Here is a 548,320-nt window from a genome sequence, read left to right as displayed (position 1 = left end):
ACTACACCATTTACTCCATATATTTGGAAAAGGTGCCAAGATTATACGGAGGCAACTCACACAACCCCTAAAAAAGTGATAACATAGCCCCACCATGTGGTGCAACATCAACCATCACTGTATTTTAAATCTGATGAAGTCAGCTGAAGTCACAAAAGTTTATGCTTTTTAATAAATTTATTAGTTGAAAAAGGGACTGCCAGACTCCTGATTTTTTGCCACCATAGACTAACATGGCTGTCCTCCTACAATGTATTTTAAAAGAAATCCTAACAGGGATTATTTGATTTTACTGCAGTCAAAAATAATGAATTGTAACAACCACAGTAACAAACAATGTAACTGCTACTGACCATTTTGACTACTGAAACAAAACAGGAAAGTTAAATTAATTTAATTCAAATCCCACTGCATTTAGTGAGTGCTATCAACTGCACTTCTTAATATAATTATATTTGATAACTGTAAAGTTTGCCCTGTAAAGGAAATAGAATTGTTAAAAGATTGATATGTATATACCCTTTTACTGGCATACCTATTTCATGACGTCCTGTTTTCTCAGATATGGTCAATGAGAAATGCAAATGCCAAAACCGCGTACAAAATGTAGCCTGAGCTACCCTGATGATTATGTGAAATGTACAATTCTGGTACTTCCATATGTGTAGGAAATAATGGCAGAATTTGACCAGGCTACTTTGATTGTTTTATTTATTTTATTATACTGAACTAGTTAACAAAAGAAAGTATACATACATAAAGCAGAGGTGGCAATATAACTTTAACAATTATTTTAAAAGAAAGAAAAAGGGTCCTGGCAAATTGTTATGAGCAAAACAACACCAACACTCACCCATCCCAAATCATATCTTCACAAGCAACATATATCCATTGATTCTTTTAGGTAACTCCCATGTCTGAAAACATATACATTTCTTGATAGATTCAGTATGCTGGAAATATAGCCACAGAAAATATGAATCTTTACCACACAAGTGGTCCAAAGATACATTAACAATCCTACTAATGTTGTTCCAAAATATGAAGATAATAAAACAAGACCAAACCATATGAGTTGAAACTTCAACATATGGACAAGAGTACTTTAGGTATTTCTGAAAAACCATGAAGGGATTTCTGTTCAACTGTTTGTCTATATTTCCAAAGCTTTCATAACAAATAGCCACAGAAATGAAATGAAACCAGTTGAAGACTGTCATACATTATTTTGAGCAGCTTCCTGTCTTGCTCCATTGAGTTTCTCAACATTTAAAGAATTCACCACTTTGGAGTTTTTTCTCATTTTAAAAACAACTGACTGTTTCATTTACAAGATGTGAATCAGTTTCAAAAGATAATGATTTCTTAGTGGAGAGTAGACATGAAAGAGTAGAAAATTAGTATGTAAGAGTATTAGACTAAGATCAAGGAGATATATTTTCAAACATGAAATTAGTCAGTTTCATAGTCAGACATGAAATACGAAATTAGTTTCATATTTCATAGTCAGACATGAAATTCCTTAGAGATTTTAGGCCAAGTATAGCCTTACTAAACTTATAGAGGTATTGTGATGATAAAATAAAAGATGAGGGAGAAGCTTCAGATTCTGGAAAGGTGGATTATAAATGTAATAAATAAATAACAATACATTAACCCCACCATGAGAAGAACCTTTGTTGACAGAAGCGTTTGCAGATACTCAAGAATATCTAATATACATCAATATACCAGCTGTCAAATAGGAAAGCACCAGATGCAAATGAAATACCCAATTAACTGTTTAAAGCTACAAAAGAAGCAATTACAGCACTATGTCAACAAATATGGAATAAGAGTTATGTGGTCTCAGACTGAAGTATACAGTATACATATACTTATGAAAGAGATTCAAGATAATGCATACATTTCTTTAGCACTATACTTATTCCTCAGGTAAGTGAAATTTGACAAGATCTTAGAAAGAGAGGAATCTGATTATGTGGAGAATTCAAAAATGTGGAATATATGTAAGCTAATGTGCCAGACCACATTATTTTTTTTTATGGAAACTTGACAAACAGTGAAAATCAACTGTAAGAACTGAAATTGGAGAAAAGTACAGCAGACAGATTTGCCATGAGGCAAGTCCAGGAGAGTGCATCAAGCAGAACAAGACTCTTTACTCTGTTTTCATTAACCTGACAAAGGCATTTGACAGTGTTAACATGGAGGCTCTCTGGATTATCAGAGAGTTGATGCTGAACAAATTCTCAGATGCTGCTATGCTCTTTGCCTGACAAACAGGACAAGACTGAAGTAGTTTACCAGCCTGTGCTAAATACCAACCCCATAGAACCAAAAATCACTGTTGACAACAGCTGACAAATATAAACAGTTTCAAATACTTGGGAAGCATCATCTTGAGCAATGGGTCTTTGGACAAAGAAATGTTCTCCAGGATCTGCAAGGCCAGCCAGGCACTGGGACGGCTGCGTACTAGAGTGCTCAATCAACACAACATCCGTATCTCCACAAAGCTGAAAGTCTACAGAGCTGTGGTTATCCCTTCTCTCCTATACAGATGTGAGTCCTGGTCTCTGTACCAAGGGCACATCAAACAACTGGAGAAATTTCACATGTGTGCTCTTTGCTCCATTCTCAGCATTCATTGGCAAGACCGTGTCTCCAGCCTGGAGGTCTTGGATCACGTGGAGTCCACCAGCATGAGCCCCTGATTATCAGAGCCCAAATGCAGTAGGTGGGACACATCATCAGAATGGATGACCATTGTATGCCTCACCAGTTGCTCTATAGTGTACTGGGGTCTAAGAAGAGACCTCCAGTACACTACACAGTGTACAAAAGACACTGTGAAAGAAACCCTACACCACTGTGACATCCAGCCAAGGGAACTAGAAGCTGTAGCTGCTGACAGAACCCGCTGGCAAGCCCTGTGCTATGAAGCCTCCACCAGCTTTGAAGATGGATGCTGCCAAAAACTGATAGAAAACTGTGAGCGGCATCACAGAATAACACCCATGGTTACGACAACAATAGACTTCCAGTGCCCCCATTGTGCTACTCTGGACTTCCAGACTGGGATTGCAGAGCCACCTCTGTGTCCACAGATGAACTGCACAACAGCATGTCTTCTTTGAACCCGAAGGACTACCATATATAAAATAGGAAAGGAAGTGAGACAAGGATATATATTGTCCCTATATCTATTTAACATAGAGGGAATATATTGTATTGGCAGGACTAGAAGAGCTGACAGCTAGAATCAAAATAGGAGGCTGAAACACTAACACTGTGAGATATACAGGTAACAGTGTTTTGTGAGCCAAAAGTAACAACTTTTAAAAGTTGATTATGGAATTAAAAATAGAGAGTGAAAAATCTAGATTAGTATCAAATATTAAGAAGACAAAGGTAATGTCAACTAGCATGTCTCATTAACTTATAAGTACTGTAATACTGAAGAAATGAAGGTGGTAGATAGTTTTGTTTTCTTGGGTTTAAGAATGGATAAAAAAGGTGTGCTGAAGAAGTAAAGACGACACTGATCCTAGGAAGGCAGACAATGAAAAACTTAAGACCGTGAAGGATAAAGATATTTTATAGCAACAAAGATCAAAAGAATCAAAGCAATGGCTTTTCTAAGGTAAAGTATGGCTACGAAGGATGATCCCTGAGAAAGAACAAGTCTAATGATAGATGCCTTGAAATTATAGATCTAGAGACGGTTACTTAAAAAACCATGGACCTCAAGAAGAATCTATAAATCAATCCCAGATCAAATTAAAAGTGACTGTTCTCTTGACAAGATGATCCACAAGTAGAAGTCATGTGATATAAACAGATGATGGACTAGAAAAAAATTATTATGCTTGGCAAGTTTGATAGAAGAGGAACACAATGGACAAGGTAGGTTGATGGTATAAAAGAGATTTCAAGACTGTCCCTGGAAGAGCTACAGTCTATTGGTAAATGACAGACTGAGATGGTACACATTTGTCCATGCAGTCACCAGAAGTGAAACCCAACATGAAGGTACCCAGCTAACTAACCTCTCCATGAACATACTACAGCTGTTTTAGTTTCAAATCATGTATATTTTTAATATATAGAAACAGAAATACATAGATAAATATATTTATTTATTAAACATATTTGTATGCCACCACAATGAAAAATTACTCTCAGTGGCTCACATAAACCAATATATCTTGGTTTTACTATAGTTTTATCAGGCTGCTTTCAGGGGGTTATTAAATTTTCCATTAAAAAAATATATAAACTTGTATATTTTAAATAAACCTGAAGGGCATATATTGTATGAAACATAGTGAACACAATTTAAATTAATACAAGCAGTACTGATAATAAGTATAGCACAAAACAATTCATCACAATATATCATGTATAATTTTTTTGCTTTATATGAGATAAAGTTTGGCAAAATGAAAATGTCTTAACAATGTGCCGAAAGCTTAAAAGGGAGGTCCAAACTTCAGCAGGAAGGGCGTTCTGCAACTTGGATTCTGCAGTTGAAAAGGCCCCGGATCATTTTCCAACTAGTCATGGCTTTGAAAGCTTGCTTGCTTGCTTATTTATTTATTTATATTTCAAATTTGGACACCGCCCATCTCACAAGAAAGTGACTCTGGGCGGTTTACAATAAGAACAACAAATAAATATTAATTAAAATACAATAAAAATAGTATAAAATACAATAAAACCAAGTACATCCATAAATAATATCTTCCACAGTGCTGCTAATAGAAAAGGTACAGGGAGCATCTTCAAGGTGCTAGCCAACCCCAGGGTTGGTTGCCCCTTTTCTTGACCCATGCAAGTTGGCAGAACCAGGTCTTAACTGCTTTCCGGAAAGTCGACAGTAGGGGCCTGCCTCACCTCTGGGGGGAGGGTATTCCATAGGACGGTGGCCATGGCAGAGAAGGGTCTCCTCTTGGGCCCCGCCAGTTGACATTCTTTCGTCAATGGGGTCCGCAGCATACCCTCTCTGCTTGACTGGGTGGGATGGGTTGATATAATGGGGGTGAGAGGGACCCTCAGGTAACCAGTCCCATGCTACGTAGAGCTTTAAAGGTGATAACCAACACCTTGAATTGGACCCGGAAGCAAACTGGCACCCATGCAGCTCGCGCAGCAAAGGTGTAAGATGTGCCATCTTTGGGGCACCCAAACTTGCCTGCCTGGCTGCATTTTGAACCAGCTGTAGCTTCCAGATACTCTTCAAGGGTAGCTCCATGTAGAGCACATTGCAATAGTCTATGTAAGACTATTATATATAGTCTATATAAAACTATAAGTTCTATTACACATATTCATTTCCAATGTAATTGAAATGGCATTTTCTTTGGAATTCATTTCTCTTGCCTCTTACAAACTGGAAAGTAATTTGGGAGGATAGTACCACTTGCTTTGGTCCAAATGCAAGCACTGTAGCTTAATTTGTACTATTGGTCAAATTGGTGGTTAAAATACTGTAGTTTGCAAAAGGTTTTTTTCTGACATGTTTTTCATCTCTTGATAATATTCTAAATCTTTGAACACAGAATCAAAAGGCATTTTGATTCCAAATAGACAGGAATCAAATACAAAGGCTATTGATTTAATGAGGGCCTCCATTTCAGTGGTCCATACAATCAAGATGGAATGGGCAGGCAAGTGACCCCAATGTCCTTTAAAAGTTTATTCTATGGCAGTACATGCCAAGAGCTCTAACATTTAGCTTCATGCCAGTATGAAATGTTGGTCTAAGAACTACCTGAACCACAGGGCAAAACACTCAAAGTCAGTCTTATTTTATCAGGGATTAAATGAGAATTATCTTCGGAATTTATCGACAGAGCATTCTGGATGAAAGATTTCTTGGTTATTACCCTGCAGTGTCACTTCAGGAAGAGTCCCTATTCTGGTTCATGAAGAACATATTGTCACAGTGTGGTATTAATACACAGAAAGGCATTGTCCAGATTTGGATGATACCAATGCTGTAACTATATGTTCTCATCTGGGAAATATCTCATGTATTATACAGTCACTGTTTCCATCATGTGCCAAATTTTGTACACAAAGACATGACAGTTACTGTTGGCAAAATGGCATACTTTCTCTCTCTGTATCAGCTACACATCCTAAATTCACAGTTCAAACTATATTATATCCCAAAATAAAACCTTGGAATTAAATAATTTCTTTGAAATTAGGCATGATAAGCATTGTTTGTCATGCTGCATAAAGATAACTTCCAGGTACTCTTGCAGCAACGCAATATCAAGACAGATGGAGATAAAACAATGCCCTTTGTAGATGTGTTGGCATACATACACACAAGGACTTTTAATAGTATTCAACATATGTGTCCTCTTCTTTGCACATATCTATACATTAAAAAAATATTCAGTTGCTTAATAGAAAAAGCTAAGTAAGATTTCTCAGGTAGGCAGCTTTCTGAACATGAAAGATTCAAAAGAAGCCTCTGGAGAAATATGGACTGAAACTATTAATACAGGTAGTCCTCACTTAGCAAGCACAATTGGGACCAGCAACTCTCTCACTAAGGACCATCATTGCTAAGTGAAACATCATGTGACTAAAATGAGCTTACAACCTCAATTCCCCTTCGGTCGTTAAGCAAAACATCACGTGACCATGACTTACAATTTTACTTCCCCCTTCTTTATTAACTCTGCTTGTTGCAAGGCAGTTGTGAAGCATACAAATGGCAATTAAGAGACCGGAGGATGCTGCAATGGTTATAAATGCAAGGACTGGTTGCAAAGCTTTTTTTTTTTTTTAACACAGTCATAACTTTGAACGGTTGTTAAACAAGGCAGGCAGTAAGCAAGGACTACCTGTAAAGTTCCCCAACCTGTTGCCCTCTAGAGGTACTACCACAACAGCTCCAAGAATTCTACTGGCCTTATTAACTGGAAAATCTAAGTCTTAACATACCCGGAGGGCATCGGATTGAGGAGACTATTTTAGAAATTTATCTGATATCTGAAATCCAAACAGAATGTGACCGTGCACAAAAGATAGTAATAGATCCCTATTAGAAGTCTCAAAGCCGTTTTTGCTTGTGTTTTGTTACTTTATAAAATGCCAAAGAAGATTTTCTAGAAAAAAAAAATCTTTTCATTGGTTGAAACTGCCTTAAATCAAAATGGGATCTTCATTTTTACATTTAAAACTTCTTAGAATTATTTCTAATAAGCTTGATTTGATGCCCTTCCTACTGCAGTTTTAGAAGGGAGATACAAAGGCATCCCATTTGGGCTAAAGTTTGAGCTATCGAAACTGTTAAACGCATTTTAATGCCCGTTTTATGCAGGCACGTGGTCAGAATGGATCACCCTACCTTTAAGCAAATTTCCTGAACATTCTGATCAATTTTACTTAGTTTTTAGTCTCAGATATCCATGATTCTGTTACCCTAAATAAAGCTAAATTCTGCTATGTCATATGCAAAATATGCAGCCGACCAATTGATAACCCCAGTTAATTTTACAATCTGTTCTTTTTTACATGTAATCTGTTTTATGTTTGCCTTGCCACTTAATATATATTAGGTACAGAAGCTATTCTGGCTTAAATTTGGTTAAATTTATGTTATGAATATATGCTGTTAATTTTGCCATTACTGCACATTCTCCAGTGTGATATTATCAGTAATATATCTCTTTTCCAAAGCTGTGCTAAATTTATCCTCACGGACATGAACATGTATCTTAGTAAATGCTGATACTTTTTGTTAATATGTGATTTCACTTCAACTTTGATTTCTAAAATTCTCTGAATACAGGTAATCCTCAGCTAACAATGGTAATCGGGATCAGAATTTCTGTCGCTAAGCAATGCAGTCATAAAGTGTGACTTCACATGACCACAATCGCTTAGCAACTGCAATCTCTGACACTCCCATTGCCATCATTAAGTGAGGATTGTGGGTCATTAAGCAAGGACCTCTCTGCAATTTCCTGCTGGCTTCCAACAAGCAATGTCATTGGGGAAGCTGGCAGGAAGTTGCAAGTCCCAGGCAGCTTGCAAGCAGGCTGGTAGGCAGCAAAGTGGCTGCTGCCGGATGCAGAAAAGTCATGCAAAGGGCTGTGACCATGGCGGGGCTTGGGGTAACTGCTGCTGGATGGGGGGGACTTACGTAAGTCACTTGCAACCTTCCCTGCCAGCTTCCCACAAGGAAAGTCAATGGGGAAGCTGGCAGAAAAGGTTGCAAATAGTGATCATGTGACTGCAAGACTCTGCAACTATTATAAGTGCAAGCCAGTTCCCAAGAGCCTAGATCATGATCACATGACTGGAGTGCTGGGACAGCTGGAACTTGGAGGACCAGTTGTAAGTACTTGTTCAGCACCATCATAACTTCCAACAGTCACCGATGGTTAACCAAGGACTACCTGTAGTGCTGTGCATTTCTTTCCAGTGCTTTTGAGTTTACGTCCACCTCATATGATAAAATGTTCCTTCTGTCTCATGGTATTTCTAGCATTTAATACTATATGATTTGTCAATTTTGGCAATTATTGATGGAGTTGTATACTATCTATAAAAATTTTATACCAATTCCCCCCCCCCCCAAATTATAACTTGAGATAAATTTTAAAGATTTGTTCCATAATTCTTCCCATTGTGACTCTTTAAAGTTTTCCATCTATTTTATGATGCCATTATTTGTTCTGTCTCCATGTCGTAACAGTTTATACATATGCCCTGGTAGGTTCTTAATGTTTCTTTGGTCTATTCATGGGATCTGAATGAACCATTTCTACATATGTAATTGTGCTTTTCTTACCACAGGTAGTCCCCAACCTACAACCATTCGTTCAGGAACCATTCAAAGTTACGACGGTGCTGAACAAATGGTGATTATGACCGGTCCTCAGAGTTCCAGCTGTCCCAGCACCCCCGCAGTCACGTGATCGCAATCTGGGTACTTGGCAACCTATTCGCACTTATGACTGGTTGCCAAGCACCCTGTGATCACGTGATCACCATTTGCACCCTTCCCTGCCAGCATCCCCAGAAAGTCAATGGGGAAGCCAGCAGGGAAGGTCTCAAGTCACTGGAGTAAGTCTCCCACACCTGTGCACCCTCCCCCAGACCCTCTGTGCTTGTGCTGTGCTGGCCACTCACACAGCCTACACCCCCTCCCCAACCTGCACCACACCCCTGCGCACCTGACTTGCATGCCTCTCACACATCCTCCCCAACCTGTGTGGTGCTTCTTGTGCATCCCTTGCACCCTCCCCAACCCACATACCTCTCATGCACCCCTTGCACCCCCCAACCTGTGCAGCGCCTCATACATCCCATCACATCCTCACACCCTCCCCAATCCACATGGCACCTCTCGTGCACCCTCCCTGACCCTCCCCTGCAGCTGCGTGCACTCCCTGCTCCCTCCCCCACCTGGCAGCAGCCACTTACCTGCCTGGGGGCCTGGGACTTGCAACTTCCTGTCAGCTTCCCCACTGACTTTGGTTGTGGGAAGCTGGCAGGAAGTTGCTTCACCTAACCTTGACCATTGCCTCGACTATGGGACTCAGTTAACAATGGCAACCAGGACTGCAGGGATTGCCATTGCTAAGTGATGTGGTTGCACTTTACGACCACATTGCTTAGCAATGGAAATTCCAGTCCTATTTGCCATTGTAAGTTGAGGACTACCTGTATAGTTATCTCCAACATGAAAAGCATTTAAAGGAGAGGCTAGCCATGAAATTGTTGGACTTATTATCTTTCTCATAAGGTTCCATACTTTTATCAAGCTTTGTCTCATAATATGCCCTTTTACATTTTTGTCCTCTTTTGTATCCCTGTTAAGTATCTGTGAAGCCCATTAGCTAGACCAGCTCCTTCCAATGTTGACATTTTATGCTTGGGGATTTTATCCATTTTGTCAGCTATGACAAACAGCTTGCTCTGTAATATAATTTGGAAGAGCAAGACTACCACTGTCTTTTGAATCTTGTAAAAAATTTTATTTAGGGTTTTTTCCCATTCCATATAATTTTAGTAACAGTTTCTTGCCATACTTGTGAAGCTTTTTCTGGAATCAGTATTGGCACTATTTGAGACAAGTAATTTATCTTGGGTAAAACTTTCATCCTAATAATCACAATTGATCCTAACCAAGAAATTTCTTTCATAGTTTGACATAATTGTTTTAATATATTTCTTGATTATTGCTGGTCTTGTGGCAATAACCCAGATATTTCACTGAATCTATTATCTGGCAGTCAAATTCCTTCCACAGGAAATCATCTTCTTGCATTAAATATCTTATACTTATTTTTGGTTTTTGAACACTGATTTTGTATCTGGAGAATTCTCCAAAGCCTTGGATTATTTTCATCAACTGTCTTATTGCACTCATGGTTCTGAGATGGTTAACACTATGTCATCTGCAAATTTATAAGCCCACCCTCCTCTCCATGGATTTTGAGGCCAGGGATTTGGCTGTCACCTCCAACCTTTTTTGAGAAAATTTCTACGGCAATAATAAATAATAGGGGAGAGAGCATTTTATTGCTTCATTTGTTTCTTGGATACTTATAGGTTTACGTAATATTTATCTATGTTGGTCATTACATTAGTCAAGAACAGACTTTTCAATGTATTTGTTCATGACTGCTTCATTGATGTTAGCCATGGAATAGAGTTCCTTGAAAAAAGTGGAACATTCTTCCATAATTTCTGAACTTGTATGTAATAGCTTAGTCCCTTTTTTTATTGCTGATATTGTCTGTGTTTCTTTTTTCTAATCCGAAATGTTAAGAATTTCTCTAGTTTATTTGCATATTCAAATATCTTTTGTTTAGCAAATTTTATCTTCTTTTGTAATTCTTCTGTTTCCAGTAAATTTAATTGCTGTTTAACTTCTTGCAATTCTTTCATTGGTTGTCTTTTTGGGTTAGTTCTATGCATTTGTGTCAGGCCCAGCCCAAGAACAACAGTGAAACAGTCCAGCTGAGTTAAGTTCCTTTATTTGCTTACACCTTATAGACAGAATCTTGCTGGACTAAATCTATCCTACTGCAACTAATGGATATACCCTGGGAGGTTCTAGGGAGTGGCTATCCTGAACCTCTTTTGCTTCCCATGCTCCCCCTGCAGACTGTGTTGTCTTTTGTCTCCTTTCCCTTCCTGGAATGCACCCCCTCCTTCGGGATAGCCTTCATTTCTGCTTCTACCCCCCACAATTTATTCTCTTATTTTGGCAACCAGTTGTTCTTTCCATTTGTTATGTTCCCTTTTTTGTTTTGCTCCTAGTTTGATAAAAAGGCCTCTCATATATGCTTTGCTTGTTTCCCACAAACTGGTTTTTGACCACAATAAAGATACTTACCTATATAAATATAAACTTCCTTTCCATGAGTGAAATCGATTACGTATAAACTGATGATTGGTTACCCTTGTGTCAAGTATTGTCTATGATATATAAGTTTTCATATCTTCAAAAGGCAAAATACCATTAGAGAAACTGCATGAATTATGTCAAGTTAACAGACTTAGCTACCATGGCTATTGGAAACAAAAATGTATATTGAATATGATGATACATTGGAATCTATTTCCAAAACAAAGTAATTAAATTAACATGATTTACATGATTTCTAAAATTTGTATTTACTTACTGAGCTTCATCACACTCTTGTCTTTCACAGAATGAGCCATATAGCAAAGAAAAAAAGTTACAATACTAACACATATTAGTAACAGAAGCTCCGCAAAAGGCCATTTTGAAGGTATTGTTTTCCCTTTTACAGATCAAATATCTCTTGAGCTTTTTTTACCATGAACTCCCAGGGGTTAAAAGTTGTAATACAGAACACAAATATAACAAAAGTATAATCCTATATCTGTTACAATGATATTTATTTGTACACAAAGAAAAAAGATTATTGCAGAGCTAGATGGACCTCCACAGACAGTGAATTCAGTGGGATAGTGGGTATCTCCAAAATGTAGCTTTAATCAGATTGCCTATATTTACTGACAATTCCAAAGTCATCACCTGTGTTACTTGTACACAAAATGAGCTGAGTTTCTTCCCTTGACATAGCAAGCACTGTAAGGATGTCATCTTACTTCTGAGTTCAGCATAGCTCTTTGCTACCAAAACCAAGCAGGAACGCAAAATAAGGTATCTCTTATTGGAAAGTTAAAAGTGAGTAGAATCTTCTTACAGACTCTCTCCTCTTTTTCAGGTGAGGATCTAGTTCCCGAAGATTTGTTACATCCTGCTTAACTGGGACAATCCAAGAGTGAGGGTGCTGCAAACAGAGGGGGTGGCGTGAAGAACCCTTCTACTTGATGGCAATTGTTTCAGAAGAATTTGCTCACATTTGGTTTTGCAAATCCAGTCATAATGCAAACCAGAAATTTGTGCACAAAAAGTAAAGGAAAGGATAAAGATATTTCTTGTCAACATTGGCAGGATTAGCTAAATGAGGCTACCAGGTGTAGAAAAGAAGGATATCTGAAAGGCCAAAGATCTAAACTGGGAGATATTTGGATGAGACTGAAATTTCTGCATGGGATAAGACAAATATTTATTAGGCCCAGTATGTAACAGGATGGCAAGAACATGGGGGGCGGGATTTGTTGTCTTTAATCAGTATAACCTCAAATCCCTTTGGATACAAGCAATTCACGCCTCTGGCAAATCAATCAGCTCTTTCCTTCACAATCTGCTATGCAAGGAGAAGGACAAAAAACAGAGTCAAAGAAATAAAAGGAAGAAGGTGTTCATTTACTTCTGGCATGCAGTATGGCCCCACTGATTATTCCTGCAAGAATGCAGCCCTTGACCAAAAGAAATTGTTTCCTTCCTAAAAATGGTTATTCAAGGTACAGTTATTAGGAATGATAAATAATCCAGCATGTTGGATTATTTTATTATTAGCTTTAGAGAATCATAGACCTGGAGGGGGCCACTTAGGATGTGGACTCCAACCCCCCACCCCACCCCCTGTGGTTGGTGGTTTCAAAATTTGTATTTAATTTAAAAGCCTTGAACAATATCTTCCCATTTGACTGAAGAAATGCACTGGAGAAAATCTAAGATGTCTGGTCATTTTTGAAGCTATATATTCATGCAAAGTAAATTTGGTTCAATAATTATCTGGGAAGAAAACCAAAGAACTAGTTACTTATTTGTATCAGCAGTTCTTTGAATAGTCATCTATGAATTCAAATACATGAATTATGTACCTGTGCAGATCCCATTCAGAACTTTCTAGACGCTACAAAATTGTTTGTTAGAAATCCACTCTGAGTAGTTACCACATACTGTAACTAGGAATGAACCCTCCTTAACTCCTTTAGTTTCTAAGAATGACATAGCAAATCCAAAGCAATAAGGTCACCTGAGACCAAGCAAGATAGAGTATTGTGTGGATTCTCAGAAAAACACACCAAAATTGCAGGCACAGGTAAATAACCAATTTTTCTTTGTAAATACATGTGAAAGTAGGAAACATTTTATCTGGAAAAGGATCTGATCGTCCTAGAGAGAGGGTGGGCATTTCAAAAGCTGTATTTTTCTGGGAACACAGATCCAGCCTAAAGTGCTAGATAAAGCATACGACCATCCAGCATAGCTCCTGAAGTGAAAATCCTGGAGGAAAGAGCCAATGCTATTGCTCGTCTTGTGAAGTGAGTGCAATCTGAAGGGGCATGGCCAGTTCAGAGTAAAACTTGATAGTTGTCAGTGTCCATTTAGAGAAACACTGCAGCAAAAGACAGTGCCCTTTAGATGAGCTTTGGAAGGCCAGGGCTACACAATGGTCCAAACAAAATGGTGTCGTACTGTCCAGGTGATAAGTGGGAGCATGAAAGACATCCAAAGAATGAAGCAATGTTTCCAACTGTGTTGAGGGTTTGGGAAATCTGTCTTGATTTAAATGTTGATTTAAATGGAACTGACACTGACTTCAAGAGGAAGGAAATGTCTGGATAAAGGAGTAGTTTGTCCCTATAAACAATGAAGGCAGGAAGACATGCAATTCTCAGCTTGACAAGATGACTACAAAAAGGGCTACCCTCTATTAGGAGTTAAATTTGGGTGTGTCACCTTTCGGTTTCAATAATCCTCTCAGGTGAGGAAGAGCCTCAGGAGGAGGCAGCCTCCGAAGCAGAACTTACGTGTCCGGCATCAATTATGATTCTGGGCCAGCAACCAGCCCCACCATTCCTGACCTGGACCCAGAAAATTCAGAAGCCTCCCCCACCCAGCCCCCCAGAATGCTGGTGTCCGAAGAAAGAGCAGCAATACACAGAGGCTTAGGCACGTTCAGCCAAACCTGATCAAGATCAGCTGTGCTTGCACAGGGCTGGAGACTGCTAGTATTTAAGGAGCAACCTTGGCTTAGTAAAACTGCTAGAATGGCACTCTGTGAAGACCTCCACGAACTCCTAGTTGCCAAGTCTTTTTCCATGGAAACCAATCAGCTTATCTTTTGGTTCTTTCTCTTGCTGATCTTTTTACTTTGGTGAGTTCTAATTATGTATATGCAAAACCTGGACTGCATTTATCATTTTGAATGAAAGATTTATTGTACCATTAAATCAAATAAGAACCATGATTTGTGAGTCCAAAAGGGCAGCAGCCATGAGCTCAAATGGTTTTGACATTAATGTAGCGAAAACAAGGGAGAAGCTTCAGACTAAAAGCAGCAGTGATGCTGGAGGACAGAGATGTATTAAATCTTTACTGAAATGCTTTATCAGTGAGCTAGAGAAAAAAGAAGTACCCCCTGATCAAAGAGAAAAGGAACAGATGGCTGCAGAGTATACCTTTACTGAAGTGAGAGCCAAGCTCAATCCAGGAGAAAGGCCAAAATTTGATGAACCTAATATTGCAAGGGATTAAACTGTTTTTGGATGATGTCATCTAAGAATTTCAATTTCTGAGAAACCAAATTAATCTTCTCTATCTCGCCCCAGAGAGGTTATGGAATCAAAATCTCTAAGCAATAAAGCAGAAAGAATGAAGCTCTTTTATCAGTCTCACTGGCTCAAACTTGGAAATAGCTTGACACGGCTTATTAGAATGAATATCTTGTGGTATTTTTACTTATATAGACTACGAGGAAGCAATACGTGACCACTTTCATCCTACATTGGGACTCATCAGATGTACATAGCCAGATTTTATTCTGTGGGGTTTAAACCCTCTACTGGGAATTAAACTCATAGACCATTGGAGTATATACAGTGCATTAGCTTTAGGAGCTATCCAGGTCCTGATGTTCAGCAGTGTTTCAGGAAGGGATATATGGAATCTATCTTTCCTGGTACAGGTTTGGCTACATACCTCTGATAAGTCCCTTTACAGTTGTGTTTCTCAACCTTGGCAACTTTAAGATGTGTGGACTTCAACTCCCAGAAATCCCCAGCCAGCAGTATATAAGTAAAAACACCACCCAGAAATCCCCACTCCACAGTATATAAGTAAAAACACCACACAAGTGTACATTATTCAAAAACAGAGAAATTTCCTCCATGAAGGGTGATGGCAGTTAGGTAAACCTCGTATACAAGGACATGACATAAGCTAGCTCTCTGAGCACTTAAGGGAAGGTGGACTGAATATATCATTATGATATACCCTATTAGAATGAAGCCACTGTAAGCAGCTGATTGCCCTCTGTCGTCACATGTAGAGAGTGAGGAAGATTACCTTGATGAAGACATGCAGTATCCTTCGCTAGGGCAATGAGGGGAGAAAAATATTTTAAGTCCACAACAGACATATAACATCTGTAAGCAGCTCAGACAGACACCCTCCCTAATTCACTGAAGTATACGAAGGGGGAGGAGATACAGTACAATCAGATTTGCAAGATTCTGTTATTACAGCCAATCTCAATTAAAGCAGTTTTAGCCTTCCTGTGGAGGTGATTTCTTGGTCTTGTCTACGTATTGGAGCTGACAGTATAAGAGTGCAGTTCTCTCTTATGCCCACCAGAGTTTAAATTGGGCCTTTCTTTTTTCCACTTTTCCTGTGGTTTAATGGATACCTGCTTTATACTTCTCAGGCTTGATGCTAGGTGGCAGTTGGTGCTGACATAATCATATTACTACTCCGGGAAATTCTAGTTCCAAAACATAATGCCTATAGTCCAGACAAAAGACTTTCCTGACGCAGAGAGAATAAGTTGAGTTAATTTGGAAGATGGAAATACTTTTGATGAATGAGATGGAGCAATAGGGTGAAATGTGGTTACCACAGCTGTCAAAGTGGGACAAAAATGCAATTGGTCAAATCCCTATTGATCTTCACCAGGATTGTGGGCAGCAGAGGAATGGGTAGAAATGTGTAAAATAGGAATCCATTCCAAGAAAAATGGAGGTCTTCACCAAAAGACTATTCTACCACTGCTGCTAATTATTAGGAATTGGTTGTTGTCCCATAATGCAAACAAACTGACCTTGGGGTTGCCTCTATACGATTTATTGCCATCATCAACAGATGCAGTTTCTATTCATGGTGGCTCTTCTGCTATGGCTGAGCTGACTGGCAAGAATGTTATCACTTCCAGGCATGTGGATTGCCAGGATAAAGATGGAGTGATGGAAGCATCTCTGCTAAATCTGTAATGTACAGGGCAAAAGAGGGTTCAATTTATATCCCCTTCTTTAGTTATATACCAGACCACCAAGGATTTCTCCAATTCAAACTGAGTATGTTGGTCACAGAGACAGCCTTTGGAAGGCCCAGAGTTCCTTCTAAATTGTGAAGAGCTTAAGTTTACTGATGCATCATAATTTTTTTTAGAAAAAAAATATTAAAGATTACAGAAAATGATGCAACGAAATTACCAGTAAAATGCCAGTAAAAATAAATTCTGCTTTATCATTTTGTAGATACAGTGGTACCTTGGGTCACGAACGCTTCCGTTCATGACCAATTCGGGTCACAAACAGCACCGTTCGCAAAATTTTGCTTCCGTTCGCGAACGCCGGATCGGGTGATGAACAGGATCCGCGGCCATTTTCCCTGCCGTGACACGTGGTCGTGGCTTCCTGTAGGGAGGAGGACTCTCCCTCCAAGCAATAACCCCCTCCCCACCCGCCTTCCTGTCCTCCACGCCAGAAGTCACGTCGAGCAAGGTTAGCGTTCTCTCTCTTCGTACTGTACTTTGTGTCATATTTTTGTGGTTTAAAAAAAAAAATACATATGGTTCAGAACGGATTAACCGTAATTACATTGAACCTTATGGGAAAATTTGATCCGGGTCGCAACCAAAATCGGTTGGCGACCAAGTTCGGAGGGGTCAGAACGGATTAACTGTATTTACATTGAACCTTATGGGAAAATTTGATTCAGGTCGCGACCAATTCGGGTCGCGACCAGAGTTGCGGAACGAATTAAGTTCGTGACCCGAGGTACCAGTGTATTATCATCTTAGTTAACAGGTATCTAGTAATTATAATTTTTGAGAATACTATGTAAACTACATTAAATAGTTACTATTTTATCATACATTTGTAGCAAAGCCAACAGTTGTGTTTTTTTCAGTTTGCTGACTGGTATTAGTATGTAAAATTTGAAAGAGTTTTTCCCCAAAAGGGGCCACTTTTCACCACATAAGTATGAACATATTCTTAGCATGACAGCTGTTTCACCCAAAATATTACACTGATTTTTGAACATATAAGTTTATTTGGCATATTATAAACCACCTTTAAAGTTCTTTCCTTTATATTTGAGAAGATGGATTTAAATTGAGTCAGTCGCCAAATTGAACCTCAAGTCTTTCCCATAAATTTGGTGGTGAGGAGACATTAGGGAAGGAGGTGCAAAAGGAATACCTCTGATGAGACTGAAAACAGCCATTGGTGGAGAGATTCTGTGATAAAGACCAGAAACAAGGAGATCTATCATATGTCTACATACAGAAGAGGAACAGAGATACTATGCTTGTAAAGGGCTCTTCTGAATATCACAGCCATTCCCAGCAGTTGGGAGAACAATGTGGGTTCTGGCTTTTGTAAAGGAGGAAATTGTGTGTATAAGTTCCTGAAGCATACAGAGTCTGTAATGGCAGAAAAGTATGTCCTCTGGAGTTACCTATCATTGTTCTGTACATGGCAAAATCTACAAGGGAAGAATTCTCTTCATTCACTTAGAGGCTGGGGCATTATAGGAGCAGAAGAACTTGCTAAGAGGCAAGATAGTTCAGCATGGGTAGTCTATAAATATGATAAATAAATATGGAAATATGAGTCTGTCCAGATAAGGGGGAAATATACATTAGAGGCAGAGAAATGCAATGAAAAACTCTGTGGAGAGGCCAAATAGTAAGACATGCAATTGATAAATGGATCAATTCTACTATAAAATGAAGAAGTGATGTAGGGAACCACAGCTATATGCCAATATACATCCTGTAAATCTATAGATGTGAGTCACCTCTCCTTCTACAAGATAGTAACTTTGGGTAAGAGGTCATGTTGGCTGTGAAATTTGCCCAAAGGAATTTTGTGAAGGAGATAAGAATCCAGAGGAGACAGCAAAAGCTGTTCATTATGTTGTCAGTCCAAGATGTCACTGGATAATGGAATTAAAGAAAAATACAGAATGGAATGGTTTGTTTCACTAGATCTTGGGATGTTCAGGGAAGTACAAATCCACTGCTCAGAATTTTGAAAAACTTGGTGCTAAGAGGACCATAGAAGACCAGGATAGTATGGAACTAACTGAAATCAGAAAGACATATCTTTCATAAGTAAAGTGGGAATGAAGTAACTAAGAGAAACCTTGGTGATCTTGAGACAGACAAAGGGTAAAGTTTTGGCTTCAATTATCCTGATAGATAAGAGATGTAGATTCCAAGGGGGATCTGTCCTGAATCCACTCTTCCAATATTAACCCCTATCAATGGTTGGATCAGTAGCAGCAGAGTTTAAGAAACCCACTGCTAGAACAAGAATCAGGGACACAACTTTCTCCTTCTTTTTCTCTGTGCCTTGCTTGAAATTGGCAGGGCAGGTCTTTTAGAAGGCTTTGAACCCTTAGTGAGTGACATCTTTAGTACCAATAATGAGGCAGCTGAAATTGGAGGATTACCACAGGTAGTGGAGAATATAATTGATCTCTTGAAGAGACAAGGGAGATGACAGATAAATGTGGAGATATAGTAGAAGCCTTGGAGAAAGACAACTGGATTTATGGAAGAACAGTCCCACAGCAGTCAGCACATGCCCTTTCTTCCCTTTTTCTTTTCTTTCCCTCCAGGGTTGAGGCAATCAAATTAGCTGGACCACCTCTGTGCTGCACCTATGGAACCTAAAATTGATATGTCAGGAGGAAGTGCATTTTTATGTGTGTTGGAGAGAAGGAAAAAGGACGGTGCTGCAGATGAAGGGTGCATACAGGATCTGAGCAAAGCAAAAAGTGCCCAGGGTAAAGCTAGCTTGATGAGTGTATGAAACCAGAGCCAGTATGCACTGGACAACTGGAGGCATGGAAGAAACAGGGGCTGGTTGAAAAGCACAGCCACAAACTGAGAATAGGGGCAGAGCCTGGCAGCCATGCCAACTTCCATAGAAGAGCCAACAAGCCAATGAGTGCTGGTAACAAACTTTTCCACCCACCCAGTCAGAAACTGAGAAATACTAAAGTTCCTGCAGCAGCTCAGACCAGAGGCAAATGACATCTGGCTGAAAAGCCTAGAAAACACCACCCAACAACAGGGCTGTGAGCCTTGGGGTGGACACAGAGCCACTAAAACTCAGACTGAGCAGAAAAAGACCTTTGTTTCTCTGCACTCCACAGCTGGAGAGCAGCAAAGGACATGGCTGGTGAAGCTGCAATAATTAATATAAGCAGGGGCAATTAAAGATTGTAAACAAAAAAGGAAAGAGGTTTACAGAAACCCATAGAAAGTGTAAATGCAGACATAGTGAGAAATCTGTAGAGTAAGATACAGAGTAAATAAGATTTAGAAATGGATATCCAGAGAAACCTATAAAGATAAACCCATAAAACACATAAAATAAATTGCACACAGAGACAGCATTTATAAAGTAAGTGGATGTTCTCAATTTTGCTTGGAAATAAATTATTTTTGTACAAAACTTCCCCTGCAACAAAGGGAGACAAAACTTCACTCCTTGTTTATGGTCTGTATCATTTCCCAAAAAGAATCATCACAGGGTTATAGCTCCAAAATCTTCCACCTTTAGATCTTGCTCCCAAGATAGGCCCGCAAAAAAAGAAATTGCAACAAGCCTCTTTAGAAAATGCCTAACAATGTTTAGTGGAATGCCTGGCAGACTACTGCATGCTTTTCACAAGGCAGAAAATATACAATTTATGTTTATCTGGAGAGGGTGAGGGGTAAGTTTGCTGATAACTCTAAGGAAGAGTAGAAAGATGGTTAAAACAAGAAGAAAAAAATGGATAAACCCAAAGGTTGTTCAACTCAACCATGTGGTGGCTAAAAACAAACTGAAAGGGTATGACAGGAGAGGCACTTAACTGCAAAAAGACTCAGCCACTAAACAATTTTATAAGTCTAGGAAGTTCTGAATAGGGCTCTGCAAAGGCTGATAACCTACATGTGTGAATCATAGAGACTGTGATGAAGAATGCTAGCAACACTTGAGATTTTGATTCTTTCATTGTTGTTTACAGACAAACTATAATTACAGAAATATATCTTCTTAACAGTATAAGACAGCCATCTCTAATTTGGTAGACATCAAACCGAGTATTTGTTGACCAATTTATTTGAAAAGGACCAGACTGGGGAAGGCTGGTTTAGAACACGGATACAAACTACCATTTATAAAAGCATTACAAAGAAGTCAAAAAACTTTCTACATAGCTTATAAGATGTATCATTCTTTTCATGTTGCTAAACACAATCTAAGTTTCTTCTCTCAAGGATACAGTGCTGCTGAGGAGTAATGTGCTTCAGAAAAAATAATGTAAGACTCCCATTTCCCTCCCCCCACCGGTACATTGAAAGGTATGACACATTCTGAAGCTATAGATACACCAAGACCCCTTATATGTAACCCACAGACTTGCACTATGTACATGAATAATTACACTTTAGAAGGCATGTGGAAATCACACTGTGCAACTCCAGGACACCAGATCAGGGGCCAGCACAATTAGTTGCTGGTGGCCTGACCCCTAAGGAGTTATTATCATATATGCTGCCACTGACCCCAACGCAATCTGTACTTCTAAGGCCTGGCACCTCCCGAGTGCCGAAGACCTGGTGACTGTGGTTAGAGTGAGCCATAAAAGATTATTTATTTTGTGCTATATGGAAACCCTGGAGGGCTGTCCTGCAAATTATCACTTGCATATGTCATACAGTCTTTAGGTATAAAAATGTGGAGGTGGACAAATCTGTTTGGTGTGGAGGAAGGAGTATCTTGCAGCCCCCTCCTTCCTCTGTTCCTTTAAATGAGCCCTACCACCCAACAAGGCTGAGGACATCAGCAAAGAGAAGAGCAGTAATTTTTAGCCCAGAAGAGAGACATGGGAGACATTTTTTTTCTTTGTAGATTGCAGCTGGCTGAAATGAGATGTAAAGAGAGCTGGAAGTTTTTCCTTTCAGCTAACATATGAATAGAGTTACAAACTGAGCAGCTGAAAGCCAAAAGGAAAACCGCAGCCCAAAAGATAAGCCCTGTCAAGACCAGAAAGAGGCCTACCTGTAGTTTAGCAGAGGCCCTACGCCTGGGAAGGGCTCCTTTGTTGGATTTGGTGGGGAAGCCACTAAAAAGGCCCTACAGTGGTACGTAATACAGCAACCAAGGCACAAGAAAGAGGCTCGGTGGCAGGCCAGTGGAGGGAGAGGCGGCCCACTGCACAGGTCACAGCAATGAGGTATGCCAACATGGCCCCTAGCATAGGCCAAACAAAGCGGTCACTGCAGCTGTGAGCCAGTGCAGAGGTTTGATGGCCCAGAGCAGCTGCAAGGCAGGCCAAGACTGACTAAAGCAGCTTCCTAGGAGAGGGCTAGGCCCTGGTGGGACAAAACCTAGGTTAGGGCCGGCCCCAGACCCTGTAGGCCCATTTATCCTCACTTAGTAAGCTTTTGGCCTGCCCAAAGACTAAATCCTGGCGGTTCATAGAGGGGCTACAAGGACACCCCCCTCCTCAGTTAAGCGGGGCAGAAAGGGTAGGCAATGCAACCCTTACAATGCAACATGGGGAGTGAATTATACTACCAACCTGCAGCAATTTGCCAATAAACTGTATATCACCTCACCTGTCTATGCATGATACCATCCCAAGTCCAACCTAAGACATGGACTCAGAACAGTGAAATTTTGCAAAGCCACATTATTATGGTTATATTCCACCTCTCAGTAAAAAAGGCACCAAAGCAAAATATAAAAGGAAACAGGTAGTTCAGAACAGCCATACAAAAGATTAAATCACCAATTAAAATTACAGTTGTTTGTAATACTGCAACCTTGACATAGGTGCCCATTTTAGTTACCGTAGAACATAAAAATACTACCAGATATCTTACCTGTTTTGACTGTAGATAAAACACCTGTTTCCTTTTCAACTTGACAAATTTAAGGGAGGTAAATGTCAAATACTGACTTAGCTTTCAGACATATCTGAAAATTTCTGGATTGCCAATACTAGATCATTCTATCAGATATCACAAATAGTTTCAAGTGAACAGTAAGTTATATACCCGTGTTTATTTATCCTTATTTATTTTCAAGTCACTAGTCCTCAGGAAAGTCATCAAAAGGAAAAGGGCACAAGTCTTTGGAACCTGCCAGCAGGCACCTTTGTTAACCTGTGGAGTTAAGAAAAAAAAAGCATTTGTTAGAATTGTTAATGCATAGTTCAAAACCTCTGCAGATATAAATCCCTCTCTGTTCCTTGCAGTCACTTAATATGATAAGTGTATAGAGAACTACATTCTTATTATTCATCATACTGGTGCAATATAATGTATGATTAGAGAAAAAGGTTTCTGAAAAATCATCTCATAAGAAGAAGCATGATAGAGTAGCTTTTATGATCTAGTTCAACAAATCATTGGCTCAAAACAACTACTTTTTTTGTTCAGCCTCTGATAAAGAAAAAGCCACAAACAGATGGTGAGGTGAATTCAGCACAAGCATGATACTATCATTCACATGTTTTTTAAAGTGTCTGTCATAAACTCAAAGAACAGAAAAACCAGCATCCCCCTTGATCACTCATAAAAAGCCTTTCCAGGGCTTTTGCAAGTATTGGGAGAATAACTTTTCAGTTGCTTTCATCTCCCTTTGCAAGTCAAGGCGAGCAGAGAGCAAATGTGCAAAATCCCTTACTATGGCTTGCAAAATGGGAGAGGCAGCCAGTGCCAGTCAAGCAGGTCTCTCTTTATATGGCCTATATGGATACTGACATTGAAATGACACTGCTGCACATGTTCTGAAGGGCCCTTTTTTGCTGTCATCATAACAAAAAATAATCCTTATTTTCTGGTTTAATTTCATTGTGCACATTCTCAATTAAACATATACAGTGTAACTTATATAAATATATTCCGTTTGAATGTGATGATTTTTTCCTCATTATTGTTTTCTTCTATATGAAAGAAAATAATATTTATGAAGAAAAGAAACCCTCAATATAGAAAAATATCTTAAGAAGCAAAGTAAAGCCATGTCCTAATTACATCTCTCTCTGTCAGTATCAGGTATATATATTTGGGTAAACAAAGGAGATTATAGCCACTATATCAATAATTTGAGATGCATGTCAAAACAATCAGTTAATTATGAATGATTCACATGTGCACATAGAGAAATACTGCTGTCCCATTACATGACCATAAAACATTGATTCAATAACAGTAATAACAAATCCATTAAACTAAAACAAATTTACATTTAAAGAAAAAAATTATGACTCCAAATTAAGTTAATTAATTTTGGCAATAAAAGAGATTAACTAACCCTACATTAGGTTTGTATTCTTGTACTTCTAGCATGTAAAATTTCAGAGCTTTCTTTACCTTCATGCAATATCCGTCTCAAGAATATCATCAGTTTTAATAGGCTGCCGTTTATCATATGTCCTGGTTTCCTCCTGTTTCCTCTTTCTACGTTTTTTTCGACAATAACTTTGAAAGGAAGTTGAAAATTAAGTCTATGAGTCACAGATTCATAGTGCAAATTTGTTACCTATGATCAGAAATTATTTGATCTGACCAATATGCACATTTTGTAAACAACTGATTTCTTATAAATCTGGAAAAACAGTGCAAGGTTTTCTCTATGAGGAAGGAGAATGTTATCGCCAACTGGAATCAAAGGAGAGCAGCACCTGCATTCACGTGAACTCATATGCAGCTGTGTGATCTGAGACTTCCTTTATTCATCTCCAAACACATGGAGCCCTGTTCTTGTCTCAAGCAAGCACAAGGTCTGCCAGCTGACTCTATGGAGGTCAGAGGGAGTATGGGAAGGACTGCACACATGGCCCTATCCTCTATCCACTGCCACGTCCTCATACATTCAAAAATACAAGAGTAATAATAAAAAATAGTCTTGTATTTTTAGTCGTTCAATTTCAGCTCACTGAACCACCATTCCCAGTGAATGTTCATTAATGGTTTTGTATCAACCTGGAGGGGTTTCTTAAGTGGAGTGCCGCAGGTCTTGGTTCTAGACTTTCTGGTCTTCAATATTTTTATAAATGGCTTGGATGAGGACTTAGAACAAGGCTGGGGAAATCTCTTCCCCTTCAGATATTGCTAACCTATAATTCCTAGCAGCTCCAGCCAATATGGTACTGAGGAATATTAGAGATGCCATTCAGCAACTTATACAAGGTCACATGTGGTCTATCAGGCTCAGAAAGAAGGCTACCAAATATGCAGTTGAAGTTGGGAGGAATAACTTAACCCACAAAAAACAAAATCAAGAATCAGTATATACTGTTAAGTTGTAAAACTGAGTCAATAAAAATAAATAACTGTAACATGTTTTAGGTATAAAAAATAAAGTATGGAATGGGGAAAGTGAAGCTTAGCCATATGAATGGGAAAAAAATCTCTTAGTTCATTGTAAGTTGAACCACCATGCTTAGACAAGATCAAAGGCTTCTTTAGTCCTGTTATGGGTCACTCATAACAGGATGTAAGTCAGCAGTATGATGCAGCTATTAAAAAGCTATGGTAACAGAAAGTACATTATCCAGGTTACACAGAATTTATTATCTATTTCTCTGTCCATTTTTGTATTATATTAAAAAGAATTACATGGAGTTTACCATGGAATACCATTTCTTTACAGCAACAGAGTAACAGAATGATTGTACTTATACCTAAAGGTATCTACCCACTGTGAAAAAAAATAGATGTGGAACTATTTAATTTAAGAAATCTCTTTTTGTGTTCTTTTGACAGCTTTATATAAAGGAACAATATTGAAGAATATATTGGATCCACATAGCTGGGATTGAGGATGAACCTTTTATCTCAATAAAGAATAGTAAATTCACTTTTACTTTCTTTGTACATAGAGGGTGTGTGTGTGTGCGCGTGAGTGTCTTATACTGGAAACTTCCAAAAGGTACAATTGTTAAAGGCTGGTTAACTTAATAGCTACATCTGTACTTTCATGATAATACACACAGAAGCCAAACTTTCATTTGGGTCTACTTACTGAGTGCAAGTGCAGATACATGCAATCAGGATGATAAGCAATACCATAACAGCTATCAAAGAAACCACCACAATTTGACCTTGATCTCCTCTTAGATAAAATAAGTCCAACCGCTCGCATCTTTCCCCGGTATAGCCTCTCTCACAGCTGTAAAGAAGATAGAAAAAATTACAAGTTAAGATTTTTTCCTTCAGGGTTAAAGTCTACTTCTGCAAACTGGCACCTATCGCAGGTACGCACTTCTGCCTAGAGCAATCTTTCCTAACCTGGTTCCTTCTAGATGAGTTGGACCACAACTCCCATCATCATCAGCCATGCCAACTGGTAATTATGGGAACGGTAGCCTGACACAATTGAAAAGTATAGATTGGGGAAGCCTTGGATAGACATGCATATAAATTGCAGATGCGGATGGATCCCAGGGCTTGAAAACTACCACCCAATGGAATTCCTGATTTGCAGGGCAGCAGTTGCATTTGGGGAAATACCATCAGAGCAACACATCACAGAAGAAAGCAGTTCCAGTTTAAATCGTACCCAAAATGAGTAATTTTTTCTGTTGTCAGAAACTTAAAAATAAGGATAAATAGTAATAAATAAAATAAAAATAAGGACACCCAGCTACTTTTCCTGTGGCTGAATGTTGCAGTGGAATACTAATTATAGTCAGCACGTTATCAGGAACCTTCAGTTGTCTTTACTGAGGATCTCTGATAATATTTTAAAATTTGACGTATCTTGCCTTTCTGTCGGTCAACAATCCTTGAAGCACTACCACTACCACAGTAGTAAGTAATGGAAAAGATGTATATGTATGCATCCAAGTAAAACACAATTGTAAGATCAGAACAGATTTAATTATCCCCACTACCCTACAAGCAGGTAGATGAAACTTCATTAATGAACTTGTGCTAACTTTAACGCTAAATATTTTTTTAAAATCTTGTGCATAGGATCTTCCAGTTCAGCAGTTACACAATACACTCGTTGAAGGAAGACAGAGGATATGTACAAATTATAGGTTGTACCATAGATATGATTAAGTACAGGATTTTGCAATACCAAAACCAAGATATTGGCATTTTTTTTAATTTGAGAAGAAAAGTAATTTAAAAGTTATAGCTCGTAACCTTAAAGAAGTGGTTAAAAATCAGGATGCTCACTCCACCTCATCTTATTTATTATTTATTTATTTATTTATTTATTAAATTTATATGCCGCCCATCTCCCCCAGACGGTGACTCCAGGCGGCTCACAATTAAAATCCAAAACAGTAAAAACAGTAAAAAAAAGAAATATCCATATTAAAATTAGCCAAAAATAATTCTATATAACTTCACTCTCATCAGATTCCTCATATGCAACCTCTAAACTAGGGAGATTCTTCATGGGCATTCTTCATGCAATGTAGAGCCCTGGCTAAGATATGTTATTAATTTCTTAATAAATAATAAAGTTTTAGCAATCATCCTTCCATAGGGAAGATTTTATCTACTCATCAACATTAAAGACAACCTGGAAGGGATCCATAATTGAAAGACATTCACAACTGCATTATGATTTTTAAAATAAGAGTTCATATAGTATTCACTCCAGAATTGGAAGAACAGCTGAAAAGAGCAGCTTCAAATATGTAATAAGCCATTAGCCAAATATTTCCAAAGAATCTGTCATGCTCAGGTTTAGCTCTTGGTAAAGGCATGAGTTTTAGTGCTTTGGGACCTACATGCAGGCTGGGATTTGTACTACATCAACATAGCGGCATCTTCCCTTGACACAGAAGTACTTGTACTCCTCAGGACATTCAGAAAAATGCCCACTCAGTCTCAAATCCGTGGTGCCATCTAGAAATCAGAAAATGAAAAATATATTAGGTTCTACCACAAAGACAATTTTGCACCTGGATTATTTGTGACAAACATTTTCCTGCTCTGCTATTTTTAATAGTTTCCTCATTTGGAAAATGTTTCAGTGATGGTATTGTTAATGCTTTGCATGTCACTCTGAGTGGAAAATACCATATGAAGCTGAGCATTGCTGTCTTCATTCCAATTCAGTGTCCCATTCAAAGGTGGCAAATTGGGTTTTCAGAAGCAATGTTCTCTTACAGATTTGAGGGGAACTCACAAAGAGCAATGGCCTTTAGAGAATTTCTTGCTTTTACTTCAACCTCAGCTATCACCTTCCTCAAAGACAAAAAAGCCACTAGTTCCCTTAAAATGTTAGATAAATCTCTCTTCCAAATAACATGATATAGTGACCTTTATTTCTTGGGTAGGAATTTTTGTTTGATCCCAGAATTCAAGTTGAAAGTTCTCAGTGGAATCAGTGGATGAAACAGGATTTCTAACACAGAGAATTAGTGTATTACGAGAGATTTCGAACAGAAACTTTCTATGTTCAACTTATATTACAATTGCAGGAGAGATTAGTTTCAATTGGTCTGATGTGGATTTTAGGAGCTACATAATAAGCACGTTTTTGAAATGAGAGTAAATAATGAATGATTACAAATTGCAATCTATCCCAGAAGGAACTTTCTTACTCCCCCACACTAATGCATTCATGTCTCCATATGTATTAGGGAGCTTTAAGAAGTGGCATAAATTTCAAATGTTTTTATCACTGACTTGATGCTGGGGCAACTTCAGCTATATTCCACTGAAACACTATACCACCAGTAGGTTCCTATCCTGCCATAACTTTTCTGTTAAATTGCCCCCAAAAGGAGTAGCAGGTTTATAACAAATTCAGTATTCCTAGGGGTGGGGGGTGGAGCAGGAATGGGGCAACTTCTGGTTTTCTAAGTTCTGCCACAGGAACTTTTTCAAAAGGCAGGCACAATATGAGTTTTCATGTAACATCATTAATGCCAAAAACCAAAAATTAAAAACAATTGTTTAGTTATGTGAAAAGTAATTTAACACTGAAATGTTAAAAATAATTAACATTGCCAAAATTTCATGTGAGAGCACAGTTCTTATGAGACTGGGCTTCTGAGGTTCACATGATAGATAGACAGACAGACAGACATAGTGGAGATCAGTAGACACAATCTAGTCATAGAATCCTAAGGCCACAAGTGCCATGTTGCCTCTTCCATTCAATGGAGTTATGCAAAAGCCCCAAAGCCCCAAACAACTTCACATCTCCTTCTGTCCATACTGTTTGATAACATATACAATTCAATTTGCAAATAATCACAGTGTGTTCCTGCCCTGACAACAAAGCCACAATTTGGTTCAGTTTCAATACTAACCCCATACCACATGCCCTTGTTTTTCTCTGGCAGTTTCAAAGCGGCTTCAATAAACAATTTAACAATAAGCAATATGCTTCTTAAATGTTATGCCCTTACATTTAAGTGGCCTCATCCTTTAAAAACCTTCACTGGATTTTTGAAAAATCTACTTAGATATTATCAAGAAGTAACTGCCAACTCTTCTGGATGGCAAATAGATATCAGTTTATAATCCTTCCCTAATAGAAGGTCATGTGCTATATGTTATTATTACATTTAGCATTACATAAATAAGTGAATACATTCCAAATCTTATTTTTAACTGGAGAACACACTTTAAAAAACCTTGAAAATATATTGCTAATATCTGCTTAGGCCAGTTTTATGGAACTAGTTTAAAATAATTTCAGCCAAACCATTTATAATACAGGATCTGAAAACCGTACTATGAAATCTGTACTCTTGCAATTGACAACACAAGACAATTTAAATTAGGTATCTTCTATTACAGGAATGATCATCAGAAGGTTAATGCTATTACAAAAGAACAATTAGCTGTGCAGATAATGTTACTAGGCTGGATACTGAATAATAGTTTGTTAAGAATCCACACAGTGACAACCACAGCAGACTGGGTTTTCAACAAAGAAGGCCTTTCCCTTAAATTGAGTATTTTCAAAAAGCAGCAGAAAAGCCAGAGTTTTGCAAAGGAAACTATCAGAGGGGTGGTGTGCTACATGAAAACAAATCTGACCCTCTCACTAGTGGCCAATGTTTGAAGAAAGCTGAGGAACAACATTAGAACCAATACACCCATGCTAAAAAAGTAGAATGTGGCTATTTTCTACAGAAGATGGATTCATCATGTCTTTCTTATATGAAATGTGAAACTGTATATAATGTAGTCCTTTCATTCAAACATCAACTAAAGGAGACAGGCCCAGTCACCAATTAAGGATTCACTATTAAAAGGAAAAGCCAGCTTAAAACAGTGTGATATTCTGAAAAACATAACTTTCAACCAGGGTGATATCAGTTTGGAATTCAATATATCCACTGGCCTAGACTATATTCTGGAAAGGAAACTACAGTTTTGACAAAGACAATTAAGAATCACATTTTAACCTTTGACAAATATTTTTATTTGCTTATACAAGCATTTGCTTATCACCAACTTGCAAGACTCTAAGGCAGTTTACAATGATAAAGCATAATAAATAAAACAATTGCCAATTAAAACTACAATTAAAAGCCATCAGTTCTGTCCACCTGATTGAGGTTCAACACCAAAGCCCCTGCAGAAAAGCGCTGTTTTTACAGCTTTCCTAAATGTCAACAGGGTGGGAGCCATCCTGATCTCACAGAATAAGCTCTTCCAGATGGATGGAATTATTTTAACTGAAAAATCTGCTGATCTAAAGAGTTAGTTTTAAATTTTGAAATGTGAATAGGTTAAAATATTTGGAAAGAGATAGAGTAAACAGAAAGATATGGAGATACCAGTCTGACTACTGATTTATAATTTCAAATAAAACTTGTATTTACAGAGTTTACAAAATACAGAGTTACTAATGATTAATAATACTGTGAATGAAAAGATAAAAATGATTAAAAGATGGGATTGTGCAAACACTTGGAAATGTAAGCTTAATTTGGGACATTGCAAAAGATGAAAGAACGTAATACAGGAATTATAGCTATAGGTAAGAAATAAATTTATTTCATAGAAGATGCTCAGAAAGATGGTAGCATTTCTAAATACTCAGACAACGAATGAACTAATCATTATTTATATATAACTTGTTTCATGACTCTATTACTGTTTACTAAAGAGGAAAAAAATTAGATTTTTTCCTCTTTTAGATTTATGAAAAGTTTACTGTCAACCTCTCTAGGTAGAGCAGACCAGGAAATCAACTCCACCAGAAGGCTAAACCTACTTTTATTGAGATTGGCTATAATAACAGAATCTTGCAAGTCTGATGGTGCTGTACCTCCTCCTGCCTCTTATAGTTCAGTTAATTGGGGAAGTGTCTGAGCTACTTCTGAATGCTATCTGGTAGTTCTGGACTTCAAAAATGCTTCAATCCCTTTTGCCTAGGTAACAGCTTCTGCATATCTCCATCAAGGTCATCCTCCTTACTCTCTCCACTTATCTTCAGAGGTTTTTTTGGAAGTTCCAAATTATTGTGAAAATAAAACCAGGTAAGAAGACAACATTTCACAGAAACACTGTATGACAAAATCTCTCATAATCTACAATCCATAAAATGATAAGGCTGAAGATGTGCCCTGAAATGGAGTACTATTATAAAAGCTGTGGCATCAAAATTGTATGATCTCAGACTGGAGATAACATATTGCAGAAAACATATATAATTAGATCTTGCAGAAAAGGAAAAAATGCATGGATTGGAAAAAATGTTTTTGAAAACAGAAAACATGATGGAGAACATTAAGCTGGGTTCAAAGAGCAATATCAAAGCAGATGCAGACAAAGATATAATACTCAATACATTAATTAGTTTATCATATTTATATAGCTGCCCATCTCACATAAAGTGACTCTTTAATAGCACAATCTTATGCATATCTGCTCAGAAATAAGTTAAAAAAGCATAAAAACTGGGTTGAATCAAATGAAACTCCCATCAAGTCCAACAGTCTGTTTCTTCATTTACTAAGTTGCAGAACATGAATGTAATGCCAAAACTGCTACCCATGTTCCCCAACAACTTTGTCAAAAAGCTACTGCATCTATTATTGGAATTAATATGCAGCCATCATGATTGCTGACTTATAGCCATGAAGAATCTTTGTGTCCGTTTTTTAAATTTTCTTTAACAGCAATACAAGTTGGTGACCATCAGCTGTCTCAGTTTAAGGCTAGAATGGCTAACCAACAATCCTCACTTCTCCAAACTCCTGCCCCAATATGATACCTGGTAGGGCAATGAAAAATCTGCAATCCAACACCACGCTGAGAGAACTCCCACAATGCAACATTACTTACAATATTATGGAGCTGAAGGAAGTGGTACAGCAAGGACAGCTGACGAGTCCAAGCTGCAGAGAATGAGATATAAATAATGGAAGAGAGAAAAGCAAGGCAGAAGGAGGGGAGAGAGGCAGCTTTATATTGCAGTTAGGAAGACTGACAAGAACTACAGCAAGAGTTGGAAGGATATACAAATACCTACTGCTGAATAATGGATATTGAAATTAATGGAATAGGCTGAGTTGGTGAAACTCGCTGCTTTGCTCAAAGACAGGGCACTGTCTGACTTTGTCTCTAACTGGAAACCACTCTTAGACTTTTTGCCTGATACTCAAAAAAATGCAACTTTGATTTTGGGATTTGCTGATTGATGTTATACTTATAGAAATATCTTGTACAAATCATATGCATTAACCAAACAGATTAATTTTTAGGAATCTTTCTGAATATTAGATTAAAAACTATTTTTCACTATGTAAATTTTTAGATATTAGAGTAAGGGGTGAATATATTCTCTATCTATATCCATACCAAGAAAGTCGGAAGCTATTCTTTTTTTCTTATGTTCCCTTTTCTTCCCTCCCCCTCCTTTTTTTCTTTTCCCCCTTTTCTTCCCTTCCTTTTTTCTTTATTTTTCTGTATTTTAACTTTTTTGGAAAACACAATAAAATTTATATATATATAAAAAAAGAACTACAGCAAGAGTATTTTCCTAAAATTACTGGCAGATGTAAAATAAAAGAGATTAATCAAGCTGGGAAATAAGCCTAATGAAACTCTGAATTTGGGGAAGAATTAGGTAAGGCAAAAGCTGAAAGAGGTTTAGATCTTACAGTCTGCAGAGAGTCTGAATTGGTTCTCAGAGGTCTCATCAACAAAGAACACAAACCTATTTTTTCTCTGCCATTCTCTGCATGGCAATGATTATATATCTTCGATCATTTTGACTCTCTGTTCTGTTTTTTCATGGTTTATTTCCATCCTGACACATTTGAAAATTCAAAAACATTTGCATCCTCATTCCCAAGGATGGTTCTTTCTAAACTCAACTGTTTTCCAAATCTTGTCAACTCTCCCCAAGGTTTAGTTTAAAAGTTGCTTTTTGTCATGTAATCTTAATGCAGATGCTCTGTTTATTAAGGGATTATTAATTCAAAAAGCTATTGATGGTCAGTAACAGAACGTATGCATCTATTTTTCTTTAAGGAATCATTAAAACAGGATATATTTATAATTAACATATCATAAAATAAAAGCTTACTAATTGTGATTGGTACTTGCCAGTTTCCTAAAATGTTGTGCATTGTTACATGTAATTAGAACGGAAATTATTTATTCATTAGATTTCAGTCCCACCTTTATTCTGTATACAACTCAAGATGGCATACATAATGCTATCTCTGCCTATTTTCCCCTCAACAAATTTGTGAGGTGGGATGGGCTGAGAGTGACTAAGAGTCACCCAACCAGTTTCCACGCTTAAGGGACAACTGGAAATCACAGGCTCCTGGTTTCTAGCCCAGTACCTTAATCACATCAATTAATCAGTTAATTAATTCACTGTCTTGAACAGTTCCCCTCACTATTATTGAGAAATAATACCATTGTGAGGAATTATAATTCATCTGTTACCTGTACAAGTTCCATTCATGTAACTGCAGGAGATCTTCTTGGTTTCAGGGCGAGCTGTTGCATTTTCATTGCTAGTCACAGAGTTGAAAATGGCTACGCCTTAAGTTGGGGAGAAGAAGAAAAAGACAAATCATTTCAGAAGTATATTTCAAGTTGACTCAAATTACAATAATGCTTCCACTACTAAGTATGCACTTGCTTCTCCTTCCTAATGGTACATTTCCTGTTTCATTACTTTAACCCTAACAAGTAATGTGGGTTTTCCTATGCCTTAGGAAAATTTTCAGTTTGAAAAATTTCTGAATGGTGTACTGTAATACTCTATAGTTCTTATTTTACCTGTATTCAATAAAGCTTTAAAAAGTACCCCATATTGTTTGCCCTCAAGCGTATGAAGGAAAACTTCCAGGTAGAACAACGGTGGACTAACATGCCTTGCTAAACGGCAGAGACGATGCTGAGGCAATTATTGGCAGCCAGGCACTGCACCCGAGCCAATGGAGCTTCCCTGGACAAGGAGAAACTGAGAGATCACCCATTTGTGCTCCATGGGGCTGCTCCTTGAAAGATGCCTGGCAAGATCCAAAGGGATTTTGTCAGCTGCGCTCAAATAGAGCGCCAGGAGCTGGGGAAGAAAACAGCACACTCAAAGCCTTAATAAATATATATTTAAAACAAACAACAATAACACTGGCAATGTAATTGAAATGATGTTACATACTGTAGAAAATTTTATGTAAACATTTGAAGACAATAACAATTTTTCTTCTTTACTTAAATTGATAAAAGGTACTGAAAGTTGTTCATATTCTAATACGTTTTAGGAATACAAAGAATATGATATATTGATAACTTATTTCACTGAGGTTCTGTTAGAACACACACACACACACTCATTAAAATTGTGAAGAAGATAAAAACTAACAAGAACTAATATTTAGAGTAAAGATAAGAAAAAAGAAAAGGAAAGATAAGAAAAAGACAAAGATAAGAAAAAACAGAGTCAAAGGTGCAGTAAAAAGAAGAAAAAGAAGAAAATATAAAGAAATTACTTCTGATTTTCTTTTACAGCAGTTATAAGTATAAATGCAAATTAATCTCTTACTCTATGGTTACATCATGACTTACATTTTTTCTATAATCTATTTTTTTTCTAATCATCAAAACCATTTCTGTTTGATGCAAAAAGTCAATTAGGAATTTCCAATCAGCATTAAACTTAGACAATGTCTTTTCTCTAATAAAGCTGTCAATTTGGCCATCTCAGTAAGTTCCATCATCTTCACCATCCATTCCTCCATTGTGGATAATGTCAAATCTTTCCACCTTTGTGCATATAATAATCTCACTGCAGTCATCATATATAAAAACAAGGTTCCATGTTTTTTTCCCAACTGTTTGTCCATCAGTCCCAAAAGGAAAATCTCTGGCTTCAGTTGCATATTAGTCTTTAAAAACTTCTATATTAGTGTATGTAATTGACTCCAAGATTTCCTAGCTTTTTTGCATGTCCACCAAGCATAATAAAATGTCCCCTCTTGTTGTTTAGATTTCCAACGTAAGTTTGATGTACCTTTATACATTCTAGACAATTTTTATGGTGACATATACCAAAGTTACATCATTTTATAAAAATTCTCTTTAAGATTATAACATAATGTAAACTACATATTCTCCCACTGTTCCATTGTATATTGTAACCAAAGTTTTCAGCCCATTTTATCATTCATTCTTTCACTTGTTCTTATTTCAAATTTCAGTAAAGGTTTATACATTTTAGCAATAACATGTTCATCATTTGTACACAATACTATTTCAACCTCAGTCTTACAGTGTTCAAAACCAAAAGTTATTTTATCTACTTTAAATCTTTCTAATAACTGTACATAAGAAAACCATTGACAAGTATATCCTTCTGCCACCAACTCTTCTCTTGATTTTAACTTGCATTCTACTTGACCAAATTCTAGTACATCAGAGGTTCTGTTGCAACACTTCCCATTTTGATTGTTGTTACTTATTAATTCCATTTTTCACTGAGATAAGTCTGATTTAAAACTACTAGAGCTATCTTCTCTTTCTCTAAAAGTAGCTGCTTATGCTTGAGACTGATTTTCCAGAAGCTATGAAACTGTCAGATACACTAGAATTATGTTTACAATTGGTTTCATTGCTATTTACCAAATTGATCTTTTCACACAGAAAAATAGAATACACTACTATATATAAATTACCTAACTTTAGCTAATTTCACTGCTGAAAGGAAAGTTCCAACACAGGAGAGCAAACCACATTGGATCAGTTAATTTAATTTCTAAACGAGTATGTCTAAGACTAATCTCAAAGACACCTTTTTTTCACTAATACCAATATAGCCTTGCAAGTCAGCCTACAATCACTATTACTAAACAGTATTTTCATCACAGGAGGCCTCAAATAAACATTTAGAAAAGTTTCTTCAGCTGGTGGCCTGGAATTAATCCTCACTTCCCTTTATTAGCTCTTTCCAAAGCAGTTCATTTTTAAAAAAATCACTGCTAGGCTCAGACATACAGTATATCAACTGTACAAACCAGGTCCCTCTTACTAAAAACTTCCTTGGATTGGATAATTATGCCTGTAAATTATTTTTTTCCTCACCTTCCTCACTTACAGGGCACAATTGATATCCTTCTCATCCACATACTTCCAGTTTTGTTCTCTTGCACACTCTCCCACTGATTTACATGGGTGAAGAAGTCACTAAAAATAATAATAAAAAAAGATCCCTGGCAGTAGTGTTGTTCCGATTCCCACTAAGCAATGAGCAAAATGATAATTGGTGGCAATTTCAGGAGTACTCCTCTGCCTCTTATATCTGCTCAGAGTCCTCCTAGATTGGAACAGGATATAAACTCCAGTAAATAAATAAAAAGCTGCCAAATGTCAGCAAAAAATATTCAATATATTTAATATAATATAAATATTAAATGTCAGCAAAAATATTTAAGGCTTGAATTCTGCCTAATAAAAGAGTACTGTAATAAAAAGAGTCCATGGCACCAAATGACAGTTAATGTTTGCAAGAGTACATCAACCTTCTCCATCTTGTTGCTTCAGATACACTGGGACCATAGCTTCCAGAATTCTTAGCCAGTGTATTTAAGGAAAACTATGTTAGATTATGGGAGGTATTATACCTAACCCTAAGTTTGGTAACTTAAAATGAGAATACTCTTAAGAGCATGTTTACAAAGTGCTATAACAGAAATATAAAATTTGTCCCAGTTACGATAGATGAGCAGAAAAAAGGTACAAGTAACCTGGTAAGTTTCTGAAGGTTTGACTAAAATGCTGTGTATCATTAAACTGCTTAAATCTCACTTCATAAATGAAACAGTCTAATAAAACTCTTATTTACTGGTAAAACCCAATGAGTTCAACAGGTATTTAACTAAGCAAGGACTGGGGCTTTCAGAAAGGAGCATAATTCTAGCCAGTTTTCATTCTTTTGCTCAGACACCTGACATATTAAATATGAAAGGTTTGTTTTTTAAATGTTATTAGTTTGTAATATGTTTAAAATTTCTATGTGCGATATTAAAAATATATAGCAGATATAGGATTCAAAACAATAATTAGAAAACATATAAATAAGCAGTCAGCGTTGAAAGTAAGATAGTGAGGGAAAAATATTGAACTAGATATGCTTGAAACACAAAGCCAGAAATATGATCTACAGTTTAAATAAAATTATCCAGATTAAATTTTCAAAACAGGTATCTTTCTGAAATTTTGAAGGGTACATGAAACAACTAACAATGTAATGAATAAAGACGCTACCACATGTAAGGTTCAAAACAAACCCAAATACTGCTAACATCTCCATACCAATATCTCAAAACTACCAACACAACCTCAAAAAAAAAAAAAAGAATGCACTGGGCCCATACCATGCCTGAAGCTTTGGTAGATAGGCTACCAATTAAACACCCACAGCTGTACAACTAGTTTTTTGTTTTTTGTATGATGCAGCAGCTATCCATCTCCGCTGACTCAAAAAGTGCTAATTGGGATCAGATCATGTCAGTATTTGAATAGAGACAAGCAGGAAATCCTTAAAAAAAAAAATCTGAATCTTCAATATATTTTGCAATTATGCATCAATTGCTGTTTTGACATTAAAGAGAAATCTGGAGTCTAGGAAGATTAAGGTCTGGAACTTGGCTGTTAAGTTCTGGCTGCACGTAGCATTCACCTACTTCTCTGTGAGTTAAATGTTATTAGTTTGTAATATGTTTAAAATTTCTATGTGCGATAGGTTTTTCTCAAGTGTAATTAAGGTATAAAGGTGGAGTTACTCTGAATCTCTTTCTCACACTTCCCTCCTTCCCTGGAGTCAAGTCACAGCCCCGTTTCCTCCATTAATTGTTCTGTTGTCTCCTTTGTGTTCCCAAGGTCTGTTAGGCACTCCATCACAGTACCTGAATGTGAGATTCAAGAAATCTGTGGGTTGGTAGACTAGACAAGAAAGACTAGACAAAAAAGATGAAAAAACCATTCTAAAATGCAGCAAACTACTTCCTTGCTGTTGACAAAGAAGCAACAAGGAATGTGTCCATGTTGTCTCTGGGAGTTGAACTTAACTTGAGGGGCACTTTATATATTTTGGAACAGTTATAAAATGGGCATTATTCACCAGATGTAAGAAAAGACCTTTGCCCGGAAGTACACATTATTTCTAGCAAAGCAGGCAGACAACTGTGTCCCAACAAAGGAAGTAAGTAGGAACCGAAAGGCATGGATGTTTTTTCACAGGGTGTTTCATCATTAAGCTTTGACTACTAGTATTAAAACATTCCAGGAGTTCCAGAAAAACATGTAATCCAGTTAAACCACTTGCAATATCTCAAGGCAAATGCCAGGGAACTGGAAAAGATTCCAATATTTTAATCTGCTACCAATATGTGATGTTTAGTTAAATTAACTGGCAGAAAGTATCTTCCAAAGATTATTACTATCAGATAAACAAATCCAGACAAATGTTCTGTAATGTCAGTATGTTCAAATAACCCTAATTAATACATTGTAGATCATAAATTACACTGATTCTTTTTCACTGACAAACAGATACAATGTCATGGGTTTATAATGGAAAGTATTAACCAAGTAATGATTTTTAATTCTCTGTAATGTAATAGATGTTAGTGATATGTAGTGATATGATTGCAAAACTTAGTTAACAAACAGTATACAGTAGTTAAATAAACATATAGCCTCACATTATAGCAAAAACTCAAGCAAGAAATGTTACAAACTATTTCAGGTACATGTGATTACACCAGGACTAAGTCTTTCTTTAACCTACCGTCCTGGGTTCCAAGGCCCCTTAAAATAAACACACAGGCTAAAAATAGACACTTAGGTACTCTATTTAATGGGTATCCTGCCAGGCAATGCTGTAGCAAAGGCAGCCTAATCTAATTGATGATATACTTGGCACAGCGAAAAATCCTCCTGCTTTTATTTCCCCACCCGTGAAACAAATGTGGGTACTTAAGTGGCAGAAGCAAGACCTGACTTTAGCACTACAACTGAGGTCCAGTATGATGTAATCAGAGGTTTTTTCTCATCTTTTTTTCCATGCCCAAGGTGCCTTTCTATTAAGGGAAACTAAATATTAAATAAACAGAGCCTGCCTTTATCATTAAAGACCAAGGCTTTTCGGATGATGGAATGGATTTGACTGCATTCCAAGGGGGAAGGGATGAATTCTGGCCAACAGTAGCCTAAACTATCGTTCCACTGGGCTTCACAGCTAAAAAAACTGGCCTCTCTTCCCAGGCAACAGTTGCTGTTTCCTTGCTAATTGTATGAAAGTCACAGTCGCAAGCGCTTTGCTGTTCGAGTAGACAGAAGACGCGGGTAAGTTACCGACTATTTTTTTCTAGTGGGGTTCTTATCCGGAACAAGCAGGAACACTGCAACCGAAGCTGGACCTCCGGGGGCTTTGCTTATTAACTTATAAATTGCATGGAAATTCCTGCCAGAAGAGAGGAAAGCTAGCAGCGGGATTGAGTTACAAATGCCATTCTCTTTTCCGGCAAAGAATCCTGTGCACAATAACTGCATGACCCTACGTTAGGAAAGGGCGCACCTGTTGAACGTTTGCCTGTCGTGAAACTACCGAAAGGTGCTCTGTGCAGGAATAGCAGCAGGTAACCTGGAGCCCACCCGACAACCGCGGTAGGTGCAAGGGAATCGTCAATCCTCACCCAGGAGCAGCAGCGGGCCACCACGCAGGAGCGCGTCTGGGGCCATCCAAACCGGCCTTCACCTCAGCCAACAAGCGGACTGCACCAACCTACGCGAAGCAGCCTCCCGCCGCCGCCTGGAAAAGTCGGGAGGCGCCGCTGAGACGGAAAGGCGTAGCTCTCTGGCAACCTGAGACGGGGCTTCCCCCACTGCTGCTACCTCGCTGCTGGAGAGCGCAGGGCGCAGCGCTCGCCGCCCGTCCGCCTTGACGCGCCGCGCGGGAAAAAGCCTCAACCATCCCGCCCGAGCACCTCGCGCCCTGGCTGCTCCTGCCCCAGACGGGGCGGGGGTTGGCGTCACCCTCTTTCCTTCAGGGATAGAGGGAAGTCTTTCCCTCGTCCCACTTCTTGCTGTTGGGGCAATTAACGCCAGGGCTCAGCGGACTCCCGAAGACTGCCAGAGCGATCATATCAGGCGCAAGCTTAAGGGGGGCCAAAAAGACAGAACCAAGGATGCCCTCAGTTGGCAGGGGCGGGGTCGACCCCTACTTGCAATGGCGGGAGACGAAAGCGGTGGGATCCAAAGATCATGCCATGCCTAGGAAGAACAACCCAATCCACCTTGGCTGAATTACTGCTCAAATTATTTAAACTGGGGGCTTTAATGAAATCCATGAATCTGAACTGTGATTCCATCCTCCTTCAAAATTCCCTCGCTTGCAAAAGCTAACCCCTGCCCTCTTATTTGGCATAATAGGAGCATTTTTAAAAACTGCCCACCTACTAAGTCTACTCTGACTAGCTGCAGCTCTGCAAGGGCTGTCAGTTGTAGGCCTGATATCTGAGAGCTTTTACTGGGAAATTGGGATAGCCTCCTGTACTCAGAGTATGTTCGATCCCTGCAAAGCAGAATAAAATGAAAGATTGGCACTGCCTTCCTGGGTTTCTTTCACTAGCAGAAGCCTGCCTTAGGCTTAACTCAAAGAGTCAGAGCAGGTATGAAGAGTTCTTGTTTGCTTTAGTAAGAGGTTTTGTTTTTGTTTTTGTTTTTTTCATTCTGGCTGATCCTGTCTAGGCTCAGAAGCTGAGCAGGTTTGGGCCTAATCAGTACCTGGATGGGAAACTGCCAAATACACCAGAGCTGTAGGCTGGATTAGGAAAACAAAAATCATCCCAGAAGAGGCAGTGGAAAACCACTTCCTCTTTTATTGCTAAATAAACTGTGCATGAAGTCATCAGGATTCAAGAGCAATCCCAACAATACTTCACTTTTATTTTGGGGAAGGTAGGAGTACCTTGATTCTTCAGACTGGAATTATAAAAAGGCTTTTCTGAAAGAACCCCTGGGTGACTGCCAAGACCTACAGGGCAAGTGGTGCAATTAAAAAATGTTAACATTCCACATGGTTTGGGACCTGAATAATAGAGATTTAAAAAAAAAAAAAGGTATCTGACACTATATATTTACAGCTGTAAACTCCCTGCCTCTTGGGTCAAACTTATACCTCTATGTGTGTATGTGTATATATATATTTAACAATAGTAAGAACTAATACAAACTAAAGTAGAACAAAAAAGAAGAAAGAGAAAGGGAGATATAAGAGAAAAAGCTAAAAGTGCAAAAAGAAGAAAAATAGGGAAAAAAAGATACAAAGAAGTGGCTTCTAATCTTAACACCAGTGATAAGTACAATTATATTTTAACCTCTCCCTCTAAAGTTACATCATGACTCTCTTCTTTCTATAATCTGTCCTGTCTAATCATCAAAACCATAAATCACAAATTCATTTTTTTCTTCTTTACACAAAAAGTCCATAAGGGGTTTCCAGTCACCAATAAGTGTAGATATCGTCTTAAATGTCAAGTCAAACTTAACTCCTGATTATTCTCAAACCAAATAATAATAGTCAATACAGAAGTCATTATATTGCACTGCTAATCAAGATAAATATTTAGTGCACTATTAGCCTAAACCTAACCACATTTCTATGTAAAGACATATCACCGGATCAGTCTGGATTTATTAATATGGCAAATATATCAGAACTGCACTAGCTCTGCAGACTTTTGAATTTTTTAAAACATATGATAAACTATAAGTTGAATTCTTTTTTTTAAAAAAAGTATTAATAGAAATTGGATTTAGACATCAAATCATTTGTATAATTAAACAGTTATATTCATGGGCAAAAACACTAATTTGCATCTATGGATTAGACACAGATGCTTTTATATACATAAGACCACCAAACAAGGATATCCACTCTCACCTATTTTGTTTGATCTTATTTTAGAAATGTTATTCCTAATATTAGGCAGAATAAGAATACTCAAGACTAAAATAGAAAAAATTGAAGATCATGTAATTAATCTGTTTGCAAATGGTATTTTCACTTTTCTTAAAAATCCAGATGGTGATATATCTCAGTTGGAGTTTGAATTAAATTTAGGAGTAATTGCTGCAATGGATTGGCAAAAATTAAAATAACTCTCTTATTGCTGATATAATACAGAACTTAAGTCACAGCAATATTTTTCATCATCACTGATTAGTAGAATAGCTACAGTTTAAATAACTGTACTTTCTAAAATCTTGTTTTTGATTCAAACATTCCAAATTCAATTTTCTATTATTTGGCTGCGTATATAGCAAATATATTTTAAATTCATTTATACCTAAAATATTTAAAAAATAAGATTAGACAAATTATATAGAATAAACCAAAGCATGGTGGAGATATAGCAATACCAAATTTGAAATATCACTTTAATGCTTCTCAACTGAGAACACTTACATTATTAAGAGTTGAAACAATGTTCAATGGATATAGTTTGAGATAGCTCTGGATTGGCTGTTGGTTAGGGCGGTAACCTTCCTTGCTGACAATAAGAATGCATATCTACTGTCTCATATACATATTTAAAACTTACTTTAGAAGTTTGAAAAGGATGGAAACAATTTTTCACTCCCAGCCTTTCTCTTCTCCTATTCCTTGAACATTCTCTTTTTAAGTAGGAGGATAAATAGTACTTAATATATTTTGCAAAAGGATTGGTCACAAAATCAGCCTGGTTTAAAATATTCATTTAAAGTCTTTTTTTTTTTTTTTGGTAAAAGGTGTACATCTCATCACTTAAAATAATTAATACCATTAATTGAGTACAATGGTGTACATCTGCTTGTTTATATATTTGTATTTGTTAGATTTGAATCCCACCTTTTCTCCAGGAGTTCAGAATGGCTTAGATAGGGATTTCTATTCATTTTATCCCTACAACAGTAGCCCTGTGAGGTAGGTTGGGCTGAGAAAGTATGACTAGCCCAGTCATTCAGTGACTTGAATCTGGGTCCTCCCAGTCTTTGCCTAACACCTTAAACATTACTGGGCACTACAAAAGCTCCATCTCTTTAAACATGAGACCACATACTTCATTTAATAGTAATGGAAGTTATCATTGTTATATAAAATTCCAATATTAAGCATGACTCTGAAAGTCCTGGGGAAAATGATTTGGGATTTGGAGCTGATAAATTATGTTTTATTTAACATTTTAAAAGTGAGGTGAGCAATAAAAGGTTTTTAGTATTTTAATGAAAAGGTATATTACTTGTTTAAATAAATCCTAACCTGCTCTAGGGATTGAACAGCCAATAACTTCCCTAACAGTGAACTATGTGCAGATCATGGTCCTCTATGAGAGGAGGAGGAAACAAGTGACATTATGTACTCGTGACATCATTGCACATGTAACACAAATATAATCACATAATGGTATGACTTGTACTGGATGCCTAAGTAAGCTAGTATCTCATTTGTTTTTGACTTAGCATATTGTATGAACTCAATCATCATTGCTTGTTAATGTGATTTATGGCTTAGCAATTTGTGGGACTTCAGCCTAGAGTGGCTTATTCAACAACCTACAGTTAAGCAAACTTGTGTGAGATAATATATGAACTAGATCACAGTGAGAACGTTTCAAATTCTGGTTTCCTCAGAACAAAAATGGTGGCCATTCCAGGTTCAGGCACCACTAAGCCGCAGGCGAACTCAACTCCATTTAATGAGTCAAAATAAATAATATTTTTTTTAAAAAAACTGTTTAATGAGTCATTGTAAACCCTTTCCTGTGTCCATGTGTCTAGTTTTTACAAGTTTCAGAAAATGGAACCCCTTATTCTTGATGGTTGCATATTTGCACCTAGAATCCTGCGGCAAATCCATGTCAACATTCCAGATCAACAAGTACTTACCTTCATACTGATTCAGCAGCTGGGCTGTTTCTGCAAACTACTCCTTTTCTGTGCTAAATGCCTTACAGTATAATTCCCATTATATCATAATTCCCATCATCAAAATATACACAATAAAAGCTAGAAAGGGAGGCTGCCCCAGCTTGTTTACCCTATCATTTTTCAGTTCTCTGGCAATTATTGAGATGCATCTGTGAGTATATAGTATTATGATAAGCTTCAAAATTATCCTACGCTGTGCTGAAACAATGTAAGTGGAGTAGGAAGAGATAGATGCAGCCATCTTGGCTTCTCTATTTACTTATGCCAGCTTTTCTCTCTCTCTCTCTCTCTCTTTTACTTTTGTAGCTTTAGACTGGAAGTAAAAGCAACACACTTCTCATAGAAAGATCCTACCTATGGAAGGAGTGTGATACCTCAGTCCAAGAACCTTGTTGCTCTGCTGGTTTAGCTAAGATGACATAATAGGGTTAATACTGACTCAAGTCAAAAAATGATCATCATAAGTTCATAATAATTTTCAAATGCCAATTTAACTTGGCATTACTCCAACATGGGAATTTAGTAGCAAAACAATGTTATTCTCTATGTAGGTATTTAACTCATGGACAGGTTTGGATTATTAGCTTTTAGGTAAACTAGTCATCATTATACCCCTGATATTATTTGCTGGAATGATCTGATATCCTTCGATATGAGAACTAATCTAGGTAAAAAGGAAAGAAACAGCCTCAGTTGCTGAAACAGACATTGTTTCTACACAATTGTTCTTAAGAGTTACATTTCTAGTAACTTGAAGTAACTAGAAAAGGTAGGATGAGGATTCATGGCAAACTAGATGTCTCTGAGGGAGCATAGACGGCATTACAGTGAGATTGGCAGCTAGGTGGTGTTTTTTGGCCGGCCAAGTCTCTCCGGATAAAGGAGAGATTGTGAGATCACCCACTTGCACTCCAGACTGCTGCTGCTCGTGAGTAAACTGCAGGAATTGAGGTTTCTGCAGTTAGCTTGTTGGCTGAGCGGCCGGAAGTTGAGGGATTTTCACCAAGTTCACAGCCGCAATGTAGTTTAATGGACACAGTTCTGCCAAGCCTCATTTCTTAATCACTTTTGGAAATTGCTTATAAAATGCTTTTCAGCTATTAAGAACCTTTCGATCAACAAGTTTTATAATGTGCACTGGGTGAGTTTCCTTTAATCCTTAACAAAAGAAGTTTCAAAGATAAGTTTAAGGACATTAAAAAAAACCTTTTTTTGGAATAAACAGCAAAGGGGTCATTAGAACTTTGGTTTTGGAAAGTTATAAATGGACTAAGGGTCCAGATGGATTTTAAATAAGATTTTGAAATTAATTATAAGAATCCTTCCAGTGGGAAAATGCTGTTGTTTTGAATTCTTAAAAGAAAACATGACAGGTTGGGAATTTGAATGTTGGACACTAGAGGGAACGAGGAAAAACTAGAGATTACAATTAAAGGAGAAGAACACTTAAATTTGACTTACTAACACAGAATGGAGCAAAACATTTTAACACTGGACATATTGGAGGTTATTTGTGAGCAATGGATCCAGAAGTTAACCTTAAAAGTGTCTGCCATTATATATACTGCTCTTAACAGATGTTATGAAAGAGGAACAAGTTTTACCAGACAAGACTGAGCCTGATCTGAAAGTGGATTTAAAAATGACAAGCTACAAGAATGATATGGAAAAAGATGTTACACTTGATATACAAATGAAATGATGTCTTAATAATTAAAAGGGATATACAAATGGCAAACCAAAAGAGTTGACTTCAGTAACTTTCTTATATTGGATTTACAAAAGGGATCTGTTGCAATTCTGAAGGATTTTGTGAGAAGGGACAAAGAAAAAATGAAAAGAAAATAAGCTCTAAGACATTATTTGAAGGGATTAAAGACCAAGATCATTAAAAGTACAAGGAAGGAATATAAAGCTGGTTATTTGATCAAGGTTAAAATGGATATGTTGTTATCTCTGGTAACCCTTAATGGACTTTTGCTGATCAGGACTGAACGATGAGGCTTTAATTAATAGATAAGAGATGAACTATGGGAAGAAGAGATTGTTTGTTGTATTTTAAGAGAAAGCAATAAGTTAAAATTGTTTATACATGTTGTGATGAAGGGAGAAGTCACTTACTTCCTTATATATTTCTTTTCCTTTTCCTTTTCTTTGCTATATTTTTTCCTATTTTTTCCTGCACTTTCTATTTGTTCTTTTTCTTTTTTTCTTTTTGTATTTTGCATTACTTTTTATCTGTTTAACTATAATGTTTAATAAAATTATTATAAAAAAAGAAGTGGTGGGATGAGGCTTTTACCATCAGCCTAGGTCTCTCTGCTGAAGCTGGCAATGAAAACAAAGCAGCGTGATGGGAGAAGACTGAATAGAAGTATTTTAATACTAGTACCTTTGGGGAAAAACACCATGAGCTAGCCCTCAGAGCTGTCAAACAACTTGCTTGGCTTAAAAGATGTGTTTTGTTTTTATTGTAACTGTCTTCTTACATATTACATCATGGCAGTAAGAGTTTGCTATGAAAATGTGCTCGGTGGTTAGTCATTCACTATCCTGGTTCCCTAACAAGCAAGCATAATAAATTAAGAAATACAAGTTGGCTATTATTGTGAAATTCATAACGTGCTATTTTAAATACACACTTAAAATGCCTGGCATCAGAGTGGAGTAGAGTCCTGTGAGAGGAATATTGTATACACCTGGCTGTTGCTGGGAACAGAAGAAGAAAGGGAATGGAGGAATGATGAGAAAAGAGGTAGGAAACAAATGCTTAGGTGTAGGCCATAAACCTATTGAAGGGACCAATATCTAAAGTGGCAATGAAGCAATATCTAAATTGGCAATGTTAACTTCATAGCTTTAGAGCATGCGTGGAGTTCTCTATAGCCAAGCTTCAATACTAACAGCACTTAGAGAAATTGCAAGAGGAAGCAACTAACCACAGACGAGCTAGCTCAGATAATAGGGAAAACTCCTCCCGAAGAGACTAAGTCTGAGGCCTGATAAGGAAGGAGGACCCAGAACAAGGGTCTGCAGGGACTGACAAGGTATAAGAGTTAGGGGGAACTCCTTTAAATTAATGTAAACAAACAAGGGCGGGAAATAATGTATTCTGTTTAAGTTTCTTTGACTGGCTGTAAAACTCATCTTCATTATAATGTTAATAAGTTCCACCCTTTTAAAAATACTATAAAAGGCTGTGGTTTTGTCTCCAAGGGTGTGCCACCCTGCTCTCTCTTGGTGCATGGTGCGGGCACCCAGACTTTTGCTTGGCCAAATAAAATGCTCCTTAGAGAAGTCCCCGCGTGAAGTCTTTTATTTTGTGCTGCTGATTGATTTCAAGTTTTCTGGGTAGCCGTGAACCTTACACTATCAACAGAGTGAGATAGAACTTCCTGCACAGAATAACCAGTTCATAAATGTAGTTTGTCAGGGTGCCTTGAACTTCTTTTAATCCCTGGGAAACAGTGTTGAATCTCTGTATCCCATGTGGCATGTGCAGCTTTTTCAATTTGAACTGGACAGGGTGCTTCAGAGGGGATGTTGATGTGCTTGCTGAACCTGCTGGTGCCTATTTAAAGAAGCTACGTTCCCCCAATCCTACTGGCATCTTCTTAACTCAGATGTGTATTTTCCTGGGACTGCTATTCAAGCCCAGGAAAAGGTGCAGCTTCTTTAGGTACAAGTAAGATTGGAATCCAAGCAAATATACCACTTTCTTTGCTCAATATGAACTACCTGTTTCCCTGAGGATAGATGACTTCCCTACCAACAAAGCCTCCATGGGATATATAATTTGCCTAATGACTGAGGGAGCTGTAATATGAACAGTTGCCCTTCTTTGAGAACAACTCAGACTTGAACAACTACACTGATTTTGTGGCACGCCTGAAAGCTAACTTAGAGATCTGGTCAAACCAGTGACTGCCCACTCTGAAACCTGAAAGTGTTTGGTGCAGAAGTATGCTGCTAAGTTTGGGTAACTAGCCATTAAAACTGCATTGATACACAAGATCTGTGTCTATATTTTAGAGAAACTGCCCACTTTGTGCTTGAAGTATGACCCCCTCTGGCTTGTTAGGAAAGAAGGCGTTCCCAGCACCCATAGGCTGGAGCAATCAGAAATTAAGTGAGGTTCAGATATGCAGAGCTAAGTGCTTTACTCATTCTTTTTACCCTATAGGGCCAGATTGGTTTTGAAATACAGCTACAGGTCTTAGTATATTTTGGTGCCATGAACAATTTCACTGCTCCATCTTATGCAAATATGCTCTGCCCGCTGCATTACATGTTTCAGAAGTTTTGGGAATGCATATTGGTTGAAACCAGGATGACTTAACCTTTGATTCCCCTGGATGTAAGACTTGTAACTTGCAGTTCCTTGGATCCCAACCATTTGCCATCCCTCAACAAGTGCACTCTCCTACCTTGCCTGCCAAATATATGGGCTGTACTAATGTTTTTTTATGGGGGGGATATTGACCCTCGCCCATTCCATTAGATTCCCACAAACCAGTTCTACCCAATGTCAAATATAGAGTTGGTCTGCCTAAAATAATGTATTAGTGACAGCTTACTAAAAGATTTTATGCACCATCCTCTGCTACCAGTGCTCTTACCTTTTTTATTAAAAGGGATGGTTTCCTACATATAGTCCATGATTGTGGCTACTAGTTACTGTGTAACTATTGGGGATCATTATCTTTTCCCCTCATTTCTGAAAGTACACATTTTTACCAAATTGGACCCAGAGAAGTTTGTAATCTGATTTATATAAATTCATGAATATTTTAACTGTTTTGATTCTTGTTTTAGGAAGTGTCAATATACGGTAATACCCTTTGGATTGAGTAACAATGCATTGGACTTTCCAAAGAGTTATGAATCATATTTCCTATGATTTGGAGGCATTTTTATTGTGTATCTATATAATCTGCTGATTTATTTGGTGGATCCTACTACCACACTCTCAGGTCTGAACTGTTCTTCAGTGCTTTCATGACTACATGTTCTGTGCTAACCTAGAGAAATGTTCTTCTAGCGTACCTCAGTTTGATCATCTATTTCCTCAAAAGGAATTCAGATAGATTCCGCTAAGGAAGAATCCTTTTTCTGTTAGGAGCTCTCCTCCCTATGCGCTTTGTGCATACAACTTAGGGGAGGGGGCAATTTTTATTGCAAATTTATTTCAAATTTTGCTGCACAGATCACACAATAGATTAATCTTATAAGAGTCCTCTTTAAGTGGTATGCCAACACTCAAAAGGTATTTCTTTTCCAGCTGAAACAGGCATTCATCTTCAGTCCATCCTCCATCATCCCAATCCAACCTGATTTCACAGTGAGAATTGTGCTTCTACAATCCACCTCATAATCTGGGGACAGCTTCCTCCCCTGTGCAGTCCCTTCTGGCAAATTCTCCCAGCCAAAAGAAACATGTGGTTTAATCAGCATTTGGCCATCAAAGAAACTTTTCAGCATTGGTATCATTTCTTGAAAGGCACCTATAAAGGTCCAAATTTACCACAAGAATTTAGAACACTCAGAAACTTCTCCCAGGCTAACACAGGATATGGTCTTTTTTTTTTCTTGTTTGAATTTTAGAATCTCTTACATTCCTAGCTCACTGAATAGGCAGGCTGATGCTTTATCACATTAACCAGAATATTTCTTACATATGAATCTCCTCCACTCTGTGCCTGGAATACTCTGCTCTCATCTCTGACATCTGGCATATCCTGTGAGACTCTAGGGACAGGAAGCGAGATTCCTTAACTAATCAAATCTGTGCTTAGCAAGAGCAGGACTCAGGTTTGGAGGTTCATATGGATTATTTCATGGGACCCCTTTGTGTTCTTCTTCCTCCTTTTGGGGGAATGGGGAAACTGTACCATAACAGTGTGGATGCTAGGAGTAGAAGCACATTACTACATCCACACCTGGTAAAAGCATGTTGAAGTTCATGTTGGAGAAGAGCATCTAACTAGTGTTTTTGGCCAGACAGAACAAGTCCCACTGGTTAGCCCAAGGATATAAATAAAAGATATTAAGTAAACTATGGTGGTAGATATAATCCCCAAATTAGCCTGCAATTTGGTAATTGGAATTGATTTTCCTATCTGTGAGAATTGGCTTGGAAAGGAGTCACAGAGAAGGCTAGATTAGTGGCAGTGGAGAGAAAAGAGGAGGCAGCTAAAATTTTAGGGGGAAAAGGGAAGGCATGCAGACAGATCAATGGGAAGAAGTCTCATGGAAAAGAAAGCTCAGAGAGGAAAAAAGAAGAAAAAACTGAAGCTGAAAAAAAGTTGGAACCACCAGTGAGTGAGATTTTTTCCTCAGCCCTGGTTGACAATTGGGTAGTATTAAACAGAAATAAAGACAGCCATCTGCAGAGCTGAAGCTGCACTGAGTAGAACAGGCAGGATAGGGAGACAGCAGCTGAGAAAATTGGAGCTTGGATAGTTGTTTTGCCCCCTGGCCAAAAACCTGCATCTATTTGCATTTGGTCTGGTCATTATTTTGGAGCAATGGAAAAAATCCTGAGATAAAGAACGTCAAAGCTTCTTATAAAAAATAGTGTTCAGGCTTTTTGGATTGCTATGATATTGGCTCATTATTGCTAAGGCGAGCATTATGATCCCTTGTAGAATGTTCAAATGTCTAGCAGTCATTCTTCAAGCATCCAGCAGCTGTATTGTCCACAAAAAGTTCATTGTACAAAACATTTCAAAGTCTGCTGCAGCCATAATTACCTTCCATCAAAATAATGGTGCTTTTTTCATTCCAGAAGCTATAAAACTTTATTTGGCCAGAGTAATCCCCCAATTACTATATGGAGCCCAACCAGGATTCCACCACAACTCTGCCTTTTTAAAGATAGTTCAATCAATTTTTTTGTGGAAAATATTTCAAGTCCCCTGAAATGTCTCAAATGCAGCTTTGCAAAAGGAGGCCAGGCTACTAAAAATAAAGACAACCATAAGCTGAGCCTTCCTCTTATTTGGTCTTTAAAAAAGGTTCTACCCAGCTGGACAGATTCCCCTCACATTGGGCAATAACTCCATCATACACTGGAGAGCAATGATGGAGAAAGCACTTCCCTCACTAGGTGTACCTTGGAAAGGCCTTTATATGCCAACCTGTCACCAGGTAGCCAAAACAATAAGTTTCCATATATTGGACACAGAATGGCAAACTAATTCTGCTTTCCTACCCTAGTATCTCTCTTTAAGCAGCTCTGCTCCTTAAACCAGTGAACCATTTAGATATAACAATATCTAAATTTAGAAGCTTTTTACTCTGGCTGACTGTGACACTTGCCTCAGCCTTCCCAACTCAGGACTTGTCCAGACTTCCACATCTGTAGTCGTTGTTGTTGTTGATGGTGATATTCTTACTATGGGGGATGGGCAGCCCAGGAGAAGGCTTTGGAGGAACCAGGGCCAGTTTTATGCTAAGGCCCAGTAGGCGCTGGCCTAAGGTGCCAAAGTTTAGAGGGTACCAACACTGCCTCCCCTTCTAATCTTTCTAAAAATGCAAATCTTCACGTCGGCAGGAAGTGGTACCATCACTCAATGTGGCCTAGAGGTGTTGTATACCCTTGAGCCAGCACTGGGGGGAACTTAGTAAAGAGTATGAGTATATTTGAATCTGTTGGTTTTTGACCAGGGGATCTATGTTGAAGTCCTCATTTGAGCATGGTCTTCACTTGGTGGCTCTGACTCAGTCGCTCTCTCTTAACGCAGTCTCCCTCACAGAGTTATTATAGAGGTAGGGTGGAATGTAAATGCATAAATAAATACCCTTTGCACAGCACCATAACTATAATAGCCTCTTCACCAGAAAGCCCTCTTTTTAGAAAATTCAAATATTCCTAAGGATGCCCAAAGCACTGTTAACAATATTCTTTTATGTCGATAGTGAATGTATAGGCTTCAAACTTCCATTTCACTTTCACTGACAGACAGACAGACAGCAGCCAGTTGGTATCTGAGCTTCAATCCATATTCAGGGGGAGAAATATATCCTCTGTCACATAGGGAGGACAGAATTTGACATGTAGGCACAGTCAGATGACTTGATTCCCACCCCCACCCCACCCCACAGATAGCAAAAAGCTTTGTTCTCTTAAAAACTAGAGCAGAACTCTAGGGAAATAGAGCAAGAAGCTGCTTGTGTGAGATGGGCAGCTATATAAGTATGCTAGATAGACAGACAGACAGACAGACAAAGTTGCTATCCCTGGGCTGGGAGGAAAAAGGTAAGGCATGCCATCTCCCTAACAGCTCTGAGGAACAGCTGGAATTACCCCAAAAAAGCTGGGGGAGGGTCAGGGAAAAGAAGACTTTTGCTTTCAGAGAATTCTTTTTAGGAAGAAAAGATAAGTAACCACGTTTAGCTAGGACATAGCATTAGAATTTTGATCTGTATTTGTGTGTGCTAGTTAAGTCTTATTATCTCTTGTTCTTATTTCTCTGCATAAGTAGGGCATTCTGTGTAATATCTCTCTGGGGTCAAGAATATTTATTTTGCTTTTTATTAGCTTTTGTGAGTGGAAATCTAATGTGGAAGCAGAGGGCCTCTCCAAGCTCATTAATTATAGGAGACCAGCGTCATCCGGTGGTCTGCTGAATACATGTATTTTTGTAGATTGGGTTTTATAAATAACATCTTTTGGTTTCTTTTTTTAAAATAAAATGTGGTTTATCTCCATTTACAGTTTGCTCATTTTCTTCCTCTTTCAGATACCCCACTGAGGCACATGGCTTTTTGCCTCCCTTCTATTCCACATTCTCCAGAGACCAGATAGGTGCAGCTGAGGCTTTATGGCGTATAGCCTTGGGGGGGGGGGATTTATTAATGGATACACTTACACACTTTCAACAGAGATACAGGAGTTTAGGATCTTACACAGCAATGAAATGTTCAATGGAATACACAGCACGCAAAGAGTCTCTATTAATCTACAAACCCTTTATTCATTATAATTGCATAAGCATTACATGCACAGGCACGTGCTTATTCAGACTCACCTGCCCTGCTACGGCCTGGCAGAGGGATGTACAGGGACTGGGGAAGACAGGAACACTCTGTATGTGACAGTTATGTGCATGAAAAGGGCTTCTCTGACAGAGATGTGTAAGCTCGTCCGTTTATTTTTTGCTAGCGGTATTTGTCACACAATCTTTTCCATGTCACCTTAGTCTTTGTGGACCTGTTAGTTGCTGGGACACACGTGACTTGCTGCATCGCAGTTAACTGTTAACTTTCTTATAGCTGGCTGCTGTCCTCCAGCTCTTATCAGAGGCTAGTGGATTGCTTCCCTGTGATCTGTTGCAGGGCAATTTTTACCTCTGGGAACTGATATCCAGACGTGGTCTGGTTGCTTCCTTGCATTTCACCCTCCTTTGCATGTCTGCATTCTTCCTCAGGTTCAAATTCTGTTCATGTATTTCTCACAATATTTTCTTTCTTGCAACATCGCTTGCAAGATTGCTTTACTCTGAAGGCAGGAGGAGCTGAAACTTCTAGTTGCATGTCTCAATGCTACAGGGTGAGGAACTATAGAAACAATTTCATTTTCTATTTTTTATTTTTAACCTTCAATATGCCAGAAGGGCAATACAGCCTGTGGGAGCGCCCGCTGTCTGTCTGTCTGTCTCTCTCTCTCTCTCTCTCTCACACACACACACACACTGGGATTAGGAGGAGGATGCCACAAGAGGAAGCTGCCGTAGGTGGTAGCTGCCGTAACTTCTAAGCAGCTAGTTTTTCACCAGTACTAGTTCACTTGTGGAATTCCCTTCACTTGGCTAACTGTATCCTAATGAGAAATCACCTTTTGGGGACTTATTAACAACTTTACAGTAAAAAAAACAAAAGAGCACCGAATAAGCTGGAAAGGTGTTCAAGGATGTTCAAACCCTTCTACCTGTCCTACTCACAGTTTTCTTATTTTGTATCTATAAAACTGCACATGAATAATAAGCATGCATTTAAATTTGTAGAAAGATGTCAAATTTAACTTTGTACCAAGTAGAGGTTGGTCAGCTTCTGTTCATGTTTGTCTGGATTAAGTTGACCAGGATATCTAAAGTTTGCATGCAGCTAGATATCTGGGTCCAAGCTGTTTGGAGTTTTTAGAACATAATTAGAACTGTGCAGAAATTTGGAGCCAGTGCAGTTGTTGGATCATGAGAGTTGTCTGCTCCCCATAGCTCAGTGTTGTCCAACCTTGGCCACTTTAAGATGAGTGGACTTCAACTCCCAGAATTCCCCAGCCAGCATGGCTGGCTGGGGAATTCTGGGAGTTGAAGTCCACTCATCTTAAAGTGGCCAAGGTTGGACAACACTGGCATAGCTGGTCCCAGTCAATAGTCTGGCTGCAATCCTCCCCTCCCCTTCATTATTCACTATATTTAATCACAGCAGTAAAAGGAAGGATGAATCTTAGAACTGATGCCTCCAGGGGAAATTTTATTTTCTGAAATGTTAGAACTAATAAATTCAGCTGCTTATGAAGCCTGAAGATAGTTGCATAGATATTGAAGGTAGATACTGGGTTCTGGACAAAAGTCTGGCAATTCTACCATTCTGTTCATGTTCAAAAAAACATTATCAGTTCCCCGTAAGAAACAAATGGTCAACTGCAGCATAAGGTCAAAGAAAAAAACCACATGCATACTAAAATTTAGCTCTTGCTCTTCTGATGGAGTTTTAGCTCAAGACAGCAGAGACAATGCTCAGCTTCATAGAAGTAATTTGATTACCAACATGAAATGTCAAAACAGATAAGCAGAAAATCTGCTCATGAAAGTTCTGTAGCAATCGCAATCATCTCTAGCAGAGTTTCTCAACCCTGGCAACTTTAAGACATGTGTTGCCAAGGTTGAGAAACACTGATCTACAGCACAGGATGTAACACTGATAACTGCTGCAGGAATTTCCAGGACAAAGACATACTCATGGCTTTCTAGCATTTATTATTGTGATCCAGCTACATTTTAATTCTGCTGCATTTTTTTCTATACAGTAGCATGCAAAAACGAAATCTTTCCCAGTTCAACAGCAGATAATAGTCATAAGGTGCATGTGAAAGCTATGGCGTGTGCCTCCAAGACCACTTTTTCATTTAAAATCTATCAGAATGGTTTATAAAAGGAACTGGTTTTATTTACAAAAGAAAATAAAACAGATTAAATAGCAGGTGGAAGTAGCAGAAAGGTTTTAAATATATTTGAAAAATCATGGAAGAAAACAGGAGAAAAGGATGACTGTAATTCCACTGACATGTAAAAGTCAGTAAAGTGGTGCCCAATCACCTTAAGAAAGAGTGTCGTAAGTGTGGCATCTTTCATAGGCAACTATTTTAATAATAGTTTCAAATAAAATAATTGTGTTGGGTTTTGAATGTTCCTAATGAAGGGACACTACTGAGGTTCTTTGACCAGTAGGTGGCAGTCAAAATTTATCATGAGACCCAGAGAAGCAAATACAGATTTAATTTGTATATATATTACATAACCCTACAAAATCAGTATGATGAAAAACTAATCTCTGGCATGCAATTATTTTAAAATGCAGAAAATTGGGATGTTAATTGGTAATCTGTGGGTTTGTTTTACAAGTAGTACATATGAAGGGGCATTTAAAAGAAACTAATGCTGGCAGACTTTAAAAAAAAAAAAAGCTAAATCCATTACAGTATGTTAAAATCAGAACCATGGCATTATCTACTTTGATACTACACTACTTCTGTGTTATATGTATAACATTATATTTATGACAATGGTTCCTAATAACTTTGAAAGGACCCTGTCCATCTGAAGAGCGCTCTCTTGGTTCCTTGATTTACCAGGAACAATAAATCAGATTTGGGAGATGGCATGAACCCAGAAAGTAAGAGCAAACCTTCAAACTTTCTCTGTGGGATAATACAGGCACTGAAGAAATAATACAGCGATGTTCAAAAGAATTGTTCTGCATGGTGCAGGCTTTTCTCAGCTTGGCTCACAAGGATAGACTGTCAATCAACAGTAGCTTCTTACTAAACATGTGAAAATAAAATTGCTCATATCCTGCAGTTCAGAAAATAAATTTAGTGTCAAATCCTATAAATAATTTCTAGTTTCTGCAATTTGAAAGCATGGTTGGAGGAAACTGATTATTAGTCAGACCCCAGCACAAGGTACCTTTCAACATTGTGCAGGACCTAGCTACCTTGAAGGAGGCAATGGCAAACTATTCATAGGTATCCTCAGGAGGGGGTGGAGGGGGGGCTAAATGACAAAGCATGCATTGCAATTCAAACTCCATTCTTATGTACTCATGTGCAACAAGGCAATGCAAATACAAATGGGTGGAAGTTGTGTTATGGTCATGACACATGTTTTATTATTTTGGCAGGAATGGATACCTATGAAACCACTTTGATATTTTTTCTGAGAAAACTAGTTGCATGCATCCATGGAGTCGCTAGAAGATTTTGCCTTTACCTGTAATCACTTTGATATAGGCAGCTACGTAGCTGCTTTTAAACTCTGCAGTTGCACAACTGTCTGTTTTGAGGTGGATGCTTTATGGAAACCTCCTGTAATTTCTAAAAATTTAAACAATTGCTAAATAGTAGTAAACTTCCATTTCCTAATTATTGATTAGTCACAACATCAGACACCCTTGGATTGATTAACCAGATCAATTTCATGAAACTGGGAAAATAAGAGAAGCAACGTGATATTGTTTTCAGAATCATCATGTACAATAGATTGGTAGATTGTTTGGATTAAGAGTAGTGTTTTACAGAAGAACCAAGTTCTATTTATCTCCCAGTTAATCAAGACCTATGTAAAAGCATTGAGTGAAATCACTTAGAGACTGAAGTAAGGTGCCATGGTCAAGCAGTTGCGGAATCAATATTTGGAAGAAACAACAGATTTTATGAACCCCAATAACTGAAGTTCAGCATGGACAAGATGGAGTTTTGATGGTTGTTGAGTCATCCTGCTCTACATGGGATTCATTGCTCTCACAGATAAGGGATGCAGGTAATGAATGCTCATAGAAGTCATTATGCTACCGGAAGTTACAAACCATATTTGTAGTATTAAGTGCCTTCCATCACTTTAGGCTGATGTGACAATTTGAAACCTCTTCTGAACAGAGATATTTTGGCCATGGTGATTCATGCTGTGGTAATCTCCAGTTTAGACAACTATAGCATATCTGTAGTATATTTCAGAATTTCTATTTATTTAGAATTAATAGAAGTGGAATTAAATATAGCAACAACATCTCATTTGTTCTCAAACAATTATATTTGCCATCCATTGCTAACACAGTCTGATGTGCTGCTGCTAATCTTGAAGCTCCTCAGTGGCATGGAATCCAAGTATTTGAAGACCACCTATTACTACATAAAGTTGTCTGACCATGATGTTCTTCATCTGAGGCTATTCTGAGTCCCCTGCCTCAAGCAAAGGGTACATCTGGTGATGGGAGAAAGGACTTTTCAGCATGATGTCCCATAAAATATTTTTCTATTTGTCCAGGGCAGTCTGACCATTGTTTTTTTAGCTGATTTTTATTTTGTATTTTATTGTTTCTGTGACTGAAAGCTGTACTTTATTTTTGCTGTACTTGTGATATTGTGAGCTATTCAATAAGTTTGCTAGCTGGAAAATTCATAAACATTAAATAGATGAATAATGAAGAAATAATATGTGGATTATTCTCAAACAAATTGTCAAATTTGCAACATTTGCTTAGTGTGACAAAAGAGAGGAGATACCAGCAAAGCAGGGAGTCAGTAACTTGTGACATCTCCTACAGCCAAATTTATCTCATAAAATACATGTTCAGGCTTTGATGGGTATTTAGCAATCCCTTTCTGTATAGCATAAGAGAAGATGTAAAAAGAGATTAATTCCGCCTCTGTTAAGATGGTCAGTGGCTTCTCCTAGCTTTTGAGATGCGTTCAATGCCATGAGCCCCAAATTGTGTAATTAGTGAAGAGAACTGAGGGGCAAAAGTTACCAACACTTAGTGGTACAGCATGTGGTGTGCATGAGAAAATCCTGAAGTCATTGACCCAGTTCTTTTAGTAACTTAAATGAACTCCCCACCCCAAAGTGCATGGTACCAAGACTCGCCAAGCATGTTAACATCACATAAGGAGATTTGTAGCAATGCTTTTCTGCTGGCAGACAAATATAGAAACAATCAGAAATTGATGCCCTTTTATGACAATCAAAACTAACTGCCAGAGTTTCAGGGCTAAGAAAATCTCTCCCTGAGACCTGAGAGACAGCTTGCAGGCAGTCAGCACACCCAGGAGACCAGATGGACCAGTGACAGGAACATTCATCTATTCACAAACTGTAGCAAGACTTGAAACCCTCTAGAGCAGTGTTTCTCAGACTTAGCAACTTTAAGTTGTGTGGACTTCAACTCCCAGAATTCCCCAGCCAGCTCTAGAGCTATACTGAGTTTCTTTCTGCTGGGACTTCTCCAACAGCCTACCGTAGTTTGCCAAGGGAAGCTCTTGAAGTGCTACATGAAGTGCAGAAGAGCCTACTGTACTGCTTGGGTTTCTGCTTTGATCTTTCATCTACAGTGCCTTATTTATTTTTATTACAAAGTGTCTTTATGCCACTGCAATCAAAAATTAATCTAAGCGGCTTACACAAGTGATATAAAACAAATTATTTGGCACGTATTAAGAAATATCACAACTATCATATCGCGCTAACCATGACATCATGAGCAGTCCACATACATCCTAGGTCAGTGTTTCTCAACCCTGGCAACTTGAAGATGTGTGGACTTCAACTCCCAGAATTCCCCAGCCAGCAAGACTAGGTATAGGCATTCTCCATATTCATCCTCAACTGCCTGCTTAAATAGCCAGGTTTTTACTAATCTTCTGGCTATTTACAGTGAACATGCTTATCTTATTTCTGGGGAAACTAAGAGAAAGCTGGCAGAGAAAGCTCACAAGGGTGAGGACTCTTAGCATAGCATCCTTCACAGCCTGCTTTGGCCAGCAGATCCTATTTAGACTAAGCAGCCCCACAGATAACCAGATGCCAAACCTTGTAGGAGTCTAATAAGTTATTACTACTACCTTGAGTTGTACCCAGAAACAAATTGCTAGCAGCTCCCAAATGCTGGTGCTATATAACAATATTGGGCAGCTACTATAGTACACAGACTGCTGCATTCTGCATTTTTTTTAAAAGATGTTATTTGCAAGTCATAATGCAGTAGCATTTTAAAAATTACACATAGCCCATGTGTATTTCTTCTCTGCTGCTGAACGTGCTGCACAGACAATTTATAGTGCTTCCTAGCCATTGCTGTTATGATATAAAGCCTGTCTGCATTTGTGATTTAATGCCATAGAGATGGGTGAGAAACATTATAAATTGCCATTGCAGTAATCCTTATGTTTATTGTTGTTTTCTCGTGCGCTCAAAATCTAGACACTCTACTCTTGACTACGGAGCTCATCTGTAAATAGAAAAGGGGAGCTGCATCTACTATTTCACCCTCTTACACTACTCACTCAACAACCCCTCCCACATACACACCTTGACAAGTGCAGGGGTCTGCTCAGGAAATTTTACTTGTCAATAGCTGCTTGCATATCAAGGATCCGTGGAATTTGGACACATGCCTCGGAGTAAGGCCCATTTAATTCTGCGGGACTTCTGAAGACATGCATAGAATTGTGCCCTAGGCTGTGCAAGTGAGCAATATGTGAGATTCTAGCCTATGTTAGCACTTAGAATATGAAAGTCTAAACATGTTATTGCTGTAAAATTTTGTTACACCATTAAATGTGTAAGTGCCCTCATTTTAAGCTTAATATTTATGCATCCGTTTTCCATCAGTCTTTCAGCAGCAATCCTTTGCCTTTGCACATTGTTGACACTGAGCACAACAGCAAGGCCAACTTGCTGTTTCTACACCTTGAGGCCCTCTTAGATCTTAACTCATCTTTCAACATATTTTTTAAAAACAAGGTGGAGCAGCGTGCACAGCACAGCTTCTGGAATTCTTTCCCACCCTTTTACCAGTGGTGGCTATAGGAACCATCTGTATTTTCTTCTGTGCACCAAAATAATGTGTTGCATCTGTGTGTATGTTTCTGCTCTCCTCTTGTGTTACATCTATGGGTGTTATGGGCAGACTGCATATGCTCTGCAGCATGTAACCAGAAGAGGGGGGGGATAGGATGGAGCAGTCCAATTAACTGCATCTCTCCAGGGATATTTTGGGGAGGCTTTTCTCTGCAGCTCCTGACCAGATCTGACCCATGTTTAATTTGATCTTCTTTCTTTGGTTGGCTTCTCCCCACACACCAAAGTTGGGCTAGTTCTCCTTGTTCTCTGAGAGTTATCCTGCTGACTGACAGAGGGACAGAATCCCGGAGTTCCTGAGACCCTTTATATATCATCATCATATTTATTACGGTCACAGACCAGAATTACAAATAAAAAACATTGGAAAATTCATTAAAATGTATTAAAATGCATTAAAAATAAAATAAAACATGACAATATATTTACAGATTGGTGGGATCATCAATGGGCAGTCAAAAGCTGCCTAATTTTACAAACAGTATAACAAAATTTAGCTGCGTTCAAGGAAACTAAATCATTCTGATCAGATAGCAACAACTGCACGTAAAAAGATTAAGAATTTCCAGGATATTTTACCAGATGAGGAGCTATTAAATGGGTCCATGAGTCCTTATAAAAAATACAGTATAACAGGACGTGTGCTGTAGTTTCAATAGCCCCTTGTCCACAGGGGCACAATCTCAGCTCATATGGGACTTTTTTGTATCAGCCCTCCAAAACTGCTGTAGGAAGAGCATTACAACGTGCTAGAGTTAGTGCCCTCCAGAATGTGGAAATGGTTATGTAATTTAGATATCTTGCTGGCTTATAAGAAAAGGCTTGACTGCTCAAAAAACCATTCTGCCTTTATATAGTTTCTTTCCAATATTCCTTTGGGTTAGATCAGTGTTTCTCAACCTCAGCAACGTTAAGATGCATGGACTTCAACTCCCAGAATTCCCCAGCCAGTGCTGGCTGGAGAATTCTGGGAGTTGAAGTCCATGCATCTTAACGTTGCTGAGGTTGAGAAACACTGGGTTACAAAAAATAAAAAAGTGCTTTCATCCTGAAACGTCCTTGGTTTTCAAAAATGAAACTCAAGGAACTCATATGATTCAACTATACGGGTAGCGGCAAGATTCATGCTGGCTATTTTATACTATTTATTCTATTTTATATTCTTGTGGTACAATGTTGTCTAACCCATCTATGTAATGTACCAGGTCCAATATTGAGGTATTATATAGGCTCTTTGCTTTCATAATATCTAGATGAAAGTGAGCTACTGAATTATACATCTCTCCCTCGCGACATTGGGAGATGCTGTGGAAGTCATGACCTAGTCTCTGGAGGCTGTCAGGGTCTGGCTGAGGAAAAACAAACTCACATTCAACCCAAACAAGACAGAGTGGCTGTTGATTTGGTGACCATCTGATTCCTGGATTGTACCATCTTTGATTCTTGATAGGGTAAAAACAGCAGTGTCACAATCTCGGAATCCTGGATACACAGTTCCTGCTCAAGGAGCAGATGGAGATCATGGCCAGAAAGGCTTTTGCAGAATTTTGCTAGTGCATCAGCTGTGGCCTTACCTGTAATAGGATGTACTGAAGAGGGTCACTCATGCCCTTGTCATCTCTAGATTAGACTACTGTACTGCCTTTAAAGACAACTCAGAAACTTCAGCTAGTCCAGAACGTGGCAGCATACAGGGTCAGTGGTCAGTCACAATACTGCCACATTGCATTTCTGCTGTGGGAGCCACACTGGTTACCAGTGGGTTTGGTCATCTTGTGCTTGGATTATGGCAATGTTCTCCATACGGGGCTGCCCTTGAAGATCATTCAGAAGCAGCAGCTGGTCCAGCATGTAGCAGCACAGGCAGTTGCTAGACATGCCTTGATATGCTCATGTAATACTTCTACTCTGAGAACTGCACTGGTTACCAGTAGGCTCCTGGGTGCAATTCACCTACTGTATAGGAACCCTTCATGGCATAGGGTCTGGTTACTTGAGGGCCACCTGTCTTCCATAGGTGCTACCTATCCCGTATGATCCAGCAGAATCAGCATGCTCTGGGTCCCATCAATCAAGCAATGCCAGCTGATGGGACCCAAGACCGCCCACCCTCTTGAATGGCATCTCCCCCAGAGATCTGTACAGTCCCGACCCTGATCTTATTAAAATGAACCTTTAAGCCTAATTCTTTTCCCAGGTCTTTGACTAGAATGGGCTGCGGGGCCCTCGTGGGTTGTCTGATTTGTGAAACGGTGTTTTCTCTGGACATTCTTTTTGTTTTGCATAGTGTGGATTATTTTCAATGTTGTATATTGTGTGATGCCCAGAGTTGTAATGGAGCTGGGCAGCTCTTAAGTTTAATAAAATTTAATATAAATAAAAATTAAATTAAATGTTATGTTTCTGAGTGCAATTCAAGGTGCTGGTTACTACCTACGAAGTCCTATATGGTTCAGGGCCTAGGTCTCTTAGGAGCCACTTTTCCTCAACAGTTTCTGCCTGTTTTTCTCAATCAACTCAGAAGTGTCCCACCTACCAGGAGGAATGGTAGAGGTTCTCTGCAGGAGCTCCCCTCCTTTGGAACATTACTCTCAGTATTAATTTAAGCTTAATTGGAATAACATTTTAACACACACGCACCCCTGACTTACGGTTGGCCACTACCCTGTTGGCCTTCAGGAACAGAATAAAGAACCTGGATTTTTCTCCAGGATCACTGGAGTCCCCATCCTGAGAAGGGTAGGAATGTGAGTCCCTGGCTGTCTCTTAATGTCCAGTTAGATTTTAATTGGAATTGTTTATCTTGTTCTGTTTTTGGTTTATTGTACACCACCCAGAATTGCAATGTTTGAGTTGGACAGCCATATAAATTCTATAAATACACAAATAAATGTTATATTGCCTTGTATTGCATTATATTTAAGTTTTGTAAGCCGCCTAGCATCTTTCTGGTTTCATTAGTTGGTAAATAAATAGATAAGGCAAGACTTCAGCCTACAGCCTGGCCCACATGAAACACACTATTTTTGCAGCATTTCCTTTCAAGCAACAGCTAAGCTGAAAGTTACTCAGTTGCTGACTTTTCCCAATGTCCAATATGTTGTGGGGACACAGGATTGCAATGTGAATTCCACACCGACACAAGCCTGTGTGCAGAAAGGCCAAAGGAGCAGTTTTCAAAAGTAAGAGAATCTTATTTTTCTAATGGGTCCTAATCCAAAGCACCCTCAAAGTAAAAAAAAAAAAAAAAAAAAGTTTTTAAGGTGGCACTGAGGTATTCCTACTTACTCCAGAGTAATACTGTATGACAACACTCTGGGATCCATGTTTTACAAGTCTGGATATTAGTTATAATTTGTAAACTGTCTAATGGGAAGACACTGTTTTTTTTTTCAGCTGCAATACAAATTTGTTCCATATTATAGAAATTTGGAGCAAGCAATGCTGCACATAGAATCAACCCCACTTTCGGCAGAGTCAGAAACCTGTTGCAGAGATCATTTGCAAGCTGAATCTTGCAAATTGGGGACAAAGTTCTTTGGTATCATATTACAAATGCTGAGGTGCTATTTTGATTTGTGTGTAGGCTTAATAAACTATATTTAATGTATTAAATTTAATTCATTCAATTATTTATAAGGATGAAAAGTTGGGACAACTCATGATTCGTTTTTCAAAAGTATTTTCAAAGCTACGCTAGACAGTATATTGCCATACTGTATTAGGAAGCCGGCTGATGGGGTGGGGGGGTCGTAAGAATTCTGTAGGCCTTACTTTTTGGTTGAATACACGTCTATATAGAGTCGCTGGATTTATGAATTGGCTGGTAAACCACGACTTTAGATAATAGCAGGTAGTGCACAGACCGCCAGAATTCGCACACTTGCAAATGAGCGTGCTTGATGGTTCTTTTCCCGCACCCACCCCCAAAGGTAGAAGTGGTTGGGCGGCCTAGCCTTGCACCCGGTGCCGAGCAGATGAAACTGCAACCCGAAGACGCGAGGACAAAACCGCCAGGAGCAGGTAGCAGGGCGTTGGGACGACCACTTCTCTTCCCGACTGGGGGCGGCCGTCGCCCGGTTCGACCAGCCGGCACTGGTAAGTCTGTCCGCACCGTCCAGCAGGGGCCGCCCTGGAACAGAGCGCGGGCGGCGGCGGCGGCGGCGAAGGGCGGTAAGTGGCAGTGGGCGGCGGACGGACACCCAGTGAGGGAGACGTTTCACTGCCGCAGTCCTGGACGAAAGAAAAGACGCGCTTCTTGAAGCGATCGGAGGAAGTGCTCCTAATTCGGGTGATAGGATTTTTGCCCGCCTCTCGCAAAACCGCACAAGGAGGTGACTCGGAAGCCAGCAAGGCCGCCGTGCAGTTCCAGGACCTCGGCTCCAGCCACTGGGTTGGCACGACCATGTCGCCCCAAGGCGGCCGGGCTCCCTCTGTCCTTTGCCTGATTGTCATAGCGGCCGGTAAGGTAGCGGGACGTGCGGTTTGTTAAAGAAAGTTTATCAGGCTAGCCGCTCGCGTATAGCCTTGTATTTAACCAATAGTGAGTGGCCTCTGTTCGCACGACGCGCTTACGATTAACTTGTTTGTGTTTTGCTCAAACCAGTTTTCTGCATTTTCACAACACGGCGACTAGCCCTAAACTAACCGGCTGGTTTCGTGTAGTGTACAACAGCTAGGCTAAAATACGACTTGCTAATTTGTGGTTCAGAGCGTCATGTAAACACAGCTAGCGTGTCAGCGGCAAGTTGCAGCCTCTTATTAAGATCAGAGGCGCCAATTCTGGCCAGGTTGGGATATATAAATAGAGTTGATCGGAAGCTGAACGTGAGTCAGCAGTTCGATGCAGTCGAAAATAAGAAAAGCTAATACTTGGGTTGAATTAAGACCATCTTATACTCGAAGTCATTTGAAATAATAGTTCCGCTGCGTTTCACGCTGAGGACTCCTACCGCACCCGAGTCGGAGCGTCGCAGTGTGAGAAGATTGTACAAAAAAAAGAGGGGGGTTCAGAGGAGGGTGTGAAGATGATCAGCCGCTAGGAGAAGTCCTGTAAGGTGAAACTGAAGTGAGCATGGTCAGTCTGGGGGGAGAGGAGGTAGGAGCGGTAGGGCTGGATGGCAAACAGTCTGCACATATCCGGAGGCCTTTACGCAGGTTTGGGCAAAGAAGGCAAGATAGGTTTTTGTGAGAGCGTGAGGGGGGGGAATCACTTTGTGATGGTAGCGACTCTTCAGCAATGCAGCCAATTGCCACGGGAGATGCGTCTCTCCCCCCTCCTTCTCGGGGGAACAGCCATCTGTTGGAGAAGTTGTAATTCTGGATTTCTCATATTAAATGGAGGAGAGGACTTGATGGCCTAGAAAATTCCCTTCCCGTTCTGTGGTTGTATAACATAAATGAACTTTTTGAAGCTGCTAGCCAGCATGGGTCATCTGAAGATCCTTCCAGTTGATTTGTTTTCTAAAACGAAAATACTTCCCCCTCTTTTCATCTTCAAAGCCTGCAAGTACATATTTTTCAAGTGCATTGTTTGGGGTCTGCCTTCAAAAAGGGTGTGCGGTCCTCATGCATGCTTTGTGGTATGCGATATTGAAATGGTTGGTTAGAAATACCCCACAAATAGGACATGCCTTCCTAATGGAAGTACTAGAACTGAATGGATTTTTTAAAGTGAACGTTCCACCTCCGGTTCTCTTAAAAGAGGGTGTGTGATGGGAAGGAGAGGCAGGGCATTGCGGGCAAAGCTCTCCAAGGAACAATATAAAGAAATCAAGAGGCGGAAAAGATACCATTGGAGAAACTGAAACTTAACCACTGCAAAACTACCTTGCGTGATCAGGCAGGCAGGTAGTGTGGTAGAGAGCAAGAGATCTAGAGGGTGGCTTGATAAATAAGTACGCTGAATGTCGTTTGATCTCCATTTAAGATAGATTACTGCTGATAATTGGCTTTGTCTAATATTGTTGGCTTTGTCTAATAGGTTTGTTACTGCAGACATATATTTTAATCTATTATTCTTTATAAATCCAGGCTAGTTTGCAGCAATTTAAAAGTTTTATATTATATAATAAAACAGTGCATTTGAGCAACCATCATATGTATATTCAAACATTGTAGTTGTAAAAACTACCATGCAAAGTACTAAATACATTTGGGAAAATGTATTGAAGAGACATGTCGCTGTGGTATAGCAGTTGTGTTATCTACATTTCCACTGGCATTTTCTGCAATAAATACTGTGATATGCAGGTATATAAAACACAGCCTTCCTGTGCACTCTCCACATATATTCCTATAGTTTGGAGAATTGAAGGTCAAGACATCTGGAGGGTACAGGGTAGGAGAAAGCTGTATCGGTGGATAGTGAGCGGCTAATCAGGCTGACGTGTGGAATTGTACACAGCAGTTAGAGACAGAGAAGCTGTCCCATCCTGTAGCTAGCAGTTGTGCCTAGGGAGATCATCACATCTGCGGTGGCACAACATTGTCTTGGATGAGTATTAATTACACCCCTAATTGGTTGTTTCCCTAATTGGGTTGAAAATGTATTAGGGACATGGGTCTCTAGAAATAAGTAACCATCAGTCTTCACCACTTGGTTGTGTATGAACAACGTGGCCTACCTTTCCCTGTTTTTAATTAATTTGCATAATTTGAGTTTTGTTTGTCATGAGCAAACAAAGGAGCTGTTCCGGCTTAGAAGAAAGCTTGTTCAGTAACTGATTTCAGCAAGTGCTGAAAGGCTATAAAAGTGTTGTTTTTTTAAAAAAAGAAGGCAAATAACAACAAAGAATAAATATCACAACCTTTGGTTACTTCTGCTCTCCAACGATACGTTAATAAACAGTAATAAAGTGGGGAGGAGAACTAAAAGAAGGATAAGGGGAGTATATGGAGATTACCCAGAATGTAACCCCAAAAGCTTAAGTGGTTTAGGCCTGGAAACATAACTTTCTTCAGATGCTTGAGCAGTCGCAGAAGAATTATTGGATGTTCTGTGCAATTAACTTACCAAGTTAGCAGTCAGCATAGAAGGTGATTGCTTTTATTGTCACCATAATGTATTAAAGGTGCAAAGTACCCAATATTGTGAAAGTTTTTTCCCTTGTCCCTCAAGAATTTATGGATTGTCAATGTGCCTTACTTAAAATATCCAGTAAATATTGGAAAATAGCTGATATACAGCAGTGAGTCAAAATGTTCATCTGAGTACTAGAAGAATTATTACAGTTTTCTTGAAGCCAAGGAGAATTGCCCATTCTGTCTTTTTTGATTCATGGCAGGTGCTCGTATGCTTTATATATGGCATGCCTGTAATTCCCTAACCTTTTAATCAGTTTAGCTGTTACGTCACTTCAGTCACTGTTGGATGTGTAGTTTACTTTAAAAGGATTGTTAGGGTGCATGCAGATTTTTATTGGAGCAACAGTTCAAGGAAATTATTCTCTTTTCATTTTTAATGTTTCCTCTCTACCATTTTCCAGGTTTAAATTGTCCTAATTGTGAGCTCGCTGTTAGAAGATACTGTGCTTTGCTATATTGTGGCAATGTTATTTATTACCTAGGATTGTTCTACTGTAGCCTGTAGGGGAAAGATGGAGAAAAGGACAGTTTTGCCATTAAGCCAAACCTCAGATGACAGGTGGCAAGGAGCTGTTGCAATAGAAAGCTGGGCACACGTGTCCTGCCCTGCACCCCTCAGCAAGCCGGCTGCCTTCCCATCTGTTTGCTTAGCTGGCTTTGACAGATGGATTCAAAAGGGGTGCTGTCTTGTTCTCTGCCACAGGCTTGGTCCAGGGCAGGATTAGGACCAAGGAAAGGACGAAAAGGTTAAGCATCTATTCCCTTTCTCATCCTTGCTGCTCCCATAACAAACAGAGCCCTTGTGAATGCCTTAAGGTTGAAAAAAGGTTGGGAAATACAGTTGTGGAACCTTTAGACCAGATCTGGTTTTTCACTGAGCAAAGAAAAACTGAGCAAGAGAGAACTGATTGAAAAAGAAACTTCAAATGGTCAGGAGCAGCAAAGCTGAGGAATGATGTATCGATTTTGGAACTGGCGTGGACTAACCAGACAAAGCATCCTGTGATTAAGCTCCATTAATGAAGTTTGTTGAAGTCTTGGCTACATTTAGGACAGATATCTAATCTCCTTGTACATCTCCAAGTGACACGTTTAGGGATTTTTGCAGCAGTTTCACAGCCATGACAGTACCCTCCCAATACTCATGCAAAACGTGCAAAGATGTTGTGGTTGCCTGGGAACAGAAAAGCTTTCTGGTTTGTTGCCATAATTTGGGGTAATTTGTCCTTTCCTTTGTTATGACAATATTTACTGTTTTGTATATAAAGCAACCTTGGCATACAAGACTTTCAGGAAGGCTTGAGACAAGGCATATTAGATGAAAGGAGTCGAACAGTCCCTGCAGTCACAAAAATATACACCCTTGCTTAAGGTTTGTGCTTCGCTCCCCAATGTGCTATATAAGGTAACAGACTAACATGGACAGTTATTCTTCTCAAATAATCTGTTCTTGTCACTCCCTTCTTATCTTGCATACATTTAGATTCAACATAGGAATGCCACGGAGTCCAGGCTAGCTCCTGTGTTTTATTGCCTCTTGCCCAGGATTGTTTATATCTTTACTGTGATAAGTATGTGTGTTTATGTGTCAACTGAGTATAATATTAAGACAGGACAGGCTGCACACTACAGAGGTATTATGAATGCAGTACCCATAATTCTGAGCCAGTTGGAGCCCCATGCGTCTGTAAAATACCAGGTAGAAGAAAGTTGAAGTAAGCTCTTTAACAAGGTGGACACCATCCTACTAAAGCTGAGAGGTAGTTTTTTTGAATGGCCATGTCCTTGCCACCCCAAAGAGAAAGAAAACAGCATTTCACAGAATAATGCCATGTATGCATACTTAAGAATTATTCCAACTATTATTGATTGGAATTCGCACCTAGGTAAGTGTAGAGATAAAACATTTCCAGTAATTCAGAAGCAATTCGAAAATGGGATGGGGTGGGGTAGGGTTTCAAACAAATGAAAAATTAGAAGTTTGCTTTTCCAGATATGCAGTCCATGAAAGATTAAACAATAATATTTCTATTCATCCTTAAGTTTCCTCAATACTTTATTGTCTTTGTTAGAAGAGCCCTCAGAAACCAGAGAAAGTCTTGCATTTGAGAGTTATATAGTTTGTCTTCTCTGTACAGGAATTATAATTATCTGTACATTGTCTTACATAAAGATTTCTGTACAGTATTTTCTTTCTTTTTGGGGGGAGGGAAACAAAAACTCCTAGAGGAGAAAAAATGAACCATTCTACCTTTAGATATGGAATTGTTGCCTTAAATTCATTTTCTTCCAGGTTTCAAAAGATTCTAAAAGTGACACTTTGGATCTTATTCTGAATCTCTGCTTCAACTCAGATACAGTACTTATATGATGCAGCAGTTTAATATTTGCTGGCTAACTTTGTAACCTGCTCTGTTGCTAGGACTTTTGGAACATGCGCTTAGTTATTCAGTAGGTGAGCTAAATGTTTATGGCCAAGATTCATTAGGGAGGAAGCAGGCCTCTTTGAGGAAACCTGTGAATCTTGCTTGAATCTCTCCACATGGCTCATTTAACAGACACTGGAAACAGACCTTGGGCCAGTGGCCGTGGCAGTGGACAGTCAGTTTATCCACTCCTTATTTGCTCCTCTCTTACTGTTACCGGATCACAACAGTCACATCTTTGGGACTCGGATCTGACTTTTAATAAAAGAAAACAAAATCATTTTCCTAGATGATTTAAGGAAGCTAGTTCTGGCCACATCTAATCAGTCAACTTACATTTCTGATTTAGCTGAAAAGGGAGGAATAATAATTTAACAAATCTCTTATTACTGTTATGATTTATTTGCAGACCCATTTTCTAACTGTTTTTACATCAATTTTCAAGGTGGTTTTACAAAACTGCAAACAAAGCATAATATTTTCTTTAAAACAAAAAACATAGAATCAGCCTCAATAATTTGACTTGGAGTGCAAAGCCAGAAAAAAATTAATGTAATATGTCTGCCAAAACATATTTTGAACTTGTAACACATATGCATAATAATAATAATAATAATAATAATAATATAATATATACATATATACACACACTCCCTTACTTATGGCAGTGTCAAGGCAATAGTTCACCCTAACCCTAACAACAGTACAGCCACCTAAGGATCACCAGTTATTGTGCTTTCTGGTTGGTGGATTCTGGCTTTAATAAATCTCTTTTACTTTTAACTGATAGATCAATATATTTCTTGCAACAATGGGTTTCTGCTAAAAAAAAGCAAAAGCGTCTGTAGCAAAAATGAATATAGAGATGAGGGGCATCTGTGTGTGTTGTGTGTCACACATAAAAGAGGATGGGGCTTCAGTCACATGGCTGCCACCACCCACTTGAATTTTTTGACACACTCAGCAGATGCCCCTGATAGCGATCCTAAGAATTGTAGGTTTAAAAATGTTCTTGATTCCTAGGCAAATGATATGTGGATATTTATTAAATAAATTAGAGAGCTGAACAGAACCAGCTGGATTGAGAAAGAATCTATTAACTCATGGTCAGTTACACCAAATTATATTGTTAATAATATCCCAAGTCTCTCTCTCTCTCTCTCTCTCTTTTTTTTTTGCTTTCCTACTTGTTACATTTGTCAGTCATCAAGATACCGCTATAGCTGAATTGATAATGAGGGCAAGGTTTTGGCAGTAAATGTGATCCAGAAATATATTTTCTTGATAGACTGAATGAAAGGCATCCATACTTTACTTCATAGGCAGGTTTGGCTGTAGACCACTGTTTCTCTTATAGGTATGTATAGTTTCATTTCTTATCCAGCAACAAACACTTCCTGTCTCAAGTAGCAGATGGTGCAGCCCTTCTGTCCTATGCTCCAGTTATTCTCTGGAGGATATTATAAAAATATTGCACTGTAATGAATTCTCTCTCCCAGCAGGTCTGCCCCACCCAACAGCAACCCAGAGTGACGCAGCAATTACTTCTTTCAGCTTGCACTTACTGTTAACACCTTCCTTCCCAGGATACAGGAGCAAGGCCCAGAGAAAGAAAACGCCTTCCCTTTTGCTAACTGAGAAACCCAAGCCTAGTATCTTGGCAGTCAATTTGGAGAGGCCTGGGCTTTTTGAGGCATGCCACCAGATTATGGTCTCCAGAAACACCAGCTGGTAGGGGAAAAAAGTATTTGCAAAGCGAACACAAAAAAGCAATATTCTAACCCAATAAAACATAATCAAAAGCTAACCCGGTAGTTGTCCACAGTCATACCAGGAGCTGAAGGCTTCTTGAAATACAATAGTCTTCACTTTCAGAATGAAATGAGAGTCGGGGCCAAATTTAACTTGGAGAGGGTGGATTCCAAAATGTGGGGGCTGTTAGAGAAAAGGCCTGAAGCATAATCCATATTCTGTACCTCATCTGGGGTCGGGACTCCAGCACTTCAGACTGTATGGGCAGAATCATATTTGACAAGGTACTTCCTGGTGACAATATTTATTTAAAATAATATTTAGAGTGTATTAAGAATGCACAACAGCAAAGAAAAAAATAGGGGTGTTCATTTTTCACTTAAGCATCAGAAAAATACAAGCTTTGAAAGAAAACTTGCCTTGAACACAGGCAAAATAAAAGCAACCCTCATGTGATTCTCTCTGATTACTCACTATATCTAGAAATCTGGGTTAAGTGATATTCCTTCCTAAATCCTAAAATTTCACACCCACAACCTGGAACAGCTTTAAATTCCTTCTTTCCTCTCCAATAGCCAGATACTGCTCCTGAGCAGATTCAGAGAACAAAATTGTCCCGTGTTATTTAAGCTCAAAGGGAGAGGAACTATGCTTGTTCAAGGATTTAGCCATCTGACCCTCCTAGACCTCTTTATTTGAAGTAGAAGGGATTTTTTTACAGATCAGATGTGTGTGTGTTCTGATCTATCTTGGATCTCTAGAACCTTGAATTGCTGAAGGACCCGTTATATGCGTAAAAGAAGAACTCCAAATATTTTATAGGAAGCACTGTTGTTTTGGTTTTTAATTTGCAGAAGTGTAGGCTCACCTGCACAACCTACTAACTGGGGGGTGTGGGGCAATGCTTCAGCAGTTGCATTGAGAGAGCATGTCAGCCTCGGCTCACCCCGTCCCTATGCAGAGATAGCCTGCAAAACTCTACTCCAAAAGTGGTGCTCTCGGTGCAATTTCTTGGCTGTGAAAATTCAATCTTAAGTAATATCTGCACTGCTGTTCATTGCTTATGAAATTGCCAGCACACTCCCTCCTCTCTGCATGCTGCCTTCACAGCCATTTTCAAGATGTCTGCATCATCTGAGGAGAGGAATATCCCATATAAAGCCTGAACCTTGCTGTGCTTTGCGAGGCAAGTCTCAGGTATTAAGTGAGTTCCTTCTAGATCTTTGATAAGTGATGTAGTGAAACACCTTTATTTGCTAGTCACACGTCATGTAATGTAGGGCAAGTAATAAGTGGTCAGAGAGGAACAATGAATCACTAGACTTTTTTTTCCTACCACCTGTGGACTGGTGAAATGCCAGATCTTTTTCTTTTTAATTGGTTCACTGGTAGGCCAGTGAAATGGTAGCATTTTTTAAAAACCAAGTGAAATTGATAAAGAGTTTTGCCAATTTTCACTTTTAGACCAAGATAACCCTGTTGTTTTTCAGGGTTCTGTTGGTGGATGTGCCAAACCAAAAAGTGTCAGAGATGAGGGGGAGTCAACAAAGAGAGGGCTGATCCAGAAGGTTTCTCCACGGAAACCAGATGTCCTCAAAGAACCACCAAGGAAAGAAAAGCAATTTGGGCTTGCTTTTCAGGCACAAATGGGAGAAGCAGGGAATTCACCTGTCAGGGGCTATGGTAACTTCCATCTGGACAGAACACATGACAGAATAGTCAAAGCTGGAGAATGGATTGAAACTTCGACAACCATTTCTTAAGCCAGCTTCATTTCCAGCTCATTTGAGATGGGAGACAAGCAGCTTAAGTCTGCTGTGCAGAAGAGTCCTTAGTTGGATTATCTGGGAATGATGTTTGTGTAGTCAGATGTGGAAGCAAGTCACATGATCTTTGGCAAATATTGTAAATGGAATTTTACTTTTTCAGTCACAATGGTATTAAATTGATCCTCCGCTGTTTTGGAATTATGCAAAGGAAGGGTTTTACCTTTTCTTTTATATGGTGCCCTGTTTGAGCCTTGGCTGAGAAAGCACTACTGTACTGGAAATATTCCAGAAGAATTTTTTGAGTAAAATTTGGAGTGTATCAAACTGAGCCAAGGCCCTCACAATTAAATTGCTGGTTTTAAAAGATTGCAGTGTCTTTTTAGTTAAAGAGGGTCCCCCCCCCCGCCATTAGCAGATCCTTTTACATTGGAAGTTATAAGTTTGTAAGCAATGGTTCATGACTTTTTAAATTTAGAGGCTTTGTCATCCTCTTCATTGTCTAGAGGTAGTGTGGGCAAACCAGAGAGATCAAAGCTTTCAAAATATACAGTATAGACTTTCAAAAAGCGTTGGAAGTTGTTTCAAATTATAGATCAAATGTTCTTTATAGACACTATCAGCTGAGAACAGTTTTGAAAGTTGCTGGATAGGTACCCTCCCTTTGGGGCGGTGTTAGGAACATTTGCTAAACTGCCAAAGGCCAAAGTACTTTGTAGGCGTAGGGGTAATATAATTAGGATGTGATAAATACTTTCTAGAAAGGGGTTATTTTTTATTTATTCATGGGATGACTGTTTTATCATTTAAAGAGAAAATTGTGGAGTTAGACTGGCAGAACTTTATCCATTTAACCTTTAACTGGTATGATTTCCTTATGCTTTGTGTATTAACATTATAGTACAGAATTTTAGTATTTTAATTCTTAGATTGTATACTGCCTCCAGGCTAAAATATGCTGAAGGAATAATTCAATCTCAAAAGCAGGAAGAATAGAAATAACCTTGCCTAGGGGCTGAGCAGAACACAATTAGCCTGAGTATGGTTAGCCGCCGTGGGGAGAGAGTTCCAGACTTAGGGCATTGCTGCTGGAAATGTCCATTCCTACTTTCCTTCAGATAGCTGGGATTAGGATTCAGCCAGGCTCAGAAATCAGGTGATGAATAACTCTTCATTGCAGCAGAGTGCAAGGCACAGGCCGAGGTAGATCACCTAGTTTTAATACTCCAAGTTTGTTGAAGTCCCAGGTTGGCAAGATGTTACCCACAAGCATCAGCATAAAAACAGAAGCAGATTGGTGCGCTCACATTCTGGATGTTGAATTGCATTTCACTCCCGGCTTAGGCTTTCCTACTCCTGCTTCTCCAGTTGCTGCAATGCCATGGCTCTTGAGGAAGAACAGACAGATTATTTATTCCCTCTCTAGTTTTCCTCCTTGATACCCTTGCTGGGTATTGACCATTCCCTGAGGATGCTCTTGAAGCTGTGGCTGTTCCAGAAGTTAGAGCACATCAGTAAAGCCAGAACAAGAGGCATCAGTGGCAGCTCCAGCAACTGTGGGTCTGGGTTGCTTGAAAGAGCCATGCCTTGAAGGCAGTACTGGCAACACCAGGTAGGTAGATAGGTAGGTAAAGTTTATGATGGTCTTTGACCAGTGTGTGGCAGGACCAGCTTTTGAAGCAGCAGCAGTGGAGGGGAAGAAGGTAGTAGCATTAGATGGCATTATCATGAGCATAGCTGTGTTCCATCCTTCCCCTGAAGGAGGCAGTGGTGGCTTTGCTCATCAGCAAAGTATTGACCTGCTGTTGCTGTTGGCCTGGAACTAGAGTGGAGGGAATTACTCTTAAGAGCCCCTAAATGGGATAAAGCTGTAAGTTTTAGTTGTAGAGATGTTAGGGGGAAAATGGATATAAAGACATGCAAAAAGTCATAGAACACATTATTGTGATCAGACTTCCAGTATTTTACAATTCAGATGTGTGAATTTCAGCTTCCAGAATTCCCAGCAGTTATCAAACTGGGGAAGCCAAAATCCGTGCTGGTTGAAGAAAGTTGGTTAGAATTTCCAGTTGATCACTTAGCCAAAATTCCCATTCTAGACTAAGATTTCTGTGGTTGAGAAAGGGGGCCTCCTTCAGAGCCAAGTAATTACCTGTTGCTCCAAGAGTATTGTTGCCAGCACATGTAGCATTGTTAAGAGGCAGAGCTAGCCTCTTACCTGTCCTCCCAAGGCCCCTCGAAAGTAAAAGTCTGAAAAGGACTAGGGTATAGATCATTTAATTTGGTTCTTCACCTCCTTCCCCAGTAGTTGAGGCTTGCCCACATAACAGAACCTGGTAAAGCCCAGGTTCTGGGTTGGTGGGCTGGATTTTCTATGCAGAATCTAAGAGATGCACACAGGCACATAGGATGTTTTACCAAGGCACCCTGCAAAATAGTGCCAATCATCTTTTGGGGAATTGTTGATTTTCTGGAAATCCCTCAAGAACTGGTTATGTCATCAGGCCTGGGGGTCCTAGGGGACTGATGAGATCTTGAGGCCCTGGTCACCTCTAGAATGGATTACTGTAATGCACTCTACATGGGGCTGCCCTTGAAGGGCATCTAGAAGCTTCAGCTAGTGCAGAATGCAGCTATGCGGACAGTTATTTGTGCTTCTAAGATGTCACACATTACATCTGTTCCGTGAGCTGCATTGGTTGCCAGTTTGCTTCCAGGTCCAATTCAAAGTTCTGGTTTTGACCTTTAAAGCCCTACATGGCATAGGGCAGAGTTATATGAGGGACTGTCTTTTCCCTGTTACATCTGCCCATCCCATCAGGTCCAGCAGAAGAGGTGTGCTCTGGGTCCCATCTGCTAAATAGCTCCATTTGGTGGGACCTAGGAGATGAGCCTTTTATGCTGTAGCCTCTGCCCTCTGGAATATCATTCCCCCTGAGGTGAGGTTAGCCCATCTCTGTTAGTTTTCCAGAAAGCCTTGAAAACGTGGTTCTTCCATCAACCCTGGGGATCCCATGGTGACCCTGCAAAGTGGTTGAATGAGGCTAAACTATCTTGGGGTTCTTTATATTTTTATTCCTCTATGTTTTTATTTTTGTTATTATTTATGTTTGATTTTTTTATAATGTGATATGGTTTTGATTGTTATTTTGCTTGTAAGCTGCCCAGAGTTACTTTTTGTGAGATGGGCAGCTATATAAATTTGCTAAATAAATAAATAAAATAAAACATGGCTTCTTTAAACCGCCCTGGAAATGTTTTAAAATGAAAGAGGGGTATATATTTATAACATAAATTTTTTCATTCCCATAATTTAAAAAAAAAAACCCCACACCCTGTGGTTGAGAACAGGGTTGTAATAAGAACAAAATCTGCCTTCACACCTCTGTTCTCTGTGCACTCCTTTTTATACTATGATTTTTCAGCTCTTGCCTTATTCATGTTCGTACATCCTGAGCACAAATGAGATACCACCACTAAGTCATAATACTGAGCAGTACTTAATCATCCTAGAGTATCCCTTTTAGAAATTCGTATTTTAAAATTTTAGGTTAGGAATTAATTCTGAATAATAAAGTTGTTCGAATCCCCGTGGGTTTTTAGTTGAGCTACAACTATAACTCTATACTCTCTGCGTGCATGTGCACATATGTGTGCTTTCATTGTAGAAAAGCTTGTTTGGCTTAAGTCCAGTATTTTAAACAGGGATCCCATTTTGAAAGGGGGAGGATGGTTCTGATGCTGTAAAGAATCATCTTAAGGAGATCAGGGTGCATACTATAACAAAAAACTACAAAACAGTCTGTAGCCTCATTATGTATTTAAAAACTAAAGCAGTCCAGTTGCATGCACCTATCATAGAACAGACTTGCTGTTACTAATTTTATTCAGGCATGTAATAACCTCAGTCTTGTGGGACTACTGTACTTAATTCTGTCTGAAGCTTTGCAGTAGCCTTATTCCAGCAAGCACAAGAAATTATGGAAATTATGCTCCAGCACATCTCAAGAATTAGAAGGCTAGGGAAGTGTATTACAAAATAATAAAGTGAAAAATAGTGCTCAGGCCTCTTCTTTCTCTTGCCCCCCCCACCTCTCTTTTCATATGATAAAGTCTAATTTAACAAGAGTAGGAATACTGTGGGAGTTGTTTCGGAGTTGTCACTTTTCTTACTTCATTCCCCACACTTCCATTTTCAAGGGAAAAAGTGTGTTTCACTGTGAGATTTTTGATCCATCAACGTAGCAGAAACTTCAGAAGTAGAGGAAGCAAGTTATAAAATGAGGACACGTAAAAAGCCATTTTGTACTCTCAGACTGTTTTCTCTCTCTTCTGGATACCCAAATCAATCACTCATAGACATAGAAGTTCATTTTGTTGCTAACTATACTAGCATAAGCATGAATTAAGCAGCCTAGCCCATTCAGCCTTCCCCAACTTACTGTCTTCCCCATATTCCCCAGCCAGCAGTCCTAAAACCATGCTAAGTGGAGAATTCTGGGAGTTGCAGTCCCAGCACTGTGGTACAAGACTGATCCATGTCAATGAAAAAAGTTTCTAAGTGGTAAGAGGAGATAGGCCCAAGCAGAAATATTGAAATGAGACTCATCTTTACTTTGGAGATATATATATATATATATATATATATATATATATATACACACACACACACACACACACACACACACACATACACACACACATACACACACACACCCCTAGTTAAGAATGCTCTGTAGTAAAATCCTTTGAAACATTTAGAACTGACCACAAGTAATTTGGGCATCAAGGAATATTGAGTAGGAAGATTTTTTTCATATATTGATCATATTTAAATGATCATACATCAGCTTAGTAAGAAGTAATAAGAGAAAAACCTTTTGAATTCTGCACATGGTCACTATGCTGCTTCTCTCAAATCATCAAATAATTATATATAAAAAGAGACTCTTCCATTATTTCAGTTTTCTCTTTCATCTGAATCAGAAAATTAGAGTTAATGGCTTTTGAGCAAACTGGGATACGAAGTGGTGGTTTGAAATGGCATTCATATCCTGGCTTATTCAGAGGCATTCATTTTTCAATTTAGGAATAACAGAAGATTTCATGGCTTATTTGCTTCCATCCTCAGGAAAGGAATAGAGGATTATTTGTACCTTGACTTATTTAACCAACATATATTAGCTCATCTAGGTGGCTTCCACGTTGTGTACCCTCAGCTGGGAAACACAAGCAGTCATGGGTCTATGTTCAGTATAGCTCTTTGTTATAAGCGTTCCCCAAAATCTCTTCATCTCATTCATACAGAACACTTTGAGCTGTGCATCTAAAGTGTAAAATAATCAGTTCTATGGGATGTAACCTAGCATTAATTATTAATTGAGGTGTCTGATACTGTAACCTTATTGCACATAGCAATAACTGCTATTTGGGGGAAGAAAATAGGAATAAAGTAAATGCTGCTTTCTGAAATCCTAGGGAGTAAAATCCTTTGTTTACCTGGTTAAAAAGAAAAAAAATTGAATCAGATAATCAAACTCTCAGGTCAATAGTATTTTACTGTCGCTTTTGTGCAGAAATGTGGAATAGAGATCAAGGACCATAGTTAATTATAGAAGCTCATTGGTGATTAAAAAATGCTTATGTAAGAATGTGTTGGTTGTTAAATATGTTTATAGTGAAAACATAGTTAAATCTGAAAGCACTTTTGTTATAACTTGTGTTAACTGTACTGTATATTTGTACAGGAAGAATAGTACAAAAACAGGTCATTCCCTATCACCTCCAAGGACTGCATGTTGAAATGTCAGCTGACTTGTCAGAGTGACTTAGTGACACAAAGCAGACTCCTCCGCTCAACAGAATAGGGCTGTTGGAGAAGCCTGTTAGGCTGGTGATGCTTTTCGGCCTGGTGAAGAGATGTGGTCTCAAACAGCAGCTGGCCAGAACTTGGAAGGTGGTGATTTATGCAAGGTGGACAGGGATGTATGACTCCCAGTGGATTAAATCCAATTACTTTGGGAGAATGCAGGCTGCTTTAAATCATAAACAAATAGATTGTAGAGAGTGAAGCTTAGAAATCTCTTTTCTCCCATGCCTCTTCTAGTATAATGAAACATGTTCAGCCTTTTTATGGCTCTGTACTGGAATCACTTAGCAAAATCCCCAGGCTGCAACTTGAATGCTCCAAATGCCTTTATCTGTCAGTCAAAGCCATCAAGCTGTTGAGGCTCTGATCAGTGTCTCAGTGAAGTGGTAAACTTCTGTCTGGACTGTGCCTTGTCAAACTTGAGAGTTTTAAAAAATGTGCATATAGAAAACAGATGAACATCCATACCAAACCCCTATTCCATGAAAACTAGCTTTCCAAATGTATGGATTTGTTGTGAGTGGAAAACCAGTAGGATTAGTCCCAGCCTAAGATGCTAGTTTGAATTAAGCCAGTGTTTCTTAAACTTTTTCTCTCAGGGCCCCTTTTCACTTTTAAAAACTATGGAGGACCCCAAAAGAACTTTTGTTGGTATGGGTTATACTTATCAACATTTACCCAATGAAAATTAAATTTGATGCATTCACTGCTGCTATTGGTTCTCATGATTGTTTGATGGGATTTTAATATTGTATTATTTTTCAGCATAGGGTGGCAAATAATTTTGATTTTGCAGACCCCTGAGAGGGTCTTGGGGGACCCCCGGGGGTCCTACGACCACACTTTAAGAAACACTGAATTAAGCTATTCAAGAAGCAGGTCGTCTTTGTGCTCCTTTCTCTAGGTTGATAGAAATGGATCAGTTCACATTAATTCAAAATAAGAAACAAGGATTGTGGTGCTATTGTGTGAGGGCTGTCTTCCTTGACTAACTAATGATGTGGGAACTTAGTCAAGGGCTATTGTTTTGGGTGCGGGAGTGGGAGTTATGTACTACTAGATTGCTGGATCAGGATGGCTGCAATTTAACATTGGACTTTTGTAAAAATGGAAGATGATTTCAGTCTTCTTTTTGTCCAAAAGGCAATTTGTATACATCTTTGCTAATATTTTTATTATCTCAACAAATTCTTCTGGAGAATTCAAGTTAGGTGATATTCTTCTGATCATGGGCATAATCAAGATGAATTTCTCCACAGAAGAATATGCTTTATCTAGCATACAAAAATGGTGCTTAATGCAGTTCACAGATCTAAGAAGAGAAACACAAAAATACAGCAAAATATTTAAATTTCACTCCTAACTTGTTTTAAAAGGTTCACTAGTATAGGCAAAGAGCAACAACATTTAATCAGCAATTTGGAAATCTGAGACTACTAGTCTTCTTACATTTGGAGGACACCAAGGTGTGAAGACTGCCATAACATATAAGTTATATGTTTCCCCAAAATGGGGAAATATGAGAAATAACTGAAGGCAATAAAGGATTTAAAATAAGCTACACATCTTTGCCTGCGGGCAAGGTACATGTGATGCTTTTTGACAAACAGGAAAGGAAATGGACAAGAAAAGCAGCATGTAAGCCATGTTTCAGCATTGTATCATAATTACCTTAATGGTATTTGACTACAGGTGCTTTCCAGAGTCTATACCTGCTGTAGTTACAAACGATAATTGTCACAGTAGTGATTTATATCAGTCATGTTCTTTTAAAGGAAAAGGACCTCTAAACTTTAGAGAATTTGCTTAAGACAGAATCTTAAAATTCATTTAGGTATGAAGTCAAATTGGGACCTACATTGCATCATGATGGGGGAGGGAGAAGAGAAAGGAAAGAGCCAATACCACCCCTCTTCCCTCCTCCCATCTCCCTCTTTTCTAGGGCTTTTCTCAATGCTTATGTATTTTGTTGTTTTCTCCCTTAATATACAGGTAGTCCCCGGATTAAGAACACCCGGTTTAAGGATAACCCATAGTTAAGAACAGAGCCTATTGTAGCAAAATTTGAGTTAAATACCCAATGGTTCGAGTTCATTACACAATACGACTTATACAGCATTATACAATAATACTATTCCAGCTTACATACAAATTTGACTGAAGGACAGACCTTGGGAACAGAACTCATTCTTAAACTTGGGACTATTTTTTTCTTTCTTTCTTTCTTTAGAAAATTTACATGGCCACCCAACTCACACACAGTGACTCTGGGCAGCTTACAAACTAAAATCCTCAATACAAAAACCCATCAACCTCCCTTCCCCACAGCAGCAAAAAACACATTCAACACAACCATTTGATCAGCTCCTTTTCAGCTTGGGGTCCCCAGGCCCACTGGCAAAACCATGTCTTCAGGACCTTCAGGAACAATATCAATCTTAATTCAGTGGGAATAACATTCCACAGGGAGGGGGCCACCACGGAAAAGACCCTTCTTCGTGGTCCCATCAGATATACTTTCGTCAACAATGGGACCCGCAACATACCCAACCTCCCCGCTCTGGTGGGGCGAGTATATGTACCTGGGGAAAGGCAGTCCTGTAAATAACCAGGCCCCAAGTCATGTAGGGCTTCAAAGGTGATAACCAGCGATGTGATGGGATGTATATACAAAGAGAGGGTGAGGTGGAGGATAGAAGCAGATATCAAGGCTATCGGAAAGGAGGGGGTGCATTCCAGGAAGGGAAAGGAGACAAAAGACAACACAGTCTGCAGGGGGATTGTGAGAAGCGAAAGAAGTTCAGGATAGCCACTCCCTGGAATCTCCCAGGGTATATCCACTTGTTGCAGTAGGATAGATTTAGTCTGGCAAGATTCTGTCTATAAGGTGTAAGCAAATAAAGGAACTTAACTGGACTGTTTCACTGTTGTTCTTGGGCTGGGCCTGACAAGCACCTCGAATTGGTCCCAGAAGCAAATGAGCAGCCAATGCAGCTCCCACAAAAAAGGTGACCCACGTGCAAATCTGGACTTGTGCAGAACTATGTGGGCCACTGCATTTTGAACCAACTGAAGCTTGTGAATACTCTTCAAGGGCAGCTCCATGTACAGCACATTATAGTAGTCCAAGCGGGAGGTGACTAGGGTGTGGGTGACTGTGAGAAGGGACCACCTGTAATAGCAAGGAAAGGGCCTAGTCTAAGAGGCAGATCACCACCCACCAAAGTAAGGTTATTTTGCCAACAGAAAGTTTGTATCTTCATTTAACAACTTGAGGTAACATTTCTAGCAAAAGGCATTATTTGCTTCCATAGGAATCAGCAGTGTTATACTGCAAGATTCTAAGGAAGAATAAGATTCCCTGTAGCTGGATTCTAAGTTATATGACAATGGCCACATCAGTTTGGGCCAGGCAGGGTTGTCATTAGATTTAAACCCCTAACTACTGTTTATGGGAGTGATCAGCAGAGCTTAAAGGCGGGTTTAAAGCAAAGGCCATGTCTACATAAAAAAGTCATTTTAAAATATTCTAAGCTTGTGGATGTCAACCCCTGGGAAGTTAATATGTAAATAGGTGAATACATAAATAAATAGAAATAAGAGGGAAAAAACCTTCAGTCTCAAATCAACACCTACTGCTGCTCTTGGTGAGTGAATGTGTGGCCTGGGGTTATAACCTGAGGTTTTGTATTTGGTTTGAATATTCCAAAACAAAACATTTGGTTTGCTTACTTTTTTTAATCGAGAGAAGCTGTTTTAGGCTATTCATTTGATTAGGAAGACATGGATGTTGGGGGGCGGGGTGAGACCTTTTCTCCCAACTAATCTAACCGTTTCCTACCCCTTCCTGCAACAGAAGCTGGCAGGAAAACTAAGCAGATCGAGGAGCTGAACTTCTTCCCCCTCTTCCTGGGGAATAAGTAATAACTTATTAGGAAGGATAATTTTAGATTAGGAAACCAGTGTGGGAGGAAAGGGCTAAATAGTCCCACTCTGCATGTCAAGCCCCTGATCAAAATTAGCCCTACCTCTAGCAAACACATTATTGAGCATTCTGATTTGCTGGCAAAGACTTTGATAAATGCAAAGTTAAAAAATAAATAACCGGGGGTGTTTTCCTTGATGTTTCCTCTTTGACCAAGAATGGTAAGAATTTTTCAGTTTCTACCATATAAACAGAAAGTGTGATGTTTCAGACTAACAGTCACATCAAGAGCCAGTTGCCTAGTAGTTGCATAAGTGAGAACTTGTTATGATAGGTTTGTGGCAGCTTTTGAAAAATTGTTCCATTTCAGATCTACAGCTGCTAAGTTTTCTTTTGGCAACCTTGAGTTTTTCATGTGTACTGTCAACTACAGAATGCTACTACAGGTTTGTGGCCAAGCTAAACTTGATTACATTTTGATTAGCTTCTTTGCTTGCTTTGTCCCTGATTCTAGAATCCTTGATTCTTTCAGCTTAGGACATTCTTCACCAATCTGTTGTCTCTTGATAGAACTGCCATCAAGCTCATCCAGTCAGAGGCATCCATAGGATCTGATGCTTTTGTCAAAATGACGAAAGCAGGGTCACAACACAAGTCCTGACTCTTTCATATGTACATGCAACATCATGATGCACATACAAAAGGGTCAGAGTTTGTGTTGTGATGGTTCAACACTGTTTTCACCATTTGACACATACAACCCTTACCCATCCCACTGGATTCTCTGCATTCAGTACAGCCAATAATCATCTTGGATTGATGGAAGTTACAATCAAATGCATATGGAAGACCCAGACTGAAAAAGTTCTTCCTCTGAATCTTGCAATATACCAGTAATTCTGATGTATGCACTGTAACTACTGATCTCTAGGCAAACACATGTATAATCCCCAGTGGAAGCAGGCCAGTTCTTCTACAAATAATGCTATGTGCACGTGGATGAAATATCAGCTGGTGTAGAGAGCTGACCAGTAAGGTAGGGATATTGGGCACCACAAAAACTTGCTAATATGATTCCATGTGCTGCATATACAAATGCTTTTAATGTATTATGGAATCATAGGAAGCTGTTTTATGCTAAGCTGGAATATTGTTCCATTTAAAAGGTATCTTCTTTTCTGTATGGTATCAGATGGACAGAACTTCATTGTATTACCTGATCAATAAAGCAAAGCAAAGCGTGTCCATGATGTTTACATAAAGCTCATGCTTCATGTTTTAAGATCTAGATCCTTTCATCCCCATTGCCAGCTGATAGAAATATTTATATGTGTGTAACCTTTTTGTGTTTTGCACAAGCTTTTGCCCAAAACTTTGCCAAAGGTACTGTTCTCTTTGGGTCTTATAAGTACTTTGATCTTCTAGTAAAATTTTTATTTAATTTGCCTGAAACCTCCTGGGAGCATAATAGACACATTGGCAGCAGGTCTCAGGTGTATCATAGTATGAGTTGCCCTAGTCCCACTTTGATATGCCAGTAATTAAGCCTGTCCTGGATCATTTAGCATGCAAATAATATTTTCTACTTGTGCTATTCCTTACAGTTTGTCCTGAACCAGTTGCATTCATTTTCATGAACAAGATTTAAGATTCTCAAATTCTTGTATTCTGAGAGGAATTGATAGGAAAGGGCAGATCATCAGGACCATTAAAAATTCTTTCTACCTCAGATCAAAAGATTCATCTTTCAGTTCCCTGCTTTTTCTACCATTAATTTGTCTTTTTTTTCTTTTCAAGCAGTCTAAGATTAGTTAACACAGTGGTGATGTTCTCACACATTGAGATAAGCTATCTTTCCGAAATTGCTGTTCTCCACAAGCAAGACCACTGAACAAATGAAGAACAATTTGTTTGCTGCATTGCTCCCACTACAGATCAGAATCCAGAACAGTTTGTTTTTGATTTACAGTTCCTGGCATATTATAGAATGAGCCAGACCTCACTTTGAGAACGGGGCATCCAAAGGAAAGTGCCCCAGAACAGCAGCATCCTCAGGGAGACGGAGCATTGTGATGCGAGCCCCGTCCCTTTTAGCCATGCACACAGTGGCACACATACAGAAAGGGGCAGGGCTTGCATCGCAACGTTCTGTTCACCATCTTGCCAACTTTGATTTGCATACCACTTCCCAGAAGCAGATATGTCGGCGAATGATTGAAGAGTTCATAAGGAACAGTGAAAAGAGAGGTGAACACAAGCGAGGTCATAGACCTGTGAAGCACCAAAGTCAATCAGAAAGGCCTCAAGGAAGCAGAATTTTTATAATCACTACATTATCTCTAGTCACTGTATCATTTCCTGTTTCCACCCTGTAAACTATCTGGGAGAACCTTTCTGTCCAGGTTTCCCAGCAGACAGAATTGTTTTCGTGGGGAAAGGAGTTACAAATTACAAGGGGGCTCTGATCAGTCTCAATTTTTCAGAAGACTCAGATGGCAGACTCTGTTTTACAAAGAGGCATTAAAACTGACTGGAAACCCCTTATGGACTTTTGGTGTAAAACAGAAAAAAATAAACTTATGATTTATGATTTTGATGATTAGACAGGACAGATTATAGAAAGAGAGTTATGTTGTAACCATAGAGTAAGGGGTAAATTTATAATTGTACTTATAATTGCTGTAAAGAAGATCAGAAGCTACTTCTTTGTATGTTTTTTCTTTCTTTTCAATTTTTTTACTTTTTTTCCCTTCCTTGCAGTTTTAGCTTTCTCTTTGATTTCTTTCTTTTTCTTTTTTTCTTACTTTGTATTAGTTTGTTTTAGTTTTTATCTTCCTTTTTAAAAAAAACTTTAAAAAAACCTTGTTAACTTTTAATTAAAAGAGTCCTCACTCATGCATAGTACATGATGTATAGTTTAGCTTTTTGCTGTACTGTGTGTTCACAGAGGCCCTTATTGCCTCACAGTTAATGGATCCAGCAAGCAAGCATATATAAAAGCTGAGACGGACAGGTGGCATGTGTAGCTCAGCTGCTTGATACGCACTGCTTTGATCTTCATTTAATGATGAGTAGAGTTGCAAAAAGAAAAAAAAGTTTCACACCTGTACAAAGTGCCCCCTTTCGGTTCATATGGCATTTCAATACCATACAGTTCACTGTATTGATCTAACCACATTTTCAAGCCACCAGTCACAGATTCTCATTCTATATTTTCATTTTTAAAAGTTTCAGAATTGCAAAATATTTGTTTTTAACATAACAAGTAAGAAATATTCTTGTGTAGAAGTTGTAGGGTATGAAGTAAAGGAAGAAGGAGATGTCTCTGATGACCATCGCTATTTTTTTTTTAACATAAATACTTCTGTTGTATCTGTTATGGTTTTATAATGACCCCAAGTTCAGATGATACATAAAGACTAATATCACATATTGGTTAAGGCACAGTTCTTGTTTTTGCCTTAATATACGTACACCTGCCTATTTGTTATGCGCCAGCATTACATGCAGATTTGTTTTTATAGCTTGTTCAGTACATCATGGTTACAAATCCTGGTTTCTTTTTAAGATGGACCAAGAAGACATATTGGATTCATAAAAAATTAACTTACGTATAAATTGCACATTTTGGGCCAGCAGGAAGTTTTATGAGAAGTATTTGGACAAAAGAACGAAGAGGAGCTATTTATCCTAAATATGGCAGCAAGTTCTTTTTGGTGTAGGATATCACTCTTGTACCCGGACTATAAACAGTTATTATACATTAGATTGATAATCTGCCTTTACTCCAGCAGCTCATTTTTTTTCCCTGTAGTAACAACTCTGTGAGGTAGATTGGGCTGAGAGGTAATGATTGATTCAAAATTACTCAGGAGTCATCAGTGATCATCCATGGTTGAGGATGAACTTACATTCTCCCAGAGCTAGTCAGATATCATAGCCAGTACACTGTACTGGCTCTTAAGAGGGCCAGGAACTGACTTATAAGAGGACCCGCCTAGGCTATAAGACTTCCTCTTTCCAATTCATATGATAAAGATTGAAGGAAAAAGAAAATTGGATTGGTGGATTAGCCATGCTCCTCTTCTCCTAGATCAAAGGTTGACTGAGAAATATTATTGTTCAGGGTAGAGCTCTTTGCCCAGTCATTCTGGAGCACCAGACTTGTTGGGTAGCATTAGATGGTGCATTGACCAAGAACCCAAAAAAAAAAAAAAAAAAGGAAGAGGAGCTCTGCTGCATTCTTCATTGTGAGAAAATGTAAAGATGGGAACTCCGTACCAAAGCCAACTCCACCTAAATTGTATTTATTGGCTCCAGTTTGTGAAAATTCTAACATCCCAGCAGTTAGTTATTGAATCCTCTAGCAAAAGCTAGCTTTAAAGTTCAAATTCCAAATAAATATAATAAATATATCTAACCTGGGATTTATTCAAATTTAGCTCATTTTTCTAACAGTCTAGAAACCTTTTTTTTTTTTTTTAATGATATGGAGGACTTTTGTTCAGAAGAGGAAAATGTATGAGCAAAACAACTTCCCTCCATAGTCAGAGAAAGCTATTCAAAATTGATCCATTGTTGGCATTTATCTCCACTGAGGTTCTGTCATGTCTTGGAAAAGATACGTCCAATATGCCACAGAGAATATAAGCTTATCTCTGTGTACTGAGATTGCTCAGAAGTTTGGGAATCAGGTTCTAAAGAAATTACCATAATGATCCAGTAGCTCCTGATACCTACTTTCAGCATAGTTCTATTGACAAATATTTAATTGGGAAAATTTAAAAATCTAATACAAATTGTTATTGTCTGTTACTTGCTACTCAAGTAAAATTTTAGTGCCTGTTTAATGTTGAAGTAAATATCAGGAAGTTCAACCTTCATGGAAAAACTACCAACACACATCAGAGGTAATTTGTACTCAGTGTTCCATGTCAATTCATATGGTAGCAAAAATCCTGTCTTCATTTTTTTCCCCATAATTCAAAAATGAGATTGGAAAAGTCTGGTTCCTACACAATCTCTCTAATCTACTTGTATTATATTGTATTGTTAATGACCTACATGTCATGCTGTTTTTATGCTTTTACATTTGTATGATGGATTCTTCCATTTGCATTGACACGCACATGAATTCTTTTTCATGTGTTAAAGAACAAACGTTTTAAGAAAATGTTGTTTTAAAGAAAAATAAATCTTCTCACAATGGAAAGCTGAAACCCCACGTGGGACAGCTGGGAAAGGAATGCAGACACAAACAATGGAGAGATAGAAGGCAAGTCAGTTGGCGGTTGTCTCATAAACAACAACTTACTGTAGCCCAGGTGAAGAAGAATCAGGAAATAAATGTTTCAGGCACTCAGAGAGACTAAACCTTAATCAACTGCTATAAATGAATGAATTCCCATTACAACAATTTCTAAGATTCTAAGAAACTAAGATTAAGTTTCTAAGATTTAGTATGTTACCTCATACTAGCATTAAAGGTAGGTTACCGAAATCTGAGGTTCTTGCTTCCTTGATCTTGCCCAGCTTCATGGAGTTTGACATCCAGGTGGAACCTGAGAAACCTCATCTATAGACATCTGAAACGTATCCTTAAAAAGAATATGTGTGGTTATACTTGCCCACGTGTTCAAGAGCTCTCAGGAGAGTTCACGGTAGAAAACCATAACAACAGAAATCTTTAGCACTTAAAATCTCTATAAAGTTATTGGTGGCAAGAGGGTTTTTTTAAGTAGTAGAGATCCAGTTTAGAATGATTATTCCATTTTCTCAGGATGAAAGTGAGAAACCATACACAGACTGTACTAGAATGAAAGACAGTTGAAGTTGCTTTAAAGCTATTTTTCTCTGGTAACAGTTTAAAAGCCTTCCTTGTCAAAAATGACCTAGAAGTAATCTGACCTGGAGGTTACAGTTGATTCTAAAACCCCAGGGCAAAACATTACACTTTCTAGCCATTAAGACAGAAATATGTTAAAATAGAATTTTAGCCAAGTTGAAAACTATCTAGAAAGCAGGTTAGAAACACAGGGCTGTTTATAAACACCATTAACATTATTTTAAAAAACAAACTGCAAGCTAAGCTGTTTCTAGATGCTGCTTATTTTCTTCTTAGATGTCAGTTCCAGGATAACTTTAGTCAGAGACATTCTTAATTACTGTTTTGGCATTTAAAAACAGCTGAACTGTGGCAAGGACATTAAAACCTAACAACAAAGAAACTAGAGTATATTAAGTATTGACTATCAGCAGCTCCCCAGAGCTTCAGAGAAATATGGAGATTGGACATTTTACATTGAAAACATGCACAAGGAGAATGGGAATGAGATTGTTTAGCACTGAGGATTTATTGTAAGCCACCTAGAGTCACAAGAAGAGATACCATCCAAATAATCATTTATTACTTACTGGAAAGGCTTGTGAAAGCTAATGCCTTTTAATAAAATTTGTTACTGAAAAGGTGCTATTAGACTTCCTCAGATTTTTGGGTGCCATAGACTAACATGGCTGTCCTCCTACAAGGTCTTTATTTATTGCTACAACTTATATACTACTCCATTTCCAGGGACTCTGAGCAGCTGAAGGCCATGCTTAATATTTCTGAAGGGCCTGGAACTGCATAGGGGAAGGGGCCACTCAGTGCATGTGGAGATGATTCCTTCTAGAGGCAAAGTATAGATCTTTGTTTTTTCACTGGGATATTTAAGGTTTGTTTGTTTATTTGTTTGTTTATTTAGCTGCCCATCTCAGACCAGTAACTTTAGAACTTAAAACTTCTAATTTAAAACGTTATTGTTAGCATTACGTCATGATTTTCATCTCAAGTAGTGGGAAACAACAACTGTTTTTAATCATCTTGATTAGATGGGTGTCCAAGACCTGCAAAAAGTATTGACTATCAGCAGGCTACAGGTTGCCTACACTGGTTTTTGAGTCATGTGGTTCTCTAGCTAGCTTGCTGTTCTCCTAATAACCCAAGAACAAGCCTTGACATATATCTCTAATTTCTTAAGAGGAGAACAAGTGATGATTATGCTGGTTTCTTTAGCCATCTCTTCTGGCAGGAGAAACCAAAATGTTCAGGATTGTTCATCGTTAAGGCAGCATTTTACGTAATGTCCAAACATAGCCATTCATTCTCTATCATAGAGAATTGGAAAAGGCATTGAGTCTAAACTCCTGATCTAACCAGCCACTACCTCAACAGTGAAACCAGTGGAGAGAAGCTAACCACTAAATTAGTTCCATTATCAAACTGTTCCTACTGTTGCAAAGTTTTCCTTAGATATGAATGACTATTTAGAAAAACAAAAAAACAAAACATCAAACATTTACAAGATACTGGTGGCTACAGGAGACTTAACAACCCTATAGGGCTGTCAGCCCCCACATGACTTAAAACAACTCTCTTAGGTGATTTCCTCTGTGAGGTCTAAAAGATGTTTCTGTGTTCCAGCAATGTAGAAATAGTGTCCTTTTTCAACTCTTCTTATAGTGCTTCATTTGTTTGGTCTAACACATACATTCATTAGCATAACTCTACACATTTTTGTGACACTCTGTATCATAATTCTTTTTACTTTTTTCAAGCAGCTTCCATGTCAACTTTTCTTGCATCCATGGAATGTGATATGACAGGACTCCATTTTTGTGTGCCCCCCCAAATTTGTGATCCCCACATTTTTTGTGTACCCCAGGGGGTCACAACCCATAGTTGGACAACCCCTTATATAATAATCTTCCTCCTTTCTTGTCAGATGAAATGTAGCAGCTTCTCCAGTCTTGATACTTTTTCTTCAAGCATATCTACCAGTTTGTACTTGCAGTAAACATATGCTAGTTTGTTTTTAGGCTGGAAGACAAACTTGCCCCAAGAATTGCATGTCACAGCTGCTAGTCCATGTCCAATTATCACTATCAGTCCAGTACCATTATCCACTTGGAGAGAAAACTTGTCAGGGACTCACTATGGGCAATCAGCCACTCTTACAATGAACTTCTTGCAATTAACAGTTATTCAGAGGATGATGTTTTCACCCCACATAGTTGAGCACACTGTTCCTAAGAATATGCAGGTTGTCTAGTCAGTCATCTCTCTTGCCTTTTCCTGTTTGAACTTCTGTTGAGGGCCACCAAACTATTGTTAGCTGTTCATTTGCTTAGAAAGTATTAAATAAAGGGCAATGTAGGACTAATATTTTAAGACCACGGAATTATTTTCAAAGATATGGTTCCTGCCAGAAGATTAGCCATGCTGGACTAATTCAGAGGACTTCTTATCCAACATTTTGTTCCTATGGGGCCCATGGGAACTCAGGCAGGAGATGAGTTCTGTGGCAGTCTTGTGCTCAAGTTCTCTATCACCTGATCTGCAGAAGCTTACGCCTCTGAACCTGAGGGTGATAACTTATGGCTAGTAGCCACTGACTGCCAAATCTTCTATATAGTAAGGGAAAACATTTAAACTGATTGATTAATACGATCATTTACTTTCAACTGTATAGCTTAAAAAATGCATAAATGTTTCTGCGTCTGATAGCGTATTATGTTGCTTTACGTTTAAGAAGGTAGCCTCTCAAGATGACAATATGAATAATCCACTGTGAACACGGTTACATTTTAGTACATGTCCATTACATGGAAAACTCTAGCTTTTGTCAATGTTTTATGTATTTATTTACTTCAGTTTCTGTGCTCTCAATTCCCACGGGCTCTGCTTGAAACTTGGAAATAACTTTTAAGAACATGTTTCTTTTGTATGTGTCAGAGAATAAATTATAGATTTTATCCATAATAGTTAGACAAGTCTCAGTTTAAAATCTTTTCCCATTCACTAATACTCCTTATTAACAGTTGCTTCTGTGAAAACACTGAAGCATTTTTTTTCCTGGTCCTAAAGTAATTATATGAACTGTAATGTTAGCTATCTCCTAAGAGATTGGTAGTTGTTATTTTGAAGCTTATGTCATTGGCATTGAAGGGAACTGCAAAAAAAAAGTCAGGACCTTATGAATTTGACGTTTGCTGAACATGTAGGCAACATGACCTTCAGAGGACATGTTTTCACTGGAAGAAAAGTGGTTCTTAAGTGTGCATATTATTCTCCTTACTAACCAGCCTACATATTTCAGCTACAATTCATAATATGGATCAATGCAGTATTTTCAAGTATGGACATAAAAACAGGTGGCTTCATTTCATGGTATATTCTTGAGTTCACATATAAATATATCTGAATGTGCAATATACAGTATGTGGTAAAAGAAATTATTTTATAGATATCCTTACATAAGGACTCAAGTCCAAAGAAATGATTGTATAGAAAACTGGGAGGGAGGGAGGGAGGGAAGGAAGGAAGGAAGGAAGGAAGGAAGGAAGGAAGGAAGGAAGGAAGGAAGGAAGGAAGGAAGGAAGGAAGGAAGGAAGGAAGGAAGGAAGGATTTCTAACGCTCCCTGCCAGCTTCCCACAAGCAAAGTCAATGGAGAAGCCAGCAGCAAGTCGTAAGTTGCTCACACTCCCACTGCTTTTTTGCCCTTGATCATTCTATTTCTCTGTTTAGGTAAGGAAATATCTTTGGAATGATGACTTAATGGGTCACAGGTTGTCTAGTATCCTTTTAAAATATACTGAACTAGCTTTGTTTATATATTAATGGCTGCAAGGATTTTATATGCTTTTACTGAAAAGGATGTTTGGTTCCTTCTTCGAAAAATGGCTAACTAATTTGTGGGAGTACACTTCAATGTCCAGAATAATTTTGTGTTTAAAAAGCAAATCTGATGTAGATATTAACTCTAAGTTGAAACTATTCTTGGACTATAACTTTATACACGTATTTGTACCACATCCACAATTGGTGGGGTGGGGGGTGGGGGGTGGGGGTTACGTATAGAGTCTATATTTTAATTTGATGAATAACTAGACTTTGATTATTGATGTATTGTAGTTTATAGTTTTAATAAGTAAATTATACTGTGTGAATCAACTTGAAAGTTAAATAGGGACTCTCAGGTTTTGTTCAAAAAACAGATATGATATATTTTACAATATTATGTGACTAATGACATATTGGAACATAGTAGTTTTTATGATACTTTAGACTCTTTACCTATCAATCTGTTTTTCACTACCTGTTTTTTGTCTCTTTTCTGTATCCTTTGTACCTTCTTTTGGTTATACTCTATTCTGAAAAAATGTTCAACTTAAAAAGTAACAATTAAGCACAGTGAAAAAAAGCCAGTGAAAATGGCACCAGTTGGCTCATGCAAGTTCTCTGCCATTCCTGGAATAGATCAGCTAGTTCAGGTTTTGTGTTTTGTTTAATTTTAATGAAGTGGTTGAAGGTGAGCTTATGACATGCAGGAAGTTTTAATTTCTTTTTAAAAACAGTTTGCCTGGAGCAGAAAGGTAAGGGGCAAGATCAAAAGAATAGCACACAATGAGCTCAAGCATAGTTGTGCAATTAAATTGCAAAGTCAGACTGAAGTTGACCTTACTCTGTAGGTAGAAATGCTGCCCCTGTCATTGTTGCAAAGTTATATCTCCCTGTGTTCTTTGGAAATAGGAACTTATAGGGGTACGGTGTACATAAGGCAGCCTTAAAATGAAAGGGCATAAAAGCTAAATGAGTTGATATGAAATAGGGGTGTGTAGAAAATGGGAAATAGGTTTTTTCTCAAACACAAAACAAAACATCACATTCCAAAAGTTCTGCCAATACTGAAAATACTGAATTTTCAGTTAGTTAATCCTTTCATGATAATCTCCAGAATTTCTTCTTTGAGTCCATAGGTACATTATAGAGAGAAATGACTCTCGGCCTCAATAGGGCAGGAGAGGAGGGTAGGGATCCTGTAGTAGACAGACAGAACTGGAGCCATTGCTGCCAGCAACAGACCAGTCATGTTAGAGTCAACAAAACTTATCACCACAGAAGCTGAAGAGAAGCAGAAATTGAATCATTGCTACTGGCCGTAAAGCTTATTCCCTAGCTGGCTGGTCTTTTAAGGAGTTTGAGACATTCTAATTGTCTTCTAATGCTAATTAGAGAAACATTCATTCTACACAGTGCATAAGGTTGCAGCTCTGGTTTCCATTTGAATGCACCTATTTCACTAAGTAATATAGATAGGAGTATGTATTCAGCATTTTTGAACCCCTATTTTGATGAATTGCAATTCACAACAGTAAATACTGACATGGAAAAGTAGGTTTGGTTCTCATCTCAACAATTTATTCAAGTACAGTGCTTTCATTTCTCCACAAAACTAAATAACAACTTCTATTTTATTTTACTTAAGATTTTTATCTCATTCTATATTTACCTTCAGGGTTTAATAACAATAATTAACTTACTGAAAATAAATTAAGGAGGGCAAATACTGTAACTGGGGCAATATAAAACCGGATATGATGCACTGATAATGGAACCTATGTTAATTCAGATATCTAAAAGACAATGATGCTGGCTGGGAGACTACTAATACATATGTTCATATTCACCTATGCAGGACTAAATATCTACTCCATCTCCTCAATGAGTACATCTACCACCTCAAACATAGTTTCTCCTGTAAGAGTAAATTTAATTGGTCACAACCTTACATTTGACAGCAGTACAGCAACAGATGCCACAAAAGCAGCTACGAGACCTGATACTCTTTCCCTTACAACCACACTGGGACCTGTTGAAACGAATATGGGCATGTTATCTATGGGTATTGTCCCATCAAATACACCAGATACGGCTGCGTCAACAACTAATTTGTTATCACAACCAAGCACTGGATTACAAAGTACAGAATACATATCAACCTCAGTGATGTCAGTTGATACCTCGGCAACAACTAGTATTTCCCCTGCAGAAACCCTAGCCACTGCCACTTCAAGTATCATGAGTGTTTCATCCACCATCAGCAGCTCATCTGCTCCTGAGGAACACACCAGCGCTGGGGTTACCCATTTATCAAGTATAGAAGTGTCAACAGTGCCTGTGACATCCAAGGAACACCCTACTGAAGGAACCTCCTCTGGAGACACTAGTAATCCACTCACCACATCAAGCCCTGTGGGGCTTACATCTCCACAAGGGACTTTAGCCAGTAAAGCCACTATTGAGACCTCCCCTGTAGGCAGTACCACATTCTCCTCAGGAGTAACCATGCAAGAGGTTCAGCGGGCTTTGAGTTCAGGTGAGCCAATTCAGTTGACTGTTTGCATAACAATGGCTGTCTTGGAATTATTATTTTTTATTTGTTATTTTAGAGTGTAAGATCTCATCACTAACCCCTCTCCTCAAATCAGGCAGTGCAAAAGAGGTAATATGCTACAAAAGATTTGACCAGGCTTTCTTGAAATTCTGGGAGCTGAAGTCTAAAATATTTGAAGGGCATCAAATTGGGAAAGCTGAATAATTGTCCTCCTTGCTCTGCCCATGGCTAGTGGGAAAGTATGCTACAAGCAGTTCCACAGTGACTCTGTATAGCAAGATTATTATATTATGCCTTCTTTTCTTACCAGTACTTGGAAATTATGTGAACCTCTCTTTCTAGTAAAATGTTTTAAAAGAAAGATCTATTTATCATTCACATTTTATTTATTTATAAATTTATATAGCCTCCCATTTTATGCAACATAATCTTGGGCAGCTCACAAACAACAGTTAAAAAAAGCCATAAAGAACAACATAGAAACCACCCAACTCATCAACAACATAACCGATTTGGATACATAATTAATAATTTATTCTTTTGAAAATGGAATGACTTTTTTGTTTGTTTGAATATTTTGCATATAGTAGGAACCCCTTAATCCAAAAATAAAGTCAGTTTGGGTTTTGAAGAAGGAAATCTTTTCTTGTTGTTTAGTATCATCAAAGTTACACATATATATGAAAAGGTGTTTAAAAACATATTCATTCTTAAATTTTGTAATGTCCTAGTTTACTTTATAAAAGAAAGGCATTATAAAAGAAAGACATTGAGCAATAAATGTCAGAGAATTTCAGCCTTCCAGGATGCTCCATTACAGATCTCAAAGTAGTCATCTTGAGAAAAAAACACCTGTGCAATAGATCAAGAGATGGCTGAACTCACATCAAAAGGATGCAAGTGATGCTAGAAGAAGAAATACAATGGGTGTTTAATACATTACAATTGTTAATTCCTAAGGTGCTTATAATTTGTCTCATATGTAACCTTCATCTGCATAACCACCCTTTTTTTGTCTTCTCTTCCTCTTCTCCCTCCTGTACCTCATCCCAATTTAAACCCTACATCAGTCTAGTTACTCCATTGCCTGCATTGAAGACAGCACAAAAGCTTGTACCTTTAATAACATGTGTTGGTTGGAAAAGATGCTACTAAGCTCCTCCTGAATTTTGAGCAACAAATAGTTCAGTAATCAAACTAAATCATAGCTCATACCAGCCATAGCTGGAAACATGATTTAGAAGTGTTCTTCTTGTGCCTTTTGTTTAGCACTCAAAAACCTTGGTTCAGAGTTATTCTTTGATTGATTTGAATGGTTCCAAAGAGAAATGATGAGTCCTTTTTAGTTAGATTGCCTTTCAGTTCTCATAGGTTCACAAGGGTCCACAGAAGTTCTTGGATGCTACGTTTGTCAAAGAACTACTTTTTTTCCCACGTAATTTATATATGTGGGACAACTCAAAGCAGGATAAATAACAAGTACAGCCTTTTAAAAGATACGTGTATGTGTCAAGTATTAATGAAATTGGAAGTACCCCTGCAAGCATGGAAGTTGAGCTAACTGTTTTTCTTCAACCTTGGCAAGTAGGTAAGAAGACAAAGAACTTTTAGGACTCCAGAATGGAAGTCATTCACTACCTGCTGTCTGAAGTCCCTGCTGAGCTAGTATAGAAGCTGGAACAGCATTTAGCAATCAATTAAGAATATGAATTTCAAACTGAAAAGCACGCAGATCATATCTCATAGCTGTGAAGTCATTTAATGGCTTAAGACAAGCAGCTATTCTCTTAGCTTCACCCCTGCCATTGTCAGTATGTAGATAACTGATCTGCGTGAGCAGCTTTTACTGCATTATGTCTGTGCAATTTGTGATGAGTACACTATTTAAGTAATAACTCTCCATCTGGCATTTCTGAAGAATGGTGTGAAAGTAAGAAAGTATGCAAAGAATTTATTTATGCTGATGTAAAGATTTGTAGATTACACAATATAGTATTAGTGCATATTCCAGAACATTCTTGCGAGCCTGTATACCTAGAAACTATTCTTGCATTGTTACATTTCTTACATTAGAACACATAGTGCAAATACGTTGTATTGATATGAATCCAAAATAAAAAATACCTTGAAATTATAACTAAGCATCCAACCAATTTACGCACTATTTTTCCTGTGTAGGAAGCATTGCAGCTATTACTATAACAGTGATTGCAGTGGTTCTGTTGGTGTTCGGCATAGCTGCATTTCTAAAGATCAGGTAAGATTTGGCAACCTCTTATTTAGAGGAGAAGCAGTCATTTCTTAGGAAGCGATTGACGTTTTAACTGTTTTTAGAGCTGAAAGTGAGTGGCACCCATCTCATATACTGTGGCTGATTTTGCCTCATTCTTTATACAGTTTCAATCACTCCAAGGCCACAGCCATTCGTACATTTGTATTAAGTCCCCGTGTTAACTCTGTTTCCCTCATTTAAATCCTTTATTGTTCTGCATTTACATTGTTCTCTCACTGTATTCCCAAATGCTCTTAGCCTTCCCCTTCTCTCGCTTTCATTCATTTGCTGCAGCATTGCTGTTCTGAAGCTATACCTCTGCTGTCTCCTCGTTTACAAATTTACATGCCTTCTCTTACCTCTTTTTCCTTTTGAACCCCTGGCACTTGCTTCTATTTCTGCTCCATTATCTTTTGGCTACCCAAGATATTTTTCTGCAACCCAAATTGGCACCCTCTTCTCTGCATGACCACAGAACTTTCTGCCCGCCCGCCCGCCCTCCCCCTCCCTCTCCCCTCCCCCTCCCCCTCCCTCTCTCTCTCTCTCCCCCCCCCGCATCTTCTCCTTCTTTGTGTACGTACCTTAGACAAAATGCTACTGTTGACAGGGTCATGACAGGGTTATGACAGTGGTTAATGCTTCCCCTCCCCAAAATACCACAATCCCAGACTGGATCCTTCTGCCTTCATTTTTCCCTCCCAGCTACAATAATTGCTTACATCAACTACATTGATCTGTAGTTCTTTTCTGGGAAGCTAAAAAGTAACTCTTGTTGTTCTTGTTGTCGCTGCTGCGGCTGCTGCTATTAAGCAAGGTAGATCTCCACATAGCTGATAGTCTTCCTGAACTTATTCCTAAAATTGACAGTATGATCACCATGGAGCAAGTACTGACCTAAGATGAGGAGGGTTATCTATTAATAAAGTTGATTCTCCAAACTAATTTGAGGAGTGCAATTACAACATCTCATTAATCTGGCAGTTTAATTAATAAAGGACAGGTGCTAAGTGGACAGAGGGACTTATTTTCCAGAATAGGTATTAGCAGCAGCAGGTAACTATTGATCATTTTCTGCCTTACTCTGTGCATGATAAAGAGAAATATCTGTGATGGAGGCACAGTGAAAGGGATGGCTGACCTGAGTAAAATATTATTTCTTTTTCATTCTTAGGCATTCTTCTTATGGCAGACTTTTTGATGACCATGATTATGGATCCTGGGGAAACTACAACAACCCTCTATATGATGACTCCTAAACTAAGAACATTAGCTAAGCCAAAACTGCTCTTATATTATGAAGCACCTAATTCACTAAAAGCACTATGTTCTGATATCTTTTGACATACGACTCCTGTGTTTTTATTCCTCCTGCTGTTCCTTTCAGTGAACCTTTTGAGTTTAACATAAGCTAAACTCTACAACGTGAATTAGACTCAAGTGATGCTTACAATAACTCAAGTCTTATTTAATAAATTACTCCAATTTCTGCAAAAAGATGAAGATCTATGGAATGCTCTGACAAAACTGCAGTCCTTGAATTCTTAGCAACTTACGACAGGTGAACCTTTAGTGGCAGATTTGGCATGAAGAAACAGTATGGCCTTTTCAATTGTCCATCAGCAAACATTTATGGTAACAGATTGATACCAGATCTTGGCTCTTGTTTTATTTGCCTTCACCAGGTTGTCTCTGTAAGAAGAGTGTTCTTATTAAAATTCAATTGAATGTTGAACTATCTTACATTTCACTGAAGTTCTTGTTAACTGTTTTATTAAGTAGTTGCTGTAGATGGCAGTTCCATGTCAAGTTGCCTCCCTCTCCTTCCATCATACCACTTCAGCAAACTCTGTGTCATGTTCTCATTACCTGAGTGCTCTTCTGTCAGAGGCACCAGCTGTTGGCCCATTGATGTCACACAAATATCTAATTTAAGGAATGAGACTAACAATTCCCCCCCCCCAAAAAATAATAGATTTTGTACATAAGGAATGAGATTCTTTCCAAAACAGAACATTACCTCTTTGATCTGTACCAATTGTCAACAATTCCATATTTTCTGGATTCCGTATTAATATGTTAGTATCCAGGCCACTACTGACCTTAATTTAGTTCAAAATTTCCATCACAATTCCTCAGCTGGATGAGAAAGAAAAATAAAGGTCAATACTAGAATACCAATGATGCTCCACTCCTCTAAATTATCTTTCCCAGCAGTTTCTTGCCAATGAATTTAGGGGGGAGGGGGGCGGTGATACAGACCAGTGGCAAGGGTTTTCTTAACCTTTCCAAACACAAACAAAACAGTAAGGATTGGGCAAACAGACTCCCCTTCTCCAGGCACTCTTCCCATTTTCTTAGGGAACTATATTTCAATTTACGTCTGAAATTCCTTCAAACAAGGCAGACCAGGTAATTTTCTATTAACTCAAGAGACCATAGTGTAACAATACTGTACAGGTAAACTTTCATCAGCTAAGAGGCTCCTTAAACCTGGTCTCCAACTATAAAAGATTGAAATTGCACTTGAATGTCGGAGGAGGGGTCAGGGAGCAAAAAGGAAGGAGAATCTGCCTTAGGATTTGGTTTTAATATTGAAAAGTGGCTTTAAAAACATAAACACAAAATAAAACCTGGGAAATTGGAGGAGAATAATAAATTCTGAGTACTGAAATTGGGCTCGGACCACAGATTTTCTACCTTTGCTTGTACAGTTCAGAGGATAATGGCAACAAACTATTTTAAAAATAGGTGGAAGAGGGACTGTTACCATCATTTTCTGACAAGCCTCCATCCTCCAAAGAATTCTAGAATTTATCTCCATATTTTGCACTATTCTAGTATTGTGTCCTATGAATAGGACCTTGAAAATGAGGAAGTATTTTCATCTTAGCACGCTGCACACAAAAGCTACGCTAGACATTCCTTAAGTTTAATAGTTGTCATTTTCCTTGGGTCTAAAAAAGCTCTAAAAGATTACCACCTCTAACTTGGAAGCCTTGAAATGCATTGGACTCTAGTGTGCAATGGTTTATGCTGGCAGAAAATTAGGAAGGTTATAGACCGATTTGGAGAAAGACTGCTCTAAAATGAGCTCTAGCCTGTGTGGAATTGGATTCCAATGGAGGTTTTCTCCTTTCTAGCCATACTGTAGCCTTTTTTGGTTCCAGATCCTTGGTATGAACTGGGAGTTCCATTGATACACTCATTTTCCATCAGTCTGTATAATCAGTTTTAAAGCCGCTAGCTTAGTGGTGATTATTCCCCTCTCTAATAAGTATGATTCAGTTTTTAAGCAGATAGTAATGCTTAGTAGAAAATTTGTCCAAACCTCCTGACATATTCTGCAGTACATCTGCAGTGACAACTATAAATGTCAATTTTTTAAAGTTCAATTAAGAAATGGGTCAGATGAAACAATTAAAAGGTTTTTCCTTAAAGATTTTCATCTGTTTCTGTTATCCATTGTTTTAAACAACAGCTTCTGTTATTTCCCTTTGCCAATTTATATGCTACCAATTTGAGTAAATAAAAATGGTTTGATTGTGAATTTCTATTATTTTTCTCTCTTTCCTAGTCTTCAATTTAGCTCTTTTAAAAATATATATATGAACATAAGTTAGAAGTCATAAACAGTTTTAGGGTAATTTAAAATGTTTTTGTGTCTTTCCATGCTGTAATAAACTCTGTATATTTGAGGTATAGTTATTTAAGCAATCTTACAATACTTTAAAACTGACATCTTCTCAGCATTCATAATGTTTATTTTAGCTTATCACCATACTGCCCTGTTTAATGTTCAACAAGTCATTTGGTTGCATGACATTCTATGTACATGCTTTGTGCTATTATCTGAAATGTCAATCAGCTGCAATTTTGTCCTTATTCAGAGTAAGTTTTAAAAAACCCTTTGCTACTTCTTACCATTTTACCATCAAAACTGGTTAAATAAAAAACATTGGTGATTTCAGGGGCAGATTTATGCTGGTAAAGTGTTAGTATTAGGCATATTGTCTGTCCCCTTTGGTCTTAGAATAAAAATAGAACATTTAATGTAGTGACATCATGATGGAGCCTATTTAAAACCAAGATTGCTCAAACCACATAGGTTCATCATGGATACATGCTGATTAATAGGGAGCACATCCACACTGAGGACAAAAGCTCCCTGCCTTATAGTGCTGCACTGATTTCATTGTTACCTGAATGGCATCAACCCAGTAGTCTTGGTCCCTGACACCCTCACCTCCTTTCACATGTACATAAAGGACAGTGCTCTGTTGGCTAAAGTTAATCCAATCAAACATTGCTCTGACTCTTCTGTGATACCAAGTGCAGTTATGTTTGCTAAATGTATCTGATGGTTTTAACTTCATCTTTCCTGGCTCCTCAGTTTTATCTTTGCAATGAGATAGTAATGTAGTAATGAGATAATATAATAATATATAAGTAATATAGTAATGAGATAGCTGAGAGGTAGTAACCAGGCACAGGGAGCATTTGCTGGTCCGCTTCAAGTGGAGATATGTAACCGGAGGCCTGTGTGCAGCCCTGAAAGCCATGGAGCCAGGCCCCGGAACCTACGTGATGTCACCAAATTAATTTTAATGGGGGCAGGGGAAATAATACATTATGAGAGAGTAATCATTAACTATATATAACTTCTATTTATTTACCTATTGGATTTACAGGTTTGCATTCTGCCTTTCCTTCAGGAACTCAAGGTGGCATATATCATGCTCTCTTCTCCCATTTTTCCTTGCAATGACCCTGTGGGGTAGCTTAGCTTAAGAGAGAGTGATTGACCAAAAATCACCCAGGGAGTTTCCAGGTTGAAGGTGGACTTCAATTTGGGTCTCTCTAGAGCCAGTCCATCAGTTCAACCACTACACCATGTTGGCTCTCAATTAGATGTGTTAAATGTAAATCAGATCAAGTTAATATTTGTCTAGACTGCCACTTTAGGGTATGGCCCCTGGCACAACAGTCCAAGGCCAAAGAACTGTGACCCCTGATGACATTTAATGACATTAAAGTGTCACTGGCCAGTTCTGGTCATCCCAATCTCTCTCCTGGCCTGTTTTATTTTCTGCAGGCGCCTCCGGGTAATCCTTTTCTTATATATTTATGCACGTAGAAAGTTTCTATCCATGTTTACATTTCCTGTGCCAGATTGCCATATGCCGTAAAAGGTAAATGAAAGGCATTAGTACTTAATGCAACTGATACAAAGTGTTGGCCTATATCTTCTTAGAAAAGCATGGTAGATTGATTTGTATTAAGCAGTTGCATATATAATGTGCTTTGAATACATGTGTCTGATCACTTTCTGATTGCTTTTCATCTTGCTGGTGCCACCCCACCTTGCAGGGGTACAGGGCCTGTTAGATCTGCCCACCCTGGGTGACAGTGGACCTGGTAGGGTTCCAGAGAGAGCTTGGGGTTTTCCTCAAGTGTCTGGTGGGCTGTTCTGCTGAGGCTGGTCATGGCCTGGGATGAGTGTATGGCTGGGGCCTTCGATCGGATTGCCCCTATGCAGTCTCTCCCTGTGCCAATCCTGGGATGTCCCTTGGTTTTTCCAGGAGCTCTGGGAAATGAAGCACATGAAAAGATGCCTGAAGCACCATTCATTCATACCTACATACATACATATTTTATTGAAGCAATTTTTACAAAGTTAAAAGATAAACACAAAACAAATATAGAAGAAAGATAAAGAAAAAAGTTTAAAAAATAGCAAGAAAGAAGAAAGGGGAGAAAAGGATACTTAAAGAAGTGACTTCCGATCTTTATAGAAGTTATAAACATACTTAATACTGTTCCCCCTTCAAAATTACATAACATAGTTCCCTTCTCTCCATATACAGCCCTTTTTCATTGGTAAATTCAGAAATCAGCTCATTTTTATCCATTTTCACCAAAAAAAAATCTGCAAAGGTTTTCCAATCTTTTATAAAAGTAGTTATTGTTCCTTCCCTAATCAAACAAGTCAATTTAGCCATCTCTGCGCCTGGAGCACCATTCAAGGAAGACAAAAAGTGGATCCTACCAAACACAAGTAAGAACCCACATTAGGGATTACATCATGTTCGTAAGGGCAGCAAAACATTTCTCTGTCCTTATTGTGTCTGCTGGGGCAACCTGGTCCCTACTGGGGAAGGATGGGCCATGGGACCATCTCCAGGCTGTTGTGGGGAATATTCTTACTATTTGGCAGATGAAATCATTCATGTCCATTCAGGGTTGGTCTCCAACCACTTAGTTCCAGTTGAGGTGATCAGGACAGGGCCTTGTTTTGTTATCCAGAGTGAATTTGTTTCTGTGACTTCCATGAAAGTGGAGAAACTTCTCCAGTTTGACCACCTGCTTGTTAGATCCAGGGGCTTTCTGGATTTTAAAAGCTGCCCAGGGAGTAACCTGAGGTTGGGCTTATGCAGTGGTGTCAGCTGTTTTGGATGAGGGGTGGTTCTATTGGACTTGAAGGAGGCTGTGATGCACCCTCTCTTCAAGAAGCTATCACTGGACTCAAAGGTCCTAGACAATTACAGTCCAGTTTCTAGCCTTCCCTTTTTTGGGAAGGTGGTGGAGAGGGTGGTTGGGCTTCACCTCCAGAGGACCTTGGAGGAAGTGGAATATTTGGACCTGTTTCAGTTGAGTTTCAGGACAGAATTTAGTACGGATACAGCATTGGCCATGCTCATTGGACCTGTGGCAGAACTGGGATGGGGTAGTGCATCCATCCTTGTGCTCCTTGATTTCTCAGCAGCTCTTGATACTGGCAAAAGTGGTTTGGGGTGAAAGGTACTGTTTTACAGTGATTCTCCTCCTTTCTCCATGCCTGGTTTTAATTGGTATTGACCAGTGGGGAAAGATCTTGCCCCAGCCTCTTGTGAGCTGCCACAGGACTCAATGTTTTCTCCCCTTTTAATTAACATCTACATGAAATCACTGGATGAGGTCATCTGCCAGTTGGGAGTCAGATATCATCAGTATGTGGATGTCCTTGGCCAGCCAAGAAAGTTGTAGTCCCCACCCAGCGCTTGGAGCCTGTGTAGGTCTGGATGGGGAAGGACAGACTCAGGCTTAATCATGACAAGGCAGAGTGGCTCTGTCTATTTGGGCCCTCCAGATCCAGCAGCATTCCATTGCTGATTCAAATGCTGTTCCCCATTTGAGATTGTGCACAATCTGGGGTTCCTCTTGAACTCTCAGGTGCTGAGTTGCACCTTTCCTGGATCAAGAAGCCCTTCAAACAGTTACTCGTGCCCTAGTTACCTCACAGTTTGATTACTATAATGGACTGTACTTGGGGGTGCCCTTGAAGAAGCTACAGCTGCTCCAAAATGTGGCAGTATGGGGGCACCACATTATGTGTGCATCACCCTGCTGCTTTGCAAACTGCACTGGTTACCAGTTGGCTTCCAAGTGAAATTCAAGGTGCTGGTTATCATCTTTAAAGTCCTTCAAGGCAAAGGCCTGATTATCTGAGGGACTCCCTCTCTCCGGTTGTTTTTACCTGCCTGGTACAGACTAGCAGGATGGGTGCACTCTGGGGCCTGTCAGAAAGAAGATCCAGGAAGCACACATACTCTGTTGCAATTCCTGCCCTTTGGAATGATCTCCCCACCCACCTTGAGATTCATGTGGCTCCCATCATTATGTCTTTCAAGAAACTATTGAAGATCTGGTTGTTCTCCCAAGAGTTGGGGACCTCTTTTGTCCTTTTGTCTGTTTTATTTTCATTTGATTTGGTCTTGTTTTGAATATTTTGTTCTTCTAGTCAGTTGTATCTCTTATATGGTGTAAGCCTCCCAGAGTCATTTGGGAGTTGGGCAGGGAAGAAGAAAGAAAGAAATAAAGAAAGAAAGAAAGAAAGAAAGAAAGAAAGAAAGAAAGAAAGAAAGAAAGAAAGAAAGAGAAAGAAAGAAAGAAAGAAAGAAAGAAAGAAAGAAAGAAAGAAAGAAAGAAAGAAAGAAAGAAAGAGGAGGAGGAGGAGGAGGAGAAGGAGAAGAAGAAGAAGAAGAAGAAGAAGAAGAAGAAGAAGAAGAAGAAGAAGAAGAAGAAGAAGAAGAAGAAGAAGAAGAAGAAGAAGAAGAAGAAGAAGAAGAAGAAGAAGAAGAAGAAGAAGAGAATCTCCTGAATCCAGCACTGATGCTGGACAGCCCCATTAAGCTGATGTCATAGCTCAATAAATAAATCCCATTTTCTAACTTAATTTTGGGCTGATTTTTTTGGCTGTACTGTGTAGAACTGATAACCGCATAAAGCATTAGAACATTATATTATTTTTACCCTAATTTATTATATGGTATTTTTCTCTTTTTTCTCCTATATTTACTCTTGTAACTCCCTATCTTACTGTACTTAATCTAATTGTTCTTATATGTTGGGCCCATGACCTGTAATAAAGTAATTGAACTGAATGTACAGGTCCATGATCTGTAATAAAGTAACTGAATTGAATTTCCTAGCTGTTCATATTTGGAGAGCCTAGCTTGTTTATCATCACTGCAAGATTAAAAAATACATGTATTCACTAATAACTTTTGCAGTTTAAGTTTTACTTCTGGCCATACACCAAAATGTTTTAAATGGAAAAAAGGCATAATGTATCAATGAAACCTTGGAGAGTTGTAATAAAAGCCACTGTATCACTTGCTCTTGCATCTGTTCTGATGGGATCTGTCACTGGGAGGTTGCCAGATAGGCACTAGCTTTTTTACCAACATCCAGTGGAACAGTTCTACACAGAACATAGATCTGATTCTGAAAAGCTAGTACATCCAACTGTTTGTAAACCAGTCTGATAGAGTATTCCTCAAAGATAATATACTTCCGCTAGATCTCTTAACTGGTTCAACTCTGATTCCATTATATCTGATTCCATGAAGTGTCAATGTCTAAATGTCAGAAAATGGTTACCTGCATGTTTACTGAGTAAACACACTATGTCACATGTTCCAGTAGACATTTAATCAAGTGCTTTTGGAACATATTAGGAACCTGTGAAGAATCAAAACACATTAAACTTGACAGATTTTTCAGAGAACTTCCAGAATTAATAAGGTCAGCACAAAACGAGGCACTTCCCAGAAGAGTTATTAAGCACAGCATTACCTGAAAGACCTCTTAGCAGCCAGGAGGCACAAAATAACCTATGTGTGGTTGATATACCTGGACTGCAAAAACCCAACTTTAAGATGTGTGGACTCCAACTCCTCTGTGGCAGCAAGGGGTCCAGAACACTCTTAACTCTGTTGTGCCATGCAGTGATTGTCTGGACTTCTGCATCCCAGGTATGGTGTACCTTATGTATGTGAGGTAGGGACTGGGCAGGCTGATCTCTATCGTTGAAGTTCTAATTTATAGTCTATATCAGTGTTTTTCAACATGCTGGCTGGGGAATTCTGGGAGTTGAAGTCCACACAACTTAAAGTTGCCAAGTTTGAAAAACACTGGTCTATATTCTTAGGTATGCCCAAAGTTCAGTCCCCACAATAGAAGTTGCATATGATTGGATGCTATTGCAATTACCGGTAGTCCTTGTTTAGCGACTGCTTGTTTAGCATTCATCCACAGTTCCAACGGTGATGAAAAAGTAACTTTATGACCAATCCTTGCATTTACGACCTTTGCAGGTCTGCAAAGCAAAGGAAAGCTGAAGTAAGATCATAAGCACAGTTGTGGTTTCACTTAGCGACTGCTTCGCTTAACAACTGAGTTGCTAGCCCCAATTGTGGTCACTAAACAAGAACTACCTGTACTTCACACATTATTTGATTTCAAACAGATATTTTCAAAGATACAGTGGACAAACTTTGCCAAGTGTCTCAGGATTTACAGCTGAATTGCAGGCACTGTAAAACAAAAATCAGCCAAGACAGCAATATTTTTTACAATTACATTGACTGTCATATTCTGAATGTTTAGAAAGTCTTTCTGGGAAATATCAGGAAAATGGCCCATCCCATTAATATTTAGATAACCAATCTGGTACTTGAAAAAAGGATCAGAAACAAAGCAGGATATTATTTCAGTATTTACTTAGTTTTTGAAAATTGAATACAGCACTTCAATTACATTAGATGAATCTACAATACACATTGCCAAACTATGATGACCACTAACCATTATTTATTTAATCTTGGTAAGGCTCCCAGATGTTCAATGAATGGATGCGTATGTGATATAGACAGTATTTCATAGCAAGAAGCAGTCTGTGGGATCTCCTGCTAGTATCCCAAATATCTTTACAGTGACTGAGCACGAGACAATAGAATATTCTTAAACATGATTTCCTAGTGAATTTCAGTATATCCTATACATATCAACAGAGGGGAGTCCTGCTGAATTTAGTGGGAACTACTTTTGCATAAATAGAGATTCTTTGGCAGTTTGGAGATTCTCCGCTAGCTGTTTGTGGAGGACATGGCCTCATGATGCAGCCTTTATCTCATCCCCAGCTGCCTTGGTGGCAGCCTAAAGTCATCTTTATCTGCTTTAGTTTTAACATAGTATTTTCCATCTTCTCCTGATAAAAGTCTTGGCGGAGAACAACTTGTGACATGTCATTCATAGTCTTGATGATGAAGCTAGTCAGCAGTCAGAGACTGGCTTCTATCAGCCCCTAGTGACAGGTTGAGATGAACAATAGTTCTTCAGTTTCCCCTTATAATCCAAGTGACAGGAAGACTAGTAGATCTGTCTATAATTTCTGGACGACTCGTACCCTTCTATACAGGTAGTCTCCAGGTTAAGAATGCCCGGGTTACAGACGACCCATAGTTAAGAATAGAGCCTATTGTAGCAAAATCTGAGTTAAATACACAATGATTCGAGTTAAATACGCAATGGTTTGAGTTCATCACACAATACTACTTATACAGTATTACACAATAATAGTGTTCTGGCTTACATACAAATTCAACTTAAGGACAGACCTTGGGAACGGAACTTGTTCTTAAACTGGGGACTACTTGTACCCAGATTAGTCGAACTGATGTGTTGATGGGATGAAGGACAGGCTGTGATGATGTCAGAAAGAGCCCCTCAATGCATCTTAGAAGTTCTCTCCCACTTCATTCCACACCCTCTTCAACCCCAATGACCTGTCACTTGGGCTATTTTTGGACACAAGTCTACTGATATTCCATGATGCATTGAAAAAACTCCCTCCCATTCACTCATCTTCAGAACTAACCCAAATGACAGGTTACCAATGTGGAACATCTCCACAGTGGTAACCTGTGATTCAGGCAACTTGAAAGATGGCTATAGCCTTCATCTCTGCCCACCCTACAATTGATGAGTGGGAGGGGAAAGAAAGCCAGAAGAATGTACTAACTGCCAACCTTAAATTGTCTCATAATAAAGCTGTAGGACAGGACTATTTGCAAACCTTGTTAATGAAGCAGATGGATGAAACTTGACCAACAGAGTAACACAAATTAGGCCTGCATATTTTCCTGCTGACTCAAGCACTGGAGGAATGCACACTAATGTCATTATGAGGAACAGCCCTATATATACACTTTCAGTCTTAATAAGTTTGTGGTTTATAATTAAGTTATTTCAAATTAGGGCCCCAAAAGGTTTGAATTAGGAGTGGGGAACTCTTCTTCTCTCATGGGCCACTAACCCACAGAAACAAAAAATCACCTGGGGCCACACATATTAAAGATAGTGTTATGGAATGGGCCAGCCAAATTCAAGCATACAAAGATGAAAGTATGGAATCTAGATCAGTGTTTCTCAACCTCAGTAATTTTAAGATGTGTGGACTTCAATTCCCAGAATTAGCTGGGCAATTCTGGGACTTGAAGTCCACACATCTTAAACTTGCTGAGGTTGAGAAACACTGGTCTAGATCATCTGTTATATGGTTCCATCTATAGTTTCTTATTAGGCTGGAGGAGATACAGCTGGTTCTTGAAATATGCAAACCAGCTGTCAGCCAGCTAAAAAGGATACTTTCCAAGCTCTTCTCAGGGGTTGATGGGGACAGCTGGCTTTCAATTTTGAAGAATGGCTCCCAGTTTCCCCAATTTGTGTTCAAAAAAGCATCCCTCATGATAGGCTGCTGCTAAGAATGATTGAAATTAATTCTAAGTCATCGAATATTCACAGCCATACTTTGGAGGATATAAATGACACAAATGGCTGGCAGAGAGAGACCATTACTCCATAGAGATAAAGGAAGAGGTCTTCTTCCACTAAGTGCCCTTATTTTATATGGCATCTGCATAGTTTCTTTGCTTGGATCAGACAAAAGTATTCCCCTTTTCGTAAGTTTTGAGTAATCCTCTGAATTCTAAATCTTCCTTATTGCTGTTCTACATTCATTAAGGAGGAGGAGGAGGAGGAGGAGGAGGAGGAGGAGGAGGAGGAGGAGGACATATGGCATTCATTCCAATAACAAAAACAAAATTTCAGAAGTTCTATTCCATTTTCTTCCCACACTAATCATACAGCCTTTTACAGTTCAATACTACTTCTAAACATAGAAATAAAAATTTTAAAAAATGCTTGGCATATTTGATGAATACTTACACATACCTTCCTAGGGAAATTGATTTCAACATAAAAGCAACTAAGAATAGTAGATGGATAAGCCGGGATGCACTTTTCCAAAAGCAGCTGAATGGAGACTGATGTGATTGACCATGGGGGTAGAGTTACATAGGCAGACCAGAACAGATCAACAAGTGCTCTTAGAAAATAGCAGACCACACTTGACACCTCAGCTGTTGCTATGACAGGCTACAAGTCTCTCACTGAACAGTACAAAGCAAGCTGTGAAAACATGGGAAACCTCCCTGAAAAAGATACTAGTGGCCTTAAAGGCCATTGTACTGGGAAGATAAAAAAGGGGATTGTGGCTAACTAAAACCCCCAAGCCCGAGAAGATGGAGTAATGGATGGTCTATATGGCTAGATTTAATATTATGTTAAAGGATTGAGCTGGTTCTATAGTAACATTTTAGGGATATATTTTTAGTTTCTACAAATGTCACTCATTTAATCACCATTCTGTAAATTCTTGTCTGATCTTATTAGTGCTGTTATATTTTTGATTGTACTTCATTATACATGTTATACTTACCAATAAATAAATAAATAAGCGGGCAGGGGAATGGAACTGTGGCTAACTAAAATTCTGGACAATTGCAAAAATGAAGACTGCCCTTGGAACCAGCCTACTGGAAGGAGATGAGCGCTATCAGGCAAAGCAGAAATAGGTTGGGTTCATACATCATGCTAACCCAATATGTGGTTCAATTTTGGTTTAACATTTGTGAAAATGCAGCCACTGTAGTTCATAGATCACGATTTCTCAGCAGTTGGTAGCACTTGGCTAATCTTGCTTGGGCTCAGAAGCTAAGTAAGGTTAAGTTTTGCTACTACTGCAGCATTGTAGGATAGACTGGAAAGTTTTAAAAAAAACTCAGGAGAAGGCAATAGCTGTAATGGTCTGTGAGAACATCCTTCAGAGACAGGAGCAGAAGGAGCCACAGACTAAGCAACAGTGTCACAAGACGCAGCTTAGCCAGCAGAAGGAATGGAGACGTGACAAATGTCTCAGAAGGGACCCTCCCTAGTTTCTTGGACTGTAAAGGTGAGGGGGAAGAGATGTACTTTCAGACTTGCAAGATTCTGTTACTGTAACCTTACAGTAAAGGTAGTGTTAATACTCATGGTTGGTGTTTCTTGTCTGGACTACCTCGCAGGGCTGACCTCAATCTTGCAAGTCTCAAAGCACATCTCTCTCCCCTTATCTTTACAGTCCACGAAGCTAGGGAGGGTCCCTTCTGAGGCGTTTGTCACGTCCCCATTCCTGCTGTGGGCTAAGCTGCCTCTTGTCTGACCATTGCCTAGCCTGCTCCTGCTCCTGCTCCTGCTCCTGCTCCTGCTCCTGCTCCTGCTCCTGCTCCTGCTCCTGCTCCTGCTGTCTCTCAAGGATTTTCTCACAGACTATTACAATAACAAACCACAACCACATTATTGCCAAGAAACCTACATGGACATGTTGAGTTTGACTCAAAGGAGACATTGTTTATGGCTTACCTTATGGTAAGGACGTGGCCAATTGTGGCTCAGTCACTAAATTAGGGTAAATCAAATTATGGCCTGATATGAGGTATGAATCTTTCCTATTATTTTTTCTACATCAGATACTCCCTGATCAAGAGCCACTAGCCTCACATACCAGCAGCTATCCTTTGAACTGTAAGAAAAAGAAGAAGCTGTGGGAAAAGATGGGATGGTTACAAATGGAAGATGACAATGATGACTGAATATTTCTTCCACAAAAGTATTCCACAACTGGTGAATGATACAAGCAATTTAGGAGTTACAAGAGGGGACTTTGACTACAGGGTCAGAACTTTGGTGCAAATTCTTTTAAGAATATGCTCACAGTATGCCAACTCTGATAATAAAATATTTAGGCCAGTAGGGTAGGATCCTGAATATGCCCAAAATGCATGGGCAGATCCAAGAAGTACATAGCCAAACGAAAGCAGCTGACTGAAAGAACTGCAACTGCGCAGCCTGACTGACATGTGATTCCAGTGCCAAGTCTTGAGCAACGCCAGCTGATGACCAAAGGTATTACAGCTGCAGTGCAAAGCAATATTCTTTTAACAAAAGAAAAGGCAAAGGAGGTTTAAATCATTAAGGCAGAATAAAAAACAAGATGTTCCTAAAATATTCTATATATTACTGCTACTACCCAAAAACAGGAGCCCTTGAGTTCTACTGATATCAAGATATGAGAGCTATACCAGACTTTACCATGTAATTTTACCACCAGGACAACATAGGACTCATACGCTGGTAAATCCATTTACACTCACCCAACTTTCCAGTAAACAGATCATAAGGAATGAGGGCATGAAATTGTTAAAAATCCTTGCTGAACAAGTTGTTCCTCCAGCCTGCTCTGACTCAAGGCAAAAGTAACTGGATTTGAGTTGATTTCCTTTCAAATCCAGAAAGATACTTACATCCCCACAGGTGGAGGCTGTGTTAATAATGAATCTCCCTTAAATCCACATATGGGGGAGTAGGGGATTCCATATCTCATATATATATATATTTATTCAAGCAGTTTTTCCACAGAGTAAAAACAATACAAATTTTGAATTAAAGATAAGGGAAATGGAGAAAAGTAATAGAAAAGTGAAAAAGAAATATAGAAAAAGAAGTAGAAAAGAAGGAAAAAGAAAAAAGAAAGAATAATAAAGAAGTGGTTTATGGTTGTCTAACAGCATTTATAAGTACATTTATGTTTTGCCCCCTCTCTCTAAGGTTACATCAAAGTTTCCTTCTTTCTGTATTCTATCCTTTCTAATAATCAAATCCATAAATCATCAGTTCATTTTTTTCCATTTTCAGCAAAAAGTCCATAAGGGTTTTCCAGTCACTAATAAATGTAGTAGTTGATCTTCCTCTAAGCAAACAAGTTAATTTTGCCATCTCTGCTAGATCTGTCGTCTTTACCGACCATTCCTCTGTTGTGGGTATTTCAGAATCTTTCAGTTTTTGTACATATAGTTGCCTCACAGCAGTGATCATATATAAAAACAATCTGCCATGGCTTTTTTCTAGTTGTTTGTCCATTAATCCCAAAAAAGAAAGTTCTGGTTTCATTTGAATCTTAGTCTTTAAAATTCTTTGTATTAGTATATGTATTTGAACCCAAAATTTTCTGGCTTTTTTACAAGTCCACCAAGCATGATAAAATGACCCTTCATGTTGTCTTGTCCACATTTCCAACATAAATTTGAAGTACCTTTATACATTCTAGATAATTTTTCTGGTGTCATATATCAACAGTAAATCATGTTATCCCCTTCATGGATCACTGCCTTGTCGTGGCGAAGGGGCTTGCGTAACAGAGAGTTCTGAAAAAATGTGGTCCACTGGAGAAGGAAATGGCAACCCACTCCAGTATCCTTGCCAAGAAAACCCCATGGACAATGTTAAAAGGCTAAAAGATATGATGCCGGAAGATGAACCCCTCAGGTCGGAAGGTGTCCAACATGCTACTGGGGAAGAGCGGAGGGCATTTCCAAGTAGCTCCAGAAAGAGTGAAGCGGCTGGGCCAAAGCCGAAAGGACGTTCAGCTGTGGATGTATCTGGAAGTGAAAAGAAGGTCCGATGCTGTAAAGAACAATATTGTATAGGTACCTGGAATGTAAGATCTATGAACCAAGGCAAGCTGGATGTGGTCAAACATGAGATGACAAGATTGAACATCGACATCTTGGGAATCAGCGAATTGAAATGGACGGGAATGGGTGAATTTAATTCAGGTGACCATTATATCTACTACTGTGGCCAAGAAACCCTTAGAAGAAATGGAGTTGCACTCATAGTCAATAAGAGAGTGGGAAAGGCAGTAATGGGGTACAACCTCAAAAACAACAGAATGATCTCAGTGCGTATCCAAGGCAAACCATTCAACATCACAGTAATCCAAGTCTATGCCCCAACCACTGATGCCGAAGAAGCTGAAGTTGACCGCTTCTATGAAGACCTACAACACCTTCTAGAACTAGCACCAAAAAAAGATGTCCTTTTTATCATAGGGGATTGGAATGCTAAAGTAGGAAGTCAAGGTGTAATCGGAATATCAGGCAAGTTGGCCTTGGAGTACAAAATGAAGCAGGGCAAAGGCTAATAGAGTTCTGTCAAGAGAACAAGCTAGTCATAGCAAACACTTTTTTCCAACAACATAAGGGACTCTACACATGGACATCACCAGATGGTCAATAATGAAACCAGATTGATTATATACTTTGCAGCCAAAGATGGAGAAGCTCTATACAGACAGCAAAAACAAGACCAGGAGCTGACTGTGGCTCAGATCATGAGCTTCTTACTGCAAAATTTAGGCTTAAATTGAAGAACGTAGGGAAAACCACTAGACCACTCAGGTATGACTTAGATCATATTCCTTGTGAGTACACAGTGAAGGTGATGAATAGATTTAGGGGATTAGATTTGGTAGACAGAGTGCCTGAAGAACTATGGACGGAGGTTTGTAACATTGTACAGGAGGCAGCAACTAAAACCATCCCAAAGAAAAAGAAATGCAAGAAAGCAAAATGGCTGTCTGATGAGGCTTTACAAATAGCTATGGAAAGAAGGAATGCGAAAAGCAAGGGTGAAAGGGAAAGATATAAGCAACTGAATGCAGATTTCCAGAGAATAGCAAGGAGAGATAAGAAGGCTTTCTTAAATGAACAATGCAAAGAAATCGAGGAAAACAATAGAATGGGGAAGACTAGAGATCTCTTCAAGAAAATTGGAGATATCAAAGGAACTTTTAGTGCAAAGATGGGCATGATAAAGGACAAAAAAGGCAGGGACCTAACAGAAGCAGAAGAGATTAAGAAGAGGTGGCAAGAATACACAGAAGAACTATACAAGAAAGATCTTAATGTCCCTGATGTCCATTCTGGTGTGGTCACTGACCTTGAGCCAGACATCCTAGAGAGTGAAGTCAAGTGGGCCTTAGGAAGCATTACTAACAACAAAGCCAGTGGAGATGACAGTATTCCAGCTGAGTTATTTAAAATACTAAAAGATGATGCTGTTAAAGTGCTGCACTCAATATGCCAGCAAGTTTGGAAAACGCAACAGTGGCCACGGGATTGGAAACGGTCAGTTTACGTTCCAATTCCAAAGAAGGGCAATGCCAAAGAATGCTCAAACTAAGGCAAAAGGAAAAGGGGACGGCAGAGGATGAGATGGTTAGATAGCATCACTGAAGCAATGAGCATGAAACTGAGCAAACTCAGGGAAGCAGTGAAGGACAGGAAGGCCTGGTGCAATATGGTTCATGGGGTCACAAAGAGTCGGACACGACTTAACGACTGAACAACAGCAACAAAATCATTTTATTAAAAATCTCTTTTAGATTATAACATAATATGAATTTCAATCCTTTCAACCATATATTTTTCCCACTGTTCCAACAATATGTTATTTCCAAAATTCTTAGCCTATTTTATCACACATTCTTTCACTTGTTCATCCTCCATTTCAGATTTCGGCAAGAGTTTATACTTTTGGCAATTACATGTTCATCATCTGTACATAATTCAACTTCAAATTCTGTCTTCTGTTGCTCACTTCCAAATGTCCTGTTATCTACCTTAAATCTTTGTCTTAACTGTACATATGAAAACCATTGAAAACTAAATCCCTCTGCAGTGCTGAGACCCATAAAAGCATTTTTGGGCATAGTCTGGGTTTATATCTACTTTATATTCTCAGTATGGCCCTTCTAACATAATGATTTTTGAAATCTACATTAACCTTATCGTACTATAGAAAGCCATGTCATCTAAACCTCAGATTGTGTTCTTCTAATTCTAAAATTCTCTTATTTCTCAGCAGCACCCACTCTTTCATCCAAACCAAACAGCAAACTGCAAAATACAACTTCAAATCAGGCAATCCCAATCCTCCTCGTTCCTTTGCATCTTGGAGGACTTTTTACCTTGTCGTACAAACCTAGATATATCTTTCTGCCATTGCTTAAATGGTGCATCAGTTATCAAAACAGGTATTGTTTGAAGCAAAAACATCATTCTAGGCAATACATTCATTTTTATCACAGAGATTCTCCCCAACAATAATGTTAATTTCTCCTATCTTAACATATCCATCTTAATTTCATTCCATGTCTTAACACAATTGTTCTGAAATAACATACAATTCATATTAGTCATAGTAATACTCAAGTATTTTACTTTTTTCTCAATCTTAAAACTAGTTTTTCCATCAGTTTCATTTGGTTTTCCATTTTCATATTCTTTGTTAACATCTTTGTCTTTTGGTTATTAATTTTAAAACCAGCTAATACACCAAAATATTTTAGTTTTTCTATTAATATTTCTATTCCTTCTAAAGGATCTTCCAAAATTATGACCAGATCATCAGCAAATGCCCATAATTTATATATTTCCCTTTTAATCTTCACTCCAGCAACTCTCTCATCTTATATCTCTGTTCAATACTTCCAAAACAAATACAAATAACAGTGATGACAGGGGAAATCCTCGTCTTGTCCCTTTCTGTATCTCACAAGGTTTTGTTAATTCTCCATTTATAATTATCTGTGTCTTTTGTGAGATATAAATTGATTTTACTCATTTAATAAAATCCTTGCCAAAGTCCATATCTTCCAAAACTTTGAACAAGAAAGTCCAGTTTAAATTGTCAAGCCTTTTCTGCATTAGAAAGATAAATGCAGTTTGTTTTTCATTATGTTCTAGGTATTCCAAAATATCCAATACGCTTCTAATATTGTCTCTCAGTTGTCTTTTGAGTAAAAATCCAGATTGATCTTCATAAATAAAGTCCTGTAAGACTTAGTCATTATTCAATCATGATATTGGGTAATTTTTTGGTGAAGTCAAATCTTGACCTTCTTTCGGTATTAATGCTATATTAGCCTCTATCCAACTGTCTGGTATCTTTCCAGTCTGTAAAATAGAGTTCATCTTTTTTTGCAATGGTTGTAATAATTCATCTTCAAAATATTTATAATAAGAGGTTGGTAAACCATCTGGTCCAGGTGCTTTCTGTATTTTTACCTTTTTTATGGCTTCATAAACTTCCCTTATTGTTATGCGTCCATTCATTAATTGTTTCTGGTTTTTTGTGATCTTTGGTAAAATGAACTATGCAAAAGAATTTTGAATTTGAAAATAAGCCAGGGGAATGGTTGGCATATAAATTGAGGAAAGAAAAAGAGAAAAAAAATGATATTACAATTACAAGATGGAAATACCATAATAATAGAAAACTTAAATATGCAAACAAATGTTTCATTGATATTATTCTAAATTATACAAAGAAGAAGAAGTTTCCCTGGCAAAGTTTTATGAATATTTAAAGAAACAAAATTTACCTTTATTAAGATTATTGTCAAAAAATTATTGCAACTTCTTTTTGCAATTTTCCATTACTGTTTCTTTCTGCAGCAGTGTTTCATTTAACTTCCATCTGAAGGAACTGGTTTTTCTTTTAAATGCTGTTTAACAGCCAGTCACTGAGTCATGGTCTGAAAAAGTCTTTGGCTACTAGTTTACTAGTTTACTAGTCTATGAACACTAGTAGCCAAATTCTTAGATACCCGAAACATACCAATTCTTGAGAAAGATCTATGTCTTTCAGAAAAATAAGTATATTCTTTCATATCACCATTTTTATTTCTTCATGCCTCTACAAACTCTAAACTGTCCATCATATTAAAAAAAAAAACTTTTATAATTTACCTTGTGTTGTTTTAATGTGTTTCTCAGAAGTTCCATCTTTTTGTGGACAAATTACTTCATTCCAGTCACCCATTAAACACCAATTTTCATATGGTAAGTCCACTAGTTTATCCATAAGGCCTTCGTAAAATGTTACTTTATCCTTGTCTGGAGCATAAATCCCCATCATCAAAATTTTGGTCCCATGCAGAGCAGCTTCAACACCCACATATCTGCCATAATCATCAGTCAATATCAGTTCTGGTTGTAATTGGGGGTTTATATACAAAACAACTCCATTCCTCTTTTGGAAGAGAAGTACTTTCAACTTTCAACTTTATTGATTAGTCTTACAACCATATCAACAAGAATAAGAAACATCAGGAAAGGTGAAACAAATAACTAATACACAAAATCCATGATACAATAAAATATTATAATAATAAAATAGGATAGTACAAAATATAATACTGCTATAAAATAATAATGTATCGCTAATATCATAATCCAGATTCATATAAGACCATCACCCCTACATGATACTCCAATCTGTTCTATATATCGGGCTCTCAACTGAACTGCCTTGTCCACAAACTTGGCAGTCCTACTCACAATAAAGATATTTGTGCCCAAAAGAAAATAGGATAATCTGTGTTTGGAGCCCCAATGGACTGTTCTTTCCAACAGAGAGGACAAATAATTAAGCCTAAGTGAGTCATAAAGTTTACAGTCAAACAAAACATGGGCAATATCTTCTATGGCTGGGTTCCCACATACACATAGCCTCTCATCATAAGGCACGTGATGGAAACGACCATATTTGACCATGGAGTCCAGTAATTCAAACCTAGCTGTAGTGTAGGCCCTTCTTAGGTTTTGAGTTAGACTCATCGACAGATATTTTTCAGAATTAAAGGTAATTTTATTCTTAGCTAACCATTTTAATGACCCATTTTTAGCCAGTTCCTCCATGTCCGTTTGGGCACTGATATCCAGGGCTCGCTGTTTAAAAATATCCTTTGCCTGCGAGGTATTTATGAGTACCTGTTGAGTAGAAAGCCCATATTGTGAGATAGCTTTAGTAAGATGTTTTAGCCAGGATATGGAGAGGTCCATTCTTATTTGTTCCAACAGGCATAATTTGGGAAGCCTATCATAATCCATTAAATGGACTCTCTGCCAATAAGAAAAGACCTTAATTACTGACTGGCTCTGTATAGAATGGGTACCTGTTTCCGCTCTGATCACGGGGGCTGACGTGTTCTTATCAACTCTCAATATATTTCTTAAAAAACGTATCTGGACATGTTCAAGTGCGACAGATTTTGCAAGGCCCCACACTTCCGCACCATAGGTCAACATTAGGACAATGTTTGCTCTAAATACTCTCAGTATAAGGGTCAGCGTGCCACGATATTTATAATTATACAGTTTAAGTAAACTTTTGGCACAGACCTCAGCCCTCCCTACTGTCCTTCGAAAGTGATTTTCCCAGGCTCCAGTATCAGTAAAAACCAATCCCAAATAGGTAAAAGAATTCACCTGTTCTATTGGCTCCCCCTTTATCTGCCAATTGTATTTCACTCTCTTTTTGCTAAAAACCATCACTTTAGATTTGAATTTATTTATAGTTAGAGAGTTAGAAACACAATAATTTTTTAGCTTTTTCAAGAGTCTTCTCAGATCTATTTGAGAGTATGCCATTAAAACCATGTCATCCACATATAAAAGAACTTTTACAAATGTACCGTGAATTTTTAGCATGTGTGTGTCTGGGGTACGCAGGATCCCTGACATATCATTTATGTAAAGATTAAAAAGCATTGGAGCTAAGATACAACCCTGCCTAACACCTCTATGAGTGGGGATGCTCTTAGTTAAGGAGCCATTTACACCAGTTCGTACTTTTAGATGGGTATTTGAATAAAGGGCCTTTACCAGAAATAAGAGTCTGGGCTCCATATTTAAGTTAATCAATTTCTTCCATAAGATATTTCTATTTATGGAGTCAAAAGCTGTGGTTAGATCTATAAAAGCAGTGAACAGTTTATTGCCTCTAGCCAGTTGTTTTGTAATAAGGTGATATAAGATAAAACAATCATCTAATGTAGAGCAATCTGGTCTAAAACCAGTTTGTTCCTCTGGGGTTAGGGTAAGAGAAGTAAATTTACTGCTGCTGAAGTAAATTCTTCACCCAAATTTTTGCAGATCAAATATTTTGTATCCTTTTTTCTAATATGTGTTTCTTGTAAACAAACTACATCTTGTTTCAATTTTTTTAAAGTAATGAAATAATTTTCTTCTTTTCTGAGGAGCATTTGCTCCATTTATATTCTATGTCATTCAAAATCCATATTTATGCCAAAAACTTAGAAAAGTCAATATCTGTAGTGCCTAACGTGGTGGTCTCCTCCTCGGTTTCTTGTTGTGGCTGTTGCTTGGGGCCCTTTATCACTTCCATTTGCATTTCTTCCAATTCCCCTTTAAACGTTTCTAGAAATTATCTTGCTTTTTGGACTGAATTCAGTCTGAACTTCTGTTGTTTAAAAGTGAAGATCACTCCTTCCAGTTTATCCCATTGAAATGGTATCTTTTTCTGTTTGAACTTGTCAGTAAAAAAAAAAAAAAGTACTCTTTCTGTTTGTGCAGTATTCTGATTGGGATTTCTTTAAGTACAATCACATCTGCATTATCAATCTTCAGTCTGATAATAAAATGCTGCTGCAAAACTTGATCTCTGGTCTTCTTCCTGACAAAGTGCACAAGAATATCCCTTGGTACATTTCTTAATTTTGTAAATCGCATATTAATTCCATAGACTTTGTCAGTTTCTGCCTCCATATCATCTTCATCCCATTCCAAAAAGTCTGTTAAAGATTGAATCACCTTTTCTCTCTTGTCTTCTGGATCCAGATCCTCTGGAACTGCTCTAAATCTCAAGCAGAATTCTTTTTCTCTCAATTCCAGTAACACCAAATTGTCTGAATCCTTTTCCAACTCTATTATTTCTGTTTTACTTTCTAAAATTTCCACTTTATCCTTAATTTAACTTCTCCCATAATTTGCCCTACAGATTCTTCATTTTTTTTGGTAACTTCTTTATTCTCCTCTTTCATCCTTACAAACCTTTCTTCCATTCTTACTTCAAAAGCAACCAGCTCATTTTTAATGTATTTGACTGATTCAAATACCTGCTTTCCCATCTCTTCAAACATTTTTTATAATATTTCCTGAATAATTCCCTTTTTTAGATCAGTTGTTCTAATGATACAATCCTTTCCTCACTATACTTTGCAGCTTTTCTGGTGGTCGTCGTTCTTTTATTTATAATCCAAGAGTAAAAGTAAGTCAATTACAAAGGTGAAAATAAAAGGCAAGCTTCTTCTTTTTTCTCTCTCTCTTGCTCTTTCTCCATACCCTTAAGGTAATAGTCCAATCTGTCTTTCTGCAGTTTTAATGACACAGTCCGCCTCATGTTACACTTATCTCCTTGCTTTGTAAATTCCACCAATTATCTTTTCCTTTTGATGTCAAACAGTCAGCATTCCCAAGAAGGTCTGGTCTGTTTACTTAATTAATTCCAAATAACCAAAAGCACTTTCACCAAAATATTAATCTTTCAAATTTACACAGTCTCATTTGTTTATAACTTTCTTAGTCGAAATCTTAAGAGTCTTTGCTCTTGTTTGGCTGTTTTCAAAGACCTATTTTCAACTGTAAATTGCTTGTATCCAAAAGTGATTTAAAAAGTGAGGCCTTGGTCGAACTTAGTGTCCTTTAAAAGACTGTGCATTGCCTGTGCAAGTGTACGGTTTCTCCCTCACCCCCCTGCCACTCTATTCATGAGAAGACCACAAGACATCCATCCACAATCACCTCACGAGGAGTAGCTGTCTGGAGCCAGGTGGGTGATCTTCAGTTCTCCCTTATCCAGAAAGACTTTCACCAGGCAGAAACCACCACTGGCTGCCATTCACTATTGCAGCGCCAACTCCATTATTTCAGAGGTGTCTAGTCTGCCATAGAACCTCACCCAGAAGCCCAGGGACTCACTATCTTCTAATTCCTCTGAGCCCCTGCAAAAAGCTAAAAATGTCTACCCTGTTTTTTGTAATTATTTCAACATATATTATTAACTTTTGGAAACTGTGTGACAAGTGCAGCTCCTGATAAAATTTGATTTATAAGAAAGTAAGCACCAGAAATTAAAATTCTATGTTTTGATATCATCTGCCTGGTCCCCTTACCCCCATTTTCCAAAGTTTTCTACAATTCTTTTGGAGCAGATCTTGCATACTGACCATAGAGCATAGCAGGGGGTTCCAAAATGTTCTTAAAATAAAAATTTTACCACTCTGGGGAGTGAGGAGCAGCAAGTGGAGTGAGGAAAAGGGGATGCTTCTCATACATCCCTTGTCTCACATGCCAAGCCATACACACAGAGCACCCAAGACATTTGCCTGAGAGAGGGGAGGGTCAAGGACTGATCTCTTTCCTCCCCTCTCCTCATGTGCTCCTGTTAGCTCACGTATAACCTGGGCATAGATTGCTCCTTTTGGACTACTCATGGGTTCTAGTCAGGTTGTTTTATAGATGTATTTTAATTTTGTCTCACATTTTATTTATTGATTTCTTAAGGTAGATTTATAAGTACTCCCAGATCATTCATGGACACACTTCTTGTACTGGTCTACAACTGTAATAAACTGACTAACAGACTTCTTCCACCTCAGATAACAGTTTAAGGGGAAGAGGTTTCAGGGCTATCCAGTGCTGTGGATGTTTGGGAAATTGAAGAGGGTTGGAGAGGAAATGAATTTCAGAGCTTGGAAAATAAGCTGACATGTTTTTGATTTGAAGGTCATGAGGGGAATTAAGATAATTCCAAGTGACTCAGCTTACTTTGAGAATCATATTTGTTTTTATAATACAGCCACTGTACATATCACTGTTCTTTTTAAGCAGTCAGTAAGTGAGTCTGGCACTGCAGCCTGGCTTTCTGCAAACATCCTTTGTAATCTTTTAATGTATTCAGTAGCAGCAAAATTGTGGAAAATAATGCTCATACATCATTCATTTGCTTAAGCTTTTAAGTATTGGTCGGCCGCTGAGTCACAGCTGGCCAGCAGTCATACCCAGCATTTTCTCAGTCAAGATAGCCGGAGAATTAGGAAATTACATACTACTAAGCCATCATTATTGCTTGAGGTACAGTTCAGAAGCCAAAGCAAGGATTAAAACTCTCTCATTCTAGCAGCTACATCCATGTTAGGATTATTTGAGGAGAAATTCCAAAGAAAAAATGAAGAATACTATACACATTCTAACAAAACCCAAAAGGAATAAAAAAGAACAGAGGGATTAATATGAGCAGGTTTGTAAGCCAAGCCAACTCCTTGCTACAGTCATTTACACTTGGTCATCAACACTGTGATGCAATAGGGTTAAAGAGGAGCCTTGATGGGTGAGTAGGTTGAGCGATGAGTTTTCCACTGAAAGCCATCCTCCTCCTGGCATCATAATTCTCAGCACTTGGTAAACCAAGGTGCTGAGCAAATCTTATTGGGCAGCAACTATCTTGCCCACTGCCAAGGTCTTTTCTGCTTTTCACTGAATAACTAGGTTGAGGAACCAACGCGCTATCTTTGGGTACCAGTCCAGTTTCATAGACCTCCTAGTATGTCCACTGACTGGTTTAAATCCTTACAGAGGTATTTGTTTCTATCCCACCCCTAAGCAGCCTGGTTGTCACACCTGCAAAACAAAACATAGAAAAACAAAAAAGGCTGAAAAAAATGGATCCTGCCCTCTGGAATATCACTGCATTGTTTAGGTTTGCGTGTGTGCATACATATGTGTGAGAAAGGTTCCTTGCCACTGACTTAGCATATTACACAAATCTAGTAACTGTGGTGTATTCAACAAATCATATTAAACTCTGGCTTAGCAGAATGCATGAATCCGGCCTATGAATCAAATGATGATGTTTCTGAGCAAGTAATTTGTTTTATAGCATCAACAGCTTACTCGTTGTGAAATGGATTTTTGGTTGCATTTAGTTTATAGTAACAATTATTGTGAACATTCATATTACGACAACAGTTATCGATTGGCTACACCAAATCAAGATGCCAAATATCCCCAAGAAGACTGAGGGCCTGTAGATGGAAATTGTAGAAAGCACGTTTACTTTCAAATCCCAGTAATTTCAATGGGGCAAGCTTACTTTCATGTAACTGTGGGTACTGTAGTTTGAAGCCTTATTAATGTACAAATAATAATTAGGAAAAGAATTCACTTACTAGTAAATAACAAACCCTATTGGCATCTATGATTCAGACAAGCTGAGGGGAAAATATTGTTTATTTTAAAAAATGTAATAGTATGGCAAAATTTGCATATGTATATTATACACACAGTATAAATGTATCTTAACAATCTTTCAATAGCTAGAAATAAATGAGCATCTGTCCCCCCCCCCACACATTGGGACAGTGTTTCTCAATCTCAGCGATTTTAAGACGTGTGGACTTCAACTCCCAGGATTCCCCAGCCAGCATAATTCCCAGAATTCCCTAGCCAGCATCCTGGCTGGGGAATTCTGGGGGTTGAAGTCACAGGACTTAAAGTTGCTGAGGCTGAGAAATACTGCATTAGGGCCACTCCAACCAAACCATATTCCACATGTCCTGGAGGCTGACCAAGTGGTTTCTGGCCCACACTCCTTAAGAGTAACTTTGACATTTGGAAGAGCAAAAATAATCAAGCAGCTTGAAAGAAACTGCTTCCCCACCCCCCATATAATATAAAATGCTTGGCATGTGTGTATACATGCACACCTTGCCTCCACCCCACCCTGCTCCATCTCAGAAAAATTCTTGCAGACTTTGTGAAGGGAGGGATGATTATATGGGTAGCTGGATGAACCTCATTCTACAATCCTGCCGTGGCTATGCAGTTTCGACCCCAGGTGCAGGAATGAGACGGACTTGCTTGCAGATGCACTCTGCAGGCAGGGCTGGGTTTGCTTGCTGAGCGGAGTTCTTTTCTTGCTTACTGACCACCTTGCTCCCAAGCTGGAAAAGAGTCCATTGTGTTTGGGATGCCTCTAATCAAGCCATCTTCAGCCCGCAGTTCCTCCGATGCGAAGATGGAAATCAGAAGTATTCATACCTTTCTTTCCATTCAGACTTTTTTGTTTGGCTGATTGTATTTGTTTCCAGACAAGAAATAGGGTTGCTGTTTAATAAATTGATCCAAGGTTGAAATTAGCATCAGACATCCCATTTTTTGTCTTGTGGTTCACTTTCCAAACATATCTAAAAAAAAAAAAAATCCAGGTCAAAGTCATGATAGTCCTAAGCTCTTGGTAAAGCACTCTTTGGATGCTCAGAGTATAAAAAATGTCTTTCGAGGAAACTACTGGTTTCTGCTTCAGGTGGCTGATCTTCTGTCTGGCTCTGTCCACCATAGAAGGTAAGATTCTTTGGCTTTATTATATGTTTCAGGTTAATACAGAGCTTGTGTATGTGTGTATAAGGAAGAATGCATGATTGTAAATGTCAGAGGTTAAACTCATCACTTTAAGGTCATTATCTATGCATTGGTTGTGACTGCAGGGAAGGGATAGTTGGTGCAGTTAGTATTAAAAGGCTCTTTGGGAATGTCTTCGTAGCTAACCTGACTCCCTAAGCAATTCCAGTGCTTTTCTTACTAGTACTTATGGGAAAGAAATATTCCAACATTTCACATTGCAAACATTTGGTGCTTTTAATGAAGAAATAGTTCTGACTCTTTTTATAGAGCTCAGATCAGTTTCCTTGTGTTTAGCTGATTTTATCCTTGCAACAAATGTATGAGATCCATTGGGCTTAAAAACACGAGACTGGAGCAAGATCACTTAGCAGTCAGCAGCATGTCTGAGCAAGGTTCATGCCCAACTCATCTCACCATAGCAAACTGGCTCTGATTATGTTTAATTTTCTAATGTTAGCAGTAGACGTATTATTCCCCACTTAAATATTTTAAGGTGGTAAAAACACTCTACAGTTACTGAAAGAGAAGGCAGCCTAATACAGGGTTCCTCAACCTCAGCAACTTTAAGATGGGTGGACTTCAACTCCCAGAATTGGGAGTTGGCTGGCTGGGGAATTCTGGGAGTTGAAGTCCACCCATCTTAAAGGTGCTGAGGTTGAGGAACCCTGATCTAATAGACCCAACTCAATAGGAAAAGAAGAGAAGAACAGGCATTAGAAGAGCCCGTCTAGCTTGGTCTCAATTCAGATGGGGGAGCTTTGGGACAGGAGGGACTGGAGCAACTCTCTCTGCAGCGATTCTTAGTCTGCAAGGGGAAGGCAGGTCTCCCTCTGACCCAACTTTCTTCAGGAGAGCCTTTTAATGCAAGCGTCTGATAGTCCTTGACCGACTGACAAAGATGGCTTTGGTGGTCAAATCCAAAGACAACTACAGTATTAGCAGGGTCGAGGTTGATTTGGTTGATCCCAGAATCATTTACTATTATATTTAAGTTAGATACAAATGAATTGTAGTGTCGGCTGTGTAAATGTTTTTATTGTGCATATGCCAACCATAAATAAAATATGCCCAAGACAGTTTTGGATTATGGAAGTGGGTGACATTTGGGGGATCTTCTCAAAGCTTAAGATGCCAGATAACAGCTTCAGAGACACTGTTTTTATCACTGCAATGCAAAAAGAAAGATATATCTCTTCCTTACCCCTTCCCCATGATCAAAAGATTGCTCTCATCTCTCCAAGCTGCTGTTTGGGTAATGAAAAATGTTCAGGCATTGCAATCCTGCCATTAATATCATGCCATGTTTGGCCTAAGTGTTTTCAGGACTGCATTTTAGGATCCTATAGTTTCCTAGAGCATAACTGGCACATGAGAGGAGGGGTCTTTCTTGTCACTTGGCCTAATGGGCTCCCAGAGCAGCTACAGATGCCATTCATAATCAGGCTGCTGCGCTTTTACTGTAACCATAATTAGTACGTTCCCTAGGCACTGATTTTGTGTTGAAGTTTATTTGGCAAACAGTTTAAAATAATATTGTGTTCCAGGCAAATGAACAATATTTAATACAGTATATCGGAAATTAATTTGTTTCAAGCAGGTACATTTATAATACGCTTGATGTCTTTATTTTGTTCATATAATTATAACTGTGTATCACTTCCCTGAGATGGCAAACAGCAAGTTGTAGCCTGCTACCTGTTACCGTTCTATGTCTGCATTTAATGGATGTGCAGAAAGAGCTGTTTTAATGTCAAGGAGACAAATCATATGAAAGAAATACATGCCAAAGTAATTCATAGCAGGGTTGATAATGGGGATCATTCTGGTCTTTCTCAAAAAATTATTCCTCGTGTTCCTTGGCTAATCAGAGTGCCAGATTTTCTTAATTTTTGACAGTACAAGTATGAATGTTCCCGGTGCACAATTGTTCTTCACCAATAGCTGCATTTGGGGAAATAATGTGGATATAGTTTTACAAGAAACTGATTTGATGGAGGACTTTGGGACCTAATAGAGCTCTAATGGGTAAAAAAAAAAAAAAAAAGTTCTGTGGTCTTCACACATATTCCCGAATAGCATCTTCTTCAACTGTTATTTGAACCAGAACTGAGTGTTTCAAATTAATCTGGAGCCCAGTTTTACTCATTCACTGCCCAGAACAGCCCATTATTGAATAGGCATGTAGCTCCTACAGATGGCTCTGGGACCAAAGAGAAATATATGGGTTGATGTACACTTTTATTTGAGTTAATTAATTTTTTATTTGGTCCAAAGCCAGCAACATAAAACAGCCCTCAGGGATCAAATGTCCAGACAATAATACTATGTATAATAAAACAGAGAATAACATAGAAGCAATAAGAAATTAGTTACTATAACTAGAAGGAGAGCTGGATTTCCAGTTTAACTGGCATTCCCCTCATTATCTGTTTCCATACTCTATATCTGTATTTCTCAACCTTGGCAACTTTAAGACGTGTGGACATGCTGGATGGGGAATTCTGGGAGTTGAAGTCCACACGTCTTAAAGCTGCTAAGGTAAATTAATGAGAAAGAATTCATCTGGGTGACCTGGAAAATTTATTAAAAGGGCATAATAAATGCATTTATCGCCTATAAATGTATTTATCCCTATAAAATTCACAGTATTAACATGCTGGTTTCAATCACCCTTGAGCCACACTGTCAGATACATTCCTCCTAGTAATTCTGCCTTCCGGCAGAGCAGATAGAAAAGTCCTTAAAAGTGAGCCTGAGAAAAAGTTCTGTAACAAGTAGATTATTCCAGGGTGATAAGATACCTAGCTGTCTGCAGACTCTAATTCAGACTCCAGAATCTCATCTTACTAGGGACATTGTTATTTGAATTCTACTCTAGCTGTTCTAGAATGCTGAAGAAGAGAGCAACAAGTGTCATCAGAGTTCTGGCAGAAAATGTCATTTTTGTCAGTCCCAATGGGCATTAACTGGATGGACCTTCTCTGGGAACTGTGACAACAGAATGTAGAGTATAATACATTTGTTCAGTCTGAAATACATAGTGACATTTCTGAGTCTGGAAAAATTGATATACATTCTGAATGCAATAGCTAGAACAAGGGTAGGAAAAACATGCATCTTTACCTTAGTTTTAGTGAAAAATGGCTAAAAATTATTCTGAAAGTTTCCACATTTCATCAATACAAGCTGGGACTGTTCTAGAGATTTGAAATGAGGGGAGGGTACAAAGTACAACCATCTTTGAAGGTTTCCCTCTGTTAAACAACCTGCATGATCAGTCAAGGCTCTTCACCCAGTTCCTTCTGGCACATCTCAGTTCCTCACTTCAATGATCCCTCTGTTGCTCTTTGGTGTATATGTGAGAAGCATGTGGCTTCTATCTGATGGAAGTGCAAGACAAGCTCAAAGCAATACAAATTGCTGGGGGGGAGGGGGAGAACAAGTTGCATGGACTGTTTGACTGGTTCTGTCATTAACCTTTTTAGGAAAAGATTCAAGCCTTTTCCACAGAGAAGGAAAGAGAGGTGCCAATATGGAGCTGACCAAGACAGATGATAAACCTGTTGGCTATGCTGAGTTTCCAGTTGGGTGCAACCCAAGAAGTAAGTATGAAGGAACCAGCATAAATACCAGAGAGCCCAACCTATAAAGCTATGTTGTTGATCTTTTGAAAAGTGTATTCCTAGCACCAGCTGAGTTGTAGTACCCTGGCTAAGCTTGAAAAGTAGGGTGAACCCTGGTTAATATTACCAGGAAATCCAAGGGTGTAGGTAAGATTGGGAAGTCAAAGGGAATTCCTGAAAGTCACAGTGAAAGCCACTTCTGTACTACTGCCAAGGAAAATGAAAATACATCAAGTGTCCATGAAAAAGTTTATGCACCTTTGAATTACAGAATTGTTGGGATTACTGGGAAGAGTGTGAAATGCTTGAAATATTTAATCTGCTATAATAATTGAAAGGGCTTTTGCATGTACTTGGTTCAACAGAAGGGTGCTTATGTGTCAAGTCCACGATGTCCAACTCTCAGTTCTGAAGCATTCTCACGCAACCAGGCTTGGTTCAGACAAATACTTCTTTATTAAGGGGTACATGTAGCTTGTAAACAGAACATTGCTAAAACTAACGCCTTGGGTAAACCTCCCTCTATTTATCCCCCCTCCCCTTATTGCCTGGCTTCGTGATTCCTCTTCACCTGTTGTTGACCTCTCTCCTTCCTCCCCCTCCTCCTCGAGCTTCTTCCTGGTTCTTTGGGCCCCAGCTGCCTGGCCAGCAATCAAGCCAGTCTAAATTGCCCATATATGGTTAAGCTGCTTCCCAACTTCCCTTACAACCATTAACAGCCACCCCCACCTCCTTCGTTACCAGTGGCAGAAACAAATCAATCCAACTCCCAACGAATGCAATACAATGGAAAACAACAACAGTTGGGTGATGCAGGTTCTGACATGATGTCTATTTACTGTACCAAAAACAATTGGTACAATCCACCTTACTGTTTTAGACATAACATCAAATAATGTGTCAAATGTTCCTAGGCAGCCCAATAGAAAGTGTACTAAATAAAATGAACTGTATTTATTTCAGAATTAGCAAAGCGGTCCACTTCCTTTGATCTATCACAGCTTAGAGGCATGGACAGCCAAGAAGCCAACTGTCAGATTGTTCCAGTAACAACTAAAATGCCTCCAGTTACCAAAGCGCAAACTACGACCGAAGAGCTGAAGAAGACAATTCACACAATAGAAACAGTATCATCAGAAGACAGATCTCAGGTCTTATATTTTCTGCCCTATTATCCACGTCAATCACACATTGTCTTTAATGTTATATTTCCTTTCAATAAAGGCGCCAATGGTTATAACACCATCTGGAATAACAAATTCTTAAGACATGACTCTTCAGAAGAAAAGAGAAGGAAAAGAGACATACTGACAGTTGAGGAAAAAAGCAAGACCTCTATGAAGTAACAAACTGGTATCTTTGCAATGCTCACAGTTCTTGTTGTGACTGTGTGGCAGTCACAACAAAGACAATATTCGACAATGAATTTATAGTCAAGACTGAAAGTAAGTTAACAGCTAACAGTAAATCTGCTGATGGACTTCCTGACTTTTGAATCTTTAAATAAACAAAACAAGTTCTACTTATGAACAGGTTAGAGGAAGGAGAAAAGTTTTCTCATTAATGATGAACAGAGTCTATTGTCATCATACACAGGGACCAGTCAATTTTCCTTACTACTGGTTCTGTCAGGACACAACAACCCTAACTGGGTCAAAAGTCACCATTTTCAGAGTAATCAGAGCCTCATCCACTGACAACAGAAACATCTAGAATTCGATGAGCCCTTGCAACAGGAAAATATCTTGCGTTAGCAGTCTCTTCCCTATTGGTTAGGCAGGTAGCAACGGATGAAGAACAAAAAGGGAGATTAATGTTGGGGGGAGAAAACCCAACCCTAAAGGCAGCACCATTCCAAGCACTGTTGTGGGACTTATATTCCCTACTCATTCTCCCATCCTTTTCTGTACCTTCCTTCCAAGCAGTTACAGTATTCACCCACCTACTGCACTTGCATCCCTAATCCTTTCCCAGCACAACTCCTCTCTCAGCAGTCCAGAAATTGCCCACAGAAAAACCAATCACACATGTCTTGCAAGGAAATCAAAGCCATTAATGAGAAAGAAGAGTGCCTGCAAAGGAGACAACCATTACCAAACCACTACAATTTTACAAAGAGCACAAGACAACTCAGGAGGGAAGACAGGAAATGAAGGAGTACATCCAAGGACTTTGGGATACATCCCTGGTAGCCATGACTTAACAGTCAGGACTGCAGACAGTGGATATGAGATGTCTCCTGCATCAATTACATCAAGCAATTGGTACTATGAGACCGGGGTACTTGGGGTAACTCCTTCTGCTCCTCATCCATCAGGATGGCATCTTGCATGGTACCCTCAAAAGGCAAACCAAGGATGTTATCTAGTAATACATCCCCATGCCTCAGGACATCTGTCTGCTCCAAGAGCATGGTGGCCAGCTGATTACAGTGCAGCAGAGTGCAGAATGCTGCTGTACGTGATAACCTTCTCGAACTGTTTTTCAGGGCTTTCAGCTTGTCTGCATCCAATTGCTAAATGTAGTAAAAAGCTTTCTCATTCATTTTTTTCTATGATAACCTCCTGTATCATGGATTTCTGGTTTGTCTCCTGTACTTTTCCATTAGTCAAGACTTTGATCACACAGTCCCAGGTCTTCCCCCATTTCTTCTGTGCATGGATTTGGACTATGAGGAGTGGGCACTCCATTCTGCATGGTGCTCTGTGTGAATGCAGGCTGCTATGCACTTGCCAGATGGGGTGGGGGGAATAGGTGGAATACTTAGGGGAATTTTTGGTGTTGTGCTGTGAGGATTGATGACAAGATGACCATTAAGAAATTGGTTGTGTCCTTTGTCTGATTTGTTGGGAGGTTGGCTATGACTATCATATGGCAGAGTGATCTTACCAGGCGAGAAAGCTTTCATTTTCACTTGGGGATATTTGGGTTCTTGAGTGCGTTGACGGTATCTATGTTCAAATATTCTTTATTTAACTTTGGAAGTGTGTGAGATTCAGTCACTAAAGTTAGAGATGCTGCTCTAAGGTTCCCCCCCCCCTATTTGCTTTCATTGCTGAATGTCATTCAGATATGACTTCAAACAACCTGATGAAAGAGATAGATTGGTTCCCATGCAGGCATGCCATACATATTCAGTGCATGACTGCATAGGAGTTAGGGGGAGTTAGTTTAACCCTGTGTATGACTGGATTTGTTTTAGGTTAAATCTACTAGGTCAACTGATCTCTTTACAACATGCCTAAACCTGCCCACCCCCACCCTCCATCCATTGAACCAGTTATGTGTGTCATGAGAATAGGGCTGAAGAGTAATATTTCCTGGTGTTTTGATTTTAAGCTTTTAGAGGAAAACCCCAAAACTTCCACTTGGTAGTTCAACTGAATCATTTTCATTTACACACACAAAATTTAGTAAAACACTAAAGCAAGAATTAGAATTTCTTTGCCACCACCTAGTGGTCATCAGACTTTTGCAGCTCTGATCTGGTAGGCTTAGGTCACCTTCCTCATCTCAGAAGGAATATAAGGCCTGAGTAACCTGGGGGGGTCTAACGGTTGGCCCTTGCTCACTCTCTCTTTCTGGCCTTCTCCACTCATCAGGCTTTTGGCAAAGATCTAGATGAGTTACTTGCAGAGAATAATGAAATGCAAAAGAAGGCTATAGGTCTCCTCTCCCTTCCTTGGTAAATGTGAGAACCATAATCTGTATGGTTTGGGATCAAGGAATTAGGAGCCAATAATCTTACTTACTGCTGTTCTTTCATTAAACTACAATTCCCAGGATTCTTGGGGAGAATCATTGAGTTCACACATCATATAAAGTTGCAATGTTTCATTGATTCTGGCTAAACTTTAGAATGTTATATAAGAACCCAAGCCATTGTAGTTTGATAGCTATGGTTTACAATTTACCATGATGTGAGGACCCAGCCATTTATGCTTTCTTCAATAAGCCATAAGTAAGCAGATTAGTGAACCTAGGAAAATGAAACACTGTTAACTAACAACTGTAGGTTTGGAGTATGTATCCCCTACAGCAATTTGGGTATTTCCCTTACAAGACAGAATACAATAATGAAAACTCTGTGCATAGATTACATTGGTGTGAGTCATCTTCATGAGTTCTAGTTAGCTCCAAACCTCTCCAGAAACAGATATATCGACAGTATAAATATACAGTTAACAGCCTGCCCTTCTTTCACAAACATCCTTTACCAAAGTGTTACCTTAGTAATATAAAATCCAGTAAAAGTATAAGGCATTGTTTCTTTAAAGACACACAAGCTCCAAACTTTCTCCTTGTTCTCTTTCATTAGGTATTAAAGAGATTTCTGCAACAGGAATGTGCTACAGTGAAATTAAAACTCTGTTAACAAACCTGTTGCATTATCAAGACCTGTATGGATTATTTTCAACATTTCTTTGAGTGCTGGGTTCACTGTGATCTTTCCATGTTGAATGTTTAATAAACATGTTTAAAATGCAGAGTTTTCAGTCTTGTTCCACACCTTCTCTTCAGGAAGATGTTCAGAGATGGAATCAGCCTATGTACACAGACTTGGGGGTTCAACAATATTCAGAGCATAGTTGCTGGACAGATGTTTGTAAGTAAGATTTACATTTGATCAACCAAAGACTTATCTTTCCATCCACAATAGCCATCTGATTGTTATTGGATCTGTACCTGCAATTTATTACTACAGTATACGATTTGGGAATTTTTTCATGTAGAATCCAAAGAAAAAGTGAGTAACATCCCTGAAAACAGATATAAGGATACAATATTAATTCTGTATTGAAGGTGTAATATTCCCATAAATGCAAAGAACTAAAGGTCTGTGAAATCTGATCATGTATATTTATTTGGGCAAGATAGTGTTGTATATTCCTAAATGTTTGCCAAAATAGCAATGCCTGTTCCAGGGGCCCAACAGTTTGAGATTTGATTTTAAAGTATGCTGGGTAAGTAACCGAATGCCACTACTAGGCAAAAGTTGCAAAGTATTAATTGAAAAAAAAAAAACCCTGCCTGAAGAACAGAGCTGTATTCCTTCCAAAATCTTATTCAGCAACAAAACCCACACCAAAGAAGTGCTGAGTGAAGCTTCTGCTCCAGAAGTTTATAATTACAGTACTCAGTCTGCTACAGTCTTGAACCTGCTGCCTGATATATTCAATGCAAATGAATCAGAAACAGACCACAGAAGGAACAGATTAATTCATGAATAATTATCTGCACATGTGCTTATCTTTGCCAATGGGCTTTGATTCAAATAACCCAACATTCATCCCATCCCTGTGCAGAACTGGGTTTGATTGGTTTCATTCTTGCTGTGCCTTGGAGAAGTGGACACTCCAAAATGAGCATACCTGCTACTGATCTTTGAACTATAATTTTTCATTTGGCTCTGCAAGCTGCAGGGAACTGAGGGACAATTGCACTGGGTGCCCAGGGTGGTTCCTTTTCCTTGGGGAGAGCGGAAAGCTATGGTAAGAGGAAAGATGGCCCAAGAGGGAATAGTCAAGCATCCCCTTCCACTCCCAGCCTCCATGATGGGATCCCCTTCCAGGCAACCAGCCTGCAGCCTCCATGATGGGATTCGGTTATTCGGAAAGAAGAAACAAGAAACAGGTTCTGCTAAGGAATTTTTGAGTTCATATGCAAGACAGCCTGCACTAGAACTGTCTACTAACTGGAACTTAATTCCCTCTATGCCCTGGTTATAGAACATTCAATGAATCATGTGAAGCCCAGATAATGGGAATAAGAAGAATGAACTGAAACAGCCACAACAAAATAATGTTTATTTCTAATAACCAAGAGTGCTATATAATGGTTCTAATCTAATACATGTGCTTTTTGATTTTCATATTCACTCTTATAATAGTCAAAGGTCACTGAGGTTGAAATGAATCATTTTTAAAATGCTATAGCTTTTCCAAAGATTACATGAGATCAAGCAATATTTTTAGCTGTACGTTTTCCTCTTCAGGAAATAATAGATTTTATCCATGAAAACAGGAAAAGCTCCCTTTCCTGATGCTATCTTAATTGGTAATAAGAGACATATATTGATTTTTTTGCTCCTGTATTGTTGGAGCAAAATGATGTTCTTCTGAATAATGTTTTTCCAGCTTCCTTCAATGAGGCTTATATAAATGGGAGCTGAAGGCTGGTTAAAGATTCCATTTCCTAATTAAATGCTGATGCCAATACATTCTGACATATACTGTAGATTACAAAAAATATGACCTTTGATTGCCCATCCACTGCAATACAATTTTATAAAATAGGACAAGTCTTCGATAATATTAGACTATTAATTGATATTTTAGATAGACAAGTGTATCTACTGAAGGACACAAAGTTAAAATACTGGCACTGGGTGAACGTGTAGTCAGCAGTATAAGATTCAGATCTCTGATCTCATCTTGAAATCAAGTTGCTGCAGTTACCTTATGAAGTGACACCTGTCTGCGTGTGTTCTTAGCTGGACCCTTCTGCTGTACTATATGCATAGGCTAAGGAAATTATATCTTACTAGCCATCTAGAATTCTTTAACGGCAGTTATCATATTTTAAGTCATTTCTCTGAAAATTAGATTTGCCAGTACATTGGGAATATCTGGAACAAATATAAATTTCATTTTGATTAAAATGTTTATAGTCTTATCCTTCAACCAGGGTTATTGTGATTCCCTCAGATGTCTAATGGAGCTCATCAAGGATGCTCTTTGTCACATAATAGTTAATTGGTACTGTCTTATTACTGTTGATTAGCCTGTCTTATCAAGCAACTGAAGGACATTCTAGGCAAAAGGTAGCTGGAGCTGAACCCATATAGATGATCTACTACAGATATTCCTCGACTTATCACAATAGGGACTGGAAAATTCATTAAGAGGTGCAGTCATTAAATGAGGCATCATGTGATCGCACCTGATTTTACGACCTTTTTTGCTGCAGTTGTTAAGCAAATCACTGTGGCTGTTAAGCAAATCATGTGGTCATTAAGTGAATCATGTGGTTGTTAGGCAAATCCGGCTTCCCCCATGGATTTTCCTTGTTGGAAGCCAGGTGGGAAGGTCACAAATGGGGATCGCATAAATACATACTGGTTGCCAAGCACCTGAATTTTGGTCATATGACTGTGGGGATGATGCAACAGTTGTAAGTCCAAGGACTTGTTTTAAGTCACCTTTTTCAGAACCATCCTAATTTCAAATGGTCCTAAATGAATGGTCGTAAGCCGAGGACTACCTGTATGTCTTATTGATAGTTATGAATCTTCTATATCAAAATTTATTGATACAGTACATTTGATAAATTTTCAGGTTATTTAATTAATTGGAGTGAAGTCTCATACATTTTCCATAAGCTGTAATGTATTTATGGGAATTTGTACAAATTTGGGGTTGTATGTCTTTTCCATTATTTGGCCTTTGACCACACCTAAAGTTATAATAATTCTCTTAAGGAATTTTAAGTAGATTGATCTTCTTTAAAAAGTTTCTATGAGAAGGGTAAGTCTATAGATTTTCTTTATCCAAGTTACAGCTATCATGTAACGATGATGATTTTAACATTCCTTTCACATTTATCATTGGACATACATTTTTACTTCTATTTCTCTATGGAATCCATGTGATCAAGTCCCCAAACCATTACAATACAATTAGAAAGCTACTATGTGAACCTTCTAATACCTTGACAGAAGCTTGTTTCCTTTTTTTAATTAAAGTTCTGTTGTATTTACAGCATTAAAGGCCACAATGCATATCTTGGGACAGAATATTTTGAGCCTTATTCACATGACAGTCTGGGATAATCCTAGTTTGAAAATTGCAGGTAAATCTTTTGTTGGGATTACAATTGATTGATTATGTACCATCAAGTCAATGTCAACTCAGCGACCACATAAATAGATTTTCTCCATGACGATCTGTCCTTAACCCGGTCTTTCAGGTCTTCCAACTGTGGACCCATTGCCATGGTAACAAAATCCATCTACCTTGCTGTTGGTTGTCCTCTTCTCTTTCCTTCCACCTTTCTCAGCATTAGAGCTTTCTCCAGAGAGCTAGGTCTTCACATAATGTGTCCAAAGTAGGATAATTTGAGCCTGGTCATTTGCGCCTCAAGTGAGAACTCTGGGTTGATTTGTTAAATGATCCATTTGTTTGTTTTCTTAGTTATCCATGGTATTCTTGAGTCCTCTCCACACCAAAGTTCAAAAGAATCAATACAATGCTCTGTTTCTTCAAAGTCCAACTTTTGCTTCCATAGAGTGTCACAGGGAATACTATTGCCTGCATTAGTCTGATCTTGGGGCTACAATACATGGGCTAATAGAGATAATATTTAATAATGTTATTGCAAAAATTTAGATTGTCAAAACCTGCAGAATGGCAGCATATTCAGTTAAATCTTTTAACTTCACAATTTGATTCAAATGTGTAAACTGCATCTAAAATTCCTGAATAACCATCAGGATTGAAATCTATTTTGGACCACTCCAAATCTACAATTTTTAAATAGTTAAAGACTATTGCTACGGTAGATATTAGTTACTTGCAAGAACTTTAGAATAAAGAATTGGAATTTCTATATTAACAAAGCAGTACTTAAACATCCTGAAAAATATTTTTGTTTTTGAGAATATTTAAACAAAATATTTATGCTTATTGGATATGAATGGTTAGCTGCCATGTATTATACTTGTACTGGAAGTGTAAAATGATGGAGCATATGCTTCTCCGTATAACATGGGCTTGCCTCACTATTGTCACAATTTGGTTTAATATCCATATATTTGTTAATGCAATTTTGGGAAGAGGAATATGGTTTAAGTTGATGCTGAGGGAGAGGGGGAAAAAAAGAGGAAAGGTCTTCCATGGTAAAACAGCCAAGCATCTCCTTCCACTCCCACTCTAGATTGCAGTCTCCATGGCTGCTTTGGTTGGTTAAACATGGCAGAGTAGGAAACATTCACAACTGAAGCCGTTTTCAGCCATTCAGCCTGCTCATACGAAAACTAAAAGCAGAAAGGTGTATGAGCATACAAAGACTCCTACATATATTCAAGGAAATATTAATAAAAGCTCTTTTCTCATCTTAGCCCTCAACAATGAAATGTGTCCAATTTAAAGGGTGAAATTAACGGGCTGCACACCTGCATAAACCCAGACAGGAGTGAGTCTAGTCCTCCGTCCTGGTTTGTATATATTATATTGTCTAATATTTGGTTTCTTCTTAAATCTGTAGAAAGGAAAACTTAGTTCTTTACCATATACAGTGGTGCTTACGTCTGTGAACTCTTTAGAATTTTCAGTATTTCTGAATATGACCTAATATGTGATTTGTTTTCCACACAAGTCCTAAAACTAAATAAAGAGAATCCAATTAAACAAATGAGTCAAAAAATTATACTTGTGCATTTATTGAGGAGAATGATCCACAGCTATATTGTGTGTTCCATTTAAACACTTTTAAAGCTTCCAGTTGCATTTTAACTAGTGTCAATCCTTTATAGTAGTTACTCCTATCTCAATCTCCTTGGAATGATATAAAATCCAGTATCTTTTTGAATGTATTTCTGTAGTTCTTTATTAATAATAAACATTCAATTTAGGTTTCCCTGGGCATACTCCAAGATTAGTAACTAGAATATCACACCTTTCTTTAGCAGCACCCCAAAGGCAAACCTGACTCCACTGCAGTTTTGAAATGTATGCACTGTAGGAAATATGCAGAAGACAAGTTTGTTTCAAAGCCATTATAAAGGTAGGGAGAGAAAAAAAGATTTGTAAGAATATGAAGCCACAGCTTGGAACAAGCACTATGTGTTTTGGGAGGCAGTTACCCTATGGACAGAAGGTGTATCCAGGCAGATCTGTCCAAAGAACGCTCTATGCAAGGGTGAGAAATGGTGATGAGCATTCTTGATCTCCTCTTCCCTGGCCAACTGCATATGGAAAAGGAATTGTTCCTTCCAAATCCTGATTTACCCAATTTTGAATTCACTTGGTGAGCCTTTACAAATGGCCAGCAGGGAAAGGGCAAAGCAGGAGAGTGGCAGAAGTGGCCCACTCATTTCAGCTTTTTCCCTGCTTAAATGCACAAACTCCCCACTTTTAGTCATACCTAAAGAAAAGTAGGTCCAATGGTTAAAGAACCGCTCTACAGGAAGCCTAAAAAGCTGGCAGGATGCTGCATTTCACTTATTTCAACGCATTAACTCACCTTCTCAAGTCAGTTGTTTCTGCTTTACCATCACTGATTTTTAAATCGCTGATCAAAGACGAGACAGACATTTAATTAACATTTTTATTTACACAATGAGAAATACATGTTTGAACATTGCAAAGCCACAGAGCTCAGAAATTACAGGTTATTTAAGTGTTGAAATCAGAATGGTATTTTGTGGTAACAGAGGGAAGAGGTCAGTATTTGTATAAAAATGGCAGCATTTATTGTCTGAATATAGATCTGGTTCTTTTTTTTTAAATTTTAGCTTACTATTTCTCATAGATTGACAGGTCAACCATAAATATTGGCCTATGTTTCACCCAGTAAAGACAGTTTGTTTTCTTAAAGGCTGGATATTTCTGCTACAAATAGAATTATGTTTATTTGCCATAAACTATAATAGCAGTATCATAAAGTTCACATATTAAAATAATGCCATCAGTGAATTAATAAAAACAAAATCTAATATAAAAATATCTCTGGACAGTAGATGCATTTAAAAATATATACATTATTTGTCTAATCTCTGAATTGTTTTATCCACATCCTTTAACAAATAATCAGTTTAAAAAATTACATGCCAATGGAAAGTTATTTCTAAACTAAGAGACAATATTCCTATCTGATAAAGGGGATAAGACAGAAGATGATAGGAAGGTATTTTCTCCTAAAATAAGTCATAATTTCTAAGTCATAGCTGGAAAAGAAACAACGCTATCAAATCCCCTTTAATCAGTCATAACAAACATGTCCTTTTGAATTCAAGGGATATACTCTAAGAAAATCGAAGTATGCATCTCCTCACATACTGATGCCCTTGGCCACTGGATTGGGCATTCTTGGCTTAAATACTGGGGTAAAAGAAGAGAAAGAAAGAGAAGGCCTAGGAGAAAACTTGGGGGCCGGGAACTGCAACCAAGGGATGAAATGAGTGGATAAGTGTGAGCAAAAGAGGGAAAAAATAGGAAATTTGTAGGACCCATTCACTTTTGGCTCTAGACACCTATTAATTTTTCTGGAAAGAATGAGACACTAGAGAGAAGTTTCCCACTTCAGATGTAAATTACCTATACAGCATAATATAGATATATGTGGAGCAAACCTCAATAGAATTCTTTTCAAGGGTGCGTCAAATAAACAGTGCCTGCAGAGTTTAACAATACTTATTCAAAAGTAAATTGTTTATATCTAAGGTATTTAACTTTATGTTCATCTCACCGAAACATTGGAGGCTGCCCTCCATCAAGTCAGTCATAGTTAGTTACGCTGACCACCAGCAGTATCCCAGAGTTTTCAGCCTACTTGGTTCTGCGCCCCCCCGCCCACCTCAGACCCTTGGAAGTGAACCTTTTTCATTTAAAGCAGATTCTTTACCACTATACTATTTTGTATCTGGTATAGAAATCATATTATCTGGGATGAGGTGGCAAAAAAGACAAGTTGGAGAGGGAAAGAGGATAGGCAGCAAACTCAGGCTATAAGCACTGAGGAGAAGGTAACAGAATCCATTAATCTGTTTTGATTGTCACTGTATAGTCAGATATTTAATGGTTCTCATCAATAATTTCTGCAGCAGCTGTTGGTTATTTTTAGTTAATCAGAAGAAATCATTTCTTTAAAAAATACCAGGTTGAACCTTTGTTACATTAGAATTCTATTCTCCCTTCAAGAATCATAGTCCTCCACTCTCTCTCCTATAATACAATAGCTATATACCATCTTACACTGGTAACTATGCAGCCTATTGTGGATTAGAATACGTGTAATAGCCTATTATTTTCTGCATACATGCCAGTACAAAGATACAATCAGAGAATTATCTTGCTATGCATAAACAAAGAATCATACATTTGTTTTCGTTTTTATGGAAACTATTAACAGTTTATGTGGAGTTTAAAAACCGCTGTAACACTTGCATAGCAAAATATATTGCCCCAAGCTCCAAATGTTGCTTTTATGACCTCAAATTAAGCCTTTTCTCTATCCTGCAGTTTCTATTATTTATTTTAAAAAACAGCTCTTATTCATGACATTTGTAGTGGGAAGTGAGAAGCAAAAGGTGCATTTTTGCTAAACTGGCTCTCTTCTTAGATGTAGTTCCAGGTCCTTCCTCTTCCTAATTATTGTAGGCCTTAGCAAGAAATCTTAGCATAATAAGGTGCACAAGTTATATAAACAAACAAGGCAGTATCACTTTGACTTCAGAACTCCCTCCTTAAGTTTCTTTACAGGGCTTAAAATAGGGTAAACAGTACCTGGCCCTCTAAGACTGTTGGACTGTAGTTTACTTCATCATCACATCTGATCATGCTGGCTAGGCAGAAGGGAATTGGAGTTTAACAGAATCTAGAGAATTACATGATACCCTTTTAAATGAATTTTATTCAAGTTCATTTAGGTGGAATACTTTCCACTCCCTTAATTAAAAATATATGAACTAAAATCACCCTGGGCAGATGGGCAGACTAGCATCAGTCACAGTTCTCCACATCTGTAGCAATGACAGATGGGCTGAAGATCTGTGCACAAGCATAAACATAATGTATTGTTAGAATATATAAAATCTTACCGACTCATTTATAAATTATTCAAGAAGTGCCCTTTTCAACAGAGACTCTTACACTGGAAAGATAAAATACTGTAAATATAGTAGAAGGGAAAGGGAGAAAAAAAGAATATTGCATATTATAGCATAAGTTTCAATCAACAGACTCAGAGTTCTAGGCTGGGCAGTATATAACTCAATTATGATATTAAAGAGCATTTTTACCACTGACCTGGCTATGATTCAACATACTGTTTTTTTTTAATTAATATATAACTATATCCATCCATATTTTTGAAAAGCACTTGTTTTATAAAAGAATTGCTTTGTTTTCATTAAAATACTGAGGCCAAAGGAGATAAAATTTGCTCATCCAAATTCCAGCAAGTAGCAGCCAAACGCCAAATGGTTCACCTTAACTGTAGAACCCCCTCCTTCATTATCTGTTACAAAGCTTTTAGTGGCAAATAAGAAAAACTTAAAATTGTCATCAGCCTCTAAGGCAGCATCTTCAGTATCAGAAAACAAATTTGCATTTCTCATAAATCATGCCAAATCACTCATTGCAATAGCAAACACAAAGGACACATCTACAGATCAAATTTAAGTGCCTTTTTAAAAAATAACTCTAGCTTGTGGAGTACTGAATGTTCAGCAATGTACAGAATCGGTTTCTGGTATTTCCTGGAGAGAAGAAATCAGTATTAAACTAGTGCAAGTCTATTTTGCAGACTAGAGTTGGTAATTTTTTTGGCCTGCCTTTAGGTATCTTTAGGAGATACAGCCAGTAATATTACAATGTGGACAGTCTAAATTTTTAAATACATATTTCTTTTACTTTTTTGGTGAAGGGGTTAAGAGTTAGAACTGCTACCTTAAGCCTTGTGGAGACTTAAGGGCCTATTTTGCCTCTACTCACAAAATACCTGGGAGTAGGGGGAGATGTAGGCATTTTTAAGCAGTGTAGTTGGTACCACAAAGCACTGGATTTGCCATTTAAATTTCTCCAAATCACCAAAATAGAAAAACAGTGGCTCTGTAACGTTCAGTTTTGCTGGAGATCTAGAGAGGCTGCCAATGGGAAGCTGGTGGGTGGGGAGGCACCCACATGGTGCTCAGAATGCCCATCCTTGGTATAGATACAAAATACCACTGGTATTCTAATAATAATTATTAAAATTTTATTATTATCTGGCAGTTAAAAATGTCGTATATCTGTTTACTCAAAACAGTAACAATGCTCAGAACTTCCAAATGCGTTGAGAAGAGTTTTAAAGGCAAATATATACAAACAACACTGATATTCACAACATACTTTTTAAGCATCTTCAATGATGTGTCTTATATTAAGAATGCTTTAGAAAAGCCTATGATCAATTCACATTATTTGGGTACAGTGATGGTAAATAGAAAATACTACTCAAATAACATTAACTTCAATTTTCATACAACTGTCACAGTGTTAAAGAACTATGAACATGTCATCATGCTAGATTCATGGACAAAGGGTAACTGAAGGGTAAATGGAGAGCAAGGCTAGTTTATAGAGAGCCTGTTTTCCCATAGTTTGGGAGTGATTTTCCTTGAATGCATGCTTGTAACTGCATGAAGATAATTCAGTGTAAATCAGAAGGAGATGAATAGATAAACAAAGAGCTATGCATGACTGCAAGCATTCTCTTGATCTTGGCAGAAATCTTATACAAAAGAAACGTATCCCTTGAGCTGAGTTTGATTCTTGGTGACTTCAGTGCTGAGCTTGACTGGGAATCAATTTTTTTCAACTTCCCAGTCTAGTCTACAGCCTTGCAATTTCTTGGCAACCTCTTATCCAAGTACTAACCAGGTCACATCCTGCTTAGTTTTTTTTCAAAATCATCCAAAGTTAGTTTATATAGAGGGAAAGTATTTGTCATAGATATTGCCACAAATATGGGCTGTAACTGATAAATTTTAACCAAAAGCATAAACATAATATTAAGCAATAATTTTATCTTATACCAAAGCATAATCTGCTCTTTTTCCTAAAATACCATTACTAGGCCTGGTTTGCATACCGTATTCAGTCATAGTTAATATAACCATGCTCTCTTGAATAAACCACAGCTGGCTAGGGTTCATACAAAATTCTAAGCTAAAACCAAACAAACTAGGTTATATTATGGTTATATATTGTCAGAATCAGTCCACAGTTTCACTGATACAAATTCACTCTGGGTTTATCTCAATGGAAATTTGTACTAATTTTGCTTCACTTTAAGGGTTTACAGAAGATCCCTGCTAGATTAGAGCTAAGGCTAATTAGCCCAAAATTCTATTATCTACAGGAATGAACGAGGTTCTTAAAAGAAAGCTAAAGAACAGAGTATCAAGTCAATGACCCTCCCGATAATTTTGCCCCCTCACAGCTATAATTTAACAGTATGCTCCAGAGGCTTTTAAGAAATGCAGTTTGGTGAAAGTGAAAAAAAAATCTGTTAAGAAATCCTTAGCTCCCTGTGCACAAATTGTTCCTTAGGGTGGAATGATTCTGACAACTTAGCCTTATGACATAGCTATGCCCTCATCCTACTCTTCTTGAATGCACAGAAGTTGCCCCGCTTTTTTTCTGTCATTTAAATATTACTGATTTCTTTGTGACTTCAATTCAAATTGCAAAGTATTCAGCAAAGAGTTTGAAATTAAAAAAACAAAAATGGATGCTTGTAACATACATATTAGTGGAACACAATGCTGTAAAATCCACCTACCCTTGTCCAAGTACTTACATGCTTGACCTCATACTTCATGCTAAGTCATAATATAATTTCATAGGCATCTACAAATAGCCATGATGATGCCAAAACTATGAAATATGTGTTGGGATGTCACAATGCATGTTCTGTCCTTTCATATTTGTATTGCAATGTTGAATGAAATGAATATAAGTATATAAGGGATGGAGTTTGTGTTGCAATGTTGTGATACATGTTTCATCACTTGCCCCACTTTGGCCCCCATCGGTACCTGTGTCTGATTTGTTTGCTGTTTACCATGATGTATGAATAGCTAGTTTAAAAAACAAAACAAAACATGTTTTCAAAAGCCTGACTTACTGTATGATGTGAACCCAGCTCATATTTACATATGACAGACAGCTTTTCTGTAGAAAATGTGAATCATCATTGAAAAATTGTTCAACATTTGGAGAATTTCATTTAAATTGTTGAATCTGTTTAGATTGGTATCTTCGACTGTTAGAGATCCCTTCTCTCAACACTTTCCTGCTGAATTCCATCAATCTTCAAGATCAATGAAATGATTAATTATAGATTATTTTGTTCATACACAACATGTTATAAAAGAAGTAGCAGTCTTAGTACCATGGTTACTATAAAATAATTTGATTTTTTTCCTTTTACTGCCTTTATTTATTTATCATATTTGTATAGCTGCCCATCTCACAAGAGAGTGACTCTTATCCTAGCTGTAGCAAAATACTTGCAACTGCCGCCCCATCCCCCAACTTCAAAGTACCTCCATGATAAGGGTGTAAAAGTGCTGCAGGAGCATATCAGTGGGAATCATGTAAGAGTTGCCGGTTCCACTTATTACTAATGCCCTACTTTGGGGAAAGTGGCTTCTGAAGTATCTTGCAAGGAGCTTCCAGATATCTGCAAATCAAGTAAATTTTAATTGAATTTCAAGGATGATAATGTTTTGGTAGCAGTTAGTGTTATCAGAAAGATACTCTCAGTAAGAAATAACAGTAACTAGATTCTGTTATCATGCTTGATCACATTAAAGAAATTTTATGAATCTTTATTTTGTTCCCCTCAGTCATCTTTTTATAAATTAAAAAGCCCAACCTCATAAATATTTCACTTTCTCTAAAGCTTCTCTATCATGTTTCTTCTGAGATAACACTGATATAACAGTATTCTAACTGAGCTGTACCAAATTTAAATGTCATTATGATCTTCCTTGCTCTATTTTCAATACATTTACTAATAATTACAAAGGTAAAAGCAAGGTGTTTTTTTCCCTAAGGAATACCCTGCATTTTTTAAAGGGAGGCAAAGCTGCATATTGGAAAGATATATACCTCACATGTATGACTTACTAGCTCATTTTGTTAACAAGAAAGAAAAATGGATACCATAAGCTTTGAAGTAAGCATTTACTTACTCCCCAAATGAGAGGAACTGTGAGTACCTGATGCAGAGCCAGGCCTGGATTCTGAAGATCTACTGTGGCAAGAGATGGCATGCGAGACTCTGGAACAACTTTGTTGTCTTTCTTCAGAAATCTGGAACTCCAAGCTATTTATGAAGGAAGCATTTGATTTTTGTTTAACAGAAATTAACTTTTGCGAAAGTACCATTCTTCCTAAAACTCACAGTGTTACATATGACTTTGAGTTGCTTTTTCTTTTGATTTGACTGATTCAAACTATTATCTGCCAGCCATTGATTTATAACAGGGTGGACAACACGTGGCCCTCTAAGACTGTTGGACTGCAGTTTACGTCATCATCACATCTGGTCATGCTGGCTAGGAGAAGGTAATTGAAGTTTAACAGAATCTAGAGTTACATGGTACCCTTTTAAATGAGTTTTGTTCAAGTTTGCTTGAATATTTTAAATTTAGCTGGAATATTTTCCACTCCCTTAATTAAAAAACTAATATGGACTAAAATAATTCCAGACAGATGGGTGGACTAGCATCAGTCACAGTTTTCCACATCTGCAGCAAAGACAGATGCCCTGTCTATTATGGGCTGAACATCTGTCCACAAGCATAAGCACAATGAATTGTTAGGATGTATCATATATGGAACTTGCACCCACACAAATGAATTCAAAAGTCACTCTGCAAATGGAATACATTTTAATTACTAACTTCGTCATTTTAGTGTTCCGAGCAGAGTAAAATTTCACTGCTTAAAAATATCACATTTCAGAAAAATGTGACTGTGGCAATGATACACTGGGCTATTTTTTTTTTCTTTACCTTTGAATATCATGATTATTTGATCAATTCTGAAATCAAAAAGGGAACTACAACTACTTTTATAAAAGACCCTTTATAGACTTTTTGCTGAAAATGGATAAAAATGAACCACTGATTTCAGGATTTATTGATTAAAAAGGTTTGTTTATGGGAAGAGGAACTATAATATGCAATATGGAAGGGTGGAGATGGTAACTGCTATGTTAACTGCTGCAAAGAAGATTGGAAGTCAGTTCTTTAAATATGTTTCTTTTTCTTGCTTTTTTGTTATTCACTTTTGCTTTTACTGTTTTATAATCTTTTTCTTTTTTCTATTCTATGTTTCTTTAATTTTTAAAATCTTTGTAAAATTTTCTTTTAATAAAAATTATTCATAAAAATTCTGAAATCAAACACAAACCCTTACCATCCACACCTTTGAGTTCAGGGAGATGGCTGTAATTAAGCTCTGGCAAATGGACATCTGCTTTAGAAAACTCCCACTTTTTCTTGAGGGACTGTATGGCATTGTTCTCTTTTGACATCTATTACCAAGCAAATGAAATATGAAGGTTGCTTTGCAAAAAATAAATCCTAAAGTGAAACATTTTATACAGAGATTATATAAGTAGTACTAAATGTCTGCTCCATCCTATATTAATGGGAAGCCCATTCTCTAACAGACAAAAGAACAACTAGCATAACAGAGAGATAGCAGCGGAGGGAGGGGGGGGACATCAAGATTTGCAAAAATCTGTAGAAACAAATGCTAGCTATTAAAAGTATAATGTTGGAATATGGCTGGGGAAGGATGCTATGGGCAAAGACTTAAGTTATCAGCTAAATGAGGGCTATTCTCCATTAAGAAAACCTGAAAGCTTGAGTTGCATCTAATAGTAGTAGACCGACCTTCTAGGTACCAATAAAGGCCATTCTCCCCATTAAGAAAAAACACACACTTTGCATAATATATCCTAATCTCCAAATGGAAAATGGTTTGGGCCTACATCTTGATGAGCTTTCAAAGCAGATGCTAAATGAATTATGGAAATGTAACAAAAATGATAATTTGCATAAATTGGACAGGTATAGTTACAAAGAAGTGTCAATATATATACTTCAGAAAGAGAAAAAGCATTAATTTTGTTACAAATTTCTAACTGAACAGGATTAAAGAAACTTCTACTTCTTCTTTCAAGAAATGTTTTGCACCTTTATAAAAGATGCCTAGGTTTCTTTCTTCCTTTCTTATGTGATTTTTTCTGGTGCTGTGCATGTTTCATTGTAGATTTGCTGGTAGGGACTACTTTATTTTTATTGATCTTAAATGACATGGGAAGCATTTTTGGCTGATGAGTAGAATATTTTAAATAAACAAAAGAATACCAATATAAGAAGGAGAGATAAAATGTTAGAGAAAGGCTCTACTTGTTGGGTACATGTAGAAGAGACATGGAGAACTTTACTCCTCTGGCTCTGCCCTCTTTCCAAGGCCTGCATGCTCAACCAATGTTTGCAAATTCCTACAAGATCTGGCTACATAGATACCAAATGTCAGGAAGGTTCAAATATTTTTAAAAAGTGCTTACCGATGCTGTTAAGTTCACATTATAGTGACCTGCTGGTGATTTTTTGCCTTGCTTGATGCAAGGATTGAAATATATTTTGGTTTTCTCATCAATTCTAGAAATAAACACACATAGAATGGTCATCCTTAAATTTAAAAGCCAGTTCCAAGACTATATAACTGAAAAACAGAATTGTCCAAGATTGATCTACAGGCACAAGATGATGAAATCTTGCAGAAATTAATTAGGTCTAGGTCTGGGTAAGTGTCTGTATAGAAGATTGCTAACATGAGTTAATGTTGGAGTTGTGCTGTATAGAGATTAGACATGAGCTAACACTTGCTAATAGCTAGGTAAGAGTTTTCTCTCTCCTTCTTCAACCCTTCTCCCCCCTGTAATGTCTACTCAGTTATTGGCCTTTTATTCCACTGCTGATCAGGTTTTGTTTGTTTGTTTTTTGTTTAATCACACCCTGACTTGAAGGCCTAAACCTAAGAAAAACATTGTTGGAACAATCCTCATTTTGCACAGGATGAGCCCTTCATCCTATATGGAAGAAAGTATACATTTAAAACACTGTACCTATATAATTATGAACATATTGTATGAATTAGTCCTTAAGTATCATTATATAGGATGCAAAGATGTGTATACTCTAAATAGAAATGGCTTAACTAGAAGGTAATCTGCAGTACTGATATCAATTTGATACTTTATTCTGATTTTGTACCTGTAATTATGAGTTGCCAATCTTGTCCCTATTGTGGGGGTCCCACTGATGCTGGATGGTGTGGTGGAATAGTTCTGTGCAATGGGAGGAATTACCATGCTTGGATTCTTCACATATTCTAGACTATTATTTGAATCTTTCAGATATGTTGGAATTGCATTAATTTGTCCAGCACTATTATCATACAGGAAACTCATATGTGATGATCTCTCAGATTTCAGTATGTCAGCCTTAGATACTTTCATTTTGAACAGCTTGGAGTCTCTGAACTTTGAATCTACATTTAAATCCTGTAACAAAACACAAGCCAAGTGAACTGAGCAGAAGTGAAAATTAATAGGCAGTGTTATGTGAAGGACACAGAAAACTCTAATTCTGTTAACATTTGCATCATCTAGAGGAACTACATGGGAAAACAATACTTTTATCTGCAAGAGGCAACCAATCACCATTCAGATCCACAGTATTGCTCTATTTGTGTACAATTATCCTGATCCAACTATGGAAGAAAACAGCTTCTGTTTTTCCTCACTGAAACAAACAAAAAGTCAAATTTATAATAAGAATTCAACAGAGATGGCAACAAATCTGAGTCTGTCATGAAGTGAGTCTGTCACTTGACAAACACCTAAGGCCAATCTTGGTTCTCTGATGAGTTTGCCTGCATGATATATACATGTATTTCCAATTATTTCCATGTCCAAATATTCCATTATCATGCTTGAGGCAAACCTGATAGCCAAAATGCTGAGTTTGAGCTAAAAAACTTACTTTAGTTTTCTGAAATGTGATGTCCAAACATTTTCCTATTTGGAATATAGGAGTTTCTATAATTGGATATACTTGAGAAAGGTTTACGTTATTTTGGAAGAACAGGGTTAAGAATTTTTCAGTAAGGTATTTGATTTACTACAAGAGTTAATATGCTTCTTTTTTAATGAAATGCTTTCTTTCAAAAGATTGCTTTCTTGCCCCCATTTCATTTCACTCTGAAAATGCCAACTCTTTTATTGATGAGACAGCAGGCAGCAATGAAGAGGCAAACACTCGTCAGCTATTTTAGAGACAACAGTGGGAATGAGAAGTTTAACCATCACCCTCAATAAACCACCCAGTTCCACAATATATGCTGGATAGTAGTATTCTCACATTTTTAAAATTCTTAGTAATTCTAAGTTATATTTGGTCTCTTTTGGTCTCTAATAAAGCCTGTTTATTCAATGGCAGCAGCTGAACCACATTTGCAGTTGAATTTATCCCATGTGTTATGTTACATAAATTGAGAAGCAGCACCCCTCCATAAAAGTTTTTAATTACTGTTCTTCAGAGTGAATATTATCAGAGACCTCAAATTGCTGCAACCTGATACAGATGAACCCCTCAGGAAACTGCAGTTCAAACCCATTCCTATGTCTCTGCAAAACCTTGTATACTGACAGCTATCCAGCTTCTGTTACCTAAATCTATATTTGAAAAAGCCCAGATTATATGAAATTATTGCAAATAGAATGCTAAGTCTGAAGATATTCCTGAAAAACAAACCTAATGTTTCATTAACATGTTTTTTTCACAAAAATTACATTCGTTAGAAATAACTGTCCTGAATTACACGTCAATGTTATTTACTGTAGATGATGCTTTGCCACATACATGCTATTAGTTTACCTAATCTGTGAAGTTTTGGTAGTTTTCCCTCCTTACAGATACGTAGATGTGGGTTGAAAGGGATATAAAATGTTAAAGTAGATAACAAAGAAAATAAAAAACCAATACATGTACAAACAAAAGGAAATTAAAGTGCATTCAAATGTTTATGTTAACAAAGGCATCAATATATTATCAATATAATTAAAACAATACATTTATTAATTACCAGGGAATACTGTATACATGCTAAAGGAAGAAGAATTTCAGAGGAACATACAAAGCATTGAAAATAGAGTGCTATTTAACTCCAGGGAGAAAACAGGGTTTGTATGCCAGATAGTTGACGTTCAACCTCCACCATTTCCAGTTGGAAAGCTCTTAGTTACAACACTCTGAAAGTCCCATCTCAAACAATGAGGAGTAATTTCCCATTGGCATAGATTAAACTTGGCTAGATGGACAATGGCTTGGCAGAAAATAAGGCATTTTTATATATTAATATACAATTATAAAGAAGGAAAAAATCCTGAGTTCCACAAACCTGGATTAAAAGCTTTTTTCTTTCATCACCTGTATCATCTTTGTCTTTCTTGTTTGTTCTTGATTTCTTGGGTAAAGAGTGTTCTTTTTCTTTCTGAATCTTGACTTTAAGTTCTTGAACAAACCTTATTTTCCATGTTTAAATGAAAAGATAAAAATAAAACTTTTATTAATAAACAAAAGCATTTACCAATCATATATTCACCTTTAAAACCCCTTTCTCTTATAAGGACTTTGTTATTATCAAATCTTTTCAAATTTACTGTGTTGGTAAGTAAAGATATTTCAATGCGGTTCTGGAAATTCTGGCATTTTATTTATCACTTCTTAATGTAGATATTCATCAAGAAGAAAAATTGTGTAAGAAAACTGCCACTTCAGCAAGTGTAAGGAAAACTCTATGAAGCTACTCTAAACCTACAAGCCAAATACAACTGAAGGAATAGAAAGGTCTTTCCATTGGAACACCTGTGTAGAAGTTAAAATACATATTAATAAACTATCACCTACGTTCTATTTCAAATCTAAATGATCTAACAGCAAACATCAAAGAAGGACCTCTGATGTAGATATTAATGTTTGGAAGGCTATGTGGATAGAAGTACTAATTTATATAGTTTTATCACAAATTGCTAAAAGCTCTAATAGTTCTGACCTGAATTCTTAGAATTGAGATCTCCGGAGCAGATGACACAAAATGAAATTTTTTTGAATTTTTGGCTTCTATCAACATTTTGGCTACTAAACTTTGGATCAATCAAATCTTCTAAATTATATTCAGAGACAACCTCACATACAATAATAGGTGTAATCCAGTCTGGAGATGTCCAACACGTAATAACTGAGGCTGAGTCCTACAGTTCCAAGATATTCCCATAAGTAAGGTACAAGCCATCACTTATAAAAAAAAAACTCATTTCCAACTTCTGGAGGAAGAAATGGCAGACCGAACACAGCTCCACAAAAAGCAGAGCTGATGACCGCACCAAAAAACGAAGAGTTGGTGAGTAGACCGGCTCTTCGGAACCTCTCGAGAAGCAGAGGATGGGAAATCGCCCACATGAGCTCCAAATAGTGGTCCCCAGCAGGTTTTGAGCACTGGGAGATGACAGGAATAGCTGTCTTGCTCGCAACCGTGGTCAGCGCTTTTTAAAGGACCCTGAGTTTGCAAACTTCCTTTTATAATCATGTTCAGAAATTGCTTGTTAACTACTTTTAAGCTATGAGAGACCTTCGGATCAACAAGTCTGAAAACACTGGGGGAGTTTTCCTTCAATCCTTCGTGAAAGAAAATTTTAATCTTAAATTTAAGAATTTAAAAAGTTTGAAATAAAAAGCAAAAATCTAAGTAAGACTTTAATCCTAGAAAGTTATAAATGGATTAAAGGCCCAGATAAATTTGGAATAAGATTTTGCAATTAATTATAAAGAATCCTTCTCGTGGGAAATAGGGAAATTTGGATTTCTGCAAAACAAAATAAAGATAAGCAATTTTAGAAATTTGACACTAGAGGGAACTAAAGATCTTAGTTAAAGGAGAAAAATACACAAGCCTGATTAACAACTAATTAACTGGAATGTATATAATGATGCAAAACATTTTAACACTGAAAATACTGAAGGACACTTTTGAAAAATAGAATAATAGCTTGTTAAAGCTTTGAAGAAGCTTGTGAGAAGGGACTATAGGCACAATATTAACATTAAACATAATTTATAGATTTTAGTGGGATTATGATTTTATATTTCACGTAAGGTATTTTTATTATTTTAAATCATTACTCTACACTGTATTATCTAACCAATTAAAATTTCACTATATTTCACTCTTGTGTTTAAAATCTTAAATTTATAATTTTAGTTGTATCAGTATCATGATTTTAGAGTTTGTGCTAGTGATTAAAAAAATTAGTTATTTTTTATAGTACATAGGTTACACTATTATTTCAACAGGATGGCTGCAGTCCTAAATTTCAAAGCTTTGTTTTGCTGGTTGATGACTGAAATAAAGAACTTGACTATAATACAAAAAAGAGATTAACTATGGATTTAAATGACATAGGTTTTCCACTGTTCCCCGATCTTCATTTATTTTTTGGCTAATGCCAATTATCTTCTCATATGAATCAATGAAGTTTGAGTTAAAGATACAGATTTTTACAGGAAAAAATATTCTCTGAACATGGAAACTACTGTACCTGAACTCTGAGTTTATGTTGTTTAAGAGGATAAATTGCCTATGTGAGTTAAATTGATGTGGGAAGTGACAATAACTAATGTGAATTAAACATCATTTGCAAAGTTCACTTCCTGTTAAAAAAAATCTTTTTCTGGTTGGTCATGTAGAGCTGACACTAGACGTTTGATAGCAAATAGTGAGCGATTGGTTTGCATTTGATATGGGAAGTGGGAAGAGATAAAATTCTTCTTCTGCAATGAAGAATTAGGTGGACCAGATCATGCCCTATACCATTTTTTTTTCCTGCATTGTGCTCTCAGACTATGTTTCTTACCAAATTTCACCATACTTCCAATCCATTATTTCCCCTTGGTGATACTGCCAACCCTTTTGCAGTTCCAGAAGTCACCAATACCTAGTCCCATCTTAAAATGGATTTTGTGCTGTATGTGCTAAAAGGAGAATGTGTTATATACACAGAACATCTCACTATTCTTTCCTTTTAAGATGTACCTTGACAAAACCAGGAAACTCAACTCACCTTTCAGCAAACCCATCTTTGTTAAAGAGGTTGCACTGCAGCAGCTCATTACAAGATGGCCTCTTCTCTGGATCAGTTTGTAGACATTGCTGAAGTAAGATTAAAACTTTATCTTGTTAAATACAATGGAATCAAACAAAAAGTTCCAAGCTTTATTGACCAAGATCCAATATTAGTACATCTATTCTACATACCGAAGGAGAATTCAGTCTGGATTTTTAAAAAATCCCTTTCATATCACACAGCAAACAATTTTTCAAGCAGAAGGAATTTTTAAAAACAGGTGATACAATATAGTGACAATGGGAGGGGAACAATGAAAGAAGCTAAAATATCAAAAATTCCATTGAGCGCTCCAAATTCTTAGCAAGTCTAAACTAGCTCCTTGTATTTTTGCAGTTAAATGAAATAAAACGATCTAACATTTTGCATTAGCGATTCAAAGGATAGTCACAAACTTAGTCACACAATTGCCAGCAAGACGTTCTATATCTGAAATTAGGACATCACATCACAGAATGTAAAATATATATTGGAAACAGTACAAAAACAGAAAATAAAACAAGTGAGCAAGCAAATACTGAAAGAACAGCAGGTAAAAAAAATAAGGTAAAAATTAAGCTGTCAGTCAAACCCAGAGGCTAATACTGAATAGGCTGTACAAGTCCTTTAAAACAGTACTTCAGAACGCATATTAGCATCTTTTTTAAAAAAGTGAAAATAGAGGTGTGTTTCTCTAGGCTTGTATGGCTGCTTTGGAAGTGGCTCCCAGTTGTTTTTATGAGCACATGCACACAGTTTCTTCATTTTGCTTTTTTCTTTGCAAAGCAAAATAGCTGTACATCTGAGGAGTCATCTCACCCCCATTATATCAGCCCACCCCACTTGGTCCAGCAGAAGGGGCATGTTGCGGACCCCACCAGTCAAGGAATTTTGACTGGTGGGGTCTAGGAAAAGGGCCTTTTCTGTTGTAGCCCCCGCTCTGTGGAACAACTTATTACCTGAGGTGTGGTGTTCCCCCACTCTCATGGCCTTCAGGAAGAGCATGAAATCTTGGCTAGGCCAGATGGCCTGGGGGCCAGATGGGGACTCGCACCATTGGAATTGGCTTATGGGGTAATTGATTCTACCCCCCCCCCATCATCTTGAATGTTTTGAGTCTTTTTATGTATATGATCTTTTTATATAGTTTGACTTTATAACTAATTAATGTGGATATTTATATTTTTAGCTGTTTTCGGGTTTTACTTTAACTGTGAGCCGCCCAGAATCACCCTCTGGGGGAGATGGACAGCATATAAATTTAATAAATAAAATAATTATAACAACAACAACATGTGCACACATGCTGAGATAGCTAGGAGCAGCTTCTAAAGTAGCCATGTGAGTTTGGGAAAAGATCACCAATATTGAAATGTCTGATTTTTCTAATCAATTTTCAATTTCAGAGAAACTTAAAGACCCCCAAACAAAGACATGATTCTGCTACTAGAAACAGACTAGAAGGATAAGAATCTCAAAATTACCTTTGCAAATTCTATGACTGCAACGGAAAGCTTCGAGTATCGTTTTTCAAGAGGTTCCAGCTCTTTGATTTCAGGCAATCTCACTCCAGCAAAGAGAGGATTCTTGTAGAATAACTCCTGGTGCTTTGGAATTAAGTTACCTGGAATTTATAATCATTTATAGCGCTGATAAGACTTTAAAAGCATAACCTTACAAAAAGAAAAAAATATATTAGATTCACAGACCAAAAGTCAGGATACGTTCTTACCTAGACTTTTCATAATATGGTATAATTGGTCAATATCAGAGTCTCCAGGGAAAAGGGGCTCTCCTGTAAGCATTTCAGTTACCAGGCAGCCAATGGCCCACACGTCAACAGCCCTGCAAACAAAACATACTGATGCAGAACCAGCTGTGCCATAATATTCTGTTTGTAACAATAGGGAAAGAAATTCATTCTGTTTGATTATCTCTGAAGAGAGGGTATATACAGCCATAACAATGCTTTCAAATCTGACTTCTAGGGATGAAATGGTGAACTGAAGACAGCTCCGTGACCGCAGTGGAATGAAGAGACAGTGAGTAGACTGGCTCTTCGTAATTCCTTTTCAGACAAGGAGAGGACTTGAGATTGCCCACAAGTGCTCCAGACAGTTGCTGCTTGCGAGAAGACCTCAAGATAGCAGTCCCCAGCAGGTTTAGAGCTCTGGGAGACAAGGGAATAGCCATCATTTTGCTCAAACCATGGTTGGCACTGTCAAAAGGACACTGGGTTCGCATACTTGCTTTTCTAATCACTTTCAAAAATTGCTTGTTAACTGCTTTTCAGCTATTAGGAACCTTTGGACTGACAAGTGTTACAGCATCAGATGAGTTTCCTTCAATCTTTAGTGAAAGAAGTTTTAAATACAAGTTTAAGGATTAAAAAAAAATATTTTGAAATAAACAGCAAAAGGGGGATTAAAACTTTGATTCTGGAAAGTTACAAACAGACTAAGGGTCCAGATGGATTTGAAATAAGAGTTTGGAATTATTTATAAGAATCCTTCCCATGGGAAAATGCTTTTGTTTTGAATTCTCTTTAAAAAAAATGATAGGATGAGACTTTGAAGGTTGGACACTAGAGGGAACCAGAAGGAACTAAAGATTACAATTAAAGGAGAAGAATACTTAAATTTGACTCACTAATACAGAATGGAGCAAAATATTTTAACATTGGACATACTGAAGGATATTTTTGAACAATGGACCCAGAAGTTAATTTTAAGACTGCCTGCCTGCATAGATAGACCATGTTACGGAAGAGGGACAAGTTTTACTGGACAAGACTGAGACTGATCTGAAAGTGGATTTAAAAATGACAGGCTACAAGAACAATACGAAAAAAGATGCTACACTGAACATACAAATAAAACCAGCTGATGTCTTAATAATTAAAGGGATATACAAACAACAAACCAAATTAGCGATCTGGATAACTTTCCTATATTGGATTTACGAAAGAGGCTTGTTAAAGCTTTGAAGAATTTTGTGAGAAGGGACAAAGAAAAAATGAAAAGAAATCAAGTTCTAGGACATTATTTGAAGGGACTAAAGATCAAGATTGTTAAAAGTAAAAGGAAGGAATATAAAGCTGGTTTACTTGATCAAGGTTAAAATGGATATGTTGTTATCTCTGGTAACCCTTAATGGACTTTTGCTGATCAGGACTGAACAATGAGGCTTTAATGAATAGATAAGAGATGAGCTATGGGAAGAAGAGATTGTTGTATTTTAAGTCAAGGTGATAAGTTAGTAAAATTATTTATACTTGTGATGAAAGGGGGAGTCATTTCTTTATATATTTCTTTTCTTTTTCTTCACTATAGTCTTATTTTTTCTTTCTTTTCTATTTTTTTTCTTTTCTGCCCTATTTTTTCTTTTTATTCTTTTATAGCTTGTATTTGTTTTTATCTTTTAATTATAATTTTTAATAAAATTACTATAAAAAAACAATGCTTTCAAATCTCTGCTTGGGCTATAATTCATCATAATGCTTATCCATTAAGTTCCTTTTTCTTTAAGTGTGTCTAAAAATCTAAAGAAACTTTAATACTGAATTCCTGAGTTCCTTACTTGCCATATTTGATATCACCAACTAACAGCTCAGGAGCTCGATACCACCGAGTTGCCACATAATCTGTGTAAACTTCGCCAGGAGCTGCCAGCGTTCGAGCAAATCCAAAATCACAGAGTTTGATAATTCCCAAACAGGAGACCAATATATTCTCAGGTTTAATATCTCTGTGTATTATCTAAAAAAGGATGGATATCTATGTTAGCAAAGTCACTATAAACCCCTCATGGAAAATCATCCATAAGAAAGATCTAGGTTTTTCAGACTTCAACATAAGTTGACAGCCTACTTAACATACTCATTATTTGATGAACGGAATATCAGGTGAGAAATTGCATTGCAAAAATCTGTCACAGATGGTCTGTGATGTTGTATCTCCACACACAGAATGGTTTTAAAGTAAGAATATTTTCTGGAAGTACAAAAAATTATACAACAGTAAAATACCACCCCCAGCCACAAATAACAGACCACTTCAGAGCATCCCATCCCTAATCCATACATTATAATGATAAAGCTTTCCACACAATCAGGAACCTTAATCAATGGGCTTTCCAAATACATGAACTGTCTTTTAAAGAACTGCCTTCCTACTCCCAGAAGTAGGTTCTAACCCAACTGGGAAATATTGTGCAACCTCAAAGGGAGAACAAGTAGACGTACTTACTTTATACGAGCACACAAGCGATAGGCAAAAACATTCAGGCATGCCTAATCGTCTACCCTTGCCTTTGAAAGAATAATATGCTTTGTATGCTAACCCTGAAACAGCTATTACATCACCAACTAAATGGGGGAAAACATGACACAAACATGTCACTTCCACAAAGGTGGAAAGAAGCATAAGAATGTAGTTTTGTTTTTCATTAGAGATCATCAAGTTTCATAGCTGTATGTGAGAAACTTGGAAATACAATATCAGAGTATTTTAAATCCTTAGAAATGTAAATGTATTCCCAGATACAGAACTGGCATCTCTCTCAAACATCCTAACAAGAAAATGGACAAACAAAACTTTCTATAATAATGCTAACAATTATTTTGTTCATTTCTAACTCTTATTAAACCCATTTCTATCTGAAACTAAAACCAAAACTATTAAAATAAACACAGTGCTGAATCAAAAACAAACATACTCATACAAATAATTAAGTAGAAGCAGCAGTTTACTTACATTATGACTATGACAAAATCCTATCCCCTTTATAATCTGAAATAAGTATTTTCGAACTTTGTTATAATCCAAGCCATTAGGAAACATCTCAAGATCATCGAGGACTGTGTGATCTACAAATTCAAACACCAGATACCATCGTTTTTTCTTCTTACAGACTTCCAGCAGGTTCACCAAGTTCTCATGCCTTAATTGCTATCAGGAGACAGAAAATGCGTCATAAAACTATAACAGGTGGCAGTACGTTGAGTGAGAACATTCACAATAATTGAAGAACAATTAAGTAAGTCATACAAATACTTCCAGTCTTGTTCTATGCATGTTTACTAGGTAATCAGTCCTAATGTATTCAACGGGTCTTATTCACAAGTTGCTGAAATATTACAGTCTCAATATCTATATCCCTCCGCAGGGAGGCAGGACCCATGCGATTGGTCCGCCCTCGGCGCCTGATAGACCCGTTAGGGTTTCAGAGGGAGCTGGGGGATATTCCCGTGGACCTGCTGCACGGTCCAGAGGAGGCCCTGGCTGCTGCCTGGAATAGAGAAGCAGCTGGGGCCTTGGACAGGATCGCGCCTTTGCGACCTCTCTTGCCACGCCGGCCCCGACACTCCCCGTGGTTTATGGAGGAGTTGAGGGAGCTGAAGAGGGTTAAGAGACGTCTAGAGCGCCGCTGGAGGAAGACACGGACTGAATCCGACCGAACACATGTTAGAGCTGCTATTAAGGCCTACATTGTGGCGATAAGGGTGGCGAAGCGCCAATACTTCTCCGCCCTTATTGCGTCTGCAGAGTGCCGCCCGGCGGTCCTGTTTGGCATCACCAAGTCCCTCCTGGGTAAGGGGGATGTGACGGTGCATTTGCAGGGCCGCACGGAGGAATTTACAGAGCACCTGCAGGATAAAATCGCTCATATTCATTCCAAGTTGGACTCCGAGTGTGGCTCAGGGTCTGGGGAGATACCGGGGGATCGTTCTTGCCCAGTTAACTGGGAACGGTTTGATCCTGTTGTTCCTGAGGAAGTGGACAGGATCCTTCGGTCTGTGAGGGCCACCACTTGTCATCTGGACCCATGCCCCTCCTGGCTGGTGAAAGCAGCTCGGGAGGGGACATGTAGTTGGATCCAGGCGATGGTTAAGGCATTCTTGCAGGAGGGAGTGTTTCTGGCACCCTTTAAATAGGCATTGGTGCACCCCCTCCTCAAGAAGCCCTCCCTGGATCCTACTATACTGGACAATTTTCGTCCAGTCTCCCACCTTCCCTTCTTGGGGAAGGTGGTTGAGAAAGTGGTGGCTTCGCAGCTCCAAAGGGTCCTGGAGGAAACGGATTATCTGGACCCTTATCAGTCAGGTTTCAGGCCCGGCTATGGAATGGAAACGGCATTGGTCGCACTTATCGATGATCTCTGGCGGGAGCGGGATGGTGGTAGTGCGACCATCCTTGCTCTCCTTGATCTCTCAGCGGCGTTCAATACCGTCAACCACAGTATCCTATTGGGACGGCTCAGGGATATGGGGGTGGGTGGCACAGTTTTGGGCTGGTTCACCTCCTTTCTCCGGGGCCGATCCCAATCGGTGGTGATAGGGAGCGAGAGGTCCCATCCTTGGCCCCTCCTTTGTGGGGTGCCTCAGGGTTCGGTTCTCTCTCCGCTCCTTTTCAACATCTATATGAAGCTGCTGGGTGAGATCATCCGTCATCATGGGATGAGGTATCATCAGTATGCTGATGATACTCAACTATACATCTCCATCCCTAGTGAGGTAAGTGATGCTGTTTCCGCCCTCTCGCGGTGCCTGGAGGCTGAAGCCTGGCAAGACGGAGTGGCTGTGGGTTAATGGCTCTTCTGTATCCGGGACGTTGTCATCGTTGGTTCTGGATGGGGTAGCACTGCCCCAGACAGACCCAGTGCGTAACTTGGGAGTCCTCCTGGACTCATGACTCCTGCTCGAAGAGCAGGTGGCAGCCGTGGCCAGGAGGGCTTTTGCACAGCTTCGGGTTGTGCACCAGTTACGCCCTTTCCTGGATCAGGATCCCTTGCGAACGGTCACTCATGCCCTCGTTATCTCCCAGATAGACTACTGCAATGCGCTCTACATGGGGCTACCCTTGAAGAATATCCGGAAGCTGCAGCTGGTCCAGAATGCGGCCGTGCAGGAGATTTTTGGGGCCCGAAGAAGGACCCATATAACACCTCTGCTCCGTGAGCTGCATTGGGTACCAGTTTGCTTCCGGGTCCAATTCAAGTTGTTGGTTATCACCTTTAAAGCCCTACATGGCATGGGGCCAGGCTACCTGAAGGACCGCCTCGCCCCCACGATCTCTACCCGTCCCACCCGATCTCACAGAGAGGGCATGCTTCGGATCCCCGCGGTAAAAGAACTCCGATTAGCGGGGTCCAGAAGGTGGGCCTTCTCTGCTGTGGCCCCACCCTTTGGAACATCTTGCCCCCGGAGGTGAGACAGGCCCCCTCACTCCAGGCCTTTCGGAGGGACTTAAAGACATGGCTCTGCCATCTGGCCTGGGGCAGGGAAGGAAGAAATCAGAATTGGGGTTGGCTGGGCCCTTAGTGGTATGCTGTGGCCCCAGCAGCCTTTTGGATTTCTTAGCTTTTTTATTTTTTAATGTTTGGTTTTATAACTTTTAACTGTATTCATGTTTTTTAGTATGTTGTAAGCCGCCCAGAGTCCCCCATTGTGGGGAGATGGGCGGGGACAAATTAAATTATTATTATTATTATTATTATTATTAATAATAATAATAATAATAATAATTCTACACAGTGACTTTCTTTTCACAAGCACATTATAAACAATTTAGCTCAGCAATCCATTACAACTACACTATTTTTTTCAGAGAAGATTCCCTAAAGGTGGAACATTTAATCCACTTATTTATTCAGCAAAATCTAACCGACAGGACAAAGTTAAGAACTGCTTTAATTCTATGCTCTATTTCTATTAGGCCGTGACAATAAAATAAAGCAATATAAAATTAACATATATTTTTTAAATGATCTCTTTTTCTAAATATTAGATCTCTATAAATATCAGGACTTTGTATCTTAAAACCCACATAGTGTATCTTAAAACCTAATATACAGTGATATTGTTTAATAAATGTATTAAAAGACAAATTATAACCTTTTTTCTAACTAGCTGACAACTCTACAGCAACAAAAACATACTTTAGCAATTATCTAAAGACCAAGCAAAACTCAGATTTGTTTTTTTTAAAAACTGTAATTTCTGCTTTCAACTGAATAAATGGTGCATTTCCTATTAACTGTTCTTTCCTTACTTGTTCATTCTTGTGTCGTGCTTGCAATTCCCTCCAGTAACACTTATCTTTTCCTTTTCTCTAAAAACACTTTTCTACATAGCTTTTGTTTAATATTTAACATGCAGGGGCCTAATTTACACTACATATTAATCATCATGCAGCTTGGATTTTGGCTATTATGGTTCATAAACTATTATGGCTTTTTTGTTCTGGGAATCCAGCCAATGGAAGTTAAACAAATGATGTATGAAACCAATCTAAAACTAAACATAAATGATTGCATTTGCACACATTCTTTTGTTTTTTTTACTTCTGCCATCTCCTGTATTTTTAATTTTTATTTGAAAAAAAAAAATCAAAGTCAAGTATGACATTACGGCAAAGACAAAGAAAAGATAATGTTGTATTGTATCTAATACATTATGTATTATGTAACTGAAATATCTAGAACTATATCATTTATATTGATTTAAGTGAAAGAGCACTACAGCTATAGAAATATGAAATTAGCAGCCATTAGCTTACCTTGAGAAGTTTGATTTCCCTCATGGCAATTTTTTTAACCATTCTATCTTCTTCACTTTCCAAAAATTTTTTGATGGCAACTATTCTGCCATTCTCCTTGTTTCTGCACTTCATCACCATTCCATAACTTCCTTCTCCTACAAGTCCAAGGATCTCATATTTTTCCATCTGAATTCAAATAAATGGGCCTGTAGCCTGTATCATACAAATAAGAGACAGTGTATACAATTAAGCCATTTGTTAGCAGATAGCTTATAACTAGTTAGGGTACATGATATACGCAACATACTGTACAGTACCAACTCTTGTAAACAGAGTATTTCAGTTTGTCATTAAGGATTGAGATAGATATTACATTCTAGCAGCTATCACAACACGTTTCTCATGATGGTAGCTTCACCGATTGCATTGCACTCTTACAAGAAAGTATTTAATTTTGTGGGGGGAAAGCCAAGGGTTAAATATAAAATCCACCAAGATGCAAAGGAACAAGGAAGATTGGAACTGCCTGATTTGAAATTGTATTTTGCATCCTGCTGCTTGATTTGGATGAAGGAGTGGGTGTTGCTGAGAAATAAGAGAATTTTACAACTAGAAGAGCACCACCTGAGGTTTGGATGGCATGGCTTTCTGTGGTATGATAAACTTAAGGTTAATGTAGCTTTAAAAAAACCACTATATTAGAAGTGCCATATTGAGAATATGAAATAGATATAAACCCAGATCTTGCCTGAAAATGCCTTTATGGGTCTCAGCACAAGAAGCATTTTGTAGAAAAGAAACAGCAGGCAAAGAGAGATAATTACCCTATCGAGAGTTGTTACAAGAGCATGGAGAATATAAGATGAGATAGGAGATCAATTGACTACAGAGGAATTTAGTTTTCAATAGTTTTCATATGCACAATTAAGAGAAAGATTTAAGGCAGATAACAGGACATTTGGAATTGAACAGCACAAGACAGAATTTGAAATTGAACTATGTACAAATGATGAACATGCAATTGTTAAAATGTATAAACTTTTGTTGAATTTAAAACAGAAGAACAAGTGAAAGAGTGTATGATAAAATGGGCTAAGAACTTTGGACATAATATGCTGATGGAACAATGGGAAAATATGTGGCTGAAAGGACTGAAATTTACATCATAATTTAAAAGAGAACTTTAATAAAATGATGTGCCATTGGTACATGACTCCAGAAAAATTATCTAGAATGTATAAAGGTACTTGAAATTTATATTGGAAATGTGGAAAACATGAGGGATTATTTTATCATGCTTGGTGGACTTGTAAAAAAGCCAGAAATTTTGGGTTCAAATACAGTGATACAATTTTTTTTAAAGATTAATATTCAACTGAAACCAGAATTCTTCTGGATAGACAATCAGAAAAGAGCTATGGAAGATTGTTGTTTTATATGATAACTGCTGTGAGATTATGTGCACAAAAACAGAAAGACTCTGAAATACCCACAATGGAGGAATGGCTGTTGAAGATGACAGAATTAGCAAAGATGGCAAAATTGATTTGTTTGATTAGAAGAAGGACAATAACTACATTTTGTCCACTTCCTTATGGAATTTTTGCTGAAAAACAAAAAAGATGAACTTGTGATTTATGGGTTTGATGATTAGAAAGGGTAGACCAGGGTTTCTCAACTGGGGTTCCATGGAACCCTAGGGTTCCATGAAGACACTAGGGGTTTCCTGGGAAATCATGATCTATTTTAAAAAAGCAGAGACCAAAAAACCCCCCTCCAACCTCCAATGCTGGGTTAGCCCACCAGAGCATGGGTGTGGATACTGGGCAGGGGCAGGGATTGCACACACTCGTGCAAGCAGGGAGGTAAGGAGTGAGAAGCAGCAGGAGGTGAGAGAACGTGTGAGAGAGATGCCACCGGAGCCTCCATGCGGGGCTCTCCTTGCCGGCACGCGCACCTGCCTTTCTGCAGGTGCACTTTCTGCTTTTCTTCTGGCGCCCACCTGCTTTTCTGCAGGTGCACTTTGTCTTTCCGCAGGTGCCTGCCTGCCTTTCTGGAGGTGCAGTGGCTGGGGGGGCGCTCTGTCTCAAGGTGGGCGCGGGAGATCTGGGGCTGGGCTGGCCCGGGCACCAGTGGCAGCAGGAGCCACCCACAAAGGTGGGTGGTGGGGAAAGGAAAAAGTGGTGGTGGTAAAGGCTTTGGCATCAGGGTACCAAGATTTCAGGAGAGGTTGAGGAGTCCAAATATTAAGGGGAGGGGTGGTGGAATTTGGAAGGCGTCAGCCCCTCTCTAGTTTTGCAAAGAGGTCCTTGGGATAAGAGGTGGAAAGGAGGGTGAGAAAGGAGAAGTTGGATTTGGGGAATGAGGTGCTGGTGGTGCAGGGAGAGGGGTGGAGGCCAGCTGACCCGACTCAGTGTGCCAGCATCATCTGTGTTCCTGTGATGCATTTTGTAGTTATCATTCATGACAGTTTGATATATTCCTCAAAAACTGTACATGCCCTTAAAAGTAGCCCAAAAAAACACAACCTGCAAAGGCCGAACATTTCCCACAACTGATCTCCAAAACTCAAGTTGGGCCCAGAATTGAGTATCTGTGCAGCAAAAAACAAGCACAGGTTTCACATTAAAGAGGTAAGTTTCATTCTTTATTTTTAGTTTAAGAATACTGTTAATGCATATATACAGGCCTACACATGAAACGAATATAATAATTTTGTAACATCTGGCCTATATTTGAGCCTGAATATGCAGGGGTTGTTGTTGTTGTTTAGTCGTTAAGTCGTGTTCCTCCAGGGTCAAAAGTTTGAGAAAGGCTGGGGTAGACTATGGAAAGAAGGAAATTATGTTGTAACCTTAGAGAAAGAGGGTAAAATATACATGTACTTGTAACTGCTTTTAAGACCAGAAGTCCCTTTTTTATAACTTTTTCTTTTCCTTTTCTTTCTCTTTTCTATTTCTTTCTTTGTACTTTCTTCCACTTAATTACTTTTCTTTATTTTCCTTACTTTTCTCTTTCAAAATTTGTATTGTTTTTATTTTTTTAATTATTTAATAAAAATTATATTTTAAAAAAAGAAAGTAATTAACATTGTCAGCAAGGACTAGAACTTTTAAGTTTGTTATCTAGTAGGGAAACTATATATTTTAAAAGCCACTAGAAACACAAATGTACCTCCTTGTTTAAATAAAGTTGGTTTTAAAACAGCATATTAGGGTAATACATATGCACTCACTCATATCCAAGAAAAAAATTGAGAAATACTCAAGGGATGAGTATATGAGGAAAACATATTGGTGTAGTGATAGACACTTACCAATAGGTACTGAACATCTGGTTAACTAAACTAGAACTGAAATAGGTTTTAAATTGTCTACCAAAGGAAGAAATTATTTATCCCTACCTTATTCACTTCAGTAGGCTGATCTGAACACAATAAAATAAATGGAACAAATTAAAATGTCCCTCTGGTTTTATTGGTTTCAGCTCCATTAGTTTTACAAAACACAGACTGTTTACTGTATTAATATTATTATGTCATTTTTTGTATTGGTAGCCTTTTATTCAACATTTATATACTGTGTATTGTCGAAGGCTTTCACGGCTGGCATACGATGGCTGGTGTGGGTCTTCCGGGCTGTGTGGCCGTGGTCTTGAAGTTTTGTTTCCTAACATTTCCCCCCCCCCCCCAGATCTCTATAAATACCCACAAAAAGGGTCACATCACCCTGGGCACAGAGAGAACTGCTCCTGTCTGTGCTCCTGCACTCTGAAGATGCCGGTCACAGGTGCTGGCGAAACGTTAGGAAACAAAACTTCAAGACCACGGCCACACAGCCCGGAAGACCCACACCAGCCATTTATATACTGTGTTTAATTAAAACGATGCTGAGGACAATTTAGGATGAAAAAAATAGCAACAAATTAAAAAGAATCCTAATAATAAAAGAAATAAATGTTAGTGTCCAAGTTCATCATAATATCATATTATCAGGAAAAAATTTAGTAAAGTATGCTTCATATTTACTACAAAGATAGCAAAGAAATAGGTAAACACTGGGTGGAAAATGTATGAATCCATCTCAGGTCTCTTTTGTCACTGTCAACAATTGTGAGTCAGTCTGACTGTACTATCACATTGCAGCAGCTGCTCCAGAAATACAAAATTTTACCTATGCATACATTTATTTAAAGGTATGTCACTTCAAAGGCATTTCAAGTAAAAAAAGAAAATTAAAAACTGAATAACAATCTGAAGTCACCAAAAAAATAAAGGGAGAGAAGTTAAAACATCAGCAACATGCAGTTTAAAAACTCTGGCAATACATGCTGGTTTTTTTACCAATCTTTAATAGATTGCAAAAGTGTAGTCCAGTAGATTTCCCATGGGAAGGGAGTCTCCCCTACTGACTTCCTTAATAAAACCCAGATTGCCATAAAAAATAAGCATTATACTGACATCACACTACCAACAAAGATACATATTGTCAAGGCCATGGTTTTCCTAGATGTAATATATGACTGAGAAAGCTGGATCATTAAAAAGGCTGAATGAAAAAAAAAAACTGCCTTTGAATTAGGGTTCTGGACAGTGGCATTTAGAAGGGGGGGGGTCAAAATCAGCAAGATGGTGGATGGAATGCTGCAATGTGGGTCTCACCTCTTTTGAACACGCATACAATGACACAGGTACAAAGGAGGTGATGGGCAGAGTGTTATGATGCAAGCCCCATCTTGCTGGTTTTGACTCCCCCCTCCCCAGACACATCCAGCTGCTGAAGAAAACTGAAAATAACTTGGAACACAAGAACAAATAGTTCAATACTAGGTGAAGTAAAACTAAACTGATCAGAAGCACAATATAGTGTCTGTTACAATGAATTCAGTAATAGTTTAGAAGATACAGAACATACAAGACCAAACTGGCAAACTAGTTTATACTGAAAAAAGTCCATTCCTATTCTGCTGCATAATAGGAGGGCCTGAAAATATCGGCCCTAGTAGACCTTCCAAAACGGCAAACCTACTGTTGAAATCACATCGAATCTTGGTTACTTGCTGTGCCTAGACTCACTACCCAAACCTCCCTTTTGGTAATATTGCATCGATTTTCTGATCTCACCTCAGGCAGACATTCTGCGTTTGACCTGAGAGGAAGGAGAATCACAGTCACTGATGCCACCAAACTCAAAGGACCTCAGCCCATATTTTCAAGTAGATGTTTAAAGAGGGGGCGCTATAAATCTCTTCGGAATCATCATCGCATCCATTAGAGCTCCGTCTCCCGCCCGCTCTTCCGGAGTCATTCTCCAAGGGCAAAAGCCCGGAGGGAAGCGGGTCGACTAGGAAAAGCCAGTGCCTCCGCTCGACTGAGACGCCTTCTCCTTCACCCTTGTTCTGTAATAGCCGCCTTTTCCGCTGCTTGCCCTATTCTTTTCGTAGCACAGCAATGCTGCAGCCCCCGAACTTTACATTTGCTGCACCATCCAAAATTAGAAGGGAGAGAATGAGACCGTAGGTAAACTGGAGAGCACGGCTCTTACAGCTGCCGCTACTGCGGAGCCGGAGGAGAACTTCCCCGACTCGCCTTCTCTCTCTGGCAGGACTGGGCTCTGTTGGACAGGAAGGACAGTGAGCAATCTGAGCGTGCTGTCTAGGGGGCCCTTACCGTAAACCTTAGCGCAGGCCTTGCTATAGGGCTCTCCCAAAGCCTTCCTCCTGACAGAACAGTAACACTCTATCTGAAAATAAAATCCAGGTCGCACCATTTGTGAACCCGGAGTTATTTGCACCTGCAGCAGGACATGCAACTCACCGGGCCTGTTCCGCTTGCAAAGCTCCCTGGCGAAGCTTGCCCGCGCCTACCACCATCACCCACTCCTCAGCCGCAAGGCTTCTTTGGAAACCACAAGCCTATGGGAAGGAGTGAGGGATCCGCACAACGCGAGCTTAGCCGCTGCTGCGAGAACGGAACGCAAAGGCCCAGGCAGTAACCAAGGGCAACAGCTCGCTTGCTCTTGCACAACAACATATAGCGAAGTAGAGGCCGATACACGCCGCCGGGGAAGGAGGGGCGACTCCAGGCTCAGGTGGAGGCGGTGTCAGTGAGGACCCTGCTCTTCTTCCAGCCTGCGCTCCTCACACCAGCCGTGCAGCTTCTCTGTGGCAAATCTGCACAGTCCGTAATATGGTCGAAGGATGTTTATCCAGTGCAAAAACAGGTGCCGTTTCCCGGGAATGGAGGGTAGATCAGGCAGAGGAGGTGTCCCAGGGTTTTGAGAAAGAAAGATTCGCCAGCGATCCGTAACAGAACCCAGGCTCCGCGGTGCCTTGCCCTGCTTCTCTCTTCTATATCCTCCTTATTTTGCGGTAGAGAAAACGGTAGGATATGGCTGCGCAAAACTTGGGTTGGGACAAGTTAAGGGGGAAGGAGATCAAAGTTGGGTTGCCAGCGGTTTGCAGGATGCTGTAAATTGTTGGCGATGAAAGGCTCAGAGACTCCCAAGGGGGGCAGGATCGGTGCAGTTGCCACGAGGCATCCTCCGACCGTCACACTATCGCCTCTTCCTTCCTTCCCGCTTCGGAGCAGAGGCTTTTTTAAGTGCGCCATTTCTCCCGAGGCTGCTGTTCCCCCAAGATGGAGCATCAAAATAGAAGTGGAGGCTCCGAGAATTTAAATGGGTTCCCACCGTTCCTGAGGGTAGAAATCATCTTGAACGAAATAGCTGAAAGCCACTTCGGACCACAAGCATCTTAGCACAACATCCTGTCTGATCTCATTTGAAGTGAGAAAACGGTTGCCTCCTTTTGGCACCAAAAGCAGCCAGAGAACTATGGCTGGCCGATAGAGCAGGGGAAAGTTCCCGTTCTCCATTATGCCCACTTTTAATACATTAAAGTTCCCAAATTGGGATACAGTAGATAACAATAATGTAACCATATGCAGTTACAGGAGGTTAAAACTAGGTTTGTGCAGATCAGCTGCAATCCACCTTGACAAGGCACTTCAGTTTGGGGGAATGAGCCCCTATATTGAGACAGTCTTGTCCCCACTTGCATTTTACTACAGAACCATCGTGTTACACTGACAACCCCAGTCTTCCCACCAGGGTTACAAGATGTAGGTCACTAAGCCAAGTATACCTGTATAAAACTATTTCCCTCTATAAGACAACTCAGCGTTAGTATAATTGCAGGATGTGTAAAATTTGTAATGCTCTGAAGAAAAAACAGTACTGTATATGATTATTCCCTTTTTCTTTTTTCTTTTCTGGTTTTTACCCTTCTGGTGGTTGTGTTTCTCTGGAATGTTTAACTTTTCTGTTATTTGTTCTCAGACCACAAAGTTGTAGCTGTTGCTGTTATAACTATATCTAATGCTTTATCAGCCGTTATCTTGGAGGCCAGATCAGGTGACCTGTTCCAGCTATGAGCAGAGAGGTGTCTGGGGAGCACTGGGAACTGCAGGCGTGCTTCCTCCCTTCTGGTCACTAGCCAGCCTCAGCCATTTTGTTCATCTTCTCCATCAGCACTTTGTTTCCTTTTATACATGACCTCTCCTGTATAAGCTTGTTTTGAAATAAGCTTCACTTCCAGAAAGAGTAAGGACAGCAGGATTTTATTATATTTGATTTGATAAAGAAAAATAAATAAATAAAAGAGGTTGCAGCAGTGCTGTTCTACTTCATCAGCATTCTGAAATGGAATCCAGAGTATCTTTAGATGCAGCAATCCTACTTTGTGGCACCCAGAAAATAATAAGCAACAAAAACCTAGTTCAACATCTGGTCGCTGACCAAAGTAAATATTATCTATCTAGTTCAGCATCTTTTATTTGCCAGTTTCCTTATATCTGTCACTTTTAGTCACTTCCTTTATTCCCTGCAAATAGTTACCCAGCAGCTAGTCAGTTTCAGTTATCCCAGTCTACAGGGCCAAGGTTAGTTGCAGAACCTGCCTGCCTCCTCTCCGGAGCTTTTTCTGCCTTGGTGTTTTCCCGTATGTTATTTATTTTGTCTTTTTTAAAACTTGGTAAATGCCCAAATGGGAAGTGAGAGGAGGGGCAAGCTAACTCATTCCTACTGAGGTGCCCTGATTGATAAGATGTTTATCCCACTGGATGGTAGTGTGCTGAAATCACAACAAAACTAGAGTAGAAAACAAGGACCCTTGCCTATAATGTCTAGCACATTCCCAAACCATGATAACATCATTTGGCAATGATTTGGAACAGAAGCAGTACAGGCAGTATAAAATTGTCCCTGGGGGGAGGGGGGAGCAAATCTTATGCTTGCATTGTTTTGCCCCAACTCAAGGAAGAGCAGTAGGACTTTAGTTCAACAATGGGAAAATGCTCGAAGGGGCTATATACCTTGATTGGCCACTTCATTTTTGCTTCACCATGTGCACAGAAACCCCTATTATCAAGAAAGTGAGCCAGCCATTCTGCTGACTCAAAGCAGGGCACTGCTTTTTGGTGTTACTTTAGAGAGATGCTTTGCTCACATCTCTGACAAAACAACAAACCTCTTTGAAGATCTGCACAACCCTAGTTAAGGTCATGCTACAAAATAATAAGCATAAGAACTGTAACAGCAACAAACAAAAGATGTAACTGAATACATTTATCATGCATGGAGAAAAGAATGAATCTCCAGTTGATGATCCTGCCAAAAGAAGTTAGCAAGGAGAAAATTCCATAATTGGATTGTTGTATTGAGAACCTCTCTTGTGTTGACTCATTATGAATTTCTGTAGCAGGTTTAAGGGGACATCTTTATTAGATGTTAATCTTCCAAAGGAAAAGGCAATCCACCAGATAGCCAAGTACCACCTTACATAGAACTTCATGTCAACAAGAGCCACTGAACTTGATTTGGTAGCATGTTCAAGAATAGGTGTAATATGTTCATGACACATTCATTTAACAATCTAACAGTGGCGAGCTGTAGCTTCCAGACCCATCTGAAAACTAGCCCTGCATAAAGCATATTGTAATAATCCCTACTTTACTAGTGCATTAATTACTGTGTCAGGCTATCCCTATCTAGAAATAGCTGGCGCTACCTGCTTCCACTGGTAGTGATGGATTTGGGAGCATCTCCATGTTATCTGCATGCTCAGGCTGTGATACTTTATAATCATTGTCAGGGCATGGAAAAGTAAGATGATTGTCCTTGAAACTTCCCACATATTACATACTGGTCTCAAGGGCTTTTGCATGAAAAAATATCAGAAATGCTACAGTTGTAAATGATTATTTTCTATGTGTTCTTTATATTTCTAAAAGGGGACAAATATTTCCTTCTTCTCCCCTGAAAGTTTTGGAAGAGTCACTAGTACAATTTGACAATATTTCAGAATCTATAGATGCCAGTGTGCATGTTTGCACATTAGTCTAATAGCCATTAAGACTAACGTGTTGCAGATGTGATTTAAATACCAATTATATTTCCCTCCTTTTTTCTTTGATTAGCCATCTTGCTGATGAAAAAAAACCCAGAAACTTCTTGCATATGCTATTTCTGAATCTTCCATTGTATAAATGTTTTGTTGCTGGTATAATTGTTTAAAAATATTTGAGTATGAAGCTAGAGTAAATTTTATAATTAATTTATAATTTTTATAAAGATATTGCTGAGAGTCTTTTTGTGATGGACATAAATGCGATATGTAAATAAATAAAATATGAAGCAGCACAAGAGTTCAGGTTTGCATATGGTGTAAAAAAATTATTGATAAAATTAGCAGACAGGCTCAGGAACCTGGCATGTGGAACATTCCCACCTTCAATTTTTTTGGCAAAATAAAGCTTTGCAGGAACAATGTATCAGAGGACATTACATTGTGCTTTTTATATTTAAGCTGATAAAGTAGTTATAGATCAAATTATGATCAATTGTGCTTGTCCAGAGCCTTGTCAAGATCAATCTCATTAGTTTAAATGTCAAGCTCATTATTTTTAAAGATAAGTGTATTTATGAGGTTATTCTTCTCCCAGACGGTAAAAGTTATCTCGGTACTGCTCCATTCTGAGCAGTAGTTTTGAACTGATCTGTAAACAATTTTAGAAATCAGTCCTGAAGGCAATTTAAATTTCAAAGAAAATTTGCCAAGAACTTTGGGTTCAACATTTTTCATGCTTTTAATAACTGAGTCCACTTTTTTTGTCATTGGGAGTTTCCAAGATCATCATCTGGTAAAACTGAATGACAGGAGTTGAGTCTCATACTATTCTGGAAAAAAATACTCTATGTAGATATATGAATTTTTGATGCCACTTTATTCACTTATGTCTTTCAACACTGTGCCAAAAAATATTTGCTGAAAGTATATATATTTTTATCCAGCCTTATAGATGACTTGAAATTTGTTATCACAATTCTGTCTGTGCTTGAAGGAACCGAAGACACAATGAAGATCCATCCTCAAGCAAATACTCTCATTGCAATGCAACCTAAAAGGGCAGGGAGCTGAAAGTTGGTATTTTTATAAAAGCTTTGCAATATACAGTAATTATACTTAACTGATTCCGTAGAAGCTTGTGTCCAAATGTACATTTTTTTGACAAGGGGATACAGGTAGTCCTCACGTTAAGAATGCCCAGTTTAAGGACTAACCATCTTTAAGAATGAAGCCTATTGTAGCAAAATTTGAGTTAAATACACAATGATTCAAGTTAAATACACAATGGTTCAAGTTAGTTACACAATACTATTTATGCAGTATTATACAATAATACTGTTATGGCTTACATACAAATTCAACTTAAGGACAGACCTTGGGAACAAAACTTGTTCTTAAACTGGGGACTACCTGTATAAGACTTTTAGGGATCCTGGTAGAATCCAAGTAGAAGATTGACTTGGGAAAAATGTATATACAGTAGTTCATCACCCAGTTACACACATGGGTATTTCAGGTGTGATGTCAGATTACCCAAGCATCTTGCTATCCTTGATTTCAGGGCTGCTATATTGCCCTGAGGTAACTGCTGACAACCTGGAGAGCTGATCTCAAATATAATTGCTGCTGTATTATTTTAAATAAGCCTGTACACAGTTCCTGACAGAACTACACGTTTGTTTGTTTTTTTAATCAGAATTTCTCCTACTCAAAAGACTGGAAATTTGATTTCATATAAGGAGACAATGACATCCATCTATCATTTCAGAGTTTTAACATCAGTACTCTATACACTGAAAAAGAGTAGTATGTATCGTAGTTCCATTTTATTGATAACCTCCTGATGGGATGTTGAATACATACTGGTAGGACAAGTACAAGCTTATTTGCCGAAGCTGCTGATTCAAACCCTGGGAATGACATTTATATGAATTCATCATGCAAAGACTAAGTGTTATGTTGGTTGTAGCTTTTTATGACTGGCTCTGAATATTTGTTCACCGTATGCAATTTGTGTTGCTGTGTTCACTACAGATGGCTTCTGAATGGTGTTCCAGCTGCCTTCCAATTGGGTGCATTACCTTTGGCCATGATGGCTAACAGTAACAGAAATCATAATCAACAGTTCAAAGGCACACAGATCCCCTTTGCAATGTTTTTCAAAACATTTAATGGTTTTGTATATTTGTCACTGGATATATCAATTTTCCATTCTTTCCATCTAATTGTACTTCATCTCATTTTCTGTGACTTTGGGCAGAATAACTGCTTTCTTTCCGGGTATGAAAGATTTGAATATTTTCACTGTGTATACAGTGAAACCAAGCAAAACCATCCATACTACCTGTTATCTAGCTTCAAGGTATGGTGGATGCTCCATTTTAGGTTTTTGTATTGTTTTTTGTTAGAATTATTTTGGCTGACCTTGAGAGCTAAGCAGGAGCAGGCCAGATTAGCACTTAAATGAGACACCACCATGAAATCCCACAGTTAGAGACTAGACTAGGTGGTTAAAAAAACATCTGGAGATGTTAGGAGCAGACCACATTTATATTATTATATTATTATATTAAACTTCATGGACAGGTTCAAAATCCTAATCACAGGTTATTTATAGCTAGCCCTATATCTAGAGAGCAAAAACTTTTTTAGTTCAGGAATAAATCCTCATTTTATAAATTTATAAAACCTTCCATAGTGTATGGAAATACATTAATAGTAACATTACAAATGTCCTCCTTAGCACATGTGTACAGGTAATTCTTGACTTACGACCATTTGTTCAGCAACCATTCAAAGTTACAGTGGTGTTGAACGAAGGGACTTATGACTGGTGCCCAAAGTTAAGCCTGTTGCAGCGCCCCTTGGTCATGTGACCAAAATTCAGGCACTTGGGAGCCCCACAGTAGTTATGACCACAGGGGTGCTTCAACTCCTCCCACCTGCCTATCTCCCAACATCTATGTTCTTCTGGCCTCTGCCTCACTGCACTCCACCGCCCCAACTGATCTTCGCCATCTTCTTGCTCCTGCTGCTGACAAGGTGTGCCCAGCCTGGCTGCTGGGCTGGGGCTGGGCTTCACACTGGGGGGGGGGGAACAAAAGCAGCCCCTTTGCTAAGAGCTTCAGGGTGGAGCTTTGCATTCCAAAAAAAAAAAAAAAGTCAAAAGCAGCAAAGGCAAAGGGGCTTTTTGGCGTGCTGTGGCTCAGGGGCTGATTTTGGGGGGGGGGGTTGTTTTCTTTTTGCAGTGTGAAGCCCAATCCCGCCCAGGAGCTTTTTGGTGCCCCGTAGCTTAGGGGCTGCTTTTGCCCCCCCGCCCCCCGCAGCGCAAAGCCCAGCCCCAGCCGCCAGGCCAAGCACACCTTGTCAGCAGTGGGAGCAAGAAGATGGCAAAGGTCAGCTGGGGTGACAGAGTGCAGGGTGGTGGGGACGGCTGTGGCTTCCCAAGCTATGACAAGCAGCCCCAGCACTGCTAGGTTCTGGGGCTGCTTGGTGTCCTGCAAGGCAGGGTGTAGGATGGCCAAAAAGGCAGAGATGGGGGGAGATAGATGGGTGGGGGGAATTGGAGGTAGTCCTTTACTGTACAAAGGCTTGGGTCTAGGAGGGATGAAACCCATAATGGCTTCAGTTGGGATGGGTACTTGCTTAACAACCTGTGATTCTCAGTTAACAACAGCAATAGGGAGTGCTGAGACTGCGGTTGCTAAGCAATGTGGCCATGTTATGTCTTGCTTTACAATCGCATCACTTAGCAATGGAAATTCTGGTCCCAACTGTGGTCTTAAGTCAAGGACTATCTGTACTTTCTTTTTCAGTAACATATAAAGTAGCTTTGCAGGATAGAGAAAACTTTGTCTTTCAGTCCAGTGGAAAAAAATACAAGATAAATCAGTGAAGTAAAACAAAACTCATCTATAGTTAATATGTGAAGCAAATCTTATGCAACTACAAAGCTTAATTCGATATAGTGAATTTCATGGACATTGTGAAATATGATCAGTTTGAATGCTCATTGAGCAGATTTCTAATTTTCCTTGGCCAAGATGAGATAAGAAGCAATTCTGCAAAACAATTTTGTGTGCCGTTTTAAATATACATAATCAGTCAAGGTTTCATCAGTCTCCAAACATATATTGCAATCCTATTAGAATCAAAGTGTCAGATGACAGAATCCAAGAATTGCTTTACCTCCTCTGCTTGTGTGAAGTAGAAAAACATGCCATTTTCCAGGCAGTGAAAACCCACAAAACCTCACTCAAGGCACAAATGACCAAGGTCAGATTATCATAATTTCAACACATTATGGAAAGACCTAACTCTCTTGAGAACTTTATAATGCTGGGAAAGGTGGAAGGAAAGAAATGAAGATGATAAGCAGCAAGGTGGATGGACTCAAGTACAGCAGCAAGTGCACCCTTAGAAGACCTAAAGAACCAGATTGGGAATAGATCATCTTGGAAAAAAATCTATGTATGTGATCACTAAGAATTGACACCAACTTGATGGCACCTAATCAAAAACACAAACTAGTTGTATGAAGTAGCCATAACAATACAGAAATGAGAGCTCACCAGCACAGGTGGCAATGAAGTATAGAAACATTAAGTGCTCTCTTGTATCTGCTTTGGTTCTTAAAGTCAAGATTCGGCTGTTTTGTTGGCATAAAGGATCTAGTAAGTTTTAAAAGGTGCATGACTTCATTGAGGAAAATTAAAATACTAAATTGCAAGCAACAATGAGTTATCAAAATATTATAGAAATATTTTGGCATTCGTGTGAGCATAGAATGAAATTGCTGCAATCGACAGAAACCTAACTAAAGGTAGTCCTGGTTGAACAGCCACTCATTCAGCAATCAATTGAAGTTATGACAGTGCTGAATGAGAGGGACTTATGACAGGTCCTTGTTGCTGCTGCTGTTACAGTATCCCTGCGGTCAGATGATCGTGATCTGGGCGCTTGGCAACTGGCTTGCAATTACAATGGTTGCAGCATCCTACAATCATGTGATTGCCATTTGTGACCTTCACTGCTGGCTTCCGACAAAGTCAGTGGGAAAACCAGCAGGAGGTTGCAAATGGCGATCACATGACCGCGGGATGCTGCAACTGTTAGGTTTCACCTAATGACTCCAACTGAGACTGCTGCAACTTCCATTGTAAGTCAGGCACAGTCATGTGACACTGCGGTTTACAACTTGCTTAGCAACAGAGTTGCCAGTCCCAATTACCATTGTTAAGCAAGGACTACCTGTACTACAGTTCAGTGATAAATGATATGGATGAGAGCAGTTTTGTATACCACCAAAGCAGTGTACCTCTCAGTGTAGAAAATTGCCAAACTGGAACACTAAATCCCATTGAGAGAGAATTCTGGACCATTTGTGAATGCTGCAGACATCAGTAGTTTATTGGTATGTTTAGTCAAAACACATTCAAAAATGGAAACTTAAAAGTAAATACTTTCCACCTGCAACAAACTAGATTCTACTAGCATATAATGCTCAACACATTACAGCAATAAAGATGGTAGTCCACTGTTTGCATACCTACTAAAGCCAAAAGATGATTAAAGCAAGTTTGTTGACATAGGACTGTAACAATAGCAATATTACCTATATCAACAAATCAGCAGTAAAACAGGTCAAAGAGATCCGTTCCTTTTTTCTTCTAGAGGTACATTTATTGAAAGGAGGGACAAGAACACTATGAGTCCACAGTATAGTAGGTGAACAATCACCATGTAAACTTCTGTGTATGCTTCCAATATTGTTAGTTCATGGCATTTAAAGAAGCAAACCGGAAAGCTGAATGGCTCAGTAGCTCCTCTAATTGTCAGTTACATATTTTTCTGATTATTCCATTACTGCTATTTGCCTTAACAGTTTTATAGAAGATGGTAGGGCGATATTATAGCACTAAAAAAAGTCAGGAAACATAAACACCGAAACACTGGTAAGCAACTGCTTGTTGAGAAAGGCAGTTTTTAAAAAAGTCTTCCAACTTAATATGGTTCATGGAGAGGCATTCAAGTACTACATATCCAAGGTATCATCTGAAAATGAAACAATTCAACACAACCCCCCTCCCGCCACCCAACATAAACATGGAAATAGAGAAATGTACCCCAGAAAGTGTATGAAAATAGTGCAAGACTTACCATCAAACATGGAAGATCTCAATTTGGGGAGGAAAAAAATGATATAAACTTACTCCACCCCAACATACAAGCAAAATTTTCCACATGTTTAGGAAACAGCAAATGATTAGTTTAACCAAATGCTCCTTGCATTACACATTTTTGTTACATCATAGTAAATGAGGTCTTCCATGTTTAGAGCAGCTCTAAACGGTCACATGCTTTTGTCTCCCCTCCTCAAGAGTAAGCCTGAGGTTTGTTGAGCTGTCTAGCATGAAGCTGGGGAGTACTGTTTGCTACATTTGCAGTTTTCTGGAATGTGCTATCTATGCAAACAGGAACTGGAAACAGCAAACCTCTCACCCAAATGCAAGATGCTCTACCAAGTCCAAATACACAAGAAGAGATCTTCCCTCTATGTACAAAACTGAGCCGTGTAGGCAAAGTCACTTCAGAGTTTGTGCAAAATGGGTGATAGTTCAAAAATTGAAAATAGCAAGTATTTGAGCTATTTCCCTGCTCTATGAAAATTGCAGTATCCTTGAGTGTAACAAGTTGTATGTTAAATATGTTATCTGGAGTATACTTAAAACAAAGGGACACACTTGATTAACTTTGGACTTATCTATGCAAGAATGAATAATTCCATAACTCCACTTCCATTTTTAAAAAGCATCTACTATGTCATACCTCCCTTGTTCAAAGGCTTCAGAAACTTAGCTGTAGAGCTAGGCAAGTAATATTCCAGTAACCTTTACTGATTTAAAGATACTGCAATTTTATACAATGATTTTATAAACATTTTTACAGTTGTTAAAGTTTTGCAGCACAGCCATTCATACACTATACTGTACAAAATCACCAGCAAGACTGGAATGATGTATTTAATAGAAGGCACCATCATGCTTATTACATTACCAGAGACCTCAATACAGTAAAGACAATTTTTCACTGTACACTGCTTACAGAAAGGGAAAAGGTAAGAGGAGTGTGTTGAGCGATCAGCCATCCCTGTCTAGAGAGAGGCAGGAAGCTCATAAGATTTTTAAAAAAGAAAAACACTTGTTTTCTATTCAGGACTATGATTTTTGAAGTTTTACATTTGTGTTTACAGCTAAATGGTTTCCTTCTGGAACATATTTGTAGTCTTGTTAAGGTTTATGTGTACATATATTGGTCACAGCAAGCAGAGCAGATGCCCGCATCGTTTCACAAGCTATTATTTTTCCTTGCTGCTTTCAGCAGATGTCAACGTAAAATGAGCCAGGTACCCATTAGTGCGTTTAAAGTTCATAAAACATGAGTTGTTTGGAGTCAAGTGTTCTAAAAGGGAAAAAAAAGGGCAAGCTTTTCCAACTGCAAAGATTGCACTATTTGCATTTCCAACAGTAACACTTACACAAAACGTGCAGCAGAAGGATTTTAACACACTGGAAGGACCTTAACTCAATTAGGCATACCCTTTGTCCTTTGTTGTTGTTGCTGCAGAAAGTTTAAATGGTCATTTCTCAGTCCTTAATCTCCAAGTCTAATTTATAAGTTAACAGTATGACTTCACTTCTTTGTGAAATTAGGGAAAGAATGTCCACCTCAATTTAACTGGTAACCAAAAGATGTTTCTCACATCAAAGAAATGATAAAAAAAAGGCTGTGTTACATTCCAAAGCCAGAAAATTAACAAGAATGCAAACATGACGAATAATGTATCACTGCCAAGACTGCCTGCCAACACTGAATCTTCAGCGACGTTGACCTGTGAACCGGCCTTCCATCTGCCCTGTTCCTCTTCCAGAGCCAAGCTTCTGGGCCATGCCACCTCTCAGAGGCGGCCCTCTGCCTTCACGGTCTCGCATCATTCCACCACCCACTATGCCACGTGGACCCCCAGGACCTCTGTCACTGCGTCGAATATCCCTGCGATCATCACCACCACCTCGAGTTTCTCTTTCACGAGCAGCTCTGGTCTTTTTTTCTTCTACGTTCAAGCGCACCTCACCACGGAACATTATAGGCTTTTAAATGGGGAGGAAGGGAAAAATGGTGATACCAAAAGCTTAGTTAGTTGAATGTCCAAAAGACATAGGCCAATAATAGTTTACATGCAAAACATGTTCTAGCTCAAAATCTATCCCTACTATATTCAGTTCAAGAAACTTCAAATGATGGGACTAGGAAAGCATTCTCTCCATCTTGCAATTATTTATTTGACTGACTGATTTATATCCCATCTTATATTAAAGGAGCTCCAAGTAGTATATACAACACTTCCTCCTCCCATTTTTCCTGACAACAACCCCATGAGGTAGGTTGGGTGGAGGAAGCACAACTGACCCAAAGATACTTAGGGAGTTTCTATGGCTGAGAGTGGATTTAAACCCAAGGTTCCCCAGTTCTAGTCCTACATCTTAACCACTAAACCACACCAATTATCTCACTGGACAATTACCAATTAGAGAAGGCAATATCAGGCTAGATGGCCCCTGCGGGGAACATTATGTTTTTAAAGTATTCACAAGATATCAGAGATCTCTTGGAATTTAGTTGTTTTCAGTTTTCAATTTTCAGAAGACAAGGAAACAGGCAGATGGATTTCTCAGAGACTATTCCAGCTGAACAGTCCTAACTTTAACTGTAATATAATTCTAGTATGTGCTTTAAGGGATGGGTCATTGAAGGGTGGGAGCTTCAACAATATTTTAAGAATGTGTTGTGATTATATGAATACAGTTGATGATATTTGTGAGTGAATATGATTTGTATTCTAAAAAGTAATTTAATAAATCACTGCAACACAGTGGAATGGATTGCTCAGTTGAGATTTCATTTTTCCTGTACATTGACGTATTCCATTCAACCAGACCATTATAAGAGTTATGCAACTTTAAGAAGTAGAGCACAGATTTGCTTGCTTTAATCTCATATTTTCCCCTTTTTCTTCTTCATCACTGAAATCCTGCAAGCAAGTACTGTTACATTTTTTAATCCTAAGTACAAAGTTTTTTGTGCCATCTTTGACAAAGATGAAGTATATATTTCTGAATTTATATCAGAAATAATTACCTGCTAATTCTGGAAGCATTGCTTCCTTGCACTGCACCTTGTAGCTCTATTTTTATTTTTAATGAATAGTCTTATGCTTAAGTGTATCTCATTCTATTCCAATTCAATGCTTTCTGTAGTAGAGATTCATGGTAAAAAAGTGTTGCCATTTAAACTGTGCCATTCTCGTTTTTCACTTGTGTCTCAAATTCTAGTATATGTGATCAAGCCTGAGATTTGGAGATGAAATTATTATCACATTTGTTAAGGACTGGTCAGTCTACATATAGCATTTAACTATTGGTTTAAAAACAGTCATAGTTAACTGTGAGATCTCCTTGAATTTGCAAAACCAAGCCTTCTTTCATTTGTGGTCTGGACTGAGGGACCAGGGCAATCCCACGTTTCAAGAAAACTCTTTTCCAAATCTGTAATTTCTATATAATAAGATGGGGGTGGCTATTTACTTATTCCTGGACTTCACTGTGCAATAAAGATACAGCAGGATCAGATGAAAGTCATCTGAAGAGATATTTAGCAAGAATGTATGCTCTTATTACAACAGGATGACATAAGGAAAGCAAACTAGATTACTAAATAAAAATTGGAGCTGCCTTACACATCTAACAGAATGAGATACTATACTGGACTTTATTATTTGACTCTGCAGATAGGCAATATTATTTTGGAACATTTCCCATGCAAAATAATTCCTACAAATAAAGAACAAAGAGCCCAAGAAGAAAATTTCCCAAGAGTAGAGATTTCACTGCTTTTTCTTCATCTAGAGAAATCTACTGATACAAGACAATACAGTAGAGGTCTTGTGAACAAATTTCAGAACTGATTCAAACAAAATCTCTGTAACTCACCACCTAGTAACTATAGTCAAGTTACTTACTTTGGCCAATAAAATTTTCTGAACTGGCTCAGAGTCATCAAACACCACAAAGCCAAAGTTTGGAAGTTTTCCTCCAACACCTTTTGTATTGATGCGAAGCTCTACAACATTCCCAAAACCTGTGAAAGCATAGTGCAAGTGGTTAGGAAAAATGCATGGCATGGATTAAACAGCAAAAAACTTAAAACAGAAACACCATGTTGCTTACAGAGGCAGTTTAATATCTGAAATTATAACAGGGCTTAAGAATCTAATCATCTGGGGTTTTCTCTCCACTAGGCTTCATAGCAAAGTAAAAGAGGAATTACTTACTCATGAAGAACTCCTTCAATTCATTTTCATCAATGTCATGTGGCAGATTGCCAACAAAGAGTTGGTGGCTATCAGGATATCGAATTATTCGACGACTATCTGATTCATTTTGATCCATATCCCCTCGGCCTAAAGTAATTAAAACATGAAAAATTAATGTAAAAGCATATATTTTAACAAGTATATAAAATGCTAATTTTATATTAATATCTGAATCAAACAATCCTTGTTTTGGGGTCTTAAATATATTTTAGGAAAACTTTTGGTAATCTCAAGAGACAAAATAATCATGAAGAAAAAAATTTACCAGATTTCTAATAAATTTAAACAACAATCCAATAATATTGCCACAGATTTCTGTAAGCTTCTTTTTGTCCTATTTTGCAATTGTATCAAACTTGTAAAGAGAATCAGCCATGAAGCTACAGGAAATAAAATGTCCCCCAAGGGGGGAAAAAAATCAGGAAAGCTTTTTTGAAACATTGGAAGAGGACTAAGGACTAATAAAAAGAGGACTTTTTATTTCCTTTTTGGCAACCCAACACTATACATGTCCACTCAAAGTAAGGGCTTACTACCAGATACAACATGTGTGGCTTAATGTAAAGCTGACCTTTTTGGTTGCAAAGCAACTTGGGGGTGGGTGGGGAGATATCTGGCATTGCATATAGAAGTTCCCAGTCACAATTATTAGTAAGATTGGAAAAAATATTTTAAGCTCTGAACAGCTGCTGGCTGTAAGTGTGGTCAGTGGACCAATGAAATGGACCAATAGCCAAGTCAGAAGGCAAGATCCTATGCATTTCTGCTTCAAACCCTAGTGGCCATGATCCAAATAACTATTTTGTTGTTGTTGTTTAGTCGTTAAGTCGTGTCCGACTCTTCGTGACCCCATGAACCATATTGCGCCAGGCCTTCCTGTCCTTCACTGCCTCCCTGAGTTTGCTCAGTTTCATGCTCATTGCTTCAGTGATGCTATCTAACCATCTCATTCTCTGCCGTCCTCTTCTCCTTTTGCCTTCAGTCTTTCCCAGCATCAGGGTCTTCTCCAAAGAGATCTCTCTTCGCATTAGGTGACCAAAATATCTGAGCTTGAGCTTCATTATCGATCCTTCCAATGAGCAATCAGGGTTGATTTCCTTTAAGATTGACTGGTTTGACCTCCTAGCAGTCCAGGGGACTCTCAAGAGTCTTCTCCAGCACTACAGTTCAAAGGCATCAATTCTTCGGCGCTCGGCCTTCTTTATGGTCCAGCTCTCACAGCCATACATTACTACTGGAAAAACCATAGCTTTGACTATGCAGATCTTTGTCGGCAAGGTGACGTCTCTGCTTTTTAATATGCTATCTAGGCTTGCCATAGCTTTCCTCCCAAGGAGCAAGCGTCTTTTAATTTCATGGCTGCAGTCTCCGTCTGCGGTGATCTTGGAGCCCAAATAAATGAAGTCTGTTACTGCTTCCATTTCTACCCCTTCTATTTGCCAGGAATTGATGGGTCCAGATGCCATGATCTTACTTTTTTTAATGTTGAGTTTCAAGCCAGCTTTTGCACTCTCCTCTTTCACCCTCATCAAGAGGCTCTTTAGTTCTTCTTCACTTTCTGCCATTAGGGTGGTATCGTCCGCATATCTGAGGTTGTTGATGATTCTCCCTGCAATCTTAATTCCGGCTTGTGATTCTTCCAGCCTGGCATTTCTCATGATGTACTCTGCATATAGGTTAAATAAGCAGGGTGACAGTATACAGCCTTGTCGTACACCTTTCCCTATTTTGAACCAATCGGTTGTTCCGTGACCGGTTCTAACTGTTGCTTCTTGGCCCGCATACAGATTTCTCAGGAGACAGGTAAGGTGGTCTGGTACTCCCATCTCTTTAAGAATTTGCCACAGTTTGTTGTGATCCACACAATCAAAGGCTTTTGCATAGTCAATGAAGCAGAAGTAGATATTTTTCTGGAACTCTCGTGCTTTCTCCATGATCCAGCGAATGTTGGCGATTTGATCTCTAGTTCCTCTGCCTCTTCGAAACCCAGCTTGTACATCCGGTAGTTCTCGGTTCATGTATTGCTGAAGCCTAGCTTGTAGGATTTTGAGCATAACCTTGCTAGCATGTGAAATGAGTGCAATTGTGCGATAGTTTGAGCATTCTTTGGCGTTGCCCTTCTTTGGAATTGGAACATAAACTGACCTTTTCCAATCCCGTGGCCACTGTTGCGTTTTCCAAACTTGCTGGCATATTGAGTGCAGCACTTTAACACCATCATCTTTTAGTATTTTAAATAACTCAGCTGGAATACTGTCATCTCCACTAGCTTTGTTGTTAGCAATGCTTCCTAAGGCCCACTTGACTTCACTCTCTAGGATGTCTGGCTCAAGGTCAGTGATCACACCAGCGTGGACATCAGGGACATTAAGATCTTTCTTGTATAGTTCTTCTGTGTATTCTTGCCACCTCTTCTTAATCTCTTCTGCTTCTGTTAGGTCCCTGCCTTTTTTGTCCTTTATCATGCCCATCTTTGCACTAAACGTTCCTTTCATATCTCCAATTTTCTTGTAGAGATCTCTAGTCTTCCCCATTCTATTGTTTTCCTCAATTTCTTTGCATTGTTCATTTAAGAAGGCCTTCTTATCTCTCCTTGCTATTCTCTGGAAATCTGCATTCAGTTGCTTATATCTTTCCCTTTCACCCTTGCTTTTCGCATTCCTTCTTTCCACAGCTATTTGTAAAGCCTCATCAGACAGCCATTTTGCTTTCTTGCATTTCTTTTTCTTTGGGATGGTTTTAGTTGCTGCCTCCTGTACAATGTTACGGACCTCCGTCCATAGTTCTTCAGGCACTCTGTCTACCAAAACTAATCCTCTAAATCTATTCATCACCTTCACTGTGTACTCACAAGGAATATGATCTAAGTCATACCTGAGTGGTCTAGTGGTTTTCCCTACGTTCTCCAATTTAAGCCTAAATTTTGCAGTAAGAAGCTCATGATCTGAGCCACAGTCAGCTCCTGGTCTTGTTTTTGCTGTCTGTATAGAGCTTCTCCATCTTTGGCTGCAAAGTATATAATCAATCTGGTTTCGGTATTGACCATCTGGTGATGTCCATGTGTAGAGTCGTCTCTTGTGTTGTTGGAAAAGAGTGTTTGCTATGACTAGCTTGTTCTCTTGACAGAACTCTATTAGCCTTTGCCCTGCTTCATTTCGTACTCCAAGGCCAAACTTGCCTGTTATTCCGATTACTTCTTGACTTCCTACTTTAGCATTCCAATCCCCTATGATGAAAAGGACATCTTTTTTTGGTGCTAGTTCTAGAAGGTGTTGTAGGTCTTCATAGAAGCGGTCAACTTCAGCTTCTTCAGCATCAGTGGTTGGGGCATAGACTTGGATGACTGTGATATTGAATGGTTTGCCTTGGATACGCACTGAGATCATTCTGTCGTTTTTGAGGCTGTACCCCATTACTGCCTTTCCCACTCTCTTATTCACTATGAGTGCAACTCCATTTCTTCTAAGGGTTTCTTGCCCACAGTAGTAGATATAATGGTCACCCGAATTAAATTCACCCATTCCCGTCCATTTCAGTTCGCTGATTCCCAAGATGTCGATGTTCAATCTTGTCATCTCATGTTTGACCACATCCAGCTTGCCTTGGTTCATGGATCTTACATTCCAGGTACCTATACAATATTGTTCTTTACAGCATCGGACCTTCTTTTCGCTTCCAGATACATCCACAGCTGAACGTCCTTTCGGCTTTGGCCCAGCCGCTTCACTCTTTCTGGAGCTACTTGGAATTGCCCTCCGCTCTTCCCCAGTAGCATATTGGACACCTTCCAACCTGAGGGGCTCATCTTTCGGCGTCATATCTTTTAGCCTTTTAACATTGTCCATGGGGTTTTCTTGGCAAGGATACTGGAGTGGGTTGCCATTTCCTTCTCCAGTGGACCACATTTTGTCAGAACTCTCTGTCATGACCTGTCTGTCTTGGGTGGCCCTGCACGGTATAGCTCATGGCTTCACTGAGTTACGCAAGCCCCTTCGCCACGACAAGGCAGTGATACATGAAGGGGAAATAACTATTTTAGTATCACCCAAAACTAGAGTTATAGCCAATGAAAAACTAAAGAAATGTCTTGGTTAAAAAAAGAAGCATGTCATGCAATCTGAGGATAATTATAAACAGACACCCAGACAGACATGGAGGATGATTTTTTTTAATCCAGGCCATCAGGTTTTTCCAATTCTGATTTTGCAGTAACTCATGGCATAATTTAACAATATTTGTTAAAATTGTTATACTTAATATTTACATTAATACAAAACTGTGATAGTTCAGTGTCATTATTCAAAATTGATTTATTTGCTTAAACATATTGTTAGTCAATTCAAATTAAATAGCAAGTATAATTTATCCAAACATATAGAGAATACAAATAAAAATCTGTGTTCCTGCTAAATTTCTATTTTTATAGAAACTGTTTAGCTCTTATAACAGCAAGCTTACAATTGAAAATCTGAGCAATGACTTGTTATTTCCGGAGGGCAGAATGATTTTCACTGGAATTAGGATGGGGAGGGTAGAGCTTCATAATTCTTGTCCCTTTCATAACTGTCACTGCCAGAATCATGTAAAATCCAAAACAAAAATATATATATATATTTAACTGTAAAAGTTGTTGAATTCACCTTTAAGTCTCTTGAATTCAGGGTCTGCCCGGATGCTGCACTTTGTAAGCATGTAACGCATATAATTACTATGAGTCTACCTTGGATTTTTTTGTAAAGATGTCCTTAGTTTAGTTACAGAATGTATTCTATCTAAACTATGTTTAGTGTAAAAAAAATTAATAGATTGTTATTCATTTTGTTACCAATGAAAAAACTACAAAAGTCATTACTACAAGAAGAGATCTAGCTGGCTACTAGCATGCAGAATACTGAACTCCTTTGTTTGATCAATAAAAATTCTTATGAATCCACAATATATTTTATTTTCTACTACAGATTTTTACTGCAGTTTTACTTAATTGCTGCTTATGGGCTTTGATTATACAAAAGGCCATGGAACAGTATTCCCTAACTCAACAAATAGCTTCCTTCTTTCCCTGTGCCAGTAAATATAGACACAGTCATATGAACATAGGATCTGTTTCATAAGTTTAAGCACGACAATTTTGTGTCATTCATAATCCATTAATGTGATTTCCACTGTCATTTTCATTTGATTATAATGCAAATTTATTTGTTATTCAGAAACAAAATTATTTAAGGTTCTGTTGGGTTGATGTATAAAAATATAAATCTGAACTTTAAAAAAGGAATTTTTAAAAAGAGCAAGGAACTCAAATTTCTAATACAGGTAGTCCTCATTTAATGACCACAATTGGGACCAGCAACTTGATCGTTAAGTGAAGCGGTTGCTAATTAAACCACCACTGTACTTATGATTTTACTTCAGCTTTCCTTTGCTTTACAGACCTGCAAAGGTCATAAATGTGAGAACTGGTCATAAAGTTACTTTTTCATTACCACTGTAACTATGAATGGTTGCTAAACAAGGCATTTGCTAAACAAGGACTACCTTATATCACAATATGTGAAGAAGCACTACATTTGCCAGAGTAGGCTCACTCAAAAAAAGTCATTATACACTCATGTTTACATGGAAAAGCTTTATTCCAGGAGTATGTAAAAGTTTCATTTTGAAATGTTTCAAGAATAAAATTTTATGAAACATCTGGGACAAATCAATTTGTCTTGAGTACAAAGCATTCTAGAGGAGCTATAAACTTGAAATAACATGTTAAGCTTGGAATGCTTCCCAAATGCATGAAACAACCTGTTTGCTACTCAGAACAATGATTCTACCTTCAGATTGTAGGTTTCAAGAAACTGTGGACTGAAAGTGAAATTGAAAAATTGAAAAATGAAAGTGCTTTGCATAGACCTATTTAATTCCTTAATTTCCAGCATATATACTTACTTGATAATATTTTCTTTTATATTTTATCATGGAATTCAAGATGGCACATTCAGTTCTCACACAATCTCCATCCATCCATGAACAGTCCCACCACTACTTAACCTTAAGAAGGTACTTCTATCATGTCTTATGTATCATGAGTAACTTTTACTTGCATATAGTAAGCCTGTAATGCTTAAGTAAATGAAAGTAAAATTTACATCTTGATCTTCATGGAAATCCAGGAAAATTCACAAAAAATCAAAGCAATACCTGGCCTGGGCCCCCTTGATGGAAAACCTGGCCGCTCCCTTGGACGCTGTTCACGCACACGAGGTGGTTGGGACTGGTTTTCAGGTTTTGTTTCTACTCTTTGCTGAAACAAAAGAATAAATAATTAGTAAAATTTAAAAGATAACAAAATCCAAAACAACATCAGCATTATGTATTTAATTGGTAATAGAAAAAAATAACTATTCACTACTTATTCCATGTTTCCAATAACTATACAGCTTGTTGCTCTACCAGCAAAGAAAATCACAAAATCACATGTGGTAAATTAAGTTCTGACCTATGTTTTATTCATATTGACTGGAACTGAAAAATTAGCATTATGAGAGATTTTTAGTTATCCATTCCATTATTGCCCACTAGTATTCCCCTATGGGTGAGTAGCTATGAAGAGTTACTATCAGAAGGGAAATATCCACCATCCTGTACATGCACAAGAGCTGTAGCAAATGGGTATAGAGTGGAATCCCAATCATTCATTTTTTTTCAGTCCAGAATGAATTGAAACACTTTAGGCCACATCTTGTATCACAGAGGTGAGTAACCAATAGAGAAATAGGAAAAAGCAAGTATATTACATTTGGGTCAAATTAAAATCAGCCAGATAGAATGGGAACTTTGTACTCCTCTTCAGATATTGTGGAAGAGAGGAAAATTCAGAAGTTGGGAATGTTTTTTTTTCTTATCCTCCCACTAATGAAGCTGGAATTTTTTAGCTGTAAATACAATGTATCTGGAGGAAGGGAAATAGTAGATTTCTTTATCTTTCTTCTCTCTGAAAAAGCTGTACTTGAGGAAGAGGGGGGATTTTTTCTAATTTCATTGCACATATCTTCCAACTTTATTCCCTCTCTTTTAGGATATTTACTCTAAATAGTTAGGCTCTTGATCAAGCCAACTTTTATACTCTCCCACCCATGTTACTTTTAACAACATTCAAGCTCAGTTTGCACATCATGCTTGGTCATTATTTATTTTAACCATATTTTTAAATAAGCTATAGTTGCCTGGGCTAGCTAGCTATATATATATATATATATATATATATATATATATACACACAGACATACACACACAGATACACACATATACATATATATATATATATACACACATACACACACACATACACATACATATATATATACACACACACACACACATATATATACACACACACACACACACACATATATATACATACATACATACACAGACCCCAAAAATGTTTTCCAAGCCATACTTGTTCAGTTTGCATATCTAGCTATGTGACAAATAATTCACATTTATTTATTGACAGTTGATATATTCCAAAATATTTCAAACTCCCGGCAGTTTACAATACAAACAAAATTGCATAAAAGAATAAAAATATTTTTAAAAAGAAGCCAACCCAGTGTCCATAATTTACAGCAACATAGGTCAAAGGCTTTGGGGACCCTCTTCTGACTTTTTGGCAGTTGAAAGGTCAAAAAGCAATAAGTAAAATAATTTTTATCATTAGACTTCCTGGTCATATAGAGTAGAGGCATGGTAACTAGACGATTCAGCTCTTTCTCCCCCGCCCTTGGGAAATAAACCAATCTTACAAGAAATAAACAAGATCAAACTTTATAAAAATAAAATTTAAAACACTTGTTGATATTAAATGTTAGAATGCAAACTAATTCTAAAGGTTAGTTCTGTCATATTAAATTACAGTGTAACCCAGCCCATGGGGAACCAGTTGGTAACTTCGGTCAGAAAAAGGAATCCAAAAGCAATGATCTAGGTAGACAGTGGATATTGGATAGGTTTCAAATACTGCAGATTACAAGAAGATTCTATAGAATTGTCATAATGTCATTAATATGGTCTGAAGGATGGAGACAGGCTAAGTTTAAACATCCAGTTCTATAACTTGTACAGAAAAAAATAAAACTGTCTGGTCTCCCTTGTGGAGATTGGCTTGACAAGGGAGTGTGGCATGAGGGGCTGGCAGACAGGCTAGATTTACAACACTATCCTATATGCTTCCAGACTGAAAGATACATAGCTACACTACATATCAGAGGGAACAAGAGGGACCTGAAATAAAATGTTGTAATCTAACAATACATCCAAGCTGGAATGTACCTTTTCAGGGCTCTAATAAACAAGCCATGCACTTTTCAAAATTATTTTATGCTTTGAGCAGCTCAATAATTCTATTCTAGTATTCTCCTTTTCTAATGATTTTACCTTCTATAGCTACTGAACATACAACACATTCAGTCCTCAGTGGCTTGATTTGAGTGGAGGAGAAGCACTCACTTTAGCTTAACAATTTTTTATATTTCCCCTTGAGCATGCCAATAGTTCCCTCTTATTGTTCAGTGCTCTCATCTCCAGCATAGTTAGCACTCAATCTCTAAAGTTTGTTTATTTAATCATTTGGATTTTTTTTTTTTTAATCTACGCTCAGTCGTTACCGACTCTGCAGTGACTGCTTGGACGAGTCCTTGCAGTTTTCAAGGCAGTTGTTTCAGAAGTGGTTTTGCCAGAGCCTCCTTCCTAGGGCAGAGCCCAGCTGGCGAGTGCAGGAGGCGGGGTTTCCGTTGCTTTGCGCCCTTTTCGGGCGTGCACGGTTTTTCGCGCTTACCGGCAACTGCTCCCGACTCCTTTTTGCAAGGCGCCGCCAGCATTTTTCCTCCCACTGGAGTGAGAGTACCCATTTATCTACTCACGTGAGTTTTCGAACTGTTGGGTTGACAGGAACTGGGGAGGAAACAGGAGCTCACCCTGCTAACGCGAAGGCTGGACTCGAACCGCTGAAGCGTTGACCATTTCTGGCCAGCAACTTTCAGCGTCATTAAGCCGCTGCACCACCTTAATACTCTTTCTATCCTGCTTCTTCAAGGTCCAACTTTCATGTCCATAAGGTGTCACAGGGAAAACCACTGCCTGTACAATTCTGATTTTGGTAAATATAGATGTAGACACATCATGGCATCTGAATACCTTTTATTGCTATTCTACCAAGTGCTGGTTCCTTTACTGTTGATAGTTGAACCTAAAAGGCAATGAATCATTTCAATATCTTCATTGTTAATTCTAAGGCTGGTTGTTGTACCTGTTGTCATGTATTTGGTCTTCTTTATATTTAATCTGAGCCCCATTTTCACTGTGTTCCTTGACTTTCATTACTAAAGCTTTCAGATCATTTGCATTTTAAGTATCAGAGTAGTGTCTTCAGCATAGCACAGGTTGTCAATGTTTCTTCTTTGATTTTTAAAACCATGCTCGTCTTCTTCCAATCCAACTTCTCTCAATATATATTCAGGATATATGTTGACTAAATAAGGGGAGAATATACAACTGTATCTCACTTGTTTGCCAACCTGGAGCCAGTCCATTTTATCATGTTTCATCCAGATTGTGGCTTCCTGACCTGTATATAGGTTTTGCATGAGGACAAAGAGATGTTCTGGGATTCCCATTTTTCTAAGCAAATTTCACAATTGACATGGCTGATACAATTGGCTTTCTATAATCAATAGAACATATATTGACTTTTTTGTTATTCTTTGGTTTTCTCAATTATCCAGTGTGCATCTGCAATGATGTTTCTGGTTCCTCAGGCTTTTCTGAAACCAGCTTGATCATCTGGCATCTTCCTTCCCAGAGAGGGCTCTGTGTTGGATGAAATAATCATTATTTTGCTGACCTGTGAAATTAAGGATATTGTACAATACTTTGCATGCTGTGTTAAGAATTGGTATATAGATTGACATCTTCCAATCTGTTGACCACTGTGTCATTCTCCAGATTTGCTGGTGTTATTTGGTTAAAACCATCATGTATTCTTCTTTTGTTGCCATATTTCTGTAGATATTCCATCAATTCCTGCAGCCTTCCAACTTGGTAATGACCAGAGTGCTGATTTAACTTCATCTTCTAATACTAGAGGTTCTTGTAAAAAGTTAGCATCTTTGAAGGTGTCTTGGATGTTGACATGCGTACTGTGCAGAATTTCAGTATGCTCCTTCATCTTTGTTTGATCTTCTTTTAATTTGTTACTATTTATCCATTGCTGTATACCAACTTAAGGTTGGGACCTACTTCTGAATTCAGATATGTTTTGAAAGTCTTTCCTTGTTTTTCTACTATATGTCCTTTCCATCTTTACAGAAGTTGTTGTAATACTTCTCCTTGTGACTTTCAACAGCTCTGTGAAATTCTTTGCGAAGTTCCTTCCTGAGATCTTTGTCTTTCTTGGCTTTGGCTTCTCTTCTCTTCTTGACAATTTCTATATTTGTTCTGATATCCAGTTTGCTTTCTACTGTTTCTTGGTCTTTGGCAGTCTCTTTTCATATTATCCCTTAACAATTTGTTTGATTTCATTTCACAGTTCCTCTGGTTCCCTATCAATGCGGTTCAGGACTTCAAAATGATTCATGACATTCTTGAAAATAGTGGGTATATGCTCACGATCATACTGTGGAAACTGTTTTGTTTTTCTTCTGTTTTAGTTTGACTTGGAACTTGCACATAAGCAGTTTGTGATCAGTTCAGCAGTCAACCCGAGCCACATTTTTACTGTTATAACCGAGCTCTTCCACCTCTTCGTATCTATCAAATTGTCGTTTTGATTTCTGTATATGCCATCTAGTTGTAAATAGGCATTATAGGCATTGTTTTGATTGCTGGAAGACTATGTTAGTAATGAAATAATTGGATTGGCAGAAACTTGTTCTCCTACTTCATTTCAGTTTCCTAAGCCAACTGCGTTTTGTTCTTTAGTATTTTCAACTTTGGTGTTCCAGTTTCCAAACAGAAGCAGCGCATCTTGTGTGAATGTTTTGTTGATTTCAGATTGAAATTGACCATACAACTCTCAACCTCTTCTTCCACGTCAATGGTCGGAGCATTAATTTGGATGATTGTCATGTTAAAGGTTGTCCATGAAGACTAACTGATATTATCTGGTCATTGACTGCATTGTACCCAAGTACTGTCCTAACTATGAAAACAATGCAGTTCCTTCCTTGTTTTTCTGTCCTGAGTATCAAACAGTATGATTTTCTGGCTGAAAGTATCCAATTCAAGTCCATTTCAATTCTATGGTGCCTAAGATGTCTATGTTAGTTGATTCATTCCATCTTTCACTGTGCTGAGCTTTCCCGTGTTCATGGTGCTTATGTTCCGTACTCACGCTGTAATTCCTTGCAACTTTGGATTTTCTTTTTCTGCACACTAACATTAGCAACTAGATATTCCAAGGGCCTTAATCTATCCATATCATAAGCATCATTAGTACTCCAAAAGGTCCTCTGTTCTTCCCCAATAGCTTATTAAGTGCCACTTAATGACCCATCATCTGGCACTATATTATCAATAATTTAATACTGTCTATTCATGTGATTTTTTTTAGTAAAATACAGGAGTGGTTTACTATTGTTTTTTCTGCACAGTATGAAATGATGTGTTTGCTGTTGTCACTAAAGTAATAATTCACCTCCAGCAACTTCTTATATTGCTGCTGCCCAATATAGGTGCCTGCTTACTTTAGCTGGGCACCTGGGATGACTTTCACTCCTTGGGTGGCCCTGTTAGGATTATCTCTTGGCATACATTCATGGCACTGTTTCCTCATTCCTCCTCCACCCTACAAACAAATAAGTCAGGCTCTAGTCCCCCACTCCCTTAACTTCCCAGGTATCAATCCTTCAAGGTAGGCCAGGTCAGAAAACAGATTACCCAAGAACTACTAGAACTCTATTTGTTACAGGATGTAATAACACAATCTTGAAAGCCTGACAGAGTTTCCCTCTGTCCCCTCTTATACCAAACAGACCAGATGCGGTTATTTTGAGTTTCTTTCTCACCCCCTCTTCATTCCAAGGACTAACGTGGCATTTACTTAATAGTTCTTGCATTCCTTCTTCAAGCTTGTCTCCATACACCGGAGGATGGGGACCTGTACTTTGTCCCTCAGCCTGTCAATATTGTGTAGACAGATTCTACCTGGAGCAGACAGACATGAAGGTAACAATCACCTGAACCATAAAGAGCTTTATAGATAACCACCAGCACCTTCAATTCAGGTTGGATGTGAACCAGCAACCAGTGCAGCCCAACAAAATTTGTTTAGTATTAAAAGGAGAGATAATTTACGTTTGGAGCTGCTTTGTAGAGGTTGATCATAATCACAATGATAATATAGGAGGAGTCAGGAAATTCTGTAAAGGTAATCCAGGCACCAGTACTATTTGTTAAAAAGACTACTCAATATTTGCACCATGCATAACTACCTTGGTCTTTGGATACATTAACTTTCAGATCCATACTCCTTGACACATCATATAATCTAATATTCACTGCAAATCATTGAGATTCTCATACAATAACACATCATCTGCATAAAAAGTATACCTACATCCATGTTTTCAACCAATACACCTCTAATGTCAATACAAGTATTCCTTACACATGAATACATGGAACAATCAAGGGGACACCAGGCATTCCTTTCTTATCTCCTACCAGGGCTGATCCATTTACTAAGCACTCCAATCTCCTCATGAATGTTTTATTCTATCACAGTATCATTCTTATTGCATTCAGCAATCATCCTTCATATTCACCCAAAACATTCCATAACTCAAGTCTATTCAGTTAATTACATTCTTTCACCATGCCATCAATCCTGCAATAAACTTTCTTTCTCACACTCATACAGTTCTCAATGAGCTTCTGAAGACTTGGCGCCTTAGTTTCTGACAAGAGGAGACTTATTTCTTAACTTACTACAGATTTTTTTTTTCACTGCAATAGATGAAGTTTTGTATTTTATAGGTGGCAGCAACTCAGGTTAAATCTTATTCACATTTATTTGAAAATGTCCTTGTTTTCAGAATATGTAAGATTTAAAAAATATGTATGGGGGCATTCATTAGAGAGATTGATTTGTTAGCTTATTTAAAGTTTAAAACAGCTAAAGTAGTAAAGCTTACTATTTTAGAAATAAGACACCATTAAAAGGAGCTTTATATTGATCCAGGTGAATGCTATGCATATTTAATATTGCAATTTTGCTGCAAAAAGCCATAGATATAATAAACTAGATTACTTATATACAAAGATATAATAAATTACTTAGATACAAATGAAGCTGTTGTTTACTATTAATCCCAAACAAGAAAACCATAACTTATTAAACAAAAATAACCCATCAGAACAAGCATTTTCTATAACATACAGTACAACACAGAAATAGCCTAAATTGTAAATCTAGGCTTGCAAATGGCCATTTGCCTCTTTACCTGAAAACAACCAAACTTGTACAGCTTTCTAACTCAGAACTAATTAGCCCCAGTACTAGAGTCATAAGTGAGAACTTGTGCAAGCTAGTGATTAGAGATGAATGAGAAATCTCATCTCTGCTATAAACCTCTCTCTTATTATTACTCTCTCTTACTCTCACTTACTATTCCACAATCTGCTATAACTGTCTTACATTTTAGGCAGATCACTGTAGGAGTAACACTGAATATTTGCACATTCAAATGTATAATAAAAATGCTAAATAATTATTATTTTAGAGAGCAATGTATAAAATGAACCAGTACTTTTGAGGAAAGAGCAGCAGACAGGTTGGCTTACTATAGTTGCTTCTCAGACTGCTAATAATATCAAATCAAAAGAAATAAATGAAATTTAAAGCATTTACTTTTCTGTATGATTTTTAGAATATCAAGGGTATGTAGAATTACCTTTGAATACTGAATATTGAAAAGCCTTGATAACCTATTAATTCAAAAGAACTCCAACTAAATGCTACCATTATTAATCTCTGGAGGAACAAGGACTATCCTGAAACTTTCAAGCAGGATGGATGCTGTTCATGATAAATTAGATAATGAGAAGCTGAATGACTATGCAGAACTTAGTTTACTTTACAGCAAGAAAATAAATCTGGATTTATTAAGTCCCTTAATGTGGAGAAGAAAAATAAATCTAGTTTTAGGTCAAAGAAGTTTTCTCCCCAGACATTGAACTAGGTAAATACCTGCACCAGAAATCAACAGGTTGTTAGAATAGGAAGCATGATTTTAAATTGCAAGAAAACTACCAAATATTTTGACTTGAGAATACCATCATAAATAGGCAAAGGAAGCAAACCTTAAGGGTAAATGTTATTTGAAACTGATATGAACTATAGACTATCAGAAGCATACACAACCTTCTAACTTGAGAATAAATACTGATACCTGTAAAGGGCTGACAATACCTAATCGTTCTTTTTTTTTCCTCTTCAAGAAGAACAAATAGCATGAGAATGTCTTCCCATACAATTTGTTCTACAAGTATTATTTAGGATAGGTAAAGTGGCAATGAACTTCTAGTTACCACTCTATTCCATTGGATAAAAAATAATTCTCCAGAGATAGGAAATCTGCAGAGGTACAATTTTATGGTCCCTGATGAAGATACACATTACAATTTAGTGGTTACAACGTTCATTCCCTAGTTCTCTCCAAAGCAAGCCAATTCACTCGCAAGAACTAAAGCAATGCTTCAATTATTTGAAGGATAAGGAAAGGCAACCTTTTTAGAAAACAGTATGCTTCAAAATCTATTGAAATCATTTTGCTTGAACAGAAGCAGAATTTTTTCCATATGTGCTCTTAACTAAAGTATCTCAAATAGTATTTAAGGGACATTGGTATTTATTAGCAATACAAAGTGTCTTGGGAAAAACATAACATAAAAACATGATGGAAATGCTCAGAAATTCTTAAATTCCTAAGTTTAGTCATCTGTTTTGGAAGCTTTGCTCCTAAATTTATTCTACAGGTAGTCCTTGCTTAACAACAATAACTGGGACCAGAGTTTCCATCGCTAAGCAATGAGGTTGTAAAATAAGACATCACATGACATCACTTAGATCCTGGCAGTTCCTGTTGCTGTCGTTAAGCCAGGATCGTGGATTAAGCAAGGTCATTGCAACTTTCTGCTGGCTTCCAACAATCAAAGTCAGTGGGGAAGCCAACATCATCCAACATAAGTATGGTTGGGCATTAAACTAATACTTTCAAATCATTATCATTATCATGATTATTATTATTTCCTGCCCTTTTTAAAAAAAATTGGTCAACTCAAGGCAGTGAACGTACCTCCTACCTCCTATTTTCCCCACAATAGCCCTGTGAGGTGGGTTGGGCTGAGAGACAGTGATTGACCCAAAGTCACCCAGCCAGCTTTCATGCCTAACTGAGGCCTAGAACTCACAGTCTCCTGGTTTCTAGGCCTGCACCTTAACCGCTATACCAGACTGGCTGTTTTTACTAGGAAACTCTAATATTGTTTATTTATTTGGAAAGTAAAGACTCATTTAATCCATCCATACAAACATTTAGCTTGCAGAGGATATATAGAAAAGGCATATTTTTGTTTTGTTACAAAACTATCATAGGAAGTAAACAGCAACAATGACATAAATCATCACTATTGTTTTTTTCTATTTTTTTTCAAATCTTAAATATGAATATTTGGAAATGTGCATTTAGGCAAAAAAAAATCTGTATTTAAGTCTTTTACAAAGTAATCTGTTGGGAATTACTGTATGTGTATAGTTTTCTAAGTTTCTTCAAAGAAAAGCTTGACATAAATTTAAAGAAATGGGAAATTCCACATTATGAAAATTGTCTCTGGAATGTCTTAGCTAGATTTCTATTAAGGTAGTTCTCTCCCCTCCCTGTTACTTCCAGATATCCCCTATTACTTTCTCACAAGCATTCCTGCAATGGAAACAATCACTGTGCTATCAAGAGATCAGTGTTGCAGCTTTAAACAAGTATCCATAGTACAGGACCGTGGGCTGTATATGAAGCAGAAAAATAATACAGCTTTGTTAGTGAAACAGTTTGCAGATGTAAACAAGAAAATAATCTAAGGCGTTCACAGATTGGTTACCTGTGAGACTGGTGCTTTAACATGAGTTGGAATTCCAGAGGAAGAAACAGTACCACTAGGAGGCAGGTTTTTACTGGTCACTGAAGCCCAGGAGAAAGCCTGCGGGAAATGCAACAAACCTGGTCTACTGATCATGGCAAACCATTGGCATTACTTAAGGAAAAACTGGACTATGAAAACATTCCTATCCTATTCCAAAACTGACAAAATTAATTAGAACAATGTATTTTAAGTCTATTCATTTGTGCAACATAGAGTTAAGCAAGTGCCATGCTTAGGTTCATCGCATAAGATTACAAATGCTCTTACTAACTCTAACATATACTGATGTCAATTATTCAATATGTTTTTTTTTCTTTGAAAGTAGTACAGACTTAACATTCCCACGTTTAAGAAGCTGCAAAAAGATGACAGGATAATACACTCTCTCAATCCCTTCTCTTTCTGAATTGAAAGCAAACTTCTTTCCTGCTAGCCTTGGCTATGGCAGCAGTATGGGACATCAGCACCTGAATTAACTGTTAGCAAAGTTAAGCAGGAGCTTTTTCACTAACAGGAAACTTTAGAAACTCACTAGCTTCAGCTTTTTTCTTAATACCTATGTAACACCTATAGCACAAACTATTTATGAGCTGAGATTACTGCACTAAACAATCTATCTGAATGGGTACATTCCCAGGGGGGAAGAATGTCATTTATCATCTAGACTAATGTACCGTTGACATGTGGAGCTTTGAGGATCATTCAAAAACTTAAACTGATTAAAAATGCAATGGCTAAAGTATTGTAAATCTTCCTGGTTTTTGAAAAAAACTATACCTCCCAATAGGCCTCCAAGCATAATTCAGACAGCAGGTTTTAGAGTTTGGCAGTAGGGTACCAGGAATAGGTATCTCTTCCACATAAAACTCCCAAAGGAAATAACCTAAGTCCATTTTCTAGGTGCCCCTGATTTTACAGATTAGATGAATAACAAGCAGAAATGGGCTTCTTTGTTCATTGCTGTAAAATGCCATTCACAGGAAGACTTGTTTGGGTGATTCAGTACTATTTTAAAGGTATTAAGAAGATATATTTTTATTTATCATTTTTAAATTGCTGAACTGTGGATTCTTCTATTCATTTATTGCTTATTCACTTTTACTGATTAGTGCATAAAACTTGGTTTTGTTTTAAGTAAATAATTTTTTTAACTTTTTGGATTAAAAAAAAAATCTGTTGCGATACCCTGACTTTGGAATGCTCTTCCCTGGGGGCAAAAATGAGACCAAAATTATCTGATTTTTAGCACCAAATGAAAACCATGTTTTTTATTCTTGCACTTGTGATTTCATGTCCACAGCATATTTTATCTCTTAAGTGCCTCTGTTAGTGTCACATTTATTATATGGTATTCTAAATTAGTTCATTATTTATTCTATTTGGTTTGTTTTTATTTGCTTTTACAGACTGTTATCCACCCCAAGATCCTCTAGAGAATGAGTGGGCCAAAAATAATTTAAACAAATAAGTTTAAACAAAACTAGTAGGGTTGATTATCTTCAAACCAAATCTGAAATCCAAGTTAGAAGAGATTCTGGGCTAACATTAAAGTTAACTTTGATTAACATCACATCCAATAAAATGTTAAGTGTAACTAAATTCAGTAAGAGAAAGATGTATGCACAGTTCACTCCTAAGGTTTTACTCTTCTTTAAGACAGCAAGAATATTATGTCTGTACCAGAAAAGAAAAAGAATATAGTATGTATTCTTCAATTACCAAAACCAAGTCCTTAAGAATTTAAGGACTATATATAACATTCTTACTGTTTTCCTGCAGACTGCAAAGTCAAAAAAACAAACAAGGTACTACTACTATTACAAACAAGGTACTACAAACTGCTATTCAGCAACAAGGGATTAGTCTTAGGACTGGATTATTTCAAATTAAATAACTGAGAAAAATGAAGTACTGATTATGATAAAAGCATAATACTATATTCTAACAATGTTTAAATATTACAGTACTAAATATTACTCCACATAGTTATGAGCCTCAGTGTCTATTATACATATTTATCCTTTGGATTTAGACAATATATAATTTTAATCTCTTTGTATATGCCGGGCAATTTGAACATACCTGACAAACACTGAATTATCAGTGCAAGCTATATTCTCTTTAGGTCTGTTTGTGATTACAAATATTCAGAGCCCCCTCATAATCAAGAGTTTGCTAACAGCTTCAATTTAATGACACAAAGCATACTGCCTTAACCAACCTTTGGTGGTTCCTGTGGTAGAGAAGCAGTTTCTACAGGAGGTGGGGATGGAGACTTTTCTTCTAGTTCTTCAAGGTTTTTTTCTTCGACTTCAGTTTTCAGTTCTTCAGTTTTTGATTCAGATTCTAACTCTGGTTCAGGTTCATGAGAAGACTCTTCCAATGTTTCTTCTATTCCATTACTAGAATAATCAGAAATGCCAATGTTTTTATTAATATAAATTATTAGTATTATCTAATATGAAAGCCAATTTTCAGGGAAAAAAATCTTACTGCTACCATCTACCTATTCCTATGGATGCATCTCATACATTATTTAACATTAATAGTTTTGCTTGAACTGTTTTTGTTGATGCCCAGTTTAACTAGCGTTTTCTTTTTATAATGCAGAGATCCTTGCCGTTTCGGGGCAGATGGGCACTTATAGAATTCTGTAAGAATGTTATGAGAAAGTGGCTACAATGGTGAATCTGGCCAATCAGAAAACATCTACCACCCTTTCTAGCCTCCCAGGATGTTCAACTCTGGGCAGATCCATTTACTCCATACAAAACACTGAGCCGCAGGCATCTATGACTTTATTTTCTAAGGATGCCTTGGATAGGTATTTGACACTAAATGGATTTCTGGAAACATGCATTATGCCTGAAACTGGTTCTTTGCAGCAGTTAGCTTTCCATGTATTTATTGTAATTGAAAATATATTAACAATAAATCAGGTAGGAAAGGAAGTTGGGTAGGCATAAGGGGTGTCACAGGGCACATGGCTATCATATTGGGGACCCAAGCTATAAAACAAGAAAACAAACGAAGATTATTATCTATTATTCAATTGGCAAACTTGCCAGGAAACTGCATCTGAAAAGGCTTCATAAGAACAGTAAGTCATTTTAATACTGCCTGCAGCACTTAAAACACACCAGCATATCCTAGTTTTATATACAAGCCTTCTAACATAGAACTGCAATAAAAGATAAACAAACATATCTTATGTGATATAAGGATCACTGAAAAACCCTAAACCTCATGATATCCTTTCAGAAGTGGTCCATCAATACTTAACCATGTAATTAACTCCCTGTACCAGACATTCTAGAAAATACGAACAAGCTTTCATTTCCTTTTGATTACAAGATCTCACATTTTATTTTATTTTAGGTTAAGAATAAAGACATTAACATACAGATTCATTGGATTTTGGAACACATTTGCACAGACTGTCTGCAACATGAGCATGGAGAATTATCTTACGTTACAGGGTGACTATCATAGTAAGCACTGCTTGTATTTTCTTGCACAGGTTCAGGTGATGGCTGCCTTTCTTCATTCTCCTCTTCTACTTCATCTTCTGACTCTAAAACATTATAATCCAAAAAAAGTGTGATGCCTGCCACAGTAATTTCTTATATTTTCAGTTTTACTGAAAATGAAAGGGAGCATATTAATTCCAGGAACTCACATGCCATACAACAGCTTTAAAGTACAGTGGCAAAGTATATGCAACCACTCTAAGTCTAGATAAAATAACCAATTGCTTTAGAAGAACATCCCCAATTTCTTTTTAGAAGATGTTTTGCTGAGATTTCTCAACACTTCATAAGTTGGGAACATTGTATGGAACGCTTGGTCAATTTTTGTCTACCATTGCATTTATCAACTTTGTGTCTTCTAGATGTGTTGAACTACAAGTCACAGAATTCCCAAAAGCCACACCAGTTCAAAATTCTGGGAGGAGAGACAAGCAGTAGTATATGAGACTAATGATACATCTTGTATAATCTGTAGCCTGACACTGAAAATAGAAAGTAGGATTCCAAAGTATGTATAAGCTTTCTTTAGACAACTGTTCTCCATTTATTTTTAAAACTACTGCCTATATCTCAACATTTGACTGCCACAAATAGTTTACCAGAATTGTGATATTATAAGAAGAGTGCCATGTTAATCTATGATGGTAAAAAATCAGAAGTCTGGTAGCACCTTTTCCAGCTAACAAATTTTATCTTTGTTAGCTGATGCATCTGATGTGTATGTCTTTTAATAAAATTTGTTAGTTGAAAAAGGTGCTACTAGACTCCTTCTAACAACTGTGATACAGATTCTATGAAACTAAGTTGTGCAAATAAAGTTGTGCTTATTTCATTGATAAATATCAAATTCCACAGATTACAGGTGCTCATTATAAAGTCATCCCTACAAAACAAAATTATATCCTATCTGAATCCTTTGGATTTTGTTTTTTGTTTTTAATTGCACTAAGGCAAAGGTTTAAGTGAAAATTTAAAGGATAAGGTTTTATACAGTGACTAAAATTTTTAAAAAGATATTGTAGGAAAAAAGCATTCAAACAGCGCCTGCGCCTCTTCTTTTTCCCTTTTTCTCTTCTCTTTTTTTCCCTGACGCTAACTGCTACTTACTATACTACGCTTTAAACTTCTACCATTAACAATCATTTCTATTTAAGTCATTTTAATTATTTTTAAACAGTTTCTCTTTCCCTTCAAAAACCATGTTCTAAATGTCTGAGCTTGCCTTGCTATATAATATGTTGTATATAAGGGAATCATTCCTGCTTGAATGTGGTTAGACTTCTGCTATGAATATATACAGTCAATTTTTCCATTGCCACATATTCTCCAATTTTGGTCTTCCAATTTTGTATTGTCGGTGAAGTTTCAAAGGTCCTCCTTTGAGATCACTTTTTATTTTTCCAGTTATTCGCAAATACATTAATCATGGTAGATTCCTACTTTCGTTAAGCGATTCTCATTGTATCTTTAGCTATTTCTTGAATCCAAATGATCATATTAGTGCATATAATCAGATTCTTCTTACTATAATTTTCCTTGAAGTAACAAAGCATGTGAGGGTGATAATGGTGAAATCTTTGGACTTATTCTTCTTTCAAGGATACAATTTTTAAAACAAAACAAAAAAACTTTTTTTTCTCTTATATTTTGTCCCTTCAGATCCTTGTCTTCTTCTATTTCTTTATCCCATAGATATCTTTGAAGTCCATTGATTAAGCCTACTCATTCTATACTTGATATTCTGCTGTTAGGAAATTTTATCCATTCTGTTATCTTTGATAGACAACTTACCATATAATATAGTCTGAGATTGGGAAAAGCTAATCTACTTCTCTCTTTTGAGTGTTGCAAAATTTTGAATCTTACTCTTGGTTTTTCCCCTCCTCCATATAAATCTGTTAATTGTTCTTTGCAGTCCCAAATATTTTTTTCTGAGATTTGAATTGTTGTCATTTTAAATAGGAAATTTATCTTTGGTAACACATCAGTTTTTATTATCGCCATAAATCCTAGCCAAGAAAGTTTTAAGGTTTTCCACCTGTAAAGGTCTTATTTCTTTCCCTAATTTGTTGTGATTATTTTGAAATATGTCTTTATTGCATCCTGTCAGCTAAAACCCTAAATATTTCATTGGATCTTTTGTTATCTTACAACCTGTCTCTCTTTTCACAAAAATTTCTTCTTGAAGAGTTAAATGCCTTATTATCTTTGTTTTCTTTTTGTTGATTTTATATCCAGAAAAGCAACCCAAATCTTTGTTTACTTTTATCAACTGTAGTCTAGAGCTTGATGATTGCATAATTCTTAGTACTACATCTTGTACTTGGATTTTAGTTTTGATGTCATGCCTGTTTTAAATTGTTGTAATGCCTCAAATCATGGTGAGAACTATAACGTAAGTTGGATCAGACTACTTTGGTACAGCCTCTAATCTAAGTAGAAATCAAGTAAGACTATTATAAACCTTTTATTCACAGATTAAGGTTTTTTTAGCGTTAATAAACCTTTTATTCACAGATTAAGGTTATTTTAGGGTTGTAAATTGGGGAAGGAGGATTAACAGCTACTTATTACAGGGATCATATTCTCTACAGAAAATTGTAAGAGGAAAAAAAGGATATTCAAGGTCAAGACAAAAACCCTAGTGTTTAGTTAATTTACATACAAATGTAACTAAATGAAAATTAAATTGTTTATATACAGTAATATATTCCTCCCTATGTATTTAACACTTTCCCCATTCTGTTAAATAAAAGTTACAATTTAGTGGTACATTCTGGAGGCAACATTTGGGGATAGTTCCCAAGAATTTCCAAATCTTTATACAATCTTGGGGCTTTAATTTATTGCTTGAACATAAAACATAATGCAAACAGGTAGCACTTGGGCTTACAATGCCTTTATATGCAGTTGTGCTGAGGCTCCTTTCCAAAATTGTTGCCATCAAAAAACACATGTATGTTGTCAGGTTTAACATTCCCTACCTTCATCAAGTTCAGCTTCAGAATCACCGAATACTTCATCTTCATAGCGAAATATATCATTGTGGACGTAAAACTTATTTGGAACAGACCCCTGAGAAAACGAAGATACCATAGATAGAAGAAAGCTTAATTTGGGATTTACACTCTAGTGATGCTGCAAATTATGTCCATATTCTTTTTACTTTTGCCCTTACATAACAATATAATCAACTTAATATCTATGGTATACATAGTTGCCAAGAAAGCTCCATTGACATGTCCATGAAGTCATCAGGAGCTGGGCTCAACTTGAGGGAGACTTAGGTACAGAGCATCTAATGCAAGTATTGTGACTCAAAAAAGATTGTACAACAGTACATTGTTAGTCTTTAGGATCCCACTGGATCTTTATTGTTTTAAGTAGAAATGACAAACACAGCTACTCCTCTAGAAACTAAAAAACACCACTCTGATGTGCCCTTTCTTTCTTCATGGACATAAAGATGCTTGACTGCCAAGAGTTTCAGGTTTCTGTGAATAATTTCTAAACCTGGGACTCTTCAGAGTTGAGAATTTGCCTATCAATAGAAAGATTTTTTTTACCTATCTTCAAAGTGAGTAACTGAGTCCTATGCAGGTGTCTGTAAGCCTGCTGGTGTTCTGAAATGAGCAAGAAAGAAATACCTAGCCTCAGCTAGTCTTCAAATGTGGAATTGCTAGTTCAAACTGATGACATCAAACTTGGCCCCTTTTAGCTATAGTCTGATCTTTTGCCCTTTATTTCCCTCCTTTGATTAAATAAAGTCCACACTGTACTAGAATTCCCTTTCTTGGTAATGCTGCAAGATGTCAGCAGAGGGGCTAGTACTGAAATTTTCAGCTTGTAGGCATTTTTTCTACTAGTTGAGTTTGTTTTTTAGAAAAATAATAAAAAAAAATTAAGCCTAGCAAAAACATAAGGCTGCTTTAAATTTTCACTTGCCCCTCCCTCAAAAATCCAGATTTTTGCCCACAACTTGGAGCAGCTCTGGGAAAGCACAAAAGGCATGTGGTTCATGGGCTATGGCTTGCTACCTCTGCCTTAAAGTCTGATGAAGTAATAGAAATCAGGTGAGGGCTCCAAACTTCTTGTAAGTACATGAGAGTACATGCCTTTACTCTCTACAGTTTTGCATTTAGACGCATCTCCCCTACAACTTCAAAGGGAGCTCAATTTCTCTTAACGAAGGTGAAACTGCTCATGCTGGCCTCCAGCAGTTTTTCCAGTCATTTTCTGTAATAGTTGAAGGAAGAAGTGGAGGCCAGAAGTGGAGGAACACAAAGTATGCTATTAATCCTGACCTAATTCACAGTTCTGTATAAAGGGGGGTTTATTTGTATCTTCCTCAAAGTTGAGGAGAAGGTAATATCCCCCAAATATTCAAGGGTAGTGATGAAAATGAAAAATTGATTAAGTCTCCAAAGTCTTCTAAAGAATGACTGGATTTATCTGACACATACATATCCTTGGGTGAAGAAAGTGATGGATAAGAATCCTGGAATATATTTGTCTACTGTGAAATAACTTACCTATGGAATGTCAATGTTTGAAGTTGCTACCCAATCTATCACCCTGAGAATAGGAAGACTAGCACATAAAGCAGGTATTGCACCTATTCAGAAAGCAGTAGCATCCTGAGAAGGAAATGCTGAAGCAAAATTTGCTGTCTTGCTTAAGATGCTAATCAAGAGTAACCTTAAAAATTTGATTGAATAGTGTTGGAGGTTTTTTTTGGTGGGTGAGGAGGGCAAAAATAGAGGGGGAAAGCAAGAGAGACAAAATAACTCAGTGTTGGCCTCAGAAGACATAGAAAGATTTTTATGAATGGCAGTTCAATTTCACAAGGACAGGCATAGCCAAAACAAATACTTTATTGGTTATAAAAAAAATCTTCTACATTATGATAGTCAAGTGTTTGTTGGGTAATTTCCATCCAGCAGGAAGTGAGGTTTTTTGGGCCAACCACAACTGATCCCCCCACCCCTAAACTAAGCAAGACTTGTCCTGGCTAGTTTCTGGATAAAAGACTGGGAAATCTCAGGGCTGTAGACTAGACTGAGAGATTTTAAAAAATCCTAGAAAAGGGCAATGGCAAGCCATTTCCTTGTTCCTCAAAACATGAGCTCAACTTGAGATAGTCTACTTTATTTTAGGGTAACTGAAAGAGTAAAAACTAATTCCACTAAAAATGTGCTTTTCAAAATAATAGAATACATTTATGCAACATCTAATATGCTATATCCAAATATTATTTCTTTTTTTTTAAACTGGTATACTTAAGTGGTACAGAAAGGCAGTGTGGTACAGTGGTAAACACTAATAGTTTCTCCAGAATAACGAACAACAGATAAGTTAATCCAATTTGCAATGTCCTTATTTCAGGAAGATTTATTTGAACCACATCAGTGGAAAAGTTTCATTCCAAACAAAGCTTTTCATGTGAAAGTAATCACCTCATGGTTAGAGTCCACCCAACTCTGCTGCTTCTAACCACTATTCAAAATGTTACTTACTTCTGGAGCCAGCACAAAAGTTTGCATGAACTTCCTCATTGGTTGACCATTGTTTGTCAACTCCCCCATGACTTGTACAACTACTCCATCATTCAGGGTTGCATGGGCATCAACGTGGCGAATCTTAGTGCGGCACTCACTAAACTGCAGGGACATCACCTTTTTGTGAATGTCCTAAACATAAATAAAGAAAACACTGCCAAGTAAATTTAACTTTCTACAATATACATATTTATGTAAAAAAAATAGCACTGAAAAACAATACAGTTATTCAATAGTTACAGTTTTTCTTTTATCAGACATTTTAAAAATGTTCCCTTATAGTTGTTTGTGATATACTTTATTAAGAATGTATTAGCCAGTCTGAAAACCAATGCTTTTAGGAAGCTAGCTTTGAGTTTCTGAGTGAATAAGAAGACAATATTTTTAAATCTGATGTACTAACAAGACAGCTATTCTAACAATCCAGGCTGTATGTCAATGTCCTTTTTTCTTCAGCACAGAGAGATATAATTTGCAATGGCAGAACAGGTAGTCCTCACTTAATGACCCTAATTGGGACTGGCAACTCTGCTACTAAGCGAAGCAGTTGCAAACTGGGAAATCACGTGACTGCAACTGTGCTTTCCGGCTGAAAAGAGGCAAGACTACTCAGCTTCACACCTTTGGCTTTTATTTGCTTCCTAACCACTCCCCTCCCCTTTGGAATGCTTGAGTGCCTGCTTACTGTCTTGTACACGTCAAAAGCAATACAATCATGCCACAGCTATGCAAATGCTATGCAAACAGCTTACTCTCTTGAAATCTCTTTCTCTCCAATCTCTCTGCTTTGCAAGGCAGGTGGGAGGTGGAGGAAAAAAGCAAGTGATTTCTGTAGACAGTCTCTCCTTTAGCGGTGAATATGTGTAACTCAGGGTTGAACTGTGGAGTCCTTGGGGTTCTCTGAGCTTGGTTCTTTTCTTGCAAACGTTTCATTACCCTGCTAGGTAACATCTTCAGTGCTAAGGGGTTCTCTGAGCTTGGTTCTTTTCTTGCAAACATTTCATTACCCAGCTAGGTAACATCCTCAGTGCTAAAATGGCATTTTAGCACTGAAGGTGTTACCTAGCCGGGTAATACAGAATACTTTAATGGCCAAGTATAAAATATATACAAGGAATTTGTCTTCGGTGACGAAAGAATATGTAACATTGGTAAGGTAAGGTAAGGTAAGGTAAGGTAAGGTAAAAGGTAAGGAAACATGCAAGGCAAGGCAAGGCAAGGCAGGGCAGGGCAGGGCAGGGCAGGGCAGGGCAGGGCAGGGCAGGGCAGGGCAGGGCAGGGGCAGGGGCAGGGGCAGGGGCAGGGGCAAGGGCAAGGGCAAGGCAAGGCAAGGCAAGGCAAGGCAAGGCAAGGCAAGGCAAGGCAAGGCATCATTTGCAAGAAAAGAACCAAGCTCAGAGAACCCCAAGGACTCCACAGTCTCTCCTTTGCCTGACACTTTCCTGCTCCTGGTGAGATCACATTGCTTTTGATATGTAGAAGAGCAAACAGCTTACTCTTTGAAACCTCTTCCTTTCCAATCTCTCCACTCTATGGGGGGGGGGAGGGGGGAAGGGTCAGGCAAGGGAGAGATTGCCCACAGAAATCGCTTGCTTTTTTTGTTCCCCACCCCTCACAGAGCAGAGAGATTGGAGAGAAAGAGATTTCAAGAGAGTAAGCTGTTTGCTCTTCTACACATTGAAAGCAATGCAATTGTGCAGGCAGCCCAGGGCTGAGAGCCGCAGGTGTGCTACGCAAACAGCTTACAGTACTCTTTTGAAATCTCTTTCTCTTCAATCCCTCTGTTCTGGGGGCCGGGGGGAGCAAGCAATTTCTGTAGGCAATCTCTCCTTTGCCTGACTCTTCCCCCCCCCCCCCCGGCCCCCTCACAGAGCACAGAGATTGAAGAGGAAGAGATTTTAAAAGAGTACTGTAAGCTGTTTGGCCCATGGCTCCCAGCTCTGGGCTGCCAGTGCAATCACATTGCTTTTGATGTGTAGAAGAGCAAACAGCCTACTTTCTTACAATCCCTGTCTCTCCGATCTCTGCTGTGCATGGGGGGAAAAAAGAAAAAAACACAAGTCAGGTACAGGACAACATGTACTGACTGTAATGCCAATCACGTGACTGAGGGACACAGCTAAGGTCATAAATAGTCGTGAATGGGCGTAAAATTATTTTTTCAGCACCGTCATAACTTTGAACAGTTGCTGAACAAATGGTCAGTAAGTGAGGATTACCTGTAACTACATGATAAAGTATTACAAAGAATTAGAGTAGAAAGACAGTGAAACAGGAAGCATAGGCTAGGCAAAAAAAAAATCACATGTTAGGAGGAAAAATGGAGTGAGGAAAAATGAAGAGAGGCAAGGTGAGACAAGGGAAGAATTTTTCCTCCTGATTTTAAGGCACATAGGATTATTCTGAGCTTTAACAGAAACACACAAATGTAGCATTTTCTTAAAGCAGGTTACTTTTAATTATCAACAGCCATGCTTATTTGAGACAACTGAACTTCAAATAGGATTTATGATACATACAGCTTGGCCATACACTGCTTCCTGGGGCTTGCCACTGGCATCTAATCCACCATGGACATACGAAGAATTCCTGCCATAAAACCTTTAAAGAAATTAAACAACAGTATTTAAGATTATCATATGGAAGCATATTCTAAAATATTTTATTTTTGACATTTTGAAATGAAGTGGTAGGATTCAAAAAGCAGGATAATTTATATCCTGCCTTTTCTACAGGAACTCAAAGCAATGTACATAGCACTCTGTTCTCCTCTCCCTAGCAAACACCTTGTGAGGTACACAGGGCTAAGAGAGACCGCAAGCCCAGACTCATCTAGTAAGCTTCCATACTTTAACTATACCTTAATCATCACAGCAAACTGACCCAATAGATATAGTTGGTAAAAACTGATATGAGTAGTCCTTGCTTAACAACAGTAATTGGGACTGGCAACTCTGTTGCTAAGGGCAAGCTCACTCCTCCTGAGGCAGCAGCAATGCTAACAGCTTGCATCATAGCGGATGAAACTGAGGATAAACTGAAAGAGGAGATCTCTCCCCCTTGCTTAAGAGAAGGAGGTGCTGGTTCTGAGGTTTAGGCAGGTAGCCCAATACCTTCTGTTAGCAACCCAGGGACTGAGATCAAAGGCCAAGACAGCCTCTTCCTAAATCTCAGCCAACAGTGCATGGTGGTAGTGGTGACCCACATGGGCCCTAGCAGACCACTCAGTACCACCAAAGCAGGGAACATGAGGGCCTTAGTACCGCCTCTGTCTGGCTCTGTCTGGCAGCATACCTCATGCACCATCATCAACAGGTGGGTGATATCCTTCGTCTATCACCAATGCAGGAAGGAAGCATTAGATCCCAATATTATGCCCTCTTCATCAGACATTTGATCCAGTTAAGGAGGAATGCATGTTTCTTGCATTTTCCTCACCAGATACTGATAGGATGAAGTAAAATGAGGAGAAAACTGTTGCTGTAGACTCCAGTGCTTCCCATGATGCAGCTGCTACACAACTCAAATGGCAGATGTGGTGAATGCAGCTATGAACCACATGCTGAGATTTGGCTATCTGGTCAGCCAACTCTCAACCATGTCTTCATAGTCACAGATAGTAGGCCCAACATGCAAAGGGCAACATGTCAGGTACAACCTCTCAGTCCCACTAGGTAGACCAGATGGGGAAATCAACTCCACATGAAGGCTGAAACTAACTTTATTGAGATTGGTTATAATAACAGAATCTTGCAAGTCTAATTAAGCTATGCCTCCTTCTCTTTTTATTCTTCACTTAATTAGGCAGGCATCTGCCCAAGCCACCTCCAAATGTTATCTTGTTGCTCTGGATGTAAAAAATGTTTCAGCCTCCTTTTGGCCTCTTGCATATCTCCATCAAGGTCATCCACCTTACTCTCTATACAAACTGCATGTCACTGTGTAGAGTGTTCTTAATCTGGAGGGGTAATCAGCAGGATCATTCCACCTGAAGCAGAAGTTGCCACTAGAACTCTTACAGACAGTGGTTGGAAGATCACTGGTTATTTCCATCAGAATGTGTGAAGAGATTAGTGCCAGGTCAAGCTCCATCTCTCCCAATGCCTGATCACTCAGGATGTCCCCACCTGACAGATCCTGCCTATTTGTTGTTCATACAGTTGTTGAACAGGTGGTCATGCCTGACAAGACAAGGCACTCCTTGTCCTCCTTGACCTCATGACCAAGGCAGCTTCTCCACTTGAGCTGCTTCTTTTGTGTGTGACAAATCTCTTAAGTGCAAGGATAGCCATGCAGATCAAGCGTTTCTCCGTAGTCCTTTGTACAGAAAAATCTTGGATGAATGCTAGAAGCTAGACTCTGAGGATAGCAGAGACATAGCAGCCTGATTTTACACTACTCATGCAGCAGCTGAAGACCTTAGGTTCCAAGCAAATAATCAGGTATGATCAAAAAGTAAAGATTTGGACTTCCGGGGAAGAAATGGCCGATTGAATACGGCTCCATACTTTCTGGAGCCGACGCCCACGGCAGTTAGAGGAGTTGGCCTTGGTCCGGCTCTTCAAAGTCATCTCCAGATAAAAGAGATCAACAGGATCACCCACCAGTACTCCTTACAGAGATTCCCTGTGGATGGAGTGCTCTGGGAGTCGAGGGAAACATTGAGCCCAAGCTGTGGTGCGGAGCCTTCAAACGGACACTAGATTTGCTTTGCTTTCTCTTTTAACTAACATCATAAACTGCCTATTTGTGATTTATTTGACAATTAAAACCTCCTGAAAGACAAGCTGCTGTACACCAGGAGAATTTTCTACTATCCTGGGAGAAAGAAGACCAAAGTAAGTTTAAAGATCAAAAAGAAATATCTTAACATTTGGAAACAGTGAAAGGAAATTAATAGTTGATTGGGGACAATTAAGAGGCTAGATGGATTTGAAACAGCTTTTTTAACGATAGTTTTAAATGTTTAAAAAAATACAGTAAGTGAATTTGGATTTAATTGCAAGAAAATCTGTCCTGGGAAAGTTTGGCTTCTAAAAATAAACATAAGATAACGCAGAGCCTTCAAGTTCAGAAGGAATGGACATTAACAATATATCTTTTTTAACATAATGGATGAGTATCCTTCTTCCAAGAAAGCATTTTTAGCTGTTTGGAATCAGTGTATCCAGGAACTATTTGTAAATTGGGGCTAACAGAAGTTGTAGAAGAAGAAAAGATTTTACTGGACAAAATAACAGTACAGGACGACTTGAATAAGGATTCTAAAATAGACTTTAAAGAAATACCAGATTATAAGAGAGACATGGAAGATATGGAAAAAGGTGCTGTGGATTTGAAGGTGGATTCAAAATTGCTTGATTATGAGAATGATATGGAGAAAGAAGTTGTAATGGACTGGAAGAGTGACTTTGAGAACTATCCTATTTTGGACATAGTGAAAGGAAATACCAAAACTCTGAAACCTTTCCTATAATTAGATAGGAAGAGAATGATAAGAGATGGTTATCTGGGGTTTTGTTTGGAGAAGAGACTGAAGACTGAGCTTTTCAAAAAGAAGAGAAAGGCATCCAAAGTGTATTTATCAGATCAAGGTTAAATTGTCCATGCTTTGATTTTGGATTGTTAATACTGAATTTTCTTTTTCTGACCAGGACTGTAAGACGATGATTTATACCTGTAAAAGTGATTTATTTGGTTCAGTTTAAAACACATATGTGATTATTATTGGTCTTTTGTATGTTTAAGGGGAGAGATCTTTTAGATTTCACTTCTCAGAAAAAACTTAGAAACTAAAATGCAAAATTGACCTATTTGTTTAAGCTTAAAATTTATAGTTTATTATTAATGGCACTTTTAATCCTTTTGCTGATTAGATTGATTGAATTTTTTTATAATTTGGTTATTATTTAGGGATGAGAAAGGGGATAAAGAGCTTTTTTTTTTTTTAGTAATAATAGAGAAGGTGTTAAGTTACTGTTAATACATATACTTGTTTGGAGGGAGAGGGAAGTAACCTTTTATATTTCTTTCTCTTTTTTCTTTTTTTTCCCTTTTTCTTTTTGTTTGTAGGTTTTTTAGTTTTGTATTAGTTTTTATATATATAAACTTTAATAAAAATATTAAAAAAGAAAAAGAAAAAGTAAAGAGAACATTCATCCATGCTGACAGTCTATCCCAAGTGAATAAAGCTCCCAGGTGAAAGAAAGAAGACTAAGCTGCAGCCAGGAGACCTGGATTGGGCCATTCATTGAACACACTTCTCCTAGCAGCAGTCAGCATTCCAGTTCTGGCATGGGATTCGTATTGATGGGCCCAAGCATGCAAATCTCAATTTGGATGATCCAGCAAAATTTGTTGCTCACTGTAATAAGTCATACTGGGAAATCCCTGGCTCGTGTCATTGAAGAGATGCACACTGGAGGAGATTCCAAATGACTCACCTGGCTGCCTCTTTCAGTTCTTGAGCAATCACTGAGTGATAATCTAGCAGAAGAGGTTCCACATTAGTTTATCTAATCCTTGAATCATCTGAGATGCAGTGGGATTAATACACCACTGTAGTGGAAAAAATAAATCTAATGAACAAAATGGAGGCCACACCCTCTTTTCCTCCCTTCTTTTAGACATGATAGGGTCAAATCCAGTTCATCTCTTTGCCTAATCCTATTAGACCCAAATTGACCCTCCCTGCTCTCAGACATAATCCTTCTGCAATCCCATCTACACCCAAGAATAGAAGCCTCCTCACCAGCTCATAGTACAGCCCAAGGGTAGTTCTTATAAGGAAATTGCAACCCTAATGTTCCATCCTCTATCAGCTGATGACCTCAACATTCCATCTCCTTTAATTAACTTCCTCAACTCTGCTGTTCTCCTGAAAGGCCCATTTTGCCTAACAGTAGAACCTACCCTAGATACACTGACAGGACCTTGCTTAGCTTCCCCAAACTGGTCAGCAAATCAGATTCCTAGGATTTCCTGCCTTGTAGCCCTCAACTTCTATAAAAAATATTTGCTTTTTCATTGTTTGGAGTCCCTCTTCCTTGTAAAGCAGGCACCCAACGATCATTGCAATAAAGTTAGGTTGTTCTCAGTGCTATGTTCCTTCTTCAGACTGAATCCATGACATCATCCCTCTATCCCAGTTCTATTGCCCACCTACTTTCACACATGACTATAGATGTTGCTGCTGGCCCCAGTTCCTCATACAGCTATGTCAATGCAGGTGTGCTGGGTCTGAGACCACATGTGCTCATAGTACTCACACATGCATTTCTGGCCAGCAGCAAAACTCACAGATCAGACAGAAGAAAAAGAGGAATATTCTTCTCATCTAATCAAGCTACTGCCTGATTGCCTGGAAAATAAGGTACTACTGCTTTTGTTTGTGGAGCTACACAGTGCATTTAAAAATGGAAATACTCTATGTTGGTTGGTCTACTAAGCATAGGAATATATATCTGGATTCTGTTCATAGTTTATGCACTTTTGACACAGTATATGGCATATTTTGTTATGTGAAAGTATGTTTGAACTTGTTGGTTTAACCTGCTTGTTTTAGTTATTCGGTCCCTTTAGCACCATTTCAAGTATAAAAATGAAAAGCAAGAGTGCGTGCATGACTCATGACTATTCTTTTGTTCTATGTGCAACTGGGAATATAAATGTAATTTATAATTAGGATGTAAATGCCAGCAGTCAGGGATTTTTTTCCACACAGAAGAGGGCTCTCTGCTGGGCAACAGTTCTCTCCTTTTTCCTGTTCTGATTGTATTAGGTAGAAACTGCCATCCTTTTTTTGGAACTGCCAAAACTTTTTTTTAAATAAATCTGTAATTGAAATTTTAAATATAAGGGTGGAGAAAGTCAATCCATGTTCCTGCCTATCCACAAAGTTAGGTTTAGGCACTTGGCATTTGTTGCTGAATTTGTCATATCAGAAATGGATGGAGAGCCCTATGTTAGTTGACTTAAAATACTATGAGATGCAACTTATAAACACATTTACAAATGTATGATCTATGTATCTTGTTATACACTTATACTGAATGAGGGAGATACCACCCAACTATTATTAGGGGGAACTGAATTACTGAGCATGCTCTTCAACCCCCATCTTGACTGCATTCTATGCAGATATAATGACGTGATTAGCTTTGTTACCTCTATGCTATGTTAAATTCTAATAGTCATAATTAATAATAATTGACATTTAGAAGACCACACATCCATATCTGTCTCATCTGTATCGTGACAAGGAGGAGGCCCATAGGAATGGGGACAGGATTATGTAGGGAGGGAGGGAGGGAGATTAAGGCAGCAAAGAGGAACTACTCAGTAAAGCTGAAAAGTCAGTTTTCAGCAAATGATCCTGCGACTGTGTGGAAAAGCCTGAAGAACATCATCGGCTATAACAACCCACCTCTCCTGATTGAAGAGAGTCATCAACTGGCAGATGATCTCAACAGGTTTTATTGCAGGTTTGAGAATGAACAACTGTTATCTGCTGCTGCCAACTGTATCTCAGATACATCATCAGCATTAAATTTCTCTTCACCTGTCCCCAATCCCCCGGGTCCCTTACCTCTGGTGATCCTAGAAAAAGAAGTGCGAGGTCTGTTTCAAAAGCAAAAGATTGGAAAAGCTCCAGGTCCAGACGGTGTGACCACCTCGTGTCTGAAAGTTTGTGCAGAACAACTGGCCGTTTTCACGCATATTTTTAATAAATCGCTGAAGATGGGTTATGTCCCTTCTTGTTTTAAGAGCTCTACAATCATCCCAGTTCCTAAGAAATCCCCCATTAGTGAGCTGAATGACTACAGACCGGTTGCACTGACATCTGTGGTCATGAAGACCTTTGAGAGGTTAATGTTGGCTCACTTGAAAGCCATCACGGATCCCCTGTTAGATCCACTGCAGTTTGCTTACCGTGGAAACAGGTCAGTGGATGATGCTGTTAATATGGCCTTGCACTATATTCTGCAACACCTTGAATTTCTGGGGTCTTATGCACGAGTTCTTTTTGTGGACTTCAGTTCAGCATTTAATACTATTGTACCAGAAATTCTTTACGACAAACTGATCCAGCTTACTGTGCCTGAGCATACCTGTAGGTGGATAATCAGTTTTCTAACAGGTAGGAAACAACACGTGAGGTTAGGCAAAATTACATCCAGTACCCAGTTAATCAGTACTGGTGCCCCTCAGGGATGTGTGCTTTCCCCACTGCTTTTCTCCCTTTATACCAATGACTACATTTCAAAAGACTCTTCTGTTAAAATCTTGAAATATGCGGATGATACAACTGTCATTGGTCTAATTTGAAATGGAAATGAGTCAGCATATAGACGGGAGGTTCAACAACTGGTCTTGTGGTGTGGTTGTAATAACTTGAAATTGAATACACTTAAAACCGTGGAGATGATTGTGGACTTTAGGAAGAATCCTTCTAATACTCCTCCCCTTACCATACTCAACAGCCTAGTATCAGAGGTAGAGTCCTTCAAGTTCCTGGGTTCTATACTTTCCCAAGACCTGAAATGGACGTTTAACATTACAGCCATTATTAAAAAGGCACAGCAAAGGATGTTTTTCCTGCAGCAACTTAGGAAGTTTAAATTATCCCAGGAGCTCTTGGTAGAGTTTTACAGGGGAATCATTGAGTCTATTATCTGTTCCTCTATAACTGTCTGGTTTGATTCTGCAACCAAACAGGACAGACTCAGACTCCAACGGATAGTTAAGTCTGCAGAAAGGATAATTGCAACCCGCCTGCCTTCTATAGAAGAACTATATACTGTAAGGGTCAAAAGGAGGGCAGAGAGGATATCTGCAGACTCTTCTCATCCTGGATATAATCTGTTCCAACTTCTTCCTTCAGGATGGCGCTATAGAGCTCCATATGTTAAAACATCTAGACATCGGAATAGTTTTTTCCCTTGTGCCATTGCTCTGTTAAATACTATATGATTTGATATGTATTGGACAGTGGCTTCTTCTTTTGGAAAAGTTATTTTACTGGGCAGTGTTATTGTTACGGTTTATTAATTTTCTGTTGTTATCCAAACGCACCATTGATCTTGCCGTTCATCACCGAAGACAAATTCCTTGTATATATTTTAGACTTGGTCATTAAAATATTTTGTATTTGTATATATTCTCTTCCATTAATATGTTTGCCAGGCACTTTTCTATCAATACAAAACATGCATTTTAGCTTTCTCAAGCTTTTTATATGTTGCTTCAATCTGTAATAATTTATGGCACTTTTATGATGTGGTATTTACCTTACATGTTCTTTGTATGTTTAATAATTTATTAAACTTGTATGCTGTCCAACTCCCAATAACTCTGGGCACACAAATTGTTTTATTATTTTTGTGAGCCTCTTGAATGTTAAAACTGAGGAACAGACAGGGCAACTCAGTATCTCCCACTCAGTCCCGCTTTCTATAATTTGTTGCTTCAGTTTCTTATTATCTTATCAACTCCAAAGAATAACACAGAACATAAATTTGATGCAAATTTAACAGTTAAAAACCTAAATTCAAATAATTTATGAATTTCTGTAATGTACTGCAGAGGATTTTTCTTAATATTGGAAACAAATATTTGGGAATAGATAACATTTAGCCAATTTTAGCTACATAAAATTTTGTTACATAAAAAATACTCATTTAAAAGATTTTTAGCCATCCTTCAGTAAGTATCCAAGGACCATACCAAAACATTCTTAGGATATACACAGTCATGTTCAATTGATTTTAAGGGCAATGATAGCTAAATTATATGGGGGATATAAATCCAGCTTGCTCAGTTGATTTTGATTACATAAGATACAGATTTTTAAAAGAAAGTACCTGTGTAAGAAATCTGGTGCTTTATTTAGCAGGGTATAGTACTGCCTCACGAACTCCTGCCCTACAAGCAGCGGACTTGGCTTCTCCATCACCATTTCTTTGGTAAACAATGTCAAAGGCTGCAATAGAGGAGGATTGAAGAGAATATAAGGACCATATGCTTCAGGATAATTAGCTTTAAATGCAATCGAATTTTGAAAAACTTAAAAAAAATGTAAAAGAGAAAGAGGGATGTCTTTTTTTTCAAGCTACAGCATGAAGAGCCTAATGATCAGCCAACAGCCTGTTACATTTAACAATCCAATCCCATGCAAGCTTCTTTGAATTTTATTTATTTATTAAATTTACACCTACCTTTCCTCCAACAAGAAATCTATACTGGGATCCCCCTTTATTTAATTTCCACAACAGCATTCTGTGAAGTAGACTGGGTTGAAAAATACAGTGACTGGCCTGAAGTCACCCAGTGGATGGATGGACAGATGAGGGTGGACTTTGAATCTGGACCTCTCCAGTGCTAGTCCAGCACCTTAACCACTACACCATAACAGATTATTTGAAACTTAAGGATGCAAAGGATAAGATCAAACTGTACTCCACTGAGCATTATGGAATCTATTTTTGAGAAAGCATTTATAGATTAATTATCCAAAGTAGCAGATTATAGTGTATAGTCAACAGTTCAAGAATTTTCTAAAAGATATGATCTAGTCAATAAGGTTGCTTTGAAGTTTCTAGGAACATAATACCCAGGAGTTTCCTAGTCACTCTCTGCAAGTATGACCCTTGCAACAAACATTTCAAAGTCAAAAGAACTAACAATTAACTGAATTTCTTATTTTACATAGAATTTAAAAACTCAGGATTCTTAAACACATCTTCTAGTAAACACTCATTAAAATCCCTTTTGGATAGAATAGTACACATTTAACACTTTTACAAAAGAATGAAGTTAACAAGAAGTAGAACCAAATAAATAATCTTCACAATGGATTCTATATTTGAACAGATGTTAACATTTACAATAGTTTCAGTGTTAATTATCCAGAAGAGAAACTGATGATTTCAGTTAACTGTCTACTATAGCATACTACATACTACATATTACTATTACATTATAATTATATTATATTATATTACTATTACATCATACTACACTGGGAAAAAGAAAAAAAGAAATATAGCAATGTTAAGAAAAGAACACCATGAAATAGTAAAAGTGGAATAACTTTTTGCAATTGATGGATTATACTGTAATTCATGAAAGTTTAGAGAAGCTTTTGCTTTTGCATCTGGAAATCATTGCCAAACTTTGCAAAAGTTTAGCAATCCATGCTAAATGGATATTTGAAATTGTTTCTGTAATTCAGGGTACTTCAACTCAAGGAAGGTTTAGAAAAAGCAAAAAAGTTTATAAACTCATATAAAACTACTGCAGTATTGTAGAATTTCAGGTTTAAAAGTGAATATGTAAAAGGAAGTTCACATAAGTGCTACTCAGGTAAAAAATGTGAATAATCACTAGATATGCAGTATTGCAAAGCTCTCACAAGATACATATTGTGCATGAGTTTCTGATGAGTCACATTGCTGTTTTTTAGACCACTATATATCATACCCAAGGAACTGGAGACTGCCCTGAGTATTTTTGACCTGCATTTCTCCAAGAGGCATAGAAGCATTTCATAATTGTTTAGATACCTCTTAAACAATACCCACAACTAATTATCTCCATTATCTTTTAACATCTGGATACTTCAGTAATTGTTTAGCAGTGCAACTAGAAATGGACTTTGGGAGCAAAGTCCAGAGCCTCATAAGCCAGCCCCCGCAACCCCAAAATAACCAGACAGCAGCAAATAACAACAGCAACAGAAAACATGCCTTGTATCTGCACCTGGTTGTCACTGATCATTGCAGCATTATTTTTTCTTCCCTGCAACACTTTTTAAGAATATATCTTATCTTTCCCCACAAAAAATGTTGCTTATATCCATATTCATAATTGCCTTTCACAACCAAAATAATATATATCATCTTCAAAAAGATTATCCATCAGACCTTTAGTGCAAGGCCTGAAGTTATATAGCTACACAATTGAGAGGTTTTTTTCCTCTATATGGAAGACCTTTGAACAAAAATAGAACCATCACAAAACACGTTATGAAGTTCTTTGCATTATAACATTTCTTTATGATTAGCCTCTTCTTCAGTGTTTGATCATTCAAGAAATAGGAAAAATGGCTATATTATATGCCCCTCAGGTATCATTTCAGCCTTCTCCCAGGAAATCTAACACGCATATCTTAATTTTTGTTTCAGAATATACATTAAGAATGTAAATATTTTGGATCACTGTTTGTTCATTTCCCTTCTGAAAAATAAATTTGAAGTAATTAAGTAGGTAAGGAATAGCTTATTGTTACTTTTTCACACTCTAAAAAATTACTGCATAAGGATTCAATATACAGTAGAGTCTCGTTTAACCAACCTTTGCTTATCCGACATTCCGTCTTATCTGACGCCCCTAAAAAAAACACAACACGCATAAATCGGCGACAAGAAAAGTGTGCCGCTTGTTTGTGAGTGTGAGTGTACTCTTTCTTGTTGCTCCTGACGGTGCAGCACCGCAACGCAAAAATCGATTGCAACAGGCGTAGCAGATCGATTTTTTTTTTTTACCACACTCAAATGTTACTGTGTGTTATCTGACATTTTTGCTTATCTGACATTCTGTCGGCCCGTTTATGTCGAATAAGCGACACTCTACTGTATTTTTAATTCCTGCAGGGGTAGAAATAATCCACCACTGGAAATAAAAAAAAGTCATTACTCATTATGATTAATTATTCTGAATATGGGACAATGTTGAGTAAGTTGTTCCTGTACAATAATCATTTATTTTTATTAATTTGAATTTATTAGCCGTTTATCTCCAATGGACTCTAAGTTGGCAAGAAGAAAAATTATTCCTAATGTGATTTGCTTTTTTTCAAATTAATAAGTCAATATATGTAGTTCTTCCTCCACTCATCCACATTTCTTACTAGAAAGATCTCTTTCAAAAATAAGTTCCTACCTGCAATGTATTTATGGATGCTACAATGATGCTCAAAATTGTACTCTAAATTTACTGTTCTTTTTTGTTTTTTTGTTTTTTAAGAACCATAGTAAAGAAAGCCTCAGTAAAGAAAGCATATATAATTACCCTCCTTTTATATTTATAAAAACTGGTTGGTTGATGTAGAGTGTAAGGAAATGATCTTCCTTATTTTTTGAAGAATTTTATAAGAAATATAAAGTGAAACTATCTAAAATAAATATCAAAAAGTGGTTCTGGAAATGAAAGTGCACACAGGAATTTGCATGTTTTTCTGTTTTCTATTGGCTTTAACTGGAGCTAGAAAGTTAGCAACAACACAAATGGGAGGAGGCTCTGTCATAGTCCCACTTCTAGAACTGTGCTAAGAATTCCGATTGCAACAGTGACCAAAAGAAAAAAGAAAAAGCTACATACACAGACACCATAAGAAAGGGATGCATATGCTCCAAACTGAATTTACCCATATATACCTCAAGGCTTGTAAAAGACAATACTGTAACACTGAATCCTTCTTCACCATTATTAAGGAACATTTCTGGATTACTAAACACTCTCAAAATGAGATGTAGATTATAACAGATACATAGAAACGGAGCAGATTTAGAGTAATCAATTATAAATAAGGTCAGAACCTGCTTTAGTATAACTTGCTTTAAACTCTCAGATGGAGGCCATCTGGAACTTTTAATGTGGTGGCACACTTTCTAGATCTCAAAGACTATCAGTTTACAGAAGTGAAAATTACTGCCCTCATGATCTTTATGAAGAAGTAACTAAATGCTGCCCACAACTGTTACTATGGAAGCAGAATCAGCATACCAAATGATACTTGCAGAGAAAGCTCCAAGAAAGAAACTTTGTAAACAGAGAATTGTCTCAAAAGTAGTGAAAGCCACTAAAATATTCCGAAGAGCTCTACAGCACTTGGACAATCCCAAGATGCAAACACCATTGCATCTGCCAACAGACCAAGAACATAGATGATAAACTGACTTCCTAAAAGCAAGAGGGAATCAGAAACTCTCAGTACCATATAATAAAAAACATTCCCAGAAATTTCAAATTTTCCTACAGTCCATCCTGCTATGATTGAAGTTCTCAGGCGTCTGACCCAGTGGACATGATTACCTATATGCATGTCAGTCTGAATGTAGAAGTGGTCAAGTAAGCCATAAGAGAGAAAGCATTTTCACTGGAGAATCTCACGTTGCAATGTCTGTATAGTACACAAGGATTTTATTGCTTGATCCTATCAATCCTAAAACAGTACACTAATTCAATTGGATACTGCATCAGTTAGATTAGCTCATCAAAATCTGGAAGAGATTTAGCAAATAACCATCCATGAGTTTGCAAACATTAATGCTGTGTCACATATTCCCAGAACTGCTCCTTGTAAGCTCAAACCACAGTAGCTGCCAAAAAAATCTCAAACCATATCTCATGGAGGACCAGCAACCTGCATCACTCCCTATATCCATTAATAACTGTTGAGATCAATCACTGATCATGTACCTGTAGAATGTCTTGCTGCAGAAAGGAAAGAAAGCAAGTATTTGAATATGATTACTGCAAAGCTCTCCCATACTTTTTTATTTTCATATATCTATATCTGTATCTGTTTTCTGGCTTAACTGTATTAACCAAATTCTCCTCTCCCATACAGGATAAGCATACACTAGTCAGAAAGTGACTATGGTGATTGTGGCTTGAACTTCGTATATAGGAAAACTCCATTAATGAATTCTACGTGTTGCTTTCTATCTATTGCAAGCACCAGGCAAAAATCATGATCCTGTTTGTTGTTATCTTGGCTGTCTACAGAAGACCTCCAGTAGATGCAGGGGAAAGAATGTCCTCGTCCTAGTACCACACAGATGCCCCCTCCCAAAAAAGCATGTAGCATGGCATATTTTCATGAACACTGCTATCTGAGTTGTTTCCATGTGGTATGACAGCTTTCCTATTTCCACAGAATTCCTGTATCTTTGCAGATGCACAGGCATGGAGATGGAACACTGGAGAATTTTGCTGTCTCACAGAAACACTACTGAGAAAAGATGATAAGGAGTAATAATTCATTCCAATTTTCCAATATTGACATATATTACAGCTCATGCTTCTGTACTGGTAGACTTCAGCAGCTAAGGATCATTCTCCCTCTTCCATATACACTTTACATAATAGCACCCAAGGTTCAAACTTCAAAGAGATGAAGTTGAGGAGAGACAGAACATCTCATACAATGCTTTCATTTGCAAAATATGCAGCTAGGTCTATAAGCTCGCAATTGAGGAATGAGAAATGTTTCATTAATGTTCTTCTCTTTTCAGCTACAGTGGTTCTGTGGCATACATGTGTTAATTTAGCTTGCTTTTTCTTCTATTTCCTTTTGTCATGACTGCTGGAGAATCAAGCATGCAAAATAGGGGTTTGGCTATAATTCTGTCACTTGCCTGCTAAGGTTTGTAGTAGTTGTATCTGTTCCCATCTCAGTGCAATAATAAAAATAAGAACAATTAGGAGACTCTTAAAGGACAGTTGTGGCTTCTGTTATAATCATTCTTAATAAATTTCAGCCAAATTCAGGCCCTTCTGGATCTTTAGGCCTATATAATATGTTATCTCCCATCTTCTTTGGGACCAGAAGTGAGCTTTCCAGAACTTGTCAGCTACTATGGGAAATATGATGGACTGGGAGGATCCACATATTGCACTAAATCTTAAAATAAGTATGGTTCACACGTAACACTAAGACATAAACCAGGTTTTACAAACCATAATCCCATTCCACACACAAAATCAAACAAACCATATTATAGCTTAATGCAATATGTGAATCAAGCCTAGTCTGACACTAGTGAGCTCTTAGAATGCTCAGATGTGAATTATGTACACATGCAATGTACACATAGCTTGAATTGGCAAGCAACATATCTCTAGGATAAGAGTATATATATTCACACACATACCTTTAGTTAAACTCCAGTGACAGATATGCATGAAGACTAAAATGGGATTTTTTTTAAAGCAGACCATCCTGTTTTGTTTCTACATCAAGTGCAGGATCAGTTCTTTTGCTCACTAAACTACCAGAGTTTTAGAGGAAGAAAAAAGTCTTCAAGCGATGTGTGCTTGAGCATATATAGTAACATGCTCAGAAAGCAATAGCTGTACAACTAGGAATTAGCACATAATATCCCCATTTAGTCTGTGAAATGAGAGTTGGCATAGCATACTGGTCAGCAGCTACCAACCAGGAAGACATTCACAGTATTATCCAGTACTGATCTACCTTACAGGGGTGTTCCCATAATTACAAGATGTTCCATTATAAGATTTAGTAAAGGGTCTATCTGTGTGTACATGTATGTATTCTTAGGCTACATATGCTCTGATGGCTTTCAAAGGCCAGCTCTAGATACGTTACAAGCTACCTAAAGAGCTTTGAATTTCTATTTTCTCCTTCATGACCTTTTTCAGGAAAAAGAGTAAGGAAAGCCTTTTTCTAAATTCCTTAGACCACGAAGTCGGCCTGCGTGCTATTGACAGCAGCTCCCCCACCCCCCAACATCCCTGTTTTCTCTAACGAAAAGCGCCCCTGCAGAGAACCTTCTCTGAGCTGTAGAGATACCAGCCCGATACCCTGAAAGGAAAAGCAGTCACCTCCTCCCGGGAGGGGCCTTCTCATCCTATCTTACTCCGTTACCCACCTAGACACTCTCTTCGATCTCAGGGTCCGGTTCGCTCCCAGGCAAAGGCACGGGGAGGAGCGACTGATGCTGTGCGTCCCTCCCTCACAGTGATTCGGGGCGGAACCGGATGTCTCTACCGCGCGCTCGATGTGGAGGGAAGAGCGCGCGGTGCGCGCAGAATCGAGAAGCGGCCAGATGTGGGCGGGGTCGAGGTCACAACAGAGGCCACTCGAGTGGAAGCAAAAGATACAGTACCAGACTTTTTTAAGTTAACGGGCCAATAGCAGCTTTCAACTTGGACCGGAAGTTCTGGTGGTCTCTCGCGCTGCTTGTTTATCTATCTTTATGAGTTCCTTCCTCCGCTATTTTCCAGAAACAAGAATTCCACTATCTCAGCTGCAGGCAATCAGAAGAGGCTCCGAGCTGTGACGTCCTCTGAGAACGGCTTCTGTGATTCCCTTCCCCCAAGAGACATCTTTTAAAAAAAGAAGCTCCGCACAAACTTCACTTCCGGTTCCGATGAGAATTTTTCATATCTGGACAGGCAGAAAGGAATTACTGTAGAACCTATAATTTTAATCAACTATTTGAAGATCTCTACCTTTGTAGTGCTCTGAAAAAAATCATATCCTGAATTCCACTAGCCCCAACATTCTGTTTATTATCCAAGTATCTGAGAAAGAAAAAGCAGAGAAGTCAAAGTACTGTAGATACAAAATCAAAACTGAATATTTTATAAATACAATAACAGAGGTTACAGCATTTTAGAACTGAAACTCGTCCAATATTGCAATTTTATAACTCCAATTATATCCAGAATCATCAGAACAAAACACAGCAGTCCAGAAACAAACGTATTTTAAGAGATGTTAATAAATAGAAGAATGTTTTAAGAATAAAATCTCTGAGTGCTATGCTGAATTAAACCAAAAGCATATCTAATCCAACATTTTGTCACCACATTGTCCAGTTTGATGCCAATGGGCAAACACAACAGGATATGAACATAATAGCATTTCATGCTTCTCTTCTACATCAATTGGTGTGATAATTACCATGACTGGTAGTTACTTTATTGGTTTATCTTCTTTATCTAGTAATTTTTTTTAACCCAGCTGGTATTCAGTGCAAAGAATTCTACAAGGGAATTATGTATGTATAAATAAAAGTCAGTGGTTTATTAATCTTAAAGGATTCTTTTTTACTAGTAATAAACAACTCTCAAGTATCCATTTTTTCAGGAGCATGTAATAAAAGGAATTTACAAAAGTTACAGGTGACAGCCTTTACTTAGGGGTAGATAACTCTTTTTACCAGTTTGTCACTCTGCAAGAACATGTTCACCATATGTCCTCTCTGCCTTTTTTTTTCATTAATACATAACAACTAGACCATTAACAATGAACACACTGAATTAAAAATAATCAGGAGCTTCAAATTATTAAATAAAAAAAGCATATAGTATAATACATAAGTTTCACAATACTTTTTAAATCCTACCCTTCAATTATCTTCACTCTAGAAAATCTGCATTATCACTGAGACAAATGCCTTTTAACTGATTCTGAATTTTTAGCAAAATGACGTCTTTCCAATTAGGTTAAAAGAGATGATATACATTACAGTATATATTTAATTGTATGTATTATGTCTGTAACTTTTCCATTAAAATTATTTCTAATAATTTGGAATACTAATCTCTTTTCATTTCTGGGCTGAGCCTCTTCCTATCATGCATAAGGAGGGACTTAAAGCAGACACTCCCTGGACATCTAGGTTAGATGAACAGAATCTACCTAGACAGATTTCAATAAAATAAAAAAGATTGTATAGATTCTCTTCAGGCCATTTAAAATATGTTTTTTATTACATGAGATTACATCCAAATCTTAAGTATATAAAGGGATTCTTTGGTCTCTACCATTTTTAAAATGTATTCTTCTATGCATGGGAACAGTGCTTTTCAGCTGAACAGCTATATATTATACTGGGAAATCCCTATTCTCCCTTTCAAGATTTTAAGATGTAATCATTTTTTATTTATACTTGGCCTTTTATTTTTAATACAAATATAAATATTTTGGCATGAATTTAGAGTTTTCCTAGTTAAGGAAACCCATAGTATTTGAAAAAAAATGCTATTATTATTGTTATTATTTATGGTAGCCACCTACTTCAAAAGACTCTGCCATAGTTTTAAGGAGCATAATTATTATTTTAAGGGTATAGTATTCCCTGAAATAGATCAGATTCATGAGTGTCATTACATAAGGTAACCTTTAATTTTATGGCATGGTTGAGTTTGCAGGTGTACTAGAGGAGTTTTTAGGGGCATGCAGGATGGAGTGAGTCACACACCTGGAAGGGAAGTCTTTCTCCCAGGGGACTGCCATAGAACCCTGCTTACTGGGTTGGCCCCACCAAGCACAGATCAAAGCCACCTGGACTCTAGTGGGCAAAGAAAGAGGTCACATGGCAGCTCTGTGTGTGTTGCCCTGGTCTGTTTCACCCAAGCTGAAATGAAAAAATGATTGTATGTCTGTGTGTGTGTGTTATAGTGGGGACACAACAGGGTGAGGAGGAAACATACTGTTTGAAATACAGTTTTGCAAAGCAATCTTTGTAGGGGCAGATATGGATTCTTTATAGAAATATTCCCACCCTCCAGCCCAAATTTTTCAGCATTCAGCTTGGGAAAAATGAGTAAAAGCAGCAGGGAGAGTGAGATTTGCCTCTCTACCCAAAGCTAGCTACCATTTTCATTTTTTTCTCTCTTCCCGTCTCTTTCCTTTTTGCTCCCATCCAGGGTTCATTTGGATTTTTGCAGCTATACAATGATTTTACTGAGCACCTATCCAAGGGCTCATTCTCATGTCCATGTGTTACTCTTTTAACTCCTCTGATTCTGAGGATAAAACGAAGAACCAGGTGGACTCTCAGCCTGAAGTTCAGAGGGCAACAGGTTGTCAGCTGTCTGTGAGTAATAATTTCAGTGCAGGTAGCTGCTGATTCAGAGACTGACCTTGGGAGGGTACCAAGCCCTAAATCTTACTGTCAGCTAAAGAGAGCTGAGCAGTGGAGGTGGCACAGCACCTGAAGAGGAAGTAGCATTAACTCCTCTCATTAACTCTTCCTACAACCAAGGAATCTGGATATATTCAAGCAGCTCCAGACCCCCCTCCTTGTTGAAAACAACTTGCCTGCTTTCCTGACTGTTCCTGTGACACCATCCTCCAAGTTTCCCTGCTGCCTGCCCTGAGATGGGACTTCAGTTGACTTTTGGATTGGCTTCTGTGGAACTCTCTGATGCTCAACCTACAAACTACCTTATAATACTCTTTCACCATTCCTGTCTCCAAATTCTCCTGGCTAGCAGATTGTAGCACTGGCATAATTATGAGGGAAGTAACTCTCCAAACCTTTGTGGATCTTTCCCTCTAAATAGCCAGACCGTACCTTTAGCTTAAGATTTACAACACACCAATAAACACTATCAGGTTTAACTGCTGTGCTTTCTGTCTGCACTAGTCCAAGACTTGCATAGGACACCCATTAACTGTGGCACAAAAATATTCCATTAGCCACTTTTAGAGGACACCACATGAAGCAGCCTTTGTCTCATTGTTAGTCAACTATGGAGGCAGCCTAAAATTGTACTTAGCTGTTCCATTTTTAACATTGTTTTCTGTCTTCTACACTGTAAATGCTGCTTCTACTCAATTGTCCTATTCAATTTTCAAGCTTAAAAATAGTGTTTTCTCCCTTTCCCCATTTTTTTCCTTGCAACTCTTTACTTCCATCACAGTCATCCATTTACTATTTCATGCACCACCTTTTGTCTTTAAAACTCTCACCTCTAGCCAATCATTATTTGTTAGTTTCCCCTTCCTCTGAACCCATGCATTTTCCCTTCATATATTTACTTATGATTCATTCTTAATCATATACGTATACTGTACATATTCACATTCATTCAGCATCCATTTATTCTTGCTCTTCTTGCTTTACCACACGCACACTTCCCAAGTAATCTATTTCCACTTCATTCAGCTTAATGCTTCTACTGATATATCCAACTTTCAACTGCAAATAACAAAGTAGACAGAAGCACACATTTATACACACCCATTTATTTCAACAAACTACATTCTACTCAGTATCTACTATCAGTATTAACATATCTAAAACATTTCTTTGGTAAACATTCTATTGATGAATACAAAGTCATTTACTTGGTAAGTTTTCATCATTTCTGTATAACTTACAAGTGTTCATTTTCCCTGTCAAATGCAACTGCCTTGATCTTCCATATATCAATTTCCAGATCCATATTCTTGTTCCCTCATACAATCTAACATTAACTGCAAATGTGGGTTTAGTCAACACTATGGCATCACTGATCTGCATATTCACATTCTATAAACTAACCTTATCTATATTTTGCGAAGAGAGATCTCTTTGGAGAAGACCCTGATGCTGGGAAAGATTGAAGGCAAAAGGAGAAGAGGACGGCAGAGGATGAGATGGTTAGATAGCATCACTGAAGCAATGAGCATGAAACTGAGCAAACTCAGGGAGGCAGTGAAGGACAGGAAGGCCTGGCGCAATATGGTTCATGGGGTCACGAAGAGTCGGACACGACTTAACGACTAAACAACAACAACAATCTATATTTTAGTGTTCTTTCACTTACACCGTCTACTGCTGCAGCCTCACCATTCTTCAACTGTCTCACAGCATTTACAAATATTTTTTCACATTTTTTTTTCATGGACACTAAAATTGATAGCATTCGTCTCTTTGTGCTGGAAGCCATTTTTCCTTTCCTGCGAATTGCCCACCAAGATTAATGGGAGCAATCTAAGACACCGTGGCGTGTTCAGAGACTGAACCTCAGAGTTTTAATTTTTAACTTTTAAAAACGTGGAGCATTTGTCTCCCATTCTGCACATGGAGCGTCACCTCAATGTTTTAGGGCAACCGTTTTAAGAATAGCCCATTATTAACAAATTAAGGTGTGAAGCTGAGGCTACTTTGAATTTCTATAGCCAGATCGTTATTAAAGATATCCCTCAGATTACAAGAAAGTTCACTCTTCATTGACTTTGCTTCAATACTTTCCTTTCTAGTCAAATACAGAGTTCAGAGTTCAGTTCAGTGGCAACAAACGCTTTGCTTTCCATTGATTTGATTGCGTTTTAAATGTAGAATATCTAAAATGACGAAACAACATAAAAGCCAAATCTTTTGTTTTACAGAACACACGGGCTACCTCTTCGGAGTTGCGCTAAAACCCCGGGCTGCGTTCTACGGTATGCGACCCCCCACGGGAAAAAAGATGAAAAGATCTACTGAAAACGGAAGTTCTGTCTGATAGCTATTGGTTTCTATCTCTATGGTGACTACTGTTGTGCCACGTCTTGGCGCAGGCGCATTGAAGTTAGTGCTGACGGGAGTTGACGGGGCCCTAGTGGGGAGTCGCGGCCTAAGGAGCGCTCGGAGAGGAGGCCGCGGAGACAAGATGAACTTCTTACGGGGCGTCATGGGCGGCCAAAGCGCTGGACCTCAGCCATCCGGAGCTGAGACGGTAAGTTGGGCGGTCTGGTGAAGAAAGTCCTGGTTTACGACTCTTCCTCTGCACGGCGGCTCGTGAGACCCTCTTCCTGGCAAAAGCCCTGCTTTACAGACCCACGTTGTGCCCCTTGGCACATCGTGTGGCCTTTTCGCTGCTTATGCCGCCGCCGAGTGGAGCTTTGACGTGAGGGTAGCGATACCTCCGAGGTTACCCGTCTGTTGTACGTGTTTCTTTATATAATGTGTAAAGGAGGCTGTGTCCACGTAAACAAAATGTATCCCAATGAAGCACTGTCTGGGGTGATATAGGCTGCGTTAATATTGTATTTAGTATAGTAAGTATATCTTTAAAGACAATGAGCGGAGAGGCTTAATTTCAGCCATTTCCATTCATTTGCTTAATTTGCCACCTTGGCTCCTGCGAGCTGAGGGCCCGTGCTGCCTGCAGCCACCCAAACATAAATGGCCCCTGGCTCTGCTGTGTCTGTCTTTTATCTAGTATCATTTCAGCAGAGTGAGCACAAGAGAGGACATGTATTATTATAGTTGTTCCTGAGAAGGAATTTTATTTTTATTCTGTCTTGTGTTCCCATATTGACAAATTATAAATACAAAGTCATTATTTAGTGAGCTTTTAAAAAAAATATTGTAGTATACATTTCTGTGCAAAAATTCTTGAATTTATAGGTATTGTCAATAAGACCTGAAAAAGTAATGTGAAACATGTATTCAAACACTTTGTATCTTTCTTACCCTTATGCTCCTTTACTGTGCCCAGCTAGATGGTAGCACCTAGCCAAACTTGATTGACCTAAAAAAAAATCTCAGCAAAGTCAGACCTAGTTCTGATAGAAGGCCACCAAGATGTATCAGGGCTATAGATTAAGCTGGAAAAATAAAAACATCCTGAAATAAGGTAATGCCAAACCACATCTGTATTGTTGCAAAAATAATAGATATGTCACTGGGAGTTAGTTGAGTTTGACTTAGAGGAAACAGCACTAACAAATTACCTCCCACATTTTCCTCACAGTTGGTATGCTTTGTATGGTGTTTTCAATAATACCTCCTGTTTTGTTTTCAGAAACAAGTGGCAGTATTATGATTTGGGGTGATAACATGATACTAGGTTCTATTGGTAGTTGACTGGATTATCTGCCAAAAAAATTAGTCATTTCTGATTTGCTGTTGTTTTAACAGCAGCAGCAGCAACAAAAAATTCCCACCCTGCTACGTTACGTTCCCTGATATAGCAACTTAAATAGAGATTTGTACAGATATTTGAGTATAATTTCAGTAGGTAACCTACTGCTCCATGAGGTACCATTATGTTTCAACCATAGTGCCTCTGTTGATTCTCTAGTGGAACCCCTGGATTCTGATTTTTAAAATATATTAGATTCTGCAATTCTAAAGTCTTCCCATGTCTGTAATAAATACTCTTTTACTCTACTTTGGGATAACTTTCAATGAAAAACAAGTTGCTATAAATAAATAATCCTCTAAAATTATAGTTAAGGTAGAAGATGAAGTGCGCACTCTACAAGTAGTAAAACATATGAACTAATCAAAGAACACATCTTCCCAAAAGGATGAGCTTTTAATTTTTTTTCCTGCATCTTGCCTTTTAATGCAATTCTCTTATATTTTAATATTTATATTCAAGTTGATCTTTCTAGACCATTCTGCACTGCAGAATTGATTTAAGCAACCTTTACAGACAAAAGGAACATACATATATACTCTAATGCTCAGTAATTTTGAAAACTTTTTGAAGAATACTGAGATACTACTACTAGAAAATGTGTAAATTACTTCTAGCTGAATTCTAATGTATACATGAAAAAGAATACAAAGAGCCTTTTTATTTAGAGTAAATTACAAAGAGATAATAGAGTACTGTATAAATTTTTGTTATTTAAGCTTTTTTGCTTTTTGTATCTGGATTTCAAAGATGATAAAAAATTGGAAAAAAAAGGGAAGCATTTCTCTCAGTAGGTCTATCAGTGTAAGAGTTTTGTTCCCACACAGGATTACCGGGAAATTAACTCAGTACCATTGTCGAGTAGAAGATAATATTTTGTGATCTTTGATCATATTGCTACATCCTAGGAAGAAACAGCATTCTGCTTATGTTCTAAGCATACTGTAGATGTTTCTGCTAATTAGATTTTCTTCACTAAAACTTCTACGGAAGAATAGTTTTCTGCCTTCCTAAATGTTAAGGTGGTAAAACTGTTATGGGGGCAAGCTGTTCCTGAGTGAGGGAACTGCTATGGAGAAGGCCATCTTTCTCAGAGTATGGGAACCCACAGGGTCTCCCTTCCAAGTAGCATCTATTGCAAAGACAGATTCCATCTGCAGTAGGTTGTTCACAGGTAACAAGGACCTGAGCTGAAACCAGCATTTTGTACCCAAGTTTTCATCCCCCATATCCATTTCACAGATTATGAAGACTCAGAGGTGATCAGGAGTTGGATTTGTCTGAAATGACAAAGCACATATTTAATTTATAAGAGGCAAAAAATACTTAGTTCACAGAAGACAAACTATGCTCAGTGAGACTCTCAGAGACAACACTCTTATACATTATACACAAATTCCAACGAAAATATCTTCTGCTCAAGGCAAAATACATGCTATACTCTTCAAAAAGAAGAAACAAATGCACACATTTAACTAAAACAGATAAATAATGCTTTTCCTTTCTTCACCAAAATGCCCCTTTCAAGACTTCTAGATTTTCATGATGTTCTCTGCCCCTCTACTTCAGCCTTTTTTCTTTTCTACACAGCTGTGCAATCTTCAAAACAAAGCACTTGGCTGCAGTATCCTGTCATTTTTATTGTTCAAGAATGTACTTGAAATTCACATGGGACTCAGACACATTATTGAAATCAAAGTGACCCTGGAGGCTGGCATTTCATTTTGCAGCATACCAGCCTTTCTAAAATACATTTTAAAAACTCTAAAATATATTAAAACTGCCGCCGCCTCCTCCTCCTGTATGAAGGCTGGTGAGAGCTGAAGGAGGTTAAATTGAAGACTCTGAAGATAAATGATTAAAAAATTGATAACTGCAGTCAAACTAAGATAAACACATGAGAGACATAGTAATAACTTCTGCATGAGTTGGAACTGAGTTACCTCAGTTTTCCAACAGCTTTTCAGTCCTATTTGAATTCCCTGGATTTTGATCTATGTTATATTTTCAATTGACACGAATTTTTAATTGTGTGCAATAAAGATGAAATTCCTCATACATGTAAATTAAGAACACATTATTAATTTTAATTGCATTAAATTGTGGTTTGTTGAACCATTTTTATCAAAGAAACAATTGGATAGGTTCGCACAACACACTGAGTCAAAATCAGGCATACTGCTTTGTAGCTTTGCACATGGATTTAGGTGAAGAGTTCATATTCTTTTTATAGAGAAACTCTTCTGAGCTGTAGTAGCCCTTGAATTTCAGCATCCTGGAACCCTAGTTTTTGAAACCCTTTATAATTATTTTATTCCTGTTACAGATTCAAAAGTTATGTGACAGAGTAGCATCCTCCACCTTACTTGATGATCGCAGGGATGCTGTACGTGCCCTTAAATCTCTTTCAAAGGTATGTATGTATTGTTCCTTAAATAAAGCTTAGTTTGCATATGGTATCTAAAGTATTTTCAGTAGGACTTGGTAACTGTTTTAATTCTTTGCTCTGTTCTTGACTTTGACAGAAATATCGCCTGGAAGTGGGGATTCAAGCTATGTCTCATCTTATACATGTTCTCCAGACAGACCGGTAAGATCTGCCAGATCATTTTAAAATATGCAAATAGGATTTTCCTGTAATAAATGCTGCAGTTGAAGTCAGACTAAAATGTAAGTAATGTATTCATGAGAAGCAAATTTATCAATATCCGTCCAATCAGTGTTTTCTGCAATAATGGGGTGTTATATCTCATTCTATTTTAGCAAATCCAAGAAGCTTCAGAAATTATCAATGTTATTAACAAATTACTTGTGTAACAAAATTGATCTGAAATGCATAGTACAGGTTGTCCTCACTTTCCAACCACTCATTCAGTGATCGTTCAACATTATGACAGCACTGAATAATGAGACTTACAACTGATCCTTGAAGTTGTGGCCATTGCACCGTCTCCATGGTCACATGATTGTGATTTGGGCATTTGGCAACCAGTGTGCATTTACGATTATTGCAGCATCCTGTGGTCACAAGTGATTGCCCTTTGCAACCTTCACAGCTGGCTTCCAACAAAGTCAATGGGGAGGTCGCAAGTCACAATCACATGACATCATGCTTAACGACCACAGGTGATTCGCTTAATGACCACAGCCAGAACTGCCAAACTGCCGTCATAAGTCAGGCACAATCATGTGATTTTTCCATTTACAACAATGTTGCTTAGTGACAGAATTGCCAATCCCAGTTGTGGTTGGTAAGCGAGGGCTACCTGTAGTAGTAGAGAAGACTGGCACAATTCCTGGACATGTTCCTTATTTTGTATTGGGGATTTTGCAATAAAAGGTCCTTAAACTGACACCAGAGATTATGATTATTCTAATGAACAAATATTTGCAACCCATTGATGTTATATGCAGTTTATTCAATGAGAGATTATCCTTTTATTCATAGTTCAGATTCTGAAATAATTGGCTATGCTTTGGATACCCTCTACAATATCATGTCCAATGATTTGGAAGAGGAAGAACAAGGTATGCACTTGATTTTTAAAAATAATGTCCTTAACAAATAGATTTACTTAATTTTATTTAATTTAGTGAAATAATTTTTAAATATTACAGTGGTCTGCTTTGGTTATGCAAGGCTGCATGAAATTTTGGCTCAGTTGCTGTCACCTTCTGTTATACCGTGTAATGGCCACAGGAGTTATGATGGATATAAATTCAGTTTTAAGCTGATAAAAGTTACTTATTATATATAAACCCAAGATACTATGACTATTTCAGAAAAAAATAAGTTGTAATCCAGGATTTGGTTTCTCCCCCACCCCCCATCTTCTGTAAACAAATTACTGGATGGGGATGTACTGAATCCTTCTAACCTTCTCTAGTGCGGCTACAAAGAAGCGAGAAAAGATGAGTGTGTGGATGGCCAGTGCTTATGAAGGCATATTCAAGTAATTCTAGATCATAGTTTAGAGCTGTATCCAAGCTAATCCAGTATCTCTTTCCTCTTGCAGAAATAATTTTGTTATAGTCTTTCTTAATCTTTGTTTTGGATTTGCATGTTTAGTTTTTAATGTACTGTTAGCTACCCAGAGTCAGGAGAGTGAGATGGGTAGCATCTGAATGAATGAATATATACATAAAACATTGTTTTAAATTCCAGAAGTGTGCGCTTAAGGACAGTAGTCACAGAAACCAGTTTGAATGAGTATAATAAGTCAAAATAAATGAAGTAATTAAGTTGGAATTTCTAAAGTTAAAGATTCTCATTTCACTCTAGTTTCGAACTATTTTATTTACTAACACCACATTTAAGGTGTTTCATTCTATCTTATTTAAAGCTGCCAGGTTTAAATACCCTTTTGCTGTTTTAAAAATCCTTTCATGTCAGAGAAAGCAATCTCAAAGATTAAGCAGAAAAGGATCTACTATGATGAGGGCAAAGATTGGAATTGAACCTGTTGTTTTATTAAATAGGCCCAATAAGAAACAAAGTAAATTGCTCAAATGTGCTGTCTTTCATATATTGGGGGAATGCCTTTGTAGCAGATCCTGCATCTGGGAGTCAATATCAATCCAAAGGAAAAGAAACCCTTCCTGTCTCAAGAGTTCATCCTCAAGACAACAGAGATTCTTCTGGTTTTAAAATAACAAAACATAGGGTTGCCATCAAAAGTATATTTTATTACAGTCCAAACCAGATAATAAAAGTTAGCAACACATAGGGTATCATAGATACAATACTGTGGTATCACTGTGACTGCAGGGCTGCTCTTATGCTTTCTTGTTGACACCACTGCTATCCAAAAGTAGCACACAAGGTGGAGGTGCTGAAGGCACAGTTGATGTTAATCATTCCCTTCTTCCCAGAAATCTATGGTTTTCCATCCTTGTGGAGATAGCAGAGTATCTCTGTGGCATTCCAGAAATGTCTGGACATTCCATCTGAAGACCCAGTTCTACTCATGGTTTTGTACTTGGAAGTTGAACAGGAACATCTGATGAATTCCACCCTCCCATAGTGGAAACCATCTTTGTCTCTAGGCACCTAGCCATCACCAATATCTATTAATTGACTGGCATGTCTTTGGTAGCACAGAAGACAGACTTGTGGCACCAGCAGCAGCAGTCCTGGAACTACTGGGATTCCTACAAATGGGCCCAAAGAGTGAGGGCTATGAGAGAGTATAGGAACCAGTGGGGGAGGGAAAGTTCAGTGAGTGTCAGAAGAGGCAATACAGCCCAGAAATCCTGCCTTAATTGGTTTGCTATAAGTCTGCCTGACAACTAACTTTTACAGTTTTCAATATTATGTTTTTATCCTGCTTATCTTGGGGTTGCCACCTGTGTGGGGCTTGACAAAGGCTAGCAGCTAATGTATTATGTCAGTGGGTTGTCACTTTGGGCTCTGCCCTCCTAGTTGGGTGAAGGGCATCCCTTCCTCAGAGTGCCAGCATCTTCTCTCTCCCAATCATTCACCACTCCTCCTGAAACTTATGATTGGTTCTTAGGGCTTTGCTGCTATCAAACCTATTAGGCAGACTCCCAATAGCATATTCACCTGGAAGACAGGTTTTTTTTGGTAGCCATATTATCAGCTATGAGAGAATGAGGGGCTCTCTCTCTGAGGAAATCTGTACATATCAAGATAAGGTGGTGCTAAGACCAGACCTCTGCTTCACGCCCAATGTCAGTTCCAAATTCCACTGAGCACAAGGGATTGTACTCCCCTGTTTCTGTCTAGACTCTTCCCACCCTAGAGAACAAACCTGGCACAAGCTGGATGTGCATGGAGCCCTTAGAATATACCACAAGCATATATTAAGTAGGCATTGGGCCAATGGTCTATCCATCACATAGAAACTTGAGGATTCACCATCAGCAAGTGTCACAGAGTGTATTGCTGTGGCATGTTTAGCCAGCACAGCTCCTCTCCATAGTATACCTGGTCAGAGTGCCAGTTACATCTGGGAATTCTTCTGACAGTGGGAATTCTTTCTAATTTGTAAGGTACTGATCTGGTCTGAACCAAGTGAGGCTGCACAGATCAATACTGAAGATGCTTTAACCTTGAACTGACCCTCCCTGGACATACTAGTGTAGTGCCTTGTTCTTTCAGTTCCGTCTTTGGGGACCAAGAATGATACTTGGATTTAATTACTTAATGCTTTTCATGATCACTGAAAGGGGCACCTGACAGTCCCATCCACTGAAAGGCAGTTATTCAAGTGACCAAGGATTATAGTGTTTTTCATTGTTCTTCCATTTCCAAATTATCCAATAAAGAAGTTGCAATATGCTCAACTAAAGTCAGTGTATGTGTCTGAAGGGAGGGGCTTCATCCACAGAAAAAAATCTTAAACCTTGCCTTCTAACTAGAAGAGGAGGAGTAAATCTCTTTTTTTTAGTATCAATCTGGATTCTTCCTTTCAAAATCAATTTTATAAAATTAATTGCACTTCTTTGCAGTATTAAATAGAAAATTGCTTTATTTTTTTAAAACTTTCTCTTTCTTTCTCTGCTTTTACAGATGATTCTGAAGGTAAAAGAAACTGAGTATATATTAGCATGATGTATCTTAGTTGTAGTTCTAAGTATTAACTATTCACAACACTTACCAGTTTGAAAAAAGGATACTATACATTAGAAAATTGTGTTAGTTTTAGCACTTTTCTTACATCCACACAAATGTCTGAGACAAACTTAAAACTGCTTTGGTCCTCTTTATGTCAAGGGGAGCCATGTAATCTTTCCAGTTATTATTGGAAAGAAATATAGTTGGTATTAGATATTGAAGTAAAATTCCTGGAATATTTTTAATTACTTACTCAAAGAGCTTTCAGTCATTATGCTGTTTAGAAATAATTGCTAAAGGCATTATTCCTTGAAGAATCTATAGGAGCAAATTGACTTCTTTGCAGTGTCCTTTTTAAACAGTGTTGGATCCATCAGCATGCTTTACTTCATGTACTTTCATAGAGATTATTTTCTGCTTAACGTTATATGTGATTCCTATCTTGATTTATCAAGCAGCTAATCTTCAGAAACTTCTGTTCTAATACTCTACTAAGGATTTAAGAAACAGTATAATATGGTTAATAGCATATTTATTCATTATATATACATAGGGCTTGCTTATGTTATCGTTTTGGGGGTGTATTTGTTTTTCAGAAAACTCCTAAATTTATACTATGAGCTATTAATATTAAAAAGATTAACCAAAGCACTTGTCTCAGTATTTTTTAAGGAATGTGGATATTAGATTGTTTTAATAACAATTTTGATTAGCAGATGTTGGAAAAAAATTGGAATAGCACCAAGAAAATTTAAATGCTTTTTAGGCTGCCACATCTTTGTTTTTATTGTTGTTAGCGGCATGTTTTGTTGATGTTAGCCACCCAGAGTCACTGGTCTGAGATGGGTGGCTATATAAATTGAATAAATAAACAAATAAATCTTAAAAGGGAAAGATGCAAATTTCCTTGTATCCACTTTGTTTTCAGTTGCAGTTGCTAATGCTGCCCTAATTCTTTCACAGCACCATCATCTTGGCTCCATCCCATAGTATCTGAAGGAGTAGAGCAAGTTGGAGAAGATGGTCTCCAAAAACCAATGATGGGCTGTAATTAACAGCTGTTTGTTTGCTCCAGTTGCAGGGAATAAGCTTAATAAGAGCTAAAACAGGGTTGAATTGAAATTCCTTCATCTCTGTTCAATAGAATTGTAGAACATCTTATTGAGGAAAGTTTAATGAAATTTCTGTGAATGTAATGTAAGATTGTAAGTAAATAAGTCCAGAAAAATCACTAGCCTGCAGAACATTTTACTAGCCTTATTAAGGCATAAGAGAGGAGGGAGTAAGAGCGCCAGTAGCAAACTACTGTGTATGTGCTTGGAACAGAGGAAAGAACTTCCTTCCACTAGGGTTGCAGATGAATGGCAAAATGCTCCCTACTTTGTCCACCATAAGTTCAGTAGTCTGCATAAAATTATTAGTTATCTGTATCTTGCCAGGCTAGTGCTAAAATTCAGGGCTGTTGCACTATTGATATTATTGATGTTGTTATTATTATTCCTTCAAATACAGAGCAAGGCTATTATACTGTAGTTTCTGCTTAGATACAAATACATATTATGCCCACCATCACGACAACAAAATGAAGTTTAACATGAGAAAGGTTATACACAAAAATGTTTTTATTAGGAACTGTAATCAATATGCAGTCAATATACAATATTTTTTTCATCTTTCAACCAATTTTTATACTTCTTCACTGTAATTCTTGCTGTCTTCCTGCATAATTTTCTCTTTTTTGTTTTTAACTTTTTGAAACTCAAATCATCTTCCATCCATGGGATTGGAAGTACAGCATATTGAAACACTTCAACTTCTGAGTCTATCTGATCCCATGCTGTCTAAATTGTGAAATAGCCATGTTATACTAGACTTCTTTATTTTTCTTTTAGGGGATAGAGCATGATCCCCTGCCAAGAGCCTTTCTGAGTGTTTAAGACTGCAAATAGTCTTTAAAGCCTTGTTTACTACATCTTGTACCTGCAGTTGTCTTTTAGGATAATGTGATAAAATGCAATGAGAAGGACTAGTGGTCAGTAGTAAAAGAAAAAGCAAAGCAAAATAAAACTTACTCCCAGGACTGCAGTAAAGCATTAAATCATAGAACTTCTGCTGGAATGGAACTGGGGCAGACACAATTAAGCCTTGTGGAGGATGGCACAGACATTGACAGAAAGGAGTAACCCTGTAGTATAACAGGGAAGGCCCTAGATCATCTTTTTCTATACCAGTTGGTAGGCTGAGAATCTACATGATCAAATGGGGTACTCCACTGGATCAGAAACCTGTATATGTGGCTACAAGCATTATGCAACATCTCCTACTTTGCCCTTTGTTAGGGGTAAATTGTTGCACACTACAGGACCTTGCTGTAGACAGTTAGCAAGCACTGGAATATGCATTACAGTGGAAAGAAATATGACTTGGTGAATAGACAAGACTTGCAGATGTGATTTAATCTCCCTGATATGAGAATAAGATCAGCCAGTATTCATGCCTCTAGTATCTTCTTCATTTCTCACACTAGGCCTCCTCTATGCCTTGCACTTGTTTTAAAAAATAAAATACCTACTTTAAACATTGAGCCAATCTTTCAGTAAATATGTTGACAGCTCTCCTTCATTTTATCATTGAAAAATTGGAGGTGGAGATGAGGGAGGATGTTCTATGGCCTGCTTTATACTTCAGGATTATTTGTCACTACCATTGTTACTGAAATGCACTTTTTTTTCATTCTTGTACTTTTATAATGATAGGTTCTATACTTTCATATTCAGTAGTATGTGGCATATTTATTTCATAGTTAATGGGTATCTATCTTGTAGTTACTGAGTATATATTCCATAGTTATGAAATAGATTTCACAGTTAACAGGTATCTATCTCAACTATATTACCCATTTTGCTCAGCAGAGAGTTATAGATTTTTTTATGTAACACAGTATCATAATTCTGAAATGAAATTTTTTTTACAATGAAACTGACCTCTTGAGTGCAAGGAGTAGCAGCAATTCATGAAAGTTCAGAGTGGAAAACTCTTCACTTTGGCCTTTTCAGTTCTGAAGAAGGAAAGTCAGGCAAGGAAAAAAGGGATTTATAGCCAGTATGTAACCAGCATTGTATAAGTGCCTAGTTTCCCATCAAGGGTTTCTCAACAGGGAACAGCCAGTGTGGGAGAAACTGTGATTTGATATTGGTAAGAGGAACATCAGATCATCATTAATGAAGTGACCATTCAGAGATCTAGCCAGAGATAGGTTCCAAACTCTCACAACTGGAACAGCCAATAGAAGTTGGCATAGTGTATTGGACAATGCTCATTGAAGGTTTCTGCAGTCATTCTTGCTCAAGAAGCCATTCTCCTGCTGCATATCTCTTAGGTAGTGTTCATTTGAGGAACATACTTTCCATTGGAAACTGCTGCGAGGTAAATGCTAGACCAAATGGTGGACTGGTATCTACAACTTTTATCTTAACCAACAGTACTAGTCTAAGAACCCTACTGTTGACTATAAACCAAGAGACATCTTAATAAGAATTCAACTTTTCAAAATAGAAAAACTGAGATTTACACCATAATGTTTATTCATATTAGTTTATTCATAAATATAGAATAAAATTTGGCCTCAGTAATCCATTGTGTAACTAGTAGAATATCTATATTGTGCAATTTAGTACAAGGGTTCTGTATGGTACATAGCATTTGAAATCTAGAACTAGTCAATGAAATAATGGGAAATTATTTCAGATATATCACAAGATGGATGTGCTGTCCCATCTGAAGACTTTGGGTGGCTCAAAGTAGAAAAATCGTATTTCAGAACAATCTATTATAAAACATAACTTCATGACAAAAAAAATAAAACCATTAAAGTAAGCTTAGAATTAACAACACTATCTGTAAAACTACATGAAATATATACAAATAAACACAAATCACCATATAGAGTAACAACAGTCCCACAAATGCCATTTAGTCCCCAAATGCCCAGTGAAAAATCTTCACTGCCTTCCTGAAAGCAAGCAATGTGGAGCCATCCTGACCTCCCAGGGCATACTATACCACAAGGCCAGGGATGCTGCAGAGAAGCCCTGCTTTTGACTTCCATTCCCCTTGTCTCCCATGGGGATCTGAAGCATTATTTCAGTTTGAATACATAGGACAGATTTAGTTTAGAGAAGATAGTCCCACAGATAAAAGGAATATGAGTCCTAAAGGGCTTTATAGATGGCTCCACTATGATTGATATTCTGCTCTCTCCATGGTGTTTGTATATTTTAAAATTTTTAAATTTTAAAATTTTTGATAATGTTTGCATTTTAATAATCACATGTTTATCTTTTATAATGATTGTTTTTATCCATTATTTTATTCAATTGTTGTATGCCTCCCAGAGTTGCTTTGTGTGAGATGGGTGGCTATATAAATGTGATATATAAATGTGATATATAAATAAATAACCAAGACATTGAATTATATTTTGAAACTTACTGTATAATATACAGTATAGTATCTACAGTACAGGTGTTATCCTGCTGTAACAGCTCTCACTTACCAGCAAGCAGACTGACAGTTTCTGAACAAACTGCCGTTTCTAGACAGTCTTCAAGGCCTGAAGTAGAGAGAGTTATAGTAATTCATTCATGCAGTGATGAAGTCAGTATTGCTGGGTCTTCTGCTCGAAAAAGAACTGTAACTAGTACACTATCAGAAGCTAGGCAAAGGCCTCCCTGGTCACAACTACCACTTACCAATCCAGAAAAAAAACATACATCTGAGAAAATTCCCATGTTGCAGATCTCTCCTTTGGGGGAGCAGTGCTACTCTACCTAGACTTTAGAGGCATCACTGGAAAGAACAAAGAGCCGTGTTGTATTTATAAAAAACATAACTCCATCTCAGTAGGATTCAGTTTTATCTCATTTCATCCCATCCAGTCCCTCACAGGCATCAGGCACTCTCCTGCTTGGCCCAGGTTGGAGATGCATAACAGGTCTCTTCTACATCTGCAATTATCACCCTATCCCAAACTAATGGATAACCTCTCCCAGCAGTTTCATATAGTTATTGACAAACAAAACCTGTGGCACCCTACAAGGGAGGCCAAGGGCTTAGGGGCTCCCCTGCCCCCTACTAGCTGGAAGTAGAAGGAGTCAAACCACTATAAGACAATGTCACCAACTGTCACAGGCAGTCCAGAAGGATACCATGGTTGATGATATCAAATGCTGCTGAGGAGTCTAAAAGGACCCAGGAGGGCTACATTGCCCTCATCCATATGCATATCTAATACTGTTTCTATCACATAACTAAAACCTAAAGGTTTGTTTATCCAGGATTCTCTATAACTACCACTCCACCACCACCTTCAGAATCTTCCCCCTGAAAAAGGAGATTGGAAACTTGCTAGAAGTTGTGCAATACAACTGGTTCAAGAAATGGTTTGTTCAGGAAGAAGCTTTTGAACTTAAAAAAATATTATAAGATGAAAATGCTCTTTGCTTACAAGATTCCTGTTTGTGAAATTCAACTTAAAGTGTCTTTTTCTGAATATGAATAGACTAATGCCACCATTATCATATTGCTTTACTACAGATACTTAGGTAGAGCATTGTTATATTTTTGAATGTTTATATAATATAAATGTTTTTTAGAAAGGCTGGATTAGGAATACATATAATGTTTGTTATCAAAACTTGTTCATTCATACTGCTTCATCAATTTTGTTTTACTTTAGCATTTACTACTACATGAAATATTCTTATATAACATGTAATGTATATATAATAGGTGATAGCATATATTGCTCAATTTAAGTTCACCTTTTTATATCTTCATTATATTTATTGCAAATTGTACTTGTCTAGAGTTCTAAACTGTAGTGTATCTGGTCTTTAACATTACAGAAGAAAATTCACAGAAACAAACGGAAGATTTTGGAAGTCAGTTTACTGAAATTTTCATTAAGCAACATGAAAATGTCACACTTCTGCTGACTTATTTAGAGGTGAGAATTGCTTTTCTTTAATTATTAAATAAGTATTTCATTTAACCGGGTGACATTGCCATAAATAAAGTACAGTAATTTCAAAAATATTTTATATCAATGTTTGAGATTATTTCAGAAATTTTGGGTAGAGATAAGCTAGCCTCAATCACACATTCTGTTGTCCACTGTAGCTGGAACTAGATATTTAACAGCAAATACCGAATTCCCAGTCAACCATTTCTGTCTGATATTTTGAAAGAGGCATTTTGCAAGGAGTCATATGAAATATGTTGATGTTGGGAGTGGGATAAGGGGCAGAGCTTAAGGTGATTCCTACCATTTCTTTTTCCTACTTCACTTGGGCCAGTGGATAAAGGTTGGTAAGAAAGGATTGCAGTGAAAAATTTTTAGTCAGATATCCCCACTTTAACCTCTTCTCTCCTACAGATACCCCACCACTGTTTTGCACAGGGAAGGTGGATACAAAATGAGGAATATTTTAGCTTCCTTTTGCCTCTGATGACTCACTTGCATATTCTCAGTTTAACCAATTATTCAAACAAGTTTAACCCACATACTTCGTTTTCTTTCTACTAGAAAAAAAGGAGATATTGCACTTCTGCTTTTTCCGATGTGCAATTTGGGGCATTCCAAGGGCCACAGAAAAACTCCTTGGGAGCCCTATGGCATGTGGGCTATAGTTCGACCATGTGTGAAATACTGGATTAAAATCATCCTGTATACTCCCTTGTTCCTCCTCTTCCAAAGATAAAGATTCATCTGTGAGAGGGTCATAACAAGCTGCAACTATCTCTTGTTCACATTCTTTGCTTTCCTCCCCAGTCCACATCTGTATTGAAGGAATAATACTGGATAGCTCTAAGGATCTGTAGCACTAAGCAAATGGTGTGAGAGCATATTTAATTTGATCTTCAGTTTTATGTGGATAAGATTAAGCAACAATTTGCCTCTGAGTATTATATTCATCCCAGAAATTTGTTATTACTACCACAAGTAAATTTCACACATACAGGTGTATGTATTACTTAACAATCATTTGTTTAGCAACTGTTTGAAATTATGACATTGCTGCAAAAATGGACTTACGACCCGTGCCTGAAGTTACAGCCGTTGCAGTGCCTCATGGTCACGTGATCAAGATTCAGGTGCTTGGCAGCCCGCCCACACTTACAACCGCAGAGGCACTGCAACTCCCCCCACCTGCCTGTCTCTCCCCTCAATCTGTGCCCTTTTGGCCACCCTGCGAAGCAGCATTCATTTGTGGCAGCGCCGGGGCTGGGGCTGAAGTAGAGGTCTGGGGCCTTCAGCAGTGTCAGGCAGCTGCCACTGCTGCCACCACCATCCCAGGTCTCCATTTCACCCCAATGCCACCCCTGCCACTGAAAAATACCACTTCAAGCCCCACACCATGGGCAGCCACCCCAGCACTATTATGCAAAGCCCCAGTTGCCCCCACTGTCCTGCGCTTCACAGGCTCTGCTGCACCCAGCTGACCAGGCACGCCTGGCCTAACCCTACTGTATGTGAGGCAGCTGCTGGCACACCAAACCTTCTTCCTGAGGCCCCTTGTGCCATTCTTCAAGCCGCTTGTGCCATTCTTTCTCAAATCGCGCACCCCATTCTCATCCTTCGGAAACCTTCTCATCTTCCCCAAGTCTTGTGATAAAGGGTGCACTGTTTGGAGAATGGCAGGAGGCCATTCTCATGGTGCTTCGGAAGACCTCATTACCCAAATCGTGTGCCCCATTTCTTCTCCAAATAATGCAATTTGAGAACAGTGTGAGCAGCCTCAGGGAAAAGGCCTGGTGGAGCCAGCAGCTGCCTCACATACAGTGGGGCAAAAAAGTATTTAATCAGCCACCAATTGTGCAAGTTCTCCCACTTAAAAAGATGAGAGAGGCCTGTAATTTTCATCATAGGTATACCTCAACTATGAGAGACAAAATGGGGGGAAAAAATCCAGAAAATCACATTGTCTGATTTTTAAAGAATTTATTTGCAAATCATGGTGGAAAATAAGTATTTGGTCAATATCAAAAGTTCATCTCAATACTTTGTTATATATCCTTTGTTGGCAATGACAGAGGTCAAACATTTTCTGTAAGTCTTCACAAGGTTTTCACACACTGTTGCTGGTATTTTGGCCCATTCCTCCATGCAGATCTCCTCTAGAGCAGTGATGTTTTGGGGCTGTCGCTGGGCAACACGGACTTTCAACTCCCTCCAAAGGTTTTCCATGGGGTTGAGATCTGGAGACTGGCTAGGCCACTCCAGGACCTTGAAATGCTTCGTTGCCCAGGCGGTGTGTTTGGGATCATTGTCATGCTGAAAGACCCAGCCACGTTTCATCTTCAATTCCCTTGCTTATGGAAGGAGGTGTTCACTCAAAATCTCACGATACATGGCCCCATTCATTCTTTCCTTTACATGGATCAGTCGTCCTAGTCCCTTTGCAGAAAAACAGCCCCAAAGCATGATGTTTCCACCCCCATGCTTCACAGTAGGTATGGTGTTCTTTGGATGCAACTCAGCATTCTCTCTCCTCCAAACACGACGAGTTGAGTTTAGACCAAAACGTTCTACTTTGGTTTCATCTGACCATATGACATTCTCCCAATCCTCTTCTGGATCATCCAAATGCTCTCTAGCAAATTCAGATGGGCCCGGACATGTACTGGCTTAAGCAGGGGGACACGTCTGGCACTGCAGGATTTGAGTCCCTGGCAGCATAGTGTGTTACTGATGGTAGCCTTTGTTACTTTGGTCCCAGCTCTCTGCAGGTCATTCACTAGGTCCCCCCATGTGGTTCTGGGATTTTTGCTCACCGTTCTTGTGATCATTTTGACCCCACAGGGTGAGATCTTGCATGGAGCCCCAGATCAAGGGAGATTATCAGTGGTCTTGTATGTCTTCCATTTTCTAATTATTGCTCCCACAGTTGATTTCTTCACACCAAGCTGCTTGCCTATTGCAGATTCAGTCTTCCCAGCCTGGTGCAGGTCTACAATTTTGTTTCTGGTGTCCTTCGACAGCACTTTGGTCTTGGCCATAGTGGAGTTTGGAGTGTGACTGTTTGAGGTTGTGGACAGGTGACTTTTATACTGATAACAAGATCAAACAGGTGCCATTACTACAGGTAACGAGTGGAGGACAGAGGAGCCTCTTAAAGAAGTAGTTACAGGTCTGTGAGAGCCAGACATCTTGCTTGTTTGTAGGTGACCAAATACTTATTTTCCACCATGATTTGCAAATAAATTCTTTAAAAATCAGACAATGTGATTTTCTGGATTTTTTCCCCCATTTTGTCTCTCATGGTTGAGGTATACCTATGATGAAAATTACAGGCCTCTCTCATCTTTTTAAGTGGGAGAACTTGCACAATTGGTGGCTGACTAAATACTTTTTTGCCCCGCTATACAGTAGAGTCAGGCCGGGCGCGCCTCGTCAGCAGTGGGAGGAAAATGGCAAAAGTCAGCTGAGCGCAGCAGAGCCTGTGGAACGCAGGGCAGTGGGGGCAACTGGGGCTTTGCGCAGTGGTGCTGGCTGGCTGGCTGCGGTGTGGGGCTTGAGGCGGCATTTCTCAATGGCAGTGGCAGTGTTGGGGCTGAAGTAGAGGCCTGGAGGTGGTGGCAGCTGGCTGAGACTGCTGAAGGCCCTGGGCTTCCATTTCAGCCCCAGCCCCAGCACTGCCACCACTGCCACCACCTGCCATGCTGCTGTGCAGGGTGGCAGGTGAGGGGAGTTGCAGCGCCCCTGCAGTCATAAGCACGGCTGGGCTGGGCTGGGCTGGGCTGGGCTGGGCTGGGCTGGGCTGGGCTGGGCTGGGCTGGGCTGGGCTGGGCTGGGCTGGGCGAGGCTTCCAGGGGTGGCTGCAGCTTTGTGCCACACCTGGAGCCCCCCCCCAAGTCACAAGCAGCCTGTCCTGGGGCTCCTAGGGCCTCCCCCACCCCCCACGGCACTCCCCCACTCCTTATCTGGGACTCCCTCTGCTTAATGAGCTGCGATTCTCAGTTAATAACAGCAACTAGGAGTGCCGGGATTGCAGTTGCTAAGTGATGTCATGTGACATCTTGTCTGTACCTGTATATCCTCTCCTAATTTCACCTGAAACTTTTCTTTTTCTTGTAACCTAACCTAATTTGCTAGAGAAAAGCTTTTTAGTTATTGTTATTGCTTGATGTTAATTATTTGGCTGATTTGTAATATTTCAATTAATAGTTCTGTCTTCTACCTATCTCAGCTTTGAAAAAATATAAATAAATACTGATCTCTTTAGAAAAATAATAGCAATGAAATATATGATGGTTGCAGGAGTTTGATTTTCACGTCCGGTGGCCTGGAGTAAAACTTCTTACAGTGTTGTTAAAACAGCAGGGTCCCCAAGTGCAGCAGATAATCTTAGTCAGTCCTATGGGTAAGTACTTTTTTAAAAATTTCTTTTAAACCTTTTGCATACATTTTTTTATATGTAGCAGCTATCCAGAGCAGTTGATAAAAACAAAGTCATCAGTGTTAGCTTTTTGAATAAATAATATTTTCATTAGCATGAAAAGATAAGAGTGTTTAAACAAATGTTTTTGGAGAACATAATTGAGTAATGGAATGCCACAACATAGAAGCCTCTATTCTGGATCAAGCCTTACCCTGATTCAGGCAGTGTGGGGCAAGGGCTAGGGGGCTTTGGAATCCTGTTCCAGAGCCAATTAACGTGTTACATAATCAGCCCCTTAGGGCCCAGACCTGGACTAAGAGCTATATAGCTGTTTTAGAACTAAGGGGTGTGCTATTATCTCCCCAACTGAATTTAGTTTATTACAGAATAGTAGATTATTATTCATAATGTCTGCCTAGAGTTTCTCTGGTGATTAAGGTGGGTGGGTGGGTGGTTGATAGGTAGGTAGGTAGATAGATACATAAATACATAGATACGTAGATATTCAATTCCTATATATGGTGCATTGTAATAATCTAAAATGGATATTACTAGTACAATAATTGTGGACAACCTGTTTGTGTCTATGAGAAAGTGTAACTGGTTCACTGGTATAAGTTATTAAAAGATGCTTCTTGCTTGGAATTCCAGTGATAAGATTAGATCTCATTGCACTCCTAAGCTTCAAACCTTATCCTTAGAAGTTTATAATCTATTCAGAGGTTGAGCATGATCTTTCATATCAGATGTAAGCATTGTTGTCTGCTGATAACAGCATTTCTAGCCAAAATATTTGATTAGATTACGGTGGTACAAAAAATGCCTAGACCTGACTATTTTTCATTATCTGAATGCCAATGAGCCATTACGGAAGTTGCTTTCTTAATTTGTCAACAAAGGGATATGGGGGGGGGGAGGTGTTCATACTACAGTGATGGGTCATATGATGTGAATGTAGAAATTCATATGTTCAGATCTTGGCACTTCAATTTAGAAGAATCACTACTGGCCAGACTAGACAATCCTTTGCTTGAGACCTTGAATGTCTGTTGCTGGTAAAATAGATAATTCTGCCTTAATCTCAAATTTATCACCATTTTTTTCTTCTAGGAGTCTCAAGGCTAATGGATCTACTAGCAGATTCTAGAGAGGTCATACGGAATGACGTGAGTAGAAGTTTTAGACTCAATCAACTTTTTTAGTAATGACATTAGTTTCTCAATTGCAAAACCAGCCCTCTTTAACCAGCCTTTCTTTTTAGCATCTATGTTCCAATGAAAAGATGATGTAATTGGAGTAGATGATAAATACATGATGTATATGCTGACTTGTCATAGGAGAATATTATAGATTGTGTTTGCAGATAATATGTTTATTTTTAATGTAACCTCATGGTGAAAATCTCAAGGGATTGGCAAATTTGATAAAACAATTTCCTTGATGTTTGAAGTGCTGGTTCTTTTGCACAGAATATTATTAATTAAAACTGAATTGATAGGTCCTTTACCTATAAATGTGTTACCTTGCATTTCACATCCCTAAGTCTTACATTCTCCTTAACTCTTTTTACATGTTTTGATTGCTGTCCTAATTTTATAAATTATCATAAATGTGTTTTGTATAGAATCTTCTTTTTTCGTTTTTGAAATGTTATTTTATTTGGAATAAAAGGCAAAATGTATAGTAATAGTAAAATGTAATACATGAAATGTATTAACTTAGAAAAAGCATATCAAAATCAACCATCGTATTATTAACATTTGCATTCAAGTTGACCGAAGATCTGAGATTCTTAAAAACTTTTAAGTGATTTTGTGGAATATACTTATGTACTTATCCTAGGTCTTATCTGTGGTTGCTGATTTTTGTTTTTAATGCATTGAACATTTTGTCAGGTTTTTTGTTTATCTCTCTTCTCCAGGGTGTTTTGTTACTTCAGCAGTTAACAAAAAGTAATGCAGCCATCCAGAAAATAGTTGCTTTTGAAAATGCATTTGAAAGATTATTAGATATCATAACAGATGAGGGTAACAGTGATGGAGGTATGTCCCTGAAATATTCAGTTTCACTAGTTTATGAGTTCAGGTGGTTCAGATTTTTAGGACTGTTGAAATTAATGTCTGTTAACCACTCTATTTTGCAGGCATAGTAGTGGAGGATTGTCTTCTGTTGCTACAAAATTTGTTGAAGAATAACAATTCAAATCAGAATTTTTTTAAGGAAGGTTCTTATATTCAGCGTATGAAGCCATGGTTTGAAGTTGGGGATGATAATGCTGGTTGGTCTGCACAGAAAGTAACCAATTTGCACTTGATGCTGCAGGTAATTTCTTATCAGGAAGAAGTAACAGTTAACAAAATGTGGCCTAAGTTTTGTATTGATTTTAATTTGTATAGCCTTGTCTTTGAAGTAAACTAAAAATAATGCTTTGGATACATTTCAGCACACCTAAGTCACTATTTATTTTCTTTACAGCTGGTACGTGTGCTGGTATCACCTACAAATCCTCCTGGTGCCACCAGCAGTTGTCAAAAAACCATGTTTCATTGTGGGTTGTTACAGCAACTTTGTACAATCCTGATGGCAACTGGAGTTCCTGCTGATATCCTTACAGAGGTAAAATACTAGAGAATAGTGGCTGTTGCAAGATAGGATAATGATCAGATAACAAAAGGAAATTATTATGGTCTTTCAATAGGTGTATTGAAGTTTTTAAAATTTCTGTAGAACTTTGGAATATTGACACACATGATTATTTGCTTCAATTTCAGTTTTGGAATGTAAATTTAAATAATTTTACATTGTTGAAAAATTTGTTTTGACAAACTGAAGAGTTCAGGTCTTCCTTTGCTACTACAAAAGTAACCTTCATTTTAACAGTATTATTGAAGGAAAATATTATTACTTTAGAATATTTTATGCCATCTTCCTATAATTTGCAAGTGAATGTATGAAATGATGTGATTCAGTCTCATTGTTTTTGAGATTTTGTGGAGTAGCATGTAAAAATTGTCTGCAGAATATGTCATCACATGACCACATCTAAATCAACCCATATTATCAGTGGAAACAGCTACATGAGCAAATCTACAAAGATTGCTGAACTTTGAATATGTCATATTCTGATTGTGTGGAGCAACAAATAATGGAATATTGTCCAATCTTAAATGCTTTCAGCTATTCTGCTATCTTCACTGGTATAATATATGCAGAAAACCAAAATTAGGAACTTGCATTGAATATAAACACTGGCAATGTGCTTTTTGCATAATGTAGCATAAGTCCAAAGTAATGAAGTCAATACCAATTCATTGTTCACTTCCTGATTCTGATGCTTTAGCTGTTAGGATTGATTTTGTTCTTTTGTTCTTATTTTCTAGACCATTAACACTGTATCGGAAGTAATTCGAGGATCTCAAATAAATCAAGATTATTTTGCTTCAGTGAATGCACCTTCAAATCCCCCAAGGTATAGTAAAGAAAACTTAATGCAGCTTAGTGTAAAAATTAATATGTATAGCAGCAAGATGCTTTTAAATGTAATTTGAATGTGTAAAACCCAAAATGCTGTATTTAACTATAAGAAATGGGAATTGATATAGAAGTTACTCTGAGTTTTCATGATGCTACTGTGGTATAGGCAGTTGTTTCACATACTCAAGTATAGTTTTTATCAGCAGTTTATGAATTGCAAATAGTTTGTTCCTTAGTATCAGGACGAATGCACTTTGTCACTACCATTTTCTTTTTGAATCAAGAGTATATGGAGTTAAAGGTGGGCCCAGACCTGAAAATGATAATGAGTTGTAGTTGCTTCTAGCCTGCCCCTCTGCCATCTTCCTTACCTTTTTCTGGAGAACTCAAGCATTGAACTGCGACTTCTACTTGCAAATAACTTTTGTAAACTGTTCTTAGCTCTTCTGGGAAGAAGAGCCGCAATAAAGAATAAAAATAATATATAAGATGAAGTCGTTACTTGGAAGAATTTGAAAAACATAAATAAAGGAGAATGAATACTTCCATATTTTCTGACAGCTTGAGTTAATTAATGTGTTTTATTTTACTATTAATGTGTCATATTTTTACATGTATATGCACCATATTCATATGGAAGCGTACAGACATAAACTTAAAAAAAGATTCTTCTTTCAATCATAGGCCTGCAATTGTCGTGCTACTTATGTCAATGGTAAATGAGAGGCAGCCATTTGTGCTGCGCTGTGCTGTCCTTTATTGCTTCCAGTGCTTCTTATACAAAAATCAGAAAGGACAAGGAGAAATTGTATCAACTCTTCTACCTTCAACCATTGATGGTATGGTATTAGAATGTTAAATTCATACCTTTAACTTTAGGGGGCAAAAATACATTATTGTGGGGTGGTGAGAGGGAGGAGAAATCTCACTTTCAGGAGGCTTATCTTTATATCTTTATGAGAGATAGTTGTAGAATTTTCCAGTTCTGTTCATTTGCAACTGCTCCAGAAAGCATCAGAGTGGCAACTCACTTGCCAGTATTGGAGTGACATATAAAATGGCATAATAGAAATATTGGATCCTTCTGTAAGTTGTTTCAAAACTCTTCTGCTGCTTTGATGTAGTAAAATAGCTTTTTTCTTAAATGTGAAACCCATTCCACTTAATCCCCTTTTGATTCCAGAAATGATGATCAGAAATGTATTGTCGAAGGCTTTCACGGCCGGAATACGATGGCTGGTGTGGGTCTTCCGGGCTGTGTGGCCGTGTTCTGGAAGTTTTGTTTCCTAACGTTTCGCCACCATCCCCCCCCCCCCCCAGATCTCTATAAATACCCACAAAAGGGTCACCTCATCCTGGGCACAGAGAGAACTACTCTTGTCTGTGCTCCTGCTCTCTGAAGATGCCGGTCACAGATGCTGGCGAAATGTTAGGAAACAAAACTTCCAGAACACGGCCACACAGCCCGGAAGACCCACACCAGCCATCGATGATCAGAAATGTTAAAATAAAGCAGCAGTGAGCAGTGTTAGAGTCTCCTAGCACCTCTTGTTTGTCTTTTTTCTAATACATGCCTTATTGAAAAAAATAACACAACTCAAAAAGAGATCATCAACAAACACAATAATGATGAGTAAGTTTATCAGGTTAAATATTTGATTGACCAGAGTATTCTATAATCCTGAGGAATTCTTAAATGGGTGTCACACATTATAAACATCTTTTGGTCAGCATATCCTTTAGTATACCGTTTTTTATGTGATAATTTTTCCATAGTTTATTTAAACATAGGTTAAGTGATGGAGGATGGTCTATTTTCAAACATTTCAGTTTAAGAACTATATACCCTGCTGGTAGCAGACCGATTGACAGTATCCCAATGTTGAAAACTACTCTCTCCCACAAAAACAGTTGATTAAAATGCCTCATTTTAAAGGCATTTTAAGTGGTAAATATAATGCCTTAAATCTTTGCAGATTGTAAGTTGCCAGTTTTCTCCTTGACCCCTCCTGAGGAAACTCCTCTATTTTTTCCCCTGCAGAGCTGCCCAAAATTGGCCAGAACATTTTTTCCTCACCATTTGAATTAGCTATGCTCCCAAGCAAGGTCAGAACATCCCTACATTAGATAATCTCCCAGGCATTTTCAAAAGCTTTATATAGGTGAACATGTCTGAATGAGAAGTCCTGTCAATAAACTGGCTGCTTGTTTTACAGCTACTGGAAATTCCGTCTCAGCTGGCCAGCTATTATGCGGAGGCCTCTTTTCTACAGATTCTCTTTCGAACTGGTGTGCAGCTGTGGCATTGGCCCATGCTTTGCAAGAAAATGCCACTCTAAAGGAACAGCTGCTACGGGTACAGCTAGCAACTAGTATTGGAAACCCTCCAGTGTCCTTACTTCAGCAGTGCACTAACATTCTGTCTCAGGTACAGCATAATGGGCCTTTAACTTGCATACCGCTGAACCCCTTTAGGAGTACCCCTAAAGAAACATTCTTTAAAAAAAGAGTTGTTATAAAATTTCTTGATGATTGCATTTTGTAGAAATAAGGCACTATTAAATGATCTTGGGCATAAGCTGTTGCTTCTAATATATAGTATTTCCCATCAATTTGTGTTAATTCTGATAAGCACATGGGGTAGAACCAGTGGTTAGAATGATTAAAATCAGTTATTTGCTGGGATATAAGTAATGTCTATGGCTAATATACATGGAAAATAATAGTGTGGTATGGTGATTAAAGCATTGGAATAGGACTAAGGAGACCCAAGTTCAAATCTATCCTTAGCTATGGAAGCTTACTGGATGACTTTGGGTCAACCATGCTCTGTTAGTCCAACCTATCTCATAGGGTTATAGTGAGGAAGTATTGGAGGAGGGTTGCTATGCTTTGAGCTCTATGAGGAAAGGAGGGATATACATCTAAATAACAGAGAAGCAAATTGTAAAGAATCAGAAATGCATAATCTATTTGATGTATAAATCTTTGAAAGAAGTTAAAACTGGAATAAGGGACTGAAAAGGGGGGCAAAAATAGTATGTGCTTTTTTTTTTTTCCACAATCAGAACAATGGTAAATATCTGAAATATGAATGTATAAAGCCAAGAAATGAATAAGTACAAAAAAACGGGATTAAATCTGTATTTGGCCCCTTGTTGAGAGCACACATAGGCTTGTCTTCTTCTGCATTTCTTTATTTTACCAATAATACAAAAGGAGTATTATTGACTTTCAGTCAATATTGACTTTCAGTCACATTGACTTTCAGTCCTTTTGTTGTTAGTTTGTAGAATATGTGTGTACTTCAAACATTTTTTGTATACATTTAGTATGGAGGAGAATAAATCGTTCTTGCATATTTTTAATACAGTTAATATTAAATAACATTCTTTCCTTCAGAGCAGTATGGAAAATTGCTATGAAGATCATTTGGGCAAGTTCCACAGTTTTGTATAAAACTGTTTTGTCTGAAAACAAATGAGTAGGTAGCTAGATTTAAATGCAGTGAAATCCCCATGAACCAAGCAAAATTCATTTGGCTGATGTTAAACTATGTAAACAATAGGTTTCAATATTAATCTTTCATGTCATTCAAAAGTATATGTTCTGAACAGTGACTGCTACTTGTTTTATTTAAATGTATAAGCTTCTATGTCACACATATACATAGTCTCAGAACTGTTTAGATCAATGAAAACAAAAAATTAGAGCCTACCCCTGTATTGTACTTATTTTAACATCTTGCAGCATTCCCTTATAATATTTAATGTATGATTCACAGGGTGATAAGATCGACAGACGGGTATGTATTAGTGCACCCAAAGCATTCCTTTTATTGTAGCAGGGTCTGTCTGCTATCTCAGCTTTGCTGTGTTTTATGAAATAACTGCTTTGAGGGTTTTTTGTACTTACAGTTTGTGCCTGCTGCCTGGTTTTATTTCTAGTAACAAACTGTCTGTCTCTCTTGGTGTTCTTGGTGACTGTGATATGGGAAACCTGGTTGTTAGGGTGCTTTTTCTTTCTCCCAGGGAATCCGTGCATAACCACTGGGTCTTAAATGTGGTTGACTTCTTTCCTCTTCTTTCAGTGTAAATTCAGCATCAGTTTTCTACAACTTAATGAGTACTTTCTTGTTTTTCATAACCAGACTAAAGAGCACAAATCAGAGGTATTTCCAGACTATAGTATTTCAGACTAGTATTCTTTAAAGGTTGTCATCCGCTGCTTTTAATTAAACTATTTTCAGATAAAATTTTTGTTTTATTAAGTGATTCACTGTCCTTGATCAGTATTTTCTGCTGACCATGCAGGGATAGACAGACAGACAGATGATTTTAGAGTTAATAAAATTCTTTGCTTAAGTTATAAGAGGAACAGAATTGGCAAAATAGAATTGCAAAATCAGTTATTGTTAATATAAGCTTTCTATTTTTTATCAGCCAGTTAAAGAAAAAAGGATTTTTCTTGATCCTTTTTTTGTTTGATCAAAAACAGATAGAAATAATCAGGAATAGATTTGTAGGAATATAAATATAGAGTATAACTACAGGTAGTCCTCGATTTACGATCACAATAGGGACCGGAAAAATAATCGTTAAGCAGTGCATCTGTTAAGTGAGGCATCATGTGACTGCACTTGATTTTATCAATTTTTGAGGCAGTCGTTAAATGAATCAGCTGGTTGTTAAGTGTATCACATGTTTGTTAAGTGAATCACACAGTTCCCCATTGATTTTGCTTGTCAGAAGCTGTCTGGGAAGATCACAAATGGTGATCATGTGATCCCAGAACATTGGAACTGTCATAAATACAAGCTGGTTGTCAGGCACCTGAATTTTGATCACGTGACTGCAGGAACGCTACAACAACCATAAATGCAAGGACTGGTCATAAGTCACTTTTTTCAGCGCCACTGTAACTTTGAACAGTCGCTAAATAAATGGTCATAAGTCAAGGACTACCTGTATTGAAACATTTGGGGAGGCATGAAAGTAGCACCTGGCTATATTACTTTAAAGCAACTGTCTCTTTTCCCAGGATGATGCAGCTGTAACCTATAAAATAGAAAAGAACCACAGAAGGGCCCTTTACCTTCTGTCCACCTTCCAAATGACTCTAGGGCTGAATGATAAAAGTACTGGCTAGTTTTCACCAATTGTCTCATAGTATAAAGCAGATTATATGGGAGTGATTATATTCAGTCTACTAAGGCCTCTCAGCATGACAGTAGTGCTTTAAGTGGCATCAGTCCTTTGAGGTAGACAAGATCAGGAAGCAGACACCACCAAAACAAAAACAAAAAAAATCTAGAAACCACTTTATTGAAGTTGGCTGTAATAACAGAATCTTGAAAACCTAACAGCATTTCTGTTTTCTCCCTTTCATACCAAAGAAAGTCAAGGGGGGCAATTTTGAGTTTCTTTCTCACACTTTCCGATTTTCCAGGGTTAAACTCATGTTTTCCTAATGGTTGCTATATAATTTCTTCAAATATATCTCTGTACTTCTCTATAGGTAGCACTGTTGTACCATATCAAAGAAAAATGGGGTTTATTACAACAAGGGTGAAAGAAATAATGACACTGATAATATGCTTGTTTTTTTAATACCTTATTCAAGATGCATATGGAATGGATGAGTTTGTAATCTTCATGTTTTGTATGTAAATTGCATACATGCAAAATGATAACTTTTGATAAATTTCTTTCCTGAAGACAAAAGATCTTAAACTAACATCAGTAATGCCATGTGTGTCTCTAGTAGCATTATTTATTGCCACTTTATATATATGTAGACAACAACAAATTAACATTTGAGATGAGCAAGGTAAGAGCTTAGATCCCAAGAAAATATAATTTATGAAATTCACAGAAGGAACTGTCTTATACTGTGTTCCCTGGTGGTAGCTTCTGTGGGATATCAGAATACTTTCCAAAGAATGGGAATAGGGCACAGAGAGCTGCTAGTACAGTGCAGGTCGTTCCAAATAGGGTCATATCAGATTTTTCTCTTCTTTGAAAATTGCTTTTATTCAAACCGAATGAAAAGCTAGGTTTTTAATACAGGATATGAAACCATCGTTAAAAACAAGGTTGATAATGCTTAAATTGAACTCTATTTAACAATCTTTTGATTCAAGTTAATGTAGGTAGAATGGTAATTATACCTCTGAAAAAGAAAGAGAAAGTGGAGTTCATGAGTCTGTGTAGGTCTCCTAGTTCCTTCCTGATGTTGAAATCATTAAAAAAAAATGCTACGTCTTTATCAAGATCAGAGTTCATTTTGACTTAGATATAGTTGTCAATAGATTGGTTTAGCGTTTTAGTGAACAGGCTTAAAGAAGAGGTTGAAATAAAATATTGTAGTGTGTTACTTGACTCTGTAGCTAAAAGAGTAAAACAAACAAAAATAAAGCAATTTGTATTCTAATTTGGGTCTTCATGAGCCTTACTACTTTAGCTGGATGATGGGTATTTAAAAGCATACCCAATCTGCATGCAGATCAAGGAGGCATGGAGCTTCTGCAAACAACTGAGTTGTAAATTAGTCAGAAAAAAGGACTACAAAGCAAATTTAAGTAGACTGGTATTTGTTTCAGCCTGAGAGGTATTGGGATATTGGATGGAAATCCAAATCAATCTTAATTCTATCTCTGTCTTGCAACGTTAATAATCAATTATATTATAGGGCTCCTATAAGTTATTCTGTGCAGCAGGAATAGTAACAGTAAATTATACTCATGGTTGTTGTTTGTTATACTCTCAGCCCAAAGTACAGCATGGGAATAAAGGTGGTGGATAAACACTACAGTGTTGTTAGAAGCAACTCTTTCAGTTTTATACCAATCTGCAATGCAGGTTCAATACTTCTGAAAACACTACAGACTACTTCTACAAAATTCAGAATCTGACTTGTACTCTTCAGTATGAACTTTAGGGCTGTTCATAGGTATCTCATTGTCCCAGACACAGGCTTTTCCTGACTATAACCTGGGGCAATGAATTGCATTTGTATTAAAACAAATGAATTAGAAAGAGCAGGAACCATCTTCTTTGCTATTGTTCTTGTACGCAGGTTGGAGTTGATGTATCTTCTGATACCAAGTTCCATCTATTTTAAAATCTTAGTTTTATTCATTGATTTTGATGGACAGTTCAGAATCTGTCCCTGGAAACTTTTAACTCCCTAAGATTATATATCTCCAAGAGTAGAGAAAAAAAATAATTAAATATACATAAATGTTCTGGCAGCTAAAGTGTCCTAAGCAAAAGCTAATGGTAGGTAGTGCTTCTGTTTGCCTGTAAAAAACAAAACAAAAAACAAAAAAGCCAAGCTGTTATTTTATGGAGATTGTCTTTCCCCAGTTTCAGAAAGTAATGTTTTCATTTGGTAATATGACAATTGCCGGAGTTTTCTTAGAATTTAGGTTCTTGCTTTATACCACATTTTATTCAAACAAAGCAGAGATGGAGCATTCAGAGATGCTATGATACCAAGGTGGCATTTTTTACATTTGCCAGATTTTATTATGACAGCAGAATGTTCTATTAATCTCATGGTTCAGCTCTGTCTCTTGTGGCCTCAACAGAAACAAAGGCTTTTATTAATACACACATAAATCACACATAGACACATATAAACATATCCCAGATCATTTTGTAAATGACCACTGATAATAAGATAGTTATCTCTTTTCGGATTTCATTTTTTACCTTACCCTTAATATTTTTCTTTCACATACACAACCATGATTATATATAAGCTACATGTGAACACAAACTTGCAAGTAAGATGCAAACCATTAAAGCAATGTACAGCTTCTATCCCAACTCAGAAATGGGTCAAATGGTGCTATTTACTGGCTCCTTTGCATTAATTTCTTTGCCATTTCTTTGCATGGTTTGCATAGGATGGCTAGGAAAAGTACTAATACTACTTCATGCAGATAATCATAAATCAGACATCAACCAGCCTCAGAGAGCATTGAGGGCCCTTGCTTAGTATTGTACTGATTTTCATTTTGTAATTAATTATCAGAAGACAAAGATTGTCATGTTTGCTAAAAATCTCTAGTTGAATAATTGGAACATCAAGGTATAATAATTTAGCAGATTAAATATTTTAAATACTTGGATGTTTATTTCCTGGCTTAGGTAAGAAGAGGGCCCAAGTTGAAAGTGCAGTGCAGATAGCACACAGAAACATTGGAGGGATTTAAAGTTCTTCCACCAAAAAAAAAAAAGAATCTATTATTAGTTTATTTGAGACTGGTTTAACATTTATTGTATTTTATTGGTTCAAGTTACATATGGAGCTCAGTTAGTATCAGTACCATACCTCAATTACACCTGTCTAGAAACAGTGTTACATAAGTTCCCGAGGGTAGTGTTTCAAATTTCCAAGTACTGATGCCACCTTCCAGCTGGAATAGAGACTCTTACTTTGCTTGTGATCTTTAACCTCTGGCAAAAGCTAACTTCTGTCCCCAGATCTGTCCCCTTTAATAATTCTTGATACATTTAATTCACCATGGAAGAATAACATATTTGATGAATGGCCTCCCTAGAACTTTTGCTATCTATGTACCACAGTTAAGCCATAGTACTTCTTAAACAGCAAATCCTGGATGATGAATAACCAAACGAGCTGGCCCTCACTTCTAACATTAGGTCCTGGTGGTGGAGTCCTAGTCAGCAGCTATTTAATATCTCGTCACCTGGAACAATTTAACCATTGTAGCAGCTGCTCTCAGGCTTGATTTAAGATCCTTTCATCTGCTGTGCTGGATGGTCAGTTTACTGAGATGCCGTATGAGGAGCTTACTTGCCCTTGGGAAGATTATTTGCTAGGACCCTCTATGAGGAATATCTCAGAGGCTCTTAAAATGGTTGGTATGTCTTGCTGTACTGTGAATTCTGTATGGATCTGCATATTTATTCCCTTTTAATAAACTTTCCAGGTGACCAGATGAATTCTTTCTCACCTTTTTATTTTGGTACAGGCTGTTTGCTACTACTTATAACGTAACTAAATTTTGTGCAGCCACACATAAAGCGTAGCAACAGACAATAAGGGGACATCACTATATCTGGTAATCCAGTTCTGTCTCCAGCCTTGGTGCATAATCTTCTATTACTTTTTATCATTATTTTGTTATGAATTGTGTTATTTATAATGTGCTGTGTACTATCTTGTCTTTTTGGTTCTTCTAGCGTATTTTAACCTGCTGGCTTTTGGGAATAGTAAATAGTAAAGTAATAGTAAAAGTAAAGAATAGTAAAGAATTCATTTATTATAAGGTTAAAGATATTTATAGATATCTGAAGGCAAATAGTCTCCATGTATGTATGATCAGAAAATCATTAATAACTTCCTTTTTCAAATGTGGGGATGTTGAAAGCCAAAATATTTTGTTTGATGAACAATACACAAGAGTGTAAACTTTCCGAAAAGGTCTCTTTTAAAGCACCCAGTTCTCTCATTGATTAGCCTTAGTTTGAATATAGAAAGCTTGTGCATAGCAAAGGTAGGGGAGATGTCCTCTCAGTGGTTGACTGAATCGTAGCATTCATAGAATCACAGCATTAAGTGTGCTTCATACAACTGAGTTGCCTATCATAAAATGTCTGCTGTGAAATTATGCTTGAAAACAATACTCTGTTTCCAAGTTCTGTGCAATTTGTTATCAGAGGTAATTCAAAATATATAATTATTGCAGTTGGACCACATATACTGTTCTTATTGCTGTAACATACTTGTTGGATATTACTGATCCAGATGACTTCTAAGCAAGGATAGCTATTTGATGAAAGTATATTTTACACCTGACTTGACTGAGGTATATTTAACCAAAAATTCATTAGTTACAGAAAATGTTCTGTGGGTAAACATGTTTTTTTTAGCATACACTAGAAAACCTCTCTTCAATTTTTTTTCAGAAAGTTCTCATTCTCCTCTTTATTACATGTGCACTTCCACTCTGTTTACTTATTTTTCACAGAGCAGGAAGGAGAAGGAAAGAAATGGACGTTAGAGAGATTATCCTATTTGTGCTTCATGCTTTCTCTCTCAGAACCAAATTCCTATTATTATCGTTATCATTTAGATTTATTGTAGCAATCTCACTCCAAAAGACTCTGAGCAATTACTTGACTAGAAACTAAAAATAAAATAAGGGGTAGAGAAATACAGCGCATAGGAACAGAAGCCCCCCCCACACACACACACACAGGACCTAAAATGATAATTCAAACATTCAAACAAAAACTCCCCTTCCCTACCATTTCATCAGCATTATAACTGGGTTAAGAGATGTTAAGTTAGACCGTCTCAGGCGCTGCAGTCCCCTGCTCCTAATATTGCAGTTTTTAAAAACATCAGATAGGATTGCTACTGGGGCCTGTGCACTCCTCACTTTTAGAAATGGTTTTTGATTGATTGATTGATGAGCTTGACAATGATGAATCAAAAAATGAGTGAAAAATATAGAAGTGATGCAAACAGAGATAACATTTATTTTTGCTTTTTTCCAGGGAAGCAAAGTGCAGACAAGGGTTGGATTATTAATGCTGCTTTGCACTTGGCTAAGCAATTGCCCCATTGCTGTGACACACTTTCTCCACAATCCAGCAAATATTCCATTTGTATCCTTTTAAAAGAATTACCATTTAATACTACTAAATTAGGTCTTTGTGTCCTCATTTTAAGAATGTGTGTGTGTGTGTAAATTTCCTCACTTACGTGACAGGTTGTTTTTACATTGTTTCTTGTAATAAATGCATAATATATCTGAAGTAAAAAAGGCCATAACCATTTATTGCATGCAGTACTGAATTGTCCTAGAACTTGGAGGTTATGGGGTATATTCTAGAATCAGTGTTTATTTAATGGAAGCATGCATGCTTTTACTTAAGGAAACTTCACTGATTGATCAAAGCTTAACATAATTACTACTCAAAGGGCAGATGTACAGTACTCTAAAAAAAAAGTGCTTCTTTTAATGATTTAGCAAATGTTTCCAATTTTGACATTCATTAAGTTATAATTGTCATGGAAAAAGTCTTTGTAAAATGTCCCACATTATCCTCATAATAGATTTTCAGTTTCCTCTGTTAAAATTGGCACGCTGCATGTTTCTATTATAGTATAACTCTGTTTCACTAACTTTGTGTTTGTTAAATGAATAAACATCTGACTGATTCGCAGTTAAGTTATTAATATAAAAACTTGGCTAAAGACGCAGTAGGTAGCAGCAATGTAGCTAACCAAAGCTGATGGTGAAAAAGCTAAGCTAGAACTAAGACAGGAGACTGCCAGGAAGTCCCAAAGCTGTAGGCCAGATTGGGAAATCAGAAAACACTGTGAAAGAAGGCAATGGAAGCCACTTTTGTAGTGATGCTAAGAAACCTGCACTGAGTTACGAAGAATGGAGCTCAAGTCAAGGAAATTGTTACCTTTTGTCTCTAAAGTGTGATGCAGGGAAGAGGATTTGAGTGTCTAGTATCCTTAGCCAAGATCTAGCTAACAGGACAAATAGCGGAAAACCTTGGAGAAGAGGAGCAGTTGGTTCAAGGATTGTGTGCTCTATTGCTAGGAATCTCCATTTATTACAATGACAATTCACTTGAGAATTATAAGAAGTGAGTGTATTTTCATATGTCATTTAATATAATTTGCATTGTAAGTACTAAGAAATAGATGAACTTTCCATAAAAATTAAGGCAAACATATGCTGTTTTATTATTAGTTATAGACTTTATGGCCTCACCGGTTTGAAACTGGCAAAATTTCATTTGGAATTATAGGCTGGGTTTCTCCAGTGGTATTTAAGGGTAATGTTGGCTTGAAAAATGAAATAAAAGACGTATAATTAATCCTTTGAGAAAAAAAAAATCTACCACTGTTTTCTCATCGTTTCCAATATCCTGAAACTCTTTGATTTGGTTTTGTAATTTGTCTTGCTTATTTTTTCTTCCCCATTTTTTGGCTCTGTTGCATACTATGTAACTGATAATCATCTTGGGTTTTTTTCTACCTTTTTATTTGTTAAAGATAACTATAAGACTATGGGGGTCAGGGATTTGATTAAAAAGAGGATAATTTTTTCAGCTTGAATTATTACATAATTCTGTTTTCCCCTTTTAGAGAGAAACTAAAGCAGCTTATAGAAAAGAGGATTGGCAAGGAAAATTTTATTGAGAAGTTGGGATTCATTAGCAAACATGAATTCTATTCCCGAGCAGCTCAGAAACCTCAGCCAAGCTTTTCTAGCCCTGATCATATGATGTTTGATCATGAATTTACAAAGCTGGTGAAAGAACTGGAAGGTGAGACTTGTTACATCATTTCTCTTGATTTTTTTCATTTATTTCTTGGAGAATTACATTTGAAAAGATTGAGAAAGTACATTTTACCAGCAGTTCTAATTCTTTTTTTAAAAAGTCTTGTGACATCAAAATCAATTTTATAGACTATAGGTATACAATTTCTGGAAATTCTGATGCAACAGAAAATATGGGAATTCAGAGAAAAAAATGTACAATTGTACATATACAAAAGTATATGTTTACAATCTTTATTTTTGTATCATGTAGAGGTAAGAGATCAATTTATAATTTTTTAAAAACGTATTAAGCATAATTGTCTGCTCATAAAGTACATTTAGTATAGTTTATTCACAGTAATTAAAAATATGTTCAGTGAATTTAATTTTTAAAAAGTTTGTAACCAATGGAGGTGAGTGTCTCTGAACACTATGAAATGTAGCATCTCTTCATTCTTGCCCTTTTAAGACCAGCAGGATCGCAAGAATTAATGTTGCAAACAAAAGAAATCATCTACCTTGTAGTAAACATAGAAAGTTATATATTATGAATACATACATAAGACATAAACTTTCCAAAAAAATTGAGAAAATGAGGATAGGGAAGGGACACCAGAGCTCAGAATTCAAATTTTGCCACGTGAAACATTGTCTCACCAGTCTCGTTTTCTGGGTCTGAGTAGGGTGAGTCTCAGGAGGCCTTGCTGCTTCTGCTTCATTTTTCCATGGACTTCTGAAAACTTAAGTTTTACTTATATTGGGATAAACTTTTTGCATATTCATTTATTTCATGATTTGATATGAATATTTTGAAACACAGCAGCTTTCTTCATATGTATATTTTATGTATATTTTTTAAATTTTATTTTCAATTTTGGGCAGAAGCCTTGAGAAAAATGATTTGTTCTTTCTGAGGCCTTCATATTTTTCCACAGAAATCAGAGTATATCTGTTATGCTTGTGGTGCACTGTTAGACTAGTGTTTATTGAGCTCCTTAAAATGTGAAACAATTATGTAAAGTTAAGCTCAGTGGGAAATTGGGAGTATTAAAAGTTACAGCAGGTTTAGTTGTTTGTTTATTAGATTTATCTCCGCCCATCTCCCCCTAATGGGGGACTCACAAAATCCGTTAAAACAATAAATATATCCAAAATTACACGTCATGACTGGGAAGTGTTTCCTGATCCATTGTTTACTGAACAATTTTTATCAAAATGTATTCTTCATTTTAAAGTAACTACTATTGGATAGGAACATTTTTTTCAGCATAGTAAAGATAAAATCTGAGTGACTGAGAAATATCGAGTAGCCATTATTAAGATAATAGCCACAAGAAGACATCTTTTAAACTCTTAATCTCTACAGTCATTTGAAATGCTACAACATTTGAATAAAATTGTCTAATATTGCAATCATTTCACAGGAGTTATAACAAAGGCAGTTTATAAGTCAAGTGAAGAAGATAAAAAGGAAGAAGAAGTGAAAAAAACATTAGAACAGCATGACAACATAGTGACACACTATAAAAATGTCATTAGAGTACAGGTAAATAATGTATCTTGTTATAAGTTAATTGCATTTACTCTCAGGAGTACAGTGCATATTTAAAGAGGCATATCTTAAGCCCAAGCTACATATTATATTGAGACTACATTTAAAATTTACAGCATCTATTAAAAAAAATTGAAAGGATTGATTTGTATTGAGCATGGAGGAAGAGAAGTTTAATTCTGTACACTCACACATACCCTAAAAGTGTGGGATGCAGCAAAAGGCACTTTTATTTTTCATGGAAAAAAGGCATGAAGTTAATATTTTCCCACATTCGTTGTAATTTCAATTCTGCCAGGCCTTATGCTTTTTTTTAAGTGGCATGTTGTAAAATTGTATAGGTTTTAATTTAGCAGACCTCAATTTACCATATGTTGGATGCATGGGATAAAATCTATCCATACGTTGTATGCTTACGGGCATGAATAAAATCCCGTCTGCCATTTCATGGATGCATAAAATGTGTAAATTATTAAAACATGCAAAATCCTGTTCCTATTTTATATGTGGATAATATATAAAATATGCAAGATATAAATGTATGAATCCCATTCAGATTTGATGGGCATTCTGCTTTAACAAATACCTCTTCCTCCATTAGTTCATTATGCAGTCTGTTGTTTTGCCCTCCATCAAGATGGCCATGGTTGTTGTTGTTGTTAGATTTTTTTTATCTCGCCTTTTTTGTATATAACTCAAGGTAATGAACATATCCTGCCCCCAATTTTCCCCACAATTACAACCTTTTGTGGTGGGTTGGACTGAGAGAGAGTGACTCGCCCAAAGTCACCCAGCCATTTTTTCATGCCTAAGGTGGGACTAGAACTCACAGTCTCCTGGTTTCTAGCATCTTAACCACTACACCAAACTGGCTTTATAGTTAATAGTCTTATATCTACATCTCTGCTGTCATATGTGCCACCCAAATTCCATTTAATGCTAGATAAGAATTGCGGCTACAAATTACGTTGTCGAGTAAGCTTTAAAAAATAGCCAACATATCAGTCATATTTGTGGTTTAGTAATACTTGAAAGTATTATACAGGTAGTCCTCACTTAGTGACCACTCGTTCAGCAACTGTTCCAAGTTACGATGGTGCTGAATATGGAGACTTAGTACCGGTCCTTGAAGTTGCAGCTGTTGCAGTGTCCCCGCAGTGATGTGATCATGATTCAGGCACTTGACAACCAACGGTTGCAGCATTCTTCAGTCACTTGATTGCCATTTGCGACCTTCACAGTCAGCTTCCGACAAGCAAAGTCAGTGGGGAAGCTGGCAGGAGTCGCAAGTTGTGATTATATGATGTCATGCTCAATGACCCATGGTGATTTGCTTAACAACTGCAGCTGGAACTGACGAACTGCCATTGTAAGTCAGGCATGGTTATGTGATGTTTCACTTTACGACCATATCTCTTAGCAACAGAGTTGCCAGTCCCAATTGTGGTTGGTAAGTGAGGACTTATATATTATATTATAATATATAATATAATATATATTATAGTACTGTACATTAGTTCTCCTGAGACTCCCTCAGGAATTACTTTTTGGAATAACCTCTCAACACATTGGGGAGTGTTATCTCTCATTGTAAATAGTAGAAGTAGTGTAGTTCAGTCCTTGGTACTTTCTTTATCTCACCATGTTTTGGTGAATCAAAAAAAAAGCTGTCTGTTCTGCACTCACCAAATACAGTTGCTCAGTTTAGCATCTCATTTAGAAATCTAGTAAAAGACTTGGGGTCCCAGGCATAATAAGACAGTAGATCAATGTTAAAGAAACTGGTGCAAACTTAATTTTGTTTGTTTTTATTTTATTTTAAAGGATCAGGAGCTTGAGGAATTGAAGAAACAAATAGAAACTTTAAAAGTTCAAAATGAACAGTTGCAGACAACAGTTACACAACAAGTGTCCCAAATCCAGCAACACAAGGACCAATATAACCTCCTTAAGATACAGCTAGGTATTAACGCTAATAGTATTTTGCAGTTTTTCCTGAGAAATAAACTTGCAGCCATGGGATTTAAAATTATATCGTGTTGCATATAATTTGAACAGCTCAGGAACGTGAATTGGCATAGATCATTGTCAGACAATAGACTATTTATGCATCTGGAGTCAATCTCACAGTTTCATCAGGGTTATCATCTATAGAGGGGGGGGGGGTTTCCTCAAGAAACCAGAAAAAATAAAGGAAGATATAGTGGTAGAAGGGACGCGGTGGCGCAGCGGCTTAATGACGCTGAAAGTTGCCGGCCAGAAATGGTCAATGCTTCAGCGGTTTGAGTCCAGCCTTCGCGTTAACAGGGTGAGCTCCTGTTTCCTCCCCAGTTCCTGTCAACCCAACAGTTCAAAAACTCACGTGAGTAGATAAATGGGTACTCTCACTCTGGTGGGAGGAAAAATGCTGGCGGCGCCTTGCAAAAAGGAGCCGGGAGCAGTTGCCGGTAAGCGTGAAAAAACCACGCTCGCCCGAAAAGGGCGCGAAGCAACGGAAACCCTGCCTCCTGCACTCGCCAGCTGGGCTCTGTTCTAGGAAGGAGGCACTGGCAAACCACTTCCGAAACACCTTGCCTTGAAAACTGCAAAGGACTCGTCCAAAGCAGTCACTGCAGAGTCGTTAACAACTGAGTGCAGATTAAAAAAAAAAAAAAAAAGTGGTAGAAACAGACATTTAGACAGATATATTAAAAAAGCCCATCCTGTCATGGCTAAACTGTATTGTGAGATGTCAGCTTGGGATTGTAATTGTTGCTATAGGATGAAGAATAGTTGGCTGAGCTTAGTTTATGGGCTCAAAAACAAAGCAGGGCCAGTCCTGGTTAATATTTAGACGGAAAGCCTCCAGAGAATACTAGGGCTATAAGCTAGATTAGAAAGTTTAAAGAAGTACCAGAAGATGGCAATGAAAACCACTTTTGTATTGCTGCCAAGAACATTACGTGGACATGAGCATGAAGACACCAGGAATAAAATTTGGTTTGAAGGAGTCCCCCTCTAATTACTGCATTTAAAGTGGTTATTTGGTCAGATCTGATCTGAATTTACAAGGTTAGCTACTAATTTTAATATATCATGCATTGCACAGAAAGGACTACATTTTTAAGGACTAGGATTTGTTGAGGAAAAAAAGTTGCTTTAACTGAGAGCTAGCACCAGTTTGGAGCCATAGTGCTATCCCTCTCTATTTGTCTCAGAAGCTAAGATATTTCTCATTCGTTTTTCGCTATTTTTTTTTCATGTAAATTGTCCTTCAGCAGATGGTGGCACCTTACCTAACATTGGCCAATCTCAGAACCTAAGCAGGGTTGATCTTAATTAGTCCATGATGGGGAACCACTTGACAATTGCAGGGCTGTAGGTTTTACAGGGAAATTAAAAGGCTTCCCAGAAGAAGACCGTGGCAAGAAAACTGCAGAGATACTGTCACCAGGTGATGAGCTTGACATGAGGGCATCTTTACCTTTAATTTTTCCTTTGCCTTCATCTCAGTTTCTGCCAATCAGTTGACTAGGGAAGAAATTGGATATGCCAAAATATATCTCTGTAATCCAATTCTTGTATATTAAGCTTTACAATATAAGAGTCCATGTTTATGGTGTCTATCATTTAAGAAGACATAGGTAGTAGTGAGAATATTGTTTGCTGAATATTGACATTGGGTGTTATCTGTTGTACAAAGAAACAATGTGTATTAGAGTCTTCATATATACACTCACTTAAGGATAAACGTAACTTAGAGAATCAAACTATTGTTCCCCTACCCACCTACCCACCCAAAGTACATTTCTAAGCATCTCAGCAATTATCAGATACTGGCCAGTTATTTATTTTAGGTAAAATGCCAATATTTCAAAAGTTTGCCTCAGCTGGTTTAAAATTGAAATGGTTAGGACAGACTGTTACAGGTTATTCTTCATGATGTATTTATTTGTCCCTCTTTTATTTACCTTTTTATCCTGGAATTTCTGTTTCCATTTGTCTGACGGTGGGTGCTATTTGGAATTTTTCTTTTTGTATTTGCTGAAAATGGATTAGTACTCTAAGATACAATTGTCTAAATTTAGCTCTTCTGCATTAATTTCTCTGTGGACTTATAACTTTGAAATACATTGGGGTAAAAATGTTTTAATGGTCTGTCTGAAATGCTAGAAATGAATCATTTTGCAATATGATTAATAGGAAAAGACAATCAGCAACATAATTCCCACAGTGATATGGCTCAGATGAATGGTGTTCAGTCAGAAGAAATCAGCAAATTGCACGAGGAAATAGAGGAATGGAAGCACAAGCTTGAACTACTGCAAGAACAGCTAAGAGAAAAGGATTCTTTGATTGAAACCCTGGTGAGTAATACAGTTTCATTCTCAGTAATCAGCATCTGATCTGGTCTGAAACCATCAATTTTTCCTGGTCAGCTGTAAAATGGTGATTAAGAAATTGTTTCTTCTCTTGCTCCCAAATCATAATTTCTTCAGATCAGGGGAAAGAAAGCAATCCAAGCAGTACATTTTTATTCTTTATATCAGGGATGAGGCACAGCTGAGCCACAAGCCTAATATAGCTTGCCAGAAAGAAATAGGTTGTAGGTTGGGCACTGACTGAGAAGAATCCCTTTTTTGAGACCCATCTTCTTAATCTCAAAAAGTGGCTCCCAAGCATGGGACTCTGATCCAAATAGCTGAGGCATATAATTTCCAGATACATAATTTATTAATATTTATTGAAGTTTGTTTCCTACATTAGTATTTCAGTCACCTTTTACAAATGACTTCCCTATGAAATGAAAGATGTACTTAAGCCCTCAAGAGGCTGTCCTGATACCCTGATCATTATATACATTCTGAAGAGACTTGTGTAAATGCTTCCTATTTTATCATTTTGATCACATATGAGTTTGTTATATTTTTTCTGAATGTTTGTCATACAGGATTCCTGTACTGAAAGATCTGCATCGGATATGATTTGACTCCTGGGCACAATTTAAGGCCTTGGTAGTTGACCTTTAGAACCTGAATAGTTTAGGACTTGACTCAGAGGCATTTCCTCTCCCGCTATGGAATTGCCCCATTATGAGATCTGTAGAAGAGGCCATTTGAAGATCTCCCTACTACCAGAACTTCAACTGTCTATCACAGCTTCCCCTGTGAGGCTCCAAGGAAAGGAATGCCCTTCCCATGGGAGCATTTAGCACACATTTTCCTAGTATTTAAGCAAAATGGCAAAAAAGGACATTTTTTTTTGCCAAACTTTCAGCTATTAATTTATTTTTATGGTATTAATTTTAATTTTGATTCAGATTTAAATCAATTGATTTTTCATGTTTTATATTTTATATACTGTTTCAATTATTCTGAGCCATCTCAATGAGTGATTAGGTAGTATGCAAAGAGAATTAGTGAATGAATGAATGAATGAATGAATGAATGAATGAATGAATGGGAAATAAAGCTTAAAAAATAATGCATTTGGAGAAAAATTAGCCTCTTAGATAAAACGTACTGATAGGTTCAGTGGATCCTTATTGCTTTTTGGAATGTGGTTTTGTACAGATAACTGTTTTGCTTTGTTTGTTTTTGTAAAATGCTTATTTTTTTAAAAACCAGCTTACTGGTTTGGCAATGGTTTAGACTCATAAAATTGAAATTTGTGATACAGAAAAATGTTAACTTTTTCTGTAACCTATTTTTAGAAGCAGCAGAAGGTAGGAGACTACCCAGCAACTTTATGTAGTTTTATTTCATCTCATTAAGGATAAATTGGATTCCTGATAAGTAAAGCTTTATTTTAAAAACTGAACCTGAGTTTATAGATGAAATACCACAGATTTACTGATCTCATAATTGTTGAGAAGTCCATAGCATAGGAGTGGAATCAAATTAATTTTTTTAAAGCATGAATACTTCAAACACTTCCTGGAATTCACAGCATATTTCTTAGCATAAGAGTTTTTTTTAATTAAATATTTAATTTTTTAATTAAATCTGCATAATTTATTTTCTCTCAGGCTATGCAGTATACAGAAACCCTAGCTTAAATTTCAAAGATGGCATCAACCATTGCTGCATGATTGAAAATCTGTAACTGAAGCTATAATCCTCCTGTTTTTTAAAAAACAAAACCAGAATAAAAGTGTTTTTTTTAAAAATGCTTATGCTTTTTAAATAACTGGGCTTTTTTTTATATGTCTGATGTTTACAGAAACTTTCAACAACAATGGAAGGAACAACAGAACAATCTTCACAAATCAGTACATCCAGTGGAGCTCAGTTAAATAGTGAACTATGTAAGGTAGGAAATTCCTATAGTCTGTTTAAAGTGTTTGGTCAGGCTACTTCTGAATGACAGTGGGAGAAACCATGCATTGCTTGCTCCCAAGGCACAACCACTATTTTTAACAAAAGGGGTGCCCTTGCCTTGATTTTGGAACTAAGTCCTGTGGGCCTTTAGTTGTATAGGTCACTTCCTCTTTTTTCACCATGTCAGATAATTAAGGTGGGGAGACCAACCTGGTTTCTATAATGTGTTTCATATAAGGATCAGTGCTGATTTTTCGGGCAATCATCTATTGTCTTTGGTTCCACATTCTTGGTGAGCCAAAGTCTCTTCAAAGGTAGCTCAGTGAAATGGACATAGTAGAAATCCAAGTTGGATATATTTACAGTATCTACTACTACTATACCTGCATTTTCAGGTATAAAAATTACATTTGGACCAATCTGAGGTGGGGAAAGGTATTTTGTGCCCCAGCTGAGAACTGGGTATCCATATACAAAGTCAGATCCAAAAGAACCCTCAAGAGTCATCTTGGTCTTTTCTCATCCAAAACAACATTGATATTTTCTTTGACTAGGAGTCTGGTCTGGATTAAGTCTCAATTTATAAAGTTTCATTCAGCTATCGCTACTTTTAGGCACTAGTACAGAGCATCAATAACTTCCCTGGTATTTGAGAGAAATAGATTGAACATCTGCATATTACCTGCACTTCAGTAGCAAGCCCACTTCAAATCCATTAATATTTTGTACCATCATATCTATCATGATATGATTAGTCTTGGACCTATAAATGAATATCATATCTTTAGCTGAATTTAATATTTTTTTCTCTCACAGGAGATTGAAAACTTAAGAGCCCAAATCCAGTCACAGTGTTCAGACATAATTAAGCTTCAGAGTGAGAAGCAAGAACTTCTTCAGAAAATGGTAGTTATCTTAAGATTTTTGCTCTGCCTTTTAGTTTGTGATTTGGTTTTTTTGGTGAACTATAATGAATAGAAATAATCCCCTTAATCTCTTTGCCCTGTCCAGCATCAGCCATAAGTAACTAGGTTTAATTCCTGGCTATACTGTACCATATAAGACAATCACAATTATTACAGTTATCTGAAAATTATTATCTTTATAATAATTCAATTCAGTGTTGTTTGTTTTGCAGAGCCTGACTTCAGCTCCTGCATCAGAAGACAATAACACTGTTATGGTAGCAAAGACAGCAGACCTGGAAGGACGGCTTTCAGCGATCTTGCAGGAGAATAAAGAATTAAAGGTTGTTCCCTAATAAAAGATACTGCATCTTTAACTTAATTTTAGGGTTAGAGTCTAGTTTTGCTTTGCTGATAACTGCAGTCTTATTTGATTCTTGGCACAGAATGCTTTTTACAATTTTTTTGTTTTGTTTTTGCTTCTGGAAGTATGTAATGATTGATGGATTAACTCTAGATTATAATGGGCATTCCAGAAAAAAAAAATAATCCAGATTGATGATTATCATGTATATTTGCTTCTTGTTAATACCCTCTTACAGATTATATTCAGCCATTGATAATACAGTGAGTCTTTCAGCAGGCAAGGAATGAGAGATCTACACTGCATTTGGAAAGTATTCCGACCTCCTCACTTTTTTCAATTTTGTTATGTTGCAGCCTGATGCTACAATCGTTCAAATTCATTTTTTTCCTCATTTTTCTCATTAATGTACATTCAGTACATTTCTCATTAATGTACATAATGTACATAATAACAAAGTGAAAACAGAACAGAAATGTCTATAAATTTATTAAAAAGAAAAAACTGAAATATCACATGTGCTTAAGCATTCTGACCCCTTACTCAGTACTTTGTTGAAGCACCTTTGGCAGCAATTACAGCCTCGAGTCTTTTTCAGTATGACGCGACAAGCTTTGCACACCTGGATTGGGGGATTTTCTGCCATTCTTCTTTGCAAATCCTCTCAAGCTAAGTCAGGTTGGATGGGGACCATCGGTGGACAGCCATTTTCAGGTCTTTCCAGAGATGTTCAATAAGGTTCAAGTCAGTGCTCTGGCTGGGCCACTCTAGGACATTCACAGAGTTGTCCCTAAGCCATTCCTGTGTTGACTTGGCTGTGGGCTTAGGATCGTTGTCATGTTGGAAGGTGAACCTTTGGCCCAGTCTGAGGTCCCGAGCACTGTGGAACAGGTTTTCATTGAGGATATCTCTGTACTTTGCTCCATTCAGCTTTCCCTCAACCCTGACCAGTCTCCCAGTCCCTGCTGCTGAAAAACAGCCCCACAGCATGATGCTGCCACCACCATGCTTCACTGTTGAGATGGTATTGGGCAGCTGATGAGTGGTGCCTGGTTTCCTCCAGACATAACGTTTAGAATTGAGGCCATACAGTTCAATCTTGGTTTCATCAGACCAGAGAATCTTGTTCCTCACAGTCTGAGAGTCCTTCAGGTGCTTTTTTGCAAACTCCAAGCAGGCTTCATGTGTTTTGCACTGAGGAGAGGCTTCCGTCTAGCCACTCTGCTATAAAGCCCAGATCAGTGGAGGGCTGCAGTGATGGTTGTCCTTCTGGAACTTTGTCCCATCTCCACACAGGGTCTCTGGAGCTCAGTCAAAGTGACCATCAGGTTCTTGGTCACCTCTCTTACTGAGGCTCTTCTCCCCCAATTGCTCAGTTTGGGCAGGCAACCAGCTCTTGGAAGAGTCCTGGTTGTGCCAGAGTTCTTCCATTTGAGAATTATGGAGGCCACTGTGCTCTTGGGAACCTTCAGAACAGCAGAAATTCTTTTGTAGCCTTCCCCAGATCTGTGCCTTGCAGTAATCCTGTCTCTGAGCTCTGCAGGCAGTTCCTTTGACCTCATGGCTTTTGCTCTGGTACAGTATGCATTGTCAGCTGTGAGGCCTTCTATAGGGAGGTGTGTGCCTTTCCAAATCATGTCCAATCAATAGAGGCGAATACATGTAGCTCAGGGTTGACCTGTGGAGTCTTTGGGGTTCTCTGAGCTTGGTTCTTTTCTTGCAAACATTTCATTACCCGGCTAGGTAACATCTTCAGTGCTAAAATGGGATGGGGTTTGCTCTCTGTTTATGTGCTGTGGCCTGCCTTGCCAGTGCTGGTAAGGGTGGGGGTTTTGTTTTACTCCTCTGGTAGTTCTTTGGTTAGCATATGTTTGCTGCTTGATTGTGTGCCTGGTGGTAACCTTTGCTTATCTGGGTGATGATTGTAGTGATGATTGCTGGTGATTGATTGCTGGTGAGGCGATCTTCTGGTCTTTTGTCTCTTTTGAATAGTATGTCCAATCAATTTAATTTACCATACGTGGACTCCAATCAAGATGTAGAAACAGCTCAGCAATGATCAAGAGAAATGGGAGGCACCTAAGCTAAATTTCAAGTGTTGTTGCAAAGGGTCTGAATACTTATGCCAATGTGATATTTCAGTTTTTCCTTTAATAAATTTACAGACACTTCTAAAATTCTGTTTTTACTTTGTCATTATGGGGTACTGAGTGTAGATTAATGAGGAAAAAAATGAATTTGAATGATTGTAGTATCAGGCTGCAACATAACAAAATTGAAAAAAGTGAAGGGGGTCTGAATACTTTCCGAATGCACCATAATTGCCCGTAAACCTGGTCAGAAAAGTGCTTTTCAAGAATGTAGTCACAGTTCTTTTTTGCTGGAGTCTAAATTATGTGTCTTCTCAGCCTAACGCTCTTATACTGCAATATGCATTGAGATATCAAAAGATGTTACCCTGACATAAGAGAGGATCTAAGAGATGATCAGTCAGTAATGCATGGTGAGGTTTGCTGTATTTCCTTTTGCTTCCATCTTCAAAGATCTGTTCTAGAGTCATTTGTCAGGCTTCTAAAAATGAACAGAATAATGGCATTTGGGAAATGGATATGAAAAAGCTATTTAAGATCAACAATGTGAAGCATAAACCTCTAAAAACAGATTTTAGATGAGACTCTATAAAGTGTTATACATGGCCATTTTTATGGAATACTTAAATCACCTTAACAGGATATTAACTTTTATGATATATGAAGCATATGCCACTTCCTTCCAGATGCACAACTTTTTCATGGATGGTAATGTGAATGTAATATTTTGTTTTTTCCTATGCCAGAATGAAATTGCAACACTCAGTGAGGAAAAGACATCATTTAAACAGCAGCTGGAATCATCCAATAGTACTGTGGCAATTTTGAAAAATGAAAAAAGTAAACTGCAGCAGGAAGTTGCAGAATCTAAAAAAGAACAAGATGATTTTCTGGTTCTTCTGGCTGATCAGGATCAGAAAATAATTGCATTAAAGAATAAACTCAAAGAACTTGGAGAACCGGTAGGATACAAATTTTGCAAAGGCAGGTGTGAGACTTGAAGTAGCTGGAACAATTTTAGGGCTATATTTATTGATATGTGACTTCATTTGTATGACAAAGCTGCTTTTTTTGTGTCCCCAAATTTGTTCCAAATTCCCCCAACCCTCTAGAACTGTGGTATTCAAACTGTGTTCCCTAGAACCTCAGAGTTCCATGAGTATCAACCAGGAGTTCAACATGACAGTTTCAGTTTACATTGTATGAAATGTATTATTATGACTTAATCGTAACATTTTGTTAAAATAAAATATATTACATGAAAGATATTAATTAATAGGTTATTGACTGATTTTTCACATTGAGAAGGGTTCCTTGGGTATATCAAGTTTGAAGACCACTGCTCTACAAGAATGTGGTTTAGCTGCCACATTCCCAAGATATGGTAATTTTGACTTCCTCCTCCATGCAGGAAGGATGATTTTCAAAAAAAAAGGAGAGAGGGAGAAGAAAAGAAGCAATCCCCTGGATGCTTTGGAAGTTGGAGAAGGAAAAGGAGCATGAGGACTTTCTCCTGGGCAATCACTGCTATCCTCCCTTATCTCTTAGTTCTGAGATAGGAAGAGGAAAGTTAGGAAGAGAAAGAGTATGTAGATCATTATCAGCAAAATGTAAATGGTGCCCGAAGGAAAGAGAAGGTGTAACTGGAGGAAGCATAGCTCCTCTTCCTTTGTCCTCTGCAGTCCTCCTGTATCACAAAGGGGGAAGGAAAGGGAAATTGAAAAAGGAAAAAAGTGAAGATTTAGTTTAAATGTAGTATTCAGTAAATACTTGTATTCAGTAAATACTTCTCTCTTTACCTGGTACCTAGTTTCTAAATGGGAATAGCAGAGAATCCAGTACCATGCTCTGACATCTACACTCAGTGATGTCATGGAACAGAAAAGAAAAAGGGATATATGTATGTGGCTTTCAGCAATTAATTTTGCAACTAGAGATGTCTTTATATTATAAATCTGCATAAGTGTATAATAATAAGTTAAAATTAAATATATAAGTTTATTTACATTTTAATATAATTTGTATTAAATAATTTTTTTTACAAAGTTAAAAGATAAACACAAATCAGTATAAAAGGAAAGTAAGAAAGGATAAAGAAAAAAGTATTGAAAAAAATAGAAAGCAAGAAGAAAAAGAAAATACTTAAAGAAGTGACTTCTGATCTTATTTACAGCAGTTATAGACATACTTAATAACTTCCCCCTTCAAAATTACGTGACATAGTTCTATTCTTCCCATATACAGCCCTTTTTAATTGGTAAATCCAGAAATCACCAGATCATTTTTATCCATTTTCAGCAAAAAGTCCATAAAGGGTTTCCAGTCTTTTATAAAAATAGTTATTGTTCCTCCCTGATCAAACAAGTCAATTTAGCCATTTATTTATTTACATTTTGACCAACTTTTTCTTTTGATGGAGTCTAGTCTTGACATGCTGTTCAAAGGCAAATGTGGTTCTTGGCCTGATGAAAGTAATGTTTTCATGTCATAATAGGATAAATAAATTATAGGTTCTATAATAAAACAAAAATGTTATGGTCTCAGATGCTAGAGAAATGCTCTGTTTGAACTTAAAACATAATAGACACAGATTTAAATCTTAATTATTTGCCTGAGCATATTACAATAATTAGCAAGTTTAAAAATAAGCTGTCTGTTCAATACACTAAATAGCATTTTTCTTTCTTTTTTTTCCCCTAAAGGTTGAAGATGAAGATGATATTGAATTAGGTGACCATGGTGAGGATGAAGAAGAGGAGGAGGAGGAGGATGGGGAAGGAGAGGAAGAAGATTAATAGTGCTTTATTGTGTTAAATATGGAATCTAGTAATGCTTTGTAAGAACCAATCTAGATGGCCTTGTGATGCAAAACACCTTGATAAAAAAGCAGGGGATCATTAGAAATTGTTCTCAGTTTCTAATATGATCAGAAATGTATTGTAGCTGAAACAGAAGTCTAGTATGTTAAGTTTCACATTCATACCAAACTGAATTATTAACACATTAGAAACCATTTTAGAAGCTGTTAGAAGGTAACAATATGTTGAATTAAAATGTGTTGCCTTTTGCATATTTTCAGAGTGTTTGTCATTACTTAATTTTCCTATTTTGGATTATATTGTGATTAAATATGGTATGCATATGGCTTAACATCTGTTGAATGAAATCATTGTCTCCTGTATTCAGCTTGGAGAGATCTTATGAGGGGGTTTCTTACTATCGTTAAAAAAAGATTGAAGGTGATGGTTTGGTTAAGTTAAGGGAGTGATGGTTTTCTTACTTCTCAGTGGATGTTGGTTTGAAAGGAACTGTTCAGCATTGAGTGCCTTGCACCTGAAATGGCTGCATTCTGTACCTCAGACATAAAAGAAGCTGAAACAGTACAGAGGGATTTTCATAGATAAAGAGCAGTATTTGATAGTATATTAAAGAAAAACCTTTTTTAGCAAAAATCCCATGCAAAAGTTTAAAAGGCCATCAGACTATTATTTTAAAAACATGTTTGTTTTGTTAAGATCACATAGTGGTTGATGATAATTTATTGAGTTTCTTTTTGCCCAATAGATTTTAAAAAGAAAAATAAATGCAGTTGCTATATCAACTTAATTTTTTGATAATAAAGATAAATATATATCTATTTAGTATCATTTATTTGACTTATTTGTGATTGCTTTTTATCATGTTTTTAATGGTATTTGTTTTGAATAGGCCTAATAAATTCACATTTTGTTTTTAAAAGTCTTACTGAAAAGATATTGGGGGTGCTATTTTTCATCAGGGAAACTGCACAATTGGAAAATTTGTTTGCACAATTTGTGGAATTTTTATTTATTCCAGTGACTGACTTGGCTCACAGAGTAGTCCGTAATTACAGGTAGTCCTCATTTAGCAGCCACAATTGGAACAGGCAGCTCTGTCATTAAGTGAAACAGTAGCTAAGTGGGAAATCAAGTGACTGTGACTGTTTTCCTTTTCCCTGTTCCCCTGCCCTTTGGATTGCTCACCCAGGCCCTGGGATAGCTGGCTAGCAGTTGCTGCCTTTAACTGACAAGTTAATCAGTTTCACATCTTGGGCTTTTGTTTGCCTCCTAACCACTCCCCTGCCCTTTGGAATGCTCACCCTGGGGCTGGGATAATTAGGAAGAAGGGAATTAATGTTTGTATCTACATTCACTGGAGAGGAAGGGATTACAAGAGAGTCAGCAGGCACACAATGGGGAATACACATTGAAAGGAATGCTTTGGCACTGGCAGCCATGAGCGCACTATGCAAACAGCCTTTGTATGTCTGCTTACTAAAAACCAGGTAAGTCACAGGAGAGATTGCCTACGGAGATAGTTTGCCTTTTTTCTCCCCCCCCCTTTGTTTAAGCAATCTCTCCACTCGGGGGGGGGGGGGGGGAGAAAAAAACAATCTCTTTAGGCATACTCTCCAATCTTCTCTGCAAGGAGAAGAAAAACCCAACTGATCAGGCATAGGATGTGTACTGACTGTAATGGTGATCACATGATTGAGGGATGCTGCAGAGATAGTAAATGTGGGCATTGGTTGTAAAGTTATTTTTTCAGCACCAAGGTAACTTTCAATGATTGTTGAATGAGCCAGTCAGTCAGTGAGGTCTACCTGTATTTGTAGAATAGGATTTAGGTTGGTACTATGCAAAGATGTATTTAAGATGCTTTCCTTTTCCCCATTCCGCTGCCCTTTGGATTGCAATACACCTATGCAAAGATGTATTTAAGATGGCTGGTGTAGGTCTTACGAGCTGTGTGGCCATGTTCTGGAAGTTTTGTTTCCTAATGTTTCACCAGCATCTGTGACCAGTTGGGCACAGAGAGAACTACTGCTGTCTGTGCTGCTGCCCTCCGAAGATGCCAGTCACAGATGCTGGTGAAGCGTTAGGAAACAAAACTTCCAGAACATGGCCACACAGCCCGGAAGACCCACACCAGCCATCATATTCCGGCCGTGAAAGCCTTCGACAATACAATGTATTTAAGATGCTTTCCTTTTCCCCATTCCCCTGCATATGTTAAGATACAGATAACATATCTTGAGTTGCAGCAAAATAAATTGGACTGCTACCTCAATGTTGTAATATTCCTCTTTGGAAATAGAAGTGTACCCTATGCTTTCTTAATATAATCAAGGATTAATTTAAATTGTCACCAAAGGAAGCTAAATCCTGAGTGGCAAAAAAAAAGTGCTCTGCGTACATCCTGTCCACAGAACTAATTTGACTTCATAGAGTGATAACTCTAGTTCACTGTTGAATGCTTTTATGACATTTATCAAGCTGCATTGTATCAAGTCAAGTCCAGCTAATTTAGTTGGTGGTTCTGACTCAAAACAACTTTTGATTCTCTGAAGCAGGAGACTTTCCCTTTTTAACTTTCTCTGCAGTCTCATTTAACTATAGATGACAGAGATTGGTGCCTGGGAAGTTCTTTATCTTATTGTCTACTCTGTTTGGTAGCAACACTCCAGGATCTCGGGCAAGCAAAATACCCAGTCTTGTTTCCTGTAATACTTTCAACAGAAATCTCAAGGATTGAACAGAGATTTGTAACTTCTTTTTTCAGCTAGTTGTTCATTCTGTACCGGCAATCAAATATGCAACTTATCTCATTGTCTTACAATTTGTCCATGCAGAGTCATTGGGAGTTGGGCAGTATGTAAATTGTTATTGTCTGAGATTTCTGTCAATCTACTCTATCAAAAGCTTCATAATCCATTTATGCACTATTTCTTTTTTTATAAAATGTATTGCTAAAAAAATAATTACCCATGTTCATTGGATATTAGGTATTACCTATTCCTAAATAATGGCAATGTATGTTTTGAGGCATCTAGTTCATACAGAACTTTTCTAGGGGGTAATTTTTGCAGGAGGTAAGTTGGCATGGCCCAGTATTGCCTTCCACGCAACTGTCTCCATTTGAATTTTAAATAAAATGGACCCTAGAAGTGACATAAATGGAGATAGTTTGGGGAGAGTGGCCTTCAAAAGAGATGACATTATACCACTGGGATTTTGATGTTTCTGCTGGGTTTATGCACTTTGACATGTAGTGTGCTTGAACCCTATATTGCTGTTATATTTATTTATTAAAATGTAATCTAAATACAATGAATCTTAAGATAGAATGCAATACAGAACAAAATGGCAGGTTGTCAGCGCTTCAAGGAAAGCATGGTCAAGAAACACACCCAGCAGGGATTCCAGGAATGGTCTTTATTGTTGTAGGGTAGAATAACAATCTTGAGAGCCTGTCAGAGTTTCTCTCTGCCCCAAGCTTACACCAAACAAAAATCAAGATAAGGTGATTTGAATTTCTTTCTCAGGCTGTCCTCTTTCGCAGGACTGAGTTGTTATTTCTGAAACTCCTACCTTAACAGTTCATTCCTTCCTTCCCTTCCTCATTCCCCAAGTGAGATCTACATTCCTTCACTCAAATACATCACTGGTGATTCATCAATGGATAAATGATTTTATAGGAAATCACAGAGAACAAAAGTAATTTCATGTCTTGAGAGAAACAACCGTAAGGAGTATTGACAACATATATATTCCCAAAGTTTAAATATTTTATCCACATTCTTCCTTTCTCGTGAGGTTTAATTCTTAGAACTTAAGAGACATCAAGCATCACCTCTGGGCACTTCAGTGGTATACAAAGTGGCATGACTTGTTGCATCTACAGAAAATCCTTGTGTGACTGCAGGATATTTGCTTCCTGGAGGGTAAGAAACTGGTCCTAAGTCCTTGGCATCAGTGAATGTAGTGGGAGTAATGTTGGGTCTGGGCCAATAACGAGGAGAGGAGATCTTCAGAAAAAGTGCTGCAGTTCCAACAAAATCTATTCTTACACCTGGTTTTAGAGTCATAAAAGATGGAACACTTGGAGTTTTCATTGCCAATATGTTGGTTGGTTGTCTGGGGATTTTGGGCATTGGAGTAAGAGGTTTGGAAGGCTGTGAAGAAATTTGCAGAGATTTTAGATCTATGAAATGCTGAACTTCATTTCCATCACCACAATTGTCAACCAATCAAACTCTAATCACTTTGATTAATATTAACCATAATGGCAATGCAGGTACATTTTTGAACTCTAGAATAAAAGAGTTAAATGAGGAAATTAGGTTGTGAACACCCAAATCAGAGTTTGCCTCTATAAACAGAATGAGCCCTCTAGATCAGTGTTTCTCAAACTCAGCAACTTTGAGATGTGTGGACTTCAACTCCCAGAATTCCCTAGCCAGCATGTTGGCTGGGGAATTCTGGGAGTTGAAGTCTACAAGTCTTCAAGCTGGCAAGGTTGAGAAAAGTTGCTCTAGATGTTACTGGACATGAGCTTTCCTGACCACTGACATTTTGGTTGGAGTTTATAGGAGTTACAAGTTCTCACACAGTTTAGACTTGGGCAGGAAGCAATCAGGTGGAGGTATCTGGGCACCTAGTAAAAAGGCCCCTTTTCTTTCACAGTGGTTTCAGGATGCAGAACATACCTACATACTATAGCCTGGCAGAACTTTTAAAGTAGCTTTATTGTGAGATCTGTTCTCTTATTTCCTTTTAAGTTTTCTTCTCTTTTCTATTTAATTCTATTTCATTAACTTTTCTATTTCATTCTTAGGTTGCTGTAGAATTTATGTTGGTGGTGTTTTTGAGCTTACTTTAATGATTTCAAGATGGCAAATAAATGTCCATAACATTTCCATCACTCTGCAACCTTCCTGCCTGCCCTGTTTTGCAGTTTTGGTTTGGTTTAAACAAAAAAAACACCAGCAATAGGCACTGATGTCTTCTGCTAGGATGTAATTGAAGGAATGGAAGTCAGAGAGGCTGACAGATCTCTGAAGAGATGATCATTCAGTGAAAGACACACACTGCAACTAAAATAAGTGTATGAGAAATCTGCATCCCATTCTTGAGAATTCCACTGAACTTTTCTTTCCCTTTAGGAAAGAATTACAAAACCAGTGTCCTTTCTATCAGATTTAAAGAAAATGCCCTGAAAACATAGAAGACATTTTCAATATGCTGTTATCCGAAAGTAATAACCAGAATATATACAAGGATATCCCACGGAAGAAATCCAGATACATTGCAGTTCAAAGCAAAAGAGGAGGATCTGCTTCATTATTTAATACAGTTTGAATTTCTAGTTGATAAGGTGGAAGCCTCAAAGTTTTTTCCAAGTGTTGTCAGGCTAAGTGTTTTAGAAGTGTTCCAATGTAGCATACAGCTCATATACTTTTCCATTAGATGGCACTGTTTCCCATGCAAGCACTATTATTCGGCCTTGGAAAAATACAGCAAAAAAGTTGGTATTGTTGAAACTGCACTGTAGAATGTGCTTACACAATAATCTTGACTAAAATTTGATACTGAGCACACTGACTGAGGCCAGGAAGTCATACGGGCTCTTGCTAGCCCTACACTTTTCTGCTATATCTGAAAAGGAGCTGTTTTACATCTTTTCTAAGAAAGGCATTTTCTTAAGGGCTGAACATTCTCCGTTGAAAAAAACACTGAAGTCCTCACTGCAAGGGCTTCTACTAAACAAGCTCTTCATTGGAAAGTGTCAGCAGCTTCCCCATAAAAGTAGTTTACAGCACAGCATGCTCATGTCCTCCCCAACCAGAGCTGTCCCCTTTCTTCCAATGGAGAGATGCGTAATGTGCAGGAGGGATCTTGCTGTGCAAGAATTGAAGCCCTTGTTTCAGATTTGGCAGATGCTCAGACAAACATGAGACAACCCTTTTATCTCCTAACACCCTTGTATTCCAGCCATCTGCTTGGTCATAGCCACAGACTATGAATCCATGAAGGAGGCTGTTATCCATAACATGAAAATCAGTTTTTGGCATAGTAATAGTTATTCTGTCCGTCCAGCACCAAATTATGCATGTTTATTGTCTAATGGCAAAACAGTGGGGCGTGCATTGGGGAGTTACAGAGAAAACAGGTGAGTTGCCTATGTCTTCAAATTGTCTTTCTTGTTTTTTTCAAAATTGCCTTGCTGCCTTCATTGGGTGAAGGCATTCACTTGTTTTCTGGGCAAAGAAGGTTACCAAGTACAGCTACTGGGCTGTATTGTATTTAAAATTTGCAGACATGTAGAACAGCACACAATGTCATCCTGAGCTGTTGCATCTTCTCTTGTTATAATGCACACATTGGAAATTCAGTACAGATGGAGTAACTGGTAATCTTCTTATATACACAAAATACTTTTTGTTTCATAGAGAGGCCATAAATCAGCAAGAATCTGGTTGCTCCCTTTCTGACAAACACATTTTATTAAAAGACATGAGCTTTTGCAAGCTGAAGCTCAGTTCATTAGATACACAGAGTGGCTAGACTGATGTAGGATTTAAATTGGGATGATGCAAAGTGGAAAAGGGAGGGGACAGGGCCAGCTTTAGACTAAGGCTGAGTAGGCACTGGCCTAGGGTACCAAAGCTTAGAGGGCAGCAATGCCACCCCTAATCATTCTAAAAATGCAAGTCTTTGCATTGGCAGCACTGGGAGGGGAAGATAGACTGGTTATGCAGGTGCGGGTTACAAGTACCTTATCAATCAACAATTGCAATGTGTTAAAAACACATTAAGTTTGTTGAGATCTTTTCAGATAGCCTGAAACCTTTTTATGTGAGTTCTTGTTCAATTGTGCTGTTGAAGTCTCATTTTCCCAAAACAGTCACTTTGAGGTCTGCCATGGAGTGTCAGGAGGCTGAAATGCTCTGATATTATTTTGCCCTTGTTTTGAGTCCCAATGTCAAACTTGTATCCATTAATCCTTTTGCACAAAATTTGTCCTGTTTGTCCTATGTAGAATCCAGAGGGGCACATTGGACACAGAACATATGAAGGTGCTTCTAATCTCATGTGTGTACTTGTTGAGGCCTGTGATGGTGCTCTTGGTATAGATGTGGGGGCAAAGTAGACCTCTGGGCTTGTTGCAGAATCTGGCTCCTATATTAGCATCATTATTATGTGGTGGTTTCTTGTTTAGGAGGTCTTAAACACAATGAGTTTTTAACACATTAGTTACAATTGTTAATTGATATGGTACCTGTAGTCTGTCTCACATGTAACCTTCACCTGCATAATCAACCTGTCTTCCCCTTGTCTCATCCCAGTTTAAATCGTATATCAATCTAGCCACCCTACGCATCTGATAGTGAGCTTCATCTCATGAAAACTTGTGCCCCTTAGTAAAACATGTTAGTCAGAAAAGATGTGACCAGACTCCTCCTGATTTTTTACTACTATAGATTAACACAGCTGTCCTCCTATAATGTCTACAGAGAGGCCATGGCTTGGAAGTACAACTTCTAGAATTTCTGACAAGTATCACCGATGAGACTTAATAAGAAATGGAGTTCCTGCACATTTGGTGAAGTGCCAGCAAGGGGAAGCTGGTGTAGACAAAAACAGGTTCATGATAAATTACCTGTATCTGGAATATGCAGTTTCTGTACCCGCTGCTGCTGTCCCTGCTATCTGCAAATAGCAAATTACCTCCAATCTGTAGGCAGGAAAGAAGGATAAAAGAGTGAGGCTATCTTTTGATTTCTGAAAACCAAAGTGATATATTGTGACCAAACTATACAGCCCACACTGCTTGTCTTATTCTCCTCTGACTTTGGAAAGAAACTTCCACGAGAAAGGCTTAGGTGGTATTAGTATAAGAACCATCTTTGTGCTGCCAAGGGGCCACCACTGAACAATACAGTTCAGTGAAGACTGATATCAATATCTAATCTAATTTAAGGGCTGGAAAACTTTTTCTGAAAAAGTTCAAGATAAGTAAACACTTACACAAAGCCGATGCGATGGGAAAACCTGTAAGAAGGGCCAGGAAGGAAGGGAACAAATATTAATGCTAGCTTTGTTTTCTATTCTGACTTAAATAGCTGCTAGACATAAGATCCTGGGAACCTACAAGATATCTGTATGCCCTTACTTCCTCTAGCTTCAGGAAAGGATTTTTCAGGGCCAAGCACAACATCCTCCCATCTGCATTATTATTTGGCAGGTGCTAACTTCTTCTATCTCAGCACGTTTGGGTCTGGTGACTCTGGAGAAACTGATACAACACAACGTGCCCTTCTCTATTGTAACTTCTAAAGCAGTGTTTCTCAACCTCAGTAAATTCAACTCCCAGAATTCCCCATCCAGCTGAAGTCCACACATCTTAAACTTGCTGAAGTTGAGAAACACTGTTCTAAAGGACATCATAGGCTCCCCCCCCCCACTTTTATTAAATGCACCTGGGAGAATGGATGATTTTTATACCGACTTTTTACTTTCACCCTCAAATTGTGAAACCACCTACATGGTAGCCAAATTTATTGTGGCAGCAATTAAAATGAGGCAGCAATTAACATCAAACATAGCCTGACAATATTTTATCTATCTCTTTCTTTTAACTGTTTGATTTTATTTGGTTCTTTGTATTGCTGATTTTAGGTCGTAAATCAAATAAAGAGCATTAGTGGAGACTTACATTGCTCTATTTTTCAACAACATCACTATAAGTAGTGTTTACATAGGCCATTTTAAATAGCTATAATCTCTTCATTTTCATGGTTAACCAAACCTCTATGGAAACCTTGCCTTAAAATCTGCCAAACTGGCTTGCGGGCCAGCAGCACTACCACCTTTGTCTTGCAGTAGACCTTTCATGTGGCACTGACTCCTTCCCACAGGAGATGCCTCTCTAGAAGAGCATTCAGGCTGGGAATTCTGGAAGTTGTGTCAGCACATCTGGAATGTGCCAGGGTGATGCATGCTACTCTGTTAACTATTGGCTTGAAAACAGACAAGGTCTGAATTGCATACCTTGTCATAATTAATTAGATGCAAAATCCTGCCTTGATCTGCTAGGTTTCCAAAGGCCAGTGATAGTGAAGAGAATTTTCATTGGGCTGCAATTCTAGAAGCAGTGTGTTTCATAGTTCATGTTTCCTGCGTTATTTCCCTGATTTAAATCCTCCTCTATCTCTATAACTATTACTCATGGAGGGTAGGGAGAGAAAAAGGCTGAAAAGGATATGTGAAAATAGAGGTAAGGGAAATCAAAAAAGAATTTTCTTTCAGCCTAATCAATCCTGTTTACTACTATACGGATCCAATGAATGCTTGCATGAGGGACAATTCATTGGGCTGACCTTTCCTTCCATTAGTGTTACTTCTACCATCCACTGGGCAATGATGTGTCAAAGCCTAATTTGCAGGTGATGCTGAACTGAAAAAAGCTCGGCAACCATCCGCTCCTTTTTTATTCATTTATTTGCTCAATTTAATGCTCACTCTAAAGGGGGAGCGATTGGCTAAGTACAATTCCTGAGAGAGATTGTTTCATAGCTTGGGAGTAACTGAGAAGATTTTCCAGTTCTGCAGGAGAAGCAAGCCACATTTCTTCATGTTATCTGACCTGAACCTTTCCCCTCAACTATTCCAAGAGTTAATTCACATTTTGTGACATCTCATCTGTTCAGGTAATGGAGGTGGCAAGAAAGGGAGATCCAGATAAGCAGTCTTATATGGTTCAAATAGCATGTGTAGGATATCCACACATTATTATTCCAACACAACAGTGTAATGGGTTGAGTGAAAACTGAGTGCAGTCATAATGGAATAGCAGAAATAACTAACAACCTCTAGTAATATTTGAGACAAATTTGCATGGACAACATAGCATCAACAGTTATTAGGTTGTAGAGTCCAGAGTTCATATTAGGTGAAGGATGCAGATTTTCTGGATGTTAAGTAACTGAGTTCATCTTTCTGGGAACTGAATTTAAGGGAATTTCTTCTGCAACACTTTGCTAAAATGAAATGGCATTAATGCTTTAATGCAATAGCTGTTATTGATGAATAACTTCTTGTGCTTACCAGTTGTGCATACTGAGCTCCATACTTTGACACAGGAGAGGCAGTTGTAATCTGTCCAAGATATATTAAGAAACATGTGGTTATTGCATGATTTAAAAGAGATGACACAACACTGCTGTGTTTGATAAAAATGTACACCATGTTTGGGCTAATTCAGGTAGATTCATCAGCTATCCAAAACTGAAGAAAGATTACTCCAAAGCAGCCCAGGTCTGAATCTAGATAATCCCAAATTCTGATTAGTGAATTCAAAAGAAATATTTCTTATCAATCTTTCCATTTAAGAAAAAACCCAGAGTGGAGAGAGGAAGAGGAAGAAGCTATATGATCGACAACTCTAAATGCTAATCTCAGTGAATGAATGTCTTACTTTGCAATCTTTGGAAACGGTGGTGAAGTAATATATCACAGGGGTATTGCAAACTGAGGCGCTCAAGAGCAAGACCATTAAAATGTGGGATGGGGAGAGTATAACATTAGGTCTTGCTTTGAAAAAGCTAAATATTCAAGAGGTGGTAATGCTGCCACTGTATGTTACCAATCTAGCCTCCATCACTTCCCTATTGCACTTTCTAGGACTTTGATGTCAATTGAACATAATGCAAAAGTCATTCATCATATCTCCCTAACCTTTTGAAATTTTCATATTTATTGTTTAGGGACATATCCATAATGAATGCTATTTTAATATAAATCGCTAAAATATCTATGGAAGGGGAAAATATGCTCGCAGGCTTCCTCCCCTGCAGGACAAAAAAGAAACCTGTCCTTACATTTTCTTAGTTAGGACCTCCTCTACCAATATGAGTTTTTCACAACAAAAATCCAGCAGCAAGAGGAAAACTGTGGGGAAAGGCTACTTCTACATGAAACATACTTATGACTACTCTGCTTAGAGGAGTCAATTTTTCTTGCAGATTTCTAATAATACTGCTAATAATAACAGTATCTTAATTTAAAAGACACACAAGTTTGTGGTATGCAACTAAAGTTTTCAGAGGATAACATTTTTTTGAACTATATGCCTAGTACATGGAACTTGACAACTGGACAACATAAATGGATTCTCCGTGCCCTTACTGTGGCCAAAAGACTAATTGCCACATTGGAAAGGTAAATGCATGGCCCCTTTCACTGAATGGATTGAAGACCTGATTGCACTTGCCACCTATGAGCAGATTGCCACCTATAGATGTAGACGTTGTCTGGACAAGTATAATGAAATAAGGGACTCATTTGCACAAAATACAGGTTAAAAAAAAAGATAGATAAATGTATTAGAAATATATACATACTTGAATAATATTAGCATTAGATAAGTATATGTAGAATTGTAATTGTTTGTTGTTATAATAACATGTTTTTTTCCCTTTGTTGTATTTCTTTCACTTTTTTGTTAAAGCACTTGTGTTTCTTTTTCTCTTCTTCACAAAATGAATGAAGAAAAAAAAAAAGCTTTGTGGTATGGACCTAAAATTTGGTCCTCTTTACTTCTCCATAAAAGATCATTGATTTTAAGCACTGCACCCAGACGCCCCCCTCCCCAAAAATCTATTCAGTGACAATCAGCCAAAAATATTATTATTGGCATTGACAAAATCTGCTGCTCTCACATGTTTCAAGAAGATCTGCTTCTCAAAAAGCTTATTATTTCAAGGTCAGAATCAGTCAGGTGAACATGTTTGCCTCCCCCATTAAGGCACCTAAATCAGGATTCTTCACTGGTCTAAATACAAGGAGTCTTTTTTCTTGGCAATTTCTGCTGCCAAGACCTTCCCTTTAGCAAGATTTGCAGGATCCACCCAACCTTCTCTGGAACAGGGTGGCTTTCCATGCTGCCTGCAATTAAGTCTCTTGCTTTTTCTTATGAATGACTATAAATCAGGATTCTCAAATTGCGAGCTGTGACCTGGGGGGGAGGTCTAAACCAAATGTGAAGGGGGTTGGTTGCAATGTTTTTTAGGAGGTCTAACAGGGCTCCAGCTATGCTCCATCCTCATAGTTCTGATGGAACAAAACCACTGTATGAAAAAATAGTCTCTTCCTTGGGAAGAAAAAGAACACAGGAGAAAGTTCATCATTAAGGACAGGGAGCCTATCTTGTGAAAGGGACCTCAATGCAATTTGGAGGCTTTCCATAGAACAACCTGCAGGCAGGCACATTGTTCCTGCAGAGTAAGAGCTTTGTAGCTAAGAAGGCAGAAGGAGAGAACTGCAACAACTCTAGCTGGAGTTTCTCCCAAAAGGACTGAGGGACAGAGTGAGGAATCCTGGCTTTTTCCATTTTTGCTTCCAGTAGCAAAAGGTTGGAAGTTGGCCAGGAATTAGCATGTATTAACGTGTCTTCCTTGGAAACTGACACTTCCTTCTGAAAGACAGTCTGTCTGCAAGGGATAGCCTGTACTACGCAACAAGACCTAGCATCCATAAACCTTCACCAGAGTGTCTGCCACTGCTGGTAGCTACAATTCCGCGACATCTGGAGGGCCCAGTTTATAGACTGAAATATAATGATTGAAAGTCCATGTTGTATTTCTTGCCCAACCCTAGTTATGTGAACTCATAACTTCTATTCATGGAGAGGGGTCGCATTCATTTATTTTAGGAGGTTATAGTGCCTGAGAGTTTGAGAACTCTGTTGTGAATAATGGTCTGGTTAATGTTTTGGTTTTCTGCTGTCACAAATAGTGTTAGATTGTAATTATCACAAGAACCTCTAACCATCATTTGAGGAATGCAGATACTTAAAATATATCAAACACATGATCAAAACAGGGGGAGGAGTTGGCTTTGATCAGTATAAAATCTTCAGTGGGGTTCTGTTTGCAGCTTGGTTACCTGAAAAAGACCTCAGGCATCACCTTTTGCAGGTAGATACTCTGTTGTGATTCAAAATAGATTGGAGTAATCTGGGCATGTCTGAACTTCCATCTTCTGTTGGGTGACTATGAATCAATTATAATCTATTGCACATGTTTCAACATCAAAAGAGAGTATCCAAATTTTAGATGTAAACATTCCCTGGTACAATGCGTTGTACAACTGCATGTGATATGACTACTTGTTTTTGAGATGCTGTACTTTTAAAACAAAAATTGGACCCTTGATACTCTGGAGGGGCAAATGAAGAGGTGTACAGATAAATTTAAGCTATAGAAATTTGTGGAGAGACAGGTGCTTGTCCCTTTGAGGAGATGCAGTACCTCCCAAACTGAGACTGCATTTAGGTTCACCACGGATCTCTGGCTGTGCATCTCAAATCACCACTGAAACTGTTTTCCTTTTGAGATACTGAAGCTCCGGAGAGCTTGTGACTGGGGACTTTTCCTATTAGCAGTTCTTGTATAAATCTGCCTCCTAGTTCCTGGATTTAATCCAGCTTCTTCCCTCCTGCCTGAAGATCTTCAGTCAGTAGAGTATCTTGGAGAGACACTTTTATTTCACAGGATTATTAAACCTTTGGGGTTTTGCTGTTTCCCCTCTCCTCACTCAGATTTTGGGGGAGAATTAAAAGGTGGACAGGGGATAGGAGAGTGACTGAATGCTGGCTTTTGCTCTGAAGACAGCAAGGTTTGGCTTATGATTTTCTTGGCATTTTGAGACAAGCAGCACTGAAGTGTTACTTTTCAACTTATTCTTAAGAATTGGGAGTAATAGTAGAGAGGGCATGAATATGCTGACTGTGAGAGAGAACAAACTTCTAATACTTTGCTATGGGATTGGTGATTAAAAACCAGACTCCAAAATCATCGGGAAATAAAAGTAGCTTTGAATTGCACTCAGTAGGAACTGTAAGGATTCACTCTTGAAATAGTGTCCTGACAACTGAAACTAATTCACTATCAACAATCATGAAAAGGTGGAGATGGTTGCAACTGTGATCTACACTGAGGACAAGGACTTGCTTATAGACCATGTACTTGTCTCTCTCCAGCTGCTCTTCTCTTTGCAACTAACTTTGCATGGGAATTGGGAAGACATGGGGTGGGGACAGTTAGTGAACAGCTGCTATTTGGTTCTAGAGCTTTTGATAAAGTAAGAAGAATATACAGTCCACCACTTTCAGATGAATTTGCAGAAGAATGTGCAGTAGGTTTTAAACCCAAGGACTCCAGTACTGATTGCTCTACTTGATAAAGGAACACTGACACATACTCACAGATAAAAACATGAAAATCCCAAGGAGGAGGAAATACATGAGTGTGAGTTTCATCATGTTGAATACCTGCCAGGAGAAAAACCAAGAAACATTTTAGCCAGAACATCTCTCATTTCTAATTTTCCAGTTCAATTCAATTCAGTTTCAATTTTATTACAGCCTTTAACCAGCAAGTAAAACAGAGATAAAAGAGAGAGGAAAAGGAATCAAAATAAATAAAAATAAGGATATACAGCAATCCATCTTAAATCCTACTATAAATCTCCTGTGAAGCCTAATGCTAAATGAACCAAACATTGGAGGTTGTATAAAAACCTTGTCAGCAAGCAGAAAATCAACACAGGAACTGACTGATTGTCTGGGGATTGCTGATAGAAGGAGAAAAATAAGATTTTAACGTAATATTGTATAAAACCTGCAATGTAAAAGAATGTGTGTTACTGATTCTAACTCTTGTGAGCCACAAGGAAAAGACAATGAGCCATGGGGAGTTTAAAATATCTACTGTAACCGTGCAGAAGGAAGGGCATTACAATGTTCCTGGTAAAACAAAACAAAAACTCAAGGTAATTTGAGTAAGTTAGGGAGTAAATGTAGGGAGCCATGCCTCTTCAAATAATTGTGTTTCATAATATACACTCTGTTCAAATTATACTGCAGCTCAGTTTCAAGTGATAATTGGGCAATCAGGTTTTTAGCCCTCGACTAGCCAAGGTTACATAAAATGGTCTACAAAAGGCCACATGAAAGGAACATTTGCTTAAAGGACTTCTTCCAAGTGGATCGGAAAGTATCACTTAAAAGAGAGTAGAACAACTCAGTGGGTTGTTTGATAGGCTGAAGCCAATAATTAGTACTAATTTCCCAGTTCACTGTGGGGCATGGATTTCATTGCTGATTGAACAGAGAGAATGGAATCAGTGGCTTTTCAGATGGTGTGGACTCCTTTTCCAATCATCCTGATCTTTGCTCATGCTGGCTGGGGCTGTTAAGAATTGGAATCCAAAAACATTTGGATCTAGATGGTCACAAATTCTCATTGATAGAGTTTATTTTATAAACAAGGGGTTCCTGTTCCCTTTTCAGCCAGAATGATCTGGCTTACTTATAGCACAGTTTCTGCGGGCATTCAGATTTGGAGCTGGACCCTTGCAGAAAATGTAGAACCTAAGGAAGGCTAAAAGTTGAGTGTCCCTATGCACAGAAGAACATAGTATACATAACTTATTTAAAAGTTATTTAAATTAATTTCAACAATTAATGTTGCCTGCTAACAATTAATTAAGCATTCCGCTATATCATTACACTATTTTCCCTGAACTGAGCAGGAAAGCACAGTTTTTAAGCTTTCCTTTTCACTTATTTAACCAGTAGGATAAAGACATGCCCGAAGGAAACTTTGGTTAGATTTCTGTCACTTTACTGAAGCAAGCATTAGTGAGATCATAGTACTGGACACTGTCAGTATCTTAAGCTCTTAGGAGATGGTCATTCTACTTGCCACATGGTAGCCCAATAGTAAAAAGGGTAGAATGGGACTAATGTCACAATCTGGCTCCATAATAAAGTTTATGCTACAGAATGACTTTCTAATAAATGAGCACATGCACAGATACACATGACATATCATTCAAAAAGATTTCTTACTCTTTACCCAATGTTATATGAACATTAGGACAGCAAGGGAAATAGAGAAAAGTGATTATTTTCCTCTCCCTCTGCTTTAAAATTAAAAAATACTGTATGTTTCCTCACTACTGCAGCCTTAGATATACGTTTGATTAAACCTTGCTTACAATGTGGTAGAGCTGTTAATAGGGGCCAGCCAGCTAAATTTGCTTTGAAGCTCCTGCAACTTGTGAATCGGCCTTCCTACCCTATGGCTGCCCTTCCTCATGAAGCACAAGCTCTCTGGTACAGCTGATGTGGTCTCGTACATGCCCATGTTGCTACTAAAGATACATGTTTCTTTGGAATCTGATAAGTTTAGCATGAGCATGCCCACTTTCTCCATAGGAAATCGTTCAAGACTTGCACATTATAACAGAAACAGCATCCTGCTTTTAAGAAACTTGGATGATGTAGTTCAGGTGCAAAGAGATGACCACCTAGCTATTACAGAGAATCACCATGCTCCCTTCAAATCCAGTCTTTGTCTCATGCAAGTAAAAGGTACTATAATGACCAGCCTATGCTTACCAAATGCATCTTTGCCGCAGTTCCTTAACAAAAGTGGTGTTCTTTTCCCCAAGACTATCCTAAAACAGATCCATGAGATGTTCTTGCCAAAGCTCTGGAATCAGGTAGTTACGGAAAGTATTGCTTTTAGACAGGGAAGCAGACCCAGCCAGGATGAACTGCAGGGTTTGGTCTTAATAACACCAAAATAGCCTCTTTGTTTTTAACCACAGTATTTCTCATGAAAGATAACTTATAATTATCTCTGTGTTTATTGAACACATTCTTCTGCAGGTCAAGTCTGAACTGCAACACTGCTATTTCTTTGAGAAAACAATTACTCAAACATAGAAAACCCTGGTATGGGTTCAAATATGCCCTCACAGTGTTGAATTTAGAGCAAAAATGGCTTTTGCTAACCTGCTGCCTCCAGAGGAGTTGGACTGCAACTCCCATCATCCTCAGTCAGAGGGAGGATTCTAAACATTTGTGGCTCCTAGAAGCTATTGACTAGGTTCTTTCCTCATTATCCCCAACTGTTATTGATTTGTTTGTTTTACTCCCCTTATTTTTCTTTGTTGCTCCTTTATTCTACTTCTGCATGAGTAGGGATGACTCTGAGCAAGGTATTTTAATAACTTGGAGTGTCAGCTTTCTCAAAAGAACTGCAAGTTGTGTAGAACTGCAAGCAAGCAAGCAAGCAAGCTTTCTCAGTGGTTCATTTGGGCTCCAAAGGCTAAGAGCATCCAGCTTTCTGGTTCACTGTTAATGGGAGTCTGGCTTGTAATAAAGTGGTGCAGCAATAAGGCTTCTTATTCCATGTTCCAACTAGCCATCTGCCAAACCCAATCTTTTTTTCCGCTGGAAGTTTATTTCCCACCTTTTAGTAAATAATCCTGTAGCTATTCTTTGTGTTGGTTTGTTTGACTCTTTAGGATCTTGTTCGCTATTTTTCTTCTACCAATCTTAGGGTTCCACTATGTATGCTGATAGCTCCATTTCTACTTAATGCCCCCTCTTTTAAGCATCCAGGTCATAGTCTTGGGTTGGCTTTTAGCATTCCAAGTGGAACCTACAAAGCATAATGGCAGAGTACAGTGATTTTTTCATGGAGGCCTCCTGCCATACCTTCTAGGAAACTCCATTTCCCTTCCCTCTCTTCCTCCTTCTCCCTTCCTCCCATGATGGCCAGTGAGACCACTGAATGTTTGCAGTCCTCACCATATTTTAGGTTTCTCTCCCCACCCCAGATTAACTGATTGATTGCTACTTCTGTAAATCTCGGGGTTACCCAAGCCTACTGATACCTCCCTTTTAAGCAGAAGACACTGTTTTGGGTACATAGAAATTGGCTGTCAGAGAAGGTGTTTGCTCTTAATATATAACAATGCATCTATGTCTCAGCAATGCTTGATAATTATAGCTCTTCCTGGATGAGGGTTTTGCTATTGCTGTGATTGCTTAATATCTGTTGATCAGGCTGTATGTTTTGCATACAGGTAGCCCCCAGTTTAAGAATGAGTTCTGTTCCCAAGGTCTGTCCTTAAGTCAAATTTGTATGTAAGCTGGAACAATTTTATTGTATAATACTGTATGTCATATTGTGTAATGAATTCGAACCATTGTGTATTTAACTTGAATTTTGCTACAATAGGCTCCATTCTTAACTATGGGTCATCTGTAACCCGGTGTTCTTAAGTGGGGACTACCTGTATTATTTTATGCTCTGATGTAGGAAGACAATGCCATCAGACTAGAATCCTTAATTGGCACCAGTTATTTCACTGGCCAGGGAATGCTAAGGAAACGGGGCAGGAGAGGCATCACAAATGCTATATTTCTTCTCTCTTTGCCACTATCATTTTGCTTGCAGGCATTCTGTCCTTTGCTGGTTGTCAGAGCTCCCTTTCTTAAATTGAGGGTGAGAGTTCATTTCTCAGTAACTGGTACATTAACTTTCTGGTTGCTGAGTCAGAGAGAGGGAAGCCACACCTGCGACTTTAGCTGTGCAGGGAGTGGTTTGACGTGGAATCAGATTAAAGCAGTCTTCTGCCCGCCTTGTTCCTGTCTTGATTAAGTTCTTAATTCTGGAGACTACCTTTCTGTGTAAATGCAGCCAAGTTGGTTCCTGTTTTTCTCAGGTTGTTATTTAGGCTTTTTTTTCCTCCATCCTTGCAGGAAGTCCGAGCTAAAATAAGGCTGCAGCCATTAGGGCCGTAATTGCCATGTGGAGAGCCAGCACTCCTGCTGTGTTTCTAGGGTGGGGATAGATTTGTGCCTCCCCTTCAGCCATTCATGTGTGCCCGGACAAGTGGCAGAGAGTGACGTGCTCCTCTCCCACCAGGGCCAGCTCTGATTTATGCCAGGAAGCCTTTTCCAGCCATGCTGAAGCAGATCCTGTCAGACATGTATGTGGACCCAGAGCTCCTGGCTGAGCTCAGCGAGGAGCAGAAGCAAATCTTGTTCTTCAAGATGAGGCAGGAGCAGGTCAGAAGGTGGAAAGAAAGAGAAGCAGTGGCTACTGCCTTGAAGCCAGCCCTGAAAAAAGGTCGGTGTATGACCAATTTCCTTCCTTATTTCTTGTCCAGAGTTTTATCCTATTTTCCAAGCATTGTTCTCAAGATGGTTTGCCACAGCATAAGCTTTGATGATGTCGTTGAATGAAAAAGCAATACCTTGTAGCTTTAAATGATGTGTGCTTTTAGATTAATCTTTAAAGTAATCTGCTGATCAGGCAGGTGAGTCTTCCTCCTAAATTGCAAGAATGAAGTGAGCCAAAGGTGAGACTGATTAGCAAAGTTAAGCAATGAGTCCCTAGAAGAGGTAAGATTTGACAGGAGAACTTTTTTGTGGCTGCTTCATAGGGAGCATCCACGTGGCACTACTTCTGGTCCTCATCCCTCTTAAATACTTTGAAGCAGACCTGTCAATCATCTTCACTCCTTCTTACTGCAGGACACTGAGAATACAATGAGCCAGTTCAGCTGGCCAAGAGGAGCCTGCAGAAAGAATAGGGAGCTCTCCACCTTGGCTACTTCTGGTGCAATAAAAAAATCCCTTCAGAAAAAGGAAATGATATAAATTGCTAGAATTGCCCCTACATATTCCAGCACATGTGTATGTTAAGGTTTTTGTGGAAGGGTGGGGGGGAGAAGGAGTATTTGTAATGAGGTGAAGCTTTCTGGCTACCAAGCTGTCATTCTTTTCATATGAAAAACCCCATCAATTGTGGTACGATATTATGTCACGCATGTTGCAACCAAGCACTTTTCTCAATGCATCAAACTGGATTGTCAGTTGCAGCAACAATTGAAGTGGGGGAGAAGGATATCCCATAGGGGTGGTCTTAGAGTATGGTAAAAAATGTCAAGATGGCAACCACGATAATGTGATTGAAGCTCCATGATGCACATAAAAAACAGGCAAAGTTTTGGTTGTATCATCATGGTTGCAACTTTTTTGACCATACCCTCCAGACACTTTTGAAAATCCAAATTCCCTCACACTATAATGACCACCCCTCCACCCAAAATGGAAAGAGATTTTTTTAAAAAAATAAGCAGCCTGGTACTTTGCGTACAACACCTATGGTAGAGACGGGGTCAACCCAAACCCTTCTCCCTTTCATCCCTGCTGATCAGTCCAGCATTCTCCTCCAAGCCCCTGCTAGGGTGGCTGAAACTCAGGAACTGGAAGGAGGGGTGAACAAGGTCCCCTCCAACAGAGCAGTGGGCCCAGTTCTCTAAAAACTTCTTCCTTTCTTCAGGTTACACTTCAGCAGAACCAGAAGTAAAATGACCTAACTGCCAAACATAGCTGCTTTTGTGAGTTGATATACATCCAGAGCTCTTTTTTAACTGGCCAAGTCTTCACAGGGGAGTTCCCTTAATAATTAACTAAATTAAGTCTCCAGTTGTTGAATCATAATCTTTACTACCAGGTTGATCTAATCTCAGGAGTTTTTTTAGGGGAAGAAATTTCTCTGCTGTACTTCCTCTGTATTGCCTCATGGACATTGCTCCTAATTGTGGCAGGAACATGCTCTGGCAATCTCTTTTCTCCACCACATCCCCATGACTTTGTCTGCATCTCATCCCCAGACCATGAGTGGGAGAGCCTTAAGATGTCTTACCTCAGGTTGTGGATTTCCCCCTTTATTCTGACACCCTTCAAGGACACCCTCAAGCTCTATGAAATTGGTTAGCCTTCATCACCCATGACTTTGCAGGAGAATCAGGTGATGGAGAACAGGAATAATAAATACAGGCAGCATAGGATCAGCAATGGGACAACAAATACCATGGAAGTATAGTTTTCTGCTGAGTCCAGTGTGGGTGTCTATCCCTTTAACCATGGGGAGAGGATCTTCCTTAGCCTTCCTTTGCTTAAGGCTCCATATTGCTCTGTTTTTGAAGGTATTTGACTGCTAACTTTTTTGGCATTTGGGTCACATTTAGCAGGATAACATCTGCTTAAACAATTCCAAAGTAACAGCTCTGCTTTGGTTGTATTCTAAGACCATAACAGATTATTATTTGTTCTTTGCAGAAAATATATTTGGGTGTGTTTGTTTACGCTTGAGTTACAATGTACTATAACAACTATGCACATTTCAATATCCCATTTTTACAGATATGCTGATTCATACAAATAACATTGTCATGGTGACTCAGCTCAACCAGATGGCAGCCCTACATTATATCCCAGGGCACTGGGATAGGTAGGAAGGAGCCTACTATGAATTCCTTCTTTGTGGATTTTTAAAATCTTTGTTTGAATGATAACTCTGGATTTCTTAAGTTGATTTTAAAGCATGTCTGTACTTGCTTTGCCAGTTGTTATTTCTAACTACTCCATTATCCTATTTACCTTACACATCAACACAAGAGATGGCCAACCTGGAAGATGCTGCTTGGTCTGCACAAATGATTACCACTATAGATGTCATAAGATCATTCCTGTCTGCAGGAATGTCTATGGTGATAGAAAGGAGATGGCAGCCCCATGATTGAAGCCCTGCCCCTTTTTTTACATGCAGGGTTTTGTTTGTGCAGCAGCGGACCCTATCTTTACTTTTTTGACACCTACACCTCACCTGGATACTCCTGCCTGTTTGATAGATGTTTACCAATCATAGTTCTTCTGGTATAAACTTTGTGCAGGTTTACAACTGTTGTGTGTCTACATCCTTCCATATTAAATCTATGTTATTAAAATATGTTCCTGTCATATTAATAGGTATGAAAGGGAGAAGTGGAGTTGGGAAAGAAAGTGAAGATTCACTGAACATGTAATTCTTTAATTAAATAAAAATTTGTAACACTATACTGAAATATTTCAGTAATTTAGCACAACTTAAAAACATTTTTTGTAATCTGTGCTAATAAAATGGCCTTGTCTGGAAGAGTAACAGTGGAAGTGATGTAGCTGCTACGTCCTGTAGCTACTGCTTGGGACTTCCCAAATACACAGGTCAACCTAGTCCTAACCAAAGGCCTGTCTAGTCTAGTTTTCAATTCCAACAGTTACCAAAAAGATGCCTATGTGAAATCAACTGAGCAGGACCCAAATTGAAAACTACCCTTTCTTTTATGTTCTCCAGCTCTTATATTAAGAATCCTACTGTGTCTGTTACTGAAGGTAATATCAATGGTCACCTGATGGCCTCAGGGCACTTGCAGTAGTGGATTCTGTGTCAGTTTGAAATCAGCTCATGTTCCCATGAGGTTGCCAGTGTTAAAAGGCTAAGTTGATCTTTGTTGCAGGTTTGTTTGCTGATAAGGATGTGGGTTTTTTCCTCCATTCCACTCCTGAGCTTTAGGACTTGTAAGGGCCATGACTTATGTCTCCATTTCTGTAGCCCAGAAAAAAATAAAAGTCAAATTTAAATGTTTTGTCCCCTTCTTTTCAGTCTGGAACATGTTATTTTTTTCAGTGGAGTGGACGGAAGTGGAGTTGGAGGAGAATGTTGTCACTGCAGCAGCATCGGTTGTGGCAGTGATTTTTGTTCCGATTTCTCAGTGTTCAGAAGTAAAGATGATTAGAAACTGCCTTCAGATTGCCTGTAGAAATTTTAGGAGTTTGGTGGTGAAGAAGGAAGTGCCCTTATGTTTCATTCTTTTGTGGAGAATTGGAGGAGTTTCTACAGACTGAAAATCAATGCATGAGGAAAACACAGATAGTGATATAATACTGACAATATTTTTTTTAAGTGATTATGTGCATCAAGTTGTTGACTCTTAGTGTTTATGTAGATTTTCTCTGTGATGAAATGTGCCAGTTCCACATAAAACACCTTTAAACAAAATAATAGTTGACCACGTTGTACGAAGTGGGATGGTAAGGAAAGGAAAACACATCCAGATGGAACTGAAAATTCCAGCCAACAAAGAGCTTCAGCTTATTCAAATGTTTTATCTGTAGTCTTGCTTCAGTCACAGAGTGCAGCACTTCAACACACCAAAGAACATTTTGAGTTTGCATTTCCTATTTGGAAGTCATTGAGGGGACTTTTTAAAAAAACTGTTGTGATAGTCAAATCAAAGTATTTTATTTAGGTCATTGACCAGTCTTATGTATCATAGAACATGGAAGTTGTGGTATAAAATGGGACCTGTTTGGATCTCCCCCCTTAAGATGGCCTTGGTTAAGTTAGAGGGGTTCCTCTCTACCCAAGTTCATGAAGAAGCTTTGAACATACTTTGAAGTAACTGCTGAGGTAATTGAGGGTTTGGATAATAGTATTTTGCAGGGCTAGCAGCTGCCTGAATGTTTAATTAGATGTTAAGTCTGTAAACCTTGCTCATTTTAACTAACAACTCATACTATATTTGTTACAGTATGAATGCTGTTAACTGGCATAAATCAAGATTACTGCTTTCTATTACTCTGGGTCTGTGGATGGAACCAGGAAATTATGAGTACAACCTCAGTATTGTATACGCTTATACAAAACCAATACCATCTGTTAAGATGCATGTATAAACTCCTATGTAAATATGACACAGAGACAGAACAAATAAAAGACAGTATGATAAAACACAACAATGGGAACAATTATAGACCAAATTCATAAAATTTACTCCAAGCTACAATCTAAAAGAAAATTGGTACAAAATGTTAAAAATTGGTACACAGTTCGATTAATGATGTCCAAGATAGACAAATCATACAGCAACAAGTGTTGAAAATGCCTTGAAATAGAAGAAACATTTTACCACATGCAAAAAAACTCAAAAGTACTAGTACACTATATATATAGTACAATGCAGAAAATTTTGGAAATTAAATTTGAAATGAAATCACAACTTTTTTTATTGGATAGAATCCCGTAATATATCAACATGAAATATCAAAATTTACTAAGATACATGCTCATAGCAGCGAGGAAAAATTTTGCCCAACATTGGAAGAAAGATACAGTTCCTATGATATCTGACTGGGAACTTAAACTTGGAGAATATGCAGCCATGGCAAAATTAACAGCATATATCTATAACAGAAGCTTAACCAATTCAAGCAAGAATGGTTCCTGTATATACAATATATTATGCATCGTGGCAAATATAAATACTTACAGTAAGGCTTCTAAGGGGACCTAAGTGCTTATAAATACCGCAAATTGGTAGAGGTGCAAAAGGAGGAAGTTAGAAACCCAGCAGCTTTTTTTTTTTCTGCCCTTGTAGTTTTTTTTATTTTGTTTTGTTTTCTTTAAATGTATAATCAATAATAAGTAACAATATAGTAGAGACTTTAGTACTACGTATTAAGCTTAAGGCAGAAAGCTTTATTGTGTAACAAACAGTTTGATGTATTTTGCAATTGTTTATTAATGTCACATTTATCTTTGGATGCAAAATTTAATATTGATATAAACTTCTCTATCTCTAAAGGTTTAAGTCATCTAAATATTAGAATTTAGCCATTATTGGATAAATACCACTGTATTCAACTAATATAGTGTACTACTTGTGCTTTATAATAATACAACTTTAAAAGAAGAATAAATTATACTTGTTTACACACACACACACACACACACACACACACATATATATATATGTTGCCCTTGATTTTACAAACGGCTCGTTCCTAATTAAGTGCTAGAATTTACTTAGTAATTCTGTTATTTTCATAATAGAATTACAAATTTCTGGCCTGAAGCAGCTCTAGACAAATTGGTTCCCTAATTAATCAGCTGCCAAGCTGTGCTGATAGCACTCCTGAGACAGATACAGTTTCTCGGCGCTGCCATGTCAGATGTTCTTGAAAGGGAGGCCCCACCTACGGGCACAAGCAATTTCTAGGGGAACCAGAAATTCCAGCGGGGAGAGCAGAAAGCAGTCATACCGTAGCTTCCCTGTAGGCTGCACCAAGCTCATCCTCTTGGCCTCCTCAGCTTTCAGACCCTTTTCCCTCTTCTCTCTCTCTCTCCTGCATTCAAGGATAACTGTATTATCAAGAAATGTGAAGCCTGTCCTTATGTGGGGTATGGGCGGGGGGGGGGGAGGTTTGAGGTAATGAATTTGTCAACTGAAGCCCTGTTTAGATTCAAATCTACTATTAACTATATTTTGCAGTGTAAAGACAAATTCTTCAAGAAATTAAAATAGCTTGTGGTGCATTTCATCTCAATTGAAAAGTCTGTTGTTCATGCTAATCAGTAGCTGACCCCAAGAGGCTTATGTTCTATTTTTTTGTGCCTTTTGAACTTAGCTTGTTTTCCCCAAACCAGAGTGGAACTGATGTTCAGGTGCCAAATATAGGCAATGGTGTCTCCCAGACCAATCCTTGTCCACGTTTCTTCCACCTCACTTTGATTTTCATAAAGCCAAGGGCAGGCATTTCCAGGCCAAATTGTTGCATAAGGGCCTTACTTGGAGGGAGACTGCAGAACACTAAGAGGTTAATTACTGGCATGGGCTATAAAAAATGACAAATTAGGATTGAATATTTCTTATTTAAAGAGAGAGGCTCTTTGTACATATATATTTATGGGATATCAGAGGGAAGAGGTCAAAGGAAGTTTGTTAAAGTATGTGGTCTTGCCCTGTTCTCTATAAATAAGATTTATAGAGCTTCAACAAGGTTATGTGGGGACTTCAGCTCCCAGAATTCCCCAGCCAGCATAGTCCATGTGTCTTAAAGTTGTCAAGGTCGAGAAACCCTGCATTAGAGTGAAAATGCTTCTTTCTCCTGCCTTAACCATAAGTAAGCTAGAAACAAACATTGTAACAAATGACTGATAGTTGAAAATGGAAGCATGAAGAGCAAATAGAGGCAAGGGAGGAGCACATCAGCCTAAGGTTCATGAACATGTGGTTCTCTGGAATTTAGAATAAATCTGTATGCAGAGGTAATGTCATTTACATATTCACCCTACCATTTTTTTATATCCAGCATTCAATTTGGAGCATGTTTTGATCAACTAGCCCATATCAGTACTGGTAGTAGCAGGTATATGGATGAAACTACTACAGATAGGATCAGTTATTAGTCCATCTAACAACTTTGTTTACTCTATTAGCAATCTCAAACGTCTCTGAATCCCCCCCCCCTCCATATCTGTTAAAACAGCGGTACAAAAATGTTGGATCTCCTTTTGATTTTTTTTAAATGGGAAGGCTAAATGGGTACCCTATCCATACCCTTGAATCCCATTTATGGAATTTATATCATTTTTTTAATTCATTCAAGCTTGTAAAATATTGGAGGCTTAATTTACCATTCCATTAGAGAACCAGAGACACAGATGAAAGTGAACAAGGATGGTAGAGGAACCTAACATACTGAACAGACTGTAAATTATTGATAATTTCATTGATGTTAAAGCAGTTTTATTGTTGTCTTGCAGACCATGGAAAATCTGTACAGTGGAAGCTTGGTGCAGATGGTGATGTCTGGGTATGGGTAATGGGCGAACACATACTGGATAAACCGTATGACTTTCTGTGTGGTGAAATTCTTGCTGAAAGAGTGAGGCAGCAGTCACTTCAGCAAGTAGAGGCAATAAGGTTAGTATAGCCTTCCAAATACTGAAAATAATACACCCAATCTGGCTTTGTTATTACCAAAAGGGATTTCTTTGGGGCAGGTCCTGACTAGAACAAATTGCATATCACAGGTTGCAGTCCAAAATGGATGTGGCAAAGATCCTTTTTCAATTCAGATGACAAAGAATCTAACCAATTTTTTCTATTTGACATCCCTGAGATTGATTGCGATTTCATCTCCCAGAATTCCTAGGTATAAGCAAATATTAAACTGTTTCAATTTTTCAAAAACTGTCCAAAGCATTCAAAGTGATGGGTATAACATAATACTAAATAAGGGCATTGTTCTAGTTTTTAGTTTCAAAGCTGTTATTTTTCCGTTATGGAAGTCAGACAGGGTCCTTGCATGACATCTGATAGCACCTGATAATATTTTTCAAAAAATTTGACCTGCCTTTTCCTCCCTCCTAGGAGAGCTGATGTTTTGAAGATTGGCCATTACATCTATCCAGTAATCTGTGTTTACCTGCATGAGAGCATAAATATATATGAACTTTAAATATTTCTATATTGCCTTTAAAGACTATATAGCCTTTTCAAGGCAGCATTTGCAAATAACATAAAATAAATATTCAGCCACTGTAGATAATAACAAAACGTTATGCTCTAATCTGGCATGTTTCATGCTGTAATTGCAATAAGCCATTTGCAGACAGAGAACGACAGAGAATGTGTAGTATTATGCAGGATAATGATGGAGTTTTTTCAGTATAACTTAAACCCAAAGAACCACCGTTGTTGTTGTTGTTCAGTCGTTAAGTCGTGTCCGACTCTTTGTGACCCCATGAACCATATTGCGCCAGGCCTTCCTGTCCTTCACTGCCTCCCTGAGTTTGCTCAGTTTCATGCTCATTGCTTCAGTGATGCTATCTAACCATCTCATCCTCTGCCGTCCTCTTCTCCTTTTGCCTTCAATCGTTCCCAGCATCAGGGTCTTTTCCAAAGACTCCTCTCTTCGCATTAGGTGACCAAAGTATCTGAGCTTGAGCTTCATTATCAGTCCTTCCAATGAGCAATCAGGGTTGATTTCCTTTAAGATTGACTGGTTTGACCTCCTAGCAGTCCAGGGGACTCTTAAGAGTCTTCTCCAGCACCACAGTTCAAAGGCATCAATTCTTCGGCGCTCAGCTTTCTTTATGGTCCAGCTCTCACAGCCATACATTACTACTGGAAAAACCATAGCTTTGACTATGCGGATCTTTGTTGGCAAGGTGACGTCTCTGCTTTTTAATATGCTATCTAGGTTTGCCATAGCTTTCCTCCCAAGGAGCAAGCGTCTTTTAATTTCATGGCTGCAGTCTCCATCTGCGGTGATCTTGGAGCCCAAATAAATGAAGTCTGTTACTGCTTCCATTTCTACCCCTTCTATTTGCCAGGAATTGATGGGTCCAGATGCCATGATCTTAATTTTTTTAATGTTGAGTTTCAAGCCAGCTTTCGCACTCTCCTCTTTCACCCTCATCAAGAGGCTCTTTAGTTCTTCTTCACTTTCTGCCATTAGGGTGGTATCGTCTGCATATCTGAGGTTATTGATGATTCTCCCTGCAATCTTAATTCCGGTTTGTGATTCTTCCAGCCTGGCATTTCTCATGATGTACTCTGCATATAGGTTAAATAAGCAGGGTGACAGTATACAGCCTTGTCGTACTCCTTTCCCTATTTTGAACCAATCGGTTGTTCCGTGACTGGTTCTAACTGTTGCTTCTTGGCCCGCATACAGATTTCTCAGGAGACAGGTAAGATGGTCTGGTACTCCCATCTCTTTAAGAATTTGCCACAGTTTGTTGTGATCCACACAATCAAAGGCTTTTGCATAGTCAATGAAGCAGAAGTAGATGTTTTTCTGGAACTCTCGTGCTTTCTCCATGATCCAGCGAATGTTGGCAATTTGATCTCTAGTTCCTCTGCCTCTTCGAAACCCAGCTTGTACATCCGGTAGTTCTCGGTTCACGTACTGCTGAAGCCTAGCTTGTAGGATTTTGAGCATAACCTTGCTGGCATGTGAAATGAGTGCAATTGTGCGATAGTTTGAGCATTCTTTGGCATTGCCCTTCTTTGGAATTGGAACGTAAACTGACCTTTTCCAATCCCGTGGCCACTGTTGCGTTTTCCAAACTTGCTGGCATATTGAGTGCAGCACTTTAACAGCATCATCTTTTAGTATTTTAAATAACTCAGCTGGAATACTGTCATCTCCACTAGCTTTGTTGTTAGCAATGCTTCCTAAGGCCCACTTGACTTCACTCTCTAGGATGTCTGGCTCAAGGTCAGTGACCACACCAGCATGGACATCAGGGACATTAAGATCTTTCTTGTATAGTTCTTCTGTGTATTCTTGCCACCTCTTCTTAATCTCTTCTGCTTCTGTTAGGTCCCTGCCTTTTTTGTCCTTTATCATGCCCATCTTTGCACTAAACGTTCCTTTGATATCTCCAATTTTCTTGAAGAGATCTCTAGTCTTCCCCATTCTATTGTTTTCCTCAATTTCTTTGCATTGTTCATTTAAGAAGGCCTTCTTATCTCTCCTTGCTATTCTCTGGAAATCTGCATTCAGTTGCTTATATCTTTCCCTTTCACCCTTGCTTTTCACATTCCTTCTTTCCACAGCGATTTGTAATACCTCATCAGACAGCCATTTTGCTTTCTTGCATTTCTTTTTCTTTGGGATGGTTTTAGTTGCTGCCTCCTGTACAATGTTACAGACCTCCTTCCATAGTTCTTCAGGCACTCTGTCTACCAAATCTAATCCTCTAAATCTATTCATCACCTTCACTGTGTACTCACAAGGAATATGATCTAAGTCATACCTGAGTGGTCTAGTGGTTTTCCCTACATTCTTCAATTTAAGCCTAAATTTTGCAGTAAGAAGCTCATGATCTGAGCCACAGTCAGCTCCTGGTCTTGTTTTTGCTGTCTGTATAGAGATTCTCCATCTTTGACTGCAAAGTATGTAATCAATCTGGTTTCGGTATTGACCATCTGGTGATGTCCATGTGTAGAGTCGTCTCTTGTGTTGTTGGAAATGAGTGTTTGCTATGACTAGCTTGTTCTCTTGACAGAATTCTATTAGCCTTTGCCTGCTTCATTTTGTGCTCCAAGGCCAAACTTGCCTGTTATTCCGATTACTCCTTGACTTCCTACTTTAGCATTCCAATCCCCTATGATGAAAAGGACATCTTAATTAGGTGCTAGTTCTAGAAGGTGTTGTAGGTCTTCATAGAACCGGTCAACTTCAGCTTCTTCGGCATCAGTGGTTGGGGCATAGACTTGGATTACTGTGATGTTGAATGGTTTGCCTTGGATACGCACTGAGATCATTCTGTCGTTTTTGAGGTTGTACCCCATTACTTCCTTTCCCACTCTCTTATTGACTATGAGTGCAACTCCATTTCTTCTAAGGGTTTCTTGCCCACAGTAGTAGATATAATGGTCACCTGAATTAAATTCACCCATTCCCGTCCATTTCAATTCGCTGATTCCCAAGATGTCGACGTTCAATCTTGTCATCTCATGTTTGACCACATCCAGCTTGCCTTGGTTCATAGATCTTACATTCCAGGTACCTATACAATATTGTTCTTTACAGCATTGGACCTTCTTTTCGCTTCCAGATACATCCACAGCTGAACGTCCTTTCGGCTTTGGCCCAACCGCTTCACACTTTCTAGAGCTACTTGGAAATGCCCTCCACTCTTCCCCAGTAGCATATTGGACACCTTCCGACCTGAGGGGCTCATCTTCCGGCGTCATATCTTTTAGCCTTTTAACATTGTCCATGGGGTTTTCTTGGCAAGGATACTGGAGTGGGTTGCCATTTCCTTCTCCAGTGGACCACATTTTGTCAGAACTCTCTGTCATGACCTGTCTGTCTTGGGTGGCCCTGCACGGTATAGCTCATGGCTTCACTGAGTTACGCAAGCCCCTTCGCCACGACAAGGCAGTGATCCATGAAGGGGACCACCATTGTACTTGGGTCTAAAACAGTGTAAGGTAGAATTGTATAAGTTGTTAAATGAAGTCACCACACAGCAGACTGACAAGAGCCTTTAAAAATGTGGAGTGGAAGAAGGGAGACAAGAGGGCACCAACTGTTACATTTGTCCTTAGTTTCAACTGTAAAATGTTCAGGACAGGAAGAACAGACCTATGTGTGATTAAATAAAACAGGAATGGTTTATATTATTTGGGGGGCAGGATAGTTGACAGGTCCTTGAGGCAGGCAGAAGTTCTGTGTTGGATGTCTCCTATCATTCTATTTTATAACTGTAATTATACAGCTGCTGCTGGCTGACATTTTGGTCAGAATGCAGATGCTGGGGAAGAGGACATTCAATCCTTTCCTCCAATGTCCACTTCTAAATCTAATTTCATGAAGCTAGTGCTGGCCTAAGAGGCCCAGATCTGTAAATTTCACAAAAAGGATACCAATAATTTCTGTGACAGAGAAGTGCCACTGATTTGAAACAGTTGTGGAAGGAAGGAAGGAAGGAAGGAAGGAAGGAAGGAAGGAAGGAAGGAAGGAAGGAAGGAAGGAAGGAAGGAAGGAAGGAAGGAAGGAAGGAAGGAGTTTCAGTTACAATCATATGAGTCTTCCATATAATCCAAATGTGGGGAAGCATTAACAGTGGTTTGTGTGTCTTGGATAATTTAAGGACCAGCCTATATCTGCTTTTTAGAGTAGTAGAGCCCATTTTGTGAGATATTGTACCACTTCAGTGGTATACTACTTCAAGATTTAGGACATAAAAGTATAGATATAGATGCCTATCAAAACATTTTTTTACAGTAACCTCTGTTGCAGTTTCTGTATTTGCAGCACATGCAGGTAAAAAACAGAAAGTGTTTGAAAAGCTTGTGTTTACTTGCAAAATTACTTCTTTTCTTCATTTATAGAAGAACCCTAATGGAAAGAGTCACCAAGGGTTCAGTACCATCTGCCCCACAGTTTCCATCAAATCCCCAGCCTGGATCTGAGATACCACGAGACAGTAAAAACTTTGTGAAAGGAGATGCACTGAAGAGAGTGGAAAACACACCAGCTGTTGGAAATCATAGAAATCAAGAATGTGTCCAGGTAATGTTCTTGTCATTTCTTACTATTCAAACATTAAAATGAAAGTTAACTGAGGTGGAAAGAATTCCACTGTGAATCCGATGAATGATGCCTTTATGAGCTACTGGGGTCCCAGTGAGCATTGAAGTGGATCAGGATGTTAGCACTGAGGGAGTGGCGAAGGTTAACTTGCTTGCTTGCTATAGTAAGTTGAGCCAAGAAAGCCTCTTTGTGCCAAGGTGTTCAACCTGTGACCCTTCCCATTGCAGCCCACATAACTATAGAAAATTACTGCTGAAGTGTAATTTTTAATATTACAGAATGAGGAAGGTATTATACATAGGGCTAATAATCCTTTTAACTGATATGTCACTGAAATTTGTTAGTCCTATTTGCACCGTACACTTAATTGGGTCAGAGGAGTGAGGCTGTCATCCAGAGCCTAAAATTTAAGATAACCAACTCAGCCAATTGAGCCTGAATTTGTTGGAGGACTAAACTAATTTCCCCCAATTATCACTCAGCAGAGTTACCTGATGATTAACTCCACCTGCAATTGCAAGAATACCCTTGAGCAATCCTGCAAAATTGGGACTTCTATAGGCACTACATCTTTGTACTGTATTTCAGTTTTCAATCCTACCCCCAACCCCTAGACCAAGTTGTACTAAAAAACGGCTAAAATAACTGGAGAGGAACCCCCATTACTGTTATTTTTCTCCTCTAACCTGGAACTGTTTAAATTAGCCACAGCCCTTCTAGCAAGGATTTCTACTTACTTATTTTTACCTGTTTTGAATAGTAATTCATTGGGGTTGAGACTAGACTCATTGCCCTTTGTCTTTAGAACAAGAGCAGGAATTACTCTGTCAAGAGTGGATTTTCAGTGAAATCACTGAGCAGAACGAATATGCCTGTATGTTAATGGTTAAAACAAAGGCATGTTTGTCAAGAAGGCTGGTTACTAGGTCACATGGGCTGGTAGATAAGGGGGGAAACAGGAACATTTGTTCACTGGGTTAACAAAATAAGTTGAATAAAAAACTGGAATAAAACACTTGAAAAAAGCTCTGAGCTAGTGAGTCTCATGATGCAGATTATAAGCCTTATAATGACTATAAGACTAGAGACTAGAAAATAGAGGAATCTCCTGCAATTTTTTTTTTTTAGGAAAAGATTCATCATGTTAAATGTGTTAATCTTTTTGGTATTTTGCAGTCACATACTGCAAAATAAGCTTACAGTGTGAGCCCCTGATTCTTCTGGAACATGATAATATAACTACAGAATAACATCTGACTTACTGCAAAATGCTTCCGTTCTCCTTTTTGCAATCAAAGAAGCTGGCAGCACCAGGCTAATGTTGGCTGATTTTAAAAAAGCTGACCAGAGTCAGACCTTTTTAGTAGCTGGATGGGTCATCTCCAGATAATTCCAAGGCTGTAGACTAAACTGGAAGATTGGGGAAAGCCCACAAACAGAGTGAGGGTGACTGAGCACAGGGGAGAGCCTTTGTTAAGACTTAACTCATGGTGATAAGAGCAGTGAAGCAAGCTCACTTCTCTGTTCTTATTGCGTTTGCAGATAGCTGGCCTGCAGCCCTGTTCAGGGTGACCAGGTCTTTCTGGGAAGTCCTTGTAGGCCACTGTGAGAAATATTCTCAGCATCTCTCAGATAAAGTAACTCAACTTGGCTCAGAGTTGGATGCTGGCTGGGCAGACCCTATGGACGTGACCAGGGCACATACGAGTTCGGTTATCTGGGAAGAGTTTGTGCTGGTTACTCCTGAGGAAGTGGACAGGGTCTTCAGGGCTGTGAGCTCTGCGACCTGTGTTCTGGACCTGTGCCCTTCCTGGTTGGTTAAGGCCTCTTGGATGGCAGCATATGGTTGGGTCCAAGTGGTGATTAATGCCTCATTGCAGGTGGGGGTGGTGCCACTGGACTTGAAGGAGATAGTGATATGCTCCCTTCTCAAGAAGCCATCCTTGAATTTGATCATGTTAGACAACTTTCATCCATAATCCAACATCCTCTTTTTAGGGAAGGTTATTGAGAGGGTGATAGGTGCTCAGCTTCAGATGATTATGATAATGATGCAGATTATCTGGACTGTTTTCAGTCAGGGTTCAGGCTGGGTTAAATCACTGAGACAGTGTTAGTCATGTTTGCGGATGAGCTGTGGAGGATTCGGGATGAGGGTGGTATATCTGTCCTGGATCCCTCAGCAGTATTTGATATCATTGACCATGGTATCCTTTTGGGCTGACTCTGGGAGTTAGGAGTGAGGAATGCTGTTTGGCAGTGGTTCTCCTTTCTCTGTGGCTAATTCCAGTCAATGTTGGTGGGAGGAAGAAGTTGAGCCTTAGGCCTCTGCAGTGTGGGATGCCTCAGGGCTCAGGTCTCTCTTCTTTAACCTCTATATGAGACCACTGCAGGAGGTCGTCCAGTGGCACAGAGTGTGATATCATCAGTATGGTATTCCTATAACTGGTATCCAGTTATATATCTCAACCTCTGGCCGGTAATTGGCATATATAATTTTATTAAGAATTTTTATTATAATAGTACAGTCTAATACAAACTAAACTTAAAGAAAGTAAAGAGAATAGAAAGGAGTAACAAGTGCAAAAAAAAGAAAGAAAGAAAAGAAAAAAGAGAGAAGAAAAAGTAAGAATATAATAAAGAGAAAAGAAATACATAAAGAGGTGACTTCCAACCTTCATCACAACAAGTATAAACAAATTTAGCTACTCTTCACTCCCTCTAAGGTTACAAACATTTATGTGATAGAAGGCATGAACGGGGAAAGTTCTGGAATGGAGCTTCAAGGTTGCCAGGAGGGGGAAGAGACATTCCAGGGGAAGCACTTCCTCACTCCCCAGCCGGAGCAAGGGAAAGCCAAGAGAATGAGACTGACCGCCCCCACCCCCCCGGGCCTCATGGTTATAGTTACTGTTATTGTGGTATAGATTTAGTCTGGCGAGATACTGTTTATTAGGTGTAAGCTAATAAAGGAGCTAAACTGTTCTGGAGTATCTCGCTGTTGTTCTTGGGCTGAACTTGACAATTTATTTCTTCATCCCATATCCCATATCCCATCTCAATCAATCAATTTTATTTCGGTCATAGACCAGCATATGATATCCCATCTCTTATCTATAAACAGATCCATAAAGCATCAACTTTTCAGTCCTGGTATCAGCAGAGAGTCCATAAAGGGTTACCCAAAGTACAGTAACAACATATCTTGTTTTAACCTTGATCAAATAAACCAACTTTGTATTCCTTCCTTTTACTTCTAACATTCTTAATCTTTACTTCATTCAAATATTGTCGCAGGATTTGATTTCTCTTCATTTCTTCTTTATCCCATCATACAGAATTCTTCAAGGCTTTAACAAGCCTCTCTTGTAAATCCAGCAGGAAAAAAAAATATCCAGGTCACTCTCTTGGTTCATTTGTATTTCCCTTTTAAATTTTAGAACCTCAGCCACTTTCTTTTGTGGATCCAGTGAAACATCCTTTTCTAAGTCATTCTCTTGGCCTGTAAGTTGTAAATCCACTTTCAATAGCATCTCTACCTCATCAGATAAATTTTTTTCTACATATATCATTTCTTCAATAACATCTTTTGGGCATAGTCTATCCTTAGAAGCAGACATCATTACTGATATTGTTGATATTGTGGCTACTATTTTCTGATTTCATTCTTCAAAAGTCTTCTTCATTATTTTTATTATTATAACGTTTTGCAACATTTTACAGGCCTGTAAATCTTTCCTCTATCCAAAAGTTTTTGTCCCCTCTGGTATCCAGTTTTTAAAATCATGAAATTGCTTATCTTTGTTTTGTCTTGTAAAAACCAAACCAGAATCTATTTCCCATGAGAAGCTGTTTGTTCTTTATAATTAATTCCCAAATCTTATTGTAAAAGTTTCAATCTTCCAATGTTATCTGGACCCTTAGTCCATTTATAACTTTCTAAGATCAAAATCTTATTTAGCTTTTTGCTGCTCGTTTCAAATCCTTTAAATTCTTAAATTTATGAATAAAAATTTCTTTCATTCAGGACTGAAGGCAAACACCCAGTGTTTTCAAACTTGTTGTTCTGAAGGTCTCTAATAGCTTAAAAGTAGTTAACATTCAATTTCCAAAAGTGATTAGAAAGTGAGGTTAGCGAACTTAGTGTCCTTTAAAAGGTGCCAACTGCGGTTGCGAGCAAGATAGCTATTCCTGTTATCTCCCAGCACTCACACCTGTGGGACACCGCTGTTCTGTGGTCTCCTTATGGGGAGCAGCCATCCAGAGCACATGTGGGCAATTTCTTGTCCTCCTTGTCCAGAGAGGTTCTGAGGTACAGGTCTACTCACTGGTTCCTTGGTCTTTGCTGCGGTCGTCGACTCTGCTTTCACAGAGCCATCTTCAGTTTGCCATACTTCAAGTCAACCTCTGGCCAGTAACTGGGTACAAAACTGTGTGAATATTTTTCTATCAGTAAAATATTAAGAACTTGCAACCTATCAAGGAAAAGACATGTGTATTTATGTGTGTGTGTGTGTGTGTGTGTGTGAGAGAGAGAGAGAGAGAGAGAGAGAGAGCCTCTGCAGTAGCATAGTTGTTAGTGAAACAAGTACTTCTTTAACTCAACAGGATGCTCGTGACACTAAGTTCACTCATCTTCTACTGAGCTAGCCGGCTGCATTTTCTGATATGCATCAACCCGTGATCAGTAACTGTTACATGGATATACAGTTTGACCTAATTTGGGATTTTCTTTCTTTCTTTCTGAAAACAAAACATTCAAAAAGAAGTAAAAAAAAAATCCCTGTAAGTGATTGACCCAATGGCCTTTTCCATTTTCCCTTCTGTTATTTTGCATGTGTTCAGCTGAGTTTGGGTTTAGAATATCACACGCAATGTTACTTCTTCTCTCTTGGTGAACTTGAAGGGTTTGCATTTGAATACTTAGATATTAATTTGTTTCTGTTTTTCTTAGCTTGCCCTTGTTGCAAAGAATTCAGGATAGCCTATGATGCTTCCTTTCCTCCATTTCACAATATTCTGTGAGGTAGATGAGGTTGAGAGATAGTAATTGGCTCAATATTATGCAATGAATTTGCCAAGTAGGTAGGAATTTGAACCAAGCAGGATATACTAAAGGATTTTACTCTCTTGAGTTTCTGAAGAGAGCACTGGACTTTTTTTCTGAAATATGCTATCTACTGTGTTTATAATGTGCTCTCTAGTCACATATATTTTAGCATTAGTGCTATTAGCACCAGTTTTCAATAATTATATGCATTTAAAGTGCACAGCGTTAAACTCTGCAAACTGTATGCATGCCTCCACATGTGTGGAGCTGACTGCAAGGTGGTTTGTGTGGGTAATGTAGTCCCAAGTATAATCTGAGCCCAGTTTTAATTACCCCTTCCTGCTGACTCCAGGTTTAATTTGCTTTCTATTTGTGCAGCCAATTAGGTGTTGTTTTTGTATTCAGTAATTGCACGTACATTTCACTGGTGCCAATTCCAAAGTAAAAACTGTGGGTGGCTATAGTTGCGAGGGCGAACAGTGAAAAATAGATGGGTGGTGGAAGCAACTGGAAAATCTCTTCCTCCTCTGCCTGCAGTCAAAACAGAAAAGGAGTGGGGGAACAGATCAGGTTCTACAGCTTTGACACTACTCCCACTTATAAAAGCCACATATGACTTGATAGCAAATCTGCAGTCATAAAAATATTTGGGCAAGGCAAGGGATAAATGGAGTTGGAAGAATGGTTTGGGAAATACTTTGCTGAAGTCAGCCAACACAGAACTAAAGAAAAGCTCCTACTATAGATTGGTTCCAAAGGCTCCTCGGTTCCAAGATGTTTTCAGTCAATCATGGCTTATTGAAATAAAGATTTCAGATAAAATAGGACTGTTGCTGAAAATGGGGCCTCGCTGAAAATCCACTCACTGAAAAATATTTGAAAGAATATTGGCTCATAGTTTCTGGCCATCGTTGTCTATATATGTTAATGCTCCAAGTATGGGAAGTAAACAAGATGATGGTGGGTGCTTTCTCTTTTTCCACATACTGTATGTTAGAGTGGGAATAAGTGAAAGAAAATTGACATCCCTTTATTCCTATCTTGTTGATGTTTTAGGCTCCTGTGACTAAATTGAGAAGTGTAGAACAGATATTGGTAGACTGTAGCCCTAATTCAAGCAAATATAATTTTCAGCAGGTAAGAAAACAAAGCGAGTCTCTCTGGGCATATACAATGCAAATAAAGTTTTGTCTTCACCTCCAGTAGGCATGTCATTTTTCTGAATGCAGATCAAATCCAAATGCAGTTGTCACCTTTAAAAAAACCAGCATGCACACATATAAATACTCAAACTTACATTTCCAGATGGTCTTGTTAGTTTACTGTATGCTATGGGAACGGGCAGTAAAGGGTGAGGCCAAAATTGTGGCAGGATGGCATGGAGGAGCTGTGAAAAAGAGACTTTAAACAAGCTCTCTCTTATTACATGTACTTGGGAAAACCTGTGAGTTCCAAATTGGGGGAGACGTGTATATTTGAATCAGGCAATAACATTTTTCTAAAGACTGGTAATTTCTAGTATTATTGATTAACATACATTATTTGCTGATCTTTTGACACAAAAATGTTCAGCTCAGACAAGAAAAAGTGCTAGCTATCTTTGAATGGAGGTATTGGTTCATAAAGTGGCTTGCACAGTAGCATATTCTTGGTCCCAGAGCAGCCTTCCTTCATCTGGTGATCCTCAAAATGTCTTGGATGTGAATCCAGTCATTGTGGCCAATTGAACATATCTAGAGGTACTAAGTCAGGAAAGGTTGCCCAACAGAGGAGGTGGAGAGCTAATTTTAACCTGCAATTTAAGATTTATATGTTTTTTTTTAATTTATTTATATTTCACATTTGTCATCACCCATCTCCCTAGAAGTGACTCTGGGCGATTTACAGTAAAAGAATAAACATTAATTAAATTAAAATAAAATAAAACAATAGTCCTACAAATAATAAATATCACCCAAGATTGATGGTGAAATTATTAGGCTCAGATAGCGTCCTCAAGGTGCCAGCCACTCCAGGGTTGGTTGAATCACCAAGCAATGACAGCATTCAAAACATATGGCTCTTATAAGATCAAGTGCTAAAATTGTTTATAAATAATTCAAACTGTGAATTATTAGCATGGAAGAAAATTATTGATACATTAATTGAAACCATTACCTTTGTCTATCTATGACAGAATAGAGAAATGCCAATGAAGACGATCGCCACTGAGACCAGAGCATCAGAAGAAATAACTCTAGATCACACTGCTGAATCAATTCAAAAACTGGACAAAGAAGATCCTGATTGGCTGGAATCGTGTATGGCACACTAATATTGACCCTTTTATGTGACCATGCCTATCATTTTGAATGGAGAAAGGATTTACAAGGCCAATTATATAAAATCATACTCTAAAATTCCAGTTGTAAGGGTTACATGTTACATTTAGCAAAGACTTTTTTTAAAAAAGAAAGTGCTTGGTATCTGTCTGAAATTCTGCTGTAGAAGCAATAATTTTGGCTCTCTGTTGGAATAATGAAGCTTTAACTTCTATTTATGCCAATGCCCTTTATTTGTAAACAAATCCCCTAAAATTTTACACAACATTGTTAGGCCTCCAAGGAATCCACCTACCTGGAGAGCTGTGCTGACCAAATTGAATGCGCAGTGCAGAAGCACTGATCAGGCTGAGGGCATTTCTATCCCTCAAGATTTCCACTGCAGTTACCATTCCCCAATCCCTCAAAAGCATTGTGAAGCTGGTATGTGATTCTCTTCACTCATTGCCAACCTCAAAACATGGAGAACAGTATTATGATGAGAGAAAGGAGCTGGGAGGTGGGGGTTTCCACCAATGGAGGACAGATCGCCCAGAAGCTTTGCTGAGCTGCAGTGCTTCAAAAAGAAAGAAGGAAAGGGGAAGGGGAAAGTAGGAGGCAAAACAGTTCTTGTATACACAGCAGTGAATCCAGCAACAGACTGGCTATACTCAGGAGGTGAGCTGGCGTCATGAGAACAGGCAAGTTCAGAGCTGATTCTGAACTGCTGTAAAAATCCCCTATGGAAGTGTCTTCATTATGGAAGTTCATTCATGCAGTGGAATAATGTTACACGTGGTTTATTCTCTCTGGCTTTCTCCCACTCATGGGCATGATTTCATAATTCCTATGGGTGCTTCTAGACCTTGAAAAAAGGACTGAGTAACAATGTTCCTTTGCTATTTCAGTACGGAGGTCCAAAGCAGCAGATGAAAGGCGACGCTCCCTTGCCAAACACGCACGAGATGACTACAAGAGGCTGTCATTGCAGGGCATCCACAAAGGCAAAGCAGCTGACGTTTCCAAGGCCTGTAAGAGAGAGGAGCAAAGAAAGCCACCTCCTCCACCTCTGCCACCAAAGCCTAAAAACCTCACAGCTAAAACAGCTAATGGGAAAACAGAGAGGTTAGTAACTTAGAGGAGTGTTCACTGTCCTGCTGAGGAAGGCATGAACAGCCCAAGATGGCTCTGCTGAATGTCACTTTTCTTCCTTTTATAAGTGCTCTATGAAATTGGGCTGGGGACAATAGGCCTTACCTGCAAAAGCCACATTGTACACAAGTTTAAATGATTTCATTGGATAGGTTCATTGCCTTTGGGCTACTCACATTTAGCAGCTAGACTTGTCAGTCAGTCCTCAAACACCACAAAAACCTTCTTCCAGGTTTCCTGCATTTATTTAGTATTTTTCTCATTCCGTCATGCATTTCATTCTCTCAAGTGTGGCCATGCTACAAATATACAAAACACAACCCCTTTTCCTTTTTATGTTCATTTGAGTAAACTGTGAGTATATAGTGTAAGAATCAAACCATTTAAACTCCTTTGTTCCTTTTCTTTATTAAATGAAAGATTACAATTGGGCACTTAATGATGAAAAGTAATTATGAAATTCATTGTCATAATCTAAAACTGGGAAGGAAAAGAGAGGAACAAAAAAGGAAGACCAGGATTAGGGAAGGTCCTTAGAGATCTTCCTAGGAAACTGTAGCTACAAATATTGCTTGTCTCCCATCTGAGACAGTCTTTAGAGCAGGTAGAGCAGTCTTTAGAGCCTCTTTAGAGCAGGTCTGGTGGAACAGGGCTTTATGTGGGTAGAACAGGGCTTTATGTGGCTGGCTACTTTGTTCTGGATATACCTCTCCTTAAACCATTTAGGATATACAACATCATAATTTCTGATACTTCCACTTCATTTTTATTGATTCTTTACCACACTTCTTCATATAAACCATTCTAATGTTCTTTCTTTGCCTTCTTGCTTTTTCCATTTCCACGCACGTGGGACTGCAACTGGTTGTCTTCATCTTCGTCTTTGTTATATTGCTTTCTCCTGCTGATAGTGGTTGACTACAATTTCTTATGTGGCATTATGTCTAGGTCTGATACCTTCTTTTCACATCTATTAAGAACTGTTAACTTCTTGTAGAACTTTATTTCTCCTGCAAAATCTAAAGAAGTTAAGAAAGGCAAAGATAGAAAAAAGACAGGGAAGGAAGGAGTCCTGTTCTTTAAAACTGATGCTAAAGCAAAACAAGGCTTCGTGTTTAACATGGAGCCTGTTAGCACAAGCAAGTCCTTTGGCCTATCACAAGAAGCCAATTTAGATGTAAAAGCAAGCTTCTGCCTCACATTTTCTCTTTTCTTTTGTTTGGTGGTGTAGCTTGGATATGCAAAAAATGCCAAGCAAGTGATTGTCACAGCAGTAATAAGGAGGAACACCTTCTGCTTAGGAAGAGGTGCCTCCACAAAAATGAATTGGTGATTTCAGGATTTACTGATTAAAAAGGGTTGTTTATGGTAAGAAGGGAAACATGTTATGTAATTTGGGACGGCATAGATGCTAATAACCATGTTTGTAACTGCTGCAAAGATCAGAAGTCGCTTCTTTAAATATTTTTCTTTCTTTTTTTCTTTGACTTTTACTGTTTTTCACTTTTTCTTTTATCTTTTCATATCTTTTTCTCTTTTCTAATTTTCTCTTTATGTTTCGGTAGTTTTTAACTCTGTATAAAATTCTTTTTCAATAAATATACTTTAGTCTAAAAATTAGTGTGCTTTTATGCACATTTCCTAATGAGTAAGTGCTTTTTGTTTTGCATTAAAACTGAACTTAAATCCATCAAAATATTTAAACCACCTATTCTTTTACTATGGCAGAAAACAAAGGTTACAAAGATCTGTCCCCAGTTCTACTCAAAAGAGTATAATTCGGTGGTTTAAAGAAGAGCAGTTCAACCTCCGAGCCGGCTTTGAGAAATCAACAGATCAGATAGCACCTTGGTTCCACGGTAGGGGCACTGACTTGTCTCAATCAAAGGGTGTGAGAATTCAGCCTGGGAGACAGTGAAGAATGGAGCATTCACAGGTCTATTGACACATTCCGTCTTTCTTAAGTGTGCACCATCTTCCTCCCAAAATGAAGACTTATACTGCACAGACATACTAATACACTGTTCAGCTTTCCTTTTCCTTACCACAGACGCAGAGCTACACATTGGTTTAAAATTTGTTCTAAGTTATCTGGTAATGCAACTGATCTGATTCCAAATATTGCAAGCATAAAGGAATTCCATCAGACACAAGAATATCATGCCCCATTTTTTCCTATCTAGAAAGAAGTTTACATTTCAGATATGGGAATTCAGGGAACTACCCATATTATTACTGAAGCATCTAATTCATGTGAGGGGAAAACAAAGTACTGTTTCAACAAAATAAAGAACACTTCTATCAAATTTCCCCTATTTAGTATGCTAAACCAGGATGTTTCAGTGCTTATCAGAAAGATTAGATTTGTAGAGCAAATATTTATCAGACATCTGGTTCTTAAAACAGGAAGAAATGTCCTATAACATTAGAATAAAATTCCAGTTATTTTTTTTAATAAGGAAAAGTGTATACAGTAGCAATGGTTAACAAGTCTCTAAGTAGATCATCAGGAAGAAATAACCTTGCTTAAAGTTACAAGTTACTGTCTTATAATTACAATATTAGTTGCAATTATAATATTACAAGTACTGTAATAAAATATTTCAGCTGGTTGACTTTCTTGGCTGTCTTAATTACAAATTATGGGTCATATAATAATATAGTCATATTATTATATGACTATAATAAACATTTCTCTCTCATTCAAAAGGTGCCAAAAGGATTAGTATCTGTAAAGTGTTTTCAGCACTTGAAATACGATATATAAATACAGATGATAATTTTACAATAAATAATCTAAGAACTCCTAAACCATGATCGACCATAAGCCTTGGAAAAGGAGAAACTATATGTGAAAGATTAGACCTGTATCTTCAGCATCACTGCAGATGAGAGCAATGTTTTCTGTCTCATGCTGCAAAAAGTACAAGCATATCATATAACAAAAGGTTCTTGTTAAGATTCTTTATAGTGGTTTTCAATTTTTTTAAACCTGTTTTTAACCTGTTAGTTAAAAAAAAAAAATGTTACCTGCCTCTCAGGCCCACACAGTGATGCGTCATCATGAGCATCATGGGCATAAACACCTCCTATGTAGGTGGGGCTTCTGAATGTCAACTGACAAGTCCCGCCCTTTCTGCCATACCTTTAAAAAATGCTATGGAAGCCCTGCAAGTCTGGCATTCAATAGAAGTGTTTGTTGCCATTAGTCTCTCACAGAACTCCATCAAGCTCTCATGGGACCTTGAGTTCTGCAGAATACAGTTTTAAAAAACCTGCCTTATTGAATTAAGTCTATGTAGTATTAACTGGGAAAATGTTTAAGTGGATGAAAACACTGGACAGACAAGCTATGGCAAAGACTGAAGGTTAGTCTGTTCTTTTAGAGCATGTTTCCCATATAACACAAAGAATACTTCCTTATTTATGTTGCTTTTGTTTTGGGAACAGGTATTTTAACCACCAAAGAAGCAGAAGAACTTTTAGAGGGTTTGGCACCTGGAAGCTTTCTGATCCGGGTCAGTGAAAAGATCAAAGGCTATGTTCTCTCATATTTGTCAGCAGAAGGCTGCAAACATTTCCTGATAGATGCTTCTGGAGATTCGTACAGTTTCCTTGGTGTCGACCAACTGCAACATTCAACATTAGCTGATCTGGTTGATTATCACAAGGTGGGGTCTCTCTTACTTTTTAGCACATTCTATGTCAAAGTTAGAGGTTTAAGATGCATGAAATGTTCTTTCTGTAGGACCTATACAGTACAAAGGCAGGGTGCCCTGTAGAATTCTATAATTGCTTTAAAAGACAGGTTTGAAATTATCCTCATTGCTTTCAATACAAATATGTTTCTTTCAATCCAACAGTTACAGGCCAACTCCAAGTTAGAAGGAAAAATGTCTATTCAATATTTTCTCTGGTCATTTATTCATTCATGCAATGCTCTTGCATAATACTATACAATATCAGATGAGATAAGGGCATTTTGGGAAAACCAAAAAGGATGGCAACATGTCAGCAACTGTCAGCAAGTACATAGCCAAGTAACTGAGCATATGGGCCAAATGAGAGTTTCCCTTAACTCCAATAAGCTCCATGGATGCCAGGTCTGGTGACCTGCATTACCTACAGGGCCAGCTCTGCACTGTTTTGCAAATTCTCTGTGGTCATTTTTAAATTGGGGATGAGCGTGCTATGAAGAGCACATATTGGCTAGTGTTGGTGTGTGATGGTATCATCCCCTTCCTAGTTCACTAAAGCTATTTTGCAATTGCTTTTTAAAATGTGTGGTAAGAAGGAATAGAAATACAGGGAATACATTGTGGCCAATGAGAGAGAGAGAGAAAAAAAACCAGACAGAAACAGAGGACTTAAAATCTAGGCAGATAGTTAATTTGGTATAAATTAGATCATTTGATGTGTACTTCAGATTTCAGAACTAAGCTCCAATTCAATGGGGTGAAAACGTGCCATGACTGCTCTTAAATTTTTAATTTTTTTTAACAAGTGTATTAATACAGTTTGTCCTGCTACCTAAAATGCTTTGAAGCCAGTTGTAATTAAAGTCATTAATAGGAATTAATTTAATAGAATTAAATACTAATTTTACTGGGGTTTAGATCTCTGGGATAGGATTTTAGAAGAATGAATTCTTATCTGTAGTGCCTTTCTCTTTTAGGATGAGCCCATCACATCTTTGGGGAAGGAACTTCTTCATTACCCCTGTGGACAACAAGGACAGTTACCTGATTATCTTGATCTTTTTGAGTGATATTTGGAATGTCCACTCTAACATATGGAGGAAGTTTATGGAATGGGCAGGCACAGACATGGAGCCAGAATCCTTCAGTTTTTACAATAGTTCCTTAACTGCAAAATTATGATATAAGTATGTTTGATAAACAAGAAGTAAATACAACCAAGCAAAAAAGAAATAGGAATCAAAATCCTAAAGAAAGCAGCAACAGAGTAAAGCCACAATGACAGGCAATTGTGGTAATAAACTTTCTTTGTTCAAACTGAAACCTGACTTCATGAGTTGCTGTTAAATGAAGTTATATGAAACTATTCCAAAGAGTGATTAACATTTCTGGTACATTCTTGAAAGGATTGTATTTTTGAGGAAAGCCCCAAATGCAGACATAGTTAGAAGTGTCTTCATAACTTCAAAATCATCTGAGAGGGTGGTTTTCATCACCATGAACCAGTGGTGAGTATAAGCATGTCTGTAGAGTGCTATGGGTGCATCATAGTTTCCAACAGTTCACTTCTTTCTTGCCATATTCTCTGCTAACACAACATCCTTGGTTAGTTGCAGTGTTGTTTTGCATTCCTTTAAAAACTGTTAGTAGGCATTGCATGGATCAGAGCTCTTCATTTTCAGGTCTATGGCCCAGTTCTTTAGAAGACAAATCTTTGCCTACTGGCAAGGTGGGGCATGGGGGAACCAGATACATTTTTCTTTTAGCATGGAAGCATATAAGTTTGTAAGCATGGGTACAATATGCCTCTGTGCTTTCTTTGCTTCCAAGCTTACCAGAACAGATGGGTTCCCCATTGAAGAAGCCAGTCTATGATGGACAAACACAGTAAATAGTCAGCAGAAAGAGGAGAGCCTTTAGCAACAAATGCTAAAGTATGGCAGTTGGATACTGAAACAGTGATGGCCTAAAAATAAGTATTACAAGTGCCAAAGCATTTTGCCATTTTCTCTGAAAATGTTAGAAATAAATATGTTCTTTGTAACAGTACAAGCACAGCCACTGCCTGTTCTAATTGTGCTTCACTTCTTCAATTCATTTGAAAATAATCTAAGCTAGGTCAAAAGGAAAGCACTCATTTGTTATAATAGGTGCAGAGGGATTAAAATACTGTCAAAGGCTATTTGTGCATTCTACGTGCAGAATATGGACATGTCCCAAGTTTCCTTATTTTTCTCTTCATTTATTTTTATTTGTCATAATGAACAAATTTAAGAAAAAAATATTACAGTGACAGTATGAGAAACAAGAGAATTGTGAAAGGAAAATAGTAGTAGAAATGCAGAATAGAAAATAGAAAAGGGAAGAAAAAACAGAAGAAAAGATACAAACATTTATAGACATTTGACAAACTGACTTCCAACTTCTTTTGCAAAGGATATATACAAAAAAACCTTTCATACAACCCTTATTTAACTTTAGATTATAGCTTCTACTTTTCCTGATAGTCTATAGTTATAGCTAATCATTGAAACCATATGTCACAATTTGACTATGTTCAATTTCATGCAAAAAGTCAATGAATGGCTTTCAGTCTTTCTTAAATTTTATCAATGCTTTTTTTTTTTATAATCACTGTCAGTTTCGCCATTCCTGCTAATTCTGAAAGCTTAACTAACCACTCCTCAACTGTAGGTAGTGCCTGGTCTTTCCAATGTTGAGCCAGAAGCAGTCTCGCAGCCGTTGTCATATAGAAAAGTAGAGTACCATGTGCTTTTTCTAAGTGTATGTCCATCATCCCTAATAAAAAGATTTCCGGTCTCAATGCAAGTTTCCTTATTTTTCTAACCATCAGTATTAGCTGACTGTAATATTTAAATACATCTGGAAAATGTACTTCTACTTTCTTCTTTGTCTCTATTTCATCGAAGCTCCACTTTGAGGCACATTTTCCAAAGTTCAAATATGAAAAAATGCAAGGTGAATTGGCAAGTATATTAAAATCATAGTGTAACAGTATAGCAGGTATTATATTGGCAGAATGGCTATCAAGTCAGAAGGCTACAGGAACTTTGCCCACTGAAATATGGCAACACAGAAAACACAGTGGCCAAGTGATTGGAAGAGGTCAGTCTACATTCCATACCAAAAAAGGGAGACTTAACAGAGTGTGCAAACTATCATACAATATATTCAATTTCACATGCTAGCAAAATAATGCTTAGGATCATCCAATGCAGATTAGAGCCCTATATGGAAAAAGAGATGCCAGATGTTCAAGCTGGCTTTAGAAAAGGCCAAGGAACACAAGACATTATTGCTGATGCACGCTGGATAGTTGAGAAAGCCAAAAAATACCAAAAAGGCACCACTATGTGCTTCATCAATTATAGAAAGGCCTTCAATTCCACATCAAGTTGTGGAATGTGCTCAGAAAAACGGGAACCCCAGAAGATCTGACTGTCCTCATGAGAAACAATATATACAGAACATGGCGAAAAAGACTGGCTCCAGGTTGGCAAAGGAGTGCAACAAAGCTGTATACTCTCCCCTTAGGGCAGGTGAACACTCAGCCGCTTCCCACTGGCGCTCTCTTCTAAGTGCCCCAGGGGAAAATTTCCTTGCATTTGCTTTACAACAGCCTGCATTTATCTTATAAACAATAGTTCTATCTGAAGCATTGTATAAAATCATAGTGAAGGACTGAGGTCAGGGAATGACTGCAACAGTTATGCAGAAAAATGGATGGAGTTACAAACAAGTGAAGAGATGGCCCCTTCATCTGAGCTTTCATGTATTTCTTATTCATTAGGCTGAAATAGCTCTGTCAATTTCCAATGCTTATGAATTCTTGTCCAAGAAATATAGCTAAATATCTCTCTTTAGATATATGCGGTTCATATTCCAATTACTTTCACTACAGCTGTTAAATGAGAGGCATAACTTAGTTGTAAATGTATTTGATAAAGTGAAATCCATTTGTAAAGTGTCTATCTTCTGTATTACAATGTGCTACTTTCAGCAAGTTTTTACATTTAAATAGAAGCAAAGTTATACAAAACCAAAAGTGCATGACTGAGGTCAAATAAATTAATACTTCATAGCATCCAAGAGCTAGCAACTATATGACAATTCACAGTTTAAACAAACACAGCTTTTTTATTTTTTAACTGGGGGATTATATTTTATAGTTCTAGATTCCATATGTAGAACTATGTCATGTCTTTGCCCCTTTTAAACTTTAGGTATTTAGCATTCAACCTCCCCCAAATCCATCTTTTTAATCATTAACGTAAAATAGAAACTGATTGTATTTTGTTCTATCAGGTTTAAGATGGATTAAGAGATTAATATGTAATTTCATTTGGGTCTTATGAAATGTGGTAACTTCTTGAGAATATGGCTTCTGGAATGTAGGAGTGATTGACTTTCTTTGAACAGCTTCAAGTTCAGCATGTAAGTGGCCCAGGCCAGAAAGAAATATTTATTATGTCCCTCCACATGGCCCATTCAACTTCTCACTGCACTGGGTATATAAGTGTGATCAGATGTGGTTATGCAGAGGTAAATACAGAGCATAGCTAGAACTGATACAGTCTGTTATCACCAATCTTATTTGAACAGCTTTCTTGGTATTCAGTCTCCACAGACATTCCCATTCGTGAAAACAGTTCAAAAGCACCTGGCTACCCACCTGATAAAATGCAATGCTTTGTACAATCCAATCATGTATCAACCAAAGTTAGAAAAGCAAATATGAAGCAATTGCCCAAAATAAATGGTGTCACTTCACTGGTCACATGTTATATTTCAGCAAAATATATCCATCTTTCTCTTCATCTCTCTGTGTAGTCCCAAAACTTTTCTGGAGATTGGGAGCCCACAGGGTTGGAGATGAAAAGGCAAGAGAAACCAAGAGAAGGTCTGTCTTACCAGACCACATTCATTTGTATGATACTGGGTATCTAAAACATCTAAAACATTATGAAGAGCCCTGCAAGTCCAGGAACTTCCTCTCCCCAGTATCTGTTCTTAGAGTACCATTCTAAGTTTGACTTTTTTGCTTTGTGAAAGACCCATTTTGGCTTCATATGTTCCTACCGTTTACTTTTTGTTTGTGGTGATGAGCCACAATCTCCCGTTGGAAAACCAGCAAGCCTAGCTGGTCATGAGAAGCTTCATTCATGGCTTTAGACTGGATGCACATCTTATACTGTTCTGGGGTCAACTCATCTAAGCAATGTTTTTCATGCCAGAGGTGGAAAAGACCCCGGACTGGTGTCCTGATCACCATGAGGTTGCTGTGAAGGTATTTACGGTACAGATGTACATCTTCTCCTCCCCATCCTTTAATGCCAAGATCAAACCCTCCTAATGAGAAAAGAAAGAGTGGGTATATTTATAATAAATAGAGAGATGAGGCAGGCCTTGAATGGAAAAGAACTACAGATTTGGCAAAGTCATTCTGCATGCAGCATCCATGGGCAGGTAAGCATTGACGAAACATGCATTGCAATGTCACAACACAAGCTCCACCTCTTGCGTAGTTACATGTGTTGTTGCAATAAAGTATGAAAGGGCAGAGCTTGTGTTGTGCTATCACAATGTATTTTTCACCATTTTGGCACCATTACAGTTTAGAAATGGATGCCTGTGTTCTGCATGCTGCAATTATTCCAGTGATTTCTTGTCCAAGTACAGGTAGTCCTTGCTTATCAATCCCTTGTTCAGTGACCATTCAAAGTTACGATGGCACTGAAAAACAAGACTTATGACCAGTCCTCAATGTTGTAGCCGTCACAGCGTCCCTACGGTCACATGATTGAGATTTAGGTGCTTGGCAATCAGTTCGCATTTATGACGGTTGCACTGTCCCACAGTCCCACAACTGCCATTTGCGATCTTCTCAGCCAGCTTCCAACAAGCAAAGTCAATGGGAAAGCCAGCAGGAAGTTGCAAGTCACAGTCACATGACATCACACTTAATGACCCACTGCGATTTGCTTGACAACCACAGCCAGAAATGATGTCGTAAGTCGGTGCAGTCATGTGACATCCCACTTAACGACCGCACCGCTTAGCGACTGAGTTACTGGTCCCTATTGCTGTCGGTAAGTGAGAACTATCTGTATTAACAAAAGCATCATGTTATATCAGCCCCCAAACATCCCCCATATCTTTCTCTTTACTTTCTGTAAAGAGGAAAAGAGGCTTAAAAATACTATTTTGTTTTGAAATATATCTTTGTTGTTTTCTTAGTCCATGTATATATATTTGGCAGAAGTTCACATTCCCTCACATTTTAGGGACAGAGGAAAAAAAGCTACACATCGCTTTTAATTCACTGTATAGAACAAGTAGTCAAAGTGGACTGGCTTTTTGCCATACTGAAAAAAATAATATCCTGTTGGATATCTGAAGGTTTGCTTTGGAGCAGCAATAACTCAGTAGAAAAACTGAATCAGGTATTGTTTTTTTTAAAAAAAAGGCTAGAGGAACGTTATAGTCCAAACCAATTTTGTCAGTATACAATAAAATCAGACATGAATTATTTCCAGGTTTATGGTCAGAAAGTGCAATATTTTATAGCAGAGAGATACAGGATACTTACAAACAATACCCCTGAATCAATTTGTAAACACAGACCACCTTATTTTCGATATTTCCAAGGTAAGAGTTTTACTAATTTATAAATAACAGAATGAATAATTTCATACAGCCTCTATGAAATTATTATGAATTTGGAAAATAAATATTAGTTAAATAAAAACAGTTATTAGGACATTTTTAAAGTTATGACAAAATCATCAAGTTACATCAACAAAAATTGGGACAGAAATGGGTTTGGGAGAATATTTCCTTAGAAATCCTCTGTTTCAGGAATGTTTACATCTGAAATGATATCATGGATTTTTTTCAATGGATGTTTTATTCAACCAATAATTATAGATAGTGAGGATAGACTGATTTGCTTAAATATTAAATATGCTAATTAGGGGATAAGTTAATTCAGGTGTGGCTATGGACACCTTCTCCATATCAAGGAACAGCCTCAAATGTGTCAGAAACAAGCAAAACAAAAGACATATGGTATTATGATATCTGGCAAATTTAAGCAAGCATAGTTTCTTACCAATATTGATATAATCAGAACGGAACTGACAAGTCATTCCAAACCCAAAGTCTCTCCAAAACCCTGTCTCTTTTTTTATTACCTGAAAGAAACAAGCATATATTTTAGCTGCAATTAAATAATCCTCCTTTGATCTAATCCTTATTTTTAGCTCAGTGCAAATTTGCAGTGGGTCTCCTAATCAATGAGAGGCCCCTCCTTTAAGTTGTTTCACCTTTTCTGCTGCCAGTATAGATGTATAAAAATCTGACAATTGCCTTATCTAGAGACAAGACTTGCTCATTATTTTTGACTTTTTTTTTTTTGCCCCCCTGGAGAAATAATAGGGGAAAATGTTGGATTTTAGCATAGTAATGAGTAAATGTCAGTGGTTTGCTGCCATCCTTTTCTACATTGTTGCCACTATAGAAATATAGAAAGGAAGACTAGACTTTCTCATCTGGATGTCCCAGTGGATGAGAATGTACTTTCTTTTTTAACTTCTTAAAAATTACACGGGCAATTAGTACAGACCTCCTCCGTATTATACCCATATTGCTTTTGGGGGAAATTGTGTCTGAGGAATTGAGTTTCATTTGACAACCCTGAAATAATATCCATTGGAGCTAAACTCAAGGCCATCAAACTGATCCATTGTTCATTCCCAGACTTCAATTCTCAGAAATTTTTATATCCTAAAGATGTATATTGCATATCTTTTTTAAAATCTGAGATGTAATGTGGTGAAGAAATAGTATCAAGCTTTAGGTTATTCAAAAATAACCTAATATTATATATTTATTTATATTGGTGTAAAGCTCCTCTCTAGACCTAGCCCATCCAAAGTGACAAATTGCAAACATGTTTTTATTTGTATTATTAAATTTTAAACTGATGTAAGTAATATAGTAAATTAATACAACTGCAAATCAAACTCCTAGATTTCATTTCCTTTAAACTATTATCACTAAAACTAATAAGCCAAGAGAAAAAAAGAATTTAGGAAAAAAAGAAAAAACCCTACCTTTCTACAGTTTCAAAATAATAATAGTATATTATACTATTCAATTTTTAAACAGTGAGTTAAACCTAAGCTATGCAAATAAAAGGTAAATAATGTATTCCAATGCAATTTTAAAATAGAACAATACATAATCTGTTCAGCCAAGTATTTTAAAAATCAATAAAACAGTTGCATGGCCAATAAAGCACATATCAATTAGTCATTTGTAATTAATAGACTTCCAAGACCTTTTTAAATGCTGCCATTAAGGGAGATCTTCTGCATAATCATCAGGAATGGATGGCCATCACTGAAAAAATAAACCAGTCTCTGATGCTCATTGATTTAGAGCAGTGTTTCTCAACCTTGACAACTTTAAGATGTGTGGACTTCAGCTGTGCATTTGGCTGAACAACCAATTACCTACCAGCTGTTGTTTTAAGGGTGGAATGGAATCGTGGTGTCCATATATTAGACTTGGGTTGTACTGGCTGAAAAGAACAGGATAAAATACTTTCTTTCCTAGAAATAAGAGTTGAAAAAATATGGTCATTTTCTTCTAGGTCTGCTCTTGAATATTTTGAACAAGGTAGATTTCAGAGTAATTAGTAGCTGTAGATGTAGTAAGAAGAGCTATATTCTTCAGTAGGAAACAGTCTAAATGCCACCACTGCTTCATTTCTGAATATATTTGAGTAAGTAAGAAGAGAGCAGTGAAAGTATGATTTCTATGTGTGCGTCTTTGCGTCAGTGTTGACTCCTGGCAACTGCCTGGACAAGTCCCTGCAATTTTCTTGGCAAGATTTCAGAAGTGGTTTGCCATTGCCTGTTTCTTAGGGCTGAAAGAGAATGACTCGCCCAAAGTCACCCAGCTGGCTTCATGCCTAAGGTGGGACTAGGACTCACAGCTTCCCAGTTTCTAGCCTGGTCTCTTAACCACTACACCAAAATGGCTCTACAGTATATAGCACATGGCTCTACACCAAACTAGCTCTCAATAACACATATTTATCTCCTCTACAATTAAAGAGCCCCAATGATGAGGTCATTTTAGTAAGTCCAGTGCAGCAAAATCTGACATCTTAAAATGCCTTCCAAGATCACAAGACCCAGGACAGCACACCAGCGAAACCATGCAACTGAAGCAGGAGGAAGCTGGTATCTGGCTCAACTCATATTTGAGGAAGGGAGAGGGGGGACACAGTTCATTAAGCTTCCCCTTTCATGCACCTTCCAGGCATGGAAACTAAGCATCATATTTGCAATCACATGGACAGTCTCCGTGGAAAGAGAAAGCTCTCCACTGTAGAAGTTAATTATTTATATTCATATAATAAAGACAGCATAAGGGCCTTTCCACATTGCAGCCTTAAGCTGTTCGCCTTCTGTGCTGGAGCTGGCAAGAAATGGAGCTGGCTTAAGAAACTGCTTCCCAGATTTCAGTCTGTTCTTCAGCTCTGGCAATGAAGCTGGCAAAGTGATCTGTCTAGATGGCAGTTACCACAATCCTAATTGGTGAGTTCCCCTGCTTCCTTTCTCTTCCCATCTGTGCCAGGAAAGCAAGCACCCATTGATTTCCTTTCCATGGTGGGTCTTTCAAGACATGTGGTTTCCACTTATAGACCTTTACATGTGCCCCACTCTGTTGACTCCCCCTCATTCTCAACACATTCCCATCTGGCATATTCACTGGTAAACTGGTGGGGCACTTACACCCTTCCCAGTTTTACTGTTCTTCCTGTCACTTGGGTTAGAAAGAGAAACTGGCAGTACTGATAAATTTCATTTGGGTTGAAAAGAAAAAAAGCAATAGTCCAGTATTTCAGGAATCCACTAGTGGAGTAGATAAAGAAGTTTCAGTGGTTCACAATTCTTTCCTAGCTATTGCTTATTCGTTAATATACTAGTTGCATGTGTGGACTGGAGACAATGAACTGGTGTTTCAGAGCATCACTTAACAGAGTTATAGAAAGACCCCAGATATATGTTTGAGATCTGCCTCACAAAGCATAGCAGGCTTCAGGCTTTACATGAGCATCTTCCTCTCCTCAGATGATGCAGACATCTTAAAGATAGTCTTTAGGGTAGCGACCAAAAAAAAGGGGGGGGTTGTACATCAGGAGCTTGCTCTAGCAATCAGCAGGAGTGCAGATGTTGCCTAGATCAAATTAAAGTCCAGCAGAAAAGCTTGGACTTGTGCTGGCACTAGTTGGAAAACACCATTTTTCAAGAGGAAGAGGAAAACAGGATTGTGGGCTGCCTTTGGGCTGGGATAGGAGCAAGTGGAGGAGGACATTATCCATTCATGTCCTTTCAATAGGATTGCTGAAGCACTGCCTGCCTATGATTAGCAAATTGTGCAGAAGACCTCTACAAGGGACAGAGCTAGAACCCTCATCCCCACTTCTCTACAATGCATGAGTGGACTTGACCCACTTTTAATAACTGCTAAAGAGGGCAAAGGAAATGGTTAATAAGAAAACTTTGAACAGCTACCTATCAAAGGCATTATGCAGCTATTATCTCTTTCCTTTTCTTCCTAATCATTTTTTGCGGAAAAGGAAGAAGCAGTGGGTAAATATTGTAGAATTACAAGTGAATGAGGATTGCACCCATCGCCCCCCCCCAGGTTAAATTCTGTGAATGAAGCAGGGCAATTGCACAGCAAAAGACTGAGAACTTTTAAAGGGGGTGTAACAGGTCACATGATTATGTACATGCATAGGATGTGAAGGATTAGCCCAATTGGCTCCCGCCAGAAGGTCCCTACTTCTTTTACTTGGGATGAGTTGCCTCCCTAACAGCTACTTTCCTCAGAAAAATCCCTTTCTGCCCTGGTTTACTCAGGAGGAGGCAAATGGCAATCCTTCCTATAGGAAAGGCTGGCTCATTTTTCCCAGAATAATTCTCACTGATTTGTTAAGGTTAAAAACTAGAAGGAAGTTGAAAAGGGAAAGGGGGGAGGGGGGGAAGAAAGAAAAAACCAACAATGACTTCTGAAGAGGCTGATTTCACCCAACTACTCTTGCAGCATAAGATCTACCATGTGCACATACATACAAAGTCCAACAGCTCAAATCACAGTCCTTAAAATAAAATTCTAATCCATATTTAGATTTCATTAGTCCTTAGCTTGCTGTATCTCCAGCATGGATTTATGGGGTTGGGGCTTATTTTCTAACTTAACCTGGGGAACTGCTCCAAAGACAAAAGGAAAAATGGAGTCAGCTGTTTGCTTTTTCTAAAAAAGCCCACCTGAGAGGGGAACCTTCCAACTTGTATCTCCAAGTTTGATTTTCATGGATTTCAGATGTCTCTGGCCATTTACCTGGATCAACAGGTCCAGGTTTTCCTTTAACTGTTTCAGTGACTGAATCTCTCAGAACAAGATTTCCCCCCTGTCATTGCATGAGATTATCAAATTTATAGAGAACAGCATTTTCCATGATCATTACATATGATGGCTATATGTAACATCTAATTTCTGAAATGTACACAGGAGAGAGCTTCGCTTTCAGGTCATGCTTATAGTTTTCTAGAGGGAGCTGACAGACCTCTGAAGGAATGTATGTATGAAGTATCTTTAGTGTTATAAAGAACAACAGTTTATGGCTCAAACTGAATTTCTATCCATCAAACCATGGACAACTGTACCTGGTTGGGTATTCAGTCTACACGTGTTCAGGAATTCTGTTGTGAAATATATATCTACGTCACAGAAAAAAAGTACAACATTGTTTCCTTTCCAAAATCTTGCACCCACATCCAGACCTTTCCCTCTAGAGAATGCTTCATTCAGCTGGATAAACGTGTAATTCCTGAAGTTAGCTGATCTATAAGGAAAAGTTATATTTAAGTTTTATCTGGTTTTCACCACAGTTATCATTTGTTCATCATTTTTTATCCTAATTAAAACAGAGACTTAGTGATTAACACATTTATTATGACAGAATCTTATATACAGGAAAGAAAATCCTCATTCATCTGATGGCTTAGGCTCAAGCCCATAAAAGCTTTACCATAATATATTAGTTGGTTTTTAATGTTACATTTTAATTTATGTTAAGCAACAGGCTCTGTTAGTTGCCAATGTTTCTTCTTGAAATGCCCCAGCAGCATTCAACTGATTTTTACAAGGAAAATAAGATGCAAATCAACTGGCTGTAGAAATACGGGGTTGGATCCAGACTTCTTAGGGCAACCAGGTGAAATCAGTGGCACTGAGTTTAGTACAGGCTCGCTCGGTCCTGTTGATTGCAATAGATCTAATCTAACAATGGCTTAGTGTAGATTTATTCCATTATTACTGGAAAAGATAGATAAGCTTAAGAATTCCTTCAAAAGTCTGTTGTATAATCTGTGGTGTGATGAAGGTCTATAATACAGACAAAGAGAAAAGAGATAATGCTTTTTGATTAAAAAAAATTAACTAGACAATTATTTCGCTGAAAATAGATGGAAGGATATGGTTTCTCCCAGACTCTAATTAATATTAGAGGGAAAAAAGCTAATTAAGACCTCTTGGTTGTCAGTGCAGGACAAATTATCCGAATGATGATGATTTGTCAAATAATAACAATTTTGAGAGGAATTTTGCATATACAGTAGCATTTCCAATATTATTTAAGTGATGCTTCTAAGCAACAAGCAGATGGCTGAATGGTACCTTTCCATTCATAGAAGATTAGAATTACAAGGCAAAGGTTTCAGCCAAACAACCACAGGCCTTCCAGATATCCTGAGTCTTACTACCTCTTTTTGAAAATGTTAACCACTAATGAGAAGAGTAGAATCAGGCAATCCAACTTTCATTTTCCTTTGGTTTCTAAAATAAAAATGACATTAAGACAAAGATTTTACTCACTTGGATATGTTTTCTAGGATTCCTTTGACTTCACTCATTTGTTCACTTCCAAAGTAAACTACAGTCAGGTGAATTCTTCCATCTTGCTGCATACCCACCTCTCTGAAACAGATATCAGTGGAGGAAAATAAGCATATTTTCTCACAATGTTAACTTGTAACTCCCTATATATTCACACTGCATCTTAACTTCTTGCATTGGTTTACTCTCTATCCATATCTGTACCCATAGAGCAGGTGTGTAAAACATGTTGAGGGTGACTGTTCTGATCCCAAAATGGTTCACTAGGAACCTGGAACACATGTTCTCACCAAAATATTCCAACATCAGTTTGGGTAATTTCAACTTTATAGGAAGGTGTCTGTGCGTGTGTGCATGTGTGTGTATGCGTGCCTTCAAGTCCATGTGGACTCCTGGTGACTGCCTGGACAAGTCCCTGCAGTTTTCTTGGCAAGATTTCAGAAGTGGTTTGCTACTGCCTTCTTTACAGGGTTGAGAGAGAGTGACTGGCCCAAGATTAGCCAACTGTGCTGAAGGCGGGCCAAAACTCAGCCTCCTGGTTTCTAACCTGATGCCTTAACCACTGCACCAAACTGGCTCTCCGTAGGAAGAGGTCCAACCTAAAAATTGATGTTTTAACTTTAATTTTGTAATACGATATTTCTAGGTCAGAATTTTTCAGCCTCTAAAGCAAGAGGTACCATCTATTTTTTCAAAACATTTTATGAAATATTACAGGGCTTTTAAAATCTCACAGTGGATCTGACTGTACAGATCACACAGTAGCTGCAGACCCAGTATGTTCAGCACTCGAACCAACCAGATAAGTGAATGATTGTGATGTTTCAGCTTTCCCCCACAAATCTGCATTCGTATGCATGCAGCTTTCTCAATGTAAATGGTTAAACTAGATTCTTGGAGTATTCTACAGCAACTGGAGAAAGCCAGCATAGTGGCAGCCAAATGTTGAGAGGCCCCACCTAGTTCTCCCTGATAGTTCCAAAACATAATTAGATATATTTGCTCCATTTTCACATCATATTGTATTAAGCTATGGTTTGCTTAAATACTGTTAGTTAAATAAGACACAATTGACTGGGTTGGCACATTGTACTAAGCCATAAATCATGGTATCCAAATTACAATGAGCTGAGTTCACATAACCTGCTAAGCCAAACCAAACAAATGACATTATGTGAATCAGACAGAGAACTGGCTAACAGCACTTTGGAATGCACAGTGTCTCTCCTTGAAGGTTTATTTATTTATTTCTTATTTCCACTTAAAAGCTGCCTGGCTCCAATTAACTCTGGGTGGCTCAGAGCATAAACACAGAATAACAAATATACAATCCAGATAAAAGCATACCAATATAGAGATGGCGGTTCCAGTCAACACAACATATCAAATATACAACGAGGGGTACCAACCATCCTAGTTCAAAGCCTGGGAGAAGACTCAGGTCTTCAAACCCCTTTAGAATACCATCAGCGTGGGAGCCACACATCTCAGGGAGAGCCTCATTCCAGAGGGCAGACTCTGCAACAGAGAAAGCAGGCTTCTGGGGTCTTGACAGATGGCATTGCTTGATCAAAGGAACCTGGATCTTGGAATTGGGATTAGGGAGCAATGTTCTGTGGTGGTTCTGTTGGAACCACCATTGAACGTTGGAATGAACCTGCCAGGCCAGCACCACAGGAGATAGGTGGTTCCCTGAAATAACCAGGCCCCATGTCATGTAGGGCTTTATAGCTCAAACCAGTGCCTTGAATTGTACCTGGAAGCAAACTGGCAACCAGTGCAATTCAAAAAGCAGAGATGTCACATGGGCATATTGAGGCATGCCCATCATTGCCAGCACTGCTGCATTCTAGACCAGTTGAACCTTCTGAGTGGTCTTCAAGGGCAGCCCCATGCACAGCACATTGCAATAGTTGAGCTGTGGAATGACTAGGGTATAAATGACTGAAGGGCCTCCCAATCTAGGAAAGGACACATCTGGTGCATCAGATGAAGCCGTGCAAAGGCCTTCCTGGCTACAGCTTGCACCTGCTCATTGAACAGATGCTTTGATTCCAGGAAAACCCCAAGAATGCACACCATTCTTGAATGGGGAAGTGCTATCCAGTCCAAGGTTACAGATGGAATATCTTCAGATCTAGGTGGCCTCAACATCCACAGCCCCTCAGATACAGTTCCTTCTTATCCAAATCCACACAGCCTCCAGGCAGTGGGACAGAACCTCAATAGTCTTACCTGGCTAGCCTGAGGTCAACAGATAAAATTGGGTAATATCAAAGTACTGATGATACTGAACCCCAAATTGGTGAATGACCTCACCCAGTAGTTTTATGTAGATGTTGAATAGGAGGGGAGAGAGACCTAAGCTCTGTGGCACCATGCAAAAAAGGGACCCAGGTAGCAATCTCTCCCACCCCAACCAACACCAACTGAAACTGGCCCTAGAGAAAGAAAGAGAACCACCATAGAACGTTGCTCCCTAATCCCAATACCAAGAGCCAGCCCAGAACAATACTATGGTTAACAGTATCAAAAGCCACTGAGAGAACAAGAAGCACATGGATGGATGCACTACCTCCATCCTGGCTCTGCCACAGGTTATCTACCAGCGCGACTAGTGTTGTCTCTGTACTAAATCCCTGCCTGAAACCTGACCAGAACGGGTCTTAATAATCTACTTCCTCCAAGGTTCTCATTAACTGCAGACTGACCACCTTCTCAACAACCTTTGCTAAAAAAAGAGAAAAGTTGGAGACAGGGCAATAATTACCTAAAATTGTTGGATCCAAGGATTGCCTTGGGAGGCCAACAGCACAGCACAGCACAGCACAGCATAGCACAGCCCCAACCTTAGGTCACCTTCCTGGCTATTTTCATGACCCAAGAGAAGTCCAGGTCCAGAGAAGCACAGAGAACCTTGTCTACTTTCTCAGAAGTCACTGGTTCAAACTCCCATCCCAGATCATATCACAAAATCAGGCACTAGCCACCTCAGCCAGACCTGCCTAGCTAGAGTCCAAGTCAGAACGTGTCTGAGCAACTTTATTCACCAGATATCCTGGATATTCTCACAGGTTTGATATGAGTATCAGTTCTACTGTCTCACTTTCTACTTACTACTTTCACAAATCATCTGAAGCCATGGTTAACTTAACCATGGCCTAGTTCACACATAATTCTGGGTCATAATGTTTGAAATCATGCTTCACACTAAGGCTAGGTTCATATATAATGTTAACCCATAATGTGGTTTGCCACATGTTAGGTTGCTACAAGAGAAATGATTGATTGATTGATTATGTACCATCAAGTTGTTGTCTACTCTTAGCTACTACATATATAAATATTTCAAATTAATATTCCTTTTTTAAATCTAATATTACAAAATAAATCTCCTTCAAAAACACAAACCCTAGGTTCACTGTTCTAAACTTCTCATCTGCCATAAGAGTGGAGAGTGGCAATGATACCAACCTGAAATTGTGCATAAATTGTTGAAACTTACTGGCCCTTTTTGCCAGTGGCACTATGACATTAATAAGGGTGTGGGCCATATTGAGGTTTTCATTTGCAACATTCATGATGGGGCCAAACGGTCTGAACAGAACAATGCGCTTGAATTCATATTCTTTGTCTCCTTTGAATGTCAATTCATAGAGGGTGCCTTTATCTCTTTCAGTCCGGTGAATGCCTATTAGAAAAGGGAAGGCAACCATTAGCCAGAATTTTCTAAAGAGGTAAAAATATGTTTATATAGAATTCTCATGATTTTATATCTGTAATTTTAGCAGCAGGCATATATAATTTTATAATGTACTGTATTGTTTTGTGAATTCCTTAGAAAGATAAGAAATTCAAGGTATATGGAAATTATTTCTTTATTACTACAAATTATCCACTGCTCTGAGTGGCTTATTGGAACTGTAACACCAACAAAAATTCTTATTAGTTTTTTTCAGATAGCTTTTCTTATATTTGATACTTATAAGAAAATGGGATATTTAGAGAGAAAGCTGATTGCATGCCAATATCATCTCTTCATCAGCAGTTAATGAAAGAATGTCTGTTATAAGGGCTGTTATGGCTAAGATATACTGTATACATGCTGACTGTTCTTGCTTGCCTTAGAGGAAGTAAGATGGAGGCAAATTTTAATCTGTTTTCAAAAATTAGAATTTAAGGAATAATCTCTCAGTTTACAAATCAATATTTTAAAATATACACCTAAAAGATGTAGTATCTCAGTGAAACAAACAGGTGTCTTACCCATAGAGATTTATTGTAATTCCATTTATTTATTTGTTTCAATTAAATTCATATCCCACTTTTGACCAAACTAGAAAATGGCAAACAATTAAACTTACATAATACATAAACCATAAATGGAATACTAACATTAATAATTAAAAGCCTGGCAAAAAATGTTTCTTTACAGAATTTTTTATCATTTTGGTTTTTATAGATGCTTATCTTATCTTGGTATACATACAACAGTTTGAAACCTAATAAGAGGACAATAGATATTGTGCATTTTTATGATTGCAGAAAATGTTTCTACAAGATGAAAGGAGGACCCATTTTCCTTCTGAATGCAATAATCTAAAGAACTCACTTCTATTTTTATATTTGAAGAGCATTTTACCACTAAGAGTCCTCTCTGAGGACATCTAGATTGTACATCTAGCTTACGTTTTTATTTCTATTCTTAAGAAAGATGAAATACATGTAAATACTTTAACTGAATAACATAAATATGTAGAGAGTAAGAGAAATGATCTTGATGGAGATAATGCGGGATCTGTTCCCTAGGCAAAAAGGGCTGAAGCATTTTTAAAGTCTAGAACGAGCTGGCATTTGGAAGCCGCTCAGGCAGACACCTCCCTAATTCACTGAACTCTAAGAAGGAGGAGGAGGTACAACACAATCAGAATTACAACATTCTATTATTATAGACAATCTCAATAAAAGTAATTTTAGTCTTTCTGTGGAGTTGATTTTCTGGTCTGGTCTACCTAGGGGGGCTGATGTTAGATACCACTAATTTTGTTTAAATTATCTAACAGCCTTTGTGTTCACTCTTTCTTTCCTTTCTTCCTTTTTTATATAATAAAAACATTTAAAATAATAATTTAAAAATCTATTGAGAGGCTAGAGGCCAAATGCAACTCCTTCAGGAGCGCATTCCATAGCTTGGGAGCAATGAATATAGTCTCTGACAGCAGGGGTGTTGAACAGCTCTTAATGGCTAGACAGATTCATAATATAAGAAATATACCTATATATGCAGTCATAGTTGCCATATGCCCAACAGCAAATTAGGTTTAGTTTAAAATAATATGTGGAATGGCCCTCTGCTATTGTGTAATGCTTATAAATTCTAGATGCTTTTTTCTTTTTCTTTTTACCACTTGAGCAAAATATATGAAGGGACAACGGGATAAGCTCAGTGAAAATTATGAATAGTCTTCTGAGGACAGAAATACATGCTGCCCCTTATCTGCATTTGAGGCATCCCTGTGCACACTTTCGTCATTCATTCCTAAGTGACTTCCCAGAAAACACACCTTCTATGAAGTCAGAGATGGAGTATATTCGATGGTTTGTGTTGCTGTTACTCTTTGGACTATTTAAAATCTCCAGGCCTGATTCAATAGCTTGTGCCAGTTCATCCCTCTTGTCCTTCCGCACAGGCTTCTCCTCAGGATGACGTGTAAGTCCCATCTCCAGCTGATACACTTTTTGTTGGGTAAAGCTCTCAAAGGGCAGTGCAGCATACTCAGTCGATAGCTTGATGCCAGTATGTATCTCTGCTTTGTCAATCTGGGATTGGAGGAATTGCAACAGGGCTTTCTGGGACTTCTCAGAGTTCCCTGGGTCTAGTCTAACCCCCAGTGAGTCAGTATCATAACCCTGAATGTTCTTCAACTGTTCACTCTTTTCCTGAAGCTCATCCTTCAGCTCAGCAATCTGCCTCTTCAGACTGTTGATGTGGTCCCAATAATACTGTTCTCTTTCTTGTAGGATTGCCTGATATTCTTCTTTTCCTGTCGGGCTGTTAACTCTGAGGAATGCAAGTTGCTGATGGTTACCTCTTGGAGTGCAGGTCAACATGTAGAACACAGATGCTGCACAGCAGAGGAACACAAGCAGAACTACTATTCGAGGGAGCCATGCTACTATCCCACGACGAACCATCATCTGCTAAGCAGCTGGTAATACCCACATTCCTGTAACAGCCTGAAATTTCCTGCAGTCTTTTTAGAACTCAGTTCAGAAGCTATACACATGGATACAACAGTTTTTCATTGATTAATTTCAATTTGTATGCATATAATAGGTGACAACTGGACAATGTTGCAGGGTCATTTAGCAGCAGTACCAAAAGCTTCATTGAAAGGCCAGTGTTGGCGTTTGAAGGACATCTGTTGATCTTGATAAAGTTTTGATGGTTGTCCACGACAGAGAGAGAAAGTGATCTGAAAGCCAAAGCAAAGACATATTGGATTCATTCCTGTGTGAAGAAGCCCATCTTCATAAGAAGCAGTCACTGACTGGTGTGATTGATTCACATCTAACTGGTGACAACATACAGATCTGACATCTAAGGGATTGCATTTATCTAGGTTTTAAAACATTTTAGTGATTTTAGAAAAAGTTGCTGTTATCTTTATTTTAAATATGTCAATTTTGCTGGTGGTTGAGTCACATTCTGTGGATTCATATTATTAAATACAAATGTATGCAGTTATTTATAACATTTATATTATCACTTCTCATTTAAAAAATCCTGAAGCAGTTTACTTTTTTTTTGGTCTCATCAAGTCAGTTTTCAACTCCTGATGACTGCCTGGACAAGTCCCTGCAGATTTCTTGGCAAGGTTTTGGAAGATGTTTGCCATTGCCTGCTACCCAGGGCTGAGAGAGAGTGAGTGGCCCAAGGTCACCCAGTTGCTAGAATTCATAGTCTCCCAGTTTCTAGCCTAATGCCTTGACCACTACACCAAATTGGCTTTCCAGTTTACAATTAACAATTAATGTAACAGTGAGGATATCCTTTCCTCCCTTAAATAAAACCCATTATGTAACTATCAAAGAATAATTAGCCTCTGTGTTTTATTAATTTTTCTAGAGCATTTTTTGTTTTCCCCTCCTCTTAGGCTCTTATCTGCCCTACCCTTTGAGTAAAACCCTTGCATGTATCTCTAGGACATGACTGTTTTGCTAAAACTGATTTCCTACCTTTGTCTTATCTCGGCTTGTTATTCATCTTTGAAAAGCAAAGAAAACCACTGCTTAAAGCTCAAAGTCATGCCTTGAACAATGAGCATCCTGAATTCAATCTTTGACATTTCTGCTTAAAAGGACCGGGTAGCGGGTCATGGGAAAGACTTCTGCCTGTACTACAAGTATAAACTAAAATTACACCTCATTGATTTAGATAAATACTGTATTTGGCTGGTGTGGGTCTTCCGGGCTGTGTGGCCGTGTTCTGGAAGTTTTGTTTCCTAACGTTTCGCCAGCACCTGTGACCGGCGTCTTCAGAGTGCAGGAGCACAGACAGGAGCAGTTCTCTCTGTGTCCAGGGTGATGTGGCCCTTTTGTAGCCACTCAGTAACCCAACCCCCCACCCCCACCCCCCCAATCCCCCCCCAGACCTCTATAAATACCCACAAAAGGGCCACATCACCCTGGGCACAGAGAGAACCGCTCCTGTCTGTGCTCCTGCACTTTGAAGACGCCGGTCACAGGTGCTGGCGAAACGTTAGGAAACAAAACTTCAAGACCACGGCCACACAGCTCGGAAGACCCACAGCAGCCATCGTATGCCGCCCGTGAAAGCCTTCGACAATACAAATACTGTATTTCTTTTTTGAAAACAATAGCATTCAGTGGTTAGCAAATTTCTCAAACATAAACTGTCAAAAAGTTACCAAGAGCTATACCCTCTTAAATATGCAAGTCATGGAAAGCTTCTGCTAATCAGAACAGGAAAAAGTGCTCTAATTCAGCTTAAGTCACCTTCATGTTATCCTCTCCAATTTTCAGACTTCTGCATGTTAATTATACTATTTTGTAATGGACAGTAACTTGTACATTTTATCTGTTTTAACAATAATCTACCATTTAAACTTTCTAGGATATTTAGAACTTAATTTAGTATTATTAAAAGTATGCATTTCATGTAATTTTTCAATAATGTGGCATTTGTTTCAATCCCCTTGAATAAGTCCTATAGTCAAAACATACTGGATATTTCTTATAAGATGAAATAGTGTTTCTTTGCAGCAGCTGGAGATTCACCTTTCTTTCCTTCATCCTGTATGAGTGCCAACAGGGTAATAACTTTTCATGCTTTATGTATTTGCCAAATGCCCATACCTTTAGACTCCCTAGAGTGCAGTAGATTCTGGTGGGTTTCTATTTATTGAATAAGGTCAGCATGGAGCATGAAATATAGCTGCACCTACACACTTCATTTTGCACAATTATGCTTTTGACACTACTGATAAAAGCTGGGTACCTATGAAAGGATTATTTGTACTACAAGTATAAACTAAAATTACACCTCACTGACTTAGAGAAATACTGTATTTGTTTTTTGAAAGCAATAGCATTCAGTGGTTAGCAAATTTCTCAAACATAAACTATCAAAAAGTTACCAAGAGCTATACCCTCTTAAATATGCAAGTTCTTATTCAGATTTCTGTTCCTGCTGCTATACCAGCCATTTGTCTGGTTTCAATCTCAAGTGGGGGAATATTCAGAGACACATTCAGCATCTTCAAGTGCTTGATCTCTTTACAATTCATTTTCTATGATTAGTTGAGTTATAGTGACATCTAGATTAGGATACATTTCAATTTAAATTCCCACATGCTGATTTTTATCTAAGGTTTCAGACTTACCATACTGTGTGGATTCTAAACATATAGTCATCTTGGATCTCTCCAATTTGAACACCGTCACCAACAAACCTAATCTATAGCATCTGGATTTAACTAGGAGTTAAATCTTGGCTATAAATGGCACATCGGAAATTAAAATGGTATTATGTGCATTCTCATAACATACTTTTTTTCTGTCAACATATAGTGGGAATATGGCCCAAGACTTGCTTCAATCTATAGTGTTTCACATTTTTTGACTTTCAATAGCTGAAATTCAACAATTGATGAAGACTCCGAGACTTAAGAATTTCTGTTTGGGGAAAGTAACAACTGAAATTGTGTTTGCTATCTCATGATTGTGGGGAGTGAAAAAAGAGTAATTTGCTTCTGAATATAGGCTTTCATTTTGTCACCGGGGAGATGGTGCAAAACGCAGTTGCACTCAAAAACAATTTTATACTCTCTCTTCCTGTCATCATCCCCCAAGTTTTGTTCCTGCTTCCTTGTATGTTCATATGTATATATCCATCATGTATTCCCTTTAGAGACAAGTACCATTATGTAAAGTGCAGAAAGGAGTAAGAAATAGTAAGCAAAAGAAATTAAGAGTATGAAATGAGAGGAAATGAAAGGAGTATAGTTAAGTCTAGTATGCACCTACACTATCTACTATACTTCTTCATATTTTTCTATCCTTGCAAAGCATCCTTGCTTCTGTCATCTCCGTTAATTAATACATTGCCTATTGTTCTTTAAACCTCACTGTCTTTTTGAGGATCGTATCAACTTCATCCAACCAGAACCTTCTCAGACTTCCCATTTCTCCAAATCCATTCATTTTTTATTTAATCCTCATTCTCTTTGTATTACCAAACCACATTTGTCCATAAACATGTTTCATGACCAAAAGGGCATCACAAAACCTTGTCTTACTCTCTCCTCACTGCTGAACCACAAGCACTACTGTTATTTTCACATATGCTTTATTTCCATCATAATCTCATTCAGCAGCAAACCTTCAACAACATATTCATACAAAATACCATAATTCAAGCCTATTATCATCCAATTTCTTTAAATCAACAAATATTCAATATTTTTTCTTTTGGACACTCATACATTTCTCAATTACCTGCTGAAGAGCAAAAATCTGGTCTACACATTACACATCCCAATTTTGCTCATTTTCATCCCTTGTACCCTTTTGATCAGAATTCTGCCCAACACTTTCCAACGCATACTTAACAAACTAATCTCCCTCTAGTTCTTGCACTGATTCTTGCTACCTTTCCCTCATACTTCCAGTGGCAGTCTTGGAAATAATAAAGGAGGGATAAAATAATAAAGGTGGGATAAAAAAAATCTTTTAAAAAATTAAATATTTAACAAATCAATCTATTTAATATTTAAATATTAAACTGAACCTTTATCAAGAAATCTATTTTAATGCAATGTTGCTGGAAAACCCAAATACATTTCTTTAAGGACTGTAACTCAAGAAGCTCATCAGATGTTTCTGTTTTGTAAAAAATTGGCAGAAAGGCTTATTTCCAGTTGCTTTACCTGTTTTTGAGACTAAGGCTATGTCAAGTGTTTTATAAAGCTCAAATTTGTCCATATACAAATACTGATTTTTGTCTGCTAGAAACAATACAGAATAGATTTTTAAGGGATGTTTTCTTAATGTCTCTGTGTGTTTCAAGCACCATTCTTCACCTAGATTCTTATAAGCCTTTAAGACAAGGGCACAGGACTTATGTCTTAATTTATCAGATAAATTTAATATTTTTGTTGCACTCCTTTAACATCTCTAACCCTGATTGATTTCTTGCACTCTTAATGGAGAAAAACATTAATACAAGATCTTAATTATTGCCATTTCTCACTTCAGTCTGTAATTTTTCTAGAGGAAGACAGAGCTAACGAGGTCCTAAAACAAAGAGAAAGTGGTACAGAGCTTCAAAATATCGGAGTTCTGTATCATTATTTTCATTGCTATTGGGCCCAAAGTGTCAGCAAGGTGGACCAGACTAAGGAACCAATACCATATATTCGTCAGGACTACTTTTATTGTAATAGCGATAGTAACAAAATCTTGCAACTCTGAATGTGCTTCCTCCTCCCTCACTTCATCTTCCCATGAACTAGGGAGGGGTTTAAATGAGGCATTTTCTCATGTTATTGTCTTGGCCCAGGCTCAAGCCCCTCTTATCTGACCATTGCCTTGGTAGCAGCTCTTCCTCCTGTTCTTCAAGGCCATTCCTATACCCTCAAAGAAAGTTTATACCCTAGCTCAATATCTTTATATTCTGACCACAGAGGACTATAAAAGAGCATTCCTCTTGGCCCTCTGTAACATTTCTCCATCTTTAATTATTAGAGTTAAAAACTAACTTTGTTCATATGGCATGGGGGACAATCAAATTCATTGGACACATTCTCCTCTTAGGTCCTTATTTATTTACAAGAATGTATTGCCTAGCTCTAAAGACTCTAGAAAGTTTACCAGTTAAAAATAAAACAAATACAGTATGTGAGTCAACATCAAGAGAATAAAAAGAAGGGAGGCCAATATCAAAGAGTCAGATAGGCAACTAAGAATTAGTCACCACTGAAACAGGACTATTTTAATGACTCTGTGGAAAGCCAATAATGAGGGTGCCTGATACAGCTCTGGAAACAAAGTGTTCCAAAACAAGGGGCCCCTAGGGAGAGAGATTGCTTTTGGGCCAATGTCTCTTTGACCTCTCATGGGACAGGACCCTAACCAATCTTTCTTTGCTTGAATTTATAGACTGGACAGATTCTACTGGACAGATTCCATACAAGTTTTTAACCAGCACTTTGAATTGGGTTCAGAAGCTAATTAGTAGCCAATGTATCAATGTGGCTGATTTTGTTTTACTATTTATAAAATATGTCACATCCTGACCACACCAGTTTTATAATTATTGGCTTATACTGTGGTTTTTATTTGCTGTCTCATGTTTTGTTTTCTTTCTGTTTTGAGCTGGTCTATAAATAAAGTATCTTGTCTTGACTTGTGGCCAATGCAGTGTCAGCCCTTTGAGGTTGTCCAGATCAGAAAACAGACTCCACATGAAGGCTAGAACAAAGCTTTATTGAGATAGGCCATATTAACAGAATCTTGCAAGTCTGATTGTGTATTTCCTCCTCTCCCTCTTATACCTCAAGTGAGTCAGAGAGGAGCCAGCCTGAGTCTCTTCCTACTACCATTTCCCAGGGCTTAAGGAATGCTTCTACTCTATTTGTTTCTGTAACAGCTTCTGAATATTTCCCTCCATGGCTCTGTATATGCAGTGACCAGTGAGCTCACTGGTCTGCTAACCATTAACATTCTGGCTATTGCATTCTGCACCAATTGCAGTTTTCTGGTCTTCTTCAAAGGCAGTCTCATGTAGAACATATTACTGTGGTCTAGATATACGGTAAGAAAGGCATGCATCACTGTCACTAGGGCTTCAAGGTCCAGGTAGGGGCAGAACTGGAGCCCCTAAACTACCAAAAAAGCCCCTCATCTTTGCTTGCTGTTTTAGCAGGAGCCATAAATCCAGGAGGATCCCTACATTGCAGTCCTCCCCCGATGGGAGGGCAACTCTGTCCAAAACCATTACCAGTGCTATCAATGAGCCAAAATGTTTCTGCATCTCCTACTTGGGATTCAATCTGAGCTGGTTTTGGACCATCCAGATCTTCAAACACCAAGTACAGCATCTTAAATTTAGCCTGCAGTAGTTTTGAACACACTAATCATCAGCACACTAATGATACTTTACCCCAAACTGAGAGATGACCACTGCCAGTGGTTTCATACAGCAATGGGGAGAGAGTTGAGTACTGATGCACTCTGCTCAAGTAACCATGTATCTGACCATCATCACCCATTACTAATGTTAGAAATGATATCCTGAGATAGGAACAGAACCACTGTAAAACACTGAACCCAACTCACAACCCTTGCAGATAGTCTGACAAGATACTATTGATGATGGTACCAAAAGTCTCCAAGAAGTCTAATAGGACTGAGGGGGCCCAACTCCTATTTTGGGGGTATTGGCAGTCATTTACCAAAGTGACCATGCCTTCCCATGCCAGGCTTGAATATGGACTGGAATGGACACAAGTAATCTCTTTCATCTAGGAGCTTTTGTAGTTGATTTGCCACTACCTTCTAACACCTTCCCCAGAAAAGGAAGATTGGATTTTGGATGAAAAGTTGTCAGCTATAGCCAGATCAAGAGATGGCTTCTTGAAGAGAGGGTGTACCACTGCCTCTCCTAAGGTGAATGGGACTAGGCTGTCCCTCAAAGAGGCATAACCACCTCTTGAATTCAACCTTCCAAAGAAGCCAAAAGGGACTTGAATCTAGCTGACATAGTAGAGTTCATACTACAGAGGACCCTATTCACTTCCAAACTCTGCCCAAGCAGCATCCAACTCTGAGCAAACAGGAGCAATTTTGTCCGTAAAACCCTCACAAACTTGTTGCAGAGACCAGCAGGAGCACTGTCCCAACCACTTCTCCCCCAAATGGGACAAATGAGCCTGAACAGGACTATAAGACTTGTGACTGCAGATGCAATACAAATGGAGAAGTAGAATAGGAATGTTTTGCCATTCCTTTTGGTGTAGGATAAACCTGAACATGAGTTCATAACTGTGATGTCCCTGATAAAATACAAGACAGATGTATTACACTGTTGTTGAAGTAAAGTTCTGCAACTTTCTTCTGCTAGATCAGAAGAATTCAGTTACAAATAATGTAGCAAACATTTTGCTTAATTTTGATAAAGAGGCAATCTTTGGTACAGAGATCTTGAAAGGAAACAATGGAGTGAGGGCTTTTTAGCAAATGCTAATGATTCAAGTTTTTAACACTATACTAATGTTTTTCCTTTATTTGTTTTGACTGTTTAAGTTGGTCTCTGACTCCATCAAACAAAAACCTTAAACTTATCCTTTACTTCCCTATATATATTCATTAATACCAGTTCACAAAATTTGATCACCTTCATACAGATCTATTACATCTTTCCTCTATGAAGGAATCCAAATGTTTGCAGTAAATGATAGCATTTGCCTCTTGGGTGTCCTTTGGCTTAAATCCCCACCTTCAAATTGAACAGGAAAGGCAAGAGTCTTCTAGCTAAGAAGCAGCAGCCCATCCTACATTGTTGCTAATAAAAAATTCTGTAAACTGCCTTTAAGCAATCAATAACCCTTGTGGTAACTATGTATTAAGGAGAAAGGTCAGCAACCACATCTAATTTGGGAAGCATATATTCAGTCTTTTGTGCTAGCACTCTCCACAACCTCTTCAATGCATACAGTAAGTAGTTTAGAATTTCTTTTGCACAACAGGCACAGACACAAACATTGAAGTTAGAGTGGAGGATATTAGTGTTATCTCCAATTCTTACCCATCTTAACTTGAACAATTTACCAGGACTCTTATTAGTACCCCACTGCACTGCAACCCTTGAGAATGCCAGGGTTGAAATTTAGTTCAGTCCTTGTAGAAAGCTTGAAGGAAACAACCAACTTCAGACAAAGAGAACATGCCTACACCAACAAGCTATCCCACAGCATCTAAAAACACTGATATCCAACTACCTTGATACTAGAAATTGCACTTTTTTTTTCTTCTGGGAACTGTTATACTTGCCATCTAAATGAGCTTTTCTGCAGTCTACAAGCTAATACTTTATCTGTACAATAAACTGGAATTCAACCCAAAGCTTAGTGAATCAATTTGGCCTCCTTAGCTAATTAAGTGACCACAATACAACACTGAGTAATCAGGCTGAATGCTGTACAGTAATAAGTTCTGCATTGAATTCTGAATAAAATCGTTTGGCCCCATACCCCACCTACAGGATGGGATAATAATGTTGTCTTTCTAGGGTTATCACTAGGATTACAGTAAGTTATGGTACAGTATGTAAACTTCTTTGGATATAAATGAAAAATATTAAAAGTGTTTGCAACTGGTATATAGAACTGTTGTGTATCAGATTTAACTGAATTCTGACTTAAATCAGGCTGCTTCAAGCAAATTTTGACTGTACAGTGTGAAGTAGGAACCAATGAAATAGAACGAAGTAACCTTGTGAAAAATTCAGTTACTCCATAAAATATCAGGATGGGGCAGACAGGTCCTTTCCAGTCAAGGAAATAATTCATCTACACAGTGTTTTTCAAGCCAGCTGGGGAATTCTGGGGGTTGAAGTCCACACATTTAAGTTGCTGAGCTTGAGAAACACTGTTCTGTTCCAATCACAGAGTTGGAGTGGTCTTGCCTACAGCAGATAGGAATATATTAAGAAGATCATTCCTTTCAAGTGACCATAGGAAATCACTGGAAGATTGTAATGATCAGCTCTAAATCGAAATAGTTGTTATTGGTGAACTTGGGTTGTTTTAGGAAATATATTCCTTGTTCAAAATATTTTACAAATAAATGTCATTTAAGTCTGTCCCTAAATAATAACACTCCTTGTCTTGTAAGTTGGCAGATTTTATTGTCAACAGGCCTGTGTTTTAATTGATATGACCTACAAAATAGGTTAGGTTGTGTTAGGTTCCTAAGAACAGTGCTCATTTATAAGTTTAATAATAGTTATCTTTTCTGTTATCTAAGTTCTTCATTGTTAGTTCACTTAACTATTCCTGTTTTTCCTCCTTTTCTTTCGCCAGAATACAAATACTGGCCAGTTGGGTTTTTTTAGTTATAATACACTTTTTTGCTTAATCCTCCATCTTCTCTTACAGTGAGACCTACTTCAGATAACTTCTACATCAAGGTTTCCCATCCCTATGTTCCCCTGATGTACTAGTCTATAAGTTCCATCATGTCCAGTCAGCAGTGCCATTTGCCACTTAGTATGAGACTTCTTGGTTAGACTGACAATGCCTGAAGCTGTTCCTTAAAGTTAGGTCAGAGTTCATCCTAGAGAAATATAACTATAGTTTTCCTGAATGCTTATTCACATTTTTATAGTAGTTCAGTCCTTTGTCTCCTCATTTCTCTCTTCACTTATGACTCACACTTGCCTTCATTCTCTTGCTTCTATGAATACAGAAACATATGCACCTTTAATAGAGAATCATATGTGACTTCAGCAGAGTAGACTAATTGAGGTGAAATGTATACTATTTAGCAAGTTGGCTTGCTTTTCTGCAAATCTAGTAAGTTGGTCAACGGGAGAAACAAGTGTCTGTAAAATATTAATATGAAAGGCAACACAGTATAATGGCCAATCTGTTGAATTTCAGTGCCCTGTCAGTTAATGAAATTCATTAGGAATTTGGGCTGGGCATTCTCTCTCAAATGTAACTACTTTACCTGTTGTTTGAAAAACAACATTTGAGGCAGCTAGGAGGAAAAGGGAGAGATGGAGTCCATATACTAAGATCCAGAGCCTAAAAATAACATCTAACATAAGTCAGGCATTTGAGTGATTTTTGTCTGGCACAAGAGTGTTTACAGAACACTCTTATCCGAATGATTATCTCCCCAACTGCAATGCTTTCAAGTATACAGGGTAACACCTGGACATTTACAGTGTCCGGTGGCATAGTTTAACGTTTATACATCCAACCTTGGCTACATCAAAATGTATATGTGGACCACTATTATTTTACTTATTTAATGTCATCATTATACATTTATATATAGAAAAATGGGAGTGTGCCCTGAGGATCTTACAGTCTAAGTGTCAATAGCGGGAAAGACAGGAAAAGGAAAGAAGAAACAGGTGAGGTCAGGACCAACAGGAGCAAATGCAAATATTGCTTTTCTTTGAGTCAAAGAACATATGCTAACAATGATAGTAATGAAAAAAAAAACCTTACTGGAAAGATTATCCTGTCCTTATCTTTCTTTGTAGAATTCTTCTGCAAAAGGAATTCTCAGCAGCTGTGCTCTTTTGCCTATTGCTGGGAGACACGGAGAATTCCATGTATATTAAGAACACCTTTGCCTCCTCCCACTGGCCATTACATCCTTCTGCCCCTTTAAGTCATATCTAGAATTACCCCCCTCACTTTTTTATCCTTTTTACAGCGTTTCATATTGTGCTTTCTGAATGAAATTATTTCTTCAGTGAGCTTGCCTAAAGCCAGTATATTCAGTTTACATTTAGGTAAATATATCAAGTTTCCTTGCCTAACATGGGATCACAACTGAAGACTTTTCCAGTACTCTAGTACTTTAAATCACTGTCCATTAATGAAGATTGGGCTCTAACTTAATCAAGCTTCATTGTCTGTTGTGTGAGAGAAAATTGTTCTGGAGCTTAAAGCATCTGATTTGTTCAGACTTTGCTATAATTTTTCTTGCAGGTGTTTAAGAAAAACTAGGAACTGCTTAGTTGTGATGATGATGCCGTTGTTAAGAAGGGTCTATGAAAAGCATGTGTTTAGTTCTGTTTTGGATATATTGGTGAAATTAATTTATAAAAAAGCATATACTGCAGAAAAGTGTTTGCCAAATAATACATATCTTGCATAAACACATCTGTATGCATTTTCTGACTTTTCGTTCTTCTTTTATAGTTGGGTTTTGTTGTATGTTGTCCCTTAGTTTATTGTTTTTATCTTGCTTAGTGTACTGTGAGCCATGCAGAGTCACTCAGAGTCAGGTGGCACCAAATCAAATCAATAAAATAGTTAGATCTGCCACACTGTTTCAAGTTGTTTTAATTTTTAAAATCCCATTAGAATTTGTTTTATTATTTTAAATGTTAAAATGCTTTCCTTCTGAGAAATCTCACTATCTTCAAATATACAGCTCTCTGTGTCTTTATAAATTATGGCAGGCTACTGAAGTGAAAATAAATGCACGATATTGGAACTTGGCAGTTAAGAGCCCATTTCTAGCATTTTGCATCAGAATGGCCTCACATTGCATTTTATTCATTTTATTGATTTATATAGCCACCCATCTCACACAAGTGACTCTGGGGGCTTACAAGGATTAACACAGAGAAAAACCCACAACATATAACCCAGGGTACCCAAGGATGAACAATACTGTAATCCCACTCACAGAAAAAGCATATCTATAATAGGAGAGTTCATCTGCCCACCTGACCCTAAGGCCTGGGGAAACAGCACGGTCTTCAAAGACTTGTAAAAGGCTAACTGGGTTGAGTCCACCCAATTCTCAGGTGCTGCAACAAGATGGTATCATTTGATAGAAGGGACCCAGAGCATGTTCTCTCTAGTAGATCTGGTGGGGCGAGCAGAAACAATGGGAAAAGGCAGTCCAACAAATAGCCTGGCCCTATGCCACATGTGGCTTTATAGGTGATGACCAGCACTTTGAAGAAAATTCTACTGGGAGCGGGTGCAGCTTACAGAGCAGTAGTGTTATATAATAACAAATGCCCCAAATTGCCCATTCCACTGCATTCTGGACCAGCTGCAGCTTCCAAGCGCTCTTCAAGGGTAGCCCCATGTACAGCTCATTACATAATCTAAACAGGAGGTGCCTAAGGCATAAGTCACCATGAGCAATCCTCCTAGTCCAGAAACGGGCATAATTGGTGCACAAGGCAAAACTGTGCAAAAGACCCCTGACCAACAGCTGCCACCTACTCTTTGAGCAGGAGGTGAGAGTCCAGGAGGACCCCCGAATTGCATACCAACTCTGACTGAGGAAGATGCAGAGTAAAAGATGAAAAATACCCAGAGCTGGGGGGCCTTAAAACCCACAACCACTCAGTTTTGCCAGGATTGAGCTGAATCCTGTTCTCTCCCATCCAGACCCTCACAGCCTCCAGGCACTGGGAAATGACCTGGACAGCATTGCTTTATCAACCCAGGGTAGGGATGTACAACTGAGTATCAGCATATTGATATCACACACCATGCCTACTGATGACTTTGTAGATATTAAATAGGAGTGGGGAAAGGGTAGGCAGGGGCCTCAGGCTTGACCTCTCCCCCTCACCAACACTGACTGGAAGCAGCCTGGAGTAAGGAGAAGCACCATAACACAGTGCCTGCCACTCCTAACCCCCTGAGCTGGTTCAGAAGGATACCATGATCGATGGTATTGAAAGCTACTGAGAGATCAAGGAGGACCAGATGGATGCACTACCCTCTTCCTGAGTCTGCCAGAGGTCATCAACAAGCATGATCGATGCTGTCTCGGTGCTATAACTAGGTATGAATCCTGACTGAAAAGGGTCCAGATAATCTGCTTCTTCCAGAGCTCTCTGGAGCTGTAAGCCAATCATCTTCTCAACAACCTTCCTTAAAAAGGGAAGGTTGGAGATTGGAGGAAAATTGTCTAGGTCCATTGGATCCAGTGGTGATCTCTTAAGGAAGGGGCAGACCTCCTTCAAGGAGGATGGAACTACCCCCTCCTGCTGAGAAGCATTCACAGCTGCATAAACTCAGTCACCTGCTCTATCCCAGGACACCTTAATCAACAAGAAGGGACAGGGATCTAAGACCCAGGTGACTGAGCTCACAGCTCTGAGGACCCTGTCCAGTTCATCAGGACCAACAGGTTTGAACTCTCCCCAGATAACTGGGCATGACTTTGCCTCAGGTAATTCCACAGGACTTGTATAGCTGGATTCCAACTCCAAGCAAATCTAAGCAACTTTATCCAACAGGTGCCTAGAATAATCTTCACAGCAGCCCTACAAGATTTCTGGCAGCTACTCCTTGGTCTAGGCTGTCCTAGACCCACATCCTAACACCACACTGTCTCTCAGTTATTTTTTTGGCACTTAGGACATTTTAATCATTTGTTAGATTTTTTTAATTCCACCTTTTCATTCAGGAGCTTAAGGTTGTATAGACAGCACTCTCTTCTTTTATTTTTTCCCACAATAACCATCCTGTAAAGTAGGTTGGGTTCAAAGAGAGTGACTGGCCAAAATTTCCCAGTGAGCTTCTGCGGTTGAGGGTGGACTAGAACCTGGGTCTCCCTAGTGCTAGTCCATCACCTTAATTATACATACCTCTTTATTTCAATAAAAGCTCAAATACAAATTGTGTAAACACTGTTAAACCCTTATGAAAGCTTGTCCCATCCAAGGCATTATGTTAAATAATTTTTTGCCAATTTTTTACAGCAACTGTACTTCTTGACTTTTTGGCTAAAATCAAGTGTATACCTTAACATTACACTGACTCTCTCTCTCTCTCTCTCTCTGAAACCTAGACAAATTGTAAATCAGACTATATAAATCTGCCACATATATTTTGGCCCATAACTCCTATATATTTTAGTCATATGCTTACCTCATCCAGATTCTTTTCTCTTACATCAAACAAAGCAATAAAATGAAGAAAATTCATTTTGTTCTGTGAAATCTGAGATAACACAGTTATCTAAATATGTGTGTTTTTTCTCTCATAACTATACAATCAATCATATTATGAACAGCCAAAATCCAGGAAGCATGTACATAATTATGGAAACTATGGAGTTGGCATGATGGTTCCTAAGTGGGCCAATTCTTAACATTCTATAAATCATGGATTATATTCTCAATACTACAGGAAATAGCTATGCATGCTTAATAAAAATGTATTTGATACAAACTTACACATCGGTGAAAAGTTGAAAACATTTTTGTTACCCTTGCCTATCTTTTTAAATCTCCAAAATCCAGTCACCAAAAAGGTATGATCAATTTGCAACAGGTTTTCAAAATCTCCTACACAATTTGAAGTCTTTTCTGTGCTGCAGACAATAATATCCTAAGTTTTAGTGCAACTATCCTAAAATCACGGAACACAGGAGAACTTGGTTCTGAATAAAAATGCATATTTCTCTGAAAGTATCTTAAATTAAAATACAAATATTTTTAAAATATTTAGTTGATTTTAACTTGATTGTATTAAAAAATATTAATAAATGTACCTTAGTTATAAGCGAGTAATCTTTTTTGTATTGAAAATTATGGCATTGTTTTGATTAGGAAGCCAAAAAGGAAAAAAGTTTGAAATGAACATCTGCTATAACTCTTGCTAAAAAAAATACATACCAGCACACATACAGAATACCAAAGTTACTAGAGGTAAAGAATTAAAATTAACTTTTTAAATGCTTTGTTACTTACAATATTGCAAGCAGGTACCATGAATACATTCATCTGTGTTGGCCCATGCTATTTTCCAGAAGTCACAAGCTGTGGCTTTCTTCCAAGCTGTTCAAAATAAGGATAATTTATTATCTTGCATAAGTCACTCCAGAAATCATGGAAATCTTTCTCTTTTTAATCCACACTAAAGACAGCTTCTCACAGGCTACATGAGTACTGCTAAGTTGTCACTAGGTTGCAAAGCGCCGTGCTTTCTAATCTGGATCTGCAGTAAGAAACTTGTGCTTGTTTCCAGTTTTAGGACATGGAAAACAGGAAAGGGAAAAGGCAGCTTCATGGAATGAACTGGTCAAGAAGAATATTATCACATAAACCTGCTTCTGATGGGGAGGAGGGGAGCAGAATCCCACAAGTTTCAAATGCCCCAGGCAACTTTCAGAGGAAATGAGAGGGGGGAGGGAGAGGTACATTTCTGTTCTGTCAAAGAGTTCAGTGTGCAAATCAGAACAGGGAACTGAGTTGTTAAACTGGCCAGCCCTTGGCTGAGGAGATCTTTCCAATATGAATTTGGCAGATCCTTTCCACTGACTGGAAGGAAGCTTGCTCCCTCCTCCTCCTCCTCCTCCTCCTTTCTTTTTCTTTTCACAGACTAATGGTGCTGTTTTTAGCAGTGACTCTAGACATTTCTGGATGACGGGGACATGGGGGGGTCCATGCATCTCAGGGCGACCAGCAGCACTCATCTTCAACTTATGTTCTCTGAAAGAGATCTAAGTGATACAGTAGTTTGCTTTTTACATTGCAAGGGAACATTTATCAAATTTAAAATTACAACAAGGAAAAGAACTCCAAAACGAATTTCCTTCCAAATAAAAAGGACATTAAATACCTTAAGTACAAATTAGGCAGAACAAAGCACACTGGTAATTTGTTTCTTCCAAAACTACAGTTACTTATTTCTGAGCTAGTACTAGCATAGTCACCTCCAAATATACACTAGCAATCAGTAAGAGGAAGCAGAGCAAATTGAGATAAAATAATTCCTAACTAAATTAGAGAGCAAAGACTGCTGTTTAGCCAAAGTCTGGTCAATCAGATTGGTCACTTGATTGGATCAAGTGGGAAATCAGTGAGACAGGAAAATGGAGGCAAAATATACAGTATCTGCAGAAGATGAATTTGACTATTGTTAAATTTGGCAAAGTGGTTAACTGCTCCTGCAACAGCCAGAGAGGGGGGCTACCTGAATACCCTTTTAAAATAATTTTAAAAATCTTTTTTGTTTGTTTTGCTTTTAAAAAAAAAACCTTTAAAAATCTTTTTATAACCATCATTTATGCATGTATGTCGCCTTTTCCTTTGTTTTTACTTTTTTGTTTGCATGTTTTACTAATTTAAAAATGTTTAAAAAATACCAAAAACTTAAATAAATTTTGAATCACATCTTTTTCAACAAGAAATATTTCAGAAATGAATTCATTGCATTTATATAGAAAAGACCTGAGTAAATGGTTATGTCGCTGGAGATGCAATGAAATTAATGCTTTATTTAAATATGTGTTTCTACATTGTCCAACAATTGTTCCACTTGGGAAAGAAGTTATTACATGCATTAACTCAACTTTGAGATTCAATATTTTCAGATACTCATATTATTTTGAAGTTTATTCCTATCACATGGCAGTTGATATCTGGACAAAGAAAGTGGATTTTCTGTACCTTACCTAGAGTTAAAAGACTTATTGTTCATAATTGGAAAGAAAAACATGGCTTCAACTATTCAGTGATCTGAAGAACTGATGTTACCACCAATTTATGAATCAATATCAATATAGATTAGTTATGGATGATTGTAATGAATTATTGCTTCCATACGCTGAAATAGTACAACTTTATATATGTATGTATGTCTGTGAACATATGCCCTGTATGTTTTTGTTTCTTTTTTTAGTTTTCTTTTTTTTGTCTTCTTTTATAATTTTGTGTATTCTTTTTATTTGTTTTTTGTATTTAGTTAATAAAAGAATGGGGGGGAAAAGAAAGATGCATAAAATAAAATTACATAGATGTGGATTGTATTACAAAGAAAAATTATGCTCAAATACAGTTATCAAAATATTAAAAATAACAAATATGTAATATAGTTATTTATATGCTTTATCAATTCATTAAATCAATAACAAGGCAATACCTTTTTTAGGATATAATTTTAGCTAGTGAGATTTACTGAAATCAACAAACGTTTTTGGAGTCTAGAGGTCATAAATTATTTTGTTGCCTACATACATTAATGAATGAAATGCTACATTTCAGTTATTAGAAGTTAGTAAAAATAAAGTAATATTTTCCCCAAGTTAATGGAGCCTGCGCTAGAACTTCGGAAGCGGTCTCAACTCTGCTTTGAATCCTATATCGCTACTGTAATGTCTTGCAAATGGTCTGAGGTTCTCTGAATCAAGAAAGTAAAGTACTTTGACTGAATATACTTACCTATTTAAAACGCAGTTGTCTGTAAATTGTCACTTACATGGTATGATCACAAATAGGACGAAATTCCTTTACTTTAAAATCATGGTCATGTTTTGGAAGCATGTTGTAAATAGCAAAAGAGTGCACAAAACCCTGAAAAGGTTCAGAATGTCAAGTGTACCTGGGATTAGACAGTAGTTTATCTCTTTGGCCAAAAGGTAATAGAAGCGTTATAAACCCACCTCTAAATCTTTCCTTATTTTAATAAATCTTTTACTTTTTAAAAGTCACCCGGAAACTTCATATACAGTATTAACCGATTGTGCATGGTGCTTGATGAAGGGGAGGCTAGTAGAATTTGGGCACAAAATCCCAGGGAATACTTTCAGAGCTACAGCAGTGAACGGTATCACTCGCGAAATGTATTTTCAGAAAAGAAAGGGTGGTTTGTACAGTAATCTGAAAGGCTCGTAACACGAAAATCAAATATTCAATCCGTCGTACATTTACTTCGTTCCATAAAAAACCCCCGCTTCACTTCAGTTATTGAGCATGCGCAGAACTGTTCATCGATTTCATTGGTCCTGGGAAGTAATGGATTCTCGGCCCTTACTGGACTATATGTACGCATGCGCGGTGCTCTAAAGGTGTGCAAAATGTCGGCGCAGGGCGACTGCGAGTTTTTAGTGAAGCGAGCCCGGGAGCTAGTCCAAGGAGACCTGTGGGCCGCCAAGGCTTGGCTTATCACCGCGCGGAGCCTCTATCCTGCGGACTTCAACATTCAGGTTGGTTGGTTAGCTGACTGGTTGGTGTCAGGAACGCCTCCTTTATACTTGCTTTCTGGAGCGTTGCGCCCGCCAAGCCCCACCTCCTCCGACCGCATTTCTGCCGCTTTTCAGAGATGCGGGGAAGCATTTGTCCTTTACATTTGGAGGCAGCGTCTCCGCTTCCTTTGACGGGCGTTTTTCCTTGTGTGAAGGGATAATGTTGAAAAAGCTTCCTTTAAGAGACTTTAGTGGAGAAATCCAAGATTGTATTAGTTATATTATTTGGTATTTTTCTCCTGCCTTCTTTCGTAGAAATAAAAACAATTCGTACTCCTTCAGACTTGAATCTCTGTGGGAAAACGGATTGTCAGATTATTGCTTTCACTATTTAAATATTCATGCTTCCTGCACTAGAAGGAGCAACAGGTTGTCCCCTGTCCTTTTCTTCTGTATTGCAGGGTTAGAATTGGCATTAAAAGTAGATTTTAAATTCGTGTAATATAATTTAGTTGTATTATTTTTAAAAAATAAACGAATATGTGTTGTAGTTATCCTAATATTTTAATACTTTTGTCTCATTTGTTTCAATGTACATGGGCCAATGTATCTCCTCTCTTTCTCCCCTTTTTTCATTCACCCAAAACTCTGTCATCAGATAACTATCACTGATATAATGCCTGTTGGATAGTGTTTAAAGTCAGCAAGGCAGAAGGAGCTTTAACATCTCTCCAGTTCTAGACTAACCTGTTATATACTGATATGCACTACATTAATAAAGGAATTGCCTCCTCTCCTTTTCAGTAGCAGAGAAGTCCCCTAACCTAACCTAACAATTTTCTTTGAGGTCACTTTCCTGCTGAAGCTTATTCCCTCATAGCTACCAGGGAGAGTTATTTTCAGCAGGAAAATGGCATGGGAAGAAGTTAAGTCCTTTTGGATTGTTGTCTAAACAATAGCTTGTTAAGGCACAGAGGACTGTGATCTTTTCCAGAAAGGGATTAGACTGGTACACTAGAGGAACTGGGCAAAGCCACTCCTGGCAACAAATCCTGTCTAAACCTTAAATACTGGATCCAGAAGCATATCAAAATGAAGATGTTTACAACCATGGCCTGAACTTGGTACATAAAGAATACATAATATTGGTGGTGATATAAGGGTTGCCTTCATAAATAAATTTATTTGGAGAGGAGACCTTTTAGTAAAAAAGAATATTACAGTATGAGGATGTAGGGTTCCCTAATGAAATCTAAGAGCACCATCCCCTAACCACCCCATTTTATTCAGTTAATGTTTTCCGGTAGTCTTGTAAAACAATTAATTGGGTTAGACCCAATTGTTAGTAATTGAGGAACTTCATTGAAGAAAACCTTACAGTGAAACTTGTGGAACACCATACTTTTAATGTGATGGAATGAATGGCTCTTTATTAGTGTTAATGCTTTTGTTCTTCATTTTTTCTCTTTTTAGTTATGCTAAGGTAGAAAAAATATGCAAAATTTTCAGTGCAGGGATCTGTTTTCTGTCTCTTCACACTCTTCTTTCTTGCTTCCTAGTATGAGATGTACTCCATTGAGAGGAATGCAGAGCGAACAGCATCAGCAGGCAGATTGCTATATGACATGTAAGATGTATTTTATTGGATTTTCCCCAAATAAGGACTGAATGGATAGGATAGCTACTTCATTTGTAACTGATCTATTTTATAAAATGTGATACATTCTCTTATGTGCAGATGACTGAGCCCTCCTCTCTGAAACTAATCAACATGAGAATAGCTTTATAAGCAATTGCCTCTTATTGTAATTATAACCAAAATTATAGTTTTTGAGGAAAAATACCTTACAGGTGCCAATAAATAGGAATCAATTGAATGAATAAAGCATTTTAAATATCTGTGAGTTATATTTCAAGCTTTGAAATCTGAGGTACATATCTCAAATTTCCTACTGAGTCCTCAGAGAAGTATGGCTGCTACTTTTATATTCTGCACCAAGACATGGCTAATATGTCCCTGCTCTTTGAAAAAGGTAAAAGTTTTAACCCAGTTTTCCTAGAGAATGCAGACTTGGTCCTATAAGGAATATATGCTCTTAGGGATAGTAGGATCCAAATTTGTACAATTCATTCTTGCAATTCTGCAATGTATTCCAAATGTCCTGTACCTGGAGGTAAGGCTTGTTTCAGCAAAGGTGCAAATTTGTTTGTTTTGTTTTTTCAGCTTATGGTTAATTTTTTTATACTAGTAGATTTTGTTCCATTAATTCTGAACGACAAATTTAATTCAATGTGGAAATAGGTGCTAGTGAGTTAATTTTTATCTTGGATTTTTTCCCCTTCAAATGTTAATATTGAAAGAATGATTAAATGACACATTTGGTATATACCTTTATAAAAATGCAAGTTTCTGACCAGTTTCATACCTGCCTCTTACCTTTCCATTCTTACAGTGCTGAAATTGCCAGTCGTTCATGTTAGTCTGGTTTAATATCCTTCCTACAGCATTATTATGGCAGACATAACTTTTAATTTGGTTAATGCCTATGCTAATGTCTTCCTTTACTGTCCATTTTATAGAGATATTTGTGTGACTGTGATCAAGTTTGTTATGACGCCTCTCAGGCATGGAGCTTGTACTTCATGTTTTTTATTTGCTGTCAGACTAAAATTTGGACATTTCCAGCAGCATAACATTTGTCTCAAAATCTGTTCTGCACATAATCTGTTATTTAATGCAGGTTAATATCTAGGTTTCACATACATTTGTGTACTTTCAGAAATTTGAAGATAAATTCAGGATGTCTTGGTTTTGTAATAGAGAGAAGTGTTTTTGTATTTTTGTAAGAAATTTCTCTGTGCTAATCTTTTTTACCATACAGGTAGTCCTCTGTTAATGACAGTAATTGAGATTGGAATATCTGTTGCTAAGTGATGCAGTCATAAAGTGCAATGTCACGTGACCACATCACTTACCAACAGCAATCCCTGCAGTGCCCGTTGCCCTCATTAAGTGAGGATTGCAGGTTGTTAAGCAAGAACCTTCTCGCATCTTCCTGCTGGCTTCCGACAACCAAAGTCAGTGGGGAAGCCATCAGGAAATTGCAAGTCCCAGTGGCTTACAAGAAAGCCAGCAGGCAGGTAAGTGGCTGCTGCTGGATGGGGGAGGGTGTGTGAGGGTGTGCGGGTGGCCAGGGCAGTGCAAGCATAGAGGGGCTGGGGGAGGGTGGATGGGTGGCTGGCAAGGAAGTAGCCCCAGAGCCATGGTTCCTCCCCAGCAGGGGAGAAGCAGGTGAAGATGGTGAAGGTCAGGTGGGGGGCAGCAGGTGGCAGTCATAAATGCAGGCTGGCTCTAATTTTTATCATGTGGCCGCGGGGGTGCTACAACAGTCATCAGTTCAAAGACTGGTCGCAAGTCCATTTTTTCAATGCTGTCATAACTTCGAAAGGTCACTGAGCGAATGGATGTTAAGCAAGGACTACCTGTAATAATCTAATATGATGGACAAGTAGGATCTCATAAGATTTCTTTTAGTTTTAAGTTTGTGGAGGTGTGGAAATGAAATAAAGATGTGCAGATAGATCCAAAGCAGTAAAGGTGCTTTGGATTCAGCGTGGACGTGCTTGTTGTACCTGTCAGAAGCCTTGTTTTTTCAGGTATCTCATGGCACCCATGCAATGCTAGGAAAATGTGCATTTTCCTAGGACCACACAGTAGCCACCAGGAAATGACAAGGCTTCTTTTAGCTGTCACTGACAAGTATAATATGTGCATCCACATCGGATCCAAAGTACATTTCCTGCTTTGGATCCAAATACTGATACCTTGGGGACAAAATACCTAACATATATATGGCATGGATAGAATTTGTCATCTAATGATATGAATGAACAATAAATTCAGGATGGACCAAAGAAAATTCTTCACACAGTGTGTAATTAATGTATGGAATTTGCCAACATGTTTTGATATTTTGATGGTTCTGAAAAACAAGGTAATGGAATTGTTAACTGGAGTGGCTAAATGGAACTTCAAGCTTCAAAGGTAGGGGAACACTGGTAAGGGAGAGAATACTGAATACTTTCATGTTGCTTTGGGTCCTAGAAGCTTCTGGGTTGGCCTCTGTTAAAAGAGAGCTTTATCAGTTCATAGAAAACCAAAAACTTCATATGTCTCAAGCTTGTAGCTTTTTCATTATGATTCTTCATTATAAACATTTTTGCTAGCATAGAAGTGTCATAATCCATTTTATGACAATAAACTGAAATTATATACCTCATCCACATTATTTCTTAGAAGAAATTGTTTAAATGATAATATCAGTTGGAATGTGTCATGCTATAGATACTTTTATATAAAAAGACTGTAGGTGGCTTCCTGAGTTTTTATTCTTTTTTCTTTTAATATATTGTCTTATTGAATTATTATAAAATACAAGTAGTACATTATATTATTTGGGTACAGTGGTATTTATACAGAATTGACTAGAGATTATTAACACTGATGATTTAAATAACTTATTAAAAAATTTTCTTTATCTTTAAAGGTTTATATTAACTTATGTTTTCTAAAATGTTAATGTTAATGACATTTAGAGCTGAGTGTAGCATTGTCATCTTCATATTCTTTTTTTTTTTTACTTGCTTGAACATTGATGCTTTGGACAGTTAAATTTTTTGCTGTTCCTTGTACAAGGATAACTTGTACTGCTGTTAAAAATGTTATATTAACTTATGTTTTCTAAAATGTTAATGTTAATTACATCTAGAGCTGAGTCATCTACGGGGATAACCTGTACTGCTGTTAATGTGACCAGTTTGGAAAAACCCTTCACTTTAATAGTATGCTGTTCATAGCAAAATTTCAGCTGTTCTTGTGTGATTTCAAATAGAAATTCCCCCTCTTCTCCAATTCTTTATTTCAGGTTTGTAAATTTTCCAGATCAACCAGTGGTATGGCGGGAGATTAGTGTTATCACATCAGCACTACGAAATGACTCACAGGATAAGCAAACACAGTTTTTAAAAGGTATACATTTCTTCTACAATTAAATTCCTTGCAGTACAATTAAATAATTTACTAGTGTTTTGATGGGTTTGATTTGTAGAAGGCTTTGAGAAACAAGGTGGTAGTAGCTTTTCTTCTAAATTGCCCTACCCAGTAAGTTACTTGTGTCTTACCAGAAGCTCTTTACAGTGCAATCCCTTAAAATAATTACTTGAAGTAAGTCCCACTATATTGTGTGGAGTTTCCTCTTCAATGCAACTGTGGTTATATTTTAGCCATACAGCTCAGGAGTTCATGGTAGCCATGGGCCTATCCCTGATCATCCAGGGCCCAACACAGGACAGTGGTCACACACCTGATCTGGTTTTCCTGTTAGAGCAGTGGCAATGTGATCTGGAATTTAGTGTCACTCTTTTAGTGTCATTCTTATCATGGTCAGATCATGGCCTGATTACTATGGGGTTTCTCAGTGCCACTATCCACTGCAGGGAGGCAGGACCTATTAAATTGGTCCGCCCTCAGTGATTGATGGACCCTGATGGATTTCAGAGGGAACTGGGGGTTGTTCCTTCTGGTCTGCTGTATGGCCCATCTGAAACCTTGATGGCTGCTTAGAATAAGAGGGCTGCTGAGTCCTTGGATTGGATCATGCCTATGCAACCTCTCCCTTCTCATGGATCCCATCACACTCTGTAGTTCATGAAAGAACTGAGGGAGATGAAACAAGAGAAGAAACATATAGAGCATCTCTGGCACTCAACAAGGGAAGAACTTGACTGAACATGTGTTAGAGCCACTATTAAGGCCTACCTCGTGGTGGTAAGAGGAGCAGACAATACTTCTCTGCCCTTATTGCATCCTCAGATAGCTGTCCCGCAGCCTTGTTTCAGGTGACACCTGCCCTTTTGGTCAGAGATCCCCCTACAAGGCCACGCGGAAGAATTTGCATAGCATCTGTTGGACAAAGTTGCTCAAATTTGTTCTCAGTTGGATGCCAGCTTTTTTGCAGGTCCTAGGGAGATTCCTGGGGAAGAGTCTTGCCCTGTTATCAGAGAATGGTTTGAACCTATTGGGCCTGAGAACCTATTGCTCTTTAGATCCATGTCCCTCCTGGCTAACTAAAGCTGCCAGGGGGTGTTGTGTGGGTAGGTTCTAGTGGTGGTGAATTCTTTGAGTGAAGGGGTTGTTCCTCCACCCCTTAAGGAGCTGCTGGTCCACTCCCCCTCAAGAAACCATCCCTGGATCCCACCATACTGGATAACTTTTGTCCAGTATCTAACCTCCCCTTCTGGGGGAAAGTGATTGAGAAGGTGGTTGTGCAGCAGTTTCAGAGGACTCTGGATCTGGACCCCTTTCAGTCAGGATTCAGACCTGGGTATGGGATGGAAATGGCATTGGTTGCACTTTTGGATGATCTTTGGTGGAAGCAGGATAGAGGATGTGCATCCATCCTTGCTCTGCTTGACCTCTCAGCTGCCTTCGATACCATTGACCATGGTATCCTTCTGGATCAACTCCAGGGATTGGAGGTGGGTGGCACTGTATTGTGCTGGTTCTCCTCCTTTCTCCAGGGTTGATTCCAGCTGGCGGTGATTGGAAGGGAGAGATCCCACCCTTGGCCCCTACTTTGTGGAGTCCCACAGGACTCTATTCAACATCTGTATGAAGCTGCTGGGTGATATCATCCTTCACTATAGGGTGAACTATACCTCTTTGCCTCTGGCAAATTAAGCTATGCTGTTGATATCCTATCCCAGTGCCTGGAGACTGTGGGGGCCTGGATGGGGAACAACAGGCTTCAGCTGAATCCTGGCAAGACTGAGTGGCTCTGAGTTTTAGGGCCCTCTGTTCAGGGGCTGTGTCATCTTTGGTATTGGATGGGGTTGCACTGCCCCAAACAAACCTGGTGTACAACCTGGGGATCCTGCTAGACTTGCGTGACTCTTGCAGCTTCATGTTGTGCGCCAGTTGTGCCCATTCCTGAACTGGAAGTTTCTACTCATGGTCACTCATGCGCTGGTCACCTCCTGGGTAGATTACTGTAATGCGCTCTATGTGGAGCTACCCTTGAAGAGTATCCGGAAGCTTCAGTTGGTGCAAAATGCAGCAATGCGGGCAGTTATGTGTGTCCTTAGAACAGCATACATTATACCTCTGCTCCGAGAGTGGCATTGGTTGCCAGTTTGCTTCCGGGTCCAATTCAAGGTGCTGGTTTTAACCTTTAAAGCTCTTCATGGCATGGGGCTGGGTTATTTGAGGGACCACCTCCCCCCTATTACATCTGCCAATTCTACCAGGTCTGGCAGAAGAGGTATGCTGTGGGTCCCATTTGCAAAGAGTTTCAGATTGTCCCCATCCTTGATATCTTTCTGGAAGTCCCTTGAAACATGGCTGTGTCAGCAGGCTTGGGGATCTCAAGGAAATGGTGATCTCGTGAGATGGCAGCATTGTTTTTAACATCATTTTTTTCCTTCTATCTTGCTATTAATATTGCTGATGTCTTTTTAATTGTACTTGTTTTAATATTTTGTTTTACGACTGTTTTTATTGTGTACCACCTAGAGTCACTTTTCTGCAATATGGGCAGTATATAAATATGATAAATAAATAAATCTGGAAAAAGTATATTCTCTTCACAGAAACAAATACCTAAGCGAATGTGTCGAGAACTTCCTCAGATTTTATGCCAGTTTTTCTCCCATGTTCACACCCATACTTTCTGTTTCCAGTTTTTACCTATGTCTTACCTTTCAAAACCATTAATTCATTATTGCCTTCCACCCTCTCTTTCAAGGTTTATTTGAAACTCTTCCAGGCCGAGTTCAATGTGAAATGTTATTAAAAGCCACAGACCAGTGCTTCAATACTTTAGAACGGGCAGAAATGTTACTTTTGCTTTTACGGCGTTTTCCTGAGACTGTGGTTCAGCATGGGGTAAGAAAATGAAGATTACATGCTAAATACTTGCATGTCTGGAGGTTGAGTCATGGCAACTGGACTTCTTTTCTTTTTGGTAGAGACGTTTTGCCACTTGTCCAAGCAGCTTCTTCAGTCTAAAAAAGTTAAAAAAAACTTTTTTTAGACTGAAGAAGCTGCTTGGACAAGTAGCGAAACCTCTCTACCAAAAAGAAAAGAAGTCCAGTTGCCATGACTCAACCTCCAGACAATTCCACCTGGATGACTGAGAATCTTCATAAACATAAATACTTGCATGTGTGTTCTTTAAAATGTTGTGAAGCTTCACAAAATGAATGTGTGTGTATTTTGAACCACATTAATAGATGAAAGCACAGATTGGTAGGATGGAAATAAAGGCAGTTTCTAGCAGCAATAACCAATATTGGGAACATGATCTTAAGCCTATTTCATAATAAAATGTAGAGAAAATAAGTTATCCTAATGCTTAATTGAGATAATAATGTAGATTTATGTGCATATTCCTTCCTTTTTATTTTGAAAGGAAGAAATCCTAAACTTGCTTATTCAGATATTTTTGACGGTGCTAGTCCATAGCATGTTAATATAGCTGTAGGTTTTGTAGTACTAAGAAATGAGGAAAGAGCGCTTCAGTTTTCTTTATGCAAAATGTTGGAAACTGGAAAACATGTATAAAGAATAACAAATTTGATTTTATTTAAATTTTGCAAAGGTGGGCCTTGGGGAAACATTGTTAGAAGCAGAAAATATTGAAGATCAAGAATCGCCAGTTAATTGCTTTAGAAAATTATTTGGTAAGGATATAATTTCGTTCCAAAACTAAAAAGCAAGATATTGCACTGTTTTACACATTGAAGGTTGTGATAATTTTAGTTGTGAAATCTTTAAAATCTTTGCTTGTATATAATGTTGCTTGAGTTGTATGAGTAAATTAACACATCTGAGTCCCCTGATTGTCTTTTCCTTTTGTTTGTCAACTGACAGTGCAATTAGAAAAATAAATAGGACAGGAACATGATGAAAATTATTTAAATATTTTTTAAAATATTTTTTATTTATTATTAAATTTATATGCCACCCATCTCCCCCAGAGGAAGATTTAGAATCACATTGGTGAAATGGGGAATAATAAGGGCACTTTAATTAATTTTTTTTGAAGCTCCTTTATCCTTTTTTTATTATGAGCTCTTTGGGAACAGGGAATAATGATCCTGACATGTTTGTGCAGCAGAATCATAGTAAAAAAACCATTATGTTGAAAGAAACTCTACAGGTAGTCCTTGATCTGTGACCATTCATTCAGTGATCGTTCGAAGTTATGATAGCGCTGAATGAATGGTGGTTATGACCAGTCCTTGGACTTCTGACCATCTCAGCACCCCAGCGGTCATGTGATCACAATCTGGGCACTTGGCAATTGGTTCACACTTAACAACCAGTGGCAGTGCCCCGCGATCATGTGATCGCCATGTGCAACATTCCCTGCTGGCTTCCTGAGAAAGTCAATGGGGAAGCCAGCAGGAAAGGTTGCAAGTTGCTGTGGTAAGTGTTCCCCACCCGCACACCCTCCTCCAGTCCTTCTGCACTCACACTGTGCTGCCCTCTCACCCACCCACTGGTAGGAAGTTTAATAAATCCTCACTTAACAACAGTGGGATTTGGTTAACGATGGCAACCAGGACTGCAGGGACTGCTGTTGCTATGCAATAAAAATTCCAGTCCCAATTGCTGTCATAAGCCAAGGACTACCTGTAATATTAAAAATGCAGTTGATTTATTGATTTATTTAATTTGTATACCACTCAACTCCCAGTGACTCTGGGCAGTTATTCCAAACATAAGTGAATTAATTACATCTTTAAATGTTTACATTGTGGTAAAGTAATGCAGTATTTTTTGTATATCCATTTTTGCAGAAAAATCAGTTCTGAAGAACCATTTTCTTCTGCCTGAGCAAGAGAGAGTGTCTGTTTGCTGCTTAATTTAAATAAGCTATTAATTTTAGCTGTTGTTAGCAGGACGTTATTGTAAATGAATCTCAAATAGCTTGTCACTAAATGCTTTCTGCTTAAAGAATATAAATATTGCTTTGTTAAATAATGACATGTTGCAGGTAACTGACAAATTAAATTTGATTTCATTATCATTTTTAGTTTGTGATGTTCTGCCCTTAATAATTAACAACCCTGATGTACGGCTTCCTGCCAGTCTGTTATACAAGTATCTGAATAAAGCTGCAGAATTTTATATTAATTATGTGACTAGATCTTCACCGACAGAAAACCAGTATCCAGGTAAAAGTGCTAGAGCAAATTGCACTAACAAATTAGAAATGGAAAACTAGAGAGATTAATGTATTTCAAAACAGTGGCTGGGTTCACACATCATGTGAATATTATTCAAGAATCTTAAACCAAGGTTAATGAAACAGAATTGCCATGTTCACATAATACAGGTAGGCAGAGCGTAGGGTGGTGGGGGCGGCTGGGGCTTTGCACTGTGGCATTGGGATGTCTGGCTGCAGCGTGGGACTTGAGGTGGCACTCCTTGGTGGCAGTGGGGGCGGTGGGGCTGAAGTGGAGGCCTGGGGGCAGCGGCAGCTGGCTGAGACTGCTCAAGGCCCCAGGCCTCTACTTCAGCCCCAGTGCAACTGGGGAGTGCTGCTGTGCAGGGTGGCCAAAAGGGCAAAGATGGGAGTTGAAGCACCCCTCCAGTCATAAGTGCAGGCAGGCTGCCAAGATCCAGGATTTTGATCACATGACTGCAGGGGCACTGCAATTGCTGTAACTTTGGGGATTGGGTGTAAGTACCATTTATTCAATGCCACTGTAACTTCGAACAGTCGCTGAATGAATGGTCATAAACCAAGGACTACCTGTATGCCACTCTCAAAGAAACAAACTATATTTTGGGTTATCATTATGATACCTTTTCCACAGCATGCTAAGATAATGTCTAGGATTCTACAGGATCTGAACCTCAAGTTAAGTTCACTTCCTGGTGATTCCATGGCAGCAGTGTGAAAGTGATTTATCATTGCTTTCTTCTAAGATGCTTTTTCTTTTTCCCATAGTTCTGATATTCCCTGGACAATTCCCATCCAAGAACTAACCAAGTCCAATCCTGCTTAGCTTCCAAGCCAACACAAGGCTGACTAAGTGACATACTAAGTTACTACTCAGTATGCTATACAGCATTAATTTTAACCTTACCTTCCATGTTGTGTGATCCTAGCCAATATGTAGCATCTTGTAAGGGAGAATGTATGTTTTGGGACTTTATCAACGGGTTCATTTGTATATAATGATTACCATTTCATTTCTCTCATCTCTGTCCTGTCTACTTCATCATCCTCAAATTTTGTGATAGAGTGGAAATTTGGATGATGTCAGTTCTTAGTGTGTTTTAGGATTTAAAGTCTTCAGTAGCCTATTTGGTAGTTTATTTTTTAGTGTTTCTTCCCTCCCACCCTCAAGTATTAGAACTGAAAACTATAATTATAAAGGGCAATAAGAAAATCTGCATTCTTTTGAAAAATTATCACTGTTCTCTAAACCAAAATAAGATTCAGGACAATGCGGTCAAACAATATAAAAGGAAAGCATTAGATCCTTTTTGAGATATTCAGAAGAAAATTGATCTAAAACCCCTAGATTTTTATTATTTGGTGTATATTTATGTACAAAGAAGGGAATTCCTGCTTCAAGAAGATTGTAATTTAAACATAACAGAGGTGATAGCAAAGGAAAGGACAAGAAATTGAGGAAATAAAGAAATGAAAAATAATTGTATTGTGTTTTATATGTACTTTGTCCTGCCTATATAGTAAGAGGTTTTATAGTGGACAATTCAAATCATGAGTGACAGAAAGGGAAAAAGAACAGAATGTCTTTGAAGATCAGATCTCTTAGGGGCAGCAGAGATTAACAGAGCTAGATTAATGAAAATCACAGTCAAGGATATGTTAGAATGTATGTGGAGAAATCAGACCTTTATGGATTACAAAGATTAAAGATAAAAATGTTTATGGGATTTAGTGGTTGTTTTCTTCTTGATGTTTGTCCTGATATTGGGCCAATATTTGGTCTTAACATTGCTGCACATCATTATGTGTTTCTTATAAATATACATTGCAGGAGAGAGAACCAAAAGTTGTGTTCGATGTTAGATTAATTTTTGATAATAAATTAAACTACTGTTTCTGTTCATTTCTAGGAACACAGGACACATCTGATCTTGTGTCCCCTAACAAACGAAGTGCTCAGAAATATATAATTGAAGGTCTGACTGAGAAATCATCTCAGATTACAGATCCTTGGGAAAGGATATTCAAAATACTGTCCATAGTAGGTGTGAGATGTGAATGGCAGATGGATGTGGCAAGAAGGTTTGATAAATTATTAATTTCTTAAGATATACTTAATTAACTGATGAATTTTGACCTGATTTGTCTTGGCAGAACAATATATAAAAAGAATAGCACATTTTTTCAGCCTTAAATATTCTGTAAAAGTTTGCTGGAATCATATTTTAGGGTTAGTTGAATTTAGTCCTGCTGTTACACATCCTTTCTGCAGCAAAAGCATACAGGTAGTCCTCGCTTACTGACTGCCCCATTTGAAGTTACGTCGGTGCTGAAAAAATAACTTTATGACCAATGCCTGCATTTACAACCTTTGCAGTGTCCTCAGTCACATGATCGCCATTACAGGCAGTACGCATTGTCTTGTGCCTGACTTTTCTTGTTTTCCCATCTTGCAGAGTGGAGAGATTGGAGAGGAAGGGATTATAAGAGAATAAACAGGCACACAATGGGGAATATACATTGGAAGGAATGCGGTGGTGGCAGCAGTCCCAAGCATGCTCAGAGCTGGATGCTGCCAGCGTGCTACACAAACATTCTGGTGTATTCCCCATTGTGTGCCTGGAGACAAGCAATTTCTGTAGGCAGTCTCTCCTGTGTCTGATCTGTTTTCTCCCCTGTCCCCCCCACAGAGCAGAGAGACTGGAAAGGAAGGGATTGCAAGAGAATACACTGGGTTGTTTGCATAGTGTGCTCATGGCTGCCAGTGCCAGTGCATTGCTTTTGATGTGTATTCCCCATTGTGTGCCTGCTTACTCTCTTTTAATCCCTTCCTCTCCAATGAATATAAATACAAACATTAATTCCATTCTTGTTAATTATACCAGTGCCAGGGTGAGCATTCCAGAGAGTGGTGGAGTGGTTAGGAGGCAAACAAAAGCAGAAGGTGTGCAACTGATTAGTCTTGTCAGTTTGGAGACGGAAAGCACAGTCTCAGTCGTGTGATTTCCCACGTAGTGACTGTTTCACTTAGTGACAGAGTTGCCGGTCCCAATCGTCATTAAACAAGGACTACCTATCCTGGAACCAGTTTGTTGGATTTGATTGACAGTCATATAGTAGATACCTTCAGGGGTATCTGTTCTAATGCTTAGACTTCTCTTGAGGGAACAAGAAAGCTGTATTAAAATTTTAGTAATACTAAAACTTTATACTTGTTCTTTCTGAATTTAGAAAAAAAAATGATCTAAAGCTATTCTGTAATTGTTTTCTTTATATATAGTGATTGGACTGTTTTTTTCCTCAAATCATTGCTACATATAGTTTTCTGCATGACTGCTTGGAAGTTCAGTGTGGCTTTTTGCTATAACGGAGCATATTCTGAAAATTAGAGATTTTAATAGAATTTTCTTTGAAATAAGTGTGCATGGCTTTAAAGAGAAATGTTTTGGTTCTAAGTTTAGTAACGTCAACAGATCTTAGAAATATTAGAAATAGTCCCAGCTACTTCCTCAGGTGCCTACTTTCCTGAAAAATTGTGGGCTTTAGGGTACATGGGACAAATGTAATGGTACTGGGGAGAGTGGAATCACCTCAAACTGGACAGATCTCTGCTTAAACCTGGGTGATTCTCCTCTGGTAATCTCTCATGAGAAGTGGGCAACCTTTTGATGGGCAGGAGATGCTTTTAACATTTTTGGAGAGTTGAAAACCACAATGGATGAGGTGATAATGTATAACGAGCAACACTATGTCAGGCACATAAGTGGAACTAAGACTTTGAGGGATTTTCCAATGCTCTTTTTTTCTTTTACTTTGAATGGTATTAAATTATGTTTATACTAAATGTTTGTGTGCTTCTTGACTCAAAATAGAGAGAAACTTCATCAGCTTTCAGTGCTTGTGCCCTGAGAAGCCTTTGGGGATTGCAAAAAATGTAATGGATTTTAGGACCATACTCACCTTTAGGTGGCTTACGTGAGCCATCCTTGTTTTATATTGTTCAGGAGATTCCCTAACTCCAGATAGGATTTTTGGAGAATAAAGATAAAGTAAGAGGAAAATAATTAGGACTTGGTTTTCTGTTTTTCTGTTAAATTAATTTTTAGGAATGTACTTCAGTTTATTGTAATTTATAAATTCTATTAACTGAATGTTTTTTTATCCTCAGAAGCTTTGGTGACATATTATTGAAAATGAAAGATGTCTGCAGATACATAAGTAATTATGATAATGAAGCTCATGCAAAGTACAAGACCCAAGTGGTGTATTCGACAATGCTGGTCTTCTTCAAGAATGCATTCCAGTATGTCAGCAGCATCCAGCCTTCTCTTTTTCAAGGTGTGTTGAAATGATGCGCTTCCTGTGTCCCGTTGGACATCTTTGCCAGAACTGCTTTTGTGTGCAGTCTAACTTAATAGCAGTATTGGGGTTTTGGAAAGACGTATTTGCATTGGGATCACATTCTGTTTTCTACACATACTTCATATTAGTGTACTACCTTGTTTGATTCTAGGTATGCTGCATGAATAGATGGTGAGGTAACTAAAAAAAATGAAGTCAAGCATGTGAAACCACTGTCCCCTAAATAGGTTCCCACCATTTCTCTGTTCATTCCACTGTCAAACCGCTGCTACTGCTAAAAAGTATTTTTTTAATGTTGAATTGGAATCTGCCTTTCTATAATTTAAGTTCATTGTTCTGCATTCTATATTCTGGAATGGAAGTCTTCACTTTTTATGGGTGATGTTCTTTCAGATGTTTGAAGAATGTTATCCTATTCCCCCTCTTAGTCATCTTTTCTCCAGACTAAACGTACTCCTTCACATAGGTCTTCGTTTCTTGTCCCGTGATCATGTGCATTGTCCTTTTGTGAACCTGTACCAATTTCTCTCAATTCTTTTAAAAATATTTTTAACCAAAATTGGATGCTGTATGCAAGATGGGATTTAATCAATGTAGAATTAAGTGCATTATATAATGATGGAAGATCCTTCCTCCAACAGAAAGCAGCACTCAAAAACTAATTATGACATATGAAATTATTGGAATAAAGTATCGGTCTAATTAGTGATAACTGCAATATGTATTGGCACTATCTACCTTTACTGGCAGGGAGAAAAAAAAATAAGCTTTTTCTTTCCATGTGAGCTTTGGGCATATGATCATAGTCTGTGCAAGCTCTCATAGTTCTTTTTCCCTTTTTGAGGTGAGAGCAGAAAATATTTGATTGCCAAAACTTTAGTGACTACCTTCTGTTACTGTCATAACTAACAGGGATTTGGAGTTCTTCTATGGCAGCATTCCCCAACATGGAGCCCTTTAAGTGTGTTTAAATATTTAATTAAGGAAACATGTACTATTGCTTACAGTTTGATCATAAGCATTTGTGGTATTCATCACTAAACTTAGCATGGTGAAGTATATATTTGATAAACAAATTGTAGCAGTTAGGAAAAAATAGAGTTAAATAGTGATCCCTGGCCAGATTCAGCGCCCTTCCAACAGCTATCACTGAAGGTAGATATCAAAATATTCCCCTCAATCAAAGACTATGCCCATGTGGCAGAGGAATAATTGAAACGATGGGACATGTCATCTTATATTGCCCTCTCTATGCAGATGCTCACCAGGAACTATTACCCCAGTTTCTTGATAAACACCCCGGTTGTTCTGACTCCTTCTATCTCAAGTTGCTCCTATCAGACCAATCTGATCTTATTTCATTGTCCTCAGCTAAATTCTGTTTTACAATCTGTACAATACAGTGTAACATCCCTAATCAGGCGTGAATCTCATGTCTAACTTCCTACTCTGTGACCAAATAATAATTGATCAGATACGACAAGTTAGTATAAAAATTTATTACTTTTGTAGTCTTTTATAAATTTTAGTATTATTTATACCATTTTATAGTTATTGTTTTAGTCAATTACAGTATTTAGATTATTTGTTGTAAAATTAACTGTAACTACAAAGGATTTTCTTTGTTTATAATATCTTCACACTGCAATTTTATCTCAGTAATTCTATCCACATCCTATTTTATGTTATTAACATGATTTTTGTTTTTATACTTACTGTAGCTTAAGAGCTATGCCATTGGTTATATGCTGGTCTATGACCAAAATAAAATTGATTGATTAAAATTGATTGAGTTAAATAGTGTTTTCATGTTAAACTCAGGGTCAAATGCTTCAAACCAAGTTCCACTGGTTCTCATAGAGGATGTGTCCAATGTTTATGGTGATACAGATATCGAACGCAGCAAACACGTTCACAAGAAGCGGAAACTTGCTGAAGGGAGAGAGAAAACAATGGTGATTTCCCCCCCATTCTTTATATAAATATTATGTAATTTGGTGCAGGGTTTGTATCATTGTTCAAAACTTTTTTTTCCAAAACTGTGATATAGTTTGATAGAGAAAGTAAACTTGCCAAGGAGAAATTTCAGACCTTGTGTAGTAGATCAAGATATATTCTCAGTGGCTGCTCCCCTTCTTTAGAATACCTTACTCCCTGAGGCAAAAATAGTCCCAACTGCATTCTGGAGAATACAGTGGGGCAAAAAAGTATTTAGTCAGCCACCAATTGTGCAAGTTCTCCCACTTAAAAAGATGAGAGAGGCCTGTAATTTTCATCATAGGTATACCTCAACTATGAGAGACAAAATGGGGAAAAAAATCCAGAAAATCACATTGTCTGATTTTTAAAGAATTTATTTGCAAATCATGGTGGAAAATAAGTATTTGGTCAATATCAAAAGTTCATCTCAATACTTTGTTATATATCCTTTGTTGGCAATGACAGAGGTCAAACGTTTTCTGTAAGTCTTCACAAGGTTTTCACACACTGTTGCTGGTATTTTGGCCCATTCCTCCATGCAGATCTCCTCTAGAGCAGTGATGTTTTGGGGCTGTCGCTGGGCAACACGGACTTTCAACTCCCTCCAAAGGTTTTCCATGGGGTTGAGATCTGGAGACTGGCTAGGCCACTCCAGGACCTTGAAATGCTTCTTAGGAAGCCACTCTTTCGTTGCCCGGGCGGTGTGTTTGGGATCATTGTCATGCTGAAAGAGCCAGCCACGTTTCATCTTCAATGCCCTTGCTGATGGAAGGAGGTGTTCACTCAAAATCTCACGATACATGGCCCCATTCATTCTTTCCTTTACACGGATCAGTCGTCCTGGTCCCTTTGCAGAAAAACAGCCCCAAAGCGTGATGTTTCCACCCCCATGCTTCACAGTAGGTATGGTGTTCTTTGGATGCAACTCAGCATTCTCTCTCCTCCAAACACAAGTTTTGTTTAGGCCAAAACATTCTACTTTGGTTTCATCTGACCATATGACATTCTCCCAATCCTCTTCTGGATCATCCAAATGCTCTCTAGCAAACTTCAGACGGGCCCAGACATGTACTGGCTTAAGCAGGGAGACACATCTGGCACTGCAGGATTTGAGTCCCTGGCAGCATAGTGTGTTACTGATGGTAGCCTTTGTTACTTTGGTCCCAGCTCTCTGCAGGTCATTCACTAGGTCCCCCCATGTGGTTCTGGGATTTTTGCTCACCATTCTTGTGATCATTTTGACCCCACAGGGTAAGATCTTGTGTGGAACCCCAGATCAAGGGAGATTATCAGTGGTCTTGTATGTCTTCCATTTTCTAATTATTGCTCCCACAGTTGATTTCTTCACACCAAGCTGCTTGCCTATTGCAGATTCAGTCTTCCCAGCCTGGTGCAGGTCTACAATTTTGTTTCTGGTGTCCTTCAACAGCACTTTGGTCTTGGCCATAGTGGAGTTTGGAGTGTGACTGTTTGAGGTCGTGGACAGGTGTCTTTTATACTGATAACAAGGTCAAACAGGTGCCATTCCTACAAGTAACAAGTGGAGGACAGAGGAGCCTCTTAAAGAAGTAGTTACAGGTCTGTGAGAGCCAGACATCTTGCTTGTTTGTAGGTGACCAAATACTTATTTTCCACCATGATTTGCAAATAAATTCTTTAAAAATCAGACAATGTGATTTTCTGGATTTTTCCCCCCATTTTGTCTCTCATAGTTGAGGTATACCTATGATGAAAATTACAGGCCTCTCTCATCTTTTTAAGTGGGAGAACCTGCACAATTGGTGGCTGACTAAATACTTTTTTGCCCCACTGTAGTTAAAATCTGGCTTTTTTGGAAGGCCTTTGGTGATTACCATATATACTCGCAAATAAGCCAAGAATTTTAGGTGCCAAAATACCCTGAAAAAATTGGGTTCGACTCATCTGTGAATGGGCATATCTGCGAGTATATACGGTAATACCATACTCTTATATCCCCTATATATTTGTGTATAAGCCCATCCACGGATAAGCTGACCCTCAAATTTTTAACCAGAATACCAAGAAAAATGCATACTCTGTGGATTACCCATGGATAAGCCAATTGCAAAAATTAAAACATAGAAAAATTTTGAGGGTTGGCTTATCCACGAGTGGTGCATTTTTCACAGTATTTTGGTTAAGAATTTGAGGGTCAGCTTATCCGCGGATGGGCTTATATGTGAGTATATGCAGTAAGCAACTAAAGGAAGATCCATACCATTATTTTTGGTTATTACTTATGTTTTTTTATTGTTGAGGGGGGTTTTTTTTGCTCTGTGCTTTGTATTGTATTTGACTCTGTACTTTGCCTGCAAACCCTGGAATGAGGCATTTTATAAATCTAATAAATAAATAATTTTGATTTTAATAAAGAACTATAAATATTTGGCCTTATATAATAATTCAGACACAGTAATTTCACACTGGAAATTCCATTCCATGGTATATATCAGTTACTCTTGATTTTGTATTATTTGACACTAAGAATTAAAAATATATTTAATATCTGTTAATTGCCTCAGAGAAATGTATGACATTTTCTTGAGGCAATGAACAACAAGCAGATACTGGCATACTTTGGACATGTGATTCAGGTAGATGATGGAGTAGAAAAGCAGCATTTTAAATAAATGGTTCTAGAATCTCTGATATATTAATGTTTGTTGATAAACTAGTATCTGGCATTTTGAAATGCTAGAAAATCTGTTATACCATCTGCCCTGTAAAACCATTTGAGCCCATAAAAGCTACTAACATTTTAAAGTTATCCTGCTCCTTGGTTGAAGACAATGCTTACTATCAGTGATGAGATAATCAGTTGTTTTAAAATACAGTAGAACACTGCTAGCTTTATTGTTTGGTTTTTGTCCAGTTGACTACTGCTCAGATTTTTATGTTTTGTCTTTGAAGTAGAGCTCTGATGATGAAGATCCTTCTGGGAAGGGCAAAAACAGGCTCATTACAATAAATGCAACAGATCTTCCAAACTCAGTTGAAGTACAAGAGAGCTTTAGGTTGGCTAGAGAGAGCTGGGAACTTCTACACTCATTGGAATCATTGGATAAAGGTAAGCATATAAATACATCTAGCACTGAAGATGCTACCTAGCAGGTAACACAGTGTTTGCAAGAAAACAGCCAAGCTCAGAGAACTCCAAGGACTGCATATTTGCATTCTATCAACTCTTTCACATTGCCTGCCTTTTCTATAATGTGAAAAAATATTTAGAGAATTTTTTGCACTTTGTTAATTTTCTTCTTTATTTTGAATCTGGGTCTTAGATTTTTGGCAGGGAATTAGTTAGGCATCTTTAATCCTTCCTTGAATGAGACTTGCTGAAAATCTTAAATAACAATGAATAATTACTTTACTACTATCCATGCTATTGCATTTTTACTGGGCTGATGATTCACTGAATTTCAAAATATATCTATTACTATTGGTTTCAATAGCAGCTGCTCTCTTTTTGATCATGAATCTCCTTGAAAATCAAATATTTTGATCTTTCAAAGGAGCAAGGGCAACTTGTGGCAATTTTTTAATTTCCAGAACAAGATACAAAGAGTGTTTATAATCAAATTTAAGTTGGTGAATCTTATGTTTCAAAGACAGTATCTTATATTTTCATCTACTTTGCTTCATTTTATAGAATTTACAAGAATTTGTGTGTCTTGGAAGACAGATACCTGGCTTTGGTTGAGAATCTTCCTCACAGATATGATTATCTATCAGGTAAAAAATGCAGGAGCAAACCTTAAACAGATCCACTTATGTTCTATTCCTTAAGCCTCTGTCACAAGCATTTAGATCAAGGGTCCCTAAACTCTTCAGCTCATTGACCCTTTCATGAAGTTTCAGATTGTTCATCGACGCCCAACATTTATTATATGAAAATAATTTAATAAATACTATTTTAACTAATAATACCACTACTACTACAATGACTACTACTAATAATAATAGAGACAACTCAAGGCTGCTCTCATTGGTGGCTGACCATCCAACCCTGGGTAAGACTGTCTCGCCGCTAGCCACCTCACCTTCAGGGCTACAGAGACCCCAAAAGATTAATTGACCCCAGTCAACCTTCCATCATTTATCGACCACCTGTTGACCCCCAGACATTTATTGAAACCCTTTTGACCCCCAGACATTTATCAGTATTGACCACTTTGGGGAACCCTGATTTAGATGAATGATGACATGTTTTAACTAAACATTTTAAGTAATCTTATAATCTTCACAGAGAAATTTGTCTATTGGTGTCAGCCCTGTGAGGTAGGCCAGATCAGGAAACTGACTCCATAGGAAGAATAGAACTATACTTTATTGAGATAGACTACAAAAACAGAATCTTGCAAATCTGCCTGTGTTTCCCCTTCCCTCCCTATTATACTCTGGAGATGAGGCTGGGGGGGAGCCAGTCTGACTCTCTTTCTAATATTGTCCTGCCTTCCTAGACTTAATGCATGCTTTTGTACCTGTTATTGTCCTAATGGCGTCTGAATTGTTTCTTCAAGATTCTCTCTATAACTCCCTACAATTGGATGGATCATAGATAGAAGAATAAGTAGCATCCCCCTTCTTAAGTTCTTGAAATATTTAATGAAGAAATACCTAAAGCACTTTAAACACTCAAAAAGTATAAAGTGCTGGTTAATTATTAAACCACTAATTTAAATCTTGCCTCTTTCATAAATTCATGAACTGGCTTTAGGCATATTGTTTTTTCTTTCAAACTGGAATATAAGAAGGATAATGCTCATCAACATTATGAGGTTCTTTTAAGATCTATAAAAAGTTTATGTGAAGCTAATTATTTGTGCTATACCTGTCAGTATTAATATGTGTTTATTTCTGTATGAAAACAGAAATTTACTGTCTGGAAATCTTGGAACTTTTGTAAATTATTTGTATTGCAAAATGGAACATTAAATTTTTTAGTGATTTGACTTTTACTCTTTTAAAAGGGTCAATATAAAAAAGCAATTGCCAGTTTGCATCACTTAGCAGCTCTGCAAGGATCTCATTCCGCACAGCAAATCATGGGGCAAGGATCACTAGAGAATCAGCGATTCCTAATCCAGTTAGCCACCTGTCATTTTGCCCTCGGAGAATATCATGTAAGCTCTTCTGTTTGGTTGGGGTTTTTTAGTTCAGTTCCTTTCCTTCCTTCCTTTCTGGATGCTTTCTACTGCTAATAAAACTGGGATTTATGGGAAATGCAGGCTGTTAATCAAGTTGTGGAGGCCAGACAAAATATTTAAAACTACTTTTGCAAATGAATTTGACATTGACTTTGCCTTTGAATTCAACCAGGGTGAGTGAATACTATATTCATTTATATAAAGCCGATCTGCTTTCATTTCATGCAAATTGATAAATGCACCAGTGTAGTGGATAATATTTACATTACACTGAGAACCAATGTGCTATAGTGGCTAAGGTGTTGGACTGGCACTATGGATTCAGGTTCTAGTCCATCCTCGGCCACAGCAGTTCACTGGGTGACTGGGCCAGTCACTCTGTCAGCCAGATCTACTTCACATGCCATATTGTTGGGAAAAGTAGCAGAAGGGAGCACTACCTATGCCATCTTCAGCTCCTGTATGAAAATGGGAGATAACTCTAACAAGTACTGTATGTATAGTGTATAATTTACACACACACACACGCACACATACATGTACCTACATTATTTACATTTATTTACATTACTTACATTTAGGCCCAGAAGCTGGCTGGGTGACTTTGGGCCGATAACTCTCAGCCCTAGACTGGGAAATTGAAAAACATCTCTACCACATACTAGACCAGTATGGTAGATTGTGGTCCATCAGTGAAGAGGCTTTTGTTCTGCAGTGGATTAATTTGGGGTAATAATTATGATTACACACATGCACACACACACACGCATGTACACACAAACATCTGCACTTGGAATTGTGCACCCATTTTAGATCTTGCACTAAGATCTCCCAGTTTTACCTGCAAATGCCAGATGGTAGTGAATGAGTTGTGCCTTTCGGTGCTGTTTTTAAACCTATTGTTTAATTACAAATACTTGATGGCTTATTGGTATGTAAAACTGTAGACACATCCCTGTAGCTTTCATCTCTTAGGAGAAAGACGAGCAAGCCTTTGGAATGAAGACTGGAAGCCAAATATGATTGCATAGATTGCTTTTTTCTTAGTAAATTTAATTTGCAGAAGAATCACATTGTGTCCATTAGGAGTCTTATAATTTGTAATGCAAGTTCTATTGTAGTGTATTAGCTAAGTCTGTGAATAGGGAGGCTGCCTAATTCAAATACCATCTCATCCACAAATCTAGTCAGTTGCCTTAAGCAGCCTCAGTCTCTTTTGTAATTCACATGTTCAGCAACACAGAATTTTCATTTAGCAATAACAATTAGTGATGGCTAAACAGCAGGTTCTTGGCTTGCAAAAAAATAAGTTACTTTAAGCAGCACTTTTGATATAAAAAATCCTAAGCATTCAGTATTTGCTCCCTGCTAAAAGGACCCAAGTCTGCTTATCAGCCAAGCTGGACTGTTTGTTTTTTTCTTCGTGAACAAAACTGGAAGCTGGGAGCTGAAAGCCATATATTGCTTGTACAAACTATAGTGGTAGTCTTCAGTATTCACTGTTCAATATTACTACTACTTGGGGCTTTCCTGCCACCCAGTAGATACAAATGGTGTCATAAATTCCTGTAGGGCCAGAAAAAAGAGCTAGGTGTCTGTGCTGACCAGCCCAATTGGAAGCTGAACAGCATGGACAGAATATGCCAGTGGAGAAAGACTATCCCTTCTGTGATTGTTTTGATGTTGCAAGCAATTCCTAGAGCTGGACTGTGTTTCTTGCATGCCAGTACTGCTTTCAGGAATCAAGAAAATCTTTTTGCGTTTATGAATGTACTTTCTCTGATTCCTAAGAACAGTATGGTAATACACTTGCTGGCTATTTTTTTTTTGTTCTAATTGTTGGCTTGTGTAGATTTAACTTATAATTTATCTCACATTTTCTTGTAGTTGACTTGTGAAAAAATTCTTGATCTAATGTGCTACATGACACTTCCCATACAAGAAGGAGCCAAAATACAAGACGATCAGCCTACGTTAAAGTCAAAATTCAGAAAAGGTAAATTATTACCTTATTTCCAAATAGCAAGTAAAGGAAAAGAGTACAGGAGTACAAGTGAATTGGAAATATTTTAAATTACTGATTACTGAAATAATATTGAAAATTCTAAAATCCTGAAAGGGCTTTTGACAAGGTGACATAAAGATAATATGTTGTCCTTTAGGAAGGACTATGGGTAAGAGCAGCTACACATTTTAGCTGGAAATTGTTATGTGCTGTACTCCCAGAACTGGACAAAGGAGTGGATAATTTGGGAGAAAAGAACTGGCCATTTGAACTACCAGTGATAATGGTAAGAAGGGAATTATCTCTTATCAAGCCCCTTTCCTGGATTCTAATAGCTAGTAGCAGCTGTCATTGGGAGGAGATATTTGGTAGCAGCAGGTCTAGGAGTGATTGCTCTTTACTGTACTACACAGGTGAAAACAACCAAAAGCTGAGTAGCTTATCACACTGTAGGGCAAGGAAATTATTTCATAATTGTTATGTAAAATTGGCATGTGAGTGCTTACCCAAACTGACACTATAGACTCCTAGACATAGAAATGACCATTTAAGAAAAGAAGCGTAATCTGTTCAGTGCAGGAATACAGATTAAAGCATTCATACCTGGTTTCTGCTTGAACATCTCCAGTAAAGGGTAGCCTACCACTTCTCTAGGTAATCAGTTCCACTGTCAAACTGCTCTTACTGTTAGAAGGGTTTTTCCCCCCTAACCTCCAATTGGAATCTGCCTTTCTATAACTTAAACACACTTTATAGATATTTAAGCCAATAAACGTTTAAACCTATCATAGTGCTTTTTATTCTATTTGATTTTAATGTGTGCAAAACTATTATTTGTCTACAGTTTCAGAGCTGAAGCTTTGGCCATGTACCAGTAAAACTGTTATGCCATATTGCCTACGATTACTGTTAGCTTGTTTTAAGGTAAGTTATTCTGTTTGTAGTAAATTGTTGTTATAATAGTATTTTTGGATATTTTCCCCCAGAATTTCATTTTGTTCATCTTGGCCTCAGTATCGTTATTATACAGGTAATCTTCAACTTATGACCATTCATTGAGTGACTTCAATGTTACAGCAGTGCTGAATAAATGGTACTTACACCCAGTCCCCAAAGTTACAGCCATTGCAGTGTCCCTGCAGTCATGTGATCAAAATTTCGGGTGCTTGGCAGCTTGCCCAGTTATGACTGTGGGGGTGCTTCAACTCCCCCCACTCTCCTATCTCCCCCCCATCTATGCCCTTTTGGTCCCCTGCCACCCTGTGTTCCACTGCCCCAGCTGACCTTCGCCGTCTTCTTGCTCCCGCTGCTGACAAGGTGTGTCCTTACTGGCCCTTTGCGAGGCAGCTGCTGGCCATGTGTGGCTTTCTTGGAAGATGCTTTCTTTATACAGATCCAGAGCCACAGCATGCCAAAAAGCCCCTTTGCTTTTTGCAAAGCTTTTTGATACCACTGATTGATTGATTGATTGATACCATTGATTTGATACCACTGATATTAAATGAATTGTGAGCCAGTGCAATATTTTTAAGAGAGATAAACATGTCCATACATATGGCCCCAGTTAGTAATCAAGTCACTATACTAACTGAAGTTTAAGAAGTTTAAGCAGTTTTCCACTTAAACACTGAAGAATAACAAATGTTCTTATAGGAAAATGAATTACTAAGCAATCTCTAAAAAAGAAGCGCATTTCTATATATTTGGGGTCTTTTTTCAGTCTAGGTAAGAGTTCCATGTATAAGTGCACCGTTAGAAGAATCTTTTCATAGCCATCTGCGATTGTAGATAACTTTTGTAGAGGCAAAAGTTCATTTATGCAGCACATCAGTACAAATGCAAAGGGGCTATGGGCCTGTATGTTAACCTTCTGTAGACTTCAAGGCCCTTTATGAGTTGAGGGGTAACTTCTGCAGCAGGAAACCATTTCTTTACATAGAAAGGGCCAAGAGTAACCCTGTGACACAGCTAAGTGTGCAGCTTTATAGCCACTTTGTAATTGTATAGTTGAGTCAAGCGAGATATTAATAAATATGGCTAAAGGGTTTTATTCCCCCCCCCATTTTCCAGTCTTCTTGCATAGTGAGAGGAGCCAGCTTCTCCTACCACTGCAGTGAGAGAGTACTTAGAAACTATGTTTTGCAGAGACTCATAAATGCTGATTCCTTCTTTGGGAATGAGAAAGATAACTCAGTGACCTAGCAGGCCACTTCTGGGGCCTTCCAGCTGAGTGTGAGTTGAATGATCACCTCACTCTTAGAGAATGTGGAAGGAAAAATGGCCTTGTACTTCATGTTAGTCTCCATGAAGTGAGAGTCTCATTCCCCTCCCCACATTGTATGTACTTTGTGGAGATTATTAACTACAAATAATTGGCTACCAAAGTCATCTCAAATTTGTGAATGTGTTTTGAAATACTACTGATTTGATTTGGCATGTGTATTTTTTTAATATGAATGTTCAGTGTGTCATGTACATGACAAATGTTGGAGCAATGTTAATTCTTTGCTACATCAGGGAAGTGTCATTATAACAGACTGGAAAAATGTGGCAATGGTGGTCTTTTCAGAGACATCAGGGATTGACTTCATGAGTGAAGCAATAGAATAATTATTTTTATTATTAAGGATAAATTGTGTACTATTAGCTGACACTGAGAACATTACAGCATTAGTACTTTCAGCATTTCAGCTATTCATTTCATTATTGCATATTGTCCTTATTGTGGTAAGTTAGTTGCCTGAGCTAATACAGATACCAATTCTGATATACCATTCATCAGTTGCATATGTACCTGATAATAGCAAAATCCTCCTTAACATATGTATATCAAAATGGTACATGAAACTCATAGAATTACCTCTGGAGGATTGTTCTTCTATGAATGGCTTGGCTATCACAGTCATGCTGCAAAATGGTAGGAAAGATTTTGTTATGTTTTAGGTAAAAGAATTACAAACTTTCTAAGTTAACATCCTGAATAAACGTCCCAGGATTAAGTTCATTTTTGTTCCTTATACTATCTATGATATCCGACCAAAGCCTAGAAATTTCTCATTTTTATAAAATGTAGACCCATTCTGTATTCAGATAGTACATTTGCTTATAGTACTTATTATTTGATCAGAGTTGATCATCCCTTCTTCCAAGTTGTGCTGTGTTGCCAGACTCCATGAGTACCACATATTTGTTTGCAGTGGGGAAATCCTTTCTTAAGTCCTACATGAAAAGACTTCCACACAGTCCTAAAGATTCCAGTTCACATGATAGCTTTCATATGTAGGATTCTGCACCTGAAGGCTTCCCTGCTATACATATTTACATTTGTGGAGTGCTGCTGATGTAATGTGACTTGGGAGAAGGTTTAGCTTTACTTCTTGGTGAACACTACAGACAAACATGTTGCCTGAATGGAACTTATGTGTTGACTGATTCAGCCTCATTCTAAGCTCCACATAGTTGTAGTTAGAACTCTAAACACTTGTCTTTCAACATATTCCGTCCTAATAATAGCCCACAAATTTTTTATCTTGCTTAGAATAGCCCACTGAGGAAAATATGAATATTTTTGAATACTAAGAAAAAGTTCTTTGTATACAAAAATATAAAAAGAAAAAAAGAAAAAATACTAAGAAAAAGTATTTATGTCAGCAGTACTCCACAAATGTAAATATGTAACATAAAAAGTGAAACAACTCTGAGTGTGTCTGTCTATTAAGTGTTGGTTTGAAATTTACAGTGTGAGATGCTGTTAAAATTGCTTGGTTTATTTTTTTTCCCTAACAGCTGAGAGCTTTCACAGACAATAGGGATGATATGGCATTGGGCCATGTGATTGTGTTGCTTCAGCATGAGTGGCCAAGGGGTGAAAACTTGTTCTTGAAAGCAATTAACAAAATCTGCCAGCAAGCAAACTTCCAGTATGAAAATTTTTTCAACTATATTACAAGTATCCTTTGTTTTCAGTGGACCAAAATTGGAGATAGTCAGTTTCTTCAAGGGAACCATATTTTCCAAATTAAACTGGGATCTCCTGTTAAGAAATGTAAAATTGAATGAAATATTATAGGGAATAGTTGGAAACAAAAAGAAAAAGCAAATAAATAAAGAGGACAGTGGAATTTTGAGAGCATGATATGAGAAACATGGGTTCAGAAATATTCAAGAACATGTTGAATCATTAGGCTGGTTAATGTTGTTTGTTTGGTTTGACTTAACATTGTATGAGCCAAATCATTGTGTTCTGTAAACCATAACTTAGGGCTTTGTATTAGATGTAAACCTGACCACTTGTACTTTATTCAGGAAACCAGGATTAAAATAAACCATTATGAATGGTGCCTGAACCTTTCTGTTATTTTATAGAAAGAACAAGCATATACTTTAATATATGGTATGCTTTAACTGATGCTGAGAACTTTGTAGCAGAGTCCCGTGTATATATTCCTAATTAAGTCCTTTGGAGCTTAAGGGGGTTTATTCTTAGATAAGTATATGAAGGATTGCTGCTTTAGTCTGTTGCAAGGATAAAACTCTGACCAAATTACAGCAACAGTTAAATTAGGGCATTAGAATAAAATAATAGATACTTTGCATCTTCTTTGTGAAGAAAATAAAGATAAGAACTTTAAAGATACCAGTAATGTAGAGTAAAGTAAAGTAGAGGAATTGCATAATGGATCATAGTAATTTCACTGTTTTGAAAGATACTTTCTTTTGGACCTGAGCATTTTTTTCAGATATTGATATGCTGGAAGAATTTGCCTACTTAAGAACACAAGAAGGAGGAAAAATTCATTTGGAATTATTGCCAAATCAGGGAATGTTAATAAAGTAAGAAAATATTTTTCCCAATTTTAAAAGTTTGTGACCTTATTCTGATTGCTGATATAATTTATTTGTTGAGCCTAAACTGATATTAAAAGCACTATGAAAACATTCAGCTAAATGTTAGGTTTGTTTCTGATCACATCTTAGATATTCAGACGTGCTATGTGGGAATGGGAATTTTTTAGCTGAGTGAACAGTATTCTAGCTCCTTTACCTATAGTAATGATGATGTGGCATTAAGTGCTCTACTTCACATGGGCTGTAAAAATAACTAATCTGGAAGGGTTAGTGGATGTGATTTTCACTAAGGGATAGCCTTAGTATGTTGGACTAAAGTGATGAAGAAATTTTATAAATAAATAATTGAAAATTATAGATCAGATGTGTAGGATTCTCAGATGAAAGTTTTAGCATGATGAATCCATAATTGGATCAACAACACTAATCTAGATGCAAGTTACAAACATACTCAGACTAATATGTCATTGCAGTTTTATCAACTTTTTAAGTTTTTCTAACTGTAAAAATTAAAACACACAGAGATAATATTATTCTGACAATTCAGAGACCATCCCAGGTTTGGCAAGTCTGTTTTATGTGAATTGTGATATTTTGGAATAATGAGCCAGTGATAATTGTCTTGGCTTCTAAGATTTTATCATGTCCAGTCTCTCTTTCCTCAGCATTGGTTCATATTCCATTAAGCTGCAACTCAATTTTTTTCATTGTTTTAAACAAGATTTTATATACTTAACTGTATACTGCCTGAGGTATAGTCCTCAGGTTACAACCATTTGTTCAGCGACTGTTCAAAGTTAAGATGGTGCTGAACAAATGGTACTTATAATGGGTCCTTGTAGTTCTGGCTGTTGCAGCATCCTTGCGGTCACATGATTGCGATTTCCAACGTTCCCTGCCGGCTTCCCACAAGTAAAGTCAGCGGGGAACCTGGCAGGAAGTTGGAAGTTGTGGTCATTTAAGGTCCTCACTTAATGACCCATGCAGTCCTCTCATAACAGCAACCAGGATTGCCGTTCCTAAGCAATGTGGTCACGTGACATCGCGCTTTATGACCGCATTGCTTAGTGATGGCAGTTCCAGTCCCAGTTGCCATCCTAAGCTGACAAATACCTTGTATGTCCAGTTGAGCTGATGGAAGTGACTGTGAATAGATATATTCAGGAAATCATTTTAATTCAATCATTAAAAATATTCAGAACATTGATTGTTGTGTACCCAGCAAAGAATAGTAGAGTGGACAAAATGTCCTCTAGAATGAATCAGGGGAGCATCTCGTAGATATTAGGGTTAGTATTAGTAATATTAGTAATGGGTCCCTCTTGGTGTGTCCATGTGTCACCATTGCTGTGTGAGCTGCACTGGCTGCCAGTTGGCTTCCAAGTGCAATTCAAGATGTTGGTTATTACCTGTAAAGCCCTGCATGGCACAGAGCCTGGATACCTGAGAGATTGCTTGTCTGTAACTGTTTCTGCCCACCCAGTACATTCCTGCAGAATGGGTGCACTCCAGGTCCCCTCTGTTAAATGTTGACATCTTACAGGACCAAGGAAGCATGCCTTCTCTGTTGCAGTCCCCACCCTCTGGCACAGCACCCCACCCCCCCTTATTGGTGCCCTCTCTCCTAGGGTTCTGGAAAGCTTTGAAAACCTGGCTTTGGTCCCAGGCCTGGGGTTGATGTTTATTATTTGTCCGATGGCCCGTCTTGTTTTGTTGATTCTGCTGTCTATTAGATTATTTTAGTCTGGGCTGTCTGTTTGATTTAATGTTTTTAGCTGTTTTTACGTTTTCTTTAGTTTTGTACGCCACCCAGAGTCCACTGGAGTTGGGTAGCCAATACATTTAAATAATAAAATAAAATAAATATTAAAATGTTGGGTGCTTATGGCAGCAGAGAGTCAGCCAGACTCTGACTTGATTTTCAAAGCATGATCAAAATATTTTCCCTCCAGAAAAGGATGGCAACTTGGTAGCAAGGTTTAACTAATTGAACAAGTCATACAGGACTTCAAACTTAACAGAGGTTCGCATCCATTGGGCATCAAGATAGTATGTGGCCAGAATAGGAGGGTAGCTGGAAGAGGATCTGTACGTTAAATCCACAATAATAGCTATTAGGGCTGGGGAGTAAGTAGCTTTTTCGGTTTCAGATTCTGACTTCAGCTTGGGAGCATGGTTTCTTTGTATCTTGGGAGCATTGTTTCTTTGCATATAGCTGGAAGCAAATCAAACAAAAATAATCTTCCCCTTCTTGTTTTGCTTAGAGTCATTCCTTCTTGCTACAATTGGCAGATTTCCAGCCAAGTTGCACTGTTTCTTGGCATTCTTTTATCTACTGATCCCTTTGATTAGGGAGTACAGTATTAACCTAGACAACTTCATCTCCCACCCATCAGTTTTCAGGCTGGTAAGGGAAATGCGAACCTGAGCCACATGACTGCTAGGGAAGGCTCCCACAGCAAAAACACTGGGTTCTTGGAAAAGAGTACATGCCCTTTTGACAGTTTACAATTTAGAAACCAAGATTCTCAGACATTCAAAATAGGGGTTACATTACGGAATTTTGGAAACTGAAAAGGCGTACCTTGACCCTCATTTATCAGTAAGTATATTAAAGTGGGGCCTCCCTATTGCATATAATCTTTTTTCTTTGGAGTCTTGGTTTAATGGGGTGGATTCTAATTGCTTATTTGATATCACAAAACTGCCCATCTGTTCATGTTCTGCAGCATTTTGAAAACATCCATTTTCATTCCCAGAGTCAGGGAATTCCAATATAATATGACATAAGTTGCTGTGCAGGGGTTGGGGAGTTAGTTAATCTGATGCAAAAGCAAAAATGTGCCTGCAGTCATGACATTTGAACACTTTTCATTTGAAAGGTTATATGAGGGAGGAACCATCCAGTTTTTTCTTAAGACTTGGAGATTAATTCCACTATTTCCCTTGTCAAGATTATAGAGGACATGGAAGAAAATGTATAATTCCAGGCTTTTCATCAGCTCCAATTCTTGCTCCCAATTTAGGACCCAAAACATAGAGTTTAGTGGTATCCCTTTTCCTCCAATAGGGAGCATGGAAAGGCACAGATACATCTTCCCTCTGCTTCACCCAATAATGTTAAAGGGAGGTAGTTTTTCTACCAATTGTCAGCTATAGATGGGTTAAAAGATTTGCATCTGCTTTCCAGTACCCAATCCAAGTAATCTCTACTAGTCTATTCCCACTATGTGCCAGTAGAAAAGTAGCAGAGAAAAAATATATATTTTTCAATTTGAGGGGGCAAATCCAACAGTTCTGTGTGCAGAAATTTCTTCAGTGATTTTTATTAGAAGTGGGACAGTCCACTAATGAAGCAGTCTCAGCCAGAAAATACGATTGTCTCATTTATACAATGAAAATTGTAGTTTCTCAAAATCACATGGCTAACTTTGCTTCTTATTTAGCGATAGCTAATGAGTATACAAAATGTATTGGAAGTTCTTGTAATAGAAGAAACAAAACCATCCTAAGCTGGATCTTCCTTCCTTCCTTCCTTCCTTCCTTCCTTCCTTCCTTCCTTCCTTCCTTCCTTCCTTCCTTCCTTCCTTCCTTCCGTCCTTTATATGGCTGCCCATCGCATCCCAGTGACTAGGCAACTAACAACAATTAAAAACACCGTGTATCAAGAAAAAATATATACATAACTGGCAGCTAATATAAACAGCAAACATCCATCAACATAACCACTTGATTGGCTCTGAAACTCTGACCCCGTGCCCAGGAACATAGCCACAACTTAGATCCTGTGAAGCTTCTTCAGTACCACCAGCCCCACTCTCAACTTCGTGCTGCACTGCTGAGTGCCAAACAGCTGATCAGCACTCTCATTGTGGTGACCCAACACTCCAGCCTTTGCCAACTCTCTGAAGACTCCTTGATCACTTGGGCACCGTGAAAGACAGTCGCTGGGCACACTTCTGTCCCAAGTCACCTGAAGGCCCAACAAGGGATATGAACCACTCTAGCCCAAGCAAAATGTGATCCAGACCAGGCATCTGGTCTGAGGAAAGCGTGGGGGATCCCAGCATCTCATTACTTTCCAATTCTTCAAACCTGCTCAGTGCCCTTGGAGGCATTGGTCCACCCCCTCCTCAAGAAGCCATCGCTAGACCCAACCATATCATTCATCCAACATCCAACCTTCCCTTTTTAGGGAAGGTTATTGAGAAGGTGGTCACGCAGTAACTTCAGAGGATCCTGAATAAAACAAATTATCTGGACTCCTTTCAATCAGGTTTCAGGCCTGAGTACGGGACTGAAACAGCATTGGTTGCACTTTTAGATGACCTCAGGCGATGATCCATCCTTGCTCTATTTGACCTCATGGTGGCCTTTAATACCATTGACCATGGTATCCTTCTGGACCAGCTGCAAGGGTTAAGGGTGGACAGCACTGCATTATGCTGGTTCTCCTTCCTTTGCAGCCAATTCCAGTCTGTTGATCAGGAGTGAGAGGTCCCACCCTTGGGCCCTACACTGTGAGCTGCCACAGCATTCAGAACTTTGTCTACTCCTGTTTAAAATCTACATGAAGCCGTTGGGTGAGGTCATCTTTAGCCATGGGGTGAGGTATCATCAGTATGCCCCTGAAGCAAGCAGTGCTGTTGATGTCCTGTCTCAGTTCCTAGAGGCTGTGAGGGCTTGGATGGGGAACAACAGGCTTCAGCTCAACCTTGGCAAGACTGGGTGGCTTTGGGTTTTAGGGCCACCTGGATTTGGGAATTTACTATCTTTAGTTCTAGATGGGGTGGCACTATCCCAGACAGACCTGGTGTGCAATCTGGGAGTCCTGGATTCACAACTGCTTAATGAGCAGGTGGCAGTAATGGCTAGGAGGGCCTTTGTCACTCACACCCTGGTCATCTGCATGGATTACTGTAACATGCTCCACATGGGGCTGACATTGAAAAGCTTCAGCTGGTGCAAAGTCTGGTGCAGACTGTTATGTGCGGACTTAGATCAGCGAACTTTACACCTCTGCTCCATGAGTTACATTGGTTACCAGTTTGCTTCTGGGTTCAATTCAAGGTGCTGGTAATGACCTATAAAGTCCTACATGGCATGGGGCTGGGTTATTTGACGGAATGCCTCTCCCCAGTCACATCTACCCATCCCATCAGGTCTGGCAGGAAAGGCATATTGCGGGTCCTGTCCACAAAGGAATGTCATCTGATGATACCCAGGAGGAGAGCCTTTTCTACCGTAGTACCTATTTGGAACATCATTCCCCCTGAAACTGGATTAGCCCTAACCTTGCTGGCCTTCTGGAAGGGTCTGAAGGCATGGCTTTGCCATCTGGCTTGGGATCCAGTAACATGGGTATGGAGCATGCAAAGTGGCTGTATTGCTAGGGAAATTTGAGTGCTCTCCCCCACAGATTATTGAGGGTGGGGGTTATGGTTTTTATCATTTTTAATTTTTAAAATATTTTTTAATTCTTTTCATGTTTTTGGTTATTTTGCTGTATTGTTTTGTGTTTTTAACTTTGTACGCCACTCAGAGTCACGTATGTGAGATGGGCAGCTATATAAATATACCAAATAAATAAATACAATATGAGGGAAGTAGTCTTGATGCTAGCAAAGGAAAGGTAGGATTATCACCATGAACTGGGGGATTCTGTTGCATGTTGGTGACATAATTAAATACAATTTTTGGCAGGGTTCTAATTTAGCCTCCTTCAGTGGTAGTTATTTTTCAACAGCATCAGCTCATTTAGAGGTATAACTTCCAAGGGGATAAGGTATTTATCCTGCTGAAACCCATCTACATAGATTCTTCTTAGTAAGTTCATCACATGTAGGATATAGCCCAAGATCCATGATTCCACATAAAAGAATTCAATTATTTGGAACTGGAGCTCATACAATTTAGTAAAAACTTGTATCACCACCAAAGCCCTACATCATGGGTAGCTAACCTGGTGCCCTCCAGATGTGCTGGGTTGCAGCTCCCACATTCTTTTATTATTTGCCATGCTGCCTATGGCTAGCTATGACTGGTAGTATTTGTAATTGAAAACATTTGCATGGTAGGTGTTGGCCTTCTTCAACAGTTAGGGAGGCATTTGTTTTAGCAGACTGGGAAAAAAAAAGTCTATTCAACCTCAATAGAGGTGAATTTTCTATCAATGTAGAGTATCTATTGGGTTTCTAGAATGACAGGAATTGGGAAGTTTGAGCAATGGAAATGTGCTTTCAGTCCAAAGGTATTTTTGCTCATTCTGCAAGGACATACTCATAGATTACTTTTTTAGATTTAGCTAAAGTTTATCATGGTCATAGACCATCAACAAGGGAAAGTAAAAAAACAAACTCTTACGTTTCAAGCAGAGGGAAAGCTGAAGAGGTGATTGACCAGTGTCCACTAGGCTTGCTGCATTACTAATTTCTCTTCCTGACATACCTTGTGCAAAGTGAGAAATCCACAAGGAAAATAATGGTGATTCCATTCTGGCTTTAGTGAGTCTTAATTTTTTTGGATGTGAGAGATCTTGATATTTCTAAATCCCTTTCTAATCTAACCTGTTAATCTTGGATTCATGCTGCTTGGATTCATTCATATCCAGTGAGGCTCCAGTTCAACATACTGAGTTCTATCAGCTACTATAAGACTTTTAAAAAAAATAAGTATTTCAGACCATTTTTATCTTCTATGGCAATAACATTTGATTCTCAGTTACTCAAAACAGTAACCCAAGAAGGTAAAATTACTTTGAAACTTATGTTTATTGTTACATTTATCATGTTTATTAGAACATTGGTTCTCAGTATTTTGAGGGACAGTATCAAACAACCTGGGTTCTACTATGATGAAAAAGACTATTTTTTGCAAGAACGTTTACAGTCATTTTTTAAATATATTATTTGCTGTAAGTTTTAAAAGTTTCAGGGATTTAATCTTATACCCTACCTACCTCTGATACACATGCCACTGGTTGTGAAGGTAATGGGAGTCAGATACTCTGCACATCATGTAGGGAAGGAGTTTTGGATCTTGCGCTGTGACAAAGTAATCCCTTGTACCATTCTATTCACAGGAGGATGGGAGTTAATTTTACAAAACTTTTTCTGAAGCATTTTCTTCCTAAGAATGCATTCCTAAGACACAGATTTGACATGTGTTAAGGTCTACATTTTATATTCCAGTTAAGTTTGTATTTTTCAAACTCAGTGAATTTCAGTTATCAGATCAGCAGTTATGTAATGGAATGCATCATTGTGGTATACAAATAAAACTGATTCCACCCTACTCAATTTTTAAATTGTTAAGCCTTCGATTCTGACTACTAATGTCCCTCCCACAGTTAATTATGAGACAATGATCCATTATATGGTAACTGTATGGAATTCAAGTCATAGCCAAGTCTTTGACAGCAGAATCTTCCAGCAGCTTCTGGGAAGCAAGGCATAGCTATCCTGTCCTGTGCAGTGAGCCCGGCAGTTTTTTCCCTCCCTCCCTCACTGAAAATACTAAAATGACTCTTTTGACCAGCAGGCAGGAAATTGGACCTTTGTTCTGAAGTAGTGAGGAAGGATTAGTTGCAATGGCAATCTTTCCCCAGATTAATTGCAGTTCTGTTTGCTTATTTCTCAATTTAGCACTATTACACCTGTTTGCCTCTGTAAGTCTGATTTTTAATTGAAAGTTCTGTTTCAGATATTTAAGTTTGAATAGTGGTTCAGCTTTATCCTGCTACAGCTTTGTCCTGAACATAGGGGGATTTTCTCTCCAGAAGCATTTGCTGATCATAAAATAACTCCCATTTCTAATTTCTAGATTGCTAGTGAAGGTATTATAGTGATAGTACCGCCTTGCTAATCTTTCAATATATTCTTGTATTTGTGTTGTGATGTAGTTAATTTGGTACTTTGTTGTTTATTCTGTAAGGAATTAATAGATGTCATATTTGGGTTGAATTAGAAAGGAAATTTGGTAAAGGTCCTACCAACTTAAATCTGATTTTTTAATTTTAAAAAAGGCTGGCTGGTTCGTATGTCAGAGTACTAGGATGTTTCATTTTCTAGGTTTGTTACAAAAATTAGATTCAATAGAACGGTCAGTTAAAGGCTAGAAGTCTACAACCTTTTGGACTTTAAACTGGTATGACTTCTCAATTTTCCAACAGGGCTTAGGTACTCAAATTTTCAGAGAGTTTTCTTCTGTTTATCTGAAATGCTTATGTGGATGAGGTAGCATCTTCTTTTTCTTATCTTTTTAAATAGATGCATGAAACAAATCAGCTAGCTGCCATTTTGGCTACTTTGTATGGGGGGCATCTCTAAAGCAGCCTCCAGAAGCTTCATTTGCTTTAGTTGGATATCAATGAAATTATTGCAGCTTTTTATTGTACAACAGCAATTAAGAAAAATGCTCGAAAAAGTAATAATCAAAATACTGGAGCAGGCAAAAATTACAGTATATATTTGCTGCAATGCATATGAATAATAAACTCCAAGTGACATACCCTTACAACTATTGCTAATAGAGAATGTATTTCACATTGTAAATTACTGCTAAATATTTCCTTGGGAGCATTTGTAGAATAAGTCAGTTGTTCTGGAATGTGTATTCAGGGTCAAGCTAAATATTGAAATGAAGTGTTATGTTTTCTTTTCCCTTCCAAAATATCCTGGCATTGCTGTTGGTTTGTCTTCTTTTGAAATTTGCTTTCACAAAGTTACTAAAAAAATATTGGGGAAGAGTTATAGAAACTGGAGTTTCCCTGGAAGCGGCCCTGACAAGAAAAGGAGTAAGCATACTTGGTGCCAAGCAGCCCTTCCCAATGTTATTTTTTAAAAGAAAAGGGAAGATTGGTATTTTATTATCTGTTATATTGGTAGCCTAGTCTAACAGTACAGTTTTCTTCAATTTGAAGAGAGATTCAAAGCGTGTTTCAGAGAACATCTTATATTCTCTTCAACGTGGTAAAAAGTTGCTGGGCTTCCTGATTGAAATGTTACAGAGGCTGAGGAACATTATCCAAGGATAGCTTTCCCATTAATTATGTCTTTCTTGTCTTAAAGTCATTATTCATGCAAATAGGATTTAAATCCCCAACTGACTTCTTGAATATTCTTTTTTGGAATGCCTAGGCATTAAGTGAAGCTTCTTCTCTTTCATCACCTCTAATAAAAAAAAAAATCCATTGAATGCCTGCACTAGGATTGAGACTCTTGATTTGTAGTCCTTCTCCTCTTTGTGTATATGTTACTGGAGAATTGATTTTGTAGCCCAGGGGAAGTTGGTGTGTGTGTTTGAATGCTGCTGTTTGCTGTTTTTTAAAGGACTTCTAGCCCTCCGCTGGGGTTACTTCAGCAGGAATTCATACCTGTACTACAGCCCAGCATACAGACTGCTGACAGGTACCAAGCAGGGGGACATCCCTGCTCATAGTGTGCTGTCTTTTTGTCAATATGTTTTACTGGTCATGGTTATCAGACCTTTGTTAATTCAGTAGTTTTATCCATGCTTTTGTTCTTCATTTGTGCCTACATCATTTGGCAAGTTATGTTTTACTATTGTTAACATTTGTTATTTTTTTCATAAATTACTGGCCCATGTATGTTCAACTTTTAAGTGGATCTCTGTATAATAAAATGATGACGATGTTCTGGCTATTTTTTTCTGGGCAATCTAGTCCGTTCTTTTGTAACAGTTTTAAAATTTAGGTAAAAATTGACCCTAATTTGTTAAGACAGGCACAAATTTCCCACAACATTTTTCATATTCTTTCCTTTCACTACATTTACTTGCTCCTATTTTCTTTGCCTCTTGAAATATGAATTTGACTATTAGCAGTGAAAAAAAATTGACCTATGCAGAGTTTTGCTAGTAATCCTTCAATACTGGAAATATATATTGTCTGATTTCTGTTTTGGAGTTTCAACAAGTTGTCTCTTCAACAAGAAACTAGTCTTCTGTCAAAATACTATATGGCTAAGATAGAGGCAATGAAAAGGCAGCATATGAAATCTTGTTTAAAATCAGCCAAATGTACCACATATGTGGTTTAAGAACTAAGATATAAAGAATTTTAATAGAATTGAGGTTACTTAACTATATATTGTTTTATTTTTTGACGTTTAACCTCAGCTAATTCTTGATATTGTATAGTTTTGTTTTTTTAAAATAAAAATGGTCACATGATTGTTGTAAGCCTAATGTCTGAAGATTTGATTAAAGGCTTGCAATTCATCCCTACTGTTGCCTCCCTCTTTTCTGCCCATTTTTATTCTGAACTCTCTTCACCAAAAATTGGAGGTTGTGCAACACAAAATACGCTGTAGTACTCCATGGTGGATAAGCAGCAGTTGCTGGCCTCTTAACAGTTCTTTTATGTACTGACTTTCTCCCAATCCATTAAGACAATTCTTTGCGGGGGAGGGCTTTTTGTTGAAACATGGTTAAATCTTACCCTTTCAAACAGTTTGAGAATCCATAGGTCGTAGCTGAGTGCAAGATCACTGCAACAGGAGAAAAAAGCAGAAAGTCTGGAGCAACTACAGTGAAATTTAGAATCCTGATTATAAAATGACATAATTTCATGAGTCATTTCTGTAGCTCTTGGTGCTGCAGTAGTGGTTATAGTGAAAACTTAGAATTATAATTGGTAACAGTACTGTTAATTTATCTCCCCTTGTTAGGGCATAAATTATTTAATTTCTTATGGAGAGAGTTATGCAGAGTGTTTGGGCAGGGGTGATAATTAGTGGTGACATCTCCAGAACTTTATAGTTACATTACTACATATATCTTGATCTGCTTTTACTCTAGTTTGGTAAACAATTTATACTAAAAATGAAATATACTATTAGTTCTATTACTTTTTTAACTTGTAGTCATGAAAATATCGTGGCCAAATTTAAACTTGAGTACAATTGTCTTTAGCATTGGTACTTTTAACATACTGCATCAAGGAGATCCAGAAATTCTAGGATTTAGGATTCTAGGATGTGTTTCCATATCTTTAAAATCAGTTGGAGATTTGAAACAAAACCTCATGATACATGGATGATACTATCACAGAACATTCTCATTCCATAAATATTTTAAAATGTTACGCTGGAATGTTCTACAACAAATGCTATGCGGTTTTCTTTAAAAAATATAGCTCCATGGCTTTTAATTATTTTGTGTTATTATAATTGCAGGCATCACACAATTACCAGAGGAATAACCAAAGGTGTGAAGGAGGATTTCCGTCTGGCAATGGAGCGCCAAGTATCACGCTGTGGGGAAAACCTGATGATGGTGTTGCATAGATTTTGTATGAATGAGAAGATTTTGCTTCTTCAAACACTGAGCTGAGTATTATAGTATTATAGACTTCATTGGAACTTCTAGCCAAGAAGGAGCAGACAAAGAGGAAAATCATTATCATTCCATTAGGGGTAGCCTGTTATCCTTAGCTGCTGAAGCAAAGTTGTTTGAAAACTACAGTCAAAACTTCATGCACATTTTGGTAAACATTTAACTTTGGCATTGTAAATAAAATAGCTTACAAAATTAATTAAAATCATGTTTTCATTAAAAAAATACCTGGTTCAGACCCAAGACTGAATTTAAAAATTAGGGGTGAACAGTATAAATCCATAAGTCCATCTTGGTCATGTTGCAATAATTCATGAGTCATGCATAATGGATATAGATATTCATCGTGGTGCTATGGTCAAGTGTTCTGCCTGAGACCATCAGGTAGTGAAATAGGCAAGTTGGAGGTAGATGCAAGTAATCTGTAAGCCAGACTTGGCTATTGCTTTTGCTATTGCCCCTTAACTTCACAAAACAAATAGGCTATCTGGACTGAAACCATGATGGAGCTGAAGAGTACTGGTTGTTCATTCCATTCTATAATCCTGAGTAATTTTCACAAGGAATAGTGGCACACAGATCAAATTATCAGAACCTTCCCAAACCTATATACTCTCAAATGCCCTGTGTGACATGAATATGTAATTTTTATGAGGCAAATAAATTTCTGAACAGAGTATTGTGTACCGAAAATTCTTTTGAAGATACCCAATTATTGGAAAATATTTAGTATGTTTATTTAGAAATTGAATAATGTAGAAAATAAAGCTTGAACAAAGCCTTGTTTTAGCTAAATGGTAAGTCAACAAACTCTAAATATACCAATTCAAGATAATCTGGAATGTAAACCAAATACAGGACTCTTTAAAAAAAAGTGACATCCATATGATGCGGGGGGGATTACAATGTTCTCATAACCCATACTTTTTGGTATGTGCTGGATTGAGTTATATCTTCCAGAATATCCTTTTACGGTAGAGTATATATGATATGATAACCCATAAAGATGTAGCAATTAGATTCTGAGTCAAATGTTCACTGTGTGATTTCGTATCATTTAGCTTCCATTTAAAAGGAAAATAGTTTTCAAATATTTCATGTCCAACATAAACAAGAATGGAGTTCATACCTGTAAAGAAACCAAAAATACCATCAGAAAAGTAGTTACATATTACAGGGTTTATGACTCCAGCCTCATATCAGTCCTCTTCCATGGTTTCTAAACACCTTGAAAATTTCTATAAGGCACAAATAATGACCTTTACATCAAACTGCAATAATCATTGAGATGGCCCAGGATCAAGGAAGTAAAGTAATTCCTATAAACTACAAAGATCATAATATCACAACAGAACAAAATGTTTTCTTTACAAGGTTCTGGGAAATTGAGTCAGCTTGTTAGCAAAAATATCCAGTGCTAGAGGAATTGAACAATGTATCTGGTGAGGCAGCTAGAAGGATATAAACTTGTGTAAAGCCACTGCATAATGGATGGGGAGAGATAGAGGCTGCCCAGTCTGAATTGACAGATAAAAAAAATAGATTTATTTCCCAAATAAATTTATTTGGGTGAGGAATAAGTGAAAGACATTTTTAAAGGGAAAAAAATAAACTCTAAAAAGGCACCTAGGTCTGAAGTCTGAAAGCAATAAAACTAAATCGTTCTCCTTTTAAATATACCCACCTGGATAGAAAAATGGAGCACCTGACCACACCTTCTTAACATCTATAAGGTAGTATACCAACAGCAGAAGTATAAAGGCAAAGCTGCTCAGTGTTGTCACGTATGAAATTGACCTGCAGGAATGTCAAAAAGTAGTTCAAGATTTATCTATCAAATATCAGTTTACAGAATAAAATGACTCTGTATGTTCCTCACCATAAATTCTTGTTAACTGGAATCAAGCCTTGATCTTTTGAGCATTTTGTCAACATCATAGAAATGACACCCTAAAAAAAAACAACAGGCATTTTAAATGAAGAACAAATGCTGGACTTATAGAATGTCCTGTTTGATTCCCCTGCTCACTTGCTCTTTTAGCTCATTCTCTTGGACACTGCTTTAAATTCCTATAGTCTCTGCTTACTCAATAAGCAATCACTCAGTCATCCATAATGTGCAATCAGGAGCTCTCAAGACATAACTCCTCCAATCAACAGCTTTTCAGGCTTTTTTTTTTTTTAACCCCTCCTCACAACAGAGCACATAATCCCTCAGAACAGTTTCTCTGGTTGTTCTCCTTTCTTCTTTATCTCTTCCTATTGTTCAGCTTGCCTGACAAACTCCCATTTGTTGTTAGTTTGCTTGCTTAGCAAGCATACTTAACTTTCATTGAATTACACCAGAGTTGTTTTGCTGCTGTTCTGCCAATTCTAAGCCTGAAGAACTGCAATTTGGGCTTATTGCAACTAAGAAAATATTCATCTCTTTTGAGTCAAATTTTCCAGAAAGTATCAGAAGCTTTAAAACAATTGGGAGATAAATACTTCCAATTGAAGACCTAACAAGGCTATATTTGTGACTTACCATTATTATACTCCACACACAAAAACGAAGCATTATTTGCTTATGCTGATCTTTATAAAACAAAAGAATTTTTCCTCCCTTAAAGTAAAAAATAAAACAAAACATTAAAAGTGGCCTAGAATAGCTGTAACAGACAGAGTGAAATTGAGAACTAGTTGATGATATAAACATTGCACTCTAATGTATTAAATAGTTCTACTTAAGTTCTTGATGTAATCTCTCTGATTTTTCAGGTATGTTTTTCTTAACCATATTAGGTTTTCCTATATTGTAGTCTAAATAAGAGCTTTGCTTATTAATAAGAATGCTTATGCTATCTACAAAAAACATAAAACTCCTGTCTTTTGCCTGTTGTCTTCATTTTTGTTAGCAAATTTTCTACTGTAATTTCTAATGCCACAGTGATTCAGAGAAATAATATGTTATTGGGACAGGTATTAAATAGTTAATTCTGAACTTCTGTCACTTGTCTGAAAAGTTAAAATAAGCATTTCCTTGTGTTGCTCCAAAGAAACCTATAGATCCCTTTGATCAGTCTGTTATCCCTAGAGAAGGACCTTCCCCCCCAACACACTCATATAGGGAGTTATAAACTCTCACCTTTCTAAATAGCATTTTATGAAGCTTTTCTGCTCATGTACAGCAAGAGAGTACAATACCTGAAGTCCCAAAAATGCCATAACAACAGAATTTATTGTTCCTAAAATTCCTTCAGGATCAAAGGGCACCGTAGTAAGATAGAGTACCTATAGATTGAGAAGGGTATATTAGAAATTCTGCCTAAACTTGAATTTTATATTTTAATTTAATATTTAATATAAATATTTTCTATTAGTTGCTAACTTAAATACATTTTGATTTAGCACTGAAACAACACTTTAGATCCAGAAATGTAGTTTGTTCAGATGTTACTTTTGACCCTGAACTTCCATGTCATGAGACTTGGAGCAACACATAGGTGTGGCTATTCCATCCCCAGTTATGAAGTAAGAACTACATGGGAGTTACCCATGCCTGCTGTCACTTCTTGCTAGACCTCTGGATGGAGAAAATAGCATCTCAGGAGATCTAAAGTAAATTCAGAGTTACTGTTACAAATGCATAACTATTGTAGCAACAGCAGCAATCCACTGAATGAAATCCTTATTGTTTTCTCTTAAAAATACTCAGTATTAATTAATTAATACCCAGTATTAGTATGCAATTTTATGTCCTCTAGGATAGTATCCCATAAGCCACAGGATTTTTTGTATTTTTTTAAAGCTCTAAGAAGAGCTTTGGAGAAAGTAATCTAATTTAAGAACCCCCATTCCAATTCTCCCAGGAACACCCAGGCCAATTTGGTCCAATTTTGGGAGTCTAATGTCAAAACTGGTACAGGAAACTTGCTATGAATGGATCAGAAGACATGCTGGGAGCGATCACATATTTGTTGGACCCAAAGTTTTCATGGCCTCTATTACAATTCTAAGATAGCTGCTGGAAATAGTGTAGCTTCAATGGCACAGAATTTGAGTTAAATAAAGTGAACAGAGGGGAAAAACAGCCATGCCATTCTGCTCACTGCTAGCACTAGAGCTCACTGACAAATATGTGAGATTGCTCCATTGTTGTATTTCTTATCCGTTCTCTTTTCTAAAGTCTTGGCAGGAGGCAGGGAACCTCAACTATTTCTGCAATGTGCAGTCATAAAATTACTTTAAGAAATTATGGACTGGTAATGTTGTTGATTCCCTATTTTGAATGAAACTGTAAGTGAAAGTTCTGTCAGATAAGCTGCACTTTCTTTATCTTTTAAAAATAATATTCTACTTCTATAAAAATATTATTATTTAAATACATTAACAAGGAACAGTTACTTGAAATTTCAAGTACAGAAAATAAGGAGCTGGCTTCAAGGAGTTGACAGCAGCTTTGAAGAATTATAAAAATTCAAATCACATTTTGCCTTCCAATATTCTTCATAAGCAGTGATTAAACTTTTAAGCAGGCTGTAACCATTTCACAAATAGTTGATAGATGTATGGAATGTTTAACTCACATTAGAAGATGGATGCTGATAGATGTGTTTCTCTCCTAGAAGTAAATGATCAATGTATCCTGCTGCCCCTCCTGTACAGTTAGGGAACTTTCCAAAATCGCCAATACCTCCAGGTCCAAGGTAGCCTCTAGAAGGGGGAAATAATCTTTTGAGTCATATGTTGGCATAGATGTGAACTGAGTGATCTGAAAGTGTCAGGAGCTCTTATTGTATAGAGCTAATACAAAGGGAAAGCAGTTCTGTGAGCTGTCAGATAGTAGGGTGGTTTCCAGAAGGTGTCAAGTTGACAATTTCCAGAACTGTCCAATGTCCATTATCCCACCTCTGCTGCCATTCCCACTGTCCATCAAGATCCCAAAGACAGGGACCACATGACAACATTCTTAGCCTGACAATGTGTCATATATATTAATGTGTCTCTCATATAGATGTAGGTGTAGATGTAGATGCAGATGTACAGTAGATGTAGAGATAGAGAGATGTGACAATGTGTCATATATCTTTAGCATCAAAAAAGGATGGCAGAACAGGAGCTGACAGAATCTGAGCCATGCTCACAGCCCTTTAGGAGTTCCATATGAGGATCACTGTAAAAACAAGACAGCCTAAGGATAAGTAGCATTCCTGGGATAGCTCCAACTGATTTCAATGAGGCATCTTCATGAGAATATCCTAGCCATTTGTCCCCCAAGTTACCTAGTGGGAGAGAAGTATTATTTGAATGTTCAGTCTTGAACACTGAAGTGTTATGATATTAATGAGACCAGTCTATTAAACCCCATAGGTATCTGGAAAAGATAACATGGAAAAAAGAAATAAAAAAAGGATTTAAGCTTCAACTGACTTTGGACACCCAGGTACATTCAAAAGGAAGGTGAGGCACAGCCAAAGTCCTTCAAGGGCCAATATGAAAAGCCACTGGGGCCAGTATGGAAGAATATCCTGGAGAGCAGGGTATGGAGCCTCCTATTAAAACAGAAAGAAAAGTAAAACTTGAGTAATTCAAGTTTCATTGGGAAACCTCTGCTACTGCTGGATTTGCTAAAAGTATTGTTAAAAATTTGTGTTCTTTCAAGAGTTTTTCTTCTATTAAATATCTTTATAATAGACGTTAACTTCAGCCACTGACTAACGTTGCTTTGGTCCAGTCTCTTTTTCCAGAATAGAGAAGGAGAACTAACAAGCTTGTGCGCTTATATTCAAAGACTGGGCTATTTCTGTGGTTCTCAGTCCAGATCAAGCATCACAGTTTGATAACTGTTCTGATTTATTTACCTAATTTTATCATTCTTCCGTTTTTAATTTTTGAGAGCAATTCACAAAGTAGCAATACATTCATTAACAAAGGAAACAATGACTAAGCAAATACTAACAGTATTAAACATTAAAATAGCTAGCAACAATAAAGCGCCTGTTACTTAAAAAGACTTAGAGTTAAACCCCCTTGCCTGGCACCCCAAAGCTAAGGACAGCTTATCTAATCCCAAAGCCCTTTCCTCACTCCTTTCTTTTGTTCGCTTCTATCCTAGCTGGATATTTGAAGGAGGGCTTTAAACACTCGTGTTAATACATGGCTTGATCGATGTGGAAGAGGATGGCTCCAAGCTGTTTTGGCCTTTAAAGTTAAGTGCTACCTCTTTTATCTGCACTGAGAAATAGATCAGGCAACTGGCCAGGTGATAACCTTCTGTACTGACACATTTCATATACTGAATGGCAAGAACAAGAGGCAGATATTAGCAACTTTATCTTTGATGAGTTCAGTAATCTTGTCATGATAGGCTTCTGTGGGTTGCCTGAAGTCACCTTTGGGCCAAATTGAAGAATGCTTTAAAACACTCAGGAACAGCTCCACCAGATGGCGCTCTGAAAATGCGATAGCAGCAGAGGAGTTGTGTTTCATACGGCTGGGCATGGAAATTATTCAGATGTGTTTCTGAACAGGAGTGCTCCTTACAGCACCCTGAAAAAAGTCTGAATCATTTCTGAAGTCCTACTGCTTCCTTGCCACTGCCACCATTACAATGCAAGGTCAATAATACAGCCTTCCCTGTGTTCAGTGAGATTCACATCATATTTGTAGTTCACAGAACTGTGTCCTACTCACTTACCGTTCAGTTTCATTATTCTATCTGATTTGTAAGGCAGGAAGCACTCTTGCCTTTGTAAAGTATTGGGATAGTTCAATTATTGGAGCAAGGGAGAAAACTGATATTTGCGCTTGGTACATTTGATGACCTCTATTTCAATTTTTCTAAGTTTCCGATTGAAGCACTATGGAGATTGTGAATTAAAGATTGTGAATCAGGAAAAGCCAGTATTCCCTTCACTTTATGCTGAAGCACAACTGTTAAGCCATTCACTGACCAGGGTGCTGTTCTCAGGCACAGGTTTGGCAAAGAGCAGTTCTAGTGCTGCAACGACAAGGTATGTGCAGCCCAGTCTCTGGAGCACACCTGGAATTCGTAGATTATCCAAGGACACTGAAAAAAATATGAAAAGCAATGTAACTGAGCATGACAGTTTATGGAAATAATGGATGCAAAAGTAGATCTGGTGCTGAACAATATATATTGTTGCAGGATTAACAGTATTATAACTGCATTTTAATCTAAACAAAGTAACCTAATGATTTCAGGAGAGATTCTGTATAGAACAAGGTAACTTAATATTCTTGATTGGAAATGAGAAATGTCATTTTTCTAAGGGGGACTACTGAGGTTAATAATTCCAGTATTAACCTCATCAATTTCTTGTTATCACATCCTATTTAGGTGTTCAAGCTACACTGCCTAGGTTGCTCTAAAACATAAGGTTTTTTTACAAAGGATATGACACTTATGGAATTTCTGAACTAGATTCCTTTACCATTCCATTTATTTTCCAAAAATAGGATTATAAAGTTGTTAGGCAACTTTACAGTTAAGATTTTTTTCAGCATTATAAGCCCAAAATTGTAACCATAAAGTTAAGATTATTTGTCCTATCAGTTTACACAATGACATAAATATAAAATTAGATAAAAATACATCCATATTTGGAAATATCGAAGTAACAAAGGCTAGGGTATACTGGTTTTTAAAAATCACTGAAATGCAGAGCTCCCTTATTTTCTAATATTAGAAAAATAATATTTTTCTAATATTAAAGATATCTATTTCTCCTTTTGCTATAAGAGGAAAAGGGTTCTACTTTGTGTGTGAATGTGAAGTGTGTGTGAAGCTATACATATGTTTAAATGTGAGAGAAATCATGCTTATATCTGTGTCGAGGGCCATCTACATTTCTCTATGAAAAAAAGAAGGCCATTGTCCATGAAATGTGTTCAACCTGCTAAGATAAAAATTGAGTCTGAAAGATCAAGAAAAAGAGATTATGCCTGGAAACTAAGTATAACAATATGCTTTTACTGCTTACATGGCATGGATTTTAAGGACAGGTAACTTAACTGGCATATTCTGTACCTGTGTATGAAAAAAAGTATAAAGCTTTCTTTAGCCAAATTTTTCTTTTAATCTTAGTACCCAAGGCTAACATAGAGGACATGGAAGATAATATGAATAAGTTAAACGATCTCAAAGTACAGAGCGTGGAGAGGGGGTTCTTCAATACTTGGATAAGAGAATTTTACTAAACAGCACTAATTTCTGTAGTTTCTGAGGTAATACAATAGAATAAAAATTTCTCCAAAATGGTACACTCGATTAGAAATGTAAATGAGTCAGAAGAAACTGTTAATTCTAATTCCTGAATTAAATATGAATGAATTTATACTCCAAACTACTATTGCTTCCAACGTCATTGTATTCCACTCCCTTACAGTACACAGTTTTGCTCTATGTGCCATAAGGCGGGGCAGAATACAATGACATTGGAAGCAACATGAAGGGTAAATAATACCTTTTCAAGAACTGACGTGGCTGCAACTGTTTGTACATAGTTGCACCTGCATGAATTTCAGTTTTTCCCAAAATTTTATTGTGGTATACAAACAAAGTGGTATGTTTCTTAGCCAACATGAAAAAAATAAATTTCTTAGCACTTACATGGGCCAAGGCAGTAATTTGGGTTCACAACTAGAAGTCCTATTAAAAAGAGGAGGAGACTTCTCCACAAGACTTTGCCCAGCAATTGCCATTTGGAACAACCCCGTCTCATCATGGCACTGAGAGACAGTGAAATAGAGGTGCCCATAATAAATACAAACCTAGAGAGGAAAGCAAGAGAGAAAAAAATCATATCTCATCAAGACATACACTCTGTAAGGATAAAATTAACTCCAAGAACTGAGGAGCCATAGATAAGCAGGTATGAATCTTGTGTATATAATGAAAGAAGGATAATTTGAATATTAGATAAATAGTTGAACAGATATACATGTTCCTCTCTTCCACAAATATCTACAAAGGATTCCAGAAAACTCATTCTCTGTGTTAGCATTACTAGAGAATGCAAAAGATTTGATCTATCTTTGACATTCATATACCCAGAACAAAGTAAGAACAGCAGTTCTTTTGTTGGCTCCAGAGTACAATCTATGCGTAGCAGTTAAGACCTGCTTTTCTTTATATGATCAAAGGTCAATTACACCAACATTCCATTTCTTACACTTACCGGTCATATAAGGATTAGGTAAGGGCCTCCCCTGTATCTGTTACTTTCCAAATTTTTATCCAAAAGCCCTCCTTTACCCAAACTGCTTAGCATCTAACATCCTGAAGTGTGAGCATTTATATACATTATATGTTGCTTTTGCTCTGTATTAACACCTGCTTTGAGGCTTTTGGATCAAAGTGCAGTCACAAATGAAGCAAAACAAAACATCAAATAGGAAGTTACAGTTTACAGGAATAGGTGCCATAGTCACAGCAGTGATGTGTTTCCACTTTTTGTAGTATAGGAAACAACAGAACTGCCTCAGTGAAATCCCATTACTGCCACTGGATGAAAGTTCTTTAAATCCTAAGATGGAAAAAAGTCTGAAATAGACCTCTACTAAAATACCAACTATAATAACTTATAGTTGACTTATAAATGTGTGAGAAAGTCTGTGAAAGGATGAATGCCCGGCTACCAATCTCAGATTGCCTGAGGAAAACTGCAGAAGTCAGAACATAGTACAAAGGAGAAATGGAAGCCAGCAGAAAATTATGCCAGCTCAAAGTAGTGCTCCCTGCATGCACTTCCAACCCCAACTCTGTCTCAGCAATGAAACATCTGCCTGCGATGGAATGCAGCTCAGCAGATGGACTACTCAGGAAGCCTGCGCCAGCAGAAGTAGGAAAGTACTTCAGAGCCAAAAAATAATGCCGAGGTCGCATTCGCAGCTGACTGGGGCTGAGATGAGGACAACTTCATGCATTCCTCTCCTTCCAGTTCTGATCAAACTGACAGGCAATTAAAGAGATTCCCATATGGATCTCTTTTGAATGACTTGGTTAAGTTCAACAATACTAGCAATCAACATGAATTACCATGGAAAGACAAGGTCTGCTATCGTTAAACCTATAAAGAAAAACAGAGATATTAAAGTTCATAATAATGGAGAACTACTAACAATTATTAGATAGTTAAATAAATAAAATATTTAGTCCTAAAGTATATTACTAAAAGTTTTCCATACTTTGAACTTTCTAAAATACATAATACAAGGTCATCACATTGAGAGGAAGCATTTTAGAGTGAAATAGGCTAAAAAAGAAGGTATGACAGCAGTTTTTCCAAATCTTCTGTTTCAAACTACATACAGCACTCTTTTCTCCCTTTCTCCTCATCTCCCATTGCCACTTGTCCAGCTACAAATATCTGTTTGCCATCCAAAGCATTAGTTAGAACTCTGAGATCTTAAAAACTCCCAAACTCCCAAAGCAGAACATTAAATGAGGCATGTTTGATTCTCTACAACTATTACTGTGGAGGACAAATGGATTTTGAATATCTTACCATTCCAGCTCTGATGTTTGAAGAACCAATACTTTCCCCCACCATAATTCACAAAGACCATAATTATAAGTGCCAACCTACAAAGTCAAATGGAAATCATGATCACACACTGAACACATATACTTACTAACAGACTCTAAATGCACTTATTTCACTGTTACAATGATGAAATATTGAAATAACCTGAACGAGTCTTAAATTAGTAGATTCAATCAATACTTTTATCTTTCAAATTGCGACAATACCCTGGAAGAAAATATTGCCTTTTAAACTTTACCAGATAATTTTTTATGGAGATTGGGATGGATCAACATCAAAAGGATGTTTGATGCAGAAAGTTTAGAGGATTTCATGAATGCTCTCACAAAATAGCTGCCAGAAGGATGTGATCAATCTCAAAATGCTCATTTCTTAACAGAAGTTGCTGAGGCTAAAAAATCTTTCTCAAGAATGTAAGTATACAAAGGAGATAAATTCTGAGTCCCAAATATAACTCTTCTGAACTCCTGGTTTACATACAAAATACATTTCACTTCACAGAAGACAAACTGATGAAACATTGAGGCAAATAACTTGGCTTAACAAATCTAAATTGTAGACAGAGGTAAGACCTGAACTGCAAATGCCAAATAACATTATTTGTTCCCATCCATCCAGCCCAACAAAATTCCCATTTCATACACAGAAAACTGCAGATTCTAGAGAACAGTCTTCCTCAACATGGGTTTACCAGGTATGTTGGGACTACAATTCCTTGATTGCCAGCCAATGCTGCTATGTGAATGGCATCAGGCTGGAGAAAGTTGATCAAAGAAATAGATGTATTCAAAGTAAATACACATAGTCATTAATTCCCTCAAAGAAACTAGTTTACCCTCCTCCCAAATAGGCAACATACAGTACAACCTCTTTCATGTCCCTCCCTCCACACTCTTGTGCACACATTTCAAAATGATGTGTTGACTGCAGCTATCTCCATTTTTATTCCCCACAAATGCCTTTGAAGACAACCTGGAGTGTATCAGATCTTACCTCTGCCTACAATCTAGAATTTCTCAGAAGAAAAATGCTGCAGCAGCCTCCCAATTAAAAGAAAAAGAAAATGGAAACTCCACCCTAGTCCCCAAAACAAGGGTGTGCAGAAAGTCTGATAAGTGCTAAAGGAAGTATGATGTTACTCATGGGCACCAGATTGGTGATCCCAGCCAAAAGAGCCTTAAGTCCATTGCATTTTCTTTTCTAAGAGCAAGTTCAATTGTTCAACAGACAACAGCCTAACAGGAAATCAGAACATCCAAAACCAAGGTAATGATTTCTGTTAGCTCAGGGACACATGAAGTTAATCTACAGCTGGCTCCAGTTCCTTAACACAACTAAGAAACAGGAAGTGTCCAGACTGTACCAGTTCTTACTTTTCTATTGCTCTGCTGTTACTTACAATATCACTGTCTAGGACAAGTAGGTTCCACTCTTGGTAGCCATCGAAGACATTTACAGAAAAATTGTAAGGAATTACCAGAACTATAATTTACCCTCTGAAGGTATCCAGGGAACGAAGTCTCTGTAGAGAAGAAGCAGAGTTCCATACTTCTACTGGGAGACCACCACCAATGGAACCTGTTCTGCTTGGGGATCCAAGCTCCTGAAAAATAAAGGAGACAAGGAAAGATTAGCAATGAAAACCAGTTATAAGACTCGTAAGCCTGAAAAACGACTTGTCTTTTCATAATATATTCTCTGTATGTATTTTCTTTCACATGCCATGTTCTGTATTGAACTGGATAATTCTATTTCCCCAGCATTGTGCCAATGGTCAGCATCCTGTCTTCCTTCAAACCTACCAGTTTGCTGTCTTTCTTGATTTTTAAATTCATTTTACAGTTTTTAAAATATTGTTTTTTTAATATAAAATTTAAGGGGTGTTCTTTTATATAACCTATCTGGAAAGTTGGCATGCTGCAAAACAGAATCCCAGCCTCCAGCTCAGTATTTCATTTTAAGAACACATACATCCAAAAGGAATTTTTTGAAAAGAAATTGTTGAGGGCTGCATAGCATTCCATTTTGAAACATGCCAGAAAAATGCAATCTGGTGGGTGTTAGGCAGCATTCTGATGAGGTCAGAGAAGATAGAGTACCAAGAAGAGTGTTTTGTTCATGCATTTGTATATTTTGCCATTTTTAAAGGGCTTGTGATTAGATGCTAAATGTTTCATTTGTCTGTTGTTATGGGTTTTGCCTATTTTTTTTTCTCCCTCAGTACTGTATGGTTTTTCATCTGAATTTTTTATATTTAAATGTTCTGGATATTTTATCTGGTCTTTTAAATTATATATTGTAGTTTGCATATACAGTTTACAGGTGCATTTCTAGAATGGGTATGAGTACAGATGATGGTGCGTAGGTATTTTGACTCAGTCTTTTGTGAAATGGGTACTTGCAATTATTCACTCCAAGACTAAAATTAGTTTTCTTGGGAAGACCTAGCTGCCACAGACCCCAATGGTAAATAGGAACTAACCAAACAGAACAGGTGGTAGCTTTTAAATATCTTGTAGTAATTCTTCAAGCCTCTGGAAGTTGGCAGAAACAATCTAGAGCCATCTCTGCCAAAGCCAATAATAGCATCAAGACAATCCTGGGCTTTTTTCACTCTAAGGGAGGTAGATGCACACCTGCTGCCATTAAGCTGTTGAAAGCTAAATCTACAGTATATCCTAAATGCTGTATGGCACAGAGATATGCACCTATAATGATCTAAAGCTTTGGATGCTGTTCAGTCTACATTTTTACAAGCACTCTTCCAGATTCCATGTTGTATCCCAAATGTTCTAATTCACATGGAAAGAGGAACGATCTCATTGGAGACAAGAGCCTGTATTTGCTGTCTCTCTTATTGGCTCAAACTTCTATTTTCTGCCCTGCTAATTCTTCTTGATGACTTCATGTCAAGATGGAAAGTAAAAGTCATAGCCAACCTGTATTACTGAAGCCTTTCTAGCCAGCTTTCTCTCCTGGAAACCTTTCAGACCTGCAAACTGTCCGTTCAGTCTGGTTTGTTCAGCAACTGCAGAGCCTTCTTTTTGGCCCACTTTCACGTTCTACCCTTGGCAGAACATTACCCTTGCTGTAAGAAGGCTTAAGGTGTCCTAATCTTGAATCAATGTCATGAGGAAATCCTTTTATTCTTTTATCTTAATTTCATTTTTATTTATTTTGTTTTGCCTTGTTTTGTTTACTTCTTACACATGTAAATTTTAATTAGCAGGTCTTGATGGTGGTTCTATTGCTCATCAATTGGCTTCCTTTTTGCCTCAACAGTTTGTCATCTCAGAAATAGCTATTTTATTATTAGTCCTGCCTTCCACAGCAACTATTTGGTGAGAGTGCTCCCTATATTCTTAAATGTCCAAATGAGCCCATTAACACAAACAACTTGGGCTAATCCTGTACATTCACCACTGTACCAATAGGCAATTAAGGCTGTAAATAGAATTCATATACACATTTGGTGCTCTTATAATTATATTTGGCCTCCTTACAAATCAAAACTTGTTAAAAACAAAGAATAGGTATAGCATTCTTCTCCAGCATAACTAAACAGAGGTCAGTACTAATATGACACAAGTGGTATTTAGCCAACATATTTAGGCTGAAAAAATTATATCCATTCATGCAAGTATATGCTTTACTAAACTCAGATTGACTTTTATCTTTTCTTAGCCAAAATCATGGAAGAGCTTGTGTATGTCATTTAATGTCTGAATGTCTGAAGCACTTACATGAAAAGTGACTGCAGTTGAGGTGATGTTAGGCTATCTATACATGCCTTGAAGGTTATCTGATCTGTGATGGTTTTTAGTTATTTCATGATCATAAAGCTCTCAGGTTTTAGGATCAACATGGACATGTGAGCTCATCTGAAGACAACTTTTTTGTAAAGAGAAAAATCCAGTTACCAGCCCATGTAGCTAAGCTTCCATTTATTTGTGTCAGAAAACAGCTGAGTGAACTCTTAAAAATATTTTAAATGATCATTCACACTATTAAAGAGCTTACTGAATTAATAAGTCGATCAGTTTCTCTAGGATTCATCTTTTTGTAAAGCCAATTTCTGATTGGTTCAATGCTATAGAACAGAAATAGAAAAAAATCAGATTTTATTCTTGAGTAACACAAATCCCTATATGATGCTACCCTAAGATCTTCAACCTGACTAAATCATCCTGAGAACATTGTCCCAATCAATTCCTTCAAAGGAAGCATTAATTATTTCTGGGAGCCAACTGGTAATCCTTCTACTGCTATATTGTTATAAGTTAGGGAAAGAAAGTCCCCACCAAAGGCCCTCTCCTTAGTGAACATAGAAAATACCTCTACAAATTTTGAGAAAGGCTTCTTAGAAAATCTTAATACACTGCCATATTCCTCAGTACTTAAACTGAGGGTTAACATGCAAAGGAAAAATAATGTATACTTCTGACTCACTCTCATATTAAGATATTTACTTACTTCATACAAATCTGTCCAATCATCAGAACAGTGAAAATACCCATGTAGATGAGAAATGCAAATAAAATAGCTGCATAAAGGAAAACACAATTTTAATTACTGCAAATAACAAACTATACATTCTAGGGCAGATTCTTTCATGCAACATTTTAAAAAAAATAAAAATGAAGGTCCATTTATATTTATCAGGCTTCTAACTGAAATTACCTTATTTCCAAGATTGGAAACAAAACTTTGTAAAAGCACAGAGAAGAAAAAGATGATGTTCCCATACTTAAGCACATTATCTAATGTGATCCATAAAAAATGGATTTTTTTTCACATTCTGACTGTGAAACTCCAAAACTTCTAAATTATTCACCTGTTTCAAGAAGCATTCTGAAAGGTCTTCACTGCAATAAGCATTTTATGTGGGCTTACAAGAAAAGGAATAGCTAGGGAAGAATGATGATTAGACATTACAGCATAGCAAGGTGTAGCTAGATGTACTGAAATATTTGGATTAAATACTATGCAAGCAAGATGAGAAAGGTAGGTCCAAATATAATCAAATAATATTATGTGACTTCTACACAGTACATTAAAAATAGCCCTTATGTAACTACATCTCTTACTAATATACTCTACAGCTGCTAGAAACAAAATAGTAGAGGAATGATCCAACTGAGTAAGATATTGCAGCAACAGGAATGGAAACAGTTCTAGTTGAAATAATGAGTATCAAGAATAATTGAGGAGGGGGGTGGGGGAAGCAGCTGCAATGCAATTAATGTAAGATGCAATAAATGTAACTGATATAAGATGTACCTGTAAATTGAGAAGATAGTGTGTGCTACTATAACATGCCTTTTTATATTTCTTGGGCAGATTTGGGGTTCACTTAACTATTTATTTATTTATTTATTCCCATTTCTTACTGATAGCTTTATGGAGAGGACAGATACAGTGGGGCAAAAAAGTATTTAGTCAGCCACCAATTGTGCAGGTTCTCCCACTTAAAAAGATGAGAGAGGCCTGTAATTTTCATCATAGGTATACCTCAACTATGAGAGACAAAATGGGGAAAAAAATCCAGAAAATCACATTGTCTGATTTTTAAAGAATTTATTTGCAAATCATGGTGGAAAATAAGTATTTGGTCACCTACAAACAAGCAAGATGTCTGGCTCTCACAGACCTGTAACTACTTCTTTAAGAGGCTCCTCTGTCCTCCACTCGTTACTTGTAGGAATGGCACCTGTTTGACCTTGTTATCAGTATAAAAGACACCTGTCCACGACCTCAAACAGTCACACTCCAAACTCCACTATGGCCAAGACCAAAGAGCTGTCGAAGGACACCAGAAACAAAATTGTAGACCTGCACCAGGCTGGGAAGACTGAATCTGCAATAGGCAAGCAGCTTGGTGTGAAGAAATCAACTGTGGGAGCAATAATTAGAAAATGGAAGACATACAAGACCACTGATAATCTCCCTTGATCTGGGGTTCCACACAAGATCTTACCCTGTGGGGTCAAAATGATCACAAGAATGGTGAGCAAAAATCCCAGAACCACATGGGGGGACCTAGTGAATGACCTGCAGAGAGCTGGGACCAAAGTAACAAAGGCTACCATCAGTAACACACTATGCTGCCAGGGACTCAAATCCTGCAGTGCCAGATGTGTCTCCCTGCTTAAGCCAGTACATGTCTGGGCCCGTCTGAAGTTTGCTAGAGAGCATTTGGATGATCCAGAAGAGGATTGGGAGAATGTCATATGGTCAGATGAAACCAAAGTAGAATGTTTTGGCCTAAACAAAACTTGTGTTTGGAGGAGAGAGAATGCTGAGTTGCATCCAAAGAACACCATACCTACTGTGAAGCATGGGGGTGGAAACATCACGCTTTGGGGCTGTTTTTCTGCAAAGGGACCAGGACGACTGATCCGTGTAAAGGAAAGAATGAATGGGGCCATGTATCGTGAGATTTTGAGTGAACACCTCCTTCCATCAGCAAGGGCATTGAAGATGAAACGTGGCTGGCTCTTTCAGCATGACAATGATCCCAAACACACCGCCCGGGCAACGAAAGAGTGGCTTCCTAAGAAGCATTTCAAGGTCCTGGAGTGGCCTAGCCAGTCTCCAGATCTCAACCCCATGGAAAACCTTTGGAGGGAGTTGAAAGTCCGTGTTGCCCAGCGACAGCCCCAAAACATCACTGCTCTAGAGGAGATCTGCATGGAGGAATGGGCCAAAATACCAGCAACAGTGTGTGAAAACCTTGTGAAGACTTACAGAAAACGTTTGACCTCTGTCATTGCCAACAAAGGATATATAACAAAGTATTGAGATGAACTTTTGATATTGACCAAATACTTATTTTCCACCATGATTTGCAAATAAATTCTTTAAAAATCAGACAATGTGATTTTCTGGATTTTTTTCCCCATTTTGTCTCTCATGGTTGAGGTATACCTATGATGAAAATTACAGGCCTCTCTCATCTTTTTAAGTGGGAGAACTTGCACAATTGGTGGCTGACTAAATACTTTTTTGCCCCACTATAGCTTTATGGAGAACATATGGAGAGAAGTTAGAAGTAAAACTTTTATAAGTATTCTTGAGGCTAGTGCTTGCATGAAAGAATAGTAAAGACAAGCTTTATTTAGGAAAAAAATGGTGTTAGGAAAGCCTGAGTTATTTAAATCTTTCTATAGCTATTACAGAATGTGAGAGGGATATTGAAAATCTAGTACAAAGAAGACTGAACTGAGAGAGGTGATAAAAACCCTGAGAATATTAGCCTAACCTATATGAGGCACCTTCCAGAGATGTGCAAGGTTAAGTCTTTTAGACATGGAAAGGAAATAAAAGCCTAGAGACCCTCTGCTAACTACAGGTAATCCTCATTTAGCAACCACAACTGGGACTGGCAACTTGGTCATTTAGCAAAGTGGCTGCTAAGTGAAAAATCACATGACCATGACTGTACTTCAGCTTTCCTTTGCTTTACAGTGTCAGAAGGATATGATCCCAAATAGCCGGGTGAGCCCAAACAGCGGGGAAGGTTTCCAGAACTTGACCCACAAGGAAGCTGAGTAAAAAAGCAAATCTTATAGCCTTTCTTCCCCACTCTCCTGCTCTTTGGAATGCTCACTTAAGTGCTGGGATAATTAACAAGAAGAGAATTAATGTTTGTATTTAAATTCATTGGAGAGGAAGGCATTACAAGAGAGTCAGCAGGCACACAATGGGGGATACACATTGAAAGGAATGTGCTAATGCCAGCTGTTTGCCAAGCCAGTTCCTTAGGAGGTAACAAAAGCCTTTAGTGTGAAACTGATTAGGGTCCTGTCAGTGTCAGGCAGCAGCAAGCAGGTGGGAGGGTTCGAATCAACTAATTAAGGCCACAGAGTTGAGTTTAACTTGTGCTTAGCACTTTTTAGGGAGGCAACGTGCTGCAAAAAAGCAGCTCAGGAAGAGATAGCTTGTTTAGACAATCTCTGCTCTGCAAGGGGGGGAAGAAAAACAAACAGCCCAGGCAACATGTACTGACTGACTGTAAGGGTGAACACATGATTGAGAGAGAGAGATGCTGCAAAGGTTGTAAATGCGAGCATTGGTTGCAAAGTTATTTTTTCATCTCTGTCCTAACTATGAATGGTTGCTGTCTGAGGCAGTCGCTAAATGAGGACTACCTGTATCTCTACATCTATTGCCCCTAGTGGTCAGTAGGGTTATAGGTGCAAAAAGCTGGTACATGCAAAGTTGAATTCCCCTTCTCAATGGCTACTGCACCAGTCCCTGATTCCTTCTGCTTCACATTTCTATACTGCTGCAATCAGAAAGATCAGCCACTTTCTTAATCAACTGACATACTTCAACATTATCTTAATTTTATACAACATTTCTGCTCTTGAAACTGCATGTTAATTGTTGGAATTGCAGATTTTGAGCCTAGTTGCACACTTATTTTTATTTTTAAAAAAGACTTACAACATCAGAAAATAGATCTACAATCTTCGGTAATCCTGGTGAGCAAGGAATTTCAGTGACCAGTCTACCAAGACTAATAGGCCTGACCATAAGAAACTGACATGCTAAGTTTATCCCTAATTTTTCAGTGAAGAAACCTGGGAAATAGAATCCTCTTTCTGTCTATGTCTCAAATCCTTAAGAACAGAAATCTTATGGAAGTTATTCAAATCCTAAAATACTGTTTGACATCAGACACAGGCTGGATGAAGAAAAACAAGAGATACATAATCCAAATTACTAGAACTTCATGTTAATTGCTAGATCAAGGAATTGCCAAATGTCTTGATTGAAATGTTCAAGGGAAAAGGAGGATAGAAATCTAAAAAATAAATGAATATTGTTCCTGGTCTTCTTCAACTGTGAAATACACAGACTCTGTCCTCTAAGTAATACACAAGAGACTTGAATATATTCACACAGTCATTCTGTATAATACATGAGAAAATACCCACTTGTGGCTGCTATATGGTCTCAGTTATGAAGTCCTTATACTGAATTGTTGCTACAATCAATTTCAATTCCACCCTTACATAACAGAGAGAAGACTATCCTAGGCAAGTGTTGGATAAAGTCACTCAGATTCACTTGGACTTGGACTCTAGCTGTACAGGTCCCATAGCACTGCCTGAGGCACAGTCCTGACTGATGATCTGGAAGGAGTTTGAACCTGTTAGTCCTGATCGAGTGGACAGGGTTGTTTGAGCTGTGAGTTTAGCCACCTGTGTTTTAGATCCATGTGGTGGTTAATTCGTCCTTGTGAGAGGGGGTGGCTCCATTTGTCTTTGAACAGGCAGTTGTCTGCCCTCTCCTCAAGAATCCCTCACTAGACAATTTTCAACCTCTCCTTTTTATAGAAGGTGGTTGGAGAAGGTGGTTGGCCTGCAGCTCCGAAGGACCCTGGGGGAAGTGGATTATTTGTACCCTTTTCAGTCAGAATCCAGACTTGTTATAGCACTCAGATGGCATTAATCATGCTTTCAATAACCTTTGGTGGGGGTGGGATAGGGGTAGTGCATTCATCCTGGCCCTCTTTTATCTCAGTGGCTTTTGATATCATCAGTCACAGTATCCTTCTGGACTGGCTCAAGGGCTGAGAGTAGGGGCATGATGTTGCGGTGGTTGTCCTTTCTCCAGGGCCTGTTGCAGTTGGTGTTGATGGTGGGGATAGGTTCAGCCCAAGTCCCTGCTTTGTGTGGTTCTTCAGGGCTCTATTCTCTCCCTGCTCCTGTTTATTAACTACATGAAGTTGCTGGGTGAAGTCATCCATCTACATGGGATAAGATATCATCAGTATACTGATGATACTCAACTATGTATCTTTGCCTTGGGTTGCCCAAGTGGTGCCACCAGGGTTCATTCCCAGTGTCTGGAGGCTGTTGGAATCTGCACGGGGAAAACAGGCTTGAGCTTCGGTTTAGGGCCCCCTGGATCAAGAGACCTTCCATCTGTACTTCTAAATAAGAGTCACACTCTCCCAGAGAATTAGTACACAATATGGGGGTCCTCTTGGACTCACGGTTCTAGTTCATGAGCAGAAGGACCACTGCAGGCCCAACTTCTGTGCCAACTGTATCCTTTTCTGGATCGGGAGCCCCTACTTTCAGTGGCTCATGCCTTACCCACCTCCTGTTTCCATTACTGTAATGTGTTCTATGTGGGGCCACCCTTAAAGAGCATTTGGAAGCTGCAACTTGCCAGAATGCAGTGGTGTGGGCAATTTTGAGTATTTTATAATACACACATATAACACTGGTGTAATAGTGTTCCAATCCATCCAGATTTAAAATTACTGTTTCTGTAGAGCTTGTAAAATCTTGTTCTGCCATCCTGGGTACTGGCTAGACTTCCCAATTTTGTGCCATCTGCAAATCTGATAAACAGTCCATTATACAGGTCATTAATAAGAATAATACTGGTCCAAAGAGGGATCACTGCAGAGTCCCACTAGTTAGTGCTCTAGGCAACTTAACATAGAGCTCATTAATGCTGACTTTCTGAATGGAGTTAGCCAGCTAATTGTGGACCTACCTTACTGTAATGCCATCAAGCCAGCTTGTTAGTGAGAGTATTATGTGGAACCTTGTCAAAAGCTCTGCTGAAATCAAGGTAAATTATATCCACATAATTCCCCTTGTCCACTAAAGTAGCTGCCCCATCAAAGAAAGAGACAAGATTTGTCTCATGTGATCTATTTTTGACAAAGCCATGTTGTCTCTTAACAATCACAGCTTTGTTTTCAAGATGCTTACAAATGTTCACCTTGTAACCGGCTCTAACACCTTTTCAAAGATTCATGTTAGGCTCACTAATCAATAATAAGTGGGATCCTCTTTCTTCAACAGTGGGACTTCTGCTCTTCTCCAGTCCTCTGGCACCTCCCTAGTTCTCCAGGACTCCTCAAAGATAATTGGCAGAGGTCCTGACAGAGGTCCTTCAGTTTTCTAGGGTGTGTTTTACCAGAGCAACTGAGGGTATTCAAATGAGCTAGAAATTAGCTTTACAGGTAGTCCCTGTAAGTCCCTGGTTAATGACTCTTGTTTAGCAACCGTATGAAGTTGCAACAGTGCTGAACCAGTGGTACTTATGACTGGTCCTCAAATTCCAGCTGTCACAGCACCCCAGTGGTCACATGATCGTGATCCAGGCACTTTGCAACTGGCTCACATGATGGTTGCAGTGTCCTGCAGTCATGTGTTCACCATTTGCTAACTTCCCTGCCGGTTTCCTACCAGCAAAGCTCTAGGGGAAGCTGGCAGGGAAGGTCACAAGTCACTCTGGTAAATCACTTTGGCTGCTTTTTTTCCCAGGTGCCTCACTACAGAGCACAGAGCACAGCACCCCTCCCCCTGCACTCCGTAGTACCTGCCTGGCCATGCTCATGCCATAGCACCCCCTCCCCTGCCCAACCGCACTTGTGCTGCCCCACAGCACCCCTCCCCCATCCACACATTCGTATGGCACCATAGCACCCCTCCCCAGCCTGCACATGCTCATGCTGCAGCACCCCACCATCCAGCCTCACTCCGTAGCACTCACCCACCCGCCAGCCTGCTTGTGAGCCACCCGGGACTCGCAACTTCCTGTTGGCTTCCCCACTGACTTTGCTTTCCCCAGTCACTAACAAGGCAGGAAATCACAAGTCACAGTCATGTGAGGCCCTCACTTAACAACCCACAATCCTCGCTTAATGACAGCAACCAGGACTGCCAGGATTACTGCTGCTATGCGATGTGGTCACATTACATTGCACTTGATGACTGCATTGCTCAGCAACAGAAATTCTGGCCCCAAATACCATCTTAAGCAAGGACTACCTGTACTACATCCTTACTGACCTGTATTCTCTCTTGTTGTGTTTGCTCCTGGTTTGTGCTATTCAAATCACCGTTTCTTTCAGTGTAAAGACAGAGCAAAATAGAGACTCAAAATGAGTTCCTTTGATTTTCTTGATTATGTTAAAATTTCTCCATCATTACCAGCAGTCCTTCATTACCTCTCCGCTTTTCTCCTTGCTACTCACATATTTGAAGTAACTCTTACTACTGAATTTTGCCCTTCTTGCTAGACTCATTGCAGCCTAGAAAGGCAGAAAATGAGTCTAGCAAGAGACGCAAAATTCAGTAAGAAGCGTTATTTCAAATATGTGAGCAGCAAGGAGAAAAGTTTGTTTGCCATATCTTTCTTATTATTCCCTTAGTTTAAGAGGGGCCCTTCAGACAGTCACTCATGCTCCAGTCACCGTGCAGCTTGACTACTATAACACACTCTACATGGGATTGCCCTTGAAGACCGCCCAGAAACTTCAACTGGTCCAGAATGCAGCAGCGTGAGCAGTAACGAACATGCCTCAGTATGCCTATGTAACACCTCTGCTTTGCAAGCTGCTCTAAATGCCAGTTTGGTTCTAGCTGCAATTCAAGGCGCTGGTTATTACCTATGAAGCCCTATATGGCATAGGGCATGGTTACTCGAAGGACCACCTGTTTTCCGTAACATCTGTCCGGCCAATTCAATCCTGCAGGGTTGGCACACTCCAGCTTCCCTTGATTAAGCAATATTGGGACCCCAGAAGTGTACCTTCTGTATAGCAGCACCTGCCCTCTGGAACAAGATTCCCCTCCCCCGCAAAATCTGGATGGCCCCTACTCTGCTGTGGTTTAGAAGAGCTATGAAGATCTGGCTCTTCATCCAGACCTTTATCAAGGGGGAGACCCCCCACTTCATTAAGTTTGCCATCTTTTATCGTTTGTTTTACTGATTTTGTTGTAATTCTTTTGATTGTTGTGAGCCGCCCAGTTGTTGAGAGTTGGGCGCCATACAAATTTAATAAATGATGATTTAAAGTAAGTCTTCCTAAAACCTATGATTTCTATTTGACTGATTTTTACCAAACTAGTTTGTATCAGTAGCATAACCCAAAAACTTTTTTGACCTTAGCCAGAATTAGGTAGAATTAGTCTTCTACCAAATGTCTGAGTAGTTGACATTTCCCATCACACCACTTCATGGTTTTTAGAGGCTTCAGTTACATGCTTTAATAAATCATCATCTATTTCTTCTGATTAGTTTAGTGATATGAAGCAAATTCCTAGTAAATTAGCCTTCTGCTAGGCTGTCATTTTATCTTAACCCAGATGCTTTCAAAACTTGTGTTACCTTCAGGTAACTTCTGTATAGGCAACTATTTCTGATATACAATGCTACACTTCCTCTTCTCTGATATTGCCCGTTCCTCTGAAACAAAGTGTATCCATCAAGATATGTGTGTCTAAGTGTACAAAACTTTTTTTAAAGGAAAAACTATGATTACAGAAAAATTATCAGAAATTATCAAGTAATCACCTTTTTCTCATTGATATACGACAGTCAGAACTGAAAAAATAAGAGCTCCATCATTTGCTCATTTTTCATTAAAAATGACAATACATTGCAATACATTGTGTGTAAGAAAAGCCACAGATTCTACTAGCCCTCTGGATAGTCTTTCTGCATTCAAGCTGGAGGTACTACTTTACTTCAAACTAGGTTCCATTCCTCCTAGGAGGTATTCAGAAGGTCCTATTGAAGGACTGGAAATGATATTTTGAGATCCTGCAGTTTTCCATGTTATCTCCCATACTTTTTATTATCTGCGTGAAATCATCCTAAAACTGGGGCTGAAGGGATATCCATAGATAGAGGATACTGCATACATAGTATTCTGAATCAGTGCCTGGATGAGGGTCAATCATATAAGACTGAATTGATTGGCCTTCATCTAGGCACTGATTAAGAATACTATCTCCAAGTGTTTGGTTTGCCCAGTTCAGTCTATTCTGAAGAGAGATACATTTCTATAAAAGATCAAGAAATAATTTGGGAGTGCTCATTCATCCAACAACATAATCAAAGGCACAGCTAGTCCTAATGGCTTGAAATAGATGTCATCAGCTTTGTTTGATATGCTAGCAAGAATCCTACCTAACAAAAGTAGCCTGTCTGTAACTATAATACATTGTACACAGTGCAACATAATCTGGAAACTATAATTAATCTTTAGTTAATAAGGCTGAATGACTCAAAACACTAGTGCCATGTCAGCAAAATTGGCTTCTAATCTGGTACTCAGATCCAGAGGTCATTTTCAGAGGCCTTTCTAAGTGACACCCAGAGAATATTTTAAACAATTTTATATCTGTTGGACACAAAACTTTAAGAGGAAATATAAAAATGCCTGTAATAATTAAACAGCTAAATATACATCCACAGCATTTTCTTCCAGTACCAGCTGTCAACCACATACTGCTTTGAGGTAGGAAGGGAGTAGGGGGAAAGATTTTTACCTTTCCAATCATTTTTTATTTTATAATTGATTACATTAATTATTTCATTTTCTCAACAGAGCCAAGTGGAATGCTCATATAATCACACACCATATGAGTTAGAAGGGTCTTACAGTTAGTAGGTCTTCTAGTCCAACCCCTGTTAATCCACTAATTATCCTTAACAGTAGTCATCCCTTCTCATTTAAAGACCTCCAATGAGGGGGGAGTTTACCACTATTCTAGGCAGACTGTTTTACTGAACAACCCTTAAAGTTAGAAAACTCCTAATATTCAGCCTGATTCTTTAATTTCAACCTATTGGTTCTTGTTCTATTTCCAGTTCCATCAGAGAACAAATCCCAAACCTGCTCCACTTTCTTCCTTTTAAAATGGAATGCCCAGAATTAGATAGAATGCTTCAAGCGTGGCCTAATCAGCACAGAGTATAATAGAACTCTTAGCTCCCATGATCTGGATGGAATGCTTCTATTAATGCAGCCAAAATTTTGCTCATGCTGATCTGGTGTTCCTAGATTCTTTTCACACTCAACATTGCCAAGCCAGGTCTCCCCAAGTCTTGTCTCTATGCATTTGATTTTTCCTGTCCAATGCAGAACCTTGCACTTGTCATAGCTGAATGTAATGCATCTGGATATGATCCACTGTTGAAGCCTGTTAAAGTCATTTGTTATATTGTCCTCTGCTAGGGGACGCGGTGGCGCAGCGGCTTAATGACGCTGAAAGTTGCCGGCCAGAAATGGTCGACACTTCAGCGGTTCGAGTCCAGCCTTTGCGTTAGCAGGGTGAGCTCCTGTTTCCTCCCCAGTTCCTGTCAACCCAACAGTTCGAAAACTCACGTGAGTAGATAAATGGGTACTCTCACTCCGGTGAGAGGAAAAATGCTGGCGGCATCTTGCAAAAAGAGTCGGGAGCAGTTGCTGGTAGCGCGGAAGCCACGCTCGCCCGAAAAAAGGCGCGAAGCAACGGAAACTCCGCCTCCTGTACTCGCCAGCTGGGCTCTGCTCTAGGAAGGAGGCACTGGCAAACCACTTCCGAAACACCTTGCCCTGAAAACTGCAAGGACTCGTCCAAAGCAGTCACTGCAGAGTCGGTAACGACTGAGTGCAGATTTAAAAAAATATATATATATGTATATATACACACACACACACACACACACACACACACATATACAGTGGTACCTCGGGATACGAACTTAATCCGTTCCGTGACTCTGGGCGTATCCCGAGTTGGTTGTAACCCGAAGGAAATTTCCCCATAGGGTTCAATGTAAATCCGGTTAATCCGTTCCGCCCTCTGAATTTGGTCGCACCCCGAAGCAAATTTTCCCATAAGGTTCAATGTAATTACCGTTAATCCGTTCTGGCATCAGCAGACCACGCGTCAGGGGCAGGAAAACGGCCGGGCGCAGTGCGAAAACGGCCAGGCGCGGCACGGCACGAAAACGGCCGGGTGCAGCGCGGCGTGAAAATGGCTGGGCGCGGCGCGGCGGAAAAATGGCCGCGGACCACGTGTCAGGGGCAGAAAAATGGCCGTACCCCGAGGCGGAGTTCGCACATCGAGGTAAATTTTTGCAGCCGGAGCTGGTCGTAACCCGAAAAGTTCGTTAGTAGAGGCGTTCGTATCCCGAGGTACCACTGTATTGTCCTCTACATCATTAGCCAATCCCCTTAGCTTCATATTACCTGCAAATCTGATAAATATTCCATTCCAACCTTTAGATAATTTATAAAATGATAAACAGCACCAGGCAAGGATAGACCCCTGGACAACCTCACTTGATACTTCCATTCAGGATAACGGAGACCCATTTGATCAATCAGTTGTAAATTCATTAGTCCACTGTACCATCTAGCCCTCATTTATCTATCCATATCTCACCCCTCTTGTAGAAAGGCTCTGATTAGCAAACCACGTCTTAGTTTCAGTTTATGCTTTCAAAACAGATTTGAAGCCTCAACAGAGTGTCAGGCCAGCATCTATCTCCTTGCTCCTCCCAACTAAGTCTGAGATTGCTTTTTAAACTCTTTTGAACTAGATTAATGAGAAAGTAAACAATTTTGTTTCTTTTCTTATGCTACTCATCTTTTCCACCTCCAGCTGCTAATAAGCTTTTTAATATAAAATCTAGGATGTGACTGCGCCCAAATTCAAGTAATTTTCATGTGTTCATTGTACCTTCCTGCTGCTTACTTAGATTAGCAAGCGTGGGAGAAAACAGGCTGAACTGGTTCAGCAGTGACTGTTGAATGGTGGATTTCCACTCTGCAAGCCTTAGGTTCCTCTTGCTCATAGGATGAACTGAGATGTGGCAGCATGCTTGAACCGAAATATTCAAGCCAAACGTGACTGTACAGCAACTAGTCAATTTTCTAAATGAAGAAAGGCAAGCATTAAGGCAACTAACAACAATTAAGACATAAAAGTTTAAAGTAACATACGGAGATAGCTGTTGAAAGGACTTTGGTTGATAACTATATCGCATGAAATCTTCAGGATGTTGCTCTGGAGATGCCTAATCCTTAAAGAATAGTTTCCATATTCTCCAAAATGATAATGAATCCTAAAAACAGCAAAGTGAAAAAAATACTTGCAAAGTTAGTTCAAGTTAGAACCATCTTGACAACATATTAACAGAATTATTAACAGAATTTGTGTGCTTGAAAGCTCAAAAGAGCTAAATATAAATAACTCCATAAAACATGACCTCAAGAACTCATCCAGGGTTCTCTGAATGTGTTAATATTTCCATACATGAGGTTATCATGATTCTTAAGTTAAAAAGGATTCATACATCTTACACATGAATGCTACTACTGCTTACAAAGCTGGTAAACACCAACATAATACCTGTCCAGTTCACAAGCTCTATAGAAACAGAGCACTTTAAGCATTGTGAATATACTTGGATGTTTTCTTATTGATATGTAAGCTTATGGAATATATGCGAATCTCTTCATTTTCTATTGCCTTCTGCTCACTTTCCTTATTTTATGCTTCTCTTCTTAAGTGATTTCTATCTCTGTTTGTACCCAGTTTATCCTACCTTTTATAAACTCACTTTTTCTATTTTATTTCAAATTTTGTTTTGCCTTTACAAAGTAGTTTTGATATGCTATAAAGTCGGCAACTACAGCTGCCTGTTGAACTTTGTTTACATAACATTATTACCTTTGTATAAAATTAAATTATACTGAAATTGACATTTCAGTCCCTTTTTGGGTAAATTATCTAAATAAACAACTTACAATAACTCTGTGATTTCTCTAAGTGATAACCACATAGCAGAAACCTATGCATCTCAAAAGTCTGCAGCCTGAGTGATTTCAATATTGATCATACTAGCATAAGGTACTAACCTGCACAGTTCTTTTCCTTCTTTAGTATTATTGACCACCAGGGTGAGAGCATGCTGAGAATCAACAGCTACAATGTGAGTTTCTTTGGATGTTCTGTTCATTAGGACAGAAATCAACTCCTGTTGCAAACACTACCAAAAAAAAGAAAAGGAAAAGGAAAAGGAAAAGGAAAAGAATAAAGACCATAAGAAATAGATTTGCCTTACAGTAGATGAACCAACATTCCCACCTTTAAAATTAAAAGCAAATAGAAGGGTTACTGGATACAGAACAAACAAAGTGGTTTGTTCTAAAAGAAATAGCTGCTGGGCAAAACTATACAACGATATTCTAAGATTTAAAAATTACCTTGATTTTATATATTCAGAGTTATAGTATCTGAAATAAAATGTACTGAACTAGCTGTATATTTACTTGTGATTAGACAAGTTTTCTTCTATAACTGACACTCAGTTCAAACATGAATCATGGTTTACAAACCTGAATTGAAGTTTGACTCAATGGATACATTGAATCCAGTTTGCATCACTTTACAGTATTTTGATTGTAGGGTTCTCTCCTCCCCCCAAGACTATAGTTACCTCATAACAATAATCTGAGACCCAGTAGATGGTCACGTTCTCAATGAGCAACTCGTTATGAATTTGTAGTAAAGCTTGATCCATTTTCAAATTCCAGGGTGGTCGTCTGGATATATCTAGAGTTAAAAATGAATGTGTGTTTTAATATTTATATATAAAAAATCAGAATTGAATATTTTTGTCTCTCTGGTTCGGAAGAACTGAGAATCCTGGAATTGCCTTTTCTTTCTTGTGTACTCTGAAGCCTCAAAAAACATTTCACAAAGGAAAGCATAATCAGCAATGTCATGTGACTGTTGGAGGAAGTTCTCTTTATACCCAGTAACCTTACCAACATAACAATATAGTGTGTTATATAGTAATAACATAATTAACCAATATATTATAACAAAACAGCCTAATAATAATACTGATGGAACTATCATTAACCAAAATCGCAAATAATAAAAGATGGCAGCAACATACTGCCAAATCCTCTCCAGAAGAGCTCTATCTTAACCAATCTTCAGAAAACTGTAGCAGATGGGACATCCCTCACTTCTAAGTGAAGGCCATTCTATAAGACTGGGGATGCAACACAAAAACACACTTTGGCTCCCGTCCTTTCATGAAAATGGGGTGCAGCCAAGAGCTTCACCTGGGAGAAAACGTACTGGATTCTGCTTGGAGATTCTGGTGGTATCTACATGTCCGCCTTTCTATCAACCCTTTGAAGTAGGCAAGGTCAAGAAATAGATTCTTCAAGAACGACTGGAGCTCTACTTTACTGAGATAGTCTATAGCAGTGTTTCTCAACCTTAGCAGCTGTGTGAACTTCAGACTCCCAGAATTCCCCAGCCAGCATACTGATGGCTGGCTGGGGAATTCTGGGAGTTGAAGTCCACACATCTTAGAGCTGCTAAGGTTGAGAAACACTGGGCTATAGTAACAGAAAGTTGAAAGGCTCACTGTGTTTTCCTTTCCTTCCCTCTTATACTCTAGGGAGTTAAGGCTTTCTGAGTTTCTTCTTAATGTTTTCTTCATTTCCTGGACTTAAAACATTTTTGTAACCATCGCTGCATAATTTCTCCAAGGTCATCTCTGTTGCTCTGCACACCTTCAGGGTAGGCTGGGTGAGGAAACAGATTCCACAAGGATTACTGGAACTCTATTGTTGCAGAATCTTGAAAGCTGGATAGAGTTTCTCTCTCCCTGCTCTTACATCAAAGAGAATCAAGGCAGAAAAATCTTCAGTTTCTTTCTTACCGCTTCTTCACTTTATAACTCCCTTATATTCCTTCTTCAAGATTATTTCTGTATTTTTCTTCACAAGGTACCAAACCAAAGTGCTGGTTTTATGAGTCAAAACCAGTCTTTGAATTGCACCTAGAAACCAGCATCACAGGTCTAACTTACTTATTTTAACATATTTATATAGTAATGTGCTTCTGGTAAGTAATATCTGCCTGTAAATGGGCTGCTTCTGTCCCAGTTGCAGCTTCCCAGTGGCTCACAGTCTATGGTAGCCACATTATATCTGCAATCCTTTTAATTGGAAATTCTGGGTTTTAGATAATCATTGCTTCATATCCTCTCCTTAAAATGCTTTTCTGGGTATGGAGTTAATTTTATTTTAAGATTAAGAAATAAAGAATGAAGAATTTATTCATTTTTGAGAATAAAAAATTAAGGGAAAAGCACTAAGTACTGAAGAATGTTTTTGAGAAAAACAAATGCTTCCTTGTTAAGCTGAAGTTCACAGGCAGAAACATTATTTCCTCATCTGTCATTTAGATTTATGTATCAGGAAGATGATGGCTGGGTGACAGGAGAAGATGCAATAAATTCTTAAGAGAACAAATGGTAATTAAGATTGATAGGAATGATCCATTTGTATAGTGCTGATGCATCTGGTCTGCATTAAATAATCCACACAACCACAAGATGGAATCTTGTGCTAATTGGTGTCCAGATTTTTTTCATTCCTGATAGGATATTGCTAAATTTTTAACATTTGCAAAATTGATGACTTAATTCAGACAGAGAAGTAACCTGGGATTTAGGGACAGGTAAAACATCAAATATGATCACTAGCCAAAAGCTGGAAGCTAGAAAACACGGGGCCCAACAAGGCCAGAAGATCCCTGCTGACCAGTCGTTCGTTAATGGTGAAGTACTGGTCCACAGCTTTTTTATTTTATGCACTGGATCTAAGTGCATTTTTAGTTTTTGAGTGCTGTGTTTTTAAGATGTCTTCAGAAAGCGGAAATACTAAAATAAATGGAACTGCGAGCAACCCGCGCCGTTTGAGCCGGGAATGATAAAGCCGTTCCTTAAAAGCAGGGCCTCCCTTCCTTCTCTCCCTCCTCCCGCATTGACTGGCTGATTCCCACCGCCGAGCGAGGTTCTCTCGAAGGAACCTGTAATCGGACATCTTTTTGTTCGGCAAAGCAGAAGGCAAAGGAATTCTGCGCCTTTAAAAGGCTCCTGTTAGGTTGCGGGACGAGGAGTGATAAAGGCGGCGGCAGCAGCGGCAGCGGCAGTAGTGAACGAGATGCAAGGGGAGATACTGCTGCGGGGAAGACGAGGCTTACCGTGGGGCTGAGCTAAGCCCGACAGAAGGAGGGCAACAAGCGCCCCCCCGAGGTAGAAAGCCGAGCGGCCCGGGCAACTCGACGCCGCCATACTCGTTGCCTCCCTTCCTCGCTTGGGCGCTCGAAGGCGGACGGGAGCTCCGCTCTGCCTGGCCGCCCTCGAGGAGGAGGAGGCAGCTTCCTGCTTCCCCTCCCCCCTCTCTCCGCGATATTTGGGGATGAAACAGCGGCGGATAGTCGCTCCAGTCGCCTCGGACGAGCTGGTCTCGACCATTGGAGAGAGTTAGCAAAGGCCGTGGAAACGGGGGTCGAGGAAGTGTAATGGCGAGGTTTAGTTAATCCTTTCTTTCAGTCACGCTGCTCTGAGCTTTGTTTGTCGTTCCTCACTCGCTTTTAATGCTTCTACTACTTCTGATGTCCGTTTTAAATCATTGCGGGAACACAGTCTACAGTGGTGCTTCTCAACCTTGACAACTTTAAGTTGCAAGGACTTCAATTCCCAGGATTCCCCAGTCAGCAGCTGGCTGGGGAATTCTGGGAGCTTAAGTCCTTGCAACTTAAAGTGGCTGAGGTTGAGAAACACTGCTGTAGAGAGAGTACATTTCCAAATACACACAATCTTAATTACACATTTTAATCCGACACTTATAAACTCACAATGTATAGTACTGTTAACGGTGATCAACATTTATCAAATTCATTTACTTGTCTATTACACTTTTGTCATGGTGACATCCCACAGCGTGTAGGTGGACTGAGGACCACTTTTGCTACACGGTTGTAGCAGTTTGATTACTGTCATTGGAACAAGACAAATGATAATGCTTAAATTTAGGGTTCCTATAATCACAGCATTATCGTTACTCCTAATTCAGTTTGGACCATAGTGTTCTTTCCATCCATATTTTAGGTTGGGGTAAGAGTTCCGCCTACCCTGAAATTATGACCTCTGCATTTTAAATAGTGGTTGACACAAATAGATCGTTTTCTTGATAGCTGTCACTATCTTGATCTTAATTGGCAAAATGTGCGCAGTACATATGTACTATTTTGGTGCAAGCAAATAGAAAAACAGCATAATACAATACACAGGTATTTCAGTTAATCCATTTTAGTAGCAACAATGTGTCTTAAGAGGTATATCCAAGGCACGTATCTTCTTTTACATTATACCTTTGCTTTTCTGGATTTCCTTTTAGATTGCACAACTGTAAAGAAGATACATTATCATTCTTTTTTTTTCTGTTAAAGTTAAAATAAAGAAGCCTGCTGTATCCTATCTGTGTGTGATGCTAGGATGTACTCAAGACTTTTCTTTTGTATTTTTTCTTAGATTTTTTTATCCAGCCTTTTTTATTTTTGATATTCTTTTGAAGAACTCTCCCCATCACAATACTGATATTTCTCTTTTTCCTAATAATGAAAGAAGCAATTAGTAGCAATAAAAGTGTAATAATGAGCTCACCTAAAGGAGATTAATATATAAAAGGAATGTCTCTAGGGAGCAAATATTTGTGAGAAGTTATAAATTGCTTCATGTACCACTGTCATACAAGCATTCAGGAATAATTTTTTCATGAACTTTCTTTTGCAATTATATTGCTTGCTTCTGTATATATCCAGGAAAATATAGACAGAGGCATGGCTCAGTGCAAAAATGGAGTAAAAATAAAACTTTACAACATATTGGGTATTATGGGGAGGGAATGGTGGAAGGGTAAGGGGAGCAAAGAACTAAGGAACTGAGATCTGCATTTTTATTATGCATTTTTATGTCTAAACAATCCACATTAAGATTTAAAAAATCAATGAAAGGAGACAAAACATGGTCTGATGAGTAAAAGATACTGATATTTGGGTGCTCTGAGGAGCTATGGTAATAAAATGTTCATTTTGTCCATTCAAAGATCTAACTAGAAACAGGTCAATGTCCTGAAATTATCAGAGTTGTATTGAAACTACAGAATAAAACACACAAAAATCTCACTTTGTAGTAAAGATCAACCAACCATATTTTTGCTTTCCAAATTTTCTTGTCATGAAGTAAATAGAAAGACATCTTTGCTCTGTTCACTTCAGTGCAGAAAGATTATTTTGATCTGAGAGCCTAAAGCAACAGGGGTATGTGACTCTACACTGTTTTATCTCTATGTGCAAAGGACGGGCCACTCATGTGGCTCAAAGCAGAGAATACTGGGATCGTATTATGCCGATGTTGGTAATAGTATGTAAGCTGTAAAAATAGGAAACAGGTAAGCATAGTACAGTAGGACAAATTTACTGATAGTAGTTTCTTTTATTCTGCTTAGACTTGCTAGGATGTTGCAAACCAGAAAGATCTTTTTTAAAATGTTTTATTCATCGCTAGTTCTGCCTTTGTTTTTCCAAATTCTGTTTGCTCCTTTAAGATCTATGAATTAACTTGTGCATTTGGGTAGAAATACATCCCATTACATTCTCTAATATCTTAGTTGGATTTGTATTAAATAATTTCCAAGAAGATGGGTTTCCTGTAAACAGAAGTTGTGAAAACACAATTCCTTAAGAAATCGATTTTTTTTTAAAGTGAATTAGAAATGACAAGAATGTGTTCTGCATAAATTCATGTCTCTTTTGTTTTCATTATATGCTTAAATTTGCAAATCTTTAAAATTTATTTGGAGGCAAGCCCTAATGGACTTGCCAGCTGGACTTATTTCTCAGTAGTCATGTATACTATTGACAGTAAATATTTCCTACTGAAATCATTAAAACCAGCAGGACTTAAAATATTGAATTTGCCTGGATAGTACCAATGATGAAAACATTCATTGATGATTTCTAGCAGAGATCCATAGAATTTGATATCCAAACAAACATTGTTGTTAATCAGAATACCATAAGATATTCACAAAATAATACAGTAAAACGAGTATGTAATTTAGAAGAGTAGTAGCAGGTCAGGGACAATCTTCTGCTTTCCTTCCTACCTCCACAAGGGGTGTGCAAGTTTATTCCTTTACTGTAATGCATCTCATCATGTTCTCCAGAAGGCAATGGAATATTTTGCTTCAGCAAATATAATTTGAAATTACTTAGTATTTTTTAAATTAAAGTATTATTTGGATTTAATACCAGTCAGTGCAGCAGCTGGATATGTTTGAGCAATTTGGATCACTGCATGTTTTTTCTCCCATATGTATAGAATTGTTTCAGTGGATCATGATTTATGAAGGTAAATCTATCACATTAACAGAATTACTCATTTTCCAGGTGTTGTGTATTTCATGTTTGTTTGTTTATTTATTTAGAGACCACAGTGTTGCTATGCACAAAACTAAAATCTTGACAGTATAAAAATCATTCTGAAATATCTAGCTTGGCCATCCCCTCTTTTGCTGGTTTGTTATATTCAGTTAATAATTTGTTACTCTTTACTTTTCAGAAATTATGAAAGATGATAGTTACAACATGGACGAAAAAGGCTTATTTAAAAACTGATGTTACACAAAAGCTGATCCTTTTAGCCTTGCTTTTCCTTTTAGCTATGCTAATTGTGATCTTGTTCCTCTATCAATACCTCGGCAATGTATATTTTTCCTATGGAGAATCCAGTGTTGAACAAAATTTCTGTCCACATGGCTACTTCAAATTAAGAACTATGAAGAATTGCTCACCGTGGTTGTCTTGCAAGCTTATAAAAAGAGAAGTCCATAAACTGAAACCTGTTGGTGAAGGAGCTGTAAAAAGGGTTAGTTTAACATAATGGATCTCAAAAATAATAAAAAATATTATTCTGTACTTTCACAAGTCACCCTTTATGATAACTCCAATCTACAGAGAGATGCATAGGCATCCTCAGGATCCACCACTGTCATCAAAATGATGAAAGTGATACTACACTGTTTTGTATAGGCAAGCAGTGCACAATACATTAACAAAAGGGGTGGAGTTTCTGTCACAGCACATTACTTTTGTCACTTCCCCCTACCCCCATGAAGATGCTGCTGAAGAAATGGATGTTCTTAATGTTTCTTTTGGAAAAAGTTCTAAGTAACATGCTGTATATATTTCTGCTTCACTCTACACCTGAAATCTGGTGAAATATTTTTGTAAGTAAATGCTGATGATTCCAGATGAAATTGAAAGATGTCTAGAAAGAAATACACATTTATTCATGTTTTACAAGTGCTTATAATAATACAGTAAGGTTATTTACATTTATTGAAGCATTTCTTTCTAGACAATAAAATGTCAAAACTTCACATTCTCAAGGAGATATGGCATAAACATGGTCTTTACTAAAGTTTTCTTGTATTTGCATCCAATTGGCAGTGATTACTAATGTAATGAAAAATGAATTCTCCTCTCTTAAGGTCAGAATTGGGCCTGCCAAATGGTGCTGTTGCCCCACAGATTAGAAAACAATTGAATTTTAATTCCTAGCTACTCCTTTCATCTTCTCTTTCCACTTAATTGGGAAAAGAAGAGCTCAGGGGAATTGGCTTTAGTAGACATTGAGCAGGATTGAGCTGAGCTGAGCTTTAGGCAAAACCCATCCATTTCAGAAATACAGAAAAATATTCTAAGCTTATATTCTGAAGGCCATTGGAAGTTTATGTAAATAAGGGTAAGCACTATACTTTAATATACTGTATACCAATCTCTGTAGAATAAAATCTGGGAATATATGTAGGTATAACTACTGTAATAAAAATATTTTTGGTTCATTTTTGGAAAGTTCTCCACATCAGCTTACCATGATTATAGTATTGGATTTGGCCCACCTTTATAAGTGATGCAAGGATTACTTAAATGCTGCTGATTGGCTTTTTATTATGCATTCTCTGTTTTGAAATAGTGAAATATAGTGACCTTTGTTATAATTGGATGTTTATTAAGTGTGTGGATCCCCTCAATTCATAAAATGAATAGCATGATTAAATAATAGTGAACATTAGTGGCTGTATACGTGATATTCATTTGTGTGTGTGTATTCCTCTTTATTTCCTCTTTTTAGGTCTTCCTTTCTGAGTGGAAAGAAAACAAAGTAGCACTTTCCCAGCTAACTGTGCCAGAGCTGCAAGAAGACTTTATTCATGGGCTTCAGATGCTGAAAAAGTTACAAAGCAAGCATGTGGTCAAACTCCTTGGATATTGTGAAGAGGAGTTCGTGATTCTTACGGAGTATCACCCATTTGGATCCTTGAAGAATATGAATGAGATACTGAACCTTCCAAAATATAAAAATTATAATACGTGGTATAACAGGTTCCTGCTTGCCATAGGCTATGTGAGCATTATCCATTTTTTACACAACAACCCCCTTGGCACTTTTGTTATGTGTGACTCCAGTGATTTGAATAAAACACTTTCACAATACTTGTTGACCAGCAGCTTTCATGTGGTTGTGAATGACTTGGATGCCTTGCCCCTTCTGAACAGGAGTACTGGTGAATTGATCAAGTGTGGCCATCAGGAACTGGAGGGTGAATTTGTTGCTCCTGAGCAGCTTTGGCCATATGGAAAAGAAGTACCTTTTGAAGACCATCTTATGCCTCCCTATAATGAAATGATAGACATATGGAAAATCCCTGATGTTTCTAACTTTCTTTTGGGAGATGTTGATGGGAGTGATCTTGTCAGATTTCACTTATTCAGCATCCATGCAGCATGCAAAAGGAATGCATCTGAAAGACCTTCTGCTCAGATGGTACTGGACACATACAAGAATGTGCTTGCCTCACTTGTGAAAGAAGCAACCACACCCAACACAAGGGACATGTTATAAAAAGATTAATGGAATGCTTTGATAGCATAACTAATATTGGGTAAATTCAGTGTCCATTGTTGTTTGATTTTTCCCAATCTGAAAAGTAGCGGAGGTGGTTAAAATATAAGCATAAGTAGGGAAATTCTCAAATAACTTCAAATGTCTGTGAGAGCTTATATAGAAAATGAAACAAAAGTGTGTGCTTGAAAATGCAAATTCCTAATTGTTTTCATATTTAAAATTTAAAATAAAAATTCTTGAACTGGTCCACTAAAGATCAATCATTTGATAGAGGCAATCCCAGTGGTTCTTTAATTTATAATGGCTGATTGTGCATTTCTTGTCTCTTGCTTTTTTTTTAACCATGTCCCCCATTAACCTTCATCTCTGTCCTAGCAGAGTTGCTCCTTGAGTTCTAATTCCATCAGAATGTTAATGTGGTCTGGAATAAGTTGTGCTAGGATCTGTTTCATGTTATCAGTACATGTAGAGTGAACAGTTTAGTATGTAGTTATAACAGGTGCAGGAATGTTATGGTTTCAGATATAACTATTGTGGCCTAAGGAAGCATTGGTGCTCAGTTAAGGTAGTTCAAATGGTATGAAACAAACCAGTATACAAATTCCATGTTTCCCTGTAACATTAACATAAGCATGTGTATTTCCATAGGAATACCAATGTGAGAGGATTTTAATCTTTTGGCAAATGCACTGTCTCCTATCTCTAATGATATAAACCACTCCAAAAATGCTGTGAAACTCAAAATGAACTTAAGTGGGAGAAAACAGTGCTGATTGAAGCCATTTTTCAGGTGTAAGAGTGGGTAAACATTTTCCCAAAAGATTAATGTATTCAGCAGGAAGTCATGTTTCCCATCAACACTACTTCATATATTACCTAAACGGTAGTGTAAATCTGTGTACCGAACTGTGATAATGTACCATTAAGAGAATATTATTTACAGTATACTTGTTATTCTTACAGTTAGCCCTTGCACATTATACATTTTGCACGTTTTCCATATTGTATTTATAGAGAGAAATGCCTTTAAAATATTTACATGTGGCAGGGATGGGCAGAAGGTTAATCTGGATCTACTGGTAGAATTTCTAGCTCCTAATAATTTAACAATAGCATTCTCCCTAAATTACTGGATACATTAAGAATGTATACATAGCCAGGAATAACTTTTCTTGTGGAAGAACTATGAGATCAGCTCAGATTTGGTATTCAAAATAAATTCCAGACATCTACCTTCCTTAACTCTAAGTATATGTCTTTTGGAACTGGCTTCAGATAAACTCAGTTCTTGTATCTAAGCTTATCCTGATTAGCAGTACTTTTTAATTAATCTTAGAAAAGAGCAAGGGCAATAAAAAAAAAGTTGTGTTAGGTCCTTGAGAAAATATCCAGCTAAAATACATAAAAGAGTTTTAGTGTCTGCCTTACTGTATCCTATATGTTTCAAGAGGATAGCACAAATATTGAATTTGAGGTAGTTCTGAAAATATACTTTCAGGCCCAGAAAAGTTTTAGTGAATCTTACCATAAATGATCTGATGCCCAAAACAAAGATCAATCTAGTCCAGATTTTCACAACCTGCTAATTGGAGATAGTAATACTGTACTTGCCTTCCCAACATATCTGGAAGCTCTAGGAAACAGTTTGTTACTGTAGGTGGCCAGATGTTTATGACAAGTTTTTAAACAGGGCATCAGAATAGCAGCCCCTTATTTTGCTCCCAAGCAACTAGTAATCAAAGCAATGTTACTTTTAAATCAGAATGTTCCATCTAACTTTCTTGGTTAATAACCTTATCATCCTTTAATTTGTCTAATTCCACATTATAGCTAGAGACTATTTCCACATGTTGTGTGATCAAATTCAGTGAGTTAAAAACACATGAATGACTTATTTTGTATGGCAAAATCCCATGAATAGTAAAGTCTAAATGAAAATTAATCAAAGTTTTACTTCTAAAATTCTCTAAAGCAAATCTTCTGAGCAAATCTTTTTATAAGAACAGCTTATAAATATTTAAGAAACATTCATCTAAAATTTTAAATTAAAAGCAGATAATATTTAATAAGTTGAGCAAGCAATTAAAATAAATAAAGAGCCAGCGTGGGTAGAGGTTAAAGTGTTAGATTAAGTTTGGAGAAACCCAGGTTTTAGTCCACCCTCAGTCAAGCAAGCCCACTGGAGGACTCTGGGCCAGTCACTCTCATCTAACTTGCCTCACAGAGTAGTTGTTGTGGGAAAAAAATAGATCTAAATTAACAGCTGTTAAAGTTTTAAAGAAATAAAATTAATTTAAAACTTTATCTAGGCCTGAGAGAATAGAACATCTTTGCCCAGGACTAGTCAAAATAGATACATAAAGGAGCAATCACAAAATTTGGATTACAGTAACACCTGACCTACAGTCTCACTTGGATTTGGTGGAAAAGACTGTAGGTCAGGTGTTACTGTAATCCAAATTACAGTGCATATTGATGGCAATGTACTCTGAATCTCCAAAATGACTTCAGTGATTTGATATAGATGGTACAAGCATGAATCTGAGCAGAAATGTTCCAGCACCACTTTCTAGAGATGACCATCTTCATATGAGTGGAACTAATCACTTGGCCCATACCCAATTCAGAGAATCTCTACAGTAGGATGTCATGTCAATGTAATAAAAATGGCTGAGAAATCCACAAGCCTGTGCTCCCCTGGTCTGCCCTACTAAAGATAATGCTACAGAGCAGCCAAAGCAGTTTTAGTGCCAAAACCAGGCCTATAATCCAGTTGGAATGAATAGAGAAAATTTATTTCAGCCAGGCATGTTTGGATTTCATCAGACAAACCTCAATTAACTACGTTGCCCAAAAAAAGAATATTAGCCAACAGGTCTCCTGATTCAACAATATTTCTTTCAATAATTTCACTATTGCTTCTTACTGAAACTGAGACTGCTCCCTTTCCTAAAAAGAAATGTATGGACCTCTGGAACCAGTTGGTCATTGTCTCCCTATTTGCCATATGAGCCACAACGGGGAAGGTTTGATCAGATGGTTGCTTGACTGACTTCTATCAAGCATCTTATCAATTGTCCTTATGTTCTAACAACTAAAAGTCATTTTTAAAAGTCTGACCAAACCAGACCAGACTAGATTTCTTAAACTGGAATCTAACAAATGGTCATTATGATAAATTTTTGTACTCAAAGGCTAAACCCTTAATCTGAATTAATAAAGCACAATTCTGTGTACACATAATATGCTATCTCTGAACAAATTATGTGTCAGGCTCTCCTGACCATGACCTGGCAGTAAATTTCAGTCTCTCAACTATACATTGCTTAACTTGGCTGCTAAGCTCAGACTTGGCTGAAATCTCTCAGTCATACCACACCACACCACGCAGCTAGATAAAATTTACTACAAAATAAAATGAAGGTACAATGAACAGTAATTGCTCTTTGTTGGTACAAGAATACAATTTCCTCTAAACCTATGGCATTTTAAATCTTTTGCTTCCTTGTATATTTTCTGCATTTCAACATACTCTGCCTTGCACTCATGGCTTTGAAGTTGAGCAGTAGTTGGTTCTTGACAGTTCTGCACTAAGAACAGCCAATTCACACCACCTTCCCTCTCTATTTTCTACTTCCTCCCCTTCTGTGTAGCTAGATGAACCAATATCAGGAAGTTCTGCTGAAGCTGATGAGACTCCACACCTTCAGGACTCTGTTTTTTGGGTGGTGAGTCACTTGCAGTCTGGAGAATGAAGAGACAGTGGGGAATTTAGTCTGTGTTGCTGTCTTCTCTTCCTTTTTCTTTCAAATCCCCCTCATAAATCAAACACTCAAGCTAAGAGACTAGAATGCATTATTCTGTTTTTATGCTTTTATGTTGTAAAGTCCCAGGAATATTTTTTGTTGAATCTAGTGGTGCTGGTAGTGCTGGTGATGCTGGAGGAGGAGGAGGAGGAAAAGAAATAATTTGTCTGCAGGATGATTTAATTATGAACTCTTAATGTAAAGGATAGTTATAAGCAATATATCTGGAGATGGACATTTGAAACCTGCATCATTGTGTCATATTATGTTTCCATTGCTATGTCTCCCTTGCTCCTTGCTGTCTCATTCACACCAGCATAACTTTCTACTTTTATTTTTCATTTGTATTGCTAAATTACGCCTGTTAGACTAAAGAAGTGATCGCATGAGCTTCAGGCAACAGGGGTTCTAGGATAGTACACCACAAACTGTTTGCCTCATTCCAGGGTTTCCCATGAGAAGATCCATTTTCTCTTTGCAAAATTATCTAGACTACGAAAGCCTATTCTACTGTAATTTTCGTGAATAAAAGTTTCAATTTACTGTTTTAAATAATGTGTGTGAAAGAAAACTCTGTATTCAGTGATTCTCATAACAGTAGAGTGTTTTTTTGGTGTTCTTTAATTATTATGTCTAACTGCTATTTATCATTTCTCAGTGTTATTTAACTTACTTTTTTCCAATGAAAAGAAAACGAAGGCCCTTTGTTCTTCCCTTTATTTGTTTTTCAGCTTTTGTCCTGAAGATGAGAAAACTTCTTTTTATATGCACATTATCTTATTGTCCAGTCACTTATCATATTTGTGAAATATGACATGACTCCTAAAAATGAGGCCCATATTTAAATTTATTAGATTTTTATACTGTAGTTTCTCTTCAGACCATATAAATCTTTTGTGTTTTCCTAAAGTTTTTTTAAAAACAAAGATAAAAAACCAACATCCCTGCCCTACCCTTTCTAAAATTTTTCCCTCTTCAACTCTCTACGTTAACGATACCTGCTTATCCATAACTAATGCTGAATTACTGAAGGATGGAGTGGGAAATGGAACTGGTCTGAGGGCAGATCCAACCCTCCACATATCCTGAAGGGCATGAAGGGTTGGACTTAATGTAGTGGTATCTGAAGTGTCTTCTCTTAAGTCCCACCACCTTGCTTCATCTGTTTCCTCTGGCTCAGAGAATCTAGTATCTGTAGCTGTTCATCCCAAATGAAAGTTGTGGGCCTTAAGCCACAGGTGGATGGCTTGCTTTGGGTGCCTAGTGTTTGCTGCCAGCTCCCCAGCAACTGCCAAACAAAACTTGCTGGTTTCTGGGGACAGCAATTGTGTTTGGGGCAAGTAGTTCCTAGCAGCCCAAGCCAGTTTAGCAGGCTTCCAGGAACTGCTATTCCTTAATGCAGCAAGGACACCTTCCCCGCTTCACCCTCAGGATTTCTGCTTTTCTACTGCCAGTGGAGAATGAGAAGCAGAGCTCAGCAGGATTGCTGGGAGGGAGAAATTGGGATTCCCCTGCTGAGGAGGAGTATGTATTTGGCAGGTCCTAACCTGTAATCTAGTCTGACTCTTTTGGTCCACTATTGCTTTGGTAGCACCTAGCCAATCTTGATTTCACAAAGCTGAACAAGTTTGGGCCTAGCTAGTACTAGGATGGGTGATAAGGAAATCTTAGGGCTACAGGTTAGATTGGGAAGTTTAAAAAACCCCAAACACAAATTAAAAAACCCAAAACAACCAAACAAATAAGCAAACCACCAAAAAAACCCAAATGGTCCTAAAAGAAGGCAGTGGCAAACACTTCCATACTGTAGGGCAAAGTTCTCGAAATTTGATAATGAAACCATTTAAAAGGTGGGTATTTGGCACAATACACAATACACACACAAAGAAAAGAGGATCCAAATCTCAGAGTTAAATTCTGTAAACAATAAGAAAGGATCTAGAGCATATCAACACTATTTTCACCAGAAACAATGGGCTTTTAGCTACTTTGTGATACACATCTATTCTTGACCACTGGGCTTTGCATAATTTGGAATTTATCCTGAGAAGAGACTGAAATGGCAACAAGCATATTTGAGGAAAATACATAACTTTCAGAAGTTTGCATTGTCATGGAAAATTCAGCAGAATGGAGCACAACACTGGGGAGAAACAACCATTTTTTCAATTATTGTTGGGTCTTTTACAAGAAAGAGGAACAGAGAACAATAGAAAAGTAAGACCTTTGATAAGAATGTTGAATTGTAGAGCAGGAAATTCGCTGACAGGATCATGGGACCATACAGGGAAAACCAGATAAGTTTGATTGTGTAAGGAGAGCCTTTTATACTTAACAAAACCTACACTTTTTATAGGCAGCAGCAGTGCTAGAAATAGACATTGTGTCTTGTTAGCAACAGAAGAACATTAATAGGACTAGGCACATATCACATTTTGTTGCAATTTCCTTATTAGGTTTTCCTTAATCAATTACATCAGGCTGGATCTTTGCTGCCTCTATTCAACTTCATTCTGCCTTTGTTAACCCTGAGCAATACTTCTTTCTTTTCAGCAAGGAAAGGATTGGGACGGGGAGCTTTGTTTAGGGGCAGGAATAGTTCCTTTGGGACTAACAGAATTAAGCAAAGAGGGGGAACTGAACCTGCTCACTGTCATGTTTGCAAGATCAGGGGGAATTGTCCTGGAAATAAACTCTCATCTCATTTCATCCACATGTGTTGATTAGAAGCTTAGGTAACACAGTATAGTTCCTAAATACTGATATCAACCTAGCTTAATCAGCGTACAGAGTCACTTTGGGTGAGATGGGCAGCCATGTAAATTTGATAGATAGGTAGATAAATAGCTTGTGCGATAACTTAAAAAAAAATAACCCTAGATTCAAGACCTCAGTTCCTAAGCCAAGAAAGTCATTTCAGCTTAGTAAAATCATTGTAAAAACTGTAAAATTGTGGAATGTAAAGTAATGTGAAAGAAGCTGAGAACAGGAGTGCAAAGTAGATAGGTTGATTTTAATAAAGATGCCCCCAGCCATATGCTAAAACCTAGATGGGAGTATAAAAATTGAACTATAAATAAGAAATTATTTTTAATGTTAACCTTTGGGCAGATCTAAAATTAGCTACTTATGAGAAAAATCTCATATTTCCTTTTTGGCATTTAGTGTCAGGTAAACGGTGTGGAATTAAATTCCTTTTTTTAACAACTCTATTCAGTATCAGTTTAGGAAGATTATTACTCAGCCTTTTTTAATGGAAATGTTTTTAAAGAATTCTATAACACACTTTTTGTTAGTGCCTTTGAGTCAGTCTTGACTCCTGGTAATTGCCTGGACAAGTCCCTGCCGTTTTCTTGGCAAGGTTTTTTGGAAGCAGTGTGCCCTTGCCTCCTTCTTAGGGCTGAGAGAGAGTGACTGGCCCAAGCTGGCTTCATGCCTAAGGTGGGACCAGAACTCCCAGTCTCCGGTTTCTAGCCTGATGCCTTAACCACTACACTAAACTGGCTGTCATAACTTACAATACATGTTGGAAAATACTGTACCTCCATATCCAGGTGCCCCTCCTCCCAAAGTGGTTATGCAAGTTGTTAAATCCTTGCTTAGCAAAGCTCCTGGGGAAATCTTTCTCTCCCCTGAACACTTTAAAAATAATTTGGACTACTTTTGGCAGGCCTGTTTTCCCAAATGAATAATGCAAATTGGATTGGAAATATAGTAGTAAAGTTCCAATCTATAAGAACGTTGAATAGATACGATATAGATGTATCAGCCTGACTGGTATTACTGCAGAAGTTTATATTAGCTGATTCTTCATAAGATTATGTAGCCAAAAATATTGGGCTGAAGAGCAAGCAGGTTTAAGGGAAGAGCAGTTGACTATACGGTAAATATTTGCCTTGTTCTGCACAACTGGATTACTCAATACTTAGCTACTTGTCAGCCCTCCTATGTAAACCAGACAGGAAACATGACTAGATGAGCTAATTCTACTTCATTGTAAGGCTACATTAACAGAATCTTGCAAGTCTGAAAGTACAAATCTCCCACCCTCCCTATTTCCTGCCTGAATAGTCAGGGTGGGCCCTTCCTTAGCTTCTTTTTCTGGCAGTTACTCTGTTGTGGACTCCTTTATCTGATCATTCCCTAGGTGGCATCTCTTCCCCTGTCTTCCAAAGCCATCCTCACATTCCACCATATTACTGCTGGACAACTTTTTGCAGCATTTATTGCTTTAGGTTCAGACCCTGATTCTATAATAGGGACCATTTATAAGGAAAACAAATACTAATATCAATTTGAGATTCTTGCTGCTAATTAAGGGAATCTACCCAAATATTTTAAGAGTACACACAGGCTTCAGTGGGACTCTAATAAGAGAAATCCTGACTGCTAAAGGAGTGTGTCAAGGCCTTATTTGTATCCTTTTTATTTTGCTTTCATGTAAATACTATTGTTCTGACCCTACAGGATTTAAGCTTTTGTATGTCCAAAATTTTGGATAATTTTGTAAATATTCTTCTAGAATAGAATAGAAATCTTTATTGTCATTGTACAACTTGTACAACGAAATTAATGCCACCCCACTGCAGCTTTAAAAATATAAAAACCATAAAACACATAACACACATAACACACATAAAACACATATAACACAACCTTCACATTCCATATTACACAACCCCTGATGCTGCATTAATACTGCACTATACGATAGAATTCAGTATACATGCTGATGACATGGTCTTAATGTCAGTTATGCAAGTGGGGCTGAGAAGACTCCTAAGAAACACAAATGTTATTGGATAATAACAAGGTAAAGACAGTGCTTTCCTTCTCAGTAACACAGCAAGGCTAGTATCTTGAAAAAATAATTCTTCATCTTTGTCATACTTATTTCCTCCAGCTCACAAGCTCATTGCATAATTTTTCCTCTCCTGCAAGCATTTACAAATCTCATTATGACTTCTCTTAGTTTTTGCATTTGGGTGAGCCAAAAAGAAGAAACTATGTGCACCTTCCACATCTTTGTTTGAAAGCTGCATAAGTTGATTAATCTTGGAGATAAAATATTCAATTAAGTTGGTATTTTCTGCATTCTCTCTGATGTCTTTAAGTCTTAAATTATTTTCTCTGTTCTGGTCCTGGGTATCTGCCAATTCTAATCTAATGTCTCTAATATCTTTTTGAACTGTTCTAATATCAAGGTCATTTTTCATAGCTATGTCATATGCCTTACTATCAGTCCGAGCAAGCTCGGAAATTTAAATAGACATTTCTTTATGTTGTTTGTTAATTTATTCATTTGTTTATGAATATATCCTTTTGCATTGCAGGAGCTGACTTGTCCCATTCCATCGTCACCTCTTATTTAGGTTGCTTAATCATATATGCCATCAAATCAAAGTCCAAACCCCATCTGGAATGATGTATAATTTTTTAATGCTCTCTCAGGACATCTTCCTTCTCCTCCATTTTTTTTTTTTTTTTTTGCTGCTTCTGTTTCTTTGATTCACCCATGTATGTATTCTACTTCTTTGCAAAGTTCCTTTTAAAAACAGTTTTATTATTTAATCTTATGCTTAGGAGGGCTCCAGTCAAATTAAATGGCTAAACCTATCAGAAGAACTGGAGGAGAGCAATTGATTTAGCACATCATCTTCCCCTGTGGCTAGCCACTCCCTATTTAACACCCCCTAAAGAATTATTAAAAAGTGGATAGAAATGGGGCTTTCCTTTTAAACTAACCATATTTAAGCCACAAGTAAGAGAAAGTATCTCACCTCTTTGTGAAGTGAACAGAGTCTTAATAGAATTTAGGAATACTCTGGGGATGACTGGGGATGTTCAGGTGTAATTTTTAAGAAGATAAAACAGCACTTTGTAGTTGAGGAAGTATACAAATATTGAGTAATACAGAATAAATGATTAATATTACTGAGGAGTTAAGTGAAATAAAATAAAGAGAATGGCTAGGCAATCTATGTAAGTTAATATAGAGGTATAATTGGCTGGGAATGGGAGAGATTCAGGCCCAACATGGCATCTCCCCATATTAGAGCAAGTAAAGGATTTACTTAATTTCCGTGAATGCTTGTTCACATACAGTGTAAAGGGGTTGGGAGGGTTAGAATGTGGGGGGAGGGAGGTGAATGGCTTGGGAAAACAGGGTCAGGGTGGGGAAGGGTAGGGTGGGGTAGGGGGGGGAAGTATTTAATTGGAAAATATTTTCCAAAGCTTTTACTAATTCAATTACAGATTCATTTGGTTACACCATAAATGGGTTTTCATTGTTGATGAATATAGTTTATGCTTTTGGTAAGCAAAACAGGAATGGCAGAAGCGTAATTTAGAGATGGACAAAAAATGCACACAAGAGTTTCTTTGAATGTTAGGGGGCTGGGTAAGCCAATAAGAACTAAAATTAGTAAGCATTTCAAATCTTTTAATCTTGTGGTTATGTTATAGGAAATATGTTAAGTTGGAAAGGATTAAGGACGAATATTTTGGAAGACAATTTTTTCGCTGATGGTACCAAGAAGTGAAGAGGTGTGGCCATTTTATTTAAAACTAATATAAATGCTAAGGTAGAAAAGATTCAGAAAGATTAGGCCAGGGGGATAATTTTTTTATAAAGGGCAAACTTATAATAAACCATAACACTAGCTTCTATTTATGTATTGAACCAGAATAATTTTGGATTTAGCTGGGAAAATCTGATTTTATTGGGGGTGACTTAAATATTGATGCAGCTAGGGATAAAACAGCTTTGCATAAAAATAAAAAGGCAACTTTAAGTATCTAAGAAGTTGTACAAATTAATGTGAACATAAGCAGACACAGAGCACCAACTGGATCTAGCCAGGTCCCCAACCTTTATTGCCAGTGAATCCAACAGGTACTCTGCCTCCTCTGTGGCATACTTAACTAAACTTGAAGTACCTAACCACTGGTGGGCCTTTACTGTGGCACAATGGCATCCCCTCCCCTCAGCTGTCCTTGAAGGCCAATACAAGAAGACTCCTTACCCAGAGAGACAAGGCCCCTGTGACTGGACACACAGAAACAAAAAGCATGCACTTCTCCAGTGCCTGAATTACAGAGACATTTGTACTAGCTTCATCTCATCACTGTTGCACAAATACCCAGAGCGCACAGGACAATTCTACACGTCCCTGCTGCTTTCAGATACTAACCCTGCTACAACATACAATGTTGCCAGGTTCTGTGCATTAGCAATTAAAATTCGTCAGATGATGACCTGTGCCATAACCTAGTCTTAATGAGCTTCTAGTTCATCACACTAGAGTGCTCTCTAATTTGATATAGCCTGCCACATATCAACCTTTATGCTCCCCTACACCCATCTAATGTTCCTACTCCTCCTTTTAGATTTTTTTAGACTCATTTTTTATATATACTTTCTGTTTTAATATGTATATTTTTAATATCTTCTAGCTTTTCATAAATTTTCTTTTAGATTCCTTTTAGATATACGTATATTTTCTATCTTGTAGCTTTTTAGTATTGTTTTTCTGAAGTATTTTCTATGCTTTTAAAACTGACTGTACCCCATCCTCCTTATGCTGCTCTTTGACCACAATAAAGATTTGATTTGAATGTGAACATATGAAATCATGGATAACTATGGGAACTATGAAACCTTCAGTCTCATTCAAGAACAGATATTTGGCCTTCAAAAAATTTTAATTGATTGCAGTGAATAGAAATTGCACCAATATATATTTCAGGTTATGCAGTGATTAACATGTTTAAATTAGATACAAATATCCCATTTACTCATTTTTGGAGTTTTAATTAATTGCTTTCTACAAGTAAAAGAATAACTTTTTAATGAAAGTGGTGTGGAGCCAATATGGTTAACAACAGAAACAAATGTCGTGAAGGTGATGATAACAGGTGGATGTATAAGTCAAATGAGCAGATCAAAAAGAAATCTACACAGATTGTGAATGCATTGCCTTCAGAAAGGAAAGAGCTGGACATTTTATAAACTTTCAACCCAAAAATTTCAACTCAACTTTTATTTTCAAAGCAAAAATATTATGATTTTGATAAGAATTCAAGGCTACTGGTAAATACACTTAAAATATGATTTGCAAAAGTAATGATATTAATAGTAATATAATTATCAATAATAAATATATTAATAGCTTGAATTTTTCAGAGGATTATACATTTCTACATATCAAGCAATAGGAAAAAATTAACAAGTATTTTCTCTGATTAACTCTTCCAGAACTATCTATAACGGATGCCCAGTGTTTAGATTCCTTGTTCAGAAGTTCTTGAAGTTTGCAACAGTATAAAAAATGGAAAATCTCTGGGTCCAGATGGTTTATCAAGTGAATTTTTAAAAGAATTTAAAAATATTCTTATAACTAAATTTCTATCAACTAGTAATATATTACATCAAGGAGATCTTCTTCCATTACCCTGGCACAATTCTAAAATAACTTTAATCCCTAAATCAAGTAAGGATCCTTTAGAATTAACTCCTTATATGTTTATCTCTTTTCTTAATATAGTTTAGAAATTATATACTGGCCAATCTCCTCAAACTGATTATAGAAAAAAAATTATACATTCTGATCTATCAGGTTTTATTCCAAAAAGAAAATATATCTAGTCTCATTAGGAAACTGCTGAATATTATTTAGCATTGCAAATGAATACATCTTTATCAGTGCGTACATTAGATATCTTTAAGGCTTTTGATTATGTGTAAAGACTGTTTTTAAAACAGGTTTTACAGAAGTTTAAATTTGGCAACCTTTTTTGAATATGGAAGATCAAATATATAATCTTTTAATTAATGCCCAAATAAGAATAATTATGATTGAGAACAATTTCTTAGTCTGAAGAGATGTAAGCAAGGATATCCACTACAGTATTTCCTTTATTATTGAACTTTGTTATCGAAACATTAGTGTTTGCACTTCGTGGCAACAAGGAAATTAAGGGAATAAATGTAGGAGACAAAACCTATTTATTAAATATATTCATAAATGATACTGTATTAACTTTTTCAAATCCAAGTAACTCAGCAAAATACATTAGGATTGAGATGGAAGGATTTGCAGAAATATCAGATTTAACAGTAAATTTTCAATAGTTACAACTGACATTCTTCCATTCTCATCCTAAAATACAGAAGAGGTATCTAATACTTCAAATACATTAGCAGAATATAAATATAATCATCTAGGTATAAATATTACAAAAAGTGTTGATAAATTATTTAATTACAACTGTACAATATTCAACCTTGAAAGATCACAGCTTATTCTATAAACCATGTAATAAGAGTTTGTGTCCAAAATAAGTTGTCTTGGTGTACATGGCTTCAACTCAAATATTTTTTGAATAAGAAGAAAGTAGGAGATTCAGCATTTTACTGCTTAACAAATTTTGAGAAATTAATAATTAATTAACCCTTCCAATCTAACTGAACAATCTTGAAGATATATATAATGTTACTGGAACAGGAGTTAGGCAATATCCCTGGAAGTTTAAAAGAATCTTGGGATATAAAGTTAGATAAATAAATGGAAGATATGAAATGGCAAACACTTTGGGAATCAGATGGGTTTTTTTTATCAACTTCTATACAAAAGTTGGAGCAAATATGTGAGAAAAGTTGCACCTTTCTGAAAGAAACTATTCAAAGAAGTATTATAACTAAACAAACAGTAGAATGTGTCCCAGAATTGCTATTATTATATACCTTCAAAGGAGCGAATACTAAATTACATAATAAGGAACTTATTTGGTAGCTAAATTAATAATTAGTTAACAGTGGAAGTTGGTAGGCAATTTAGGAATTGAGAAATGGTATAGGAAGACATAGTCAACTGTTCTTGCAAAGGTTACTGATAAAATTCAAATATAAAGTTCACAGAGCTGCATTTTTATCAGGTTGGGAATGATTACATCTACTATATTAATAAAAAACAATCACTCTAATTCTGGCAGATCTTGAGATCTGTGGCAACTGTGAATGAATTTTTATTTATTGGGTTTTTTATTTTTAAAAATAATTTTTATGGCCTCCCATCTCACAGCAGTGACTGTGGGTGGTATACAAATATTAAAACTACAGGTGAAACTCGAAAAATTAGAATATCGTGCAAATGTTCATTTATGTCAGTAAGGCAACTCAAAAGGTGAAACCAATATATGAGATAGACGCATTACATGCAAAGCGAGATATGTCAAGCCTTACTTTGGTATAATTGTGATGATTATGGCATACAGCTTATGAAAACCCCAAATTCACAATCTCAGAAAATTAGAATGTTACATGACATCAATAACACAAGGATTGGAAATAGAACAATATCGGACCTCTGCAAAGTATAAGCATGCATATGTACTCAGTACTTGGTTTGGGCCCCTTTTGCAGCAATGACTGCCGCAATGCAGCGTGGCATGGATGCTATCAGCCTGTGGCACTGCTGAGGTGTTATGGAAGACCAGGCTGCTTCAATAGCGGCCTTCAGCTCTGCTGCATTGTTTGGTCTCATGTCCCTCATCTTTCTCTTGGCAATGCCCCATAGATTCTCTATGGGGTTCAGGTCAGGCGAGTTTGCTGGCCAATCAAGCACAGTAATCCCATGGTCACTGAACCAGGTTTTGGTACTTTTGGCAGTGTGGGCAGGTGCCAAGTCCTGCTGGAAAATGAAGTGAGCATCCCCATAAAGCTCGTCCGCGGAAGGAAGCATGAAGTGCTCCAAAACCTCCTGGTAGACGGCTGTGTTGACCTGGACTTAATGAAGCACAGTGGCCCAACACCAGCAGATGACATGGCTCCCCAAATCAACACAGACTGTGGAAACTTCACACTGGACTTCAAGCATCGTGCATTGTGTGCCTCTCCATTCTTCCTCCAGACTCTGGGTCCTTGGTTCCCAAATGAGATGCAAAAGTTGCTCTCATCAGAAAAGAGGACTTTGGACCACTGGGCAACAGACCAGTTCTTTTTTTCTGTAGCCCAGGTAAGACGCTTCTGATGTTGTTTGTTGTTCAGGAGCAGCTTGACAAGAGGAATACGACATTTGAAGCCCATGTCCAGGATCTGTCTGTGTGTGGTGGCTCTTGATGCACTAACTCCAGCCTCAGTCCACTCCTCGTGAAAGTCCCCAACACTTTTGAATGGCCGTTTCCTGACAATCCTCTCCAGGCTGCGGTCATCCCTGCTGCTTGTGCACCTTTTTCTTCCACACTTTTCCCTTCCACATAACCTTCTATTGATGTGCTTGGATACAGCACTTTGGGAACATCCAACTCCTTTTGCAATTACCTTTTGGGGCTTTCCCTCCTTATGGAGGGTGTCAATGATGGTTTTCTGCACAACTGTCAGGTCAGCAGTCTTTCCCATGCTTGTGATTCCTACTGAACCAGCCTGAGAGACCATTTAAAGGCTCAGGAACCCTTTGGAGGTGTTACGGATTCATTAGCTGATTAGAGTGGGACACTTTGAGCCTAGAATATTGAACCATTTCACACTATTCTAATTTTCTGAGATTTTGAATTTGGGGTTTTCATAAGCTGTACACCATAATCATCACAATTATACCAATGTAAGGCTTGACATATCTCGCTTTGCATGTAATGTGTCTATCTCATATATTGGTTTCACCTTTTGAGTTGCCTTACTGACATAAATGAACATTTGCACGATATTCTAATTTTTCGAGTTTCACCTGTATACAGTGGTACCTTGGGTTACGATCTTAATCCGTTCCGTGACTCTGGTCGCAACCTGATTTGTTCGCAACCCGAAGCAAATTTTCCCATAAGGTTCAATTTAATTACCGTTAATCTGTTCCGGCGTCTGCGGACCACGTGTCAGGGGTGGAAAAACGGCCGTGGACCACGCGTCAGGGCGGAAAAACGGCTGCGGACCACGCGGCAGGGCGGAAAAACGGCCGCGGACCACACGGCTGGGGTGGAAAAATGGCTGTGGACCACGCGGCAGGGCGGAAAAACGGCCGTGGACCACTTGGCACGGGTGGGAAAATGGCCGCAGACCACGTGGAATGGGCGGAAAATGGCCGCAGACCATGTGGCACGGGTGGAAAAATGCCCGCGGACCACGTGGAATGGGCGGAAAATGGCTGCGGACCACGTGTCACAGCGGAAAATGGCCACAGATCCGGTTTGTAACCCGAGGTAAATTTTTGCGGCTGGAGCTGGTCGCAACACGAAAAGTTCGTTAGCAGAGGCATTCGTAACCCGAGGTACCACTGTATTAGTTAAAATACTGGCTCAAGCACATTTTTGGAGGAGATTCTCTCGTTCAGTCCCACTTTTCCATGGAAAAACCAAGGCTCTTGTTCCTTTTTTGTCCTCCCAAGCTTTTTGCCCACCAGTGAATTTCACATTCCAGTGGATTATGTCTACTTTCTTCAACTCTTTCATGCTTTTTTCCCCTGCTAAATGAATTACGTTAGGTTTATTGACCAATGGTTGACAGTTTCTTCTGCAAATTTAAGCAACCATGCTGCAACCACAATGTCATATCGCACCAATTGATTATGTCCACTGTGGGCAAAAACCTTTGGGACATGACATTTTCACATTAGTTGTGGTCAAAAAAGAAACAAGAGCCAAAACCAAATTTCATCCAACTGTGTTTATTGCTTGCCAAGATCTATTTATGATGGGCTTGGAAAAAGCTTAAAGTTAAACAAAGAATTCAGGACCGTAAGAAACCTACCAGCTCACATCTCACGTGCCCACCTTTCACCACTCCCAAATATACATTCCAAATATCTGTATTTCCCCACAGTGATGTTAAGAGGGAGATAATAACATTCTTTTCTAAGAGCAACAGTGTATCCACTCTGATATTGAAACCGAGATTATTATTCCTGTACTTCAGGATTGCCCAATCAATCATTCCTGGAGAGTGGAACTGATAACCCGAATGCAAATAACTGAGTTGGCACTAGAGAACAGCATGTTCTCGCAAAGGGCCAGCAGCTGCCTTGGCCGGCATGCCTCGTCTGCAGTGGGAGGAAGAAGATGGTGAAGGTCAGCTGGGGCCAGCGTGGGCCGGCAGGGGTAGGTGGCAACAGAATGAGGGCAACCAAAGGGGCAGAGATGGGGGGGAGATAGGGGAGTTGAAGCAGAGGCAAGTGTGGCAGAGGAGGAGAAGCGTGAGGTCCTCGCCTAACAATGGCGCAGTCCTTGCCTAATGACCACAACCAGGATTACCAGAACTGCCATCGCTAAATGGTGCGGTCACATATTTCACCTAACGACCGCTTCGCTTAGTGACCAAAAGCGAGGACTACCTGTATTGCTGTCACAAGCCACTGGACTTAATTGGAACTGACTGTAAAAACTGTAACTTATCATTTTTTTCAGTTACTGTACTCACATTCTGTTTTTTTGTTTTCTTTTCAATTTATATTAATGCATTTTGCTATTGTATTACTACCTGGACATGTTGCCCTAACATGTTATTTTAAGCTGCTGGTCTAAGGCTCCGATAAAGCTTATCTGTCTATCTAGGCCAGCGAGTCTCATCTCCAGCAATTTTAAGATGTCTGGTCTTCAACTCCCAGAATTCTTAGAGCGGCTGATCTGGGCAGCGGCGGCAACTACCGAGCAGATACGCCAAGGCAGAGCCAGGCTGTGTAGAGCCAGAAGGCTCCTGGGAGAGAAGGTCTGAGACCTCCAAGCTCAGATTCAGCCCCGCAGCTATACTATCTTCTCTACAATCCATGGTTTGTTTTTTTTCCTTTTTAGTAACAATACACAATAGCTTTTTAACAGCAAAATGTATGTAAGTATGAGCAATAAAGAACTCCTATAAACGTGGCAAAAGTTCTCCAAGATCCTTGGTTAAAAGGAGGTTTAAATTTCATCTCCAAATTCGCTACTGGCTTCCTTCCCAGTCCAAATCTGGCTTCCGCGTGCAGAACTTTTGCACTCCGTTCGGAGATTTTGCCCTCCGTTTTTCCGCAGGAAAGAACTGACACAGGAAAAGTCAACCCCTGCCTTCACTGCTGCGTCTCCGGGGGGAGGGGGCGGCGATTCGGATGGGTAAGAAAGAAAACGGTAACATCGGGTCGCGGTTGCGCAAGCCACCCTCCCCCCGCCATTGATCGGCTTTCGTTTCCCTCACAGGCGTCGTCGTCAAGTCAACCCGGAAGCTGAGAACTGCGTAGGAGTTTGCTCCTTGCTTTGTCTTCGATCTGGGAGCGCCTGAAGGATCTGAGATCACGTCTCGTTTCCTGTTTGGGGGACGGCGGTCTGCGCTTTCTTCTATTCCCCATGGCCGGTGCCCGGGCGCTGGGCGAAAGTGGCGGGGGTGGTGCAGCCGCCATGGACTATTCAGTACACGAGGCTTGGAATGAGGCCACCAACATTTACCTGCTGGCGGTGCTGGCCAGCTTGGCCCTCTTGGTGTACGCCCGCAGGTGGGAATCTCAACGGGAAGGAAGTGACTCCTATTTGTATATTGATTTAGAATACGTGAGCATCTCAGTTCGGTAGATCGGTATTATTTTCCTTCCGCTGTAGGTGCCGAGGCTGAGAGAAACCACACTCCCCTTTATGAACTGATTGTTGAATCCTGATTCAGAGATGCCGCTTCCTAATTCATCTTCGAGTGTTGGGATGTCTTTTCCTAGAGAGTCCCAGTTCTCAGCAGTGGAAAGTTGCGATATTGCCAAAGCTTCTGGCAATAATTGCTTACAAACTTTCAGGTTATATGGCTAGGCTTGCAAGTGCTGGTTGTTATTGCATCAGCAATTGGTTACCTCGGGATTTAGGTGCATGCTTCTGGGCTGACAGTTGCAAACTTTCTTGTCTGCTCTGGAAGTGCTACAAAACAGGAGCTTCTATGAATAGAATTTGATTTATTTATTTATTTGGTGATGGGGAGGGAGGATATCAGAGAGAAACGTGTTCTGTTTATAGACTATGCCCCTGCCTAATGTGAGAAAATTCCTGGTTCTGTCTCAGCACTTCACACCTCCCCATACACTAGTCAGCAACCCCTTCCTTTCAGTGCATTTTTATGAGGATGACTAAATGTTTATTGCTCATGACTAAGTCTGAGTCTAATTCAATGTAATAATTACAATTTCAATAATAATATAAAGAAAATGTTAGGCATCACTTGGCACAATTTACTGTCCAAATAAATGTTTATTATGAGTGTTGTGTTACTGTTTTCAACTCATTGTTGGATAGCTTTTGCTGCCTCAGAGTTCATAGAGTTTTGCAATTTCCCTTATTCTTTTTCAGTACTGTAGCTAATTATTACCTTTTCAATAAGTTAGGGAAAGTCTGGTTTAGCTAATATTGAAAACAAACTTAATACAAATAAAAAACACATTGTATTGCTATTGTGTTACAAAAATAAATGTCTTTGAGGGAAACAGTACATACCTTTATGAATAACAGTAACATAAAGGTTACCTGCTGGCGGTGCTGGCCAGCTTGGCCCTCTTGGTGTATGCCCACAGGTGGGAATAGAATGGTAAGGTGAAATTATAAGAAGTTATATATTGCTTTCAGCAGGGTTTTCAAAATATTTCATGCATCTTATCTTGCTGTAATCTAATAAAATCTAATTACTATTATTGATCCCTGAGTGTTAAGAGAAAGAATGAATTGTGCATGAATGACTTGTGACAATTTATGGGAGATCTGAGATTTGAGGTGGGGATTTCTTAGTTTACAAATTCATTTTCTGCAACACTTACTGCCTATTAGCTCTTCCTTTTGAGAAGCATCTATACTAGCTATCTGGGTACCAATCAAAGAAGCAGACACTGCACCTTCATGACCTTGCTGTAATTGCATAACCTTGCAGAACTGACGCTCAATTCAAAGGATCTGTATAAGTTGATATAGGTAATTTACACTGGCTTTCATGTCCTGAGTACAGCATCTAAACACTGAATCTATGCATTTCACATTTAGGTGAACGCACAGGCTCCTTCACAAGGCATAAATGTCTAGCAGTGGTCCTTGCATGAAGTATGGTATTAGAATGGAGCGAGCAAGAAGCCTTGCTACCATGTGACATTTAAACATTTATAGCCTAATTTCTGAAGTTATATCTTTTGGTGATTTTAAAGTTTGATTTCTTGGGAAATTGGCGATAATCTGTGTTATTTCTAATTGAAATCCAACTGTATTTCTATTTCTTTGCTGTAGAAATTAAGACAGGTTGCTAACTTCATTTACCAGTAAGGGAAACATATCTGCTTTTGTATTACTTACATTTTTCTTTTCCTTTTGGACTTCAGAAATAAGAGGAAGATTATGAGGATTTTTACATTACCTCCAACTATAGACATACCATCTGAACCAAACTTTTATGACAGTGTGAAAAAAGTCCGTCTTCGGCAGCAATTAGAGATGTATTCTATCGGTAAGTATAAATTATTGATTTTGATACTTTTAAGGTTTGGGTAAGCTATAGATCCCATTTTTTAAAAAAATGGAATTTGATGCTAAATATATATGATGAAATCCAAATTTGACTGTTGACATTAGCAGGGCTTGAAGTTACTAATACCCTGAACTTAAAAATATTTAATATGTCTCCAGGGTTGTGATTGTTATGCTCATCTACTTATAGAACTGTAATGTGTATGGATCATGCAGGTGATAAATCCTATTACGGACTGCAGGATTGTTAACGGGCTTGCCGTGCTAATGACCCTTGATTCATACGTGCATTTCTACATTTCATACTGGTCAGAAATGTATAATAGCACAGTTTATCCTTTACATGTTTGTCATGCTTCTCTTCCTTTGTATAGTCGGGGTAGTGTTCTTTCTTATTACATGGTCCTGAGAAAAAGTTGTTAAAATCACATTAGACAGAGAGATCTCTAGAAGATCTAAAGAAGATCTGTAGAACATAACTGAATTGGATACTATAAAATGCTGTAATGTCTAGTGCTCCAATTTAGGATCCTACTCATGTTCTTTTCTAGAATTTTCAATTTCTCCTTTATCTCTATCCCCAATAGTTAGCATTCTGTGCATGCTTAATCATTATTGGGCTCTCTTTGGGAATGTTTACTCCCTGAGACTTGTGGGTGGTGGTGGTGAAGTACTTGCAAAGCTGTTTATCTTTTGTGTCAGTTGTGCCATTTTGGCTACATAAGGAGTGAGACTCTGGGAATGAGATTGTTATTAGTGTATTCCTATTACAGCACAGAGTGAAATGATAGGTTTTCCAGACAAAGTTTTCTGTTCACTGTGATGGGAACAAAGGAGTGAGGTTTCTACAAAGCCAAGCCCTAATCAGTTAGTTGGATGTTTAACAGTGCCTCCATATAATGAAGGTCTAAAAATATTTTTTTAATATATACAGGGAGATTTAAGGATATAACCTGTTAATTTCACTTGATCAGTATGAGATAGTTTTGTCCATTTTCTGCCCACATTTAAGTATGTGAAAGCCGATTTTCAAACTCCAGTTTACAAAGTCAAAGCAGTTTGGAGTTTTTTTGTGTGTAAGTAGCTTTCCTTATTGGTTCTTAGAGTAGGTGTGCTTCCATTACATCTCTTTTCCCAAAACATAAAAAGACCCCATGTATATCCCTAGAGTCAATCCTGGTTAGTAGATTGAGGCCCCAGCTAAACAACATATTTCTTATTCTATAACTGCTGAACATGTTCTTAGGTTTACTGCTGCTACTATGATTTACAACAATTCAGTATCAGGCAAGAAAACTCTCATAGTGATTAAAAATGGACGTTTGGCAGTTGTGAGAAATGATTAATTTTGGTCCAAAATGTATTGTAAACTGCTAAACTTATACTTCAGTTTGTTACTTCAACCAACACAAGACTTTATCTTATAATAGATTTAGAGACCAATCCTATGTATGTTTACTTGGAGGTAAGCCCTACTGTGTGCAGTGTGGATTACTTTCTAGTAAGTACATTAGGATTGCCGCCTAATATTTAAATGCATTTATTTTTCTAGCAAGGAAATATGACCACCAGCAGCAACCACAGAAACAGACTGATAGTGTACAGCTTTTGGTGGAATGAAGTCTTGAATTTCTGAAGTCAAATGCTGAGGATGCCAGAGTATTGATGATAGTCACTTTCAATGCAACTTTAATGGTATATAGTATTTTTTAAAATGTGCAGTGATTACATGAAGTATGTCTTGATGATAGGCTTTATATTTATGTATTATTGTATAATGATTCTCTAAGATCTGAAAAATAAGGAAATCTATACTGGTCGTATTTCCTAATTTGTATCCCATATTCATTCCCAATAAAATTATGAGCTCAAAGGAGCACTGAGATGATCACTGCAGTTTCTGCAGTTGTTTCAAGTCTGCATTTCAAAAGGGACATAGGCACATGGCATTTGATGTGCCATAATGCTGCCAGTAATTCAACTACTTCTCTAAATGAACAGTGTCTCATATGGTAGGACTTTTAATAAACACTGAGCCCTCAATAAGGCAGATTTACTAAATTATAATGAGTAATTGAATATAGATAAAAAATTGAAAATTTAGGAAAAGAACTTCTGATCTGATACAAATTAGAGTAAGGAACAAACAATCCATTCTACTAGTTTGATGGGGACTTCATGAAACAAGAATACTTTTGCATTTGCCTACTTGTTTTTCTTTTTTTCTGTCTTCTGAATTCTGAAATCATAATTTCTTTCAGAAATCCTCATCTGATAAATGACTATAGTAGTCTGTAATACTTTATGAGGGGGACACAACTTGGCATTTTAGACTTAAAGGTGTAATGCCTAAAGAGGATTATATAAGTTGGAGTACAGATAACAGCACTATTTTTATCAGTGAAGACTAGACTTATAAAACATCCATCAGTAATGGATAATTATCAATTATTTGTTGATCTATCAAAAACATCAAGTAAAATTGACAGTAGATATATAAAATGACTAGATGCTTAAATATTTGAAGAATATTTGAATTGGGCATGTTTGAAAAGTTGAAGATTTGATTGTATTTTGAGATACATCCTTAAATATGGACAGTATTATTCTTCCAATAATAGACAACAAAAAAGCAAATTAATGTTGGCTATTGTTAAATGGCCAGTTCTGATACATTTGTCATACACCCATATATATCTCCTAATATGTGTTCTCAGTTTAAACTCTATTATGTCTCTGAATACAGCAAGAGTTCCTGAATTTTGCAACCGCTAATTCTGATTCTGAGATTCTTTGGGTGCAGCACTAAAGTAATTGTTCTAACTAAAGAGCTGTTGACCATTGGACAACAGAAAGAGTACAGTAACATAGCCTTTCATACTGGTTTGATCTGTACCATGTAATTATTTCTATGAGGATTTTTTCTGATATCCTTTTGTAGTGCAGTCCAGAGGGTTTAAATCTGAAGATAAGCTTCATACCTGAAATAGTGTAACCATAAAAGTTGCCTGTCAGACTACTAAGAAGTAATGCTCACATTTGTAGTTGCAAGAATTACCCCACACTTATACTAATGACTGTAATGTGTTAACTTTTTGAGCAGTATGAACAATGCTCATGCAGTAGAAATAGAAGACAAATGAGACAAACAAATTTCTCATAGTTGGCCTGATATGTATATCTTGGTAAGTTATGTGTTTGTTTTTCTAGTATAAGTGCAAACCATACTGGATTAAATGTTGGCTTTGAGTTATGTCAAAATACAGCCTGTATGTTGGAAGACAAGCTAAGTACATCTTTTTATGTTCTGTGTATGGTATATTTGGAAAGTAGAATCACTTTTCTTGTACTGTTAAATCTATTAAATACCACAATTAATGTTAGCTGTAAGTGTGCTCTTGTAAAATGTTTTGATGGCCCCTGTGTATAAAATATTTATTTTTTACAAAAGTAAAAAATATTTAAAATTGGATATGTGTGAAACTTATTTTTTCAGGACAGATATTGTTATGGAGAACTAATATGCATAACTTTATTTCATTACAAGGATTTTCTGTTGGAACATTCTGAGTTGATACATTAATAATTATTAGCTAGATATCTCATTCTGTGAAATATACATCCATTTCTTTACAAGTATTAAATAGTGACTTTTTTCTTTTACTGGACTTTCAAAAGTCTTTAGTTAGTGTACATACTTAATATCTGAAAAATTATGTTCAGTTTAACACTTTTATAACAAATGTGTTATATGCTTTCTCATATAACAAATTTGAAAAGCATCTGATGGACAATAGTTCAGTTCCCCCTGTAGGTACAGTATCCATTTCCACCATTTTTTCAGGAAAGAAATTCATATGAAGAATAAGAGAAGAAACAACTGGACTATTAAAGGAGCTGATGCTGGCAGTTCGATGAAAAGACTGCTGGGACAGTAAACCGTTAAGGCATGCTGTATTCTTGTGAGATGAAGGACAGTAGTTTTTGGCATGCCAAATAGCAACAACGTGGTCTTGGTTCTTTATGTTTAGTCTTTGGCTAAAAACTTGTTTTTTTACCAGTAGCTTGGGCCCTTTAATTCTAGAAGACAGCATTAAACCTATTGGAACAGAACTGGGGAAGAAAAATTCAAGCCCTATATTTTTCTCCAGGATTTGTTGCCATGTTGGGTTTTGAAAATGTCAAAAGAAAAATCCAGCACAGTATCTTGGATTCAGGTTTACTAAGGAATAAACATACAATTTTCAGTAATTTGTATGCAGGTTTGGCTAATAACAGCTTTGCCTCTGCCTCCTACCTTTCCCAAATCACATTGCTGAACTATTATAGAGCTTCTGTTAGTTCAACTTAATGCCCATTTCCTCAGTGCTAATGTCTGCCAGATATCAGAAGATACCTTTTGAACAAGCCATTTGTGGAACTGGTGAGGTTCAGATGGTGAACCATGTCCTCCTATTCTGTCCATTTTGATAAAAATGTTGATTCACTTGCTGATGAGTACAATTTAAGGTGCCAAACTTTTGTTAAATGCCTATTTACCATTACAAGTTTCGTTTTAAATTATAGGTTATATATTAGCTGTTTTATTCTGTGTGCTTGTCTATTTTTTCAGTGTTCAATGTTAGCAATAATATGTCAGAAATAAAAGGGGAAGTAGCAGATAAGAGTTTAACACACATTCCAGAATAACTCTTTAACAGTGGATAAAAGCTACTTTTATCTGAAATAATTTTAAACGTTTAAAAACAATACTTAAATTAGGGTTATTGTTAGTTTTGTCTCCTTTGGGGGGTGGAAGGAAGAGATGTTCTTGAACCCTGGATTTTGTTGCTTACAGTTACTGGTTTTACCCTGTAGGTGGATAACATTTTATATCTTAACAGTCTGTCCCATGTTCTTAAAACAAAGATTGTGTACCTGCTCCCACCACTTGCCTGTTTAAAGCACATCTGCTCCTTTTAGAAAGCATGGGAAAGAATGGTATTTGGTGACATTATTAAAGAATTGGATTCAAAATCAGAATTAAATTAAAATGGGGAAGTAATAACTTCTTGGAAAAATATTGACTGAAAGATGTGTGCAATTTCCATTGGAAACAATGGAAATTACTTGAAGCAACATAGGAAAAATGGCAGATCAAAACCATAATTAACATATTTGGACTCCACTGGGTACAAATAGGCAAGAAATAAGATATTGGAATCTTTGATATCCATTACATGGCCAACTGAATTTAATTTTGGGATTTAAGTATTCCAGTAACATATACAATTTATAGTCCTGACATTTTTGTTTTCTTTAATATGATTTTCATATATTTGGTTTTTATATCACAGAATGTCAGGGAGTAGAGTTTTGAAGCAATTCTGTATTAGAATTGGAGTTAAATGAGTAGTGACTGAATTCATTTGGCTTTGACAGCATGTTGTGTGGAGCTAGTCACTGCAGCATGTAAGCTCTGGTTTATTTAGTGTTGTGTAACCTTAGCAAACAGACCCATGGTTAATTAAATTGTAATTAACTGAAAGGACTGACATACTACAGATTCACCTTTTCTCTCAGGTCCTTATTGCTCACTCTAATAGTGAGCTTGGGGAGCTTAGGCTTTTACTTTGGGAGCAGAATGGGGCAATGTATAAAGAAAAATTTTTCAGGGTACAAGTAGGAATCCTGAAATATGTTGGGATTTTTCTCTTCCCAAATTATATAGCCATTAAACGGGAAAGAAAGCTGTACAGTGTTATCTGTACTGAAAACATCGCTCCCCCCACCAACGGGGACGAGCTGGCGGGTGCATCTGTGCGTTGAGGACGTCTGTTATCCTCCTCCCAGGTTCTCTAAGCGGGGCTGCAAGAAACGGCTATTTCTTCAGGTCCGAAACGTTTTGAAAGGAGACTCGCAGGCTGGGTCAAAGAAACCCCCAGCAGCTCAACTTCACTGTTGCAACTCCGTGACCCTTTGCGCCAAGCCTCCAGCTAGAGGTTGTCCCCTATTTCTCCGGGCAGAGGATTGCGGGCACCGGCGTCCAGGCTCGGGATTGTAGGCAGCCCTTTCTCGCGCGCTCGATCGGTGCTCGTTCTCTTGCCGAGAGGTAGAAAAATGCGCTTAGGGCAGCCTTTTGGAATACTGCATTATCGTCGGTTAAAGGTTGGGCTAAAGGGGATTTGGATTCTCTTCGCTCTCCCGCTTCCGTTTCTCCAATCTCTTATTTATGCGACTTAGAGCTGTAGGAAACTTCAACCGCTTGAATGGCCCCTTTACCCCTCTCGGCTAATTCCATCATTCAACTGCAGCCTTGTAGGTAGAGAGGTCGCATTTTATACAACTGAAAAGAAAAATAAATCTAGGATGTCCGAGAATAGGAACCTGCGTTTGCTTTTGCTTCTTGGGGACGTGCTGATGCGACCTTAAAATCCTCGATTTCTTAACCAATTTCTGGGGTCAGGCCTTCCGCTTTGCGGTAGGAAAAGCCAAAACCGGAAGTCCGGCCTGTGCTCCTTCTAGATCTCCGTAGTGTTCGCGCCTCCTTCCTCCACTTCCGTTGGGCGTTTTATTTATTTATTTCTTCGTTTGATGTGCATCCGGGTCCTGCCGGCGTGCTTGGCGGCTGTTGCGGAGAGCGGGTAGGCGAGGCGCCGGGTGCAGCGAGCGCGTGGCTGGAGGGTGAGTAAATAGAACTGGCCGGCTGGCCGGGCGCGCGGAGCGGCTTTTGCGTTTGCGCCTTCGCCACGCCGCTCGGAGGAGGAGGCGGACGGTTTGCCCTGGGAATTAGAGTCGCTCTTCGTCCTGGTCGCGGTGACCTGAAGTCCTGCGGGTGGCGACCGGTCTGTTGTCTACAGGCATTTGCCCACATTCCGCTTTCTCTACGGGCCCCGCTTTCTTCTGTCCTCGTGCCCGATGGCGGTTACCTGTGCGAGCGCTAGGTAGAAAGAGGTGAAAGCAAGCCCAGATTCCTCTGGAAGGGAGGGGACTTGCTTGCTGCGTCTCCAAACCCGTGAAGTGTCTTCAGAGTGTCAGGCTGCAGCCAGTATTGCGGGAAGGTTATTGGGTGCAGCTAGGATTACGGTAGTAGAGAAGCGCTGTGGAAAAGCAGGTGCTGAATCGATCGAAGGTGCCTTTCGGCTTCATCCACTCAGGTGATGACAAAAAAGGGAAGTGGGGAAGTAGGGCTTACTCCTGTGTTGAAGCGAGCGCATTTTCCAGCCAGTTCCTTCCCTTTCCAGGGGGGAGTCAGAACTTTCTGTTAACTGCTCTATTGTTTGGTTTGCTGTTAAACATGTATACCTAGTGCTTTTGTCATCTTACTTCTTAGTTCACTTTATGTGCAGCTTATAGATCGCCTGATCTTGTGGCTTTAGTGTAATCTGGGCCTTAAGCAATTAGCCCTCACGACTCGGTGTGAGGAATCACATGATCGCTCCGTACTCCTGCTTTAAGTGAATAGCAGAGAAAAGAGAGAATGGAAAATTAAGAGACAAAAGATGCACCCTTCTAGCCAAAAGTGAAATTGCTGTTGTAAAGTGGATGTAAAGTGGGGTTCCGAATGGATATTTCTAACATTTAGTGCCTTTATACTAGATGTTCCCCCTCCAAGAATGGCAGTTTTACTTTTAAGTTAGACTTCCTTTGGAATAAGCACGCCTTAAATGCTTTCATTGGGATTTAAATTTCGGATTGTGAGCAAAATTGCTGCTTATTTTTTCATTCTCTGTAAGGTAGTCTGCTTGCCTGTTATGAATGGACACCTAATCTTACACAACAAACCAGAAAGTCAGCATGCCTGAACCATTCTTCACTTTCTCAGCTAAAAGAGAAGTTGGACTTTTTTTTTTTTTACAGACCTTTTAGTCATAGAATGCTACCTCTATTGGTTGGACATAGGCATGTTGTTAATCTCATGCACGAGGGCTAACCACATGACTTTCATAAAGCAAAATAGCATTGGGAACTGAATCAAACTGAGACTTTGGTGTGAGGAGAGAGGTTTTGTCCTGTTATAGTCTGTTCAGAAGAGTTGGAACACCAATTGTTTGGGGTGGGATGATTCGTTTGCTAGCAGATACTTTCAGTGCGAACATAAAGCAAAATGACATTCACCTAAAGTAAAATAGTTGAGATTAATGGTTTGTTAAAATATATTATCAAATATATTATAAAAAAAAAGTATTTAACAGAAACTTAATAACATACAAGCAAGGGGAGCCAAAAGCATCTGAAGAACATGCACTATAGAGGAGCATGAACAAATTGCCTCTCTTCAAATTGTTAGAGCAGTCACATCTTTTGCAAGGTTCTTTTGAAGATGCCTTCTCCAAAAGCAGCTTCTTGCCATCTCCTCATGCATGGTTTGTTTTTCATGCATTGGGAAACAGTTGGGAACAAAGTTTCAAAGCAGATACAAAAGGCTCGCAAAAAAGAAACAGCAGCTATAGTGATAACTTTGTAGAGAAGTGCTTTGTTCTTGCATTTAAACATTTCAGAGCACCTCTTTCAGATGCTTTACACAGTGCTAATGCAAGTAACAAAGGCAGCCATCTACATCTGTTTCAGTGATTAAATATTATTATTACAACAACCTGAACCCATAATCAAAGCATGAAAATAACTGTACAGGGAAGCGGTAGCTTTTACAGAATTTCAGGGATTGTCTTTCCTTGGGATGGCAATAACCTCACATTCCCAGGGGTAGCTTTGAAGATACATGGCTTTGTTATCAATATATGGCCTATATTTAGTTTTGAAGGACTTGTATACCTCTTGGATACTTTCATGTTCCCCCTTCCTTCTTTCTTGGGGCTGAGGACAAGATATCTGCCACTTTGCTATCTATCCTCATAGTTTGGAATTGCTGTTTGGAGCTCTTGCAGTATATTTTATCTTTAATCATCTGGAATAATTTGATGTCTGTCAACAACCCTCACCTCTAATTTTAGACTATTTATGGACTAAATGACAACTATTAGTCTCAACACAAATTTTTGAGGAGATCATTCTTCCTATTGTTTTCCATTGTGAACACTGACCATTTAATCACATTCTCTGCTTTTTGTTGTTGTAATAGTAATACTTGTCATTCCATTTGCATTTTATTCATTTGTACATGAAGGTGCATTTTCCTTTGAACATACATGTGGATGAATGAACTGGTTTGTATCTATTGTCTTCAGTGCTAAATGAAGAGCACCTCAGAGTGCATCTGGATATATGCGTGTCTATTTTGAGATGCAGTCTGAGGTGTTCTCCATTTAGTAGAAACCAGAATCTTGATGTAGAAATGTATTTCCATTCTACTGGCACATTTCTGCAAACCTGTTATCCTATGCTGGCTTCTTGTATGTTTGACTTAATAGTCTAGAACTTATAGTTTGGGAAATATTTTTTGTTGTTTAAAATAAGTTTTCTATAGCTAGTTGGAGTTATTACATGTATCACCCCTCAGTTAAGGTGTTGGTGATGGATTATGGAAGTCCGAGTTCAGTAGAAATGGGGACTATCAAGACAAGAAAGGCATGTTTAAACCATATTAGAATTTTTAACTTTACAAAAAGAATTATTCTTGATTATTTAACAACTTCTATACTTTCATTCCTTTTCAATGTAATGAAAGTGGTGTAACTAATCAGCTATGTTGAAACAGTCCATAGTTTATTTTCTTTATTTATTCAATTTATATGGATGCCTGTCTTAAATATATGATTCTGGGCTGCTAAAAATGAAGAAAACAAGATAAAAACTTTATAACCAAATCATAAGTAACATATACAGCAGCTAAGGTAAAAACCAATCAACACTGTTAACATAACCACATTATGAGCTCAACCACATACCTAGGGCCCCAGGCTTCATAACCAAACCAGGACTTCAAGGCCTTAAGGAAAGCTAGTAGAGTTGAGACAAAACTCATCTCTAGGGGATTGATGTTCCAGAGAGTGGGCCCCAGGACAGAAAAGACTCTTCTTGAATCATCTTCTTCATCCAGCCGGATGATTAGTTGACTAGTATGTAAGGATTCCTTTTTAAAAAAATCTTTTCTTTTACTCTTATTTTTTTCTTTCTTGTTTGCATAGTTTTCTTTATTTCTGTGTAGTAAAGTAATAAAAAAAAGTTTTCTAATCTTCAGGTGATCTTCATTTTTGTTGGATAAGAAATTCTCAGTGGACAAAGTAAAATACTTTTCTAAAACTTTGAAGCAGATTTTATAGTTGTATTTCTTTTGATGAATATGAGAGACTGATCATTATTTTCTTGGAAGGCTGCCTTGTACTGTTAAAAGGATGTTATGACATCTGAATGTAAGCAAATGCTATATAATTATCTAAAATCTGCGAAGAACAAGTTTTTGGGTCAAGGTTTTGCCCATGTATGACTGTTTCACAATTCCAGTTTCTTTAAAAAATTAGTAATTGGGCTCAGAGAGCAAACAAAACAATGTTAAAGAGTTGAATATTTTATTTAAGGGTTAACCTATATTTTACCTTAATGTATAAGGACAGTAAGGGGATGCGGTGGCGCAGCAGCTTAATGACGCTGAAAGTTCCCGCCAGAAATGGTCGAAACTTCAGGGGTTCGAGCCCAGCCTTCGCGTTAGCAGGGTGAGCTCCTGTTTCCTCCCCAGTTCCTGTCAACCCAACAGTTCGAAAACTCACGTGAGTAGATAAATGGCTACTTCCACTCGGGTGGGAGGAAAAATGCTGGCGGCGCCTTGCAAAAGGAGACAGGAGCAGTTGCCGGTAGCGCGGAACCCGCGCATGCCCGAAAAAGGTGCGAAGCAACGGAAACCCCGCCTCCTGCACTCGCCAGCTGGGCTCTGCTCTAGGAAGAAGGCACTGGCAAACCACTTCTGAAACACCTTGCCTTGAAAACTGCAAGGACTCGTCCAAAGCAGTCACTGCAGAGTTGGTAACGACTGAGTGCAGATTTTTTTTTTTTTTAAAAAAAGGACAATACAAATTATGGTACAATATAATGCAATAAAACTAAAAACCAATCTGCAACCAAAAGATAAATCAGAGACATAAAAACCAGTAAATCAGGCTATGCATTTAGTGGTAGTTCTCTCAAAAATTTTTGGGCATTAGTTATCTGCTGTGTATTTCAAGGCCCTGTCATTAATATAGTGCATTTTTCATTCATTTCTACAAGCAAATTAAAAACAGCTACAAGTAAATAAAAATGTAATTGCTATATTAAGAATGTCTTTTTGGCAGCATACTGGGTAAAAGTATTTTAAATCAGACCACTTGAAATATTGGAATGGTTGCACATTTTGCACACCTGGATTAAATATGTTGGATTTTTAGATCATGCCTTTTAGTTTAGTTTATTGGATTTTATATACATGTTTGTGGTGATTTCAGTAAAAATGAAAGCATTATTCATTGAATGTTAGCCTTATGCTATTGCTTGGTTCCACTAAATAGCTTATTATAATATCCCTTAATGACTTTTTCCCCGTTTCATGATGTGATCTCTACGTCCTGTAGAATATGATGCATGTTCCTTAACTCCACAGTCATACTTCCATAAACATACTGGAGTGTATCCAGTCCATTTGCTCCCTATTTATAGAACACAGGCTTCTCTTTGGCAAGAAACTAGGGCGGTTTACCCTTTAACAATATAGTAGAACTACTCCAAAGCATGCAACACTAGTATAGTGACCACCAAGTCTTTAGGAAGATAATCTAACAGCAAGCAAATATATTCTCTATTTTAAAAAGAGTGATTCTTCTGGGAAACCATGCATTTGTTGACAGATTTACAATCTAATTTATTCTAAGAATATGGAGTTGTTGAATAAAATGTGTGCGATATTTGGAAGATATGGGATATGTTCAGTGAACCAGAAATTCCGAAGGGCAGGTAAGGGCAGCCAATGAGGTTCTTCTATATGTACCAAATCTGCTCTGCAAGAACATACGAAACACATAAGAACAGAAGAAGAATCTTGGTAGATCATATCAAAGAGCCATCTAATCTAGCAGCCTGGATTTTCACAAGGCCCAAATTCTGGGAAATTTGAAAGCAGAACATGAAAATAATTATTAGGGCTGTACAAAGTATTCCAAAAAGATGCTTCCCAGAGCATGTCAGCATCAGCAAAATAGCCTTCTTCAAAGTGTTAAAGCCACCACATCATTTGGAAGAGTCATGTGGCTACTTCAAAAGCTGTTCCTGATTGTTTATATGTGCATGAGTAGACACAGACAATACTGCTGCTAGGATTGTCAGTGAAGGGAAGCAGTTGGCCATTCACAGACAGACAGGGACAGCCTTTGAAGCAATCATGCAAATCTTCCTAAGGACAGTACTACTTTAACACTTTGAGAGGGCGTGTCTCACCCTAATTTGGTTTGGAAAGCATTATTACTCCCCAGCAATTGTTATTCATTGGTATATACTTAATCTAAATATGGAAATGTCATATAGTTTTGGTAAATCTATATTGTATAATTTTTATATCTTTGATAAAGTGAACTAAATTAGTAGTTATCATTAATCTTGTGTGAAGAAATATTCCGTTTGTTTGGTAGCAGATGCAAGATAATCTGTTTCATTAAATAATGAGAAAAGAAAACATTTTTTAAAATCTCGGATTAAGGTTAAGGAATACCACATTTTATAAAACTGAGTAGAGATGTTACAAGCTGTAAATAACTTGGCTTTTCTTTATGGGATATTTGTCCAAATCACTTGATACTTTGCTTGATATTTTCTGTATTTTCCAATTCTATAGTATGAACTGGAATTACTAGAAAATTGCAGCATATTATAAAGCAATTCAGGTGTGCAGGATTCAGAGCTGAAGTGGGAATTGGTGTATCAGATCTGGATTGAGCACACTCACTGTATCTGTCACCTTAAAGGAGTTGTGCCTTTTCTTGGACTTGCCTGCTACCCATGCAGGCTCAGGAAACCTCCAAAACTCAAATGTGTATTTTCTTGAGCCTGATCCGGTACCACACAACTCTACAAAGCAACCCTATCATACATTTATTTAGGAGGATTATAATAATATGTAATTCAACTTGCAGGTTTCCTCATTATTCCTATTATGGAGAATGTTTTCTTTTTTCTACTCTTGCACATTGAGTTGATATATTTTTGAGCTATTCAACGTGAACCCAAAGATCTCTTTCCTATTTAGTCACTGCTACTTAAATTCCCATCATTGAATAAAGAATGTACAATTTATTTGAATGAAATTTAATTACTTGACACTTAACTTGAAACTCTTTTGCTATTCTTTTACCTATTTGTACATTTTATAGAAAATACTTGGAACTGTCCACATGGATTTATACCACCTTAAACTTAGCCATCTTACTTTTCACTTACAAATCCAGATTGTGGAGTTCTTGGTGCTCTCTGAGCTTGGTTATTTCATTACCCAGCTAGGTAACATCATCACCACAAGTGAGTGCAGGGTTTGCTGCCTGTTTATATATATTAACTTGCCCTGCTAGCAAACAATCAAGCTCAAAGAGCACCAAGAACTCCACAAGTCAACCCTGAGCTACATATATTCTCTTCTGTTAAATCCAGATTGCATTATTGCTCATTGAATAAATTGATTATGTGCCATCAAGTCAGTGTCAACTCTTAGGAATCACATCAGTAGATTTTCTCCATGATGATTTGTCCCTAATCTGGCCTTTCAGGTCTTCCAACAATGTGCTCATTGCCACTGTAATTGAGTTCATCCACCTTGCTGCTGGTTATCCTCTTCTCTTTTCTTCCACCATTCCAATAATTAGAGCCTTTTGCTAGCTTTCCAGAGAGCTAGGTCTTTGCAAAATGTGTCTGAAGTAGGATTATTTGAACCTGTTCATTTGTGCCTTGAGTTAGAATTCTGCGTTGGTTTGTTTGATGATCCATTTGTTTGTTTTCTTGCCTGTCCATGGTATTCTCAGGAGTCTTCTCCAACATCAAAGTTCAAAGGCATCAATAATCTTCCTATCCTGCTTCTTCAAAGTCCAACTTTCACTTCCATAGAGTGTCACAGGAAATACCATGGCTTGCACTGTTCTGATCTTTGTAAGTATAGACACATCATGGCATCTGAATATCTTTTCCAAGGCCTTTGTAACTGCTCTACTAACAGCATATTTCTGGACTGCTTGTTCCATTACTATTAATGGTTGATCCTAAAAGGTAGAAGCTATCTACCAATTCAGTATCTTCATTGTCAATTCTGAGTCTGGTTGTTTGGTCATTAGTTTGGTCTTCTTTATATTTAATTTTAGACACATTTTTTCACTGGGCTCCATGACTTTTATTACTGGAGCGTCATTTAATAAATCTCTCAATAAAAACCCTTGGAGAATCTCATTGATGGCTTTAGTCAAGTCTCTTTATTTTGGTCATTGACCAGCAAAATAAACTTTTTAAAAATAGGATTACAGCTGTCCATTAAAATAATAATGTATATATTATTAAAAATGACTAAACATTTTTAATCACTAACACAAGCTTTAAAATCATGATATCAACACACTTAAAATTATAAGTTTAAGATTTTAAACATGAGAGTGAATATAGTGAAAATAATGTTTAGGTGATAACATAGAATAAAAAAAATAGCTAACACAAAATATAAGATCATATCACTAAAATGCATAAATAAATTATGTATAATGTTAATACTGTGTCTAAAGGGAGGATAATGGTATAGTATAGGTTTGATTATGACTTAAAGACTAAAGTACTAAAGAGATCATTTGCACTACAGGTAATCCTCACGCTGCATAACTCATAGCTGCATATCTGCATCATTGATGGCTTTATTCATTGTGAGATCTGTCTGTTTTATTAATTTATCCTTTCAATTATGGCGGCTAATATTTGCTAACTATTGTCAATAACTCATCCTTTCACAGATATGTGTACAGTTATAATATTTTGGTGGTGAGGTAGTAGGACTTCTGTTTGTAGATACAAAGCTGATTGGTTATCTTATTTGTGCTTGATAAGTCATATTTTTATTATTTTTTATTATCAGTTATCAGATCATGTAGTTGTGATTTCTTTGCAGTGTTTTAATGTGGAGAACGTTTTCAGAGATAAGCATATTTTGGTTAAAAGATAATTTTACATTTTATTTTTTTTAGAACTATTGCTGGGTGGATGCCATCTGGATTCTGCAATTCCTTATTTTTACTGGACTTAGTTTTTCCAGTGCTGTTTCTGAAACAAATCACTTCATGCATGGTATCTATTCATCTTTCCTCTTTGTTCTGTAATGGTCCAATTCTCTCACCAAGTTCCTATTTCTGACATTTAAATAAACCTTTAAAATTGTTTTAATGCTCCTAGCAATACACTCCTCAATTTTTTTCTTGCTTTATCATCAACTTTAATTTGTTTTTCCAGTTTGTGCTCCTTGTTTGCCTCATTTGGGCAACAGTTCCATTATTTGGAAAAAGCCTTCTTGCCTTTTATGGCTTCCTTAATTCTACTTACTAACAAAACTGGCATCTTCTTGGACTTCTTGGGACTTTTTCCAATCTGTGGTGCACACTTTTGCTGAGCTTCTGTTGTTGAGATTTTAAATAGCTTCTAAGAATCTTGAAGAGATTTGATTTTTCTGGTTTTCTGTTTTAGCTTACATTTTAACCTTATTTTTGAGAAGGTTCATTGCTTTGAAATCAGATGTAACTGTGTCCTCCATATTTTGCCATCTTTGCTTAGATTATGCTTCTGTATGTGTCTGCAAATTTTCAGTGTTAAAAAAGAATCAGCTGCTCTGTACATAAATATGAGGAATTATTCTATTGCAAGGATAGACAGTCTGGTGCTCTTCATGTATGTTGAACTATGGTCTCGTTGAAGCTGGAACCATTGTGCTGGCAATGCCTTGTGAGTTTAGTTCAAAGGATCTGCAGAGCATGAGGCTGCTTATGCTGCTTCCCTCCCCCCAAGAATCTTGCCCATTTTAATTTCTTATCAAGAATTCTTCTTGAAACAAGGTTTAAAAATGGACCCTATGGTAACAGTATTGCATGACTTTGGAAGCCATAATGCATATGTTTTTTTTTTGTCCATCCTACTGGGGTTTATGTATAGAAGTAGAATTTATTGCTCCAGTGCTAATAGCATCTAATTTTCATGTACCCTCTTTTCTAATAGTGTTAAAGCTGTTATAGAAAAAATTGATTTTTGGTGACTGTGAAGATTAAGTTGAATTCCCACAATTATTTTGGATTTAGAATTCATCGAGCTGGGCTATATGTTGGCTTTGTCTGTAACCACAATATTTGTTTTATTATGCCATATATGGAAGTTTGTTGACCGAAGTTAATATAGTTCTAGTCAGGCAGCATGCAAGTTTAATAAATTGTCATTATTATTGTTATCATCATGAGTGTTGAGTTTTCATACCTTTTTACTTATGTAACAGGGAAAAAGGCATATTGTTTTATATAGTATGATAAAATATTGTTTTATGCACTTTTAATGTGCTGGCTTTTAACAGTTCAAGTACAGCAGTTACAGAAATGTTGATCTGGTACACTTAACTGTATCTTGATTGGTTGCTTACAGTGAAGATGATTATAGTTCATTAGATTTATTATGCTGTTTCTCATGATTTTACAAAGTCCCCATCTAATTAGTAATATTATTTACTAATATTTAATTTAATAATGTAATTTAATTTAATAATTAGTAAGTGATAATTATTTAACAACAACCATGTCCTGTTAAATTATTTAAATCTGAAATATATTTTTCAAATATTGAAAACAGGGTCAATGCCTCTTTGTGTACAGTAGCTATTCATATTTAGTGATGTGTTTTCTTATGCAGGTATAAAAGTATATGTGTACATCCAATATTAAAATCAATGCAAATAGGGCTTCTATTACTGTGCAGTGATCTAAATTTGGAAGGGAAACATGGAGGGATGTGTTTGTTACAACTGTTGGCAGCTTGTTAAAGAAACTCATCTTTTTTTGGCAGATCCAAGAAAACAATAGATTTAAGGAGATGCCAATGGAAGTGATGTTTTTGCCCGTGTGTTCTCTGAATATTTTTTCCACTTCAGATTTGAATAATAAGTTACAAACTTTAAAATTTAGATCTAAAGTCTTTTAACATGTGACATATTTTAACCATGTTAAAATGGTTAACAAAGTAGAATAAAAACTTTAATAGTCCTAGTGAAACTCCTATAAAGTTTATACATTACACAATTCATCATGTCAGGCAGATTCCACTCTCCCTTTTCCCCTTAACCTGTCTGCCTTAACTGCAAAGAAAGCAACCCAATGTCTCACAAACTAGTTGGTATTTGTAAGAGGAAATTTAATTTACTTTCAGCATTCCAATTTTTCATATCATCATGGAATGAAAATAATGATCCTATATTTAGCATACAATCAGCATTCCAATATGTAATGTGCCAGTTCTTTTACTTCTCACGATGCCTTGGAAGACCTCAGAATCTTTCCAAAGGTTTTCTGAAGCAGTGTGGGAACAGGGTGCACTGTTTGGAGAATGGTGTGAGTGGCCTTGGGAAGAAGGACTTGCGCAGCCAGCAGCTGCCTCACATAAGGCAAGCTGGGTGTGCTTTGTCAGCAAGAGGAAGCCGGTGAAAGTCAGCTGGGCACCGCAGGGCCTGCGGAGTGCAGGGCTTTGCGCTGTGTGCTGGGTTGGCTGGCTGTGGTGTGGGGCTTGAGGCAGCACTCAGCAGTGGTGCTGGCTGTGCTGGAACTGAAGTAGAGGCCTGGGGGCAGTGGCAGCTGGCTGAGACTGCTGAAGGCCCAGGTCCTCTAATTCAATCCCAGTGCTGCTGCTGCCGCCGCCAAAGAATACCACTGTGCAGGGCAGCCGGTGGCCAAAAGGGCAGAGGGAGGGTAAGATAGCCAGGTGGAGGGAGTTCAAGCAAAGTCAAGCGCAGCAGGGCAGGAGAAGCATGAGGTACTTGCCTAACAGTGCTGTCCTGGCCTAACAATTGCAACTGGGAATACTGGAACTGCCGTCGCTAAGCAGTGCAGTCACATAATGTTTCACCTAATGACCACATTGTTTAGCAATGGAAGTTCTGGTCCCAACTGTAGTCGTAAGTTGAGGACTACCTGTAATTTTCTTGGCAGTAGAATAAAGTTGCTGGTCATTGCTGCCTTCTGGGTTGTTTTTTTTTAATTTTCCTGCACATAAATTAGTAACAATATGGGTTATAATTCTGTAAATAAGCATATGAGCTCCATTTATGCAATTCACATATAATAGTGCACAGAAGAGTGAGCTGTGAACTAGATCGTGGCTCTGTAATGTCAAGATTACATTAAAGTATTCTTCTATGTTCCTGGAAAGATGCATATCTGAGGCGATTGAACAAAGTATATAAATGTTTATGCTAAGCCACCTGGTAGCAGCTACTGAAGTAATCAATTGTTACTTAGTACTGCTACTTAAGATTTTCAGAGAGAATGATCTGCTATGGGGACAAACTGTTGACTGAAATGTCACTAGTGTTTTCCCTAAAATAGCAGTTGCTGTGGACTTCTGACCAAGAGTGTAGGGTGTCAGTTTTGAGATCCTGTGTAAGAAGGATGCATGTTGTTAAGGGTTCCATGTCATAGTATTTATAGAGCTTGTCTCACATGTCTTTCTGTGAATAAAACAGCTGTGAAGAGCTTCAGTCAGCTTACAGTAACATAACAGTAACAACAAATAAGTTATGCAGTAGCACAAGAATGCTGCAGTGTTCAATCTTGCTAACTATATAAATGCATAACATTCACATTTTTGCTGTATCTGTAATTCCAGCCAACACTATACAAGCATACTTGTATACAACCCAAAGCCAAGATTTTGGAAAAACCTGGTTTCCCGTGAATGAGGTAAAGGCTGTGAAACACAGTCTGTTATGTTGACTTGGCTACTCTTACTTCTGTGGTTGACTAAGAGAAAATGAAAAACTTATTTTGTCTTAACTGGGGCTCCTGCATTGTTGCATTTTTGTTCTTGATGTACAAATCTTGGCTTGTTTGGGAATATCAAGTGAGGATCCTTGGTTTGGGCAATACAATCAACTTTAAGTTCTGGCTGATTTAATGTATCGTGCTAGTGGGGAGAGTCAAACAGGTCCAGATTGGCAATACATATCAGCATGCAGTTTGCTCCTGGTAACCCAAGATTATCTCCTAATTTGTTTGCATGGAAGCCTGGCCATTATGTTGAACATCATAATCAGCTGTAATGATTTCTTGAATGCGGGTAACAAAGGGAAAAGATGAACACCAGCCTATATTATGAGGTTGCATAAAATGTTTAAGCGTGTAGCTTTTTATATATACTTGGATTGATTGAATTTTTATGGAGAGGAAGTACATAGTTTTGTATGTTTGAATGTTATGTGCTTCTGTAACCTCAGTAAGAGTAAACTTTTCTCTTTGTTAAACATTTTTAATCAACTATCCACAGAGTTCATGGTAGTAATTTTAAGAATTAGACATTCTTGAGACCCAGTAAGAAGTAATGAATATAATTTTGCTTTGGAAAAATTTTAATTCAAATCATTTTTTGGTTTCATCTACCTAGATGCTATTCTGTAGGGCCCTGTAAAATAGATATGGAAATTCAAAACTTTTAATTTTGGGCTTGAAGTGTAATTAACAAACATAGTATCCCTGAGTTCTAAAAAGTATGATGTGTAACCATGGAAAGTATACATTTCTGATCACCATGCTTGCCCCCACCACTGCCTTTTTTTGCTAAGCTTTGTAATTTCTCAGCCACATCCCACATGTTTATTTATTTAAACAACATATAAACTGTCTTTTGGGTTAAACCCTATAAAGACAGCATAGAATACAGTTAAAGCAAAGAAATTGGTGATCATAAAATAGATGTCTCTGAATCTATCTGAAAGAGAAATTATAATAGATGGCCATCAATATTATTTTTGAAAGGTCTGTTTAATGCCAAACGTGAAAATTATTTTGATCTGAGAATTGGGACGTACCATGGATACCATGATCGATGGTATTGAATGCCACTGAGAGGTCAAGAAGAGCAAGGATGGATGTACTACCCTCATCCTGCTCTCACCAGAGGTCATTCAAGAGCGCAATCAATGCCATTTCAGTCCTAAACCCCGGCCTGAACCCTCACTGAAAGGGGTCCAGATAATCTGCTTCAACCAGAGTCTTCTGCAACTGCCACACTACCACTCTCTCCACCACCTTCCCTAAAAAAGGGGGAGGTTGGAAACTGGACAAAAACTGTCCAGGTTAGTTGGGTCAAGAGATGACCCCTTGAGGGGCTGTACCACCTCCTCAAGAGTTGGCAGAACCACCCCCTCTCTCAAAGAGGAATTAAACACCACCCAGACCTAATCACGCGTTCCCTCCTGTGCAACGTTAACAAGCCAGGAGGGGTACAGATCTAACATACAAGTGGCTGAGGTAGCATCTGTGAGGGCCCTGTCCACTTCCTCAGGCTCAACGGGCTCAAACTCCCCCCAGATAGCCAAGCCAGATTAAGCCCCTGTAACCTCCACCGCAAGGGCATGTTCCAACATAGAGCGAATGCAAGTGATTTTATCTGCTAGATGTCTGGCATATTCCTCACAGTGACCCTGTAGGTGAACTTCAGTATTATTCCCTCGTAGGAGGGACCAAGTCACTCGGAAAAGGGTCGCTGGACAACTTTCTGCAGATGCAATAAGGGCAGAGAAATAATTATGTTTCGCTGCCCTTACTGCCACAAGGTAGGCCCTAATAGTGGCTCTAGCTTGTGTTCAGTCGTCTTCGCTCCTTGTCTTCCGCCAGCAGCGCTCTAGGTATCTCTTAGGCCTTTTGTTTTAGCTGGAACTTTGATGTATTCTTATTAATTGTGAGACTAAAATTTTAGTGGTATAATTGTGCAAATTAGTGAAAACAAAATCTGTTTCTTATATTATCTTAAACTAATACATTTATCATACCATTGGTGGTTTTAGATTGAAGCCCATGTCAAATTCAAGAAGTGTTAACTCTGGGAAGATACATCCTTTTATCTGTTTGATTAAGTGGGTTTTACTTTTCTTTGACAGATTCTCTAGACATCATTCTTTGCTTATTAAATATTTTAATGATAAACTTGAACTATTTTGGAAAACTCCAACTTGAACATCTTTACATAAGAGGGTAACTACTTTCTCTTTTGTGTGTTTAATTTTATATAGTAATATGAATAAATATTCAACAAGAATAAATGTGTGGCTCTGTTGCACATTATACTAAATCTTAGTTTAGCAAATGTGTACAAGTCTTGTCCTCAGGTGATCTTCCCCTTATTTGTGGCTATTTTCTAATCGTCAATATTTTGCCTGTAATATCGCGCCATGCTGATCTAAACTTTGAAGGACGGCCCTTGTCAAGAACCCAAATTTAGTGAAAGATATAAATGGTAGTATGTATTTTGAGGTAATTCATATACAGGCAGACCTTGCTTAATGACTGCCCTGTTTAGCAACCATTTGAAGTTACAATGGTGCTAAAAGGTAACTTTATGACCAGTCCTCGCATTTACGACTATCACAGCCTCCCCATGGTTACGTGAACAATATTCAGGCACTTTGCAACCAGCACGCATTTATGACTGTCACAGTGTCCTGCAGTCATGTGATTGCCATTTGTGAGCTTCGCAACTGGCTTCTGACAGAGTCAGTGGAGAAGCCGGCAGTAAAATTGCAAGTCACAGTCATGTAATGTCTTGCTTAACAACCCGTGGTGATTTGCTTAACAACCACAGTGGAAGTGAGGTTGTAAGCCTGTCGCAGTCACATGTTTTGCTTAGCAGCCACATCACTTAGTCCCAATTGTGGTCGCTAAGCAAGGACTACCTGTATTCAACAATTGATGACTTTACACAATACTGCTAAGGATTGTATGCTTGGCATCTATTTATTGCCTATTTTAAATGAAGACTTAGTGCAGTAATGAGTAAAATTTTAGTGAAAAATAATCTCAAAGAACATATAATGCTACAGTTGGTACATTAAATTTAGACCCAGATAAAAACAAAGAACTACTTCTGCTTTTGACAACCTAAGAATTATTCTGGAAGCCTGATTTCTCTGGTTTGAAAACTGGACTCAACTGCAAATGCTTTGCCTCAAATTTCTGATTTATCTTATTCATATCTTACATTGCTATCACATTTTCTTCAAGGGAGTTAAGAGTAGTATACATGATTATTCCTCTTTCATTTTATCCTATCACATTGGTTAGGTTGAGAGAGTGCAACTACTCTATTCATCCATCTGCAGGCCCCATGACCAAAGGAACATCCAGGTCTTCAAACATTTACAAAATGCCAAAAGGGTTGGGGCCAAATGAATCTCAGGTGATAAGATATATCAACTCTAACTATAATGCAACCTCCTTCAAGAAAAAAAAAGTGTAATATCCCTGGTCAACTGTGTTGGTGTAGAGAGTAAGATGGCCTTGAAATATGCAAGAACCATTACCTAGGCAAAGAGAGATGAAGCATTCTTTAAGTCCTGGTAAGTAAGATAATATTTGGAAGCAGCTCAGGCAAATACCTCTCTGATTCACTGGGGTATAAGGAAGGGAGGCACAGCACAATTAGAGACTTGCAAGATTCTGTTAATATAACCTGTCTGAATAAAGTATAGTTCTAGTCTACCAGTCAAGTTGATTCTTTTGATATGGTCTACCAAGTGGATCTGACAGTTGGTGCTAAATAGTCTAATCATCTTTCATCATGCTTATTTGCTTTGTTATATTTAGGAAAAGTGCCACTTTTTGAATTTCTTTCCTCCCCACCCTTTCTCTCTCTCTCTCTGTAGCAGGCAGCGGGAAGGGAGACAGTAAGATGTCCCTACTGGCTGAGAGGTTGTGTTTGATCCACTGCTTGAGTATTGAGATGCTCCATGCTAATTCGTTAACAAGTTACATGCTGATACTTTAACTCTCAATTTTCTGAGTATCAATATGAGCCTGGTTCCAATGAACTTGTTGCATTGTTTGAGATGCTACTGTATCTGTTCCTTACTGTATCTGTAATCCAAAATAGATTGATGTAACATAGGGATAACAAGTCTCAGGGCCAAATCCTGAGAACTATTATCTGACTCTTCAAGTACCACCTCAGACTAAAGACACATGGGCAGAGGAAGAGGAATCCTGTGATTCTTTTCTTATAATGTTCTTTTCCTCTTCAAAAGAGCAGTTAAGAGATAACCAATCCTTTAAAATGTATTTCTTATAAATTATTTTTTCTTATCTCAACTATTCTGGTATGACATTAACTATAGAGACTTCTTTCCTGATCATTGTCTTCATATGTTTTTTTGAAGGTAGATAAGCTTTAGCACTGCTCTCAAACATAATGGGTTATATAAAATAAAAATGTGTTGTGACAATAGTTGTTTTTAAACTGTTTCTAGAGTGTAGTGATACATATGTTGAAGATACCAATTTTAAATCACTGCTTTTGTGTGGATCTTAAATCCCTACTTTTGTTTATATCTTGTAGTTATAAATCAGTTTTATGCTGTATTGCTGGAAGATGTGTGTCAGTCATAGTTTCCCATGTCATGGTGTCTGTGTTAATGATAAACTTCTGAAATATTTCCATGCCTTGTTTACATTTTGATACAAACATTTGTTTTTATTTTGCCTGTACATGTAGTAATTTTAAGGATTAAGCCAACCCTTTATCTATTGTCTGGGAACATTTTGGAGTCTTTCTACAATATAGCTATTAAAGGACTAAAAGATTCATGTGACTAGAGGTTGTCTTGATTGGGTTAGAATTAAATGTATCCTTTCAAACCAAACAAATGCTCCCCCCCCCACCCCCCGTAACATAGTCTTTTGTGCTTGTTGGCTCAATCATTGGATTTAATGACTAGATGGATGAGTTGAGGCTTGTGGGAATTTAGAATCAGGGCTGGGCTTTCCCACTCTTTAAGTGAGAGGATGACTTTATTAGAGGGCTTAATGGTGGTAAAGGAAAGTTTGTACAATTGTTTCTAATTCTTGACAGGCTCATATCCAAAATTTGTAGGAGTGTAATCTAATAAACTAGTCACCAGTTACCAGTCTTTCTGACAAAGTTTTGATCTTCACATAAAATTTACAACACTAAGGCAAGGCTGCCAGCAGCCTTGCTGCATCCTTTATAAAAAGAGAATATTAATGTGAAGCCTGCTAGGTGGCAGCACCTAACTGACCTTGAATGATCTTAAAAGTTAAGCGGAATCAGATGTTATTGCTTGGATAAGAGACCTCGAAGAAACAATAGGACTGTAGGTTAGACTAGAAAGTTTAATAAAAATCCAGAAAAAAAGCAGTGGCAGAACTAATGGTTGCTTAGGAGGGAAGTGCAAAGGTTTGGGGTCCATTTTCAACTGTCAAACTGCAGGTTCTACACCACTGTTATATACCCAAACCCCAGTATTAACAAAATAGAAAATTAGGGTTAGGTTAGGGAATTGCAACAGTTAAAATATTCACTTATTTAAAATCAAAACTGGGTTGTGGGGTAGGGGAAGAACAGGGTGAACAAAATGGTTCAAACAGGGGTCTAAAACACACCACAATTGGTGCTTCCTAGCAGTCACCACCCCAGAGAAGTTTCATATTTTGAGTAATTGCCACTTTATAAGCTGTAATACCTTTTCAACAATTGTACAGATCTGCATTGGGAAAGTGATTGTTAGTTATTTGTTGAGTATTTTTATGCTACCAAGATGATCTTGAACTTGGCTAGATAGCTAATGTGTTGAACTTGGCTTGATAGCTAATATATAGTGTATTTGATGTATTAGATTTATACTGTATCTGATCTTTTGTTCAGGAGCTAAGGGTGGCAGTTTAACAGAATGAATTATATATATGGCTGGGTGCCTCAGCATTATTAATAGCTGCAGTTTCTGGATTATGCACAAAGGTAACTGCATAAAATGCTCTTCTGCAGTCTGTAAACACAATATTAGAGTGATATGCTATCACTATCTAGGAAATACCATATTTGGTATACTGAAATGAAGCTAGTAATAAGTGTTCATGCAAAGGTCACTTGTAACTCTAATGACAATAATGAACTCTGGCTCACCTTTAAAAAAACTTACCTATTTTTTCTAAGGGAATGCAGTCCAAGGTAGAACAGAAATAATCAATGGCCTTTCCTGCTTTAGATGTCACAGGGAAAGAACTGGTTGTTGTCCGTGTAGGTCCTTGTCCTTAAACTCCTAATCTCTAGCAACTTCATATACATGTTAAATATACGGAGGACAAAATAATAGCCTGTGGTACTAGCCAACATAGTTGCTAGAGAGCAGAGTTCCATTACCCAATGTTACTTTCTGGTGCTGTTCTTCAAGTAGAAATGGAAATGCTCTAAATGTGCTCCAGGTCCAAAACCTATTGAACAGCATGAAAGAACAATACAACTGAAAGTACAAGCAGAATCATTCTGTCTCTCCCTCAAAAGAGACAGCTAAGTAAGTGTATGTGATCAAAATGAGGTTTGGAACCAGTTTTAAAACAAGCAAGCTATGGTATTCTCTAAAAATGTCTGCACTGTTCTCTCCTTCTTAGTCAAGGTGCCCCCCCAAAAGGGAACTTTAGTTAATATTCTCCTGAATTCAGAATAAATTCTTCAACAATAAGAGACCCCTTCCTTTTTCTAGGCTGTTAGGACCGCACTACTGAATAATAGTACGTTCATTCTTTTCCTGGATCCTCACAAGTAGCATGCCTAAGTCCAGAAACATACCCTCACAGCTTAATCCTTGACGGTACACCGGATATCTCAACATAGATGTTACCAGAGGATGCACTGAATTTGGCATGAAGGTGAGGAATTTTATTCTCGAAATCCTTAAAAACTTGTCACAGCAGATATTCAGGGGCTCCAAAACAATGATTATTAGCATATATAATAACAAGCTTCATATAAACTGTATGAGGGGATTACTTGAGGATGCAGTAGAATAAGCAAAGTAAGGCTTCATCACAGGCTTCACTACCATGCATTGACTGCAGTGATGTGTTCCAACATGTCTTCTGAGCTGTTTTGTCTCCCACAGCCTCCCCATTGATTGGGACTGATAACTCTTAATAGGGCCTGGTTTCTGCAGGGAGTGACTGATGCCATGAAACCAGATTTCACCAAAAAGTGGTATGATCATGATAATGGTCACTTTTCACATCCCCTAAATACAGATGTGATTGAGAGTATGCTCCGATCTATGCATTGGTTTGATGTTACCGTAGACATTGATGGGAATGAAGTAAAAGCAAAAAATCTAGATAAGTAGTTACACAATTCAGGTTCAGATTCCATATTATCAATAGTGTTAAAACAGGATCCTAGTTCTGAAGAAGTTGAAGAAAATTGGTATTTCCTTGCTTGTGGGTTTCAGTATTCCTATGTAGGGCTATATTAAAAAGTGTAAAATGTTATGAAAGAGAAGAAACTTTCCACGTGCAGATGAGTACATCTAGACTGAAACCAAAAAGAACAAAAGATTAATTTTTTGTTCTGTCTGTACCATTTATGTGCTCTGACTTGTAGTTGTGTGCATCCTTTGAGTGGTCATTTTAATTTTGAATAAAGAAGGTGCTTCAGTTAAAATCATGTTATAACATGCAACGTGCACTAAACATGGATGTGGTGGTAGCTAAACTATCCTCACAACAACAAATCTCTTAAAATTGCTGAGTGCTATTCATGAAAGTTCTTAAGTCAAATGATAAACAGCTTAATTTAACAACATAGAAGAGTTTTTGTCATGCATCTTAAGGTTATAACAAGGTAATTGCCTATTCTATGGAGTTTGACATTTTATAAGATTTCATCTGCATTTTAAAACTCTTTGAATTGGCTAAAATAATTTGAAAAATTATTTATGGGAATAGCTAAAAATTGCTTTCAAGCTAGAATTCCAGCTTGTATTAGAAATTCAGACAGCATTTAAGTACAATGTAATTTTTTTTCTTTTTCTTTTTTCCTATTTCAGCTATTCTGATACTAAGTTATTATAGTTAAGGATTTTTTGTGAAATCTTTCCCTGGCAGTTTTATTTATTTATATGTGTATATATTTTGCATCTAGTACTAAAATTGGGATGAGTAATGCCAAATATTATGAAGATAATATGTGTGAAAAGGAGATCTTAAAATATAGCCCAGAATTAAAATAAATTTTCCCTTGTATTCATTCAGAGGAGGGAGGCAGATTAACAGGAACTCTTTTAAATTAAATTGGCATAACTAGTGTAATCATGACGTTATGCTGTGCTTTAAGTACCCACCCTATTTAAAATAACCTGCTAAGAGGAGGCATATTTTTACCTTGAGTATAAACACTGGTTGATACTTAGGAGCCTTGTCTTGCTTTGCAGTTCTGTCAGTGAGTTTTATCTGGAGTTACTCTGTAAGTTATAGGACATTTCACTTTGCTTGTGATCTCTGCTCCTGAGGTGTGACTGCTGAATATGATAGGGTATCTATTTTAGACATTAGGAATGTATTTGTGACTAGCAAGGCATAGTTGCTGAAAGAATTACCTTGCAATCTCTTTGAAACAACTTAGAAGTACCAAGTGAGTTTATAAGTATTTTTCTTTTTTAACAAAATGAATTCATACCTTATAAAATACATGCATTTCTTTTTTACTGAATTAGAAAAGAATAAAAAACTTAAGTCTCTTGCATGATCCCAGTTTTATGATGGGGATGAAATGTGCCTCCCGGCAAAAAATGTTTTAAGTTCTTAATTAATTTCCTTAATAATAAGGGGGGAAAAAACTAAAAAATACAATTTTATGTTTTGAGTTGTGTCAAATGTTAAGTTTCTTTAAATATAGTATGGTCTTTTTTTCTGGTAAATGCAGATGCATTAATCTCATGAATTGCCAAATTGGGACAGAATACTTTGTCTTTTCTCTCTGTACGTTGAAAAATGTATATTGAAAGAGAATGGTTGTCTTATTGTCTAGTGCAGGATGAAAGTTCCTGGGCAGCTAAGAAATCAAGGCATTCCACTATATAGTTGAATGTGACAGATGTGAGCAAGAATTTTTGGACTATAATATATATATATTATCCTGCATGATGGCTTGCAATTAAACAAGCTATATAAGGATGTGTAAGCAAATCATGATTTGTTATGTAAAGAAAACTTTATTTTTATTTTATTTTATTTTTAAATAAATTATTTTAGAGTTGTTAAGGTATCTTTTACTTCCTGGGATATAAATCTTTTCTCATTCTTATTACAGCATTTGTGTATGTAAAGTTAGAACCATATAGGGATGTAATTTGCTTATAACTAGTTTAAATGTCCTGCCTGCAGTGGCATGGTCTATTAAAGTTTAAATAACACTGTGATTTTGTTCTTTAGTAGTGGGGGAAATTAAACTAATGTTGATGTTAAAAAATAATGTTTATGAGAGTTTATGGTTATGCCTGCTTCTTTACTTCTAAGTAACAAAAATGCTTTTCAGTGGGTACTTAACAGCAATTATACAGAGGTAACAGTTGTTACTATAAAGTAAAAATTAGGACAAAATAGCATTTATTGATTGGCAGTACTTGTCCCTAGATAATTAAACTGTCATTAATAATATTCAAATGTTCAGATGCTGCTTCATTTTTCTTGGGATAAAAATCCCTGTTCTTTCAATGTAAGTGCTTTTAGGCTTATATTGAAGGGACTGGAATTCTCCATCATGGAATTTCTGTGTGGGCAAGATGGAACAAATCTCTCTTTAAAATCTTGCAAAGCACTTATAGTCATTAATCTGCCTCATGTAAGCAAACTCCATAAACTCAGCAGGATTTGCCCTGAATTCTGTCAGATAAAACTTAAGGATAACCATCACATTCTCTTTGTAGTTGCTGATTTCCTTTTGGGTACAGTATTTACTGCCAATAAACAGCCCTTCCATGAATTGTGAACTTGGCTTTATAAATATCCTGCTGCACTGAACACCTTTACCTCTGATACTGTCTTTGTCTCAGCTATGCCATCTGGATGGTTGAAAAGATAAAATCAACTCTAGGTTGCCTGGCTAAAATTTTACATTTCCTAAATTTCTAGAAAAAAACATATATCCATTTACTGAAAAGGAATCTTTAATTTGGTAGCTGTATTTTTCCCTAAAACCACTGAGACCTGGCACCTGCTTAATGTTCTCCAGTCTTAAAGATTATTATTTGTCTGAATAGTGCTTAAAATGTAGTGCTTTATGAAGTATTAAAAAGCCAAGTCTGTACCTGAAAGTTTATAATCCAAGCAGAAGGAGGGGGGAAAGAAGGGACATTGGTCTGTGAAGTTATATGAAGTCTCCATGTTTAGCAGTTTTATTTAACTTAGAGCCAGTGTTCCTGGTAGGAAAATACTTCCCCCACCTTTCTTTTATTTAAATCTGTAAAGGATTTTGGCTGGCTGATTGTAATAGAAATAAATATATTAGTAACTCTTTTTTTATTCACCTGCCTAACTGTAAATATACTTAACTAAATGTTTGTGTTTTTTCATGAAGCCAAATTATGATGATTGCTGTATAAACTTTATTGGGAGGAACTGGGTAGACAAGAATGTATGTGGAATCTTACAATAATGTTCCAATAACATGGAAACAAACCTGAAAAACATGTCTGATTTTTATAATGGTTAATGAGACATAATTGATGCAAACTCTCTGTAAGGTTTTCAAAAACATGGAAATAATATCAGGACCAGATAGATACCTGGCCAAAATCAGTTTGTAATCTGCAGTTTGAAATAAGAGGAAGGAGAGGCAGGGGAGGAGTGTGGGATAAGGATATTGGAATAATATTTTGTAGCAATGAGTTGTTTTGTTTAGGCAAAATTTTAGAAGGCAAGAAGGACTAAAAGAGAAATTGGCCAGTAGCTGGAGAGAGAAAATGGTTCAAGAAATATTATTGTGGAAAATGGTGCTATCTTAGAATAACACTGTAGACACAGTGATGAGAAAAGTAGTGTGGAGAGGAGAGGAGAAGAAGAAAGAAGGCTTATGGGAATGGGAGATGGAATTGGTAGGAGATAAAAATGAAGTGGATGTGCTGAAGTGTTAGATGAGGACAACATTTTAATTGTGAGCCACCCAGAGTCACCCTCCAGGGGAGATGGGTAGCATATAAATTTAATAAATAAATTAACAGGCTACTCAGCTTGTGAGATGAGATTGAAGAGAGTGCTGGAGGAAGAGGAAAAAGGGACAGGGCAACCACTGTTGTATCCCTCAAAGTCCTAAGGAAGGAAAGGCAGGTAAGGTGGAAATTCTCAGCAGCACTGATGATGTTACCTAGTTGGGTAATGAAATGTCTGCAAGCAAACAACCAAGCTCAGAGAGCACCAAGGATTCCACAATTCAACCCTGAGCTACCTATATCCTCTTCTATTGGATTCTCAACAAAATATCAAAAGATAAGAGAGCAGTTCAGTTAATAGAGGTGAACTGAATCATGGAGGTACTGCACTGTGGGAGTATGATGGTGAGGATGTGATAAAGTTATAAGACATAACAGACATTTGTTTAATTTTTCTTTTAAAGCTTTCAGATGCATGAGAGAATGAATGTAAGCAAGAACTAAGAAAGTATTAGAAGGGCAGACATTTTGTTGAAGGAGAGAGCAGAGATGAGTTAAAGACTGAAATTGTACTGTGTATGATATATATTTATGCAAGAGTCCTGATTAGTAGAAGCTGAAATAATTTAGTCTTTGGGTTTATTGTCAATAAATGTTGAAAACCTTCCAGAATCTGAAGAAGATAACTCATTTATTAAACTTCAAATTGCATATATTCTAATAAACTTTTTCCCTACGCTTACTTGCATGAAGTTGAAGTAATAGATTTTCCCCCAATGAGTAGAAATTCCTGTGTTTTATTATATATTTGCTATGACTGCAGTTCAAGACACTTGAGATTTTCTTGAAATAGTTAAGTAGGATATATAGGTTACTGTACTTATAATTTGTATGTAACTTAACAGCATACATCACACAAGGTGGTTTATTTGGAGGCTTGGAAAATTTCACCTGAATGGCTGTCTGCAGATAATAATTTCAAGCCTTAGCAAGTATTTTCTAGATTTAAAATTTGTGCTAGAAGTTAACACTCTCAGAATTTAAATGATAGCAAGTCTTGGCACTGAAGGTAGAAAGGACATTTTTTACCATTTTGTTAAATAAGTATTTTATAAATTGGGTTAATTTTAAATGGAGAGGGAATTCATTTTCTGTCATTTATTTTTATTATAATTTGGTATCTCTCCCCCTCTCTCTCCCCTTTCCCATGTGTGCATATATATTTGTTATACTTTATATCTTCATATCTCACATTTCATAACATATTCTATGTTATAAAATGTGAAACTTCAATGATTATGGAAGCAGTGTTGAAAAGTGGTGCTTCTCTAGAAGGCTAAAAAGGTCACCGTGTATGCCTGCTGCTCCCTGATAAGTTGTCATAAGACCAATGTGTTCTAAAGTTGAGATTAGTAAAGCACATATTTAAATCCATAACACCACAAAATAGTACAAAAAACTCTGAACAGTTCAGTAGCAAAATATTATGACAGCAAACTGGTAGAAGTGCCATTTCAGATTAATGTCACTGTGGGTCATAAAGAGGGTTGATTGTATCTTGCTGTGTTTTCTTTGAAGTTGAATCATCCAGAACAGATTTTTTTTCTGGCTCTGTGGTCCATTTTGAGAGGTACTCATACATTCCATCTTTCATACATATCCATTCATGTCTTTATACAAATATATGGCACAAATTATATAAATAAGAACCATATGGTACATATCAGTACTTTTTATAACTGCATTGCAACACAAGGAATAACATGCTGACATTCAATTGTGCATTGTCAGTAACAGCAACAGTGCTCAGTTGAAAGGCCCTTTGCACAAATAAGATATATCAGTTTGGCTCTGTTTCTTAACTTGAAACTGCCAGAAAATGTTAATAGAAGGAACCCTGTGTGAAATTGTTTTGTGATAGCTGTCAGAATAAGGAATATATTACCTGGATCCACCAAAACACTGTAGTTTACTTAACTAGAACTTCTGTTTTACACTTCCTTCTTAATAAATGTTTGACCCCTGAACACACATCTTTGTGTTCCTACAATATGAATAGTGGGGAATATATTTTATAATACAGCTTTACATAGAAAGCAAGCATCCAGTAATGATTAGAGAGACCAGGGTTTAATTCCTATTCAGCTGTGAAATTGATGAGGATCTTGAACCAGTCAATAAACTAAATATAGGTTAAATAATCCATTGCAAAGCATTCAGACCTTTTGTTAACCGCTTTATTTTTCTTTTGATCAGGATGAATTGCTCATCTTATCACTCATTAAATTTCATCTATTACCTGGATAACTGTGTACCCATTCTCACAAAGTAACTAAGCCCCATAACACAAATGTAAAAGAAAATCCAGAAACTATCTGGAAGCTGCTTTCAAAACCTGGATGGATGCAACTCCATCATTTTGCAGTTCAGTGACTAAATACATCAACAGTGATGTCCACCCAAATAGTATCCATTAAATTTCCAATTACATCTTTCATGGACATACTTAGCATCTGTGGACAAGCAGCTGTGTCATGAGGAAATGGATACCAGTGCTTAACACTCCATTTCATTATCCCTCCATAAGTGGGATCAGTGTGAAATTACTTTCACTGTTGCCCTTGATGTAAAGGAAAACTGCAGTAGGAACTGCAAAAAGCAATGCAGCATTAAACAACATTAATCACTAATGAAGGCTACTTGAATTACCAGGAACATCTGGAAGGCTATAGGTTCCCCAACTCTTGTCTAGTGATTGCCAGTAATACTCAAGGATCACACATATAGATCTGAATCACATTGTTACCTGAGATGTTAGAAATTTTAACTAGGGAAGATATACATGCAGTGCGTAAGTTTTTCACTGAGTAATATCCCTCTTCTTATTTTAGAATGCCGGGCTGATAGAAGGAGCTGGGGACAGGAAGGCTTGTAATGTCTTGTCTTTTCTTTAGAGTTTTCTCAACAACTAAACTTACTAGGTGAGGGTTTTTTTCTCATTTTCCAAAAAAACAGTTAAAACTTTAATTTCATGCAGGTGTTTGGAGGATGAATTTAGAGCAAAAACTTTGGGGACATATTTGTCTGCTATTGCTTTTGGTTTTGCTATTGTTATTTTTAAGTGTTAGGATTCTGGTAATGTATTTTCAAGGGGGACGCAGTGGCGCAGTGGCTTAATGACGCTGAAAGTTGCCGGCCAGAAACGGTCGACGCTTCAGCGGTTCGAGTCCAGCCTTCGCGTTAAACAGGATGAGCTCCTGTTTCCTCCCCAGTTCCTGTCAACCCAACAGGTCGAAAACTCACGTGAGTAGATAAATGGGTACTCTCACTCCGGTGGGAGGAAAAATGCTGGCGGCGCCTTGCAAAAAGGAGTTGGGAGCAGTTGCTGGTAAGTGCAAAAAACCGTGCGCGCCCGAAAAGAGCGCGAAGCAACAGAAACCCGCCTCCTGCGCTCGCCAGCTGGCCTCTGCTCTAGGAAGGAGGCTCTGGCAAACCACTTCCAAAAAACAATTGCCTTGAAAACTGCAAGGACTCGTCCAAGCAGTCACTGCAGGGTCAGCAATGACTGAGCGCAGACAAAAAAAAAAAAAAGTATTTTCACGAGCCTTCTGGAACTTTCCATTTATCATGGCATTCACATTTAAATGCAAAAATATATCCATTGGTAGTTCATGTTTGGTACCTAAGATGATCATAGTTGTATGATTATGTGAGCTCTTGATCATTTTTCTAGTGACATCCTGCACTTGCACAAATGGTGATTCCAGTTTTGGATGGTGGGTAAGTTCACCACTTTTTTTTTCCTTCTCCACAGCTGTCTGTAAAGCTGTGGAGGACCAGGCTAGAGCCAGTTTGGTGTATTGGTTAAAAGCGCTGGTTTAGAAGCTGGGAGACTGAGTTTTAGTACTTTCTCAGGAACAGAAGCCAGCCAGGTGACTTTGAGCAGGTTACTCTACATGGACTTGTCCATGGAGGACTGACTTGGAGATAAATACACAAAAAAAGTTTCTATAAAACAAGTTATAATGGATGTAGAGCACCAATTTGAACTGGCAAGAACTCCAAATTTTCCCAATAGCAAAAGTTTCAAATATAAAGTAGTATCTGCTTCATATCTAACACAGTACCTGAATTTCAGCACCCTCTCCTTAGCTGTGCTAGAAGGAAAGTATAGGTGGATCCCATTTACAGACTATTTCTCTCCATATGATAATAGCCAAAATTCCATAGAAGTGTTCCATAGAAAATATGGAACATGCTGTCCAGAAACACTGACATTTCAACTAATTCATCCCGTACTCATAAGGATACCAGGCTGCACAAACCACTTTTATACCCTTTATTACTTTTGGATAATGACTTTTCTATTGCTTATATTGTAACTAAATTCTGTGCAGCAAAAAATGCAGTGGGGATTTATATCAAGTAAGAGTTGATTGGACTAGAAATCCATGATATATTTGCATTTTGATTACAGTAACTGATGTTGTTACTGCAAACTTTTTTAAAGTAACAGTTATTATTTTAACTTGATTCATACTACCCTAGAGTAGCACTAGAACTAGGGCCAGCTTTTTTTTTTAATTATTTAATCTAAATTCAGTAAACTTTAAAGCAATTCCCAGATCTTAACATTATTGATTCATTCCTTTATAGGTCTCGATTCTATTGATCTTAGTTTTTTATAATATAAAGCTTATTCAGTTTTTAACATACTTAACTTGAAATCATTAGTTTTTAGATTAGGTTATAGACTTAGTTTACAGTATTAGTTATTTTACCACTTCCGGAAAAAAAAACTTGCCAAGAAAACTGCAGGGACTTCTCTAGCCCCTCATGTCTCCAAGAATTGGACATGATTAAACAAATTTTAAAAAATTAGTTATTTTATGGTAAATGGACTATTAACATTTAGTAGTACAGATATAAAATCATTGGATTAATTTTGCGTCTTCTGTTTTACACTTTATACTAGTCAAAGACCAAAATAAATACATCAAACTGTCTTCACCTTTTTTTGTTGTGCCAGGCACCCAAGCCTCTGAGCATGCATATTGTGCCATGCTCCTGTCAAAGTATGCTATAAATGTCTTACACTGACACAGTAATGCTTCAGGTTTGTTGGTTTTAATGTACTATAACAGCTACTTTTGTTCCCATGACACACACCAGGGAATAAGGTTATGATTTTTGCAACCTTAAAACCTATTATACAAACTTAATTGCAGATTTCTACCAAGCCTCTTCTATTGTGCTGTTTAGAGGCAGCACATCTTCAAATGTAATTTTTGCTTTATTCATTATTTTTATTTATTTATTTTCTGGCCAAAGAGCTTTGATATTGCATCAACAAATAAGAAAAAGGATATGCTGAGATTCACTGTGTTTATATCACTTCTCTTGTTTTGGAGCATCTTCCAAGTGTTTTTCTTCTACATAAGAAAAGGAGCAGTCAATGAGAAGGATACAGGGAGGGGAGAATGAAAAACTTCCTCCAAAATAGGAATAAAGATTTGGAATGAGTGTCCCTGAAGTCTTCTGTTTCCTCTTGCCTACTTACCAAATCTTTTTTCGGGATAATTATTTCTTAGAAATTACCACATACTGAGGCATCCACACAATTTTTCTGTTTAATGTAGGCTGTCAGCATTTTGTTAGAGATCTCTTGGACCTTCCTTTCTCTTAATCCTGGGCACGGCTCGACTCATGTCCCTGGAATTCCTCTCTTCTGATTATTGTTCTTCTCCTCTCGATCCTTCGTGAACTTAGATTTGCTTTGGAGGGAAGCCAAGAGCTCTACCTGTTATGTTCAACAAAGATCTTGAAGAGCAGTTAGACAATGATAATCTTACTGTTTGAGTTGGCTAACCTGATATGTTGCTCCTTTGAAAACTACTTCATGTTTGTTATAACTTAAAACTAGTGTACTAAACATCTTCTTTGTACTTTCACTTACCAACTATTTTTATCTTAAGAGTATTTTTTTTTCCTGTGTGTACCTACCTGCATGTTAGCATTGAGAATCTTTTTTCTGAGTGCCATCTCATTTGGTCTTTGTTATCTTATAGGAAATATGATTTTCCTGCTGTTGGTGAGTAGTGTTTGCCTAAATCAGTGTGAGCAACCTTTGGATCTAAACCTTTTTTTTTGGCAGCTATTGGAACTACATTGGACTGTGCCTTTGAATTTTGGCAATATACTTGCAGAAAATGAGTGGTATAATTTCCCACTATTTTGAGGCAGGAATTAAAAAACAACAACACTGCATTGTAGGGCCCAAGTAAGGTTAACAAAGTTTTTAAAAGAAAATACTTCAACTCCTCCCCCCCAGCATTGCCTATGTGCCTGATACAACTTCACTTACTTTGTTTCATTGCCTCATTCACAAAGATGTGGCAGCTATAATGAGTTGCATTAAAATCACAGCTGCTTTATCAAGTTGACTGTCTGGTAAATTCATATAGACAGTATTTTTATTCTTTTCCATCTCTTTTCTAAATGTCTGGCACACTGGCAGGCTTAGCATATCAGCTGATTTTTCCAGTTTCTAATGTTTCTTCTTGTCAGCCATATGAAGTAGACCAAGTCAGGCGACTGACTCCACAGAGAGACTATAACTATATAGGTAGTCCTTGCTTACCAACAGTAATTGGGACCGGGAATCCCATCACTAAGCAACACGGTCATAAGGCGCAATGTCATGTGACTGCACCAACTTACAACGGCAGTTCTGGCAGTCCCAGTTGCAGTTGTTAGGCGAATCCTGCAGGGTCACAGTGTCCCGCAGTTCTGTGATTGCCATTTGCAACTTCTTGCCGGCTTCCCCATTGACTGCTTGTCAGAAGCTGGTAGTAAAGCTTGCAAATGGCGATCACATGACCATGGGACACTGTGACAGCTGCAACTACGAGGACACGTCCTAAGTGCCCCCTCATTCAGCGCTGTTGTAACTTTGAATAGTCACTGAATGAGTGGACGTTAAACAAGGCTTACCCGTACTAGAGATAGGCTGCAATAAGAGAATCTTGCACGTCTGCCTGTGTTTTAATTTTCCTTCCTCTTATATCCCAGGGAGCCAGGAGGGACCCTGTTTGAGTCTTTCCCACCTCCCTGGACTTAATACATGCTTCTAGATGGTTTTTCCAAGGTCTCTGACCTTTTGAGTAACCATTGTATTACTGACCACAGTTGACAGTAGTATTTACAGTAGTCAGATTGTAATGGATATGGATCTCTTAAGTCAGATTTATGGAATTTCTTTAGCTGATCATAAAAACCTAAGGAGGATCAGACCTAGGTAGAACTTATATGAGAGACGACCATGAAACTGAGGGCTGCTAGCTATACTGGGAAGTTAAAACAAAAACAAGAAAACCAGAAGTTAGTAATAAACAGTTTCTGCCCATGGAATTGCTGGGAGTTGAATTTGACTTGGACACTTTACTTTTTACACTTAAGATACTTCTTTCTATATTGGGCATATTCTTGTTCCTTTTTGGCTAATCACAGTCAGTGCATTTAGTTGGCTATGGTGATAGAGCAACATCCTGTCCTTTCTCTTATGCTTTTTAGAACGGGGTCAGTGTTCCAGGCCTTTTCAGGAGAGGAGAATTTGTCAGCTTTCTTTGCCTTTCTAAGGCTTGCTGCTGGGATACTATTTCAGTTCTTTTTTATGATGCGCTAGATAACTTGGCTTTTTAAAAATTAAATGAAGACAGAACTTATATGGATGGTAAGAAAAAAATTGTCTTACTGTCGAAAAAACTCTGGTAGGAACAGGGGTCTCATGAGCTTGAAAGGATGTTTGCTACGGCAAACAAGTCATTGGGGTAGTCGAGTTTATGAATGCATAGTTTTACTTTGTTATTAATCTCAGCCAGGGAAAAATAGATCTGTGATAGAAGTATGAATGATAGTACACAAAATAGAAAGTGTTGGTTTAATAAGTTTAAATGCAATTATTTAAAATTTGACCAACCTCAGACTTTTTAAGAATTACACTGAGTTTAAAAAAAAAAGTTGCAAATGTTGTAAATTGCTGCTGAGGCCATCATCAACTCAGCAGCAATTTATAACATTTGCAACTCTAAACTACATTTACCAAGTAGGATTTACGTAAGTTGGTTTTTCAAGGTTTCATTATTGTCTGAAAATACCATATATTGGATACCATATATTGTTGATAAATGACCAAAAATATTATGGTTGCATTCCAAAATCATTTGGAAGTATTTGAACAGAAGGGTCTATGATGAACAAAGCCAGTAGGTTTCGTGTTTGAAAAGAATACTAGATACATAGTTTTAGTGTTACCTGTTGTTTCATTTAGCATCCAAATACTTAAATACTGGAAGCAAAACAATTATCTATCTGTTCTGATTCCTGGAATCTTTGCAGGTAACAAGTGCAGATAGTAAATTATTTTGTACCTGGGTTATTCAGTCTTGAATTTTATTTTATGTAATCTTTCTTGAAAATTGTTTTGTGCACCATGTGGCAGAAAGGCTCTGTATAAAACATAAATAGCACATTTAATTATATTTAATTATATACTAAACAGGTACCATTCTCTTCATATTTTTTCCTCAGTCTTCCTCAAATAATAATTAGGCCTTTTGGGGGGCAATATTGTTTCTTATGAGAATAAAATCCTACAGTGCAGCCATCAAATATTCTAACATGTCTGTTTCATAGAAATAACACATGGCTATTTGTTTTTATCTTTTTCTTGTGCTCATCTTCTAATTTAATCTATTCTGTGACTTATTTTTCCATAATTTATGAGGAAATGAAATGGTGGACCAGTTCTGGTTTAAAGGCAGTGTCAAATAGTGTTTAGATGCTACTTGAGCAAGTTTTGTGCTTCCTCTTTCCCTTTCATTCTCAGATTTTATTTATTAAGCTTTTGATAAAGGGAAGGAGGGGTTGTGTAGGTACAAGACTTGTTCTGGTTTAAAGGCAGTGTCAAATCTGTATTCACTGATGTATCATATGTCCTTCTAGATTCTCTTAGTTATAATTAAATAGTGTTTGATTCTGGTGTGTTTTTTTTTTTTTGTCCTTTTTTTTGTAGGAGAGATCACTACAGCTGTAAAACTACTGAAGCAAAATATGGAATGGGTTTCGCTGGTGACTGAATTGAGCCAAACAAACAGTATTGACAGTTGCTTGAAAATCACCAGTTAGCAGTTTCTTCACGCTCCAGTACTACACAGCACTTTCCAGAGAGAACTCATTGTGTGCACAAAATCTGCTTTTTAAATCTGTCTCACTACCCTCCAGCTTTATCTAATTTAAATAGTTTTAAACGGGAATCCTATCTACAAGAGCTCTTGGAGAAAAAATGGCATTGGAAGAATATCTGTGGATGGTCATTGTGGGTTTTATCATTGCTTTTATCTTGGCATTTTCAGTTGGAGCAAATGATGTTGCCAATTCTTTTGGTACTGCTGTGGGTTCTGGTGTAGTTACTTTGCGCCAGGCCTGCATCCTTGCTTCAATTTTTGAAACTACTGGTTCAGTATTGCTGGGAGCAAAAGTAGGTGAAACTATTCGTAAAGGTATCATTGATGTGAAATTGTATGACAACTCAACACGTCTACTTATGGCTGGAGAAGTGAGTGCAATGGTTGGTAAGTAACCTTGGTTTTCTAAATATTTAATTATTTTCTTCAAACAATTAAAAGTTGTTATAATCCTCTTAGCAAAAGTAATGTAATAGCTTGCATATAGTTATTCACATTTCTCTATCTGCACATTTCCTATAGAGATTGGGGGAGTTGTTACTGAGAAGTCAAGAGCAGCCCTGGAATTAGGTTCTGCCTCCTCTTCCCTGGACAGATGGCTTTTAGTTGTTTATTGGAACCAACTTTAATAGAAGTTAATTTTATAGCTTCCTTTTAACCATAGATTCAGATCACAGTTTGAAGCTGATTTAGAGCCAGATTAACATTAACTATAGTTAACTGTAGTAAGATATTAGAGAAGGAACTCAGACCCATTGCCATTTCCCAATCCTTATTAAGATTAAAAGGTTTGAAATATAATTGGTTCTTATTAAGGATTCTGGTTATTTACTACTTCAGTACACTATATGAGATTCTAAAACTATTAAAACTAGTAATATATAACAATACGGTTAATTACAAGATTATATAGGTTTTTAAAGATGATATTGTTAGGACAACATGACATTATGTAGCACTGCAGTATATTTAAAAAATATTGGTGACTTAGAGGTGTATTTGCAAATTTATGAATTTTTACATGAAAGAAAACATTCCCCACATACTAGCTTAGCTTATTAGTCTACTTCTATTTTTGCTTACAACCAGTGTTTCCTGTTCTTCTGGAACATAGTAAGGATTTATGGGAGAGAAAGTAATTTTCCTTCTTTGCACTGAAGCTTGGGGAAGATAAGCCACACAAAAGACTGCTCCTATTTTCCTCCCCATAGTACAATGCAAGTATGAGCTGGTAGAAAGAGATTTGATCTTACTAAGAGAACATAGCCCTCTGCTTCTAGTGAGCAGATCAGCTTGCCCACAAGAGATGACATTTCAAAACATTTGCTGGGATCCATTCTGAGATTGAGGGCAGGAAGATATTCTTGGGATCCTAATTTGCTTGTCCTGGGGCTGTCTACAACTCTGAGCTTGCATTATGCTCTCCTGTTTGCATTGTTGCTCCCTCCCACTTGAAGTGTACATAGGAGAGAACTTCTAGAATATATTTGTTTCGAATGCTGCCTTTGTCTCTCACTGAGGAACGAGCATTGAAGGCAGATAACCAAAAAAAAAAAAATGTAGATATTCCTTTTTTGGTTTGAGAGGAGGATTGGAATCTTAATTAACCAAACTGTCAAGTACTCAAGTATATTTTGAGTTACTAGTTGATATGAATATTTAACCTTAAGACAAAATGTTGAGGATAAAAATGCTCTTAAATTGTATCATACTTGATCATGAAAACAAAAATGGGAAGGATACTCCCTGTTTCTTAACCCTGCAGAAATCTGTATGGATAGAAAAATAAACATCTCATTGCTTCCTGACTTCATTGTCATCATTAAAAAAAACCTTTTTATTGTATGTAGTTGTGTTAATTTTCATTATCTTTTTATAAGAGATGGAACCTTCTGTGCAGTTGCAAATAAATGCTAAAAATTAAGGTTCTTTAAAATAAGTTGATTGGTTAAAAATGTTTAATCAGTTATCTGGTCAAATAACAATCTAATTTTAGATGAATGCCAGAGCAATGTGGTCTGCTTAAAATATTGTGTCACCCTGACCAAGCTCATTTATGAAGGGTGCATTCCTTCCTCTCTCCATTTTAAGAGGATTAAAGTGTAGGCCTATATATAAGGTCTGCAAGGATATTTGAATGCAAATTGTGGCTTAGTTAACATTGGAATGCTGAGTTTGTCTTGTTGCCCTGTACTTTTGTTAATATATAATGTGTATGTTGGATTAGAACTGAAGCAAGAATTTCCGTTCACATTTAATGTATTTGTATAAGAATAGGTTACAGTTAAAATTTTGTCTTATCAAATGTATTTCATTTAAGTTCTGTGGCTGTCAAATGAACTTTTAAACCATTTCATCCAAGCATTTTCACTTCCAGAAGGCATCCCGGTTGCTGTGTCAGTTTATTGTTAGCCTAAAATAAGTCCATCAAGGGCCATAAACTACAAAACAGATGTCTTGGTTTTAAACTTTGGGAGTGAGGGGTTGTGCTAAAGTTAGAAAACTAATTTGTTTAGGAAGATAATGCCATAAGTCATGTGTTTTACTTGCTGAATTCATAAAAGAGTTGTACATTATGCTAATGAATTACTTTAAAGCAGAATAGAATGACCTTTTTGGGTGGGAAATGTCATTATTGTTTTATTACTTTTAAAGTAATAAATTCTTGCTCAGCTTGGTTGATACAAATGGCATGTAGATAATAATTGACAAACCACTCTGAAGAAATTTATGAGTGAAACCTGGGTGCTTTTTTGATAAAAGATGTGAGTATTGTTCAGTACTTTTAGAGCAATGTAGATTTTAGTTTTAAGATATATTTGTCATATAAAACAATTATTTAATCAGGTTTTGCTTCTACCATTTGCTTTTGCTGAGCATGCCAGTCAGTTAGTTCATAGACATTCCAGAAGGACAGATGGAAAAATAATATTTTCTGAAATGTGTTGTGCCACATAAATACTTTTTTACTGGCCCATGGGATTCCTTCCTCTCTCTTGCTTACTATAGTGCCTGCCATCCTCTTTCATGCCTGTACAGCTTAAATGCTTGGTGTGACTTCCTTTAAAACGTTGCCAGTAGTCCAGCTTATTTCTTCAGTGGCAATCAGCAAATCAAATCTTTTTTGTGGTCAGTCACCAGAGCCATGTACAGTTCCAAATAATGAAACAAATGAACTAAAATATTATGCATAAAAATAAATAAATAGTTAGGATAAGATCTTGAATAGATCATGCTTTTCCCTGACATTTATTATCATTTGTATAATGAAAAGATGATTGTTGGAAATGATTGAGAACATAGGAAAGAAAATGAGATAGAAATAGTGCTTGTTCTATTCATTTTTAAGTGACTTTAGTTGTAGTCTAAAAATGCTCTAAATTTTTTCAAGGCTATGCTCCATTCTTCCATACTTCAACAGCATTGGAAATATTTGTGTTTTTGAAGTTGATTCCATTCGAGAGAAACGAGTTTTAGGATTATTATCAAATACTCAGTATTCCCCTTTTGTGTCACTCTGAGGATTTTGTCTTTCACAGTTTCATCAATTTCTTCACAGTTTCGTTCACCAGCTACCATCAGAATAGTACTCCAGTCTGCTAATGTGTGGGAGAGTTCATTTTATTACCCTTATTCTCTTTACAACAGCTCTTGTAAACTAGTTATTGCAGAAGTACTTTGTAATTTGTACTTCATTCATCCTTTGTTTCTTTTGCTAGACTGCATTAAATGAACACCGCAACATGCACAATTTGGTTTTGGACTTGTTCACTTTCTTTTAAAGTTCTTCTCATTTTGGATAGGTTTGCAGCATTGTCCATGACAGGGTTACATACTAATCATTGGAAATTCTTTTGTGAATTTGTTATACTACTACTGCTTGTAAATATTTAGCAGTATATACATTTCCTAATGTAGCAATTATTTCAATAAAAAAAACACGCTCTTATTACAAGGACAGATTTGATGGAATCATTATGATCTGCCCATCAAGATTATTTCCCTTTTAGGTTATTTACATGTTTCTTAGCTTCTGCCTTATATACTTCATCCAACAATTATCTTGTAATATCTGCTTGGTTGGCTGAACTGTTGAAGTAACTGCACCATGGTAAAGAAATATGAATTTTTAACTGTCTAGAATTGATAGTTTGTTGCATAAACAAACTGAGCCATTTTTAATGTTAAACTCTCTCTGTCTTTCTACAGCAATGAATGAGATACTAGGTCTTTCTGAAATATGTGTCTGGAACTCTATCAGATACTTCTGAAATGGTAGACACTGATGGGGTTACTGAAAATAGTGTAGGTTGCGCAGTCATTAGAATCTCATATTTGAGGATGGAACTGCCTGAACAAAAATAAATGTAGTTAGTTGTTTAACATTACTAAGTGCATGCACTGATAACAGTGGATCAGTAAAAGATCCATGACAATATAAGAATATTTGCTAACCTGAAGATCTTTCATTATACTACAGAAATGAATTGATGGAGAATATTTGAACTGAAATCAGTAGAGAGCAAATTATTTACAATTGAATTGGTAGCATCCTGTAACTTTACTTATTAACTACTGACCCTTTGAAAGGAGTTTCTTCCTGCCTTTGCAAGGCTATATGGGTACCTTAGAATTCTGGTATTCCAGAATGTTAAAATATCTTATTTTGTATCTTGCAGAGGTGTGAAGTTTCATATGTAATGGAACATGAATTATCAAACTGTTGTAAAGAACAGTGACAAATTAGCATAGCATATAAATACAGCACAAGCACATTAAGGTGAAGCCATGCAGTATTCTGAAAGTGCATTGTGCAACACAAAGATGAACAGAAATGGCATTAAACAAAACGGGTTCTTGAGCTCTCTAATTCTTTTCAGAAATGTTCTGTGATGAAGTATATGCTGTTGGGATATTTACAAGTTGGGATGAATATTCTTTAAAAAGAATGATTATTGTCGTTTTTCTTACACCTTTACATTTTAGGATCTGCTGTTTGGCAGCTGATAGCATCATTTTTGAAGCTTCCAATATCTGGAACTCACTGTATTGTGGGTTCTACTATTGGTTTCTCGTTAGTTGCAATTGGCACACAAGGAGTGCAGTGGATGGAACTTGTCAAGATTGGTAAATGACATTCTCTTTTACGTATAACATGCAGTAAATTTTAAAAAGTGCTTTGAAGAATTTTACTATGCTTTTATGTGATAGCTATATTCAGATAATGTGTGCAAACTGAGTTCTCCTGTTTTGTCAGGAGTGCTACTGTTTGTCAGTTGAGACATAACTGTAAACTATAGTTTCATTAGATTAATCTACAAGAATCAGAATGTCCAAGCAGTATAGCCAGAAATGCACAGGAATTCTGATAATTGAAGGTTTATGTATCCATAATGCATTAGGCTAAAGCAAGCTAGATTGAACCTGTTAGAACTATATTAAGCCCTCTCTGAAGGGAAGGGAGAAGAGTGCTTGAGGCATACTATGTATTTTTGTTCTAATGATTGGTGCAGTCTCAGAGTTAGTTATGACAAAAAAAGTCATTTACAAATTGAAATGCCATTTCAGATGTCATGGGACCTGAATTCCATACCACAGTTTGTATTTGTAATACGAATGCTTTTATTTGTAATGTAATATATTTGATTTAAAAAATAAAGCATTCTTACAATTGTATTAAGCTACAGAAACTTTCAGGTTAGTTGTCTAGTAAAATGGTCAGTAGGAATTATTGTATTACTGAAGTACTATACGTTGTATAGTATCTGCTGTAGCGCCCGCCCTATGGAACATCTTGCCGCCTGAGGTGCGGTGTGCCCCCTCCCTCATGGTCTTCAGGAAAGAGATCAAATCCTGGCTCTGCCAGAAGGCCTGGGGGCCAGAGGGGGGCCCGCACCTGTGGAGATGGCTGGTGGGGTGAGGGGTTGTCCCCCCCAGCATCTTACAGGTTTTTTAGGGCCAAATTATAGGAGGTTTTTAGGCCATTTTTAATATATTTTTTTTAACTATTTATAGATTATGTCCATGTCTGGAGAGTCCTGTGTTTTTTCTTCTTTTTTATTATTGTGAGCCGCCCAGAGTCACCCATTGGGGGAGATGGGCGGCATACAAATTTGAAAATAAATAAATAAACAAATAAATAAATAAATAAATAAATAAAAATACGTTGCTCTACTTCCACAACCAATTGAATTTTGTAGAATTAGTCGAGGTAGACCAGAGTTACGGATATGCATATTGGTTTCATACTACATTCAACAGAATCTTACTATGTTTATATTCCTACAAAGTATATTATTGTTATTTTTAAAAGGCTATTTAAAAGTTTAAACTATAAATTCAGTATTTATAAACTTCAGTAGTAGTTACTTTTATTTAATTAATTTTCAATATATGACATTCCTTATACTAGAAGATGAACCATTATACACCCAAAAAAGGGGCAAAAAAGTATTTAGTCAGCCACCAATTGTGCAAGTTCTCCCACTTAAAAAGATGAGAGAGGCCTGTAATTTTCATCATAGGTATACCTCAACTATGAGAGACAAAATGGGGGAAAAAATCCAGAAAATCACACTGTCTGATTTTTAAAGAATTTATTTGCAAATCATGGTGGACAATAAGTATTTGGTCACCTACAAACAAGCAAGATGTCTGGCTCTCACAGACCTGTAACTACTTCTTTAAGAGGCTCCTCTGTCCTCCACTCGTTACTTGTAGGAATGGCACCTGTTTGACCTTGTTATCAGTATAAAGGACACCTGTCCACAACCTCAAACAGTCACACTCCAAACTCCACTATGGCCAAGATCAAAGAGCTGTCGAAGGACACCAGAAACAAAATTGTAGACCTGCACCAGGCTGGGAAGACTGAATCTGCAATAGGCAAGCAGCTTGGTGTGAAGAAATCAACTGTGGGAGCAATAATTAGAAAATGGAAGACATACAAGACCACTGATAATCTCCCTTGATCTGGGGTTCCACACAAGATCTCACCCTGTGGGGTCAAAATGATCACAAGAACGGTGAGCAAAAATCCCAGAACCACACGGGGGGACCTAGTGAATGACCTGCAGAGAGCTGGGACCAAAGTAACAAAGGCTACCATCAGTAACACACTATGCTGCCAGGGACTCAAATCCTGCAGTGCCAGATGTGTCCCCCTGCTTAAGCCAGTACATGTCTGGGCCTGTCTGAAGTTTGCTAGAGAGCATTTGGATGATCCAGAAGAGGATTGGGAGAATGTCATATGGTCAGATGAAACCAAAGTAGAACGTTTTGGTCTAAACTCAACTCGTCGTGTTTGGAGGAGAGAGAATGCTGAGTTGCATCCAAAGAACACCATACCTACTGTGAAGCATGGGAGTGGAAACATCATACTTTGGGGCTGTTTGTCTGCAAAGGGACCAGGACGACTGATCCATTTAAAGGAAAGAATGAATGGGGCCATGTATCGTGAGATTTTGAGTGAACACCTCCTTCCATCAGCAAGGGCATTGAAGATGAAACGTGGCTGGGTCTTTCAGCATGACAATGATCCCAAACACACCGCCCGGGCAACGAAGGAGTGGCTTCGTAAGAAGCATTTCAAGGTCCTGGAGTGGCCTAGCCAGTCTCCAGATCTCAACCCCATGGAAAACCTTTGGAGGGAGTTGAAAGTCCGTGTTGCCCAGCGACAGCCCCAAAACATCACTGCTCTAGAGGAGATCTGCATGGAGGAATGGGCCAAAATACCAGCAACAGTGTGTGAAAACCTTGTGAAGACTTACAGAAAACGTTTGACCTCTGTCATTGCCAACAAAGGATATATAACAAAGTATTGAGATGAACTTTTGATATTGACCAAATACTTATTTTCCACCATGATTTGCAAATAAATTCTTTAAAAATCAGACAATGTGATTTTCTGGATTTTTTCCCCCATTTTTTCTCTCATAGTTGAGGTATACCTATGATGAAAATTACAGGCCTCTCTCATCTTTTTAAGTGGGAGAACTTGCACAATTGGTGGCTGACTAAATACTTTTTTGCCCCACTGTACACACATACGTGTATACACATTATATACAGGGTTTTTTTTTTCATTTTAAGACATTTTTAAACTTAAAGAGATCAGATTCTTGTGTTGATTCTAAAGAGTGGAAGCTAGATGGAAAAAGCTCAAAAATGTAAGGTGGGCATTTTAATGCAAGGAAAAACTAAGGAACCTTTACTGTTCAATCAAAATGAGAGCACAGAATAGTAAATTCCTGATGAAATTTGGGAATTACAAAAAGCTTATTTAAGAGTACATTTAAATATAAATTTACTTAATATAAGTAGACATATAACATCTCTGTTGAAATCAGTTGGATTTAACTGTGTTTACTTTGGCTATATGATACTTTTTTTTTCCAAATAACTCTGAGTCTATTTGAACAATTACTAGGAAGATAACATAAACATTGTTATTTGGTGAAACTTCACATTGAATGGGACTTTGCCAATTATTGAATGTAGTATTTTTTTTAAATTCAGTTGCTTCCTGGTTTATCTCCCCACTACTATCTGGTATGATGTCTGGTGCGCTCTTTCTCTTGATCAGATTTTTCATCTTAAATAAGGTTAGTACTGTTGATACTATAACAAATGCTATTCCCATCAGACACTCTTAAAGGCATTCTTTGCCATAAAGGCACTACATTTAAGGGATGTTTATGTTTATTTTACAGTACTTGTATACCCTATGTGATTCCCAAGAACAGAACAAAAAATAATGAAATTGTATTAAAACCATGATACCAATAATATAAAATGAAAATGGAATATGTAAATTAGAATGGAACACAAGCAGTATCTATTAATTTCTGAAGATTTGTCTGACATTTGAGCATCTGTAATTTATATAATAAAATTTGTATAATTCACTATCCCATCTCTCCCAGACACTGCAAGTACAATTATGAGATGGATGGATGGATGGATGGATGGATGGATGGATGGATGGATGGATGGATAGATGGTTTTTTCCTATTCAAGCTACTATAGTGGGCAGAGTTCACTGACCTGTCTAATAATGTGTGGCTCAGCCTTCTCTCAGAAGAATCCTTCCTTATTGTGTGTAATGCATACTGTACACAGAGAAACATCTGTTCTCAGATGTAAATATATATATTTGATATGAATGTTTTCAATATATAAACTAATCTTCCATAACAGCCTGGGATGGAAACCATAATTGTGCTAATTTTATTTATAAAATGGACTTGAGTTGCTATCTTATGTTGACCTTGAAAAATGTATATTGTTTAATCAGAACCCCATGACAATTTTTTAAATGGAAAACAAATAATAAAAGTGTTATGTTTAATAAATGGGTAAAAAATATGGTTCATTATTCTCTCTAATTCTGAAGAAAAATGAAAACATTTTTTGAAGTCTTGTAGGGGGGTAAATCACTAGGTTTTAACAGATTGAGTTAAGAATATCAGCACTTGGGTGACCATCTTGTCTGCATTTGGAAATAAGAGTGAAAACAGGTGAAAGAAAAGATAACAAAGTATATATGATTCTTCTTTGGACTGGATCTTTCCCCAGTGCAAATAGGAAAGCATGGGAACTTCTGTTTGGTTCTTTATCCCCATTGATCATGAAGTTTTATTTCTCCCTCCCATTCGTGTCTTCCTATTCTTCTCTATTGGCTGTTCCAAATGCCCAGGCAGTCTCCCACCCTTTCATTCACATCTTCCCTTCCATTTACCCTTCCCCATACAACCTTGGTGCCAGTTAAAGGAAGTATAAGAAAACCAGCTGTAGATCTCATGCTAAGCTACAGATAATAAAAATGAAAGTAGACACACTTCTGGTCTCTTTACAGTTGTGTCAAAAATGAGAGGAGGTAGGGAATATAAAAGTCCAAGCTTCACTGTCTCTTATTTCTGCCACACTAAACTATAGATATTTTGGTATGTGCAGTTGAAAAATGTTGATAGTAAGATCTTTCCTGCTCCCTAGCAAGACTTTGTATTTTCCCTTACATAAATTATAAGTGAAAAGTGAAGAACTTCACTATAGGATTTAAATATTTCCTTGAAATTGGAGGGCACGCTACTGAAGATAAAACATTACAAAGAAAGATGGTATCTTAGCAGCTGATCCTTAGCTTGAAGCAACAAATAATATGATACATGCTAGTAGAGTGGAAGATCTTGAAAGCAGCTCAAAGAAGCAGTTCTTCTTTGAACTACCACTCCTTCAGCAATTATAAATAATAGCAAACATAAACTTCTGTTTTGCTTTGAAACTGCTTGGTAGTTTAGTAGTCTGTTTGAGATATGAAGAGGTCAAGCATCTCTGATCTACCTCCTCTGTTTCTCTTTGGGAGGTGAGTTCATGTAGAACTTGTTCTAGTGCTTTGTAATATCTATTCAAGATAATTTTCTATCTACCTAAGCCTGAATGGGTTGCTGAACTAGGAAAATAGGAGAAAAAATGATAAATTAGAAATAGATTATATTTATTTCAGAGGAAATAATTCAGATCTTCAAATCCTACTACTATTCTATAAAGTGAAGTATGTGTTCCATTCTCCTGGGGTAATGGAACCATCATATTTTTTTTTCTATATCAAAATAAGATTGTCTCCCTAGCAACAAGCTGTTAGTTGTGTGTATTCTAAGTCTGGCAGTATTTGCCTCTTCTAGGGGAGATAACAGAACCTGTCAAATTTACCTCCTATAATTTTAAAATTAAGTCATACAGCAGATCAGCATTGTATATTCTCATTTTGAGCTTATAATCATCGGGCTGATGTCAATTCAGAGGCCACAGATTACCTTTTGATCAGTGCAGTGTTTTACTAAGCAGGCTGAAGTAATTTTAGTATTAAAAAATATTCAGAGCATGATGATTCGAATGTATTGATTTTTTAAAAATTATTTTATCAATTGTATCTCAAAAATTCTGATACTTTTTTTTAATGTAGGAAGATCCTGTACCAAATGGTCTTCGTGCCCTTCCAGTATTCTATGCTGCTACAATAACTATTAATGTGTTCTCCATAATGTATACAGGTGCTCCAGGTGAGTAGATGGAAGTCTACTTTGAAAATATTATATTGCTTTTTTGACATATCTAGAATATGATTCTGTACTCTTAATAATTGTTCAAAAACAAACAAAAAAACCCACCTTAATTTAGGCTGGCTTTTATTTCTATAAAAGGGGTAATATCTGTAAGCAGAGGTTTTTGGAAAAGCCCCCAAAAGACAACAACAGTTCATCAAATAAATGCTTAATGTGGAATCATGCGTGTCTTGAAATAATGTATTTGTCCCACTTGCATTTGAGACTCTCACTTGAAATATCTCAGGACTTAAAGGCTGTTGTTATTTTATTTATTTTGATCAATGATCCTATTATATAGAGAAATCAAAATTAAAATGTCAGTAATTTCTTAAACTGAACAGTGGGAAGAAGTAGAATATCATACACCAATAAGCAGTGACATAGGATAGGCTTTTGTAATAGATTCTGATGTAATGCTGGGATGATAAACCTGTATCCTATCAAATCTCTTAAGTACAAGGGAAGTTACAAGGGAAGTGTGTGGAAATGCTGGGCTAGTTCCCATGGCTATATTTGCTCTGAAATGGAAGTGCTTCAGACTTTCCCTCTACTGCTGCTCAGCATAGAGTGTTAAACTGAGCCAAGGAGAAAGCTCTGTGTAGTACCTTAAGCGTGTAAGCCCAAATAGGCATTTCCTGGGATAAACAGTTTTCTATTAATCCTCATCTCCCTGGGTGTGACAGAGGTTCTTGATTTTTTTTGAGGTCTTTATACCTACAGAACATTTCTCACATTTCAACTTTGGCCCTTGTTGAGCCTCAGTACTTGCAATATTTGGCTTGAAAAATGACAATTACATATATCCTTTTTTGTTTGGGGGGAATGAGTACAAGAATGCTATATCTTCTAAGATAGGTTAAACATTAAATCTAGTTCAAGTTAACATTGTTGGAGTTTTACAGTTAATATGAGTTTTAATAAGTTCAGTTGTCATAACAAATTGTTGCATGTAATCCAAAAAAGGGGGATGGGATGCAATGTTCTGCTCACATGTTTACAATAATATCAACCTTTTTTGCAAAACAGTATTTACATCCTTATGTTACAGAGAAAGTGACTTAATTTCCTGTTTCTGAATTCCTGATTTAATGGCTTATGTTTCTGAAGCAATATTCCAGGTCCTCTCTAAAGCACTATAGCACCTAGCTGATACATACATAAGAAATACATAATTTTATTTTCTCCTTTTTTCAGTCCTAGGAATCACGCTTCCTATGTGGGCAATAGCACTAATATCAATTGGTGTATCAGTTCTGTTTGCTGCCTTAGTATGGATATTTGTATGTCCATGGATGAAAAGAAAAATAGCAAGTATGTTTTTTCATAGGATGATGGATTAAAATAATCTTGTTTTAAGTCTTCCACATGTGAATTTCTAGAAGATTGCAGCAATGTTTTAATAATACACGATAAGTATTTTGTTTATTGAGTACTGTAAGACTGTGGTATTTTATTGCTTGCATTTTAAAATTACATACAAGCCATGATCCCAAATGCAATTTTATTACATGCAAGAAAGCGAAATGGTGTGTAAAAGAGAATTAACTTGTACAAGATTGCTTTTAGCTAATTGCAAAATGTTTTGGTCCTGGCAAAAAATATTTTACCTTTTTATAACATACCCTGAAGGAAGAACAGAACATAAATTACAGTTTACTGTTCCAAACTAGATAAATTGTTATGCTAAAAAAGTTTTCTGTTTTCTTAGTGATAAGTTATAGATGAACTGATTATGTCTGCCTAACAAAATGGTTAAATATGGTTTCATTATAATCAGTTTCTTTAAAGGACATTAATCATGTTGACACTGAAAGGCAGTTCTGTAAATGAACTATTCTTTATAAAGTCCTGTGCTTTATCTAGGTCGTTTAAAGAAGGAAAGTGCACTATCAAAAATATCTGATGAAAGCCTTGACAAAATTCAAGAAGAGGATATGCCTGTCTTTAAAGAACTTCCTGGTGTAAAAGAAAGTGATGAAAGTACTATTCCCCTGACTAGCTGTGCAACAGAAGAGGCAGGTGTATCAGATAATATAGCAAATGGGAGCCATCCACGTGTACCATATGGTGAGAAATCAAGAATTTATGTATTCTTTCTCTACTTTTTATGTGGTAGTATCAGGCTGCCATAGATTGAATTATTCCCATGGATGTAAAAAAGCAGTCCACAACAGATGTACTAGCCCTTTAACATCCATCCCAATCTTTCCAACATGCAGAGTGAATAAAAAAGCATGGTTTTTCTCAGGCACTTCTGAGTTTTCAGGGATTGTATGTGCTCACCACAGATTTATTTTTAAAAAGACATCATATTTTACTTTTTTTGTTCATTAATCTGTGTCAGTTACTGAGATAGCTGTTTATCGTATTTATTTAGATTTTAGTAAAACCAATTTGTAATTATTATTATTATTTTAATCTGCGCTCAGTCGTTACCGACTCTGCAGTGACTGCTTGGACGAGTCCTTGCAGTTTTCAAGGCAATTGTTTCGGAAGTGGTTTGCCAGAGCCTCCTTCCTAGAGCAGAGCCCAGCTGGCGTGTGCAGGAGGCGGGGTTTCCATTGCTTCGCGCCCTTTTCGGGCGCGCGCGGTTTTTCGCACTTACCAGCAACTGCTCCCGACTCCTTTTTGCAAGGCACCGCCAGCATTTTTCCTCCCACCGGAGTGAGAGTACCCATTTATCTACTCACGTGAGTTTTCGAACTGTTGGGTTGACAGGAACTGGGGAGGAAACAGGAGCTCACCCTGTTAACGCGAAGGCTGGACTCGAACTGCTGAAGCGTTGACCATTTCTGGCCAGCAACTTTCAGCATCATTAAGCCGCTGCGCCACCGTGTCCCCAATTTGTAATATACTAACAATTAATACAAGTAATTAGTAACAAGTAATACAATTAATTTTGTGTATTTTTTTCTCCTCTGTGTAGTGAGGCTTATATACAGCTCTAGCCTCCACCAGACTTCTACAATTCTGCATCTTCCTTGTATCTATGCTTTGCCCAGTACCACACAAGCAAGCAGTCCATTCCTTATCTCTCAATTAATTTTGTTGATGTATTTCTGTTCTCTTAGTCTTCCTAATCTTTTATTGTTTTATTACTTCTAAGTACTACAAACCTGTGTCTGTGGATAGTTCATCTTTTTCAGAGATCCAGAACAGAAATATGGATTATTCCTGTGGCTACACTAACAGTAGACCATTTTTATTGTTGAATCAAAATATACAGCCATTATTATTGTCATCATCATTAGAATTGTAGCTTGAAAGAATGCAGACACCATCCACAAACTTAGAACATAATGGTAAAATCAAGACAAATTACAAAGGGAAGGTGAAAAGAACAAGATGGAGCAAATGTTTGTTGTAAATAGTTCAAGTATAAATAACAGTGAAAGCAGCCCAATTGAAAAAGCCCCTTCTGCCATCCCATACAAAGTTGCTGGAGTCCAAGAAGTAGGGAGTTGGTGGCTGGCCACGTAAGCTAGGAGAAAGGGCCTAGCATGCACACATGCTCTGTCTCTGTCTTCCCCTTCCTCTCCATTTCAGAATGATTTGCTATTGATTAGCTGAGTTAGCTTTCACACTGTCGAGATGCCAAGTGTTACTCTCTGCTGTATTGGAGGGCAAGTATAAAGGTGCCCAGTGGTTTAAAGGCTTTGTCCCTGTGACATGGGAGAGGTAGAAATTGGGAGCATGTCATTCTCCATTGCCTATTTTATAGAGATATAAGGGCTAGGCTTATTTTTCCCCTAGTTGGGGAATGCCCTGATAGACCAGTCTTGGCCTATGTGCAAGTTCTATTAGAGTGTGATAGTCCCTGCATCATGGCTAACATTGCAAAATTCTGTGCCACTGTTTGCAAAATCCGGTAGGCACATACTGAATCCTTGCCCCATTCTTGTGTTACTGTATTGATTTTAGCTTCCTTCCCTTTTAACTTTGACAGAGGCCATCCAGTTCTCGATGTTTTCCGTTGCTTTCCTGTATTTTAGCCTGCAGTTGGACATAGGGGCTTGGCACTTTTAGTGCACTTTAATTCTGATCTAATGGGTAAATAGAATCTATGGTTTCTACTGCTTTTATTGCTTTTATCGTCCTATTTGCACTGGCTACTGAAGACTAGTGAAAAATAGAAAATAAAGAAGCAACATTTTCTAGAGTATAAGTGTTGCAAACCTCTTGAATTTTCTTTGGAAAATAATATTTTTCTCTAATATTTCAGGAAGGGCATTTTCAATGACTCACAGTATGGTGAAATCACCTGTTTCCAATGGCACATTTAATTTTGATGGCCACATGAAGAGTGACATCCATGTGTACCACACTGTGCACAAAGACTCAGGATTGTACAAAGACTTACTGCACAAAATACATCTAGATAGAGGGAATGAAGATAGGCCTTCACAAGAAAATAACTACAAGTTACTGCGGCGCAACAATAGCTACACTTGTTACACAGCTGCCATATGTGGGATGCCTGTGCATTCTTCCTTCAAGGCTGCTGACATGTCAACCCCAGAAGATAGTGAAAAGCTGGTTGCAGACACAGTATCTTATTCCAAAAAGAGGGTTCGCTATGACAGCTACTCCAGCTACTGCAATGCTGTAGCCGAAGCAGAAATTGAAGCAGAGGAAGGAGGTGTGGAGATGAAACTGGCATCTGAGTTAGTAGATCCTAATCATCCCAATGAAGATACTGCAGAAGAAGAGAGAGATGAGCGGGACTCCTCAGAGGTCCACCTGCTTTTTCACTTCCTCCAAATCCTGACAGCTTGCTTTGGGTCTTTTGCTCATGGAGGCAATGACGTCAGGTAGGTAATGATACCATCGTGTATCTTGTATTATAGCAATTTCAGAGTGTTTAATTGGTTCCAGTTGTTGAGAGTTCTTATAACAAGTGTTATTGTCTTCTGCAGAAATATACTAACTCTCAACTATTTAAACATTTAAGGTGCTTATTAAAATACTTTTATCTGTGACTTTATGTCAACTCTGACCTATTTCTTGTGGTGGTTTCTACTTGTTTGCATGAAAAACAAATACACCAGTAAACAAGGGCCTCACTCCTACCATGAGAGAATGAACCAAGGAATGGACGCTCAGCAAAAAAACCCAGCATGTGCATATAAATCTATTAAGTCAATACAGTCATCAGAATTCTCATAACAAAGAGAGTCTGTCCTGCCTTGCTTTGGTCTGTGAGTGGTTCCAGATAGAGGCCTGCTGTTGCTATTAATCCAAAAATATTCTGTACTTTCCTTCTTCTGCAAATATTTTTTTGGGGGAAAATAGAATTAGTGATTGTAAAACCCAGCTGGGTTATAAAAGGAAAATAATATCATTTGGATCTCTTTTAACTGTCATCAAGATTATGTAGGATAGGCTAGAATAGCTGTTCATTCTAGGGAGGATGGAAAGCAGATGCTTATTATCAGGCATCCTGGCTTGAAGAGACCAGTCATCTACAAAATTGAAATGTTTCTGTTTTAACTACAGTGGGGCAAAAAAGTATTTAGTCAGCCACCAATTGTGCAAGTTCTCCCACTTAAAAAGATGAGAGAGGCCTGTAATTTTCATCATAGGTATACCTCAACTATGAGAGACAAAATGGGGAAAAAAATCCAGAAAATCACATTGTCTGATTTTTAAAGAATTTATTTGCAAATCATGGTGGAAAATAAGTATTTGGTCAATATCAAAAGTTCATCTCAATACTTTGTTATATATCCTTTGTTGGCAATGACAGAGGTCAAACGTTTTCTGTAAGTCTTCACAAGGTTTTCACACACTGTTGCTGGTATTTTGGCCCATTCCTCCATGCAGATCTCCTCTAGAGCAGTGATGTTTTGGGGCTGTCGCTGGGCAACACGGACTTTCAACTCCCTCCAAAGGTTTTCCATGGGGTTGAGATCTGGAGACTGGCTAGATCCATGGGGTTGAGATCTTGAGACCAGTTAGAGCTTCAAACCAGCTGTTGGATTTGAGCTCACAAATTAACTTGGTGCCAATGTAAGCTGTGCTAACTATTAAATAGTCAGTGAAGTCATCTGGACATAAATATCATAAAACTAATGATAAACAACCCCCGAAGTGCTTTAATGGCTGGACTCTATGTTAGCTCTAGATTTTTACCAAGTAGCACCCATGAGTCGTGGAAAAGTGTCATTTTGGTATTCTCTGATAAAGAAAGCAACATAACAGCATGGCTGCTATGTTCAGGGAAGCAACAAATTAATTTGAGAACATTGAAGGAGATTAAGGAGAGAGCACAAGGCTAATGCTTGTAGAAAAATGGCTTTCTTAAGATGGTCTGTAGGCAATTTCAGCAAAGTATTTAGGATTTGATGTTATATTTTCTTCTCTAGCAATGCTATAGGCCCTTTGGTTGCCCTCTGGCTTATATATGATCAGGGTCATGTAACGCAAGATGCTCCTACTCCTGTTTGGCTGCTGCTGTATGGAGGTATTGGCATCTGTGTAGGCCTCTGGGTCTGGGGGCGAAGAGTGATCCAAACAATGGGAAAAGACCTCACACCTATCACGCCATCAAGGTAAATGCATGTTGAGTGGAAAATGCTTATTTTGACAAATTTTGCCATAGCATCTTTGCCTCTAATGATTTTTGCTTTTGAACTGAGTTGAATATCTTGCCTTTAAACTAACATGATATGTTTAAATTGTTGAGGTTTAGCTGAGTAGAAAAGTCTGACAGTGTCTTGAATAGCATAGAGAAAAAGCATAAATCAAAGCAGTTTTCCATGAACTTCCTCAAAACTAAAAACTAGATCCATGATCATGTTTTATTTGCTTTTAATGCATACTAGACCTCTGCTGCTAACCTAATTGCTAATTAAACCTGATTTCTTGGAATGTAGATTAGATTTCAAGTACCAGAAAGCTGCTTCACTAATTTAATCTGGATGTGTGTGTGTGTATACAGTTTTCATTATCCAGCAGCTTCTTGTTCTCTTAATTGTTAACTCAATGACCAAACATTGGAGGAAAGCATTTGAAGAGGATGCGGGTAAGATTTTGGCATGTTGCATGGTGTAAGCCCAGACTGATAGATCAAGATTTTTTAAAAAAAGAGTGACTGTGAAGTGTTTTCTTATGCTTCCTGCAGTGGATTCACTATTGAGTTGGCTTCGGCGTTCACAGTTGTGATAGCTTCCAATGTTGGACTTCCTGTCAGTACTACACACTGCAAGGTATGCCTTTGCCCTGTGACTGCAGCCAGGCTGGTCTGGATTATTCTTTTTTTTTTAACCTTGCTGCTCAGATCAGTTTATAATGGCATGATACCACAGTAGGAAATTTAAATTGGATGTAGGAGACATTCCTTCTCTTATTTTTATGATATATTTAATGTAGGAGGTCTTACTTCCCTTCTCAAACGTTTCATTTTCTTTCACATATTATACAGTTGAGAATTTTTAAACTTGCCATCACTCTCTGAGAACTAAATGCATAGCCCCATTCAATTTTATGTAGTTATACGCTCCTTTAAAAGGCAGTCATTGGCTTTTTGCATGCCCTGTTAATTTCACGGATCTTGTGCAGAAACTAATGTGCTTCCTATTCTTATTTTGCCTAGTTTTTGTATAGCTATGCAATTGTACAAGAGTACTAAATAAAAATTACATCTATATTTTAAAAATGTAACTATAAGAAAAAAAATCTAGTAATGAGAATAGGACTGAGGCATTTTATGGCCTGATACAGGAAGTCTAAATGACTCTTGTTCATACAGCAAACTAAAAAAGTCTGTATTAAGCTTTCCCTGAGTGGTATCCCAAGGGGTGCTGCCTTAGTCTGCCTGTTGGTAGATTTGCTCTGAATAGCAGTGTTTTTTCCTGTAGGTCATGCCACATGAACTTTGATCTGCTGCACTCTTCTTTGTCCAGAGGTTCTGACACTTTACATCCTTCATCCTGCCACTTTCCTGATGAATGCATGGCATGGGATTTCCTGTGTGTCACTTTTACACTACAAAATCTCCATCTGTCTCTTTTTATTTCTTCACAGTGGATTTTGCATTGAAGTTATGTGTGCGCTAACCGTACTTGTAGCCTCAAATGTGGGTATTCCAATAAGCTCCACTCATTGCAAGGTATTGGAGTTTGCAGTGGTCATGCCAATTAGACACATTCACAATCATTTAAGAACAGAAATAGTAAATCCTGATTTTTCTCCATTTTGCCTTCATCATGTAAATGTCTCATGACATATAACAAATTATATTGCTTATAACAGCAATAATCAAAACTCAAAATGTGGAATTTTGAATTACTTTCAAAACTGTTTTGAAAAATTGGAGTGATAAATTTTCTCAGAAGTTAGGATGTTGATTTTTAAAACAAATGTTATATTGGACAAACGATAGGTAGCTTATTATTTTTATTGCTTATTTTATTGCAACTTGTAAATTACATTGCAGTATTTAATAGTCAATTAACAAGCAATAAGCATCTTAACATTTTGTGCTTCTGCATATTAATATTAATGTTAGCTTTGCATTAATAGTTTTGTTCTCAAAAAGAGTTTAAAAGTTTTCCTTACTGATCGCTTGTGGATTGTAGAATGTAAAAATTGGGGGGAGCACCACAAGTGCAGTTCAGTCTAAGTCACAACTTTTCTATTTGAAGGCAAATGGTGTTTAATTTCAAGCCAATAAAAACCTAGCTGTTTGAAATTCTAGAAATTGCTGTAACTTGTCAGTGATGAACCTAACTGCTTTTCTAATATATATTTTCATTAAAGTATAGTACACTAAACTTATATAATGTATAGAATTGCATCTAAAGGCCAGTATCACTGATGCCCTTTTAAAATTTGGGGAAAACATGAATTAAAAGAGCATAAATTGCATTGTTCAGTTCAATCTTCAAATAAAATTTGGTGCTTTTCATATTCAATTTAGAGTAGTGTTTCTCGTTCTTTTTCTATAAAATCTTTTTAAACCCAGGTTAGAACTTCAGACCCATCTGTCAGTTTTTGTATGTCCCCCTCCCCCTAGTGTTTTTTCTCATTTTGTTGAAAAGAAAAAAGCTAGCAAACAAAGTGATGAAGGCATTATTGGTGTGACTGATCAGCTGGAAATCAGAAGGAAAACCTAAAGGAATGAGCAAGGTGGAAAGATAGTAGAAAGCATTTGTGTGGTAGTACTGATTGTCGAATATGGTAGGATGAAGTGAAGATAAATACTGTTTATATTCCAGTATGAAATACATTGAAATAGTGGGCCTTGATACTGCAATTAACAGTCACCTATCTGCAGATTTCAGGTCCAGGTGAGAGAGTAACTAAACACTATTCATGCCCTTGTAACAGAAATAAAAAATCTGGGTGTGACAGAGCCTAGGAGCAAGACTTGGGACTATAGGAGAGCTTAGTAACTATCCTCCCATTCAGTGTGCAGTAGTTGACCAGTGTAGCAGCTGAATTTTAGTTACGGGACACTGTCATCTGTCATTCTTGGATGCTGCAGTTTGTGTCCTCCAATACTTGCATTAGTTTCACTTACTTGCTCAGTGGCTGCTACAGCAACACTACCAATGTGTATCATATGATCCAAAGAAATTCATTTGGAAAATTCATTCTTGTGCATATGACAAGCGTGTAGACATATTTTTCTTTGAAATAGGCGTTGATGTCAAAAATGAATAGAAGCAACTTAATAGCTTCTATACATATTTATTTTAAGGATTTGCAGTGTTTCAGATTTGATTCCCCAAAAGCGCTTTAGAGCACCTAATATAGCACATGTTTACAACTTTTTAAAGCAGCCACACCTTTTTGGGGATCACACAGCAGCTTTTTGGAATTGAATCCAAAGTTCTGCCTAGCCCTTAATTCATGTATGTGTGTATGTATGTACAGTATGTGCAATCACCTTATAAGAATTGAAGCCAGGAAGTGCCTATTACTGCTATTTCCAAAGTCATGGTGTCAGAATTTGATGATCAGAAAAGGTCATTTGACTAGCTTTTAAGTGGATTGTGCTGTCAACAATAGTTGGATTGAATTGGAACCTTTTAGAATCTTCGTAATATGACTTGATTTGCCAAGAAATTATAAACAGAGGTGGATATTTGCCTTTCTATAGTTTCATGTGCCTATGGAGCAGGTACATCTCAGGACTCAGGACTCAGGACAATCTAAATTCACTTTCAGACATTTTCAGTAAAAATTACTGCGTGTAGCAGAGCTGGAAAAGATCTTTGTTCAGCAGCATTTATAAAACTTTGCTCCATGTAGAAATGAAGCAGAAATTTAAATGTCAGCAATTTTTCAGAAGCTTTATAACTTTGGGCATCAGCTGACTGGCATTTGTTGTAGACTGGGGTCCATAAATGTGGTTGTTTAATGGCCAGCAGCACATTAACTTTTCTGGCAATGTTGAGAAAATGGAGGGTTGAGATGTCACCAGTGCCTGGCATTAGAATGTAACTTATTAAAGTGAACAGTTTTCCATTACATCAGGCATTAGACATGCTCAGAATATCATTTGTTACTCTGATTGTGTCCAAAATCAGGCATGACAACTAACCCATCCCTTCCCCCAAATTACTACTATGTACCAGAGAACTCACAGGGTAGTAGGATGATGGTGACCACAAAGAATTCCTGGCTATTTAAGACAAGCAAAATTTATTGACCCTCAGTTGTAAGTAGGTATTACCCATGTTAAGATATATTTAATTCTGATTTTCTTCTTGAACTTCCAAGGTTGGCTCTGTGGTAGCAGTTGGTTGGATACGGTCCAAGAAAGCTGTTGACTGGCATCTCTTCCGCAATATCTTTCTAGCCTGGTTTGTGACTGTTCCAGTAGCTGGCTTATTCAGTGCTGGCATCATGGCAATCTTAATGTATGGGATATTACCATATGTCTGATACTTCACTGTTCTTTCCAGAAAAAAAAGGGAGTATCTCTTTTAAGTAAAAGAAGGCAACATCTCGCACTCAGAATGCAGAGCTCCCTGATCAACCATGCAGTAAGAGATAGTCTGCAAGGCTTTTACCCTCAGTATTTAACATCTACTGTACATATCATCAGTGTCATTGGTGCCGTTTTTTCTGTATTTTATTTATATTTATATATATATATATATATATATATATATATATATATATATATATATATATATATATGCTTATAGTTGGTAACACTACCTTAAATTATAAGTGAGGTGAAAATAATTGCCTAGAACTTAATCTCTAGTAAAACATGTACATAATGTATCATTTAGTGGCGATTTTTAAAATCTTTTAGAGAAAGCGGGACGTTTGTCAATTTGATATATGATGAAGCAAAGTGCAAACTGGGTAAGATTCTTTTTTGAAAAAAATGTTTAATGATACTGGAACAAAATAGTACAGAAGTACATTGGTAAAAATGTGGTTCATATCATATTGTTGTGTATAATACTGTATGAACATTGATTTTATAAATACTTTTAAAAATGTAGCTTTTTAATGTTGCATTTCCCTTATATATTTTGGATAAGAAAGTTTAGACAGTACCAAAGAAGGGGAATAGCTTGACAGTATTATACTGTTTGTCAGTATGTGTATATGCTATTGCTCTCCTTCCCTAAATAATTTTTAATTAACATTCTTTTTTACCCATCAAACACCAGCAATGCCAAGATAATATCATTAATGTTTTCCTTTAAGTAGGAAAGTATCATATCGTTGCAGTCTGTATATCAACTATTATCCACTGCATTTAGTTTTGCAAAAACCCAACTCCCTGCTTTTATATGTGGTGAGTTCAAATTCCTTTCAAAAGATGTTTGCCATCACTTGTATGATTCTCATTCTGGTTCAAAAACATCTATCTATGAACAAGTTCAGGAAAAGAAAGATGAAATGGAGATTCTGCCTTGCTTCTACAAATATATCCAGTAAATCTCAACTATGCAATGTAATTGAGCAATACTGGTAGCATGTACATTAGTCGTGACATTTCAGTGTCTAAAGAAAAAAGGAAGTGAACTACGCAAGTAAGACGTATTTGGCAGTTAAAACTGTCACCGTGGAGAGCTTTTAATATCACCACTAACTCCAAGAAGCATCTGGAAGGATTACTTCTGATACTAACATTTGGTAAAGTGAAATCTGCTGCAGCACCGTTTTTGTCCTTCAGTAATATCTCAGTTGTAGCAGTCATCTTAGGCCAAATTAGCAGAGTCTACTATGCAGTTTCTTGTACCCACATTGCTCCAGTTTATTGCTGACATGGAAACATCCACAGCATGTTGTTCACCAGGACACAGGATGCCACCAAGGACTGGAAAGATAATGCTGCAGTTCCTGCACTGCTAAAAATAATATAGACAGGGTGTGTAAGAAATCAGTTTTTGTTTTTTAAGGAATTATTTTAATCTGCCAGTCCTGTGTGTTTTATAAAATAAAGGTATTAGTAGGCAGATCTATTGATAGAGCTGCAAATTGCTGTAATTTATTGGCCATGCATCTAATGAGGTGTTTCCTGAGTAGCAGTAAGAGACAGTATTTGATGTCCTTTTATTGCTATGGAACTTTGAAGCATTGTTTGGGAAGTTCTCTGGCATTAATCACTATGCTTGTACAACTCCTGGGTTTTTTTTCCCAGAAGGCTCCCAGAAGACTGCTCTTCATTTAAAACCTGTTATTATAATTGTATTCAGATTGTATTTACTGGAAAGGGTTTGAGGAAGCAGTGCTTGGAGGATGTTGGGAGCCCAGAACTGTTGAAATGCTGCTAAAATTTTGATATATGAGCTTTCTTGGTACTCCATTGTGATCCTTTTTCATTGGTCATTCATTCTAAATTTATAATAAAAGAATAAATTGCCTTCAGACTGCTCATAAGCCTTTTTTATTCTCACTGCTCCATGAGTTTTTACTATTGATACCAGCTCAATTGAAGATGCTTGTTTAGCACAAAACTTTCCTTCTTATTTTGCATTTGTTATAATCCTTTTATTTATGCTCCCTCTGTGTGAGCTTGTTTAGAATTTTGTAACAATGGAGGTGTGCACACACATTCACTTACATACCAAGTGACAAAGTCTAAATAAAGCCCAGCTCTGTGCAACACAAACAAAAGCTTCTATTTATTGCTCTTGGGACTGTTTGTTCCAGGATCCAGTTCCCCATTGGAATTATTATAGCCCTCTTTCAGCAGCAATCCTGTTATGAACTTTTTATACATAAGGATACAAAAGAGTGTGCTGATGTGACCAAAGAGAAATAAGATGCTTGCATATTGCTTTCACAAGCATACTTGGAAAAAGGAAAACTGGGGAAGAAAATCTACACCATCCTTTCAAGGCAATGCCACTATAGTCCTTCGGTTTTCAAATGTTGCATAATATTGACATCATAGACCTCTCAATGCGAATGTATGGTTTGTGACTCAACTTACTAATGGCACAATCTGCATGTTAACAAACGCTGTTGGTGAAACTTTACCAATTTAATCAAGCTTTGCTACTTGCACTTGCAAAAAAGACACCCACCTAGAACAAACTATTTTGAATCTCAAATAATAGAAATCAAAGTTGGCAGGGTACCCTTTTAAAATTCTAGCCTAGATGCATTAAGTGAGCAACTGCCACCAAAGCAGAGGAGTCGTTGATGCATATGTTTGATTTTTCAGTGCATTTTAAGTTTGGTAAAGATTCTTGGCTGGATTGTTCACAAAAGTTTTCAACAAATACTGTGTTCCATCTTCAGAGTTTGTTTTTAAATTCATTGTTGAATTAAATAAAACTTGGCTGATTTTCAGCCTTATAAATTAAACAGCTGTTGTTTATTTGTAATCTACCTGCCCATGCAATATTACTGAAGAAAAACAGTGCCCCTTTTCAACCCTTCTGAAAATATTATGTTAATAAAGCACAAAGAGAATTCTTTGTCTGCATAATCCCCCCAATTTTGTTTTCTCTCCCCCATAATCTTATGCTCTTAACTAGCAGGGGCTTGATCAGGCTAAGACTTTATTTTCTCGTGCCCCCCCACCCCATTTCTTTGTCCTAACTTGCTCCAACTTTCTGTACATCCTGTGGGGTTACAGCTTGTCAGGTCATTAAAAAAACAGTTCTGTGTTCGTTAAGTATGAAGAAACCACTCCCTTATTTTTTGTTTCCAAAGTGAAAGGCATTCAGCTACATAATATAAGAGTGATTTATGTTTCTATGCCATCAAGGCGGTGTCAACTCTTAGCGACCACATAGATTATCTCTCTGCCCTCAACCTGGTCTTTCAGATCTTCCAGTGGTGCACCCATTGCTGCTGTAATTGGGTCCATCCACCTTACTGCTGGTCATTCTCTTCTTTCCTTCCATCTTTCCCAGCATTAAAGCCTTCTCCAGAGAGCTAGATCTTCACATAATGCATCCAGAGTAGGATAATTTGAGCCTGGTCATTTGTGCCTAGAATGACAACTCTGGGTTGATTTGATTTATTCTCAGGAGTCTTCGCCATCACCAAATTTCAAAAGCAACAATATTCTATCCTGCCTCTTCAAAGTCCAACTTTCACTTCCATAGAGTGTTACAGGGAATACTATTGCTTGCACTATTCTGATCTTTATAGACACATCACAGCATCTGAATATCTTTTCCAGGGCCTTCATGGCTGCTCTATCAAGTGCAAGTTTGCGGCATATTTCTTGACTGCTTGTACCTATTGATGGTTGATCCTAAAAGGCAGACGCTATCTAACACTTCAGTATCTTTGTTGTCAGTTCTAAGACTGATTACAAAGAGATGTTTCTTCCTCTAATTTTAAAACCACACTCATCTTCCAACCCAGCTTCCCTCAGTATATATTCAGCATATAGGCTGAATAAATAAGGGGAGAGTACATTAGCCTTATCTCCTTTGCCAATCCAAGCCAGTCGGCTATAGGTTTTGCATGAAAACAAAGATGTTCTGGAATTCCCATTTTTCTAAGGACATTCCACAGCTTGTCACAATCGACATAATCCAAGGACTTTCTATAATCAATAAAGTGCATATTGACTTCTTTTTGGTATTCTAATATGACAATGGGAGGTATTAGGTTAATATATAGTTTGGTGACTTGAGAAGTAGTAAATTAAAGCAAACTGTATCTCCTAATTGAGTAAATGCTGGATATCCATGGAGATATTCCCAGAGACTGAGGCACAGGCAGGGGTGTATTTAAGTGCATGTACAACACAAGCACACATTTGGGACAGTGAGAAAAATAAGAATATGAGCGAGCGAGACGGGTCATGTTCCATTTTTCTATGATGTTGCAAGACAGAGTTCCCAGAATGATAAAGGTTCAACAAACCATTAGGTAAACAACCAGCTGCAAATGTTCCCATTGTCAATAAGGAGTACTGCATCCTTGCCAGTTCATAGGGAGGCCGTGACAACAAGAAACAGAAAATCTCCACCCAAATGTACAGAGATATATATTGGTTCTCAATTGAAAATTCACTTGCTGAAATCCTTGTACCCTGACCCCTTTCATCTCAATAAATCTTGCTAGAGGGAACTCTGTGAGAATTGTGTTGGGAAAACAGTAATTTTCAATTCAGGCAGCTGTGAAAGAATGACACGATGTAAGAACTCTATAATAGGAGATGACACCTTACATGCACATCTCTCACTTGATTGCTATACATTGACTGAGCCTTTAATGTGTGAAGTGACTGCATTGAAAAGTCCAACATTTCAAGGTTTCTTTGGTAGCAGCCTTTTCAGATTGTAGATGTTGCAGCCATCAGGTGATTGTATATACTGTGGTGCTTCAAAGTTTATGGACTCTCTTGAATTTTCAATATTTCTGCATAAATATGACCTAAAATATGATCTGTTCTTCACACAAGTCCTAAAACTAGATAAAGAGAACCCAATTAAGCAAATTAATCAAAAACATTAGACTTGTTCTTTTTTTATTGAGGAAAATGATCCAAAGCTACATATTTGTGTGTGGCAAGAGTATGTGAACCTTCGCTTTCAGTAACTGGTGTGCCCCCTTGGGCAGCAATAACTGCATCTAAATGTTTCTGATAAACGTTAATCAGTCCTGCACATTGGCTTGGAGGAATTTTATCCTATTCTTCCTTACAGAACAGCTTCAACTGATGGATGTTGGTGGGCTTCCTCATATGAACTGTCCATTTCAGGTCCTTCCACAACATTTCTATAGGATTAAGGTCAAGACTTTGACTTGACCATTCCAAAACATTTTTTTTCTGCTTTAACCATTCTTTGGTCATATGACTTGTGTGTTTTGGGTTGTTGTTTTGCTGCATGATCCTCTTTCTCTTGAGCTTCAGTTCATGGACAGATACCCTGACATTTTCCTGTAGAATTTGCTGGTACAATTCAGAATTCATAGTTCTATCAATGATGGCAAGCCATCCTGGTCCAGAGGCAGCAAAGTAGGCCCAAACCATGATACTACAGCCACCACCGTGTTTCACAGATGGGATAAGGTCCTTACACTGGAATGCAGTGTTTGCCTTTCACCAAATGTAACACTCTTCATTCAAGGCAAAAAGTTCTATTTTCGTCTTATCCATCCACAGAACATTCTTCCAATAGCCTTCTGGCTTATCCATGTGGTCCTTTGCAAACTGGGAATAGGCAGCAGTGTTCTTTTTGGAGAGTAGTGGTTTTCTCCTTGCAACCCTGCTATGCGCACCATTGTTCAGTGTTCTCCTGATGGTAGTCTCATGAACACTGAACTTTGCCAATTTGAGAGAGGCCTTTAGTTCCTTAGATGTTACTCTGGGGTTCTTTGAGACCCCCCAGAGTATTACGTGCTGTGATCTTGGTTGGTTGACCGCTCTTGGGGAGGATAACATCGGTGTTGAATTGCCTCCATTTGCCCACAGTCTGCCTGGCAGTAGACTGGTGGAGTCCAAACTCTTTAGAAATAGTTTTATAACCTTTTCAACCCTGGTAAACATCAACAACTGTTTTTTTAGAGGTCCTCAGAAATCTCCTTTGTTCAAACCATGACACACTTCCACATACCTTTGTTGTGAAGATCAGACTTGGATAGTGAATACCCAGAATTCTGTTCTTTAAATAAGGTAGAACCTCCCACACTCACACCTGATTATTGTCCCAATGATTGAAACACCTAACTTTAATTTCCTCTTCAAATGAACTGATAATCCTAGAGGTTCACATACTTTTGCCACACACAAATACGTAGCTTTGGATCATTTTCCTCAATAAATAAATGAACAAGTTAATGTTTTTGACTCATTTAACTGGATTCTATTTATCTAGATTTAGGACGTGTGGAGAACAGATCACATTTTAGGTCATATTTATGCAGAAATATTGAAAATTCAAAAGGGCCCACAAACTTTTAAACACAGCTCTACATTCTGTTTATACATTATTTCCATTTAGTGTTCTGATGTTAACACTGTACATGTTAAAAATCTTTCAACTAGTCAGAAATACTGAATGGCTGTATTAAGTTTGCTAAACCATAATAAACCACAATGACTGGATTCATATATTGACTAAGCCAAAATGAACACACATTGTAATGTAGTAATCTTAGCTGGCTTGTTGCAATACATTGTAAATTGGTTTATTTTTGAGGTTAGCCCAGAAGCTATAGTTACTGCAAAACGTGTCATCCATAAGTGACATCAAGGTTTGCAGGAACTGCATGGGCAGCTGGTTTGCTACAGAGTTTAGTTCAAGGTACCTTACATGGTTTAAGACTTTGGTTACTTTTAAAGGTACTGTATTCCTCCTTTGGGATTGTTTTTAACAGTGGAAATGTGTGTGGGGGGGTGTATACACACACACAAATACATACGCAATCCCCCACATTTTCATTATATATATATCGAAAATGTGGGGGGTTGCATATGTATTTGTGTGCGTGTGTTATACATCAGTCAAGGAACCAGTTTCTACCCACAGACATCTAGATACCAAGAACTAATGCAGCCTTCTCCCTGAGATTCTAACTTTGTACCAGGGAGGAAACTTTTCAGGGGAGGCAGTAACTGCAATTCCTCACTGGTTATGTACAGTCCTAAAATAGTTTACTACCAAGATAACTGCTGTCAATGATCTCCACATTGTACATTCTGCATCCCAGCATGCTCTTCTAATGCGTCAATGCTTCAGACCTGTGCCATTGTCAGATTACTCCCACTTCATCTTCTATCTCTACTGGTTTTCCCTCCCCAAAATTAAGAGGAAAAGAAATACTTGCAAATAGAGAGCTTGCTGAGCAAACACAGAGTGTTTCCTTCGAAACTCTTGCATAGAAATGGCCAGAGAACAAGCTACTTTGATTAAAAGTGGTCATGAAGACCAACAACCAATACAAACTCATGCTTTTACTATGCAAAGAAATACACATTTGAATTGTGTGCACAAATAAAATTGCAGAACTTACAGCGTCCATAATAAAAAATAAACTCTTAACATTAGAGCATGAAACTTAATGAAAAATCATCATACCTCTCTCTGCCCTCTGAGAAGATTAATCTTTCTACCCTAAAGTCAACAGAATTCAACCTGATTTATCTATAAGCAGAGGGAGCATCTCATTTTTTCCTTAATTATTAAATGAAAAAATGCACTGCAAAACAAAAAGTGGTTCCATATATTGCAAAAGGAAATTTCTGTAACATTTATTTTCCACAAACAACCAAAAAAACAAGTCATATTTAAGGTAATAAAGTGACACCATTATGTGTTATTTGTACATTCAAGTGAGCTTCTGTGTTTAGCCTCAGATGAATATGAGGGTCAAAGATTATTATAAATAAGTAAGTCAGGATCTAATCAGTCTTCAATTGAATTTGCCTTGTCCTTCTGAGGTTTCTAATATTATTAACAATTAGACATTTAATCCCCACTTCTAACTTGTATAGCCAGTTGACTAATGCTAGTAAAATTAACATCCATTTCCTTGCTATATGTACAGCACAGATCTATAAAGATAACCATGGTTGCTCCATTGCATCTTATCTGATGCACGCACCGAACATGTGCCTCGGTGGACATCATCTTCCGCAAAAGACACATCTAGAAAGCAATTTAGCTTCAGTTCTCAAAGCTTCCATCATTACTCCAAGGGCATCGGAACTGACCTAGTTATCTGCTGTTGCCTGTTGTCTGTTCTGTAACCAAGAATGGCATGTTGCATTGATTACTTTAAACCAATGTTTTTCAAACTTGGCAACTTTAAGATGTGTGGATTGGCCGGGGAATTCTGGGAAGTGAAGTCCACACATCTTAAAGTTGCCAGGTTTGAAAAACATTGCTTTAGACAGATTTGTACCTGTTTTCTTGCCTGTGGTTCAGTCTACAAACTCATGTTAAGTCCAGCTGCAGAAACAGATAATTATAGCCTGAACGGACTTTTAACCTCGTGGCCATGTTGGGGGTTTGATTAATGTGATCTCTCTTTGCACCTGGCAAAACCTTAGCTGTCTCACTGAGAGTATATAAATCACAGTTAATCTCAGAGTCATAGCTGGATTTTGCTTAGGTTTCATGCTGGTTTGTTGCTGTAATGGTACAGGTGCCAGGCTTTTGCAGAGAGTGAATCAGAAATCACTGGCTTTAAAGGCATAAATCCCTCTCTAAGCTACAGGAACAGCTGCCTTGTTTAAAACAAGACAGTGCTGTGTAACAGTACCTGTAGGAAGAAAGATTCTGCAGAAATAGCAGAGATTGTTTCTAAATAATGCAGTAGTTTCTAGACTGACTGTCCTGCAGTGATGTGTGGCCCTGTCATGGGACGTGTATAAGAACCATTTTGGTACATACAAAATTAATAACAAAGCTCCAGTTAACTCAGAGCTTAACAATAGCAGATGCCTCTTCTAAAAATAAAGCAACTGGCCAGGAACTAAAATATCACCAGCATGCTTTCTGTCTATACCAACTTCATGGAACTGTGGAGTCACTGTTTTTATTGGTTTAAATGCCTTAGAATTTAGTTTGGATAACTTCTAATGCCACATCTGCTTGGATTCTGTGAAATGAAATACAGGGAGATATTTTTAATGGGTATAATGAATATTAGACCACAGAGAGACATCAATAACTTATAAATGCATAATATACATAAATAGATTTACACATAAACATGTAGGAAGTGAAAGACTAATATGATCTTAAAAGAAAACAAAATAAATCAGAGTAGAATACCCAGATACAAACGGAACACTTTCAAGCTAGCTAGGCATTTGGAACAACTTACTGTACCTAAGTATCACAGACCTTTTATGCGTTATTATTTTACTCTCAGTTTTTGAAGAAAGGGTTAAGAAGACTCCTCATGTTAAAAGATTATGCCATTGTAGTGACAGAACAGTCAAATGTTTTATTTAATTGTTTGTAATAGAGACTCATGCAATAGTGTAATAATGCCTCATAAAAAATTTCCTGGGCATTTTAAGTGCACAATCTTTTGTCCAGCTGAAAGGGTAACATAGTGTTTACCATAGTCAAAGTCTCAATGGCAGTTAGCAGGATTTGCCAAGCTTCCTACATCTAACTTAAATTTTCTTTTTCTTTTTTCCTGTTGCATACTTACTTTTTAGTTGGCAGGGATACTTTTTAAAAAAGTCAGCTGATTTCTTGCTTATCTCCCACTACCTTACTTATACCAATATATCTCTCTAATTGTCAGCTCCACTAGGTAAACTGGGCCGTATCCCCACAGGAAGGCTAAAACTACTTTTATTGAGATTGGCTATACAGGTAGTCCTTGACTTACAACCATTTGTTTAATGACTGTCTGAAGTTACGTTGGCGCTGAAAAAAGTGACTTAAAACTGGTCCTTGCACTTACAACCATTGCAGCATCCCTGTGGTCATGTGATCAAAATTTGGGTGCTTGGCAACTGGCATGTATTTATGACAGTTGCAACATCTTGAGGTCACATGATCACCATTTGCAACCTTCTCAGGGGGCTTCCGACAAGCAAAGTCAATGGGGGAAGTTGGATCTGCTTAACAACTGTATGATTTGCTTAATGGCCATGGTGATTCATGACCACAGCAAAAAAGGTCATTAAATTAGGCGCAGCTCACTTAATGCTTAGCAGTGGAAGTTCCAGTCCCAATTGTGGTCATAAGTTGAGGACTACTGTAATAACAGAATCTTGCAAATCTGAACCTCCTCCCGCTTGTTATAGTTCAGTGAATTAGGGAGGCGTCTGCCTGAGTCACTTCCAAATGTTATTTATTTATTTATTTAGTAAATTTATATATCTGCCCATTTCACATACATGACTCTGAGTGGTGTACAAAACAATACAACAAAATAACCAAAAACATAATAATAAAATTGTTAAAAAACATTAAAAACAATACAAAAACTTTAAAAACAATTTTGAAAAACTTGATAATCTGTAGCAGGGTGCACTCAATTTCCTAGCGATACAGCCACTTTGCAGGCTCCATACCCACATTATCAGATCCCCAGGTCAGATGGCAAAGCCATGTCTTTAGGCCCTTCCAGATGGCTAGCAAGGTTGGGGGCCAATCTGACCTCAGGGGGAATTATGTTCCAAAGAGTGAGTGCCACAGCAGAAAAGACACACTTCCTGGGTCCTATCAGATGACATTCCTTCGTGGACGGGACCTGCAACATGCCTTTCATGCCAGACATGATGGGACAGGTAGATGTGACTGGATAGAGGCAGTCCCTCAAATAACCCAGCCCCATACCATCTAGGGCTTTATAGGTCATTAACAGCACCTTGAATTGAACCTGGAAGCAAAGTGGTAACCGATGTAGCTTGTGGAACAGAGGTGTAATGTGCACTGCAGTTGTAGAGGGTAACAAACAAGAGTAGTAGCATAAATTGTGTGAAAAGGAGACATGCTGATGGAGAAATGTACTGAACTGTTGTAGGCAAATTCAGCAAGTGGCAACAGTTCAGTCCAACTGTCTTGTTGATAAGAGATATAGCACCTTAAATCTTGCTGCAATAATTGGTTCACTCTCCCGGATTTTCCATTTAATACCAGATGATGCAAGGACAACATATGAGTTTTAATGTTTAATAACTGGAAGATGGCCTTCCAAAATGTGGAGGTAAATTGTGATCTGTGATCACATGATTGAATAGGCCTCTGTATCTAAAAACATGGTCTAAAAAAAGTTGTGCCATTTCCTGAGCTGTCAGGAGGCCCTTGCCAAGACTGAAATGGGGCAACAAATCCACTACTATCAGAATGCTGGTTTATCCCTGTACTGGAGGAAGATCAGTAATATAAAATCCAATGATACAGTGTCCCAGGGTTGTAAAGGGGAGTTGCAGCAAGTCAGCTGGCTTTCCAGGAACAAATTTTGCCCTATGGCACGTGTCATGATGAAACATGGTTCCTGATTTTTGCCTTCACTCTTGGGCATCAGAAGCCCTTAAGGCTGAGTTTTAAACACTCCTTATGTCTGGCCATCCTATTGTCATGGCAGAGGCGCAGTACCTTTTCCCTTAAAAGAAGGGCAACATATAAATGACTGTTGTGCACAGCTGCCCTTCTTCAACTGTGAAAGATGAAGAAGCGTCTTGCAGGGCTTCCTGGAAGTCATCCATCTCAGCCCTGACATAAGAATCCTGCTTCGGCTGAGCTTTAATCCAGTCTAAGAGATCAACAGCCTGCCTACCTGCTCCCAGCCTTTCCAGAGGATCCAACCTCTGGAGGGACTCAAAGCTGCTCAGTGCAGTATGGCAGCTGCGGGGGGGGGGGGGAGGAGTTGGTGAGTCATATTCAGATTTATGTGACAGGGCATCTGGAAGTTTGTTCTGTGAGCTAGGAATACAAAAATCAGAATGGGAGAAAAATTGGTGCCTTTTTTCAGTTTCTAGTAGGTTGATATGGAGAAACTGAATAAATAAATAGAAACGATTTTTAAAAAAATAATACTTGCAAGTGGTCATAATTTGCCTTATATTTGTCCTCCTGTGTACTCGTATCCAGATTTCTGGATTAGGCATGGAAAAACAAGGACCCCATTGACCTCTGGAGCATTAGCAGCTGCTGGGGTTGGAGAAGCCCTGGGCATGACAAACTTGCTGGGCCTGAAAATAGATCACACCCAGGAGTGAAGAGAAGGACTGTGTCCCCGGTTGATCTCCTAATTCCCTTTTGTCCTCCATTCAACAGAAAGGGAAAATGCCCCCCCTTCATGTAATTGGGAGATGGCCCAGAAAGTCTCAGTTGAGGCATGGTCTTCATCTAGGCAGTCTGCCTGTGCATGAAAGGCAGACATGCTCTTCGCAGCCTCAAAACCGAGTTTCAAGCCTTATGTGAATGGGAATGAGCAAAAGCATTCTGGACTATCCTTTAACAGCTATGCTGCCTGTCAGCCCCATTAGGTAGACCAGACCAGGAAATCAGTTCCACAGCATGACCATAGGTACAGGTAGTCCTCAGGTTACAACCACTCATTCAGCGACTGTTCAAAGTTATGGCAGCACTGAACAAGGGGGACTTATGATGGGTCCCTGGAGTTCCAGCCATTGCAGGGTCCCCGCAGTCATGTGATTTCGATCCAGGTGCCTGGCGCCCAGCTTACAATTACAGCATCACAGTGAGCCATGGTCACGTGATTGTGATTTCTGATGTTCCCTGCCAGCTATTCACAAGCAAAGTCAATGGGGAGGACAGCAGGACATTCAAAGTCACAATCACCTGAGGTCTTTGCTTAATGACCCACGTGGTCCTCATTTAACAACGGCAGCTGGATTGCCAGAGTTGCCATCACTAGGCAATGTGGTCACATGATGTTATGCTTTATGATTGTGCTGCTTAGCGACGGAGTTCCTAATTCCAATTGCCATCATAACCCGAGGACTATCTCTACATTTTATTGGCTATAATAACAGAAGGGGGACACGGTGGTGCAGCGGCTTAATGATGCTGAAAATTGCCGGCCAAAAATGGTTGACACTTCAGCGGTTCGAGCCCAGCTTTCACGCAGCAGAGTGAGCTCCTGTTTCCTCCCCAACTCCTGTCAACCCAACAGATCGAAAACTTACGTGAGTAGATAAATGGGTACTCTCACTCCGGTGGGAGGAAGAATGCTGGCAGCGCCTTGCAAAAGGAGTCGGGAGCAATTGCCGGTAGCGTGAAAGCCGTGCACGCCCGAAAAAGGCGCGAAGCAATGGAAACCCTGCCTCCTGCGCTTGCCAGCTGGGCTCTGCTCTAGGAAGGAGGCACTGGCAAACCACTTCCGAAAACACCTTGCCTTGAAAACTGCAAGGACTCGTCCAAGCAGTCACCGTAGAGTCGGTAACAACTGAGTGCGGATACAAAAATAATAATAACAACAACAACAACAACAGAATCTTGCAAGTCTGATTGCACTGTATCCCCCCCACCCCCACCCCCTTCTTATACTGCTTCCAAATGTTACCTTGTTTCTTAGGACTTAAAAAAAAAATGCAGCCCTTTTGCCTAGATAACAGTTCCACCATCTCTCTAGGTCTGTCAAGGTCATCTTTCTTAGTTTCTGCACTGCCAGTGGGGTGTGTGTGTATATGTGCATACTATGATTTTTTAAAAAAATGTTTTGTTACACCCAAGTCCTCTTTGAATGTAGCAAATTGCAAACTAGGAGAAATTTACCCTAACCATTTCCTCAGCAAGTTAATTAACGACAGCAACAAGCTGCTCCCCCTCCCTGCTCACTAGGGCCAGCCTTCAACATTAAGACAGTCCCGGCCTCCCTTGCAGTTCAGAATTCTGTGTCCATGTGCAGAACATGCAGGTTGGCTGCTGTTCACTCTCCCTTTTTAGAGTGGAGCTCCCCCTGCCCCCAGGAATAAAGTTATTCAGGATGCCACTCCCACAGGCCGTTTCTTCTGATGGATCAGCCTCTAGCTGGGAAAAGTCCAGAATCTTGCTGGACCTAGAGGAGCGGCACAGCATGATCCCTCTTTGTTCTCCCCCACATGCTGCTGAAAGTAGCCCACAGCTAAGGAGTCTACATTCTTTCCAGCTTCTTAGGCAGCAGTCCACTCGCGCCCAGCTTTAGCTTAGGCTTGCTGCTGTTTTTCCAAGTCTTCCCCTCCCGTGCTGCTTTTTTTCTCAGAGGTAACCACCACCCCTGTCTTTCACCCCACTCCTTACCTGGTCACAGTTCATTTCCCACTTATGGCTTCTGCGAATTTAAAAAGACTCCTTTGCAGATTTTTATTGCACATGGTGTGCACTGTTGCTGAGTATGGTAGTAACTGGAGAAAGGACTAGATTGCCTCTAGGCAAAGGAGGCATTGGCCTTGTGCCCCATATCTGTTGGGATATCAACATCTCTAGAGGAAGAAACCAGGGTCCCCACTGGAACTCAGCTGAAGCAATTTCCCTTAGCAAGCCATGGAGGTAATCATTGCACGCTGCGTGCCTGGTGAGGGCTCACACCAAGGGTGGGCTTTCATGTTGTTAAATGTCAATATAAACCAACACATGGCTGAGTTCTTTGCATAACAGTAGTGCCCGAGGTAACTTGGTGACAGTCTTCACCATCTGAAGTCTGGACGTGATAAAATAATGCAATCATATAACACAGCCAAAAGGCAAGTGACCTCAGCCTTAGTTAAGCAGAGGTTGTAAAAGTTCTCAGTGAACAGTTTTCCCCAGTTGTTCCTCTGGACTGCTAATTCCACATTATTTTGATCTGAGGTCTCCTGCACACAAACATGCAGTCCTTCTCTGCAGTTGTTATTTCATCTGGGCTCATGCATGTGTGTCCACATGACTTGGTTTCCACCGAAGATAAAGGGAGGGAGGGGGAAAATGCATTCTGACTTGCAAGATTCTGTTGCTATAGTTTACAATAAAACTAGTACGGACCTGCATGGCATTGGTTTCCTAGTGTGATCCACCTTGAAGGGCTGACACATGGCTGCCTCAAAGGCTGTCCCTGGCTACCAGCACATGTGTACGATCTCTTTCTCTGTGTGCATGCACAGAGAAACCTCCCCTGTGACTGTGCAGTTACCCAGATGTATAGCCAAGTGAGGAAAGCTCTTGAAACTCTCCAAAGAGTGCTTTGCCCTTTTAAACTTCATTCATTCATTCATTCATTCATTCATTCATTCATTCATTCAATTTATATAGCCTTTGCATTCATATGGTGCTTGTACCATTTTAGATCTGTGATGGCCCTTTACCCACACCGGTCATCATTTGTATTCTGTCATTTTATGGTAAACAGTCATATGTGAACCAGTTCATTGTTCTCATGGAAACAGCTGATGTTCCACTTACTAGAAAGCCTAGACCAACACTAGAAATATATATCTGCTCTCAGAGGCATCGATAGGGGAGATTAAAATAATCAAGGGGACAATGTCTACCATGTAATCAAAACCCTACCTCTTTTTTACATGAACTGCTTTTTTGACTACACTGTGGACACCCAGGCTACTCCCCTGTCACTTCAATCGTATTTCCTTTGGAATAAGGAAGGCAACTGGTCCTTAGTGTTCATGTTTACATTCTAGCAAAGAATTGAGGTGGGGAGAGACAGAGTAGAAATAGGGGAACAGTTAGGGATAGATCCCATGTATTTATATCCAGAAGGGCCATTGGGGGAGAGGAGAAGCAGCATTGGCTAGATCAGCCTTCAGTCTCCCCCTCCATCCTCCATGTGTTGATACCACTACTCCCAATATTTTAAACCCATTAGACATGTTGACTGGGAATGTTGTGTGTTACATTTTCAGTACTTCTGGAAGGTGCTGGATTTGAGAAGACTGGCCTACACATTCCATAGGAAGGTACAGCTTTTCAAATAGTTCCCCTTCCTGTCTGTTGGTTATTGTGTCAAGGATAGATCATGGCTGCCTCCAAGCAACCTTGTTCAGGTTGCTTAAGAAATATACCATACAGTTTGCAATTTTAGACATACTCTCATCAAAAAGTAGCCATCTTCTGAATCTCTAATTGAAAGTTATTATAAGCATGTTAACTCTGGACCTAACCATCTAATGGCCCTTCTCTCAGTCACTCATGCCCTGGTCATCTCCCATATGGACTATTGCAATGCGCTCTACATGGGGCTACCCTTGAAAAGTATTCAGAAGCTGCAGCTGGTACAGAATACGGCTGTGTGGGTAATTATGGACGCCTCTAGGACTGCGCATGTAACACCTCTGCTGTGCAAGCTGCATTGGGTGCCAGTTTGCTTCCAGGTCCAAATTAAGGTGTTGGTTATGACCTTTAAAGCCCTTCAGGGCATGGGTCCAAGTTATCTGAGGAACCATCTCATCCCAATTATATGGACCCGTCCCACCTGATCCAGCAGGAAGAGTATGTTATAGACCTCATTGCCCAAAGAATTCTGACTGGCAAGATCCAGGAGGAGAGCCTTTTCTGCCATGGCTCCTGCCCTCTGGAACATCTTGCCCCCTGAGGTGAGATTGGCCCCCACTCTGTTGGCCTTCTGAAAGAGCGTCAAGACCTGGCTCTGCCAACTTGCATGGGGATCCAACTGGGGTTCGCAGCATTGGGGGTGGTTGGTAGCTTGAGGATGCTCTCTCTGCCTTTTTAGTTTGTAGTTTTAACTTTTTAATTTTAACTTTTCGTAGTTTTTAACTTGCATATTTTTGCTAAGATTTTATTTTTTTTTTTGCTTGTAATGCCTCCTAGAGTCACTTATCCAGTGAGATGGACAGCATATATATAAATTTGATTAATAAATAAAAAATTAATAAATGAATCAGCTGAAACATTTCATGATATACTGCAACCTTGAACCCAGTAAGGGGAGTGGAGAATTATCATCACTATCACCATCACCATCATCATCACTATCATCATCATCATCATCATCACTTCAACTATATCGGTCAACTATATCGCTAGTTCTAGGAAAGAAGTCAGATCCCTCTGGTCTGGCCCTGAGGCAAGTCTTTTGATGAGGAAAGAAATCCGCTACTAAATCAGAGATGGAGAGCCTTTTTTCCCAAAAGACACATTTTCTCAGCAGTAATCTGTTAGAAGACCCAGATTATTTTAAATTTATGTAAAATTTGTTGTGTTCAGCATCATATGGCTTTGTGAAATTCAAAAGCATTTGAACATATTGTGAATCATATTTGAACATTATGGAAGTATTGATTGCTGGCTCTACCATTTCAGATGTTACTACTGCACTGTGAAAGCTAATTACAGAAAAATAATGACTATGTCATCAGTAAAGTGTGAGTCATGTATTTTAAGTGTGAATGGAATACATTTACAAGATAGTTTTATAAAGTTCATTCAGCAATATACTGTTAATGAATTGATTATATGTTTGTGAATGCAGTGCTGTCCTACATTTGCTCCCAGATACTTTTTCCTGAGTGGAGTTTTAGGCTGAAATCCTTTACACAATTACCTAAGAATAAATTCTACAGACTCCAACAAACTTTACATCTGAATAGACATGCACAGAATAACTCTGTTTCTTTAAATCAAGTTTCTTTAAATCAAAATTAAAGATGGGTCAGATGAGGGAGATAAAGACAGAATACAACAATAAAACAGAGAATTCTGGCAATAAAGTAATAGCAATGTGATTAAGATAAGACAGAAGAAAAGTGAGAAGTTATAGGAGTGACTGAAGGTGAGAAATTACAAGAATGTGAACAATCAAAATACCCATGGAGGACAAAGGGTATTTTCCCCTGTGTTGTAAAAAGAGAACCACATGGTAGCAGAATTAATCCTGTGATTAAAGGAGAATAAGAGTGTTAAAGATAAAAGCCAAGTTTCCATGCCTCTTTATAGAATGGCTGATGGTTTTATCAGTAGGTACAGAGCCTATAAAGAAAAGAGTTGTGGGAATAAAGATGGAAGCTCAGTTGAGGGGAAACTGTAGTTGAGATAACAATGAAGATTCCAAACAGAATGATCAGATAAGCAATTACGAATGCATTTCAATCAAGAGAGATGGTTCTGGGGCTGAAGCCCACAACATGGCACTTCTGGCAGGAGCAGTTTGGCTTTCCTTCTAGACTGGTGTTTTGTTAATCATCCCAAGCACTTTGGCAGCTATTTTCTCAATGGGTAAGTCTCATATGGCTAACATTTTCTTTTACTTCCCACAACATGCTTTCTAAATGTCATTTGTGCCCACTGGCTAAAACACTGGAGATCCCTATTCTAAACAGTTGGAACTGTGTATCATCTGTAAACGAGTGGTACTAAAAGCTATGGGATTTGATGACTTCATTCAGAAAAAGCTTGGAGGGGGAGGAAAGTTGAGGCTCCAGCACTGTTCCCTGAGGGACCCTAGTGGTCATGGGGACAACCAAAGAAGACTTTCCATTGAAGGGAAAACTGAAGGAGTGATTAGCAAGAAGAGAACTGGCTGAGGCACAGGGAATAAAGGGAATCAATTGTATTAGTTAGGGCATACAACAGATTTGTCTAACTCTTGGCTCTCAAGGCAGAATGAAGTAGTTCACAATAGATGTTCATTTGTCCGAGTAAAGCAGATTGTCCGAGTATAAGCAGGGTGTACAGCAGCTATGCTCTATTCCAAGGATTGAATTCAAAGACCAAGATATGAGCCTTCAAGTCAGGGTGATCCTTGTATTCAGATCACCCAGGGAATCCTTTTGTATTTGGATTTGGCAGTGAACAGACTATTAATTTTGGAGAGGGAAGTTTCAGTGGGGTACAAAGGGTAGAAGCAAGATAGTATTAGGACCTCATGCACCCTCCCCAAACCACTTGGGTGTGGTCTCAGAGCCCTTCAAAACTTGCTGCTGAATTATTTTTAATGTGAAGGAGGAAAGATCTTATTAAATACACAGTGAGAAATCAAATGCACTATATTTACTTAACATAATTCTTAGTTTAAAGATGCTTTTGCTTCGTTTTGTTCATGACTTTGGAATGTGATGTCAGCATTGTTCTCCATGTCCAAGTCTGATCTTCAGCCTATAATATATTTCGTCCCACTGAATTTGTTGGTCAGGAGAGGAGTTGGAGGAGAAAAGGGCTAGACTGTAGGAGTGTCCTGTGACTGACCTGCATTTTTCAATTAACACCTGGAAGAGAGGCTGCTTAGACAAACTAGCTCTTCCTATTTACTCTTGTGAGCTGTGAAATAACAAATTTCCAGCTCTAACCCCAATTAGATAATTATTTCCCTCTTTTGTTTTAGCAATATACCTGCTAGACACTTAATCTTCATTGATACATAACTTTCCCTTGCTGGTACCTAAACTAAGCAACTCTGGGGGTGGAGGGGGAGAGAAAACATGACGGGCTATAAATGTTGCTCAACAAAAACAACCCCTTTGTGAGTTGAATTCTGGAGATTGTCCCCACCACTTGGGCTCACTGCAGCAGATTGGGAAAGAATCTCCTGGCACTGTGAGTATATTCAGGGACATTTTCTTAAACTTTCTTAAAAGTTTGTTGCCGTCCTGACCTCTCCTAAGGTGTTCTTGTTATGTGGCATCTGTCCTGCAAATTCTAAATTAAGTATTGATGCACAAATTAGTGGCAACAAGGAGTAAACAGCTTGTTCCAGAAATGAATTAAGAAGCATTACAAGGGAAAGTTGGCAAAATATTTTAGGAAAGAGTGTGATGACTTTCCTTTGGGGTGGAAAATATTGGGGAGCTGTCATAGAATCAGTAGAAATTCTCCTTAATATTATAACGTAGTATAAACTTCAGTCCTTTCAACCACATATTTTCCCATTGTTCCATCTGTGTATTATAACCAAAATTTTTAGCCCACTTTATCATACATTCCTTAACTTGTTCTTCTGTTTAAAATTGCAATACAAGTTTAAACATTTTAGCAACCACACGTTCATCATTTGTACACAATTCTGTTTCAAAATCAGTCTTACAATGTTCCGTACCATAAATCCTTTTACCTACTTCAAGCCTTTCTAATAACTGTAAATAAAAACAACAACATTGACAACTTTGTCCCTCTGCCATCAGTTGTTTTCTTGATTTTATATTTTATAAATATTTTATATTCCCCTTGACAGAATTCTAGTGTCTCCCGATATGTTAACCATTTGTGTTTGCCTATTATTTCTCATCTATAAAATGCTTCTTGTGCTGAGATCCACAGAGGTTTTTTCTGGCACAGCCTGGATTTGTATCTATTCCATCATTCTCAATATGGCATGTCTAACATAATAATTTTTGAAATCTACATTAACCTTGACTTTATTGTACCACAAATATCCATGTCACCCAAATCTCAGGTCATGTCTTTCTAACTCTAAAAGTCTTCTATTTCTCAGCAATACCCATTCTTTCATTCAAGCCAAAAAACAGGCTGTAAAATACAACTTCAAATCAGGTAAACCCAATCCTCCTCTTTCCTTTGCATCTTGTAACACTTTATATTTAACTCGTGGCTTTTTCCCTCACCGTACAATCTTAGATATATCTTTTTGCCACTGTTTAAATGGTACATCAGTTGCCAAAACAGGCATTGTCTGAAACAAAAACATCATTCTAGGCAATATATTCATTTTTATCACAGAAATTCTCCCCAACAATGACAATGACAATTGTAGTTTCTCTCATCTTAATATATCTTTTTTAACTTCATTCCATGTCTTAACATAATTATTTGAAATAACATACAATTCATATTTGTCATAGTGATACCCAAATATTTTACTTTTTTCTTAATCTTAAAACCATTTTCTTAATCAGTTCTGTTTGATCTTCTGGTTTTTGTGAACATCTTCAGCTTCTGATTGTTAATCTTAAAACCTGCTAGTGTACCAAATTCTTTTAATTTTTCCCATTAAAGTTTCTATTCCTTTTAATGGATCCTTCAAAACAACAAGTCATCTGCGAAAGCCCTTAACTTATAAGTTTCTTTTTTAATCTTTACTCCCACAATTCTATCATCTTGTCTTTTATCTCTATTCAATATTTCAAGAACTAAAATAAACAGGAGAGGAGACAACGGGCATCCCTGTCTTGTCTCTTTGTCCATCTCTCAAGGTTTTGTAAGATCTCCATTGACAATTATTTGTGCTTTCTGTGAAGTGTAACTCAATCTTATTCACTTAATAAAATTATCTCCAAAATTCATATCTTCCAAAACTTTAAACAGGAAAGCCCAGTTCAGATTGTCAAAGGCCTTCTCTGTATCTAAGAAAATCAATGCGGCATCTTCAACAGAATATTTTCCTCTAAGATATCCAGTGATATGATGCTACAGGATTCTTAAGAATTTATACCTAACTATATGTATAAGTATATGGCCATCTAAAAGCCATTTATGGTTCCTTCTGTGGTTCCCAGGTTCCACTAGAAGAGTGAATCACCATTAACAATCTAGCGAAACACTGTTAAAAATTGTATAGAGCTTAGAATGTAGACTTCAGTGGAGTATTTACTTGTTGGCCTGGTGCATCTTATTCTATGTCTGCAGCTACCATTTCTTTTCTTCTCTTGAGACTTAGGGCAGTTTTTACTTCTGGTTGTCTGCTCAAGAATGCCTGAAGGACATTTGCTTCAAAGTGTGCTCCTGTGCAATTCCTTTTGCTGAACACCAGAGGCCAGGCTTGTGCAACATCATCCTTTTTTTGCCTTAAATTCTCATAGCTATTAATCTTCCCTTTTCCTTTTATCTTTTACAGTACTGCGGAAGCTTACCTTGGAAGATTAGCACAGAGATCACAGCTGGGAAAGGCAAAACCAGCCCAAAGGTTTCTTAGATCTCCAGTATACAATGCAAACACAATGTGTATCATATCTTTCTTATGGCTTGGCGTGGGTCACAAAAAAGTTAGCTTTTAGTTTTCACAGAAATCTTCAGTCTGGATATTGAATAAAAGTCACAGAATTGAAGTGGGTATAGTGACAGAATCAACATGCTGTACTGGTAGCAGGCAGAATGGTATCTCCATTTGCAAGATGTTAGAGTTGTAAAAGGGAAATCACAAGTCTTTAATACATCTGAGATCTCTTTAGCACTTACCAAATGAAACAGAGGAGGTGTTATGCAAACTTAATTGGATTAGATCTTGGGGTTTTTTTTAAATGTATCTAAATAAAGAAATAAAAACATCAAGTTTGCCTAACACCCCTTAATTTCATGTTAAGACTATCATAAGCACCCCTGTCATAAGGCAGTCACCTACTTCTCCTACCACTTGTTGCTACCTGTTTTTTTCCTCTTAAGAGAGAGTTCTGTTGTGTTCAAAATTGCTTACTGCTTTGTGATATTTTCATTGGTCTATGCTGCTGCTGCTGCTGCTGCGGTTTTTAGAAGTAGCTTTAAGCTTGGGTTGAGAATGACAGGTATATGATCATTATGTAGGCAGGGCCATCAAGATGCATAATAGTAGACAAACCTTTATCTCAAGAAACTTTTACATTCCTTCTACAGTCAAGGGTGCTGCTTGCAAGTGTTGGGTTGGCACTATGCTCCTGTGTTCTCATAGTATCGTGGGTTTTTGGAGGTCTTTCCAAGTTGAGAAATTAATTTTGGGATCAAAAAGAAGATGCTGTAAAAGACAATTTTGCAGCATTTCTTCCAGAGCTGTAGGCAGGTGGTTTCCCTCTGGGGAGAGCTCCCATTTTATTTTGCCTTCTGGTTCCTAGGACTTTCCCCACTACACTTACCACCATCTACCATTCTTCAGAAATGATTGTACACTGGTTTTGCTGTCCCATCTACAGGAACACTTGGGAATAGGCACTGGCTGGTGGGCCAATTTTTCTGTCTCCCACTGATTGCCTGTCTATCCCCTGTGTTCTTCATTCTCCCTAGTTCCAGGAAGCAGCAGCAAGTTATATGTTGACATGAAATTGCTGCAGAGGAGAATACCAAGGCCAGTAGCTGTGTGATGTGGCTGTATGACAAGCCCTCAGCTTCAGCAGAGAGTGGACATGCGACAATGAAAGAAGGCGAAGCTAACAAACGGAGAGAGTGGAAAATGGGTGAGGCAAGAAGGAAGAAGGAGAATTATATCAAACCCAGTGATTATTACATTTGGATTAATTTCACTTGTGGAGCAGGTAGCTCATTTCAAGAATGGTGGCAGCCACAGCTTTGACATCTTAAGAGGCAGAAAACTCTTTTGTGTGTGTACCTTAAGATAATCTGGACCTTCAGGTTTTATACATGGAAGAGGGGGCACCACTTTCTTCTCTTGGGCCAGTTCTGTGAATGAGAATTCAGGGATCACGTCAGGGGCTTTATGGGCAAGGCACATTTTGCATAGGGACTGGAGAGAGGTCACACCATAGCAATACCGTGGAAGGGAAATCCTAGGCTTCACAAACAACAAGCAATCAAGAAAGGTGTGTCAGAAAACGACAGACATGGGTTCGGTTGTCCAGTAGACAGAAGTTTTTATTGGGCACGTTTGGAAAGGTGGGTCCCTCCCGCAGCAATGGAGGAACCCCGAAACAAGGTCTGACAGGTTTTTTTATACCCCCTATCTGTCCTCCCCCTCCTACGAGGGCTTGGCTCACAATCTCACCTTTTTTACCGCCCCGGAGCGCCGCTAATTAACCACAAAACCGCAGACATTCCACTTTCCGAATCCAATCAGCGCAATACACATTGCAATACCCACTTGACCCAACAGCCGCCCCCTGCCGTTTCTCTTCACTCTGGTGCGAACGTGCCTTTTGCCTGCAGTATTTCCTCCCTCCTGCCGTCCCCCCCAAGGCTGCCCCATGGTGCACAGCGCTCTCCCCTAGCAAACATGGTTCGTTTGAGGCCCTCACTTCTCCCCTGCCTTCTCACAATCCCCCCTTTTTCTTTTCACGCCTCTGTTGGGCCTCAAACCTGGCTAACAGGATTGCTCCCTTGTCCCGGACCCGGGGCTTCACACACTGGGACAGGTAATTCCCACAAGCAGGGAGGCATTGCATTAAGCAACATACTAGGACCAGTAAGGCAATGAAGCCAATAGCTAGCACAGAAAGTTGTTTTAACCAAGCAAAGTTAGGTAACCAACTAGTGAGCCACGACCAATTCCATCCCTCTGGATCCTCGGATACGCGAGAGGCTAAGGTCTTCAACTTGGCTAGTTTTGCTTCAATATAATTCTCATTGTTGGTTAGGTTAAAGCAACAAAGACCTTAAAAAGATTCACAGCCTTGTCCTGCCCTTAATAGGAGATAGTCTATAGCTATCCAATTTTGAATGACCGCCCTCCTGATCTCAGTGACTTCTTCAGTGAGGGCTGCAATGAGAGAGGATGTAAGGTTGACACTTTTAGCCAGGAGGCAGGCCACCTTCCTTAGGTCCAGGTAAGCTCTTCCGCTTAGTGCAGGAACCCCTACTAAGGAGAGGGCCAGAGCCATGGCTTCTGTTTCGGACAAGAGTGTCACATCACTCTCACAATCAGATGGCAGCTCCCTTTTTCTTTTTTCTTTTGATGGGTGCACTTGCATTGGAGGCAGGGCATATAGAGAGGTCAGGCGCCCTATGGCACAAGGGCCCCCTGAACTATAGGCTGGAACATAGGTGTAAGCTTCATGTCCACATAACAAAAAGAAACCTTTAGGTAGGTATAGAGGGGTTGAGGCATAAGGGATATTATAGACCCCTCCACAAGTGAAAGCAGGACTTTTTGAGGGCAGTGGGTGGGTACGGTTCTGGGTATTGTTGAAATATACACATTGAGTTGCATTGGTTATCCCCAAGAGATTTAGAGCCATTTGCCTTTGATTAGTCCAGGGTCTTGGTGTGGGAGAAGACCCAAAATGATAGAACATCCCCCCCCCACGGGGGATCATCCCCAGTGATATCAATATTCGCTATCTGAGTAACATTCTTCAGTGCTTCCAAGCTGATGGGCATTCCAAAGAAACAGGTGGAAGTGACACCATTCACAGCCAAGAGTTGCCCCACACAAAAAGTTGTGCTGTTCAAAGCTGTCTGTGCCAATTCTACAAAAAAATTGTTAGAGCTGTGCTGTAGAGCATCTAAGCAGTGACATAACAGAATAACCTGGATGCAAGCCTTTATGTTGGTCATCTCCTCCCCTGCCTTAGTTCAGTTCCTTTTAAGTTTTACTTTGAGTCCGTCTCCCGGTTGGGCAGTCCACGGTTGGGGGTCGGGAGCTCACTTAACCCGATGGTAGTGGGTCCAACCCCCCTGTCGGGTCCGAACCGCTGATTCAGTTGTCAGGAGAACTTGGTATGGTCCCTCCCAAGACGGCTTCAGCTTCTCATCCTTCCACGTCTTTATCAGGACCCAATCCCCTGGCTTGTGGGGGTGTTGGTCTTCCAGCAAGGGGGGCTGTTGAGCGAGGAGTCCCTGTTTTCTTAAAGATAAGAGAGATTGTGACAGTACCAGGAGATACTTTCTCAGGAAGGCATCCTTTAGCTCGGGGATAGGCTCTCCCATTGGAGCCAGGAAAGGTCTTCCCATCATCAGCTCGAATGGGGAGACCCCCACATCCTTGCGAGGGGCTGTCCGCATTCGAAGCAGGGCAACCGGAAGTGTCTTTGTCATAGGTAGCCCTGTTTCCAATCCCAGTTTGGTGAGATGTTGCTTCAATACCCCATTAACCCTTTCCACTTTCCCACTGGATTCAGGATGCCAAGGGGTGTGGAGTTCCCATCGAACCCCCAGGCTTTGCATGACCTCCTGCAGCACCTTGTGGGTGAAGTGGGTCCCCCTGTCGGAATCCAGACTCTCTACTATCTCATACCGGGGGATGATCTGTTCCAGGAGAACTTTTGCTACTACCTGTGCAGTTGCCCTCCGGCTGGGCACCGCTTCCACCCAGCCAGTGAGGTGATCTTTGAGTACCAACAGGTACTTCAACCCAGCCACAGGAGGGAGTTCCGTAAAGTCCACCTGGACTCGCTGAAAGGGCCACACTGCCAAGGGCCTTCCTCCTCTCTCCCTTCTCCTCATGGCTTTGCGATTGGTTTTCTGACAAATCAGGCATTTCCAGCACACAGCCTGCGCCTCTGTCCACATCCCCAGGCTCCAGTACCACGGCTTTACAGTGTCTATCAAAGCCTGCACCCCCCAGTGAGACCCTTCATGCAGTTTCTCCAACATCCCCCTCATGTCAGCACGGCTCACTACTGGGGTCCCCTCAATTGTAACCCAACGACCTGCTTCCTCCCTGCAACCTTCCCTTTCCAGCAGCACCTCGTCCAACTTCCCCGGCGCCCAAGCCGGAGGTTCTTCTATCTGGGGGATTGCAATCATGATGGCAATGGGGACACCCTCCACTGCCTCCTTTGCTACTCGATCAGCAAGTCGGTTCCCTCTTGCCTCCATCGAGTCCCCCTTCTGATGTCCCATTACATGCACCACTGCAATCTTGTTGGGTTCTTGAAGCGCTTCCATCATCCCCTCTATCAGTTGCCGAGCTTTCACCTCCTTCCCAGCAGTTGTGAGTAAACCCCGTTCCAGCCAAATTTTCCCGAAAGTGTGCACTACTCCCCAGGCGTATCGTGAGTCTGTGTAGACGGTGAGGGACACTCCCTTTCCCAACTCTAGTGCCTGTTTCAAAGCGTGCACTTCACACAGCTGAGCTGACCAGTCCGCTGGTAGTGCCCCCTTCTCTATTGTCTCTCCCTCCGCCGTCACTATTGCATATCCTGACTTCCTTTGTCCCTGCTCTACTCGGCTAGACCCATCCACAAACCAGACCTCACCCTCCTCCAGCGGGACCTCCTGCAGGTCCTCCCGGGTTTTTGTTTGCAGCTGCAACAGGGTGGAGCACTCGTGCTCCGCCGGCTCCCATTCTTTCCGCTCCCCTGCAAGAAACTCCGCTGGGTTCAAATTCCTGTCTGTTCCTACCACCACATCAGGACTTATCCGGAGAACTGTCTCATATTTCAACATCCTCCCTTCTGTCACCCAAGCAGCCGCCTGCTGACTAAGCACACTTAAGATCTGATGGGGTGAATGGACAATCACGGGGCTCCCAAAAGTGAGTTTTTTCCCTTCTGTCACTAACACAGCAGCGGCAGCCACTGCCTGCACACAAGTCGGCCATCCCCTCACCACCGGTTCTAGGGCTTTGCTCAGGAAGGCCACTGGTTGATATTTCCCAGCCCGTCTCTGAGTCAGCACTCCAGTGGCGGTTCCCCCATGGGCTGTAACGCACAGGTGAAAGGGGAGGGCCAGGTTCGGTAGAGCCAGAGCCGGGGCCGTCACCAGGCTCCTTCGTAATTCTCCCCACTTCTCTGGGTCCCCGTCTGTCCATTCTACCCTGTCAGATGATCCTTTCAACTTCTCATACAGAAACTGAGCCTTGCTCATGTACTCATCTATCCATAGCCGGCAATATCCTACTAGACCCAGAAACCGCCGCACCTCCGTTTTAGTATGAGGGGGCTTCAATTGCATTATCCCCTGTATCCGAGAAGGATCAATCAACTTCTCGCCCTTCCGGAGTACATGTCCTAAATACTTGACCTCCCTTTCCACAAATTGGACCTTCCCTTTTGACACCTTCAATCCTTCCTCAGCCAACCAGTTCAATAAAGCCACTGAGTCTTCTCTCACCTTTACTTCCTTCTCTCCAGACACCAACAAATCATCCACATACTGCAGCACCCGAGAACCCCCAGGGGCCCGGAACCCCTGGAGTTTCTCTTCCAATGCTTGTCCAAACAAGAGGGGGCTCTCGGTGTACCCCTGGGGCAGCACCGTCCATCTCAGTTGTTGCTTCCTCCCAGTCTCCGGATCTTCCCACTCAAAAGCGAACAGATCCCTACTTTCCTCTGCCAGAGGGCATGACCAAAAAGCATCCTTCAAGTCTATCACCGTGAACCATCGATCCCCGGGAGGGATCTTCCCCATCAAAGTGTAGGGGTCAGGCACTACCGGGGTCCGGGCCAAGACCAAATCGTTGACCCTCCTCAGATCCTGCACCAGCCTGTAACTATTGTCCTTCTTCTTCACAGCTAAGATAGGGGAGTTGAAGGGGGACATAGCCGGTTCCAGCAGCCCTTGCCGCCTCAGCCCATCTATGATGGGCTTCAGCCCACGCCTCCCATCCCGGGACAGCAGGTATTGGGCTTGCCGCAAACCCGTCACCCCCGGTTTCAAGGGGATGCTAATTGGGGCGATGCGAAACCGACCCGCCCCCCCTTCTCCTGCCCATACCTCAGGGTTCACAACCTCCATGTCCGCCTCACGCAACAAACACATCCTTTCTGCCTGTTCCACATTCCACAACTCCACTCCTAGACTACCCATTAGATCCCTTCTCAGCAAGTTCACTCCCGCCTGTGGGATCAGTAACACATCTGCAGTTACCTCCTTCCCATTCCACTCCAGTCTCACTCCCTCCAGTATGTCTGCCTTGACCGGAGAGCCTCCCACCCCCATCACCGATACCGACGGGCCCCGGGATTTCGCAATCCCTGGGATCGGTTGGCATAGCGATGTTTGAGAGGCTCCGGTATCCACGAGGAACTGCCGTTCCTCGCTGGTGGGACCCACCATGATGTTTACCAAGGGTTCCCCGTGGGTCCCGGTTGGGGAACCATGACCCCCCTAGTCATACAGGGGGAAACTCCTCTCATCCGTGGGGCGATCCACCTGGCAGTCCCGAGCAAAGTGTCCTACCTGCCCGCAGCGGAAACAACCTTGCCTATCCCCAGTCCACCTCTCCCTTCTGGGGTCGATGCCACCTCTCCGGGGCCAAGGTCCCCAGACCAGATGGGGAGAAGGTCGCGCCACCCTCAGTCCCTCCCCCTTCGTCTCATTCTTGGCCGCCGCCTGAACAGCTGCCATCATCATTTGAGTTTTCTGCCTGGTCTTCGCCTCCTCCCTCCCCACATAGGTCTGTTGAGCAATCCTTAGGAGTTCCCCTATCCCCTGTTCGGTCCAACCCTCCTGTTTTTGTATCTTCTTCTGAATGTCTGGCCACGCTTTGGTGACGAACTGCATTTTTAACAAGGTCTCAAAGGCTGGGGTGTCCGGAGTCACGCCCGAGAATTTGGTCAGGCCAACCTGGATCCTCTCACAAAAATCTCCGGGCGATTCATCCTTCCCCTGGGTTACCTCAAAAGCCTTGGTCAAATTCTTCCCCTGGGGCACTGCTGTTTGGATGCCCTCCAAAATCATCTCTTTCATGTCTCTCATGTTCTGCCGGTGTGCGGCATTATTGGGATCCCAATTTGGGTCTGCCAGAGGGAATTTAGTATCTGCGGCTGGGGCATTTGGGACATTTGCATTCCTTCGCTCCCAAGCCCCGAGCGCAGCTCGCCGAATCTGGCCCCTCTCTTCTGGCGTATAGAGGTGGGCTAAAATGTAATTCAGTTCCCCCCAGGAGTATTCCACCGGGCCGAGAAAAAGTTCCAATTGTTCGGCGGCGGTATGGGCGTTCTCTTGCATACGAGGGAGGGTCTTTTTTAATTCCCTCAACTCACTGGGTTTGATGGGAACCGTTACGTAACTGGTGACGGCCACCCACTGTGCGTTCGTTCCGTTCGGGACCTCCCGGACGGGGAAGGCACTGGCCGACCTTAGAATAAAGGGCAAGTTCTGAATGTCTTGGTTCAGCTGGTCCAGCTCTTTCCGCAGCCCGGGATAGGGTGGGGGCGCCGGAGGGGGAGCGGTAGGAAGAGGAGGAGGAGGAGGTGGCGGCGGCCCCCATTGGGGTCCAGTCAGCCAGAGGTCCTCCTCATCCTCCTGTTCTTTTTGGACAAAAATTTTGGC

At 38.2% G+C, this 548,320-nt stretch overlaps 12 protein-coding genes across 38 annotated transcripts; 7 read left to right on the top strand and 5 right to left on the bottom strand.

Moving 5' to 3' along the window:
- Window positions 1-9,364: 9,364 nt before the first annotated feature.
- LOC103059264 (probetacellulin) lies at window positions 9,365-42,077 on the bottom strand. The gene is made up of 6 exons (XM_025169299.2): window positions 39,815-42,077; window positions 33,561-33,659; window positions 27,416-27,533; window positions 25,690-25,836; window positions 24,036-24,143; window positions 9,365-22,823 (listed from the first exon to the last, which is right to left on the bottom strand). Exons 1-5 carry the CDS (start codon window positions 39,858-39,860, stop codon window positions 24,038-24,040), a joined length of 516 nt encoding a protein of 171 aa, XP_025025067.1. The 5' UTR covers window positions 39,861-42,077; the 3' UTR covers window positions 9,365-22,823; window positions 24,036-24,037.
- Window positions 42,078-64,391: 22,314 nt separating this feature from the next.
- Window positions 64,392-99,288, top strand: PARM1 (prostate androgen-regulated mucin-like protein 1). Of its 3 annotated transcripts, none has more exons than XM_007432388.3 (4): window positions 64,393-64,692; window positions 94,571-95,251; window positions 97,448-97,526; window positions 98,713-99,288. In XM_007432388.3, exons 1-4 carry the CDS (start codon window positions 64,635-64,637, stop codon window positions 98,795-98,797), a joined length of 903 nt encoding a protein of 300 aa, XP_007432450.1. In that variant the 5' UTR covers window positions 64,393-64,634; the 3' UTR covers window positions 98,798-99,288. The 3 variants fall into 3 exon arrangements, with proteins under 3 accessions (XP_087993337.1, XP_007432450.1, XP_087993296.1); XM_088137170.1 differs by lacking the exon at window positions 64,393-64,692 and adding an exon at window positions 92,524-92,560; XM_088137211.1 differs by lacking the exon at window positions 97,448-97,526 and having other exon boundaries at window positions 64,392-64,692.
- A 39,994-nt stretch (window positions 99,289-139,282) lies between these two features.
- On the bottom strand, window positions 139,283-172,539 carry CDKL2 (cyclin dependent kinase like 2). 4 transcript variants are annotated; one of them, XM_088137011.1, is made up of 13 exons: window positions 168,337-172,537; window positions 162,540-162,734; window positions 158,736-158,930; window positions 157,561-157,739; window positions 155,714-155,826; window positions 155,466-155,605; window positions 153,940-154,028; window positions 151,221-151,344; window positions 149,033-149,322; window positions 148,324-148,417; window positions 147,162-147,279; window positions 145,958-146,064; window positions 139,283-145,416 (listed from the first exon to the last, which is right to left on the bottom strand). In XM_088137011.1, the coding sequence occupies exons 2-13, from the start codon at window positions 162,705-162,707 to the stop codon at window positions 145,357-145,359; spliced, it is 1,677 nt and encodes a 558-aa protein (XP_087993137.1). In that variant the 5' UTR covers window positions 162,708-162,734; window positions 168,337-172,537; the 3' UTR covers window positions 139,283-145,356. The 4 variants fall into 4 exon arrangements, with proteins under 4 accessions (XP_087993137.1, XP_087993077.1, XP_087992946.1 ...); XM_088136951.1 differs by lacking the exon at window positions 139,283-145,416 and having other exon boundaries at window positions 145,423-146,064; window positions 147,171-147,279; window positions 168,337-172,539; XM_088136820.1 differs by lacking the exon at window positions 139,283-145,416 and having other exon boundaries at window positions 145,423-146,064; window positions 168,337-172,538.
- Window positions 172,540-177,179: 4,640 nt separating this feature from the next.
- G3BP2 (G3BP stress granule assembly factor 2) lies at window positions 177,180-225,635 on the bottom strand. Of its 3 annotated transcripts, XM_088136655.1 has the most exons (12): window positions 225,310-225,622; window positions 218,494-218,612; window positions 210,151-210,232; window positions 207,590-207,763; window positions 205,058-205,148; window positions 202,015-202,117; window positions 200,765-200,945; window positions 198,502-198,600; window positions 188,548-188,650; window positions 182,317-182,445; window positions 182,005-182,123; window positions 177,193-180,076 (listed from the first exon to the last, which is right to left on the bottom strand). In XM_088136655.1, exons 2-12 carry the CDS (start codon window positions 218,586-218,588, stop codon window positions 179,804-179,806), a joined length of 1,449 nt encoding a protein of 482 aa, XP_087992781.1. In that variant the 5' UTR covers window positions 218,589-218,612; window positions 225,310-225,622; the 3' UTR covers window positions 177,193-179,803. The 3 variants fall into 3 exon arrangements, with proteins under 3 accessions (XP_087992833.1, XP_087992873.1, XP_087992781.1); XM_088136707.1 differs by lacking the exon at window positions 198,502-198,600 and having other exon boundaries at window positions 177,180-180,076; window positions 225,310-225,635; XM_088136747.1 differs by lacking the exon at window positions 225,310-225,622 and having other exon boundaries at window positions 177,191-180,076; window positions 218,494-218,608.
- Window positions 225,636-230,720: 5,085 nt separating this feature from the next.
- On the top strand, window positions 230,721-279,242 carry USO1 (USO1 vesicle transport factor). 5 transcript variants are annotated; one of them, XM_007438161.4, is made up of 25 exons: window positions 230,721-230,878; window positions 234,396-234,482; window positions 234,595-234,659; window positions 235,518-235,597; window positions 244,553-244,653; window positions 248,968-249,070; window positions 250,199-250,254; window positions 251,010-251,130; window positions 251,232-251,410; window positions 251,564-251,704; window positions 252,469-252,557; window positions 253,247-253,401; window positions 254,779-254,990; window positions 256,347-256,367; window positions 263,098-263,208; window positions 264,086-264,204; window positions 264,710-264,891; window positions 266,312-266,433; window positions 268,264-268,402; window positions 270,622-270,785; window positions 272,641-272,730; window positions 273,555-273,644; window positions 273,877-273,987; window positions 276,844-277,059; window positions 278,800-279,242. In XM_007438161.4, exons 1-25 carry the CDS (start codon window positions 230,813-230,815, stop codon window positions 278,890-278,892), a joined length of 2,913 nt encoding a protein of 970 aa, XP_007438223.1. In that variant the 5' UTR covers window positions 230,721-230,812; the 3' UTR covers window positions 278,893-279,242. The 5 variants fall into 5 exon arrangements, with proteins under 5 accessions (XP_007438223.1, XP_087992678.1, XP_087992633.1 ...); XM_088136552.1 differs by having other exon boundaries at window positions 276,844-277,081; XM_088136507.1 differs by having other exon boundaries at window positions 276,844-277,085.
- Window positions 279,243-297,416: 18,174 nt separating this feature from the next.
- On the top strand, window positions 297,417-325,416 carry SH2D4A (SH2 domain containing 4A). Of its 3 annotated transcripts, none has more exons than XM_088136270.1 (9): window positions 297,417-297,893; window positions 305,199-305,358; window positions 310,294-310,471; window positions 316,599-316,679; window positions 317,719-317,842; window positions 318,751-318,967; window positions 320,723-320,853; window positions 322,445-322,665; window positions 323,670-325,416. In XM_088136270.1, exons 1-9 carry the CDS (start codon window positions 297,728-297,730, stop codon window positions 323,760-323,762), a joined length of 1,371 nt encoding a protein of 456 aa, XP_087992396.1. In that variant the 5' UTR covers window positions 297,417-297,727; the 3' UTR covers window positions 323,763-325,416. The 3 variants fall into 3 exon arrangements, with proteins under 3 accessions (XP_087992396.1, XP_087992322.1, XP_087992469.1); XM_088136196.1 differs by having other exon boundaries at window positions 310,291-310,471; XM_088136343.1 differs by lacking the exon at window positions 316,599-316,679 and having other exon boundaries at window positions 310,291-310,471.
- On the bottom strand, window positions 324,818-357,096 carry CSGALNACT1 (chondroitin sulfate N-acetylgalactosaminyltransferase 1). 2 transcript variants are annotated; one of them, XM_088136068.1, is made up of 9 exons: window positions 356,687-357,096; window positions 341,256-342,167; window positions 339,166-339,382; window positions 335,671-335,772; window positions 334,461-334,639; window positions 331,234-331,328; window positions 329,825-329,906; window positions 327,793-328,062; window positions 324,818-324,928 (listed from the first exon to the last, which is right to left on the bottom strand). In XM_088136068.1, exons 2-9 carry the CDS (start codon window positions 341,887-341,889, stop codon window positions 324,885-324,887), a joined length of 1,623 nt encoding a protein of 540 aa, XP_087992194.1. In that variant the 5' UTR covers window positions 341,890-342,167; window positions 356,687-357,096; the 3' UTR covers window positions 324,818-324,884. The 2 variants fall into 2 exon arrangements, with proteins under 2 accessions (XP_087992194.1, XP_007431392.1); XM_007431330.3 differs by lacking the exon at window positions 324,818-324,928 and having other exon boundaries at window positions 326,074-328,062; window positions 356,687-357,095.
- A 2,670-nt stretch (window positions 357,097-359,766) lies between these two features.
- On the top strand, window positions 359,767-410,385 carry INTS10 (integrator complex subunit 10). Of its 3 annotated transcripts, XR_015795183.1 has the most exons (21): window positions 359,767-359,922; window positions 361,461-361,528; window positions 364,827-364,930; window positions 367,704-367,843; window positions 368,559-368,640; window positions 370,000-370,140; window positions 372,062-372,233; window positions 374,320-374,489; window positions 376,335-376,468; window positions 379,428-379,581; window positions 380,164-380,246; window positions 381,485-381,637; window positions 383,549-383,657; window positions 384,511-384,590; window positions 387,453-387,615; window positions 388,406-388,499; window positions 399,710-399,861; window positions 405,222-405,311; window positions 405,967-406,864; window positions 407,959-408,098; window positions 409,333-410,385. XR_015795183.1 is itself a non-coding variant. In XM_025168619.2 (18 exons), the coding sequence occupies exons 1-18, from the start codon at window positions 359,767-359,769 to the stop codon at window positions 399,864-399,866; spliced, it is 2,238 nt and encodes a 745-aa protein (XP_025024387.2). In that variant the 3' UTR covers window positions 399,867-400,592. The 3 variants fall into 3 exon arrangements, 2 of the variants coding, with proteins under 2 accessions (XP_025024387.2, XP_007431386.2); XM_025168619.2 differs by lacking the exons at window positions 405,222-405,311; window positions 405,967-406,864; window positions 407,959-408,098; window positions 409,333-410,385 and adding an exon at window positions 397,844-397,921 and having other exon boundaries at window positions 399,710-400,592; XM_007431324.4 differs by lacking the exons at window positions 405,222-405,311; window positions 405,967-406,864; window positions 407,959-408,098; window positions 409,333-410,385 and having other exon boundaries at window positions 399,710-400,592.
- Window positions 400,817-431,564, bottom strand: HGSNAT (heparan-alpha-glucosaminide N-acetyltransferase). 4 transcript variants are annotated; one of them, XM_007431327.4, is made up of 18 exons: window positions 431,248-431,562; window positions 428,675-428,790; window positions 428,094-428,224; window positions 427,176-427,297; window positions 414,893-414,962; window positions 414,440-414,509; window positions 411,913-412,022; window positions 410,381-410,457; window positions 409,912-409,942; window positions 408,484-408,644; window positions 406,805-406,920; window positions 405,282-405,403; window positions 404,438-404,564; window positions 403,056-403,142; window positions 402,397-402,474; window positions 401,749-401,819; window positions 401,554-401,666; window positions 400,817-400,998 (listed from the first exon to the last, which is right to left on the bottom strand). In XM_007431327.4, exons 1-18 carry the CDS (start codon window positions 431,519-431,521, stop codon window positions 400,817-400,819), a joined length of 2,058 nt encoding a protein of 685 aa, XP_007431389.3. In that variant the 5' UTR covers window positions 431,522-431,562. The 4 variants fall into 4 exon arrangements, with proteins under 4 accessions (XP_007431389.3, XP_025024388.1, XP_025024389.1 ...); XM_088135814.1 differs by lacking the exons at window positions 400,817-400,998; window positions 401,554-401,666 and having other exon boundaries at window positions 401,768-401,819; window positions 402,997-403,142; window positions 431,248-431,564; XM_025168620.2 differs by lacking the exons at window positions 427,176-427,297; window positions 428,094-428,224; window positions 428,675-428,790; window positions 431,248-431,562 and adding an exon at window positions 426,913-427,160.
- Window positions 431,565-433,510: 1,946 nt separating this feature from the next.
- Window positions 433,511-437,265, top strand: POMK (protein O-mannose kinase). The gene is given in 3 exon segments (XM_025168629.2): window positions 433,511-434,703; window positions 434,705-434,977; window positions 436,247-437,265. Coding segments are annotated over 3 exon segments (1,071 nt in total). The 5' UTR covers window positions 433,511-434,676; the 3' UTR covers window positions 437,018-437,265.
- A 16,522-nt stretch (window positions 437,266-453,787) lies between these two features.
- On the top strand, window positions 453,788-496,556 carry SMIM19 (small integral membrane protein 19). 5 transcript variants are annotated; one of them, XM_088135400.1, is made up of 5 exons: window positions 453,788-453,912; window positions 454,366-454,580; window positions 454,984-455,276; window positions 457,119-457,243; window positions 496,419-496,556. In XM_088135400.1, exons 3-5 carry the CDS (start codon window positions 455,131-455,133, stop codon window positions 496,529-496,531), a joined length of 384 nt encoding a protein of 127 aa, XP_087991526.1. In that variant the 5' UTR covers window positions 453,788-453,912; window positions 454,366-454,580; window positions 454,984-455,130; the 3' UTR covers window positions 496,532-496,556. The 5 variants fall into 5 exon arrangements, with proteins under 5 accessions (XP_087991526.1, XP_087991716.1, XP_087991598.1 ...); XM_088135472.1 differs by having other exon boundaries at window positions 453,807-453,882; XM_088135590.1 differs by lacking the exon at window positions 496,419-496,556 and adding an exon at window positions 458,816-461,845 and having other exon boundaries at window positions 453,804-454,580.
- Window positions 496,557-496,688: 132 nt separating this feature from the next.
- SLC20A2 (solute carrier family 20 member 2) lies at window positions 496,689-521,483 on the top strand. 4 transcript variants are annotated; one of them, XR_003085049.2, is made up of 11 exons: window positions 496,689-496,977; window positions 501,577-501,717; window positions 505,108-505,193; window positions 507,554-507,650; window positions 508,890-509,006; window positions 509,559-509,762; window positions 511,918-512,506; window positions 514,061-514,246; window positions 514,819-514,903; window positions 515,721-515,805; window positions 518,424-518,557. XR_003085049.2 is itself a non-coding variant. In XM_088135204.1 (11 exons), exons 1-10 carry the CDS (start codon window positions 496,689-496,691, stop codon window positions 515,733-515,735), a joined length of 1,809 nt encoding a protein of 602 aa, XP_087991330.1. In that variant the 3' UTR covers window positions 515,736-515,772; window positions 518,424-518,563. The 4 variants fall into 4 exon arrangements, 3 of the variants coding, with proteins under 3 accessions (XP_087991330.1, XP_087991386.1, XP_007431382.1); XM_088135204.1 differs by having other exon boundaries at window positions 515,721-515,772; window positions 518,424-518,563; XM_088135260.1 differs by lacking the exon at window positions 514,819-514,903 and having other exon boundaries at window positions 518,424-521,483.
- The last annotated feature ends 26,837 nt before the right edge of the window (window positions 521,484-548,320 follow it).

This window comes from Python bivittatus, unplaced genomic scaffold (assembly GCF_059951505.1).
Source record: "Python bivittatus isolate LINGU-HERP-01145 unplaced genomic scaffold, Pbiv_v1 ctg000000_np1212, whole genome shotgun sequence".
In the NCBI taxonomy this organism is placed as follows: domain Eukaryota; kingdom Metazoa; phylum Chordata; class Lepidosauria; order Squamata; family Pythonidae; genus Python; species Python bivittatus.
Note: the sequence above shows the minus strand (reverse complement) of the source record. Positions and strands in the feature narration are given on the sequence as shown.

Coding starts and splice junctions, on each gene's coding strand:
- LOC103059264 (XM_025169299.2), bottom strand. CDS start 39,860: ATGGCCCCAGACGCGCTCCTGCGTGGTGGCCCGCTGCTGCTCCTGG. Junction 33,660..39,814: donor TGGCCCGCTGCTGCTCCTGG/GTGAGGATTGAC, acceptor CCCCAACTTAAG/GCGTAGCCATTTTCAACTCT. Junction 25,837..27,415: donor GTACAAATCCCAGCCTGCAT/GTAGGTCCCAAA, acceptor TCTTCTTTACAG/CTGTGAGAGAGGCTATACCG.
- PARM1 (XM_088137211.1), top strand. CDS start 64,635: ATGTCGCCCCAAGGCGGCCGGGCTCCCTCTGTCCTTTGCCTGATTGTC. Junction 64,693..94,570: donor CCTGATTGTCATAGCGGCCG/GTAAGGTAGCGG, acceptor TCACCTATGCAG/GACTAAATATCTACTCCATC. Junction 95,252..98,712: donor TCAGCGGGCTTTGAGTTCAG/GTGAGCCAATTC, acceptor TTTCATTCTTAG/GCATTCTTCTTATGGCAGAC.
- CDKL2 (XM_088136820.1), bottom strand. CDS start 162,707: ATGGAAAAATATGAGATCCTTGGACTTGTAGGAGAAGGAAGTTATGGA. Junction 155,606..155,713: donor CCATATTATGAAAAGTCTAG/GTAAGAACGTAT, acceptor TATAAATTCCAG/GTAACTTAATTCCAAAGCAC. Junction 148,418..149,032: donor TTGGCAACTCATAATTACAG/GTACAAAATCAG, acceptor GTTTATTTCTAG/AATTGATGAGAAAACCAAAA.
- G3BP2 (XM_088136655.1), bottom strand. CDS start 218,588: ATGGTGATGGAGAAGCCAAGTCCGCTGCTTGTAGGGCAGGAGTTCGTG. Junction 210,233..218,493: donor GCACCAGATTTCTTACACAG/GTACTTTCTTTT, acceptor ATTTCTTTAAAG/GTTTTATGGCAGGAATTCTT. Junction 180,077..182,004: donor AGAAAATTTTATTGGCCAAA/GTAAGTAACTTG, acceptor CCCATTTAAAAG/CCTATAATGTTCCGTGGTGA.
- USO1 (XM_007438161.4), top strand. CDS start 230,813: ATGAACTTCTTACGGGGCGTCATGGGCGGCCAAAGCGCTGGACCTCAG. Junction 250,255..251,009: donor GAGAGGTCATACGGAATGAC/GTGAGTAGAAGT, acceptor TCTCTTCTCCAG/GGTGTTTTGTTACTTCAGCA. Junction 273,645..273,876: donor AAGAACTTCTTCAGAAAATG/GTAGTTATCTTA, acceptor TTTGTTTTGCAG/AGCCTGACTTCAGCTCCTGC.
- SH2D4A (XM_088136196.1), top strand. CDS start 297,728: ATGCTGAAGCAGATCCTGTCAGACATGTATGTGGACCCAGAGCTCCTG. Junction 297,894..305,198: donor GAAGCCAGCCCTGAAAAAAG/GTCGGTGTATGA, acceptor GTTGTCTTGCAG/ACCATGGAAAATCTGTACAG. Junction 310,472..316,598: donor GAAATCAAGAATGTGTCCAG/GTAATGTTCTTG, acceptor TTGATGTTTTAG/GCTCCTGTGACTAAATTGAG.
- CSGALNACT1 (XM_088136068.1), bottom strand. CDS start 341,889: ATGATGGTTCGTCGTGGGATAGTAGCATGGCTCCCTCGAATAGTAGTT. Junction 335,773..339,165: donor CAATTTATGCACAATTTCAG/GTTGGTATCATT, acceptor TATCTGTTTCAG/AGAGGTGGGTATGCAGCAAG. Junction 334,640..335,670: donor ATCCTAGAAAACATATCCAA/GTGAGTAAAATC, acceptor TTTTCCTTATAG/ATCAGCTAACTTCAGGAATT.
- INTS10 (XM_025168619.2), top strand. CDS start 359,767: ATGCGCGGTGCTCTAAAGGTGTGCAAAATGTCGGCGCAGGGCGACTGC. Junction 364,931..367,703: donor GCAAACACAGTTTTTAAAAG/GTATACATTTCT, acceptor CTCTCTTTCAAG/GTTTATTTGAAACTCTTCCA. Junction 370,141..372,061: donor GACAGAAAACCAGTATCCAG/GTAAAAGTGCTA, acceptor GTTCATTTCTAG/GAACACAGGACACATCTGAT.
- HGSNAT (XM_007431327.4), bottom strand. CDS start 431,521: ATGGTCGAGACCAGCTCGTCCGAGGCGACTGGAGCGACTATCCGCCGC. Junction 412,023..414,439: donor CTGATCGACTTATTAATTCA/GTAAGCTCTTTA, acceptor TTTATTTTTCAG/GAGCTTGGATCCCCAAGCAG. Junction 405,404..406,804: donor TGCCTGAGAACAGCACCCTG/GTCAGTGAATGG, acceptor CTGTTTTAATAG/GAGGCTCCATACCCTGCTCT.
- SMIM19 (XM_088135400.1), top strand. CDS start 455,131: ATGGCCGGTGCCCGGGCGCTGGGCGAAAGTGGCGGGGGTGGTGCAGCC. Junction 455,277..457,118: donor CTCTTGGTGTACGCCCGCAG/GTGGGAATCTCA, acceptor TTTGGACTTCAG/AAATAAGAGGAAGATTATGA. Junction 457,244..496,418: donor ATTAGAGATGTATTCTATCG/GTAAGTATAAAT, acceptor TTTTTTTTGTAG/GAGAGATCACTACAGCTGTA.
- SLC20A2 (XM_088135260.1), top strand. CDS start 496,689: ATGGCATTGGAAGAATATCTGTGGATGGTCATTGTGGGTTTTATCATT. Junction 507,651..508,889: donor AATGTATACAGGTGCTCCAG/GTGAGTAGATGG, acceptor TCCTTTTTTCAG/TCCTAGGAATCACGCTTCCT. Junction 515,806..518,423: donor TAAGCTCCACTCATTGCAAG/GTATTGGAGTTT, acceptor TGAACTTCCAAG/GTTGGCTCTGTGGTAGCAGT.